The 576,716-nt window shown below is 39.6% G+C and overlaps 4 protein-coding genes and 1 long non-coding RNA gene across 12 annotated transcripts; 2 read left to right on the forward strand and 3 right to left on the reverse strand.

Moving 5' to 3' along the window:
- The first annotated feature begins 20,646 nt into the window (after positions 1-20,646).
- LOC134141023 (probable tRNA methyltransferase 9B) lies at positions 20,647-52,174 on the forward strand. Its single transcript, XM_062576887.1, has 4 exons — positions 20,647-20,764; positions 35,331-35,527; positions 38,005-38,178; positions 50,665-52,174. The coding sequence occupies exons 2-4, from the start codon at positions 35,374-35,376 to the stop codon at positions 51,702-51,704; spliced, it is 1,368 nt and encodes a 455-aa protein (XP_062432871.1). The 5' UTR covers positions 20,647-20,764; positions 35,331-35,373; the 3' UTR covers positions 51,705-52,174.
- Positions 52,175-62,112: 9,938 nt separating this feature from the next.
- Positions 62,113-74,932, reverse strand: RFC3 (replication factor C subunit 3). Of its 3 annotated transcripts, none has more exons than XM_062576910.1 (9): positions 74,864-74,932; positions 73,192-73,329; positions 72,121-72,188; positions 69,236-69,333; positions 67,487-67,668; positions 67,114-67,250; positions 66,912-67,010; positions 64,977-65,046; positions 62,113-63,305 (listed from the first exon to the last, which is right to left on the reverse strand). In XM_062576910.1, exons 1-9 carry the CDS (start codon positions 74,894-74,896, stop codon positions 63,114-63,116), a joined length of 1,017 nt encoding a protein of 338 aa, XP_062432894.1. In that variant the 5' UTR covers positions 74,897-74,932; the 3' UTR covers positions 62,113-63,113. The 3 variants fall into 3 exon arrangements, with proteins under 3 accessions (XP_062432894.1, XP_062432884.1, XP_062432904.1); XM_062576900.1 differs by lacking the exon at positions 74,864-74,932 and adding an exon at positions 74,208-74,315; XM_062576920.1 differs by lacking the exon at positions 74,864-74,932 and adding an exon at positions 73,747-73,810.
- Positions 74,933-115,045: 40,113 nt separating this feature from the next.
- STARD13 (StAR related lipid transfer domain containing 13) lies at positions 115,046-420,109 on the forward strand. Of its 6 annotated transcripts, XM_062567113.1 has the most exons (18): positions 115,046-115,336; positions 163,754-164,665; positions 193,540-193,686; positions 198,146-198,280; positions 248,548-248,581; positions 380,690-380,761; positions 382,522-382,603; positions 391,163-391,226; positions 396,519-397,897; positions 399,342-399,515; positions 401,546-401,705; positions 405,807-406,005; positions 409,014-409,221; positions 410,292-410,406; positions 411,171-411,392; positions 412,213-412,430; positions 416,757-416,933; positions 417,306-420,109. In XM_062567113.1, the coding sequence occupies exons 2-18, from the start codon at positions 163,910-163,912 to the stop codon at positions 417,421-417,423; spliced, it is 4,260 nt and encodes a 1,419-aa protein (XP_062423097.1). In that variant the 5' UTR covers positions 115,046-115,336; positions 163,754-163,909; the 3' UTR covers positions 417,424-420,109. The 6 variants fall into 6 exon arrangements, with proteins under 6 accessions (XP_062423097.1, XP_062423098.1, XP_062423101.1 ...); XM_062567114.1 differs by lacking the exons at positions 193,540-193,686; positions 198,146-198,280; XM_062567117.1 differs by lacking the exons at positions 115,046-115,336; positions 163,754-164,665; positions 193,540-193,686 and adding an exon at positions 195,439-195,506.
- LOC134135584 (uncharacterized) lies at positions 162,542-182,578 on the reverse strand. The gene is made up of 2 exons (XR_009957315.1): positions 182,395-182,578; positions 162,542-163,037 (listed from the first exon to the last, which is right to left on the reverse strand). It is a non-coding gene; the product is annotated as an uncharacterized LOC134135584 (long non-coding RNA).
- Positions 420,110-431,312: 11,203 nt separating the features above from the next.
- On the reverse strand, positions 431,313-484,176 carry KL (klotho). The gene is made up of 5 exons (XM_062576933.1): positions 483,424-484,176; positions 444,339-444,849; positions 439,052-439,320; positions 435,346-436,462; positions 431,313-431,650 (listed from the first exon to the last, which is right to left on the reverse strand). The coding sequence occupies exons 1-5, from the start codon at positions 484,174-484,176 to the stop codon at positions 431,313-431,315; spliced, it is 2,988 nt and encodes a 995-aa protein (XP_062432917.1).
- Positions 484,177-576,716: the final 92,540 nt, after the last annotated feature.

The raw sequence follows: 576,716 nt of genomic DNA on the forward strand, positions 1-576,716 counted from the left end.
TTAGCACTGAAGAATTCACTCAGCAAGACGTTACTTTGTGATGGTGTGGTGAAGGGGGCTTTTTCCACCAGGACCTATTACCCAAAGTACGAAAAGTATATTACATCTGCACAAGCAAAGATGAACCAACAGGCTCTTAAACCAGGCATGACTAATGGGCTAGGTATGCTTATATTGGGCTATCTAAGTGCCTGTATTTGGAAAGAAGAAATGTGGAAGCCAGGAAAGGCCCCTGAAATCCAAGACTTTGAAATTAGTTTGTTCTTAGGAATTAGGAAATTTTTAAAACAGATCTGTACTGATTAACTACACAATGCCAGTACATGTTCTCTGACCAGGAGGCAAATTGGTATGCTGTAGCCATGCCCACACCGTCAGGCTCTCTTAGCCTCCAAGATAGGATGGCCAGGACCAAACTGCCTATCAGGAATGGTCTCTGATGCAGGAGTAAGTTAACTCCTGAACCACACTTAGAAATTACTAGCTGGGTCAGGCCGAAATAGCACCAGGAATCGTTTAACAGAGGAGACAGTGATTTGGCGTCATGTCTTGGCAATGTTTGATTTGCAAGTGTAGACTCAGTGACTCAGAAGTGACCACAGGGTAGTACAGAGAGCTCTGTGCATTAATACACCCTGCTGAAGATGCTGCACCCACACTTTTAGACATTTTTTTCCTTGAAAATCCAACCTAGCTGTGGTGGAACAGGGTTCTCCTACATAATAAACCCATTGATGGTGTGTTTTCCAGTGCACCCTGCAGTCCCTGGCTCCCTGGGTGACTACTTCAAGGAATAACTGCAGCACCTGCACCATATCCACTACTCCGAGCTTTCTCCTTGCCAGTGCTGGCGGCTTTCCTTAACTGGAGACTAGAACAGGGGTGAGCCCTTGTATCTCAAATCCTCAGACAGTGACAGAAGAGGTAGAAAGTGTAAGTCCCAGAGGCAACATTCATCTCACCATATCCTGAGTGTTTTATTGTGAAACATTTGTGAGGTTTTTTCTACTTTTGCTATCTATGAATTCTAAAAAGTCAGAAAAAATATCTTCTGTTACTATTTAATAGCCAATCGGAAAACACTTAATGCAATACACCATACTTTATATATTCATCACCATAGCAGAAACATTTGCTTCATTCTGTATATATATTTCTATTTTCTGCAAGATGAAGAATTTTCTGGAACCCAGACTTCATTCACACTCCCTTTCACAGATCTTATTTGTAGTCCTCAAATAAGTATTAAATTCCATCCACCTTTTTGTGCTTGCATGTTCATATCTAATGGAATCCTGCAACACTATCTAATCAATATTCACTTACTTAATATATTCACAGAAGTATAGTACCATAAAAATGGAAGATTTTTGCTTTTATCCATTTAATGTAATTTACTACTCATGTATAAAGTGTGTTATTAAAGCACTATAATCTTAAATCTGATTTTTCAGCAGACCAATGAAAGGCATATCTACATTCCAGGGCTATGTCTCTGACAAATTTCAGTTTTTCAGCAGTTTTCATTGCCATGTGAGAGCTATTCAGATGAAGATTGAATAAAAAGAGCTTTCTCACCTTCTCACATACTTATTTCATTCTTGAAAATAATTGAACAAGTTCTTCCTTAAAAATATTATTTCTGATCTGAAAATATCAAATTTCAGCTGAAAGAGTAGCACTTCGAAAAAACATATGCATAAACAACTGAACTTCATCCTTTACGTGGCTAAAGTATGTATATTAAATGTTAGCATATGTTCAACTTTATTTTTTCCTACAATATGTCACCAGTTATAGTATCAGCTAATTCTATTATGGACATTAAGATTTTTGCATATTCTGTAATGGTTGTATTAGTTATTGGGCACCTAGTAATATGAATTGATTTCTGGGAATAACAGGCCAGGAATATCTGTATTACTTTGTTAGAATCGATACTAGAATTTTCTGCCTTTCTTTGAAATAAGAGATAAAATATTTTATGTCATTTTAGGATCCCAAATTTGTTATTAAGATATTTGTTTACTATATTTGGTGCAGTTGTTGTGCCTTTCTCAAACTGAGAATCACTAAAATATTCTATATCAATGTGGTTTATAGAGAACAAAATGTTATCACCAAATTTCCCCCTTGTGATCCAAAATATGACATGAGAAAATCTTACCATCTTATTTGCTTGATCTACAAAACTAGATTTTCTTATTGCTTTTCTATTGTAGAAACACTGAATATATTTAGGATTCTTAGGTGTCTGCTAGCCATTTCCTTTACTAACAACATAATCACCTACTGTTTTAAGAGAGGGCATAAAATTCACTAGTAACTTCGGTTTAACTCACTGCAATGTCTTTTGGATAAAACTTAATGCGATAACTGGCACATAACGGCACATCAGCTGTTACTGGTTAAATTATTAAATCAGTGAAATGCTAAAATACTAAAATAACTTGAAACATCCTTGCATATTCCCAGCTTTTAACATACATAAAGATATATTGTAGGAGCCATTTAATGCCAAAGCTGAGACTGTCCTGTTAGTTCACTGATTCCTTTTAGCTTCTCACATGAAAGGTGGTAGGAAGTGGGCTCTAATGTGTTAGTGCTTACAGTTTGTATTGGAATTGGCTACAGCAGAAACTGTACATGCTAAACATCTCTCAGGATATGGAAGAAAAGATATTTATGCATTGTAGTAATGTTTTATACAATGTAAGAATATATTTCTATGTTCTGAACATGAATTCAGAAATAATTGGGAGCTCTCTGATTGACCGGAACAAGCTTTGAGTTCAGTTCAGAACCAGTAAGAAAATTCTTGCAACTACCCTTCCAAAATTCCTAATGTCTTTCCTCTCTTTCTCCAACGAAAAGAATTCCCAGATTAGAATTCCATAAAAGAATTATGTCAGGAAAATATAGTCTATCACTTGATAATTTTCTCAGTCACTACTGTAAGATCTAAATATCCCATTGAAAAGTTTTTCCAATCATGCAAATTACATACTTGATCTGTTTTTAATTGTATCTGAGATTACAAACCTGTGAGTAATTTCATTTCTCACTATCCAATTTATGGTAAGTTGGCTGCTTTGTGAAGTAAGAGCAGAAGTGCACAAGAAGAGCCAGAGCAAGTAAAAGGCCAACATGAACACTGGTTCAACAGTGTTTATTGTAAAAGATGAAAGACTAACATCAGCAAAGAAATGACAGGATCCTTTGCTTAATTTCATATTCTAATACCATAGGATTTTTCTCTCCCCCCAAAATTAAGTCAAATAAGTTATATGTGAGGGTGTGTGGAATATGGGAGCAAGCTGCTTCTTTTCAGTACAAAAGGGACAATAAGTAAAGGAGGAAGAAGTCATAAATATAACCCAAAGAGACACAAACCTGACAGACAAGAGATAACAGAGAGGATGACAAGACCAGAAGTCTCCAGCCACTAATTGTTGGACCATTAAGAAACTGCAGAAATAGCCAACCTGGACTTTGTAAAGAAGGAAACGAATAACACGAGAATTTTTAGATAAGAGGGGGACCTGAAGGACTATGCAAAACATCCTAAGGAACAAAAAGAACAGACAGGAGAGTATATAAAAAGTGCTGGTTACATGTAAGCGGTCGCTGGTCAGTACGCTTGCCTAACGAGTTCTTTGCCTCATCACTGCAGAGGCCAGAGTATTTGTATTTTCCCCTAGCCTAGTGTGTATGTGTATGTGTATGCATAATGCACTAGTGAATTTCAAGCTAGACTCACCAGTGAATAGGAGGGCTGTACAGAGGGGTTAGGGAGCTCAGGATTGGGCCAGGGATACCAGAGAGCATGACGATATTCGAGGAATCTGCAAGTGTTCATGTACTTGTCAACTAGAGAGTGAGGGTATGTGCGCTTTCACTAGTGAACTTTTGTCTTTACTAGACGGACAGGAGGAAGGGGACTTGGCCAACCATAGTTATGTTTTATGTAAGTTCTGATAGCGCAATATATGAGTGTTGTTGAAAACAGCGCAGTGTTGCCAGCTGTCAGTGTTGCGTGTATATGTGCATGTGTGTGTGTCTAGGATATCCACTCAGCCTCACTACTAATTGGGCTTGCAAATGGGAGAGCAGCAGCTACATCCACATGGGATGGAGAGACCTCTAGATTCCCTGGTACAGCTGGCTGGGTTCCAGCAGCCAGGCAAGAGGGATCCCCAGGTCCTGGAGCCCACTGAAGGCAGCAGCCTTAATACATCCCTTAACAGTATATAAAGTTATCTGCAAGTTGTATGATGGCAAATCATAGAATCATAGAATCATCAAATCATTTTAAATGAAATTGTTTTATTCATTACTTCCTGGGTTGGACAGCTGTGTGTCCAGCTGTGTGTCACCCAGTCTTCTTGATGACCTGGAGCCATGGCCCACTGAATTTAAAGGAGCTCTATTCATATACTCAGAGCTTGTGGCCCTCAAGCTTTAAGTGGGGTTGGTCTATAAAGGAGCACCCACTTCTGAAAGACCTTTAGATGCTCAGCAAAACAAATTCAATTTTTGCTAACCTGGCATGCTGTGGTATTGAGAGAGAAGTTTATCTACTGCCAGCGAGATGAAGAAAGCAGACGGGGAAGACAGTGCAGTCAGACTAAAAACTGAGATCACAAAGAGCACAAATGTAAAAGGACAGGGTCAGATCCAGAAGGAGCTCAGTCAGGGTCTTAGCTGGACTGGACCACTTTTGGAGGCTGCCAGAGGTGCCATTGCCTAGAATAGGAATTTGGATGTTTAGAAGGACTAGATTGCCACTACAGTGTTTATATTAATCATAGTGAATTTGTAATAGAGACTAGCTCCCACTGACTGCTGCTAAGATCAAGAACAGTATCATTTTTCTATTGCTTATAAACATAAGCAAAGCAGTAACAAATGTCCAGTTCCACTCAAATTTGCCATGTAAGACCGTTCCTTTCATACAAGCTTTCTCTGTCTATACAAAGAACACTACTGTCAGGAGTAAATACTGGTGGCTCTTCAAAAAGCAGAAATCATAGAAAAAAAGTGAAGAAAGTAGAAGAAATAAAAATGGCAGAAACAACAAACCAAATGAGTGAAAACAATGAAATAAAAATAGAAATATACAAAGAAATAAAGTAGAGAAGAAAAAATGAAAATGTAGGCAAAAACCCTATCTCAGATGAGTGAGGACTACTCATCTTAAGCATGAATTTTCAGAATCAACCAAATCAGGAACTCAGTTTTATCCCTAAATTCTTCAAGTTCAAGTGGATGGTCTGAATTTGCTAAATCAGAAATCCCTTAAATACATGTAGTTATAGTACTGGGGTCTTAATTAGCTACCTATCATAGCTTTTCTGCCCTGCTGTCATATAATTAATTGAAAAATGCTACAATTAAAACATCATCTATTTTTATTATAATTGCTTGTTTTGTAAGGAAGATTGGGGTTTGTACATCTCATACAGACGATATATTTTTGGGGACAGTTTATTTTTGTTCCTTCAGATGCCGTGTTCGCTCTTTTTTTCAGTTATTTTAAAGGGTTTTGATGCAAATAGGTTGCCTTAGGAGACAGGCTTCCTGAATATTTCTTTATTGCTATTTATAAAAAATATTTTCCTCATACATTCATCTCTCTGTATAATTATGTACTTCTGTTGGCCTGCAAATCCTTGAAAAACAAGGATCCACATTGCACCAGGTGCTGTACAAATATAAAACAAAATGACAGACCTTGCCTCACAGATTTTACAGTCTAAGTAACAAGAAAACTCATACATATCAGCTTTCTGCCATGGAAACTGCAGCACCTCACAGGAAGGTAAGACTTGTTATCCCTGTTTTGAAAGGAATGAAACACAAGTAGAAATGCAATGATTCAGAGCAATTTCATACAGCAAGTCAGCATTAAAACTGTGACTAGAACCCAGAGCTAGCTAGAGCTATATGCAATTCCCAGTTCCTTTTGAGCTCAGAAAATATGTCAGGTCTGAGGGTTACTTTCTGTTTCATGGTGCTATTCCCCACCTCTCCATATCCTTTTATTTTATACCCACAATCAATGGCTTGCATCCTTCCCTTGCACGGCTGGGAAATTCTTGAAGAAAGGTACTGATTTTACTTCTTTGGAGACAGTCTCTCTGAATTACAGAAGCTCTTTGCATTGTATATTGGAGAAAAATGTCCACTTCTTATTCATAAGCATTCCCAAAGGCTGAGGAGCCCCAAGACAGACCAGAAGGATTTGGCATCCCTAGTTAAGGTCGCAGGTGGGCTTTTCCTACCAGGGTGAGGTTGCATGGTGCGCTTACACCCTTATCTCCACACCGCGGCTGTCTGGAGGGCAGAAATCAGGTGCAGGCTGGGATGAGTGGTGACATTGTCCTGATGATTTTTTCCTCTCCTTTTCAATTACGTAGGGATATGAAAAGGTATGAAAAGGGTTTTTTCCAGAGTTCTGCTCTCAGAGTTCGGTTTCAGAGGGGCAAAGTGGGGGACAGCTGGAGGAAGACCACCCCCCAGGCAGCTCAGGCAAGACATGTATGCAGCCGTGGGCTTCTTGGACGTCCTCCGCACTCGGATCTGGGCCAGGGCAGCAGCCAGGCTGGCATTTACAGCCAGAAGCGCAGCCTGTGCCTCCTTCAGGTCCTTGGAGCTCGGGGTCGCTGGTCTGAGCAAAGCTTTGTCGGCATGAGGGTCGGAGTCGAGGGAGGTGACCTAGACCCTCGCGGGGGCCACTTCACGGCTCCACAAGGCGGCCTGGCGCGGATTCGGGGGGCTAAAGAGCGGGCTCCGCGGAGCTCGCCCTGAGCCCCCTCCCCGACACGGGCGCCGGGGGCGGCGCGGCGAGGCCGCCGGCCGCGGGGCCTGGCCTGGGCCACGCACCAGGCCCGGGCTCCCCAGGGCCGCCCGAGCGACGCCACCGCCGCCGGGAGGGAAGGCGGGAGAGGGAGGCAGGGAGGCAGGGCGGGCGCCGCCCGGCCCGTGCGAGGGGGGTGGCGGCGGCCGGAGCGGCCGGGGCGGGAGCTGCCGCGGGCCGCGCAGTGCCGCGGCGCGCCGGGCCGCGCTGCCGCCGGACGGAGGAGGTGCGGGGGCAAGTGCTCGGGGGCCCGGCCGGGGAGCGGAGCGCAGGGGAGGGCAGGGGCCGCGGCGGCGGCGGGGAGGGCGGCGCGGCGCCGTGACGGCCGCTGAGCCGGCGGCGCCCCGGCGGTGGCTGTGGCGGCGCCGGGCGGGCGCTCGGTGGGGACCAGGGACGCGGCGTGCGGGGCGCCCGGCCGCCCCCGCTGCAGCTTGTGCCCCGCTTCCTCAAGGGCAGGTCACGTTTTCCACACTGGTCTGCGCACAGGGTCTCTGCCCGCCGCCGCTCCCCGTATTTTGCTTTTATAAATAAAATATCTTCCTGGGACACTTCCATCTGGTGAAGCCGCTTAACTGCTCCACCGTGATGGGCGAGGAGCAGCTCGCCCGGCCTGGCAGCGGGCAAAGCCCCGACGTCCGGCATGATGCGGGAGCCCCGGCGCGGCGCGGCGCGGCGAGGCGTGCGAGGGCCGCGCGGCGGCCTGGGCGGCCGCCCCATCCCTGCTCGGAGGGCGGCTCGGCGGGGCAGGCCGCGTGCTCGCCGGCTCGCTGCCACGCGCTGCCCAGGTTCGCTCCCCTCCCGTCCCCCAGCCTCCAAGCCCTGAGCGCGTGTGGTCTGGGGAAGCGCACTTCTACCACGACCGTGTGGTCGGGAGCCTCTGTGGCACGATGGACACGAGGGGAGGATGATGTTTGCCCTTGCCTTTCCTTTCTCATTCAGACATCCTCGTATTTTTTCATTCAAACATGCTTATTTAGTATTTTCCCCACGAATTATTCTTCCAGGAGGAAATCCATTCAGAATATGAGCTGTCAGATGTCATTACATATTATCGAGAAACTTTATTGCGGTATTGTAAGAAAATGCGTAATTCGGGAGACACTGATCTGTAATGTTTGCGTATTTCCATCCATCTTTGCATTTGTGAATCTCCCGTCCATTTGGAGCATTGCCAGTTGTGGAAGTGCCTGGCTGAGGAAAGAGAAAGTAGTTTATAGGAAAGGGGAGGAATTCAGTGCCTGATCACCTGTCCTATTCAGTGCAATAAAACTCACTTTTAGCTGGTATTTCTAAAATTGACTGTGATTTTTATGTGGCAAGATCAGAGCTGATCTTCCATTGTCTTTAAAGTAGTTTGTGTTCTCTATTAAGTGGTGTTTAGTTGAACTTAATAATAAAATAATAGTCCTAGACACCGTGCCTTGATGCAGTGACATTATCACCTGTTGATCCTGATAAACCAAAGTTATTTAAATTTCACTTTTAAACAGGGCATGTCAAAACACATCTAGAAGTCAGCAGTATCAGATATGGAGCAGTTCTTTATTCCCAGGTGTACAAGCCAATTAACGAATTTGCTACTGGGAATCAAGTCCAACTATGTATGGTGCTGTATGGCATGTTTTTTGCTCGTTCTGCTTGTTAATTTTCTCTATTGTTCCTATAATTTACTAGAGCGTATAAAACCAGCATTATTATTTTTTAAAAAGTTTTTACAGTTATTTTCTGTATCTTTGCACATATCTTCAGAAACATAGGTTATGTGTATGTAAGTGTGCACACAAATACAAAAAAGATGTGTATGTAAGGAAAGATAACCTTGTAATTAAGATGCAGGGCTCCAGAGCCAGAGGCTCTCTCCTTACATTCTGCTGTATGTAATTTCTCTCTAACCATAGGGATATAAGTTAATGTGGTTCAATTTCTTTCCTGATCAGTAAAATAGTGATCTAAATATATGCCTATCTTCCAAAAAACATTGTTTACTGTAAGCCATTTCCTCTGACATAACCTGAAGAGGCACATACTGAATGATAGTTATTTTGTGCATTATCGCTTAGCAAAAACTATCAATGTGCAGTCTAGTCCTCAAAGAGTGTCCTTTCACAATAGGCATTAGCTGACGTGCATCTGCGCTGTGTGTGATGCCATTGAAAGGGGTAATTTCACTCCTGCGCGAGGGCTTACGTGGTTGGTCGCATGAGCAGTCAGATCTGGAAGCTGATCTGACTGAAAACTAACCTGGCAAAACCCGAGAACAATAACGTTTTTGGCTAGGTGAGCTCCTCTAGCTTTAGTGTTGGCAGAAGGGAGCAAGCAGCAATGTGCAGCTTAGGACAGGAGGGAAAGCACTAACAGTAATTTTTGCAGCAGTATGTGATTTTAGGTTGTCTTAAGCTGGCCATGAAGCTTCACTTTAAGGCAAGTATGTTATGGTAGTTTGTATACTGTAAAGTATTTGTTAAGGGCTCCCTGGTCATTTTTTATGGGCTTACAATTACATTGCTTGTTTTATATTGTCTCTTTGCACTTTCTCTGCTGCTTAGGTGAAAGACTCTTGCAGACACTATTGGTGCAAATAAGTGCACAAAAGAAGGGACATTACAAAAATCATTTTTTGAGTGGGTTATCTGCACCACAGACAGTTGCATTCTAAAATGTAAAATGCATATCACATTTCAGGTTGGCTATGATAGCGTCGTGAAAAAAATACTATTTTGCATTTAGTGTCAACTTTACATGTAACTGTGAGAATTAAAATATAACATTAAACCATGATTTGCATCTGAATTAAGAAAACTTATGTTTGATTTCATAAGAAATACGATACTCTACTAGCGTGTCTGGCATGTAGCAGTCATATTTATTTAGTATTTGCATTGTGGTCTTGTAGAGAAGCTTGTCTGGTTGGGGCCCCATTCTGACAGACCCTGTGGGATATATTCCCATAGAGTTTACAGGCTAAACGAGAAAAGCAGCCCAGAGCTAGGGAACATGTATGCAAGATAACAAGGGTAATGCACAATTCTCCTCCAGTCAGAAATAGTAAGAACGCGCATGCACGCATACAGTGCGTTCTTTTCAAATGAATTGCAGTGATTCAACTTCGGTCACATCTGGAGAACTTCACAGGACATATGAACACCAGGTATCTAGTGATGGAGGTTTTGATGGAGTTTAATGTGGCATCATGCCCAGGAGTGCTGTCGATGGGCTAAGACAGTCAGCTTCAGTTTATACAAATGGCCCCTATGCTGTGAAATCTCTCATAAGGTATAGGTGGAAGAGAGTGGAAAGCAGCCAATGTCTGTATGTTCGGGTTTTTTTTTTTTTTAAGATCTTGAGGAATATACGTTTCATGCCTGATTTATTTTTATTTAAACATTATGTAACACTGCAATAAGACTATGCAGTAAGTCTTACACAGGCACTGTGTTCTGCATCCCGTAATCCATAATTCTGACTTGCATGAAATACCGGCAAAGAGCCCTAGAAGTTACTGTACCCAGGACTAAAGTGAGAACCAGGTGCCCTTGTGATTCCTCGCCCAGGCTCTGGGAGGCTTCTTGTGCTGGTCAGCCTTTCAAAGGCTGAATCCCAGCAATTTCCACAAACTGTTCCACTCCTGCAGAGTGGGTTGCTATGGAAATTAACAGGACTAACATCACTGAGAAGCCTACTAAAGAGCATTATACAAGGGGATGGGGTGGAATTTAAAAAGTACGGCATGTAGGGGATTAAAATCTTTCTTTGGAATCACGTGCACAGTTCCTCTGGGCTTCAGTTTGGTCTCTGAAGAGGCTGGGGGCGGGGTTCAGTCTATTCTACAGAAATTTGATGCAAATTGAAATGAAGCAAAATGCAAGTAAATGATTTCAAAATCGATCTCTGGGAGTAAGGTTGTATAGACATACACATCTGTATTGAATTATTTTTTGTTAATAATGTCTAGCAGAAAGATGTGATTATAATGGAACTGAAGAGGTTATTGAAGCATAACGCTTTACATGTTTTTTGGGGGATAGTTACAGTTTGACCAAAACCTGAAGCAACTATAGTGTTCAGAACATTTGGATGGAAAAATATTGCCATGGCAACAAATTACTTTTATATTCACATAAAGCAAAAATAGATCTCTCTCTCCCTTTGTGAGAAGCACATATTTTAAAGTGCATGAAAGATTAAAGGTGATAGGCAGAAACAGCTGCATGAATATATTTTCATTTTTCTTCATTTGGTTTATACGTATTTCTGTATAAATCTGAAATGCAGAAATAATTTACAGCTAGAAGCATTTTACAGCTAGAAAGCAGAAATGGCTTAGGAAAGGGGGAAAAGTATAACATAGTCAGAACATCTTATTCTGATTGTACTGTGGCAATATCAGACTTTAACTGATTAAAAAAAAATATTCCCAGTTGGCATTCAAAAAGGAGGAACACCTCTCTCTGTATATCCAACAGGACTAAAATTGTTTCATGTCCGTAATGTAGGCAGTATTTTTGAAGAAATAACGTATTTTATTTTAGGTCAGTTGGGTACATTGTCAAACTCAAGCAGCAAACATAGTGGCAAGATTTATCTATTGCCTCATTTTAGCTGTGTATATTTTTATTTAAAAGGCATGCAACTTTTATTTCTGTGGGGGCGAACAGCTTCTGGTCCATCTATATGCCTCAGTCTGTGCCATCTGCAAAGGAAGTTTAATATGTCTACATTGATTTGTAAGGTCTATCCTGAGATCCCCCTGAATTATTCTGAACCACATGAGCTGTCTTACACCATCTGTATCTATCTTCATAACGTACAGCAAAGCAGCCCACATTTTGTGCTTCTTATCTGCAGAATAGAGGCTTTCTTGGAACTGGTGAGTGGATGTCTTGGCTCCTTTTCCAGCTGGTCTCTTCGTATGGACAGCAGAGATAGGTATTAGAGAAACTGTTCCTGGGTACCCTGGGGAGACCTAGATGGAGTAGCCCAAAACAGGCAAAACGTGCTCTAGCAGTTAAGCAGTGTGGGTGGTCAGAAGTCCCTGGCTCACTTTAGCACTGTGCTGGCACGATTGTCACCATGCTTGTACTCATCAACAGACCTTGGACGTGCCTCAGAATAGCCAAGAGCTGGGAACTCTCTAAGTCGGCAGTATGAGTGCAGTCGTCCTGTACTGAGGGGTAACAGGTTTCTGTATGGGTCAGTTCTGCATCAGTTGGGTGTTGTGTCCCAGGTGGCCCTAGCACCTGCACAGTCCCAAACATTTGATTTATTGCTGTTGGCTGCAATACCAAAACCACTAGGCGTGGTTTCAAAGTGCTCTGATCAGAATAACCTGCATAAAGAGTTACGTCTGTTTTAAAAATATCTGTGGCTAGTTTATCCTGGATTTGGCAAGAAAATGCAGTTCACTGGGGCCAGTGTGGTGCCCCAGTCTGGACAGAATTTCAGTAGTTCATGTGTTCTGGCAAAATTGCCATAAGATGTGTGTAGGACTCCATTCACAGCTACAGTACTTTCAGTACATAAACTAGCTATTTTAAAATTTGAGTATAGTCACACAGTCCACAATTATGCCTTTAAATGCTGTGTTGACATATCCTCAATTACTCTGATGCAAACTTGTTTGCATCAAAACAACAGAAATGGGTTAGAGATATTTTTATACAGGCAACCGAGAAAGGGATGGGAAGGAGATACTGTGTGACCCTTCCTTAATGCAGTCCTCAGAACTGTAGGACTGTTGGCTTCTGTATTTTCCTCCCCCTCCTCCCTTTTTTTTAATATATATTTAGTTGGATCTTTGCCCTCTGTGCCCTCAATGTGTTCATGTTCATATATTTCAAGTGCAAATTTAGGCATGTCACCAGATAGGAATGAATGGTAAAGGTCTTACATACCTCTCTATCTCCTATGACCTTTCTGTGAGGAAGAGCGAGGTAGCATGCATTTCCTTTCATTTTTTGTGTCTGTCTTCTTTCCAAAAAGGAAGAAGACTGAGGAAAGCCTGCAACGTGACACAGTGGGCACACAGATGATTAGAACATGCCTAGAGTAATTCGCCCTACTTTCAAAGAGAACTGGGTCAGAATGAGGAATAACACTCTCCTGATCTAATCTTCATTATTTACTCACTTGGTCCTTTCCTATCAGCCCTTCTCCCTCCACCCTTTCTTTGTAGTTTTTTGAGTCTTTCAGGTTCTGCTTGGCACTGCTTTTTAATTGCTTGAGAAGGAATAGTTTGATGTGGCTCTGCTGCGCTTGTAGTGTATTTTGCCCCTTCTCTCAAGGTGCACTCCAAATGGAGATGTGACTAGAGTATTTTAGTGGTAACTGCAGCATGAGCTCCCTGTGATAATACAGTCACTGGTGGCATCTCTGCCAATGAGAAGCCAAATATACAGGTAGTGAATTTTCCAATTTTGTCAGCCAGAGTCCATTGACTGCTTTATTATTGCAGACATTGCTGTATATTAGTTCTAGTATAGCATTAATAATGCACCTGTGCATGATTAGTGCATGATAAGCATTCTTCTGCATTAGACATAAATCAGTACCATGGAAAACAAGGAATTCTGGAGACTTAATGCTATAGACTGTGACTAGCATATTTATTCCTCTGTTGTTGGTATAATCTAACAGAATTGCTGCACAAGTGGGTTTTTTTTTGTTTGTTTGTTTGTGTAGTTTAGTTTAAGCAAGCTCTTGCAGAACAATGAACAAAGCGATTTGGGGTTTATACATTCCATTATAAATACAGTGGCATTTCTATGACCCTGCTTAGAAGAGTAAAGCTTCTATTTGTCTCCTGCTGATTCTGTCAACATTCACACAGTAAATTCAGTAGAAATCCCTCAGGTATTCCAGTGTCAGACCACAAAGTCATTTCTGCCTTTTAAAGAAAATATTGTGTTTCAAGGAACCAAGACTTTGGGGGAGTATTCCTGTGAAGTGGAGACTTGATGCAGCAATGCAGATGTAAAGAACTGAAAGGCTGGGCACAGAACTGAAAAAACAAGCAAAATAAAAAGAGAAGATATGTATTTATACGGCTTCTGAGTTCAATTACCTTGGTGAAAATCTGCAGCAACTCCATAACTTATATGAAAATTTCTGGAGCAGCTCAGATTAAAATATATGCATGCCTGAAGAAAAAATGAGCAGCAGTAAACAAACAGGAGAAACACCTGTGCTGGCAGCAGATATTTGCAGAGGAAAAATAAATGGGATCATGAGTTTCATCCTTCCTTCTTTTCACAAATATTAATCATTTGGATTTATTCAGACCCAATTAGGCAAAACCCCTTATTCTCAATTACTTATTATCATTTCCTAGTTTCCAGAGGATACACAGCTTGTGCAGCCATATTGTCTATCTACCTATCAACCCTCCACCCAATAATTTGTTTAAATGCTGGCTGATTTTAACCACAGTGACAGACTAGTACCAGGCTCAGAGATAAGATGTTCGTGCAAGTATTGGAAATGTAGTGTGTGGATAGAGAAGATCCAAACCCACCAAGGGTCAAGTGGTTGCAGTTTAGCCTTTTATCCCTATTGAAAGGCAATGAAAGTTGGCTGTACCATGTGTGTTTACTCTCTGCTGATCAAGGTACAGCTCTGCCCTAGATGAGCAATGGATGCATTGGGAAGCATCCTGGAGAAGCACAGAAGTGAGATGAGTCCAGGTGGTTGTGAGGCAGCCAGGCACACAGGCCACCAAAACGTGGATCCTTTTGAAATACAGAGTGAAAAGCATGTTGCTGCGCCCAATAGCAACTGAAGCATACAAGGGGATACAGCAGGTATATATGAGCAAATGCATGGAGGAGAGTCAGAAAAAATGGTAGAGAAAGCAGATAAGAGGATATGAAATAAGCATCGGACAATATTGGTCCCTGTGATACAGTTGAGGCTCAGCTCACCACCTGTTTAACTGTTGTCAGGCTTTTATCAGCGTAATGGCACAGAATAATAGTAGAAAGGATCTGAAGGATAGAAATTGTACCTACTTACATCCTAGAGCTGATTTTTCTTCTGTTGCTTAGAATTGGTCCTAAACTGCAGAAACAACAGAGGAGAGGACCATGAGGGAGTAGGCTGCATTTGCCTCATGCTGGGGCCATAGTAGTTCTGCAGTCCATTACAGCCCAAGGCCTGCTGAAACCTATCCCATGACCCTAAAGGGAAGTCCTCTCAGCCTGGGATTGGCAAAACACAGCACGTTCCAGCTGCGTGCTTTCCTTACTGTGGTAGATGCCAGCTCTCCAGTGTAGGGGCATTCAGTATTTGTAAAGCACCAACAAATATCGTCTATAACAAGCTGGATGGTTTCTCAAATTAGAGTTTGCATTTGGATTTGGTTGTGTAGGATAAATTCTCATCATTGCATAATGAGGATAGGGCTGGTATCAATTCTATATAATTTTGTTTTGATGTTAGCTTTAGCAACTCAGTAGCAACTCTGACACTCTTAGAATAACACTGGCAGTACTCCTGCTTGTCATTAGTGTAACTAAGAAGACAGTGAGGTAGTTTTTTCTCCATCTTTCAAAATGTATTTTTTTAGATTTTCCAATCTTCAGTCTCCTGAAAAGCTGCATACACTGTTTTTGTTTTTGCTTTGGGAGCCTGACATAATTGAAATTTTCACACTCCTTAGTGCTTCTCTTCGTGGCTTTGCAAAGGGGACGCACACTTCTAAGCTTCGCTTGACGCAGCCAATGATATGATATCATCTGGAGGTGAAAGAGTTCAGAGTCCAGATTTTAAATCCCATTGCAGCAGAGTATTTACTTGTCAGATCTGTTTTGTTGTCAGTGTTCAAATGCGTGTAATTTCTTGCAAGGGAGGGTTCTGGAATGCGAGGCCACAGCAGTAATAAAGGAAATTTGTACGGTGGCTGAACTGATAGTGTGAGTTTGAGAACTCTGCATTGTAAAGTCAACACAATGCTGGCATTAGTATTCAGACGAATTTAGGCTTCTGTGAAGAGGCTGTCAGGCAGTCAGCTTGTCAAGGTAAAAACCTCGGGGTGCTCATACAGCCTGTGAGCAGCTCTGCAGTATCTCCAAGGTAAAGTGCAAGTCCTTTTTGGAGCATTGACCCCATTCATCCTTCAAGTGGGGTCCCCAATTTTCTAATGGAAGAACTTCTGGCTGCTTCCTGTCTGCACAGACTGTATTTACCCAAGATACCTGAGCGCTGTTTTAACTGGTTTTGGTTGAAGGGTATGACTTTAGGTTTTCTAAATCATTTTAAAATTGGATTAAGAGGTACATTAGATACAATATTGTGCAGGCTGCTGGTAAGCAGTGCACAAAAGCGCTTCCAGTCCACCTTCAGAGTGTGCAAATGTGAGTGGCCGTGCTCCAGGGGCCGTTTTTTTAATTAGCCTGGTGCTGTGCCCAAGGAAAACTATACGTACATACAATAAAGCTAATGCAGCTATACCATTTCCAGTGCAATTGTGCTACCATTGTATAACTGCAGCCACTATGAACATCTTACAACTAACATGAGCGGGGAGAGTGGTGTGCTCATCTCTACCATGAAAGTGGCCTGGACTGTGATTCAAGAGAAAACTCAAGGTTGCTGACAGGCGGGAAAGGAAACAGTGAAATGTGATCTGCGGCAGTCTCAGTACAGTAGCCGGAGCATTGGCTGGTATTTTGTGGTGCCTGCATCAATTCTGTACTCGCTTCCCACCTTTCACCTGCCATACTGTGTGTGAGAGAGAAAGCTCAAGGCTGGGAAGTCACTTGACCCTCCTTGCAATCCTTTGTTGCCTCCTTTTAATTCAACATCTTAGTACATCAGCCTGCTCAGGCAGCCAGGCCATAGGCAGGCTTAGATGGGAGCAGGATGTGGAAAAAAACGGGCTCATTTCTGCTCAGAGACTTCTTCATAGCAATCCAAGCGTGGCCATGTAATTTGCTAAGAATTGTTCTACAGTGGGAAAATGGAGAATTCCTGCCAAATAAAAAATGCAGGGGTCTAACCATTTAAAGCAATTTTCCCAACTGGAGCCCAAGGTATTCTCGTTTGGCCTTTCCTGTGTGAGAGACAGTGAAAAATAATAATCTTTGGCCAGCAGTTAAGCTTTTCATGATGTATACTCTCAGGTCCTCCTACACCATCATCCACCTGCAATCCACAGCATAAGCACTCAGTTTGGGGAAAGCACAGCACACAAAATCTTTGCTGAGTAGTGGTGGATAGGAACATGAAAACCAAAACACACCTAGCTGCTGAAAAATGTGTTTCTTTAACTTACTAACGTTCTTTGAAAGTGCCTTCAAACTAATACTTGAAGAAGAACAAATGGATATAACTTTTCTCTTTTGAAAGGGTTTGATTAAGTTTTTACAAGAGGTTGTTACTAGGCTTAATAACCACAAAGTAATAGATAAGGTCTTATCATGTATTAAAAGTGGGCTAACATGTAGAAAATAAAATGGATGCAGTAATGAACTGTCCATTCTAGGCAGGCAGATGAGTCCATAGCGCAGTGTCCTAGAGGCCATCCAGTGAGCTGAAATGATGGTAAATGTATACAAACGCTAAATAGTCATAGGAGAAATATGCTGACATAGTTATAGAAGTAAATCTAACCTATCACATGGGTAACTGTCCAGCAATGCAGATTAAACACTTCAGGTAGCATTTTAACCTAGTTTTGGTGGTATGCAGAATTGCCTCTACTGTTGTTTATATTTGTATCTACTAAGCCAAATTCCTAGTAGGATGTTCATGGGTGAAAGGTTCGGGAGGTTTTTGTCACTCTCTGAGACTGTGTCAGTCACGATGTGCCCTGTCTCCTTACAACCTGTCAGAAGAGTGGGGTGTGTTTGGCTCGGTTGTTTGGCCAGGGTTTGGACCTATCCCTGCTTAGGCAGCCTGTTTTGCCTGAGAAGAAGGGGCTTGTGGTGGGAAGTGGCTAACTGCTGGCCTCCCAAGGCAGGAGATGGGAGTGGGGGAAAAGTGAGTTAACTAGAAAATTGTCAGAATTCTCTTTGTATCACCAGTCTAAATTCAACAGATGGACAATTACTTTCTCTTTATTGACATGACAAGCATATTGCCTGGCCAACATTCATTTATTAACTTAAAAGACAAATATTTTCCCACTGGCATCAAGGAGATCAGACTGGGGCCTCAAATACTTCTATGTAGGATTGGTGTCCCCGCAGATTTAATAAAGCTGGCCTTGGTATTTCAGAAAGGAATAGAACAGCAAGATACTGAGGATGCAACACAATCAAAAGTCACATGGAATAGCTATAAACAAGATGAGAACTGAAAGTGATCCTTAAAATAGAATTGAAGTAGCCAATTTTTGTAGAAAGGTGGCACGTATTTTTGAAAAAGAGACTGAACAATCGTGCAATCTGAAAAAAAAAAAAGATGAAAATGGGACAGTTTAAAATTAGTAGCATAATTCTTTAAACAAAAAGAGAAGATCTTCATTTTTAGTAGAAAGCATTTAAGATACTTATATATTAATATAATACACATATTAGTAAACATATTCTGTGGCATTTAACGTCAATGTCTTTCTGTAGATGTTTGTTGCTTCCTTCAAACTAGGGGATAGAGAAAATGATGCCAAGTTTATTCTGACTCATGATGATAGACATTATCACTCCCAGGAACACTGGAGAAACAAGTTTTTCTTTTGTCCTGAAGGGCACAGAGTTGTTATGGTGTCACATACAAATTTCTGCTATGGCATATGCTGCAATCAGACAGGAAGAACCTTTGATCTCTACCAGTGCAGCACTTGCTTTGTTTCTGGAATAAAACTTGGGCCTGCAGAACTGTTTATGAGCCATTACTGATATAATGTGATCTAGATTAATCTTGTTTTATCTGTTCCAGTTAATGATCTTTTAAAATTTGGTAGTCAGTAGAGAATAACCGGGCTTATAAGGTTTTTCAATTTTCCAAATGCATAACTTGAGTTTGCAATTAAAAGAAAGGCAATTTTACTTTCGATGAATTTTTTTTTTTTTGGCCTCCCAGATATGATTTATACCGAAAGACTGAATGTATTGTAATTGTCTCTAATTTACGTGCGTACTAGTGCTAGTGTACTGTGCTGGTGGAATCAAATGCATTCATCCATATGTCTTAGAATCTTCACTGCTAAGAGATAAAAGCAGTTTTCTGCAATATTGATAGAAGGGAGTGGAAAAAGGATAACTTTGTTCTCTCTTTTTGACTTGCGGTCCTGAGAATTGGTCAGTCTCTGTCATGAGTTAGTTGGTTCTGCAGCTGTTTTAATCAGTGTCCTGTGTGGCTCCAAAAACTCATTCTTGGTGTGGGAGATGCAGTGAACCATAAAGACTTAGGCGTGTTTCGTCTGCCCAAGCCACGAGGGTGGTGCCGAACTGCTCAAAGGAGCCCTTTGGCAAAAAAGTCAAGCCCTAGTCTCCTTTTTTAGCTTCTTATTTAAAACAATCCTTTAAACAGAGATGAGAACTCTTCTGATGGCTTACAGATCTGAAAATTCTGTATTCTATTATTGCAAAAATATTTTTTTCTTGTCTCACTGTATCTCACCAGGAGTTTCATCTCCTAAGTGGACTCTGAAAGTTTTATTAACTTACCAAGCTCTTATAGGTCATGATATCAAAAGTATCCATCTTTTACAGCCATTTTCAATTGTCCTGATTTCATCTAAGAGCTACTGCAGGAGACAGTTCTTCTGAAAAGCACAAATGAATGTTTTAATAGAGGATATATATTTCAGATTCAAGGAAGTGTTAATATCTAGCTAAGTAGCAAAGATTTTCTCTTCCCTTGGAAGCCTGCACTGATGTCATCCTGCATGGAGCAGACTCTTTGACATTGAACTTTTCTGATTATTTTGCCATACAAGAAGCTATAGACCACTTTATTCACCAACTGGTCATTATTCTATTGTCTTTTTTTATTCCAATGAAGAGAAAATGTAGAGAAGAATGATGAGAGATTTTCTTTTGCCAATTATTCCTTTAATTTTAGCATATAGCATTACTGAATTTTTGGCACCCTGCATGTTATTTCATCCCCTGTGCCAAGGACACTGAATAGGATGGATTGCACAGACGAGGGCATTACCATTCTTTGTCATCAATTATAGTCCTGTTGGGGACATGGAAACTTTCCTTTGGTTTCAGAAGAACCTTCTTTATTTTGATTTTTTAAACTATTTTGTTCCAGAATGTATTTCCCACGGCACACTGTAATTTTTTAATCTCTTTATATTTTTTGATATAAAGTGAATAAGCAACCACTAGCAAATTCATGCTGAAGAAATAAATTGCTGATAACTTCTACCAAATTATTTTCTCCTTCCTATTGTGAGGCTTGTTTCGTTTAGTGATTTGTATATTGAAACTATTTTAGAACATTAATTTGACTTTCAATTTAATGCTCAGGATGCTGTAGTGGAATATGGCTTGCAATTTTTTTTTTTAATATACCAACTTACACATTATTTTTACTGATCATATCACATTTGCCTACTTATAAGGACTACTTTTTGACTTCTCAATAAATAGAAGACCTTCATTGTTTATCCTTCTGGCTAGTTCCATTCCAGCATCACTGATTTGGGCAGTAAAAAGAGATGGATTCTATGCCAATATAAAAATGTTAACTAGTTTGACCATGACAGGAGTAAAAAAAAAATAATTGGAAATGAATTGCTTTCATAGAATAAATTTGAAAATAATGATAATACCGTTCCTGTTATATTCTATTCTAAAACACGTTTTTTTCCTAACAGTTACTTCAGAAGTAATTGGAGCCCAATTATGCAACAAATTTGCTTGTTTCAAATTTCTGCTAAGGTGGCTGAGAGATTTTGACTCTTCTGTATAGCAAGAATACACCATCCTTTTCTGAAGAGAAAGACTCAGCATACAGGTAAGTATGAAGGTGTATCTGTGTATCAGTGTACAAACATGCATGCACGCACGCGTGCACACACATATACACCCCACAGACTGTATCTTCTAGAGTAGGAATGTCATGCCCTAGCCTGCTGGGCACAGGTATCAATCACCCCTCCTTGTTCCATTTCTCTTCCAGTGGAAGTCACTTGAAACAACAGAGATGTCTTCCAAAGGTGGCAGGTGTCATGTAGGAAGATACCAAAACAAATTAACATGTTAGAAGGAAAGCAGGATGTGGAATCAAATTGTAAGATTAACTAGAGTAGAAAATAAGAAGGTGAACAGATGAGAGAGGGACAGTGAAAATGGTGCAAGAACAGCCAAAGTTAGTCCGTATTAAGGAATGACTGCTGGGGGGCTGATTTTCACCCAACAGGGTTTATTAGAGAGAACAGGAGTTAGTAGTTGGTGGCACAGAACTTTCCTGTTTGAATATTTAGAGGGGAAACGAGGAGATGAAACAAGATGAAGACGTTGTGACCATTCTTCAGCAACAGCTGAAGTATCTCTGACTCTTTCAGGGCTGCCCGGAGATTTTGAGTGCCGACCTACTGCTGGGAGGCCAGGTCTTTTCTGCAGTTTTTAAAAATGCTAACAATGGATTTATTTCTTCCAACTGTGATGCAGAAAATAGAGCTCTAATAGTTCCCTCCCACGGTTCCCTCCTCTACCTTTCTGTCCTATCTTCTACTCCCCTCCCCCCAATACCTCACTGCACTTCCACCTCCCACTGCTTCCCTGCAGCAGCAGCCCCGGCCGTGGCTCCTTATTGCAGAGAGCAAATTTCTAAATTTTGCATAGTTTTCAAATTTTATTGTGAATCATGACTTTATATAAGCTTTTTTGCCTGACGGACTTTGGAATAAAAGGGAAAGGACCTTCTGATTCAAGCTCAGGTTTCTGCCACACGAAGCGCAGGAAATCACGTAAGCTCACTGAGCAAAACATAGTCTTTAACTTAAGCTAGCCTTAGATGCATCAGAGAGGACTCTCCCTATATGTGCCACTTGGATATTCAGAGCCCCAAGTCTGAGTCTTCAGTGTCCTTGTGTTAATTTTGATCACTGTCATTATGTTGCTCGTTACTTTGGCAAGGAGATGGCAACAGTGTACAGATCTGTCTTTTCCTAAATAATATGTGCAATTTACGGAAGGTTAGATGTACAGCTTATGTCAGTCAATAATTGATACAAATTTGCATCAGTTTAGGATTGGCCTATAGCTTTTTGGCTGGCATCTTATACTGTATCCCTATCCTGGAAATAGCTACAACTCAGTGAACAGTCTGTAAAACAGGAGTATAACAACAGCACTGATGGCTTCGATAAAAATATGTTCGGTGCCAGATTATGAATTCATTCATGCTGGTATAAAGCCAGAGTAATTCTGTTGATGTCATTGAAGTTACTTAGGCATTATATTATCAGGACACAGATCAAATTTTAACTCACGATTGGCTGCATATTGCTTTGTAATTTTTATGGATTCCCTTTTGTCTCATTTGTTCTCTTTATATCATATTTGTTTAGTTTGGCTAAAGGAAATAATTCAGGATTTATCCACAGACCTTGGTAATTTTTCTTTGGTCTAAAGACACTTATAGAAGCTTTGGTTTTGTTCTGAACGAAAAAATAAAATAGCCAGCAGGCTACAGTTCTGTTCTTTGTGTTTTATGAACTAACAGACAAGAGCTCCCATTCTTTGGATTTCTAAGGGATTTTTAAGGGTTTTTTTTTTTTAAGCTGAAAGGTGCTGCAAAATGATGATCTACTCTGTCTGTTTTCATCCCAGCAAGAAGAACCTTGGACCAATCCAGATACGTTAAATGCTGGAGGCCTGCAAGGTTGGGGCTTTTGCAACTCCTGTAGCTGTCAAAATGAATTCTAGCCAGAAATCTGGCCGCTTTGTATTCAGCATAATTAAAGCAACCACTTGGAATTTTTTCTATGTAAGGAACAGAACAATACGCATTGAGACTTTATTATTGAAAGCAGCTGCAAGAGAGGAAGTCTTACAGCCGTCGGTTAGTTAGTAAATTCTGCCTGGGACTTTTCAATACTACAGTTCAAATTCTCATGATCCTTTCTGTGAGGCTGTATGTTATTTTGTAATTCTACCTTTTTGTCTCATTCTTCCCTCAAGTATAAATCGTATTAAATCTACTGTGAAACCAAGTTTAGAAATATTTGAAGCCCTGCTTAGGTATTGTGGCTGTCTTGTGGGAAAATATGACTGGTTGTGTGCACTGCTCTTGGAAATTTTATGAGATGAGGATTGTAAAACCAGTAAGGGGAGGCTATAACTAGAATTCTTTATGAAAACTCCTGCCAACTTCAATGGAGTTGTATTTGCTTGTTTCAGAGGGCTTCAGCCGCTTTTGTTGAAATCCTTCCTGCCTAACTGGGGCACTACTACATCAAAATTTCATGTTGCTTACTGTGAGGTAAGGGAGAAAAAGGAAGAAGAGAAAGGATCATTCTACTCAACAGAATTGCAAATTTCTTATGGCATCAATGGAGAAAAGTGGATTCTTCTCGAGGCCTTTATATGGAGATACCTTCTTTAGTGCCTCTGTTTTTGCACTGACTGTGCAGAGAAAATAGGACTCTTCCATGTTAATATTGCATCATTTAATATGCTTCTCCAGTCACCGCCTCCAAAGGTGATCCATTCTACTTAATTTTGTTGTTTGACTCTCTCAACTGAAAGCACTTGGAGCCAGAAGGAGATATGAGGTGTCTCCATCTCCCTGGGATCCACAGTGCAGGACCCTCCTTCTGAGGAGACTGCACGGCATAATGAAATGTCAGTGCCTGACAGTGCAGAGCAATTAAGTTCTTTTCAGAGCTCTTCTTCAAAGAGATGGTGGCTCTGGCCTCCAGGCTCTACTCAGCCTCTCTGCTCTAGAGTGTGTCCTAATGACAGGAGAATAGGGTATCCTGGATGAAAACACTGCACCCTTTGAAATCTTGGCTGTATCTTTAGTGCTAAATAAAAAGTGTGGAACTGATCCCTGGCCTTGGTTCCAATACTGGCTAGTTTGTATCCCTGCTGCTAAGGACCGCTTCTTTTTAGGTAGGACTTAGAGAAAACTAGTTAGAGCACTGAAACCCAGAGCTAACAGTTAAACAGCATGGATGTACCTGAAAGTTGTATCTGCGCTATTAAAGAGAACAGGTCAAGGCAGTAGTCCCTGACCCATAGGACAAGTGGCACAGACCAATTTCTGCCCATACTGCTTAGGGCTAGCATTACACAGCATAGGGCTTTAGCTATTTTCTGAATCCCTGGTGATGTGTCTGTGATATAAGCCAAGACTGTTACTTCTGTGGGAGTTGTTTTTCAGTTCAGCGTGTCTGTAGTAATGGGAAGGATGTGCTGCAGCCCTCCAGAGTGGTGTTTACGTAGCGTCATGCAGGAGGTGTGTGTTGGATGTCCTGGAGTATGGTATAAGGGCAGCTGGATAGATTTGCAGTTGGAAAGCCTGCTGGGATAGTGGATGAAAGGTATGGTAAAAGGAAGGAAACTTGGTAGGGTCTTGCCCATGCAGCTTGTTGGGAGTGGTTTCAGGAGTAGCTATCCCCTAACTGCACCTTGGGTTTTGTCATGGAGAAAGCTAGTTTGAGATGTCCAAAGAGAAGCTAGGGAGTGATCTAACAGCAAAGCAGTCTGAATTATTAGGGATCTAGTGGCTGAGGTTACTGTTTGTCTTCCTCTTTCTTTTTTTCTTTTTTCTTTTTTCTTTTTTCTTTCTTCTTTTTTCTTTCTTCTTTTTTCTTTTTTCTTTTTTCTTTTTTTTTCTTTTTTCTTTTTTCTTTTTTTCCTTTTTCTTTTTTTTTCTTTTTTCTTTTTTCTTTTTTCTTTTTTCTTTTTTTCTGTAAGCAGTGTAGGCAGACCTCTTTATTTGCTGTTTGGGAGATAAAAATCATGGGGTGGAAGATGGTTAGACAAGTGAAACCATGACTCTTACTTAATGGTTATGATGCTCAGCTACAAAGAAGCAAAGCTGGGCGTCATGGCCCAGGTCTTTAGTGGGTGTTTACATTTTACATTAAAATTAAAAACCATCCATGGGGAAACGTGCATCCAAGTGGTTGCTCAGCTCCCTAGCATTCGATTTCAGTTGATTGCCTGCTGGACTCCTGATTTTTGCATTCTTGATGCACGGTGGCTCAATTTCCACAGGAAAGTACAGTATTTTCTTCCTCTACACTCCCCTTTCTCCATGATTTCTGATGGGGATGGAGTGTTCTGTTGGCTAAAGGGATCACAGGGCCTGCTCTGTGCTCTCAGCATTAAAGTGTTATACTGCAAGTGGGAAGCAGCAACGTTACTACAGCTGAGATTGGATGTAACCTTGATCGGATCTCATATTTGAGGCTCCTCTGAATGGTTGTGCCAGCATTCAGAGGATCCTTACAGTCTGGAGAAGTGAGCCAGCAAGAGCCTTGTTTATTTGCTTGAGTAAAGGTGGCAGAACTATAGGCAGTGTCAGTGGCCCACTCGCTAGCGCTGCTTGCTGTGGCATGTGCGTGTACGTGCAATGGCTACGCTGCTACGCAGCTCTCCCCAGACTCCTTTCAGAGCCATACCCATGTCCTCTTTGGGATTTAAATAGCATCGACATTTTAGCAGTAATGTTCCTCAGTGGATATTTTTTCCCACCTAATGTGTTGGGTAGCATTCTCATTTATGAGCTTGAATCAGATTACCTATCTCTCCCAGACTTTTGTGTGTTGATGTTGTTTTGTGTTTACACATACAATTTTCTTTTCTTTCTTTCTCACATGCTTGCCAGGTAGCTATTCTGCCATTTCATCCTTCTTGGCTACCTTTTCTTACTGGATTCTCTGCAGTAAACATTGCAGTTTGGGAGCATGAATAGGGAGAAATGACATTTTAGAATGGCTCTTCCAAGCTGGGTGACTGTGCCATTTCCAAATGAACGTGATGTTTTAATAGCAGTCTAAACTAATGTAACTTGATGACACTTCCATACCTGCTTTGATCTTTAATTTTCTCTGTTTTTTCAAGTTATACATGAAAACAAGATAGAAATAGAAGTGGGGAAAGGGGAAGCTTGTTAAAATCACATTAAATCAAGAGCTAAGAAGTTAACTGTTATGATGCCAAAACTGCAGCTGTGACAACAAATTTAAATACAGTGCCCAATGTGACTAAAACCGTGCAACTTAATCTATTGTTATTCGGATGCCCTATTTACGATGCAGATAATACAAACTTTAATGAAAACATATCTATTTTAGTTTTTGTTCTTGGGAGAGATTATGAGGCAAAGGTCTCCCATTTCCCCTTCATGGCAAACATCTCACAGGCCAAGCCTGGCCAAGCAGGGGATCTGTGGACTGCAGATCTTCCTCCCCAGCCCAACCATCAGGACTCTACATAATCACTTAAGTATAAATCAGACTGGTTTTTACTCCACTTCAGGTAAGTCCACAGTACTTAAATCCATAGTCTTTCGCTACTGAATTACTGACAGTGGTTCCCAAATACAATCTCTTTATTAAATAAACAGGGATCACATGACATACATTAGACTGAAGATGACCAGTGTTAGTGTAGATTGCTTCTCTCTGAAAAACACAAATTTGTGATGAGATGTAGTATGTATACAAGAAAGGAATTAAGAGGCACAGATGGCAGTGCTCATTTGTAGCAGCAGAACAAGAATGTAATTGTATCAACAAGTTAAGACCCTAGTTTGTGCAGGAGGACAGTGAAACACATCATATGGAGGCGCAGGAGAGAAAGTCACTAAAATATGAGCAACTAGCAAAATTTTCATGCTTTAGTTCATTGTCAGCTAGTTTAGTGAAGATACTTGAGCTATTCCTATGTGAACTAGTGTTTTAATCATTCTCTTTTATAGCTACTTTGAGTCTACTGTATGCTTAAATGCTAAGCAACAGGGAAAGTATTGAGATGTAAATCTTCAGTGATTCAGAGGAAAAAAAATCTCTATGGAAGATGTTAGAATCTCTATTAGGCAAAATCTAAACAAAACTATCCATGCCTCTTTCCAGACCCTTTTGTAAAATCTGTCTTTGCTTAGGATCTGTACTCTAACTGCAGGGTCTATGAGGATGGAAAAGAACAGAATAATAATTTTCCATCCCCAGATTGCAAGGTATGGAGATTATGGTGGTACAAAGTGATGTGTTTCCAAGCACACAAGTGGCTACTTTGAACAGACTGACAATTTTTTCAAACTTAAAACACACAAGCAATTAATTCTGACCTCCGTGTGTCATGATGGCATGCCTGATGCTGTGGTACAGAAAAATATCTAATGATAGGTTAGTTTCAGTAAAGTATTATAACTGTATGTTCTGTGGTTTGAGCTCTTTTGTTTTTATGCTACAAATTGTAAAACCACATCTGGTTTGCAATCAGGAAATTATCTGAATTTTGGGGGGAACAAAAAGTGTTGAAAACACATTTTTTCTCTGAAAATGCCCTAGATTGAAATCTTTTAGGCATTCAGATTGCAACAGTTAGCTCACTGAGTAGTAGTCAACATATGTCATTTCTTGACTATCTGGTTATTTTTTCATAATTTGTTTTTTTGTTGTTTCTTTGCTTTTCAACGGGAAGTTTTATATTGAAAAATATTTCACAGGATGCCTCTGTCCCCATGAGTCCCTGAACTGTTAAATGGTGTCATGTACTGTTTTGTTCAGCTGACTAACTACATCTACGTCTATAAAATGATTCAGTCTTCAGAGACCAGAGGCTCATCTTATTATTTTCTTCTCCTTAAATAACTCTTTAAGTGAAACGTTGAAAATGTAAATTTGGTTCATTGGATATTGACTTTTTATAAGCTGTTGTCATTCTGATTATGCTTCAGTTCTTCAAAAGTGAAGACTGTAAATATTAGCACAGTTAATGGAAATTGTGTGCGTAAACCTTAAGCACAATACTGGATAACTTTTCTTTATTCCTGGCAGTACAGTCCCATTTTAGTACCTCAGGCTTGATGGGATAAGAGAAGGATTTGGCCATAATGCAGCTTGCAGAATATATTTTTTAAAGGTCTCTGGAGCAGGGAGAGGAAAGTACTAAATTCATAAGAACTTTGGTTTAATAGTTTCGATTTTATGCTTTCCATTTTTATAATCATGTCAATTTTATAATGGCATAAGTAGCACTAGAACATTCAATCCTGCATAATCCAATTACTATTTCACGCACTCAGGCATGTCTTATTCTTAGATAGGGAAAAAATGACCAAGTTTGATTATTATGGATATGCATATATACTTGGTAGCATAAGTAAGCTATGTCATGATATTTTGCCAGTGTTTTCCTATGTAGCTCTTACAGAGAAACTATCTCAATGCTGTGATATGGAAAGAGATGATAGTTTTAAAAGATTATTTTATAAACTATAAAAGGAGTGCACTTGTTACAAGCAAATTTGTCAATGTCTCAAACAGCTGGAGCTTGACTTTAATTAGAGTGATATACCAGAATGCAGAGTTGAATTTAAGCTCATGGGGTTTTGTATGACAAAAAGAAGCTCATTCTTACTGGTTTCACAAAATACTGCGAAGTCCAATTAGCAGTCTGTTTTGATGGAAGTGCATTTTGCGGAGTGATTCAGCTGGACAGTGGTGTCCCCAAGGCTCTGCACTGGTTGTCTTGGGTTTTGATGCTTGCATGTTGTCTGCCATGCTGTTATTGAGTAAGACTAGAAACCAGTGTAATCAGAGCATACGTGTTTGTACTCACTTCCTTGCTACTAATACCACATACCTATTGCTGTCTGTGCTGCAGCACCAGGGCATGGCGCTGGACTACCTGGTGGAAGACATGTCCCTATGCTACCACACTCGAAGGAGATGATACGTTGGTGTAGGCATTCCTTTGCAGGCCAGTTTGCGAAAACAGACTGAAGTTCTTTGGGGGAATTTTCTTCTGTCCCCAGTCACAGTGATGCAAATCCCTGATCAGCACTAGGACTCTCAGAAACGCAAAGATGTATTGCCAGGTGAAGTTCAGTTGCGTAAGTCCCCCTTACAGCGACATCTCTATGTCAGGAAGAGTGAGGTATGATGATGTAAGCTAAGCTTATTACTTACAGCTGTTGCCAACCTGTGTTTGTGGATTAGTTCTCTTGGATGTCAGATGAATTGGGCAAGCCATGAAATTTTTGTCACAGCTCCCACTTAGGAGAGTATATTATAACAGGCACAGCAACACTGCTTGTAAAAGTGACATCCCCTTTACCACCTGTGATTTTTTCAGCTCTAGGAGTATGTTTATTTTTGTTCTGGATTAAGATTTGGTAGAGGGGCTTCTTCTGTTATTTTTAAGGCTGAAAATTTGCCTATTTCCTAGTTTGCTATGGGAAGGCTGTTGCTGCTTCTATATATTACATTTACTTAGACACTTAGGATGAGTTCCTTGGAAAAAATGCGCAGCAGTACGACATCCCCATAGGACTGAAATCAACATGCTGTTTCAATGCCATCCAAGCTAGCAAGATGGAAGACATCTTTCTGTATTTCTAAGAAGGCAATAAGAACAGATAGAGAGGAATCTTACAACCAGTTATCACTGATATGTCAGGGCAACCCAGCCACTGCAGAAACATGAGAGAAGTCCAAGGATGTAGCACCAATACTTAAAACAAAGATGGGTTGGTATTTATTTTAACAGGTATCCAGTGTCTCAAATTTCATAAACAATGCTCGTCTCTATTACTGAAATATAGGAAAAGTATTTTTTATATCAGAACTAAAGTTCAAATCTTGAATTTATCAGAGGGCCCTGGTGTTTATCTCAAGTCTCTGAGGTTTGGTACCTTCTTTAGGCTGAAGGGCCACAAAGTTGTCTCGTTGCATCAGCTACTGCTTCTGGGTTCCAGTCCAGACCCATGGCTATGGATCATTCTCAACACTCCTGCATTCTATGAGGACACCCTGAAAGTGTCATCATTCCCTCCAGAATTAGCTTTACCCTTACTTTTCCTTCAAAATATGCTGGGCTTCTTCAGGTAGGCTTCTTTCCTTGCCTACTTCTGCAGCTCTGGGAGCAATATTGATTATTTTATTTGGGAATTCATGAGACTGCCCTTGAGGGTTAATTTTCTGGCTTATCTGAGACTGTCCCTGCGTCTGGTTTTCCAAAATTCTGACTTTTTCTGAGTAAGTACTGGCAAATCCCATCCTTCCCTTCTAGTTTTTCCTTCCTGCTTCTCTCTTCCACATGACCACCTCCCTGCAGCATCTGCAATGCAAAGCGAATTCAGAAAGGCACATATCCACCTCCTTGTGCTGCAGCTGCCCGTGGCTTTAGGAAGCTGAAGGATGCACTTCTGCTGCTGCTCAGCTGCTGTAAAATGGTGTGGACAAGGCCAGTAGGATGTGCTGCAGGAACTGGAGGTGTATAGGAAGGCCAATTTCACCATGCTGTGATAATACTAATGCAATATTTTGATGAGCCCCCAAACGGCTGACTGACTGTCAAATTATGATGCTGTGTCAGAGTATGATGGTATCTGGGGAAAAAAAAAAAAAAACAGGAAGAAAAACTCATTAAAGTACTAACCTGGAGTTTCTTTACATGTATTTGCTTTTTTATCTCTTCTTTTTCTCAGTTTTTTCCTCCTCCTCTTCATTCCCTTCCTTGCCTTTCATTTTCACTTTTTATTATTTATAAAATTCTCTTTTATTATTTTCTTCCCATATTCCTTCTTTCATATTTTCTCCTAGCACTTGATTACATTTCCCCTTCCATTAATCAGTCCTTCCCCAGATCCTGAAATTTCATGGAAACTATCATTCTTGACCTTAAGGCCAGTTCTACAGTTTTACCTCTCTTGTTCTTTTCTTTTCTGCTTGTCAGGGGTAGGGACTGTTCCTTTCAGTGATAGAGTGTGCCAGTTGTGACTGCAACAAGCCTGAGATGGTGATGGAAAAAAAAATGTTGAAGCCCCCTTTCGAAATGGGTCAAGGGACACTACTAAGATCCAGCTGGATTACTTGCATAGTTTCAGAGACAGATTAGGTGCTTTAGCGAGAAGGTATTTTGAAGCAGTTGCAGCACTAATGTGACAGATGCGTGCAAATAGAGGGACAGGAAAGCAAGAGCTAACAGAGAGGAGCCCTGCTGTTCAGTGAAGTACAGTATGTTAGTGTGGTATCAGTAAGTGGCCGAAGGACAGTGAACTGAAATTCAGAAAGGAATTCTGGGAAGATGAGACCCAGATATTTTGCTTTTTTTCAATCCCAACCATCCTCATAAGAACATGATCATTTTTATATTTTTTTTAATGTTTGCGTATAAGACAAGAATGATGATGGTGCAGATAACACAAGGAAGAATCAAACAAGCTTTGAAAAAATGCAGTCACAAAAGTAGTCATTTAACTGAAGGAAGGATGTGAATGCCATCTTTTCCATAGATTTTAGAAGTAGTTTGCTCATGGAGCTGTTGGTTTGGTTTTTAGCTATGCTCAGTCAGGTTTTATAGCATTTGCCCGCACTAATTTTTGCAAGGTTTGAGTAAATCATGTTTCTGAAGAGCTCCAGTTCAGCAAAAGAGCTGTGATTTGCCCCCTCCAGCTGGCAGCAGGAGGCTTTCCCACAGTGATGTCTGGTCCTGGGACATCTCCCTAAGCCAGCTTCATTCATTCCTTGCTCCTGAGAGCTCTTCACTTGTGTGATGGTGCCGGGGCCCAGGCACGTGGCGTGATGCTCAGTGGACCCCATGGCTCTTAGTGGGACTTTCTGAGCACAGCCCAGCTGGAGCACCAGAGCTTGCCTGAGAGCCACTGCGCAGCCCTGGCAATGTTCTCCTAGCCCAAGAGAACACCAAGCAGTCCCTTAGAGGGGTGCATTTAAGGGGCAACAAGAATGAATTTTATAAAATCGTGAGTTACTGATTACATCTGAGTGTTCTCTGATGACATGTCCTTCTAGAAGACTTTCCTTGTTAAAAACAGCCCTTACTAATTCAGTTTATTGTAGCCTCATAGGTTAAACCACAGAGCAGATGAGTTAAATTGACATTGTTGGGCACTACCAGCAGCGTGGAGTTATGTAGGGTTAGAAAACCTCTTCCCCTCCAAAGTAAAGCTTTTGAGTTCAAAAATAAATTTAAGGAGTGCTTAACCCAGCAGAAGCTGCCATGTGAAAGGCGTGACATTCTGCTCGAGATCCAGGAGTCACCCCCCGACACACACCAGTTGCCTGCCATAACCACAGGCAGGGATGGTAAAAGATAAGGCTGTGCAGCTGGCACAAGGTGGGCTTGCATCACACAAGAACAGACAGAGACTTCATGGTATTTAGGAAGTTAATAATTATTTTTGAACTCAGAAATTTATAATGAAATTGAAACTCAATTTTAATTTTACTTTCAATCAAGTTGTGTCAAATTTAGCTAAGGATTATGTGACAGGCAGTCAGGCTGAACTGCTGCTCTGCACCTCTTCATTTTGCTTTCTCACCAGCTCTTGAGGAATACATTTTTTTTTTTTTTTTTTTTTTTTTTTGCATAAAGGTAGGGTGAGCATGCTCCAAAGAAAATACACTCCCAAAAGTCCTGCTTATGAATAAGGCTTCAATACCAATGTAGAATGCAAGAATTCAAGATTTGCACCACTAAGTATCCGATTTTGTTTGGGGCAGAAAAATGTTTTGCCTTCCTGATGTACTGCTTGTTTTCAAAGTCCTTTTTTGACTTTCTCTGTGACTATAGGAAGGATGTTGGGAATCCTACAGAAACTAGACAATCTTTCGAGTTCACATTGGCTTGTATAAATCATATGCTTGAACGTGAGCTAATCCCCAGAAAGGAATTTTCCCCCAGGCCAGGTTGGTGGGCATCTCTGTTTGCATTTTGATTTCGGTTTGTGTGTTTCTGTAATGTGAGTCGTAACTAGCTTCCTAGGGTTATCTGAACAATTTTGCTCAATAAACTTGGTGGTTCTGCCCTCATTTATTTTTGCCTTCTCCTCCTTTGGCCACTATATTTTGGATGGTTTTCAGTCTCTTGTACTAAATTAAATGGAGTGGTGGGAAGTATCGTATGAGATGGACATTGATTGAACTCCTCCAGTCGGAAATGTCTCTGGCATGATTGTGGTTCCTGGGGAGCGAACTGCCTGGTGTGTCTCTCCCTGCCTCCCCCACAAAGGGTTGCTTTCTTAGAAGAGCCTTATAAAAAGCTAACTTACTTAAGAGTGCCCTGTGGAGTTGGACTTTTAAATTGTAGAGAAACCAGACCATTACCCCCACTCTTCACGTTACCTTTTTAAGACAAAAATACAATGTCTTTCTTTCTTCTAGGTTTATTGCTCCTGTTCCAGAGGAGAGGTTATTTTTACACACTACTTGTGATGGGGTTTTTGCACTGAAATCTTTTTTTCCTTAGGTTGAAAGAATGTCTTCCTCTACCTTCTATTGCTAATGATATGTCTTATGTACCTTCTTTCCTTAACCAGTGATTAAGTGTCTCCAGCAGGTAGCAACTTCTAGATTATTCCTGCTGCTGAGTGAGGAAGGTATACTGACTGTAATCCTGGATTTAAACAGAAACCACTCTGCTCTCTTCACTCTTGTGATCTTACATCAGTTTACCAGTTATTGTTTCCTGTCATCAAATAAAGCAATAGCAAAGCTTTGAAATTATGTTGCAGCTTTTCCAAAGAACAATTTTCCTCTCTTTTGCTTCCCTCTTTCTGCCTCTCCCTGTATATTTGATAGTACATCAGCTTCCTCTTGAAAAGATCCCCAGTAGAGCACTTCAGCTATTTCATCTTGGGTTTTTTTAAAGGCATTTAAAAAAAAAAAAAAAAAAAAAAAAAAAAAAAAAAAACTAGCTCCTACAGCAGTTTGGTTGTTATGAAGAGCAATAAAAAAATCCTTCTTCCTTGGAGACCCAGTGTTGTATGCACTTAGGCATGCGGTGAACTCTGTGCCCGGGAGTATCCCCACTGAAATCACATTCAGTGGTACTGTTTGCACACACAAAGTTAAGCATATGTGTAAGTGCTTGCAAGGTAATGACTTTAAATCTCACCTGCAGCCAAAAAGATATGTGTTGCTGTACAAGAAGGCCAAACGAAGACAATTCTCAGTCCTTGTTATTATTTATTTATTACTTGTATTTCTGAAGTGGATGCTATATAGACATCTACACACATAATAAAGAGTACAACAATGATATTCAAAATAATTTCTGCACTCCACTTATCATCACTTTGACACAGGCAGTTTATTCCAGGAAATGGTCTGGCCCATTTCATAGCAACACTGGCTGAGCATCAAACATGGCAGAAACCAGAGGTTACAGGATATAATCTTAGCACAGTTTCTGAGATTAACCAATAACATAAACAGAACCCTCTATAGTTAGTTTTTGCTGTTACTTACAGCAGGACTGAAACTGAGCTTAAGCTGCTCCAGCTTTTTTTTTTTTTTTTTTTTTTTTTTTTTTGTAATTGCCTAGGAAATCCCAGCGTAATAGTCTTTTGAGTCAATGGGACTTTGACTGCTTACAGGATTGAAAATAAGAACCAGATAAGGACTTCTTCAGGGCAGACATATGGCCAACATACAGTGCAGGCATCTTGGATGAGGTGTCTTCATCAGTACTTTTGACTTGGAGAAGTTCTTCTGCATGGAATTGTTTGCAGCATGTGGATGGAGGAGGAGCTGCCTGTCTTGATGGTCCAGTTCTTCACATAAATCAGCAGAAATGCTGGCATGGGCAACATATATTAAATGAAGTTCCTGATTTTTACAGCTTCATCAGTTCTGCTGGAATCCTTTGCTTTACAAAGCTTCATGGTGAACTGAACAATGATCAGATCATAATGAGTGAATACTGTTCACTGCATCACGGGGTGTTCCTCTGGGCTTTGCTGGTATCAGTGAAGCATGCCAATCCAGATCAGCTGCAAAAAATGATTCTTGGAAAGCTTGAAAGATTTTTCTCCACAGCACCACACGGTGTCAATGAATTGTGCAATGGGAAGTCCTTAAGCATGGATTTTTCAGGGCACTGACTGAAGCAGAGAGGGAGAGATCACACCTCTTAGACGTTTTGTTTCAGGCTGTGAGCAGATTTTGCTATTCATCATCATATTAAGTTGCTAGTTTTTAAGGTGCATCTGCAAACAAAAAATTTAGAATGTACCTTTTTAAAGGAGAGACTGGAAAAAGAAGAGTTTATAAAGCAAAAGTTAACATATTTTAAAGGTATAACAATATAAGCAAGTTAATAAACACTGAGTAGCAGGTCCTAAAATCCCTCTCAAATTCATATAAGAAAACTATACATTGTATAAAATCAGCTATACAGTGTATAAAATCATTGTATAAAACCTGTAAAAACAGGTTATCTTTCTTTCTTCTTTAAAAGCCTCAGCAGTTTCTCCTTAATAGCAACATGGCATTTGGAAATACTATTTTCTAAATATACTTTATTGCTTAAGCTACAGAAATGTATTTTGGTAACAAGAATTTCTGCACTTCTTTTTCTCCTCTTACTTTCTCTAGGACTGTTGCATTGATTTCAATGAGTTAGTCTAGCCTTGTCGGGATGGAGAAGGAGGCAAGCCAACTTGAGAGGGACCATGTTCATAGTGTATATGAAAAAATTGCCCCTTACTTCAATGATGCACGCTACAAGGCATGGCCAAAGGTGCAGCAGTTCATTTCAGAACAGGAACCGGGCAGTCTGATTGCTGACATTGGTGAGTGAGATTGTTTATCATATTGTTAATGAGAAGGTAGAGATGTCTTCTCTGCCTATCAGTCCATACTTGTGGCGGAAGAGTTTTGATCTTGTCTACAACCTGTGAATCAAAATGGCCAGACTATGAAATTTGCCTCAAATTTTCTCCACCATTCATAGGTATATGAGGACAGTGTCACTTTTCCCAGTACCCAGTAGCAAATGTTGCCACTATTAATTTTCTTAAGATGTCACAAGTAGATTCTAATGTTTGTATGTAGACATGATAATTCCAGATTTTTAAGTCTTGTATAGCTCTCACAGTAGGTATTGTGTCTGGCCAAGTTGAAGTAAGTATCATGATACTGTCCTTAATGCTTTGGGGAATAATGTATTACAGTTTTTAAATCCTGAAAGTTTGAGATTTCCTAAATTATAGTAGGGAGGCCTGCATATTCTGCACCTATTCTACAAGTGGAAATCATGCTGCTTGCCCAAATAGGATCTGAGATGGCTTTGTTGTCACTGCTACGTGTCTAACCTAGACTTCTAAATAGCTTTTTTACATCTTTTTCAACCTGTAATCCTTTCCAGCAACACCCTGTGCATAGTCCCCTTCCTTTTACTTTTTTAAGTATAAGATAGCAATGTTCATGAAAGAGAAAATTAATGTCTGATGGTTGGACTAATATTATCTTGTTGGGTGTCTTTCAAGCTTTACAATATGCTTTTTTTCTGGTTTATCGCAGTCTAAATGCTGGGCACTATGTTCATACCAGATCTTGGCAGATTTCACAGTGTTTTCGATGTGAACAAATAAACGCATACTGTGAGCCACCACACTAAATTTTTACCAGTGATGTCACAGACTTTTAATATAAGCTTGGACTTGATTCCTGGGCTTTGGCCCATGGAGGCTGCTGACATGGTTTTGTTACCTCTGTGGTCAGAAATGAGTTTCATATGAGACAAGGTTGCCAACATTGCTGCCATCCAGCTGTAGAGGAGTCTTACCTGCCAAGCTCTCCCCTATCTTTGCACACCTGGGAGCAGGCACTGGCACCAGTTCAGTAGAGATGCTTGTAGTATTTGTTGTTGACTCAGACTGGAGCCTTTCCCTCCAGAAGTGAAGAGCAGAAAAAGTCTACATTTCCAAGCAGAGCTCCAGGATAGTCCTCTTTCTTCTTTTTCTCCTCAGAAAATGGTTTCTAATATTAGCCAATGACTGGCACTGCTTAACAGCACCTCTTCTCAGCTTATACTGGAGTCTGTTTCATAGCCATGAAAAGGACCATGAGATTCCCAGATATTTTCTGGATGTCTTCCTTCTGTTCATGGCAGACAGTTAATCTTAGAGAAGCAGTTAGGAGCAGACTTCTACCTGCAACTGAGCAATGACTCATGTCCTATTGAAATAGCCTAACAGATTGACAGGGCTGGGAGGCTCCACACTGAACATAGGAACCCACACAGGGTTTCAGAATAGGTACTGTGGGATGGCTGTAACCTAAACAGAGACATTAAACATTTAGAAGGCTCCAAAATAAATGTAATTTAAAAAAAATTAAATTAGGGATAAAATCTGGGCTCTGACCCAAGCTTAATATTTGATGTAAGCATAGCCGTAAACAGGATGTGAACTAAGATCTGTACAAGGTAAACGCTATTATGTTGGTTCCATGCATTTACCTCTCTGATCTTAATCTGAATGATGATTTTTATGACGCAAGTGAGAAAGGGAGGTTTTAAAACTGATAGTCTACTTTAAAAGGCACTGATTTTGTGCTAAGATCCAGATAATTCTAAAAACAGATTATCAACTTTTTAAATAATATCTGTTTTACTATTGTCATTAAAATGGTTCTTATCTAAAGATGTGTGCCTTTATTTCAACATAAGAAGTCTTTCAAGTTGAGAAGGTCTAAGTTTCCACGTCCAAAACTCCCATCATGAATAGGAAACTGCATGGAGATACCAGAAAAGGGAGCTTTGTTGTTGTCATGGTGACAGCAATTAGCAGTAGTTAAACAGCAAACAGTGGATTTAATGGTTGGGTCTAATAGTGACTTAATTACTTAGCCTCCTAGCTTGTCTACAAGCATTTCAATACACAGGAATAATTTAGCCCTGTGCTCCCGCTGCATGATGCTTTCACTTAGTGTTTTGTGACTCTTACAAGTAGAATTGCAGTAGCATCATTACCATAAATGGTTTTGATTTTGTATGTGGTGGGAAGGCCACGGTAAATGCACCCTAGCAATCCCACTTGAACACCTCCTGTCAGGCAGCAGAGAGAACTGAGCAGTCTGTGCTCATTGAACTATAATGGCAAAAAATAATCTGAATTCCACCGCAATCATGTCTTCTTTAAAATGGTAGAGAATTTCAAACTGTTGAGGCCACTCGAGGGCGTACGTCATCGCTAATGTCAGGAGCTCATTACCTTTTGCACAGACGCCAGATGACCACCTTTCTTTCTCCTCATTCTTTCTTCAGGCTGTGGAAACGGCAAATACCTTCATATCAATTCTCAGGTCTATAAACTGGGTTGCGATTACTGTTTCCCGTTGGTAGAATCGGCACGAAATGAAGGCCATGAAGTAATGGTATGTCACAGCCTGTGTCTGCCGTATCGAAGTGAGTGCTTTGATGCTGTCTTATCCATTGCTGGTAAGTTTGTGTACTGTCAGCTTCTGTAGGCTAGACCTTTAAAGGGTCTAAAGCATTTTGGCTGCCTTTGCAGCCCCTGTTAAGTTTTTTTGTCAGTGAGCAACAGAATCTTTCGGGCTGTGTAGGCCAGGGAAATCTATATTACCACAGTAATTTTATATTATTGCAAACTCACAGTGAAAAGCTACAAAATGAGTAAGTCATACGGATACAAGCTGAGTTATATTCTTGTGCAAGCACAGCTAAACTATAATGTGGAAAAAAGGAAAGGAGAGCCTTATTTATGCTTTATGACATGGCACAAGTTTGAAATGTTGGCTCTGTCAGGAGGAAGATATAATAACATTTCTTAGGAACACCTGGGGAATTTCTTGTAATGGAAACTACTGTGGAAAGGGCTAAACCGGAGCATATTCTGGTTGAGTATTTAATACCCTTACAGCCAAATATTTTGGAGCTTTCCAGACACTTGTTTTCACTCCTATACTCCAGCTCCTTTTGGCCAATACCGTCATTTTTGTGCTTATGAAGTAGAAGGACCCTGACACCGACTTGCCTGGAAAATAACCCAGCAAAATAAAAATGCTGCTTTTAGCTGTATCAGTTAGCCACTGCTTCACTCTGGCAAACTTCTTTCAGCACAATGAAGAGGGATAACTCAGAAGAAGAAGGAGCCAGTGACAAAGCAAGCAGAACTACTTATTTCAACTGCCACCTTAAAATGTCCTTTCCTCATCTTTTAAGATTTTTCCTTTTTGTTTATTTGCCCTTTTCAACCTGACTAATGATAGAGAAACTATCTGTCTTTGCCATTTTTAAGGCAGATTTTGAATGCTACTGTGGCTGTAGCTTTACCCCTTGCTAGTTCCTCTTAAATTTTGAGGGTTCCCTTGTTTTGGGAGTCTTGAAGTTACTCACCCAACTTCTACAAGTCAGGTACTAAACTTATATTGACTAAAAGAAGGACGCTACTGGAAATAAAACAAACTACCCTGCTGAACAAAATTGATTTTCTTTTTCTCATAAACTAGGAAGAGTGAAGCTCTCTAAATCTTGTTAAATCAAAGTAAAATGTTAATACCTCATATCTCTTGAAGTTAGCAAGTAGTCTTACACAGCTTCTTCTCCATATCTCAAGTGACTTTTTTTAAAACTCTAGGGAACTTTACTTTTCAAGTCCAGGTCCATGTCATATAATTTGACATTTGGTGGTATTTCAAGAGCGCATTATTGATTGTCTCTGGTACATCATTCAACAGGGCTCTGAACCACTTTTACTACACTGTCTAAGAACCTTTCAGTCATGAATTAAGAAAAGTGACCAATAGCTAACGGTCCTTATTATTAGATTTTCACTTCCTCTGCCATGTTGAAGTAATATCAGTATCAATATCTCTCAAGGAGAACCAGGGGAAGGAAGCGCTGGGCAAGCCTGATTTGCTGAAGAGGCTATGTAAGCACTGCGCAAATGTTTTCTAAGCATTGGTGTCTCTGGGTCCCCAGACTATTTATGAGATACAGACTGCACAAAAGCAGGGTAGCTGGGGTGAGGTTACTGTTGGAGACATCGATGAACCATAGATCTTCCCATCCAGAGAAAGCTGAAAGCCCTGTTTTCATGGCTGCGGTGTGAGATGCAGGAAGGCACTAACAGGACAAACCAGATGGCCATGGAGTGTGGCCCTTGCATTAAAAGGGACTATAACATAGCTGCAAATTACAAAGTTTTCTGCCACATCCACAACCATGACAGATCATGCAGGAACCATAGGAGGTCATGCTCCAAAGATCATGATTCCTTATTACTGCTGAAAAAAGCTTGAAAAATATGGCTTGGATGCATTATAAAGCTTCAAGAAAGGCAAATAAACCTCTCCTTGATTTAGTTACATATTTCTTATTTTTTAATCAATGATTTTGAAAACACAAATCATCGTTTTTAAGTGTGTGGCCTGTCAGCAACATAAATACTGGTATTCTCACATTTCTTTTCTATTCTTTTTCTATTTCTAGACTTTTCTATTAATCTAGATAAATAATTTCTTTCCTGCAAATGCAAAGATGAAGACATAATATTTTCCCCTCTTGTTAGGGTATGCTAGTCACATACTCAAGTCAGTAGAATTATTTTTTATTACTGAACTATCTTAATCAGCCTCTTTACCCCAGTGGTAAAAAAATGGTGAATAGCATCAGATGACTTTCCTTGGTATTAATAGCAATATGTGAAAATTAACTTCAGTTTAATATTGATCTTTTAGTTATGCAGTAATGTAACAGAGAAATTGAGGAGAATCTAAGGGAGGTAAAACTGTCTAATCTTCAAGTTTACACTGTCTGTGAATGTAGTCTGCATAATTACAAATAATATAATTCTTTATGGAGGGGTGGAGAGTCTCTTGGGGACAAAAATCCAAGTAAAAAGTTCAGGAGAGCTTCTTTATTCTACAAGGTTATGTCTTAATGGCAAAATTCAATGATACACTCCGAGTAAGAGGAAATTAAGTGATAGTGTGAGAAACAGGATCATATTAGTGTTATATTGCATTATTGAGCTAATTAACAGGAGTGTAACATTGAAATGCCATCATCATATTGTTTCTTTACCCCACAAACTATTTCTGTACAGCCCTGGATATTTCTGCAAAGCACTGAGTTTTATCATATAGGTATATCGTTACTAACTGCCAGTTCTGCTAAATTCCATTTCTCATAAGGATCACTTGGGAATACATTTTAACAGTTTTTCAAATTTTTTTTTCCAGCAAAAAGGCAATATGTGTAGAATATGATATTCCCTAAAAAAAGCACTATTAAAGGCACAACAAACAACCTTCCCAGTGAAAGCAGAGTTTAGTAGTGTCTGGTATGGTAACATAAGGAATTCTTTAATGCCATAAAAATTGAGAACTCATATAAAAAGAAGAGCTACAGCTAGCAATAATTATAAGGGATAGTGTGAAGGACCAAAATCAGAGTGGCTATAGCGTAACATGAATACACTAGTAAAAGATTTATAAATGCACACAAGGAAGAGAAAAACAAGTGAAATATGAGTCCATTCGTCAAAAGGAAATAATGGATGCCAGAGAAAAAGCTGGAGATGGCCAGTGTATTTTTCTTTGGTCTTCCTGAAAAAATAATTATGGTCATCAGCTAGTTGGCAGAGTTTAACCAGGGACTGGAGTTTAGAATAAAAAAGGAAATAAGAAGTTAAACAATATTTAGGCAAGTTAAGTAATACAAACTGTGAGAAAATCATGAAATTCATCTTAAACTACTTGAAGATTAACTGATGCAGTCTCTGAATTGGCAGATTATCTTTAAGATCTCCAGAAAGTGGAGAAAGCAAATACATGTTTCTGCAAAGAAATTAGAATAAATAGGATAAATATTTTAATGTGCAAGAAAATACAGAATAATAAGGGAATGGGAAGCAGTTAACATAGCTGACAAGCCAGTCTTCTTTCCTTCTTTAACGGGGTACTATCCCTATGGACAGGATAGCAGGAACAGACATGGTATAGCTTGATTCTCGTGACATTGTAAGTAAAATAAGTAAATATAGTTAAGAATATGGCAACACATAAGACTGCAGAATCATTCTCAGAGTGGATCAGTGGTTCACTGTCCAGTCAGAAGGCATTTCAAGTGCGATTCTCTTGGGATCCATCCTACATCTGTTTCCATTCAAAATTCTGATGAATAACTTTGATGGCAGGCAGGAGAGTGTGCTAAACAATTTGTGAATGACTCCTACGTAAGAAGAGCTACAATTCCTTTGGAAGATGGGATCTGAAATCCAAACGATGGAGAGATTGCCTGAAATCAACAAGATGAGATACAAAAACTAACAGGAAGGAAGTATCATGCTTGGGAAGGAAATGTTAAATGAACAAAATGAGAAATAAGGGTCAGGCCAGGTAGACCATAGGCCAATATCATTCTGAGAGATGGTGACAGAACTGCTGTATGGAAGACAGAAACACTGGTTACTCTCCTGTGCTTGGTTCCTTTGAGGTCCTACTTGGAATATGGTATCTGTCTTGGGGGATCGAGCTTGCCTACAGAATGGAGACACTATAAACAAATTAAGCTTAGAAAATATTAATTAGGAGAGGAAGCTGAAGGAACCAGGTTTAGTTAGTCAAGAAAAAAAAAAGAAAAGGCTGAGGGAAATGTAATAGTCTTCATATACAAGATTTTTACAGAAAGCTAATCTTTCCTTTATATAGGAAAGAAAAATGAATAATCATCTTAACTTGCAGCAAAGGTTATTTACTTCAGCTATTAAGAGGCTTTTAAAGGCAGGTTAGACCAATATCTGTCAGATTTTGCCAAGTACTTAACTCTGCCTTGGAGCCAGAAAATGAACTACATCTATTTTTCTTTATCTATTTTAATTTAAAGGCCACCTGGTCTTTTTGGAAAAAAAAAAAAAAAAATCATTGACTGTCCTATATTCTATTACTGTTTAATGTTAATACAGCTCCTCTCACAGCAGCCAGCTGCCCTCCCTAATGAAAGTTAGAGGTGCAAATTACTAATAAAGTCTGAATATCACAAGAGGGTTCAGAGGCAAAAGATTAATGCCATCCATAGTGGGATTTTCTGGTTTTGATAAGGTGACCCATGGACCTTTGCTTCTTTTGAAACATCTGCAGGCCCTGATTCCAGCTTTGGGCTCATCAGTGTTACTGTTTTATTTAATGCAAATAATACATTTATTCCTAAATAAACTATGGCAAATTCTTATAGACGCAGAGAAGCTCCAAGATGACAATTGGAGCCTGGGGTTGAAATTTGCAGGCTTTATTTGTAATTCACTCTGTTTCTCTCACTGCGCTTGTCAGCTGGCAGTGTTGTGTATTAGTGCAATTCGAGCCAGCAGCCAGGAGCCTGACTTGTATCTCACTTACTTACTTAAATCAGGATCTTCATGTTCCTAACGTTAATATATTCGTGCAAGTTATAATTGATTTATCAAAAATATCCTAGTTTTATTTCCAGAGGATAATGTATAGTTATCCTAGGATGAGGTCAGGTCAGAAAACTTGACTGAATCTTTTCTTCTTAGAAAAGTGTGCATCATGAAAAAAACCCAGCTCTGCCTCATGTGTTCCCCTTTGTTGCTACAGGTTACTGAAGTGTAGAACTAGAATAAACTCCAAACATAGCCTTATGTTTTGTTTAATTTTCACATTAGCAGTCAGGAGCCTGTTAAGCCTTTTTAAATGTAATTATTTATTTTAGACCTCAATTGGCCATCAGTAGTCTTATTACTGTTGTCGTGTTGACAGTATATCTGTTTTAAAATCTTAGCTACATGCTCTTAACAATATGTTACCTGGTTACAAGGTCTTAACCAGCTGTTCCATGTCATTAAAAGAGGTGACAGCTTGTCACTGCACAGCTTTTTAATATATGACTGTAGTCCTCGGGTCTCTCAGCATGCAAAGCAACACAGCCATGGTCTTGAAATGAGGAACAGCACTCAGGGCTCAACAGCTTCCACATTTGCTTTTTTTTTTTTTTTTTTTTGGCAGGTTTATGCTGTCACCTAACAGGCTTCCCAGGAACTGAGCACGGAATTTTTCATTTTATAATACAGCAAAATTATTCTCCTGCTGAATAAGATATTACAATCCCAATTCTGAAGGTCTTGCTTTGAGTGTATAGGTATGGAGATGTGACACTTAAAGTGGATGCCTAGCTGAGTGCCTCCAGTGCCTGATGAGATGCATCAGGTGTGTGTGCAGTGCAGGGGAGGAGTAGGGTGCCCCCAAAAGAAGTTTTGAGTGCTCCTGTGAAACTGAGCCGGGCCTTGCCTGGAATTAATCTGTAGTAAACAGTAAGTACAGCTGGGGAATGTCTGAACAGACACATCTTGGTGTTCATGTATCTGAATTAAGTGTGTATTTGAACATTTGTTCACTGAAGATGCAGAATGCCAAGGCCTCCTTTGGTGTGGGAATCTGAGCTTAGTGTTTTTTAAATATGTCCAGAAGAGATTGTGCTTTTTTTCTTTTCTTTTTTTTTTTTTTTTTTTTTTTTTTTTTTTTTTTTTTTTTGGTGTAGCCTGGTATGGGAGCATTCGTCCAGAAGCTGAGAGTGAGATTCAGTTCCTTCCTCAGGAACTGAGGGTTTTCAAGCCCTCATTTCCAATATTCAGGAACATGTCCCAGCCACCCAAAAAATGGCTGTGTTGAGTGAGGAAAACCTCCACCAACCATTAGAACCTGCAGCCAAAAAAAGCCAAAAGGAGATTGAGCAGAGGGAGCACAGCCCTGTGCCTAGTGTGTAGGAACACATCTTGGAGGGAACAGCCCTGCTCTTTGCATTATTTCTTCTTTATATACAATGACTATGTAGTGGAAAATGCACAAGCAAGATTAAGTGGTACTAGAGAGCAGACTTTCTGAGTCACTGATTTCTGCTCAGATATTTGGTGCTCAAGTAAACCATATGAATCCCTGCAAAGCTGGATCCTGTTACATCTGCGCGGCTTCACTATGAACTTTGCTTGAGAAATGACGGAAACACACTGAGCAGAGATAGGCACAATCCCTTCAGTGCTTGTTTCTGCCATCCATCACACAGCTTTTTAAAACCAGCGCCATCAATGTATGTTCTACGTTAAGCTTTAGTAACCCTGGACTCTTGTCTAGCTGCCTGAGCAAGACTGAGAGACGGTGCTCTCTGAATCCCAGCAAGTCAGTCCAGCAGCTGAGCCACCACGGTACTGCTGTGGGCTAAGTCCTCTCCAACCAACTCTAGCCAGACCTTGGTTAGTGGGAAGAGGGTAGGAGAAATTTGAGCTCAGAACAGGGGCCTTGCAGTTGGAAAAAAGCAAAAGAGGGGAAAGGCTTAAAGAGCGCTGCTCCACTTGACCATATCTTATAAACCTGTTCTGCTGATTTTAGGTACAGGTCTCCCCACATCTGTGTGCTTGTGACAAGCATTTCAGAATTATCTTTTCTAGAAACACATAAGTAAATCCACTGAAACCAGTGTAGCTACCCAGATGCTTAAAATAATTATATTCCTGAATCAAAGCTTTAATAAGTTAATTAAATTTCATAGTTATAATGATTTTTATAAAGGCAGTATCCTCATTTGCTAATGCCAGCTATACCTATGGGAAAGTTAAAGGCAAAAATGTTCCAGTCTAAGTAATTAAGGAGTTATGTTTTTAATAGAAAAAGTTTTAATGGAAATACTGAAGTCTTTTAAATAATTCTTTGGTATACTAGTATTTTTCATCTCTTCTTTATTTTGATATCATCCTAATGAAAAGAGTAACATTTAACTTAGAATCCTGCCTTCTATATGTGTTCCAGTTGCTCCTATTATTAGAACTGACAAAGTGACATCTGAAGTGTATGTACAATATATACAAAAGAGTCTCTGAGATAAAGATTCTGTGATCCTTAAATACTTTCCAAATGTCTCTAAAGAGATTTAACTTCAGTAAGGAAATTTGACAGAGAAAAGTAATTTCTGATTACACAGATTTCTTTGCTATTTAACAGGGTTTAAATTAAATCACTGACCTAAAATGCTCATTTTGAAAATGACTTCTAAAAAAAATTCAGGCAAAGTTGTTGATGCTTTCAGTTTTGTTCTCTGAAGACAGCTGAAAGATATAAAAATGTATCTCACATTGTCTGCTTGTTCTAAATAATCCCTTTTAGTAGGATTAGTCACAGTATTAAATTAAGAGAAGGAGCAATTCATTATATTCTTATGAAATGAAGAAAGGAAAAATCTTTGAAATGCTCTCCAGTCCTCCTTACCCCCTCCATGCAAAATCTAAATTACATATGTATCTTTTAGTTATGGAAAACTCTTCAATTTTCCATTAAAACATAAGTGGCAGGAATGAAGAGTACATGTACAAAAGTAATTTGACTTTTAGGTATACGAGGGGAATGTATGGCCAAAATGGAGTGTTTAATTTATAACAACTGCTATTCTACAAAGCAATGTCTTGCTGCTACAAAAGTTGTCAGTGATTTTGGACAAACACCTAAGCAGAATCTAATTGATGCCTATTACATACATATTTGGCAGAGCTGGCAAGTAACTGGTATTGGAGCAGAATTCTATGAAAAAAATCGCTAAAAATCATTGTCAAGACTTTTACAGGCTGAAAACACGATCCTCTACACAGACAACTGGGAAGCTGAGCATGACTGTTCACCCAGAATTTAATTTTTCTGCAAATTGCTTCCTGTAAAATCGATATTTTTTATTACTTTGCATTATTACTTTGCATCATGTTACCCCCCCATGAATGCTTTAAATCACCCCAAACAAATACTTTTGCATTTAGATTCCTTTTTTTGCAATGATTTGTTTGGATATTAAATAAATTTGAATGTGTTCCTACTTGTCCTTATCATCCATGTCATGGTGATATGATCAAGATAGACATATGAACGTCCATCACGAAAGCCTTTTTTATTGTGAATTTAAGTTTTTTTTTTTTTTTCTTTTTCTAACTATTGCTATGAGCATATATAAGTGGTGCATAGCAGCTAGAAAGCATGGAATGTTCGGTAGGAAAAGAGTGAGGATTACCTTCTGGATGAAGGGATAGTGGGCAAAAAGCTGCAGAAAACAACAGTACAATAACAAGGATATCACTAGCTGTCTGATAAACAAGGCGAAAATGACAACAAAATATTAAGAGAGACTGCAAGAGCTGCAAGGGCAGAAAACACAGTATCAGGAAATCACAATTATCCCTGTGTCGTTTGTGCAAATGATACCCAGGAGCATGGCGCCTCTTGGAAAGATTAATCAGAGAAGCCACAAAAGGCAAACAACTTTTATTACTGACCATAATGCAGCCATAATCAAATCTCCTGATAGGAATAAAAAATGCTTAAAAAAAATACACTGCATAAGAATTAATTAGCAAAAATGAAGAAACTTAAAGGAAATTGGAGGGAAAAGCCAGAAGGGTAGAATGTGAGCCAGTAAGTGTGGAAAGTGCTGAAAGACTGGATGTTGAATGTTTAGTGTCGGTGTATGGCACCCATAGAAAGGCTGCTGTTCAACTAGTTTCTGTGAAATTTGTGCCTATAAACAAAACGAATAGCATACTGATAAAGTCTGCTGATGGCATAGAGTTATTCAGGATAACTGACTGCAAAGAGTTTCAAAAAAGAGTCTCATGTGAAACTAATGACTGAGGGCAAAATTGCGGAAAAATACTTGTCAATAAATGCTAGGAAATGCACATAGAAAAAATAACTAAATATTCATTCACAGTGGTAGCCCCTATTTTCAAGAAAGAGATACTGAAATCATTATCAGAATAATTTTCAGTTCTCTGAAAACATTAACTCAGTGTTCAAACCTGTTCAAAAAAATATTCAAATATTAAGAAAAAAAAATGAAAGCAATCCAGCAAATATTGCTGTGGCACAAGATAAATAACTGGTGCAACTATATCTTAACTATTGCATGAAATTCAGGTTTTCTCCATCTCTAAATGGCTGTAGAAGCTCTAGTCAAGGTCCTTAAACTGATCAAAGGTACAAACTGTTTCTGTGTAAGGAAAGATAAACAGGCTAGGGTTCTTCACCTGAGAAAAGAGGTGTATCATATAAAAGAGGGGTATCAATCCTGTTACTCTTGAGAGAGAAGTAATAGTGTTCTGGAACCTACAACTGATAGGAAGTTAGTGACTAGCAAGCAAATCTCCATGGTTTCTTATGACAAGAGAACCACAGGGAAGATTTAAAACAGAAGGAATCATTTAAAAAAATGTATGTATAATTAGGTTGCAGATCCTCTTGACATATTAATTTGTGTAATGATAAGTACAAGCGAGTCCAAGGAAGTATTCCTGGAGGACAGATCCATCACTGGCTATTAGATCCAACCTCTGGTTCAGGAAATTCTTCGGCTGCCGACAGTGGGAAGCCAGAGGAAGGCAGTGAGTAGGGGATCACCAATTTCTCTTTGCTTTTTCCCCCAAACATCTGGTGCTGACTGCTGCCACATTCTGGGGCTGGATGCATTTTTGAGCCAACACAAAATGAGAGCTTCTCCTGCTCTGATATTACTTTCACCATCTGCAAGGCTTGCAATTTAGGACAAAAGTAATTTTAATTTAAAGTATTGGAGGTTATGACAAATGCACTTGCAAGCTTATGGGCCTTTGCTTGGTGTTGTTCAGAAGGTGTGAAATCACCTCAAAAAGCTAATGAAAAATTATTGACATACCAGCCCCAGTGCCTCCTACTTGCCAGTATGGGAGGCGTTGCAGGAGACACTGATCTGAGCCATTACTGTGTGCTCCAGCGTTGCCAGACTGGTTCGTTAACATAAGCTACAGATAGGGTAATCGAAAGAAAATCCTGAGGTTTAAGAGAGTAGAGAAGCAGGCTCATCTTGCTGCTGTAATGAAATCAGGCCCTAAGTGAATATTTGTACTTCAGTGCCAGCTAAAGGGAGTAGTTCTGTCTTTGAAATAGCACCTCATTATTCAGTTTAAACACAATTTCAACATATAAGGAATTTAATGTAAAGAAAAGGAATTAAATTATTCCTTAATAAGTAGCCTGCTTTAGGTGAATGTGACTGTGTGGGAATCATGGTCCCTGACCAGTTCAGCTTTGATTAAAAACAACAGTGGACAATAAGTCTCGTGATGGTCTGTGGTTTCAGTATCGTTTGATGCTCTAGGAAGAAGTTCTCTTTCTTTCCTTGGGTTATGCATTTCTAAATGTAATACATCGCCCATAGCTTTTAAGATTATGACACAGATTTATTGTGGCAACACTAAATGTTTGCTCAGCATGAGATTTTATTAATAAACTGTAATTCCTGATATGGTACTTGATGCCTTTTTAATTAAAAAGACCATAATGTTTCAATGCTAAACTCTCAACTATTTCTGTAAGGCCTGAGCATTTTGGAATCGATTTCTGTTCATCTTAAATAAGTGAAACATACAGACAGAGCAGCTGAATAACTAAATGTTAAAAGGCTGTATTTCTTTAAAGCTTGTCTTTTGATCCTCACATTGCTGCAGAGGCACTGAATGCACCATTCATTGCAAGGAGAGTGTTTTCCTATCTCAGCTGGATTTCATGCTGTTATTGTTGTAATTGTAATATGTCTCTTTTTCTGAAGCAAAATGGATCTGATGGTGAATGATGGTCACCCTGGCAGACTCAGACGTGCTGCACACACACTGCTTCTGCTAGCGTTTTCTATACTTTATGTTTCTAGAAAGAGTAAAAAGTTTGCATTTCTTTTTCCTTGAAGGAGCTTTTATTTTCCTGTGGGAAACAACATCTCAATAGTATAACCCAAAACTATTTCATCATTGCACCCTAAGTGTTATATGTAGAAATATTTGCAGGATCTGGCACAGGCATTTCCACTGAAGAAAATGTGAGAAGAGGGTTGGCTAAGTACAACTAGTTCTACTGCTTTCTTTGTTTCAGTATCTTTAATATTTATCCTTTCCAACAATAACTCAGGATTGCTTAATACTGTTGTACTCCTGTAGCATCACTCATTTAGCACAGCTAAAATTTTGCCGAAGTCCCACTGTGCATCTCACTGCCTGCTTTGAATTGCTTCAGAACGGCCTCAATCTGCGAGCAGGAGCCTACCTGCAGAGCTGCCATCGGGCAAATTTCTTGCGTTCCTAAGACCAATTGCCCTTTCGAGGGCAAGAACTTCTATTTAAACTAAAGCCAAATCTAAACTCAGTTCTGACTCAACTCCTGCTACTTGAATTTTACCGTGATAATTATGAGGCATTCTCCAAGCCAGGCATGTTTTTATGGTGTATGTGGTTATCAAGCAAGAGTGAGATTACCTAATCTTTAATTTTCATGAAAATGCTTGTGAATGGCAGACCTAGACAGCTGCTAATTGGCTAAAACTGTCTTTCACCCTTATGTTAATGATTTAAATGTATCCAAGACTGTAACTAGACATTTCTACTGCTTTATTGTTTGATGTCTGTCGATAACAAAAGAGAAATGAATAGGCAGCCTTAGCTTAGTTCTTTTTTAATAAGTATCTTAGCAGAATCACTAGCACTGCTGCTGCAAGACCATGGATGGACTTGATTTCAGAAGTGCTTCTTTCAGACTACAGATGAGCCTTAAGTGAGGGTTAAAAATGGCTAGGTTGCTTTGCCATTAACCAAGTGGTAACTTTTTATTGAGAAAATGAGACTGCTGTACTGTTTATTGTTGACCTAAAAGATGTCATTTGTGTCAATGTATTTCTAAATTCTACCTTGTTTTTAAAATAGAGTATTACAAACTCTTCTCATGTATTAGAGATAACACATATTAAGAGAATAACACGTAGCACAATAGAAGATAAATGATCCAGTCCTGTGGTTCAAACCACTGGCTGCCGGTGTGTCAGAACCAGTATTTGTCCTTATACTCTATTTGTTAGTGTCTTGAGGGATACTTACTCACCTCATCTGTTCTGTTCTAGTGATTCACCATTTTTCAACGAAAGAGAGACGCATGCGAGCGATAAAGGAGATGGCTCGCATCTTGAGAGTAGGAGGCCAGATAATGATATATGTGTGGGCAATGGAGCAAAAACGGAGAAGATTCGAAAAGCAAGATATCTTTGTTCCTTGGAATCCTTCACCTCCCTCCTGCTCCTTGGGTGATCCATGCTCACCTGGAATACAAAAATCAATTCTTCACAAGGAGAAAAAGCTGGCTTTGAACCAGTGCTGCCACAACTTGAATGAGACTTTAGACGTATATAGGAAAGCCAGAAGTTCTTCCTGTGGAGGGGGGAAGAAAACCCTATGCACAGTGTTTGATAAGTCGCTGAGATGGTCTCTTTTCTCAAGATCACTTGACTCAGTATTAGACTTGGGTAATCAGTGGCACCAAGAAGAGCTCATTAGGTATCGCAATTACAGTGTTCAGCTGAATGAATTAAACAGAAAAAAGAGAATTGAAAAAAACAGAGAGCATGGCTTTCTGAAAAACGTTTCCAACTTTTTTCTACACTGCAAACAGAGTTTTGAAAATACAATAGCTTTCGAAATGGCTGTTAAACCTATGCTGCCCATGTCACATTGCTCCAAGGCATTCAGAAGTTGCTACTCAGAATTAGGCCAAGAGACTATACAGCTCCCTATGGCGGCAGATACTACTTGCAATTGCAGCAGAGTGTGTTTACCTGACCTGATTTCACATCAGAAAGAATTAGCTGTCAGAAAACAGCTTAAAATAGATCATCACCCAAAACAAGGAGCTTTCTGCGAACCTCAGAACAAGACCAGAATAGGTGGCTCCCCACAGAAAACAGTCAAAGAGTGTGCCCCGAGCCCAAGGAGCAGACAGCAGCAGGGTCCGAATGGGGCCTGTCTAAGGTATTACCATGTTTTTAAAGAAGGGGAGTTGGTTGAACTGATAGAACGTCATATTCCTGAGCTACATATTATTGATTCATACCTTGACCATGCAAATTGGTGTGTGATTGCAGAAAAGACTGAAGTGTGGAAGATCTAGGGGAACTCTTTTTATTGAACATACAAAGAACACTTAGGGGCTTTCTTCCTTTTGAAACCTCAGTGCCTTTGAAAATCTTTCCTGAAGCTTTTCATAGCCTTGAGTTTGTTCGGGGCTGAGAGGGGTATGAGGAGGGCAGTGTTTTGAAACTCTCGGGCTCTGTTACTTTGATTTTGTTCTTAAAATACATTTCTATTGAATTTTTTTTCTACAGGTATTATTTCATACTGAGCACATTTTAGCACACTGATCGCTTTTAATAAATAGCTGCCAGCTGTGTTTTGTTGCTTTAAGAAAGGTGAAATATAGTTGGAAGTGGATTGCTGGGTTGTTTTTTATGTGTATATTAAAAGTCTTTGTTATTCATTTATAACTACATACTCAGTCATGTCAAATTTTTATTTTAGAATTTATTGTACTCTGCCACTTGATGTAACATAACATGGGAAGTAATTGAAAGATGTATTTTTTTATTACAGTTCACTTTGTCAGCATATATGAAACTTCTAGTCATACTAGACAGACAGTCTTTTACAAGAACTACCATATGTATGGTATGTATATAGTTCTCAGAGAACAGAGAACTGTTCTATAGGGACAGTAACGGATGACACTGTCACACAGTCTGGAAATCTTTCTCATTGCCTAGTAACAGTTGTAGCCAAGAAAGCAAACAGATATATGCCATATATGCCAATACATGACAAAAAATTAGTCTTAAAACTGAGCTTGACATGTATATTCAAACTAAATTCTTCTTTCTCACTGTCAGCAAAATGTGGAGAAGCCATAAGGATTTAATAGCTAATTTAAATCTGTACAGTGAAAGGGAATAGCGCAGAAAAGTGTTCCAATGACTGTTAGTCAACTGAGAAAAGATCTGTTAACATCAGCATGCAATAATAATGCTTTTTTCTATTGGTCCACCTTTGGCAAAACTCAGGTTCACTATTGAGTTTTTATAGCTACTGAAGTGTATTTATTGGGGTAAATAACTTTGCTTAAGGTCACATAAAATGGAATAAAGGTTTAAAAGAAAAACAAACAAACAAACAAAAATTCCAAGCAACGTGCCTGCTTTGTTAGTGATTATGTATGTGCTAGGGAAATCTGTCCATAATTTAATTTCCTACCTTCGTTTCTGCAGATTCATGAATCAGCAAGTCAGCGATCAATGTTGTTTTCTGAGAGATATGCTCTTGCATATTTTTTATGTGTCTGTCAGTAGCAGATGCATATCACGTTTGCAAAAGTAGCATGGAACCATACGCTAATCTGAGTTTTTTTAGTGCAGCTTTAATTCAATTTGGATATAATATCTGTAATCACATTTCCTTTACTTCCTCCCACAGAGTTCATGCCTGCTGTATCATACATCTTGCATTTTCAGGAGGGAAAAGCTGGAGGAGCTAATCAGTCTCTTCCATCTATAATAACTGCCTCTGCAGGATTCTTTTTTTTTTTTTTTTCCTAAATGTTAGTATCTTTGTGGAAGTGAAAAAAAATAATTTTCAGTCATGAAATGTTGTTGCCATTCTGATCTGAACACCCTCTTCCCTTCATTTTATTCATTTGTTCCATTGTCAGAAGGACTTGATAGATTGCCCTATTTTTTAATGCAACTTCAGTTTGTACTAAACAGCAACAGCAGCACATTGAGCTTGAAGTGTGAGCTTCTGCATCATGTGTTTTTCTAGTGTTCAGCAGGTTGTTAACCCACAGAACACATGGGAAAAATATTTAGCTTGCTCCAGCACTGTCTCCAGTTCTTCCTTAGGATCTTCCCTAAGTCACTGATAGATTTCTGCTAAGGCTGATCCTTGCTCTTCCTGCTCCACAGTTTTTCCTAAACAAGATCCATGTCACAGAGCATGTAGCCTAACTGGAAGGAATTTTAATTTGGGGGCAACTGTCAGTGTCTCTAACAATTGTCCTTTTCAGCGAAGAATTAATGTTGGGGTTTTTTTGGATTAAATAAACTGCAGTTGCAAAGGCCCACTTCTTACGTAGCAGAGTGCTACTTAAGGCATGGGTTGGACATGCTTCCACACATGATGGCTTTTCATGCCTGTGAAAGGTGCAGAGTGCTTTCTAAGCTCAGAGGAAATTCAGCCTCTTGCAAATGAAGCTGTCACAGGACAGGGCCATAGCTATGCAAGGAAAGAAAGTAAAACCAGCTTGGATTTGGTTGGAAGGATAGAGGTAATGTTAATACTTTCTCATGTTGCTGCACATTCACAAATGTTATGCAGCTATACATTCTACTTGAAACTGCTATTTTAATCATAGTGTCAGTAGCAAATTGAGGACTCCAAGCTCATTCTTCTGTGTCTGCACCACAGCCTGCATTTGTTTGCAGTCCTCAGGGCAGGTGCTACCCTGAGCTGATAGGGGATACAGTTGAGAAATGCTGGCATTCGGTGTAACATGAACTCCTCCTAACTTGCACTCCACAGCAGTGCTTATTCCTTATCTGTTTTTCTCTTGTCCTTTCCATACATTTTGCTTTTTTTAAGCTGGATTTTAGAATAGAAGGGTGCAATTCCTCCAGCCTAATTTAGGCATCCAGAATGTAGCTCTTTAAACCTAGCTCAGAGCTCTATATTGCCTGTAGAGTGGCAATGGAAAGAGATAGCCCCTTTAGAGGATGAGTCATGAAATATACCTTGGACAGCTGTTCGGATTAGAGAACACATGTTTTGCACCTGCTTGCTTCTTTCTGTTGCTTACAAAAGTAGCTTAGGGTGAAATGTTAGGCTTAGACAATGAATTCTTGGATGCTTAAGTTAAACAGTTGGATCCTACCCTAAGAATTTTTTATTTTTTAAACTGAAAGGGAGGACTAATGAGCATGAACAACAGTAAGATCAGACAGATTCTTCCCCTAACCCCCTTTTGACCAAGTAATGCTACCTACATATCCCTGTTTTGTAGAAACCACATGGCACATTTCATTGTTAAGAAATGGACAAAAAGCAGCATCCTAGATCAACTCTTCTCTACAGCATCTACCACTGTAAAGTTAGGGTCATTTGATTTGAGGCCTCATATGTCCAAGGGACATTTTCAGAAAAGCTTCCAGTGTCTCTAATACCATTTTTGATTTACCAGTAACAATCACCTTTGGAAGTACTAATATTAATAAAAGCCATGTCTTTCTTTTTGATTTTCAGGTCCCTATAAATTTCCCCAGGTGTCAGAGATTCCTGCACAGAGGTGACAAACAGCTAGTTTGCTTATCCTCATACCTTCCATGGGCCACTTAGATACAGTCCCTAGCCATCCACGGCCCCATGAGCACAGCACAGAGTCCACTGTTCCGAGCTTTGCCACATTAAACATCAACTCATCGAGTCTTGCTGAGATTATGTGAAGTTGGCTCACTAGCTGCAGCCAGTGCTGCTCCCTTCAGTAGCGATAACACTATGAGCTAAGACACTATAATAAACACTGCATCAGTGTTTATCTTCTGTTAGCATAAACAGGTCTGATGAGTATGAGTCTATCAAAAGATTCTTGCCCATTGGGTAAACATCTTTCTTTTTCTAATTGTCTGCTAATTGGCAAGGAAGCTAATCCCACTTATTATCAAAATTCTTCCTCCAGAGAAAACTCAGCTGAGAGTTTCAGTACTCGTTTTTCCTCATCTCTTTTAATTTTAGAAATCATTCCACTATCATTTAGTAGCTATCACTTAAGAATGTGTTCTGTTTGAGTTAATCATTTCCTTCAAGGTTATCTGTGATGTGTTAGAAAGTGCCTTAGCCGCCCTCTTGCTTTCTGTCTTAATTAGTTATTACTGACCTAAAATTGTCATTTACCATAGGCATTTGTACTGACCTCTCAAATTAACATCATCCAAGAAATTAAAAGTGGAAGAAACCTGTTGGGTCCCTTATTCTATCCTCTTAAGTGTATTATTCATGGTGTGTGGCAGAGAACCCAAGTGTAGGATATGATTAAGAGCACAGCAGTTAACTTGTCTTTGAAATGTAAATACAATTAATCAGTATATCTGCCTTCCCCCAGGATCTGTCCTTGTCTGCTTCTTCCCTCTTTCTTTTCTTTTCAGTCCCAAGACTGAAAACAACCTTTTGCAGAGGGATGCCAAGTGGCAAAAAGCATAGAAAACTTCTAATAGATTTCTCAAAATGTTTGCTTTACTAGCATGCTTTTCGGTTCTCATTGTGACTAGGATTATGATAATTGTCACTTTCATAATTTGGCACATACAAATCATTTCACATGAACATACTCTTGCATTTTTTTTAAGATCTCCAGTTTGCTTATAGAATAATTTCATTTAAATCCATATTGACAACAGTTAGCTACAGTGAGACTGTGTCCGCTCACTGGCTGTCACAGACTTCAAAATATCAGCACTGCATTTAATTCAGTGAAGTAAACAGTCCTGGGCAAGAAAATGTTTTAGGGGAAACTCTGAGCCACTTCCACTAAGCCTGCCAAAAGAAGAAGCAGGACAGTAGATCTTCATCTCTCAGTCCTCAATTACCTAGACCCAAACCTCCTTTTTATCTTTATAAATGTATACAGTGCCATGAAAGAAGATTAAAAAATACCCAAGAAAGGGGTATTTTAAAAGATGTGCCAGCTTGTCATATGGGAATGCAAACAGGAAAGGCACCTTCTACAAAAGCAGTCTCCTGGTAAAATACAAACATCCTCCAGATAAAGCTCAGAAGCTTTTTTTTCCCCACCAGCCCTCTCCCCTTGCCCCCATATTCAGGCAGCATTCAAACATAAAACATTTAAAGCTCAACACTGCTCCATTTTAATATGCTGAAAGCTGAGCAGATGTGACAGAGAATCAGCATAGCTGAACAGAGTGTTCTTTGACAAAGCTAAATGGGAAAAAAAAAAGTTCCAAATAGAAATTTTTAGAAATGAGAAAATTAGTAGAAAACTTTTACTGTGGGGGCATGCAAACATTGGCATAGCTTGCCTAGAGAGTTTGTGTAATATCTGTCCTTAGAGAAACCTTAACTAGCAAAGCATGAGCTGAGCCTACTTGGAGCAGAGGGCTGGGCAAGGTGACCTCCCAGGGTACCCTCGAGCCTAAAGGATTAGGTGACCGTGCGGCAATCAGTGCTGCGTCAGGGAGGACCCCAAATGCCTTCCCTCCCAGCTTTGTCTGTGTGGGCTCAGGGCCACCTAGAGACCGTGTAGCCAAGGGCTGCCCCCCTCTCCACGAGGACCACAGGGAAAGGCTGCCAACAGCTTTGCTGAGAGGCATTGCCAAGATCTGATCCCCCCTAATCCCTACACCTCATCACTCTGGCCTGTCCATCACCTGGCTGGGTTAACCCAAGGTATTCTCAGTGGGCCTGATCCAGCCCGTAACATGATTTCCCAGCTTGAGCTCAGACCCACCTCATCTCTACGGACTTGCCTGGCATTGTAGGTGCTCAGTGCTACCATCACTGGGCCTCCCCTGCGCGCCTTGCTTGAGCACTGCAGGACTGGGCCCTGGCCTTGTCATAAACTTCAGCTCCCATCTCCCCTTCCCTTGCAGCTCAGCCTGCCCTTGCTGCTTCCTGACATAGTGTGGAAAGATTTTCTTCCTTCCATTCATACATGTTTTCTCCCATCCTCCTTATCCCTGAATTAAGGATCCAGCCAGAACACTCTTTGGAAAGCATGGCCCATGTGTTGGTTAAATCAGAAGCAGGCAGCAGACCTTGGCTCTTATAGGAAGCATTGCTGAAGTACAAGTCTTGCAAGCCGCAGCCAAAGAGGATGAGGAGAGAGCAGGTACACGCCCAAGACAGGCGAAAAAGGAGAAGCTGGCAGAAAGGTCTCAGTGTGGGAAGATGGGTTGAGTGATTTCAGCAATGGAACTTGTGGTGTGCTTGTGTAGAAAAAGGGAGCTCTGGGACCCAAGGGGAATGAAAGATGGCAGCTCTGGCTTGAGAAGTATTGCAGAAGTAAGCAGGAGGAGCCAGGTACTGTTGGTTGGGAAATTTCGATAGACACATAAGCCTGGAGAAGAAGTGCTAGAGCTACTTGAAGATCTGCTCACTACTCTGTTTCAGAGCAGGGAAACAGGCAGAGGAGAAAGGGCCTTTTCTTTTTCTTCTCATTGACATACAGTAGTCCTATATGTATCACAGGACTCCTCCCCTCCCCTGTGCCTTACCATGCACCAAACCAGGCTCTGAATCTTTGCTGCAGTGGATGATGTTAATAAAAAGGCTGGAGCTGCTCCTTCCTCAGCCCTTCCTATCCCATGGACTGACATGAAGACAGGTGAGAGAGCTAGCTTTTACTTACAATTGGCCGTTTTTGGAAATTACAGTTTTACTGTTTTGAAATTATACTTTTACTACTATTTTGAGAGAGTGTTGTATTCCTGCTCACTCCATTAAAAAAATCCTCTCTATTTCATGACAGGAGAAAAAAAAAAAGAATTTTTTGACCTATTGAAGTTAATAGCAAACTCTTTAATCCTGGTCATTTTGTGGTTACAACTAATGATTGTTATGTTGTTGTTATGAAATACCTAAATCTTGACATGCAACATCCATGATATACTAATGATTATCCTGCAAGCCACATCTAACAATAAAGGTTAATTTTGCATACTAATATATTTATGTTTAATATGGAGAGAAGGAATGTAAAGATAGTTAGACTTTCAAGAACTATAAGCACATTTCACTGTCATCTTAAGGCAACTTTTATTTAGCAGACTACAACTCTGGGTTTTCTGTTATGGGGCACTGGTTGAAATCCAATGCAGTAAATTCATGCAACACTAATTGTTAGTGCAGGAAAAAAAATGCATAAGGAAGAAGGATTAAAGATTGCTCAGCCATACCAAGAGCTCTTTCCAACAAGACAGATTACTCCTATTATTTTATATCAATGAACTATAATAATCTTGAATTTTCTGCACTTGAAGGGAAATTTGTGATAATGAACTCTTTATCTAGCTTAGCTTCTAATGAACTCTTCCCTTATCTACCTTAGCTTCTAACCTGTAATAATCAGGGTGCCTTTCAGTAGAGAAGGGGACATTTCTCATGTCAGCTTTGCTCCTATGAACTTACAAATAAAATATCTTTAAACCTTCCACTCAGATCATATTCCTATTATGATTAATGCTGAGTAGCGTTATTTACTTTACCTCAGATGCCTGAAAAGTCTGATTTAAAAAATATTTAATATTTCTCCCAGAAGTTAACACAGACTTCAGAAACAGATCAAAGAGGCCTGAATTCATCTTTATACCCCTTGCATAGCTGATTTTTGCAGAACAGAAGTTTTAAATAGAATAGTTGCTGGTTTTAGTTTGTTGATCATTTTTTGTTAATCATTTTCACCTCTGGCTTTCAATGCTAGCATGAAACTGACTCCTGTGCAACCTGTTAGACTTGCTCAGTGCTCAAGTTCCACCTGTGTGGAAGTAGCTTGAAGTTTTCATTTTGATCTAGCAGGAGGTGATGCTGGATAAAAGCAAGGGCAATCCTCTCAGCATGCAGTCAGAGGCAACTCTAAGCAGGTCTCAAAAGATGAAATCAGTTAAGAAGCAGATCATCCAGAAGTTGGTCCCATGCTATTTAGTCTTTAAAAATATACTTGTACTGCCTTTCCCACTTGAACTCCGAAAGAGAGGTGGGTAATGTTCAGCATAGGCCCAGCACATCCATTGTGGCTGGAATGTGGTACACATACAAGCTGTGCAGGCAGCCTGTGTTCATCTCAAGAGGCCACTGCTTACCAGGCTAAGGTTCTGCTTTTATGGTATAAAGGCTTAGATGGTGCTGTTCTGGTAGCCTCAAGGGGGAAAACTGTCAAAGGAAAGATTTCTGCCCCATCCCATCCTTGATAATTACCCATTTTTTGGGACACAACTCATGGCTTTGAAACTACGAGGGACAGGAAAGTGGAGGGTATAGTTACAGAATTCCTTGAAAAGAGGAACAAATCATTAACTCGATATGGTGAAAATCAGCTAGCAGTGGAAATTCTTTGAAGTGTGAAGAGCAGGTGTGACATTTGGAAAGCCACACTGAAAGAACTCATCCTTGATTAGAGATGGAATGACAGGCCAGTGATTCTCAAAATTTATAGAGCTGCACTTGCTAAGTAAACTGAGGACCTCCTCCTCCCTGACATTTTTCCCTTTTAGCCTGCCCCAAACTTCCAGACACTTGGTTGAAGTCCTTTTGTCCCTTAAGGGAAATTATATAACCAATCCACTCTTACACCAACACACACACACACACACCTTACAGCCCAATTTCTTATCAAGCCCAATTTGTTGCATTCCTTTACATCCTGTACCACAACTTCTAGCACCTTCTCACTGATGTTTTTCAGACCCAAGAGCCATCTTTGCTCCAGTGCCTGTACTCTAGATGCCTTCAGGACATTCCCCACATAAATAACAATCACCCTAGATATCTGTTTCTACTTTTCACAACCACTTAATTCTAGGTAAGCTAGGATTCAGTCAAATTCAAAGCTATGCCTCCCATGCCCATTACAGACACTTGCTCATACATCACCTCTATCATATCCATCTCTCAATGCACAACATGAGGAATAAGCTGTTACCAGCCACTGCTTCCTCCAGCATGGCCCAGGCACTCAGTTCTGCTCCACACTGCTCCACAAAGCAAGTGGTAAGCACAGAGCTGGCCAAAAGAAAGCAGCATCTAAGAAGGCTAGCCTCTAAGGAGGCATCACCCAGAAGTACAACAGTTAATGAACATGATGGATACTAAGGCAATTCTTCCCTTAAGAATTTCTGTAGGAAGGAGGAGGTGTGTGCAGACACGTAAGAGAATCCCCAGGGATTTAAGTTTGTGTGTTTTTGTTTGTTTTCAGTGTTCCACACTGAAAAGATGAAGAGGCAGGAGCAGGATAATATCATTAACAGAAGTAAATGATTGCTTTCTGGAACACTGATAGTCATTTCATGTATCCACGATGCCTGATCATTACCTCATTTTTCCATCTCAGATTGATCTTGATTCACCTGAGGAAGAGCACAATAAAAATGAAATAGTTCAAAAAGAGACAGTAAGAACATCTCCACAGAGAGATTTATGTGGGGTGTTTAGTTTCCTAGACAAAGCAGCTGAGATCTTTTCAACAGTAATCCCCTCCAATTGACAAACTTATGATCTTGTTCCTGCCTCTCTATCCTCCACATCAATACTGTCCTTGCATATCCGAATTGCATTTCATAAATCCATATGCACATGCTCTTTCTCCTATATAAATTCCCATACAGGAAAATAATGCTTCACCATCCACTGAACTCAGATGCTTCAGCTATGAGAACAATAATGGTTCACAGAGCATGGTGTTAAACCACGAGTGACAGAACTGAAACAAGATAGAGAAGTGAAGGAGAGCAGAAAGGTGCTATAACTCTTGGAGAGCAGGCCAGAGACAGACACAGGCAGTTTTTGTGAAGCTTTCCAGTAGTCCAGGATGCTTCTCATATCCGCTCCCTGGCCCTCATTCCAGGGATAGCTGATTAAAAGAAATAATGGGCAAAGACTGTCACCTACTATCATCACATTCCCTGCTTATAACAGGCAAAAGGTGAAATATTTAATCTGGCTTTTAAAAACAAGTAGATGGGCCAGGCTCCTGAAATAGCAGGCAACTTGTACTTACGCTCCCCTTTGCCATTCTTGTGCTCTTTCTTGTAATGGAAAGCAATTTAAGCATTCATTTCCACTATATTGACTCTACTAAGTTAATCTGCTTCAGAATTGACTCTGCTGATAAAATAATTTTCAAGATCATTGACAGTCAACAAGCCACTTGCGCTCTGACAAACTAACAGTTCTGTGGATTTGAGGGGGGAAGGGAAGATGGGAGAGAAAATTCATCTTCTAGACTTCTTCTATTTCAAGACCAGCTGAAATAAAGAAGGTCAGGGAGAGGCTAGGAGAATGTCTTCTTACTAATTAGTTAGCGCATGAAGCAGGCCAGTGCTGGTTTTCTTTGAGAATGAATCTGAAGGCAAGCTGTGCATTAACAACCTACAGATGGTAAAGTTCCAAAGAAAATAGGAATGACACTAGCTCTTTGAGAAGGATTCATGCTGCCTTTTAAAAGTTACAGAAGAATGAGAAGTTATTACTAATTAGTGAGGTTCCTTCCATATCAATTACTGAAGACAAGCCCCTAGATCACAAATAAGTATCATTATGTGTGAACTAGCTCTGATTCAAAATCCTCAAATACTTGGACCTATTCCTGCTGGGGTGGGGGGGGGGAGGAGGGAGAGAGTTGGGAATTCAAATTCAATTAGAAAAGAGACTATGTAACAGTCTAAACTAGTGCAGTGAAAGTGAGAAATGGCATCAATTTGAACTTTTCTAGGGTAACACAGTAAGTACATACACACAACATGCAGAAGATATGCAGCCTAAATTGATGTAGGTACTTTATTTCAATGGCTCTTTGAAGATTCACACCAGCGGTAAGTGCATCCCACCTTTCTGAAAGCCAGTCTGTATCAAAGTAAACAAATACACATACCTAGTTTACACTACATCTTTGATTAGGTTAACACTTGGTGCTTCGTTTTTGTTCCTACTCCTTAATAATTTATTCTGCTACCCTTAAGAAGTACTCTTCATCTCTTAAAAATGAAGTGTAAAAGAGATTTTAAAAGTTTTAAGACACAGTAAGAAAGTCTTTACATAAACAGCACTATGTATATTGAGATGAACATGGAAGTGTCAGCTGAGAAGTTGCCTTGATTTGTAGGGGTATATTTCTTCTAAGCAAAAAAAAATTCTATCATGTCAAACTGATTTATAAGTAATATAAAAGTATGACTCATCTACAATTTCAGTGCAACCTCTTGCAAACAAGACTCAAAAAGATTTGGTGTCAGCACTCTGAAAACATACATTGTTGCAAAGAAACTCAGACACCTAGGTAAAAAAAAAAAAAAAACTTCAAACAAGGAGATACATAAACAAGCAGGCAGAACATAAATGCTCACAATGGAACTTACCACAACATTCAAAATACATCTTTTGCTTGCAGCCTTATGCTTAAGCAATCAAAAGGCCAGCACGCAGTGTACATGTTGTTTCTTAACGTCAATTAAGAAATCCTGCAAACAGACTATGATCTTATACATCTTCCAAAGCAACTTCTCGTCCTTCTGAAAAGCTAGCACATAAAGGCTAACACATTTTCCTCAGATCTAAAGATTAATTTGCTGCACTTAGAAACAATTCATCTTGTTTCTAAAGCTGAGAAAACACTGTTCACTGTGTTTTATACTAATGGCAAGATAAAACATTTGACTTTCAAGGCCTACTTGCGTGTGACTGATGCATGTGGGCCATGTTTTTAGCAAAGACATTAGCATAACACAGCTTACTTATACGACTTTGGGCATCAGTGTTAAAACATCATGTCTTCTAGCCCGTCCTCCATAAACTTCTTGTAAATTGCCATGAATTTCGCGACAAATGCTTCTAAATGATAAATGGCTTTGCTGCCCAATTGCAGACGGTGTTCATAGAAGGCTGCCATCTGTGCAACTTCTCCTTTCAATTGTCCATCACAGTTATGTAGAAGTTCTGACAGAAGGCCCTAGAAGGGAAAAAACAGGACAGTGTTGGAAAAAAATATATACTTTTGATAAAAAGATAAAGTTATTTTTCTCAAAACAGTTAAGCAAGAATCATCAGCATGAATTTCAGCTCACTCAAGCTTGCTCAAGAATTGAACAGAAAAGAAGTTCAAGAATTATCACACCATTTATCTGACAGAACTACATTTACAGAATTTTGAATCTTCAGAAGTTTCTTTCAGGATAAATTCCTTAGGTCAAAACAAGAGTTACCTGTTGTATTCTCAGATGAGAGAGCAAAGAAAAAAAAAAAAAAAACACACGTAATTGAACTACTTCTGCCTTAATAAAGCAAATTAATTAACCTTAATCACCACATGTTACAACCTCTACTGCATGTAGGCACGTAGCCCTGAAGAGACTTTGAACAGGAAGCAAGGGTAGTAATATTACTTACTCTCTATCACAACAGCACTGAGCACAAGTAGAAATAAATAGCTTACTACTAAATAACAAGGAAACAAATTATATGTACATGTGTGCATATATACATACAGACACAATATACTTTATATTTCACTCATTACAAAAAAAAAAAAAAAAAAAAAAACAAACAAAAAAAAAACTCCAAAACCAAGACTTGCTATTTTAGATCCAAGACAGGGATAAATTCATTTCAAATTTACTCCCACTGAAACAGCCAGGATTTAGGGAGAAGTAGGTCAAGAACATTTCAAGTTTATAAAGAGGAAGTGGGTAAAGAACATTCACCTTTATCCTGAATACTAAAGTCTTCAAACAAGGCAAGGCTGAATCCACTAACCCACTGTGAGCAAAGATTTAAAAAAAAAAAAGTCTAACTACAGAAGCTCACAAAGTAGAAGTCAGTTAATGCAACAAGAAATTTATTATCTTGTAATTATGCATCATAGCAGTCTCCATTTGAGGAGAGTTGCAGTTGTAGTTCCACTACAGTTTTCTTCAGTATCTTTTTAGCCTGCCTAAAATAAAAACATACATATCATTTGTTTACTTCTCCCAAGTTCATTTCTCTCTTGGAAGACACGTGCTGCTCTAGCTTCTCCTTCACAGAACCTTTCTAATATGACATAGCAAATATCAAACTTATAAACAAAACTTACTTAAAAAAAATAAATAAATAAAGCATATCTCAGACTATGGCCCGAGACAGGGGACAACTTTGTTTGCAGCTACGACGATACTGTTGGAGATGACAGAACAAGTTTTTAGCTAACCATTCAGAGGTGCGGACAAGGAAGCCTGTGATAAAACATGTTAGACATTTTCCAAATTAGGGAATAGAATTTTCCCATTCCTAAAGTCCACACAGTTCAAAGCCATGGCCCAAAATATATTTAGATCTAAGCATAATTAGGCACCCAGTAGATCCACTGAAGACCCAAATACTTAATGCCAGGTATCAGTGTCTGAAGGAACAAGGTCTTAACTTCAGCTGCTGCTTTAAAGTAAACCTGGGCTGTTTAGGTTACTCTAAGTAGAGGAAAACAGAAAAGCACTGTGGGTTCATTCAAGCCTATTTGGAAAGAACATAAAAATCACCCAAACACTGAAGAAAGGTTTCTTTATGTCTTTTTTTTAAAATCTCAAGTTGATATTGTCATACGCTTAATATCTATAATTCATTAAAAGCCAAATAATAGCTGAATTACCTTCATAATGATCTCAGGAGGAATGCAGTGTGTTAGGAGTTCATAAAGCCGTCCACGAACCTCTAAAAGCCTGTTCGAAAGTCACCAAAAAAAAAATTAAACTGATTTGTGTGATGCTTTTGGTTTAATTCATATGCTACATATCTTATCATTTTGAATAGAAGGCCATAAGTTAAATATACTATAGCTATTATGGTTTCACTTAATCGAGAAGCTACAGAGCCACTAGTATCGGTCTCTGGCTTGCCTCCCTAATTCTTCTTCATCTCAAATTCTTACTGTTCACGCCCAAGAATTGTGAGAAGTTAGCACAAAAATGATTAAAGTCAACAGATCCATTTAAGTTGTTTTTCCATCCTCACTGTCTACAAGCGCAGTCAGGATAACATGGCAGAAAACGATGCAATTGTCAATTCTCAACTTTTGGTATCAGGACGTCATCACAGGCTACAAGAATTTAATTTAATTACAGTAAATGACTCCTCATATATACAAAGAACAGGCTGAGATGAACTAATAAAGGGAGTTCTCCCACCATGCTAGAAAGAAAAAGAGATAGTGAAACAGAATCAAAAAAAAAAACTGCAAAACATGCCATATGGTCTAACGAAGTGGCAGAGAAGCTGATAGTTCATAATTAGAGCAAAAGAGACCAGAAAGCCTTCAGATTTAACCACTGAATCTGAGATAAACAAACATGTTGAAAGAGACTTAGAAGGGCCATCTACTTATGCTTAAGGCACTCCATTGTTGCCAAGACTTTTATCCAATTTAAACTTTCCTGCAATTTGAGCTCATTATTTCTGCATCTTCTGCACTATGGACATGAAAAAAGTTATTCCTTTCCTCTCCAAATCTCTCTCTATGCTTCTCATTCTGTTCCTTTTAGGTTAAATCTCATTCCTTCCATACAGGTCACATTCTCTAGAACTGCTTTTTGGCAGTCACCTCCAGATTCTCTCAGTTTGCCTAAGACATCTCAGTGCAATGCTCAATCAGATATAGCATTTCAAGAGAAGCCTTACTAATGCTGTATAAACAGCAGAGACTTTCACCACTGTCATACAGGCTGTATGTCTAATCTTGTACAGAGAGCAAACTTGGTAGATTACAAATACATAACACTGTCTCATGTTCAACTTGTATTCAACTAAAAACCTTAGTTTACTTTGTCAAACTCCTACTAATCAATTCTTCAACATGCATTTGATTCTTTGTATCAAAATACAACAATTATTTTTTTCCTAAGATTTCCCAAATTCTGAAAGCATTGTGAATTTCAGTCATCTTCCAACCTAACTGGAGTCCTACCTAGCTTTGTATCATGATAAATTATTTAAAAATGTTTTAATTCACCACATAAATCAGTAATGAAAATATCAGGCTGAGTTAGCTCAGGGCAAGTGTATGAGGCACTCCAGATGCATTCTTCTACACTGACAACATGCCATTGGTAAGTATTTTCCCAGTATAGCCTTTCAACCTGATTTTTATCCCCCATCCTCAAAGTAGTTTTGTGTAGACCAAATCTCTTTCACTTGCTTATAAAAACAGCATGTGCAACAGTATTTAATATCTTAAATATATGTCTCTAGACATAGCACGGAATTCCAGATTTCCTGATCAGTACTTACAGCAAAGGGGGGGGGGGGGGGGGGAACACACATCACAAAACAGAGAAACACACTGATTATGCTCTAAAGGAGGACGTACTTGTTCTGTGACATAAGCTAATTGTATTAGTGCTTGAAGCTCATCCAGTCTCCTCTGGCAGCTTTAAAGCTCAGCTCTTTCGGCTGCAAAGTACCAGCCGAAAACTACAGGTAACTGAAGTAAAGATATTACATTTTTAAATAGAACATTTTTTAGGCTCAAGAGTACTCCAAAATAACATAGTTCACAGGTTCACAGAAACAGGCAAATATATCCATATACCTCTGTGGTGTCTGTTGACTGACAATAGCATTTGCAGTTTCTCTCAAATATACCTCCCAGTCCATCTCAGGAATATCTTGATCAGGAGTGAAAGGATACCTACATAAGAAGAAAACTGTCACCTTTTCTAGCAATGACTCACAGGTAAATTCATTTATCCATCCAAGAGTATGATCTGCATTAATTTTTAGTAGTGACTTACTGCTGTACTCTGCAGGACTCGCACATAAGCAATGCTTTCCGAAGATTCCTGCCAGACTTCTCTGCAAGCCTCTGAGCCAGTTCCTGAGGGAGAGTCAGGCCTTCCTTCTTACACACAGTGGACAGCACATGACAGATCTAGACAGGAAACAGCACAGCAGTATAGCTAACATTCAGCAGACAGCTTGACACCCACAGATTTTCCAGTTTAAAAACACTTCTGCACCAGAGATGGACTAGTCTGTCATGAGACGTGCTTGGTAAGTCAGCCACCACAAAGAAAAGTTAGGCCACTTTGTGCAAGTGAAATAATTCATTAGTCCACAGCAAGAAGGTATCTGGTAAAAAGTTTTAAAGGACTTTGTTTCACCTACATCTTCTGTGCTGGGAGCAGGCACTCGGATGGCCAGGCATCTGCTTTGAATAGGTGCAATAATTTTTGACATGGAATTGCAGCACAGGATCAACCTGCAGGTGGCCATGTACTTTTCCATTGTTCTTCGCAAAGCGTGCTGAGCATCTTTAGTGAGTTTGTCCACCTCTGTTAACAGTACCACTGAAAAACAGTTAAAAAAAGCACTTTTTAAAAGATCAAATCTCTCTAATAAAATGCATACTTTGATGTGTGAGAATACCAAAATGAACGATAAAATAAGCAAGAGGCAGCACAGTCCCACAGACAGGAAAACAGTAAGATTAAGATGACCTACATTCCTTTTTCACTGTATAATGGGCTGGTCCATTTCATTTAAGTACTCAGGTCTTCATAATGGTTCATTTAGCAGAACATCAGTTTCTTGACATTCTGCAGCCCACAACACTTTAGTGCCAAGAGAGAATCCAGGTATATAAGAAACTTTCACTCTGATAAAATCCCTTTAGAAAAGTTGTGCTAGTTAAGAAAGAAAAGCAAAGGAATTTATGGCGTAAGAACATATAAAGAAGCACGATTTCTTGAAGACTGCCCTCAATACATTTTATTTTTAGAAGCACATGTCTTAGTTTAACAAAGCAGATGTAGAAAGCTGCCTTGTTATGATGGTTGGGGGAGGGAGGAGAAGGTCCATGGTCCTTTCCATGGTCTTCTACAGGAGGCAAGGGGAGAGGTATTTAGTTACAGAATATGTGAAGCAGGTAACCTAACTAGCTATCTTCTGCAGGCTCCTCCACAGGCAGTTCAGAGATGGCTCATTTCAGTATTCTGCATTGCCAATTAAGAACAATATGAAGGAACAAGTCAGTCCATTGCTTTTCTCCCATTTCTCTTCTGGTTATATTTGCAGCCTAAAGGAGGTTAGTCAACTTATCAGACACTTCAAGAAGGTGAGACACTTCAAGAAGGTGCATGGTATGACTACAGCTGTAGGCATATATACTTCAATGTCTGGTAGAACCCAAAGACAGTCTAGCAACTTCAATGAAATGTAGTATTTCCTGAAAACTGAGGAAAATAAAATGAAGTACCAAATCCAAGACAACCTTCAAATAATTTTCTTTCTCTCCTTCAAGCTCTTGTAAAGTAGCTCTAGTTTTGCTTTCATTTTAGCCATGGCAAAAAAAAAGTTGTAACAGCATGTGTCTTGGAAAACCTGAAGAACACTGCCTTCATTTTCTTACCCAGTTTCCTTCTCTACGTTATAAATAAAATGCTTCTGAACTTTCTGCTGAAAGTCATCATCCCCAAAATCCCTACAAATGGACAACTAACACCTGCTTACACATTCACTATAAGATTATTATGGTTATTATTAAGCCTCAGTATCTTGCAAGTGAAATATTACCATAGCTCACTAAACCTAGTTACATTGCATTTCAGAGGAAGGCCTGGAAAGGGAGAGCAGGAATCTAATCTCCCCATCCCCAGCCATACTCATTCAACTACATCCAGTTTTCCTAAGAAACCAATGCGAGAGACTGATACAGAGTACTTAACCTCTCAAAATATTTCCACAGCAGCTGCACACCACTGCAAGAAGTAAGTGGTTTAGTTTGGGAAAGTTCATTTGTGCCCATAAAGTATGACACATAAGCACAAATACCACAAAGAAGCAACTGAAATCACTGAAATGCACCAGTATCTATCTTCTTCAGTATTTTGATTGGCTTTAACTATTTTTACTCACCTTTAAAATCTCTTTGAGTACTTGTCTCAAGCTGTTGGGATTGTGCTACTGTCTTCAAAAGCTCCTGGATTACTACACGGTCATTGTTTCCAGCGTCACTGTACAATGAGTTTAAATAAAATTTGTTTTAAAGTTGCTTTACATTGTATATAAAATGCACCCACCTAAGCAGCCCCTTAGTTAACTAAAACAAAAATGACAAAATAATTCAGAAGTTGAGGGTAGATTTCACCCATCTTCCACACACATAAGTTGTTCAAGTTTACCTTCATACGATTAAAAAAAACAAAAAAAACCACATCCTCATATCTTATGCCAACACAGAAGGACTAACAGCACAGTGCTGGGAAGCAATGAAATAACCACAGTAAACTGTTTTATTAACTGTTTAAAATAAACTCTAGCTTTTTAGTATGAAGTAAGATCATTCAAAATATGTCACCTGCAATTTGGGCACAGACAGTTACCAGGAACATTTTTGCCAGACACTTAAAAGGATCCTGGCTGGGATGTAATTAACCAAACAGTAGGATGTCTGACTCACTAAATGGATGGACATAAACGTACAGGGGTTTTTAGTTTTTGGGTTTCTTTCCTCCTTTAACTAGCTATCTTACTATGAACAGCCTGTAGGCTTAATGTAAACTTGAATGGCAGACACAAAGTTATCAAAAATTACTAGTGAAAGACTGATACCAAGGTGCTATTACAACACAGATGACTGATTTGTTTTAGAATCTTCTAAGAGGCTGAAAATCATTGAATAATACTAGGGAGATCTCATTCCTTCCTCTACTCCTTACAGTATCACTGCACAGCTTCTCAGTCCTCAGGTTAATAGCTAAATCAACTTGGCTCAGGTTTGACAACCAATGACACTAAATCACAAGTTAGATTACTGAAGGCGGGGGGGAGAGGGGGAGAACAGCATTTAGCTTCCCCAGACTACAGCCTTCGGAGGCAGCAGTAGCTCTGCAACATTTCACTGGCAAGCAAATGAGAAAGGCATTTGGCTGTCTTGCTCAAGTCACCACTTGACCAGACCTTCCCCATGCTTGACAAGGGGAAGGCAGCAGAACAGGCAGAAGCATCTTATTAGTTCAATAGCCCACAACCTGCTGTACAGACTATGCTGGGACTGAGTAGATGCTGCAGTCTGAGTGATCTGTCTTCCAGCAAAGAGAGAAGTAGTGATTAGAGCAAAAAACGCTGGTTCTGCTTATGAATTAGGACAGCTTTTAGAAACAGGGTTTTAAGTGACTAAACTACAGCTTCTAGCATTTAAAGATACAGGTTTCTTTGTAGTAATAGAACACCCAGGGTTGTAATTTGACAGTGAAAGAGCAGACTACCCCTGATATTATGCAACTGCATCGAACATTCTAGGAAAACAGTAAAGAAATATAGAATTACATATAAATATGTTTATTTTTTGTTGTTCCCTACTCTCTTGCTAACCACTTATTCAAGAAAACCTATTTTAAAGTATTACCTAGGCAAATCAAGTAACCAGCAGGTAATGCCCCAGAACTCAGAGGAACAGTGTGGAGGAAAGACTTTTATCTAAAAAAGTACTGTAATAGATTTAATATCTGCAGAATCCTATTCCTTCCCAGAAGTTAATTTCCTTTCCCTGTTAGCCATTTACTATATTCAATGTTACTCAAGATGTACTGTTTGATTTCACAATACTATAATTCAATCAGAATTCACAGACCATACTGATAAACAATATCGTAACACAGACAAGTTCACTGTCTGGTCACACACACACACGAAAACAGTTGGATCACTCAACGCCTGTGAATCAACATACTAATTCTTAATCAGAACTCAGTAATATATTTTATGCAGTAACTGAAATAGCAATTCTATACTCTTAGGCTTTTACATTTAAAGATATAGTTATTTTATATATTTCAAGCTACAAGTACTCTATATAGAGTATTAGAAGACAAGGTTATCAGAGCAGAAAACTGAGTTGTCACCAAAATTAGATATTTAAAGGGCACATTACCAGTAAAGAAGTCTCAAGCTTTATTTGTTTAGGGCCATATTAAAATACCAACAGATATGCACTAATCAGTATAGACATCAACAGAAATAGTTTTTGAAGAAGACACGGTACATGAGAACAGCTGCTAAAATGCACAGAGTAACATGAGAAAAAAACCACTAACAATAAGCACAAAGCTAAAAGTTACTTAAGGGTATACATTACTGTCTTGTAAATGCAACTCAGACAACAAAGCCAACATAAACAAAGTCTACCACTGTAGAATGACAGGTACTCTCATGTGGTTTAAAGTAATGTGAAAGGGTTTCAGGTAAATTCTTGTACTTGAGTCAGAAAAATATCACCAGCAATTTTAAACTGTCAAGCTGTAACAGCTTGACACTTATATCAACATCTGCCCTCCCTCATAACAGGATTTCCAGCATTTGGGGGAGAGTGGGAAGCGCTCTTGTGCTCAAGACTCTTTATATGAAAACAGTCACAGGTTACTTCCAAGTCATTTTATTTTTTTCAGTTGTTAGAGAAGAAATAATTTGGGGTTCTTGGTTCAAATAAAGGTTTTCAATTTCAACTTAAATGGCTGAATTTATGAATCCATAATTGTTTCTGATATCCAGTCCTTACCAACTGCATGCTTATGTGGCTACTTAAACAGATCATTACTGTGTTTAGTATATAGAAATCCAATTTTCATTGCACAAATTCTTGCTTGAACAAATTAGATAGAGTTTCCAAATTTGGGCTGCAAATTAAGGCAGGGAGGGGATTTTTAATTGAGCAATCAGGCCTTTATAAACCTGACTTGAAATTAGTTAAAATATAACTAATGGCATAAATTCAAATTAGGACATTTTTACTCTACACTTACCTTGGGTTTACTTCAAGGTGATAGTTACTTGCAATGGTGCTAATTTCAATTTTCTTTTTAGAAGGTGCCTATGTAGGAAGTAAGTATATAGGATTTCAGAAAAAATGTGCTAAAAATCAGAAGCAAAAATTGATCTTAAGGATTATAACTGCCTAGGTAGCAGGCAAGTCAGCAGTTTTCACAAAGCAGACAATCACTGAGATACTGAGAAAAGAAATACCAATGCATCATCCAGCCTTTAAAATAATAATAGTAACTATTATGATATATTGGTAATACATATTGCTTATCGCAATGTACTCCAGTCATCGTTACAGAGTTTTGTACTTCATAATTGTATTTTTGGAATCATTGAAAAGGAACAACCTTTCTGTCTTAGAGGAAAAAGCATGCAGACAAGTTTTTGTTTCCAATAATACACTTTCCCTTGCAAGCCTGTCTACGTTGCTTGGCAAAGGATTACAAGTCTATACTCGATTAAAGGAAAACAACATTCATGCCACCTCTGAATTTTGGTCTGAACAGATAAATATTTCCAGCCCAAATATTATGTTCATTCCATAGCTGACAATTAAAAAATAAGCATTAGATGGCCTATGAACAGCAACTGAGAATTTCTTGCTGGTTAAGCCTTCCACAATACCAATTTTGAGTGGAAGATATATCCCTTTTAATAACAAATTCCACCTGCCTTGATCTTAACCATTTAATTAAGTTAGGTTTTCTCTTAATGTTGATATTGTCACTATGGGAATGAATAAACAAGTTATAACTTGTATATGATAGAAAAAGAAGGATTATCTTCATAGACAAAAGAAACTCTATTAATTGAGAGCTAATCTATTATGCATGCTATTGTCCAAACCAGCCAAAAGAACCACAGGGACCTAAGGAACAAGAATATCTGGCAGAAGTATTTGTTCAAATAACCAAACCTGTCTGATTAATTGCATAAATGACCTTGAAGATACTGAACATGAAGTACCACCATATTTATTTGTGTTAAAAAAATCCACATGCTTCACAATAGAAATACATTAGCATATGCTTTAGGTCAAGAGCAGATGTTACCGTTATACTCTGATGTTCAATCCTCAGTTTTTCCACACCTGCACCATATAATTCCCTTAGCAAACACATTATTCTGGTCTTTTTTCCAGCTCCTGATGGTCCATACACCAGCAGATGAGGGAAGTCACCACACTGAACCTGAACACAAAGCAAGCTTAGTTACAACAATGTTGTCCATATGTTGTAACACAATATTCATCTCTGGCTCAATACTTGCTTTCTCACCCAAGTTTACATGAAGCTAACTCATTTTACCCAAACCAAGCATGCCACCAGAGTGCCAGCTGCAACAAACACACTGTAAAAGGCACAAAACAAAGTTTAAACTAGAAGAAAAAAAACCTGCTCTTTCAGTTACAAGTCTTCCGTTTAGGTAAATAAGTAATAGACGACACATATTTAAACCAAATTACAAGTTTACTTCAGGAAAGGCTAAATATCATGAGCCGGAAAACGTTTGACTAGACCCTGCAAGCAGAGTTTACACTAGTCAGAGATAACAAAAAATCAGATAAACTGAGTGTGCATCCACGTCCTGAAGAGGAGCCAGCACACCTTGGGAGGGGGGCCATAAGATCCAAGCAATTCCGAAGTCCCGAATTCTATTCCCAGCGGTTCACCGCAAGTCACTCCCTCCCCGTGAGTGAACAAGCGCCTCCTGCTCCCTGAGACACGGGGCGTGCTCAGCTTAACCAGAGCGAAGATGCGCTTCAACCCGGGGGGGGGGGAGGAGGCGAGGGGGGGAGAACAGCCGGTGATCTCCCTGCGCCCTTTTCCTTCGCAAAAGGGGGCGCGAGGCCTCCCGAGAAAGAGGAGGCTCTCCGGGAGCCGAGGGAAGGCTCCCGCCTGCCAACCGCGCTGCAGAGCTCTAGGGGCCGCGGGGCGGAGCAGGCCCCGACCGGGCCGGGCGTGGGGAGCGGGGAAAGGGGCACAGGCCGCAGCGGCGGCGCGCAGGGCCCGCCGGGCAGGGAGGGGGCGCAGCAGGGAGCCGGGGGGTGCGGCGGGCGGCCCCTCACCAGGTTGCGGAGCTGCGCGGCCTGCTCGCGGTGGTAGTCCAGCCGGCCGAGGGAGCCGGGCCGGTACTTGTCCGCCCACAGGCTCATGGCGGTTGAAAAGCGCGCGCGCACCGCCCGCCCGCCGCAGCTCCGACGCGCGCGCGCGCGCAGGCCCCGCCGCGGAGCCCCCGGCTCCTGTACGGCGGCGGCCTAGGGACAAACCTCAGCGGCGCGCGCGGGGAGCGGAACCGCGCTACGCCCCTCCCGCGCAGGCCCCCGAGCTGCCCTAACGGCCGCCCGCGCCTGCGCGGCCCCCCGGCGCTCTTATTTATTTATCGGCTTATTCACTCATTTGTAAATGACGGAAGGGCCCCATGAGGTCTGCGCTCGTGAAGCGCTGCAGCATGCAGCTTACAGAAGTGATGGCGCTCGCTTACATCACCTCCTCGCAGCAAGCCCGTTATTTTCACCAACCACATGCAGCTGTTTCCTACGAATGGCGGGGAGCGGGGCACAGCAGCCAGCGCCGGGACCCGGCCTGCCGCCGCGCAGCCGCCGGCAGGTGCGCGGGACGAGGCCCGGGCGAGCCCCGGCAGCGCCCTGCGGCCGGGCCAGGAGCCTGAGCTGGGGCGAAGGGAGCGGAGGAGTCGGGCAAAAAAAGCCGCCTGCCGGGGTACCTGATCATCGCCGCCTGCCTGGGACCGGTTCATCAGCCTCTCGACCGGTGCAGACGGCCGGCGAAAGGAGGCCGGTTTCCTGTGTCGGGAGAGCACAGGGCCCTTGGGGATTCTTTGTCTCCTGGCAGTCCCAGAGCTGCAGCTCCGTTGTGGGTCAGTGGGTTGCCCATAACCTGTGTTTCGCACTGTGAATTTGCAAGCCCCTGTCTGTGTGTGTGGCCTTATTAGAAACAGAGTGTGCGTTTCGTGGAGAGAATTATTTTGATGCTTTGTGTGGTAACGCAAATGGAGCATCGTGCATAGATGATGACATTGTTTGAAAATGCAAGACATTTCTAAGAGTAGTAATGCGTAGGTAGACACATAAAGAGGCTGACATGTCAGTAATTTTAATTTTTTTTTTTTTTTTTTTTGAAAAATATGCATTTGGATAAAAGATTTATTTGGCTAATCGTATTGTGTTTGCTCTGTGTCCACATTTATTTACACACTCAGCTATAATGCAGGTAACAGCTTCATTAACATAGCCATCCAAGTTTCTCTTAAAGGTCACATAAACCTAGTGGGGGCAGACAGAGAACACATCAACTAGTAACATGCTATCTGTTTATCTGAAATAGTTATGTTACTTGCTGTCATATGCATTCATGAATTAATTTTGTTTGCAGATTGCCATGAATTAGTGAATTCACCCTGGTCTGCTTGTCAGCACTGTCCTTACACGTTTGAGAAAGCTGTTGCAGCAGTTATCTTGCACAGTGCTTACCTTTGAGTCCCTTTGTTCTACTCAGTGCCACAGAAAGTGGCTATTTGGTTGCTGCCTTTTCTACATGTAAAATTTGTATGTCTACAGTGATCCTTATGGGTGGCTGCTGTCTCCTCTCAGCACCAGAGTCATCTCTGGATTTCACCACAAATGCTTACTTTCCTTTCTCTTTGGTTAGTTATATTTCTGACCAACTTTTCAAGCTTTTCCAGGTCCTCTGTTGATTAACCTGACTAATAATATCTAAGTGATGTGCTGCTCTTCTTGTGGCTGTCAATGTCATGCTAAACTCAGCTGCAGCCTTTGTGGTTATGCCTTATCAGGAATGTCATTTACAACATCATCATGCATCTGCTTTGTTGTTCCAGTCCCAGAGACACTGTTTTTACTAATTCATGCTACCTTCCGGGTAGTGCTTTGACAGGTTCTCCAGGCTTTAGAAAGTACCAATGAAAACAAGTTCTTTGCAGATGAGGTTAAACAGGTAGGACTCAGTCCAGAAGACTGTTAGACGCTTTCAGCTCCCAATGAAATCAAGGAGAAATGAAGACGTGTAGCATCTCTGAAAGGACCCTAAGCTCTTTGCATTTTTAAGACATCAGTAAATTTTACAGGAGTCCTAAGGAGAAAAGGTTGACAGTTTTGCCCTAGCTCAGCAAACCTGTTAAGTACAGGCTTAAATTTAAGCTTTCAGTTAAGTTGTTCTTTGCTGTAAAAAGTAATTAAACAGATGAGCAATTTTAATTCGTTAAATAAAAATCTTACTACTTTGAAACCCGGGACTGCATGAAGCATTGCAGTTGTGATACTGTTTATCTGATTAAAATGCTCTAGGAAGCTTTGATTTTCTACTTCATTTGTTTTTTTTTTTTTTTTTTTTCAGCATAATTCTAAACAAAAAGGATTAAATATGGAAAATGGAATGGTTTGGCCAAGTGCATTACAAAAACTTTAATAGGAATAATACAGGGGAATACAGCAATTTCAATTACAGTCACAATTCACTGAAATGTAAGGCCTGTTAAAGTATGTTTTCACTTGTTTTGTTCAGTCCAGCAGAAAGTTCAAAAGGTAAAATGTCTTCTCTGCATGAATAAACTAGAGAATGTATCTGAAAATAGAGATTTTAATTACAAATGACAGACATAGTGTCTTACTACCAATAGTCATGCTCTTAGAAAGTGACACAATGTCAGGCACTATAAGAGAAACTCCATCATATACTCAAATTAAAATAAGATTACAAAACCTAGAGCCAATGTTTAAATATTTAGCTTTTAAACAGTTTTAAACCAATCATTGAAGCAGTGTTAGAAAAAATTAGAGCATTATTACTCTGACCACCTAAATATCTACAGCATGATTGCTGTTATCAGTCCAACTAGCCATTATTAGCAAGTTCAAATACCACTTTGCTGTTCAACAAACTTATATTTTTCAGATAGAAAACTATTTGGCATCTTTTGATCCTTCAGGCTGCTGAGCTGAACAAGATGGATTTTCTTTTCAGTTTCAAATATTTTAGTAGATTATTGCCACTCTGTTGGCTGTCACTCTAGGTTATATCACCCTGTCCCCATCAGGGTGCCTATATTGCTGCAAGTGAATTGTAGCATGTCAAGATTAATACTAGATCACTAATTACAATGAAAAGCAACATCTGTTTTATTGGTGACATGCTGATGTCATGCAGATTGAGTGTGACAGTCAAGAGAACAACATTAATAGTGATAGCCAAAGAAAAATCTAAACCAACAACAAGTATATCCCGTATAGATTGGCAGCACTGAAGAAGTTTCTTCTCTGTGAAAGCTGTAAAACCAAGAAATCCTACTTCTTTGGTACACTTCCTGGGTTATCTTACAATCCTTCATTTGTTCTGGAAAAGTAAAGTAACAAAAATAACACTGAAGTTTTCCATGTCAGGGTGAGGCAAGCTAGAAAGGTACCAGAAGGCCTAATTTTCACGATCACTAGAAGGAGTGTTCTGGAAAAGTATAAGAGAGATTGTTTGATAGAAGCACACATCCTGCCCAACATTCGTTTCTGCAAAAGGTTTTGTATATCAATCTACCTGGAAAGAAATAATTGTATTAAAAAATATATATATATATAAAATATATATATATATATATATATGTTTTCATACATTCAGGACAAATGGTAATTTTATAAAATGTTCTGTTTTGATCAGTACTTCTTCATGATCCAGGTCCTGTTAGTAAAGGTCAGCCACTGCTCAGCTTCCCCAGTCTCCAGTGTGCCAGGAGAATAGAAGAGATGGGATATACTTTGCTGTACTTAGCTCTCTATGGCCTCAATTGTGTGTAGCTGCGCAAAGCTAATACCTTTTTTTCTACCAACAGGGATTGTCAAACTATTCATTTACACAGGATTTACTGCAGCAGTTAATCACAATAGAGTGAGAATTTAAATCTTTAAAAAATATTTCAGACATAAATTCAAACATCCTTTCTGGAACACAGAGTTACAGATTCTTTCTTCAGACAAACTATAGTTATGTTGAATACATGCTTATTTTTTACTAATGTTTTTAATAAAAAATACAGGCTACGTTCATTCTTAATTTAGATCATTCCCTGTGGGATTTACAAGATCGCTGACTAGAAGATATAACTATGCTCTTCTGTTTCCTTCAGCTTGCATTTTGTAATAATAGAGGAACTGGAACAAAGGAAGCTCTGTCCACTTAGGATTGTAGATTTGAATTTATATGTATTCTAGAACAGTCTCATTAGATTAAGAGATGTTAAACATTCTTTTCTGGATGTATCTTAAATAAGACTCACAAGCTTTGGTATGGAAACTAACTAAGCAGCTCTTTAATTTGGAGAATCGCATTCTCTCAGATATTTAAACTTATGAACAAATATTGCTGCTTGACCTGCAATTAGGAATAATTTTGTGAAAAAGTTGACACTGGACAACTTTTATCTGCTTCTGGGCAAAGATGGATATGGATGACAAAGGACTTCTAATTATTTTGGGAGGTGGGGATCTTTGCTTCCATTCTTACCAGTACTTGAACTAGAAATTTCATTGTTGACTTGAGTTCCATTTCCAGTGAAAAATTCATCAGAACTAGCACATTTTTGCAGACAGTTAAGTGAATCATCAGGAAGGAAGTTACATCAAACAATTCCTATCTCGTTCTGCCTGTAGTATTCTAAATTATATGGCTCAGGTAATAAGCGTGTTTTGGATTTTTAAGATCTGATAACTTTTTTTAAAAACCTTTCTTCCAGATAATAAATGCCCAGCTTCTTCAGGTTCATAGAATATTAACAAATGGAATCCAGACATCTCTGATCTTGATGTATTTTCAAAGGTGACAATAAATGTAGGACGCAAAAATGAGATTTGCATTGCATTTCTATGAAGAAAGTTCCTCTAATCTGATTTTTCCAAACTTATATCTATGCTGTGCAATTGGCAGAATATATTGGTTGTCCCTAATCATAGTTTCCATACACTTAATGAAATGGGAAGATTTTATAGCATGTAGTATGTTTTAAAAAAACACTAACTTTTCAGAATTTGACTATCATAATTCTATCTATCTCCCATAAAATTTTACTCTTCTTATAGATATCCAATTATCTGTATTAGATTTCTTTTTAGGGTCCACAACAGTCTTTTTCCTGTCTCCTAATTTGTCTTTTCCTTGCGGAGTGATTACATTTTTGTTGAATCAACAGATATACAGAAGATTTTGAATTTCCAAGATTTCTCCCAAGACTCTTCATTTTCAGAAAGAGCTTTCATCTAAAGTCCAACGCCAGTTTTAGGAAAGTTTGCTAATCTTTCTAGTTTTGACATTTTACTCACCATGTTAACTAACTGGGGCCCAAATCCTGCTCGTATTTAAGTAAATGTAATCTCTGCTTAATGAGATGAGAGCAATTCTCTGTAATCTACATTAAAAGTAACACAGGATATATGGCTGACAGCAATTTGTACTTAACTTTCCTTTTCAGTTAAAAGTAGTTTATTCTCATACTATCTATGAAAACATGTGTTTCTGTTACAATCAAATATCTAATAGCAAAACATACTACTTCATGCTATATGCTACAATTTTAAAATTAAAGGTATATACAAAGTAAGTGTATACTTCCTGTTTTTATGCATTAAAAAGTCCAATACCTATTGACAAAACTGGAAAAAAAATATAATTTGAAAGATGTTTACCACAAATTTGTCTACCTTTAGTAACACTATACTTGTGTTCATAACACTATTACATAACTGTGATCTTGGAAAATTACTTGAGATACATAGTCTGAAAAGCTATTAGTATTGATATGTCTTCATGCAGCTAGAGTACTATTGATGTGAATTGGACCGAACCACAATCCCAGAGCTCCTTGTGCTGAAAATCTATACTAGTTGAGATTAGGTGATTGACGTCCCGTTCTATGTTACAGCTCTATAGTGATGAAACTCTGCTGCTTTTTTATTGTCAGACAAAAAAGGAAACCTATGTCACAGGCCATCTGATTGTTCCTCTGGTTCTTATCTTAAGCAAGCTCACTTTAAAATTAGTGGGTTTGGTTAAAATAGTAAACTTTTTACTCCAGCAAAAAGCATTAAATGTATCTTTAGGAACAGAATGCTATGCTTGTTGAAATGAAGGAAAAGTTATCAAGAGAAACTTCTGTCATTAGACATAATAGATTAAGTAATTATTTTGCCTTATTTCTCTTCATTTTCTTATACTTCACCTTCTCTAGGTATCCATCTGAATTTACTGTTTTATACAATGAAATAAAGAATTCATCTTCAAATGTGCAAAGAGCCTCTTTTTTAACTTTAATTCATATGAATAATTTGCTGTATTCATTCATAGCAAAGGTTTTCTCTGTTTCATCTTAGGTGTCTATCTTCAGGAAAAAATCAACTTACATTGTTAGGATATGCAGGCTTTGAAAAACTGTTAAGTTCATCCTTCAGCTATACAGCTGTTAAAATTTATGGATTTTTTTCTAGCTGCATGTATGCGAAAAGCACCATGTTTTGTGATTGAAAAACAAGAAAACCTTGTGCATGGGCTAGCACTTTGTGATATTTTAAAATGATCTAAGTAGCTGCTGCCATGCCTCTGTCTTTCCCCTCCTGTAAGTTTCTGCCCTATATACTTTTCTGTTAGCGTGTTTCTCTAACTCCATGAAAAGCTAGTTTAACAAGCTTAATGAGCAATAAAAGGAATAATTTTCTAACAGCCTAGATACCTGGGATTCCTGGTGTAGAGCAAGCTGAGTGTAATGGTTAGCAAGACCCCAACTGGGGCAACTTCAGTTACTTTAAAAGCTTGGGGAGCCACATTGTCAAAATAATGTGTTGGTGTTATTTGTGCTCTCCTGTCCTTAACTTTATTTCATTCTTGTGTATAGGCCCAAGACCACCCTTGGTAGTTTGGTAAATGGCCGCTGGTTCATGGGTTCTCATCTGGATGATGAGTGACCTCCTTGTTTCTAATCTTCTTTCTAAACTCTTCATTAAGGCAACTGTTTACAAGGATCTCGCAGCTATGGGTAGCATTCAAACTGCATATGCATAGAATGTCCTTTTTAAATCCTCCTACAAAAATTTCCCTTCTGGAACCGGTTTTTTCTTCTATTTTTTTCTCTGCACTTACAGACTCTAGGTTTCCTTAAAGCAATTTGTAATCTCCTTGTATAGTGGCTAGTTAGAATTCTTTGTGGCCAATACATAAGCTAACAAGCTTTATAGGAAAGAGCTAAAGAGGAAGAGAGTAAGATCTGCATGTCTTATTTCTTGTTTGTCAGCACACCTTTTTGGACTAGGCAGATCACTTCCACTTGAGTATTGGTTAGAATGGGCCATAATTGTGCCAAGAAGTTTATTCACTGTTGGGGAGCACGATGATCAATGGTCCACTGCTGACATGCACTGCTTGGACTTTTTTGCTTAGTGATATAAACAAACATGATTCCTATATGACTTTCCAGTCCTAGCCTCAGTGTTTGCTGCCCAGTGATGCTGACTGTCTCCTGTAAAATCTTAAGTGACATAGAGAAGAAGCATAAGAGACTGACTGCTTATGATGCTTATGGAAACTAAGGGGCATGAACATGGCATGAACATGGGTAGCACTCAACAGGTTCAAAACAAGGAAAAGAAGGTTCTTCACTGAAGGTGTAGTCACATCGCAGAAGTCCTTGTCACAGGACACTCTGGATGCTAAAAGTTCACATGAGTTCAGGAAGGAGGCTGCATGAATTCACAAAAGAAAACTGTAAGGTTTTGGTAAATAATAGAAACTATCTCTGCCTCAGATAGCCCCTAGAAGAGAATTCTTGTAGGCTGGGAGAATGTCCAGGGAAATTACCACACTGTTTTTCCACTCTGTGCATCCTGTTTGACTGCTTTTAGAGACAGCATTCTGAGCTAGATCTGTCTGGTCTAGTTGCTGTATTCTCCCACATTTATCTTCAGCCTCATCTCTGTCACCACGCATATGTCTAATGAACTCAGAAAGAAACAGTGTCTGTCTGCTGCTTGGACTACTGTTTTTGTTTTATTTTGTTTTTGTTTTGTTTTTGCCATGGTTTTATGAGGTTATTTGGTTCAGATAGGATCAAGTTCTCTGCTTTTTTTCACACTCTGTAGACCTAGGCCCTTTTGTCATAGTATGCTTCCTGCTTAGCTTAGTAAGCTCTTAATTAACTTCTGTATCTTATCTGTTGTTCTTCCACTTAGGCCATAGCAGACTATTCCTTCTAGAAAACACAAATTTGGCTTTTTAGGCCATTAGTGCCTCTGCTGGGAAATTATCCCCCCAAAAAAGCTAGTGTGATGCTTTAACATTTCCAGGCAATAAAACCTTCCTTTTTCTTGTACCTTTGTTGTCAGCACCTTGTTTATCTTTTCCAGCAACTCTGCCTTTCTGCTGTTTTGTTGGTAAACAATGGAAGAAGCCTTGAGACTATTTGTGTTCTGCAGCAGTGTACAGTGTCTGAGCATAATACGTCAGATGTATCTTGCCTTTCCAAATTCAGTTTTGTTAGTACATTTTACCTGTATGTCCTTCAGTTGGCCAATATTCTAGAAAATAGAGCAGTAATTTACTATGACATGACTTTCCCTATTAAAAATGAGTGCATCTGTTCACTCAGCTATAGCTTCCTCAGCACCCTCCAGTAGCAAAGTAATTAGAGTTCTGATTGCAACCTGCTAATGACATCTTCCCTAAGTATCTCCCAATCTAATTTTAAATGCAACATAAGAAATGGAGTTAATAAACAGCAAGGAGAGAACATGATAAGGATAAATGAGTTATAGCAATACCACATATAAACATTATTTAAGCATTGATACAAGGGTAATATTACTTACAAGCTTCGGTAGGCCTTGCAGGAGAACTAAATGTTAGAGCAAGGATCATAAATGATCCAGGAAGGCTTTTCGTGAGGCAACTTGCAAGAAAATAAAAACATAGGTGTGGGAGTACATCCAAGACTATCTTGCATAATATAGCATTATCTAACCTAACTGAAGATATAAACAGAAAATTATTTGTAACAAGCCTTAATAGGCTTGTTACTTCTAGGGAGTACATTTCCTAAGAATTCTGGTTTTCAGTGGTTATCAATTGATTGATAATTGATTAATTATCTGGTTATCAGTGATTCTTATAAATAATTCAGAGACACCCACCCCTGATTCACACCATACATGCTGGTTTCAGTAGGCATCTGATAAGCTTTACTACACAGCCACTTGTACATGTGTGAGCCCCATACTGTATTAATAGTTGATGAACTCCCTAAGAATTAAAATATGTAAGTTTAAAAGATCATATTGTTGAAGTCTTTTTGTACTAGGACACTTCTCACAGTGAAGGAAATGGCTTTTTGTTTTCCATAGGTTCAGGATTTTGTTTGTAATGCACAAGAGAAGTACAATGAAATCCCACTTTGATTTACTAGATTTAAAAACCTTATTAACTTTAAAATAGATGTTAGTAGTGTAGTGGAATATTCATTCTCAGCCCTTCAACTCTCCAGTTAAAAGTTACTGGCTTTTACAGAAGCACTTGTAGATAAAGTTCCACTGTTCTCCTTTTCCCTCTTTTTCTTTTTTTTTTAATCAACTTCAGTTTGTCGTTGAGCAAAATATGGTGCAAGTCTTTGACATCATTCATCGATATAATACCCCTGCTTTCTGTTTCCCTACTGTATGTTTTAGAGTCAAATACATTATTTCAGAATAAAGGGATTGTCCTAAATATGCTTGTTTGCAACAATCAAATACTATAGATTATTTTTTATGTATACCTAATTACTACTTACTATATTTATAAGCTAAAGTAGTAATAGGGCTATTTGAATCTTATGACTCAAAGAGTAAGCAATTGCCTGTAAAGGTCAGAAAGAATGTCTTTCTTCACATGCAGAAGTTGATAAATAGGTGGGTGATTAAGAACAGTGGTTTTTCTTCATCCTGCAATAATCAGGAACTGATCAAAAACTGAAATAGGATTTGATCTATTGTCTACCATTGTCATACCATTGTCTAATTTAGAATTCCACCTCCTTTAAACCTGCTAGTTATTCTGTAGGTAACTAAAAAACTCACAAAGCATGATAGGATAAAGTTAGCCTGCAATTTGTTTAGGCATCTCTGTGCTAGGATTGCCAACGAGGAGGCCACTTGCAGTGATTAGCCGTAGTTTATACTTCGTCAGCATTGCAAAAATTCCTTACAAGGTTACATAAAAGCATTCTGAAGTTATGCAGCAGGAGGTAACTGTTAGGGAAGTAATAAGGGTTATTTTTACTATTTAAAGTAATTTAAAGCAGTTCTTTGGCTCTTTCTTCCTTTTCAAAGTTTGTTCCATTTAAAAGTTGCTTTATCCTTGTTCTAGCTGAATGTCATCTTTCATTTTTACATGTCATATAAGGATGTTTTGAATTTTAAAACCTTTCCATTAACAATGTGCAGCCTTAGAAACCTTGTTGCTCTAGTCAAATACTCAATTTCAGAAAAGAGTTTGCCATATCAATTCAGTGAAATAGCAGCCTGTGGAACCTTTTAGTATTGCTCTTTAAAGCTTCTTGAAAAACACACAGAAAATGGTCCCTCAGAAAAATGACTCAGAAAATCAACAATGTAGCTTTTTTCAGCTGTTATGTTTTGTATTGCGTGATATGGCTTTCTCCCGATCCCACTTAGTCACCTGTGTTATATAGTGGTTCATCTGGAGTATGATTTTTCAATATATTTGATAAACTGTGTCTATCTTCAATGGAAAAGGGTTTCTTTGTTAAGTAAAATTCCCATTGATTTTACTGGGAACAGTAGATGGCTTTGAAAAATTTGACTAGGACCAGAGAGCAAAGAGAAAATACAGAGATATTCATGGGAGATTTTTTCCACTTTTTCTCCCACCAGTCTTCATCCCAATCCTCTTTGCTCTTATCCCAGGATATAAATTCTGTAGGCTAACTATAATGCTTTCTGCTGCTTCTTCTGGGAGGTGTTTGTGTTATACAGAGGAAGATCCTTAGCCCCTTTTGGATTCTCCAGCCTGAGAAGGTTCCATAATTCCCAGTCTGGGCAATTCTTGAATCGATAAATCCCAAACCCTGCTTTTGGAAACCACACTGATTTCAGTGTCTGCAAAGTCTTTGAACAACAGGAAAAGAAGCTGGATTTTAGATTGAATGAAATATCAGTTGGTAATGTAATTTTGAAAACTGCTGATATGTACAGTCTCAGGACAAATTAAAACCTCAGCAGGAGTAATACCATGCTGTGTGAATAGATTGCAATTGATGCTTCTATTTTTTGCTGTAATCATTTGAGGGCCCCAGGAGAGTATATACCAAACTCTTAAGGAAAGTGCATTTTTAAGTCCTGTAAGTTGTGTCATAAACTAGTGTTTTGAACAGCACAGAGATATGAAAAAGAAAAATGACACTGCATGAGGCTCTGGATGAGAAACCCAAATTAACTCCTTCTACTATAGCTGTTGCTACTCACATATTCACAGGTTGGTTTTCATTTAAAAATAATCTAAAATGTGTTTTATTTTTTAAATGAGGTTGTGGAGTCTCCTTCTCTGGAGATATTCAAAGCCTGCTCTAGGTGACCCTGCATGAGCAGGGGGATTGGACTAGATGATCTCCAAAGGTCCCTTCCAACCTTACCTATTCTGTGAAATGAAATTATTGCCCATAAAAACCTCTGAAAGCAGATGTTTTCTCATCATGGCCAACACAAGAATAACATGCAGCACAAGCAGCTTCCTCCTGTGGCATGATTCAAAAGGTAACAAAAATTAAAGTACCAGCCTATAGGATAAAACAACAGAAGATTTTATTGCACTGCATGAATCATCAGGTCATTTCCCCATATGGAATGTGATGCAAATCTAGTTGCAACCATGTGTGTTCCTCTAGTCTTCCAGTGTTCCCTCTTATAAGCCTTGCTTTTTATCTTCTTCAAGCCTGAGCTGGGTAGACCATCATAATAATATAAGAAGGCTTAGTGTTTTATGCCCTTTGAGTTCCTTTAAAGTATCACTCTACTGTCCTTTCTATAGATCAAGGCATTGGATTACTGTGACTTTGGGGTTTTATGGTGTTTATTCTTGTCAGCTACCAAGGGAAATAGTCGAATTCCTTTTAAAAAAAATCAGAGAACTATCATATTTCAAGAAAATTGAGCTAGATTGCTCCTGGTCCTAAACACCCTGGAAAAGTGCAAATAATCTACCTTATTGTGCATCTCTTAACAAAATTATCATAAATTTTGATATGATATGGGTATTATGATAATCTTGGTGATTACCACCCACATTTTGAAGAGTCCAGTCCATCATATTTTATAGATCAGCCGATCCTTCCTAAGTGAGAAAAGTAGAAGCATAACAACTGACAGAATGGAGAAGGAGAATCAAACTGCCTCCTACCTCCGTATATCTGAAGAGCTGTCCAGGTCAGATTATTTCCATGGCTTAAATCTAAGTGCCCTCAGATAAGACCTGTAATGATTGTAAAAAATATTAGTGGCAGTCATGTGTATAATAAATGCTCTGCTGATGGTTTTGGTAAAGAAAAGAGCTCAGTTTTCTTCAGGAATGTTCTTTTTTCTTCATCACATGGAAACAAATCGTAAGTTTTTATCAGTTGCGACAAAAGATCATAAACCTTCTGCCTTATCACCTTAGAGACTTTTATTCTTGTTGGTACCAGCTAATAGTAAGTAATAGATCTGTGTCCCTGATCCAGGCTACTTACTATTCCTCAAAACCATCTCACCAATCTAATACTATTAACTTAAAAAAAAAAAGTAAAGAACTTTCATCTAACGTCCCACAGTTTACAGTAGAATCTGGTTTACAAGAATTAAGATGACTAGTTTATTAAAAAATATTACTCATTGAAAAATGTTAACAAAATAATTGCCGATTATGCCATCCTAGAAGTATGGCTATTTTCTGGACCCTGTGAAGGGAAGACAATCATAGCATATGATTCATCAATAAATGAATCAGAATCACATTTTCCTTATCTACTCTTTAACTACTGTTAAATTATTTAACTATTGTATATGCCTTCTATAAAAAAAATCAACTACAATAGCAAATCACCTATAAATTGCCTAGAATCTCTGATAATTACTTCACTTCAGTATATTTGATTAATTTATCATCTTAAAAAACTTTTATAAATCTTTACTCCTACTACATTCCTTAAAATTTATTAAAATGCATGTTTATTTTACATTTTCCCTTATTTTTTCACTATCATAATGACTTCTAGCAGTTCAGTTAGATGTGTCTATTGGTTGCTTATCTAGAAAGATCTTCTTGGTCACTTGAAAAACAAAATGAAACCGTTATCTTCTGCACCCATTTCTTTCATAGCAATTCATGAACTGCTGGAAGTTCAGGGATTTATGATAGTAGCAACAAGTTAGAGTTTCTGAAAGCTTCTCATTTTTAAGTTCTCAGCTTACTTTGAAAATGAGACCTAGGGATGAGAGCCGTATAGATATACCTGAGAATTTTCTTCCAGCTCACTTTGAAGATTTTTTTTTTTTAGTTTAGTTTTCTCACAGAAAAATGAGCAAAGAGCCCCATAGAATGGTCGAGGCTGGAGGGCACCTCTGGAGATCAGCTAGTCCAGCCCTGTGCTCGAGGAGGGTCACCTACAGCACAATGCACAGAATCATGTCCAGGCAGATTTTGAATATCCCCAGAGAAGGAGATTCCACAACCTCTGTGGGCAACCTATTCCAGTGCTCCGTCAACCTTGCAGTAAAGAAGTTTTTACTCATATTCAGATGTAACTTCCTGTGTTTCAGTTTGTGCCCATTGCTTCTTGTCCTGTTGCTGAGCACCACTGAAAAGAGTCTGGCCCCATCCTCTTGACACTCTCCCCTAAGGTCTTTGTAGACACTGATAAGATCCCCCCTCAGTCTTCTCTTCTCCAGGTTAATCAGGCCCAGCTCTGGCAGCCGTTCCTCATAAGAGAGAAGCTCCAGTCCTCTAATAATCTTTGTAGCCCTACACTGGACTCTCTGCAGTAGCTCCATGTCTCTCGTGTCCTGGGGAGCCCAGAATTGGAAATAGTACTCCAGATACAGCCTCACCAGGGCTGAGTAGAGGGGCAGGATCGTGTCCCTTGACCTGCTGGCAACACTCTTCCTAATGCAGCCCAGGATACCATTGGCCTTCCTGGCCAGAAGGGCACATTGCTGGTTCATGGTCAATTTGCTGTCCACCAGCACTCCCAGGTCTTTCTCTGCAGAGCTGATCTCCAGCAAGTCAACCCCCAACCTGTACTGGTGCATGGGGTTATTTCTTCCTAAGTGCAGGACTGTCCAGTTGCCTTTGCTGAACCTCAGGAGGTTCCTCTCCAGCCTGTCCAGGTCTCTCTGAATGGCAGCACAGCTCCTCTGTATGGGGTATCGGCCACTCTCCTCAATTTTGTATCATCTGCAAAGTTACTGAGGGTGCAGTGTCCCGTCATCCAGGGCATTGATGAAGAAGTTGAACAGGATGGGACCCAGTATTTAGCCCTCGGGGACGCCACTAGCCACAGGCCTCCAGCTAGACTGCGCCATTGATTACAACCCTCTGAGCTCTGCCTTTCAGCCAGTTCTCAAGCCACCGCACTGTCCACTCATCTAACCCACACTTCCTGAGCTTCTCTAGGAGGATGTTATGGGAGACAGTGTCAAAAGCCTTGCTGAAGTCAAGGTACACAACGCCCACTGCTCTGCCCTCATCTACCCAGCCAGTCATTCCATCAGAGAAGGCTATCAGATTGGTTAAGCAGGATTTCCCCTTGGTGAATCCTTGCTGGCGTCTCCTGATCACCTTCTTGTCCTCCACCTGAATGACACCCAGAATGAGCTGTTCCATCACCTTTCCAGGGATGGAGGTGAGACTGACTGGCCTGTAGTTGCTTGGGTCTACCTTCTTGCCCTTCTTGAAGACTGGAGTGACATTGCCTTTATTGCAGTCCTCAGGTACCTCTCCTGTTCTCCAGGACCTTTCAAAGATGATGCAGAGTGGCCTAGCAATAACATCCACCAGATCCCTCAGCCCTCAGAGGTGTATCCCATCCGGGCCCATGGATTTGTGGGTGTCATGTTTGCCTAAATGACCTCTAACCCGAACTTCCTTGACCAAGGGAAAGTCTTCCTTTCTCCAGATTCTCTCCCTTGTCTCCAGGGTCTGGGATTCCTGAGGGCTGGCCTTAGTAGTAAAGATTGAAGCAGAGAAGGCATTCACTAACTCTACCTTCTCTATATCCTTCATCACCAGGGCACCCACCCCATTCAGCAGTAGACCTGCATTTTCCCTAGTCTTCCTCTTGCTACTGATGTATTTGAAGAAGCCCTTCTTGTTGTCCTTGACATCCCTTGCCAGATTGAATTCCAGATGTGCTTTAGGCTTCCTCATCACATCCCTGCATACTCTGACTACATTCTTACAGTCCTCCCAAGAGGCCTATCTGTTTTCCACGTTCTGTATAGTTTGCTCTTCTATCTGAGTTCTGCCAGGAGCTCCTTGCTCATCCATGCAGGTCTCCTGCCTGCTTTGCTTGACTTCCTACTCACAGGGATGCACTGCTCTTGAGCTTGGAGGAAGTGATGCTTGAATATTAACAAGGTTTCTTGGACCCTCCTTCCTTCTAGGACCCTAACCCCTGGGATTCTTTCAAGTAGGTCCCTGAGGAGGCCATAGTTTGCTCTTCTGCAATCCAAAGGGTTGAGATCCTATTTTTTGCCCTGAAGATTTCCTTCAAGAGCTGAGCATGTATATCTAGCCAAGAATAGTCAGGCTCCATAATACTGAAGTTTATGCCTTTAGCTATGCCATTTTCATAGACATTCTCCTTTTTATTTCTTGTGGCTTTTCAGTTCAAATGAATAAATCAAATATAAAAATCCATTTTCTTCCTGTTCTGATAGTTTATATGCAAACTGTTAGATGATGTGGCTGAAATCATGAACATGTGAGGACAGCTGAATTTATGTCTCAGGATGCCTTCATTGTTTGGGCATCTGTCAAGCTGTGCAGCACTGAGGCATGCTGTCTGCACTGCAACGCTTAGTAACTTATTTCAGTGGTAGCTCATATAGTTACATCTAATCAAATTCAGGAAGCCAGAGACATGAGGTAATGCTGGAACAGTTGTACAACAATGGGTCTCTACATACTTCTCAAATAGTTCCACCCAATTTGGTATTATTAGTTTTGAAGTTCACAATTAGAAATTAAAAAACAAAAGCAAAAATTTATCTTTGCATCTTGAGCAGACCTATTAAATAACATGCTAAAAGTTGGGGACAACTGAAAGTATTAGCTGATTTTGCCTTAATTTATTAGGAGTTTTATTCCTTCTTGAAAGTATAAGAAAAGTCAAAGTGCCTCCACATTTGTAAAAGAAAAAAAAATGCTTAAATAACATTCTTAGCTTGAAATTCATCAAACTAATATTTTTAGCTATTTAAAGAAAAAACTTATTCCATTTTGATCAAAGAAATTTGTACATTGATCCAAACCATTTTTCCATCTTTTCATTTAACAAGAAAAATTGATTTTGCCTGTTTGTAACTTGAATCAGGTTTCTGTTCAGGTCAGCAAACTGGGAGTGAGTGATTTGCATAGCTGTATGAATGTCTATTGACTGCCAGGGTGTAACTTGCCTGCTTTGGGGTTTGTCCTGATTCATTCACTTGCAGTGCAGGGTGCCAGGGTGTTAGGTGTGAGGAGCACAGCACGTTTGGTGCCTACATGGATTTGGGACATACACAGACCTGGGAACTGAAAAGCGCTTCCAGGTCTGGTAATAGATATTTAATAACCCACTAAATCCTAACGACATTTAACTAAGAAGGAGATAGAATCCTAGAGTCTGGTAATACCAGTTAGAAATCAGCTAGAAAAATATGCCCCGTTGCCCTGATGGCATTGCTTCCTTTCTAACAGGAGAGGCAAATTTTAAGAATTGAGATTTTAAGAATTGGGATTCAGACCAATGTTAAGGAAAGCCTTTCTACATTTTTTTTAAATACCTCTATTTCCAGACTTCTTTTTTCCAGTATTGCTCTGTACTCTCCGTAAGCTGCTCTTAGGTCCCCACTGCCAGCTGCAGACTCTGCTCTGTAAGAGGGCAGCAGCCCACGAGGTGGCAGAGCTTGCCTTGGAGAGCAGCATTTGATGACAAAATCCATTTTTGCGAGCAAAGCTTCTTCCCCTGCGTTATTCTGCCGACTCATTAATTACAAGTGTAGCTTCCTCTTTTGCACATAAATCATAGTTTCCTTAGACTAATAAAGGAAAAATACTCAGCCAAATGTGGATGTAGAGGGGAGTTTTACATTGCTGTTGATTCAAAAACTCATCTTTCAACAAAACAAGAATTTCTGCTTAACTTTACGTGTTTACCTCATCAGTTTCAAAATAGTTGAACAAGATGTAATTTAACTCCTTTATAGTTTAACTCTACTTCAGTGTTTGTCTGAAAACTTAAAAATATTAACAGCAACACTGAATGGAAAATTTGTTCAATCCTTCAGCTTCTATAATAATAAATCTAAAATATTTAGGATGTTTTGAAAGCCATTCTCCAACCAGAAGTATCTGTCATTATTTAGAAATGATTAAGTTTTCATCTGTTCATCACAGAAAAGCAAACTATATAGTCTACTCAGTATACTTGACCGATAAAAAATTGTTATTGTAGGAGCTAGGAGGAGTGCAGTATTCATACGAAGGGTGCCAATCCCTATAAGAAAGCTGAACAGGAGAGTTATTTAAAGAGATTAAATGATGCAGAATAAAGCTTCCAAAAGCTGTAATTGAAAGTGACAGAAGCATTAGCTTTGAAACAAGTAACATTTAATCACACAGATTATACAGAAACATAATTTTTGTATGTTGTGTTCTTCAATAGAATTTACATTTTAATCTGTTGAGACAGCTCATCACTTTTAGCCGTCTACTGCCAGAAGCTGTCAGAATATACAAGTGTAACAGCTCTGTGAGGAGTGGGACTGGTTTGCTCAAACACTGGCCTTAACTTATGCATGCCTAAAACTTCAGTTGCTAATCCGTGCACGTGCATGTTGCAGATGCAAGTGAGTGCACCAGTACTTTTATATGTTCAATTTAAATGGTTGAGCTCCTGAGCCTGGGCAAGCAGTGGCACCAGCAAAATATATTTGTGCAATCATAGGTAGAAAATTACTGAAGGGCAAAAGGTTTCTTCTTACCTTTTTCCTTCATGCCTTACATGAACAAATATAGTCTGGGATAATGATTTGAGCCTTTCTGTAAACAACATTTGATTTTATGCTGTCACAGGCATACAGGAAATACAAATAGTTTTAAAATCACAGTAACTGAGCATAGAAAAGAATCTAAGTGGATTGATCAGTTAGTATATAGATAGAAAAAAAAATCTCAATATAGTAACAGAACAATGAGGTATTGTAACAGGTCATCAGGTTTTGCAAAACATGTACATTTACTCCTGTCTTGACCCACATGAAACTGCATTCTGTGTTTGCAGAACGTGAGCAGGAGCAAATGTGACCTTCAGAAAGGCCTCCTGGGAACTCAGAAGGGCAACAAGACAGGGAAACTCATATTGACACTAACCTGCTGCTCATAGCAGCCAAGAAGGACATGTAAAAGCATGTCAAAAACTCCAAGCATTTTTGATAGTTACCATCAAAAATTTTGAATTTATTTGCTCTTGTTATAAAACTTGTTTGAAAATGAAGCCAGCTGTATAAGAAAGGTTTTGAACTACAAGGTTATAGGGAGGTTATTTTTCCCTGCCAATATCTTTCTCTGCCAATACGGAAGTCTAAAATCATATTCTTCATCTATGGATCACTCTCAACTTCTCAAAAAATCTGATGTATTTAGAAATGCCTTTTGTTCTGGGGAAGGTCAACAATAGGTCAGTATCACCAGATTTTAAGAACATAATATTTTGTAGATGAAGAAATTCATTCCAGCTTATGATGAAAATATTAAAACAGAGCTTGTTTCAATTTGAAAAGCACTCAGGGACAGATCCTGAACTCTTAAATCTGGAAGAGGGTAGGATATCATTGGTAAGTCCCAAGCAGCAATCCTGGTTCTCCAGTTGTCTCTAACCTGAAGAGCGCTGCAGCAACCATTTCATTTCTGAGATTAGGTAAGCATTTTGTTAAGAACTATATAGATCCATTCAAAAACACCAAAGCTAATGTCACCCCTTTTTCTTTAACAGGGCACATTTGAGCAAAAGCTCAGGAGGTAAGAGGTCTAATTATGGACTCACTGTTCCTCAGAAGGTTTGGGCCCACAGTTCCCACCATGAATGAGAGAGTCTTAACAGATACACTGAAGGTGGACAGGAGCAAAGGATCTTTCCACACTTTTTGTTAAAGCCATGATAATGTACATCAGAAGTGTAAGACCGAGAGGCCATGAAGACTAACATAACACATTGGGAGTGTAGGTGGTAGGAGAAGATCTTGAGATCCCTTCACTGCTTTTACATTCTTATTGGCATGCCTTTGGATAGGAAAATGAATCCATGGTGTAAGACTGGAAGTGCAGCAGTCTCCCTTCCTGCCCACAGGTCAGGATACAGCCCATCCTGCCCCTGCTTTGTAGGTCTGAAATTACTGAATGCATACCAGTAGGAGTAAAAACTACAAGAAGCAAACAAATTCAAAATAAATGATTAACTTGCCAGTATCCAAACCAGATTACACTCTCTTCAGGATAGGGACTGTCTTACCAGTTTTGTTTGCAAATATTTGAGCCATTCTCCCTTTGTCACTAATAATAATGTAACAAGGAAGGAAATGGACTTCAGAATAGACTGCCAGCCTAAAAAGAACAGCTGAAAAGATTAAACCAGCAGACTTAGCTTTAATGGTGATACCGTCACTAAGAGAGACAAACACTTACCAAAGAAGATTTGCTTTAACATTCTATTTATTACAGTATCAGTACAAAACATGCAGTCATACTAATAACAGAGTAACACTCACTACATTGTACTCAGAATGAGTAACACAGCTATGTGAGTAATTAACGTATCACATCTTTCCAAAATTACATCTGGGCACGCAAGGGGGGGAACTGCCTCATTCAGCAGTAAATTCTAGTCGCTTGCTAATTTGATGACAGAGCTGCTAGAAAGTTTTCTTGGGGATGTTTTCTTGGGAAAGTTTTCTGCATGGGGATGTTGCTGTAGAGCATACACATGCTGTTGAGCATAGTTTGCTGTTGTCTCCACAGTTTTTTATACCACCAATAAGGGAATTTGGCTGGATTATACAATACTCCTATTATAATGAGTCAATAAAATTATCCCATAGTGTGTTATGGTACTCTGCTTCCCTTACAGATGTAACCCAGATAATGCCTGTGGTTGTCCATGGATGTGACAGAGTTTTATGTTGTTACTCTTTTGATCATCAGACTTCTGAAGGCACAACACTGATGAAAGGAAGCAGGAGTTTAATGGCAAGAACTTGAGTGCAAAATATCTAGTAAGCTGATGACCTTCATGCCTTCCTGGTTTTGTGTGAACGAAAAAAAATCAGCAAGCTTGAGGTTTGCCTGAAAGTTGCCTGAAAGACAATCAACTGACTGTCTCTTCGTTCATCCTGAAGCCTGAAGCACTGCTGGTATCTGGAGGAAACCAGTGAAGAAAATCTGGCTGCATACTGGTGCTTCTTATAACAGAAGCACACAGTTTCAGTGTTGCCAAAACCTGTACAGCTCTTGCAAGCTGAGTTAGGAACTCTGGCCAGTGACATGCATTTTCCAAAGCAATCTTTAGGGCATAATGCAAAGCCAGGAAATATCTGCAGGCTCTGAGGAATGGAAGTGAATTTGGAGGATAATGAAAATTGGTGGCAGTTTATTTATCGGTTCACGTGGAATGAACAACTGTTATGCCCAATCTTTGGATAAACATCTATAAAAGCTTCTGAACAACAAACTAGACAAATGGGAGCTTTTATAAAAAAGGGGAAAAAAAGTGTATTTCTATAAAAGGTCATATTTATTTGAGGTGATAAAAGAAAAGCTGAATAGAAAAACTTAATACTCTACTGTATCAGTTTTATAGCAAAATAGCTGCCCATAAATTCAAAGAATTTCACTAACATTGAACTAGAAAAACATAATGGAAAAAATTCAAAGAAAAAATTAGATCAAAGATTAATTTGCTCATTTTTGACAATAAAGTAAATACAGTAGGAACACAGAAAGCTATTAAGTGATTAGATTAAAAAAAACAGGAAGTATTTTTATACAGAGATATCATTGATCATGAACTAACTCTTCAGTGAATTTTTTCAAAGGCTAAGAGCAGTAATTTCTACTGTGAGTACTTCATATTAACAAACACTGTGGTATAGAGTCTGGCTCATACAATAAAGGAGAACAAATACATGTTTTTGAGTAAAATATTCTTTTTTTTGTGAAGTATCATTCTACTACCTGCATATCTGGCTTCTATTTTTTAATTTTACTACATTATTATTTTAAAATTTTGGCAAACTTTCCTTTCCATGTAGGAATCTAAAGTTCCATAGCAATAATAAAAAAAAAAAGACCTAAAAAACCAAGCCTTTCCTTTTATTTTTCCTGTGAAATCACTTTGCAAACTTTCAAAAGCTGCCAATCCAGCAATTTCCCCAGATGTCTTGTTATATCTTAGTAATTAAATTGTAGTCTCAGAGCTGTCTTTTTCATAACGAAGTTTACAGGAAATGCATCTTCATCCTTGTCTTGCACAATATAAAAATGTTCTGCTGGGAATACAGTTCTATTTATTGATTCTTCAGAATTTGTAATTCCTTTCAAAAGAAATTTAGCTAGCTCTTTTGAGCCTTCATGAACTTACAAGGCAGAAACAATAATAATTTGAAATAATACTTCGGGAGCTTTATGAAAACATAAGGATGGGCACAAGATCTGCAGTCACAATGCATTAACATTGGTACCCACATATTCTCTACAATATTCACTTACAAATAATGACATTCTTACAATCTAATTTTATAAAATGTGTCTGATTACAAGATCTCAAAGTCTATATGCTGTATTTAAAGGAAAGTGGCAAGCAATCACAATTGCTAATTTGGACTATAAAGATTTACCTCACAAATTATATGCAATCCCACATCAAAAAGCCAGAGGATATAATCAACAGAATTGATCTCTTGGATCAGTGAGAGAACTAATCCCAGCATCTGTTGGAAGGCTTTGCCTCTAGCCTCTCAGTGTTCATATTTAGGGACTGGTAGTGGAAGCTTTGTGGCTGAACTTGGCTGTCAGAGCAGCAGGTAGAGCAGGGCATCCTAGAGCTTGTCTGTCCTCAGCGGCTACTTTGAGGAGCCTTGGGCTACACTTGGCTTTTTGTTTCCTGGAGTATTCCTGTTACCCAAGCACAATCCTCAAGCAGACAGAGCAATTTTCTGGCAGGTCCATGCCTTCAGAGCAGCACAAACCAACAAGAGGGTGCAGTGAACCAGGCACTGTACCTTTGTGCATCTGCAGCTGTACCTGGACAGGGGTTGGGTACAGAAGCTCCATGGGTGGCTGAGGTTACAAATCAATGTCATTACCTGAAACAGCACCTGAAAGGGGCCAGGTGGGCAGTGTGCAGGCCTGAGAGCCCCTGCTGCTCTCCTTCACTGGAGCAGCCTGGTGGGTTGACTGGTACTTCAGACTCTCACCTACCCAGCCTTTGCAAGTCTGTCCAGGAAACTAGCTTCATGGGATGGAAACCACTCATATCACCTCATTCAGGCTGAATTTGTCCAAAAGTTTCAGGACTTGTTTTGCAGTGACTCGGCATGTAGCTCATGTTGAGTGTGGGGCCAGGTTACATCATCCCATACTCTGGGCTTCTATCCCAGACAACCAACTGTGGCAAGTGGGAAGAAGAAAGGAGTCTTTCGCTCCTGTTGACATGGTTTCACTTGGAAACATTAATGAGGATGCAGGGCAGCAACTTTCCAGGAGAATATCCAACCCACTGTACTAGAGATGTATCCCAACATTCATGCTCTCATTTCTATGTCTATTTGAATATGTCATAGAAAGTGAGCCAAGTCCCACAGGAAAGACTATAAAGGAGTTCCACCTGAGGGTAATCTAGAAACTTGTAATTAAGTTAGTCTACTGGCAAAAGAAAATCTTCGATATAAATCTCTGATGCACCCCATATATTCAGGTGGATTTGTACTCTCAACAGAATTTTCTCCCTTCTGAAAAACTTTGTGGTTTCCTGTCAGTATGCACCAATCCTTCCTGTTGAAGCTATTCCATTTTTGCATTAAGTACCTAAACACTCAATAAAATGGAAATCAATAGCTCCATTTCCTCTGATGATGCTTTTTTAACCTAACGTATAGAATCATAGAATCAGTAAGGTTGGAAGGGACCTCTGGAGATCATCTCGTCCAACCTCCCTGCTTAGCAGGATCACCTAGAGCATGTTAGCCAGGCCAGGGATATAAAGTCTTCTTACCCAAATACAAACAAGTTTCTGCAGCAATGACCTCCTGACTTACTTGGCCGAGTGCTGTTTGTGGAGCTGCATCCATCACAAGATGCCCATTAGGCCTGTGAAGATCAGTGTCTGCTTTTCATTAAAGTACTACAGCTACAACAGACATTAAAAGGCTGCAAATTAAGTCCATTGCTGTAACTGTTGTATTAAGAAAGAACAATTTTTTTGATTTTGCTAGTAAAATCAGGAGGCCAAATTTCTTTGAATATATGAATATTGACTGATACTTACCCAACTATATATTTTTCAACACGTACATTGCTCATGTTTGACGATACATTTTTTTCTGGTATAATTGAGTCTAATGTAGATTACAGTAGTATTTACAACATTACATCCATATACTGTTTTTTTGTTGTTGCTGGGTACCATTTTAAATAATTAGGATATTAGAGTACTACATTGTTTTAAATTCATTTTTCTCTTAAAACATTTCAGTAGTTTTGTTCCATTCTTCTTAATTTTCCATTTGATGGAAGGTTTGGAATGAATGATTTAAATATGAGTCATGTGTATTATGAACTATTCAGTGTATTAGAAACACAGATGTTTACAGAGATAAATTATTGACATCATTTTAGGGTGAACTTTGTTATAACCTTGAAAATAGCAAGCTGATAGAGAATCTGAATTGATATTAAATATTTTCTGTAGCTCTAGAATATCTTTCCCTAAGAAAAGCTGTAGAATCATTTTAAAAGTAAAAATTTAAACTCAGATAAACTTCAGATAATTTGATCCGAAGAAATCACCCCATATGTTTCGCATCTATGATGAGAACTAAAACGGGTTCATCTGCATTTCAAGAAAGAGAATTCCAAATAGTTTCTTGTTTTAGTGTGTTTGTTAGAAAAGAAAGATTGGTCTGAATAGGTTATTGTTAGTAACAAGCTTTGCTTCATCAAGTCAATAAACAGTTGAGCTGTTATATCATGTAGTTTCAGTTCATGAATTGTACATCTGTTCCAGCCTTGACAGACAGAGTATGCCTGTTTAAATACTGCAAACATTTCTTAGCTAGCAATTTCATTTTTTTGAAAAAGAAATGTAGCATCAACTACCAAAGGAGAAAAATCACTGTAAGAGTTATTAGATAACTAGAGATGCTTGGCAGTCTAACTTACCTCAAAGCTGTGAATGACAATGAATGTTGCAAGCAAAACTTCCCAAACTCACTACGCTTTCTTTAACATAGTAGCTGTCAAAACTAACTTTCACTAGTCTATTAGTTTGAATGGCATAGGCCAGAATCTCATTTTTTCTAACTAGCTGAATGAACTGAGGCTATTTTCTATGTTTTGGTATACTTTAACAAAAGTGAAATACAATGTACAAAGAATTGTGGTTGTAGCACTTTACTTCCTGGCTTTGACATTTCTGCTAAATATTTGTGAACACTAATGGCAGTAAGAGCTCTAGAAACTGCCACCAAGAGATGGATATGCACAGAGTTATAATTAGTATGGTACTTAAAGTACCAAGTGCCACTGCTGATGTTAGCTGGAACTTTAAATCTGATGTCTGTATGCAGGCTTGTCAAAGTAACCTCTCAAGAGCATCAGTACACGGGATCAGTAGTACAACCAAGAGGATCAGCCAGATGATTGCGGGGTTTGAGATGGGGTGAAGGACTGCTTCTGGAGATCTGCCCCTGGGATAGTTTTGAGTTTTTGTAAGCAGGCCCTCAAGGGCGTAAAATATTCCAAAACAAATAATGGAAAGTGAAAAAGGAACAACACCACACACACTCAGATTTGTAGCAGTGATGGACACCAAACTGAACAAACTGAGACAGAACAGCTAGTTAGTTACGTTGTTGTAGTACTTACATTTTCAAGGATATTTTAGCTGACCAGCGTTCAAATACTTTTTTCCTTACGTGCCAAGTCACACCTATGCCTCCTCGTTTACCTCAGTGGGAGGCGAGCCTGTATATAGGATTCTAACTCTTTTAAAGAGCTGGGCCTCAGCCCTTGTGAACAACTCTCAGTCGTTCTGATACACAGGAAGGGATTTTCTGAGCAGACATTCAGTGTGTTGGCTCTTTGAACAGGGACAAGACTATAGTATCATGATGGTAAAAATCTATTTTTTCATAGGCTGTTACTCCTTCTCCTCTAACTGATAAATACTGATAGTGCTTCTCTGATTTTCTCTGCATTTTCACTTTTCATTCTTTTCTTACAAATGTTTTAAAATATTCTTTTATTGCAAATGTTTAAAAATCCTTTGGATGCCTTGGATGGTAAATTCTAAGTACAGAGAATAAAGTAGCCACTAGGTGTCTAGCTGTTTACAATATGTACATAAAGAAATAATGATCTTAATTTTACTTTTTATCAGATTTTGCCTGCAACTGATGAACCTTTTCTGTAAGTGGGGTTTTGGGGCATAGTCTTGCATATGGCTTTTCATATAATGAAATACTTGGTGAGCTGACATGAGCATGTTTATTTACAAAGTTGAATACTTGTTTAAATTGTCTGTTATGGATATGCTATTTCTGGACATATTATCTTAATTCTGAAATGGAAAAAAAAAAAAAAAAACTTTAATCCTGAAGTGTCAAACGACAGACATAAGCTGCACTTTTTTCTTCCTTCAGCTGCATAATACACACGCTGTGGGTCTGTATAATGAAAGTCCACTTGGTCTTTCCCATCTGTAGTGCTGACATGCTAATATACAAAGATGCTCTGCAGTGTTTGGCTCTCATTGTAGTCATATTTTCTGTATTGCTGGTTGCTGTCTTGATCTATATTTAGATTATTTCATATTTATAGAGAATGTTTTCACTATTCCTTACTAAAAACATCATAGCAATAGTTTCACACACAAAGGGACATTTTCAATATAGTAGCAAAAATAATAGATAAGATTAAGACTGTCTAGTGTCCTTTATTTAGAGTCTTTTATTGTTACAAAGAAGGGATGTGCTTGAGAAGTTGTCAGCTGATTTTTTTTTCAATAAGAGCCCAGTGTTTCAGACCATAAAATCTCATACATACAATATTTTTTAAGATTTGCAAAATTATTTCTGAGAATGAGTGTCAATACAAGGACAGTCTGTTATTTAGCATTTCTGGATCAGTGGTTGCCAGAATCTAGGCTTCCAATTACACAAGGGGGATGAAAAAAAAAAAATTCATGAAGACCTAAGTACACAGGAATCCACATCTGATGACATCCTGTCTGAATTTCAGGTGCCCAGCTTCAAGGCAGAAATTTGGTATCCTGAGTCATTTGCTTAAATATCTTGAGGAGAAGAGAGAGGCAACTGGCAGTGGGATTTAAAAGAGCCAGTGTGCCAAGCAGACAGATACAGAGAAAATACTGAAATAAGGGATATGTCTGAAATTCCTTCTCTCTCTTGGATTTAGGTGCTTATGAGAGAGAGGGATTTATAGCTCTAAAATCCTTCTTAGACACTTAGTTGCTGCTCGGTTTGAATTAGTTTACCCTTTTGAAAGAAAATGTCTAGCAGCAGTGATACTGTTCCTCATCTTTTATGTAGTGCAAGTGATGGATGTCACCCAAAAGGGATGTTAATTCAAACAAATTTTGAGTAAGACTAGAGCATCAGTTCTGCTTTGTGCTGAATTTAGTGTAGTTGGTATAGGGAAGACATGGTGTGGCTGGGTCTAATCTACAACAGATTTTAGGTATCTAGAAAATTACTTTGAGAATACCTAAACACACATGTAGCAAAATATCTGCTGAGACACTCATCTCATCCAAACTAAGAAGGCCTCTGAGAATATGCATTAAAAGTACTTTAGGTGCCTGAATAACTTTACTGATGACAGCTAAGGTGCCTTTCAGGTATGCATGCCACAGGCAGAATTTTTGTGATTCATTGACTTGATTTCGGGCATCTAAATTCTATTTTAGCTATGCTGTAGGCACCTTAAGGCTTTTGAAATCTTTTCCTAAATTATTTGCATTTATAAAAATGTTCAAGGATATGGCAAGGATTCAAGTTGTTTCTAATTTTGCTGTGTAAGTGAGTAGGAGGTGATGTTTTTAAATTTTCTCTATTGCTTCATATTCTCAACATAATTATCAGAACAGTGTATAAAAACATCCAGCATTTTCAGTCTCTTCCATGACTTACATTCATTTGACCGTGGCTATACATCAAATGACTAACAATTTTAAGCCAATATCTTAGGACTCCTTCACATTTTCTTTGGCAACTTCTTTCTTTTGTGACCTTGATTGTAGGAGCACTGTGTGAGTCCAGTGAAGGGCTGCAAAGATGGTTAGAGGACTGGAGCATCTCTCATGTGAGGAAAGGCTGCAAGAGCTGGGCCTGGTCAGCCTGGAGAAGAGCAGACTGAGGGGGCATTTATATATCTGGAGGGAGGGTGCGAAGAGAATGGGGCCAGACTCTTTTTCATGGTGCTAGTGACAGGGCAAGAAGCAATGGGCACAAACTGAAACACAGGAAGTTCTGTCTGAACATAAGAAAAAATGTCTTTACTGTGAGGGTGACAGGGCACTGGAACAGGTTGCCCAGAAAAGTGGTGTAGTCTCCTTCCTTGAAGTTATTCAAAAGCTGTCTGGACAGGGCCCTGGGCAATGTGCTTTAGGTGACCCTGACTGAGCAACCCCTAGACTAAATGATCTCCAGAGGTCCTCTCCAACCTAAACCATTCTGTGATTCTGTTCTGTGATTGTATGAAGACCAGATTTTTGTTCTCCTGAGTACTGCTACAGACAGCATTTGCTGACACTATACATCTAGCTACTGTTTTGCATTTTATATATGATGTTTACACCTTGTTTGCCAGATGAGTACCCACAGCTTCTACAGTACCCCTTTTTAAGATTTCTCAGGGCAATGTGAATTTAGCCATGAGCATGACAGGCAGTTCTAAGTGAATGTACTGCGTTATAAAAATTGGAAAGCAGCTTTTTTTTAATTATTTTGTCTCATGTGAAGCTTTTTCATTAGAACCCAGAGCTGTAATTTGGGTTCTTGCAATTGTAATAGCCTACAGAAGAGACAGAAGAAAACAAATGTTGGCTAGCTCTCCAGAGCAAGACTGCACAGTCTAGCTAGTTTTGAAAACCCAGAAAAATAAATCTGTAGCCCTAACCTAAGATTTTACCTGTTTTACAGCTGTCCAGTTTAATAAATCCTCTCTATGTTGTTGTGCTGTATGAGCTGTGTAGGTAACTATAGTTATGTCTAGATGATTTATTACTATAAATACCACATCTTCCTGCAGTAATGTACAACATTACTTAAACTGAAAGTTGTTCTGCTTCTAGACACACTCCAGAAAATATTAACTGAACTTTTTCCCCAAAATCAAATTTCTGTGGTAAACTGTTACACATTTGTCCATGTAACAGACTATTTCTCTGGCAGGAAGCAGTGAAGAGGGTGTGCATCCAGGGACGGGTGGTGCTGGTTGTCCAGAGTGCAGGCAGTTCAGGTGGATCCTCGGAAGGTCACTCATTCCCGCCACACTCGTGTTCAGTGGCATGCTGTGGTTCAGTATCACAAGGTGGTGCTCTTGTACTTACGGCAAATTGCTCAGTAGCCAACCCCTGAGGTGCCTGAATCTCTCCTTGAAACTCGGGCTAAATACAACAAGTTGAACTAAACAGCACCATTTGTGCTTATTTTCTACTGTAACGTTACAGGCGTGTTATATCAGAAGAGGTGCCTGGTGAGAATAGGCTCTCCAGGATGGATAGCCCATGCATCCTTGTTTAAGGAAAGATTAAACACTGCACACTCACAGCAGAAGCACCTTATGATACTGAGCGTTCTCTTCTCGGTTCATCATCGAAAAACATTCTCTTGAGCAGGCCTCTCTTTCATCTTTGTAATTTTCCAGTGGGAAGAGAATTAGACCCAGAAGATCTGTTCTGTAGACTATCTATCTACAGACTATCTGTAGACTGTAGAAAGATAAGGGATATCTTTCCTTCCTTTTATAAAGCTGAGCCCACCAGTCTTCTTTTCAAAATGAAATACTTTGCCATTGTCTCTTACTGGCGTGATATGTCCCATTTAAATAAAAGTATTCATCTTTTTACCAAAGCTGGACTCTGTTTGTATTTAACTTTCTCTATTTTTCACTTATCCGTTGCCTTTTCTCCAAAGCTTCTTGGCTGTCAGGAGGACACATTAGAGAATCCGTGATATCTCAAAGGTCCTTTATTATTGTACATACAAGTCTAATACTGGGACTGTAAAAATGGTATTCTCCTGTAAAGATGATATCTCAGAGAGCAAGAGAGGGATTGTACATGAGGAAGGAAGCTCTGGGACTGTCTTTAAAGATGACAAAACATATATTTTTTTCTTTAAATCTAGCAAGTGCTTCTGATTATAATGAGGCTGCAGGAAGCTATTTCAGGAGATTGGTGCACACAGCAGTCTTGTAGTTAATACAGGCAATTAGATTATTTAATCGGCCACTGTGGGAGCAGCTCATTGTGTATCTGAGTGAGAAATGAATGTCCCTCGCTCCATATTTCTCTGAGCATCCCTCTTTTTTGGTGCATCCATTTTACAGCAATAGTAGGCTGTATCCTATAGACATTACTTTGTACATGAGATAACACATTATTAAGAGCACTGAATTGTACTGTAATAATGTCAGTGATCTAGTGTTTTAAGCTACAAACTAGCAAATAGAAACCATTCTTTGTTTTCTGGTTCTCTTTGAAAATCTCTTCTCTTCGTATGTTTAGGGATCATCTTAGTGCTCTGAATTTTCAACAAATTCTGCATGGCTAGCTCTTAGCTGCTTCTTGAATTTTTCAGTATTACTTCAGTGAAATCAAGCATGAACTGAAATAGTACTGTTGTCTGCACTGCATGCACCAGTAACTCGGATGCATGCAAATAAAAATAACACTAACTTGTACAAATATGGTAAGAAAGAAAAGACTGCAGTGGCCATAGCTGACAAAATTGCTTCAAAGATACACAGAGAAAGTTGGAGCTTGCTATGACATTCTGGCAAATGAAAGGAAATATGTTAAGAACAAAGCAGCTTTTCTGTCTCATCAATAGCCTTACTTATTCCTATGACTGCCCCAGTCTGGTTTTAACACTAGTGTGACAGTGTATGCTGTCTTCTCTTGAAATGCTTTCTCTGACAAAAGGAAAAAATTACTTTTATTTTCTGTGATCTTATCCTGTGGATAAGAGCACTGGAAAGAGCTGTGCACAAAATGTTTTCTACTTGATAGGAAAGATGATGTTAATGATGATGCCATTTTTATTTTACCATCTATTGGATTCCATAAATGTGACTGTACTGACAAAAGCATCTTGCAGTGATAATGCTGGAAATACAGTTGAGACTAAATCTGAGTGTATATTAATAATGAAATTCTTCAGTATAATTTTAAAGTTCATTGAAAGTATCATATATTTGAGTGCATATTGTGAGACGCTCACATTCCAGATTAGGGTTATACTTCATGAAAAAGACTATAGCAATCAAGCATGTACAAGTGTAGAGGTAACATTGCTTAAATGTCTTTGACTTTGTCCCTGAATGTATAATATTGCGGACTTCTACTTCAGACTACCTCATTAGGTTCTCTATGCAATTTCTTTTTATTCCTCTTCTTTCTCAAATGCCAGTCCTTCAAACTCATCAAGGAACCCAGCAATGAAACATGTCTCTCCAATTGTACAGCACAAATCAGACTTTCAGCCATCCTCGTGAAACACCCACATCTCCATATTATGTTCTTGTATTAATGTTCAGATTCATTTGTGGGTACTGCTGAGCATATGATCTGGACAGTCTGGAGAGTTGGGCAGAGAAGAACTTCATGAGGTTCAACAAGGGCAAGTGCAGAGTCCTGCACCTAGGGAAAAATAACCCTAGGCACCAGCACAAGGTGGGGGCTGACCTGCTGGAGAGCAGCTCTGCAGAGAAGGACCTGGGAGTGCTGGTGGACAGACTGACCATGAGCCAGCAATGTGCCCTTGTGGCCAGGAAGGCCAATGGTCTCCTGGGGTGCATTAGGAAGAGTGTTGCCAGCAGGTCGAGGGAGGTGATCCTGCCCCTCTACTCAGCCCTGCTGAGGCCTCATCTCGAGTACTGTGTCCAGTTCTGGGCTCCCCACTACAAGAGAGACATGGAGCTACTGGAGAGAGTCCAGCGTAGGGCTACAAAGACGATCAGAGGGCTGGAGCATCTGCCCTGTGAGGAACGGCAGCGAGAGCTGGGCCTCTTCTGCCTGGGGAAGAGAAGACTGAGGGGGGATCTTATCAATGTGTACAAGTACCTGAAGGGAGGGTGTCAAGGGGACAGGGACAAACTCTTTTCAGTTGTCCCGTGTGACAGGACAAGAGGCAATGGGCAGAAACTGAACCACAGGAAGTTCTGCCTGACCATGAGGGGGAATTTCTTCGCTGTGAGAGTGACGGAGCACTGGACCAGGTTGCCCAGAGAGGTTGTGGAGTCTCCTTCTCCGGAGATCTTCAAAGCCTGCCTGGATGCAACCTCGTCTAACATGCTCTAGGTGACCCTGCTGAGTGGGGAGGTTGGACTAGATGATCTCCAGAAGTCCCTTCCAACCTTACTGATTCTAGATTCTATGATTCTATGAAGATAATGACATTGCACAGCTATAAATGCATAAAAGTCTCATTAGATGCTTTTACAATCCCTCTTCTACAATGTTGTAAGGATTGAAATCTAAGACACAGTGTTTGCTTTCCTCAGGAATACATTTTTTCTCATTCAAAAAAATATATTTTTTAATTTTCATCTTGTTATTGTTTGGTCTTGTTTTTGTTTTCTCCTTCACCAAGAGAAGGGCAATGATGTGCAGATATGGTAGATTAACACCTTGCATCAGTACAGGCGGGAAAACAGCCGACTGAGTAGCAGCCCTGCCCTGCTGAAAAGGACTTGAGGGTTACAGTGCCAACTTGAATACAAGCCTACAGTGTGCTCTCACCACAGATCAGGTGAACTGCTTCCTGGACTACAAGCATAGCCAACATATTGAGGGATGCTATTATCCCCTCCGCTTGGTACTGGTGAGATGAAATGTTATGTCTAGTTTTGGGCCTAAAGCACATTACCTGAAGGAGAGGACAAGGCATCTGGGATGAAGATGAGGCTAAGGGATGATCAAATAGCATCCTACAACTACACAAAAGGATGTTGCAAAGACTATAGAACCAAATATTTCTTGCAAGTGGTAGATGCCCAGTGGCAGAAGAGGCAATGGCCAGAGCTTGTATCTTGAGAGATTCAGGCTGGACATTAGGAAATAGTTTGGAAGACTAGTGAGCACCGGAAGAGGTGGCTGAAAGCAATGGAAGGATCTCCATCCTTGGAGATTTTCAAGACTCCACTGGAAAGAGGCATGGCTGACCTGACCTAGTGCTGGCAATAATCCTGCTTTGAACTTCAGGTTGAACTAGAGACCCTGGAGGTCCCTCCAGCCAATAATTCTGCAATTCTGTGATCTCTCCTTAGAAGTGTTCCTCTGGCAAAAAAAAAAAAAAAAAAAAAAAAAAAAAAATGAGAGTTATTCTTCCACCAGTAGTCATAGAGGGTGATGGGGCAGTATATTTTCCCTTTATATTGCAAGCAGTACAAGATTGAAATGTGCCATTGCTAAGAAGATATGTCCACTTGCCAAAAAGGGAAAAGCATGTTCTGCCACACTCAGTGATAAAAAAGAAAGCCATATAGTTTTGGCAAGCAGAGAATATAAACCTAGGGCTGTCACTCTGCTAAAGAATCCACTTTCTGTCCTTTTCTTGGAACAGAGGTAGCAGTAGTTCAGTTCTGTTCAGAGCACGGCTGGAACAAACTTCACCCACAACATGCACATGGTGATGAGACTGATCTATACATTATTCAGTGATTTTAAAATATTGTCACTCATAGAATGAGGAAATTTTAGTTTTCTGGCCATGTGTGAGGTTTCCGAATTTTGTTTGAATCTATGATTTGATTAGAAATCCAGCTCCAAGAATGAAGATCCTTCAATAGCACTGCATATGGCAGGGGCCCTTGTTCTCAAGGGAGCACATGAGCGGCAATCTGAGGCTCATTAATTAAACTCCAGACTGCAACTGAGCATTTGCTTCATGAATAGAACTTGAAGGAAGTTGAGCACCAAATTAAAAGTCTGTTGGGGGGAAGACTGGTGGGTCAAAGCTGTTCTGTTGAGGGGAATTTGGTATGGGGAGACATGGCAAGGAACAGTGACTCATTTGTGCTGTGGCAGTGAAGGTCTAGGAGGAGATGAATAGATGCAGAACTTCATAAATTCGATTGAGTCAAGTGTTTTTTTTAAATACAATTACCTTCCAACATATTTATACTAGAAACAGAAGCTAGGGCTGTAAGAGGTAGGAAAAAAATGGAATAATGAATAATAGTAGATTATAGAATTTGTATAAGCCCTTCAGAGCTGGTGGAGAGCTGGTGAAGTATGGATCTCAAAGATCTTGGATCCCTATTTTGTAGGTCCTGTGCAGTCACCGTATCTCACCTGTGCTTTCACTACAACTATTGTGATTAGATTGGGTAAGAAACATGATATCTTTTTGGTGTCCTCTTATGTATTCACTAACGTATCCTGACCCTTCTTTCATTTCTAAGATTTTTACTTTGTGAAGAGAGTCTGAGAATAATATGGTTGTCCTTTCTGTTCACCGTTGTACAGTATGATCTCTTAGACTTTATATTCATTCTTACTGCTATAGCCAGCAGTCTAAAATAAGCCAAAATGTATGTTGTTGCTTTTGTGGATCAAGAAACCATAACTATCAAGAACTGCATATAAAGGAAACCTCGAAGAATGTTAATATCTGGAGTTTTATAATAAAAGAAACATCACCAGTAGCAGACTGCCTGTAAATATTGAGACACTTTGTTTAGTTTTTGTATTTCTTTACAGAGTTTATTCGAAGTTTTCAATATTTCTCTCTAAAACATCTGATTTTGGAAAACATTCCCATTGTTTTTAGAATCCTGTCTTGTGAAATTGTTCAAGCCAGAAGGGGCCCACCTCTCAAGAAGAAATTCCAAATTCTCTGTGGGGAGATGGAAGGCTATTACACGTAAGCACATGAAATACCTTTTGTGTCAGTCTAATCTCTAGAAGCAGGATAGCACTATAGACAGCTTATGGGGAGATAAGGTGAGGATGGAGAAATAAGATAACATTTAGGAGGTTTATTCTTCTGCTTGGTCTTAGAAGGTAACATTTACTCTTAGACGGTAATAGCTACCTCTGAGTAGAAAAGCAGGAGAGCAGTTCTCCTCTCTCTGCAGTTAATAGCCCTCGTTCTAAGACTGTGCACAGGGAACCCTCTCTGAATGAAAGAGAACACGTAACTTGGTGAGATTTATTTTTTAGTTACTAAATATTGATTTCTTGCTGTGTACCTTTCCCCAACCCATCCATCTCACCCTTGGGCCCGCATACTATTAATCTATCCTAACCCCAAGGTCCCCACATTTCAGTCACTTTCAGTTTCTCCATCACCTCCCTTCAGCCTCTATAGTTGAGTGGATGCAACCTCAGTGAAAGGGGTTAGATAGTAGCTGCTTTCATTTAAAAGTTGAATCCTAGCATATGTATGGATAACAGAGGCAAAAAGTGTGCTATGACGAGTGCATTCTCTTAAACTAATTAATATATCTTCTAGACAGGTAAACCCTTTCCTGCTAAAGTGTCCTTACCATATGCATCTACTTCATCATGGCTACAACAACATTGTATAAGTTTGCAGTAAACCTCATAGTGTATGAGATACTTGAGTTTTACAGAAATTGAATTCCATCTATGTGATGGTTGCCAATGCAGTAATAATGCCCAAAGCTCTCTTTTACTGTATCTCACAAAATATAACCTTGAGTGAGCTGCAAGAGGCACCAGGTGGGGTCTGTGCCTCCCTGTATTAAGGAAAAGATGACCTAATCAGCGTCCAGCCTTAAGGACTGAATGATGGCTTGAGCTAGCATTCCTTTAAGGTGATGTGCCATTATAATAAAATGTTTTTCATATTAAACTGCAGTGAAACACAGTATTTCAGGTCCCTTCAGCAAACAAATATGAGCAACAAATATGAACAACTTTTTTTTTGCATTTTCAGTGTGTCAGAACACTTCCTTTCAATCTGAATTAGTCATAAACCTAAATACCACCTAAAAATTAGTCATAAACCTAAAAACCAAATATAGAGAAGTTTCCAAAAAAGAAGTAGGAGTAGAAGTATAAGAAAAAGGAAAAAGGAAGAAAAAGAAAAAGAAAAAGAAAAAGAAAAAGAAAAAGAAAAAGGAAAAGGAAAAGGAAAAGGAAAAGGAAAAGGAAAAGGAAAAGGAAAAGAAAAAGAAAAAGAAAAGGAAAAGGAAAAGGAAAAGGAAAAGGAAAAAAAAGAAAAAAGTAGAAAAAGAAAAAGAAAAAGAAAAAGAAAAAAGGAAAAGAAAAAGAAAAAGAAAAAGAAAAAGAAAAAGAAAAAGAAAAAGAAAAAGAAAAAGAAAAAGAAAAAGAAAAAGAAAAAGAAAAAGAAAAAGAAAAAAGAAAAAGAAAAAGAAAAAGAAAAAGGAAAAGGAAAAGGAAAAGGAAAAGAAAGGAAAAGAAAAAAGAAAAGGAAAAGGAAAAGGAAAAGGAAAAGGAAAAGGAAAAGGAAAAGGAAAAGGAAAAGGAAAAGGAAAAGGAAAAGGAAAAAGGAAAAGAAAAAAGGAAAAGGAAAAGAGACAGCAAGTTAGTGTTTCCTTCCACAAATAATGAAAATTTTAAGTTTAGTTCTGTCTTATAATAAGAACAAATGGTGAAATGTCAGAGCATCTCACTGGATAAAAGTATTTTTTTCTCAGCTCTGCTGTTTGGGAATTGAATGGAATGACATGTCTCTATACTCATTTTTTACAATATCCGTATACTCTGAGACCGCTGGAGTAGTATTAAAGCAGACCTTTCAATCCAAATGTAAAATTGGCATGTAGCCTTTTGATTCGGTTAACAGATGGTGTATGGTATTTATGAGAACAGTTGTTAAATGCTTTATAGTGTGACTCACCAACTGATAGCTGAATATTAATGGAAAATGGAAGGCACTCTCATGTTTACAAGTGTTGTATTGTTCAGGGGAACTGGCTGAGCTGATTTATATAACCAGTTGCCCTCAGAAGTTCCCTTTAGAATATTTGGATTCCTTCTCGCAGCTCTGTTTTTCTGGGCCCAAAACCTACTAACCTTACTGAAAAAATGAAAATCTTCAAAACCAGACCTTAGTTTCTGAAATAAACTGGAGCTCAGTAATTGTTTACTTATTAGAGTTAATTTCTGTATTGGACAATACTTCTACTTACTAACAGCTGTTATCTAGGGAAAAATAAAATATGCTTATGAAGATGACAGCAGTATACGAGATATTAAATGTTAGTTAGACATATCAGAAGACATTCTCACCTTTTGCTGGTATGAGATATGACAAATTTTAAATAAAAATATTTTTGCCCATTTCACAATCTGTTGAGGTATTAAAAATCTTTGTTATAAGATTTTTAAATGGAAAACTTTATCAGTCATTTCAAGACCTGGAAAAACTGCTGAAAGTATGCTACAAACTTCATGAAATTACAAGGATCATAAAACTGGCCTAAACCATGGGACCCTGCAAATTACTGCAAAAATAACTAGCTATCGTTGTTAAAGCACTTATTTCCATGCTTTTATCTGGTGTTTGTTTAGGTTGCTTTTGCTTGCCTTCGAATGGTAGAAGAGGCATAAAGAAAACATTGCAGCTACAGTGATATCAGTGGAACCATTACAGCTTGTTGTAGTTGATGTGATTTAAAAAATGCCCTAATATAACCAAAATAAAATTGCGGATCCCATTCTCTCTGGCCTTTTACATAGCACTGCCAGACTGCAGTGCAAAGGGAATAGCCTCTGATGGAGAGTTGGACAGGAGGTGGAGGTATACCCATTTTTTCCCAGAGTCTGGAAGGAGCAAAACCCCATCAAATACCCAAAATATACCAGACTAAGGGGACCTCCAAATCTTTCTCTGATCCTTCATACAAGAATTTTACAGTTACAGTCTGAATTTAGGGGCATCCAAGAAAAGGGAGAGGTTGGAAAACAGCAATCTGATGCAATGCTAGAAGCTCCCGACACACCCAGGAGGATTTTAATATTCCTCTGCTGCTCCCAGGACTAATCAATCCTCATTTAAACTGTTTTTTTTTTTCTCTCTCTCTCCTTCAGTTCCCACTAAGCCTTTTGGAGGTGTAGTGAGATTCCAGGGGGATCATTAGCAGAGTAAAGTACTATTTGTGGCATAGGCAACCCCATAACATCTAGTGGCAAAGGTCGGAGACAAACAGGTAATATTAAAAGAACATTGCAACATGCCTTCTCTTTACTCACATGCCTGTTCGTACATTGGCCAGGAGGTGAAGTATTGAAGATATAGAGACAGAAATTACTGCTGGTACTGAGCTTCACTGACTCATGAACCTGGTCCTAAATTGCTCACTGTGGCTGGTATTTCAGGCAGGTCTGAAGGCTCCCCATGCTTGCAGCTCTCACTGGCACTGCATTTCGGGTGCAGAGCCCCCACCTCTCTAGCAAGGACTAATCCAAGGGACTTGGTTTCCCAGGTACTTCACAAGTCTGGTCCTGAGGCTGCCACCGTACAACTGTTTGCCTGCACTTTTGGGTGGCCTCACCGAAAGTCAATGGGTTTGTCAAAAAAAAGGAATTATTATTGTGTTTGACAGAAGTGAATGCAAAACTTACAATATTAGGATTTCAGGAAAGCTCTAGTCATCCAAACACATGTAATACATAAACAGAAATGAGGATGAAGTTTAAAGTTGCTCAGCTCAAGTACAAATTTGCCTTAAACTCTCTTTAATATGCCTTTGTTTTCACCCAGCTATTGCTGTTCTTAAAAGAAGGAAAAAAAAAAGATTATCTCTGCTTACTTTTAAAAAACAGACAAAACAAAGTGGAAAATACACAGGAAAGAGCAGCAAAAGAGGGACTGGATGAACAGATTAATAAGGAAGAAAATACACACCTGTTGGCTAAGCAGTTGCTCACGGGTGATGTGATAACTCTACAAATATTTGTAGGCTGTAAATACTGAGGAGGAACAGGAATTCAGCACGACACAGACAGGCATAATCAGGGCTAGGAGGAGGGCTAAAAATATGTATTGAGAATTGAGAAAAAAGACTTGCCAGTGAGATGCAGTAGACTTGTGAATGAACGGATGGCACACACACCCTGTGAAGAGCCGCTCTGCATTACTGAGTAAATAGGCTGAGATTTGAACTGCTGTGATCGTAAGGTGACTTGTTAAAATTAAGCTATTAATGTATATATGCTTGGTTTTAAATAGCCGGTTTGGCGACATGTGTTTGAATTTCCCAAGCCCTGCATGAGTTCTGCAGGCTGCGCTGTCCCCTTCACTCGGGAGCTTAAAGCCAGCTCTCAGCTACGTCGGCATGGACTTGCAGTCTTGCTTTTCAGCTGCAGTATAGATACAAAGCTGGATGGGGAAAAAGCTTATCTTTTGGAAGTCTAATATTGAGAAGGATATAAAAAGGACAATTTAAATCCTTTTAAAACTTGTGAAAAACCTGTGAGGCAGAGTGAGAGTACCAGAAGCAGAAGCCTGCAATGCTGGATGGAGTATTTCTTCAGCAGCAAAAGGGCAAAGATTTGTCCTGCTTTGCTGCTGCCCCAGTTCTCACTGACACCGGTGCCTCTATACGCAGCCGGGTAAGTCAGCCCAGCACCAAAACGTTCCCACCATGTAGGTGAAATAAGTTTCCTTTTTCTTTCAGATCTGAAAAAGACCCTGTGCACTCCAAAGATGGTCCATCACACTCCTCCCCACCCAAACAGTACTATACAAGAAACTGCTGCCACCGTAATTCTTGACTCTTATTAACTAAAAGTTACTTCCTGCTCTAAGCTGTCTGTCCTCTGCCTTTATAAGTGAGGGATTTCACCCCGGAGTGGTGAGAACTTGTTTTACTGACAGAGTTTTGTCAAAAACAATATTATTTCTCTGGCATTTTTCCTGAGAAACTGCTGGTTTTTGGAGGGTTGAAAAATGAGTTCTGTCAAAGTGTTTAATCAGCTTCATTATATTCACCATTTTTAAAAAAAGTAAAATGATTATTTAGTGACTTATTAGTCTAGTAAGAATTTAGAAACAAAATTAATTTCATTAGAACAGCAAATTATTCACAGACTAAGTATTTTTACTGTAGCCACTCCAGTTTGTATCCTACATCCTGTCTGCAAAAGAAAACTATTTTGCTCAAAAGAAAACTAATATTGAGCATTAATAAAGGTAATGCTGGGATTAATGTGAGAGTAGTGAGACTGCAAGGCCTTTAGGTCTCATACTTCAGCCTGAAAAGGCTTTAGCACTTTAGCAGTGTTTAGTATTTTCCCTTCTCAGCATGTTGTGACTTGTAAATAAGCTTCCAGAAGTAAAAACAAATCTACAGATGTTAGTTCATCATGCTAATGCCTGCGTGCTCTGGTTTTTGACTTTGTACGTGATTATTGCTCCACTTTCAGCCCGTGTTAGCGTACACACGTTTTTCTAACCTCTGGCTGCGTATGAAGGCTTAGCACAGGGCTAGCCTGAAGGCTGTGGGTGCTCTGACTCTAGATATATTTTCTAGATAGTCTGAATTTAAATGTCATCGGGTTAAACAGATTCAAGGAAAAATGTTCGCCTTCACTAACGGGCTTACAGCAAGGCTCTGTGCAGGGAGCTTGCTCGGCAAAGCGGGGAAATCTGGATACGGCAGAAAGCGAGGGCAAGCGAGGAGCAGGGAGCACGGGGGACTGCTGCCAGCGAGGAGCTTTCGGGGCGGAGGGAGGGAAACCCCGAGAACACCTGAGTCCAAGGCACTGCCAGGCCTTCACGCGCCACGATGAGAACCTGCACGGTGCAAAGGATTTTTCCACCTGCCCGTTTTCGCAAGGATGAAGTTTGGGATAAACAGCCGTAACTGGGATTAGAATACTAACTAAGAAAAAAGTGAAGTCATATTTAGTGCAATGGGAGAAGAGATTAAGCCATTTCTGTTAAAATCTTGCAGAGGGAAGCCAAAGGGGAAGAAGGAGCGCGCAGTCCGTGGCTTCAGGTTCTGGCGCGCTCGGGGCTTCTTCCGCTGGGACAACGGCCCGGCCGCGGTCTGCGAAAGGCTGTGCCTTCCCGGCTCGCCCGGCGAAGGTGGGAGCCTCGCTGCAGCCCTGCCGCCGCGGCGGGCCAGGCAGGGCGAGGAGCGGGGCAGCCCCGGCCGCGGCGGCCGCGCTTTGTTTCGGCGCCGGCAGCGCTAACGCGGCACCTCGGTCACAAAGAGCCTCCGCTGCCTGCGACAGGCTGCGGGGAAGCTGCTCGCCACATGTGCTCCCTAGGTCTTCCTATTGGCGTGCTCGGCAGAAGGGGCTGGTCCTTGGAAATCAGCTCCTGTGCCTGTGACAGATTATATTTTTATGCAAGAAAACAAAACCAGGATATCTGATGGACTGCATTATCTTTCCACACAGCCTGGAGCTACAACTGCAAAGCAAGAAGTTTTATGCTCAGACTTCAAAACTGTGAGTGGAATTTAAACATCAGTTAAATTCCTACTTTGTTTATTTTTTCTTTCAGTGTGCAACTTTGCATGAAGTGTATATATATATATATGTATATGCATAATAACTTTTCATTTTCAAACAAGCTGTTGCAAATTCTCCTAGGATGAAATAATTATTGCTTTGGAAAACTTCACAAAGTGTTAGCTGCATTTGCGGCTGGACTAATAAATGTATACTGAGAAGGAGGATGCTCTTTTCAGTGAATGCAATTAGTCTAGATGGAAATGGCTTCAAATTATCTATGCCAGTGGAAAATGCATGTGAGCAGGACTAGCTGCGCTGAGGGAGGATCTCCTGGGAGACAGCAGCACATGCCAGGCTGGTCTATGTGTTTTTGTCATGAGCGTCATTTGGTGTTTGCTTGTGTATGAAGAGGGATTAGGTTAAAATCTGCTGTTACCATTATGTGGCACTGCACTCACTAGATGAAAAATCTGTTGGTATCAGGTGCTAGCAAGCTGGCCAATTAATGACGATTGTGGGGAAATAGGGTCCACTATGATGCAGATTTATAGAAATAATTTTAAACAAATAGTTACATACTACTTATTAGTGCACAGGAAAATTACTGCAGTAGCTGAAACATTAATAACCTACTCTTCCTTGCATGTATTTAAATATGAATAATGAAATAGTTTGCCTTAGGAGAGCTCAAGGGGCTGATACCCACTTTAAGAGTCCAAGCCAGTAACACTGAGCAAGCAGTTGGGACTCCAGACCTGTGATATTTTCAGGTTCCTGTGGGAACTATCCAATGACCAATATGATCCTAGAAGGTTATTTTACCTTGAGTAAAAAGAGCTATATTTTGCAGCTTTTATTGATTCATTAGGGTGTTAATAAAGCTGAGATATGTGCTTTTATGAAGTTTTTAATCCAAATAAGGTTATTCCAAGTCTCTCTCCCACTACCCAAAACAGTTCAGCAACCTTCCTAACTTGACATGTATTTTCCATAAAAAGTGACCACTTTCATACTTCTGTGCTTTGGCAAGTACATAACATCATCTGGGATCTGGGCACCGCCAAATCATGCAGCAACACAAAAGAAATCATCCAGATGAGATGTGGGTATAGAGTTGAATTCCTGTTGAGTTAGTTGGAGAATATAACATGGAGAAGGTACCAACTTCATACAGTTGGGAAAGAGGCAATTCAATTCATTGCCTGGTACAAAGTAAATGTCAATATTTCTTTACCAAATGAGCTGCTATGGTAAACCTGTATCATCTTGATGCTCTTGTATCCTGTAGTTGCAAAGTTTTTGTTACAGCACTGGGATCTCTGAAGTCAGATCTACAGCATTTCACTGAGTGAATCTGAGCTTATCTGAAATAATACAGTGATCATAATTTCTCTTCCTTTCAATCCTTTCCTCCATTTTTTTATCCCTATGGCAGGGAAAGTCTGACTTTGCCTACTAAACCAAAGCACAATGTTTTTCCAAAAGCTGGATTTGGTGCTGTAACAAAAATATTCCTGTAGAGAAAATCATGAAAATCAACAAATTTCAGCCAGACAGCCCCTCCTAGTTGATGTGAGGAGTAAATCCCCAATGGAAGAAGTCTAAACCCAAACTGCTAAAGAATGTATAAGGTTTTAGTATTTTGTATTGAACAAATCGTAGTATTTTTATTTCAACAATGTTAAAATCAAATCTCTCTGTGTCATTTTTCTTTCTATTTTCTCCAATAGCAAATTAGTGTAAAAAAAAAAATCAAGTAATAGAACTCACAGAAAAGCTTTTCAGTTTCATGTCTTTTAAATGCTAATAAAGTACCTAAACTGAAGGGTCTCTATAACCCTTATGATGTAAAATATTTCCCCTTCCTGTGATATGGTCTCGTTCTTTTGTTCCCTTAATTTGACAGTGTTTTCTCTGCTAGCAAGTACTACCTACACACAATGGGACAGATTCTTAGCTACACAAGTATGAATAAAGAATAACTTCATTGAAGTCAATGACATTACCCTGGATTCGTTCCAGTGTGACTGGAATTGGAATGTGGCTCTATATATCCAGCTGGCATCTGTGCCAGGCTAGGCTAAAGAGGTAAACAAAGAGACACTGCAACTACAAATTTTGCTAGGAGAAGTACTGCTATCATGCTGTGAGCACCCAGTTGGGCTTTTACCTTCCATCTTTGCTTCTTCCAAAAGAAAAGATGAAACAATGTAATGTCATCTCTATTCTGCCAATTTTCCTTCATTTTTGTGTCTTCAGATCATGCACAGTTTTGCATAAAGGTGCTAAATTCAACTGCTTCTTGTCATACCTTGCTGAAACCTTGGGCATATACCTCAATCAATAAAGTGCATGTATTATTCAAATTTTCCTTCTTTCTGTTCCTATTCTTCACTGGTAACATTTCAGGAAGCTTTGTCCTTGCTGTGAAAGTGGCTGCTTTCTGTGGTATTCTGAGATCTCCTCGAAGCTGCTTCCAGATTCCTGAAGAAAGTTTTGCTTCCTCTTCTGCTTTGTGATGATAACCACATTGTTCCCATAGCCATCTACACAGCAAAATAACTCCCAGGTCCATGTCGTGGAGAGACTAACATGATTATTTTGTACTAAGGTGGGGTTTCCTAATGACGGCTTCAATTTCCCTGTTCTGCATGCTAGGATATCCCGGAGTTGCTGCCCTAAAGACAGCAGAGGTTTTGTGTGGCTATCTGGAGACTTTATCCTATCTTGTGAAATTTATCCCAAAGGAATAGATTGGCTGTGTTTCAGATGGGAGAGGCAGCCTATAATCCTATCGCTGATCAGAGAAAGGCTAACAAACTGAATTTGGTGATATATGCGCCAATGACAATGCATCTCTGCTAGTTCGAAATGCCAAAGCTAGGAAAGAAATGCCTGAGCTTGGAGAGAGGACTCTGCATTGGGATCTGGGGTGATTTTGGTTTCCTGGTTCCTCTGAATAGGAAACAGAAATGATATGCTCTGATTTCTAAGGAGTTCCCTACAAGTGCTACCTGCTGGATGGATTAGCAGTGACACTTGTGTCTCTAAACATTCAGCATCACCAAGAAAAAAAAAAAAAAACACCCACTAAGCTGGCAGGGAGAGGTCCCTACTCTACTATGGCAATACACACATTCCTAGAATGATATATATTTATATCCATCACTCTACTGAGGATTATATGAAGTTAAGACTCACCACCACTGTAGCTAAAATAGTTTCTGTTGAAGTGTATTTTATCATTACTCAGGTATTTTTCTGCAGTGTGGACAAGCTCTGCATAATAGCACTCTATTACTCCAAAATTATTATGTACACAATTCTTTCTGCATGAACATAGGGTTTACCTGTAACACAAAATATTCATATGATGTATGCATCCTAATTATAAAATTTTTATTAAGATTTATGAAGTGAGTAAACTCACTATCATTTTGATTATTCTGTTGCATTTGATGCTGATGACAAGAATATATGACAAGTTCTTACCTTGGAATACATCGTTCCCGTAAGAAAGAAGAAAAATATCCATCTGATTTTTGTAATGAATAGTCTGTTTCCATGTATGCATTTGTGAGATGGGATATATGTTAGATAGTTGAGTCAGTAAGGATTGTGAAAGGGAGGAAGCAGAAAAAGAGAAGCTGTGGCCTAGCATGTATGAAAAAGTGCTTAAAGTCTGGTAGGTTGGTGGACAGAAGAGAGGTCTTCGCTGCAATGCTTGTAATGTTATTGTTTTGCAAGGCCTGAGAAGAAGTATAACATTATAGTATCATAAAATCTTTGTGCAGTGGGGATCTCCAGTGACCTGGAAGAAGCTGTTCAAAGCCTGCATGAAAGAAAGGGAGTTACGGGCAAGGGAAAACACACTGGAAAAAAAAAGTAGTACACAAAATGCTTCTTGAAGCTGAAAATGAGAAAACACAAAACCTGGCAAAGGGAAAGATGAAGGTATGAGTAAGAATCACGTACCTTTGATGTTGTTTGTTACCCTTTGTTCTAAGTTTTGTGCCTTGGGGAGAATGAATAATACTTTGTTTTGAAGACAAATTAAGTTACCTTAATTAATGCACAATACATTGTTTCAAAGACAAATTAAATTACCTCAATTAAATTGCTGGTTGTGGGTTCTCAGAAAAAAAGGTGTATGCATGTGCCAAGGGTAGCCACATCGTTAGGGTTCACACAGCTGTAAGAGGGATGCACAGGGGAAGGAGGGATGCACACCGCCGAGGAACCCAGGCCACGAGCTCTCCCAGCCTACTGCAGGGTTCAGCACAGGCAGAAGTGAGGGAAAGGTCCCCTGCATCCAAAGGCAGAACTCCCAAAACTTAGAGGACCTAAAGCAATTGATGCTAAAACCTTTACAGCCGTAACTGAATTTTTCTACATCATTTAAAACCTGTTTAGTCACATTATCCTGAAATTACAGTAGTGTAAATTGCACTTTGGCCAGCAGAAAAATACTAGCTTCTTGACCACAGAGTGTGGCTTGCACATGTCCAGAATCTGTGAGCAAGAAAGGCATAGCTGAAAAAAATTTAAAAAGCTATGTCCTTCCCGAGCAAATGCTGAAGAGTAGCAGCTTACAAGTCTTACAGAGGCAGCAACTCAAATAGTTTAAGATGTGTCTGTCCTTCTAGAGGAAGGGCTAAGAGTCCTTTCCCTGGCTTATTATTGCTATGACATGAATGGAGGAATTAAGCACATTATAAATAGGATGAGTTTAAAGACTTAAGTGTGTGAGCAAGCAAGTGGGATTGACTCTAATATTCCAGTGTGGCCAAAGGGGGGAAAAAAAATCTGGTAAACATTTTGTGTGCCTTCTGTAATAATTTCAAGCTGAAACTTTTAAAAATCCAATCTATAGATATTGCTCTCTAATGAAGTAAATTCAAAGCTCATAATGGGTTAGCAACATTTTGACATCTCTTACCTTGATGTGCTCCACTTGTACAGAGAGGTAATGAATTTGTAACTTTCCAAGAATGGCTTTTGGACCCGAATGAGTAGAGTAGTCACTAGAGCGAATGTCCCCAAAATTGCTGTTGTGCTAGGCCTTCTGTTCACAGAGTCGGAGGAGGATGCTCAAAATGCAATTTATTTAAAGGTTGCGTTGTTCATTGAAATATTTCTACCTACCCATCCATCATAGCAAATTAATTTGTTTCCTTTCCTTCTCTTCAGTATCCAAGATATCTTCATGCTAGGAAAGTCATTCTTTTTTTGTTTGTTACACAGTGTTATCCTCAAATGGTTACATAGCCCCACACAGCTTGTATATGTGCATATGTAAATATACGTATGTATACATATGTATATATTGATACAAATTTATAACATCTAGGTTTTGTTAATATTTACTTTCACTATTTAAATCTTTGCATATAGGTAGTGTAGGTGCATGTACCAAGGATTCAGTCACAAGAAAAATACTGACAATCAAGAAAAAGAATCCAATGAAAAAAATCCTTCTTCTTCTAAATGAATACCATTTGTAGGGTCCATATGTATATGTGTATAAATATGTGTCTGTATATACACAGATATATTAAATAGCATGTCAAAAACATTCCCAGCTTTTAGAATTGAAAAACAATTTCCAAGATACTCAAAGCTTTATTCAAGAGAGGAGAAATAAACTTAGTTTTAATGGCTAGTACAGAAGTAGAAGTCAGGAGGTCTGAGTTTTCTTCATGGATTTCTTACAGCCTTCTTGTGCGGGCAAGTCAGTTAGCTTCCCTTTGCCTCAGGTGCTTTCACAAGTATCTAGTAATGGAGATGCTCTCTTAGAGGGTTGCTGTGTAGTTTGATTCACCTGTATATTTAAGAAATTCTTCTGATAAAGTACAGTAAAAGGAGAGACACATGGATACATTCACAAACTCCTGAGAAGTGCTTTTGTTTTGAAAGGGCAGAGGTATTCTGACAGCTGTTCTAAAAACCGGAGATTTTCAAAGTTAAAACACAGGAAATCAGACAAACTGAAGCAAAAGAATCTATTACTGATAACCCAGCACCTACATCTATGGCACCTACATCTGAAGAAAGGCAGAGAATTAGTATTAATTAGTATTAGTATTAATTATTTTAATTAATTAGTATTAATAGTCACTTAGTATTTCCTATTTTTATTTGTTGCTTATTCAGTATTGCCAACTTTTACCATTTTATAATGGAGTCAACAGAACTTGATACTCTCTATTAAATTTGACATTTTGTATTAAAACACCAATTCTTGGAAACAAATGAGGATTTCCTGTTTTTGTAAGGTAGGAGTCTAGCCTTTATGTTAACCAAGAAGTTGCATCTCAAAAGAAAATCCAGGCAATTGAAATGCAATAATTAAAGGAAGTGTAAACCTCCATGACTTTCAAACACTTTGTGTAAAGTGTGGCTGGAGCAGAGAGTCCGGCTTAGGACTTTAGAAGTTTGGGGTCTGGCAGTGTTGCACGTGCACTAAAACTAATGGGAATGGGAATGGAGATAATATATAATTGAGGTGCCCTCAAACACTTTGTAAACTCTTCAGAGAACTCCTTTCTGCATAATTTCTGCCTTTGAAACATTTGGCACTGAAGCACAGTACCGCTATACACAGCTTAGGCTTGAAAGAAAAGACAAGGATAATCTATCCCATGTTGTTTCAGGAGAGCAATCGTGGGTAGGAGGAATGTGACTATCTTTATTGGAATTTGGCAAGGGTTAACATCTAAAATATTGCAAAATGCCATGGGAACTGTGATGCCAATGTATGATCAGCATATGAGTATCGACATATTCTGACAAGTCTATGCTGATGGGATTTCATCATTTTGTTTGCAGTAACATCTAGAGGTTAGGCTCTGCTGTCCCAGCTGCACACAGGCAGTGGTAGTACACTTACACGGCGCATCTGTACTTCACAGGTTGTGCTGCACTCACACAAAAAAAAACCCTTTGACCTCAGCTTAGAGGTGCTTTGAACAGATCTACTCCACCGCAGGAGTGCAAGTAGGTGGAAACCCGGCCTGCCCACTTAGAGTACTAAATCCAGCACTCCTTCATGTAGCAGCTTCTCAGGCACAGTGGAGAAACCCTGCATTGCACCTTGGGCACCATTTCAGAGCAACTCCATCACCTCGCTGAAGAACTTAGGTGCAAAACTTCAACACCTTATATTATGCTGCTAGGATCAGGAGCTGTGATGCCTCAGGTGCGTATTCAAGGCATGCTAAAACTCTCCCAGAATTTCAAAGTAAGTCAGTAAAAATGTTTAGGTGACATTCCTCCTCATGATTTTGGCCCTGGATGTCTATCATCCAAACATGAATAAAACAAAAATGTAGATATTAAAAGACGGATGAGAATAGGATCTCAAATGGTAGGATATTTTCATAGAATCATAGAATGTAAGGTTGGAAGGGACCTCTGGAGATCGTCTAATCCAACCCTCAGGATAGCCCATATGGGGACTGAACCCACAACCTTTATATTAGCAGTACCATGCTCTAAGCAACTGAGCTATATTTTACATAGATTATTTGCATATGCATCTCATATATGGTCAGGAATAGGGATTTCAAAGTGCTGCCAGCTTGTCTGTCCAGTATTGAAGCGGAGAGAGGCATGACTCCTCCAGGTTGTAAATACAATTTTCTGAAACATTGAAGTTAGCAGTCTGCAAGTGATATATTTACTCTTCATTGCTGTTGTCCATTGGGGTACAAAGGCCTTGGAATGTACATCTTGTCCTCTTTTTAATTTTGAAGTTGACTTCCATTTACTTGTTCCCCCAGACCTTAAGTTCCCAAATGCTTTTGAGAAACATCTCTATGGAATTGAGATGCTGCTCTATACCCTTTTCAAATGTAAATTAACTAATCTTGCAGAAGTAATGGACAGAAAAGTAATTTCCCTTTATCATGACAAACAGTATTGCAGCATGAGAGTAATGACTACAATTTAAGCAGCTATGAGTTGTGCATTAAGAAACTCTAGGCCTGAATATCGCTCACAATGAAACTTAAATTGCTTTTTTTCTGCGTCTAGCTGTTTATAAAAAACACTGCAGTTACAACCACAATAGTCATTTCTGTCTCCAATTTGTAATCATCATTGACAGTAGGAACAAAAGATCTAGCTAGCTGATGGTCAGTGCAGTAAATAGAGGTCAAAATACTCTTTTTTACACTCAAACTTCACTAGAAATGGGACCAAAACAAAACCCTAGATCCAACCACAGCATCAAATGTAATTGACTTGAAACCCTAAGCAGGTTTTACATCTAGCAGCTAGGATTTCTTTTGATAGCTGGCAATACAAAAAGCCTGGATACAAGGCTCCTCAAACTGTCAGGAAAATTGAGATTTTGATGCAGATTTCTGGCTTAAACCTAACCCTGACCCTACCTGGCAACTTTATTCAGAGGCAGACAAATAAGTGATTTAATATGGATTGTAGTACATCCAAAACATCCTGGATCCTGCACACTCGAAGACTGTCCTTACAGATATGTGCCATAAGCTCTTCCATAAGGTTTGGAATCCTTTCTTACAGGTAGCTCACAGGACTGATCTTCTTCTGAATAAAGGATAACTAAGGACATTCCTGCTCATGTTTTGGATCATGACTATTTTTACATCCAAACAGCATGATATAGAACAGCAGCAATCTCCTCTTGAGCACTGGCCTGAACTTCCTGCAGGGTCAGAGCTCCAGGTGTATCATATGTGTTTTGCTAGAGGACTTTATGTGTGGCCATGGAATCTGTGAGGGCATTTCTTAAGAATACCAGAGCAGGTTAAGCCACCTATGCCACTGCAGTCACAGCCACCTCCATATACATTTCAGAGATTGGTCTCAGACAAAGCACAACCCCAAGCCCTCCAAATTCCTATGGTAATTCCCACACAAGGGCAGGGAGGAGCATACAGGCTGGATGAACATGGGCTGTCCTTTTACTCTGCAGAAGCTGATGCTGGAGCCATAGGTGCTATCAGGCAGTCAGATCTGCTACGGGAGCATGCTGGTCCTCAGTGCTCTTCTTCCAGCTCAGGTGCCATAGGTACACCCCTAAACTCTCACCTTTCCCTCAGAAATGTTCAAGCTAACAAATCTAGCACTACCCAAATGTTCAGAAAGTAGAATGCAATAGCATATTTTATTTGTATATTTTTAAAATATCTTTGATTGCTCTACATTCGAGCCATTACCCTCTAATTCCTTACTAGTTTTACAACAGAAATGGGCACCAAGAGAGGACTTCAAAGGGGGAAAAGTGTGTTAAGGTCAGGTTTGGTGTAGGTAAAGCAGACATAGGAGCTGATATCAAGAAATGCACAGCAAAAGAGGCAGGGGCAGTAGGATGTGATATGTTTTCAGTCAATTAAATGGAAATAAACATCTTTTAGACTTTTATAAACCAGGCAGAAATAATCACAAGTAGAGATAATTTAGCCTCAGAGAAAATACAAGCTCTACTGTGTGCTCCTCCTGAAAATGGGATATTTTCTTTGATGTAAAGAACTTTTTTTTTTTGCTGCAGCTTGTGAACTAGCTAAAGGAATCGTGTATGGAGCACATAAAAAATACTTTGGTTTTCTAATGGCCCTCACAGGAAGAGTGCCAAGAATCTAAAAGATCAGTAGAAAAAAAAATGGCTGAATTATCACCAAAGATGTAAATGAATTATTTTGTGTATTCAGGACTCCTCTGCAGTTTTCTTACATGCATCCCTAATACTGTTTTCTATTCATTTGACCCCTTCTTACTACTATGCAACTTTAGCGATATATGGATATCCCAACTGACCAATGCCCGTGAAGGAGCAAAGGAAATAAACAACCTAAGGATGCAGATCCCCATGCTGCCAAAAAAAAAGAATACATGATGACTATCAATTTAATGGAATAAATAGTTTCATGTGACAGTTGGAGAGACTTTAGTTTGAAAAAAGAAAACATGAAATTCAATCTGAAAACATATCATTTGAAACTGGTTGTAACTGAAAGCCATTACTGCAGAGCAAATTGGAAACCTTTTAATAGTGACCAAAATACTTTCTCCCTGAGACCAGCATATTAGCTTCAATCTGAGCATAAATATTTTGAGTCAAGATTTTTTTGATAGAAATCTGCAGTTACCTTTTCAGTATTGCTGGTATCCATCTACTTAGCAATAACTCTGACTTTATTAGCTATTTAATTATGTGATATTACCAAATGCTCAGGGAGAACAATGTCTCTGTCAGGTTCTGCAGCTTCTGGATTGTGTGTTTAATACCCTGTTATGTTTTAGACCCGGTAGAAGTTAGTCACTGAAACTTTTCATTTTTTAATCAATCCCCAGATTACAGATATGGCCAAGTATTTCCCTGAAACTAGCTTCACAGAGTTTTCATTCTCACTAGAGTTTATGTCTGTCAGTCTATATTTTTTCCAAAATGTTTAAGAAGTTATGCTTTGAGGTTGTGTCCTGCTATATGTTGAGGCTGATGGGAATTTTGCCTCCGGCCTCAGTGGGAGCAGAGCCTGGGAACTCTTGGTCTTTGCCTCTAAGTGCATTGCAGAGGTCTGGCATCGGTGTGGGATCACATCTGATGATGAACGTCCAAACTGCCAAGAAAATGATGCAAATAAGGCAATACCTGTCAGTGGTGGATGCAGCTATGAGGTAAATGGGAGGGCTTAACTCCCATTCTCTTTTCTTCTTTCTCCATCAGATTGCCTGATGGAGGAACACTGAGGAAATGTGACTGTGAGCTGAGAGAACGTTATTCCCCATGCTCTGGCTAGCGCTATGTCTTTCCTCCAGTTACTGTAACTAGCATGTGTAGGAGACACTATGGGAACAGAACTGGAACATGAAGTCCTCAGAAGTAAGGCAGGACTTAGAAAACATGCATGACAGTTAGAATCCATTAACCTAATTCTCCTGGTAGAGTTGCACCCTTAAGTATATCTCACATCTCTTTTCTTCTGCAGGTGAGACGTCTCTGGCCAACTTAACCAAAGAGGCCAGCTCATCCCAGACATGTTATTTGGCTAGCAGCTCTAGGTCTGAGTTAGCTCAAGGGCTTGCTCAGCTGAGCCAGCCAAGGAAAGCCTCCTGAGGAATCCAAGCCTTGTATGCAAGTGCAGTAAAGAAATAGAAATCCTTGAATTCAGAATTGGGATGCTAGACTTCGTTTAAAATGGCAATATAGCTTAGAAACAAAATAACCTTTTCCTCTGCCACAGCAGCTCTCTCTCTCTTGCATTCTTTTGCCATGACTTCAGCCCATATCATTTCTCCCAGTTGCTGATCCCAGATTAAGCCAGCTGAGAGGGACAGAGTACAGTGGAAATTGCTGATTTTCGCAGATTACAAGCGAAGGTTGTTGGTAGGTTTCCCAGCGCTAGGACTCTGGAGACCAAGAGGTGTGGCTTATGGCTGGGCAGGCTCTGCAGCTGGCTGGAGGTGGGAAAACAAAATAGTTTTTGTTGTTGTTGTTGTTTTACACTGTTAATGAGACATCGGGGTGGGTCTCTGCAGCTGGAAAGATGAAGGGCAAATGGAGGTCAGGGCTATTACCTTCAACATTCAACAGAGGTCTTCTAGCCTTCCTTGAGATGACTATTGTGAGAGAAAATAGTCCCTAGCCCTGCCCTTAGACAAAACTTTCTGTGTCAGGAGGACTTTTGCTCACTGCACAGTGGTGGCACTGGCAGCCAGGCTGTTTCACAGCCTACCTTGTCCCAGACTTGACTGAGCCGAGGTTGGGGAGATACAATGAAAACAAACAAACAAAAAAAACTAAGTGCAGATGAAGCAAAAAAAGTCACTCATTTAGCCAATGGCAGATGAGCACAAAACTATGGGACACAGAAGTAGGTTTCAAGGAGAGATTTTAAAGATCAGACTGTATTAACTACCTGTGAATAGAAAGAAAGCAAGAGAAGCAGATAGACTGGAAATTGAAGTCGCTACTGTCTACAGCGCAAAATGTCCACAGACAGTCTTGCATACCATAGGATTTGATAAATAAGGTGAGTTGGAAAGGGAAGACCTTACAAGGAAGACTACTTGTCTTCATATGTAAGGAGGATGGAAGAGGACAATGAGTTGATCTTTAGAAACCAAGATTAGAACAGATACATTTTGAATTGTCTTAAATGTTCAGAGGACAGCTGAATATTGCACTGAGGATGGGATGCCAAGAGTGTTGGTAGCTTAACATGGCCAGCATTTGGCCTTCAGGCAGCAAGATATAGGCATAGTCAGTCCAGAAAGAAGGAGTCGTTTTGGTGATGTCTTGTGGGTGGCCACCTTATCACAGCAGCAGTACAGTGACGGAGAAGAGACTAACCAAGCAACATTTTGTGACGTTGCACCTAACTGCAAGCATATCAGTAGCCCAACTGCATCATGCCTCAGGGAGGGCCAAATTATTTGAATAACTTTCTTTAGGAAGACTGATCTGCCATTTGCCTTCAAGGTAGTGTCTGGCTTTCCCAAATCTGGTTCCTGCATACTCCCAGGTTTCTGCTTTCTGTTCTGCCCTGCCAGTGGCTTGAATATTTTTTGTCCTCTTCTTCCTCTGGATCTTTCTGTACTCTGGCTTCCCTTGTCTCTCTCCCTCTGCCTAGTGCATGTGTTATCATATTGACTATGGCATATTCTCTGAATTCAAATTCTTCTTTGAAGTGCTTTACTACCAGTTAGCTCTCCAGGGAAAGCTGCCTCCGGCACTGTTGTCTGGTTTGCTTACGCCAGAGCGCATCCTTTTGAGGTCTGAGCACATCTGTTCCACATCCCCTTTATCTGATGCTACTCCTCAGCTCTGCCTGCTTTCTTCCTTCCTGTTCTGTTGTTTTAATTCTCTGTGTTCATCTGATTTACACTGTCAGCTCTGCCAGTCAAAGATATCTGGGCCAATTCTCATCTGAATTATGGAGACTTACTCCACAAAGATGGAGTCAGAGGAGTTCATCTGGTATTACTGAAACAGCAGGATCTGAATCTGGAAGTGATTTTTCTTTCCATAGTATGCACGATTTTGGCAATATAATTGAAAAATAATCTAGTTTCCTTTAGCATACACAACATCATGTTTAAAATTTTTAAAAGTGAGATGGATTCTGAAAGAAAGCTTCTTATTGCTCTTATTGTCTGTCTAAAAAGTGGTGTCATCTGGCAAACAGGAGCACTTAAGGAAGCTCCTGACAAGATAATCATAACTGGATATACAATAATATTCGCTGTTGGGTATGTCATTAAACCAACATGACAAACAAGCCAGCCTTCAGAGGCCTACAGCAGAGAAGACTTTAAAGACTAAATTCTCTTGAAACATTTCAGAAATATTTTGAAACTTCTAATCTTAGGAATGAGATAGAGACTGTTCATTATTAGCTGGAACATATGAAGGTACAAAGAGGAATATAGTAAAACCTTTAGTTCATCAAGATCAAAATGTTTTGTTAAACGGAGTGACACCTTAGCTTGAACCTTCCCTAGTGCTTCATTTTCATTTGATACTCAGCTCACTGAAGCTAATTTTTCTCAAAGGATCACGCTTTGGCTGAAAACGCAGGGTGGCTTCTTGCCAGATAGAAGATTTAAGGATATTTGCACACTTACTTGACTTGCTTTGAATGGACATAACTGCTGGGTTTTGTACAGTAAGCTCCTTACATTCCTGCAGCAACCTCTTTCCTGTTATGCTCTGGGTCTCCCAGACTCCTTGCCTCTACAGGTTAGGGGACACTGAAAAAATGTGTAACTCTAGAGCTGTGATGACAGCTTTTGCAAAGCATGTTGTTGATGGGTACTGATTTGAGCAGCAGTTGGCCCGTAATTTGCCCTGTGCCCAAAGGCTGCCCAGAAGCACCTGACAGGGCACAGCTCCCTGGCCGGCACCGCCTTGCATACGTCTGGGCTGACTCGTCGCAGGGAGAGAGTCTCAAGTGCTACCTTGCACAGGAGACCACGCTACCTTCCTCCCCAGCGGAGGGGAAAAAGAGAAGGGATACGAACACGGGTCTGGAAACCTGGTGAGTAATTAAAAGGCAAAGACAGGCTTTCACTGGTGCTCCCATTGCTACTGCAGAGTGTCACTGCTGGGACTAGGTGCAGTCAGTACAGCTTGGATGCAGCCGTACAGAAGCTGTTGATCCATCAGCAGCACAGGCCAGTTTCCATGTAGACTGCACCCTGGTGACCGCTGTCACCTTCTGCCGAGTACGTGGCTCAATCCTTTTCCAGGCCATGTCTCTGCTGTCAGGAGGTGGCATCAATAAAGGAAATGAGCTGTGAACTGATACAGGTACAACAGTGACAGATATTAAAAATATTTTGACGACATTCGGCATCTCCTCTTTTGATGAGTGGATTCACTTCTTCTGACCCTTAATGGTCTCCCTGACCTTGCCCTGTGTCTGTGTGCTGCTGACACTTCAGCCGTGAGTTATGACAGAAGTTATGGCTCTGTGCAGTCCTGTTTCAAGGTGATGATTTATCGTTTGTATTACAGTCGTGCCTAGAGGTCTGCAGCAAGATCAGGGCCTCATTGTGCTAGTTACTGTATAAACATGTAGCGAGAGACAGTCTTGCTCTTAAAAGATCACAAATAAAAGGTAGGAGGAGGAAGAGAAATCCAAAGATACGAAACAAATTTCCCAAGGCAACCCAGCGGTAAATGTCAGCACAAGGAAGAGGGCTCGTGTCCTTCGGCCCTACCTGCCGGCATCTCCGCAGGACTCCCCTAGTCCGTGAGTCCGCGTCCACTCGCTGTTTCTGCTGTGCTTTGGAAAATTTCTTACTTCTTTTCATCTGTTTTCACGATAGTCCCGACAGTCATTGCCACCAGCAAAACTGTTGGTCATCACATCCAAACTGAGAGCCGATGACTCCACTTCTTTTCAGAGCAAAATGGAACAGATTAACTTAAATCACTGCTATCTCATAGGGGGACATAAGTTATCTTTGGGTGCAACAGCAAGGCTGACAAGGTACTAAACTGAAAGTACAGAGACATCCTGTGGAGCAGCTGCATCCTACCTCTATTTATGGGGCTTATTGCTCATTTCTGTCCATGCCTGAATGTTACCCTTGCTTTTTCTTTGCAGTACTTGGGAGATATTGGAGGGCACAGTTTTTTCTTCTAATTGTTATTACATTTGGCAGTACAAAAGAAACTTTCCACTGAGTATAAAAATGCTGTTTCCAAACCTTAGCCTAAACACTGAGTGCATGAATTACACATTGCTCTGAAAACATTCTGAGCTGACTTTTCTGAATGCAGAACTGTGTATAGGAAAGACATATGAGATGCATACTTGGCCCAAAGATTTTCAAAGAGAAAACAAGCCAGACTGTACTTACAAAAATATTTAGTTATGCCCTTTAGAAAGACAGGGAAAATAAGATACTCAGAAAGCCGCTCTGCCCTGTGCTGCTAATCAGGAGCACCAGCTAAGCAGTCAGGAGTATGCAGGCACTGAGCTGGTATTAGGGGGTTGTAAGATAGTAAAGTGAGGGGCCCAAGTGCACCGTGACTGCTTACAGGAGAGTCTCCAGTACTACTAGACTCCAAGGCCTGCTAGAAAAAGCCAGAACATGCTGCCCCCAAAGAACCTGGACAGTGTGAACTGCATCTTAGGAAAATAGAAATTACCCCTCTTTCCTTGTCTGGCTCTTCCCCTTTCCATGATGTTGCTGTAGCTCTCAAGTGTTATTATCAGGGGAGTTCACTGAAAAGGAAATTTCTGGCACATATTTTTGATGTTGATTTGACTGTCAATAGTGCGTTTTAAATCATTTCATTTAGCATGATTCAAGTGGAAAAAAAAAAAACTTGCAATCTGAATTTTCTTCAAAGTGGCTGTTGTCTAGTAATTTACCTGATCTAGGAACATAGTTAAGGATTTCTCAGGTTCTTTTTTAATTCCTTCCATAAAACAACTACATAGTGGGGTACTGGCCTTCTCTGCAATCAGTTAAGCTGCCTCCCCTGGCCTCAGTGAGATGTCACGAGTCTTACGTACTGCTTTAGTCACTTCAGTAGAAGCAGCCTCAGAAGAAAACGAGCCATCACACAAGTTTGCTCTCTCCAAACAGGCATTTTTCTGCCTTGTCTGTCCATGTGAGCCAGTTATTCACAACCCCAGTGCTTCAGGCAGGTTTTACTTTTTCTTTTGAGCCTTTGCCACCACTCAGTACTCTGCAAAGCTCCCGAGTTACATTTCTGCCCTAGTTATCAGTATAGCCAAATAAACAAATCTATGCGTTCTGCATAAAAATAATGTTCTCATTGACTTCTGTGCTAGGAAAGGGCTGCCATGCTATGCAAATGGATATTATTGAATGAGCTACCCTAAGCTTTTGACACCCCACTGTCAGGTTGCATCCTCCTCTTACACTTCCAATTACAGCTTTAGATGCACTATGCAGTTGTTGCATGGGTTTTTGCATCACCAAACTTCTGCCTAATATAAGCCTAATATTCTGAGGCAACTTGAGGACAGGATCACAACATTAGCATGTTTCCACTGCTGATAACTTTTATTTTTTTAACCCTTCAGCCAATTTTTAATGATGTAACAGAGACACAAAGGTCTCCAAGACAGCCTTACAGAGCCACCAGGAAGGTTAGGAGGCTGGGTCTGCCTTCACTGCTTCTACTTCATGGGGAGAAAATCCTGTTGCGACGTGGCTCATGTTCTGTAAAGTCATGTCACCTAGGGAAAACCATCATGCTTGAGCTACCATCACTGCCTCAAGTCAGATGTCCGATCTGACATGGGAATCCTTCCTGCTCAAAGGCAAGACCGGCCCTTTCTTTAAAAAAGCACAGCAAATACAATCATAGAATCAGTAAGGTTGGAAGGGACCTCTGGAGATCATCTAGTCCAACCTCCCTGCTCAAGCAAGGTCACCTACAGCATGGTAGACAGGGTTGCATCCAGGTGGGCCTTGAAGATCTCCACAGAGGGAGACTCCACCACCTCTCTGGGCAACCTGTGCCAGTGCTCCGTCAGTCTCACAGGGAAGAAATTCCCCCTCACGGTCAGGCAGAACTTCCTGTGCTTCAATTTCTGCCCATTGCCTCTTGTCCTGTCACCCGGGACAACTGAAAAGAGTTTGTTCCCGTCCCCTTGACACCCTCCCTTCAGGTACTTGTACACATTGATAGGATATGCCCCCCTCAGTCGTCTCTTCCCCAGGCTGAAGAGGCCCAGCTCTCGCGGCCGTTCCTAATAGGGCAGGTGCTCCAGCATACAGCATCAACAGGGGACTTAGGCACCAAATCAGCTTCGCTGACTTTCCTGGAGATATGCCCATAAACACCCCGAGTGCTGCAATCCTCACAGGCTTTACCAAACAACCCAATGACGCTGCACAAGCCAGCGATGTCTGGCAGTCTGGATCCCAGGGGTGTGCAGCTGACCACAGGGGAGCTCTTCGGCTGAGTAAATATTACACCTGTGAAGTGAAAAAATGGGATTAAAGTCTTAAAGACAGCAACATTGCCTGAGCTCCTAAGTGAACAAATTTAGTGCAGGCTATATTACTGCTAAGTAGCAAAATTATAGTTGTAACAATATGGAAAAGGAAATGTAATTGTGTATAAAATTGTGTATCATTAAAATCCGTATAAATTTTGAGCACTCAAATTAAACACAATTGACACCTGAAACATTAGCATAATATCCACGCCATATGGTTGGCATTTTCTGTTTCTTATATCTGTCACTCTTCTTTCTTGTCAGCTGCTCAGGAGAACTTGCCAGATAATATTTGCACTATCGCCAAAAATTTCTAACAGCTGGTGTGGTATTGGTTAAACACTGCGTAGTGTTTCAAAGCGTAGTGCTCCCATCTACGCATTAGCAAGCTGGTTCTTGGAGCAGATGTTTAGCTTTGTTTTTAAATTAACTTCAGGCTGCTTTTGTGTCACTTGTCTGCTTTTTACCATCCATCATGCTGCTGCCTTCTGTGAGATAAATAAGTGCAGCAGTATCCTGACTTGGATGGTCTTAAGCCACTGAAAGCAGCATTACAAACTCTTTGTGAGAGAAAAGCACTGTGCTGTCTGCTTCGGTACTTGGACTTGGCCGGACTAGTGTTGCTAAGGTACAGAGGACAAGCCAGACCCCTTTGGCCAAGGCTGCCAGCTCTGAAACTCTCCTTTTTCATCTGCTCATCATTGCAGTATCTAAAGGCGCATCTGCCCCCGGCACTGCAGCCGCCGGAGCACCTCCGGGCACGGCAGTGGGCACGGAGGGTCCCGCGCTGCAGCTCAGCCCCGCAGACCGGGACGGGGGCTTGCAGAAAAGGCGTGCACGTGCTGCACGGCGATGGTGGAGCGCGGGCGGCAGCACCGCGGCTGCCCCCGGGGCTCGCGACCCACCTCCGCGCAGCAGCCCTTGAGGCCGTTGGCAGAGGTGCGCGAGACGCCTTACTGGCTCTGCATATACCCTTTAAAACAGCGCTAATGACTAAACTGGGGATTCTCTAGTGTCTCCTTTATGGAAATCAGTGAGAGTTTGGAACAGGCTGAAAGCTACATGTGTAGGTGATTTACATATTAAGATTTATGATGAGCAGGGCATATGCACACTGATGAATTAAACAAACAGGTAATTTCATAAACAATCCGATTTTACGGATAACATGTGCAGTTCCCTTGAGGCTGTGAGTTTAAAAGGCTGATATATGCCTCTGGAAAGAGGACTCCTTGCATTTGCATTTATGCTCTTCTGTTGGTAGAGGCAAGGAGTTATCTTCTCTTTTGCACCAGTTAAACAGCTGGATATTGAGTCCTTAGACACTGTAATGAGTGGCATTTACTGCGAAGCTGCTAAAATACTCTTCAGTCTCATACAGTTTTACAGGGATAAAGATGGGGAGAGAGCAGTGATGAAGAGGGAACAACTCTGCCTCTCCAAAACGGGCTAATTTGATCCTGTAGGGCTGCTTTACTCAACTGGGACAAGCTTCCCATCTAACATGAGAAAAGAAACAGAGACACAGCAGAAGTAAATACATGGGTCGTCAGGCAGCATCACCATCACCAAAGGCAGGTTATACACTCCCCTTTCCCTTGCGGCATGCATAAATGCTGGATGTTCAGATAGTGGCTTGTGCCTCTCAGTTTCCTCTTTTTTGCACATGCAGACATGCTCAGATGAAAGAAGTGCAGGCATTAGAATTGTAGGCTGCATATATTGGAAAATAGATTTGCATGCTTTTTATTTTTTGCAGACATTCCCTCCCCTGTACTGCATCCCTGGAAATTATCCATCCCAGATAATGGATGGAATTAGATTAGAAACAAGACAAGATGCAATTACTCACTGAAGAAGAATCAGATAAACTGGTGAAATGGAGACTTCAGCTGGGCTTGCGAGCATCTGGCTTGTGTGTGTGCGCAGAGGATTTTATCCTTGGCATTGGCTATAATAGACTAAACATTTTTTCTGTTTATTGCAGTATAGCCTTTTACCCTCATTAAAAATCATTATTGAGTCATTACAATCTCTCATATAATGACTGGTATCACTTATTTCCAGTAAGGTGTCTTCTGTGTGAAATCCTTAGCTGAAATACTGCTATTACTGAGATAAAAACCTTAGGCCAGAGAACTGCATCAGGCTTGTCTTCAGTGTCCTGAGATTCAGCACAGGTACAAATATCGGCCCATCCATTTCTTAGCCCCTCTGTTCCTAAGGAAGTTTTCCCTCGCTGCCAGGATTTGCAAGCTCTTTCCAGAAGTATGCAAGCAAGCGTCACTAGCTTTTGCCATGCATCAGTTTTTTCATAGGATGCTTATGATGTAAAGATATTTCAACCTGCATTTTACAATGCAGGGAAGCGGATGAGAAATGGAAATGAGGTGCCATATTTGCAAAAGTATTTGTGCTTAAAGCTGCAAATGGGCATATATAGATCGTACTATCTACCTAAATGAGTCATGTTCTTGATTTGCAGTAGGACTTAATTTATTTAGGTACTTGGAACATCCCTTTAAATGCTCATCTGTTTTTTTTTTTTAGGCATTTCAACACTGTTCAAAGTCTGACCATCAGATTAGCTTAAGATCACACAAGAAGTATAATATAGCTGAGGACACAAGGACTGTGGGGAGGTGTATTGCATTGCATTTCCTGCCGTGCCTGTTTATTTGTGAGGGCTCTCATTGACATGGCTAGGTTTTGAATTCCACAGGGAAGGAGGGAAAGTAGGAGATTTGTGCTAATGTTACTATCTATTTTTTTTTATTATTTTGGCTGTAGAATCCTTGGACTATTGTGATTTAAATGCTTCATTTTTAACAATAACAGAGACTAACATATCTCTGTTAGGGGCACATTCCCTCTTTTCCCCACCCTAAACCTTAAATGTTGGTAACAAACTATGATGTTCTGCTGCAAAAAGAAAAATACAAAGAATGACATAAGTGGGATGTTCCTGGAGGCAAAACGTAGTACAGTGCAGCTCATTACTCAGTAATGTAGCTCACACACATGTGATTATAATCCATCATTTTTACCACCACCTGGAACAGGATTGTGGCCAACCTGTAGGGTCAGACAGGTACCTGTAATCCTAGGCAGCAAGTTTGTTTCAGCTCAGGCCATCGCAAATCTGTCATTTGTGATGTTCAATCTACGTTCTCTAGGTTATGAATGTGAATTATCTGATGGAGGTAGTTTGAGTGCAAGGTAACCAGGCAATGCTTTTGAACAAGTGCCAGCCAGCAGGTCAGGAAATCAGTGTTTTGCACTTCTTGATGTTGATAGGTTTAGTTATGGGCCTTTTTAAAGTCTCTTACCTATTGATATGAGATACATTAACATGAAATTTTCAAACTGAGCCCCTGCCCTATATGTTCACTGTACATATGCTTAAAGCATTTGAGTCATCCCAGTCACTTCAGTGAGCTAATAAGGTACCTAGACAGGGATGTGTAACGTTTACAGGACTGGGGTTTAATTCTTAGTACGGGTATAAAGGAAAGGCAGTGACAAGCATGGTGGTTGTGATATGAAGTTATTAACTGGGGGCAGAAACTTTTGGGAGGTTGAAAGACTGACACACTTTATCAAAGATTTTGCAGATTTCTGAATGCTTAATTTCTCAAAACTCCTCTTCAAGCTGGTATAGTTCTGCCAGCTTTGTAATGTCATTAGAAACAACTTAAAATAAGTTCAGCCAAAGCAACGAAGATGACTCACTGTTCAAAAACACATTTTTGTTTTGTTTGTATTTCTCTAAGAAATATTTTGCTGAATTTTAGTATTTAAAAATACTGTTGTCTATTTAAATTTCTTAAGTAACTTTTAAGGGTTTCATTTGGCCGAGACTCCTTGGCCTTGCATTAATCTTGGTGTTGTTTCACAAGCGATCCGGGGAACACCCACTGATAACAATGTCAAACATTCAATGTATTTACTGAACGTTTCCACTTGCTTGATCGTTAAGGCATGCTTTTACTATGAGGTCACCAGTGTTGTGTAAGTGTAGAATTTATGGGGTGATTTGAACTATAGGGGAGTCCTGACATGTTTTTGGCAAATCCCATCAGATACCATGGACTGATGCCACTCAGGATTTTAGCTTTGGGATATAATCAGGTTCTAGCATGAATGTGTTGCATTAGAATTCAAATGCACTGATTGCACAGAAGATGGGGAAAAGGTTATTTAAATAGTCTGTGCATACACTATAGGAATCTTTTAACAGAACACGTTTTCTTGTCTGTTAAAAAATATTATTTACTCATAAAGCCTTTTCTTTTAGCAAACAGAAATGAAAATATTATTTTAGAAAATCCTAGAGGAAGAAAGCTTAGTATTAATACATCATATAGCTGTGCCCTTGTCCTTTCAAATCCTATATTTAAGCTGGAGAGAGCAGCACAAGACAACGTTAAAGAAAATGGAAGTGAAACCAATTCACCAGCAGAGTGTGATGTTATCGAGTCCACACTTCTTAAACTGTATTTCTGCATTTGCCATTGACTTGCTAGGTAATCTTGGAGAGCTTATTCAAAGCCTGTTTAAGACTTATTTAAATCACTGAAAATATTCCGTTTGATTTTAGCAGTAATTATTTTGGCTGCCTTAACTTAACATTTTTATTACCTGCTAGTCCTCCTATGGGCATAACCTAAGATTTAGAGTCCTTGAATGAAACCAAACAGGAAAAGGATTTGGATCTATGTGATTACTGGCTTTATCACATACCTACTGCTTGACCTTGAGATTTCTGCCTCTGTTTTTCCTCCAAGCTCTTGTTTTGCATGTTCAAATTGCAAGCTCTTTCAGACAGGGTCCATTTCTCACAAGAGATTTGTGGAACCTGTCAGTTGTGGTCCTACTGTAAGACAAACAACCGATGGTGACCACCAATCATGTCTTCAGTTGCAACAGTTATCTCTGTGTTTGTCCAAGGGATATAAATAAGGCCAGTTCTGGTACTGAAGAAGGATGACACAACCAAAACGCATATGTTGTTAGTATTTTGGTAAGACATTAACCCTTGACATTAGTCCCGTTAATTTGATCCTGCCTCATTACCTGGACTTTTTCCCTTAACATTTTAAAAATCAAATGTAGTTAACTCGTTGCCAAATGTAAGAGACCACAGGTAAATTAGTACCTTTTCAGTGTGGATTCTGGAAAGAAATATGTCTACAAGTATTGATTTACACTATATTTCTTCATCTCACCTATAATATAAGGGAAGGAGAAAGAATAAAAAAACGCAGAGAGAAATAAGATAAAAGATAGAAGAAAAGAGAGAATCTAGAAGTTTGAGAATATAATTGTTTTATAAAGACTGCGCAAGACTAGCTGATCCATAGAGGAGTATTTCATAAAGGAGGCATGATTGATACATGCAGTATTGAATTTGATATGTATTTTCTAGTGATTGCTAGTCTACTGACTATGCACTTGAGGACCGTAAGAAATATTCCTTCTGTTGACACATAACCTTCATGGAGCTCTTCAGTTTTTAGAAATGTGCTGTCTAGTGCAAGAAGTCCGTCTGTTGTGGGAAAGACCTTTGAATAACATGTTTCAGAAACTTTGTGACCCACTCCCTGAAAGCTTTTGAGTATTGCTTTTTTAAAATAACTTTGTTTTATAGACCCACTTACATGGGATAAATGGGCAAGTACTGTGATCTATCTTTTTACTTTTATTTTTTTATTTAAAAATTTTAAATCCTATTGAGATTAAGCCTATCCTATCACACAGAAAAGGATATCGTCATTTTTGATGAAAAAAAATGAAGTCTTCTGAATAGCACAAATTTTTTTTTGTTTGTATTTTTTTCCTTAGGTAGACATCACTCTCCAGATATCTGAAAGAGTAAGATACTAGAGAAATGGGTGTACTAATGTAGTAAAGCTGACACCATTAAGTGTTGTTTATGAAAAATGTCATTTATGAGTTGTCACATAGCTATTATTAAGAGACTATTCAGAAGAACCTAGTACATCACAGTAACTGTCACTGTGCTCACTGCAATCACTGAACAACCAGACATGGTTAAACACAACATTTCTTCTGCTTTCAGGACAAGGTTCAGTTACAGTTTATTTAGCTGGTATATTATTTGCATTTAGGCACCCAAAGGAATTGTTTTACGCTGAATACAGAGGCATAGACCATGCTGGTGCTGCAGCTGTGATCCCCCTTGTCCCCAGCCAAATCTCTCGGCTCCAAGCACCCTTCTGGCTCCAGGCCATGGAGAGCTGGGTGGGAGCCAAGCAGCCAGGAGGACTTGTTCTGCCACCCTCGGCCCTCCTGGGCCACAACCCAGCTCCTTCTGCCTTTGCTGCAGCAGCATACGCCCGCTTAGGTATCTCCAGCTACACATCACTTAGTGCAAATTGCAGTTACCCCATGGGTTTCACCACAGCCATAGCAATTACACCAGCCAAGGGTGTAATATCAGGTGTAATCACCTAGTGTATATACACAAAGATAAATAAAAGTAGCACTAAATGCAGGACTTGAATACACGCTGCTTGCATCCATGCTAAAGTCTTTAGGATGTGTTCTGCTTTCAAACTGTTTGGTCTTGATCCTCTAATCTTTCCACGAGCTGAACTTCTATTGACTTTAACCTGCCCAGCCATATCCTTTCAAGCCAGCCTCCCCCAATTACTGCACCACGTGCAGCCCTGCTGGACCTCTAAATCTTTCAAGAGATTTGTAATTTGGTGCATTCCCTAAGGAAGATTTGGAATGAGCCCAGGAAACAAGACTAATTTAGGCGATGGGAGAATATTTTTTCTGAAGAAATGGCTTCAAGACCTCAACATGTTGGGCCGTGAAAAAGAAGCAGGTGAGATGGGATTTAATTATAGTGCACAAATACCTTAGGGGACGAACAAAGAACTAAGCCTGGATCTACAGTGAAAAGGTAAAATGTGAGGTCATGGGCTGAAATTAAAGTGTGTTTCCCTCAGCAGAAGGCTAATCTGTATATGCAGTAATCTGGTGGACAAGGTGGTGGAAGTTAGTAGTATATAGAGTAGTCTATTTATTAGTATTGCAGTGTAATTAGGTCACCCTACTGGTGGTTCCTTTCAGTCACAAATGATTCTTTTTTCTGTGTTATTGAACGTTTCATTCTGTCAAGCAATTTTGGGGAGTTCTTTCAAGATTTCTTTTGAGATTCCTGGCATGAAAAATAGAGAAAATCTAAGGATTCTCTATGAGAAATGCATAACTTTTTTTTTTTTTTCGTGAAAAGCTTTGCAAGTTTATGTATTTAGTATTGTAGATCTTGCAAAATGGCATGACTCTTTCTAAGGTGTGGTGCTTTAGAAGAAAGCAAATACTGCAGAAAACTGACAGAAACTATTTCAGATTAAAGCTATTTTGAAAAGGTAGAAAAAGCTTGGAAATAGAGCATTCTGTAACATAGAAAACTAATATAATACTAACATAAATGGACATTATCCATTATTCTCTTTTCATGTATATATATTGGAGGGAAAATAAAATAACTATTCTGGAAGTTGATTAGAGCATGTGAAGTGTGAATTTAGACTGCTTTAAAACCAAATTGCATTCCCTCCACTAATTTGCAATGTTTTAGTTTTAAGTCTTTGAATAAGTTTGTGCAAGCAGAGGCACAACCGCAGCTGGTACTTCTCACCAGACTTCTGATTCCTGAAAAAATATCTGGATGCACGGAGGCAACAGGGACATTTGGCTATTCCTTTGCAAGCTGAGTAGCCGCTTCTCCTTTCTTTTCACTCATTTGCAATTACTTCATGAATTACTAATGAAAAGGTTGCTCCAATAAAAGATTAATGGGAACTTTAAGTTGTATTTCTTGGGCATCAATAGACAGGTTATTATTTTAGATGGTCTACATTCGTGTTTCCTAAACAATGCTCAGAGTTGATTTATTTATTCCACCAGAAGTGCAATAAAATAGTGAGTAAGACAGCAATTGTCTCTGCCAGCACTCTGTGTATGTTCTGAGGATTTTTTTTTATGGGAAACATCCTATGAACATGTTTGATTAGTCTATTTGAGTCTATAGCACTTGTAGGTGAACTGGGAAGAGGGCATGGCTAGAACTGTGACTTCCTCCAGAGACCCGCACCGAAGTCCTGAGGCTGCAATTGCTTCTCACGGTGTGTAAGAGAGCGTTGTGCTGGTGCCCTCGAGCAATGGTGATGCTCCTCACTGACCCAGATGCTCCCAGGAGACCGGTCTGGGGCTCTCCTGTTGGCAAGTGTGGTTTTGGCATGGATAGACCCAGGGCGACTCATGTGGGCAGCACATACCTATCACAGTCGTCATCCTGTACTCTGCTCTTAGTGGAGAGAGGAAAACTCTTCTAATGTGCAGTTTGCTTTGGTGCAAACATCGAAAATGGGTCACATGGTTTGCACTTAAGAGGGTCTGTTCTTAACTACCAGGCAAATCTTAATTATAGCGTAAGCCTGGGATGACTGGACACTCTTCTGGGGTCGTTTCACAAATTAAGTTTGCACCTCTATAAAAGGTTCATTGTAACTGCCAGAATTTTAGCCATCCAAATTCAATGGGTTTGTCTTCTCCTGGGTTTTCCTTTCCACAAATATCCCCAGGTAGCTCCAGTAAGTAATGTTGGGGCTGTCTCTATAGGTACTGTATGCTTCTTCCCCTTCCTGTACAAGCACGGCATACTGGTGATGGACTGAACCAACAACCTTCATTTTCCTTTCATCTGTTTATCTTTAGGCCAGTGACATCTATGACAGAGAGAATGATCTTTAAAATGAGGATTAGAATACTTTTTTTTTTTTTTTTTTTTTTATCTATATTGCCCATCTATGTAAATGCTCTAGAGTAGAGATTATTTTCCCATGGGTTTGGACTAGTGCAGATTAGAAGCCATAGTCTGTATCTTGCAAGAAATTTTAATATTTTAAAGTATATTTTACTCCAGCTCAGGAAGGAAACAGCATTGTTAATTTTCTCAGAATAAGAAATCTTGATATAATTCACATGAAAAATCATTTTTAATGATTTAATTTTTTATTATTTCATAAAATACGTTTTATCAATACTAGTAAATGGCTGCTACACATTCTAAAATAAAATAAAAATTCCTAATTCTAAAATAAAATCAAAATTAGAGTAAACGATGTGTTTTCATGTCATACTACAGCATGTCAGGGTAGTGGTACATAAAAATAGATTTTCTTTCAACACTTGTAACTTTTTCCTACTTCATAATAGTTTTTTTCTGGGGAATCTCATCTTTCCTCAGCTGGGTCCTCTAGCTAGTAACAAAACAGATACTTTTTATTTTGTTTTGATCGATTAATTCCCTGAGCACAACAGTCAAAAAAATGAATAATGCAGCAATGGCATTTTTTCAAACAAGTTCAGGATCCTGCTGTGCAGTGCTTTAGTAGATGATATAAGGCCTAGTTACATTAATCACCTTTATAAAGCACAACTAGATGGCCCAGCCGTAAAGACACCAAACCAGGGCTGCGTGAGTCTAACCAGACGCCGGTTCCTCAGGTGCAGCCTGTTGTGTTCTGATTCGGTCAAAGTCATTTGGAGCAAATCATTTACTGGGTTTAATCCACTGTTGTTGCCCTTTGGCGTGATATAATCTGAAGAAGTGACTTAAATAACTACATTAAACAGGAGCAGAGAAGCTAACCGAGCAAAATCGTATCTCTAACCAACAGAATTCTAATGGAAGAAATTCTGGACTCAGTTATTACAGCAAACAGTTCCTTTGCTTCTATAGCTTATTTTGTCCAGGAAACTGGCTTATATTACGAAAGCAGAAGAACTTCGTTGAGGACTTTTTTTTTTTTTTTTTTTTTTTTTTTTTTTTTTGCCAAAATGTGCTACATCTCTCTGAAGGGCAGTTTTCCAGGACTCTTCTATTTTTTTAAGGGTGAACATGGTGACAGACTGAGAATTGCTCCATGAAATGCTCAGGAGCTAAAAATCAATCCTGGTGTAATGTGTTTCTAGCAACGCGTTACTTAAGATGAAGTATAAAATGCACAGGCTTTTGTCGTTAAATTTGATGTGAAATTTTATTCGAGAAGTTTCTGTAGTTACTTCTAAACTGCAAAATGTTCTAAAAATTACAGACACATATGTATTTTCTCATTTCCTGCATGGCTTTTCCCTCATAATAACAGTGATATAGTGCTTTTTTCAGTACTTTACGGAACCTCAGAAAAAGAGGAGCATATGACCTTCAGTCAATGATATACTAAAATTATTGTCAACTTTGTCAAAATTATTGTCATTTGAATCAATATGTTTTAACCAATTTCTGACTGGGAATAAATGACTCATTAATCTTCAAAACATCAGACTGAAAATGCACTTAAAAGAAAGAATGATATTAAGCACACAACAGAAAACTGTAAGGTTGCCTTAACCTATTAACATTTTAAAAATGCTTACTTTAGATGGCTAAGTAGTTCAAATGAGCAAGACATCCCCAAACTTCTGTAAATTAGCGTTTTATAAAGAAAGCGTATGACCAGCCATTGGCTAACTGCTCTTCCAGCAAGATCAGTGAAAATATTCTGAGCTATATTTTTAATTATTTTTTGGTTTTTGATTCCACCTGAATTTAAAGTGGCAAAAAACTCTACAACATCCTAATGTCTTTTTAGCAATGATGCAAAACCCAGAACATCCTGGTGTATTTTAAAAGATGTTCTGTTTAACAGTGTGTGACCCATCAGTACTTCTACAGACTTTAGCCAGCCTCATGAACCTTGGGAGACTGGCCAGCCAGTATTTTGGTTTATATATGCTAATCACGATCTCGCCGTCTGTATGGCTGCTTGTGCTATCCAAAGTTATTTGTGCTCTGTCGTGTTCAGAGGTTCCTGTGTATTTAGTACGTTTAGCATAGTAAAGAACTGATTCTTTATACAGTGCCTTGGCCCTGCCATAATATAAATAGTTTTGTTTTTTTTTAACATTGGCACAACTCCTTTGACATCAAATGAAGGGTTACAGAGAGAAGCAGTGAAGAAGGAGAGCTCTCATCCCTTTAAAATCACATTTTTTGATGCATGTCTTCCTGCAAGACATTATCCAGATAAGCAAGAAATATATTTTGAGAATTCTGGTGATATTTTTCAATCTCCATTCACCTAGTAGTATTAAACACATTTTGTGTCTTTTTTTTTGTTAGGTATTGACATAACATCAAAAAACCCAACTGCCTTAGGTCACATTTTCTAAACAACAGATGCAACTGCAGATATGATGTTTTTAGTAAACTGGCAGAAGGAGCTGTAAGAGTGGTTTAGATGATTCACATTATTCTTCTGGGCAGAGTCCCAAGTCTACTCTGAGTTAGCTTTAGTGTTCCCTTATCAGGAGGCACAGTATTGTCAGAAAACAGCATTCTGGGGCTAAAGCAACTATCCTCTTATAATAACCCTCCAGCACTGACAAATTTTTAGCTCCCTTTAATAGGCAACCTCCTTGCGCATGCCAGCTAAATCCAAAGTGCTGATCATGAGTCATCTTTACATCACATCATCTTTGTTGCTGAAGCTTTGCTTTAAGAAGTTTTCTTTTACTTTTCCTTCTTATCTCACTACATTGTAGCTGTTAGCACTTAGGCACAATTTCAGTGATTTTACAAGGTTGTGGAGAAATATGCTTCCAGTATTTTAGTCTCACCTCTTTGGCCCTTTTTTCTGCAGTTTCTTTCTTGTCCAGTTGCAGTATCTTTTTATTGTGCTTGTATCAGCACTATCCAATTAGCTCAGCTTCTATGTGTTCTCTGATTTGACCCCCTGGTTTACCCACACTGCCATATGTTGGCTCATGTCCCAGCTCAAGGCTAAAACAGACCCACTGGCTTGCCTGGTGTAGAAACTCAGGCCTGGCTAGTGAAACAATTTGAGCTACTGCCAGCAGCAGTTGGCACTCTGGCTCGCTTACTTTCCTTTAAAAATGTGGGAGCTAGGGGCGCTGCATCCGCCTCCACATCCTCTTGCCCCATCCCCTGGCACCACCCTCACAGCTGCCTGCCCTGAACATCAATGACGTTTATAGTAGGTGGCTTCAAGGGCGCAAGAGGATCATCTCTTCTGGGAGAAAGCTTTGATGGCAGCAGCAGCAGAAGAGGCTTCTTAGTGCTTACACAATGCATCTGCCCAGGGGCTGCAACATTTGCTTTTTAGGCCCTCAGCCTGAAACCATTGCTCCTATATTTCAGGAAAGTCCAACAACCACTAGGCTACAGCATCATCTGGCATGACATGGTTCTCCTGCTGATGCCAAACACTGTAGAAAGGAAGATGAGATTCACAGGGCAAGCAAGATGGTACTGGGGGTCCTTAGTCTGGTGAGGGAGGAACCTCCCTGGGAAAGCAGAGTCCCATGCCCTGCTCCTTGTTCCTATTTGTTTATGCATTTTATTTGTCAGAGCAGACACACTGAGACTCAAAAGTCTTTGTAAGCTGGCCTGAGTTATGGCTTCACATGTAACTACAGAGTACGAGCTCATCCATTCTCTGATCAGTGCCCGGTTAAGAGCAGCGAGGTGTCAGAGTCCTGGGGCAACATATATCTCAAAACATATACCCCAAATCTGCAGCATTTCCTCTGCAGATGCCCTCTGGAGGAGGGCATCTTCATTTCCATCCTCGTGTGCCTTCCTCTCTCTCGCTGCACTAGACAATTCTGCTCCTCAGGTTCTTTCCTTTAAGGTTTATTCTCACTTTTCTTGTCAAAATAGGGGCACAAAAGGCCTAATGCCAGATATGCTGTTTGTGTATGGTAGGCTTACAAATGCAAGCCTGAGGCACATCCAGAGTCAGGACTGAAAGCAGATAGAAGCTTGAAGTGAGACCGCATAACTTGCTGAAAGGTCTTGCTGCCCACAGCTGGTCTGCAGGCACCCTGCAAGGGGTGTTTCGAGAGCTGATGGGAGGTCATGGACCACGCAGTGGGGCAGCTCTCTCATGTCAGTCGAACTACACCTATGAGGACAGTGATATCCCTGTCTAAAAGGTATCATTCACTGCATAGCATCCATCCAGAGAAAAGTGAATATATATATATAGTGCCAACAAATTTGAAATAGGTAAGACACAAGGTCATGCAGGGAACAAGAAGAGGGAAAAAGGGACTAGGGTGTTGAGGACTGGCAGAAAACAGTCTCTCACAGAGGAGGTGGGGTTAGACAAGCAGATCTGAACAACTAGATTTTGTCAGAGGCAGCTTTGGGAAGAGTTTGGAATTGGTTTGACCCATTCTCTCCCTCTTTTATTCTGACTCTGATTGTTCCTACTCCTGTAGCAGACAGTAGGTTACATCTTCTATTAAGATAACCTCTTCCACCATAAATAACTTTGCTTCTCTGGTTAGAACCTTCTGCTGAGCAGAGACTGTTACTGCTAGTTACTGGGAAGAGGTAGGGTAGGAAAGGACAGTTAAATACTGGTGATCATTTATATATATATAAAAAAAGCTTTCTATAGCCCTCAGAGGATTGACAAAAAAAAATAAACAAATTCTATGGCTCAAGATCTTATACTAGCCTATTAAATAGGTAGAAGTTTTTAGTAATTTGACAGATGTGATACTGTATGATGATTATCTTTATTCTTTTCCTCTCCAAACTTTGCCTTTAGAAGGTTCCTTTTTATTCTCAGGATCTGAAATTACTTTGGTATCAGGTTAGTGGAATTCCTACCTTGGCTAACTTTAATGTTAGATACTGTACTACAATGTCTTCAGCTCAGTAATACTGATAAATCTCAGTCTTTTTCAGTATTCAGTACATATCTAACTGTAATGCCTACAGTTTTCTAAGTTGTAGAAAAAAGAGATTGCAAAAGAGGGAAAGCTAATGTCTAGCAAAGAGGAAAAGAAATGATAGCATAAATTAAGCTCAAAAACCAGATATTCATTCGGCTATAGCAGGCTATTTAAATTTATTCAGAAAGATTGACATTTTCAGATATCCTGATTTTCCAGAGACAATGTTTTTCAATCTGAAGGGTTTTTAGCCTGGGTGAGAGAGTGGGGAATACCAAGGGAGATGTACAGGAACAAAAGATAAGGTTTCAAAAACATCACATTGGAACATCTCTAGTTGTTTTAACTCCAAAGAAACAATGAGTTTTACTGAAAGCCTAACATACAATCTGTCTCATCTTTCACCTGTTATCTAGTTTCTGAAGACGTTTACCTTCTCTCTCTGCATGGTCACTTAATCTCTGCTATCCCAGACAGTTCCCCAGGCTAGAGACATTTCTATCTGTCAGGTGCTCCTTCAAGGGGTTTCTAAGCTCCTCTGCACTTGTATGGGTAGTGATTTGTCACACATCTTTTGAGAGAATAAAAAAAATGAATGCATTTAATTCAGCTTTAGTCACTGTTCCTGATTAAACGTAGAAGTATCTAGTGTTTAGGAATTCCTAAGAGTCATACTAGATCTTAGAGAGTGAGCGGCACTCCCAACATTGCCGAGTTTGTAACAAGCATGCAAATATGTGACTGCATATCCTAAGTAGTCTCACTTCTGCATATCTTAAACTCCTGAAATATGTGCAAACGGAACACACCCCACATGAAAGATGCTGGACAAAATAAAGCTAAAAAAAATTCTTGAAGCAGATGTGAAAGGAGAATTTTGAAAATCTTGAAGTTGGCATCATTTTATTTCTTATGCTATTTAGTACCTGGTCAAGTACCCATCAGAGTAAACGGAAGTCTTGCCACAGAAATGATAATCTGGGATAGCATAGTGCTTGGCAGAAAATATTTACATCAGACAGTAGGTAATTGGCCATTCATGAACAGAACACACACATTTTGGGAACCTTCCTAGTTGTCTTTTCAACATTAATTATCCATACAACATCCGCAGTATGATATGCATTTTTACAGTAACATTTAAAGTATCTTTGAAGAATTGTTTCCATAGGAGTATTGTTTCCATATGCAGTATTTCACTGCCACCACTTATGCACAATAGACAAATTCTCTCCAAGAACCTGAATGTGCAAATCATAGCTAATTTTGTACCTAGTGTCCAAAATGATACATGTGCTCTTCATGTATATGCAAGTGTTCCTCATTCCTCTGTCCCATCAACTTCTTTAGTATGAATTAGCTTTCTGTAAAACAATCCTTTGTCATCTTAGTTGAAACACTAGGTAAAAAAATCTTTCAAGGTAAATTCTATAAATTAGTAAATTTACTGTAAATTACTAAAATTAGTATAAAATTAGCATTTTATCTTACTTGCATAGGTGGAGGCATGTAACTTCAAGAGTTATTTTGGACTTGCTTCACAGTAATGAATACAATCTAGTAGGACGTTTTCCTAGATAAATTCTTAGCATCTTGTCACGATGTCTAAAGAAATATATTCCTTCTATGGCACAGTGAGTTTGCTCACTTAAGTGGGAAGTGAGAATCTGCAGCTGATATATTATGAAACATATCAAATACATGTTAGGATTTAACATGTGAAGGACCCAGAAAAAAATCAATATCTTAATTATTAATTGTTGTTTGCTTGTTTCTGTTATGCCTCCCGAGCTTCTAAATGTGGCTTTTTGAATAGAATGCAAAGCTTTATTAAAATGTGGCTTTTTTGAGTAGAATACAAAGCTTTATTAAATATAGTGATTTCTTTTAGCTGAGTCACATAATAATGTGATAAAGAACACTATTACTTTAAAATAAAGCATTCCAATTCCTCTGCTGATTAAAAGAAAATTACATAAGTATATCTGATACAGGAACTAGCCTTCATGACAGTGTGCAGAGCTGGTCTTTGAGGTTTACAGAGCTCTTGCCCATGAAGATGTCCTTCCATTCAACATGCTAATTCTAGGATTGTTTTGGTGTCAAACTTAAGATCAGCTCTAATTAAATTACAATTATGGAGGTTTTTTGGGAAAGTGTGAACCAATCAACAAAGTTAAATTTTTTTATATATATATAGTATTAGAAGCTGTAATTCACAGATAGTCTCTGGGACTCTTAAAGAAGATGATTTTGGTCCGTTGTTATCTGGACTAGTAAACAATACAGGGGATCTTGAGCTACTGGGGAAGGTATTAAATAGTCAACAATATTTTTGGGGTCACTGGCCATTTGCCTTCAGTTCAGCTGATTCTTCTGCTTAGCTGCCAATGCGAATTCCCAGTCATTAGGGAAATAAATATGGAGCACATTAATGTGCTCCTTCTTGGTAATCCCATCTCTGTTCCTGCTGGAGTCCCCTGTGATTCAGATTATCCAGTTTTATGCCTCATTAAAAATTAAGACTCTGCAAACACTCCTGTTTATGTGACAGAGAAATTGAAATCTCTGTCATTCTATAAACAACTGTCTTATGCAAATATGTAAAACTAAATAAAGCAAATCATCCTGAACTTTCAATTACCTTTGACTTAGTAAAGCACCAGACCCATAAAAAGCAACACTGAGAGAAGCTGAAACACAAGCTTTACATTTTGGTTCTTTTGGGAAGAGCCAATATAGGAACAATTACACATCTTGAAAACAAGGCTATGTTTACAGTCAGAAGTTGATTGTTCAAGCCTAATCTAAATGCTTAAATTAAATCAAACTACAGCATGAGTCTTCATGGGGTGGGGTTCAAATGCTAAAAGTCATACCTACTAAGTAAAAAGATGTCAATATACGGTATCTCTGGGAAGTACCTGAATCACCAAGTCGCACAAAGAACTAAAATTTGCTATTGCAATTTAGCAAAATCATTTCATAGGTCATAAAGGGACAGGGAGGGAAACAGGATTCACTTAAAGCAAAATTAGTTTGCAGGTGCGTAAAAAATACTGACACTTTCAACTGTAAGAATAGTTAGTGCAAAGGAATAGTGGACACTGTTACTCTTCAGTATTTCCCCTTTGCATAGGAAAATGGAGAGTGGTTGTAACAGTAAATACACAGCATGTAGACTCACTGGCAGTCCACCTCTGGCTCTGAGAAAAGGAAACTCAGCAATACCTCAGGTAGAAGCTGGTAAAAACCTTCTACTTGCCTGTACCTTCACTTTTTGTTTAGGATACTTTCAAGTATCTTTGGAATTGTTTATGTAAGTTAACATTTCTTTACTTAACTGAAGGTTATCAAAAACAAAAATTCACTAAAAATGTGATGGTGCCAGTTACCATATTAATTTCAAAGGGAAATGTAGCCATTTCCACAATTACATAAATCAAACATAAATATGTCACACAGAAGCACGCTAAGGCAGCATCAATTAGCTCTCATAGTCAAAAGTTAGCATGGCTAGTTTTGCCATTGCCTTGCTATATTGACATTACCTTTGTCAGCTGTCTCATGTGCAAGATGAAGCAGAAAATAGCAGGCTATAAAGCTGTAGGAGCATGTAATTAAAAAAATATATCATAACATACATTTTCAATGGGACTAAGGTGAAGTGTAGACAACTCCCAGTCTGTCACCTGTCAATCAGTCATAAAAATGGAAACATCTACGTATCTAAAATCACTACAGTTCTTCCTACAACTTATAAGGATGATGAAAGTAGTGCATTATACCAAATATATGCAAAGTACATCCTAGACTCTCTAATAAGAAGAGTTCCTATGTCAGTGTTTATGTATTTGCCAATATTCCAACTAATGTATATGATTTTAGATTTTTAGAATACAAACTGATAAGTTAAAATGAAGTGGAAGAAGCCTAATAAAAAAGTTAATTTGTGAACTTAAATGCTTTATACCTTTTAAATCGAAAGCAATTTAAGGCAAGAGTTGTAATTTTCTGTGTATCTGTACACAATCTGACACAATCTGGCCCCGACCTACTTAATTACTTTTCATCTTCTAGAGTAACAGGAATTTTAAATAAGTACTAATCCTCATGTGCCCATTTATTTCCTATCTGCTCTTCTGCTTAGCATCTGCTTGCTCATATGCAGCTGCTGAGAGCAGAATACAGTTGTGCACCGGGGTTGTGGTGTCCTGGTAGCTTCAGGGCTTGTTAGAGCCCTGAGTGAGGATCTGAGGTTCTTGGGAAGCGAGACAGCTCATTTCTCACTTACCACACTTCTTTTGCTTTCTTTCCTACATAGGGCTCTCTTCTTCCTGAGAAAGCCTGAGAGTAACTTCACTTCTTACTGCCTTTGGGCACCGTCTTGCAAAGTAGGGCTCAACTAAAGCAGTTCTGCCTTATGGCTAAAAATACATAGTGCTGTTGTGGTTCCAGGCACTGTCAAGTGTTCACACAACTTGTGGTGATGAAAGATTAACAAGACCAGTTCCTTGTTCCCCATCCACCAAAACCACAAACAATGTTCATTTACTGCAGTTTATGGAAAGAGAGAGGTGGCAGTGAAAAACCTGTCAGCAGTAAGTGCCCAGCAGCCAGAGCCGGTCGGTGGGTGGATGAAGTTGGTGACAGTCCTCTTTTGTCGTCATTCCCAGAGCTACTGGCTGGGGTTGTTTGCAATTTATGCCTTGCTGAGGTGTACAGCACAGTCCAAATTTCACAGAACTAGTTCACCCTGTCATCACCCTGGCTCAGGAAGCCAAGGTTGCATTAGTTACGGTCTCTTACATTTTTAAGCCTGTCTTGAGAATAGTGGGAACTAAAACACAGTTTAAACAACCGATGAAGAGAGCTTGATGTTTTGAAATCATGTCATTTCAGAAATTTGGTTATTACACAAATGATCTCTTCTGGGTCATGGGGGTTAATACTCAGATTTTGCGAGTTTCTATGGCCTAGTGCTTACACGCAGCAGGCTCATGTGAAGACGTGGGCAGGATCTGCTCTACTCTTTCCAGAGGTCTGTTGGAGAATTGAAGCTGGAGGATTTGAGAGCACCTCAGAGCCTTTCCAGTGGCCAGTTCGCTCTTCCATGGTTCAGAAGTTCCCTAAAGCCTGAAAACACTTTTTTGAGTCACTCGTAGTGAATGAACTACAACCATATCGTAAGACAGAATATGGCTTCTGCTTTCCTTCTTTTTCTTCCTGTTCATTTAGATTTCAACTCAGAAATAAGACTGTTATGCAGCAGTGATATGGAACTTGTTAAGTGAAAATACACTGCTGTTGTACAATACCCAAATGAGCCAGAGGCCTTCCTGCTTGCTTCCTACCTTTCTCTACGCTTTTCAGCATCATCCTATCATTCTTACCCAGTCTTCGCTCCTTCTACATTGCTCTGCATCGTAGCTGGCTCAGGGCCCATGGAAAGGTACCAGGCTGACAGCACTAGAGACACAAATTAACACCTATTTGGTAGATAAGAGAGTGAACAGTAAAAATAAGGGAAGATTCTCTCCACTGCTCCATCAGCAAACCTGGCTTTCATGGCCCTTTGGCAGAAGAAGAATGAAAATCTTATGGGCATTTGATCTGAGCTTGGTTAGGGAACAAATTTTAAAGAAGGAAGCCTTATGGTGATGATAGCGGTTTTATGGTGCAGTTACTAGTTCAAAGGGAAATATTTTGAAATCACTAATTTAAAAGCGGTTGATATTTTTCAAAAGGGAGGCCCATGATTTTTTGAAGATGATTCTCTCTGAAGATACTTTATGTTGAGCACACCCCGAGCTTTGACCTTAATCTGTATAGATAACTAGTTAGCAATAAAAAGGGAGAGGAAGGCTCATAAACTGAGAGTATTTATTCTACCATTTTTTTGACCAGAAAGCTAATGAAACTGTCAAATATATTTATATACACATACTTGTTTTTCTGCTTTTTAACTAAAAATTACTCATGTGATCATTATTCCTCATTGTTAAAAAAAAAACAAAAACAAAAACAAAACTTCTGCATCTAGTATGACAAAAATATACTAAGGCTTTAACCTGGTATGATTTATAGAGCCTGAATTTTAAACTCATGAAAAACTGGTTTGCTGACAGATCTTTACCTCCTAATATGTTTCAGGCATGCTGTCCCATAATAGATTGTATATATGAGTACGTGTAATGAACACACTAGAATTTGTAATGAAAGAAGACTGAGATCAAACTTTGGTTCTTCTAAAGCTCAGTTGAGACAACTAATCTTTTTCATGTGTCAGGGGAAAAAAACCTACTAATTTTGCTCCTCTCTGGTATCAGCCCTGAATTAATGACTGTCATCTGCAGTACTCTGCAGGAAAAAAACCTCTCTCTTACATTAACACAACACACTTGGTACTTGTAAAAGGGAGGATGAAAGAGATCATTTATCTCAAAGGTTAACAAACTTGAATAGCGCTGCAGAAGCCATTGGCCAGCGAAAGGTGGATGAAGGCATTCGAATGATGCCTGTACAAAACACAGAACCTGCTTCTTTTAAGCAGCTCTGTAACAAGGTTTGTAGCAATACTTGTGTTTCCATGGAAATTTCATGTTCTGTATCAGCTTTGTCCTGCCAGGGAATGGACGGCCCCTTTGATTAAGGTTTTCTTCTTATCTTTTGTTTTTATTTCCTGAAGGTTGGAAAGAACTGGCTTCTGTAGGAAAGGAAAGGAAAACTTGGAAAAGTTAAGAAATGAATTTCCTGCACTTTTGCTTCATATGCCTTTCAGTTAGGATATAAACTGAGAGCTTCAGGTATTTTTCTCCACTTCAAATTTCTTTCTGGAAAAAAAAAATATCTAGCTCATTCATTATCTGTGGACTGAGCTTTGGTTGTAGTGAATGCTTTAAAAGTTCCAGCAGCATCCACTAGTGGATACAGCCAGATGACAGAGTTTTTCATGAAGGGCTGCTTTTTTTTGTTTTTTTGTTTTTTTGTTTTTTTTCTCCATTCCATAAAGTCATGTGGAAGTGCCCAAAGCAGCTTTATTCTGTATAATCAATGATATAATGGGTAAAGAAGCTAGGAAGTCTCGCAGGAGCAATTTATAATGTAAAAAAACCCCAAACATATGGAGCGTTCAGAGAAGAGCTTCAAAAATGACTTCTGAACTTAGTGCATATTTAATGCATTACTCAGTGTCATGTAAAAATCTCAGGGCTAACTCTGGATACCAGAAACAAGACGCATCACAGCAGTACCTCTCAGCCCCAGTACTACTATTTCTGAGACTTAAGCCAGTGACCCTAGAGCTAGTTTAGATATTTTTATACTATACTTCCTTAAACTGTGTGAAATATGGAGTTGTTTTGAGTTCATCAAAAAGTAGAGCCATTATCTGATGAAAAGTCCAGAAAAAAAACCCTCTATGGACAAAAGTTGATCTGATACCATAAGTCTCTTTAATTTAGCAGACAAAATCACAAGTCTCGGTCAGTAGAAATCTAGAATTTAATGACTGAAACTGGATATCAGATGAATGCAAATAATTATTGGAAAATCTCAAAAAAAAGAGGAGCAGAAATAACCTAAAAGCAGAAAGGCAAACAAGGAATTTGTTTAGAATAGCTATTCAGGCTCCAAATATGCACACTGGCTTGTGATACATTTTCTTTTAAAGATGCCTAAGGACAAGACTTTAGACATCTCCAAAGTAGTTGTCACTAAAGTATAGTTAGATATGCTGACTTTGGCTGGTATATCTGGGACCTCCCCCCAAACTTATCCAAAAATGAAGATTTCAAAAGAACTGTGAGTTTCTGTCAAATTAACTGAATATTTAATAATACTAAAAAAAAAAAAAAAAATCATGGGGAAAAAAGAGGTAGAAAGGTTGGAAATATTTAAATACATATCTGAACACTTTTTTAATCTGAAAGCTTTGAAAAATTAAATAGATTTCTCAAAAGAAGCAAATACCTCCCACCATAAAAACAATTTTTTTCATACCGAACCAACAAAAAAATGTTGTTTTGAGGGAAGAGTTCTTTTACCAGAAGAATATTTCTTGACCAAAACTGAATGTATCATCTGATTTTTGGCAGAGAGAGGAAGAGGGAAGAAGAGTGTTTTGCCTTACTTGAGTGAAGAATGCAAACTAACTGTTGCTCTTTTGTTCATAAATGGACTGTGCATGGTACTCGTCAGCCTTATTGCACATACAGATAGAGTTCACAGGAGGTTCCTCCGAAATAACTTATCTTCACTGCAGCTGACACAGTCCCCCGTTGTTGCCATTTATATCTCATTCACCCAGCAGATCTTGAGAGGAGCAGTCTGCCCTCCAGCATGGCCTTGGTAGTAGTAGGCATTTATTGGTGGGGTCATCAACTCTTTAGCAGACACTGATTAGAGAGGATGATCACATTGCTAGAGTCTAAAGACAGATCTGGAATGCAAAAAAAAAAAAAAAAAAAAAAAAAAGGAAAAAAGGAAAAAGAAAAAAGAAAAAGAAAAAAATGTATTTACAACTATATGCCTATTTTCTACTGTTAACATTTTCATACGAACAGTATCAGTAAGAATTTAGTAGTATTAGATTCAGATGGTATAGCAGAGGTTTTAATTTGCTGTAGTTCTGGTCTAATAGGTATAAAGACACTAGAGGATTTTGAAATACTGAACTCAGAGGTGTTTTGACAAACCTTTGTACTCATAGTAACAAGAGCTAGTGTGAGCTTATGCAATTTAAAACTAATTGCCCAGCTGACATCCTCATTACCATATTGATGCAGTTCATAAATCAAAGCCCTGCCTATTCAAGCTGTTAAGCAGTCTTGCATTAAACTGTGTATTTCAGCTGAGAAATGCAGTGTGTTGCCAGAATACTGCAGAAACTGTGAAAGACTGATAGGAATACAGACCTGCGGAGCTGAACTGCTACAAACTGATTTAGTACACATGGCACAAAATCAGTTGTTGTTTGTTTTCTGAGTATGTTCTGATTTAGTCTGGAAACTTTTTCATAATAATGTACTATAGTATAGACAAAGGACTTTACGGAGAAGAGAGCAGCTAGCAGTTTGATCTGTTTGGCTTTCTACATGATCCTCTTTTCTTAACCAAGAGACTCATACCTACATTTTTGCGAACAAGATAGCACTCAGGTCAGCTGAATTTAACTGTGTACATTAAGAATGTAAGATTTTATGTAGGCAAAGGCCAGGTTCAGGCTTCTGCATAAAACTCCTGAATTAGTTACTTAAAAAAAGTGCCTGAAGATAAATGTTTGGAATAGTCTATTTAGTAAACTCAAGATGCAATTCAGTTGCCTAAGTAAGTGCCTACCTACAGATACCTACTATTGCCCTTTGAGATACTCTGCTGTGCTAAGGCATCCACACAGTATATATGCCAAAGGGCTCGCAGAAGATCTGCACCTCTCTGAGATGGCAACCAAAGGGCAGGTGGGACAGTCTAGGACATCTCAGAGGGCACTAGGACCTTATATTTAGGCAACTGATTCCTGCCCTGACTGATTTTTCCTTCAGGTGTATCTCAGTGAGCTAGCTTAGGTATCAGAAACAGCCTAGTCGTATGAGCAGCATTAATAAATCTGTGCAGGGTTCATTAGCTACCACAGTGGGACCACCTCCAGCTCCCCAAGCTCCCTGCTTAGAACTAGCTGGGAATTTTTGCTAAGTTCTTAGTATTATTATCCTAAACACAAGTGCCTCATGAGTTATTTTCCTTTGTATACCTCATTAGAAAATAGCAAGATTTATATTTATTGTGGTTTCTTGTGAACTGAGTGCAATAGATCTTGCCAGCGGTTGAGAAGTCTCTCTCCCTCTGTGCTAGGGCTTTCACCCTTGCAGCTGACGTACACAGTTTGCAAGCACAGAGAGCAGAAGCAAAGGGAGAGGCAAGGCATGGAAAGGAGAAAAATGAATTTTACATTAAACACAGGTCTATACTAGCCTCTGCCCTTGTGAAATGCCACGGTAACTGTCATCTTCTGGTGTCTTTTGCTGCTGCTGAGTGTCACTGCTCCAGCAGAGAATTCTCAGTGGGATGTATGCAATTTTGGAAGCCATCTAAAATACAGCCACTGGCAGGCTGTTGTGAAAGATGACTGACTATCTGTTGATATACAACTTTCAATAGACAAGAGCCAAATAGAAAAAACAAGCAAACCAAAACAAGCTGCTTCCTATTTACCTAATTAGTGGAACATGGTTGTCCTATGCCATTTCCCTTTCATCAGCTTTTTAAAAAAACTAAAGATATGGGTTTGACCTTCAAGTAGTCCATCTGTATACATATCCTCCAATATGAGAAAATCGTTTTTTTCCAAACTCCACCCCTTTGTGCAAAATCAAGATTAATTTCAAACCAGTCTATTGAGCATCCCACGAACAAAGGTAATGGAACTCATTTTAGAATCTGAAGAAATAGTGGTAATATGTAGACTGGAGGAAGAAAACAGCTCATACCTGTGTGTCTACTTGCAAGAAGATGTCTTGTCTGCGGTTTGGACTGGCTGCTTAGATGAAGAGCTAGGATTTTAGCAATGCCAAAATACTCACCCTACAGGGAGACAGACCTTTTTTTCCTATGTGGTTTGCCCAGTGTTAATTTTAAAATATTTATTAGGTGTCGGTTCATTCTGGGGCCTCTGCAGTGTCCGAGTATGACTGGCTGCTCTTAATGTTTCATGTTTATGGCATCACTCATATAAAAACAAAGTGGAAGTATTCTAGGGCAATAAAAATGTTTTTTATTTAATAACACATTTTTAGATACACATATATGGACATACACACACCTTTCACATATTCTTTCCCCTGAGTATTAAGATTTTCAGCAATTTCATGCCAGGTTTCATCTCTATAGTTCATATGGTAATTTTAAATCACTTAAAATTGCCTTCTAAAAACAGGTAGTCCAGCAACCTCAGGCCAGTATCTCATCAGGAGCTTGATGCTGCACTTCATAGGTGCAAGACAAAATATTGTGAAGTAGTCAGGGAATACAAAAGCAATACATTGAATCAATGCTGAAAGAGGCCTCATGGCAGAAGGAAAGCTAGAGGAGTTCTTATTCTTTAAAGATATTTCATTCATATGCTAAGAATCGTGCCGAAAGCCATATAACTCTAAATTCCCTGATCATACCTCAGTCCTTTTTTGTATCTTCTGGCCAGAAGATAGAACTAGATATGCAAAGGGTATGAGACTTTTTCAGGTGCAAAGAACCTTATCTAGTCCATAGCTTTAGTGGTGTTCATATGCTCCCAGCCTTTGATTTTGCTCAGGATTGTAATCATTCAACATACAGGTTGTATACAGCAGAATTACTTGCAAAGTGCCCACATTACGCAAACTGACTAAGACTAAACATTTCCCCAATATCTAAGTTCTTAGAAATGGCATCAATAATACTGTGGCAAACGCCCACCTTAGTTGCTATTAAACCACCATTTCTGTATGATGGTATGGTGACAATGACAGTGATGTTGAGAATGATGCTTTAGATCAAAACACAGTTCAGTCATGACATGTTTTATTACTAGCAGCACGTTAGCATCTTGTCTGGATCAACCTCAAGCTCAGCTAACTAAACCAAATGCATCAATAATTCCTCCTACACCTGAATTATCCCCTGCTAAATATTGCAAGTAGCCTCAGCTGTAAATATTTTGCATCGTAAATAAATAGGTGCACCAGTCAAGAAAGCATTTGGAAAATGCTGTATCTTTAACTAGGAGCTTCACCAGAGGAAAAACCATGAATGGAGGCACAGTTATGCTTGCAAAATGTCCCTTTGTTTATTTAATTTATTCCACTTGGGAAGACATTTTACTTCCCTTGACAATGTAAAATGATTTTCTGGTGGGGAAGGAAGGGCTGTTAGTGAAGTTATTTTGGGATAATAAACATCTCTAAAGCTGAGACAAGCCTTACTGAACTATCATATAAAGTAATTTCTGTAAAATGGTTGCCTCAAGAGATGGCTTCATTTGCTGAGTGACTCATTCATAAATATGCCAAATTCTTTGCTGACTTCAACACTAGTTAACCTCAGTGAAGGCAATTAGGTGCATGAAGTGTAAGAAAACTCAACATCTTAATGCTGTTTCCCTCACTCACTGAAATGAGTCAGCAGGGATGCAGCTTCACAGCACTGGTACTTCTGGATGTTTCAAGATGAAATATTATATAGTATTACTAGAATGCAGCATCCTTTACTCGAGTAGAAGGGTAGCGCAGCTTATCCATTATGCTGCTTGCTGTAATTGAAAGCAATATAGAGAAACACTTCCAAATTTAAACTATGATTCAACAGTCTTCTCACCTTGTATTTCCAATGACAATTCATGTTTTCCCTTTCCAGGCTGGATTTTCAAATAACTGATTTGTAATCGCACTCAGAAATTCAAATGTCCAGTACCCTACATTGCAGCTACACTTTGTAGTACATGCAAAAGTCTGTCTGCAAGCTATGATCCTATACACACATATAAAGGAAGGCTTGTGTGTATAAATAATGTGTATAAATGTAAGTCTTGAAGCTATGTAGACAAATAACAATTAGCATTTGCAAGTGACATGGAAACATAGTTTTGGTATTCCTTTATACTGGCTTGGAAGTACTGCATCAAAAGGCTTTTATTTCACAGCCTACCTGTTCAAAACCTGACAACATCCAAAGGGGAGGGTGTGCTGTGTGAAACTGAATCCAGGTGCTTCAGGTGATAAAGTAAAGCACAGTCTGGCATCATGTGAAGAATGAGGTCACGCTGCATTTTTAGAAGTGCCTGCTGTTCCTGTGAAGCATGCTCTTGCTCTCTCTTTCTTTTTTTTTTTTTTTCTCACTCTTCTTTTTTCTTTCCCTCTTTCTGTGAATAATTTGGCCAGCGCTTGCAGAGGCTGTTTTAGCCCCAGGGATTCTCACACATACTTCTGTTGACAGAGTTCCTGCACAGCAAGCAAGCTGAAACGCTTTTTGTCAAGGATCTGCTCACTTCTTTTTCTGTTCTCCCCCAACGCTTGGAGGACCTTTTGGCTACTGAGTTTCTGTTGTTACACTTATGGAAATTAACTGAACTGAAAAATATGGGGTTATCTTGCAAAACAGGTAAAATTATAAGCAGGGAAAAAGTCCTAATTCCTAATTTGCTATTAGTCTGTGTGTCTCACATTCTTTTGGCTTTTTTTTTTTTTTTTTTTTTTTTTTTTTTTAATTTGTCAAGGAAAGATTGTTTAAATCAGTGGAAACTATTAAGCAAAGTTTAAAAGGAAAACAAATGTATTAGGGGCAGAGGGGTAAAAACTCATTATTTTAAACGAGTGGTGTTGCACTGCTCCAGCCACGATCAGGACTTGATATGTTAGTTTACTATATTAGTTTAAGTTTAAATTGACTTAATAAAAAGTAAGAAAATTCCACATATTCACATGTTTTGTAAAGCCAAAATACATAACGGGTATTGAAATGTGCTAGCTTTGTCAGTGTTTGCAAAGTTTGTTTAGGCAGCTTGCTATTATAGTAACCTGATGTATAATCATTTGCCTCAGAAAACAATTCTCCTGAAGAAAATAGAAAGGAGACTATCAATATTCAGGTCTTTGTAAAATCCTCTTATTTAATGGTTAAGCTTAATATGTGCTTTTTGTGTGATCTTTGTCCAAAACTTGATTAATTTTAACACAAATTTTTCGTTGTCTGGACAATGGAGAATCAGGCCAACAGATAACAATGCACAAAAATCTGAGAGTATGCACATATACATTCGTTTTTACTAGATCACATAAGAACTTTCTTTCCATAGCATTTCACTAGCTATAACATAAATCTTTATTAATTTATTCCTGATTTGTAAGGGGCTTTCCTTAGAGAATAAAATTCAGGTTGTAAGTTTTAAATTCCTATACATGTAAAAAGCTGTAGTTGGTTAGATGCTACATTGCACATTTCACCTTAGAAAAAAAATTCACCTGTGTTGCTTTTTTTGGTGTTACTCCTAAAGCTGTTTTGGAGTTGGTTTTAGCTGGACAGTTGAATGTTAACTGAAGTACACCCTGCATTGTCACTTCCAGTCTGAAAAAAATCCACAAATGCCCATGATATTTTTATTATCTAGCAATATCTTTACCTACGCTAGTGCCTAGCAGTGCAGTTAATGCTACAGTATAGATTTAGAATAACCTAAACACAAGAAATGAATTTCCCTATTTATAAATCTTTGAAGAACTTTGCCAGAAAGATTATTATTTTTTATAACTGGTAAGTGCATTCATAGGTTTGGTGCTAAATATGTTATTTCAAAGGTCATTACAGACTTTTTACTAAAAGGACAAATTTAGCTCTGAATGTATAGACCCGAGTTATTCATTTTGCAATGGGCAAGATTTCCAAGTCCACAGCTCTGCTGAATATATTCCATTTTTAGAAGCTATATATGTATAAATAAATCTCTGTAAGATAATGGAATTTAATATTTTGTATAAGTTTTTTTTTCCAGTCACTGCAACACCAAGACAGGGTCCACAGGATGAATATGGGTAAACTCATATTCGGTCTTCACTTCCTGTTCATAGATTTCTTGCCAGACTTGCACAAAACCATCCTACTCCTAAGTTCTTTCTTTGTGCCAGTCTCATCACAAAAAAAAAAAAAAAAAAAAAAAAAAAAAAAAAGAAAAAAAAAACAACGAAAGAGTCCAGTAGAATAAGCAAATCTAATAAAATTTGGCAAGAGACAAATCTCCTTCACTTACATCTGGGTATGCATGGGAGTGTGAATGCTAGCAGCATGCCTGCCAGCAGAGTTGCCAGTGGATTCAAAAACAAAGGTAGTGGCTCACAGAGGCACAGAGAACAGTCATATTCACTTCAGATGGCAGGGGACGTTTTCACTGCGCACAAAACTATGTGAAATATTAGTTATTCCAAACATTCCCTATAAATAATGTTTTCTACTTCAGAGGCATTGTGCCCAAATCCCATAATGTTAGGGAGAACCAAAAGTGTTCAGCACTGGGGTGCACTGGGAAGAGTGTTGCCAGCAGGTCGAGGGAGGTGATCCTGCTGCTCTACTCAGCCCTGCTGAGGCCTCATCTCGAGTACTGTGTCCAGTTCTGGGCTCCCCAGGACAAGAGAGACATGGAGCTACTGCAGAGAGTCCAGCGTAGGGCTACAAGGATGATCAGAGGGCTGGAGCACCTGCCCTATGAGGAACGGCTGCGAGAGCTGGGCCTCTTCAGCCTGGGGAAGAGAAGACTGAGGGGGGATCTTATCAGTGTGTACAAGTACCTGAAGGGAGGGTGTCAAGGGGACGGGGACAAACTCTTTTCAGTTGTCCCGGGTTACAGGACAAGAGACAATGGGCAGAAATTGAACCACAGCAAGTTCCGCCTGACCATGAGAGGGAATTTCTTTCCTGTGAGAGTGACGGAGCACTGGACCAGGTTGCCCAGAGAGGTTGTGGCATCTCCTTCTCTGGAGATCTTCAAGGCCCGCCTGGATGCAACCTTGTCTACCACGCTCTAGGTGACCCTGCTGAGCGGGGAGGTTGACTAGATGATCTCCAGAGGTCCCTTCCAACCTTACTGATTCTGTGATTCTATGACTTCTGAAACTGAAGTCACTTCTATTGAGGTGACTAACTTGAAGCTTCTGAAAAAACGTGGGCTTCATATGTAAGTTAGTCACTCACGTGTATGCATTTTAATCTATTAATACTGTAACAGGGATGTGAGGGTGAGATTCTTCTGCCTCTGTTTACCCATATAAAAGGTGACTGGTGTGAGCTTTTTGTCTAGACTTCCTTCATAGTTTTGGATAAGGTAGTCCTGTCAGGAGGCAGACTCATCCCATCCAAAAATAGGTATCCAAGATAAGTAAGAGGATTTACCTTCTGGAAGCATCATTCTGTATCCCTGGACTGTAGCAATATGCTTTTAATTCTTTGATTTACACATTTGATTTACATTCGATTTACATTTGATTTATAACAACATATCAATTTTAAATGGCTGAAAATAGGTGATAGAAAGCCCACCAAAAGCATATATATTTGCATGCTCACAGCTTTTGCATCTGAAGTTCAAAAGACAAAGATAATATAATCTGTCTAGATGTTCTATATATGTTCAATATTTTTTCTATTACCCAAAGTATGTCTATAACAGTAAAATGTATACTGCCCAATGATAAAATATGTCTAGCTCATATGCATTGCTCAGTTTATGGCACTTGCAGTGACAAGCATGTCACATGCCAGCATCTTACTTAGCCTGCTTCCCACTTTGACAGTGACAGTGCTGCCTTCTGATATGTCTTTCTCGTCGCTGACAGGCTTGACACATACATCAGAGGCTTCAGCTTCTCTTCTTATTTTGAAAAGCTTCTGTTCTGCTTTGCTGTCTCACAGATGGATTCCTGAAACAATCATTAAAATAAATGCTATCAATATTCAATCTGTCACAAAAAGTAAATCACACAAATGGGTCAACATAAGCTATTCAGTGATGCAAGATCAGTTCTTCAGACGCACATTTCTTCCCATGCATTGGAGGTCCACCAAGTAGATGACAGCACAGAAGTTAGGATTGATCCAAATCAGACACACAGCCAACTTTAATTTGGAAACGAAGCTCTCTGTATTCTTAGCCTTCTTCTTTTGGTTTGCAAATGTATTGGAAATGGACAAGTGCTACAAAGCATTGGCAATTCAGAGAACCAAGTGAGAGAAAATTTTAACTATATTAAAATGTACTTTGTTTTGTGTCCATTCCTTTGGCTCCTTGCTCTTCCCTATGACATTTTAGCTTTACCAGAATGGTGTATGAGTATATTTAGATAACAAACACATATCTAACAAATATCAGTTTGAATGAGTCCAGTTCGTTGTGTCAATAATCAAAGTAAAGTCAATATTTAAAAGTATTTCTGCATTCACTACTTCTTCTGTAAGGTAAACAACTCAAAGTTCTCAGGTTTTAAGTTCATTTAATCTGCATACATCAAATATTTTTGAAGAAGAACTATGTGTAAATTTGATGTTGGAATTTTATACTTTAGGATCACGCTCACTGATGCACTCCAATGCAAGCATGTTACCATCAATAATTTTTTTTTTCCTTTTTAATTTTCAGGAACACCAGGAGTTCAGATCATTTCTATGAGAATACAGGTATTAATAATGATTGTGTGATCGTGTTTTTGAAAAAATAAAAGGTATTTCCTGGCTGCATATGTGGAGTTATGTTTCTTAAGAAAACCAAGAATGAAGTCATTGTGATCTCTGATGGATGAAAATTGTTGGAATGGAAACTAACATCTACGAAGAAGAACTAGGCTCACCTTATCTTACATCTGCCAAGTGCCTGGGGACTCCAAAGGAAGCAAAGTATGAAGAATACCAAACAAAGACAGAAGAACAGGAAAGCCCATCTGAATTTCATAACGTTTTATTGGAATCTGAGTTGAGTTTGTCATCTACATCACCCTTATTAGACCACCACGGGACATCCTTGGAACCTGGAGAGGTTGCCAGCTATGTTAGCGCCCCTGCTCAGCCGGAGACAGAGCAGCTTTGTGAAGAATTACTGAGTTCTTCAGGGCACAAGCCCAAGGAAGATCCTTTAAACCTCCCCTCACACACAGAATGCCCACTCCTTCCACAAAAGAATCCAGACCGGAAATTGGAAAGATGTCATGAGATTAGTGTCATAAAACACAAACCAAGTGCTATCACATTTTCTGATTTTGAATTTTTATCCCATGAAGCTAACACTAAACTCTACATTTGTGAAGTAGGAGAAGGAGCAGATTTTTCATCTGAAGAGGAAAAAGCAGATGGTAGAGGTGATGATGATATGTTTACAGAACTGCCAAGGTATGAGGCATTTTTCAATGGTCTTCATAAGAGAAGTGTTTTCCAAAGAAAACAAGCTAAACATGAACCTACTAAATATCAACACATCTGTCATTTAGAAGATTGTAGTGATCATTCCAAAAAGGAATTGAAGGACTATGACAAAGAAGAGAAACACATGGAGCTGGAGGTAATACAACCTACTCTTTTGTTCCAAGCATGTTTTAAATAACTTAATAAGTTAATTTAAATAATTTAATTGCTTACTACCATTTAAGTTTGATTAGTGAGGGAGGAGGAATTTCACAAGTTATTCTATAAAGTTAGCTGATGTGAACAGAACTGATCAATGCAACTGGTCATTTTTAAATAAAATAGTGATTAGAGCGTACAAGGGGAACCTTTTAACATAATTTTCTGCAGCTTTTCATAGGGTATGTTCAAAAACTGTTTGTCTGTTCCATACAGACATAAAACATTTCTGTTTTAACTTTCTGAGGTTCCACGAATGGATCCTTTTCTTCTATTTTGTGGTAAATTTCTACTAATAGAGCAAAATGCATCAGAATCATTTATGTCATTTCTGCTGCACTGTTAACAGAAAAGCAGCTATAAACTAGACTGTTCAGATATTTTCAAGATTGCTTCACAGAATCAGAGTGGAACAAAGCAGTTGGAATGTACCAGTCAATCTGACTCAATAATCCTTTTTTAATTAAAAAACTTTGCAAAAATTAAATTCCTATACTTTATTTGTTAGTTAAAATAAACTTGCAAATAGAACCATAGAATAATTTAGGTTGGAAGGGATCTTTGGAGATCATCTGGTCCAACCTCCTGTGCAAACCAGGACTAACTCTGAAGTTAGAAAATGCCAGAAAATGCAGATACAGCCTTGTGGATTTTCTACCATTCAAAGCATTTTTGCCATATTTTATTTAAATTATATATCAAGAATATAAACTCATAGTAAAATATACCGTACATTAAAAATATAATGATAGGCTTTTAAATGAGACCAATCTATTTCTTCAGACTGGCCATGTTTCCATTAATCTAAACTTCAAACTTTGGTTTTCAATCTTCTCTTCCTTTTTAAAATGGGAACATTGACTCAGTTTCCTCTGCTCCTACAAGGCTGCATATCACATCACACCCCACAGAACATATGTTCCCAGCCATTCCTTGTGTCCACTGACAGTTTGAAAGGGATAGAGCTAGGTGCACTGTGAGGGCGGAGTGTATTTCTTCATAAATAATGGACTTCTTTAGGGTAGTGGCAGTGCAGCACTGCTCCTTCTAACCCACAGCACGTCTCCTATTAAACAGCAGTGTTTTCTGTTTTCTTACTTCATTAAAATAATATACAAGATAGGTGACAATCTGATTTATAATAAAATAAAATAAGTTGTTTATATCTATACTGGTCTACGTCATGACACTTAGTAGACTAATGTCCACAATTAAAATAAGAAGGCTTAGGACAAAATCTGTAATAAGAATCATCCAGCTATAATATAACCTTTTGGGAAAAAAAGGCTGGAGTAAATTAGCTGTGTTTTTTGGAACTGGAGGAATAGGAGCTCTCCAAGTGAGTTCTCACTAGGCTGGAGAATAAGCAAAGCTTTCCCCTACTCCCAGCTGGTGACAAACCAAATGCTTGGAGCTAAACATGTTTATCTTTGGAGAAGTTCAGCTCTGGTACAAAAATATGAAGTGATTCCAAATAATGGGGAAAACAAACCCTTAAAATTCCAACATTCCTGAACTTGTGGCACAAATTAAACTGCCAGGTCTGTCATACCTTTTCTTCCTCTCTCTTCCCCTCCTTTTTCTTTATTAAGTTATTTTCCATGTAAGCCAGCTTTATGCCTTCAAAATGGTGCCTTGTTTTTTATCCAGTGTGCTCTAGTTTTTCTACACATATAGTTTTCCTTTTATTTCTAGTGCGTATAACGTTTTGCTTCATTAATGTCCGATTAAATCAAAGTAAGAGAGTAGAAATAATATCTAAATTAACATCAAAATTGTGATATATAATATTTAATTAATTCTGTCCCTTAATCTATCTCCAGTTTTGGGAGACTAATTCTGCCCATACTCAGTGGCAGTTTCATCGTTGTCTTCCACATTGATCCCAACTTTACTGAAGAAAACCATCAACTCACAGAGAAATAAGCCAGTTTTTCATGAATTGTTCACAGCAGCTAATATTAGAAAACAAAGGCCCAAAGATTTTCCCAAAACATTGCTCTTTTTGATGCAGATCCAGAGATATTCTTGTGATATATACTTTATTAAATAATTACATTGCTTCCACATGTACTCAAGAACAGTAATACCTACATTCCATTTAATATAAATATAGACCAAAACATATGCACAACATCCCTTGGATTCTGTTTACTGAAGGTCAATCCTGTAGATAGATGGGAAAGGCCAGGGGCTGTTGTCATTTAGTTTACTTTATGTCCAAGTCATAAAATAAACTCAAGGATGCAGCTTCTAGTGCAAAATAATGGATTATAAATTGCCATACAAGCATGTGAAATTACCCAGTAAATCTCTGAGAATGTGTCAAAACATACCAAAAACTGTACAGGCGCAATGCTGCAGTCCTGATTTTGATTTTTTTTTCTATGTAAATAGGTACATATCATTCTAGGAAAGCCTCCAAGAATATTAAAAAAGGATTATCTTGTCTCTGAAATTTCAGCTGCACTCATGCATTAATATTCAGAATAAAAGCTCTCCCCATGACTCTAGTTCAAACCCATGTTAAGCAAATGTGTGTTATTGTCAAATTAATACTATTATTTAGAAAGGGGGTTGTGGAGAAATGTCTTTCCAGTGGAAAGGAATTAGCTAAATAAAGACAGCAGGGAGTAAAAATATTGTCAAAAGCGACCATTACTGCTAAGCCCAGATTTTAAAATAGTATAATAAACAAATCACCTTGACCATAGAGATATGGACTATCAAACGTAACAACCTGACTGATATCCCAGCTAAATCCCTGCTACTGCAGCTCACAGAGAAACGGGGATTAGAACCTACCCTGCAGGGGCATTCCTAAGTAAATGTACTTGTTACAGACTGCAGAGGGATGCACTGCAGCAGATCGCCTGCTTTGCGTGCAGAAATAGGAGAATCTGTCACCTTCTGCACTCTGGGGAACACTGCCGCTTGCAGGCAGTCACAAAGAGCAAAGCTGGTGTCAAATCTAGTCTTAAACAGTTGTTACAGGCATTTAAGTGGTAATTGTTGAGCTTCTTGTTTCATACTAATTGATAAGCAGAGAAGAATCTGCAAAAACACTGAACAGTAAACCAGCACAGTGAAGATGTGAAAAACACAACCTGTGTATGCTGCCAATGCTGTTACAAGTGGAAGAAACACTGCTGAAAACAATTCATACAATGGTATCTATTAAAAATGTTCTTTCTTCTAAAGGCATACAGAATCTTTCAGTTCTGTATGCTACAAGATAGACGACACCTCTGTTCAATTTATGGACTCAGTACGGTCCCTCGGTTTTCACTCTTAGACCAGCCTCATATATATTTCCTGTGGTTTCTCATCAAATCTAAATTTGGCAAGTGCTCTTTCCTCTTTTCAGGGGCTGGAATCAGTGGTATATTTAATGCCTAAATATCTTTCTTAAAAGTAACTTTTATTTTAACTGAAGGAGCAAAATTTAAAACTACTTTTCAGGTAGGACATATATGGAGTGATGTACCACTTCCTATGAGTAAGGGAGACAAGATGACCTAAACAGATATTTAAGATAGTATTCAGAATGAATAAAATTGACAGGATTTGGCCTTAAGACTGTAAATGCAGAGACCTTTGGAGGACACAGTCACATGCTCAGTATAATGTCACAGGACTTAGGATGTGTGCACAGTGTTGTGTTGTGTTCGTGGGGCAGCTGTGCCACCATGAGTAAATGGTTTACTCCTTCTGAGTAAACGCCTGCCCGTTTTATGTAAAACTGTAATGTTTCACCACAGGTGACATCTAAAGCAGACTTGCAAAAGCTCCGTGGATTGTGATGTTTAAAGCTAGACTGGTTGAACTGGAAATGATCACAGAAAACAGCCCTTTACTGCCAGGAAGATGGATGATCTGTCTTTTCAGTTTCTCTTTCTTTGATGATTGACTTATTTTCATTAATTTGCTTGTTCCATCCTTGTAGTATAGTTAGATGAATTTTACTCTCATTATACAACCATAACTGAGTGACAAGCTTGGTAAGTATAAGTTTAGACCATGTGAGTTTGGATTCCACCAGCTAGAATAATTGTTGAGATGTAATGGGGAATTTTCCATGATCTCTCTCCCATATTTTGTCTGATTCTAGCCTGTGTTTTCATTCTTTTCACAAATACCAGAAGTTCACCAAAGGAACAAGATAGAGAAAACAGATGTAGAAGAAGATAAAATTATTAAAAAAATTATTCAAAGGCCACAATCTTTGTAGTTAGTTATTGATTCTTGAAAAGACATGAATTCTTCTGTATAAGTTACAAATATCTTAATCAACTAATCATATCCAATGAAAAGGGAATAAGAAAATTTTAAGATTTTGACAATGAACAAACTTGCTTCATTCAGATTAGATTGAGCTAATTCAATTTAAATGATCAAAACAGAGTGGCAGTCAGGTCTACAATTATAATCAGTAATTGGGCCTGCCAAAATAAGCTTCTTAGAGCTATATTTAGATTGCTTCAGTTGTGCTAAGTCCCTGTGCTTCATGTATTCATGTGCTCCCTGCCTTCCTTAGCCACTCTGAAGCACTTTTCAGAGAGGTACTTCGCTCTTTCCATTAATGAGGCACTAGAACTTGGGTGGAATTTAAACTATCTGAAAATTGTTCTGTAATAGTCTTTTTTTCTAATTCAGTCACACAAGAGCAAAAACTAGTAAAGAACTTTATCAGAGTAAAGCGCAGATTCTTCTCTCATTCCTCCCATTCTTTGGGCGGGATGAAAATTCTTCTCTTTACCTTATCAAATTGAAACTCCAAAGCTAGAGGAGAAGAAGAATGGTTGCAAACTTGCGATGACTTCTTTATGAGAAATAATACTGTTACTATTACATCCTTTTTGTTCATCTTCCACAGACATGGGAAGTCTACCCAGGTAGGAGAGCTGAGTGTTGAAGTAAGAGCTGCCAGGGAGAACTGAGCTTTGTAACTTCTTATTTCCATTGTGTGTCTATGGGATTTGCACTTTCTATATCTCAATCATACATTCTCTAGAGTTGATAGATGGAAACACTGTGAGTTGAACTTTGCAAAGTTTTAGCCTTTATGCTTGTTTTCTGACTGCCTGGGAAAGGAGTTAGAGGAAAAACTGTTGCTTATTTTAGCAAAGATGCATTATCATCAGTCAATAAATAAACAAAATCAGCTATTAAAAGTCAGAAAAACATTGGCACAGACTCTAATTATGAAAAAAGAAGAGCCTTTTATTAATTCCATAAATTGGAAGGACTAATGACAAAGATAGCATTTTGTAAACAGTACATTTTTCTCTAATCCTGCTATCCTTAATAACATAGCCATTTTCCATTCAGATATGGCATATCTTGTGTCGTATTTCTTAATATGACTGCAGGGAGCTACAAATTCAAATTTGCATCTTACTAAAATAGAAATCAGCTGCATGGCTGTTTCTAAAACAAAATTATAGGCAGTTTGGAAAATACCAATACAATCAAGATATTTTAAGGATACACCATACTGAAAGATCATATTGATGTGAAATGGTATATTGGAATCACTTGGATTGCATGTATTCTATCAAAAGCATGTAGATAGTATCAAAATGACTCTCTCTTATCTCTTCAGTAAGCTGCAATGTTGCCTAAAGTATATTGCCCAAGGAGTACTTGAAAAACTGTTTAATGAAGCATGCATGATTTGTTGTTCATTACTAGAGAATTTAAAAAAAAAATCATGTGCCCCCAGAAAAAATGCACTTTCTTGACACCAGAAGATACCTCTCTTTCGAATCACAGGATTGTCTTCAGCAGGCATTAGTGGCTGCTGGATTGAGATTGGATGTATCATATGTGTTCTGTAAAAAATACCCTATAAACTGTTTTCAGTAATATTAACTTGGGCTCTGCCAAGAGCCTCCTGAAACTGTAACAGAGGGACAAAATCTGTTCTCTTTCAGCAAAGATCATAAGCAAACATCCATATGATATTTTCAGCTCAAAAGATTCAGAGGAGGTTTTTTGCAGTCCACCCTCCATACAGTTTGAAGTCATTTGTGGTGCAGAATATCCTCACTCTGCTACATGCACACGTACTATTGATATTGATATGCTATATAATAATTATAGTATATGGCATATATTATCTATATAGTAAGATTATGAGAAAGTTAAAATGCAAGGGAAATGTTAAAAAGAAAATGAGATAATGCAATCAAATAGAAGCCTCACCTAGATTTTTGAATTGTCTCACAAAAATAAGTTGCAGTTTGGTACTAAATTAAGCAGTATGAAAGTACAGGAGGTGAGATTATGTGAGTTACACTGCACAGTGTGAAACTCTCAGTCTATTCAAGTTAATGTGTAAAACTTTGGCTCTTTCAGTTTTTATAACATCATGAAGGCTCTTCAGGTTAGCAGTTTCAAAGTGTGGCTATTTGCCACTAGTGTCTGACAAAGGTTTTATGTTGCCGATCCTAATGGTAGCTATTTAATTGGGAAGATATTGTCCTGCAGCTGGATTTTATCGCACAGCCCCAGCATCGTGCCCCACACATTAAGAGGCTCTCCCTGAACAAAATTTTGGGAAATCCTGCTTTAGCCTGTTCATAAGTGTTAGTACATGTTTTATAAGCTTCGGGAGAAGAAATAATCACTCCAGTCTTCAAAAAGGGCAAGAAGGAGGACCCAAGCAACTACAGGCCAGTCAGCCTCACCTCCATCCCTGCAAAGGTGATGGAACAGCTCATTCTGGATGTCATCTCCAGACATACGGATGAAAAGAAGGTGATCAGGAGTAGCCAGCATGGATTCACCCAGGGGAAATCCTGCTTAACCAATCTGATAGCCTTCTATGATGGAATGACTGGCTGGGTAGATGAGGGGAGAGCAGTGGACGTTGTGTACCTTAACTTCAGCAAGGCTTTTGACACTGTCTCCCATAACATCCTCCTAGGTAAGCTCAGGCAGTGTGGGTTAGATGAGTGGACAGTGAGGTGGATTGAGAACTGGCTGAAAGACAGAGCTTGAGGGTTGTCATCAGTGGCATGCAGTCTAGTTGGAGGCCTGTGTTGATGGTGTCCCCCAGGGCTCAGTACTGGGTCCCATCCTGTTCAACGTTTTCATCAGCGAGCTGGATGAGGGGATGGAGTGCCTCCTCAGCAAGTTTGCTGATGATACCAAGCTGGGAGGAGAGGCTGATACACCTGAGGGCTGTGCTGCCATTCAGAGAGACCTGGACAGGCTGGAGAGTTGGGCAGAGAGGAACCTCATGAGGTTCAACGAGGGCAAGTGCAGAGTCCTGCACCTAGGGAAAAATAACCCTAGGCACCAGTACAAGCTGGGGGCTGACCTGGAGGGCAACTCTGCAGAGAAGGACCTGGGAGTGCTGGTGGATGACAAGTTGACTACGAGCCAGCAATGTGCCCTTGCGGTCAAGAAAGCCAATGGTCTCCTGGGGTGCATTACGAAGAGTGTTGCCAGCAGGTCGAGGGAGGTGATCCTGCTGCTCTACTCAGCCCTGCTGAGGCCTCATCTCGAGTACTGTGTCCAATTCTGGGCTCCCCACTACAAGAGAGACATGGAGCTACTGCAGAGTCCAGCGTAGGGCTACAAAGATGATCAGAGGGCTGGAGCACCTGCCCTATGAGGAACGGCTGCGAGAGCTGGGCCTCTTCAGCCTGGGGAAGAAAAGACTGAGGGGGGATCTTATCAATGTGTACAAGTACCTGAAGGGAGAGTGTCAAGGGGACGGGGACAAACTCTTTTCAGTTGTCCCAGGTTACAGGACAAGAGACAATGGGCAGAAACTGAACCACAGCAAGTTCCACCTGACCATGAGAGGGAATTTCTTCGCTGTGAGAGTGACGGAGCACTGGACCAGGTTGCCCAGAGAGGTTGTGGAGTCTCCTTCTCTGGAGATCTTCAAGGTCTGCCTGGATGCAACCTTGTCTACCACGCTCTAGGTGACCCTGCTTGAGCAGGGGTGTTGGACTAGATGATCTCCAGAGGTCCCTTCCAGCCTCACTCATTCTATGATTCTATGATTCTAAATATAAGATTATACTCAGAAGGGAGACTATATGGCCTATGTAACTGGGGTTTTGATTTTTTTGAGATATTAAGGCTCCTTCACTTGTTGTGTATTTCAGTACTTCAGAATCATATGACTACCATAAGGATATGGTGGTATTACTAACGCTATTACAAGAAAACATAAAAAAAAAATGATGTACTTGTGGTCACTCTAAGCCTATGAAGTGAAAGAGGTGTATCAGGATTCTCCTTTACAAATATTCAAAAATATCTGGGTCTGTGCCCTGTTAGACCACTCAAGTGTTTTATTTATCTCTGCAGAAGTAGACCAAAAGTCAACAGGAAAAAAAGCTCTTTCTAAGTCAAGACTCTAGTGAACTACATTCCTCTGGTAGAACGTGGGAAAACGAGATGGTATGGAACAGGCATCTGTGAGAGGTACAGACTGGGTCTTAGGTGTCAGAAACCACGAAAAACATGTAGAGATCTGTTAATCTATTTACCACTGAAATTAAGATATTCCTTCAAAGCGCAGAGGGAGATTCTGGATAATTTGTGGGATGGGTTGTAAGGGGAACAACTTGTGAAACTGGAGACTGGGGCAAAAGGTGAGGGGAAGGGGTTGTGTTGCATTTTCAAGCATGTTTGTCTAGTAGGTGAGGATTTTGTATGTTTTTAAGGTTCAGCAATAGAATTGCAGTATAACAAAAAAAACAAGATAGAATGCAACTGAATTAACAGTATGCTTCATAGGCTTCATATATTGTAAACTATTTCATAATATGGTGAAGTTCTTGGGATAGAATAAGAAAAGTGAGTTACAAATTTCAACACACACTTAAGTCCAATTGAAAATCCACAGCACTTACCTAAGGCATTCTGGTGCTTTGGAAAGTCTTTCCCTGGTGACATTTGCTCAGTTAATAGAGTTAGCAGCATTAGGACCTCTCAGTCCTTCTGTGTGTAGAATTTTAATTAAACAGTGTTAGTTTGGTATTACAAGGCGTATTTCCCAGGTAGTACCATGGGATCACAGGCTCTGTCATGTGATTTGACATGTCCAGGTATCTACCGATCCATTTGGTCCTGCCACATAACTAGCACACATGTAACCAGCTCTCTGTGTGAACTGTGAGGTCCATGTTTGAAATTAGTTCAGGGCAACTTAGGAATTAAGATAATGTGGTGAATGCCATAAAAAATTTAGATTGATAGATCTGATATTTCACTTTCAGACATTTTTGTGTGCCTGTTTTCTGTAAGAGAGAATGACTTCAGCCTCAAGCCTTTTCCTACTGATAGCTCCAATTACTGAATATTTTAAATTGCAATAAAAATGAGAACAGACTGCTCCTACCTGTTCAAGTTCCCCGGACTATGGATGCCTCATCTGCCGTCCAAATTAAATGCCTTGCTCAGTTTTAAATTAGTTTCAAAAATAAGACTTTTGCAGTCCAGCTAAGGCAAATCTCCTCTGAAGTAGTTTGGATTTTTCCAGAAATAAAAAGGAGAGGACATTGAGGTCAGCTGGTACATTTGAAATGTTTTTATTCCAGAAACTAACTTTAGTAAAATCTTGCTAGACTTTTGGATTATATTACTGTTCTATCTTTATTCATACTTTCTGTGAATTCTGAATTTCCCTGACCTATAGTCTACTATATTGGATTACTATCCAATGTTTAAAAAATTGGGTCTGGAATAAGAAAGTGTTTGAGTTCTAAAGATTTAAGAGCATATTTATGCTGTTTTTTCAGTGAAAAGTCATCTGCCTTGTTGTAATCTTTGTGATGATATGCTATATAATCTATTTTAAGTTTTTACAGTTGTTATTTATTGTTCCATTTCAAACAGTAAAATGGTAAAATTTCACTAGTTCTGTAATAAGGATTTTGTGCTCAGGCAAAAGCCTCTGCAGTTAGTCTAAGGACTGATTTACTTAAATTAAAATATAAAGAAAACCCTCCTAAAACTACCAAAAAATAACAGAATATAAAACTGCAACTTGTATTAATTTCATTCCATAATACATGCATCACACACCAAAATCAAAAGGTATGCAAAACCAGTAACTTGAAGAAATACACAAATTGACCATGATAGCAATATATAGTAGAAATAAGCTGCTTTCTATGAACAGCATGTTTGACCAAGAGCATTGCCCATACTGAGAGAAAACGCAGGTGTGCAACTAAACACATTTACAATGGTTGAAAGAGGCCTGCTATCCACTGAGAGTTCACCTCAAGATCATGCCTGAAAGACAAAAGATGATTAACTATAAATGATTACCCTCAAAGACAAAAACACTTCACAGATCTTGTTTTTTAAATAAAAAATCCAATACTAGTTTTTAAATAAAAGTTCCAATGTCTCTCTTAAGCAATTACATTTGATTTATATTGTACAAAACACAAAATGGAGGGTTATCTTGAGTTGTCTGAGCCTTGAGAAACTTAAGACTGTAAGGACTGAACAGCTTTAGTCCTACCTCGAGGAACACATATACAAGACGGTTATCACACTGAGGTAAAAAGAAAGAATGCTAAAAGAAACTGAAAAAGCAAGCATCAGTGGGAAACCCCCAGCACTTTAAGCAAGCAGGCACAAACTCAGTTCTTTCTAAGGTAAAGGCAAAAGTGAATTGTCTACGGTCAGAGTGATTCTGAAGCCAAACTTTTCAGACAAGACAAAGCATGCATTTTGCATGTGAATGTCAGGACAGCAAGAACTAAGATGGCCCCTGCAAGGTTCTCATATAACAGTATTTTAAATAAAAGCCTTTCCTGTAAATACAAACAATTCATCATGGCATACTCTACAAGAATAGTAATACTTGCTGTCATTTGGGATGCATATGCATTTACAGTTTTTTACTCAGATCAACTTCCCATGTATAATGCTTCCATTTTTGTTCACAGTTCTTACTAAAATGATGAGTTTAAGTTGCATTAAATGGAATGGCGATATCTAAGCAAATAAAGTATAGACTGGACCTTCTGGTACTTCCTGTCAAGCACTTCTTTTCTAATTCAGAAGTTGTGCTCAAACGCTTGCAAATACTAATGAGTAGTCACAGAAGCAGCTCAGGGCGCTCAACATTTAAAATGAATACGTAGGAGCTGCAATCATGAAGTTGAAAACAGGACAAAATTAAACAAGGAAAATTTAGCTTATGCATCAGAAAAAAAATAGATAGTATATACTCAAAATAAAGGCAAATAAAAATATTTCAGATTTACAAAGAAAGTTATTAAGTTTGTGTTTACTCCAGTTCAGGAAAAAACTCCACAAACACTGAAAATTCTCTATGACAGTGAATGATTCCTCAGCCTGGGAGTACTATGCTAAGAGCCTCCAGCAGCTTGCTAGGTGGGCTACTGAGAAGCATGTACAGCTTACAGGTAAAGGTATTTTCCTCAAAGGAATGCTGTCAAAATTAAACTGTCCCCAAAGAGTAATTCAATTTTGATTAATTGATAAATAACAATTTTTTTGAAAAAAAAAATCACACTCCCAAGTAAATAGCTATATCGCTTTGGCATTTTAAATATGAACGTATCTGGGGTGAGTTGCCAGTAGCCTGGTTTCAACCTTGTCGGTCCAGTTTTGCACCACCACAGCTAAATTATTTATTGATGCACATGTATCTGTGCTCTAGCCCATTTCCTGCCCCCCCCCCCCTTTTTTTGAAAGGCTGGCAATATTCCAAGGGGACTATAGACTATACAGAGGTGAGCAGCACTGGAGAAGAAGTAGGAGAGCTTGCCCTTGTTTTTTGAGATTTCTGAGATTAAAGTTCAAGTGTTACATTAAGACACATCTTAAAATATAAACTATTACTATTTCCAACTTTCATCATAGAACTTTTAGCATGAAAGCTAACGCAGCACATAAGACCTTCTCTGCAAGGAGGTATCTAAGCCTCCTTTTGCTTCTTAAGACATATGCCTCTTAAACCTGCACATCTCACAATTCTAGATTATACTGCATTTTGATAGGAAGATTTTGCATATTATTGCTATTGGTAAGTCTCCTGCACTTCAAAATAAACTTTTTAAAACTTGCTTGAGGCACATACTTGGAGGAACTGAGTGAAATCCTAGACATCTTGAATAAGGCTAGAAATTGTTTGTTTTCAGTTATTTGCCAGAATTATGTCAACAGATTTTTCTACTTGGATGTTTGTGGTTTTTTCTTTTTTTGTTGAATTGTCTCCTGTCACATAGAACTGAAGTATATGTAAATATTACAAAAATATCGCTACAAATAATCATTCTTCTGGAAGATTTTTTTCCTCTTTCTTATAATCCCCTTTGTAACTCCAAATAATAGTGTTTTTTTACTCATGTTAACAACCATTACTTTTCCAAATATTAATACGGAGCACAAAGTATCCTACCATGGATTAACAGAATTATTAAATGCTTTCAGTTATTGCACTTGCCTTCATGAAGAGTCAGGCAAATGCTCTGACAGTATTACTTAATGTTACTGACGATATAAAGCGTATTAGAACAGCAAGTCAGTAATGGTTAGGCTAAACCTCTATTTGATAATGCAGACACTGGGACAGGCTCATGCTTTCATGTCTCAAAACATTTTTACGAGCGTTTGTGTCTTGAAGAGTTTGCAAAATCCTGTGGGTTTATAAAAGCAGTTGCTATAAATCATTCCTCTCATCCCCTCTCATGCCAGCGAAGATATCTGAAGTAAGGCACAGGAAACATGTCTGTACCTTAAGGTTCCTGTAACAATAGTAGTTGTTACTGTGCCCATCATACTCTTTAAAATAAAACTGAAATGCCTGTGACAGATTTTTTCAGCTTCTAGGTCACATTCTCCAATCTTTATGTTAAAATATTTACATGGTATAAGCAACACATTTACATGCTCTGGACATACACAAATGATTCTTTTCTTCCAAGAATGATGCCTAAGGCTACTCTATCAAAGTTACTTTTCTCCACAACTGAAATAAAACTGATTTTTTATCAGAAAGTGTTTTTATAGTTTTTAACTGAGTTATCTCTTTCCCAAGTTAAAAAGGACACATTAAAAATCTATAACCACTATTCTGTTTCTCAGTTTATGACTAAAAAAAGCAATGAGAGATTCTCCATAAAGTAAGATACCCAGGGTGAACAAAGTAACTGAACATTATGCAGTATTAATGGAACATTACCACACATGTGACTGTTACATACATATTTATTTTTATTCTAGCAAGACAGGACTTGAACTGTTTATATATATCATGAAAGTTGTTTTAATTGTTTAAATGGTATTTAGCTCTGTGTTTTTCATCTTTGGAAGAAGAAATGTAGTTAAAATTCTGAAATCTTTGGACAGATAACTACCATTAACAATTAACAATACAAGGCAAAATACATACTATTATTAATACTATAATTAATAAGAGATTTAGAGAAATACCCATAAGCAAACTTCTGCGTGAGCTGATGATCTTAAATGTGGCATTTAAACTCTACTTAATTCCTTCAGCTTCTTAGTTCCTGCATAAGGCATGAGTATTCTTGCCAGAAGAAAGAGCATAAATTGCAGTAGATTACTAATAGCAGCCCTCCTGACATTGCAGATTTTAGCATAGGCAGATACCAAGAACATACATCTTAGTTTACCAAAGGCTGGGGGGAAAAGTGCAAAGAGGTGATTTGCAAGAAGTGTCATTGGTATAGCCGGTGCTCCATTAAAAGCTTTATCCATAGGTTAGTATATTTCTCTAGGTTGAAAGCTTTTGCTGGTTTTAGCTATTATTTCTAATGAAGAAGAGTTATCAAGTCCTCCATCAAGTAAATTTGTAAAGAAAAATACATTTATCAGCTTTAGATAGAGAGGAGTGAAATCCAGTCTCTATAATTTGAGCAATTAATTTTCATCTGCATTTTAGGTATGTAACTATGTGTGGTTACCAGTGGCGCCTTGTGGTATGGACTTGCTGCTCTCATAGTTTAATTCCCCTCCCATGGAAACTGGGGATGTGGGAGGAAGAAGACAAGAGGGAACAGGAGTGGAGATGGTGCACATCTGGTCTTGTCTCAACATGGAGTTAAGACATACACAGAGTATTACCCGAATCTGGGTGTTAGGGAATGCATCCAGTGCTCACATGATAGACTAAGAAATCTGTCAAATCAAGCACCTAAATTCCTTATACAGTCAGAGGAAAAGAGGCTGGTATCTTTGAAAACCTCCAGAGGGAGAGCCCATCTGATTAAGCATAGGCATTTAAGAGATTTAGCCAATGAAAAGAAAAAAATGTGCCTCTTCAGTTATCTCACTCACTTATGAAAATTTACACAAGATTTGCTGCTCTGATCAGAGTCATTACGTCATTTTGATAAGCTTTGTAATAATTGAAATGTTGAAACCCATAAGCCCTCTCAAAACAGAGGACACAAAGTATCAAAATAGAACTAGGTAAATGCACTGTAAATACCATTTGGAGCTAGTTTTATCTAGGGGTGTGTGTGTGTGTGTGTGTGGTATTTCTCATTTCAATAGTAATACACCCAACCCTACTTCCACCTCCCTTTAATACTAGACACAACCAAAAAAATAAATAAATTCAAAAAAAGAATTCTTTTACAGTTTCTGTTAAACTGTACCTTTGGGTATAGATACCTTTAGATTACTTCCCCGTTCCTAATGATCTTTTTCCACAAAATGTTATCAATGATGTATGTATCTTTACACAAAAAGAGAAGCCATTTCCTGCTTATGAAAGAATATAGAAGTACAGAATGAGAGACACAAATCCTATAAAACCAACAGATCAGAATGGAACAACCCACCATCCTCCTCACAATGTATATTTCTTCAATTTCTTTACCAGGAATTAATTGCCCTTTATGAAGAAACCTCTTTGAAATCAAGTGTCTGCATGTAGGAAGTAAAAATTTATTGTCCTGCTGTTTCTTCATAATTCACCTAATCATCTCAGGGTGATTATCTTGAAAAGCCAAGAATTGCTCCCAAGTGTTTTTCAAATTTAAGATTACCACAGCTGACATTCTGCAGAACTAATGAACTCTGGTCTCCTGCACCCTCCTGACGCATGCACTTCAGTAACTCATGCTCCCCAATCCTTCTGTCTTTTCTGACGGTATTCCAAGCATTTCCCAGAATTCTTTCCAATTTCCAGTTTCCATTTTTAACTACTTTCTCCACACTTTCCCATGTCTCCTGTATTTCCCTCTCCCCAGAATGGCCCTGGACCTTCCATATGAGTCTGATTTGGCAAGAGACAAACATATGCTATATTTTTGCTGACTGGCTAGTTGCCTGGCACATGCTGACTGGCAGCTGCTCTGAGTGGATATGAGCTGATACCGCTTTATTTTGGGAAGTTTACTGTGGGAAGTCATTTGAATCTCTTGTATCCATCCAGCCACAATTTTTTATTAAACTTTGAAATTTGACCTCTGAAATTTCTTCCCTTCTTTCAAATTGGCTTGAAACTACCAAAAGGATTCAAAAGTTACAGGGGGAATGCCACAGTAGTTGAGTAAGCATGAGGACAGAACAGTGTTACTGTGTTCTTTTAAGCCATCAGGCCAAAAAAAAAATAGGGAAGGTATGAAAGCATTATTTAAAGTATTATTACTTTAAATACTGCTATCAATAAATACAATGGAAAAAACTGTTAAAAATACATTTAGCATTTTAATTAAGACTATAAATTCAAATAACTTAGAAAAGGCCTACTACAAGAAGTAAATGAAACTAAATCATCCTGAAGGAAAAACTGAGCATTGAGTTTTAAGCTATTTAAAATTATTTGGAATGATACAGTCCAATATGTTTCAGGTTAATTTACCAAAAAAGGACAGAAACCAGAGTTTCATTTATTATGACATGTATTGAATCAAGTCGCCAAAGACCACAATTAAGATCCCCTGGCACGAGGAAATGTACAGTAGCATAATTCAGGCTTCAAAGTCTCGATTCTCTGTTCTACCAGTTTCTCCTGAGTGCCATTTGTGTGGTCAGGTCAATGCCGCAATCTGAGCTTCCAAATCCAGATCTGATGCGTTGCCAGACCTCGCTCTTGGTAATTACAGGAACTACAATTATGGCCTGTCTTTGGCTTCCAGTATCCAGGATCTATATCTCCCTGCCCCATATCTTTCCCTTTCACACCCCAATTATAATGAACTTTGAAGAGAAAGTGTTTCGTAACACGAGAGAGATCAAAAAATGAAATTGTCCAAAATAATCTGCCCCAATAAGGTTCTGTTTAATATGTCAAACCAAGTGAGTGAGCAAAGCTTACATCCCTTAGGAAATTATGTTTTAGACATGTTTCTTTTGACCATGTCCTGAAATCCAAGGAGTCTGAAGAACTGTATCTTTTGCTGGAGGTCACCTTTTGTATCCAAGTATCAGAGCTCAGCTCAGACTGTCTGACCACTGACAAAACCATATATAAACCACAAAACTATAACCAAGGCAAATCACAGTAGAATGAAATGGTTCAAACAAAAATTCTGATCCCCAAAAGAGCAGTGTACTCTGACAGCTAGTGTGGTCTAGCTTTGAAAATTTTGGTAAGTTTTACATTTGTAACTAAAAATGCCAGAAATTATACATTCAGTTCCTATTATTCATAAGACTATCTAAATCATGTGAAATTAATCAAATCTGATATTTGACATAGTTTCCTGAGGTTGAGCAGAATCAGCCTTGACTAAATCAACCTTATTTATTCTGACATCTCTTTCCAATTACCACAGAAAGGCAGACTGTCCATGTAGAGCATTAAAGATTTAAATTTCAGAAACGTGTACGTAAGTATCTAGACATGGAATTAGCCACTTTCTAGGTATAGCATTTGCGTGACAGTAACTTTGAACGTTAAGAGCAGCATCTTCCCATCAGTGCACGTAACAGCACAAACATTTCTAAAAACCCGGCTGCTGTAGACACAGGTCTCTTCCAGCTCTTGTGTAGGAACCGCTCCTCAATCCGGCCCCTCGGGGCGCTTCAGCCAGAGCCCCGGCGTCCCCCTCAGACAACGCCGGCTCCCCCCCGCAGGCAGAGCCTCGCCACAGCGCTCACTCTCGCCCTCTGGAGGCGGCTGCCCTGAGGGCAGCGCCCCCGCCAACGGCTGCCCGGCGCGGGGGTGGGGGAGAAGAGCGGGGCCGTCAGGGGCTCCCCAAGACTCGCCGTGCCCTCACGCGGCGACGGAGGAGCCGCCGCCGCGGGCCCGGGCGAGCCCTTCCCCCGCCGCGGCGGGAGCGCCCTCCCCGCGGCGGGCGTTAGGGCGCGCTCTCGGCCCGCCCGCCCGCTCGCGCCGCCCGCCAGGTGGCGCTGCCGCCCCGCGAGCCGGCGGACGCCGCCCGCGCCGCGCCGCCCGCGAGCGACGTCACCGCGGCGCGCGCGCGCAGCGCCAAGAAAGGAGGAAGCCGGGGCGGCTGCGCGCGCACTTCGGGGCGCTGGCCGAGGCGGCGCCCCGCCCCCCCTCCCCCCTCCCACGGCGCGCGTGAGCCCCGCGAAAGGGCGGGCTCGGGCTCGCTGCTGTTGCGCGCCCGCGGCCATTGTTGTCCGCCGGGCGCGGCGTGGCGCGGCGCGGGAGGCCGTTTAGTGGGGCCAGCGCCCCGCGGAGCGGCCGTGGCGGCGCGGGGAGCGTTTTACCTCCCTTTCTGAGGGGCGCCGTTTCCTGCGGCCTTTGCCCTGCCCCTCGCCTTCCCCCGCGGCCGGGCGGGGAGGCCGCGCCGAGCATGGCGGCTGGGCGGGGGGAGGGGCAGGGCCTTCCCGGTTGCCCTCACCAAATGGCTCCTCTCCGGGGCAGGAGGAAACCTGGGCTCCACCGCTCCGGGATTGAGGCGGTGTCAGGAGGGGCGGTCGGCGGCACGGCCTGGCCTTCCTGCTGCTTGCCTTTGCTCGGGGCGGGGGGGCGGGGGTGGTGTCGTGCTGTGCCCTTGAGCATAAGGGTGTAGAGACAGCACAGCTTGCTTAGTGACTTTTTTGATGAAATAAATTCTAAGTGTACAGTGTGAAGAGCAGTGGATTGCACAAGCTTCTTTTGTTTTTGTTTGCCTCAGCCAAACAGAAGTTATTTTAGGGCTAAATGTTGGGGTGACCTGGGTTGTATTGCTGTATAAGGTCAAAATGTACCAGATCTGGTTTTAAATTGGAGAAAGCCTTTCTTTGTTCTTTCTCTGCTGTAGGTTCCTTAAAGGGGGAAAAAAGCTTGCTGGTGGTTCTTGCTGGATTCTGCTGATCTGTCCCTGCAATTGTAAGGAGGATCTCTGTGGCTGTGAGAGCTGCTATTTTGAAAGCAGATTTCCATCTGACTCTTGGGTTATATGAGTGTGTATGTCATAAATACACAGAAATTAAAGGAGATGCCATCTTTTAATTTGGTGGCATTATAACACAGGCAGATCTGTGTTATGTTGGGGCAACCAGAAGGACTTGGGTATAATTAGTGCAGGTATAGTATAGGAAAGCTTGGGCTAGGCTATAACCATTGGCGTACATACTGAGAATTCTTATAAATGTCCTTTAATACTTCAGTGTAACCGAGTAGCATGATTTGGCATGAAGTTAAACAATTTGAAATAAAATAAAGATATCTTAATTATAACTGCATATAACTAAGAAAAATAGATATGTGAGTTATCTATCAGTATTGTAAGTTCTTGAACTAACCTTATAAATCAGAGATGTGCAACTTGTCAGTTTTGTTTCTCTAAAAATTTCAAGCTTTCAACGGTAATTTGTTTAGTGTTTTCTTTAATGTATTTAAATAGTATGATTATTTAACTCATAGCATATCCATAGCTGGAACTTAATCTATGTTTGGATAATACTGCAGTACTAGTAGTTAAACCAGGGTACTTAGGTGTTGAACTTCTAGTGAGGATACAGTCTGATTATGTTTTTGGATCTGGGATTATATCCTTTTTTTTGGTATTAGCTGGAAGAAAACCCATGATACAAGTTCTACATTATTTCATTTTTTTTATCATTCTGCTTTCTCATAATTCATGTTTCATCATCTTCCCTATTTCCACCTGTTCTTAGCCATGAAGAATATATAGAATATATTCTGTTCTGGCAGGCTTTCTTTGCTTTGTCCTTCAGTACTTTTTGAATTCATAAAGATTGCTTTCATTGGTTATTTTCTCTTTTAATCTCTGATTTCTGTTTAGAAGCAGACTGTTAATATTTCTTCTTGATTACAAGAACTTCTAGGCAGAGAGCACGGTCAGACTTGGGAGAACCCTGTGAATATTTGTGAATTGTGAAAATTGTGTCCCTTTTTAAAATCCTGCCACTGTTTATTTTGCATTATAGTTTGCCACAGATCTAATAGTAGTGGGATCATTTTACACGTTTCATGTTTATCAATAGTGTTTCTGTGAATTACGTTTTTATGTGTAGTATAGGCACCACAGAAGTTCCATGTGACTTAATCCAAAATATACTGAATGACTGAAGTTCCATAATACATGAAACATGTCTATTACCAGTTTCTTTGAAAACTTTATCACTGAATTTATCTTCTTTTAATAAAATAACTGAAAATTGGGGACATAGGAATGTCAGTGTTTTAAGAAAAATTATAGTAAGATTATTATCCTACGTAGCAGACAGATCTCTTTAAAGGGGTTTAGCTACATTTTTTATTTACATTTAGTCTTAAACATCTTCATCTCTTCAGAGTCTGCTCTGGATTTCTTTGACTTTAAAGAAAATGACCTAACTTCTGTGTTATGTTGTCAGGGCAGCTATGGCACTGGAACACACAGACTGATTCACGGCTCTTGATACCTATAACGCCCTTTGCCTACATGCGAAACCCAAATTTTGTCAAAGTGTGCTATGACAGTTGACTGATTAGCATAGATGTTGGAGTGCAAAGAAAGCAGATCAGCCCTTGCTTAATGCAACTCCATACTTCATTAACTGAGAATAATAAAGACAGTAACAAAAATTAGTAGAGCAGTTGAAAAAACACTGCTTGAAACGACAGTAACAAGTAATAATACCCACAGATGACCCGTTAACAGTTGTGCGCTTTCCACAGTTACTCCCTTGGCTGGTGACTGGGGAGACCACCCATGTTGGCTCAAATCACTGTTAAGGATGGGGTCATGCTTACCATGCTCCAAGTCAGGGTGTGATGTGTAATACTTTCTTCTGGGTGCAAGGCACCATTTTCCCTTCTTTTGAGGCTCCAGTGTTCTCATCCAGTGCTAAGTCTTACTGGTGGCTGTTCTACTATTTTCTGGAGCGCTTGTCTCAATTTAAGTTCTCCAAGCTGCTTTTCTTCTTGCATATGCCAAAAATCATACCATTCATACTGGAGCTAAGCATCATGATGTTTATCTTGAGGCAGGTATTGGTCAGGAGCTGGCAGGTTAGTGGGATTGATTACTCTTGTGTCACTTTGGTGTATGTAGAGTGTGCACGTGCTTGCAGAGCATCAAGATTTCTACAGCATACAGTGTTAGCTGCCTTTTTCTTTGTAAAAGGAGAGGTAGTGTACTTTCATTTTTCATGGTCAAGTGATTAGTCCTCTCCAAAATGTAGATGAGGATTCTGTTTTTCAACTGTTCGAAAGCCTTTAGTCCTTCTAGCCTTTTTTGTTTTCTAGCTTGTCATCAGAAATTATGGAGGATGTTTTGGGGATCGTTTCTCTTCTGCTTGTGTAAAAATAATTTGAGGTTCGTTAGAGAAATAAGAGAAAGCATGTGTGATTGAAAGAACTCAAATGTGTAATTTGAGGATGAAGTCCTGTTTGCAGGACTAGGAAGACCCGTGTACTAGTCTCGTACAGCTATTCATATGTGGAGAATAGTTGCTGGATAAAGCTCTTGAAACTCTTCTGATCAGTTCCCTTCAGTTCAATATCCTGGATCAGCTCTAACCAGAGTATTTTTATGAAGAGAGAACCCTGCTTTAAAAAAACAAATTGAGTCCTCTTGCAATCTCAAAGGGCAGTTTATAGATGCAACTAAAATAGTGAGGAAAAGGACCTGTAAGTTGCACATCACTGTATGTAACTGGATTTAGTGGTATGAGAGCCCATCACCTTTAATAATAGCTAGATAAAACCACTGTTTCTTGAAGATGATGCCAAAACAAATGCAAATAGACCAGAGTCAGAAGTTTGACTACAACTTAGAGCAGATGTGATTTGATGTATAAGAAGCACAGTTAACTTATTTGAAGGTGGAGGAAATGTTCTAATTCTGAACAGATAAATGATGAGCTGGCACCCTTTCTGAAGCAGCTGAAGATAGGATAACCCAAGAGGATAATTCGTATGCTGAAATAGGAGCAGATGTCAATTAAGACAGATTGTCTGGCCTTTTGGGTGCCAGATCTGTAGCATGTGTCGACGGTGGAGGCTTGTCAGACAGCCTGTTTGTGAAATTCAGTGTTGCCTGACATAATAATTTGTTAGAAGGTGGAGAATTTTGCTGTAGGCATTATGAATTGGAAGGAAAAAAAATGTTTTAATCATTTCACCAAATGATACTACAATTGTATGTTAAAAACGGTATGTATCACTTTATGCTATCACTTTTTTAAAATTAGAAGTTCTAAAACTGATTGCCTTGACTAAAAGCAAATTGCAACGGAATTTTCATATTAGAATATCTGGAAAAATGCACTTTAAAACTTCTGGAATAGTGTGTGATTTGTTTCCCAAAACATTCTGCCTTTGACTTTTTCTTCAAGAGATTTCCTTTCTTCTTTCCTTTCTCTCCCTCTCTCTTGTCCTGGGTGTAGGGCTATGCTGATATAATTCAGGGCTTTCAGTCCCATAAATTAATTCAGATATCTTCACCTGGGAAATACTTCCGTAAACTAGTAAATATTTGGAAGACTCCTTTGGTACTGCTGTTTCTTTACTGCCTAGCTGAGAGCAGTAGTCCTCAAGAAATGATGCAGAAACTCTTTCAGGAGAGATGGAGTTGGGGATTCTATGTTCTTCCTGTCATAATGTGGACACTATCACTATGCAGAATGAGTGTGCTGACTGCAAATCAAAGATCAGATTTACCAGCTGATTGTTTGAAAGGTAAAAAGTTTTTTTTTTTTTTTTTTAATCATTCTTTGTGCTATATTCATCACTGAACTAAGCATGGCTTAGTAAAGGTGGAGCTAGCAGTTTACTAAAATACAAACATGTGAGTTACAGAAATGCCCAGTTAAGCTAATGAAAGATGAAGCCAGTGTTATGGTGGCATTACAAGCAGAAATGGAGGAAAGCTAAAAATAACCTTATATGTTTTCAAGAATCAATTTAATTTGGTGTAGGCCAGCAGACGTATACAATCTTTAACGAGATTCATATGCCTTGTGTCACTTCTGAAAAGCTGCTTGAAGAACTCCGTAGCTTGGGGCCTCAGGCAAGTGTGTACAAGGGAGCACATCTGAGAAAGGGGAAGGAAGAAAAAACAAAGCTCCACACAGCCATATTCAAGTGTATGCATCAGAGGTTTTGGGGAGAAGAGTTCATCCTGTAGCAGGTGTTTCCATTAAAATAGATTAAATCAGTGTTTTCATGTTAGTATTTCTGTACTTTTTTTTAGAGAAACTGCTTTGATCCTAGTAGTCCGTCTTTAGTAAATGCTTTCTTGTGTTTGGGATAAGAGGGATCCAGCTCTCAACCTTAAAACAAGGTGTCTCTGATAAGCTGCCTCTTTCTCAACAGCTTTGCCATGCTCATGGTTTTGCCTGCTGAGATACAAGATTGAAGAGACTCCTTAATCATTTCAGATGGGTAGCAGTATTATTCTTGGAAGTGAAAAGTTTTCTAACTAGAGGGTTTACCTTACCAGCTTTCTAGGGAAAAGGTATCACGCATTAGCTGTCCATGTAAAGTCTCTTTACTTAGGCAAGACTTTTGTGGGTATGTGGCAAAATTCCCTTCGGAAGTATTTTATCTTCAGTATAGAATGCACAGATAAATCTGTTTTGAGAATAAAAGAATCCTTTGTGTTCTAAATGCTTTTTCAGCAGGATTTTGTGTGTGGATCCAACCTGTCTTCCTCCATCAGCCCCTGTGGGCAAAGCCTTGAGTAGTTGCTGAGTTCTTCTTTTGCACAGAGCTTCTTTTGAGAACAAAGGAGCCCCATCAGTGGAGCAAGAGCAAAATATGATACTTGGACACTGCAGTACTTCCGCAAAATCATTCTTTTCATATCTACTCAGCACATCAGAGAACTTTATCTAAACCAGCTTAATACTTGGGAGGAGGGTTAAATAGCATTGATACTTTTCATTTAGAGCATAGTTATTTGTTGTTAGTGGGTCTACATTACATTGATTATTAGAACAAGTGGGTCTATTGAAAAATTCTGCAGTGAAGGCCATAAGATAACACGTAAATTTAGAACTGTGATTTTACGAGAAAAATCGTAAAATCACGTAACCTTTCACTTGGAAGTCTTGCTGCTTCTGGTATATGGTGAGGTCTGGCAGCAAGGTTAACGCTGACCTCTGAGTGTTCTATATGGACTTGCACATTTTTGCCACATTCTTGCAGTTTAAATTTAGATTTGCTGGCAGCTATTATGCCTGTTGCAACAAGCTTTATGAGCAAAACATTGAAACAAACATGGCTTTTATCACAGATGTTTTTGCTGAATAAGATTAGTGAAGAACACTTGAAAGCTGAAAAACAGTGCAGAAGCTTTTGGTCCAAAAGGCACAAATAATTGAATGTCTGGAATGTATTTACTTCTCAGACTGAGGAAAAGAACAAATTATTGTTTAGATGATGGCCTGTAGTCTTGTGTGCTTTTTTTACCTCTGCCCTTTGTTAATTGGTAGTAATGAAATCTGAATTTGTATGTGTACTTAGAATGTTAAATTTGCTGTTAAACAGGCTGCAATTGCTCTAGGAAACAGCAACCTGTAACTACATTTTATATTTGGCTGATCACTAAATCTGTCTCAGTAAGTATTGTACAACTGAGTTAATTCTTCAGATACAGTAACTGCCTGAAGCATAACAGCTGTATTAATAACTGCTTTACAAGGAGGCACATAGAACTTTAATATTATTCTCTGTCCAAAATCTAAAATTATGTTTTGTGATATTTGAATCCCTTGATGTCTAACCTGAATATATGGCACTTGACAAATCTGTGTGGCACAGAAATTCTCTCTCAAAACCAGTACTACTACTTCTGCCTAATGTATGACACGATCTTTTTAGACAAGGTCACTTTGCTTTGAAAGATCTGCCTAACACGGGATTCTCTTGTCTCATTTTTCCACTATTGTTCATGTGTCAGGTTATTCCAAGATAACACAAAAAGTGTTCCTGTAATGCACTTCTATTTCCATACTGTTCTGGTATTTTAAAAGGTGAAAATAACAGTGTTCCCATGTGCTGCTTAATGACAGTAGCTCCAAGAAATAAGAGAGACCTTGAAAATGTATGAAAAGGAGCATTCTCTTGCTATACCTCTGTTTTGTTTTGTTTTTTTGGGGGGAGGGGAAAGCAATGAATAAAATGGTCTGTGACTCGTAGCTACTTCATATTCAAACTTCCCGAAGGAGAGTATATAAAAGCTTCGAAAGATATTCCAACGCTACTGCCTCTGTAGTTGCTATGGACAAGACACACTGCTACTCAAAAGCTATTCTATCCTACCCACCCTAGTTACTTGAACTGAACACTGAGGAATTGTGTATTTTTAAGTGGATTTGACGAAATTTATTTTCATGTTAGAAGTCCTCTATATTTTTAAATATAAGTAGCATGTTTTTGCTGTTCAGCAGGAATTTCAGGCAATCTTTGAAATATATAGCCAATCAACTTGTGTTCCAGATGTTGGTTTTGTGCCAGTTTCTTAATTAATGAATGTCATTTGTTAACTAGGCCCACTTAGCTTTATATTGAAGGATAATGAAAACCCATCTTTTTCCTCATCTCCTTAATTTAATAGACACAATTTAGAATATTACTGAACTAGAAAAGACAAAATTAAATGGAAACTAGGGGAGTTTTAGTTTGGGGGAGCTCTTTAAACCATGTATTTGTAAGAAATGACTGGTTTGAATTCTACTATAGAAAAAGAAAATTTTAACTTGTTTTGGGCACATCTGTATATACTATATTGGATAGTATTGGCAAATGCTAGAAAGAAGTATAGATACAGAAGGTAAATCTTTGTCAAGATAAAGGCCAAGTGTGCCTCAGCACAGGGAGCTAGATTAAGGATGATTTATGTAAAATGCACATACACAAAAGACCATGGGTCCTGCTAGGATACAGCACAAGTGGTGGGGCAGCTGCTTGATAGTATTGTGAGGCTGCTGTTGGCCTCACCTTGATCCCTGTGAAAGTGGTGAAGCAGCTAATCCTGGATACCACGTCCAAGCACATGAAGGACAAGAAGGTGATCAGAAGTAGTCGGCATGGATTCACAGAGGAGGAGTCATGCTTAACCAACCTGATAGCCTGCTATGATGGGATGACTAGCTGGGTAGATGAGAGCACTGGATGTTGTCTGCTTTGGCTTCAGTAAGGCTTTTGACACTATCTCCCGTAAGGTCGTCATTGACAAGCTGATAAAATACAGACTAGATGAATGCACGCAGGGAGGTGGACTGAGAACTGCCTGAGCTGCTGGGCTCAAAGGGTTGTGCTCAGCAGTGCAAAGCCTAGCTGAAGGCCAGTGACTAGCAGTGTGCCCCAGGGGTAGATACTGGGTCCAGTACTGTTTAACATCTACATTAATGACCTAGATGGTAGGACCAAGTGCACCATCTGCAAGTTTGCAGACAAGAGAAACCTGGGAGGAGTGGTTGATATACCAGATGGTTGTGCTGCTATTCAAAGGGACTTCAACTGGCTGGAGAAATGGGCAACCAGGAACCTCATGAAGTTCAATAAAGACAAAAGAGAGCTACTCTTGAGTGGACAGCAGCTTTGCAGAGAATGAACTGAGGATCCTGGTGAACAACAAGTTGAACAAAGACCAGGGATGTGCTCCTGGAGCAAAGGATGTTAATGGTGTCCTGAGCTGCACTAGGAAGAGTTTTGCCAGCAGGTTAAGGGAGGGGGTCCTTCCCCTCTCCTCAGCCCTGGTGAGGCCACGCTGGAAGTGTTGGGTCTAGTGCTCGGCTTCCCAGTAGAAAAGAGAGATGGACATATTGGAGTGAGTCCAGTGAAGGGCCACAAAGATGATTAAAGGCTTGAAGCATCTGTCGTGGGGAAAGTCTCAGAGAGCTGGAACTGTTCAACTGGAGAAGACAAGACTGAGGGGGGACCTTACCAATGTGTATAAATATCTGAAGGGAGAGAGAAAAGAGGATGGGAGCCAAACGCTCTTCACTGGTGCCCAGTGGCAGGATGAGAGGCAACAGGCACAAACTGAAACAGGAATTTCTGTGTGAACATAAGGGGAAACTTTTTATTGTGAGGGTGGCTGAGTCCTGGAACAGGTTACCCAGAGAGATTGTGGAAAAATCCTTGGAAATACTCAGAAACTGTCTGGATAGGGTCTTGGGCTACCTGCTCTAGGTGAACTTGCTTGAGCATTAGGTTGCACTAGATGATCTCCTAAGGTCCCTTCCAACCTGAGCTGTTCTGTGATTCTATGAGGTGTATTGTATATTGTAGCATTATATATGTATGTTATTACATGCGTGTGGAATGTCTTCAGAATTCAGTCTTTCTTAAAAGACTCCATGAACTTTCATCTTCATGTTTTCTTTGGAAATACTAAACTAAAATACTTCCACACGAAACATATCTGTTACCTACTGTTTTCTGCTGTGGAACAGGAAATGGCCCAATTGTCCTCATGAAATCTCTTCTAGCCTACTTTTTATAGAGCTTTAAATCTGAACTTCTAGTTTAACCTTCAATGTTTGTCACTTCGTAACTACAGTTTTTATATATATCACTAAGGTGAAACATATTTTACTCATTTCTGTATGCTGTCATGTCAGAATTGATTACCACTGATTAGTAAGAAGACATTCTTAGAGCTTCTTATTGTCAACTTTCAGTTTAATAGTGTTGAGAACTAGAAGCTTCATATTAGATTTGACGACGTAGTACATTGTTGCTGGAATTTAGGTAGATTTATTTTTTTTTTTTTCTGAGCATTCTTTAGTATTGCAAAGATCAATGCATTTGCAAGCAAAATATAGAATGTTTACTTGGCCTATATACCAGTAGTATAAGCATATACCAAATGTACATTTCCTATAAAAGATCATCTCACTCAGAAAGGATTCAACGTAAGAAGCATTTCTTGACATTCAGTTTCTGTGAAACGTCCTATGTTTTAATTTAAATGGTAGTGGAAAGTAATCAAAGGCTGTTATAAATAATTTTAGTAGAGTTTTGAAATACATCTTAGCACTTTTAACAAGATTCCAGGCAGAAATATTCAGTTATAGATTGGAAAAATTTTGAAAATGATAAAGATTTAGAAAACTAAAGAGTAGACATCTGATTTTCTGTCCTCTAAAATGTAATTATATCTATTAAGCCGAACTATTCCCTTTGGAGGGAATGTGGTCCTGTGGGTAATATGGGACTGGGAGTCTGAAGATCAGGGACCTCATTCTTGATTATTCTGATGAAGATGAGCAATTTTATGAGGAATAATATATGTCAACATAGTACTGATGTGAGCCTTGTGGATTCTATTTGTACAGCTTTGTTCTGTGATAGTGCATAAATTACGATTTTCTCTATGTCCCTTTTGCTAACCACTCAGACGGAAACAGATTACCACAAGGATTTATCAGGTGAGAATAATAATAGTATTTATCTGGCTCCCCTAGGTATTGTGGAGTGTAGATATGAAACTCTTAGGGATTTTGGAAGGATGGCAATGTAATATTAGCATTAGTATGCTCAGTCTATTAAAATTGATTGCTATAAAATGATCTCTGTGCAGAAGTTATGTATAATTCATGAAAATAAGAAAGATGAAAAAAGCGAAGCAGCTTCAGGACAGAGGCTAAACTCCGGGCTTAGAGTGCTCTTGACGACAGGGAGTTCATTGTGACTCATTGCCATGGGTCTTTAGAAGTGATTTGAGTAAGAAAAACAAGACAAATTGGGATGCATGCATAGGGACTACTATGGAAAGAAGTTTAAGAGGAGTCACTGGAAAAGACTTTTAAGGAAACTAAGGAATAAGAAAAGTATTTTTGGCAGCTGCACTTAAATAGATCAGCGTTTTTGCTACAGAATGAAGCAGGTTAGATGTAAGGGGGAAAATACATCAATTAAAACAGAAAATGCTTGGAACCCAAAACAGAAAATGCTTGGAACCCACGAAGTATTTTGGCCATCCAGGCACATTTTCCGAACTTACGGGCAGAGAAAAACTACAAGACTTGATGAAGTCTGAATATGTAATAAAGAAAAAAGTATGGCACACATGGTGACTTTCAATTTTCTGATCCTCATTGACAGAGCAGTGAGTGGAGAGATGTTAAAATAGAAGAGACTTAACAAGCAGACATCAAAGTTATTTTAGTTTTGGTTTTGATCATGCTTAGTTTGAGCTGGCAATTGTTTGTCCAAGATGAAGTGCCAGAAATCCGTTCAGATATGTAGAGATGGAGTGTGATATTTGGGTACGAAGAGCAGCTATGAATATGTGTCATCAGGAGTGGAGTGACTGCTGAAGTTTTTTAAATGGAGAAAGTCACCCAAGGATAGAGAAAGAGCTGGTCAGCTTTTTTCTCGAGAGCTCACCCCCCCCCCAAAAAAAGTCTTCAAATCACAAAAAGTTTGACTGTTTTAAGAGTTTGTATATATTTGATTTCTTTTAGACTCAGCCAGGAAAAGAATCTGAATGGTCAGACTCAATGTCATGTCTTATGAAGAAACTGGAACAATTGAATTTAGATATTGAAGAAGCTCTGAGTGCTGGCTCTTCTCCCTCCAATACTCCTTCTGTCAAAAGGCACAAGCAACTGGTAAGAATGTGTGTCGTATGATACATTTTCTATCCTTTAGCTATCAGATGCTCAGATTTGCAGAGCTGGATATTTCTGGATAGGGTGAGGAACTCAAGTTATAAGGCTGAAAGAAGATACAGTTTTGACTCAGTAATAATAAAATCTCACGAGCTGCTTGAACTCCTGAAGGCCAAATGAACAGATACATCATAGGATCAGACTGCAAGTTCTCTGTCAACATGAGAAGTTCATAAAATACCTTTTTTAGGGGAACTTGGATCCAGGTGATTGCATTTGATACAGTTCATCAATATAGAATATTGTGAATATGAAGTTCTGGTGTTAGCCTATTTGCACTTGTAGTACTTATTTAAAGATGTAACAAGAGAGACACTATGTATCTTCATTCACACTTGAATTAATGTTTGTTTTTATTTCATATGAATAATTGATTTAGAGTTTCATTCATATATTTAAGAATATTTTTTGAAAGCTGGTGTCAAAAGTTGATGACATTCAATTTCCCAAGATTTTATTTGAGGACAAATGGGCTTGGGAAGCAATAATACAATTTTAGTAATTTTTGAATAAACAGTTTTCTATAGAGGCAAGTAACTGGAGAGGAAGCAGTGTGAGAAGTTAGGGGTGTTTGTTCTCTGCTTTAGTCTATGAGTAAAGTCAGTCATGAAAATAGTCACTTGGAATTGCAGCTCTGAATGTTGGTGCTAAGCTTGAAATTCCTAGAAAAAGAGTTTACTTGCATGTTTACTTGCATGGTGCTTCAAGGCTGGTGCATTTTGTAAAAGTAAGTTTTTTAAGCACATGTCTGTGTGCATCACAACATCAAGTCTATTCAAGTCTGTCAGGCTGGAGAGTTGAAAATCTTGCATCTTTGGGTGCTGCACTTCTACTGTATCTATTTTCATATTCTGCAGTGAGGATGTAAGCAACAGAGTAGCCATAACCATCTCTCATTTCTTTCTTACTGTACAGCTCTATCCACCTGAATTCTTTTTAATCATTCATTTTGACTATACTTGTCTATTAATGAACAGTGATTCGTGTTCTTGTAGAAAACTGCTCAATGTCATCTGTCAACATACAATGGCAATGTAGCTGGCTTTTCTGCCTGAAAGTGAAATTAAAGCCCTCAGAGTTCAAGCAGTTCTCACTGTGAGGCAGTCTGATTTTGCTAACTAGAGACCCTAATGTCTATCGGCTTACACCTGTACCTATTCTGAAGCAAAAGCTATGGTTTCAGTAGGCATCATTCTTCATAGGGCACTGGACTTAAATCCATGACTGGAGCATTCAGTGAAAGACATTTGGCGTTCAGATAGTGAAAAACAAGTCCAACAGTCATTGTGTTCAAATGCCTTTGATACATAATAACATCAGCATCAAAAGTGGTGCATAACATCAGTACCAGCATCCTAGATGCTTACTATTCTATTACTGAAGCCCAGTGGCAAGACTCGTGTCTTGAGTATAGAAGCCAGGACTTCAGACATAGCCTGTTTCCAGGGGTAAGTTTCCCCAAAAGGCCTGTGCTAGTGATACAGATGTGGCCCTGGTTAACATCTTGGTAAAACTCACCTCTAAGCCAGTCTCACTGATCTTGGCACCATTTTTTTTCGTTGTCGATATTAACTTCTGCTCAGATGAATCTAGAAAGATTCCAAGGATATTTCTTATATTAGTGCCAGAATCACCATTTTTTTCAATATAATGTTTGAGGAATTACGCTCCTCTTTCTCTTCATTAGGTCACACCCTCTTCCTACTCTGAAGCAGCAGAACTTCCTTTGCTTTAATAGTCTATGGACAGGCAAACATCAGGTAAATCAACCCACATTCTTATTGTGGTCTTATTGGATAGACTGAAAAAGCCCTTCAGAGATCCAAGAGCCAGTTGCACTTCTAGAAATTGAGAGGTCATGTGCCACAAAGGTTTTTCTGACCAGACCAGAAAGATCAGACCAAGAGAGTCAGGAACAGTCTGATGTGGAACTGGTGATAGGACTGCATTTGCTATCTCATGCAAAGATGCTTATAATCAAGCCATTTCTGAGAAAGGGAATCATCCCTTAATGTAAACATTTAATAATTAGTAGTTTCAAAATTAATTGACCTTAGTCTTCCTGTATAGGCAAAGAATCTCTTAAATCTTCCATGAATTTACTGTGAAGCAGCAGACTTTGTAAATCTCAAAGTGACAGTTGCAGTGGAAAAAAATGAGCAAACTGTTGTTTTCATACAAGTTGCATGAGTAATTTATCTTTTATCGATTCATCCCATTTGATCCGTATTTCTTAATATAGCTTATAATTTGTTCCACGCACATCCAATGTTTTATCTTTGTCATTCACATTGAAACGGAATAGAAAGATCAATCTCAGACATATGTTTACTAGTAAATGTGTAAATTTGCCATCTATAAAACGATGCACCACTTAGGATAAAAACATATGAAGAACCCATATTTTCATTATATAAACTGGGAATCGAAGCAAAAAATTAAATGAAAAGCCATTTGGGGAAAAGTGCTCACAGATGCAAGGCCAAAGTCTCAGAACTAGGTGACTGTATTATGTAAGTGGCAGCATATTTGCTGGAGCTGCTGCTCTGAAAATTGGTCTCTTGTGGGCATGAGCAATTTTTAACAGATGACATAGTGTTTGCATGACAGATGCTGTGTCTCAAGAATATACCTGTAATTTAATCATTGGCTTGAGACAGTCCATTTTCTAGTGAAGGATTTTTCATCTGTTAATTGAAGTAACTTTTTGATACTTCTTTATTATTATTTATGTTTTCCTGTTTTAGAGGTATTTTTAATTAATAATACTCTATTGAATAAAAATGTTGCAGAAAGAAATCTAAATGCTTATTAGTTAATGAAAATAGATGATTGGGTGAAAGAATTTTATGGAAGTTATTGGATGAGAGTAGGGGGTCTAGCAATATTTTAGGGAACAAAATTAAGATGTTTTCTAAATCATTCACTAACTTATAATAAGCTGTTAATAGGTTTAATTTGCCTTGGCCTGTCTTTATGTCAATATAAATGGCAAATTATAGCTAGTCAATTTTTTATCGGGAAATAGCATTAGGCAGTAGCACAAGTCCAGTAAAGATATCAGAAAAAAATTATCTATCATCCATATTTTTTTCTGAAACATTCTCACTAATGACATAAATACATGCTACAAATACAGGAGGCTGGGCTATCTGCATGCACTAACAAAGCAAATTTGCTAATTTTGGAAAACTGCAATTAGTAGTACAGCTCCTCAAAAACCTGTTCATTTCCTATGAAAACAATCTTTAATATGTCTTCTTAGTTTCCATTTAACATCTAATAATCAGTCTTAGTACAGAAGAAACAGCAGATCTGAAGCTGAGAATTGCATTTTTAAGTCTTTTTAGTTCTCTATCATTCATGGTGACATAGAAACCCTACTTGATTTTAAATACCCTGTCTGATATTAGAGATAATTTTCATAGAACAAAAATGGGGTTTTTTTGGTTTTTAACTTACACATGCTCTTAATTCTTTTGAAATAGCATGTTATCGTCAGATTTCTTTGGGCCACATGTTGATTGTTTTGTTTACTTTGCATTGCCTCCTCTTTTTATAGCCCTAGGAGTATGCTAACTTGGAACTAGGCAGTTACTCTTATAGACCAGCAGCAAATTTTTCCTCTTGTGAAGAGGAGCAGCCAAAAAGTGGGCTGATTTTGACTGACGGTACAGTACAGCTTTGGACTGTTCTGCAGTGCACCCACAGTCCTGGTTCCCTGGTTGTCCGCAGCATGGATCCTGCTGGATTGCTCCACAACTTTCTCCTTGTTCGTATACCTGCTTGTTCTTTTGAAGAAAACCAAGATACATGGGGAGTGTTGTGCAATTTATCTCTTTTTGGCATTGCATTCAGTGTGGTCAGGTGCATACGGTGACCGGAATTAGGACATGTATCTTTTAAAAAGTTGTGCGATAAGGGAGCAATTGAGATTTCCCCTGATTTGCGGGACAAGGAAAAGAGGATTTGGAACTTATTCAGAGTCTGTAACTTGAGAGTTTGCTGTGTCTCTATATAAATTTGATAAATAATTTGAAATAAGGTAAAACATATTTTAAAATAATTTGAATAACGCTACTTCTCTTTTTGAGGTAGAGGGGTTCAGTTCCTTGATATTGAAGAGGATATACTACTATTTAATAGTACACCAGTTGTGTACACTAGCTGTTAAGGAATCCATTTTACAAAATCATCTGGATGTCTAAGTAGTATGTCTAAATGTAAAAAAGATGCAGGTGTTTTTAAGAAAAAAAGGATTGAGGCCTAACGTTTGCATCCGAAAAAAAAAGCATTAAAAAAGTAAAGATAAAATTCCAGTGTTTTTACCATGCTGTTCACATTTTAAAAATATTTATGACTTGCCTTTATTTACAGGGTTTTAAAAATTCTTTTACAGTGCTCTTTTCAAGTGGAGACTGGCTTTTATGGAGATCCTCAAGGAAAGGGATCTTGGAAAAATAGAAAAGCAGGCTACCAGGATCTAGATTGTCTATCTTTTCCAGTGCCAACTGGAGCACGACCAAAAACTGATGTGAGTAGCTACTGCATATCTACAATATACTATGACTTAACCAGTAACCTCAGAATTTACTATTTATTATTAAAATCGTTTCTGTGTTTCTTTCAAGTACTTTATTGTGCAAATACTTCAGTGCATGGAGTATTTCTAAATACAAAATGGGTACAGATAAAATGTCAGTCTTCAGTAAGACTCCAAGGCAATGGGATTCATCTAATCTGATTTCAGATACCTGTAATGTAGACTGCTACATCTGAACTGGTCGCTTGGACTCCCTGGAAAGAAATAGACATTCTAAAGAATAATATATCTCATCTGGAAGTTACATGAGATAGATCCCATGCAGGCACCACAGAGCCACTATTACATCTTTTTCTTCAATGATTATTTTAGAATTAGAGTCTTCAGATGTTTAATTTGACTGTTGGTTAGCTCCAGATTTGGATTCCACCCTCAGTTCTTTGCAAGTGGAAGGATTCAGCTCTGGAGGTTTAGTTGAGCCTGATTTCTAATCAATAAAACAATATTTATTTTGTTTCTTTACAATGTGATGCTGTAGGCTGCGATCAAAGTGTTTTAAATACATCAGAGGATTTCTCCTCAGGCTTTATATCGGTTCCTAAACAGCTCGATATTTTTACACTTATGCATGTAAGAATAACTTATTTCAGGATCAGAATCTTAGTTCCAAAATGCGAATGTTTTTATCTCTCAGTTGTAAATTGCTTAGGTGCTGGTAGTGTCTGTGAACGTCAGATAACATAAGAATTGTTGCACTGGTTTAAATCAAAGGTGCTTATAGTTCAGAATCCTGTCTCTGACAGTGGCCAGCACGGGACGCTGAGGAAACAAGTATGAGACTAGAGTAAGGAGACAGTATGCCATCTCAGCTTCTGTTGAGGCATTTATAGTACAGACACATTGCTCTATTGCAGTTCTGTATTTGATAGCCCCCTAGAGTCTTTTTGCCATTAATTTGGACTAATTGCTTTTGTATGCATGTTTTTCTTTTGGTATTCAGAGTATCTTGTAGCAATGAGTTCCAAAGTTTAACTGTGAAGTATGTGGAAAAAACCGCCTGTTTCTTATTGTAAATTTACTCCCAGATAATTCATGTTACTCTATAATTCTTTTATTATGAAAAATTGAATCCAAAGAATTGTGTAAGAATTAGGACTTTTTTCCCGATGTATCCGAATATGTATTTATTGACTTTGACTTTTATCTGACAGTTTATCTTTTGCTTATTCAGTATCATGAGGTCCTTTTGTGTCAGCTTACATTCAATTTTTTATTAGATTTCATATCATCAGAGAACTGCTTGTTTTCATTCCCCCATTTTCCAGATCATTTATGTGTATATTAAACATATGTTGATGAGACTACCAGGTAAACTCTGTCCACTGTAAAATAAATAAAAAAAAAAAAAAAAAATCATGGCTTATTCCTAGCCTTCTTTTCCTGTCTTTTAGTCAGCCTTGAAAGGGTGTTGGTATTTCTTAACTTTTTTTTTTTTACTTGAGAGCTTAGTTTAAGAGTCTGTGATGGACAACTTTGTCAGAAGGCTTTTGAGAATGGGCATATAAAGTTTCAACCAGTTTACCCATATCTACACGATCATTCAAACGCACTAGATTAGTGAGGCGTAGCGTCCAAAAGCAGTGCTGACGCTTCCCTGTGAGCCTGCGTTACTATCCATGTGTTTACTCTGTTCTTAATCATACTTTCTAGAAATTTACTGTCATGGATATCAGTCCTGCTCATCTCTTTCCACAGATTACTTCAGAATCGCTTTCAGATATTGGCATCACATATGCCACTCTCCATTCTTTTGATAACAAAGCCAATAGATTTTAGCAATAATTACACATTATCTTAATAGCTCAACAATCCCTTTTCTCCTAATGAGGTACTTATTTCAAGTTATCTTTGCAATTTTGCTTAAAGCAAAATCTATTATATGAAAGGCATCTTTAAAGCTGTCACATTGGCCAGCTACAACAGAATGATGTGTATGCTACCATGCAAATTCTATATTTCATTAAATGAGTGTACTGCTGTTAACTGAAATGGAAATTTGAGGGTGGGATCCACCTGCTTACTAATTGTTCTCTCACTAGCCCACCTTTCCTTAGAAAATAAAATAATTAAACAAAAATATTTTTCAATTCTGCAAAAGCAAATTATTTGAACAAATTTAATAAAAAATATAACAAGTTATTAGAACAAGTATTTGAATTTGTTCTAATTAGATAGTAGAATTCAGTAAAAAGTAAGGTGTTTGACTGAACTTTATTTTTTACCTCAGCCAGATGTTCAAATATGTATAAGTACCTTTGCTTAACTGCCTCTCCGCTAATATTTTGTAAATATTTTGAAGTGATATTGTTTATAATACTGTTTGGCTAAAAATGTATGGGAGAGAAGGCAGAGAAATGATATTTAGGATTATTTTTGTTTTCTAAATTCTACATTTCTCTGTTTGTTGAACTTCAGGAAATACTAATATAGTAAATACCAGTCCAATAAATCCTCATTAGTGCAGTCCATGTATTGTATCAAACATTCTTGTAACAGCAGTGTAACACAGAATGCAGTACTATTGTTTGGGGTACAGCCTAGTCTAAAACCTACTGATGGCACTTTCTTTTTTATTTTCTTTTTTTTTTTTTTTAGTTAACAATCTTTTTTGGAATTGGCCAGTGCTGTAAATCAGACTTAAATATTGAAACTTGGTTTTGCAAATTTTTTTAGGCTAATATGAATAATGGCATATCTAGATCCAGATATTCTTTCTGCATATTTCTATTATGTTTCTCTAGTAACTGAATTTTTACCTCTTGTTACTTAAGATACAAACTTTTCCTTACTTTCGAAAATGAGCACATCAAAGTTACTTTTTTTTTTTTTTTTTTTTTTTAAACAGTGAAAGGGTTGGATCCAAATGAGAAAAGGCCTAATTCCTTTTGTGTTGCACTAGGTTTGCATCCATTTAACTCCCATGACCTCAGTAATGTAATACCTCACTTGAGAGTGACGCAAAGATAAATCAGACCCATGGGGTGTCGGTGCATTAGTTGCTCTTCTCTTCCAATGTTTAGATGAGTCATAAAGTCAGAAAGAGCTTGTTTCAGCTCAGTTCCCAGGTACTCGTACACCCAGGCATTTAGAAAACCAAATACTCCACAATTTGTCATGATTAGCAAAGTTCGCCCAAGAGACCAATGTTAGAATTAGTAGGGATGCTGTAACTCAGGAATAATACGCACAGAATTATGCAAGACACAGTTGTTCGGTTCTCAGTGTAAGGCAGGATGTTAACTGTGTGCTTTCGTGGGTGCCAGCTACTCTGACAGCCTAAGAGATGCAGTGAAAGTGGCTCTAGCAAATTTACATCACGGTGGGTATTCTGTTTATATGCACTTAAAATTTATTACGTGCATTACTCAAATTTATTACAATAATTTGACAGAATAAACTGTCAAATTGTCTGAATAAACTGTCAATAAACTGTCAAAAAAATACTGAAAATATGTTTTTAGAGCACTTATGTGTCATTCATGCATCCCCCCACAAACAAGTTGTTCTATTGAAACATTCTATGGAAGCTAGAGAAGACTTACCTGAATCTATCATAAGGATATTAAATATAATACACTGAAAATAAAGCTAGGTATTACTGCAAGAAACACTTTTTGTGAGACAGTGGAGAAAATAACAGCAAGTTTCATGTGACAAATGCAGGTATCAGAAGTCCATGTCTGCAACATCTAGACTCCATTAATTATCAGTAGAGAGAGGCACTTCTACAGCAGGATCTATCTCAACCTGAAGTAGTCACCTAAACCTAAGTCACCCAGTTCAAGTGCTGTATGCCCTGAAAGTGCTGATTTTTTGTTGTTTGAGTATTCAGGGAGCCTGGAGTGACTGGCTGAGATGCAGGTGCTCAAAGCAAAATGAGATAAATCCCTCTCATGGTATGTAAGTTATGATCTTGTGTTTGATGGGAAGTGCTTGCTTCCTTTTCTGTGGTAAGTCTGCTTTTATGTTTTCTATTTAAGCACAGCTGATTATCACAGTTTTGATTTCTAATGCTTTAATTCCTCAAATAGCTCGAGTAGATTAAACTGAGAGGGTTAAAATTAATGCTTTTATAACTTCGGGGCTTTTTTTTAACCTGAATTCTTCATCTGGTTCACTGCTTGGCCGTATTAATATATGTGCAGGTGCAAGAGAGAGAAAGAGCAGCTAGTAATGAGACAGGGTGAATTGCTTCTTTCAGCATCAACGCCAGCTTATGATAACTTAAACTGTTTGTAGAACTATAGCTTAACTGTGCTAGCCACTCGATTCAGAAAATGGGAAGCAAAAGTGCCTTGTAACTCTGTAATTCCTTTCAGTGCCTGTGCTCTGTAATTGCTTTCAGAGCTTAGGTTAGGGGTTTCAGAGACATCTGATATCTTTTGACATTGTTTAGAAGTATATAACTAATAATACTATAAACCAGTTTTATAGTAGTCAATATCTCACTGTAGGCAATGTCTTGCCTGCCTGACCCTCTAATGTTGTTTGATACCAGAGAAGTTCAAAAGTAAAAACAGCCAAAGGAAAAGCAAAATCATTGTGTTTCTCATGCATTGCGTGTTCTGTATTGCTGTCACTGGACCAGCAGAGATCAGAAGTTATTGCATTACTGAGTGTATGTGACAAGCGTTTATGAGATAGCTGACAGCATCCAATGCAAAAGTGAAGTTATATTGTGACAGCTGATAACAGTTTGCATTTCTACTAGCACAATTTTGTGATTTGAGGATCATAAACGTATTTACAAACCTTCGGCTAATCCTTCATTTCCCTGTGAAATATGTAAGAATAGTCTTCATTTTACATCCAAGATTAGGAGATAACTGTATACAATCTGGCTCTGAGATATGTTTCCTACTCTATCATTTCTGGAAACGGTCATAATTACATCAGTTCAGGGGACAATTTACAGCAGCAGTTATGTCCGTTATCTAGTAGGGCGTGTTTCTGTAGGTGAAGATCATGCTTTATTCTGACCTTGCCCTACATTGAAAATGTTAATAGTAGAGTGCTGAGAAGACTTGTGCAACCTCTGGGCATGCTTAAAGATTTCTTAGCTCAGCAAAAGCTCTGCCCAGTCTCTTGTGGCTGGTTTTGAGCTGCACTGTTTGCCCCATGAAGTGAAAGCATGCTGAAACAAGAGCCCTAGACCAGAGCAAGAAAAACAAAAGGTTTGGTGCTCTGTTTTCACAAAGCAGTTGTGTGCTTGAAGACATAGTTATTTGACTTTGATGGAGTTGAGGATTTCTGCCTATGCTTTAGCCAAATGTGCATGTGCAAGTAGCATAGCCTATGCAGATGAGAGATGCAGAGATCTTTGTGGAAATCAAGTCCTAACTGGCTTTCTGAAAGTCACACTGGTTAGTTACAGCAGGTTCAAGAGGACTCCTGTACTCCAGACTAGATTATGTTTTTGCTATAAGATCATCCTTCCTCCTAAAGAACACTGGCTAACTCCAGTTGTGCCCATTCTTGCAAAAAACAAGTTTCAAACTATGTGGTGTTAATCATATGGTTTGTTTTACTATCTATCCTTAATGTTGAGGTTAATCATGTCAACAAATTAGCTCTCTGAATTTCAAGTATAGAAGCAAATGGCCTGCAACTTTGTCCTTGGAGAATTTTTCTTCTTGCTATTGGTACATAATATGACCCATATCCCACTGGGACAGAAACCTGGTGACAAGTCAAGCAAAGTGACTCACTCTGCTTCCAGCTATACGCGTCTGTGGTGGTTTCTCACATCCGAATAGGATAATTGTATTTCAGTTTTCCCCCGATCTACACTGTGAGATTACGTTACTGTCAAGGAGCACTCCAGACTTGCAGAATTTCTGAGAAGATCAAATGTTCCTTATAGACAGCAGTCTTCCTTAAGATGATCTAGTTTCTTGGTATAGAAGAATTGGATGTCCCAGGAAAAGCCTGTATTAGCTCCAGGAAAAAAACAAGCAGCTTAATAGGGAATCTAGAACAAATACCTTCCTTACAGTACACATTTCCACCTTTAACATAGTGACATTTTCTGATATTAATAAATAATATTCCAGACTTTATCATCCACTTTTTTACCAAGATATTTTATAATACTCTGCCAAAAGTTCCTTCCCAAAAAGAAGTGTTTGCAAAAGTAAGAGTGCAGCAAAGGCCCTTCTCTTCTCCCTTTTGTCTTTATTCCCTCCTCTCATCGGGCGTCTGTCAGTTCCTTCAGAAAACTGTCTGTGAACCAGATGACATGTCCTTACACATTACACTGAAGTCATGATGCCATGGTGAGTGGCTGAGAACTGGGGCAAAGGTAGCATAGTAACTTTACTCAGTATAAATTTTTGTAAATAAAGAGATTTTCAAAAAACTGTGAAAAGAAGCCTAGCAGATTAAAATCTCATCTAATACATTTTCTAAAGAATCCTAAATTCTTCATGAAGCTCAGTCTTCCCATTCCTTCAGGTCGTCTTCATTTAAACATGTAGCTTCCTGAAGAGAAAGTTCACTCAGGACTTCACTGCTGATGGTAGCAAAAGAAGGCCCTTAGTTAGAAAAGGTATGTGAACAGTATAAAATTATTGTGTTTGTCAGCATTAGCCAATGACAGACTGTCTCATTACATATTTTAATTTCATTTCATTACATATTTTTATGCTTTTATTTCCTGAGATTACAAGAAAGTCACAGGGCCAGTTTGGAGGCTACTGCCTTTTCATTTAAAAAAAAAGCATATTGAGCAGTGGGTTCTTTTAAACAATGCTTTTAAATTTTAAAATGGATCTTGACTTTACAGTGTTTGTGTGTAATAATAATAAATGCTATCATATTGTTATTAAATGTCTTTTGATATTTAATATATCCAATATGTAAGGATTGTTACCTGTTATTTTTATTGCAGCTTCACCTTGACATTTTGTTTTTGCATTAATCTAATTTGAATTAAATGAGGTTGTTTTGTTTGGAGTTTACTTTCTTTTGTGTTTTTGGGTAGACTTTTTAAAATAAGAATAAGAACAAGCTGAAAAAGTCTGCCCAAACACAGATAGCCCAGAAAGTCTTCCCAAATGCACTTTTGGAGATGATATTTACTTATTCTGCTTTGCTACATTCCTTTTAAATTTTGCTTAGTGTTTTAGTGAGGAGATAGTAACACCTTCTTGGACTATAATTGCTTTGTCTACAGATGGTTGGATAGAGAAGGGGTTGTTTTCTTTCTTCCATGGTAGCAGTTCTCCATGGACTGAAAAGACCACTTCTTCTCGATTGATGAAACTCTTGAAATGTTAGTGTAAGTTCCAAGTAAATAACATATATTGAATCATTCTGATTATTTAGGAACAAATTCTGACATGTTTCAGAATGGACTTAAAGTACTTACTGCATAATTTGTGTGATGAAGTTCGCAACATTCTTTAAATATTAAATTTTTTTTTACTCAACTCCAGTTTTTATTGACAAAAAATGTCTCTAAAGTCACCTGAAGACAATAATCCTAATGTAGCTATATAGCAATTAATATTACCTTGAACTTTTATGGTTAAATTACTCAATTAGTGAGAATACTTACTTAATTTTAAATTACATTAACAATATCCATTTCACACACTTCTTTTTGCATCAGATTCATTATTTTCATTTCATTTTCATAATAAGTGTTTGGAGGCAGAAGACGTTTAATTTTTTTAATATACAGCAAATTATCTGTGTAAGGAAGTAAAGAAAGCTTTATGCATAAAAACCAAATAATTTCATGATAATTTATTCTTAGGTGGATATGGGCAAGCACATTTATATGCACTTTTTGTGTACAATATGAAGTGGAAGTTTCCAACTCATTTTGGAGTAGAGTTCATTTGATGTAGTATCAAAGGTGTATAAAGTCCAAATCTGTTTCTGACAAGGCTAAAATTGGTTATTTTTATTGCTTTGCATTACATGGCTATTTATACAGTTCAGAGTGATAATGTGCTTTTCTGTTGTAAGAAAAGCTTTGAAAGAATGAGCGACTGAGGGAAACTTTGTGAAATAGAGGTGACCTGCCTCTGCAAGGGCAGCCAATAGTCCTGGCAGTGGCTGTAACAGCAGCAGAGCAGCTGTGCTTGGCAGCGATTTCACTAGCCCACCATAAGCAGAGACTGCCTGTGAAATATACTGAGTCAGTGCTTTCCTGAACCCGCCTGGTCCCTGTCCCGTACTAGGTATCCCAGCCTCGCTTGGTGAGATTTGCCATCTAGGTCTAGCTTCAGTAATGGACTGAGAGCTGCGAACAGGCATGGATTTATTAACATATGCATGCCAAGTTAAGACTACATATCATACCTGGGTTTTCTAGACATACTTAGCATGTGTAAGCTGAAATACTTAGTATTTTAGAATTATATTTCTTGTTATGTTAATTTTCATTTTTTTTTTCCCAAAAGCTGTTTAATCACTGAGTTACAGAACGGTTGAGGTTGGAAGAGACCTCTGGAGGCAATCTAGTCCAATTCCCTTGCTCAAAGGAGAGTTAGCTGCAGCAGGTTCCTCAGGACATTGTCCAGTTAAATTTTGAATATCTCCAAAGATGGAGATACCACAACTTCTCTGGGCAATCTTTACAAGAGTTTGATTACCATCCCTGTCAAAAAGATTTTTATTAAATTAAACTGAATTTCCTATATTTCCATTTATACTCATTGCCTCTTGTCCTTTCGGTGGAAAACACTCAGAAGAATCTGGCTCTGTCTTCTTTACTCCCTCATTTCAGATATTGAAATACAAAGATAAGATTCCCTGAGGAGTCTTCTCTTCTCCAGGCTGAACAGTTCCAGCTCCCTTAGCCTTTCCTCGCATGACAAATGCTTCAATCCCTTAATCATCTTTGTGCCCTTCACTGGAGTCACTCCAGTTTGGTCTCTCTCATACCAGGAAGCCCAGAACTGGACCCAGCACTCAAGAGGTGACCTCACCAGAGCTGAGGAAAGGGGAAGGATCATCTCCCTCACCCTACAGGCAATACTCTTCCTAATGCAGCCCAGGATACCGCTGGCCTTCTTTGCCCCAAGGGCACAATTGCTGGCTCCTGATCAACTTGTCCACCTTCAGGTCCTTTTCTGTAAAGCTGTTTTCCAGCCAGTCAATCCTCAGCCTGTATGGCTGCCTGGAGTTATTTCTCCCCAGGTGCCAGACTCTGCCGTTCCCTTTACTGAACTTCATGAGGTTCCTGGTTGCCCATTTCTCCAGCCAGTTGAAGTCCCTTTGAATAGCAGCACAACCATCTGGTATATCAACCACTCCTCCCAGGTTTGTCTTTTCTGCAAACTTGCGGATGGTGCACTTGGTCCTACCATCTAGGTCATTAATGTAGATGTTAAACAGTACTGGACCCAGTATCTACCCCTGGGGCACACTGCTAGTCACTGGCCTTCAGCTAGGCTTTGCACTGCTGAGCACAACCCTTTGAGCCCAGCAGCTCAGGCAGTTCTCAGTCCACCTCCCTGCATGCATTCATCTAGTCTGTATTTTATCAGCTTGTCAATGACGACCTTACGGGAGATAGTGTCAAAAGCCTTACTGAAGCCAAAGCAGACAACATCCAGTGCTCTCATCTACCCAGCTAGTCATCCCATCATAGCAGGCTATCAGGTTGGTTAAGCATGACTCCTCCTCTGTGAATCCATGCCGACTACTTCTGATCACCTTCTTGTCCTTCACGTGCTTGGATGTGGTATCCAGGATTAGCTGCTTCACCACTTTCACAGGGATCAAGGTGAGGCTGACTGGCCTGTAGTTCCCTGGGTTCTCCTCCTTGCCTTTCTTGAAATTAGGAGTGGCATTTTCTTTCCTTCAGTCATCAGAAACCTCTCCTGAATGCAGTGACCTTTCAAAGATAACCGAGAGCAGCCTCACAATAATATCAGCCAGCTCCTTCACTGCTTGCGGTGCGTTTGGTCAGGACCCATGAAATCATGTATGTCCAGCTTGTATAAATATTCCCTGCTTTCATAAGAATGAGCCTCCCTTGATTTGTTAATGCAAGGTACCAGTATTCTTCAGTGTTATTCTTTGTGTTGTATTTCTGGCAACACTGACTGTTCACATGAATGCAATGACATTTCATAGTAATGCAGTATTTTTAAGAATAGACACTAAAATTGCTGAGTTACATTTCAGCTTTAGTACACAGCCTCAGAAATGCATTGGTTTTCAAGGACAGGCTGAAATCGGACTCTGCCCATAGACGGGGGATGCAAACTGTCAAACAAGAATCTCTATGATCCCAAACAAGTGGAGATCAGGAACCAAACGAATAACTAAAACTATACACATGCAAAAACACATGACCATATTTCCTTATAGATAGCTGTATACTCAATGAAGTGCGAAAAGGAAACAATTCATCCCCTTTTTCATCTGTTCACATGTTTTGTACAGTCAGCTGGGTTCATGCTTTTAGATGCCAAATGTTGTTTATGTAATTGGAAGACAGTACAATTTTCAGGTGTTTTGCAACAGTCACAAAACAGAGCAAGTTATGGAGTACACCAGTTCCCATGGGTGAGACTGGAAGGTGTGCACTGCACTGGGCCCTAACAGACGATCTGTTGTGTTTTTATTTGTGGGTTTTGCTGAACTGTTTCATGCTGAGAGATATGTACAATCAAACTTTGCCTATCTTATTTGTCTAACTATCAGTTTTCTACTTAACTGTCTTTCTGGTCCTATAATATATTTGTTACCAGAGCATAGAAAAAATGAGTGAAAATGTTTTATGCGTATAGTTTTTTCAAAGTCATTTCTCTTACAATGTAGCTATTAATCATTTCACTGTGTTGGCCCCTATTTGGGGACTTTTTCACTCTTATTCGGGCAGGATTCTCTCAATTGCTTATCATATTCATCAAACTGGGCATAGACCTGAGCTGAATCCCTTGACTCTTATAATAGTTGTTGTTCACAACAAGCGAAAAGTGGAGAGATTTAAAAGTTACCCGAGATGTATAATTAAAAATGTGTCCTGCCTGGACTGCAGAAGTGCTTGTGTGGTGGCTTGGAGCTTGGGTACAGGCAGACCTCTAGTCCCACTTAGGCGGTGGTGCAAAGGTCTCTGATAAAACGAGCCTCCAGGCTCTTTGTGCTCTTGAGAGCTGTTAGGCTGCTCTCTCCCGTTTCCCACGCTAGAGGAGGGACTTCTATCTATAACACACCAGAGGCAGAGGCCAGCGAAATACATAGGGAGAGCATTTTTTATGCAAATGAATATAGCAAATTAAGCATCCGTTCTCTTTAACATAGATAAGCCATTCAAGGTACAACTTTCTCTTGTGCTTCTGTTGGAAGGAGGCATCTTTGCCTAACTGCCACCCCCTCCTACTAGGATATCTCACAGTACTGAAATAGGATTATGCAGCCCTTTGTGTAAGTGATGCATGCTAAAGCTGGTAGGGGCAGGAAAGTTCAGGATTCTGCTTGACATAAGCAGCTTTTTCCAGCAGCACTTTTTTTCCCTCATAAATGTACTCTATCGTTTCCCAGGATTTTTCATACTCTTTTCTGTAACCCTTCCTCCTTATTTTTCATTAAAAGAAAAGGGGAGGGGAGAAGGAAAAGAAAAAGAAATCTGATGTACTTCAGTTTTTTTACCAGTAACTGTACCTACATAGTTGGCTATGTCTCTGGCAGCTGGTCCACCGAGCACTGCTGCCTCACTGAACCATCTTTAAATAGGTTTTCCAGAGGCCTCTGCAGTGCTTCAGCTGTTTTAAAGAGGGATCAGTGCTATGCAAGACTCCCACTGGTGGCACACCAGGTGTGCACTGCAGTGCTTCTTGAGGTCCTGATCTCTCCATCATCCATCCTGAGTAGGACCAGCCTAGAGGAAGCTGTAGTTCCTTTGAGGACATGTGTCCACCCTAGGGAAATCAGGGAGTTTGGAGCAGTGGTCCTCGCCTGAGTCTTAATAGAAAGTCAGGAACCGCATCCAGAACTAGACAACAGGCAGGACTTCTAGGCCCTACACTTCATATGTAGTATGAGAGCCCAGCTCCTCGGCAGCCTCCATCGTTCTTCTCATGGAGCTCCAGATGCTCCCGGCTCCTCAGCTGGCACTAGCCAAGAGTTGCTCTCTACAGTCAGGAGGCTTACGTACAGAATAAAGAAATACCTGCTGGGTCAAATAAAGGCACCAGCTAGCTCACTGACTACAGAGTGCTGCTAAGGTTCCTGAAGGGGCAGCTTAGCAAATCCAAGCGTGGCACATTTAGGGCTGGGAATATAAAGTGAGTTGAGTTTTTTTTTTTCCAGAATGACATTTCTGAATGAAAAAAAATCTAAGCAAAACAGAAAGTCTTTTCCAATGAAATGCATAGCAAGAATGAGAAAGTTGATTGATACTGTCTCTAATGTTCCTATTTTCCCATTCATTTTTGTACAGAAGCCAGTTTTCCCTGTTTTGATCAGGAAAAAGTTCAGACGTGTAAGCCTTGTTACTGTCATCACCTGGTATACACATAGGAAAATTGGCAAAAACTTCAGAAGGAAGTTCTCTCCTATCATTTCTTGGTGTAGGCAGGAACTACAACTTCAGAAAAACTGTTTGTGGAAGGTTCCTATCTATCTACCATTAAGATGCCATTTTGGTTTATTCCCAGAACTGAACACTGAGTGATAAAGTACTGATTTTGAAATGAACTGCTAGTTGTTAGATGAGGCCTGCTGATAACCCATGATAAGAGAAGGTCACACATTATTTGAAGCAGCCAAGTGTCAAAATTATGACCTTCTTTAAATTGGCATTACATAGTTTAAATATTAGAATGACTGATCACCTGATATAAAATCACAGTGGTCAGCAAATAAAAATGCCCAAAGCTTCTGTATTGCAAAATGTCCTAGCCCAGCCATTAAAGTAGAGCTTGAGAATGTGGTGTGTTAGGCAGCACACTGCAAACTGAACTCAAGATTTCCTGACTTACGTGCATGTCTTACAGCCTGAGCTAACAAATTGATCTCTATATCTAGGACTGGAATTGAGACTGCAACAAAATTAGCAGACCCATAGAGGAAATGGAGTGATCTGTGGTCTGAGAGACCAGAAGTACTTGGAGAATCTTTCCCTCTCCAAGTCAGGATCAGCTGTACCTATATTACCCTGACAAAAGTTTGTCTACCCTGTTTTTTAAGATCCCCATTGACAGAGCCTCTTAAGATTATATATTTCAGTGCCTCAGTTAGCATTCGAGAGTTTACTGATCTTTCTTCCTGTAGATTGTCTTCACTTATTCATCAAGAATATGCAGTTGCTTTCTCTTCTGCCTTCAAGTCAGTCCAGTTCATCCAGCATTTCCTTGCAGGTCCTGGTTTCTAGACTCCTTGGTCCATCTAGTGAGTTGAACTGTACACCCAACATTAATTTGAGGATGTCCAGAGCTAGATACATATGTCTCAGCTTGATCTAACAAGTTTATTTTTGCAGTTGAGGCCCTAACAGAATCTGGACTCTTTGTAGAACATATTGATGAGTGAGTTGCATAGACATACAAATGTACAGTTATCTATGATCCTTCAAAAGCCAGCAACCACCAATACTCAGAAAAAAGGGGGAAAAAAAGTTATTTGGAACTCATAGGGGGATTGTACATTGATGGCCCATGTAGGAATATAATTCATACTGTCTTCAGAAGAAGACATGCAAACTCAACAGTTTGATGTCTGTCCATATTGAAGACACGTCTGCAGTATTAAGTGTATGGAAATCCAATAACTAAATAAATCTTTAATTTTTTGGTGAAAGAAGGCCACTTGTTTCTCAGCACAAAGACAAAGGCTTCCTGAAAATGATGAAATGAAGGAAGAAAAAAAGGTAACTAGAATGACAAAACGTATGTTGTTTCTTAGGGTACAGGTATGTTGGGTATAATTTCATCTTCTCCATGATCACTGTTGGAGAAGTTACATGTTTTGCGTTAATGGTATTGGTTCCTGTAACCGGCATGCCCTTAGTCCTACACTGTCATAAAAACTGTGTTGTAGTTTGTCTATATTAATTAACCAAACTTGATCCATGACTATACCGACTACAGAAAGGACCTCTGTGCAGACAAATACAAAATTTAACAAAACAGTTGTCACTCAGTGATTCCTGTGAGATCTGCCATCTGATTCTGATTTCTTGCTAGCTTTATACCTGCGTAAGTGAAAAGGGAATCAGCTTCACTTTTAAATTCCCAGGCTGAATGCCTCCTAGCTCCCTTCAGCAATTACAGCGCAGCAGGGAAGCTTTGTCGTTGGTAGGCACACGGTATCTGGGAGTACTTTGAAATAAGCTACAGTCAGAGGAGGATCAGATGTGGTCAGCATGATAGGGACATGAAAGGAAAGCCAGAAGCTACAGGAAGTATAACAAGTGACTCAGTAGGTGGCACTCTTCCCTCTGGATCAGTAGCAAGGTAAATCAAAATCTGAGAAAGATACTAAGCATCAGTCTGCTGAAATATGAGTTCAGGATACAGTGTGAAATCTAAGGCCTTGACCTCTTGTGATTGCTGGTTTTTTTTTGGAGTCAGCCTTGATTCTTGTATAAAAATACTTTGGTAAAGGTTCTTGAAATTTCAGCTCTGAAAATCTGCCTAATGAGATTTCCATTTATAGCTTCAGGTCTGTAAACTATTCTTTACTTCTTATTCTAGCAGTGCAGTCCTAGGACAACTGTGGTTTGACGTCAGACAGAACTATCTTTCTACATGAAAGGTAATTCCGATCTGTACAGTCTGAGTGTTTTGAGGTGCAAAAACATATACATACACACCATTTCCTGATTCTGTTGTGCTGGATTTTCAGTGAGTCAGTTTGTTCACAGAGTGAATTTGGCAAGAGCTTAGACAACTGACTTAAGCCTGAAATATAATAAACACTGTATGGAATGTGTCCCATCTTTTTACTGAACCAGTTTTTACAGGGAAGCTATTTTGGATGATTAAAGGTGTTTTGTCAACACCAGTGCTAGTCTTTGTGGTGATGTTGTAAAGGAAAGAGAAAGAAGTTCTGGAAATTAATGTCTGCTCAGTAGGTTGTTGACCTCCTGTCTGCTCTTTATGCTTGAAGATGTTCATTATATCAGCAAAAAGCAGAATTCGTCTACTGAGTAGCTTTGTAACTCAGCTATGTCTACTCACTGTAAGCAATGTATGGTTAGCCAGGTACTGTTTTCTTCTGACTTTGATGTGGGCACCAAAGTGCCCTGTGTCAAATATTGATTTGTTCATTGAAATTCTAGTAGTTCCATACATTTTCTGTGGCAGCATTTGTGGTTTGCTCTTGTAGTGGATCATTTTGATGATCAGCAAGGTGAAGTTCAAGGTGCAGTCTGTTTTCTGACCTCTGGGCCAGAGGAGGATGGCTTTCTGATGCAGGCATCCTGCACAGCTGGACAATACCTGGAATATGGAAGCAGCTCTCTCTTTCTTTGCAGGACAGTTTTTCTAGATCTAGAAATTTTGTGATTGGTTATGTGTTTGTCTGGAGTTTAAGCTCTGTTTGTTGCTATAGCCCTCAGTTGCCAGTGATGGTTTCAAATCTAGTTATTGCTGGTCACATTGTTTTCTAAGTACATAACCACATAGTCTTAACTTCTCCCCCCTTTTTTTGTTAACAGCGTTATCACCTTTTCAAATCTGTTTGTTGTCCAGTTGCAGGGCCAAGTCGATCTGGTCTGCAAGGACCATCCTTTCAATGGATTACTGTCATCTGTAGTCATCTTATAGTGCTTTCATGCCCAAAATGTTGTGTGTAGCTTTTTCTTTGCCTCCTGCTGTCTGTTGTCCAAATTCTTTCCAGACTGCCCGTCTGTATAGTAAGGTGGATGACTGTGATGTTTTTGTTGGGGGAAGCCTGTGCAGGCAATGACTTTGCACATTAGGGATGAATCTAGCAAGTCTCATAACCTCCAACTCTCCATCTCTTGTGCAGCTATAAGGCAGAGAAGAGATGCCCTCCGCTTCTTAATGGTCCACTAAGCAGATGAGCTCTGGGACAGATGCAGATGGAATTTCTACATGAGTTTTATTGAGGTCTAATTTTGCTGCCAGATCCAGCCTTGTTGTTCTTATCCATTGGTCCCCTCTTAGTTCTAGATATTTTTATAACTCACCTGGTAGTCATGTTCAGCTTCTTGATTCTGACTTTGAAGGAGATATGAGTGGGTATGATGAGGGTATGATGAACAGTAGAGGCTTTAGCCTGGGTCTTAAGTTTTGCACTAGTCCAATGTTCTGTTCATATTTTCCCGGGAGTTACTGGACAGAATCAAATTGTGCACATAATGATCATCTTTGTTAATATGGTGTCCATGCTAATAGACATTGTCTTGGATTCTGGTCTGCAGATGAGTGGATTATTTCTAGTTTAAAGAGCAGTTGTGACACTGATTTGACCCCACGGTAATGTTGATCATTTCTGTGTATTCTTGTCTCAATTCTATGTCATGATAAAGATCCAAATATGGATCCACAGCTTCATCCATGGTCTCAGGCAGATGCAAGTTGCTGCAGGAAAAACTAGGGGAAGTCCAACTAGGCATCCTCTTCACAGTAAAGCCCTCTGGGCCAGTCTAGGGAGCCATTGATAGGAACTGCACATGCATGTCATCATACGTATATCTAACTAGTCTGTGGGGGTTGCAAGTGTGTTCTGTGGTAGATCCATTCCCTGGTAGTACTGTTATAGATGCTTCATTTCCTTCTAGTGAGCATAAGCTTTATATAAATGCACAGAAGAACCAATATTGTGAGTGGGTTTCACATAGCAATACTAGTAATTGGACAGTGAGGGTCAGTCAGTAGGCTGGAAGCAACTCTGAACATCATTTTTTGTCAAACTGAAGTTTTTCTCTTAGTTACATATTGTTCTAAGATAGTGAAAATTACATTAGTAATAAGTCCCCTCTAGCTATGGAATGAATTACTGGTATCAGACATTCTCCAGCTCTGCAGACCTCAGAGTAAATATGTGGGAATATGTACCATATGGCAAGTCTAAAATATTAAGTAATTTGAAGGCCATGTTTACCAAAACCAAAGGAATATGTTCATTTTGCAACTGAGAGGCATAAGAGCAGAGTGCAAATGACTGGCCAACATCCTGCATGAGGTCTCCTGCAGCGCTAAAGTATCAACTAGATCTTTTGATCTTCAGTCTTGGTTTTCAGTCCCGCACCAACAATCACAAGATTGTCTTCACTTCTTTGCAGAACTCTCTTGTTCTGCCATCACCACTAGCTGTGCTCCTTCCTACGTAGCCCAGAATATCCAAAATACCAGATTGTTTTCATTCTTCGCAATCCCTTTTACTCTTTCAAGCTAATTACAGTGAGGCAGTTACTGAACCCTGATACCTGAGGCGCTCAGGGTGGTGTTGACAGATGTCCAAGTAAAATTTGCACTTTCTAGTGACTTAGCATCCCAACAACATGGTTGACGTTGAATAGGCTCATAGCTTACATTCTACTATGCCTGGAAAAGCTGCATTTGCAAAACAAGGACTATGGCAGCAATGAAAGGCTCCAGCTGCCTTGTTTAGTTGGAGTACACCACCCTGGCTTGACTGAAAATTGTGCATCTGTGATAGGCATTTCAACAGAGTGGATACTGGGGCATCCTGATTCCTGGTGTATATCATCTGGCAGTTCTCATTCAGCTGCATCAGCAGTTAATCTGAAATTGCCTGTTCTTTCCTCTGTTTTTTCATTCTCTAGAGAAACTGAGGTGTCTGACAAAGGGAAAGAGACAAGCCTCACTGAGGCGGCTGGGACCTGCACAATTATTTGCACAGATCAGCAGATGGCATGCTATACCTTCACTCCTTGTTATACGTTATTGTGGGAATATTTATTCTGTCAATGACTAGCTGTTTGTTCTTAATAGACTTACATCTGCATATAAATGTGTTAAACCACTCCCCTTAGGCATATGAAAGTTTGCTTTCCCTTTAAGGAGACTATAACTATGTAATTAGATTTTTCCATATCGTGATCTGGATGTTAGGTTCTGCACATCCACTGCAGAATTAATGTATTGAAGTTGTACTGGGAAAAGAAGATTCCACAGTTCTGCGGATGCAAAAGGGTTGAGTTTTAGAGCAAGAGCCTGTAAAGGCAGAACACTCTTGATTTATGGAATATTTCTGGGAATTTTTGAGGTCTTAGAGGTGAAAATGTAGTTAAAATAACGGAGGAGGAGCCAGAGGCAAACCTAGACATAAGGAAGGGCAGTGGATTGCTGAGAATCCTTTGTCACAGGCTCTGTGTCAGATACCTGGAGAAATTCAGATTGGCCTAGTGGGCTTTGAGGGAGAGCTACATGAGGGAAAGACCCCTTGTGGTCCTTGCTTCTCGGAGAATCCAGAATAAGACTGAGTTACAGCTGAGGATGGGAAAGCTGAGTTCTGATTTCTGAATTATTCAAACTTCTCTGAATTGTGCAGTTCATGTATAATAAATAAGAAAAGGAAAGAAAAAAAGAGAAGACATGGCTTGGGATTCAGGGAGGTTTTGTTTGTTTGCAAGCTCCTTGTTTTTTTCACATAGAAAATTACTCAGACTATGTATTTTTTTTGCTCATTCTGCTCCTGTTAAATTCCAGCAGAATATTAAAAGATTGGGCCATATCCCCTAACAATGTCCACCTGAGTGTTTCACACTGCTTTTCTTGTCTAACTTGAACTCTGAGAAATTGTGTGCTTTTGAAAATTAATTAGCTGCTCCATTTCATCCTAATCAATATCAGTAGTATATTGCCTACAAAAAACACCATCCCAGGAGTATGGCTTTTTTTTAAGTGCTTGCCAGAGACTTTCTGCTATCACTGGGGAAATGATGTGTTTAGGCGTATCTCACTTTAAATAATTTTTAAAATAAACACTTTGCTTTGTTCTGCATATGAGTTATGACCCTGATGACTTCTGGTTCTGAGTTTCCTTTCTCAGCATTTCCTTTCCCTCAAATTCTCCTGATGATAATGCTGCAGAGTATGGGAATGAGCCCAAGCTACTTTTTATTCCTGTGTATTTACCTGACATTTTGCCAATGCACTATTATGCTGGTTTTTATGTTGAAGAATAATGCCCTGATTCTCACATTGTGAAGATCAAAACTCACTATTCAGCAACAGCAGACTGAAGTCTCAGTTATGCTGATAGGGATAGCTAGACAGTAGGCATGCAGGCTGTTAGGAGGATTGACAGAGAAAGCATAAGGCACAGTGGCTTCCTGGAGGCAGTTCAGTATCTGCAGAAGCCTGGTGAGCTCCAGCAGGCTTTGGCACACAGTTGCTAGAGCTCTGAAGAATGCAGCAACTCCACTGATGCATGCAGCGAAGACACCTATTTTCTCTTTTTAGCCTGCTTTATGCAAGAAACTCTTAATGAGCTTTGGGTATTAAAAGCCAAAAAGACTCACCAGGGAATTTTAGGCAGAGCGGCGTTTATTGCCGAGGCCTGTCTGCCTCCCTGCTTCCACCCCTATGAAGATGCTGGTCAGAGTTGCAGCTTGCTTTTTTGTGTTTGATCCATCATTTCTGAGTGAACATCTTGAGGTTATACAATATCCTATCATTAACTGATTCGCTGAAGGCTCCCAACAAGTGTTCTGCAAATCACTGCTATGCTATAGGCTCACTTTGAGGACCAATGAATGAAGGCTAATTGCAACTGCTTTGCCCGTAATGAGAAATCAGGCAAAATTGTGGCTACTTGAATCTACGAGAATAGTGTTGTAAACACAATGCGAGAAGACACGGTGTGAAGGAAAGATGTAGTTCTAGTCCTTTAGGTCTGGGCGTACTTTTATTCTCACTGAGGTCTGTAGCGGTCCTACAGGAGTTGATTCAAGACCTCAGAGCACTGTGCCTGGGGGAAAGTAGCCAGCGACCCTATTCAGCAGCACCAGAAACATCTAGAATGTCAGTTCCTGACTTTTAGGTAGGTGACCCCTCACTGGAGAACGCTGGTAATGTTTTGTGTCCTGTTGGTCCAGCTCCTCACTCAAATTTATCCCAGGTCTATCAGTAGTTCTCCTTTATCATCTGTCTTGCCATGTGATTGCCATCATATCCACCCTGTGTCCTTACTCACTGCCAGCTTTGCTGCCGGCTCCGGGGCTGAGACTGAGATTACAACCTGACTTTATCTGGCTTACGCCATCCAGAGCCATTGGGGTGTCTCTGCACTATGCTCTGATACAATTCTGATGCACAAATACAGTACAGAGACATATTAGCCAGCTTTGCATGCAGCTGCACAAATCTGACAGAGCTTGTTGATACACTTTCCGTGCTTCATCTGCAGTGTGTTCATGCGTCACCACTGAGAGCTACCTCAACTGTCAAAAAACTCTGAACAAGAGTCCTCAATATTTTAGCGACATTTCAAATATTTTTGTAAACATGGAGCCAATTTACTCACAGAGGAAAATTATTTAATTCTGTGTAGTTAATGTGCTATTTCAGAGAAATAAAAATGATTATGGAGCAATAAGAAAGAATTTGCTGGCAGATGAAAAAAAGTTAATTTGTGTGAGAATTAACAGTAAAAATATTTAAGTAGGCTGTATTGTCTTTGGATACGTGTACCTCAGCAGAAGAATTTCATTTATAACACTTGGTATAAATAGTGTGATAACACTTCACAGAGGCTTCACTTATCAGGGGAATTCCAAATTCTTACACAGACTGAAGCATACTGGTTGTCATGCCATCCTTGTAAATATTTTATGTTGGCTTAAGGCTCAAGGGCAGATGTCTATTTTTACTTTGTGTTTGCAAAGAACTATGAACCAAAAAAGCTTTTGATATAAAACATTTAGCAGTAGCAAAGTCAGTTCAAAGCTATTTCCAGAAATAGAAATTATGATGCAGCCTTTTTTTGTTTTACTGTTATATTATATAAAATAACTTTGTTATACATCTCTGGTAAATATGTCTGTAATAAATAGTTGTCTCAAACAGTAACATCCATATAGCAAAGTAGCTTGGAAGTCAATATTAAGAAAACATAGTATACCTTTCCTGTCTCTCCATGCAGCTGCCTTTCATTGGCATCTTCAGCAGTAATTTCCTTTTTTTTGCCCCATCTTTTTTTTTAAACAGCTACAACTTAGCATCACCAGCCTGCCTAAAGAATGAGATTTGAAGATTGACGAAGACATCTAGTTAGTAGTATTCATCTTATTCTGTCTCATGTTCCAACAAGCTTTTCTAGATACCGACATGTTTTTCAAAGAAATAATATAAAGCTTCCATTTGGAGCATAGTCTGAGGTTCTTACAAACACAAAAAATGGCAATCATTTGCTCTTTATGGTATGAGAATATTTCAGAGCTGAAGACTTACTGTGTAGTCAACAAATACAAAGATTGAGGTGTAACAAGTATACAAGTAAACAAGTATAAATAAACAATAGTAATAAAATAACAAGTAAAGAAGTATGAATAAGTACAATCAAGTGTAAAACAAGTAAACAAGTATAAATGTTGAGGCACAGAAGCCACACAGATTACTAACTCAGAATCTAAACTGCATATGTGCAGTTGGAAATGGGACAGACAGCTTCAGTCATTAAGACACTTTTGAAATTTTTAGCCAGCATTAATATTATTTTAGAATTCAAATTTCAATAGCTTAATGCACTTCTGTGTTTCACTGGCAAACTTTCAAAAGTCAGTCACATTACCGGCTCGAGTGGCCGTACCTAAGTGTATGACTTCTGCTTGCATTATCAAAGGCCTAGATTCTGCGCTAGTTTGAGAGGAATATGCGTGACATCATTATTAATTAAGTTTGAATACAGAGCTACATTTGAGAGCCAAAGGAAGTACAGGAAGGAAGCTGAGTGTCAGTGAGTCATGTCGTATGAATGCATGGCAAGCAGTTATTGATAACATACAGCCAAACCACATTGTTGATTTTGGAAGATTTGGCATGGGAACTACAAGCAGCATCCTGACCTCAGCTGTGATTTGTTTGTATTTAGATTTCCAATAATGTTATTTGGGTTTTTTGGAATAATTGTTTCTTTTCAGATACTCTATCTATATTTATCTCAGAGTTCTCACTAGATTAAGGAGCCTTAGGGACTTTAATGTATTATATATGTGAACAAGGCATCAGCATTTTTCTGAAGACTATCTCCCACTTTCTGTGTGAAGGAAAAATGTCTCTTTAGTGGCAGGCACCCTGCTTTGTAATTTCCGTTGTGTGAGCTTGGACATCTGTGTGATTATCCTCTAGGAACACTTGCAGCTTGACACACATGCATCTAGTCTAGCTATTTTTAATCACTGCATTTCAAGTATCTGTAGAGAGTTTGGTGACATGAATGGGAATAGTGTTTCCCAAATTTCACTTCTTTGGTATTTGCTTTTTGTAGTCCCTCAGCCTCACTAAAAATTCAAAGTATCACAAAGGTTAACCACTTCCAACTGTCCAGGAAACTTCATTATATGGCTTGAAAATATTGCAGTGCCCACAGAATATGAATGTTAAGTTACATTTAAATATGATGAGAATAATCTAATTTCTCTGTTAATGCCTAGGAACCAGATAGTTTATAAGCTTTTCAGAAGTTATGTTTAAATTAAAAAACAATTACATATGCATTTTGGCTTTATTTGTATAAAAGGTGATAGCTCTGTACGAGCAACAATTACTATGAGAATGATTTGTCTTGCTGGAGAGGTATTCTTGTACTTTTTTTTTCATTTTACTCCCTGGATCAGAACTGATTCCAAGTAATAATCTTATCCTTAGCTATCCCTTTCTTTCGCAGTTCCAGCAATCGTGCCTTTATCGCTTACCTGATTGTAAGAAAAATTGCTATGCCCATCTCTCCCGTTGTCAGTGTAGAAAGAAGTTGTAAAACAAGGTATGAAGAGTAAATACAGATTTCGTGGCTCAGGTCTCTGACTGATTCCTATTCCAATCAGTGAAAAACACTTTAAAAAGTGTAGTTCACGATTTAGGCTAATAAAACAGTATCTTAAGTGAGTTTGCAGGTGTAAACCTCAAGAATAGTATAAATATTTTACTTACCAAGTCATGAAGGACATCTTATATTACAGGCTCATTTAAAACTGACTATTCAAAAATTAATAGAGTAAGAGGGGTAAAAGGCTCCTAGGAATTCCTGGAAACGGTGTACTTTGTCTCCTTGGCAACAGAGTAGGATCAGCTAGATCTGGGTCCTTTCTGAGAGAGGTGTGTGTACCTGTTCTTGAAGATTTCTGATGGTGGAGACTCCACAATATCACTGTGCAACCAATGCTTCACTGTATTTTACCATTAGAAGCTTTTCCTTAAAGTGTAACATGAAGCGTTGCACATCAGATTTGTTTCCTCTCCTCCTACTCAAACATGGAAGAAAGATTATTTCCTTTCTCGTTATGGCAACTCTTTCCATATTTGAAATTTGTTCTCATTTTTTCAGCCCATTTTTTTTCTAAATTAACAATCCCATTTCCATCAAATTTCCCTTAGAATTCATGTTTTCTAGGTCCCTGATTATTTTTGTTTCTCTCCTCTGCTCCATGCTCTTTTTGCCATGCAGTACCCAATACTGAATGCTCCAGGTGAATGTAGTTCAAAAAGTCCTGAATATTGAAATTCATGGATTTATGTCAGACACTGGTGACTGATAACTCACAAAAGTAACCCCTCTGGATGCAGCAGAGCCATGGTGTGAGAAAGGAGTGCAGTCTTGCCACTCAGATCTACCAAATGTTACTGCAAAGATTGTTTTCCTAATTCATCACTTCAATCATATTCTCTCTGCATTCGTTGGGCCATGTCTCCTTTCTCTACTGTATCAAATACAAGCTCTTTGTTTTTACTTTCAAATTCCTTCACAGCCCCTTCTTATCATCGTCTCATCATTCTTATTCCTTTCCTACCATCTTCTCTTCTTAGCACACCGTGATACCTTCCCTCTCTCCGTTCCCGGTTCCCTGATTCCTAGATTTAAGGAAGCTCCTTAGTGATTTCTCTATTTGGATCCTCGTGCTTTGGAAAACTTCTTCATAAGCAGCCAGAGTTCAGTGATAATGTTCCTTTTAAAACTCCCTTCAAATTCAGTCTCTGAAAATCCCAATGGGATTTGAGCCATTTGTGTGCTCAGCACACTAGTGCACCAACCTAACACAATTTTGTTGATTCCTTGTACTTTCCCGTATGTATCCATCTGTTGTCTCATGTCTCCTTTACACTTACTAGGAAAGCATTTTGGAACATCTTTTATTTCTCACATGTGAAGTACTTCACATGATAGTTTTGACAGTATTTAATACGATAATACAAATAATACTGGTGAATGCGTGCGAGGTGCTACAGAGATATGGCCTCAGGCAGCTCCATTGAGCAAAGAGCAAAATATTTCAGAGACGACTGGTATATCCTGATGTATTTTTCCAACCCATAGAAATATCCTGTTACAATATTTTCACAGGAGAGCAAGGTGAGCCAAGGCCCGGTCATTACTGAGGTTTTTCCATGTAATTGAGTGGTTCAGGAAAACATTATGAAAGACTATCTTGGCAGAAGATGTAAATGTGAAGAGCAGCTGGAAATCCCATGAAGATCCTGCTCATCTATAAATTAACACACTCCACTGGGAATACTGACAATTTGTCTTGGAAACGAAAAGAGATTTTGGCACTCAATCAGCAAAAGATATGACACTCATAAAAGCAGCAGTTTATTTATGACAATGGTTAATTGGTTTGATATATTCTTATATTCATGTAAAATCAAGCAACTATTTCTGATCTCTCTCTCTCTCTCTTTTTTTTCTTTCTCTTTGTCTATGTGTGTGTGTAAAAATAAAAAACTGAACGTTCCTAGTGGAATTGTTGCAGAAGAGCATCCCATAGGAGAGAGCCAAAACTTCCTTTGTTATCTTAACACAAACACATAGCTCGTACCATAAGAAATGAATAAAACTTTTTTACAATTTTGGGAATTGCTCTGTTGTACGAAAGGTTTTCTCATAATCTTTCTCCTTTCTGCTACCTTAATACTGCTGTGTAATGAAAGCAAGATACAACAGCCTGTAAGTGAACTAGGAGCAGGAGAACAGTTTTAAAATGGTAATACTTGAATACCTAGCTTAGCTATTGCCTAACTGGAAGGAAGGACAGGAGACATTTATGTTTTCTTTTATTCATGCATGCATACATAGAAATATATGTATATAAAATATGTATAGTTGGCAAACATGACATTTAGGGCATAAATATGTGTGTGGATAGATAAAAGCAGACATTAATAAAACTGAATTTGCTTTATGCAGCTGAAAGTAGATTACCTGGAGGTAGCTAGTGTGAATGAAAAGCAAGCAGAACTTGACTGTGTTGAGCTGACAGTACCAAACTTACTTTCTCTGTGATTATCAGCAGTGACAGGTACCATCAGTGGCTAGAGCAGCATTCCCTCCAGGGTGCCCAAGCCAGAGGGCAGCCGTAAATCCAAATTTTTTTCTGAACATGACTTACTTTTGCATCTGGAAATTCTGTCTAAGCAGAATGGCTTGAATTTATCCTGGATTCCTGGCAGCCTGTGCTATACTACTACCATGCAATTCTGCCGATGACAGTGTTTGTAAGCTGACCTTGGACATAAGCTTCACAATCATTCTGGTCTTGTGCAGAGGGCATTAATGCGGCTACATGAATCAGCTTCACAGCCCGTCTTCACACACTCAATCACAAGCCTAATGCATCCCAAGAGTGTCAGATTTACTGTGTGTGTACTTCTGGACTGATGCTACCTATTTTACTGATATATGATAACAGCACCTGTACACATATTTCTATCCAGGGACCCCCAAACAGAAATAAGGTAGCCTTGTGTTTTAATGAATCCCTTCCAGATTAATAACCCATCTCTGTGTTCTCTGTCTCTCTTTCTCCTAACATATGTACTTTTCCCCAGAGAGGTCTTGCCCTTCCTTCCAACACTGCCCTGATCTATCTGCTGCAGATCCCATCTCCATGAGCACCAAACTAGGACCCAGCGCTATAACCCTTATGTTTATATCACACTCCCAAAATCAAAAAGCTGGGTTTCAGCAGATTATTTCCAATCTCACCTACCCTCTGTACCCTCCACACACAGTGGTAATTCCCATTCACTGGTATTGCACTGTAGCACTGCCCAGCGAGGACCGGCCCCCACACAGAGCCCTTCGTCTGCATAACCTGCACCTCACCCTGCTAGCACTGTGCTCCTGGCTACATGTTGCTCCCGCATCCGGAGCAGAAGGAGCATGCCCTGGGTTGCCGGCTATTGCCAGCACTGCGACCAACTTGCGAGCTGCTGCTGTTGCAGCCAGATAACTGAGTAGCTCTTGCCTCGCATCTCTGTAAGAAAACAGTACTAGAATCACTGCTGCTGCATATCACATTCAAGGGCTTCACTTACTGTTAGTGCAAGATGTCCTTGTAGAGGTAAAAGCTGAAATATGAACTAGTTTACACCTGGTCCTACTTCTACTGTAGCCAGACAATGTTTCAACTGAGAAGCAGCAGAAGTTTTGGGGAGGAGGGACCTCAGAGAACTGCCCATGCATGTCCCCATATTCCAGCCAGATACGCTTTAACTTGTTCCTCCTCTCCCTCTCGGCCATGTTCTCTAGATGTTACATAAAAATGGGTCAGCAGCTGAGAACTGTGCCCCTCAGTTATTCTCAGCTGCTGACTCAAATTGGAATTTCTTTTAGTTCACTGCTATTTCATTTATGTTATCTTTTTTGATGATGGTGGCTTGTAGATTCATTTTGTCTAATTTTTAATTATTTTTAATTAAGGGAAGGACATGAATTTGGCCACTTTTTGTCTTTCCTTCCTGAGTTTTTTGCATTTAAATGTTGCATTCTTTAGGTTTAATCATTTTTTTTTCAGTAAAAGCATCTTTTCTTTCTTTCTTTCTTTTTTTTTTTTTTTTTTTTTTTTTTTTTTTTTGAATGAAGTAAACATTGTCTCCAAGTGTGAGGCTTCGAACTTGGGAATGGAAAGGAGCACCAGAGGGAGCATTACAGATTCTCTTAAATAGCTCGTTTTTTTCTACCCCAGATTCCAGGTTATAACTCTGGATCTAAATTGGATTGTGGTACAGATTGTCACTCTGGGTCTTTATCATCAAATGAAAAGATGCCTCTAGTTGCAGATCTGCCCTCCACCTCCCATGCTGGGAATCTCAGAAAGGAGGGAAAGGACAGCTTTGATTTCACTCTTTCTCTCCTTTGATACCAGGTGGCATTTCCAATGGAGGTTATCTGTTTTGTACCTGAGAGGAATATCATCTATGCCTACATCTGCTGCTCTGTTTGAATAGCCTGGGGCCTTTCTAGAGTTACTGGAATTGTTCTGTGAAAGATTTCCTGAGGTCTTTTGGGTCAGTATCCCAGGTCAAATTGATATTCTGCATCTGCCTGCTCTAACCTATGTGGTGATGCTGATGAGTAAGACTGTGTGTCTCTTAGTTTGCTTTAGCAAGCACTAGATTAAGTGCAGCTTCTGCTACATGTAATGACAGATGCTGCCAAATGTGACTCACATTTTCTCTTTGTCCCCCTCTACAGCAGCTCTCTGATTACTGCTGCAACTTCTCAGCATGAGGAGCAATCGTATTTCTTAATAAATAAACAAACAATTTGGCAAGAACTCCAGACATCTAGGGTGTGATCATTAGCCGTTCTCCAGTAGAGAATAGTAAATTCGCCAGCCTTGCTATCTGGACAAGATTCATACCCTGTGAAACTAAATGGCTGTGTAGAGGATGGAAGAAATTACCTCTCCAAGAATAAAAACTTCCCCCAATTTTGTCTTGTAAGCTATCCTGGATGCGTGCCACATTATAACACAATTGTTCAATGCATTTTTTCTTTTAAAGAAAATTCTTGGTTCTGTGACTACAATGATAGGATTGGTTTATGGGATGAAGTTTATGGTTGAGAGGATTTTCCGTATGAGTTTTCTCTAGTATGGGATGTACACTTGCCTTCTGGACAAGATTCTCCAAGAAGATAGCAGAGCTACCATTGCCACAAACTCTTTGTCCATATTTCTTTACTACATGTACAGTCTTCAGCTGAGCATCTTTGAAGGTGTGCTGGGGAGCTAAGAGTCTGGGTTTTTTTGCAGTATCATTTTTTGCCCTTCTCAGAGTGGGCAGGCTGTTCAGTTTTGCCTCGTTTGGGATCATGCTGTCAGAATGGCATAGGTCTCATGTAATTGCAGAATTTCACAGTGTCTCAGTTCCAGTTGCCAGTGAGGAACAGGGATGGAGGCCCTGCCCAGTCCTTCCGGAGCCCTTGTGCTGCTCTTTGGAGGAAATTTGTTACAGCCAACAACTTACCTGGCTGCCTCAGAGTGAGCTGGTCCTGGCCGCAGAAGAACTTGTGTGTATGTCTGTGTAGTGCAAGACTTTTCAAAGTACCTGCCAGGCTCTTCTTTACCACGTTAATGGTACAAATAACACTAGTGCATTTCCTTCATGTTAGAAAGTTGCATCCAGCACCAGCTACTTACCTTGCCATCATGAGCTCTGAAAGTACAAGAAGGTGAGCTAAACTGTTTCAGGCTAGGTGAAAACAGCTGGAAAGTCTGAGATGACAGCCTAAGTTTGCTTTTGTAGGATAAAATGGATACACCAAAAATAACAGGAAATACTAATTCTTCTGCTCCAAAACTAATCCGTTTCCAGGCTTTCTGTGTTCTTTAAGCCTTCACTGGACCACCTTGATTTGCAATCCTGTTTCTTCTGAAAGACCTCAGAAAGTTAAAGCTGGGCAATAGTGATTAGGGTAATCTCGCACGGTCCCAAAAGAGTCAGGTTGGCAACCCAAACTGTTTCTCTCTGCACCTTACCTTCCAATCATTGGAAATGATTGAAAAGGGTTTAGTGATTGTAAAGGCCATGATTTTTGAGCGGACTCTATAAATCTAAAATTACTTCTTTTTAAGAATCTGCTTTGGAATATTTTTTTTATTTTCCCTCTCCTGATAAGTCTGCTTACATGGTCTTCTCTTTGTCCTGTATTTAATCTTTGTTAAAGCTCTATTAGATTGCTTTTGTTGTTGCATTTTACCCATCCCAAACAATAAACAGAGAGATCATAAGATAGGAGGAAAAAGCAGTATCTCTCCCAATTTCAGTCTCTATCACAGCTTCTTTCTCCATTCCTCATCCCAGCAGCAGAACCCTCTTGATCACTAACCTTTTGTTAGTGATTTTGGCCTGTGGCTGTGGGAGTCTCAGTCACTCCTGAATTGATCTGAGAGCAAGTGCTTGTATCTGCTTTGGAGGCTGACATGTTATTAGACCTGGAAAACTGATCTAAAGAGCTTTGCCTGTTTCTGCAATCAGTCTTGGCTCTGTTTCCATCCCAAAGCAAATTTAAATACTCCCTTTGTGAGACTGGCCTCACTGATACCTGAGCAGAGTACTTTTTGTACTTCTTGATTTGATTTCTGTACTTAAGGTTGTTTTCTTTCATCTCAAACAATTGTACTCAACTACTGTTAAAATTCCTTTTCTACAATCTGATTAATAAGTAACTTGGGTTGTGCAGGGCTATGAGAAGGTAAATCAGAACAAAGTAATATATGTGCAGCAAAAATAATGTGAAAAAATACACTATTTTTATTTGGTTCCAAGAAGTGACAGGATCATGGCATTATTTAGTTTGTTTTAAAGAAAAACTGTGTATGAAATAAAAGGTATAGAAATTACATAATGTTGCCCAAAAAAGAAATGAATTAAATCAAACAAGAAAAAGTAGGTCAAATTTTAGCCCATGCTCAAGTTGCTCCTTTTAAATACAAAGAGAGCAGAGAAAATAGGCAGATGGAAGTAGAGAAAAGGGAAATAAGCCAAAGTGATTAGCCCACTGACCTTCCTTTGTTTCTGGTGGGTTTGTATATATGTGCACTGTGCCATTGTTTTTGATGAATAAAATTAACATATTCAATTTATGTCCCAAAGGAAGCCTGAATTCATTAATTTACTGAATACTGCAATTCAGGTGTAAATTTTAATGTTGGAAATCATTTGTTGTACTTATTTTCTATATTTTGCAGATTTATGTGTTCAAATTGAAGATACACAAAGCAGAGAATAGTCTCAAAAAATAGCATTAGTACTAATTAAGAAAAGAAAATAGCTCAGAACAATGGCGTTCTCCTGGATTTCTGTTTGTATGCCATTTTTAAACAACTGAACATTGAGCCACTCAATAACAGATTAGCTTATTCATCAGCTTTCTAACAGCTAAATTTCAGTGTATTTGTCCCTTTCTTACAGTCTTTCAAATCATTTACATAAACAAAGGTTTTCACTATGTTGATAAAGGTTTCCCAAAAAGTTTTCAACCAAAGCTTAGTTAAATACAGTAGAAATTTATACTGTAATTAGTTCAATGAATGGACTGTGTTGTAAAGTAAAGAAAGAAGCAAAAAACCAAAGAGAACAAAATTAAGGAACTTTATTCATGACTTTTATTTATTACTTTAGAACATAATCATAATTTATGATAATTGTAATATATCTTCTAGTGTTACTTTTTACTCCTCTTGAATGTTTGCTAGATACTCGGGGGGCATAGGAGTTGCATTGTGGATGAGATTCATAGCGTCTTTTTTCAAAGAGTGGCCAGAAAGAGACATTTCAGGGGATGGCATCAATACTCTGATAGCCTGATGCTGTCATGCATCATGCAGTTGCTAGTCATATGTATGGGTCTCCTCTTCCACCCTAAGAACTTGGTTCCTGCATGGAAGTAGGTTTATTCAAATCAATTCATTTCTCAAAGATGCTGGCCTGAAAAATGATAAATCTGGATATTTCTGAAATTCAAAAAAGTGTCTTAAGCTCTTTTGCCTATTGCTAAGCTCATGCTTATAAATGCCGTGGGAATGAATGCCATAGTATTATTCCCTGTTTTGTAAAATAGGTATTTTCTATTATCATATTTAAATTTTTGTATTGACTGTTCTGGAGTTATGAGTTAAATAAGACAGAGTTCTTGCTATACCTTTTATTATTTATAAATTATGCTGCTCCTAGCAGAAACCATCCCTTTCTTTCCAAGCTCTCTTCATAGTTTTGGGCACCTCTCAACGGCCCCTCTGTGACCCCTCTCCAACTCTGTGATTCTGCATCTGCAAGGAGATGACCTGTGCTCGCACAGCGGCCTCGGTGGCACCGCACATCTGTCCATAGAAAGACTCTGTTGTATTTTCAGTGTCATTCTCCCTTCTACTCTGTAGGTGTCCCAACACCTTACCGGCTGTTTCGGCTGGAGCGACATGAAGAGCAGAGCATTACTGAGCTGGCGTAGTTGCGCACTGCTGCCCTTCTTTGGGAAATAAACACCTCAGTTCCTCAGGAATTAACTTGTTAAAGACTGAATAAATACGTTTAAAGGGGACTAGCTTTACTATATAAATCAAATTCTAAGGGTCAGCCTGCTGAAGCTATAAATGTTTTGAAAAACTTAAACAGCTACTGTTTGCTTGGAGACAGCTTTGACACCAAGCATATGTTTTTAATTGGGATATATTTACACTGAAGAAAGCAACTTGGCAGCTTTGTATATTAGCATCTACTTTCAAATAGTCTTTATAGTACTAATAGTACTCACACCTCATGTGAGGCTGCTACATTTTTTATTTGTTTCAGGTATTTTGCATTTACTAGGTACCTTCCATAACCATCTGTATTACAAAGAGGTCAGATAGTGTTAGAGCAGATATTCACTGAACTGTCCAGTTAGGACAAATTTTACGCAACTAAAGTGCTGTGGAAAATGCAGTTTCTATAAGATGCAAATGTTGAATTTTCTGATTTGGTACATTAACCAGAAGATGGTTTCTCAGTCAAGGGATGAAATAGGCATGTTTAGGAAGTGATCTATTCAGAAGTTTATTTTGTGAGATGACTGATGCCCTCTATGGAGTGACTGGCTCAGTTGTAAAGTTTATGTTGTAGACACCTACTACGAGACGAATTTAATCCTACCAATGATTGCATGGGTAGGATGAATGCTAAAGACTAGCATTACACTAACTGCAAGTTTGTTGTGTTCCACATGCAAAAATGTAGCATCTTGATAGGGAATATCAAAACATTTGTTTTCAGTCAGATAATTAAAATTAAACGCTTAGATATTTCCAACTTTTTTCTTCCTTGTATCTTAAATCATTTTGGTTATTCATTATTTATGAAAAAAATGCTGAAATGGAAATTCCGATTTTCTTTCAAGTCCTCTTTTTGTTCGCCCTAATCTGTTCTTCAGCTGAGATGCTTTTGTGGAATTGCCTTATCCGCTGCTTAGGACACTCAAGTTCTACCCGTATAGTCTGCCACAAACATGCCACTGTGGACAGAAGAATTCAGGGTACAAGGTGCTGTCCCTTCGCAGTACACAGTTTTTCAGGAGACCTGCTCTGTATGATCCTACCCCTCCCTTAAAATTATATTAATCTATTTAACTACTTAAAACAATGTTACTCATTCTTCTTACACCTAATATGTCTTCGCCAAAATGGAAAAGGCAAAATCTTATTATGTGTAGTCATAGGCCTTACATTTTTTTTTTTTTTTTTAACCAGAATGAAACACAATAAATAAATTTAATCAGTAAATGACTCTAACAGCTTAGGCTGTTTTGTTAATTTTGATTATATTTATTTCTCCTCTGGCATTAATAACTTCTTCTATAGCGTTACTGCATCAGTATCATGTTTATAAAAGTTCTCCAGCAGAGCTAATTGATTCTGAAATGCCAAATGTTACTGGTTTACTAATTGTTTCCTCTGCAAAACCATTAAGGTAGCTGCGCTTTTTATTGCAACCATGTCAGCATCTCAAAACAAATTGAGGAGACTCTCAGGGGTAAAATATTTAGCTGCTTAATGTCAGCTGTTAGATAAAGATAGCAATGAGGATAGTGCTATTAAATACCTCCTCTATAATTAGGTTCTCTCTGCAAAATGAGAATTAGATGAAAATATGAAAATGATTATAGTTATTATAGTAAGGTACAAGTTTAATGCTCTTTGCTATAATAATCAAATAAGCTTTCTAACAAACTAAAATCCTTAGACTTGACCTTTCTCTTTGGCTTGCTGGAAGCAAGGAAACAAGTTAAAGGCAAATGGTAGATATGTTTTCTGAGGAAGAGTTTCTCTCTAAGTGTACCCTCAGAATGTATAAATTAGAAATGAAAACTATATTCATTCCTTAGATACTGCGCAGTATGCTCAATATACCTTGTTCTATACATTAACGTTACACTTACATTAGAATATCTCCAGAGTAATAACGCTAAAAAATTAAGTTTGCAAACATCTTTTGAAAAAACAGTCCAACAACTTTGCTAATATCTTAGAAGAGCAGTTGATGTTAATTTATATCTGTTACCTAATTACAAATATTTCGAACTAGCACATACATGTACTATATGGTTGACTAATGTTTATTACTCTGCTAACAGTGACTATGTACTCTCGCTTTTATAAAGCTATTATATGTTTGTTTCACTCTTACACTCAAGATCTAAAATCTAAAATGTCTAGCAGAGAAACTAAAACAATCTTTCACGTTGAGAAGCATAACTGATTTTCTGTTGTGTTATTGTAAAAAATATTAGATTAGGAAACAACTACCAATTGAAATCAATAGTAGTCACTAGTGGCACTGTTTAATATCTCCTGACTTGTAGAGTCTTTCTATATATTGACCTTTTCCTTTATATTTCTTACTTTTCGGTTGTAACACAGAAGAGCAAGGTCTATAATTGCAATTAAATCAATCTGACAATGAGTCATGCTCTGGCAACTAAAGAGGATTCAGGAAGAAAGGAATCTAATCTTAAACATGAATGGTATTTGCCAGAGGGAAGGGAGAAAGGGAGGCCATATGTAGGGTTTTTTAATAAAGGGGAATGTAAAACTTGCCAGGAATTGTTTAGATTTTTTTCTAATTGTTTTACATAAACTTTTGCTTTATATGCTAGAACAGCTACTGGAACAGAGTATCTTGGGACACTAGTGATATATTGAAATCTCCTGTAGATACATATTTCCGTCTGTTTGCAAAATGGCATGTTTAGGTTTTTAATTATAAACACTGAAAGAGTCAGAACCTGGACTTGCTAAAACTAACTGCAGGGAAAAGATCACCTCCTTTCTGCACCCGGTATCTGCTGGCACCAGTTCAGAAATTTTAAGGATCTATAGTAGGCATCTATGCACCCTTTACGGTCACTGGTGGTAGCTGCCCAGTTCTGTAGAGCCATCCAGGCAGCCTTTGTCCTGGCTCGGAAATCTGCAACTGGCTGATGTGAGATGGTGAGCACTGGGGATTTCTGAGCTCCTAGACCTCTCTGAAGCTCATGTATCTGCTTACATTTTTTATCTTCCATCCACTTGAGATCCAAGCTTGTATTACTCTTTTGAGAACAGGCACCCAACCAAGCAATGCCATTCCCTTCACAATTTCATGCCAGATGTCATCTGCATTGCAGCATCTGTGATGAAACTCTCAACTAGACTGTAAGCTCTTTGAGGCAAGGATCATCTTCTCATTTCATAAATATGCATAGTTTTTCATTTATTCTGTATGTCCCTACAAAAGTGATCTCATTTCTCATTGGATCCTCAACAAGCTGTGGTTTGTAATATAAGCAATAAATAAAGATAACACTATGTTAGTGGTAAGTTGCTCCATTCTCATTTTGCTTTCTTGAATCCATGGCTTAAATGCCTATGAGAAAAGCTTTCAATTGGTACTCAGAAAACACTGTGTCTGTCAAAAACCTAGCAGGTAGTATATTGCAAAACCACAACACAAGATCAGAAACTTAAAGACTAGCAGAGATAAGAGAAGTAGATAAATTCTGGTACCAAATGTGGAGCAACTCTTATGCAGACAGTAATTTGAGTCTCTTTTTCTTTCCTCCAGAAGTATTTAAGATTAAAACTATCCTAGTATTGTCATTGGTGTAATTGGTTATTTTCTAAAATCAAAACATTCTTGCTAGAGATCAAGAATATTTTTAGTCCAGAATGAAGATTGGACTGAGATTTTCCTAAGATTAGGTTTAAATTATATTAGATTTAGGCCAGAATGAAGGTGAATATTGCAATATGTAATACTTACAGGAATGAAGTAGTGTGTATTTATTGCATCTGTCTGTCTGTCTGTAATAGTAGCATTTGTTTAAAAAAATGGCAGAGTATAGGCTTATTCCTACATTTGAAACAGTGGAATAAAAATTATAACAATTTTGTCCCAAAAAGAAAATGTCATAAAAAGATACACCATTTTTCTATAAAGAGGCTTAAGAATCTTTAGCATGAAGATCAGAGGAATTCCAGGTAGTACTGGTTACTTAAATATTATGATAATACATATGCTCAATGTTTGGTCCTGGATTGAGATTGCATAGCTATGTGTTCAGATTAACGAAATAATAAGAATTCGAAATGCAAAAAAGTGAGCAAAATAATGGTAATTCCTTAAACTCACAAATCAAATGAATTTATAAGTAAGGCCTCTCCTCCTCACTTATATCATCTGTCCAGAATTACATATTCTCATTCTTTAATCATGTAAATGATAAGAAGGCTTGGCACGGTGCGTGGTTGTTACAGCTGATGAGCTAAAACATGCTGTCATAAAGTACATCCTTGTCTCTGATTTTCTGCTGTTGTATTTGGTTTAATATAAACACTTAACTGTTTAAATTCATATTCTAATTGAATGTTGCTTCTTCTCATCAGCAGTAAAACATTAATAGGTAATTCTAATGACAGATGGGTTTTAAAGACAGGCTAGAAATAACTGGAAGGCCCTGAATGTAAAAATACAACTGGTCATTACAACAGCTATTGCTGTAAGGAGGGATGAAACATTTGAGCTGAAATAATAAGCAAATCAAAGTTCTGGACATTCTATAATTAATTCACAGCAGCTCTCTATTAGCTCAGAGTAAGACTGGTTTTGCATAGCTGATGGTCTCCTTCAAGGTCACAACCATGGCATAATTAAAGTCTGCCCAGTTTTAGGAGAATCAGTATTCTCAGAGCAGGTGAAACCTGGATTTTGCGACTTCTGGGTATCTACAAAGACTTGTGAATGTGGTAGGTCCCATATTAAGTCAAGAGCTAGCCAACAGCCTTGAGGTACAGCTACTCCTTGGAGAAGGATGTGAGACATTTTTCATGAAAAGTCAAGCGAACAATGGTAAAGGAGAATCTACTCTTTGAGAATTCAGTTGCATAAAGCTCTATACTTCTGTAGCTAAATAGTTACTGTTATTTATTTAAGGGTCCTCTTCTGCTGCGGCTGCAGTATGGATATATCCTGGGTTACATGTGGCTGTGGATTGGAGCACAGGAGGGAAGATGACTGTAATGTGGCATTTCTCTCTTCTTGTGGTGTCATTATCCCATGAAATACTAAATGATTGTTCCAACTTCTTGGTCTTCTAGGAAATGTATCTAGGGCATGCCCACAGCTGAGAATCTAGACCACTAAAATCTGAGCTATGGTAACTGACCACGAATCCTTCTGTTCTCTGCCACTCTAGTTAGCAGCGCTGTGCTCCAGGCTTCTTCTTCAAAAGATGTTTAAGTTCCTTAAAGTGGCAAATTGAATGTATTACATTTTTATTCTTCTTTTTCTTTTATTATAGCTTTACCCTTTTAATAATCTTTTCTTTTTAAAATCTTTTCTTTTTTTTCCACTTTGGTGAGGTACCTAAGTCTTTGTAGAACTTCTTTCACTTTCTCTGTTTAATTAAATGGCAAAGGAAAGCATATTTTGTTGCCATTTATTCTTCCAAAGGTACCATAGCAGCATACTAATGCTCAAGCAATTTAATCACTCACTTGCACATGTTGTTTCACATTATTGTCTCCAGAGCCAAAGCCATCTTGACTACATCAGGCTGACCTGCTAGGGAGCAGGTCTGATTCTTTAGATTGTATTTCTGGTGGAATATCCTTGTGTCCAGCCATCACTGACAGCTATTGTTCTGTGTACACCATGGAAGTTTGCAAGGAATGGGGAGCTTGTTATCTTATAGCCATGAAAGTATGGGAGAACCACCATCCCCCGTCCAATAATATAACAAAACAATTACTAATCAAATGTAAGCTCTCATGCTGAAACAGAATTCAAGCTGCGAAGGTGCAGAGCCATCTTAGCATCCCATTTTCTAAGAGCTGCTGTCGCCAAGGGTGTTGACAGATGTGCATTTTAACAAGATTCCAGAAGCCCAGTCAGAGGACACGGGAAGCTGAGATTCCTGTCTTATACTAATTAGTAGTTTTTGCCCATTAAGAGGGCTTTAAGAATGTTTCACATGTACCTAATTGCTCCTGGAAAACTGGAATATACTGATTAGGAAATATTTTTTAAAACAGAATAATAATAGTCATTTCCTGAGTTCAGATGTTGTGTTGTGAATTAGAATTCTTTTTAGTCATTGTGATTTGGCTAGTAAAACTACACAGAGGCTAGACAAGGATCAGTAGATGCATCCTTTACGCAGGACTTTTCCATGTTGAGAGATGACAGCAATAATTTTCACTTTAGAAGTTTAATCTTCTTGAACCTGACTTTCAGCTAGTATAAATCAGACCTACTTTGATTTAAAACCAGCTGAATGATGTTTTTCATCAAATCAGTACTTCTCCAAAAAGGAATAGTGCCCTAAATCTTACTGTAAAAACAAATTTCAAGCACTGGCCTTTTACCTGAATTATGAAACAGAAAACAGAGAATGATGATATTTGTCTCACAATTTTATGCAATGTGATCTAAAACTCTTTGTCAGTTCTGTCAGTGTTTAATTGTAGTCCATGTGAACAGTATAAAAGTTAAACAACAAATATTATCATAAATGTTATGCAATGCTATGAAATATTTCTTCTGATTGTAATTCTGTCTTAAACTTGCCTAATGTCACTTCCTTGGAATTATATAATCTTAAATTCAGTTCAGAGGTCTTTTTGAACTACCCAGAATAGTAACACTGCAAGAAGATTGTAGAGCTTTCCACTAAAGGATTCTTGAAGGTTTCTAGGAAGGTCATATTGTTCAGCTGAAAAAAAGGGGGAGAGAGAGAGAGAGAGAGAAAGAGAAGTGAAATGTTTGTCTGCATTGCAGAGGAGCATAAAATCAGTTGATCATACGGCAGCAAAAGGTATGGAGGTTGTTCTGTGAATATATTTGCTCTGACTTTCCAAGCCAGCTAAAAAATAATGTCAATTTTTAAAACTCCTCTGTGGGAGTATAGTTATTTTAACCTAATTCGGGGTGTAAAGCTGTTCTTTTTGCTTTAAAGTATCTGAGTCAGTAGTATGTGTATTTAAATGAGTTAGTTTGAAGCTGCTGCAGGCTATGCAGGAGTGCACGTGTGTGTATGTGTGTGTGTTTGTATGTGTGTGCATTTGGGTGAGGAGATAGAGGGGGAGAGTTCCAGTCAAATCGTAACAAATCTCTGCTTTCTTCTGTTGAGCGAGAACGATGCATGCAGGCAAATAAATATCTCATTATGATTATTATCCATATTTTTAAACATGCCACAATAGAGAAAAGTCAAGATGTTAATGCTTCCATACAGACATTTTGTATGTCTGACATTCTGTATGACAAGAAATGATAAATGATAAAATACGGTTATCATTATGGATACTGTAATATCTTTCAATTCTGCCTTTCAGTGGGCTTTGGATACGTATGTTGGTATCGATACAGATATAGAAGTTAGAGAGCAAAGAGATTAAGGGTTTTATCTAGACAGCAGATCCAAAGGTCTCGTAGGAGTGGAGATGCTCATGGCTAGCTGAAGAACACCCATTCCTTCATTCAGTGGGTCAGTGCTGCACTGAATTACTGGAGGTCACAGAGTAAGCCAGCAGCACTCTTAGTATATGGCCACATAAATCTCGATTCTCTTAAAACTTTGGCAATTCTTGAAGAGAAAAGGGGAAAAATTAGAAACAAGTGAATCAGAGGCATAGTGATATATGTATTTGGAGAGGGGAAAATGGTTGGGGGGGATTACAGCTCATGCACTTTCTATGTGGCAGGAGGGCTTCTAGCTCCAGGGATTCTAGCAGAGCTGCGCCGAATGTGGCCCCACGTGCCCTACTTTTTCTGAGCTCATGCAAGGAGTTGCTTACGCAAGCTATGTGATCACCAGCTGAAGAATTGCAGCTTAGACTGAGTGATACAAGAGATTTTCATTCAAACCACAGTTAGTGTCTAAATATTATTGCTTTTTAGTTGGTATAAAAAACAACTTCAGCATGTGCTGTAAAGGCTTATTAAATACTTGGCTCTGTACTTCCTGTGCTCAAGAATGGTCAACTTCTGTCCAAAAGTGTGCATCAGGTAGGTCCTTCACTGCATTATAGTCCTCATGTGCTTTGTGCACGTGTACATGAGGGATTCTTGACTCATTATATGGCATAAATTCACACAGCTTGTCTCACGATAGGGATACTATTACGCATAATCTCTCTAAGGAAGGTATAAAGTACTGCAAATAATGAGGAACTCAGAGGTTGGAAGTTGTTTAGAGGTTTACATGGTAGTTACCTTCATTGCACCTGGGCTTTTGCTGAAGGCAGGAGACAATGAACCATATTACAAAGGGAAATGTATATCTGTTGATGAAAATATAAATTTGGCAATCATCACACAAATTCAGTGTACTTTGTCCATATGGATTGAAGACTTTGTTTTGAAAATAAGCAATATAAATTGATGTACCTCACAGTTGACTTAAGTGTTCGTTTTTTTATGAATTGTACCCAAATTTCCAAGCGGTTGTTTCTGAAATGTCTTGTTTGAGTTCACTGCGAATATGTGATGTGGCAAGGTACATTTGCTTTATGTATTTGATGCTGATGACACTGAACGACATTATATTCTGTCTTAGAAAGGGAGAACTATGAACTCCCAAAGAGAAAGCATATCATTTGTATAGGAAAACAAGGCATGGGTAAGATTGTTCTTTAAATGTGGCCTAATAGCAAATTAATAAACCACACAGGCAAGCAAAGAAAATTGAATAGATTTTGAAAGGGAGGTACCACAGAAATCTTTCCGATACGGAAATCTTGTACAAAACTAAAAAAATGTAAACTAATTACAATATGTAAACCAGTTAGCATCTCTTCTCCTAAGTTATCAGCCTTTGCTCTCATATGAGGAGAAGCAGAGATGCTACCTAACTTTTCTCTACTCATAGGCTCAACAAGAATGGCTCTGCTAGGCATGATTTCTGTCATTTACAATAATTCCTTTGGATGAAATGCTCAACTGTCCACTTTCCCGTGCTTTTTTTAACTGAAAACTGACTATATTTAACCGACCGCTTTTTGATATGTTCTTCCTCCAAAAGCATAATAAGTGGACCAAGATTATAAGATTGCTAATACATCAGTTTACTGGAAAAAGCGCATTTTTGGCTGAGGCCATATTTTGGTGATAAATTTTGTTGACTGTCAGCGAGACTATGTGATAGTCCATTAGAGCCCAGCCATCAGAAAACATGTCTGTGGTCATTCGAGAGTGAAAATGCAAAAATCGCTGCTAATGGCAGTCTGAAGTTCTTTCGCAACTAAGCACTGCTGTAGGCCAAGCTAAAATGACAACACAGCTCTAGCCAGAGCTCACAGGGCTTGGTCTTAATTTTCTGCCATGGATTACTGCTGACTCCTGTTTGCTTAAATCAGTCATTTCCCATAGCAGGATAGCACAATCCCCAGATTTTATGCCTCCTTGTTTTGTTTTGTGACCTCTTGTACCTTTTCCACTTCATTTTATCTTTAAAGTAGATACAGTACTTCTTCCTACTCAAGAGGGTACAAATGATAGCAGTGCATGACTCACTGTGTTGTTCCAGGATTGTAAAAAGGAGGGACTGTTCTCAAGTCTCACTTTTGTCCATTCCCATTTGGAAGTTGTTGCTCTTCTTTTTATCTTTTTTCCTCCCATCTCTGTCCCATCACATTTCCACCTGGCCCACACACACACACATATATATATATGGTGACAACAGACATGTTATCTCCCATTTTTATTCATGTCTGTGTTTATAAAGCAGTGTAACTGATGATCGTAACACAAGACTGAGCATTAAACGGTATTTGCCAAGTTCTGAGCCTGTTGATGTTAGTCCTGCTGCAGAGTCAAGTCAAAATAACTATTCTGGGGAATAATGCAGTGCACTCATACATGTTTACAACAAGGCTGTTGGGACATACACAAGTAAAAACCACCATAAATAGAACATTTTTATTTCCAGGTGCTGTATAGAGTGAAGAGGATATTTTTTATTTCTATCAGAAGCAGATTTGTTGAAACATGGCAGAAATGTATCCTTAATTATAAGGAAATGATCACAAAGGGCAGATATCGGGATTCAGGGATGGTGAGCTGAAAATTCAGGACACCTTTGGGACCAAACTTTGGTATGTGTATCTCAGGATATTCCCTTGGCTAAATATTTGAGATTGTCTGTATCTGTCTGCTTTCCATTTTTTTCATACAAACTGTATAAGAACACAATACCAAACTATCAGATTAGATTTTAATTAGATTTTAAAATATCAACTTCTATAACAGCTTATTTAAAACTAAAAAAGTGGTAAGTTTTATGAAAAATTTCATAAAAGAATTTATGAAGAATGTGTAAAAGATAGATGTGCACCTCTGTCCAGGCCAAGACCAGAAAAAAACAGTTTTGTGGATTTCTTACCTAACATAGTATGCTTGGTTAAATTTTAAAATAAATACATTTTAAACAGAAAAAGACTTTTTTTTTTCTGTGCTAACTATTGAAATGACACATTTTAACAATGTCAATATTTTGCTATTGAATCTATCAATCATTTGCTGCCATCCTCTCATGGGATTTGTGGGTCATTTGCAAACCACAACATTTTGTTTCCATAATGTGAATGTTGCGGTGGCAGCTGAACATACCTGCATATATTATATGGCACAGCCAGAATTTCTCAACACAGAGATTTTTCGCTGTTCACTATGCAACAGAAAACATTTTAGATTCAAGTTTCCACTAGCCATACTGGGGCCACATTGAGGAGACCAGATACAACCCCCTCAGGTCTACCACTGCTAACTACCCGGTAGCTTGGCAACATCATTCATCTGCCTTAGCCAGATCGAGCAGAGCCAGGAATATGAAGGATGGTGGTAGAATCCACCCACAAAGACCACGGAGGTGTAGCAAAATGTCCCATGTTATTCCTTGGAGGAAACCACGTACAAAAAGCACAGGCAATGCAGAATGACGATAGCAGAGAACCAGTATTACAGAACACTAGACAAACCTTCACATCAAGTGTGTTACCAGAGCAACATGGCAGGCAAAGGAAATAGTCTGAATTAAAGAGAAGAAAGTTTCAAAACTTTTTTTATCGAGTCAATTTTCCTCTGCTTTAGTTTCCTGAATCAGCTTGCTGTTCGTCCAGGTGAGGGCCGGTGCTGGTGCAGGATAAACAGGCATGGCTAGCTGAGCTAGTGAGGAGTGCTGCCTTCCGATCTGATCCCAAAATGAGCAATGAGACTCGTTTAACATTGTAAAAAGTACTGTAAAACCACACCATTCGTTCTCACGGCAAATGAGTGCTCCTAATGTGTTGGAACTGAATCTTCCTCAACAAAAATTTAGATATAACCACCAGTGCTATGACTTCTTGACATTTTGAAATCGTATCGCTGGCAGTAAAAATATCTCTGGTTTATTAATCTAACACATTTTTAAGTGTGTTTAGCTATAGTTACTAACAGGAATGCTCCTTTACTGTCATTTTTTTGATTTTTTTTTCTGATTTCACTTCTAACGTTGTTGAAATGGTTTTCATTACTACAAACTTTGTTATTCCTCAACTCCACTTACTGTAATTTTTTTCTTTAAGTTATTCAAAAGTTTTCACTTTAAAACACCTTTCAGCTAGGTTTCTGTTTGAGCAAAGCTTCAGAAATTACAGCAACATGAAATGTCACATTAATTTCCAGGCATCGGTCAATAATACATGGACAGAACACATATAGATTTGTAGCAAATAGATGAAAAAAATGAATAAATCTTTCTTTCTATGTCAGTGCTTTTGAAAATGGAACTGATCTTTGTGTAAAATTTTGAAGGAAGTATTTGGAGTGAAAAATTCATTTAAAAATAAGTCTTTTCCTTTTGCCAAGTAAAACATTAAACTAAGGAAAATAATGTCCAAATGCTCATTATTGGTAAATATACAGCTCTTTAAAGCTGTACCCAGTGACTCATTATGTTTTTATATCTGTAGGCAATTTTTATAGTATTTCAGCTTTTTTGAGTACAACTCAGTATTAAGTTTACGGTTTTCCAAAGGCATTTCAGTGTTCTTTGAATTCCCCTTGGATTTAGATGCTTAAATCCCTTAGGCTCCCTTTAAAAATATCATCATAAAACATTACAGTTCAGTTTTCTTTGCACGAGATTAAAAGGCTCAATATGCAAGATCCTCAGAGAAATTAGGAAAAAGACAACAACTTACATGAATTTGCCAATTTAAGGCAAAGAAAAAAATTAGAATCTCTAAATTAGACTTCTCCAAGCCAGCTACAGAAAAATCCAGTTTATTTCATTTACACTCCTGTCCTGACAACCACTTGAAACTTTACATAGTTCTCAGAAAAACATGATGAAGTGAGAGAGTATTAAAATGTCTGTGACTTCCGTGCAAACATTGTGTCTGTGATGCTTCTACAGCCTTGGACTCGTTTGTGAATGGTTAGGTTCGTTTCTGATAACGCACTGGAATGAAGAGCAGATGGATGTAGAGAGCAGCGTACATCTCCATGAGTTATGCTAGGAAAAGGAAGGAGCCATTAAATTTTGTATAATAAAGCAGCGTTAAATTTTATTAATTTTTATTACTACATTTATAAAAAACAGGCTAAATCTATGCTTTGCTAGCGTACATACACCCATTAATTTAAAGTGAGTAAGCTGGTAAGTATTTGGACTGTATGTGTCTTTTTGCAATAGCTGGAATAATATTTCTTTTGTATCTGTGCAGCTTCAAAACAACATCATGATATCTAAGGCTACCTGAAGTAGCCATCTGTCACTGTGCCAGCTGTGCTATAACCCGACAGAGCGAAATCTTTTTTAATATGAGCAGGATATTTAAGATAGGTCTGTGCAAGAAAAAGCGCTAAGGAACCATATATAGGAGGTTGACCCTATCTGTGCCACACAGCCCTGGGCCTGGGTTTCCTCTGTGGTCTTTGTGGTGTCCTGTGGCCCATGACACAATTCTGTGTGTGTGTGTGTGTGTGTGTGTGTGTGTGTGTGTGTGTGTGTGTTCGGTTCCTGAGTAATGTGCAAATGATGCTGCAAGCAATGAGATGGGGGGGGGGTCTAGCATGGGGAATGAGGGTGTACTGCGAGCTGTAGAGTGTAACGGGGTGTTTAAGGGTACAAAGGGTGCTGAGATGGTGTTGGAGGACGGTGGCAAAAGCAGATCTGGTACGGAGTCCTCCTCCATTCTGACATTTGGGAAGGCCAAATCCCTTGAGTTATGCCAAGGTTTTATCTCATAGGCGGTTACTAGGAGCAGTTCAAAACAGAGCTAGGAGTGACCTAACAGTTACATGGTGTGGCTGATCGGGAGCTCAGTGCTCAGGTACGCACACGGGCCCTTCAGTTCAGCAATACGCCTTGTCCAATTCCATAACAAAAAGCCCTGCTGAAGCTAGTTTTCATGTGAGTAACAAAATTCCTTTGATCAGCCCCATATATATATTTTTATTGACTTACCCTGCTTTAAAATATCGTGACAAGAAGCATCCTGAGAACAGTGGTTTCTTAATAACTTGTCTTATTCTAAATATTAAGCAGTGTAGAAAAGGAGACCTGGACCCAAGTTTCCCCCTTGTGGGTGAGCAAGCAGAGTCGCTGGCCTGCAGAGAGGGAAGGTGTTTTTCTCTCTTCTTTTCCTCCTTCCTTCCTTCCCTCCTCCCTTCCTTCCCTTCTCTCTTTCTTTCTTCCTTTCTTCCTCCCTTTCTTTCTTCTTTATTTATATTTCTCTTTCCTTCCTTCCTTCCTTTCTTTCTGTTTCTCTCTTCCTTTCTCTCCTTTCTTTCTTTCCTTCCTTCCTTTCTTCCTTGCTTCCTTCTCTTTTTGACCTTGTGAGTCATAAATAGCTTGCAGTGCAATAGCCCAGCTTCCGTAAAATAAATGGAAAGTTTCCCACCTCCCCCTACTTTCTAACCTGGTGAGGGAGCTAATCGGTTGTGATGCAGCAAGCGTAAGCTTGAATCCCATCTGACCAAGAAGATCATTCAGTCTGTCTTCTGTGTCCTAAGTGAGTTCTCTAATGTTCAGGCATTATATTAAAAATGATCTCTATGAACACCTCCACAGTGGCTGTATTTTAAAGAAAAATTATGAGCCCACTTGTCAGCCTTTGGGAATACAACGTAAGCACTGAAATACAGCAGAAGTTTCACGACCGTAACAAAGATTGGTGCCAAATCTCTGAAGAGAAATGGGATTTCAGACTGAGCACTGTCAGCAGTGTTTTCTACTGGATGGATAACTTAAGTGTTGCCATTCTGAGCTGACTAACTCTGTCTAGGGAACCTACTTCAGGTCTCACTGCTGGGGCCAGACAACTTAAAGTTAATCCTCACACTGCTGAGTATTACTACGCTTACTTCTCTTTCTGGTTCACAGAATTTTATTTTGAAGTAGTAACCAGGATTTTCTTTTCTTCTGTTAACCATTTTTTGGAAGTATCTAACAAACTTGCTAATCAAGTGATTGAATTTTGCATGTGAATTTCTGGCTTATTCCTTTGGAACTGTCCATATATAGCTCTAATTGAAGCTGATTAATAAATTGGTGGCATTAAGAACCGACAGGATTTGCAGTCTTTATGCTTTGCAGAATTGTTTCCAGCCCAAAGTGCTTTCCTTCTATATGAGTTAATCAGTAAGAAGTCATCCAGATATATCATATTTTCCCTGAAGAAAAGGTTGTGTTTTAGAATTGTACTGCTGTATTTTTTCTTCCCCCGTAGAATATAAACTCACAGAATCCAAGGCCTTTTTCATCAACTTCAGATGTCAAATTGTCCTGTCAAAAGCCAAGGTTTATTTGATAGAAGTGATAGCAGTGACTGAGACCATATCGATGTTGAATAAATTCTCTGGCCTTTTATTAAGCATTGGAAGAGTTATTTGCATGACTTTAATTACTTTTTTTCTTCTTTTGAGGGTGTGATTTGTTAAGAATGAATGACTGCAGTTTGACAACTACTCTGAAAAGTCACTGACAGATTTGGGCAGATTTGAAATGTTTATGTTTTGAGCATAAAATAGCTAGTAAGAGCTGATGGGGAAGAGGGAGGTAAAGAACTTAGACACAAAACTATCATTTTGGGGTTTTGAAAGTGATGTATGATATTATGGAATTGGCTGGCATTGCAGAATCCCCATGCTGTTGCAAATTAAAATGGTTTTGAAATTGTTAATTGTTATTTCCTATTTATCATCTTTGTCAGAAAAAAAGCTTTTATGGGACAATAAGCTTACTGGAACATTATTAAATCATTTAATACAGTTGTTTGATGAGTTTCACGCCCTGATCACTTATAACTATGAAAGATTATGTATACATGAGGAAAAACAATTTTTTTGAGGAGTTTGTTTATGTTGCTGGATGAGTTCATGATATTGGTGTTTTGCTTCACTTCCGCTTGATGTGAGGAGTTCATTTGAGTAATTTGTTTTTACACAGAATAAACAATCTTTCACAATCAGGACAATCTTTCAGATTCTTTATTGATGCATTATCTTCTCTTTCCTCCGCCAGGCAGATCTACAGCCTTTCTTCTCTCCTTTGCTTCGTACACAGGGCTCTGTAAGAGAAAGATGACTTTAATGGAATCACTGACGTACTTAAAGTTGTGCCTATTTTTAAATATCTGTTGAGCAGAGACATTATTTTCATCTTGCTGTATATGGTTCAGATTCAGGCAGTAGTTTCTAAGAAATTCTCCATACAACTTGTTCATCTCTACAGGACCCTTAAATTTAATAGTACAGACACCGAGGCTGTCGCTATACTGCAGTGTAAATGAGAGAGCAGTCCCTCCACCAAGGACACAGGTGTGCACAGGTGTGAGGAGAACCTCATCCGTGCTGCTCAGCGCTGCCTTTTCAGCAGCTGCTCGTTCTGCAGAGGGCTGGCCAGGACAGCTCATAGCAAAGCCAGGGAGCAAGCTAACAGTGAAGTAGTGTGGACTAACCCGGCTATAGTGTTTTGGCCTCATCAACAGCCTTCTTTCGTCTAGCAGTGTCACTGAGCCTTCTGGGCTTCACTTAATTCCAGGTTGTTTACTTGAACTGGTTGCACCAGGGCAGAAGGTAGATTTTGCCTGTCTGACGATCAAGACTGGCTCATTCTGCTGTGATCGTAAAGCAAAGGGTGCCAACGCATGGGTAAACATGGTAAACTCGGGTGGCCTTTTGAGACATAGGGGACAGCTGGACCACATGCCTATCGAACAGATTCCTGGTTTCTGCATTTTTACATACACAAATAAAACATGGTTTTATCAGCACAGTGTACTTGTCTTTGGCTTCTTTTTGAGTCTTCCACTTGTAAAATTGCTACAGCTGGAGTTGAAGGCAAATGATTTCTTTATTATTCAGAGCAGCAGGTGCTAGAATAGCCTTTTGGCTAGAGTTGTACTCTCTTGGTCCATGGTTTCCTTATATTTGATTAGATAGTGCCATGTTGCTCAGATGGGATGCTACTCCTCCAATAAATGTATTTTGTTATACAATCAGTTATATAGTGCATTATCATTATTATTTCCATAAATCACTTTTAGTTAGCAGCTTTCTGTTGCCACTTGGGTTTGTTCCAGCAACAATTTGCATATTTTTTGTGTGGCATCTTAAAAAGATTTTGGAAGCCTCTATAAAATCAAACCCATAACCAGGGTTTGATTTTATAATAACTGGTGCCCTTATGGCTGCACTAGAACACAGAAACTGGCTATGCAAGCAGGATTGACATATTTATTTTGATTCATGTATCATTTATGTGTTTTTGGAAAAGTGCTTATCCCAAGATTCAGAATGGCAATTTAGGTATCTAGTGTGCCTATACCAGTGTCGTGATGCTAATAAAAATCAGGCAGCTCTCCCTCGCAGAGTGACTTAGACTGAGTCTCCCTACACAGAGCAGGGGTGGGAGGATGTGCCTTGGAAAGGCAACCCCTGAGCCCCGCGCACTGGTGTGGGCCGACGCATCGCGTGTCCGAATTCCCAGTTCTCTCACAAAGTGAGAACTGCTTCTGCTAGAGCCCTCTCCTGAGGGATGGCACCCCAGCACGGACTCAAAGCGATGCTGCCAGCCAAAATATTTGCCCATCGTTCTTGCTCCCTGGCCTTTCTAGAATGGGCCAATGTTTAATGATTTTGAAAATAAGTTGAATTTCCTCTTCAGCCAGATGGGAAGCAAAACCATATTCTCCCTTCCCTTGCTATAGAAGCAGGTACCAGTGCGTGGAGCCTGGCACTGCTGCCGCGTAGTGACAGCCCTCGCTGGCAAAAGGGGGCTCAGCTCCAGGCTTTGTGTGCATTTGATCCTACACCATCACTGAACTAAAAATCACAAAGAAGCCTGGATAAATCTATCCGAATAAATTCAGTACCGGCAAGTGTGCAGCAGTGCGAGGAAGCCAGGGCTCAAATCTCAAATAAACCCAAGCTACAGAAGGTCATTAAGAAAACCTGATTTGGACTCAGCCACTAGCTTTTTCTGTCCTAGCAGTGATCACATCACTCAGGCCCTGCTGAGGGGTCCCTGCTGAAAGCCAGACTAACTTCGACTTCTATTTTCAAAAAGGGAGAACTGTAGCCTAATCCACCTAGACTGGCGGTGTTTTGCCTACTGTTAAGAAAGATGCTGATCCAAATCTTTTTTTTTTTTTTTTTTTTTTTTTTTTTTTTTTTTTTTTGCTTAGAGGAAGACTTTTAAAATATTTTAGTAAAATTCTCCACTAGATAAAAGGTAAATAAAAAGCATGTTTTTACAGAGACAGTCTTTCCAAGGCTGGAAAATCAATATTTACTGAAAAGATAATGTAGCATTTAGTGTATCTGACAGAAAGGTGCAGATGGTTGTCCATATGGGGACTAGTATATAACAGGGTGAGGAATGTGTCTTTGCACGACACAGGAGTGGCTGCCTTTTCAGCTGGCTGCGGGCTCCATGCAGTTCACACCTGTAAACTCATTGCTGTCTGGAAGAATCGTTTCAGCCTTCTGTTTAATTCCAGAAAAGGTTGGGTGCAAGCTGACACATTTTATAAAATGAGCTTCATTCACAGGCTGCATTCCTCAGAGAGATCTGAGATGTATCTATCATGCTGGAAGAGAATGGGAGATAAGCATTTAATCATGGGCTTACACAGCGAGGACAACCTCTGGACTGGGGCATTGATAACTATTCAAGAGGAAAGTCATGGACCAAGAGAGGCATCCAAGTATGACTTTAATGGTATCACTTTCATTTAGCATGGCAGACCTGAATCAGGGAGATGAAAAATATAAAGGATGGAACACTGAAAGCCAGTTTGGCCACATCCCTCAGGCAGTAAACTCTCCTGCTTACTGATAAATAGTTCAAGCAAATAGCATCTCTGTACCGCCGTGAGCAGCTAGAACTGTGTGCTCTGTTTCCCAGCTGTCAGCACAGCTGCCCACACGTGTGCCTCTTGGGCCGTCTGCACGCTGCCCCGAAAGCCACCAGCGTAAGGCTCTTATGGGCTTGTTCCAGCAAGCCAGATCTCACGTCTTGGCAGTGGGTGCTCTGCTTGCGCCAGAGACCGCTCGCAAGCTCACTCTCTGCAAAAGGTCTAGTTTGGGGACAGGTACAAGGTTGTCCTTAGCAAGCAAAGCTAGATATTCCCTGTGATGCTTGCCTACATACCAGTGATCTTTAGTGATGAGCTTTATTTTATAACCTTTGTAAGGTGATGATGATGTTTAAGAGCCACATTTGTTGTCACCCCAATATGTGGAACTTATTTGAAGAAAGAATCTGTAATTTTTGAACAAAAATTGCTTTATTTCTTACAGATGCTGCTTCAGAAGCTGTACAAAGAAAAAGCAGGTAAGACATGGCATTACTTCTCCGAAGTTTCTTGATGAATTGTCTAAGATGTGTAGTTTGATGATGTATCTGTAGGAATCTGTGATATTCTGAATTTTAGTTATTTGGTGCAGTTGCTGTGAACACTTTCATGCTTTTGCACATAAAGTAGTGGTATATGATTTGTTTGGTTCTTAGGAAAGCTGATAATTCAGCAACTTTTGACTTACACTTTGCAAAGCAAATTCTGAAAAAAATAAGGCTAAAATGAGGTATTTCTGGTTATTAGTGTCAGAGTGGAACTAAATGTTTTGAATGGCATTGATAGGCTTAAGGTGTATTGAAATAAGGTGTATGTAGAGTGACTTACTGTCCTCACACAAGTGGAGGCTGGGTAGGACGTTACAGAGGATTCACTCGCAACAGATGTCAAGATTCCCAGATCTTGTCTCCAGTAACAGAGTCACGGCAACAAAATAATTTATTAGTTGTTTTATGAGACCACTAGCCAGTTAACGTGACTGTAAATATTAACGGCATTTGCTTTCTTGACTATTATGAGGAAATTATTTATTTACAGCTGGCACGCTATGGGGCACCAAAGATCAGTGCAATAAATGGAGTTAAAGAAATAGATATCCACTTACGTTACGTACCAGGAGCTAAGGAAAGGTTTGGATAGACAGCTATGTGCACAGAGGTCCTGATTCTGCAACATATTTAACACGCAAATAAACCTATATTTGGCAAATCCAATTCATCGCAACAGGGAGTAAGCAACTGCTTGAATTATTTGCTTAATTGAGGGCAAATGACCTTTCTAAATTGTGATGAAGTACCATAATGAAATACAGAGAAAATAAAATGCTTCCTAGGGTGTGAGATTACTGGAATTTAGTAACAGCCCCACAGTTTTGTGAAGAAATCCCTTCAAAGTCTAAGAGACTCCTCATTGCCACAAAAACCTTTGCCAGCTAGAACCATTTAAATCATAAAGCAGATGACTTCTGAAGCCACCTATTTCCTACTGCTTTTTGTCTCTTATTAGTCAACACGTATGCAGTGCATGTTAATTAAAATGAAAGCAATTGGATGTCTTTGTTCTAATTATCACTTTGTCCCTAAATAACTTATCATCTTCTTTGGCCTGAAGGACTAGTTTCAACCAGTTTGCTAACTCAGTGATCTCTTCTTGCTCAAAGTAGCATTTGTCTCTGCTCTAAATTGCATTTTCAGTTCTTTCCAAGGGCTACCTTAACTCTGTTAGGAACAGACGAGTGAATCCTTTTGCAGCCGACGTCGCCAGCTCAGTGGCTCTGCTGGCGAACATGCTGACTTAGCAAAATGCCAGCAGCCCTGGCCTAGAAAACCAAGGTCTCCATAGGCAGCTCTGCACTCGTGTACGTAACATCATGTCAGCCAAACAGGAAGGCTGTTGAGCATAGTATAAATATAAGTATTTTCATTCACGTTGTGTGCACATTAACTTTTTTCTGCTTCGCTAGTTATGTATGTGTTCATTCCATGAGGGTGTTTGCCAGTGAAAAGTATGCCTATGCTTTTTCAAAGCTAAATGTATTCCATCAGTGTCGAGATTGATCTAGCAATATTTTTTATTGTTTTTATCTGCTTGGAACAAAACCTTTATGTGACACTGAAGGCTTACTTTATAAAGAGAAGGAAAACACATCAATGGCACATAAATTTTAAAGAAAATTGATTATTTTAACAGCACTCCCATTTTTGACTATGATAAATTTTTGAATTGTGTTTTATGGTAACATAAATTTTGGCACTGAAAGAGAAATAAAGTTTAGCATCCATCTGACAGAACATGATGGTTGAAATTTCGGTGTGTGTAGGCATGAAAGAAGAATGACAGGTGACTTTTTAGAGGCAGTTTAGTCACTGAGGTGGAACTTTAATCATGGAAATCTATTATATGATAGAGCTGGTCATAAATTTATCATTAAAATGCTCTTGGCAGAAAATGCCAATTTTTTAAAATTGAAGCATTTTATAGGAAAAGGTTACTGTCCATTAATTTCTATTTCAAATCATTTCTGTAAAATAGGTGTGTAATTCTTCACCTGAGATTTTCTAATAGTTTTCAAAATGAAAAGTTTTGATTTTACTTTTAAAACTTTTTGCTTTGAACATTAACGTATCATGGTTTAAAAAAAAGAAAGAAAGAAAGAAAGAAAAGGAATGATTAAAATCCAAAACGTTATTGAAACTCTGCAAATGGCTATATTTATGTTGTAGTCAGAAGAAGGGAGACTTCCTTCACGATTTTCAGTTCACAAACATTTTTGAGTTTTTCCTCTCTGTTCTGGGTAGGAAGCTTTTTCTGTTTCAAGATTCCTTGTGTGAGACGAAGACCCCTTCCTGCCCATATCGGTCACATACAAAATGCAATGCTTTTCATCTCAAGTTCATTTTCTGCACTGCTTTTCTCTTGAATTATCATTTCTTTTCAGTCTTCCTCATTCCCTTTTATGTTGCCATTTCTCTTTCTTTTCCTGAGCTCTTTCTTTTCCTAGTTTGAGTGTCTCTTTCTTCTCCCAAACTTGGCTGTCCTGGCCCAAAACAGTACCTTTTTAGGCATACTGGGAGAATGTAGTGGGACACCCCTGCCCTCCCCACCATACAGTATCAACCATGTAGGAGAGAGACATCTCACCCAGCTTGGGCGCAGCAGGAGCTTCTGGAGCGGTGCTCGAGCCAGAGCAGGGGGCTCATGCTGTGCAAGGGAAGATGCTCCCAGGCAGGAGCCCCCTGCCCTGGCTGTGCTGGCCAGGCAAGGACGGTGTGTGAGTGGTTCTCCTTGATTTCTAGTCGTTCTCCATATACACCGTATTTATCTGCGAGAGGGGAAAACACTGCCTTTTGGACTGCTGTTGTTCTTCTTACTCACATTTTATTAGCTTTTACAAATAAATGAAATATTTTGGAGATTCCATTTCCTGGATTTGCAGCGAGCGCTTCACAGTATGTTAATCAGAATACTGAAAATGTTTTCTGAAGAAAGCTGCAGCTGCACGGCCCCGCTCAGGGCCCCAGGGAAACCGCTGATGGAGGACCAGTGCTCTTGGAAGTGCTGTTACCAGCCCGTCAGGCCCTGTAGCTTTATTCCAGAAGTAGTAACACTAGTATTTTTAACTGTGCATGCACTGGAGATAATAACGTTCTGACCCTTAAAAAACCGTGCATTAGGAAATAATGTTGAATTCTGGAAAGACGTGATTCTGGAGGATTGAATTTATTCTGCTTGCTGTTTTCTTCAATAGCGTCAGGGTGCCAGGAGCCCTGGGGGGACAGCAGGGGCAGCCCCAGCCCTGGCACGGGGCACTGCCACAGGGCTGGACCGGGTGGTTGCCCACAGGTCAGGAGGCCCATGGCCAGGCAGGGGCAAGGCCATGGTGGGGCTGGAGCTAGCAGTGATGTGCTGTCACGGAGCAGCGACTGATGGTCCTGGGGCTGGCAGAGCCTTCAGGACCCTGATAAGTCTATACCATATGCCACAGTAAGGTTTTAATTTCTACATAACAGTTGCAGACTTTTGCCCCCAACCTACAATACCAGTTATGAAAAAACTTCAGCAGTAAGTTACAGGTCTAGTTCTTCCAGAAGAGAAAATGGGGTTGGAGTTCAGGCTTCTCTACATATTTGGCTAAGTGTTTGTATAGCATAGTTAACTACAAAAATAAAGGTGCAGTTACAAAACTTACTATAAATAGTCAAAAATACTATCCTTATGAACTTAAACGGGGGCTGTACTTTCAGAGGCAAAGTTATGATTATCTGCAGCTAGCTCCTGCTGTTTTCTCTACAGATGATTGGTACAGCTGAGAAATCAGGATTAGAAATCAAAATTTAGGTCTTGGAGTTTGAAAATGTGTAAAGATTTGGAAATGTATATAATTCTATACTACTAAGTAAATTTATTTTATTAGAAGTTAGTGTGTTCCTAAGTTGCAGATGAGGTTTCATGCAAGCCTGATGAGCTCTCAGGCACTCGCTGTATTGCTCCTGCCATATCAAAAGCAAACTGCACTCCTGTCCTTCAGGATGCAGATAGCAGAGTGCACGTGACAGCTGTAACAAGAGAGCATATATATACTTCAGAGTGGCTTTTATTTAGACAGGCCTACCATTACTGTGTAGCTTAGCAAATTGTCCTCTGTCCTCATTTAGAGGACAGATGGGAAGACGGGAAGATGATTCACAAATGCTGCATGTAGAACTTGTACTTCTCGTATGCAGTGATATGAATAAGTGAGTTTTATAAATATGTATAAAACATCCTATTCTGTGGCCTTATCAAGATCTTTTAAAATGCAAGCTTCATCCACTGAACCATACTTTCTTTCAGAATTAGCATGGCTATCCTGATGGTAATAATGTGGTCCTAACCATTAGATCATATCCCCACTCTCATTAATACATGATGTCATCACTAGGATTGCCTAAATCCCATCGCTATCCAACAGACCACTCTGTTCAAGTCATCATCATCAATGCTTTTCTTCCCATATTGCCAGGCACATAATACTAAAACCAATCTGCATCAGCTTTCCCTGTTCTGGACTTGTAACCAGATCTTTTTAATTTGCCTACTGTTACGCTGCAGAGCATGCCTTGGCTAACTGCTCCTTCTCTTACAATGAGATCGCTAAAGAAAAAACACTTTTTTAACTAGCCTACTGTGAGTCACTATTAAAAAGTGCATGCCCAACACTTGAAATGGCAAGCTGAAAAAAGGCAAAATTATTTCTTACAGTATTTGAAATTCAGTTTTCACATTCTGAAAGCTTACTTGTTTGTGTCTGCATGCATGCAGGAATTGGAAGCTGAAGTACTCAGATGAGCAACTAGGAGCATCTGCTCTTTTACAAGATGATGCAAAGTGATGATCTGTGTGTGTGTGTGTGTGTGTGTATGTGCACCGCACGCGCATGCACACACATGTATCAGGTATAGAAGAAACTGTTTTTTTCTAGTTCTTACCTAAACCATAACCTTGACTGAATGACAACACGCATTCCTAATACTTCCTAGGGTACCTCTTACTAAGTTATTTTATTCAGCCTGAGCATTCTAGCTGCCTAAGGTATTTTAAAGTTTGCACCATATACAGCTCAACATGATTAACACAGACCACATTAGAGCATTGATAAGGAAAATGAGTTTACTTTTACTTTGTTGACAAAAATTTGAGGTTAGATTAAAAACTGACACATCCTCTATTTTAGTGGTATGTCTGAAACACTAAATATAGCAGCATGCTGGTGAATTTGCTGATGCATAGTAATGCAGTCTCTAGCAGAACAGCAATGGGCTGGCAAGGAAGATGGTGCACTGCAGTAATACAATAAAATCCTCATGTGACCTTGGCCATTTCAGAAGTACTCTGTGGATAATTGTGTATCCTTGACTGATAAATTACAAAATTCAAATAGAGCCAAATGTGGTCCTGGAGCTTTAACAAATAGCCTGATCCTGCCCTCCTTGCCCAGGCACAATGCTAATTGACTGCAAGGAGAGCTCTCCATAGCTCAAAAAGCTGGAACTGCTCTATGTAGCAGCTCTATATGAACTGTGGATTCTGGGACGCAGGAAAGAACTGCAGCTCCACTTGGCCCTTCTTAGAAATCACGGGTGCTTGACTCCTTGTGAGATCAAATCCATAGACAGTGGTTCCCACTGAGTACATATTTCTGTGTTTTCTTGGTCATATAAACACGAACCTTTTTATTTGACCTTTGCTGCTGTCCCTGGACAGAACAATTGTTCCTGTCATGCTTGATTGCGCGGTGAACAGGAATATGGATGTCACTCACAGAACCATAATCTGTTCTGGGACTTTCCTCCTGCTTGTGGGGAGGTGAAGAAAGTAATCGCTTTCAGCCTTTTACTTGGCATGATTTTTTCTGCCTAGCAAGCATGTTGGAGAAGGAGCTGAGGCTGTGTCCCTGAGCGCCACCGTGCCATCCTCCACTTGGGGGAGCACCAGCTAGGTCAGATGTTCTGCAGGCTCTCCTGAGACCTGCGTAGCACTCTAGGCTTACACTGCCATTACTCCAACAACAGGAGTTACCCAAAATCAGAACATGACAGAACAGTTTGGGGGGAAAATAAAACATTCCCATCAAATGCTTCCTCTGTGTTTACTAGAAATCAGAGTGGAGTCAGTTTGTTGTGTTTACCACACCTAAATGGAGACACTTACTTCAGCTGAACCTGAAAAAGGAACAGGCTACTTTCCCTGGCAGCGGTGTAGTGAAAGTGAAATAGTGAATAAACTCAGTTGTTTGGTGGCCTAGGCCTGTAGAGTGATAAACTCTGTATTAGCCAGATTAGAAGTAGGTAGACTTTCTGCTTCTCCTGCAGTCAGTGAATCAGAGAGTCCTTTCATTTGGCACTTGTTCTAACCTTTGTAAGCTGCCAGAGTCTCTGCTTTAATTACACAGACAGGATGGGAAAATTCGCTGCTTGGCTTAGGCCTCTAAGTTTGGCTCCTGAAGTTAAGCAGTGAGATTGCCTCTTCCTCCTTGTATTTTCCGTGCATAATCAGAAACAATAGAGCAGACCCCTTCTTTGTTCTTCTAAAAAGGAAAAAATCTTTGATACTCTGCTCTTACTGATGTATTGGAGCAGCTGAGGACAAACTGTGATCCTCAGCTCTCAGAAGCAAGAAAAGAATGAGAACTATCACTATACATATTTCAGGGTATTGCTGCTGTAAAAAGAAGTACCGATTAAAAGCATGCATTTATTGTTTTAATACTTGAATTATAGAAAAAAAAGCTTGATCTATTAAGGAATACTTTGTATTTTATATAAGAAACTTCACCTATGAAGCAGTAATGTTTAAAGACATTTTTTACTAATACTCCATGCCTTTTTAAACATCTTTCTCCATTTCACTGCTCTATAGTTCTTTCTGTAACTTTGATTTTTTAGTCAGCATTTTTAATAACAAATAAAAATATTTAAAAGACTAGCACTGATAAATGGTGAAAACAATATCTATTATTGAATAGATATTTGTACAATAATTGTACAAAATATTGGTGGTTTCAGAATGAAGATATATTAAAAAAAATCCTATTTTAACTCATTTTTGTTTATAGTTTGGGCTGCTAAAGACAGGTGAGCACTAAAAAGTTGATAGATGAGTTTTGGGCTGCAGCTTTTCATGAGACTTAAAAAGAGCCAAAAAGAAACTTGCAGTAAATGGTGACCTAATGCAGGCTGATAAATTGCTCTAAAGTTTTACCTCTGTTGGAATTAGAGGGTGCTGCTTTTCAGTGCCTAAGTCCAGACATCAAGTTGTAGATTTTGAGAGTCATTTTGTTCTGTATCTGAACTGGTCACAACGATTTTGAACAAGCAGCTGTATTTAGCTCCATCTCATCTGAGCAAACAACTTTCTTAAAGCTGGCATTTTCCAAAAGTCATGGAAGATGGCAGATTTTGTCATTTAACTCTTATTCCAAATCTAACAAATGTGCCCTGAAAATTTTCACTAAAAAGAAGCTTGTATATCTTTCCTCTTTCAGGTAGTTCTTTCCCTCAAATCTCTCTGATAACAGCAGTGTAAGAAATACACATATTTCTTATAAGGTATAATTTCAAACATTCGAAGATTAGATGTTTTGCTGTATATAGGCAACTAAATAACTCTTCAGTGTTTTATAATGCAGACTAAGTGTTACAGCTCTCACAGAGAAAAATACAGGTGGAGCCTTTTGCTTTCACAATAAGCATTTCTAAAGGGTAACAGTTCCAGCAAGTTTAGTGTTCCCCACTAAACGACCTTTCCCTTGTATAACAAATCTCAGTGTTCAGTTTTGCTGTGTAACTACTTAGGATCAATCCCTAAGGAGTAACTTGTGAGTTTTTGTGATAAATCTGATTGATAGGAAGCTCCTCTCTGAAAAGCTTGAGAAAAAAGATGGATTTTACATTATTTCTCTGTTTGTAAGTCAGGCAGTCAAGCACAGAAGAATGCTTTTGCCTGGAACACATGCTTAGCATAAGCTATATCTGGAGCAATAAAGCTACCCCATGAAGCAGCTAGCTGCTGACCTCTTGCAATATATGACCTTTAGTTGGACCACAATAAGACTGTACTACAGTTTTATGCCATAGCTGGAACCTCTGCCCTTGGAAGATGACCATAGCACAAAAGACACTTTATCTGTATTGCTGAGTGCTGACCTGCTGGAGAGAACTTCTGCAGAGAAGCTCCTGGGACAATAAGTTGGCCATCAGCCAGAAATGTGCTCTAGTGGCAAAGAAGGCCAATGGTATCCTGGGGTGCATTAGGAAGAGTGTTGACAACAGGTTGAGGGAGGCGACCCTTCCCCTCTACTCAGTCCCAGTGATGCTACACCTGGAGAACTGTGTCCAGTTCTGGGCTCTCCAATGTAAGAGAAATATGGAGCAACTGGAGTGAGTCCAGCAAAGTGCCATTAAGATGATTAATGGACTGGAGCATCTCTCATCATTTCTGAAGAAAGGCTGAGAGAGCTGGACCTGTTCAGCCTTGAGAAGAGAAGACTGAGGGGGGAGTCTTATCAATGTGTATAGATATCTGAAGGAAGGGAGAAAAGAGGATGGGGCCAAATCCTTCTAAGTGATGCCCAGCAATAGGACAAGAGGCAATGGGCACAAACTGAAACACAGGAATTTCTATCTGAACATCAGGAAAAACTTTTCTACTGTGAAGGTTGACAGAGCACTGGAACAGGTTGCCCAGAACGGTTGTGGAGTCTCCATCCTTACAGATATTCAAAAGCCATCCGGACAGGGTCCTCAGCAACATGCTGTAGGTGACCCTGCTTGAGCATGGGGATTGGACTAGATGATCTCCAAAGGTCCCTTCCAACCTCAACTGTTCTATAATTCTGTGACTGGCTGTGGTCAGCGATATCAGTTCCCACTTTTATGAATATCAATATAATGAAACCCTTGACTATTTCTGTGGTTAGGATTGAACCCAGGATTTTTAGGTATGAGCCTCAACACCTTAACCTGAGTAAGAACCACAGTAACATAAAGGAAGTAATCATTGTATAAACCTCTCCCTAAATATGATGGGAGCACCAAGGGAGGATGAAGAGCCATGTAGTGTTAATCTTAATCACAGAGATACCATCCTAAGAAATCAGAGAGTTGCTTTCACAAGCTTTTAAGCTGAAAATCATCCAGCCTCTGCCCTTCTTGTTCTCTGTATTAGATTCCATACAGGCCAGCAAGTTGCCATGATAGAAATGCACTTACGGATGCTGGTATTTATTGAGCACTCAGCACAAGGCAATAGCAAATTAGTAATCTTCACCATGCTGTCAAACCACAGCTGAAGTGCAGCAATAGAAGGAGGCTGGAGCTGTGTACAAAACAGAAAAGATGTGCCAAAGCCATACCATGTGTAATTAATTCCATGAATATAATAGCATTTGTCAGTTATAAATTTGGCTCTGTGTCTCTATGAAAGCAGAGCAAGAAGAAAAGCAAGATCAAGAAAACAGCTGGCAAAAAGATTGGGTTGTATATGAATATTATTAAGTAGATCTGAAATTGCTATTCATTTTATTCTTAGTGAAGTGTTGGGTATTTTTATATAAGATCTGAGAACATAAATGACTTGAGGCTTTTGTTCGAAATTTGTTTATATTAGGTACATACCTACTCTAAATGTTTCTCAGTTCCCAAAGATGCTGTTACATAAGGCTAGTATGTATGTTAGGAAAGTTTATTTTAAAGCAAAAGGACAAATTTTCCCCAGTGTAATTTCTATGAAGACTAATCGTTTTACATCAGAGTTGACCTAGTCACCAATTTAATCGTGGTTTAAAATTAAACAATATGATTAAACAGCAAGTTTCCCAGCACAGACTGTGCAAGGCAAAGGTATATCTGACCGCCACTGCAGGTTTTTACTATCAGTTACAAATTGATGAGTATGAAGGATAGACTGGGAAGTATGTGAGGTTTGAAATGCAGCTTGTATGACTTCTAGGTGGAAATTTAAGGGAACACTGAATTTATCATTAGGCAAAGTTGATTAAAAATTCAGTTTTTTCACAAGCTATGCCTGATTATATTTTTTGAATTACCCCATCGGTATATGTTGACAGTTAAAGTTATCATTGTATGTTGCCCAGTTATAACTGTCATTTCCTGGAATTCATAGCTCACCAGGGCTGTCTATCTGTAATTACCACGGAAGTTTTTAGATTGGGTGAATGATTTTCATAGTTTGTAATTACCAATTTCTTTAAAAAATCACCTTAATTCTGAAAGCAGGTTATAGAATAGAATCTTGCCATTTTTCCTTTTAGAATATTAAGAATTCCCCCCTCGTATAGCCTATTTTTGTGCCCATTGCAGTCACTGGCAACTTGGTGGGTAGGAATAGTTTCTTAATGATACATTTATATCTGTAACAGAAAAAAAAAATACACTTTTCACAGCATTTCAGAATAGAATAACTCCTCTAAATACCTAAGGAAATGTGAAGCTCAGGAACTTTCCCTTTCATAAAATATGCATGGTTCTTTTAGCAAAGTCTTAAAGCTAAAACTTACCTAGATTGCTAATTTAGTCATTTATTATTTTTAAATTCTCTGTACTGAGGTAGTAAAAATGGGCCTCAGACACAGAGCAGTGTCCTTTTCAGCTTGAGCACTGCACAGGCATAATAAGAGTCCTTGCCTTGCAAACCTTCACAGCCTTACATTGTCATTAATATTTTTCATATAAAAAGATGACTGTTAAAACATTTACATTTGTTTGCAATTCAACACTTCAATCATTTCTAGAGAGCTCATTTTCACAGACCCTGTTTCATGGAGCCAACTGGCGTACAGGTTTACCGGGAGTGCTTTGCTGTGGCTGCCAGGAAGACCTGCATTAGCACTAAGGTTACACGGCAAGCTTTGTGTCTGCATGCCAGCGCGCTCGGCTGAACTAGCCTTCCCTCAGCCAGCGGCAGATTGAGGCTTCTTAGCATGGAAAAATCACAGAATGAGGGCCTAAGGCCCAGGATGTTGGTGGGCCACTCCTGCCAAAGACAGAAGGATCTGGGATGGAAAAAACAGAGAAGTGTTTTTACTTCTCAAGGGAGTGGAGAGGGAATGTGGAAAGGAAAAATTACAGCATCCTAAGACTGATTCTTCTTCCTTATGGCCTTTCCCAGCAGCAGTTGCCTTACTATCCTTGCCAGGCCTCCATCAAGAGAAGCCACTAGTTTTGTTTTCCGGTGTGTTTCAGGATCCATTAGCAAAGATGGGCACAAGGCCATAGGTATTTTGACACTGCTAGAAGACTGCTGTTGAAGGCATCTGTTTGTTTTACAAATGAAGTGCATAAAGTTAGTCCTACTTTTCACCCTCTTTCCCTTCTTGTCTACTCGACAGCACATTCTCTTTGTCTTGGATTCTGAGCTCTCTGCACTCTCGTTTGATACCAATGGTAAAATGTAATGCAAACTCCTGAAGTTAAAACTCCTTTAAATTTAAACTTCCCCCTGATATATTTTCACCTACTTATAAGACAGACAAAACTGATGCAGTATGTTCAATGGCTGGATGAAGTACTGGAGAACTCAGTTAAAACACTCAATAATGTACTTTAAAGTACACCTTCTCATTTGTTGGCCTTGTTGCTGTGCTCCTCTTCTATGGTCCCATGGCCTTGGAATTTTGGAAGCATAACAACCTCCAAATGTGGACAATATTCAGAGGTCAAAAATGCACATTAAGTTGCACATGGGTAAGTAACTGAATGTATACAAAAATATATGAGTGACTAAGTCGCTATGATTTGTGTATGGAACATTGTTGTAAGTGTAATGTAAGTGCTTCCTCAGCTCTTGATTAGACCCCATGTCCTTTGATCAGTGGGGAGGAAATATGTTTAATCTTCAAGTGTTCATTTGCAAGGGCTTTACTTTATATATAATTTCGGTGGATACATGGAAAATGTTTTCCTTTCCAGCAGTTTTGCTCCCCTGGGCTTGATTCTTCTTTCCCCAAAGTCTGTGGTAAACTATCATTGACAATGCCAACAGGGGCCAGATGGTACCATAAAATTCTGTAGCTCTGTGGCGTAGAGCTGCTGGGTTGTTGTGTATGAACTGCTGTCCTTGGAAACTGCAAAGCCACCTCTGTATTGAGCTTATTTCATGATTATTCTTTTAGATGATACAGAAAGCGCCTGCTTTTTGGCAGGAAACACTCTCTGTGCACACTTTGGACTCTACTCTTTCCCTCCTCTCTGCTCTAAAAAGTGAGCAAAAAACTATGTCAAGAAAAAAAGTTGTTTGGGCCAGGAACAGAGGCAGCTGATACTCAGCTAGTTATTTGGATTGCCTGGCTGGTAGGGGTAGGGGGGACAGATAATGTCAAGATTTCCTCTGCATTCCAGATTTGTTTTCTTCCTAAGGTTAGCAGGCTGCTAGTGTGACTTTTTCCAGTCAACCTTTCCCACAGTCGGTAAGAATTATCTGACAATGGAGTTAGTGTCAAGTGTCCAAAACTAACTAGAGATATCTTCCTTTCACCACTCCCATGCTATTACTGCTTATCAATGACACTCTCCAACTTAAATGACTGGTTAATTTACAGACATACTGGGACAAATTCCCTTCTGTTGCAGCTCCATAGAGTTCAGTGGAGTTACACTAGTTTGGCCTTAGGTGTCTGAAAAACAGAAGTGGTAAGAATGTGCTACTAACAGAATCAAGAGCAGTGTGGCAGTCAAAACAAGAAGGAAGCCCTGAGTTTGGCAGGATTCCCATTTCAGATTTCTAGAGTGTGATCCAACAAGGTGTTCATGTTTTACAGCTGGTGCTGCAAGAGAAAAGTTGTTATTCAACAGCAAAATCATTCCTGTGTCTCCACTTCAAAAAGTAGCATGTGTTAAAAATACTCAAATGGGGAAATAAGTCAAAGGATTTCAGAGCACAAATTCTGTTGAGAATTATTAGAAATGTGCTGTTAAATTCCAGCTGAGATCTTCAAATAGCCCTGAAATTATTAAATACTGAAATCCCATGAAAATTCCACAGGGAACAGGACACATGAGATGGGAATTCATCCCTCCAGCTTTAACTAAAGTCTAAGGTGATCTTTTAGGCTCTTTTGCTATCTGTGGGGAAAGAGGGGCATTTTCAGAGGGTAACATCTTCTTCAGCTGGAGCAAGTCCTCCTCTGCAGGTCTTCTCTAGCACCTCTTCTAAGCAGCTATCTTTGGGTGGAATAACTCACGATGGAATAACTCACCCTCTGAGAGACCTCCTTCTCCCTCCCTTCCTCCCACCTTCCTCCTTTTCTCTTTGAACAATTAGTGCCTAGAATTAAGGAATATGAATCTTACACCTACTGCTTTTTAAAATTTCTTAGTAGTTCTGATTCACAGATTAAATTAAGGTGCAAAGTATAATAACAACCATTTTAAAATTACATTTAACAACTCAGTTCGGTCAAGCTGGACTCACAGCACAGCTGACAGTGTATCCAAAACATTTTGTTCATTGCCATGCACAGTTCTCCACACCAGTTTCTAACTATCATATTTGTCCTTTATAATGTTGTAAACTCCCTTATATCTGTTCATTTTCTATTTCCTTCTTTGCATCCTCCAGTTATAATTTTCCCCCTTGTCATTTCCATTCACTATTCAGTTTCCTTTTAAATGCACTGTCACTGCATAGTCTGGTTACTCCTCTTCTGCTCATAATGACTTACGATGGCTTTTCTTCCTTCTTTACTTTCCATTTGCCTTTCCTGCCTGTACCTCTTTCTCCAGAATTCCTCAGTCCTCTTTCTTTCATGATTAAATGTAGGTAATGAGTGCTAAGCACTTTTTAAAATCAGACAGTGACTTGAGAAATAAGAATCTAACTTAGAGAAACAGTTTTTAAAGTCACGATTTTTTTTTTTTTTTTTTTGTGTGTGTGTGTGTGCCTAGCCAGAGTATTTCCAGATTTAATGGCCAGAGAGGAACACATTCTGGAGTACTCTTTGGAAAGAAGAGATGAAACACTGTCAGAATTTGAGCTGTCAAAAGAGGCAGCAAAAGAGTTGGAATAAGCTTTTTAAATAATACACTTGTCAGTTCAGCTGTCCTAGGCAACCAGAATCATACTCATTTTTGAAGACAAAAAGAAGTCATTGAGGGCAACAAAAATAATTATAGCTTCTCATAGTAATTATCATATATGTTTCTAAAAAAAACAAAGCAAGTTACAGAGAATGAGATGAGAATACATATGTAGGATCCAGTATTGCTCTGTTAAAGGAAAAGAACCCTGCTCTTGCTGTAAAAACAGGAAGAGATAAATCTTATCTGGGCTTTCCAAACTAGAGTTCCAGAGATCTTCAAAATAGACAGGAAAGAACCTGAGAAATTGAAGTATGGGAAGAAAATTTTGGTCATAGAACATACGCTTTACAAAATAGCTCATAAGCCCCCAAGTAAAACTTAGCAATTTTCAGAATGAAGAGAGGCTAATAATGGGTTGCCTAAAATACTTTGACTAAGACAAGTATCATTTAAAGCCTCATTATCTTGACAAGTGAGTGAACAGATGGTAAAATCTATAGTGAACTCAAGATTTCCTAGGGTTCTAAAGATTAGAAAGACTTCTGAGAATCAAATTCAAATCACCAAAGCAAGGTGATTTGACAACCTCAAAGCAGATGGGATTTCAATTTACCTAAGTGTGAGGTAATGCTCAGGAATGATCTGAACCATTCATTGATGCTGCATTCTTAATGAAGTGTTATCAGTTCAGAAAAATATCTAGGCAACATTATGGACAGCTTAATTAAAACAGCTCAGTGAAAACAGCTGTTCAATTTGCAGCACTAGTTCATGAAAGCAAACAGAATGCTAATTTATATAGACTATAAAGAACAGTGTTGATATTATTATGATGCCGTCATATAAATTCAGGGAACTATATCACAGTGACTTTCAACATTGTCAACCTTACCAAACTATTTACAAAAAGAAACATTCAGAGAAGGCAGTAAAGAATGATATACAGGGAAGATGGAATTATTTTACTTAACTAATAAAAAAATGTTGTGACAGTAAATTACTACTCACTTTTAAGTTACAGGGACATCCAGTGAACATAAGATACAGAACAAGTAGCACCCTCATGTGCTGGAACCTGTTCCTCCAATTAATGAATATCATCACGTCAGCAAGAAACTGGAGGCTTTATGTTCACATACTCTTGAGAAGCATCAGAGAGATGCTTTCAAGAGAGAACAGGCAAAAGCAAGTACACAACCTGGATTAAATCTTTCTCTGAAACATATTGGAATTTTGCTAATTATTACTTCAGCAAGTCAAGAATTTCACCACTAATGTAAGGTAGTCATTAGTGCTCAGTGCTCGGTTGAAACTGGGGGGGTGTGGTGAGGGGTTGAAGAATGATGGGAAAGGTTCGTGTATGAAGCTGCCCCTAGTGATAATGATGAAAACCTTGAGTTTCATCACTTCTACGGTAAAAGCGTAGTTTATAACTGTACAAACTAAAGTAAGATGCTACTGTTCCTTTTTAATAGTGCATAAAACCCACTTTGCATTTCCCTTGCCCAGCTATAAATGATGAGCTATAGGACAGGAGGGAAGAGGATAAATCCAAATGCATTTGAGTCCTAAGGGAGGATGAGGTTTTCTAGGTGAAATAGTATTCTTTATGATTTAACTGACAGCAATAAACTACTTCAGATCTCTGCAAAACCATTTAGCCACATTTCAGAGTAGAGATTATGTACAGTCTCCAATATGAGGCCATAAGACTAGTGTATGGTTTTCATATTTACATCTTATGCTTTCTTCCCTTTAGCAGTGACATACACTAAAATATTTTTAAGGCCTGAATTCTGAAACTACATACCTTCTTGAAAGAAATTACACCATTATAAATTGTTTTTGAACACCCTCAACCAAAACAAAAGGTAGAAAGAACATAAACAAAACAAAGGTGAAAAAGCCACAAATTTAGTGTCACAAATATTTTCTACACTTTCAATTTACAGCTATTTATGCTTCTGCCTAATTGATCATATGGAGCCATTACTGAATGAATACTGGACTTTTTTGGATAACTCTTTTTTTGTCCCCCAAAACTTTCTCGTGTAGTACAAGACCTGTACTACAGGCTTGTTGGTGATTCAGCTGAAAAAGTAAAACACTCAGTAAGTCACAGTAAATTGTTCTCCACTCAGCCCTAAAAACTAAAACTCCAGTTGTTTCTGCTGACTTGTTAATGTAACACAGGCATTGACATTTCCTGGTTACTGTAAACACTGAAATGCTTTTGGAGTTAATGGAATACAGGTGCTGCCTCATGCTACCAAAATGTTCTCACAGAAACAGGGACATTTTTGGATAGAAAGAACTGTAGATCCAACTACTCCAGCCCCTTCTTCACAGCATGAATATCCTGCTTCTCACTGGGAATAGCCAGATATGTTAAATGTCACGAAACAAGCATTCTTCCTAACCTCAAGCTCCCTTATACCAGCAGGAGTTGTGGTATCACTTAGTCTGCTAAAACAGTTCTGTAAAGCCAGAACTTGGTGTTGGAGGGGGCTTAGACAGGCTCCAAATCTGGCTGGGAAACCTTCAGAACGGGAGTGTGGGAGACGAGCCTTGCAGTTCAATAGCCACCACCCTTCACTTTGAGTAGGATTCACTCAGTACCATTAGTAGCTGATTGGCCCTTCTTTGCCATGGTAGCACAGGTGAAATTTAAAATCATCCTTAACACAATCTTTACAGATCCAGTAGAACTGCTTAGGCTAATAGAGGTTAACTTGGGCCTTGGCCAGATTTTGATTCTGGTCGTTACAATTTGCCTACCTGAAATTCTATCTGCTGTTGCAATGGGACACAACATTCTTTATTTCCTGTACAAATATGTTAGCAGCATTGCTCTGCACTGTTACACAACTGCTATGTTGCAGAAATGGCTGCATTTCAGTTCTATTATTTTTTTACTCTGTTAAATAAGTTTAAAAAATAGCTGTGCAATAAGTCATGAAGGAAGCTTGTAAAAAATCTGTAGCTTGCAAGACATTGTTATTTGGCAAGATACTCCATCAGTCAGTAGCCTGATTACTGGGAAAGTGTATGTGCATGTGTGTGTTTTTGTATCTGAAAAAAGTCCTCACTCTTACAGTTAAAGTGTTTCTGGCAACAATTCAGCTGCATTGTTGTTAGAACCTGTTGTCAAGACCGGTCATGTTTTCCATGTAATACAGGAGAGTTTTTTTTTTTTTTTTTAAAAAAAAAAATAGAACAAGCTCCCAGGTTTCTGAACAAGTATCCAGACACAGCATGTGCTAAATTGCCACTGACTGCTTTAACTTTTTGTTTATTCAAATGTTCCCATTATTGCTACTGTGATGATAATAACAGTTCAAAGTTTGGGGAAAAAAATCCTAGTTTAGACAAGATCCCAATACGGTATTAAGGAAATGAGTACTTGGAGAGCAAAGAAAGATGTAATTTCAAATAACATGTTTTTGTTAAGCAACCAAAAAAGAAAAAAGAAATCAGACACCAGAAGCTGGAATGAGAAGAACAGGGGCAATTTTCTGTGCTGAGACACTTCTTGTCTCAACATAGCTGTTCACTTTTTCAAGGATATTGATCAACTCAAAACTCAAGCTCTGTTCCAGTTAAAAAAAAAAAATGTATCTACAAGCATGTGTCCCACTTTTCCAGATAGTTGCTTGAAGGATAGACTACTTAGACTATTTCAACAGTGATCAGCTTTGCCCATCCCAAGCTTTCATATCTGCAACACGCTGTGTTTTAAAGATATCCACAGAGCATCTTACCAGAGGAAGTGGAAGAGATTATTGGCATGTGGTTTATTCTATCCCTTCTTTTCCTCTGTTATCAGCGAGATGTGCAAAAGTTTTTGCAGCTGCAATTCTTCAGAGGAAATTTCAGCTTGTCTTAAGTATAAGCTTTCTTCTCCACCATTCACTAAACATGCTCTGTTTACACTAAACATGCTCCGTTTACTTAGTAATTCAGCCAATGGCAACTTGTGCTACAATTGCAGAAATCCTCTATCCCCTTTTTCACATCGCTCCTAGAACAAGCCATTTGCCTACATGTCATACAGGGCCTTCACCTGGAATTCATCATTCTCTTGTTACAATTTAGGCCCAGTTAAGGAGAGAAGCTAAAAGAAGTAGGTATCTCAGAAGTGTTATTCAAAAAGTATCTGTAAGAACTAGATACAACTGGGGTGTAAGATATGGAGAAAAGGCCACATTAAAGTTGACCAGAATGTGAAAATCCTCTTTCATGGTAAAATCAGGAAAATGGCAGTTATTTGCCAGAAAAACATAAATTTTCTCTCAGTAAATTTTGATTCTGTTAATCTCCCTTTCTACTGCATCAAGTTGAGGCTACTTGGCTTAATGCTGAAGGTCCTTTCCCTACCTATCTATCATATCTAACATTAAAAGTTTGACTCCCACAGGCCATTTGTAGAGGATGCCAGTCTTCATTGCCTACTTGTTAAACTTTCAAATACAAATTTGCATGCTTTCCCTAAAACTGCCCAACACTCTTGGGAGGGTAGTATATGAAGAGATCACTTAACCTCCTTTGAGACCCTTTTGCTAACTCTCTTTTGCGTTGGTGCCTTCAAAAAATAATTCTCATGTGTTAACACCGTTAATTATGAGACTGGCCGATATGGTTTTATTACTCTCTTGTACTCTACCCTTCCTGGCCCAATTAGTTCTTTCTCTCCGGTGGTGTCTTGTTTTGTATTTAGTGTGTAATCTCCTAAGGGTAAAGATTATACTTTTGCTCCACCCATGACTGCAAAGCACTCATTCCAAGTGCTTTGACAATATAATTTTTTGTTAATAATAATATACCATCTTCTGTCTTATGAACAGAGGAAAAAAGTTTTATTTCCGCCCTCTCCCCCCTTTCCCAGTTTCAGAAAGGGAGATGGAGTACTGTAAAACAGCAGATACTTTGTTACTGTACTCTGTTTCTGAGCATAATCAGAGCCTTTTCACATGGCATACTGCAAGAAGTCCCATTTATTTCAGCATTAATCACTGTGAACAAAACTGAAAGAATTTGGCCCCCAACTAATGCAAGACAGCATGCGAGGGATTTTCAGTACTCCGCTGCTGACAAAATGTGGAGTGACCCCTTTTTAGAGCTTTAAAAGCTGAAATGGAAAAGGATGGACAGATAGGGGCCAATCACTTGATCAGAAGGGAAAGTGATGCTGTTTTATAATCGATTACCATAAAAGGTACCTTAAGATGATGATAATTTGCCTATGTAAATAACATGCAAGAAGAGAGTGCCAGAGAACAAGCTGGGACATTTTGTCCTCATTCACAATGATTCTTATTTTCCTCTCTCTAAATTGTTTGTTTGTTTATTTAGATGTAAAAGAGGGCACCTACCCATATGCCCTTGGCACTTCTCACATAACTCCAAAACAGAGAATTAGTATGCAGTTCACTTCATTCTGCCATTAGGAAACCAAGTAACTGTGAAAACCTCAAATCCTTTCTTCCCTTCCAGTGGTGACCCAGACTTACAAATTTTCCCTGCTTTCAAATGGTGAAAAAGAACATCAGACTCAGGACATTTGGCCTCTGAAAGAGAACAAATTCCAGAGCTTTAGGACCCCCAAAGAGATAAAGATTGTTGCCAAAGTTATAAATATTACTTGATGTATTTGTATCTAGACTCTCTGAGCTATTATTTGAAGCTGTAAAGCCCAGCAACATAATTTTGAGTACAATAAACTTCAAGAAGCTTCATTAATTTAGAAACAGTTCCTCAAGTTTTTGGCATATTCTAAAATTTGGTATTACCCTGATTAGCATCAGATTGCAACAATGATACTGTAGTACAAATTGATTTCCTCTGTTGTTTTATTACTTCTTATTAAGAGATGCAAGTATAAGGAGTGGTTATACTACTAAAAATCATGACTCATGGTATCTAAAGATTAGAAGAAAAAAGGGAAAGCAATTTTGTTGTAGTTTTTCAGTGATTTATGGCAATGGCAAACCAAGATGCTACCATCTTTCTCTTTCTTTAGGTCTGCTTCTCTTCTTTTCAAAAGCATGGGAGCTTTAAAATGGCTTTATTAGGACTAGATCAGACTACATAATAAAACCTGTAACAAATTAAAAACATAGTGCTAATTAGAAGCCAGATTATTATATACTATCAATTAACTTGGCATTTAATTGCCATGGTGATTGGGAGGACCTATAAATTGCTAAATATATAATTAGAACATCAGACTTCTGTGCCACAATGGCATCAGAGCGTGAATCTAATTAGCTTCGATTTTTTTCCCAAAATTTTTACATGCTTGCAAGATTTTTAAGGAAGACAAATGCTACTTTCATTCCTCCAATATTCTATTATCAGTGAGAAAAGACAAATATTGTAATTCAACTTCTTTTAGGGCAGCTGGGCATTTTATGCTTTTCTGATTATCATGTACAGTATTTTTATTACTCTGAACATAGTAACACACTTTAGAATGACTGGTATGAAGTGGAAAAACTGCCGCTTCTGTGGAAAATGTGCTCTCCTTCTTTTTTTCCCCCATAAATGTTATCTGTCTTGTTCAGGATACCAGAATGTTTTAAACTGCAGACAGGAGCATTGATCAGTTGGCTCCTTATGCCCTTACCAATAACTGAAAATGTGTGGAGGAGGTCCAAAACTTTATCTCTTTGTCATATTTTCTGACGTCCTAAAAAGGAAGTGAAACATCTTTGACCTTTGAATGGTCTCTAACACATACCTTTCTCTGAGCAGGTTGTGTAGGACATCCTTTATTGTAAGTGCTACTGTTGGGTGTAACGCATCAAAAATACCTGTCTTGACTACTGGACTTCCAAACAGCTATCATCGAAAACATAAAATAGGAATGGGCTAGTTGCTGCATGGGATATATTCTCATTATTTCATTGTACTGTTTTCCGTGGGGAGAAAAAATACAGTATCTGGCCTTGCTCATGGATTTTGTTTTCCACAGTAACGTCAGGTACCTGAAACTAGTCCGGCTCTTGTCAGTGCCCATCACAGGGTTTAGACTGGTCTTGCCAGATTTATTCTGCTGCTGATTATCACATACAACTATGTCACTGGAGTTTATCTTAGTGATATTGGCAATTGCTAGTATGTAGCTTTTAATTTTATTTCTGTCATTAAGATTGTTTTCATTAAACCTATTGGGCCAGGAACATATAGGGTAACTTAAAGTAACATCTTAAAATAATATTTTAAACACTTCTGAAGATCATGGATGCATCTGGCCCTGGGAGACGCCTCTTACTTCGTAAGAGTTTGTCCACTCAGTTGCAGGACATTAGCTAAAATTGCAGGAGGATTGTTGTACAAGATCTTTTTGAGTTCTGTACTTTACAAGTATATCGTCTGCACCGTAGCAGATAAAATGTGCCCGATTAAGACGAATCTAGAGCATTTTAAGAATGGGGCAGTAAAAAGCTTCTTTCCAAGCTCAAATCGGGGAGTGAGCACAAAGCATTATTAACGCTGAGCGGTAGCACGGAGTACGCCTGCTTGTTTGCTTTTAGTTTGCATGGGTATTGCGGGCATCACAGCCTCAATTCCAGTTTAAACAAAACTACTACTATTGCCTACTCCCAACCCAGAGCCGTGGTTGGGACCGGGCCTCCCGGGTCCCTGCGGAGGCGGAGGCCCAGCCGCGGTCTCCTAAGCGGGGTAATAAGGGTCCTCGCGTTAGGGACGGAGGAACTTGGATTCCTCTTCTCCTCTGTCAAAGTGTGTAAAAAGCGACCGCCGGAGGTGAGCCCCGAGACCCTTCAGGAGGGGGTCAGCGAGCGCTAGGGAAGAGGGGATGGCGAGGGGAACCCACCCGGCGGCAGCCCCCCAGCGCCGCTGCCCGCGGCGAGCAGGCTGCGGGCGGCGGGGCGACCGCGGGGCGACCGCGGGGCGGGAGGGCGCCGGCCCCCCGCGGCACGGGAGGGCGCCGGCCCCCCGCGGCACGGGGCAGCGCGGGTGGCGGCCGGCCGCGCCCCCACCCCCGCAGCGCCCTCCGCAGCCGCCTTATGGCGGGGGCGGGCGCGGCGGGGGAAGGGCCGCGCGGAGCCGGGACCCTGAGGGAGGCCGGCGGCGGCGGCGACGCTGCCGCCGCGGGCTGCGGAGGCGGCGGGCGGCGCGGAGGCGAAGGGGCCGCCCGCGGGCGCCGCGAGGCGGGCTCGGCGCGGCGGGGCTGCCCCGCGGCCCCGCGTGGCCGGCGCGGCGCGGCGCGGAGCGGCGCGGAGCGGAGCGGCGCTGCCCCGGGCGCCGCGCGGCATGCGGAGCGGCCGAGGATGAGCAGCAAGCGCCGCGCCGCCGCGCCGCAGCTCCGGAGGTCGCTCAGCGAGCAGCTGCGGGACTCCACGGCCAAGGCCTGGGACCTGCTGTGGAGGAATGTCCGGGAGAGGCGGCTGGCAGGTCAGTCCCGCCGCCCGGGGCAGGGCCGGCGGCCCCGCGGCGCGCCCGGGCAGCCGGCGGCTCCTGCGCCGCGGCGGACGGGGCTCGCGCGGGTGTTCCGCGGCTCCGCCGAGGCGCGCGCAGCCGGGCGTTGCGGGACGCCCCCACCCCACCACCCTCCCCGAGCAGCACACCGACTCCCGCGGGAAAAAAGCGTCCCGTGTCGCGCGAAGCGCTGTGGCAGCCGCAGGTGGCCGAAGCCGGGCGCGGCGGCGGCGGCGGCGGCAGCGGCAGCGGCAGCGGCTCAGGCGGGGCGGCAGAGCCGGCAGGTCGGGGCGGGCGGCGGCGGGCAGCGCCAGCAGCGCCCTCGCTCTGCACGTGCGAACACGCGGCCGCTTCCCCTTTGCAAAATGCTTCATGAAGGCAAAGGGGCAGAGGGTGCAAATGCAAGACGCAGTGACACCGGAGAACAGTGCGTCCAGATTTATGGGCAGGATCGCGTGTAACGAAGGCTCGTTTGCAAAGGCAGATTCCTCTGCCGCCTTCTGCAGCGCTGTTGGCGGCTTGGTGACCTTGCCTAGGGCGCTGGGACTTGCCGTTATTGTATAACACTAAGGTAAACTCTGTATGACAGACGCGTCTAAATTGTGTCTGCAGCACGTTAGTTCATATGCGCACGCATTTAAAATAGTGGATATAAATTGCATGGTAATTTTTGTAAAATTAAAGTGGGAAGCGTCAATAATGAATTAATAAACCTGCTAATTTTGTGATGTTATGGTTACCCAAAATATTAATCTGTCTTCACATGTAATCTACTTATTCCTATATTAAAAGTAAATGCGAACAGACATTCAGCAAGGGTACTGTTCACTATTTTTTTCTTTTTTGGTCAAAGACAACTATTGCTTGATTGAGCAAAGGACCTGGGCGGGCTGCCATGAAGCTGTAGCCAAGTTTTTAAAGTGCCTGTGGATTAAAATTGATGGAGTCAGACTTTTTAGTTAAGGTGGATAGAATACTAACATCCTGGTTTTTAGTTCTGCCATAATTTAAATGCTATTCATAACATGCTGATGGGACTGCAATACAGGTGCCTTTAAATGAGTTATCTCTTAACAAAATGTGCAATATGTGTACAAATAACATCTGTTGATTTGAAAGGTGTTCTGTTGTTCAGATGCTTTTACGTCTCTGGGATTTCGGTCCTTGTTTATATATTAATTTGCCTCACCGGCCTGTGTAGCTGCAGTACATGTTTCTATGCCTCTTTTTCCCAGTTTTCATTAATGCGAAGGCATTCAATTTAAGCTGATCTCAATGTGTCATTATTTGCTGGTTGCCTGACCAACTTCTTACCCATTGCAATAAATCACATCTCACTGAGGTAGATAGTTGTACAATTTCGCTTTTTCCCAAAGTTGACATTTGTGATTCAGCCCTAAGTGACAGTCAGAGCAGCAGTGTAACTGTTAACTAGTATTTAAGAAGAAATTTGACAGAGACAAAAAGCAGTTTTAACTGCCAGTCTGCTGTCATATTCCAAGCTTCAAGCCAAATGAAGGCTTATGATCAAATGATGCTTGTGCTGACTGCTTTGTCAGCTCTTTACCCAATTGCTCTTTCAGCCTGCTTTACTTTTTAAAATCTGTTTGTATAGGTTTCAGTCGTCTAACTTCCACTCGTAAAGAAAGAAAGCACAAGGCAGCTGCTACTTTGTTCATAAAAACGTATGATCATTCAGGTTGGAAAGGACCCTGGGAGGTCTCTGGTCCAACCTGCTCAAAGCAGGACAGCACCAGGCAGAGCAGACGGGGTTGCTCATGGCTTTCTCCAGATTTCCTTGGGAAGTTTTCTGCATTGATGGTCCATGCACTGAAGGAGAGAGCAGCTCCTGTCCCCAATGCAGACGCTGCTGGGCTATGGGTGCATGAGCTGGCACAAGGAGCTGAAACTTGGCCAGACCAAGAGGAGAGCTGAGCCTTGGCTCAGTCAGCCCCAGAGCAGCGGACAGTAGTGATGGGTTGCTGTGGAAAGTAAGCGGTGCATGAAAAGACGGGACCCGTACGCTCCTTCTCTCCTTCCACCTCACCTTGTGCTCTGCATAGCAGAAGTGATGAGCAAGCAGCTTAATTCTTGGTGTGCTCCTGGGTCAGGACTGCTTTACAGTGTCTCTTATTCAGGATGGAGCTGTGGTGCCTAGCAGCTCTTAATCATTCTTTCTGTTTCACTGACCTGGATTTATTTCTTTTTTTAAAAAATAAAAAAGTGTGCGTACCCACTACAGTGATGTAAATGCCAGTCTGTCTTTGCTTTTCATACTTTTTGCAGAGGTAGCTTTTACTCCAGTTATATTCCTGCTATGCTTGCATTTTAAGTTAGAATTTATGAACTCATTCCTTTTCTAGCATGCTTATTTTTGTGTCAGTTCAAGATTAGCAAAATAAATGAAGAAGTTAAAAGATATCTAGTACACTCATCCTCAGTCCTAATCCTCAGACCTAATCCTTAGTTGACTACATTTTTAAGGAAATCCCCACTGAATTGGGTATCTGGGGCTTTTTACTACTAACCAAATAGAGTAACTAAGCCCGTAATAAAGGACCTGCTTTCAGGCCACTGAAAAAACTGATGATGAAGTGAACCTGAATTTTAACTCTGTTGGAGTGGGGCTTTATTGACCACAGAAAACATCGTTGTTTTAATTATGGGGTAATTCTGAGCCATGAGGCTGTTACAGGAATCCATTGGTTTTGGAATTTGACTTACGTATGTAACAGACTCTTTAGAAATAGTGACTGGGTAAAGTGGTTTTGAGATCCCTACTCATGATCACCTGTCTTAGCAGAATACAAACTGCAGTTATTACTTTCATTGTATGTAACTGAAGAGTGTCACCCATTCTCTGGCATTCCTGCAGTTACTATACACTAAAAGAATACACTAAAATATATTTAAGTTTTGAAGTTCAGTTCTTCAAAGTCAGGAAATGCCAGAGGTAAAGTTGATATGTTGTTCAGTCTCCTTGCAGTGTAGTGTTGTCTTTCAGCGACATGATCACCTCCGAACTTTTTTGCCTCATTCAGTGCATAAGGATGTGCTGGTAAGATCTCCGTTGCTTAGTGCGTGAAGCTAGAGCCTGGGGTGCTGCAGCCTTCTCAAATCCTGGAAGAATGCAGAATTACATATTTCCTCAAATGCTCTTCTGTGGCGCAAATGAGTACTGAGTCTGACTGAGCACTTCATGCCATTAATGTTTTAAGTGTGTCCCCAGGAGCTGTGAGAATACTTTGTTCCTGTTTTACGGAGAGGGAACGATGAGATTAAACTCAGGAGTATCAGTAAATCGGAGTGTTAGAACTTGAGTTTTCACTTTTGTTTTCCCATTGTATAATGCTTGACTATTCAAATTATTGCTCACGGTGACTCCTACTGCACAGCCCTCCTACAAATCAGCTTCCAGGCTCTAATTGCCCGACACCCAGGAAAAGAGTAATTTGCAATTACTGGCCATCTGTTGCAGTTTGTTTGAAGTGACTCGCTCAGCACCGGATAGGTAGGGATAGAGCTCCTAGGGCACTGTTTACTTGGCATAGTCTCAGAAAATCTGTTTTCTTTTCCTCCACTCAGTCTCCAGCCCTTTGCTACATGCCTTCCAGGTTCAGCAGGAAAGTTGCAGGGGTTCTGCTGCTGTTGGCTTAATTAACAAGGTGACTCTGATACATTAGCAGATCATTGGCCATCATGAGACAGGGATCCTATGGAAATGCATGTGATGTGGGAGAGACTTTGTTCATAATGAGAGGAGGGTTGATTTAGGATTAAATAGCTTTAATTCTGAGATTTTCTAATGCTTGGACGCTCGACTTTGCAATTGTAACATTCTCTTAATAATGGAAAGGTTTTGTCTCTGATTTCCTAGGTTTAGCTTTGTGGATAAATTTATCCGAGGATAAATTGCTTCCAGGATTTTTGCACTGGTAGGCAGCCACTGCTATGACTGCAGTGTAGATGTACCCTTAGTCTTTGCCAAATCTCTTCTTGCTTGAGCTTCTTCTCCCAACATACTTTGTATGTTCTGTGTTCTCAAAAACATTAGGTCTCTCCCCCATTTGATTTCCTCTAGCCGTTCAGGTACAACTCCCTTTTTCACTGCTTTGACTCCTGACTGCTGAAAAGGGAATGCTAACAGGACAGGACAGAGTATCCCTGAGCTCTCTGAAGCAACTGATTGGTGTGATTTGGGGGAAGGATCTGCTCCGGTGCTCCCACCTGGTTTTGGACTTGCCCATCTTCTGCACAGATGGAATTTGGCGGCAAGTTTTCAGTGATTTGCTCAAGCTACCATTTTCAAAGATTTATAAATTGGACAAATTTGGACAGATTTTTTTCAGTGACTGACTAGATGAGTGCCTTGACACTAGAGTGACATTTCTTCATTGTGAAATTACAAGTTTCCATTTCAATGGATGAAGCACTAGAGTTTCTCAATGATATAGCATTAAGATTTGCAATGGGACAACATATCATGGCTTAATTTTATCTTAGAAATGGATTGCCTGCAGCATCAAAAATCAAATCAGGATCGTGGAGCAGACTTTTGGCAAATAAAATTTTAGACTGGACAGCTAAGACTGGACAACGAAAATTGGGGTCTTTAAATGAAAAGGGTTAGAAAACCTACTGTTTGGGTAGAAGGATCTTATCACTGATCTGCAACTACAAGAATCTCTTCAACTGTGACCGAAATGCATTTATGTCAGAGATGAAATTGAACATTAGCTGAAGTAGGCTAGAAAATGGAAAGTAATTTGGGCAGGTGAAAATACAGAAAGGCGTTGTAAGGCAAAAAGTAATTACTACGTTCAGAATTTGGCAAGGATATCAAGGCAATGCGCCTTTTCCACTGAATAGTAACTTGTGGTTTGTTTGTGGGTTGTTTTGTTTTTATTGAGTGCAAATGATCAGACATAACTTAGCAATTGCACCTCTGGCAACACTGTGCTCACTGGCACCAAGCTGAGGTGTCGATTTGGCAGGATTTGGAAGAGAAAGTGGCTTTTAAACTAGTAGTCACAACCAATGTTATATGAATTTTAATATTTCAGTTGCACATGTGTGGAGCTGAGACCAACCATATTTCTGAAGACTAATAAAAGAAGCTTGAAGTGTTATGGGTGCCTCATAGTTTTTAGTTTTCAACTAAAATTAAATGTTTTTAGAAACTTCATTAGGCAACTTGTTTACGCATAACTTATCCCTCCTGAGGCACCTAATTTCTGGTGTGTGATGTATCCTGAGGTCACTGTTATGAAGCTAAAATGAAACGAATGTGCCCAAGCTCCCAAGTCTTCTGAAGGACACTTGAGCAAAGGCCGAAATCCTAATAAAGGATGAACCTTAAGTCTGCTGCATCTTATTGATCTTATAGAGATTTATTCCTAATTAAGACCTTTATGTACAGTGCAAATGTAGCAAGTTAATCTAATTATAGTAGTTCAATAAAATAGTAATTTTTTTATAGAAGAATTTTTGCAAGGTCAGTTTTCATTAGGGATTCTGAGAGATGTGTATGTAAAATTTTGTATTTGGTGTGCATATTGTTATGTTCCATTTTGAAATTATACACCTATATTTTCAGAAAGCAAAGTAAAGATGTAATCTGTTTTCCAACCAAGGCACTAGACAGTATAAGATGCTGATTCTCAGGTTCGTGCATAAGATGTATATGTGTGAATTCCCCCTTAACCCATCTCCGTCAATGGGAAAAGACTATCCTTTGTCAAAAAGGAACATTATGAAGGATTTTCTTTATTCAGGATGGAGTTCTGTGGGGAGGAAAGAAAGAGACTTATGATTAATTCTTTTGGTCAGGCATGCCAGGAAATTTTCTGTAGTTTATCAATCCTAAAAAAAATGTAATGATTGAAAAGTTAGTCATTAATCTCCTTAATTATATTAATCATACTATGTATTCTGTATTAACATTAGGATCTTTTAAAAGTGAATTTCTTTAAAAATATATATGTTCTTCTTTGCATGTATGTTATATCAGTATTCTGGAATTTGCTTCTCTTTCTCTAGACACTCCCTGAAGACCTGTAGTTTGAATCTGAAAAGGGGGTGATGCCAGCAAAATACCACCATTGTCCATTCTGTTACTGCTGGGTTCTCATGACCCTTGGGAACAGAAAGTTCATTCCAGAAATACATTTACAAAAATACCAATATGCTCACCATGACAAGTCTGTCTGTATCAGCATGGGACTAGGGGCATGAAGAAGAACTCCTCACTGTCTCAAAAATCAGAAAACAGTGCTCATTTTCTCATTTTCCCATGTAACATGAGGAACAACTCTAGAAGTGCAGCACAGGTTCTGAAGGTGATAAGAAAATTCATCTTTAGTTTCTACGAGAATACATATTTTCTCTATTTGAACAGGTTCTACTTCTGTCAGAGAGGTGTACCAGAGATTGCTTTTCCTAAGAGAAATTCAGTTTTGATTACTTAATTTCCAAACACTGTGAGACACAAACCTTATAAGAAGCTCTACTGATAAGATGGCAAAGCAGTTGTGATAACAGGAGGAGGTATTATTTGAATCAGTCATTTTCAACATGATAGTTATTTAGAAAAGATCCTTGATAAATCTCATTCTTGCTGGAGTTTGGCTATTCTCTGATTTTAATGGCACGTTAGCCTTTAGAATACACCCCTAATTTTTTTAGAAAGTTATTGTGTTGGTCCTTTTTGTAGTACAAGTTTATTTTTTTGTTTACTACTGATTTCATGTCATTCCTTGAGCATCCACTTGGTTCTTTCAGTTTTCAGAAGACATATTTCTCCTTATTTCAGCCCATATACACATGTGCCCAGTTCATTCCACCTGTAGATATTTCCTCTGTGAGTACAAGAATGATGATATCATGTCGGTATGGAACAGCATGCTTTTTTGGAGGATTGTTGTAAGCATTGTAATTATTGCTGATGGTTACAGACCATAATATTTGAAACAAATTATAGTACTATTTTCCCAGAAGCAGTGTGTATAATACAGTGTTGTATAAGTTCCTATATGTATAGATAGATGTGTTTACTGGTATTCATATTTTTCTATGATATATTGGAGCTCATATAGACTGCTGTAGATTTTTAACTTACTTGTCTGACATTAATCTGTGATGACAATTTTTCTTTCCAAGATTACCTCTTAATATCAGTCATGGAATATTAAATTATGTATCTTCCATTCCTGAAAATAATAATCATTTGCTTTGGTTTATATTATTTCTCAATAATTTCCTATTAGGTGTTTTTGTATTTGTTGGTGTGACTTTAATTCTGTAATCCACTTTTCATATCCCCATGCAACTGAACTTATTTATAATATTAACTCTGCCAGAACATTTATATAGAGCAGTTAAACCACAAAAGACTTTTAGTTCTTATGTGAACACCATAATAATTTGCATCAATACAGTTGGTGGCTGGCCAGCAAATTCCTAAGCATAGGAAATTCCTGGATTCAATAAGGCCTTGAAGACTGGACTCCCACTCTCTTGCTTTTCAAACTACAGCAGGACGTGATTTTTAATTTAAGGAATCAGTATAAGTCAATATAAGTAGGTCTCAGTTTTGAAATTAATTTTGTGTCACCACTTTTTGTTCAAATGAAAAAAGCCTCTTAAAAATATTTCCTACATTTTATTGTTTTTAAATATAGTCATTCCTAAGGATTCTAAAAACTCCATGGACTTAATCAGATTTCCATAATATTTGCCAGTAGCACCAGAATGGCCTTATTTCAGAGAAGAAGTTTGACTCTTTGATTTATGTTTGTTTTTTTTTTTTTATTTTGTAGTTCTCAAATTTCTTTGATGTGCTGTCTTGTTCTTCCCGTTTTCTCATTTTTCTGTCATAGCAAGGCCAATTCCTGCAATGCTATATATCATAATTCCTTTAAAACAGCATCTATTTGAGTCACAACTCTTTGAATCACAACTCATTGAGATACTAGCTTTCACTTAAAATGAAGTATATTTTAAGCTCAAGTTCATAAAGAAGAGCTTGAAAGTGCTAACTTCCAATTCTGAAAAGGCAGAAACAAAAAAATCAATACATTTTCTAAAATGTCATATGTTTAAGCCAGTCCCCTGATTTTGGAGGAGTGATACCTGTCTTATTCTTGAAAATTTAGTTTTGAGGCAGTTATCTTCAAATAATACAGAATTGGCAATGGCTTCTTTTGATTATTACGGGCTTAAAAATATAATGGTAGTGTAAAAAGCTCCTCCCCTGGCATTAGAGCATCCACAAGAACACTATACTTTAGTGGCTCCTTTGCAAGTCCTGTTTATAGTTCATAACAGAAAATGTTTTGGTGTCAGACCACTCTGATGTAGCATATACTGCAAGGAGGCTAAGACTGTATGCAGACATGAGTACAATAAGTAACTGTTGTACAAGCAGGAGTCGGGAACATTTGCAATTCGTAGTACTTAATTCCAAAAGACCCCAAACTCAAAAGCCAGTTCAATTTATTTATTTATTAAACACTTTCATGTGAAATACTCTGCCAGTCTTTCCAGTAGAGGGCAGTAATTTACATACAGTAATATAAATTTGTGTGTGTATACTGCATGCATCACAAAATACTAGACACAAAACCCAATTTTATTAAGATACTACAATATTCAAGGCATGCTAAGTCAACCAAGTACAGAGTGCCACCCAGAAATTCAATTTTCTGTACTTTTGCAGCAGGCCTTAGTCATATTTAATTGCACTGGAATTTAGGCATATTGTACCCAGCTCGCTAAACAAAATCAAACACCTCCACGTGCCCCGATGCCATGCACAAAGGCATGCAGTACACGCCCTCAGATTAATGCTCTACAAACCCCAGCCTGAGGGACCGTAACACAGCCCTTACGTCACTTCAGACACCTAAAGCGAGAAAACCATGCCAAGCAGTATGTGTAAAGGATCCCAAAGGAATCATATGGAGTCCAAAACTCCAGCATGGCTGTAACCACTCTCCTCTGCAGGTGCTAGTATAGAGCCGTGCAGGCAGAGCACTGTGGCATCGCTTGGCCCCTGTGGATATATTTAGCAAGGTGAAAGTTGCCCAAATTTCATGGGGGAAAGAAAATGAGAAGCTTTCAGCTAATACAGAAAGCAAAAATAAAATATAATCTCCTATATATAAAATAGTCAGACAGAATGAATTGTTTCAATGGATAATTTCATGCCAATACTGTTTTTTTCCTAGTACTATTGAACGGTAAGTGCACAGAAATTTTTGTGTCCTGAGATTTTTTACAGATCTAGCAACATACTGTAATACAGTGGCAGAGGAGGCCCTGAACCTTAAAATCATTCTGTTTCTTTAAATTGAGACAATTTGATTCCTGATCTGTCTCAAAATCCTTAGCATTTACAAATTTATGCTAAATTGAAAAAATGTTTAAAGTGCACATATTTCTCTAGCAGTAATGCTCACACTATCATCTGAAAGTTGGCATTCGAACTCTTTATTTGAAATGACCTGAATATATTATTTTCAAGCATTTATGAGATTACGTTACATCAGAAAATAAGCTAAACTGTTGCAGAACAAAACATTTTTAAGTGTGTAAGGCCCAAGAACTTTTGAAACTTTGACTGCATATTAAAATTTTGAGGATCAGCGTAGTTGCTTTTCAAAGTTCCAGGTTTGCTGGGAGATCCACAAAGGATCCACCTGATCACAAAAGCAGATTGGGACTCTGAGGCATCCTTGCCTTTCCTGTGAAATTAGCTTTTGCCAAACGTGTGGTCAAATGGGTAGAGCTTTGTGAATCCTCTTCACTTACGAGACTGCCCAAATTTTAGATCGTGCATCTACGTGGATGCACTGCAGGAATACCTTAGTGGCATTTCTGTGAATACTTTCAGAAGGCTGAACCTAAAGAACTTAAGTTCACTAATTCAAAAATAGCTTTAACTCTTTAATTCCATCAATATTTTGATAAGTTCATTTGTCACAGATCTAAGATAAAGCAAGGATATCCAGGTTCTCCTGTTGTTAGAGATAAATGAAGTGCATTTGGTGCTCCTGGGAAGCCAAGAAGCATGTCCGAATCTGACCTAAGAGTAGGTTGAAATGCTTTTGTATTTGACCTTCTGTCACTGCAGTTTAGGAAGAAAATCAGGATTACTGCTAGTTCCAGGAAGAGAGTAGCTTGAGGGAATGCTGAAAGAGCTAAGTAAAAACTACTATTGCAAATGATACCTTCCTTCGTCAAAATGCTTAATTATTATACTTAGCATTGGGGGAAAAAAAGGATTCCTGAAGATTTAGAAGCCACTTGCAGTTGAATCATAGCAGTGGGTTCCCAGAAGTATGTTGCAAACACGTTAGAGTTTATTTTGGATTCAGTGCTTGGAGGGGAGAGGACCTGAACATCTCTCCCAACATACTATTCTTAGGTTATTTTTAATGCAAATCTCATTACTCCAGAAAAAGCACCTCTTTCTTCTCCTCCTCCTCCCTTCCCCATCCTCCATCTGAATGACATATTATTTAATAGACTATCAAGAATAATGTTGTAAATTATTTGAGACCCTGAGTCCTTTCTGTCCTCCGAGTCTTTTTTGCTTTTGCTCATAGTAAGAGGTTTCTTTAACGTAACAACAGATTTGATCTAGATAAATCAATTTCTCAGGGAGATTTCAGCCATTGGATTTGTAGTAAGAAGGAAACCTTTTTTATTTATGACATTGCAAAGACCACAGCTGGGAATGCACCCATTAATAGACTCAAGCAGACGGATTCTGACAAGTCCATGAACTATTCACACTCTTTTTTAGCAAACATTTTGCAGCAATACCAACTTGCAAATGGTGCTTCAGAAACAAATACAGAATTGTCTGTCTGACAGCACCAAACAGAAGAGTCTTTAAAATACTGTGGATTTGAATGACGAACAGACAGTTTTAGAGGATGACTATTGTTATAGCTGCAGTGACTGAGGATTTTTAGCAACAGCTGGTACCACTTTTTTCAGGAAACAAAAATATTTTCCATTTGTAGAAGTCACCAAGAGAAAGTAAAGGCACATCTTCAGGCTAGCTCTCTAAATAAAGTAGCTGAAATAAAACAAAATAATACAATCTGGGCATGTACTAGAGGAGTTGATAGAGCTGTGAGAAGAATGATGGGAGGAAGATTGGTGTGCGGTCTGGTAACTCGTGACTCAGATCGTGCCCTTTCAAATAAAACCAATTCAGGACACACAGTACTTCTTTTCATTTTTTGATTTGTAATTTTAAATTTTACCTGAATTATCACTCTATTTCTGATATTATAGGATGGCAAAAATGGCAAATGATTCTTCTTTTCCAGATTGTTTGTAATTTCATCCACCTGCACCAAATCTGCTACTATTTGTCTCAGTCAAGATTTTCAAAGCCCCATATAGCATTGAACCTGTCAGCTACCTTTGAACAGACTGCGAAATTATGTGGCCAAAAAGCCCAAATCAGCTTTCAAAATGTCAATAATCTCAGTTAAAATATGTAATTTGACATACATACTCTGAACTTCTACCTGAATTTTTGTCACATGGTAGGATGTTTGGGTTTTTGCAGTTTCTTTCCTGGGAAGAACAGCTATCAATTAAAGACTAGGACCAAACTTTTCTGACAGTTCCACTAGTGGAAATATAGAGCAACTCCTCCAAAATCAGCTGAAACACTCTGGATTCTGATGTAATGATGGCTTTTTTCAACCTGGCTTGACTCACTCTATCACTACTGAAAAGATGCTTTCATTCACAGAGAACCATAAGCATATTAAATCAACTTGGCAAATGTATATTTTGGTAATTACAGTAGCTGTCTTATAATTGTCCTAAAAGTTGCAAGGGCTTTTATTTCAGAACAAAGATGATAATTTTATTATGGCCTTAATTCAGCCGAGCACTTAAATACACTATAAATTTAAACCCATAGCCAATTGCTGCATCCAGTTGGAGGGCTCTTTAGCTGTTTTGTTACATTTAACCTCTAAACCAACAGCACATCCTTTTAAAAAATATGATCTCTGAAATCGGTGTGGTAGGATGCTTGAGAGTTCATCAGAACATACGTATTTCTGATGTATAAGAAAGTCGAGGATACTGTGCCTAATCAGATTCAAATAGAGATCAAATTTCAGAATTTAGTTTAGAGAAAGACACTGGCAAGTAAAATTGACTCTGAAACATCTGTTTTGTTTGTTACAAAAGTATAAAAATGTGTAATCACAAAACTGCCTGAGTTGTTTCTGTTGAATGCATCCTAAACAACAGGGACAGCAGGACAAGTGTTATCAAGCCAAGGCATACATATATGATAATCCTGACATGGCAGCGTTTTAAAGAAATTAACAAATGCAAAAGGATTATAAAACAGCTGGGATGAATTCTAGGTAGGAACACGAGAATCCACAGAGCTATTTTAAATCTCTGGATTCTAGGTCACAACAGAAGCTACTATTCAGAGCCCTCGTGCTCTCACTCCTTCATGTTGCTTTCTCTTCAGGAAGGATCATGACTGTTAGAGCATTGGAACAATTCTCTCTTCTTTTACGGAAAGGATCAGTTGGTGCAGTTTTTAGGGGTCTTGAAAATGGGAATAAGTTTATTGCTGTGACAGATCAGGCAACATATGGAAGGAAATAGGACATTCTCCGGAGACAGATTAAATTTTTGCCAAGGCATTTTATTGAAATTTTTGAAAATAAACAGGTCATTAATTGGGTCCAGATTTAGCTACCGCAAATAGTGCAAAGCTGTTGCAACCACATGCTTTCCCCTATTTGTTTTTACAGCCCTTTCTATTTATGGATGCTCTTGCTTAATGACTTATTTCTTTAATAGAGGGCATTGTTTTACACCGGAAGTCTCATCTCTCAATTATTTTTGCCAGTAGATGCCTGAGTAAAACGTACATGTCTGCACAATTTAAGTGGAAGAATCATTCAGCAATAATACAGTAAGTAGGAAATAATCAGTAGCTAAAACTTGTGTGAATTTGTCCTTTTCCCCTTAATAGTAAAGGAGAAAAGTTGTAGAAGACAGTAGTCTTCCATAGGTTAGAGTGTGGTGCTGCTAAAGCCAAGGTCGCGGGTTCAATCCCTGTATGGGCTGTGCTGATGGTTGGACTAGATGATCTCCAGAGGTCCCTTCCAACCTTACCGTTCTATGATTCTAAGGTTAGCGTTTAACTCTTTCCTGGACTCATGAGCATATAGCCGTTCTGTGTTTTCTCTGTCAAGACCATGCTTGAACAGTAGAAACAAAGACACTAGTTTCAGGACAGTGTCCTAAAAATTGGCTTTCCAGTGAAAATGTGAAGGCAGTATATATGAACATTTCCCTGGCTTTTCTGAGGTATGTGCCTGGTGATGACCACATCCACTAACCTGCCTGTCAATCCTGTTAAAGCACTCTCTGCACCTACATTTCCTAGCCAAGGTTGGGTCCGAGAACGGAAATACAGCAGCCAAGTCAGATAAGTTGTTCTACAGAATGACAGAAATAGAGGAGAAAGGAGTCTTCTCTCCCTTTCCACTTAGGTTTCAGTCCCTGGAATTACCGGCGTTATGCTATGCTCTATCCACACAGCCCTGAGTCATGTTGACTTCATTGCAGAAGTTTAATTTTAGTGATTGTTGCTTATATCATCTCTGCCTTCGTTTTAAGATACCTGCTTAACTAAGCAAAGCAGCAGATCGAGCTGACGAGCTCCCTTTGACTTCAGTGGCACTTTTTCACTTAAATATACTCATTCCTACATAATCCAGCCAGTGTGTCTAAACCTCACATAAATGTATTTCCTTAGCTCTGCTTTTTCCATTTCCGGATAATTCTGGGATTCTAGATTGTGAACTACTCATATTAAATCGTAATAAAAACTGTGTGATTTGATTTTTGTTCCCTGACCACCTTAGCTAAGGAACAAGGATAACAACCATGTGCATTTTGTACTGCATATTTTCAAGTTCATTTTGATGTTCACTGTTCACTCAACTATTCAATTATCTATGTTTAAATAGCTGTTGTACTTGGTACAGGCTAAAAGTCCACCATCATCCTCAGGTATCATATGTTTCACTATAGCTGCTAGTGGAGGCTTAGGACAGTGTAGAAGAACGTGACAAGTTTATGGTATGACCCCTTAGCTTGCAGGTTTCCGTAAATAGTTCTTTGATGATGTTGTTAACAAGGGTGTCAATTAGGAACAGAGTAAGAAGGAGGTTTATAATGTGACTGTGTGTGTCCTGGCTGAGCTATTCCCAGGCTGGTGAGACACAGTGTCTGTTTCCCGTTTGTAATCTTTTGGAAACGTGTAATCCCTCACATCACAATTGCTATTTTAAAAGGTTATTTTCAAATCATTCACAGGTGTCACGGCCAGAATTGCATCCTTTCACATGAGTTTTCACTAGTCGGAGCAAATTTGGAACAAGTTTATTTTAAAAGCAATACAGGCTTATTGTTTGTTTGAAAGCAAAATGTTCAGTACTCCATTTGTTTCTAATATATCATACAACCTGTTTGTTTAGTAACATGTTATGAATCAGTGAATATATTGTTTGGCATAAGTTCCACAGAACATGAAAGAAGGAAAAATAAAGACTGAAATACACGAATCTCTGGTTCTTTTGCAATCTAAGTACAGAGTGCATACAAAGTACTTTGAAGACAGTTCTGATCTCAGCTGCACAAGTGTAGATCCAGAACAATTATAGGTAATCACTGAGTTATGGTTTGGTACAGAAGATGTCCATGAGCAGAATAGCCCAGAAAGACCTCCTTTAGAGCCCAGTTTTGCCTTAATTTCATGTTTTTGTAGCTGAGTCAAGATTTAACTTAACAAGAGCAAAAAAAAAAAAAAAAAAAAAAAAGACAGCAAACATAAGCAGGACCAACCTTTTTCAGGGATCAGGTGCAGTTTAAGTTCTGCAATTTTTAGCTGCCCCATTTGAGATACTTTAAAGAGGTCTGATGTTTAGCTTGAGAAAATCCACACTTCCAGGAAGTCAGAACTTTGAAAGTGTCATGGAAAATCTACCCAGGATGAGTAGTTCCTTTTGAAGGTCTTGGCCAAGGAATTTTTCCAGTAAAACTACATTCCATAAACATGGAGCAACACCTTAAGTAGACAAGAACAAATGAGGAACAGTGTAAGGTTGATTAGAAAGAGCTGGATATTCAAAAAGTGGGACGGAGGAAGGCTGGTGGAGTGACTTGATAGAGTTCCAGGATAAACAGAGTGTAGACAGGAATATTTTCATCAGGCTGGAATTGAGATAGTAAAAAAGAAATCGTTGTCTGGTATGGACTTATTCAATCAGTTCTCTTGGTCTGTGTATTTTGAACAGAGGAGAAACCAGCACAGGAAAAGAAGTCCTGGTAAGTGGTCGGTGGCAGAGGGAGGTGGATGTACAAGTGAATGTGTATGGAGTTAGGGAGGGTAGAGGCTGAGATAAGAGAATATGATCCAAGGTAGTACATCTGATACAGAGTGGGAACGAGGAAATAATTCACACGTTCTGCATTGCTGCAGCTGATTAGGTTTTAGGCTCTTGGTCCTTCCTGCTCACTAAAAAGCCAGATTGTGGGGAAGGAAAGTAGCAGACTATGTGCTCTTTCTTGGGAAAAGCAATGCGGTGGCTGGCAAGGGAGCTAGGTGAAACCATCTCATCTACGTGACTCGTGCTGTTTGGCAGGCTTCCACCTGCAGAGTGTTGGCCAGAATGACTTTATCCAGTTAGATGCATGAGCTCTGCAATGTGTATATAGTGCATTGCAAATCATGAGTGAAAAAAAAGAAAAGAAAGATGTATCATAGAGTGCAAAGAAATACTGCTTCCAGAAATGGAAAGCTTAAGTTGTGCACAGAGCAGTGGACTTCGGGGTGACGGAGAATCCTGATCAGTAACTTGTCTGATTCATCTGTTCATCTATTTATATCATAAACTGGTCCAGTGCTTGTTCATTGGGGAAGAATTGTCAGGGATTTTTTTTTAACCAAAAAATATGATGATTCTTCGATACTCTAAATCTTTTGACATGAAAAAGAATAATTTAAGATTAAAGCTCCTAGGTATCATTAATGCTGTTTTAGATGTTCGGGGGAATTAATGTACTGTATAGAGCAATTCATGTAGATTATGCCAAATTCTACATCTGGGTGAAGGATGAATGATACACATATGTTCCTTATTTCCCATTTCCCCTAGCTTCTTTTTTCTTTTTTTCTTTTTTTTCTTTTTTCTTTTTTTTTTCTTTTTTGAGATTGCTATTTAGGCCCCAATATGGCAAAAATTATACGGCTAGCTAAGTGTGTGAGTATGTTGGTTGCCCTTGCAGTGACATGACTGGTTAGCCTTAAAACTGTGCTAATGATCAAATTCACTGCTCATTCATATTATTTCCTTGCAGGATCTTTGGTCTGGTGGTCCATGCCAAAAATGTTGATTGCCACAAGGCTGAATTCAGTTTACTTTCTTAAGGAGGTGGGAGAGCTGGAGGCAGACATTGTCTCTGCTGCTTGTGCAGAGGGCCACCCTCCCAGGACTTGGTGTCCCACAGAGCCCAAACTCTCCCTGCTCATCAGCCAAAACTTCAGGTTTCCTGGGTCCGGATAGAAGCAAAGTAACCAGTGAAGTGATGGTTTTGCTGCTTTTCAGCACTCAGTTGCTGTAACCAGATGCCTTCTTGGCCTGTACCTAGAGTCAGTTTTGGTGGTGACAGTTTGAAGAGTAGAGAAATAAAGGAGACATTTTAGCTAAATGTTGGTTAACCAAGTTAAATGCTGGTTAAAAAACAAGTGTTTTATGTGCACTCTGCAGAGTAATTCTGTGCTAGGCTGAGGTCCAGCAGCAGAAAGAAACTCAGCTTTTCCGCTAGTGCACATTGCGCTGTAGAGCCACCGGTGACAAACACTGCACTGTTGTTATGCAGTTGGCAATATCCAGTAGCCTGCATTTAATACTGTGTTGGGAAGTCTGTGGCACTCTGCAAGTTCAGGCAATGAACATCTCATCTGAAGGAGCCTGCTGCAGGGGTAGGACCTCATTTTGGAAGAGTATTTCTTTTCTCTTTTGCTCATGAAGTTGCACTAGACTTTTTCCTGCTTCCAGTGTACTCATCTTGCTAATAAAGAAAACAAAACTGCTTGGAAAGTTACATTTCTTTTTTCAAATTTAGATACCAATAAAGACAAAGATTACTATTATCAGTAAGGAAACCTGTGCAGAGACAGGTTATATGTCTCCCCTGAAGTCTTATAGCAAGTCATTGCCAGGTAGTCCTATGTCGTAACCATCAGAACAGTCTGTCTCACTGGACCAGACAGTGAAATAATGTAATGAATATTCATTAATTTCAGGGAGGCTAGAGAATTTCTGGGCAAAACAACCTTCACGCTCCCATGTTGCAATGTTTGAAATAGCAGTGTTACTTGGAATAGTTGAACAGTGACTGAGTGGTACTATTCTGGTTTCGGTGTTGGGGGGGTGGTTTACAAAATCCAGCTTTGGCACTGTTTCTCTAACACAGATGCTCAAAATCCTGTAATGAAGAGCTGAAAATGGAACTTTTTCTCTCTTGCCCATTTCACCACAGTGCTGCTGCGGTACCGTCAGAAAGAAAATACATAACGAAACCCTCACATGAAGTCTTTGAGGAGGCAAGAACCTTCTGCTAAGATAGTAATGTTTGCCTGTGGTTCAGAGTTACACCAGCAGTAGGTCTGTACAGGGATTTAGAGTATATTTTGATAACATAAGAAAGTGTTTGGATAAACTTAGTTAACACTTTCTTATGTTATCACTGTGTTATCCAAATACTTTGTTAGTGAGGCTGGGGGTGATTAGGATGTATGTTAGCCCACCGCTACTTAAATATATTTACACAGTTTCTGTGGGCTTAGTTTTAGGAACTTGTGTATAGATTGAGCAGATAGAGTTACACTAAGAGTATGGAAACTACTTTTAGCTTATTCCTGTCATAGCGCTCTTTGAGTGCTTTGGCAGAGAAGGTCTGTCACCTGCAGTGTCTTCCCCTCGTGTGACCTCTGCATTGAACTCTTCTTATTCTCCATTTATTATCCCACTTTTTTATTTTCTGAATTTACTGTTGAGAATTGTTGTCTTTAGGGACTTCACACCGCAGGATGCTGACTATTCTTGGCTGGATTTGGGCATCAGGTGAGCATGTGAACAGTTCAGCTGAGGCCAGGGGAATCTATATTCACATGCTGGCACAGTTTGACTGAGAAAAAATGCTGTGGTTAAAACCGAACAGGAGTGAGACCATAACGCCTAAATTAGCAGCCAGGGACCAGACCGACCGACTGACCACTTGCACAATGTTATGCGCGGGACCAGTGCGCCTGGTCCCCTCCATGTCCTCTGGGCAAACAGATGGAGCGGGACGGGGCCACCCTCTGCGGTCTTCATGACGGCTGGTGGCCACTGACTTAGGGCTCCTGAGCGGCAGGACAAGAGGGCACGAGGAGGCTGCTTCAGGGCAGCACCGGCTGCTCCGCAGGCCCCAGCCACAGACCACAGCAGGGGTTATTTTGATGCGCTTAAACCGAAGCAGCCCAGCTAAGGTTGCCCTTTTTAAACAGTACATGGGGTGTGTGCAGGCTCGTTAGTTTATACGAGAATACAGAACAGCCACGCGCGGTCAGACCGCCGGTCCTGCTAATCTCGTAACGGTGTCTGCCAGTAGCAACTATTCAGGGAAAACAGCTAACACTAGAGCAAGCGTACAGTGATAGTGTATACCTTGCATGCCTTACCACATCCATGTGGCTTAGGGACTTCTTCAGCCACATTTTTTTTTTCAATAGTCCTTGACAGACTTTTCTTTCATGAATTTACCTAGTCGTTTTTTGAACTCTTCTACCTTTCGGCAGGCATGGCATCATCTGGCAACGAGCTTCAAGGTTTATCTATGCATAGTATGAAGAAATATTTCTGTTCACTTGCTTTGAACCTGCCCCATAGTGATTTCACTTGCTGTTCCCTACTAATTGTGAGGAAAGAACCCAGAATTGCCGAGTGATGGGCACACCTTTATAACAACATAATGATGTTTGTTGTTTTGTTCTCAATTACTTTTTTCTAACAAGTTTGAAATCCTTTCTGTTTTTTTCTTCTTTCCTGCCAAACATTTGTATGGACTTTTTTGTAAACCTCTCCAAGATCTATTTCCTCAGTGACAGTGGATCCTTTAATTCTGTCATTGTGCCCTGTGTATCGTTAGGGTGATTCCCCCCCCCCCCCCCCTAGTACATTTGTCAACACTCAAAAACTCCAGTTTTAATGCCTACTCAATTAATATTATAAGAACCTTGAGCATTTCCAACCAATTTTTATTTTGAATTCTAGACTAATTTATTATCATCACTAAATGTTGTCACCTTACTACTCAGTCCCTTTAAAAAATCATTGCTGGATATAACAGGTCCCTGTGCTAACCTCCACGGGATTCCACTGGGAACCTCACACCACTGTGAAAATGGAGTATTTATTACTACTTTTGTTTCCTATCTTTTAAGCAGCCATTAAGCTACAAGTGGCCTTTTCCTTTTTATCCCTGGTAGCTGAGTTGTTAGAGGATGTTGTTGGAAGCTTTTTCAAAATCTGAAAACATCATGTCAACCATATGATCCTGTTAAAAACAGGTTTAAAAAAAACAGATTTTAGGCATTTACCTCTACAAAAAAAGGCTAATTTTCCACCATTGTATCATAATTATACACTTCTAATAATTCTATTCTTTGTTACAGTTTGTTCCAATTCTTCCACCACAGACTGTAGACTTTCATTCCTTAAATTCCCTTTGAAGCCCCTTTTTGAAAAGTAAATCATATTGCTGCTTTCCATTTCTCTGAGGGGAAGTCATTTTAAGCCATGAATTAAATCTCACCACTGACAGTGTGGTAATTTTATATCTGAGCTCCTTTAGGACTTTGGTGTGACCCATTCAGTCCTGAAGATTTGTTCATTTTATTGACTTGACATCCCTGATTCACTCCAGGGGAATATTGATGTGAGGAATCAGTTCAGCTTTCTTGCCATGATTTCATCATCCTGGGTTTTTGTATTTGTCCTTATTTCTGTAAACTGAGGAACTTGCTTTGGTGGTTGGTGGGATAGTTGTCAGCCTTTCCCCCTGGCCATCCTTTATGCCTATAAACATATCACTCTTGTACGGGGCGTGTGTATCGTGTCTAATCCTCTGCTTATATTAGAGCTGCCTTCTGTGGTTTGGCCAGTCCGCTAATGCTTTAATAATCAGGAGATACATTTTATAGTGGTACTTCCACTAAACATGTGGTTCTTAAAATACAACTGGATAATCCTCTTATGCTAGAACTGGGGCACTAAAACAGAGTAAGGGGATATATTGTACCATTCAGAAGCCCCTTTTCCTGGTTTGAAGTTTATCAAGGGTGTCTAGAAGCCCCTCTTTCATGCACAAGAAAACATCTTGTTTAACAGTACTCATTTTTAAAACTCACTATCAGTTGACGTAGCAGCTGACTTGCCTCCAAAACACATCGGTATCAGGCTTTCCAATTAAACAATTCTCTGTTGTAACACAGTGCAGCTATTAGCCTTTTCCATCCTGCTTCCCAGCCACGTTGAAATCTTCTAGAAACTCTTTTCCTTTTGCCCCATTGCAATTTGTGTCCCCCCCTAGACAAGCTCCCCGCAACGGCCTCAGGAAGATGTGAGACATGCTGGTGTGACAGAGTGAAGAATTTCTGGCTGCTGTAGAAATCCCGCTGGTTTGTGCCATGTACAATCTAGTTTGCAGCCTGTATTAATCCCTGCTCAGCTCTCAAAGGAATGCTAGTGTTCAAACATAAAATATTTTTTCCTAAATAGTAGGCAGTGAACTTCTGCTTTTAAAAATCCCAATTACAGAAATAGGATTCAAAACATGTGGACTAAGTAAAACCCTCATCACAAACACAGCTTTGAGCGCTGCCACAAATGACATTTTTCCCTTTCTAAATTTGAAAAAGGAGGAATTACCTGCTGTTAGTGTATCAACTGCTGTGCAGGCATCTGTAAAAGCAGAAGTAAGTAAGAAATTGTGTAGGATATCCTAGTTATAGCTAAAATTCAGTAATGAAATATTCCTAGACCTACGGAACTATATAGAAGGGAATCCGGAGATCAACATGTTAAAAGCAAATGCCTGATTTTTTTTTTTCCTGTGACTTGAAAACAGAGTTTCCGGCTTCTTATAGCTACATGTCATTAATGTTAATAACACCTGTGCCACTCCAGTGATTAGGAAACACTGTTGTTCTCATAGCACTCGTGCTTTCAAATGAAGAGAAGCCATCAAGCTGCCATTTAATCTTAGATACGATACAGCAAGATAAGTGTGACTAACAATAAAAGGGAAACGGGTCAGAGCAGTGAGATCAAGTGACTGATTATTGTGTGAGAACTGTAGGTTAAATATGAGCCAGAAGAACTTTGTGTTGTGTACAATATCATGAACCTATCTCACAGTTAATTAGAAGAGGCACATTAAAAAAAAAGAAGTGAATAAGTCCTATTGTATATGTAGATAGAATTGGGAATGTGCCAACTCTCTCACTTTGCCCTCAACTACCCCCGGGCTATAGTGTTGTCTCCTGTGGGACAGTGTTATTCTAAAGCTAGGCTGGAAGTTGATGTACAATCTCACAGTCCGGTTTTGTTCAGAAAAGCTGGTTGCAAGTGGATAGTTATCAAATATACTTCAGAGCTTCTAGCATACCCTGTGCTGTTTTCTCCATCTTATTATAGTATCCCGCTTTCAGGAAAATGGAAGCACATCTGAAGTATTACCTATGATCCTTTGGTATGTGTGAGTAGCCCTGGGGACAGGCTTTTTCTGCAAATAGTTTACTCTTCCCCCCTCACCCCGAATGCAATTTCAATGATAAAAGGAGGAAGAGAAACATAAAAATTAATGAACAGAAAAATAAATATTCATGCAGTTCCAGCTATGACAAGTAAACGGCCTTGCACTGACGTTGTTGGTTACACTGGTGCTTCAACGCTGTGCTGGTTTCAGTAGCACTGTGCTATATTAAGACGCCCTTAAGTAAAGCTTCCTGATCTGCCAGAGAGTTTCAGTATGCATCAAATTAGTGTTTGTTGTGGCAGATGTCTAGCTGTGAAGTATACTGTAATTCCAAATGCAGGTATTTCTGATTCAGATTAAAAAAAAAAATACTGGTTTCAGATGTCCATGTGCCAAAGTTCCCGTGCAGCCTTTGTAAAATGCACAGAGAATCTTGCAGCATGTAACTGCTTTTATCAGAGGTACATTAGCATGAAGTCCAACATCACTCTATGAAATCTTCCAGGATCCCTCTGTAGTTTAAACTGAAATATTAATTAGCTGTGTTGCATAGTTGTAACAGCTTAGGCTTCTGCAGTACTTTTTATCTGAAAGACTGGTGGCCAAAGGTGTTTGCTCGTTTGAATGACAGGTTTATGCATTTTTGAAAATAAATGGTGAATGGCAAGATAGTCACTGAATAAGGAGACAGTCATTTTGGAAGTATGTAACCAGGACCTCGTCTTTCCTCCACTGTACACAAATAGAAGTACAGGAGCTTTAAAATGAGCCCTGAAAGACCAGCTAACTCTTGTTGTTTCTTGTTTTATTTGACTACTATGTAAGTGCTGGAGTATAGCCAAAGAATTCAGCCTGAGAAGAGGCACCACTTCGCAGTGCTATGCATGAAGCAACCCTGCAGTCTGAAATTGTGTTTTGGCCCTAGTGCCCGGGAAGCAGTGAAATGCATTGCCCTGCAGTGGATGCTCCTCTGCTCCTCCTGCTGCTCTTTGGGACAGGGTGAGTTACAAGGGCAGGTCCCAGATTGCCCCTGTTCCTGCCACCTGCTTGGCCAGGAGCAAGTGGGAATGCTGGGCAGCCAGATGAGGCACCTGAGCATCACTCTGTGATACAAGGATATAACAGGACTCACTGAGAGCTTAGTTCTGAGTGCATCTTTTCCCTAGTTAGGACCTTGACTGAGGCTATTGCCTTAATTTTTGTTTTTTTTTTTTTGGTCTAGCTTTTTAAGCATTAAATTTCTATTCAGCTGGTTCCAAGTCTCTGGAAGTATTGTAAGGAGCAGTATAAAATCCCATTAATTGAAAAAGTGTATGTATTTTCCAAAAGAAAAAGAAAATTTATATGAAAATTCAAAGCAAGTGCTGTGACATGTTAATTGCTTTTTTCATTAGCAATAGCATTTTGTAAGTAAAATTAGATCAAAGAACTAAATGCCATCAGGAGTGGCTTACTCAAATAAAAAAATTCTCCTAATGGTGGTAATGTCTGTTTGGATGAATATTGTACATATTGTTGACATTCAGGAGTCTCTGGGATATTTATTCTTCAAAAGACAGCAGATGAGTGGTTGACACACTGACTTTTCCCAGGCAGGACAAGCAGGGATGGCATCCGTAACCATCCCTTTCCTCACTTGTCACGTCTTCTCCCACTCACGCCTTGGCTGCTCTCCTTCCTCCCAGCTGCACACAGCAAAGGAGGGAAGAAACGGGCAATTCCTCTTCTCTGGGTACAAATGACCAAAATGTACCTAAGCCTGTTTGGGAGTATAGACGGTCACAGCACTACATAGGTTGTTTTGAATTTGAAGTCGCTCCTGTGTATCTCAGAAAAGACCACACAGCCACACCTGGAGAAGTGTACAGCAAACACAGAGCTCGCGGGTGGCAGGGCATGGCGCTAACAGGAGGTGTCATCCTAGAGTATTCACTTTAAATTTCTAGCACCCAGAATTTTATTTTTCCATTTTACTGCATTGCAAAAGTCTTGTGTCGATCGTGAGTAAAATGTGTAATATGTAATGACAGTAGATTGTATCGTTTTGTCCCGTGGGAGCCTCCATGTTCCCAGGCAGCATCTCAGTGTGGTTTGAGGGAAAGCGCCAACGCCATAGCCCTGGTCCTTGTCGGCAGCGAGAAGAGAGCTCAGCTGCGTGAGGGCGAGCCACGCCACACCATCGCCCTCCAGGCCACAGCACAGTTTGGGCCTCTTCGTTGGCCAGTACGGACATAGACGGTCATGTTGTCCCAGGTGGAGACCTGCCCGGGTGGGTGGGCTGGAGGTCGGGGAGGCGGACAGCACCGTGGGCTGGCTGGAAGGCGGGTTCAGCCTCTCCCGGGGGGGGACGGCCGGCACCGCAGCCAGCGGTCGGCTCCCCATCCCTCCGCGTGCCGCCGGCCCGTTTGAGAGCAGCGCAGAGTCGGCCGCATGGTTCGCAAGTGGTGCAGGGTCCCTGCCAGCAGCTCCCCCATCCCTCCCCTTGTGCAGTGAAAACACCTCCCCACACCTGCGCCTTCCCCTCCGCTCCCGTACGAATTGCAGCGTGAGCCTGTTCGGCCACGGGGTGAGCGAGTCTTCCAAGTCTTTTCCATTTCCAGTGTTGCGATTCCCTGAGATGGCTCTCCAGTGGTGTGAAAGTGTGTCCTCTGTGTCAGTGGTCACATCAGAGGCTGTCTCCATCGCGAAGCTCGCTGGCAGGAGTTCTGCTTTCTTAGGAATGAGCTTATGCTAGATGTGCACTAGACCAAAATGCTGATACTTTAAAGTGTTTTGAAAAATCAATTGACTGACATGCTAGAGCATTTTCTGTATTATTCTCTTTATTGTTTACTCAGATTTGCTACTAGAATGCTGATAAAAATGGCAATGTTTTGCTTCCATTTCATTAGTGGAAGAAATAATCAAATTTTAAAAATGCAGTGGTTGATATGTAAAACTGATGCCCCTCTGTCTGCTAAAGAAGAAAAAATAATATGTTGGGGGACCTGAAGAACCGAGAACCTCTCTATCCTCTTCCTTTCTTTCACATTGTTAGTGGTTCCCAGTAAGGCTAATATTAGGGAATCTTGCGTTTTGTTTACTATTGCTGTGTGCCTGCTGCTAAGCTATTTTTTTTTTTTTTTTTGCTCTCTTTGGAAGGGCTTCATTTGTTCCGGTGCTCGTTGTACTGTGTGGCTTTGGGATTCAGACAGCCTGTCCCTAAATGGTCTTTTTCTTGGCAAATCGCAATATGATTTTTAGAAAATTAGCAAGGGCACCTTCTCAAGAGATGAGTAGGCAGCTGTGTGGCACGGAGCAGAGGAGGAGAAGGTTTTCCACAGCCCTGCATAATAAGGAGCTTTGCAGTCTGAAATAGGTATTCCTGAACAGCTTGAACTTTTTCTTTTTCCAAAACGGTCCTTTGCAGCTAGTCAGCGCTTAGTAAGCTCGGAAGCTTGTCCTTTGCCTTGGACACTGTGCGGGACTGTAGCTGCTCGGCAGCCTCTGCGTCCCTGCTAGGCGCAGGCACTTTCCCATGCTGTACTTGGAGCGATTGGCCCTCTCGGATCATGTGGGAGCAGCTGGAATCCTGAGTTGTAGCTTTTGGCACTCCTTTTTCTTTTAAAGCGCTTGCTCCTTTCAGCTCCCTAGGGCTTGTTGCCTCCCTGCCTTCATTACCCTGATTAAAATCTGGAATAGCCATACAGGAGACCGAAGGAGCGATTTTAAAGGAGCAGAGATGTTTAAGCAGGTGTCCAGGACTCCAGGCACAGGCTGCTACTATCTAAATTCCATGTCACCTGAGGGCCAGGAGATGTACGTACGATTCGATCAAACGGCCAGGCGCCCTCCCTACAGGATGAGCAGGATTCTCGCACGTCACCATCTGCTGACGAAAATTCAACAAGGTGAGTTACTGGCAGCAGCTCCTCTTAGCCTGTCCCTGTTATAATATCTGTAGGTCCACATTTTCGAACTAGGACATATTTTAATGCCTCCAATTGCAGGCTCCTTTCCTTTATGCATTCTGAACTAATCTTGACTCAAGTCACAGTTTGAAAAGCTCATTCATAACTTTCTGTTCCTGTGCAGTGTACGTATGGACATATACACAGAGAGCGGAGCAGGGAGCGCTAGTGCATGATTAGCCATTTAACTTTATTATCTTTTAATCATAAACCAAGCGGTAGCTTCGGTGCTGAAGTTCGTCTTTTCTGGCTTGAATAGCAGCTGCTGACATCAGTACGCCCGCTCCTGCTGCTGCAGGTAAAACCTGCCTCTAGTAAAAGGCAGAGAAGAGGTGACCATCCAATTAAAAGCAAAGAAGTGCAGACCAGCTGGAAGAAGGCAGCCCAGGCAGCATTCTTGGGAAACAAGCGTGTGTAACTGTCAGAGGATTAGAAAACTTGTCACATGTCCTTAAAGATAATTGCTGACTTGGCTTTCTGCAACTGTTTATACATTTATCCAACCAGCCATTACAGACATATTGATTTTCCTTTTCTGAAATATATAGCTATAGTGCTGAGGCTAAGTACCTAAATACAGATTGGCTTCAAGACAAATGCTTTGGCCTTTATATGCAATTTAGAAACAAATCATCTAGAGAATCTGTAAAGCAAAGATAAAAACATAAAAGCCAACTTATGCTGATTTTTCTAGATTAAAAAGCAAATCAATACACAGTAGAATCCTGTTTCCAAGAGTATCAGTTTCCAAAAGAGTTGCGGTCCTACACTCAGAAAAAGAGAAAGAAAATATAATGTATTTTGCCTCCTCTCTCACCTGCTTCCCTCTCCCCCCCCCGCCCCCCAATCTGCAAGATAACCATTTCTCAGGCAGTCGTCGTCGTGACAGCTTACAAAAATATGTTTGATTCTGCTAACTAGGAACAGTCAGAGATTTAACATTGTTTACTGTCTGTATCTGGAATATATTGCAGAAGTTAGTCTGAGCTTCTAAACAGCAGCAGTCAAACAGAATGGCTATTTCTGCATGTTGCTTTCAAGTAAGACTCTTTGTATATGTAGCTGTCAAACTCTGGCAAGAGTACAGGAATATAATGATGAAACTTTTATTGAGTTTATAAAGAAAACAATACATGTTGCTTTGGCCAGCTTTTAAATAAGATGAAAAAGATAGTTTCTGTGGCAATTAGGAAAAATGCCGTTGTTTGCAATGCAGTCTCAGGAACTGGTCATGTTTGAAGGATACTGGTCCTCACTACAGCTCTGATTTCAGGAAGGATATTATGTCATTCTGTGTACCCAGTGTACAGCCTTGATTGAATGGAAAGAAAAGGTAATTTATTTCTCTTCAGTTTTATTTGAAAATATTTCAGGCACACTGTTAGACCAACTTAATTTTCCAGCATCAGATACTGATAAAATTCTTCAGCATGCCTCCTTTACCTGTCTTCAGTACTGTGTGACTTTGTGTCGTGGAGCTCATGTGCATGTCAGCTGCACCTAGAGAGCAACAGCTGCCAAAAAGTCATTCAACAGTGCTGCTGTGTTCAAAAGTTATGTTGATTTTAGGTGCCTAACTTGTAACACTGAAATTGAGGATTTAGTTATAGTACTGTGTACACTTACTCTGAAAACCTGATCATTTTACTTAGCCTTGACTAGATCATGCAGTGATGGAGATATCTCAGTCCTGTAGTCACTTTTGAAAATGAAAGCACTAAATACCAAGATTGCTTGAGAGGCTATGTGGTAGGATAAACAAGTATTTCTCAGTCCTAACTTTTTTGTCTGCGGTTTGATACATGGATGATCAGTACAAAAAAAAATCTGCTACTCTGCTGCAGTTTGCCAGTATGTCCCATACAAAGTTGTAGGAATTATTATTTGTATAGTGCTGTGATGATGTGATATGTTACAGTTTAGTATGTACCCATACTGTAGGAGGGAGGTTTATGTTTTCAGTATTACTGGGAATATACTGTTGCTTCCTTCATTTATTTAATTTATAGAAAACTGGGGGCAGAGTCCTCAGTTGGTTAACCAGTTGGTTAAGTGCCAATTCTTTATCAAAAATGAAATTATATGCACATATAGGTGCCAATGTGTGTGTCTGAGCCCCTATGCAGGAATATTCATGTCTAATAGAGAGTCACAGACAAGGTACCCATTTTTTTCAGCAGTGACCCAAGTAATAAATAATAATTTTGATATAAATAGCTGTATTAGGTATACCAAAAAAAGCATGTCTAGATGCTGTAATTCAGCCTGAAACCTCTAGTTTACACTCTGGATTGAATCTTAGGCCCATCTGAGTTACTGATAAGACTTTCCCTGAGGTTCATTGAGTCAGTATGTCACCACCTGCGCTGCCCTGTTTAGACGGCCAGAAATATGAGGCTGGGACAGGCTGCATTTTGTAGTACACAGTGCAGTAGTCATCTGTAACTGGAAATGCTACTACTTAGGCAGAGTTACTATAATACAGATTGAGACATCACCCCTTCCATTTAGAGAAAAGTGAGTTTGATGAGATTGACAGGAGTGATTAGCTGGTAATGAAGGGCCACAGAACAACTTACTAGGAATATATTTAAATCAGGAGATGCAAGATGAAAACCAAAACTTTCTTTTAGTGGCCCAATTCAGTAAAGCATGAAATCATTCTTTAGTCCCCCTGAATTCATACGGCATTGAATCCTACAGTTTAAGGCCAGAAGACATCATGAAGACAATTCAGCTTGAACCCTGCTACCACAGCTCCTATGTTAGGACCCCCCCAATCTAATCATCCTTTGAATTGCAGCATATGTTTAGAAAAACATCCACTCTTCATCTTAAAATCACTGAAATGGTGAACCTTGTATGGTTAATTGCTCTCCTGAGAAGAGACCTGCCACATGTTTAAGAGCTAAGCTGCCTTGGGGCTTGTTTGAATAGCTGCTCTCTACTTCTTGTGCAGATATTTTTCAGTTGCAGAATTTCAAACTATAGACACCCTCACTAGTAAATACTGAAGATTTTACACCAGGGACGTTTTTTCTAATTAAAAAAAAATGATTTACAAAGAAATTTATATGAAGCAGTCAAAACTTATGTTCCAGGGTACAAGCCTGATTCACTAATGCAGTGTAATACTAAGTGTTGCACACACTTTCAGCTTTAAGTCATTAGTACTTTTCTAAATGGTGCTGAATTACTCTATCACATTGTGCAATACAGCTTTTCTTCCTCCTTTAAAAACATGTTTGCTGAAGAAGCTTTCCTTTGTGTTTTCCTTTGGTGTCAGTTAAAAATAAACTAAATGAATCATTCTAGGAATGACGTTTTTTAATCATTTCTAAAAAGAAAACCACCACAAGGGAAATGAAATGAACTAGACTGGTATTTTAATCAGATCATACTTTAAAAGTCCTAAATATTTGGTTTATGTTCACCACTGACTCCTTGAGGCAGAATTATGTGGTGGCCTGTGAATGTGAGTAGTAATTATCTGTCTGATATTAAATAGGTATTTTCAAAATGTAACCTTTGATGATTCCCTTTCCCCTATAAGCCCGTTAGTTTCCATGCTGAGGGGGACACATGCCTCGGCATAAAGGAACAGGGTGTAGCACGCTTGGTCTGAAGTATTTATTCAAACTGTGTATGCAGTAACTGTATGAGAATTCATTAATGATTACTCATGTTCTCTTTAAATAAATAAGGTGGTGACTGTCAAGAATTTATATTACGTGAGTCACAAAGTTGTTATTTCTTTCTGACTGCGTGTCTAAATACAGTGCAGAACAGAAAATTTTAAAAAAGTAGTTGTAGGCAAAAAATAATGGATTAAGACTGTACTCTGAAAATGTTAAAGTGAAATCACTGACTATCCAGCACAAGCATAGTGTAATTCCGCCCCTGCATAGTTAGGCAGCACTGTCAAAGGAATTCAAGGAGTTTGTCCACATTCATCTACAGCAGAATTTCATTCCTAGCCTGAACTTTCAGTAAGAAAATAATACAAAGGAAAAGTAAAACTAAGGTGAATTCCTGTTGTCAGTGAGTAAATTCCTATCTACAATGAGAAATGCTGTATGATTTCTCTCAGTTAAAGTCCACAGGCAGGAGTAGTATGAGTCTTTCATCAGAATGGTCTCAAAGCACATCAGATGTTTTATAGTACTCTATGTTGTAATTTCAGGATTGATCTTTTATGACTATTGTTACCTCTTTATCACCTGTGTTTGTCTGTTTAGAGTGAGCCTTAGAGGTACAAGCAAGTCCAGTTTTTCTATCTATATGCTTCCCTTTGAAATGAGTTCACTATGTTTCATTCATCTAAGTATGACTGCATTTTATGGGGAGTGTTACAGAGGGATGTGAGTGACTTGGCAAAAATTTGTGTGTTTTAGGTGACTTTAAATCTGAACTGTTACACATAAGTCAAATCAAATATCATCAACAGCAATAGCTAAGCTATAATATAGTTCCATATAGTGCTCAAAAGGAGAACTTTGAAATCATGATAGTGAAAATGTTGGAGTTCTAATCTGCATTAAAAAGCCTAGGTCACATTCTAGGTGTGATATAGGTGTATATATATATATACCTGTTCATTACTGGAGATGGAAAATAGGGTATGATAATGTAATTAAATCTGCAGTATTGTTCAAATATATAAGGAGGACAGAATATGGTTGTTCAGAAAACCTGAACAGCAGCATTTCCCTCATTCTGGATGCTTGCCACCTTACCTTCACATTTCGTAACCTAATTGTCTGAACACAAGAAAGCAAAACAAAAACCAACAAGACTCAGCCATCATGTTAATGATACAAAACCTCGCTTAAGTCATCTCTGACCTGTGACATTGACCTCCTACTTCTCCAGCTGGCAGAGTAGCTACTGGCAATAGTTGTTTTTAGTTCCTACCTATAAACCATTAGAAGTGCAAGGAGATACTGCCTATAAACAGTTACTCCTAAGTGTTTGCTGCTAGCAGGGGAATGGAAAAGTATTCAGATGGTTCTACACCTACTGTCTATTTGACCTGTCCCAGTGTCATTTTGCTCCCTTTTAAACCTTCTGGACCTCATCCCCGTGGGCCCTCTGATCCCCTTCGACCCCCAGTGCACTCACCATGTTTCTGTCACTCCATTCCAACTCAGCACACTAAAAGGCAGAAGAAGACATTTCCCTGTAGTTCTGCTGCCAGGTCCAGGGTGGCACAAACCGGAAGAAACATCTTTAGCAGGAGAGCTGCCTTGCCATCTGTGACCAGGGCATGCCCCGTTGTCTGTGGAGGCAGCACATGCATGGTCCGGTGTAAGAGATGTGTGTGGGGCAGGAGCATGCCCAAGCAGATAACATCTTTGGGTCTGTTGGACTCTATCAGATTCTTGACTAAGCCTGTGAAAAATGGTATTTTTACAGTATCTGAAAACTCCATTAAAAACTGACACTCTCCAACACATGAAGCCCTTCTTTGTACCTTCCTGACACACTCTCATTCTTCAAGTCTCATGCTCAAATTCTTTCCCTAAAACATGGAGAAACTAGAATGTTTCCTTAGAATTGTAGAATTTCTTAAAAAAATAAATTTTGTTCTGAACTTTGATAAACTTTTATTCAGAAATGGCTGAAGTATTTGTGCTGATTTTTCCACACAAAATACAAGAACATCTTGAGGGATATTTAGAACCTCAAAACATCCTGAAGTGTGTTTATAACATAAAAAAATACAAATGTCCAATGGAGAAAATTTCAGTCAGATAATTAAAGTTTTGAAACTGTGAGGTGGTGCTTCATAGAAAACAGGATATTTTAAAGGGAAGGACTGAAAAACCTTCGCTGGAGCAAGCAGAAATTGTCAAGAGATACTAAAGTTAGGACAAATTGGAAGATCATACTCACTTGCTGAACCAGAAATGATAAGCTTGATGTCAGTTACTAGCTATAATTCTATGGCCTGTGTGATACAACAGATCAAAGTAAATAATAATAATAATGGTCCCTTCTGGCCTTATAACTTAACTGTCATTGAGACGGGTAGTTCTGCTGACATATGCAGATTAAACGCAGAGAAGGAAATCTTGGCTTGTCTTTTAAGTTAGAGGACCTTTGCTCTTGATTTCATTGAAAGCAGGATTTCAGCCAAGATGAAACCTAACTTGAGACATTTCTGTTTTGAAATTGTTGTGTTGAAATGAACAGCTGTAGTTATCTGCTGTCTGTCTTCTGTATTGTTCACTGAGGAGATTTTTATTTTTCAAATTAGTCCTGTTGTTCAGTTGGAGCCAATAGTGTTAAAAGACGTGTGATCCAATAAATGCAAGATGTACATTCAGTAAATGGATCATTAGTATAATAATAATTTTTTTAGTTTAAATTTAGAGGAAGTGGTAAGTTACTGGGATTTATAAAATGCTACATAACAGAAGTAAAATAAAAATTGCTCATGAAAACAGATTAATTAAAAGAATCTGAACATGACACTTTTGTTACTGGGAGACTGTCATGAGTGCATTTATACATAAATTCCTGAAAAGTGCAGTATTTTTGCCTTGAGCACTATAAGTGTTAATTAAAAAATTCTGCAGTTTTAAATTCCAACCAGATAATATTTTTCTCTCTGGGCAATAGATCCTTATGGGATTTTTCTTTTAGCTTTGGCTCAAAGGCTAACACTATGAAGTTGTTAATAGCGTCCTAGCCATAGTCATTGTTCTTACCTTACTTAAATCATAAAATATTAGTTCTCAGCCTCTTAGTTGCACCTTAGCAATTATATGAACTGTTTCATATCGGGTATAACATGTATTTAGATTAGTACCTAAGCTTCTAACTGAAGAGAATAGGAAAGGAACTGCCTTATAGTTTGGTTATTATACAATTGTCTGTAGTTGAGTTTCTTACACCTCATAGTAGCCACTTTATGGACAGAATACTGAATTATGTGGCCTGTGGGCTTGATCCAGTATCTGCCATTTGTGTCATTTCTTATTTATTTACTCCTTTTATTCAAGTACTGAACTATTTGCAAGTCAATAAATCCTCATCTGCTTGCTTCATATATGTACGTTTGCTTAAAAACTTGTTGAGTTTCTCCTCTCAGGTTCAGTTCACCAGGTCAGCTGAAGTTACTAGAGCAAATCATTGCCACACTACTGTGTACACTACAATATATGAGGGGAGAGAAGGGTTTGACCACCTTGAGCTAGAGTATTTTGCAACTATTGAAGAGCAGACAGCATGAGCAGAGACCTTCGGAGCATTATTGCTTAGTTGAAAAGAATGTGCATGACTCAACGTGGAAACACGTTGTGGCTTTTCGTCTCCGATCTGTTACAGGGCTGAGGAGGTTAATTCAACTGGGAGAAGAGAAGCACTTCATAACACTTCAGATTACATGGGGATTTTGACAAACATACACCCATTGATATCCTTGTGATAAGTTTTGTGAACTCAGAGAAATAGTTAGTATGTTGAAGTAACTATCATCTGCCAAGCATGGAAGCTGCCTTGCTGGGACATACCAGACATTTTGCTTTCCACTCTAAGTTCTTTGCCAAAGAAAGGCTCAGCTCTGAGATGAGCTTACTCAGATGAATCTTCCTCTGTATTTAAAGGAGGGCAAAATAATAAATCCTAATAATGTCAACTGGTAGTGTTTTAATGAGGTAGATGTTAGATGCCTTCAGCAGAAGTTGCTCTCTCTTGTAATAGGATTGTGTTTGCAGGAACTTCTGTTTGTACAGGCAAAATTTTCAGGATCTGGAAGAAAAATCTGTACATTATTGTTGTCTCACTCATTCTCTGTATTTTTATTGTTGTCTCACTCTTTCAGTCCTAATGGCCTAAGGGGTACTGACTTTTTTTCCCTTAATGTGTCAGTAGTGTTTTTCGTGGTTTATCTATTTTATTGATTACGCCATGCTTGTTTCTAGACCTCCATCATTTGAGTGGTTAAGGAGGAATAAAATACTAAGCAAAAGTGGGATCTTGAGAATTAATCCCAACTCTTACAGATTTTGTTCATTTCTCCCCCCTTCAAGAAAGAAAATTCCCTCAAAATCTGTCATCTTTCTGTTAGATTTCTCAGCTTCTATCTTGAAATCACACTTGCAGGAAAATATTACACCCTTGCATTAAGGAAAAACATTTCCTTAAGGGCTACAATTCAGCTTTTACTGTCAAATATATCTGGAAGTTAAGAAGATAATACAGTTTTTTTCTGTCATCTAACACTTTTATACAAGGTAGCTGCCAGTTCTGCAAAACTCCTGCGTATGTTCCTAAAGGGAGGGTGTCAAGGGGACGGGGACAAACTCTTTACAGTTGTCCCATGTGACAGGACAAGAGGCAATGGGCAGAAATTGAAGCACAGGAAGTTCTGCCTGACCGTGAGGGGGAATTTCTTCCCTGTGAGAGTGACGGAGCACTGGAGCAGGTTGCCCAGAGAGGTTGTGCAGTCTCCTTCTCTGGAGATCTTCAAGGCCTGCCTGGATGCAACCCTGTCTAACATGCTCTAGGTGACCCTGCTGAGTGGGGAGGTTGGACTAGATGATCTCCAGAGGTCCCTTCCAACCTTATCGATTCTATGATTCTATGTCTGTACTGCTGAATCGGAAGGATGGGAGTTGAGCTGAGGTATTGAGGTATTGGATCCTGGACTGTCTACACTGATCCCCTGCTAGATGACTCCCTGGTTCTGTTTTGGCCTTCTCCAGCTAGCTCTACCTAAGTCAAATTTATTGGAGACAGGACTAGTCCAAGGTAGTGGGGACATGAGCCAAACAATGCCACTTGACTGTAAAATGAGGAATCTGGCTGTCTTTCATTTAGTAGTGTAAACATAACCACTCTTTCCGCTGCCACAAAAGATGCAAAGTGAAGAGAATCCGTGCTCCACAGCTCTAAAAATCTAAATATTAGTGTTTCTGTACTGTTTACTCCAAGAAAGGTAAATGCTTCTTGTCACAATATACTTTTTAACATTAAAACTTTCCAAAGGGCATTTCAAAAGTAAACACATCTCATCGTGAATTGCCTTCCCATTTCTGCAGAAATACAGAAGTAAATTCTGTTAAAAAGCTGGTTGTTTAAAAGTTTTTCTCATTATTTCATACTGTAAAGTAGGCAGTTCACATTAGCTACCACAACCCCACTCTTCTTATTTTGAAATTAGTATGGAAATTTTGTGTAGAATCAGAATCTGACCAGCAAAGGCTACCTCAAATAATTTGAAAGTATTATATTTCCTAATAAATGCAACATTATCAAGCATCCATTCATGGAACTTTTCTAAAAGGCATCATGCTATTAAGTCCTTTTCACTTCAGGAAATGGAAGAACGATTAGTTTTTCCTAGTCTCCAACGGGTATGGGAGTGGGAGTCTGGATGAGACAGGACTCCTAGGCACAATGTGGCTTTTTCATAATGCATTTGGCAAACTGGACGAAGCTAAGTTTTGTTTTGTCTCTTTAATTGCATCTGATGGTAGCAGCTGAATATCTAATCATTTTGTAACTTCAAAGATAATGGCTTTCTGTTCCTGCAAACATTTATCTGGGGGAAATAATCTAAAATCCAAAAGTTAATTCTTGGCACAGATAATGAGACAGTCAGTCCTTGAGGTTTTTTTTTTATTATTTTTTATTTTTATACCTATATTTATATTTCTGACGACTTTAAAAAACTGCAGTTCTACCAACTTCACTTAGTTAAAAAGCTTTGGACTATATATGGCTTAAAAGTCCCATCATAATTAACAGGGTGAGATGTTCAGAACATAGTCCAGACAGCTCATTTGGCATTAAACCCTGCAAAAATCTGAGCCATTGCAGCAGAAGCTGCATTTCATACCACTGCCTGAATAATGTATCTTGAATTGAATAATACCGGCGGTGAATCCTGGCTTATGCTGGAGCCTTTCTTCATTCAGTGTTTCATGTCTAAAGCAAGAACTCTCTTCCTTCTGCCTTGAACATTTGGGGGCTGGTTACTGATGACAGTTAAAACATCATCTGAATATTACTATGGTCCGAAGCACTTGGCTATCTTTGGAGTTGAGGCTTTAATTCATCCCTGAGTTATTTGAGGCCATTCCTTCGCAGCAGCTCACAGTACTGACTTCATCCGCGGGCGGACTCTGGGTCGCAGTGAACTAAACAAGGCAACCGGGTGCCTTTGCCCTTGCACACCCAGCGTGCTCGGTGCACAGGGTTTTATCTGTTCAAACCTAGAATGATCCATTCATAAGCAGCTCTATTTTCAAGGAAAAGATTTCCGGTGACATTTTAATTCTATTTTATGTTGAACTATTTTTGGACTTTTCCTGCTGCCAGTCCTGTCAAATGCTTTGTGCCTTTTGAGTTTTAGCTGAATTGCATAATAAGCGTTTCAGCTCACAGTCGCATAATGGCAGTGTTGTTTGCTGAAAGTCTTGTTATTTAAAATGGTCTGTTATATTGTGATCGATTCTTTAGTTCTGTCCTCTGAAGTTCAAGAGAGAACAATTTCAGTTACTAAAAATGTTTTTAAAATTAAAATTATTATCAATAATACCTATTTTCTATGACATCAAGTTCTGAAAGTCTATTCAGGACTAATAAAGCAGGTGATCCATATTTTAAGGCAATAATCTGGCTTCTGACATCCATAGTGGAGTTGTTTATCTGGGTAAGAGAACTGGATTATTTCTCAGGGAAATTTAGTACCCTTATTTGGATTATATGTTTATAAGGAGGGAGCCTTCACACCTCCTGTGTTTGTGGCAAGCTGGCAGCAGTCAGAAGGTCTCGGGAAGAGTCTTTTATGGCAGAGTGTGAACCCAAAGACATGACTGAGTTTTTATTTCCAGGCTATTTCATTATGTATGAAAAAACAGGTAATGATGTAAACTCCTTCCTCTCTGCACGTTTGATTCAGCTCCCACCTTGGACTGGTCGGGTAAGCTCAGTGAAAATGGACAGGCATAAAGCTTTGATACCTCCCCTTCTCTTTAGTCTTTTCTTTCATATTTCAAGATTTGAAATATGAAGGCTGAGGCGAGCAATGGGACTCCTGACCTTTTTCCCCTCATGAGAGCTGCTGTTACTGAGGAAGATGCGGAAAAGAACATAAAAACGAAATGCATTTTTAAAGCAGCCCTTTGAGCGCTCACCCGGAGTGTCCTGCCTGCCTACGGAGCACGGCTGGCTGTGCTTCAAAGTCTCTTCTCTGCCTTATTACAGCACAACACCTGCCCCCACTGCCCTGACATCCCAGCAACTTCTACAAAATCGCTTCTTATTCCTGGGGCTGCTTTACTATCGTGCTACTTACTGTCATTGGCCATATCTCCTGAAGCATGTTCAGATGTTCCAGTTACCCAATTTGCACAGTGGTGTCTCCTGCAGTCGCCAGCCCAGGAACCACTCCTGTCACGGATGTGGTAGCTTAAAACCCTGTGCGTGCCTCAAAATCCACCCACGATGTACTGTTGTGAGTCCCTGACTCTTGGCAGCCACCCTAGCTCAGCTCCTTACCCTTAGATGTGATGTACCAGAGATGCAGACATGCCTTATATGAATGCAGAGTAAGATCACATAGGCTATTTGGACTGTGATATCGAAGCTGAGCATCCAGAGTTTGCCTGTTTCATATATTAGAAATATATACAAACATACACACATGCACACTCACATACACGCGCACACACACACATATAAAGTTTATCTATAGTGGTTTTTTTTAAATGTATATGTACATAAACATACATGTGTGTGTATCTGTATATATTCCTGCATATATTTATATTGTTTTATAAGCCAAAACATTAGATTTCTTGAGAGCACCAAGCAATTTAGTGACAGAGAGATATGAATATTTCACAGTTGCTGGAGGTTACAGTGACGCAGAATTTTCTCATCCACTCGGAATGGATGAGAGTAGGTTGTGTTGTCTAGTACCAGACCCGGCTATACAGCCTTGTCTTTCTGCAGAATATTCTGTCAAATGTTAAAGATGAGAAAAAGATAAAATTCTGAAGTAATTTAATTGATTTGTGGAGAAATTAATATTTCAAAAAGTATAAGAATTATTATACAGGTTTTTTTTTGGTTAAAATTGATATTATAATAGGCTTATTCCTCAACAGATTTAACGTAGCCGGAGAGAATTCAGGAGTAGGGCAGAGAAATCTCAGGCCAGCAAGCACAACAGTTTGCCCTATGCGGCTATAATTTCACCCTTCTGCTTTGCTTTATTCTGACAGTACTCCTGTCTTCACTTTGCTGGTACTGCGGGAGCTGATCTCTAGAAAGTCGTGTTCATTAACACTCTGCTAGGCTCCAGGTAGGACCACTGCTCATCTGCACTGGCTCTACAAAAAGCAGCTTGCAAAAACTGTGGTATTGAAAGAAAAGTTCCTCGGGAGTTCCTCAGCCCCAACTTGCAAAAGAGAGGCTACTGAAAAATCTTTAAATTATTGGATAACAGTTCTGATAATAATTTGGGGGTGTTTCCTGCTCCCTTGACAATAATATTATTTTGTAGTAATCGTATCCTGACATCATTCTCCACCAGCCACTGTGTATGAAATTACATGAGAACTAGAGGATGACTGCAGTCAAAAAGCCAGGAAAGATTACCTCACAGGGCTTTAATGAGGCCAATGAAAAATTACTGGCATTTTAATTGTAGCTCTGCAGACCCATTACCTCCCCCCACTGACAAGGCTTTATAAAGCTACATGAATGATGCTGAAAGCAGAAGGTTTTTCAGAAAAAGCTGGTCCTAGTGAAGAAAGATTAGAGACTTTAAAATACGAGCTGAATACAGATTACACAGATTTTGAAGGATAGGGATAAAAGTAGTTATATGTTAATGTTTTATTGTTTAGCAAGATGTCTCTATCACTACGATGCCTGTTTCCTCATGAAGATGTGGAGTGATCAACAGTTGCTTGACCCAAACTATTGCCATATAGTTTATTTTGTATAAAATATCTGAAGAATTAAAATCATAGAATAATTATCTTTATGTCAATGCGCAGTAGACATGTTCACAATGCATTAAAATGAACCAAAAATACACCACATATTTTTAAAAAGTATTCCTTTTTGACTATGTAGCAGCTGGAAAACTATAGCAAGTTTTAATTATCTTCAGAAAACAAAAAGCTCTTGCCAACACATGCTGGTTATTATCAGCAGCTGCTGTAGGCTGACATACTCTTTCACCTCATATGAGTCTCAGCTGTCTTAAACAATCATTGTAAAATGTAGAATAGATTTATAGTGATGATCATTTCTTGTTAGATGCTTAACTACTGATGTCATTCATGCTGAATTTAAGTTCACATCTTTGTTTAAGCTGTAATAAAATCATATTAAATCATGATTTATGTTTCATGTATAAGGTGCAAATATCCTGCAAATAGGAATTTAAAATATTGTATTGTACTATTTTTTTACAACTTATTCAAAAGCATCAAATTCCTTGTTGCAAGGCTTTTAGCATTTATATAAATGTAAAATACTACCTTCTGGTTTGGGGCAGCAATTACTACAGCTTTCTCTTAATGAAAACGATACAAATTAATTTGCTGAACTAAACAGAAATCTTTATCTTTTGCATGTGATCCTTCTATTAGCAGAAGTCCAGATCTTTATGACTGCGGCTGTTTACAAATCAGATGTTGTGGTTTTGTTTACTTATAATTTAAAAGAGTTTGTTTTTTTAATGACATTAATATACTCTTCAAAATCTGAGACACTGAGAAATACATAAAGCATTTATGCTTCACTTATATATAAAAAGAAATATAGGTATGACAGATTCTTTGTCAATATATCTAGAGCCTGAATTATCTCCAGATAGGAAGATTTCTAATGAACTTGATTCTCTGTTACCTTAAACTCCCAGTGATCTCCTTTGCCTTTGCACTGGTGCAAAGTAAGTACGCAAGGTGTCATGCAATCTGTAAAACATTTTGTTTAGTTATTTACACCAAGGCGATTTTAGACTCATTCTTGTTGACATGAGTGATTGAGATGTGATGATTTCTATTCTGAGGCTTAAAGTGCTACATTGAGCAGACTGGACTTTAGACATTTTACAGAGTTCTCAATATAAATTAAAAATATGTATCTCACTCCATGTAATTGTATTTTACTGAGAAAATCATTATCTTTGGACTTGGCTTTTCACCCAATCTGTTTCTTACATCAGATGATAGAGTGTTGTGAAATATGGTTCAAGTTCTAGTTTTAAGTAGGACTCAGGTGACATTGACTCCTAGAAAATAGGTGGTATAAATCTGGCTTCATACAGTCTTCACATGAGCCATTTAAATTTTTCTTTGATATCACAGAGTGATTATACAGGACTTATTTTATCAGTGTAAAATGTTTTAAGATCTTTTGAGAAAAAGCAATAGAAATGTGAATTGCTATTATTTTTGTTATTTTTATGATAAAGCATGATTTACCTGATTTATATCTATTAATACTAATAGAGGAAAAAGGTGAAAATCTTTTCTTGTACTATTTTCCAATTAAACTGCACTTTATTGCACTCAAATCTTTGTGGCAGTTGCCATTTCTCCTGCCAAATCCCATGTACTGCACCTTTGCATGTATTTGAACCCAAAGTTTAGAAGTCTGTTGGTACAACACAGGGAGGCCAAGAAAAATCACTTTGCTAAAACAAAAGAGCCATCGTTTATAGACAAATAACCTGTGCAAGAGCATCACAAAGTGCAGGATTTACATCCTGGTTGTAGTCTGATACTCAGAAAACATGACTCCTGATTTGTTAACAGTCTACTTGATTAAAATTTATTAAAGCTTCTGAAGCTTCAGTGAACAAGAGTCTCCTAGGCATAGAGACCAAAGACATCATGGAATCACTGAATAACTTATGTTGGAAGAGACCTTTGGAGTTCAACTAGTCAAACTCCTGCTCAAAGCATGTGTAGCTAGATCAGCTTGCTCAGGGCCTTGCCCAGTTTAATTTTGAATACCTCCAAGGACTGATATGCCACAACTGCTCTGAGCAAGTTGTGCCAGTATTTGACAACCCTCACAGTGATTATTTTTCTTTATATCTGATTGGAATTTCCCGTGTTGCAACTTGTGTCCGTTGCCTCTGGACTTTGTTCTGCTGATCACAAACTTTGAGCCTAGTGGTCCAGTCAGTTTTCTGCCTACCTTATTATACACTTTCCTAATCTGGCTATCTAGATGCCATGGGAGACCATGTCAAAGATAAGATGCTTTTTCTGTCTCCTTTTAGAGACAGAAAAACCACCAGAGAATAGTCCATTGGTTATGGTAAACTAAATACCATGACTATGACTGACCTATGTTCAAGATCTAACCGTGCTCCCATGCTATTGCTTATGCCAGGGTGAACCTTTCTCGCTCATTACTCTTACCCAGTTCAGTTTTGTATAAATAATTAACTACATGTCAACACACGGAACTGAACATGGACCTCTGCCTTTGCTAACATTTGCTCTAAGCTACAATGTCAATCTCTGTATGCCTTTCAGTTCTGTAACGTATTCCATATTGTATCCATAATTTATTGAATGAGAGCAAGTAGGACTGAGAATGAAAATAACTTGCAGTTCCTCTGCAGTCATCTCTAAGTAGGAAAATATGATGAAAGCAGTGGAAGATAAACTGACTCTGCAGTTTGGTTTAGTTGTGATTTGTCCTGGTAAGCTGATGATGCATATTCAGTGTAGTCAGCTCGGTCAAGTTCAATGAGCTGGTGCCATTTGCCTTAGATTTTTTTATATCAGCCAGAGGAGCTGTAGATTAGTTCAGGAAAACATGGGGCAAAGGAGAGCTCCAGGGCAAGATAACAGGGGAGTAGCAGCGCTGTTCCACCCTTCACAGTATCTTCACCTCCAGTGGAAAACAAGAGATGGGGCCACCCCAACAATGTAGATGAAGAAGCCACAACTGAGATCAAATGTGAAACAAAGGAAGGAAATCTGAAAAAAGGCAAAAATGAGAAAGAAACAATAATGACAGCATGGGTTTGAACAGAAGACTGGGTGTAGGTTAAGAAGACACAGAAGATGGGTCTCTGCTGTCACTGCTGCAGGAGATGGAGGTTCCACCGAAAATAGCCTAAATTTTTGTTTTTCACTTCAAGTTCAGAGTCTTATTTTTGCCAGTGGCAATGGAGAGTTGTATTTAAACTGCCATTACATACTCAGTATTACCAATATGACTAAGGTAAATGAGGGCAAGTATGTGCAAGTCTACTGCAGAGAGCATGCACACATAAGAAAATGAATCTCCCTGTTACTGTATTCCTATGAAAACAGAAAAATTTGGATTAAAAATTGTCATCTAATTACTGTTACCTACCCTTTTTTATATCCTATGCCACAATTCCTATCACATAGGGAAAAAATAAAAATCCTAGCTAACAAATACATAAAAAATTGCTTACTTATTCTTTCTAGCAAACATCTAAAAGGTTATCAAAGATTTTTTATTTATGATCTAGGTAATTGGACTTTTGGAATTACCTTGTCCAGATAAATAGTTTTAACTGGTTTTCACCATTCAAGGCTTTACTAATACGGTGAGTTACTCATTAAAAAAAGAAGCTCTGAAATACTAGCCTAAAGGATTTGGGCCTAAAAAAGCCTACAGGATTTTAAACTGTAAGGAGTCCACTTTGATTCTGCATCTAGAAAACTTTAAAAAGTCACCTCTTAATTGGAATGTTTCTTACCACATCAAAAACTAGAAGCAATTCTCACTGGCTAGCAGAAATAATTAAGCAAAAGAAAAATGAAGTAACACCAATGCTTAGCCTTTATTAGAGGCAGTGCTGTGTGTTTTGGAAGTACAGCAGGATTCAAAAGATGTGGCTTTCTGAAAGTTCCCGACCCTCCTCCCCAAACCATTTAAAACATTTGAGGTAAACAGAAGTGACAGGTGGACGGCACCCTTTGAAAACACGTCTATGCCAGTTCGTTTTCACAGTGGATGTGTAATGTGGGCTCTATAACTAGTATTGCACTTTAAAGATGGGAATATGGACACAATGCAGCTAAGAGATTTTGATGAACGACAGGTGGTGATAGAGCAATGAAGACAGAATTAGAATTCCAGATTCCCCATGCTATGTTCAAATACACTAGATCACATCAATTTTCTTGAATAGAAAACAATGCAGAAGTCATTTTAGCATTAAAAGAATATCATTTATTTCACGGAACATTTCACCAGTAAGCAGCAAAGATACTGGTGAGGCAGCAACAAGGTGACAGATGCAGCAGCCACAAGGCGCTTAGCATTTATGCATGTCAGTACGAAGGTGTCAGCCAGAGGCAGGTATCTGGCATGGAGGACCCTGGGGCGATGCCTTGACCTTTTCTAAAAACTACAGCCCCTTTTCTTGAGGCATAACTGAAACTATAGCCACAGTTATCTCTGTTAAATACCTGAAGGAAACTACTTCTTGTCCTGACTGCAATATTAGCAATAATTTAGAGTCAGAGAGTGAGTGAGGCAAAGGCTTAAGGGTTCATGCTGCTTCAGATAAGACCTTGGCGCTGGCCTGGAGAAGCGACCAGCTCACGGCTCAGTCCCCCCGGGCTGTGCACTTCCACGGTATACTCAATCCAGTCCAAATGCAAGCTCGTGCCAGAAGGGGTGTTTTTGTCCTACATCCCTCCCTTGCAGTGAGTCTGGGCAATAGTGCAGCTGCAGGATCAGTTGGATCAGGTCCTTCATCCATCAGAAAAAAAAATGATTGTGCTTGTATTATTTTATTACAATGGAGGTGGTAATAATATGTAGTCCCGGTTGGGACTGCTCCTTTTAATGACAATCAGCAGTGTCACTGAGCAAATTTAAATTATAACTACACAATTAATTGGACAGAGGTCAGAAAGCAAGTATAGGATGTTTTGCATATTTCTAACATATTGTTATTTCAAAACTCAGCAGAATTATTTTAAATGGACAGTTTTAAATAGTAAGTTTGAAAATAAAATTAATTAAAAATACAGCAGGGCCATGGAAAAAAATTTAAATTTCTGCTCTATGTTCATGAACAAAATACCAGAAAAAAATCCTTTTTTCGTTGTTGAGCCATTTCCAAAATTGCTAGTTAGATGGATTGTACTGCCTTTATTATCTGTGGTACGCTGTTGTTTGCAACTCTCTTGATTGTTATTGGTAAGCAGTGTTGTTAAACATCATTCTTAACAAAAGTTCCCTAGAAGCTGGCATGGCTAAAGGATTTAAAGGTCTCATTCTGAAATGCAGATTATATCTTTTTATTAAGAATTTCTTCATGGATATTGGAAATGTAAAGTTGACATTTCAAGAGAGATTAGTGGAAGCAAAGCACACAGTGCTTAGACAGAGAAAAGCCAGATGCTACTGGCATTTGTCATAAAGAAATGTATTGGGAGCTCATGTGAATCAGCAGGTAGGAGGCTGTGCTGTGCTGTGCCAGTAATATCATAGTACTCTTGAGCATACTCATGCATCAATTCAGAACAGGTCTAAGCTCTTGATTTAATTACTTATCTTCCTACTAGTCTGATTTTTCTCCTCTATTTGCTTACTTTCTTGCCTTATCACTCTCTACCACAAGAAATAACAGCACAAATTTTGGCCCTATATTTTGCATCTGTCCACAGAGATAACTTTCTGTAGCTGCCATTTTCATTTTGATATTTTTCCCTTCCTTATCACACTACACACATGCTACCTCTTCCAAATCTCCTTACAAAGTGTGCTAACAGATGTGCTGTTCCATGTCTAAAACAGAACTCTACTGTGCATATGATCACTGATCAGTAAAAAAGAAGCTGTTTAAATAGAACCTTCATATTTATTTTTCCATTACGTACAGATTATTTCAGTGTTTATGCATATTTTAATTTGGCTGCACAGAGCCTTCTTGTATAGTTGCCCCATTCACCTTTTTCTTCTCTGCCTGCTTCCCAACTCTGTAAACAAAATGAAATGTAAATATACCCCTAGCTGATCATTTAAAAAAATCACAGATTTGAAATGTTTCCGTTATATATTCACTATAGCTAAAAATCTGTAGTTTTAAATTTGGGAGCCTGCTTTGCTAAATATTTACAAATCAGAGAGGTGAACACGTGTCTACAAATATACCAGTGTTTGCAAGTCAATGTCATATGGGGAGACTGTAGTACAAAAGCAGCTAGGAAAGGAGGACTGTCTGCAAGGCAACACTGATACAGCTTTCCTGACAGAGGGAAACTCAAGGTAAACCTCTGGAAATGGCTTTGTCTGGGTGGCTGTGGCTGTGTTCTGGGAAATAGCTTTACCTAAGGGAAATTACTAGATAGGCAGCAGAACAATTTCCTAGTTTCACAGAGTTAGGGTGCTTTACTTAATTCAAGTTGGTCTCAGTTCTTTTTCCTTTAAATAACTGTGATTTTGTGTCCATAATTTGTTCATGTGCACTTGGCCTGAAGCAGTACAAGAAGAGGTCATACCTATAAGAGTACGGCTGCTCGTGAGCCACATGCTGTTGTGTCTTATGTTTGAATGCTGCCATTAGCAGCAGCGTTAGATATTCAGATGCTGTATTAATAAATGTGGTATTAAGTCTTACATAAGGTAGACTGCGTTTAAAGATCCCAGTCTGTCACTAGCATGTTGTAAGACACTGTCACACTAAGCCATGATTCAGCTATACAACCACAACATGTAAGTGCACTATGCCCTGAACGACTTCCACACATCTGAGAAAAGATGAAACACATCTATGAAAGAAACTCTCTACTGTTGACTTTGTACGTGAGAATTTTGGAAGCACTCTAGCAACAAGACATGTTATCTATTTCATCTCCCTAATGCCAGGTTTATTTGGTTCAAGGCTTGCTGGTTCCACCTGTGAGCGTCACAGCTCAGGCCCAGGCAGGAAATTCTGCTCTGCCTCATAGACGCCCAAGGACGACACTCCAGCAGGTGCATCCCAGGGCTCTTAGCACCTTATCGACCTGATCCTGCAATAAAATGTTTGGCAGTTAATTGTGGGACACTGTGGCTACTATCCCCACCAAGCTGTGCCCACTGGCTGAGCATGCTTCTCCATTCTGAGGAGCTCTCCAAGCTGCGGCCAGGTATGGAGCCAGTCCACAAAGATGGGCTGTCTGCTGTCGGTTGTGCCTTCCATGCAGCAGGGTAGTGCAGGAGATAATTGTAGGGTATTTCAAAATGGCTTGTGACCCTAGAAGGGCATGGGGAGCTCCTGCACGTTGAGCACTGACACGACTGCCTCGGAGAGAGCTGTTGCATGTTGCAATCGCTGTGGCATTGCTGTGTGCAGACAGGAATGTCTGGTGCGGAGCAAACACTGCGGCGATGGCATTGCAGAGGCACAGAGGTTATGACGACCAGGAATGTAGATGTAGATTTTGACATCATTCCAGACCAGAAGTTAGTCACCATCCCTAAACTGTTTCCCGAAAGAGTGACAGGTTTAATAAGTGGCTGCTTTGGTGCTTGAAGTCAATTAGTAGGGTTATAGTGGGGATTTGGGAGAGGACACAGGGACAGTGAATGTGACTAGTATATAAAATAATATTTGCCTCAAAAACAGTTAGTTCAGCTGTGTTGGGCTCCTAGTGGCACGCACATGGCATTATTTGTTTGCCTTCAGGAGCACTTGCATATGTCGATACAAGCGATCGCAGAGTTCAGTAGCCATAAAAGACAGATTTATAACCACAGATCAGGATCCACTAACAATGTGCACGATGCTACAATGACAAGAGGATGTGACATCTACCTGTTTGAGGAGAAGGAATCTCCATTTCTTCCAAGGAGAATAATTATCAGGGACCATACTTACTGTATCTACAGATGGCCCCTGCTGCTCTTGTTTATGAAACCATATCCAGAGGAGGAAAACGGCATTATGGGCTTGACTGGTAGAATGCATATTTGGCTGACTGAAGGCTAGATAGTGGTGCCTATGATGAGCCCTGTTAGGTGCCAGTGCGCTCTCACTGGTAACCAGAAAGAACGGTTTTCATCACTGTAGGTGCATGTAGGCTAGAAAGGAAACTGAGAGATGTCCCATGTACTAATGTCCTAATGGCACTGCACGGTACCCCTACAGCCGATCATACAGTGCTGTGTAATGTTGCAGTCTGGCATCTTGTTTATTTACCAGTGCCTGTATGTCATATATGGGACTGAAACATGAGTCAAAAGCTCTAGATACAGGCTTGTGCCTCTTTTTTTCTTCGCAATGCTCTTAGAGATTGGCAGAATTAAGGGTCATAATGTTCAATTAAGTAAGCAAGCATTGAAATACCAACTTTTCAAGCATTCTGGTAGCAATTAAATAGTGTGGAAGAGGTAAGGAAATTGAAAAGTGCAGTGTCCTTTGGAAGCTGAACATCCAGCAGATGCTGATAATGACAGAGGAGTCTCCAGCAGGGACGCAGCCATCAGACACACAGTTGGTAGAACAGGGAATGTCACGTAAAAGCCTGGCATAATTTGTCTGCTCAAAGTTGTGTGTTGGATTCAAGTACAGACTTCCCCCATCTAGACTCCCTGGAGGACAACATTTGTGTTGTGGGGGCAGTGTTCAAGGGCCTATTTGGCTAGTGCTGGGTGCTATTTGTTTAATGCAAAACTAGCTGAGCGGGGTTAAAAGCATCTGTCAGTGTCAGATATCTTAACATTTAATCGGAGCCCTGAATGCTGTGGTAATACTTTTCTCAAATTCTTTTCTCAAAGCTAGGTGGTATGCAAGTACAGCAAGCCTCATGGCTTGGAGTGTCTTATAAGTGAGCACCACTGCATTGCACGTTAGCTGACTTAGCAGCATCCTTATTAAAAATCTAACTTGCTATTTCTACAGTGAATGTGACCAAGTTTGCTTAGCAGTAGTTAACAGGAGCCAGTTCTGTGAACACTAGTCCCTGCAAAGGCTTGTTTGCTGTGAGTTTGCTCGGCAAGATTGAGCGGTCGTGCGGATTTTCCGATGCTTAATAAGGACTGAATGTATTCCGAAGCCTTTTCTACAGCGGGCCGCTAAGAGGCTCTCTTTCCATTACCCAGCTGCTTCTTTTCATGAAACTTTCGTAAGAGTTTAATACCTTGGAGCCATCTGTCTCTCTTCCAAATCAGCCAATTGGTTCAAAAGCTCCTGGGGGAGGGGAGGAGGAGCGGCTGACGGAGAAGCAGACAGACCAACACAGAAGGCACGATCCTGCGAGCGTCATTTCCTTAGGAAATTAGGCTAAAAATACATTGCACAAACACGCCCTTGCAAGAGGTCTTTCTGGACTGGATCTCCTTAACAACGTTTTATGCAAGCTTTAAATGCAGAACAGCAATTGACATAATCATTAGAAGAGAGTTTCAACTTTTAAATGGGAACTTTCTCCTATTTTTCCAGTGAAGCAGGAAGGAAAGTCCAAAATCTAAAGTCTGAAACACAGCAATGGTATTTATTCAGGAAGAGCCCACTCACTTAAAGGCTTTGAGAGTGGGATCTGCTTAGAAACCTGCCCCTAATGGACATGGATGTCTGACGTGCTAGATTGTGCCCTTAGTTCGCAATGCCGTTATTTCCGTTGTGCAGCATCGAATCTGCGCCCGAGGTCTGGAGTTGCCTGTGGAGTGAGAAGCTGCTCAGGGGAACTAAGCCACTCTCAGCTTGGCCCATGGCAGCTCGGGGTACAGGGCGTTTGCATCGCAGGGGCAACTGCAGTGCTGTTGTTCCAGGCTTTCGACAGACATTTGCCAAAATACAGTTCTTGCCTCAGAAAGCTGAGAGTAGTGGCCTTTACCCTTATCTTTATACAGTGCGTGTAGTTCCACAGAAATCAAGGAGGTTACAGTGAGCAACTGCATGAGTCACTGTGGGATTCCAGCTAAGTCTAGGCTTAGAGACAACAGTCGTTGCAGCAGATGGGAGGAGCACATGCTAAGGAAGATACGGCTGTTGGCATAGCAAGGCTTAAGGTATTACAGATATGGTTTATGATATGTACATATAATGTGTTTCTTTGACATTCAGTAACTGAAAGAAAAAGCAAACATGACTGTCAGGTGGGAAATTCAGGTTTCTCACGTAAGAAGCAGTAAATAATTGCATTGGATGGTAAAATGAGACTACTGTGTAAATTTTGTCTTCACTTTGCCCTGACTGGGAGCACCTGAAGCCTCAGCCTGGTAACCCTGCACGCACGGGTCACCGAGCAGCATGGTCTGGGCTGTTGGGCATCTGAAGACTGGCTTATGGCTGTAAAAAAACAGAAGTCAAATCCTTTATGTTTTCCCTATTGGACATGGATACCATACCAAATGCGCTTTATATGCAGCATCTGACATCCTAAAATAGTGTTGGCTGAAGCACGTTGGGGGTTCTTTCATACTGGGGTCCTGCCGTCAGGCCCCGAGGGGCTCATGCTTTAAGATGGCATTACAATGTACACTTTAAACTGTTCAGGCTGCTTATTCATTTGGTCCTTACCTCTACACATCCTGATTTGTTTTAAATGCAGCAAAACTTCTGAGTTTCCTGGATTTATTAACTAATGATGTATTATAGTGGAACAGATACAACTTAAGTAATGCAAGCTTTCAGCATTAAGTCCATTTTGTAATAGTTTTATGTCTGGAAATTAATATATACATAACCACAGAAGTTGAATCAGGATCAAAGTCCGACTGGGTGAGGTGGTGCTTATATTAACCCAAGCACAGAGTCTCAAGTTCCCGTAGCCAACAATGTAAGATACATACAAAATCTTGTCACTAACCCTATAATGAGCAGGTGCTTCGTTTAGTGGCAACAGCTTAATAGCATTGCAAAGGCTGTACACGCCAGTCATCCTACTGCAGTGTAATTTCTAATGACCTGCTTCTCTGTTGTGTCCCACTCATGTAAGAATCCATCACACAGCTAATCAGAGTGAATTTAGCCCCATTTATACTCGTCTGTCAAGTGTCTGATCTCTTGTTCAAGTACCTCATTTATCATGGCAAAGAGGTACTGAAGGTTATTGCTGTCTTGTCTTTTTTAATTATAGAAGGATAGTACTTTAATAAAAGGTGACAGAAGTAAACAAGTATCAGAACAGAAAACAAAGGATTGTATTAGACCAAAGGTATTACTTAGCGTCCCACAAATCAGTTTGTGTAGTTAAACTACATTTTTGCTGAAGTCCTGCATTAACAAGATCCTTGTTTCCAAACCTTTGATATATTTATCCAGTCTTTGCCACCTTATTAATATTCACAGGATGAGAGAAATATAGCCATAAACAACTATCTAACAATAGATCATTTGGGAAAGACAGAAAAGTATGAATTTGTATTATATCATGTTTGATGATCATTGATTTCACCACACCGATTGCCGTTAAGACTCTCTCCTGAGTGTGAAAAAATAATTGCACTCAGGGTTTTGTCACAGAATGAATAAGCACACAATCTTCATCCAAGCTACCACCTTTTAGGAAAAGTAAAGACTTTCCCTTTAAATCCCAAATCATTTCATACATACCAGGATTAGATCTGAATTGTCGAACATTCAAGTAGTTAATATTGGCTTTCTGAGAAGAAATAGTGACTGAGCAGGCGGGTCCCAAATCAGTTGGCGCTTATGCTGCTCTAACAAGGATCCTTTTACAAGGATCTCAAGATGCAGATGCTGCCCAGCCCAGCATTATGCTTTGATCACCTGATACAAGTATTCAGGTATCACCATGGTGAGTGCTGAGCAGAATAGAGGTAGCTGTAGTTTCAGCAGAGAGAGACCTTGAACTGAGTTAAATGTCTCAGACTTGACTTTAGTTATTTGCTCCTGGTACTCTGTGCCACTAGAGTTTCCTAGGCTGACTCGAATAAGAAAATCGGGCAGCATAACTTTGTTCTGCATTAATTTTATTTCTGCCTTTGTATCTTCATGTCTCTGAAACTAAATATTCTTCAAACTTGGCTTATTCCTTAGAGCTCAATGAGATCTGTGAAATATTTTTCTAATCCTGAGCAATTATGGAGGTCCTTTGGTGTAGCTCCTGGGGAAAATTGTGTTATACATGTCTGATTTGAGAATGTGTAAACTGTTTGAATTTATATTTACATGCATGAAAATCAACCTGTGGGCTGAGATTAAGCACAGGAAGCTTCACCCCCAAAGGCACTAGTTAGGCAGAACTTCTAGGAAATGTAAATGAGAGTTAAGAACTGAATATGTTGTTGAGCAAATATCTTCAAAGCTACTAATACTAACTAGTCTTCTGCACAAAATGATGAAGTTCTGTTATATGGGAAAGATAGGCTGCAAAAAACTCTTGTAGTTGCAGTCATGTGATATGTTCAATCTTCAGGAATGTAGAAGAAGGCTGAGAACAGGCAAGCAAAGAGTCTGGGAGAGTGACTGGTGACTCTGCCTGAGTGGAAATCTTGCAGCCAAAACTACAGTGTGAGGCAACCCATGGTGGTAGGCCAGGCTACTGGGCCTGCTGGAGGTGGTTCTTCTGCCTTTGGGGGCAGAGGACATTGTTCTCTGATGCCTTTGTCCCTCCTAGCAGGATTTAATTCAGGTTTATGGAAGTAGTGTCAGGACCTGAACTCATGTTAGGGTTCAAGTCCAAATCTTTACCATTGCTCAGCTGAACTCTTAGTTTATCAATTGATGGAGAGTACTGTGCGTTAAAGCTGGATTTTGTGTCTTGAAACACACTGCTAGAAAGGGAAGGAGTGTCCTCTGCTCTCAGGAAGAGAGAGGCTTCCTTCTTATTTTGCTCTCACTGATGATCTATTACATTCAAATAAATGCTTTTTTTTCTTAAGCTTTAGTTATTTTTCTTTAGAAAAATTCTATCTTTCCGAAGCCAGTATAGTTCTTGTGGTGTGGAGTTTAATAGAACAGCTGTGTTAGGAATATCTGTCTACAAGAAGCACTACTGGTTGGAAAAACTCTGAATAAATCTTGCTGAAGTTTTCTTTGAGTTTTATCAGAAAAATTACTAAATGTATTTAAGAAAGCATGAATCCAAAATGTAATGGTAATACATCATTTAAATGATAATAGTATGAGCATACTTTGAATGTGTGCTTATTTTTAATGATAATGCAGTCCTATTTCTTGAAAATTACCTAATAGACATCCTGTAATTAAGAAGCTAATGGAGACCAAAACAGCTTTATTGTTATATGAAGAAGCAGAAGACTATATTTTGCTATTGGTTTCACTTTACTGGGTTCACCAGCAATTCAAAAGTTGAAAACAAACAGATACCCAGCGTTATCTGGGGGATTGAATCCAGCACTCACAGTCTGACAAACTGATGCTCCTATTTATCACTGAATGGAAGAAAATTGTATCAGTGAACTGTTCTTTGCTGGAACCAAAATTGTACTTCATCACTTGATTCCAGGGTCTCTCATTTTTGTCTCAGTACTGCCCCCTCTCCTAGGCATGAGGCATTAAATGATTTGTATGTTTCAATTAAATTGCTATAAAAAATGAGTAGCTTCAGGGCACTGGTTTATTACTGGTATCCAACTCTGTTTTCATTTACTAAATGACATTCTGAAAGCTTCTATTCTGAACATAATCACCTAAGGGTATCCACAGAGTACAACCCTGAATGATTCAATTATTGCTGAATGCTATTCTCTTCCCAGAACATAGGGCTTTGCACATTAGCAGCCTGTTTAATGTTTCACAGTTGTTCACTTTGCACTCATCAGGGTTTTCCCATGAACGTGTTGGAAGGGTGGAATGTGCTGCTGCTTCTTTAAAACATGTTCTCTTTATGTCTCTTTTCACAGTAGCTGACTTCTTCAAATGAGTTTGCTAAAGCTGATGGACATATTTTTAATTCAGTTTCATTTCCCCTTTGCTATTTATTAAGTTGCTGCATACTTGCCATAAAACTAAATCACAGAAATTTACAGGACATCAGTCCTGTTCACATAGCTTGTTAGACATAAGTGTAGTTTCCACAAAGGTTTTTGAGGAGCAGGTGCCAGAGAAACAAAATCACCAGTCACCATCAGCATGTTGCTCTGTTTCCTAAACTGCCACATAGTCCTCAAAACGTAAAATAGTCCAGGCCAAGAGGTAAGAAATTATGAATTTCGGAGCTGCAGCTTAAAATTTGCAGGTCTGAGTTGTCAGTAAATTTACAGAGGTATGAAAATTAATTTTATGTTTGAGAACAAAAGGTTGAAAAGAAGGAAGAGGTCAAAATTCTTGAGTCCTTTCTGAAATGCCTTTGAGGTGAATGTGTTAGCAAGTACTGAGCTTCAATATTTGATTTTGTACAGTTTTTCAAATTTCAGTCTCCCTAGTAAATTTACCTACACTTTTAGTAGGCACTTTAGAGTAAAAAAGTAGCAGCAACCAGCTGAACTGCTATGTAGATAAGAATTTCCTTAGTCATTAGTCAAAATCTGAAATTTGCAGATTAGCTGGAGTGCCTTTTCAGTAGATATTCAAGGTAATATAAAACTTTTCTCATATTCATTCTTCTCTCCTTAGCCACCTCCATAGCTGTTCCATTGCTGGTAGTATTCCAAGACACCCTTGAGTTTATGCTTCTCCTTCCTACGTAGTCTAGACATTCACACTCAGCACAATTTTGAAATCTCTTCCCCATAAGTACTGAGTTGCCTCTCATCATCCTTTGCTACTCAAGCACCTCAGCCATCTCAGCTGTCCCACCAGCTCATTCTAAACAAAACGTGCTGAAGTTTTACCAGACCTAATATACTTTAACTACTCGAACTCTGTATTAGTTTCTCAGGCCTTTTATGGTGACACTGGAAAGCTAGGAGTGATTGAAGTTGAAACATTTAGTAAAAGCTTGCCAGATTTGACAAGCTCCTCGTGAACAAAAATTTCCTTCACAGCTCAGCTGGTGGGCTGCTGGGGTATGCAGAGCTTTCAGGGTCCCTTGTGCTGGGATGACTTCAAGTTTCTGGATTCCTTCTGCTCTGGTCAAGTTCCTGGAAATCTAGGTGAAGACCTTCCTACATGCAGCTCAGGGCATTTCTGCTTATATCAAGGGCTTCAGAGTCCGGGGACCTAATGCACATGACTAAGGCCAAGACTTCTTCCTCCCAGAGAGACAGCCAGCCTAGTAGACTGGAAATTTGTCTAGCAAAGCTAGACTTCAAAGTGGCCAGGCCTGGAGCTCATGACAGGTGCTGGTTGCTCCAGTTACTACTGTTGTGTATGACTTTGCTCTTGGTTTCATATCAAAGAATGCATCATCACATTCTTGCCCTTCAGACATGAAATCAAGAGACACTGGCAAAGGCCAGAGCCAAAACACATTTCTTTTCAGACATTCTTTCTTCATATTTCTGAAAGGTGAATATGTTTCAATTTCACTTTGAAAGAAAATATAGCAAAATCACCTTTGATCTCAGTAAAAATTAAACTAATTTTCTACATCTTCTGCATGAGGCAAATACCTTATTCACATTCCTTGCCAGTTGCTCAATAACCCCAGAGCAAACCTAAGAATGTGAGAAATAACAGTAACTAGTATTCATGAATCTCAGAAGGAACAAAAACTCAGTAGAATATCAAGCAGAGAAGTTTGCACTGGAGACCAGAACTTTGTTTTCTCTTTTCTAACCTCAAAACAGAGTTTTATTTCTAAAAGAACATACATAGCACATTAACTCCTCAAGGACTGATGTTTGTATCCTTTCAGGCTTGGTAACCCACAAAAATGTATTAGAGCTTAATTTGCTTTGCTTCTGTCCTGCATGTACCATTGTAAAAAAAATGAGATCTAAGGGATAAAATATGAATCCAAGGTTAATGAAGACATTGTTAAAATACTGTCTTCTATGAAGAGATGAGGTTTAATATTTCTCTCATTTACAGATAAATGAACTTGCACCAATGTAAATCTGATTAAATCAAAGGGATAGTCACTTCCAATTATTTTTATTAATGACCACAGCGATAATCACTGTACACATAGTGTTTGTGACACTGAGCAGAAAAAACTGTCCTCATGAAGATTAAACCTATTAGTTCCTTTGGCCTGTCTTCTTGTATATCTCATACATCCTACTGAGAACAGAATTTGATTGTTTAGCTTAAACATCCCTCCCCTAAAAGTATCTAGTCTTGCCTTGAACACAAAGATGAAGAATATGCCATATTCCTTGGTAGTTTGATCTAGAGTTAAGTATGTATGAAAAAAAGTATGCTTAACTTTTCATGTGAATGTGTCTGTCCTCACATTGCCAACATAGTTCTTGTTATGCTCTTTTTGTGGGATGAAGAGATCTTTGCTGTCTGGTACCACTACACCATAATAAAATTATTTCTCAAACTTCTTTTTTGATGAGCAGAACTACTGCTGCTTGCTACACAATAATTTACAGAATACTCAAATAATTTATGTGTCTGGTTTTGGAAACCTCTCAAATTGTTCAAAATGGAAGTCAAAACTGTCTCCAGCATCCTTCCCTAATTATTATTCCCCTGATACATATTCAAAGATCACATTACATAGTTATTTTTTCCACAGCCTTACACAGCTATTTCTCTGCTCAATCCTTTTTGGAATTACTGACTTCAAGGATGCCATTGCCCAGTCAACATTCCTATTTCTTATATTTGTAATTTTGCATTTGTTAATATTAAAATACATTTAAAGCTCTGTGGTTATCATTCCTTACCAATCTACTGATCTATAAACCATCCACCTTTATCTTCAAATTCATCTTGCAATAACATAATTGCCTTGTGTATGTCTAAAATGAAATAGGATGAGTCATGATCACAGCATCTTTTAGAATTAAAGAATCACAGCATTGCTGAGACTGGGGCCTCTGGAGATCGTCTAGTCTAGCCACCCTGCTCAAGGCAGGGTCAGGAAGAACAGGTTGCTCAGGACATTGTCTAGACAGGTTTTGAATATCTCCAAAGATGGACACTCCACACCCTTTCTCTGGGCAACCTGTTCCAGTGTTTGAGCACCACAAAAAAGGGTTTGTCTCATTTTTAAATGGAATTTCCTGTATTTCAATTTGTGCCCATTGCCTCTTGTCCTGTTACTGGGCACTACTGAGAAAAGTCTGGCTTCATCTTCTTTACTCCCCCCAGCAGGTATTTATACGTGTTGATAATATCCCGCCCTCAGCTTTCTCTTCTCCGGGTTGAACAGTCCCAGCTTTCTCAGCCTCTCTTTGTATGACAGATGCTCCAAATTCTTGCAGTGGGTCACCTGGAGAAGACAGCAGTTCTACCTGCTGTGAGCAAGGGCTCTGCAGCAATAGCTGTGAAAATGGAGGACAGATGGAAAAACACAGGAAAGTTAGAGAATAAGAGAAAAACCAAAAAAACGATGTTGGTTCTAAGGGAAGATTGAAAATCCTATCGCAGTAGTCGCTAGGCAGGATGCGCATTTTAAGCTTGACAATTCAGTGATGCTGAAGTGGAGGAGCAGGAAGTACAGGGGCATTTTGGGGGGAAGTGACTAGCATGTGCCACTCATTTGCTGGGATATTAATGCATCTTGTTTATTGTTCAAGTATGGATACACAGTGATATTGCTCTGATACTGGTCTCTCATATTTCTAATGTGCTTCTAGTAACTTCCCTGAAAAATGCTACATTTTTTAGCTGAAAATCTCTTCACATACATTCCAGTCAGAAGCAGCCTCTTGAAAATCCATTTAAACAGCAAATCACAGGCCTCTGAAGAGGGGAAGAAAAGTCTTGAAAGCACTAAATTCAGCAATTTGGAATAAAGGAAGCTTAAGGCAGACAACATCTGTTGTTTTCAATCCTGTGGGATTTTCTACTTTTTTTTTTTCCCCCAAATCCCAGCCCTTAATGAAGATTTAAAAAGGCCAGAAAAAGAAAAAAAAAAAAAAAGGTTTATACAAAATGAGAAATCTTTGAGTACGTAAGGCAGTGTCTGCTGCAGGTCGTTCTTCATCGAGGGACAGAGGTGCAAGCGCTGTGCGATCGCAATGACAGCTTCAAGTGGCCGTTCTCAATAGGGACCTCACAGTTACCACAACAGATGCCAAAATCCAAGTATGAGTCCTACTATTGTTACTGTTTTGTATTCTCATTTAACAGGACTATTAATGCTAGAGCACCCCACAAAAGAAATGTTACCTATACTTAATAAGGACAACCTAAAAAAATATAAAAATAGTGGACCTATCAAGGTACATGTCCAAATGCTCTATTCGGGCAATTGTTTCATTACCATATTTTACCTCTCCATTTTGCCTACAGTGATACCTCAAATTTTCCACAGTCTCAATCCAGTTATAGTAAAACTTTTTTTTACAACCTTCTAGAAAAATAAAATGGTTCATACTAGCTTGGTGGATGCAGAGGGATGCAAGCTAAGCAGTTCAGTGTATTTAGACTCTGCAAATTTTAGTTTTACTTTTATATTATATTTTATGTATATGGCCTGAGTAGTTAGTGCTTCGTCATGAATAGTGCAGACTTTTCATGTAGCTTTCTTAGATTTTTTGGTGAAGTTGCTGCCACATATTTAATCAATATATACCGGGATGAGCATTGGCTGAAGAAACAGAATTTCAGTTTAACGTTTTATGGCCAAAACCATCAGCAGAATTAGGCCCATACATTTTTAGAAAGTCAGGAAGTGTCTGTAAAATGCTAAATGGAACTGTCATGGCATGTAGACTATTAAAATCATTGTGGGATCACATACATCCCAAGGGAAATATAAAATATTTCCAAGAATAACCAGTATTATTCAGATGTTGCTAGAAATATTCCTTTATAGTCAACAGTTTTTTTATACTAAGTTTCAACATGCACATACATATGTAAATCACATTTTGTCAGAATTCTGGATCAAATCTAGTCATCCCAAGTGATGTTGTATCAACTTTGCTTTCTTAATCATTTGGAAAACTTTAAAGCAGTTTTGAGGGTTTGAGCCAAAATACCGATGTCCTAACAACGTTGTAGCTGGCACTGGAGGACTCTGGAAGTATCATGTGATTTCCAGGTTGAGTGTTAAAAAATCAAAGGTAAAGGAAAGGATTTTTTTGAAAATGGCCACAACACTTTCAACTTTTCCTGTTGCAGAGATAGACACGGTCTTTTGGCTGTGAAAGCTTTTCACTTGCACCAGGGTATTTTTGCACATTGTGCTGCAGAGCCAGACATAAAATTGCTGAATTATATAGTGATCTGGAAACAGACTGGCCTGCTGTGCTGATCTATGGCATAAGAGAAGAATAAAGTTGATTGCACAATATAAAACTGAGTTTTGCCATAAGCATATCTCTGAAAATGTAAGCATATCCGTGAAAAACCATATCCCAGAAAATGTCCTGTTTGCAAGTGAAAGTTCATGCAACTTTAGTTATGTGAGTTTTCTTGACAGGGCAGTAAGAGGAAGCAGTTTTTTCCATTAAAATAAAAAGTATCAATGCAATAACGTTATTGCTTTCTGAAAGAAAAGTGATCCTCATACTGTGCTAAGATGACTGCCCTCCATGGAGGATACAACCTAAGAGAGCTCTTACGGGTGGAGGAATAGACAATACATTCACAGAAGCACCAGGTTAAGAATGGGGATGTGTAAAGAGGAACAGGGAGCCTGCAGTTGCAGAGATCCTCCAGTACTCCCTGTTTGACTATGTGTGGTTGTCAAGTCCCTTGTCTGTTTGTACCTGAACTCCTTACCATGAAAGGGAAATAAAAACACTTGTGTTCCTGATCAGTCTGTGGCAGGGTTGGGTATGTTAAAGGCCATGAAATGCACAGCTGATGCAATAATTGGCATTGTTTAAATATTTACAGTAGATGTCATTAATAGGAACAAAACACATAATATCACCAAAAAAAGTTGTAAGCATTCAAGATGAAAAAAGAATGTAGTGCCTATATTCTGAAGATTTTACAGTGAAGATTCAAAGTCCTCGTGACTGGACTTCCACTCATGGAATGGCTATTTCAGTTGTGACAGGGACAAAAGTCAGAAGAGCATAGTCAGCGCCACACAAGACCAGCACTGATAAGCAAAGACAGGGCCCCCAAGATCAGGCAAAATCTGGAATGGAGGGATCAGACTTCAGTTATCATTAATCCTAGGTCTACAAGTTGCATGGATCGCTAGTGCTACCAAAGCAACATCCCTTGCCCTCTCGAAAACAGAATTGCCATCCCCTTTCCATCATATATAAGGCTTATTCATGCTGTTGCAACCTTTTGGCTGGTCTTCAGAGCTGTATTGAAGTCCAGTATGCAGTTCCTTCCACACTCAAAGCCTGGGCAAATAAGGTGCCAAACTCTCTGCATTAGCTGCCTTTTGGCTGCCACACAAAGTTCAAGTATGGTTTAGCCATTTGCAAAGCCCTGTAAATGGCAGCTTGAATTAAGCTTCATAATCTTGTACCTTCTGCTGTCCAGATATACTTAGCTGGAACAATGAAACTTTAAATGTTGAAACTTCCTCCGTGTCCCAAGAATGAATTTTGGGAAGGACTACACGGTATTCTCAGGGGCTGATCTGCCTTTTGGATTCACTCCCTGGACACTTGCAGAAGAGCTACACAACCAACCTCTTTGGCTGAAGCCTCCCCTTTTCCCCCTAGTAATTGCACTCCTATTTCATTGGGTCAACAAATAGCAGTAAGCTCTTTTCTAATGTTAAAGAAGTCCTTTTCTTTATATATACACACTATTACATATCTGTAGTAATAATAGTTCTAATTTGTCCATGACCTGCACTGAAGAGTACTTTCAAGATATATATCTCTGTTAAGCTAGTTTATAGAATCTTTACAAGCAGTGTGTGTACTGAATGAATTCAAAAGCTCTAGAGTGCATTGCAGCTAAGGTTGTTATTGCAATATGTATATGATTATTTTTGATATCTGTCTATAGGAGTGATGAAATATTTATTCATATAACTTCATCTATATATTTCCATTCCTGTTAATGCTGCTATCAGTTACACCTCTGATACAACAGAGTAGAGTGGTGCAAGAGAGGATTAATTTGATTCCTAGCTTTATTAATGATGCTCATATAATTATTTATTAAGATCCTTATTATTTAAGATTAGCTTTGACTGCTGTGAGAGTAGCTTATGCAAGTAAAAAGAAGGGGCTGCAACTCTGACTCAATTTAATATTGACAGCTTTATCTGGATTTAAATCATTATATCTAGAATCCAAATCTGAGCCAACCTCTGAGTGATGTGCAGGATATCTTTTGTGAATTTGGTACAGTTTTGCTGTTTGCAGTAGTCCTGCAAGTCTAGATTGTTTAAGGTTCATTCCCTGTGCGAACTGACCATCTGCTCTCAATAATTGCAAATTCACTTCCAGTGTTAATAAACTATTTCTGTGCTCTTGTATGTCTCTAAAATGCCTTAGGCAACTGCTCCTTCCTTCTGGGGAAAAGTAACGGCAGCTGTGGGATTCGCAAGGACTTCAGTGCTTGTCTCTTGCTACATTTCTGGCAGCAAATCACTAAGTGCAAATAACTTTTCTAACTGCCTAATAACTGCAAACCCATTAAGTGTAACTTCTGTGACAACAGAAAAAAACCTTCCTTTAAAAGATCCCTAATTGGATTAAAGAGTATGTGAACACCTGTGGTTGTTCTCAGGGCCCTGCAGGAACTGGAATATATTAGAAGTCAGTAAGAGATAACGTGCCGGCTTCCCCTCAAGTGTCGCCCAGAGGAGCTGCACGGTATTCAGCCAAGCTCCAGCTGGCAGCGTCGGGTGAGGGGACACCCCCAAATCTGCACACACCCCCACTCCCCATGGCTCCTTTTTAATGGAGAAGGGATTCACACTGCTTCCCACATTTTTCTTACACTAGCAAATTAATAGTCCTGGCAAGGAAAAACTTGTCTTTGCAAATGCAGTCACGTTTGTCGAATATTTGTTTAGCCTTTTTTGACAAAGGAGCACTTGCAGAAAGAGCTGAAGGTACTGTTTGCACGCTGCTTTGGCTTGGGCCCTGGCTCCAGAGCGATAGTTGGAGGGCCACCCTGGTGCCCGAGTTGTGATGCTAGTGCTGAAATGAGCTACGTGCCCAGCGTGGGGTCTCCAGGAACCTTTGCAGGGAGGGCAACAGCCTCCACCAGCCCCCAGCAAACACCAGCAGCTGGGATCTCTCTGAACCAGCCTCTCTGCTGGACTCAAGTATTTACCAACAGCTCCAGTCAAGGATCCTTGAAAAAGTGGGATGTAAGAGCAGAAATTCCTACAGCCCGGAACCATCCAAATTGTGTGTTCGGGCACAAATTGCTTGATCACTGGTCTCTTGCAAAACACAACTATCAAAGCGTTGCTCACTTTTCGCAATTTCTTATTTGGCCCTTGAGTAATATATGGGTAGATTGCCAGTCACAAGTGTGTGCTCTAGCTTGCCCCTGTGTACTGATTTGCCCCCTCAGCAAGCACGTCCTGGTCCATGCTCTGATTTGCTCCTCTGACCTCAGCTCCTTGCCCTGCCTTCCCCCTGAGCTCCTCTCTCAGCACTGCTTGTTCCCGTCCCGCGGGACCAGGCAGATCTGCTCTTCCCTCACTTTGCTCTCACACAAACCACTGGGTACCAAGAACCACTGTCAAGTTTCTTCCCAGTGCGTCAACCTTGCTTTTCCTGTGTGTATGTGTTTGCTGCTTTCATTCTCCAGATAACTCTGCTCATTAAATCCTGCTCACCCTTGGCATCCTTTGGCAGGACTGTTATAGCTTACTAGGCTCCAATGCAGTTATGTGACTTTCAAAAAGAATAATTCACGTTAAAAGTGGCCCATTATGTTCCACTACTCATTATGTTCCACTAGTCATTGTTTATGGTGGTGGTGTCAGGAATGAGTAGCTCCTCTCCAGCCAGCTGCACTGCACGCTCCTCCTCCTCCTCTGCCTTCTCCTCCTCCTGCTGCTCCTCTGTCCCAGGCACCCTGCAAGTTTCCTGTTGCACAGGAGAACAGCTGGCTGCCAGCGGTGCCTCCCACCGATCGCATGGCCTGCCAGGGACGGAGCGTGCTGCTTTAAGAATACGGTTGTAGGATTTGAATGCTCAAAGATAACATTTCTCATTTTAGGTTTTAATGCATTTTCCATTTCTCATTTCCTTTCTATTTTGTTCTGAAAAAAATCTTGATTATGAGAGATGTAAGTGCTTCACGGCCTCTAGTGGGCAACAGCTAGAGCTGCAGAAATTTTTAGACGGTAAATATATATGTGAAAACTTTTTTTTAAAAAAAAAAAAATCAGTGTATGTTTTTTCTGGTTTCCTATGAAAAGAGGCCTATGAAAATGCTTTTTCTTTCTGTGCTTTGTCTCCACTTTCCACCCTCAGTAACTTTGGTGCCTGTCACCTGATTTCAACTAAATTTGACAGAGGTGCTGAGATTTCAAAAACAGTTCCTGTAAATCAGGCTAATTCGTGTGCTCAGAGAAGTCCTGACCCTAAATTTTGTTTGATAATTTGGTTAGTGTAGCTGCAAAGAGGATTGTGCCTCTTATGTGACACTGTCAGACAATCCCGTTGGGAATGCAGATGGAAAACAAATCAGGTTGCTGGTACTGCCTATACCATTACAGAATACTTCCTGCTTCATTATTTGTAAATTTTAAAGGGATATTTGAAAGAAACCCTGATTCTTGTATTTTCTTTCTATTTTTAGCTTTCTCATTCATCTTGCATGACAGGTAACAGCAGTCATTAAAACACAGCAAATAATAATGAAGCTCATAGATAGACTCTTTATGACAGTTTGGACAACATGTCCTCATATGTTAATAAGAAAATTGTTATGAATATTCCTTTGACTGTGGAATTTTATAGGATAAATCCTTTAGGTTACTTAAGATGGAAAACCTTTCCTGAAAAATGGTTGTATACATGGTACCTTTTCTCCTCCTTGTTTTTGCTTGGCTGTAGTACAGAAAAGAGAAGAAATTCAACTGGACTAGAGGCTCACTTAGGGTTAATCCAGCAAAATAGGCACTCCTTTATGCGAATGAGAGGAAAGTGTGTTGCCTCCTTTATTATCGGTACCACTTCTTGTAGCAGTTCATTTTTCTTTGAAGATCCCTTTTTCAAGGCAGACATTGAGTACCGTGCTTTACTTACAACATCTGAAAAAAATCTTTAAACATGGTGAAACAGCTCATGTTTTGGAAGCTGATCTGTAAGTGTCCATGAAGTGGTTAGGATCTAACTTCTCATCTTAAGAGTGCGTATTTCTCGTGTTATAAACACTTGAAATGACAGAATTACTGGTAAGGACTTTTCTGAGTCCATACCATGAATGCCATGCTTGGGAAGGTTGAAAACGACTCACATTCAGCCATTTGGCTTTCTACTTGGGTACAGAATATCTTGCAGAGATTTTTTTTTCTGTCTGTTTTCCTAGAAGTGATGTTTGAAAACAAAACACAAAACCACAGAGTGGCCTTTTTGTGCTAGGAACTCTTTGATGCTTTTCCAAGAGAGTTAAGGGAGGACAAGGCCTCCTATGGCATCATATTCTCTTGGTACACAAAAATAGGCCTGGTTTGGACCATTTTACCAGACAGAAGAATGATGTAAATGAAATCAAATCTCATGGTGTCTAGTTCTTAAGAAAAATGCCTTCTCTCTGTTCCCTTGCATTCTGACTCTTCATTTCTATAATCCTTTGCCTTGGCTGCATCAGCTGTAAATGATACCCTCACATATCTGAGTATTTTCCTAGCACTAATAGAGTTAATTGAGATTCTCAAAGAAAATCTTACTTCAGAAGAAACAACTTTGGGAGCATCCATATTCCCATATTGTCTGTTTCTGTTTTTCTTTAATTTGCCTTCTTCCTCTCTGCAAAGCACACTGAAAGATCTGGAGGACTGTGGCAATAGAAATATCATTAGTAAAGCTTTTTGTGCGTGTATGTGCACTCATCCATGTGATGAAAGAAAAAAAATTGTCAGTAATATAGCTTAAAAAAACAGCAAACATTGGTTCTTTGAGTTTCTGAAAGGTCAGAGATACAAGGTTTCATACCACAAGCATACTGAATTTTGCTCAATACTACCTGCTACATATTTCAAAAAAGAAAAGCTGCGTTATGAAATAATCACAAAGCAAATTCCTTTGCTCTCTCTTCAGTCAGCATGAGTATGGGAGAATCATTTATTCCCTGGCATTGCTAACATTGAGAATTCATGTCCATTCTTACCAACTGCTTGTTCAAAATAAACCTTAGATGTGTTGATTACAGCACAATTAAATTGCAAGGCAGTTCCTCAAATAGATTGTCATCATATGAGCATTTTTTTTTCTGGTGATGTTTGTGAGAACTGAGGTAGGACTGTTCAGAAAAACTTTGTCTTTCCTGTTACTTAGATATAATCTTCACTGTGGTAAATAGCATCTTTGTTTTAATGAACACCCATCTTAAAATCTCTGCAATATGCATGTGCTGCAAGAGGTTAGGCACACCAATAGCCTGGTTTGGAATTGATTTTTTTTTTTCAGGAGAAGGCTACGTGTTTTGTAGTGTCTGTTTTCATAAGTATGGTTATGAATTTTTGCATATAAATGTAAGAGTTGGAGTTGCCATAAAGTGTTGAAGGCCTGGCATTCTTTGCTCAATGCTTTTTTTACAAAGAAGCTTTCGGATGCTAGAAGCACTCTAGCCATAATTAAAACATTTTTACATTTAGATGCTGCTTATTTCTGTTCTGGAAATATATTTTGGTCATACTGTAAGAAAATTAGTATCAAAAGCATGTAAATGCTTAAGATGGTGTATATCATACTGCATTTACCTTGATACATTTTATGTAGTTTCAGATCCTCTGTGTTCATAACCAGGATGTTTGGGAATATAGTAGTCCTGTCAGATAGATAAATTACTTGAAATAGTCAAACACCTGGTATTGAGGTATGATGGTGGAGACATTAACTACAGCTCTTGAGATACTGAAGAAATTTCACCCTGGACAACCACCCTACCTGATTTCAGAAACTAAGCAGGCAAGCTAGAGCAATATTTGGAATAAGGCCTTTAAAGTTTCAGGTAGTACAAGATGTCTTCTTGAAGATTTACTATTCTCCAAGTCAGTCTAACACTTGGCTAGATATTTAGGGAATGCTCTGTTTCCCAAGGTATTAGTGCCTGAAACCATTAAGTATTCCACAGTTCTTTTACAAGAGAAGTAATTACATCCTGTCGGCAGAAATTACTCCTACTGTTTAATTTGGAAACCATATTCTTCGCTTCCAGTCTTTTATTGTTACGCAGGGCTGCTGCGCACTCTAAATAGCAGCTGTTTTCTGCCCATGGAGGTGGCACTTCTATCTGACACGTGCTTTATGGAAGATAGTGATGGTGATAATGTCCCTTAGGATGACATTTTAGGTACTGGTTTAGTTGTGATCGAGGTCATTTTAAAAATTGCATGTGCATTTTATACTAAGGCAGCCCCTGAGTGCACCGGGTCTTGAGACAAATGCTGATGCTGAACTTTTCTCTGTTTCTGTGTCCTTTTTAAGTCTTTTATGTACAGAAGGAAATTAGCACTCCAGGTGATTATTGTCTGCTAGTGGTGTTTTTAATTACTGATTTTTCAGGACACTCAATTAACTTCTTTTTGCTAAAAACAATTTTTTCCTCCCCTTAAGGAAACCACTGATTCACATTTTAATATTAACTTTTTAAAAAGTTTGAATTATGCAGCAATTCCAAGAATTTTTATTTCTGAGCTCTTTGAAGCATCTGAATGAACTAATGAAGTATTGTGCCTCTGCCATGTACTGACTGAACTTCATATTAAACTAGGCTTATGTCATTTAGATACAGAAAATGGCATTTTAAGACCTCTAGAGCGTACTCACAAATCCTTCGTTTCACAATGTTAGATTAGCAGGAACATGCTGAAATTTTTTTTTTTTTTTTTTTTTTTTTTTTTTTGAAAAATAAGTTAGGTAATACATATTTTAATCCTTCAAAGAAAGTATTTTATATGAAAATGCAAAAGTGTATGGCTTGCTCATCGAATGGTTGTACTACCTTACCTCACCACTGCAATAGTAAATGAATGGCAAATACCTCAAGATGGCTTTGGGGAAAATGGCAGTGTTAGGTAAGGGTATCCAAAGTATGAAACTGCCCAGGAAAAAAAAAATCAATCAAAAAAATTTATCATCATAATTTTCTGCTCTAGCAAATTAGTTTCTTGTTTTGATTTTGCCTTTAAATATGCATCATCATGCAGAGTTGTAAGTGCAAGGATATTATTTTTCCTTTCCCTTTGTTCCCTTCTTTGTTTTGCTAAATGTGACAGGATAAATCATATCCATGTTACCCAACACTTCACACTTTTTTATCTTTATAACTTTCCAAAATTTCATAATCTTTAGGAAAAGTGAAAACATGTTTATAGGGGAAGCTCAAACTCACATGCTTTTTTTTTTAATTTTATTAGACTCCAGCAAAGCAAAAATGAATTGTTAATACCGTCATAATGTGTGTGTGTGTGTGTACGTGTACATGCATATATATTCCTGGGTCCAGAGTTTCAGAGACTAGTTCTAATTCTGAAACATGTTACATCAGCCACAGAGAAGATGATGTTTCTTGACCCCAGCATTAAATCTGGTGTGGGAAGGAGAGAGAGCACTCTCAGTCCGTGACCTTCGGCACTGAAAGCTGCACCTTCCAGATGGGGTTGGTGTGGTCCTGGTGGCACACAATGAAAGTTTTGTCTCTTCCTCTAGAGTCTTCGAGAGACTTCAGGCTAGATGAGGATGCACAAAGCCTAAACTTAAGTAAAAAGAGATCAAAGGTAACTGGCAAACAGCAGGGCAGAAGCCTGAGTGCAGAATGGGGCACTGGCTCTGTGTACTTTCGCTCTCTGAGCAGTTCAGTTCACTTTGCAATAGTACCACGGTTATCAGTTGCATGCGAGCATGATTAAAGGACAGCGGCAGGAAATATCTATCTGGCGTAATCTGGGAGGCTGGCAGTTGGGAGCGACAGAGGAGAACAAAGGCTTGAATGTAGTTGCAGATTAGAAAATAATTACAAGTAGCTCAAGAAATGTGGCCCTAGCAAGGCAGCGCAACCTTCGGCTCTATCAGGCAATGTATTCCCACAGAAGAGCAAAGTACGTGACACAGCGCAGCCTCATCTGCAATATTGTGTTCAGTTCAGGTTCCCCATCTTCTAGCCTGGATTTAATTGTCATCTGTGGATTTGGAAAGGCTGTGAGAATTGGAAGGAAAATAGCTTGTTTTACCAAAAGAAATTAAAACAGTGGACTGTGTTTCAGTCTCCTGTCAGCAGGCAGAACAAAGTGCAAGAGGAACAGGGCTGCTCTCGTTACCTATAATAAGCGGGTAAGCACTAGTGAGAAGGAAAAACTCTTTGAACTGCAGGACAGTGTTGGCCAAAGAATGATGTGTGTAACCTGGCACAGAGCAACCTTCAACTGAAAATTTAGTTCCTGATTGTCAGAGGAGGAAGGAACCAGAGCAGGCTCCCAAGAGCAGATTTAGGGAGAAGGCGTTGGTCTGGACCTGGATGAGTTAATGGTGATTAATAGTGGAGGATGGTACAATGTGAATGCCTGCCTTGCTTGGAGATGAGGCTTGCTAATCCTTCCTGCATGGTGTGCTTGTGCCTCTTCTTCTCAAAAGGCTCAAGGTATTTCTAAATAAAAGTAGTGGCTCCTAAATGCTGTCTTGCAAAAGCAAATTCTGACAGTATGAATAATATGTTTTTAAGCATCTTAGTGTTGAGAAGTGAAATACAAGATTTCTGTTAGTTCTCTTTGCCACATTATAAGCAAATGCATTGTACAGTATGAAAGCTGATTTTACTGAGTGCCTTTAAACTATTAAAGCCTTTCCCTTCATTTCTTCATGGTAGAAGGTTCAAAGTATTAGTTTTATTGAGCTCCAAAAGCGAATCCTGGGACAAGCAGGCATAGCCATCATAGCTGCGCTGAAAAGGGAGATCTGTTCTCTCTGGAAGTCATTGGGGCAAAAATGGTAAATGGTAAAAAAAATGGTTGAATTCCTCCCCTTCTCCTTCCCTCCAGTGCGATTGTGGGAATCTGTAATTATTTGGGAACTTTGTATTTTAGAATGGCCAGAAGACCAAAGAGATTGGACTAGAGACCTCCTGAGACCCTTTCTGACTTGAATTATCCTGTGGTTCTATAATTTAGCATTTTTAAAGGCCAGGCAGGGCAGAGCTTGTAGAGCTCAACCATATTTCCATCACAGACTCTGTGAGTACTGAAGGTCTCTGGCTAGAGTCCTAACTCCTTAAAAAGAAGCTCTTTACGCTGAGGTACAAAGTCTTGTTTTGACAGAAGTCTGCCCACCAAAACGTATGTTCACATTTCTTCTGGTGATTCCCAGAGTCAGCAGAGACACTTGGTGGGTTAGAAGGTCCAAATGAAGATCTGTAGGGCACTGTTATCACTTTGCCCATAGACCTTTCTTGCCTGTGGATCACATTACCGGAAGAATAAATCAGTACCTCTCCAAGTCCTTCACTTTATGTGACCATTTATAAGGTACCTACTCTTTATAAATGGTAATTAGTAACACATAATCTCTTGTAACTGACCTTCAAAGTTACAGTTTGGGAAGAAGTCTCTGATTTTTTAGTGAGGTCTGATCTGGTATCCTATCATAGCAGATCTCACAACCACCTCAGGAGCAGAAAGAAGTGCAAAATGCAGTATCTGCAGAAGAGTGACAGGAGGAACAGTCTCATTGCCCTTCATCCGTAGTGCTATATGTGTACTGCTCAGCCAAGAAGGGTCAGGGATCCTAAAGCCAGGGAGCATAGACTGATTCATGTCCACAGTTCTTTGGAGGAAGTTCATTGGGGTGGTCCAAAACAGAGCTGGGGAGAAAACTATCAGATAGCTTGCAGATAAACAGTGCAGATATTTTAGCTTCCAGTACTTGAGCTTATTCCCTGACTGTCTTTTATTCATCCCAATGCTGTAGGATACTGTAGGATACTACTGTAGGACTGAGTCTGCAATTAGCAAATAGTGTAGCTCAGGAAGAGCAATTTTGTAGAGTGAAACAGTTCTGATAAATGAAATCCATACTACCATATTTTGCTGTGTTTTATTTTGATCCTGTGAACTTAATGTTCATTAGTGGCAGGAGCAGACCTTCCCATTTATTTTCATCCTGAAAGACTTCAGTGCGCTATCTGAAACCAAAGAGAAGAGTGAATATATTTCTTTTCACCTGCAACACGCTTTTTCCTTGTTACTCTGGTGGTGGTCAAAAGTCTCAGGGCAGAGAAAGAAAAATCTTGTCCTTTGTGCTATAAATATTACTTCAGCCAGTAAACAAAATACTCAGTAAAAGTCCTTGGAAGATCCCCCTTCCTGGGGGGTATATAATGCATGTCATATGGTGGTATTAAGCCTCTAATCGCCTCTTACAACCTTTGCTAGAGATTCAAAATTCTGTTCTTATTCAAATGGGTTTGTGCTACTGATTGGTCTTATTTATGGATTTTCAAGTACATTTTAAAGGTCAGACAAGTAATCTTAATCTGTCATGTGTGTTTTGGCAGCTGATAAGTATTGAATGTACAACAGCACCTGGAAAGCAGATTAATTACATTTGCCATTACATATTTGGATCAGGCACAGGGATGGTGCTTCTGCCCTGTTCATTTCACTCTCCACCATCAAGCTACTGGCATTGATCAGCTCCTACATCCACAGGAGAGCACTGTCGTTGCAGCACTTCAAATGTGAGTCACAGCTGCTTGGCCGAGAGCCCAGGGCCCATGTCTCATGGTTGCCAGTTGAGAGAGCAGTGGCTGCATCAGAATTGCACTGCCTCCAGTTAAGAGCATTCCTAGCTACTTACTCTGTGCTGTTTTCTTCCTGGCTTGTAACAATGTGGAAATTTGTCTGGCTTAGTTGTCCTCAAATTCTTACGTGCAAACCACTTAAGGGTTGGTTGTTGGGAGTTATCAGATCACAAGATCACAGCTAACGATCCTCAGTCACTGTCTGCAAAATTGTAATCAAGGAAACAAAACATTTTCACATTTCCACAAAATTGACATCACAGACTGGGAGCAAGGTTTGAACACGGAGGGTGTAGTATCAGCTTCTACCATATAAACTAATGGACTAACTATATCTCTTACTGGGAGCAGAAGTTCCTACAGAGAAAGGCAACAGCAGAGATGCTAAATGGATGAGATCCTTCAGCTTAAAAGAAGAGTATTAAATGGGATATGTTAGAAGCCTGTGAAATCATCTACTGTGTGGAAAAACTGAACCTGTAAGAATTCTGGGGCATGTAATGAAATGGTTTGACAGTAACTGTAAATAGGCAGAAGTACTTTTTTCATATTTTTCCACTATATTTGTGGAACTCATTGTGATTCAGTGTAGTCCAGTGCCAGCACATAACTAAGTTCAAAAAGGGACCCGATCATTCATAGCAGACTGGTCTGTTATGAGTACTGATCACAGTAGTCCTGCTCTATCATCTAGCTCAGGAACCCCCAAAATCCCTAATTACTGATAGCTGAGGGGTGCACCTGGGAAAAACCACTTGCAGCAGGCTCCAGTCTTGTCCTCCTCCTTAAGCTGCTATCAGAGATGGACCTAAATGCATCCTTGATCAAGTCCATGATGGCAGCACTTTTGTTTTTCAGTGATCATCAGCTGAGCTAGCCACAGCAGTCCAGGGGCTACATTTGCACTCGTTAATGAGAAAAGTGACTGTTTTGATCAGCAGTTGGAGGACAGAGAGCCCTTCAGACACACTTTCTGCTGGATGTGGCTCTTGCTATAGAAAAAATCAGAGAACCTCTGGACTTAACAGCTCATTCAAAGTGTATCCAAGTCTGCCTGGTAGTTCTTAATTTCTGTAGCACAGTTTCTTGAGACTGTCTGGAGGGTGGAGGATTAAAACATTGCACAGTTCACAGAAACTCAGCTCTGCTTTGCTCTGTTCGTGGGAACAAAGTTCATACTGCTATTTTTATGGTACCACCTTGCATATACTCTTTGTTAAACACGATAAAGAGTTCAGTGCAGTAAAGTGCATTCAGTGCTGTGCAGAAAATAAAATTATTTCCTGCCTACACTTCAAAAGACCTGGTCTGATAGTAAAGGTTCTTTCTAACTAAGGGCTGCTAGCCCAAACAGTATGTGTTCTGGATTAGTCTGTCAAAAAAGCTTTATATTGTAAACGTAAGTTTATTTTGTAAAAATGACAAGCCCCTGTTCAAAGCAAAACATATAAAACAATCCACTGAGGCAATGTGTTTTACCATATTCTCCCTGTGGAATAGAGAAGAGTTTTGTGTTACATTAATCAGCTTCCAAGCCCTGCCTGAAGGTCACAATTATGTGGCCACTATTTTTTCAGTATTAGCGATTTTAGTACATGATTAACTTTCATGTGTGCATCATTAAGATGAGGAATTGTTTTTGAAGTTTCAAATAGAGCAGCAGGTCTTAGCTGTAGTATTTGCCAGACTTGCTCAGCCACTGTTAAAAGGGATGATTTATAGAAAATCCAGCTGTGAGTTTTCATTTCTTCAAGAGCAGGAGGCGGGACTAGAAACCAACCTAAAACCAAGCAGAGCATTGATCAGACTGGAAATGATGTAGAGCACAGCTCCACAGACAACAGCTAAGCATCGTGGAAGTATTAGCTGGCACAGATAACGAGGCGGAAGCTGCACTCAGTGACAGAGGAGCCATCTGTCAGCATCTGAACCTCAGATTGCAAGAAACCCAGAAATGAAGTACAGAAGAAAGTGATTTTGGTTCAAAGGTACAGTGAAGCCTAAGGATATTTGTAGACAGTAAGTTTCTATACTGTAGCAGTTTAATACAACAGCTAGTACTGTTTGGAAGAGCTTTTCAGCTTTGAGAACAGGCAGAAGTATCTTCTTTATTAAATAGCTTTTACTTAGAGGTTTTATTTATTTTTAAGATGTAAATAAGCTTATCTGTTTGAGGTGGCTTGTTTAGAAAACTTGTAAACAAACTTTAAAACTGCTGGTGTCCATCACTTCAGAGAGTGGTTTTGTTTAATAAGGTCATCTCCTGTCGAGGCTAAGATTTGTTTGTAATCTCTCTGAAAAATATCTTAGAAAAAAAAAAGCCTTCTGTGGCCTCATGTGAGGTGAAAAAGGGTAGGCAAGAATATTTTTTCTGGAAAGGCAAAAGGAGTTCCCACCCAAATAGATCTAAACTAACTGGAGCTACAACACATAAACACCTCAGGGCTAAAATTTTACCGTCACTTACACTGAGGTAAGTCAGGTTTAAGTCTACTGCAGTTAATAAAATTACTCTTGCTTTAATTAAGGATAGAATTTGATTGCACATTTCTTAATAAAGAGAAAAGCTCATGGTTCGTTCCAAAGTGTTTTTTATATTCGCAGATTATTAAGGGCTTGCTTTAAAATTCATTCAGATTAATTGTTATCTCATACATCTTCTGTCATGTATTTGTAGCCTTCAGTGAAATGAGTACAAAACCCAGCACAAGCTATCATAAGCAATCCTGTTATTTCTCATAAGAAAGTTCTCAAATAAGGTTTGCACTGCTTATAGTTTCATGCTCAGTTCAATTCAGTGGCTTGTTTGCTGTGATGTGCTTTAATTTTGAACGGTTTGTGAAGCTCCAGTGGGCAATGATAAGGCAATATTAGTTATAGCAGATAAGTACGAAAGTCCCCACAAGACTGTATGATTTAAGAATGAAACAATTCTATTACAAATTGTACAGAAAAGTTACTCTCGTTGCAATGGTTTTAATATACTAGTTGCTCTATGCTAGAAGTAGAAGCATTGGCTGTTGACTGGGGAAAAAAAAAAAAAAAAAAAAAGACTCACTATTATGGCCCAATATGGATGACAAAACACTGTAGCATGTGTGGGAAAATGGCTGCAGTCCAATGTCTGGAACCGTTTATCTTTTGGTAGAGTCTGGAAGATGACTGTTTTATGTATTTTACAGAAATCCCTGCTGATTGATTTCGTTTACTTAGGGGGAGGGGGCATGGTGACTGATGACGGGGACAGATGAAAAAAAAATGTGGATTCTTTACATTATCCTGACATCCTGTTCTGGTTAGGGTTGTTGGCACCTTTAAAGGAGACTGTACCATCCTGGGCAATCCCATACATCTTGCTGCTGCTTTTTCTGCTGTGCCCCTGTGAGATGTTTGGTTCTTGTTTTCTGGTGTCAGTGAGCCAAAAGTTGTGGGTGCTGCTTCACAGCCCTTTCGCTAGCATTGCCCTTTTCCTGACACCAGGGGATAAATTTTGGATATTGTTTGCAAGAAATCTGAAGGGGAGTGGACAGAAATTGGTACAATTCTGTGTAGCCTGTCAGTGGTTTGGCTGACAGTGGGCACTGTTATTGAAGAGAGAGGAAAGAATTTGTGACAGAAACTGAGATTTCCTGTTAGTGGAGCAAAGTCTGTTTTTAGCATGCAGAGCTTTCTGAAATAGCTCGTCCCGCTTTGGCACACGAGTTCTGTATGCTGAGATGATCACGTTTGTTGCTAAAATACCCCAATTTCTGGTGTTTCTTTATTTGTAAAGGATAAAGGGCTTATCAAGCGCAGTACAGATAATTGGGATATACCGTACCACGGTGTCTCCCCTCTACTTTCCTGTTATTTTTGTGTGTCTGTCTGTCAAGGTGTTTGCCTTTAAATCAATTAGTCTCACATCATAGCATGACAATCGCAGTGCTTGTTACATACCAGGCATATCTATAGACATTTACTTTCATGGTGCAGGGAATCAGTGCCAACAGTTTCATGTGATGAAACAAGAATGGGGTTACACATTTATTAGTCACTACACTGCTATTGTTTTGAGTTTTAACAAAAAGAAGGAAAACTAGGCTTTTTAGATGGCAGCACTACTTAATTTTATACTCAGAAATGTATTCTCAAGGCCCTCTACTAATGGGCACAATGTCATGTGCATGCAGAAAGAGAAAATCTGGAGAAAGGGAAAAACAGTGTACTTACGCCATCATGACCTGTTTTCTATATATGCCATTTTGTACTGTCACGACATTATTCATTCATAGAGTAGGAGAGAAAGAAAAATGCCCTACTTTACCCCAACAGCCAAGGAAGAGTCATATTTATAAAATATTTATCAAATATTTTTATTAGACTGATAGGACCCAATAAGTCTTGTGTTTTAACAGTATCCCAGGAATAAACCCTTATGAACATATTCCTGTGCTGTTTTTTTTTCAGTGTCTTTCAGTCCACTGATGTTCTTTGGGTTCACTGGTTGTCACACTGCCTTCATGTGTGCTCATTTTCTGTGTCTATTTATATGTTGAGGACATGCTTACGATTATCTCTTCTTTGGTCATGTGTTGACCTCTGATTTGCAAGTTTACAGGAATTTAGATTTATCTTAACTTTTTCTACTTCATTAATTTTCTCATCTTTCTTGTAAACTGTTACATGTTTTGGTTATCCTCCTACAGAGCATTTGTCTTGCTGGGACTGCTCCAGCGAGGTGGCCAGTTATGCTCTTGATTATTTAGTTAAATTTGAGTCTTTTCTGCTTTTTGGCAGATTTAATCAAGGAGGGCAGTTCTCACATGATTAACACCATGGGTTTCAAGATACTTGTTGTTTCTCTCAGATATTTCATTGAGCTGCCATATGACACAGAGCAAGTCTAATGCCCCTGTGACTTCTCTGGAAGATCTACGTTTATCGTAGGGTTCTTGTCCCGTTCACTGAGAGGACTCTTAATGCGATAATGCTGGTAAAAAGATACAGTGTAAGTGTGCAGTATATTGCTATTAAAACCGAGTTAAATATTCATTCTGTTTCTAAGCTCATTAAGTTCCCTTCTCCGTTTTATCAGTTTGTTTCCTCTTCTAACGAAGCTGCATTTGGCATGCGGTTTTCCCTGACTTTCTTTAATTTTGCACTTGGTAGAGGGCACGAAAGGGGACAAAGCCTGTACAAAGTTGTTTTCTTCATCCACTGCGACTGCGTTCTCTGGGTAGTTCAGAGCAGGTTTGGGGAGCAGCAGATTTGTGTGAGCTGTGAGTCCCTGAGGCGCAGTGTGTTCAGGCTCCAGCCACTTCTGCTACGACCAGCATGTCCCTACGCTTTGACCTGTCAGGTCTCAGCCAGCCTGGAACTGCTTTCTGCCCAGGGAGATCTCCCTAGCTGTTTAGAGCTAACTTAAGACTATTTGGTGACCTAATAGGTCACAAACCCCTATCTACCCTGTTCTTTTTATAACGTATTTTGGCTCCAGTGACATCAGTGTGTTAAGAGGTTTAGTAAGTATGGCAGAAAGCATGAAGGGCCTAATGCCTCTTGAAGTCTCTTCCTTACCTAGAAACATCCTTCGTGTGACCAGAGCAAAGGTGCACTCCTGGGTGGGCTACTTCTTACAAGTAAAATATCTTAGAATATACTTTACATACATACATACGTTGCTCATTATCTTATTTTTTGATAAACTTCATCAATTATACTTTATGATATAGTGTACAACAACCATATGCTAGGTGCTAGAACTAGAGCTGCCTCTTGTTTTCATATCAAATCAAGCCAAGATATTTATTAAAAACCAGAAGATTAAAGTTAAAAAAACAAACAAACAAAAAAAAGACCCACCAGGCAGGAAGCTCTGAGGCTATGGAACATTATACAATCCCTCATTGAACCTCTGTGCAGGACATAGGGCAACAGCAAAACTGTTATGTACTAAATGAGCTTGGAGCAGGGTCAGCTGAATGAAATATATAAATGATTTACTTATTCATTTATAACTCTAACCTACAATCATGATTTTTTTCTATCCCATAAAAAAGATGACTTTGTGTGACCCTCTAAAGCCATCAGCATTAACTTGATGGCTACTTGTTTCGTAGTTTCAGTGAGAAATTATGCATAAATCAAGTAGGCTTTGCTTGTAATGTACTCATAATCCTCACAAGCAAAACTCCCACCCAAACCTAGTGATCAAGCATGATTTCTTGAACTCAGCAGAAAGGTCAGGTCATAAAAAACATGGCAGTATAATATTCAGGCCACCCAGGCAATTTTTTTTGGCTAGACCATTGCTTTAATTAAGTGATTGTAAAGTTAAAATAATAATAGGATTCCGATTTAAGCAGATAAAAGCTAGAGGAATTACATTAGTCTCAATTTCCATCCACTGAACACATTCAGACAAGCTAAGATCACACCTTGTGTGAAGAACATTTTTACACAGGGGGACAGACAGGATGGGCTGAGGTTGAGTGCTGAATGTTCTGGGTTTTATATATCGAACCCTTTTGTAAATCAAACCCTTAGCATTGTCTTGTTCCTTAATTATCTTCAATTTTGTTGATTTATTGGTGCTTTTGAGAGCAAGTGGACTCTGTAAAACATAATCAGATTGACTTAAATAAAAGCTTTATTAAATCTGTGCACATTCTGTACAAAAGGAAAGGATTGATTGAAGGGACTTGTGGAGATGGTCTTCCACCTACAGGTTAAAACAGTGGTAGCTACCTTTTAAAGTTGGAATTAAGTTACTTAATTGAAAATGAAATTGAGGTCTTATGAGCACTAGATTATGGTTGAAACAGGCACAAAATGGTCACACATGGCTTATTCTGGGGAAATATTTGGAGGTTCAGATTCTCGGAGAACTTATGCGGCTTTCTTTAGAGGCTGGCCAAGCCAGCAGGCATGGAGGTCACTGTCCTAGCAAGTTTTCCTGGCAGCTCTCTAACATCTTGCTGCCACCTCTGGCTTCACCATCGCATCCCTGCGATGCTCCCTGCAGTCTCCTCCGGCAGTACAGCCCCTCCTGGCACCCGTCTCCCATGCTGAAACCCTCTTTGCGGTAGCAGCCATCCCTCTCTCCAGTCTTCCGGGCTCCCTGTCCCCCTCACACACACCTGCACCCTACACTCACACTCCAAAAAACGTTTGCTCCTTTTTTTACAGCCCTCCAGATCATAATATCCAGGCAGCCTTCCTTCCATCTCCTCTGTGACCACGTGTCGCTGTTGAGAGGCCTGGCGCAGATCGCGGTTGCAGAAAGGAAATGGGCCCTTGCTTGCTGAAGAAAAAAGTATTTAGCAAATTGTTTATATAGAAAAACCTTTTGTTGCCGCAGCTGTACATGCATCTACCTCATGACCTACGTAGGTAGCTCCATCTTCTTAATTTTATTCACAGGAATATGCATACCAACGGCAAGGAATGAATGTTATAGATACAGGCGCTACGATGTGTACCTCTTTTGTATCTCTAAGTCACTGAATTCAGAATGTAGATGCATGCTAATATTAATGCTTACACAGTGTGTTAGATCTCCATAGGCCTGTAGAAGCATGTCTAATTTATATACCCAAATTAATAGAAGAGGTAATCATACATAATAGTCAGTCTTTTCATCCTGAACCCAATGAGGAACGAAGACACTATTTTGTTTAGATTCTAATTGCTTTTACATACCAGAAAAGAGCACTCCACGTTCTCAGCTCTTCATGAAAACACAGTGAGTTTGTAGTTACAAGAATATTTCAGACAGTTGCATAATAAGTCAGTTTTTACTTCACCTGAAAATTAGGAGCCTGACCCAACTCTCATTGGGAGATCTCAACCGGAGTTTTTCAGTAGACTTAGGTGCTGAAAGAGCTAAACTAGCTCATTTTAAAAATGTATTTGAAAATCATCTCTCAGAAAATAGTCTTGAAAGCTTGGAACTGATAATGAAAATTCCCACAGACCTTTAATGCAGCAGTTGAACACCCTCACAACTCTATAAACACACTATGTTGTATAAACACACTAAACTATATAAACAATATAAATAGATTTATATTATTCATCCAAGTTTCCAGCCTGAATGCAGCAGACAGCCATAGTTCTGTCTTAATTCCTCAGGCCTGGTTGCTATGGCATTAAATTTAGAAAAATATCTGCTAGCTCGAGGTCCTTGAGCATGCGAACTGGGCTTTAGATGGGCAAAACATGAGGAGTAATTTAGGGAGCTATGAGGCGGTGTCCTAAAAGTAACAGGTATTATCCATGGTTCTTGCTAAAATGCACAAAAAAAATTTAGACCACTATTGTGTTACATTGTTGTGAAACCTGGGCTTTTTTTACCTGGAATATAAGGGGAAGGCTGTACCAGAAATCCACATTTGCACTGAGAGACTCTAGTAGTAAAATCTGAAATTCAATTCATATTAAATACAAAATTAGGGATTAGATAGAGATGGATGGTATCACCTTTGAGTCACCCTCAACAGAATCTCACACTGTCATTAGTTCCACTCAGTTCAATGCGATTATAAGATCTTTTAATAAAGGCAGCAGAATTAAGCCTTCAGGTTAAATACAGATATGATTAGAACATAAGCACTGTGCAAAAAATCTGTTCTCATTTACAGTCTTGCTAATGAGAATTTGTCCTGAGAGAACAACATAATACAAATAGGATCTACAATTCAAACTTTTAAATCTTAACTATGCTTTTAAATCTTAACTATGCTATATTCTAGTGCTTTGGTAGAGTTTCTTCTCCTCATTCTGTTGTCACTGTTTGAAGTCACTTTAATAGAGAGAATTAATTTTCATTGAAAGCAATTTTTTCCTAACATTTCCTTGTTTCCAGTAAGAAAAGAAAAAGAACAAAGACTACCAAACAAAATACAACTTGTCTAAAATCTCATAAAAGCTCTTACACAAGAATCTATCAAGCCTGGGAAAATATGTGTTCTTTTGTAAAAACATGTTTTTCCTTGAAGTCACTGCGAGATTGCAAAAGTTCACATAACATATTGGTATGTGTATGTGTTTATGTAAGATGGACTTCTGTATTTCACTTTCTGATGTCATTGTTACCCTGGCAACTTTCTTTATTGATTAGTAGAACATACATATTTTTATATATATATATAAAATATTACAGCTGCATTGTCCTACATGTTCATTTTTCTTTTGGAGAAGTGGTTTCATTTTGTTATTCTCTTAGTAAAATTATTTTTCTGATCCGAGGAGAAAAACACTCTTTTGAGTCCTTTTTGGAGGAGTTACAAACAAGAGTGATTACAAATAAGACCTGGCAATACTTGGTAAACATATTCTTATAAAGCTGTTAAGTTGTACACGTTATATACTGATACATATATTTCTTCTCAAATTCCTTTTGTGATATTTTTTAACCTCGTATGTCTTATCTGGTGAATGAATTGGAGATTCTCTCAGTACAGTTTTAGTTATTAAATATTATATCGTGCTTTTCATCAAAAGATCTCAAATTCCTTTTAATAATACTTCACATAATTTTTTTGAACTAACTGTTCTTACAGAATTTATTTTACATGTAGATAAGACGAGATACAGAAAGTTTGAAATTTGCCCTAAAATCAGAGTAAATTTGAAACAGTAGTGAGAATAGCTCCTGAAACACAAAAACCTTCTAGTCTTGTTCTATCTATTATAGGTTTATCCGGTCTAATATTTAGTTCTTGACTTAATCACAGTAGTATTCGAAGTACCTACTGTCCACTTCTGAGTCCTGTTGTCGTGGGTGCTGTACACGTGTATGAGAAGTCATGATTCTGACTTGAAGAGCCTACGTTTCCTTGCAAACCAAGACACAAGTAGATGTTACAAGCACTAGGGGAGAGGACAGAAAGGACAGGAGGGGTAACATTTGTAAGTTCAGATGGTGCCACTGCCTGATTACCCACACAGTTTGAGTTACAAATAGTTAGATTTATCAAATAGCTTCCTCCTTTTGACTTTGTCCTTTTTCCCATTCATTTATTTGTTTCATGGTTTCCAAGTATCATGTATGCAAGAGGAGGCAGGGTATGCAACTTCCCAGATCAAATCAGGCAGAGAATTCGGCAGAGGAGCAATGAGAAAAAACCATGAAGACGGAAGAAAAGAAGGGAACGGTGTGCAAATAGATGGGAAAGTAATGGATGTTCAGCCAAATGTTGATATAAAAAACGTCCTTTTTATAGAGAGCTGAAAGCAGAGAGATCACTACAATCCTAATATTAACAATTTACAAATTATAACAGTGATTGCATTCGTATGTCATAAAGAGCGTAAATGATGGGAATGGGTTGTCAACACACATAGGAAAACAAGTCTGAAAATCTCTAACTGTTTCTTTTATAATAGTTCCTGACAATTAAATATTCCATTGGTTGTTATCTAAATATTTATCTTCAGTTAAATTACAAGAAGTTCACAGTCAGAGAAAACCCACGCTCTTCTGTCCTCTGTCTTCATGATTAAGTTATGTTCTACCTTTTAAAAAATGTTTGGTTTCTGGTTTTATTCTTTTTTATTTTGTGGATAACTGAAAAAAATAAATAAAAAAGTGTCTGCCATTGATGGCAAGCAGGGACAAAGATGTTACTAGATTGTGGTTTTCTGGGCTGTTTACTATGCTAAGTCAGAGACCATAATGTGAAATGATATTTTTAATCTTTTGGATTAAAACATTCAACAACAGGCTTCTTAGCAACAAGATTCCACCTAACACAGAGCCTCGTTTTCTTGCAAGGATCCTACAGTTTTACATGCATTTTATGGGCTAATCTTTAGCAGAGACAACATTAATCTATTCCAGATGAAAGTCAGGCTTACTATAATTAGCAATACTGTGGTATTTGTCAGAAAAATCAAGAAAAGCTGACGTTTGTTAGAGAGGCAGTGTGTCTTGTGGAGAACCCAGTCCATTTAATTCAAGTTTTTAGGTACTTGGAGTTAAATAGATGATCCAGTCCATTTAACATAGCTGCTTAAATTCCTTGTACAGTCTAAGGAGAGTGGCAGTTGCTTCCAAAGATGTGCAGAAGGAGACCATTCCCTCTCTCTGTCCATTCGCCCACCCAAGGATGATTCAGTCTGCCTCATTAAAATAATTACCCGTTCCATTGGGAATACAGAGGAACAATAGGAAATAAATGCTGGGACCTCCAACCAGTCCATCCATTTACTCGTTTGAAGATGGATGTGACTTATCTTCCTTTTGCATAATAACCTAAGAATTAGAGCACTCACCCAGGAGGCAGGAGGTCCTGGGCTGTAGCTCACATATTCCACATTTAACTCAGAGGAACTAAATTCCTGCCTTTGCAGAATGACAATCCGTAAGTCTCCATGCTTTTGTTTCTTCTACTTTCCTTTTCTATCTGTCTATGAAGAAATGTAAATTCTTTAAGGACACAGCTTATCTGTATTTGCATGCTTGAAAAGCAGTGATTGTTATAAGAGTCTAATTTTGGCTGAGGTTTGTAATGAAATAAAAATAACAGTAACACTTGCACATGTTTCTCCCTTCGGACTACAAAAAAATGCTGAATAGTTTTGCCCTGGTAGGTGCATAATATGTTTTTAATGGTATTTGTACAAGACAGGTTTTGTACAGCCTTTGGCTGCAATATAGTTGGTGGAATAGAGGATGAGTCTCCAGTGATATTGAACTTGTTGTGTATTTAGGGACTGGCTTCTCAATACTCTTCTATGAACATGACTATTTCCTCATTTCTATTTATCTCTTTTAGGAAGGTTTGCACTGGAGCTTAATAGGTCTTTAGGACAGGGAAATACTGCGCTCCAGGATCCTTTCTTGCAACTGACTGTTTTAGAAATTTTCTTGATCTAGGAGAGTACATAGCTCAGGGCAGAGGTAGGTTGCAGAGCTCCTACTCAGTGCGGCATTGCCTTAACATCTTATTCTCTTGGAATTTCTAAAGAAGGAAGCAGTGGGAGGGGCGGGGATGTGAGGACAACATGGTGCATTACTTAGTCACTCCTGCCACCAACACCAACACTGGTGACTAAGGCAGTACAGATATGTTCCTCGTGTTAATTACTCTGGATCTGCGAAAAGCTGGAGCAGCGCGTAGCCCAGTGATGAGTAGTAGTGACCTTTAGTTCCACTGGAGAGAACATTGTAAAACTGAGCTAAACAAGTTGCTCTCTGAGCACCGGCATCAGTGACGACTAGTTTCCTATGGATTCTGAATCCCCTAACAGAACTTCCCCCTTCCACATTGTCTCCAGAGTCCTTGCTTCCCTCATTCCACACTACTTCCCAGATCTGTCTCGTATCCCTTAAATATTTGTGTGGGAAAGCGGTACCTCTGCTGTGGGTGATACAGTGATGTATGTTCTTAGGCTGTGCACACTCTTCTGCCAACTCTTTGCTGCTTCTCAGCATGGATAATGGATCAGTCTACAAATGCCTTTTACTGGAATACTAACTTGCATGCTTTTCTCTACCCACACCAACTCTTATGAAACTTACTGCCTCTGAGGTCTGTGTTTCCCTGCCAAATTTGACTGAAATAGGCCCAAAAAATTTTGAAATTATACTGAGGTGCAGGTGGAACATCCCAGAGAGAGAGGTGAAGTCTTATTTCCTTACAAAGTCATAGCACAGATAAACTGTAATGACAGAAGAAATTACAGGTATTATGTGGAAATTAGCAGGTGAAGCTCTATGATTTGTGAAGACAGATAGAAAAGGAATGTGTTTTTTGTTTTACCTTAAAAAAACTCATTCTAAGGAAAATATGGGAGCCACAGTATCAGCTTATCCCTAATGTATCTCAATCCAGCGGATGGATATCTAGTGATGGGTTTGGTCTGAGCTGATCAGGCATAGTAAATAACCATACAGCTTATGGATGGCTAGAGTTAAATCAGCACATTGAGCCTATAAAATGACTGTTACTTTAGTTATCTCTTATTTTGAAACCTTTAAAGGTATTATTAACTCTATGTACCTTTTATTTAATAATATTTAAAAGAGAAATAAACTTGCATATAAAATTTCAAATGATGTTCAAATGCACGTACAGTTAAGAAGAATTTTAGAAGTTCAACAATGCTATGTTGAGCCTTCTTTCTCCTTCTGTATCTCCGTCTCCTTAGTTACAAAAAAATTATAGCCCACATTTGGTTTCATTCTTCCAATTATAAAGAAAAAGATTGACTATGAATGAGCAGGAGTTCCCATTGATTTGGAGTTGGTCTTGAACTATCCAGGAGCAATTCAGTTACCGACAATTCAAGAAGGGCACCCAGAGATGAAGATACTTTCTTACTAACTACTCTTTAAAATGAATTTTAATCTTGAAAATCAAATTAATACACGTTATTTAATAAAAGCTATAGAAATCAATCATTTTACTGTGTCTAAAATATTTAGCATATGGAGCCTATAAAAGTGTTAATAATTTAGGATCTATCTTTTGTTTTTGGATCTTGGGCAACATCCTCACAAAGCTGTTTTAGAAATTATTGTGTTTTGGGGTCTGTATAATCATTTTTCTGCTTCAATTGGTGGTGATCCACCATAATGCACTTAGATACATTTTGAAAATGCCCATTCAGCTTAGAATCTAGTCAATACTTTCATCTCTTCCAAAAATGAGAATTAGGAGAGTAGTAGCCAAAGGCTGACTTTAGCCTGGTGAGGTAGGTTTCCCCAGGCTCCCCCTGTATTCAGCAGGGAGATGCTGTTCAGAGCAAAAGCCTCACATCTGATGATGGCTTTAACTGCTCTGTAGCTTCTTGCCTTCCATTGACGAGAGAGAGACATGAAAAATTTAAACTTCCTATTCCGAAGTTAGCCTAGAAACACGTTGTCACTCTGAAGGTGTATACTACCTCAGGGTATTATGTACCTAACCCACAACAACTGTTTGAATTGGGCAGGACTGTGGAAGGATCCTGTGTCTTTACTCCATGTGCAAAATGATCTCAGTTCTCAGTTAACAGCAATTTACATAGATTGATTTCCTACTGAACTGAGTAGAACCTGTGTACCGGTACATTTCAGGAAGGAAATCTCTGCTTGAAAAGTTTGGTCCAAGATGTTAATCTCCAGGAGAGCATCCTCTGGTATTTGCACAGCAGGACATAAAGTTTCTGCATGAGAACAGTAATAAAAATGTACCCATAGTTATTATTTATTGAATAAGACTTTTATTGTGTTTTCACAGTGTCGGTTATCATTGCAGAATCCATCTAGAGTAGAAGAGGTCTCCTTAAGGAGAAAATGCTAAGCACCATCTTGGGCAACCTGAGTAATACCCATATCTCACAGGATGCCCTGAGGGAGCACTCTTTAAAAAACAGCATAACCTGAAGGCCCCAAGCATTAATCTGAAAGCTCTTCAGCGCTTATCTCCTAGACTAACAGCAAAATAACCCTTCTGAATAAATGTGCACAGTATTAAAAAGCAATACCATTGCTATTCCTTCAGAAACCTGATAGAAGTTAAATTGTGCTGTAGAAAATGTAACTTCTCTTGAGGTGGGTAGTGATAGGGGAGATTTTGGAGAGGCAGGATATTCATCCATAAAGAAATATATGTAAGTGAGGAATTTCACAGGTAAAGTAATGTGTATGTTCTAATGAATAGGCCCAAAATACTTCAGGGAGAGAGTCTCTTGCAACCTAAAGACAAAATTAGATTTTACAAATAGTGAGTACCTTAAATAAAAATATCTTCAAATTAGGGGCCTATTCAGTACATGAGCCCAAATTTGAATGCGAGTAAATGAGACTAATTGCAAATGCAAGATTTACCCCCATACCTTAGAATTTTAGTAAAAATATCCAAAATGGACAAAAGAAGAGTGTAGTATTATTGCAGAGTGAGCCTCTGAAAGCTTTTGTAGCCAAAGCCTTTGCTTTTTAGAAGGGGATTCCAGCTTTGGTTAGGATTTATGATTTTATGAAAAATGTAAGGATGGAAAATAAAACTGTTTCAAAATATACCCAACCATGTATTATATTAAGGGAAATTATGCCTAACTAGAACTCCTTGTAAGTACTGTGAAAGTATGCATGTTTGAGATATACAACAAACTACTGCATATATAACAGCTTGGACTCAAGCTAGATACCAGGTACTGTGTGCTTTTAATTCCTGATGGCTGCTATAGCCTTTCTATTTCCAGTAGAAAATAATTTTTCTTGTGGCTGGCAGGAAATTTATAAAAATCTTACAAAGTTTTGTATAGTTATGGATTAAATATTTATGAAATAAATTCCTAGATAATTCCAGCATAAAAAACCCACATTAATGCCATGGATTGTATGTCAGTTAAGGATCATCTTCCATCTTAATATGCCTTGGGACTCTTGTGGTGCCATCCTTTCCTATTTTTGCATCTCTTCAAAGCCAGATTTGCCTTGCGGGTTCGACATCATTGTGGTTAAGACTAGCTGTTACTACTGATCTCACTGACGACTATTACACTTACTTTAATCAGCCCTTTTGGCACAGAGGTCTTATCCTTTTGACCCTATGGAAGGGTCTTGATGCCAACTGCAGATGCTAATGCTCTGATCCCTTCTATATGAAGAAGAGATGAAGGAGAACATTTTGGTCTTTTCATTTCAAGGCATCATAAAGTCTTGGAGACTTCTGAGACTGATTGCTTGAAGTAATTAAAAATTAGCGGAGCAGAGCAATTGTACTTGATCCCCCTGACAGACACTTGAATAACAGCCTTTCCTAGGGCTGCCTCCTTGAACAGTTCCTTTTGCATCTGCATTTCTCTCCTTGCTGACCAAAATGTCAGCTGTTTTACTGCCATACCATCATCACCTATAAAGAAAATAACTAACTACTTTCAGTACAGAATGATAAGCCTTATCATAAAAAATGGAAAATAACATTACTAAAAACTAATTTCTTTTGGATTTGAAGTGGGATTTTTATGCAATTCCATGCAAAATCTAGTTGGATTCTGTTCACTGCACATAGGGTGAATTATCAAGACAGGCCGTAAATTGAGGCATAAAATGGAGTCAGCAGGTATTAAGTAAGGAAGCAGGTATGTACTAAACTACAGTTTAGTAGTACAAAAATTGCCTTCAGTAGCACACATGCCCAACATGTGAAAAGAAATGTAACAAACCAGGTCTGTCTGGAGTAGGCCTGTTGCACTGCTTGAAAGCCTATTGCTTTGGAAGGGAGAGAAGCTGTCACCTTCATCTGTGTGCTGTTAACTAAGCCTTGAAGTTCACTCTGGACAAACTTCTGGAAAAAAAGAAGGGCATAAGGAGGCATGCAATTTCTATATTGTTGTTTTAAAGGGTCATTGGGGGCTGATACGGTCAGGCACTTAATTTGAAAAAAAAACATAGTATGACTGCAGAATGATAACAACTAGTTTTTTCTACTATTTTATATAGGTTCAGCGTTGCAGAGACATCATATAACTATAGTTACCTTGTTACATAAAGAGAGAGATATTTAGTTCTTCGAATGTTCTTAATCTTTATGAACACTCTTGTGAATAAATAAGTATTTGATAGAGCATTTTTTCTTTGCAGAAGCAGGGAAAATCAGTCGTCGTTATCCATGAACTATTCACGAGACTTTGTATACAAAAGTCTTTAGGGCTAAATTCTGGTATTTTCATTCATATTAAATAGCAACTCATTCTTCAGGTAAAGTTATCAATAGTGAAAATATCTATTGTAGGCTCAATGTATAATATCGTTTTGGAGAGATCTTTGTTACTGGGATTGTAATTTGGGGATTTTCTTTTTAGTTAAAAGAATATACTTCTGACTCATCAGACACACTTTTTGTTCAGTATGCCATGTACAGCATAACCATGGGTTATTTAGAAGTCCAGTACTTGCCTGACACAAATACTGTTCTTTCACCAGTAGGCTGTCGTGATAACCCATCGCATTACTCTGACGTAAGTACTCATTAGTTACTCTTAGTCACTGTAGTTGCATAGTTTCCCCCAACAGGAAACTGTTTAATAAACAATGTTTTTTGAGAAATTGGCAGTTCTCTCTTCCATGTTTCATCTAGGAATATATTCTTATCTTTTCGTTCCCCAGCATTTTTCCTCTTCTGCCTTCAGAAACTCATAGTTGTGCAGACCTCTCGTCCTAACAAATCTGTGGATGCTTGAAGAGGACTGTTCTTTAAGTGGGTTAACAAATCTGGACTCTGCAGCTGATGTTACCACCCAGTAATCCTTACCAGTTGTCAAAAGCAGCATTGTAAAAAATGTCACCAGTTCTGTAAGCAGGAATGTAAATAATGTTAAAATGCTAGTGCTGAAGGAATGTAAGGTAACATTTGCAGAAAATGTGGAGAATTTTACTGAGTTTCTGCTGAATAGCCGCATATGTGGCAGTGCAGAGGCAGTTAAGTGCAAGGCCTGGAAAAGTAAGCAGCACATTCCAGCAGCAGCAACTGAAGGCCGATTCAGTTAAAAGCTCCATCTGAAAACAGAGCCGAAACTGTGTCACAAAAACTTGTACTTCGATGTAGAGCAGTAAATTTGTCGCCTAGCTGGTCTGAGACCAAAGCAACCTGTTTGGTCAGGTGCATATAAGAATATATTTTTGGAGTTCTGAATCCCAGATTCCCCCAAGGAAGAGTAAATATTAGTCCTGCAGGTTTGGGCAGAGAGTGGATTAGATGAACTTTCACTGCCCACTTTGGCTTCATTTTCTATGGTTAATTTTAAGTTCTACAATGATGTCTTCTTAAGATAAAAACAAGCCCAGTCATTCTGTGGAAGAGAAAAAGACACCTCAATTCTGTTTTAAACTGATCAGTTTGCAGGATATGACTACAGTTATTATCAGTCCAACATATGCAAGTCAGAGGGAAATATTATCTGGTTATTCCTGATTATGTGTTGTGTAAGATCCATTCAAAGAAATGTGATTGCAGCAGTTCAGTAGTTCAACTTTCTTAACTTGGTGACTAAAGCAGAGGGAGGAATGAAACTGGACAGAGACCAACTGAAGTATCTTGGTCATTAGTGGGACACGTGGAAATGAAGCCAAAAAAGTAACAGTTAGGGAGTCAGGAAGAGAAAGTGTTTTTATGGAAATAAAATACAGAAAGATCCTAGCAGTAAGGAATTCTCTATTATACTGAAAATTCAGGAGAGATTAAGAAGGATTTTTTTTTTCAAATCTATTTCTTGTATCAATAACACCATGTATGCCTTATGGCACAATCCAGCAAAGCAAGCAAGCAGATAAACTTTAGACCTGCTTCGGGACACATTTCAGTGACACTTAGGAATCTGTTGAAACTCCTGACCAGGAAAGCAATCTTATTCACGACAGCGCTTAAACTATGCAATTGCCCTCTCTTGAAGTAGAAACTTAAATTCATCTTTTCTGCTTCAGAAAAAGACTTAAATGTATCCCTCGATTGGGAGTTAGGTTACAGGAACAGACTGCTATGAAAGTGCAGCATCGGTGGAATTTTCCTAGCCGAGAAGATAATTTAGTGCCCACACACTTATTTCGTCTGATTTATGGCTTCACAGCCATGTCTAAGTCAGTACTGCCAAATAAAATTTAATGTTACTTGTGTGCAGTTCTTCCTCAGGTATGTGGAATGATGTATAACATATAAATGAAGTGAAAGTTTCATTCTAGAAATAATCAGTCATATTTATATCTTAAAAGTATAACTTAAATTTTTCACAGTATCAGTTTCTAAACGTAAATACTATATGCTCCACTAAATAGTACTTGCCCAAGTACTTGCAAAAATAATATAGTTGTGTCATACGAAGGGGTTCTTTTTCATAATATCATTGTAAATGTGCTTTTTAACATTCCAATAATTTAGCAATTTCATTTAATGAATATCTCCCAGGAAACCAATTAGACAAAAAAATAGCAGTGAATTTGCCCTCAGGTTCTACATGGGTGGGTGTGTTATTGACACCGATGTTGAGACGTTTAATCGAAATAACATTTGCATAAATTCCATTTAGTAAGGATACATTTGGCTGATGCCGGTGAATGGTAGGGCACTTAATCAAACAATAAATAGCAATGTACTTCTAAGGACCGATCATTTAATACAGACATTGTCAGAAGAATTAAATATGCCATAATGTCCCTTTGTTCTTTCTTTTTACTTAAGATAATAAACCATTACATTTTAAATCTCCTCAGAGTCTTTAATAAAGTAAGATTTCTTCTCTTAATTTGGACAGCTGCATAATTAGGGTGTTAGATAATCCTCAAGGGTGTAATCAAAATGATCTTACTAACAATTTTCTATTTTCCCTGCTTGGAGCAGAAGGAACAGTTTTAGGCATTTGTAGCCTGTGCTATTGCCTTAAAAATCAAACATTGATCATTATAATACAATTTGGAACCAAATATCTTCAGGTCCCTTGTAAATAGATCTAATTAATTAAAGTTTAGAACATCTGTTATGGTAGGTATGTTTATAACCCTTTTAATGGAGGAAAATCTGATATACAGGGATAATTTAACCGTTTGCCAAAATCAAATGGTAAATCAGCAGCAGAATCTGGGAAAAAAAATAGGTCTGGCTTCCAATCTTGACTATTAGCTACACAAAATCCAATAAGCAAATAACCGCCTAAATCTCGAGTCTGATTGTGAAAGGTCATGGGATCCATCCACCAGAAGTTTCCACACTTCACAGAAAGGTAACAGGAGTGACTGACGGCGGTGTCACTCACGAGGGACTCCGAACAGAGAACGTGCCCAGCGAGGTGGCCTTGACCTGGGATATCACCGTGTACGTCTGGCCCCGTCCTGCAGGTCGGGCTGTTCGCGCTAACGCAGCAGCGCGGCCCCGCTCCCAGCAGCCGGGGGATTGAGGCATGCCGTGGCTGCCCACGCTCTGCGCCCATCTCTCCGTCGTGCAATTAGTAGAGGCTGGCTGGGACCAGTGACTGTTCCCATTCTGTTTCCAGGTATTTCAGTTGTTGAAGTCAGTGAGATGGAAGAAGACTTGTATCCTAGAAAACTGGCAGGAAAAAAGGATAATGATCTTAACACCCATATTCAGTTAAATGTTATATTCACCATGAAACGGTATATATATCAGCTGAATCAGATTTCCTATTTTTATTCTAAAAAAGAGGCAATAGCAGGGCAGGAGTCCAACCTAAAAACATATGTTAAGATATCTTTCCTCAGCAGGAGGGACTTCCACTGATGCTAGCCACTGGAATTATGCTGAGTCTTCAATTCAACTGCTAAGAACATGATACAGTTCCTGTGGTGATACTCTGCAAAAGAGCACCTTAGCTTAGAAATGGTATAGAAAGTTAAATGAAAGTTCAGTCAAGCTGGCTAGCTAATACTCACCACAGTATCCTTCTAGAAATGACCTGCCCGTGCCTACTGAGAGTATTTCTCCTGCAAACAGACTATATGCCAATTTCTCTATACACCCTCAGTTTCCACTGTATAATAGCATTAATGACCTTGACAGAAAGCTTTTCCTGGGGATTAATAACTATTTGAAGTTTAATGACCTGAGGCTGTGCCTCAGGCCATCAGCTCCTCCAAGCTGCTCATTAAATCCTTAGGATACAAAGTCTGCTTCAATCATTCCCGCTTAAGTATTTGCTCAGTGTCACCTAATAACAATATTCTCCTGAGGTATTTCCTCTTTAGAGGCCCCAGCACTGGAAATTTTTCCATCCTTAAGTCTTATGAGAAAAGAACTCATCATTAATTTTTTAGGTGACTCTGCATTACAAGTCAAAGCATTTACTCAGACTGTCACTGGGTTTCTGCTGTGATGAACACATTAAAAATGGCTAAGACAGATAGCTAAATTCATAAATTGTGCATGGAAACATGAACTATTTGCTTTGACTGATGACAATCTCATAATCTAAATTAAGAGCCATCCTAACATTGGTGGTTTGGCGTTGGCGAGAGGTAATTTATTTGAGGAGTGATGTGTGACAGGTTACTACTTTGTAGCAAACGATGCCTTCATACTAACTGTGAAGGATACCCCAAATTCAGACCTGTGTGGAAAGAAAAATATAACAGAGGGTGTGCCTGCTTTTGGAGGAGAAATACCATTGCTAGGCCAATTTCTTACTGATGAAGCCGTAAGTCAGAGCTGGTGTATTGTCCGCTGTTATGATACACACTTGTGAAGGGTGAACCCATTTAGGTTTTTCATTTAAGGCAAAATTCTTCCCAAATCCAGATGGCATCAAGTACAACTTAGTTAAATCTACTTCTGTGGTGTTGCATTGTGCTCCTTGTTTATTTGTGTAATAGTAGTGCACAGCATGCCAAGTAGGTATGACAAATAAATTGCTATTAAAAAGTTTCTTCCCAAAGTTTCTGAATTAAAAGAGGTGAAAACCTCAAGGAGAAAGACAATCAATAACAGCTGTAGGAAACCAATAAAGTGAGCAAGGTGCACAGTTCCACAAGTGCACAGGTCCACAAATCAGTTTTATTGTCTTCACATCAGGTGTAAGAATCATCTGGTGAGGCTTTGCCAGTGTAGTCCTCTCACATTAGCCTCTGTATTGGGTACTGAGCAACCGATTAACTTGATACATCTAGTTAGAGCTAGGAACAGTGGTGTTACAGCACTGGAAAAGAGGAGATGCTTGCCTTTCTGAGAGGTCTAGGAGGAGCAACCATCTCCTTCACATTAATTTAGAATTAAATATGCTGGCCTTGTGCTTTGAGCTCATTTTTAGGAAAAGAAAAGCATTTTTCTGACAGGTTCAAAAAATCAAAACTGCTTGGACTTGTTTATAAGCTTAAAATACTAAAAGAAAACCTGAATATGAAGAATGTATAGTATCAACTGTAGGGGCAGTTTGATAAGCACAGTTTAAATTGGTAAGTGGGACATAGATATATCCCAGGGAAACCAGCTGATGCATTTTGAGCAGGTGAATTGATGGATAGGATACAGATGGAGTGAATAACTCCAGTACTTACTTTCTTGCTTGTGTTTGAGATTAGTGGATTCTGAGGTCAAGTAATACTAACTCAGTGACATGCTTTGTGTGGGAAATATATGCTATTTGTGGTAAACTTTGATCACCTGCACAGGAATGTTCCTACATAAAACTCAGATCCGTTTACAAACATGAATATGGGTCATTTATGCCATCACTGCAAATAGAGAAAAGTAGGTGCAACGAAATGAAATTAGTAACCTCAAGTCACATAGTGCATTAACAGGAGTTGTCTCAAAGAAGACTCCACTTCATCTCAACAGAAGTGTCTCTAGCTTATATGCCTGTTCATCCTAAATTTGTTATATAGTCTCTAGAGAAAAAGGGGCACTCCTCTGGCACAATGCATTTAACTTCCTTTAGAGATTTACTTTAAGATAGGATAAATATTTTTGTGCAAGTGCCTCTTTCTCCCCAAGGACTTAAGGGGTACCTGGGGTGAATAGTTCCAATGCAGTTGCATGTAGGTGTGGTGATTTCCACTCTTCATGTCTAGAAATCTGTACATATGTAAATAAACAGTTTACATGGATGATGAAACAGCTGCTATGCATGCAAGACAGGTTAACAAGATAATTAAGCACATGTTTAATGCTAAGCTTCTGAGATGACTCCTGTTGAAGTCTCATGTATCAAATCAACTCCTCTGCTAAGACTACTGGCCTTGTGCAGAGCAGTGGGGACCGCTGCTGACGGAGGACCAGACTTTGCTCTGGTTCTCCAGGCTGGTGTTGGTTTGAGACAAGCTTACAGCATCGTTCTCACAGATTTTAGGTGTAGGAATACACTTCTCTTTGGAATTTCCTTTTTAAGGTCTATTGAGAATTCAAATGAGAGCCAGATGAGTTTTTTTCCTGTTCATTTAGAAGAAGAATGCAAAACATCATGAGAAACTTTAAAACTCCAGATCTTCCTGAAAGCATTCACCATAACAACATTTTCCTGAAAAAGTTCTTTCCGAGGGATTAGAGTTTGCAGGTGATCAGCATTCATTGTGTTTTTCTACCCCTGATTAGGAAAGGTCAGATCAGTAAACAGTGAATGAAGGAAATGCTTTGAAACACATTAAACAAATAGTAGCTTTGTAGAGTGCATTTTGAGGCTCCTTCAAGTGATTGGCTTTGGTCTAGAGTTCCAGAAAGATTGATGGAAACCCCAGTTCTGTTCCCCAAATCAGAAGGAGTCAGACAGTGGGGCATCTTAGCTGCAGTTTTCGCCTTTTGGCAATGTTGCCTTCCCTCCACATTCTCTAGTGCAAGTAAATCAGTGGAGCTGACACTAGTTTGTTTGGGTTATTTCTCTTTAAAGATGGAGCCCTACCAAAAGTAAAGAACTGTAATTTTCGGTTCCCCAGTGTGACTGCTTAATAGTAAATGCCACAGGCTATCATGGGTCCGGGATTTCTAACTACCACTACAGAGTAAAGAGATATCATAAAATAGACCTCAGCTTTTAAATCAAAATACCTTTACTGTGTGTTCATTTTTAACTGGTGGTTTCAGAGCAGCATGTGGGCTCTTAAAATGATTATTTAGAATCTTTTGATTCCCTTTTGCTAGATTTCATTGTCAGATTTAGGCTTCTCCTTTTGAAAACAGAGCCAGCAGTTTTTACAGTAAAATCCATAGAAGAGACCATCTTTTGTAGGCAACTGCCTGCTTTCCGCTTCTGTTTCTGTCTGGAGAACAATTTATCTCATCATACATCTGGCATATCTGATGCTAGCCCCTGCCAAAATCTGAAAGTGAAATAAACCATCAAAAAAATTGAGAATCTTAAAAGTTCAATCCCAGGTTAAGTCTAGAAAAAGGCTAGTCTTGGAAAATGAAGTCCTTCTTACTTTCCTTCCCAACTTATACAACCAGTTTTCTATCTTTACATTTAACTATATATCCCACTAGCATAGCACTAGACAGACAAAAACAGCTTGTGTCTTCAACACACGATTGTCCTGCCCTTGAGGGGACATGAAGCCAGAGCAGCCCCTGCCTGAGGATCCTGCTCCATGCGGAGTACATGTGGACTTGGGGATGGGCGCTCAGCTAATCCTAGAGGCAGCGCAGGAGCCAGTGGGGTGCCTTCCAGCTGGCGTGGGTCACGGAAGCCCTGTGCCTCAGAAGACTGCTCACACTGCTCACTGCTGGAGGTGAAATCTGAAGAACGTATCCTCACACGTCTTTTGGGGGTAGGACAACGCTTGTTGTTCAGGAACTTATTTTCCCAGAAACTAAATGGAAATGTTTTGCCCCAAAAATTTGAACCTCAGTCCCCAAGATTCTGAATAGGAGCCATCTCTCATCTCTTCTTTAAACAGAGTATTTAATGCTCTCCAGAATTTCCCTGCCAGGCACATTGCCTTGCATCTCCCTAATCCACTGTAAATTTACTTCTAACAGCTACTGCCAAAATAGAGTGTGGCACTTGCACCACACGTTTCTTCAGTGGTGAGCACAAAGCAGCTTCTGTTCGGAGGCAGTATGTTGCAAGCCCATGAGCGACATACTGTGAGTGCTGAAGATTATGAAACATATTCTGAAACTGAACAAGCCATATAAACACTTAATTTTTCAGAAATAGTTGCATTACTTCTGTCATTCAGCTTGGCGAATGATGTACGCAGGCAGGTCTTGGTGCATCCACATAGCACATGCTGAACAAGCCGTGAGTGCTACAACGGTGGCATGCTAACAGCACTGCAGAGTTCAGAGGAAGCATTTCAGGAATGCACATCAATGCACATTTCATTTTTTATAAAAAAAAATCAAACTTTATTTATTCATTTTTAGTGCACTAAATTCTCCCTTGGACTAAACTGAACTCAAACTATAGAACAGAGTTATATTCGTTGATCTTTTGGTGAACGCTGTCTAAATGATCAGGAATCAGGTCATGGTTTAGGGTAACTCACTATAATCCACGTAGAAAATGTGTGTTCAAAGGACAAAAGTCTTGTGTGCCTATGGCCAGACACTCTATTGCATAAAGAAACCTAGGAATTTGTGGAGGGCTGGACCAAATGCTTAGAAACAGCAAAAAAGTCTCCTATCTGATATCCAGGCCACCTGCCTGTTGAAGTCAGAGAGGAGGGCAGACCACCTCATGCGAGGTATCTGCGTGGTCCTCAGGTACTTGGAGCACTTCAGCGCAGTGAGCCTCGCAACCTCCCTTCCTGAGGGCAGTTTTTCCCATTTTGAGCTGAAGCAAAAAGATGTTAAACGACATGTCTCGTTTCCCACCAAAAGTCTGGCTGAGCAGGGAGTTAGGCATTTACTTTCCAAATATCTACCACCGTCAGGTGAACAAACCTTTTGTTTGTTTGTTTGTTTTCTTTGCCCGTAGCTAAGGCAAGTGAGAAGTCGGAGCGGTCAGACTGGGCTATCTAGGAGCCAGAGCAAGGGAACTCAGTGAGTGAGGTGGCAACTGAAACTCTCCAATTGATTTCCCATCAACTACTAACAGATTAAGAAATATTTGAAATTCGGCCAGCAAGTTAAAAAGCGCCAGGCTCTGTATTTCATTGACATTTGCAGAGCCAGCCCCTCTGTATTTCCTCCTGTTATTCTGCTAGAGACATTTACATTAATATAGTAGGTTTGTACTTTCTTAGCTTTAGTGTCTCCTGTCATCTACCCCACAGACCACGTTTCCTGTAACGGCAGGGAGTAGGCACTGGTGGGCCTCCAGCCTTCCTGTGGTCTTCTGCCAGGGTAATATATGCTGCATAGCTGAAGGGCAGACTCTGGCTTTATAGAGTGATAACTGCAAACATCTAACTTACCTAAGCTCTTTCATGCTATTTGATAAAAGAGCAATTTACGTCTTTCCTGCTTGTAGCTAAAAATAACAGTAAAAAAGTGTGGAGTGTTGTAGTCCTGGGTAGTGTGCTAATTAGTTCTTTGCTAATTTTGCTTTATTACTGGCAATGATCACTGTTAAGTAATTACAGGGTTCCTATGAATCTGGCCTCCATTTGCTCTGTGGGGTAATACCGATAAGGAAATGAGACGTGTCAGTACCTCAGATACCCAGTGTTATTTCTACTATAGCAGAATTTTATATTATAGGGAATAGTTGCTTTGTACTATTATTTTAGTAGCTGGAAGTGGAGCCAGGTGAGCTGCAGAATGGAAACTATATTTTAAGAGTCTGTTCTCTGTTCTGTACTTGAAGGAGCATATAAACCCCACACTGCCTTCTCAAAAAAAAAAAAAAAAAAAAAAAAGATAGAAGGGAGACTAGTGACCTCAGCCAAAATGCTAGAAATGATAACAATACCAACATAGTCAAATTATCTGTTCCTTCTTCCTCCAATATGGATGAATAAATGTATATGTATAACTATTACGTAGGAATTGCTGTAGTGTGATTTCTGTATGTTCCTGCATATGGGAGTGCAGTTTTCATTGCAAATGAGACTGACCAAAAGAAAACTATAATTTTTGTGAAGAAAAATTCTGGAAGCATTTTAGTTCAGATCAAAGCCATTTCAGCTGAGTATTCAGTTGAGCTATTGAGCTGAGTTCAGTATTCAGTTGAGCTATTCTACTCTGTAACCATCTCTTTGTGTCCTCTCAGTGCATTTAGATGCATATGTCCAAAATGTGCAGAATATCCAGCTCTTGCAATCCTAATCTCTCTCTCATTTCTGTAGCCACTTGGTATTAGAATGGCAGGATTAGATCAATTAAAATCAAAGATGCGTAGCTGCTTGAGGAGGCAAATGAGAGTTAAATACTTCAAGTATCTTTGCAAATCAGCACTCTGCCAATTAGCAAATTTAAATATCTTTAAAATTTTGGCCTTTGAATTCACTGTTTTGATATTAATTGTATCTATTCAATAAAATTAAACAAAGCACCCATCATAGGATGAATGATGAAAACTGTCCAGCTGTCTGAAAAGTAGCTCTACTGCTAATGTAAGACAACCTTTAGTTTGACTTTTCCACATTTAGTACTGTTTTTGTTTTTGAAAAAAGCTTTTCTATGGCACCTTCTTGAAAATGGGTGTCTTTGTGAAGACAGTGAGGAAAGATTTTTCTTTTTTTTAGTAAGCAAGTAACTGTGTCCTTGTGGATGAGAGCACAGTGAGAGCACACGCACAGCACACACTAGTGTGACTCCATTATTTTAACAGCGCTGCACAATCAAAACACGGTGTAAAATTTAGTTTGTGCTAGCATTTTACATGAACACCTGCTTTTTTTCCAATCACATGAAATAATAATTAAAAAATGTATTTAAACCATAGGATAGTATAGGCTGAAGGGGCCTCTGGTCCACCCTAACTCATGGCAGGGCAAACTTAGATTGCATCATATCACATTTTATGCTTACACAGGTTCGACCTAACTCCCAAAAGGAAGATTAATTAAGTTCAGAAGATTCAATTAAAAAATAAACAAATTATGCTTCATATTTACTGATTTTTCATTTATTCATACAGTAGTGATAAGGAGATACCCTGGCAGCTCTCATTAGCAATATTCATGTAAGAAACAGCAGCTGATAAAGGTATTAAACAGATATGGATGTTTGATTTTTAATCCTCTCAGAAATTAAAAAAAATAGTGGATATTCACTAATTATGTTACCTGTCATTTTATAAATTATTCTTCACTAACAGTCTTGAGGCACAATGAAATGTTAATAATGTTTATATACTCTAATGATAATAATTACAATCTGGTTGTGAATTGGAGAAAAAGTCAAGAGGGTCTGCTGTTGCTGTTATCGGACTGTATGTAAATCACAGCTTCTTCCAGATTTTGTGAACTACTGACATTCTGCTGTTTGAGGGTTGGATTTTTTCAGAAGTATGTAGAACCTCTTTCCCAATGGACCTTTTAAAGAACACAGCTAATAAGGATACAATGGGGTTTAAAGGCAGATCTGCTGGTAGTTTTGATCAGCTGATAATGGATAATACTGATAACACTACCTGGGAACTCAGCAATTTGCATTAGAGTCACTATGCCCAAGCCAAGGGTCTGGACCTCAGTCTTGAGCATCAGTTCTTCCTCAAGTGCTGTATCTTATCAGTAGTCCTAGCACTATAAATAACTCATCTCACTCAGAACTCCAAAGTAAATTGCTTTAATCTTAATTTATGATAAACAAGAACTGGGAAGTCCTTTTTATTAATACATCAAAGCATTATCTCCAAGGAGAGTTAGTTTTATGTTAATGCTCAGTGTTTAATATAAATCCACAGCATGAAGACCCCCCTCAAATGGTTAGGTAGAGCTTCTCTGATGTTTATCTGATTACCCACATGTAATTTGAACATCTACAGCACACGAAGAGTATAATTAAGCAATAATTAATATGGTGATAAGGAATTACATTTTGTACTACTTATCTGCATAATTCAGGGAGAAAGTTTACCATTATAATATCTATTTTTGGGAGATTTGTTTATATTTTCACTCAAATTGTAACATAAAGCATTTTCCTGCATTCCTTAGTGCCTTTCATCTTAGGACCTCCAATTATTGTTTGACCAATTAACTTCAGTACCCTATACACACAAACCATATTGGGTATTGTGGAAAAAACTAAGGCAAAGTGTTGAAGTCTGAGACTTGGCCTCCAGTTTAGGACACAGAGCTTGAACACTCTGACTTCCAGAGACAGGAATCTCTGTCTTTAATTGGAGTTATGAGCACCCATGGTGACTGAAACTAATGTTCTGACCAGCATTACACCTTCTTGAGAGCCCTCTGGATGTCAGGCCACTCCAGACCTCAGGCAGCCTTTAGGCAGCTTGAAAGCTGCCTGCAGATCTCCTCCAGCCTTGCAGGAAATGATATTTTTCAGACTCTTGCAAGGACAAAGTGTAGCTGAAAGCTGCTTGTAGTGCTGGGGCCATCTGTTGCATCCAAATTAAAACCTGGTCTCAAGGGTGTACTACCAGAACAAACACCTCATGCAATTTATGTGGACTGAAGAAACACATTGTATAGCAATCTGCAAATTTACTGCTAGTGTAACTGAAATATTACTAACTAATCAAAGAGTTAGTATTAGACCAGTAACAAAGATGATAACACTCCTAGTTCGAAGTGTTGTTATGCCTAGTTCCTGAGAGTAGTACAGTTGAAACTAATACTCATAAACTTCCTATTATTTGCCCCTCTCTTTGACATTATTCTCACCCTTCTCATGACTCTCTGGGTCCTAAAATCAATGGTGCTAGTCTTCCTCAAGAGGAGCTTGCAGCAAGTCTCCATCTGAAGTTCTGCACCAGCAGAAGTATGATGTTGCTGGTGGAGATTTCTTCCTCCTCGCTGGAGGACCTCGCTGGTCAGCTTGGGGTTGTTTTTATAATTTTCATAAAATAGTCCACTCACTTGCTTTTTCACTCTTCTAAAGTAGTGATCCATTAGAAGATATATAATATGTATATACATAGGTACATGTAGATAGAATGTTTTGCTGACTCATTATTAATTTCTGTTAGTTACGGTAATATCACCGGTACACTCCAAAAATTGCTTTACGGCACATGTGGGTGGCAGGTCAGCATATGCTTGAAGGTGTTCTAAACATGAGCTGCACTCAAAATTTCCCTTTTAGATATGAGCTCAGCAGCTATTTTGCTCTTCAGGCCATTCTCTGACCACTCTGCGTAGAAGTTTAGATGCAGCCTGTATCTCTTAACTTGGGAAGCCAAAGGCAGAAATTCATAAAATGAGAGGCCATTTTCAACATTTGGCCTATAGTCACGCTATGAGTCACTGCAAGTTTTGAAGTAGTTCCCAAGAGACATGATTGTTATCTCTTCTCTACCTATTTGATAATATTTCTTCCACATTAAAAAAAAGTATAATTTATATTAGAGTCCTTAACGACTCAGTTTCCATACCTTTTTCCAAGCATATTTTTCAGTGAACATACAGGACTTGTGCACAGTTATGTATCAACGCCCCATTATTTCTCAAGTCAGCAGCATTTGGCAGCTATTTGACATGGGATGGGCAGGGTAGTACTGGTGAATGAGTGGGTGATACTCTGGTGTCTAAATCTGTGCTGATCCAATACTCATGGATGGTGTCAGAAGTCACAAAAAGGAATATAAATCCTCCTTGAGGGGGGGTGATGGAGGAACCTGAGCTTTTAATCATTTCTGACCATTAGCAATGCCAGTGTACTTTCCCTTAGCCTAGACAGAGGAGGTCCTCGTGTCCTTGTCAGTTGCCTATACATATATATAATTTGAATTTTATCTATCTCATAAATCCGCTTTGTAGTTTCAGCTGGATAAAGTATTCGTTTTGTTTCTTGTCATAAACTGCTGCAGCGTTCTTTTATGCAGCTGCCACATTTCATCCAAATGCAGCTGCATTTCACCCAGGGATGAAGTGATCCCTATATATAACTTGCGCATCAGTTTTTATAACCATTTAAAGTGCCTCGAGATGAGATGTGGGATGCAAGCTATTGTTTTATTAGTGTCATCACAGAGTACTGCATTGTACAAATCAATTGTGAACTAAGAAGAAATGTGCTTTCAAAGTGATGCTTGAAGACAGGGAGAGATTTTTCAGGGTAAAGGGGATTTGAAGTCCTAGTTTAGGAATATAAAAGGAAGAGGGCAAAAAAAAAAAAAAAAAAAAAGAAAAAAAATCTAGCATCGAGTAAGAATGCTTGAACCTGTGGGAGAATAAGTAGCAAAAATGTAGAGAAATAGAGGGTATAGAGTTAGTTTTAAGTGATTTTGGGGCTGAAGATACAGAAGGGTAAGGAGAAAATGAAATCATCAGTAAATACAGATGATCACGATGATAACCAACAATCAAAGACATGGAGAAGAAACTCAAAGGAAGACCTGAACCTCTTAATTATATTGTGTAGCATGTAGCTGAACCACATAAAGTGGATCTGACTTTTCACCGTCTGTTTTCTCTATTACAAATCTTTGCTGCGTTATTAATGTTACGTCTTAAGACTTTCAAATATTAAGAGAACTTACTGGTGGGTCTCGTTACACTCCCACAGTACTTAAGTGCCTGATTGTGGTGAGCATCCCACCCCTGTATCTCACCACAACAAGTCTACTTAGAAATCCGCAGCATGGGAGAATTCCCTGGGGAACCGATTTAAGGCTAAAGACTTTTAGAGGCACTGACGTCTGCCTGGAGGGGCAGGTAATTACACTGAATTGGGATTCCCTTAGGTTATATCTTGTTCCTGAGGTTTTTATGTATGCCTGTGTCCCTGCTGGCTTGTTCTGCTTCCTGCTTTAATAGCCCCTGCAAGTGACCTCTTGGCTTAAAAAGTCATGTAGCGCATTATACAGAGATCTTTCCTACACTGCAAGCTGTCAGTGTTTTTCCTGTTGTGCTATTTGCACGGCTTCATGTTCGCCCGAGTGAAACCGCTGCGCTATGTTCCCTGTGCTGATGAGATCTAGATGTAAAAAATGTTAATATAGACACAGTATTCCCAGATCTCTAGAGCTTTGTGCCTGGTGAACCTGCTATAAATGTCAGGCCCAGCAGTTTTAATGAGCATCCCATTAATTTAGGAAAGGAATTAAGCATAATCCCTTCATCCAAAGGGGAGTAAAGTTCCTAACTCCTGGCCAGAAGAACACATCTTTCATCTTGAGAGATGCAGCCAAGCTCAAGATAAAAGGTCGATGAGCAGAACTGTCCCAGCTGGACTGTGCAGAATTTGGTTACCATAAAAAACAAAAGAATTGTTATAGTGGGTCAAAAAAAGTATTTTATTTAGTCCCAGATTATGTATGAGTGCTGGAGATGTCAGCTGCTCAAGAGGAAAAACTGTATAATGATTTATCAAATCAGAAAAAAAAAATCTCTTAACACTGCCATTAGTTTAGTTTCTGTTCTCTCATTCTGGACAATGATGCATCCTTTTCCAAATCTGCAGTGTTAGCACTGAGTGGTCACATAAAACTCCAGCTTAGTTTGAAGCTCACACATCTCCTGATCCCAGTGTGCTTTGGCAATGAATTTTATAGATTGTGTAAAAAACATATTTTCTTTATCAATTCAGGTTGCCTTCTTTCTTTTTCATTCCTCCTTTTTCATTAATCTCCCTGTCCTTGTGCTACAAGGCAGAGAGAATAGACATTCCCAATTTCCTATTTTTATATTACCCATTATTTTGTATCCTTTTATCATCAGGCTTCCTTATTCATCTGCTCTCCAAAGTAAACAGTCCAAATTTTTTCATCTCTCCTCACATGCAATTTTTTTCCTGTCTCTAAATAATCTTGTTTCTCACTTGCAACCTCTCTAAGAATCAAAAGCATGAATGGAGATCATCTGACTATTATACATGAAGGGTAAAGAGCCACATATAAAGAAACTGCTCATGAGCTTGAAAAGATCTTTCTTCTGTTGTCATTTGAATTATTTTCAGCCACAGTAGTTTAAAAGGTCCGTATTTTATTGTATTATTACTGGTACCACAGTATTCTGCAAAAACGTAAGGTCTATTAAAATAATTCTTTGACAGATTTATTTGTTTTTTGTTTGCAAAACATAATCCTGTCTCTAATAGAAATTATACAGCATAGTATAAAATAATTCCAATGAAATCTCACCTTTGAAAACCTTATTATCTGGATTTATTGAAGAGTATGAACCATAGTGTAGTAAAATAATATAAATTCATTATATGCTTATGTTTTATTTTATTTGTGATAGACTTGTACTATAAATGGAAATTTTATGGGTTCATTGCACAGCTACCTTTGTGTTATTACTGGAATTATTCAGGAAAAGTCCTATAGAATAGAAGGGAATAAGGTAAACTATTGGAGTTCTATCTAAAAGTATTCCTTTAAATGGAGTTCTGTGGAAATTATGCTAAAAGCCTAAATAATTTCAGAGACACCAGTATCCTTTGCACAAAAGATTATACCATCTTATAAATAAAATTCAAGATTTTTCCCCTTTAAACAATTCTGGTGGGTATAATACAACTGAAAATGTTGCAGAAACTTGTATCTGTTAAATTGTATGGGAGATTTCTCATAGGGAACAGAAGAAGAATACTTTTCCGTGATCTAAGGCACCCTGCCTGCAGTAGTGCAGAAAGAGGATAATGTAATATTTGGGATTCTAATCTATGCCTTGCAAGCTATAGATGTGAGGCTCTGTTTTACTGTGAATTTCTTACATGACCTTGAAAAGCCACCTGTTCACATATTTATAAATACGTTCCTATTCATTGCAGTTTAGCACCTAAACACTATAGCAGGGTTAATTTCTTAGCTCTGAAGTAGCTTTACAAAGCCATTTAAAGGAAACCCATCAACCTTCAGGGTTAGGTAATGATGGGTGACAATGCAGTAATAGCTTAGATGTCTAAGAGCTTCAGAAATTTGGCGTTCAGTCTCTCCATACCAAATTCCAAGAGTATTAGTCCTAGAGGAGTGACACAGTCATGTTTTTATAGTCAGCTAAATGAGTCAAGCACATAGTTCCCACCAACGTTGTCTCTAGTCTTCTTATGCACTTTAAAAAAAAAAATCTGCCTGGACCTCTGTGCTTTAGATCATCACCTGTGAAACAAGAATAGTTACATGGATAAATATCTTGAAGACTATGAGATGTAGGAGTAGGAGGATATCTTTGACTGGTACTTGGGCTGCAAGAACAAACTGAAACTCCCTGGACCTTTAATACAACTGTAAGATGAACTTAGATTTCCTGCAAACCCCTTTTGCCCTGATTAAGGCTCTTGTAGAAACACATCAGGGTGGTGACATGGCTTGTTGATGAAATGACAGGCCTATAGGACAAACATAAAGATTGTCTAGGCAAGGCTGAAGCTCACCCATACATGCATACAGCTGCCTTGAGCATGTCTCAGGTGCAAGATATTGTCAAGGTTTCCATCTCAGAAGTGCTTTTTAGTTCATCCTTAACACAAGTCTACATGGGCTCCTGAGAGTAAAATGTATTATTAAACCCAAGGTCAAGGTGAACTTCCAAACTAATCTTAAAACACAAGGTAGACATTGTTCTGGAAGCTGCAGTGCAACTTCTGTCCTCCCAACAATTTTCTTCCTCTTGAAGGAGAGAGCAAGACAAGAATCAAAAGTTAATGTAAAGCATAACACCAAACTAGCTGACTTCAAACCCTATGAACTTCAACCAAATTGTTACTCTGCTTCCAAGTAACATTTGGTAGGGTGAATCCTGTTCTACCTAATAGACTTAGCTAGTATCTGCCATCAGAACTTACTGGCATTACTGCATAGGAAAATAGCCCTTTCCCATGACTTGATTAATCATTTTCACTAATGCTTCCAGATATTTTATCTTAAATCTAGTAAAGTTAGATTTAAATGGTGTGCAATATTTTGGGGATATAAAGGAGAGCATACACAGCCTTTTTAAAGAAAGATGAAGAATAAAGGTTATCAAACATAAAATAGGCATAAATGCAGTAGATGAGGTAATTATATACCTTATTTATTCTAGCTGTTATTTCTTTCACTGTACTGTGCAAAGGGACATCTGAATCTTAAATAAAAATTATAGTAGAAAACAGGAGAATCAACAAAACAGAAGAGACAGAAAGAATAAGAAAGACTAGGAAGGCAAAAACAAGATAAGAGTTACAGATGTCTAGACAGAAAAAGCAAAAGGACAGTAATAACTAGATCTTACAGTGATATGTGTCCATGATATTGGTGGACAGTGATAAGGCCCTGTGCTAGAAAATGAGTTTACTTGTATGAATTTTTCTTGACTGAATAACAGCTTCCAAAACAACTTAGGCAGTCCTGCTGCTTCCTTTCATGTGAGGAAGGATTGTCCCAGTAGTTTAGTTTTCTTTGTTTCAAAAATGCATTTTCATTCATAAAGCAAGACTGTGAGTAGCCATCTCCATTCCAGCCCCAGGGTATCTAGAGAGTTCACTTGACGTGTGGTAGACAAATTCAAAACTGCTTAATACTAAGCACAGACTGGAAGCCATATTCCAGCTGTGCTCTGACCATCTGTGAAGTTTTCTTGGTGAATCTCTCCTTCCTTATTTTGCTCTACTTAACTTTCTTAAATAAAAAATATAGGAGCCATCTGCATTTCGGTCTCTGCTGTGCAATACATACTTTGGGCTACAGCAACAGTGTCTCTGATAAGCGTTTAATTTAATATACAGAGTAACAAATTCAAGAGGAAAGACTTAGAAACAGTACTGTAGGAAAAAAAAAAACAATGATTTGGCTGATTAAAGAGGTGACAAAGTTTGAGTTCCCTGCTTGCACATATGCACTGAAAAGTTCTGGTGAAGCAAGCAGGGGACTTCTTAGGGGCCTCAGAGGCAAGACTTGAGGAAGCTCCATAGCTCTAAAGAAACATCTGTGCTTACATAGCTTTGTACATACCTCCTGGCAAAAGCTGATATATGACTGGGATGCAGGTGACCATGAAGTACCCCTGATCTTCTCAGAAATGTTGCTGAAGGACTTTTGAGGATACGAGCCTCAGTAAGGTTGAAGATGGAGAAGGGAACTGGAAGAGAGAAACTTGTTTCCTGTCAAGCCACATGATTATTTCAACTAAAAACTGAAAAATCTCTGAGAACTCCAGTACTGTTAGACATACTGACACTTGTCAGTATTTGCAGCTGAGTTATTATCTATCCTTAATAATTAATGGTTATCATTAACTGCTGCTCGAGCAAGTGGAAAGTAACTAAGTAAATTATCTATTACTTTTTTTCAGACACTAGAGCAGGCTAGCAGTGCCTACGCACACGCTCACCATTAGCTACATGAAGGTCAGCAGGCTTTTGGTTAGGCCACACCAGAATTTCTCCTTCTCAGAGGCCTTGAACCTTCTCCAGAGGCCTGGAGATGCTGTCTCGGAGGCGGACGCTGTCTTGATGGGTGGGCGGGAAGGGGGGGAGCAGGTGTCTGGGAGAAGCTCTGGCTCCTGCTAGCTGTAAAGCTCAATACAAGGAGCGGTTTCCTCTCTTATGTCAGTCCCCTCAGCGTGATAGGCCTTCTCTGTGCTTGGAGCCATCTGCAAATACAAGCAGCTTTACATGGTCTTGCAGGACTGCATCCTGGGACGCCTGGGTTCTCAGCCTAAAGAATAATCAGACAGGTCCTAGGGTGATTTTTTTTCCTCATTTGGTCACTTCCAGTTTTTCTCCTAAGAATTTCTGCCTGGCTTCTGCAGTACTTTCTTCTCAGGGAGGCAGCGTGCACACCTTTTCGTATTGCACATTGCAATTCATGTAACTCACCTGCTTTTCCCTTCAGGAATAGCTCTGCAGTGATGAAAGGTTCAGTATTCTCATGAGGAGGATTTCTTCAGGAGAAACAAACCTTTGGAAAGAATTCAGTCCTTGCTACAGAAATGGGGAGAAACTACTGGCTTTATTTGTTGAAAGCACCCACAATCTTCTGAACTTTTAATGCCTTTTGCAAATACGATTTGATCTCATGGATGGGCTGTGAGTGTTTTTATTCTTGCAGTCCCAGAGATTCCTTCTGTTGGTTTTTTTTTTTTTTTTTTTTTGTCCTAACTTTGGTTGTCCCTAGTAGCCTGCTTGCCTCATGATGATAGTGCAGCTGCTGTAGGCTGGTTCTTACACCCGTGTTTTATATATAGTTATATACAGTATCCAGTATATACACTGAAGGTGAATGTTAAATTAAGCATCTAAAATTATATTTTAAGTATTAAAATATCCAATAATGGAAAAAAAGGTATTGCATTCTGAACTATAATTTGACTAACATGCCCAGAGTGAGATAGCAGAAATCACCTTCCATCTCTGCTGAGGAGTAAATACTTGGTTGTGCCCAGAATAGCTGGAACAGATGCCTTTAACCAGTAGAAACAGATTGCTATGAGCAAAATCATATTTTTGGCTGAGCCAATAGCATATTGCATTTCTATGCTTCTGTTGTCCTCTTAAAAAGACCAAAAAGAAAATAGAAAGAAGGAGAAAAATTGTCCCACTGATACATGTCTGAGACTCAGTGTCCCATAGGCTGATTTGGCAAATCTTGTTTCAGGCTGAATCTGTTTGTTTTAGGGGATAGTTCAGAAAATGAGAATACTCTCAATAGCTGCCTTCATGTATGAGCCAGAGGCAAAGATTTGAAGCCAGAAGTTAATCTGATGATCATTCTGAGTAATGGAGAAGCTTAGGAGAGTTGATATCTGTTATGAACAGTCTCCGAACAACAACAACAAAAAAAAAGAGTGAAGTTTACTTCCTTGGTTATCCCTTGCAATTATTGACCCATTGCAACCTGAGATCTTTAGGTCTCACTTGGGCTTCAGGAAGATTTCTTAGCAATCTCTGATTTGAGCAGCCAACTGACATTGAAATACGATAAGCATATAAGAGCATTAAATAGTAGCATTCTCCATCACCAGCAGCCTCTGTTAGTTGTGCTTCCAGGACAAATGAAGCTAGAATGTACAGCTGTTATGAGTTGTAAAATACATTTTGAAATAGAGTTGATTCATCTGTGTTTCATGAGATTGAATTAAGCAAAAGCAAAAGTATAAAGACTTGTCTTTTTTCCAAGCATATAATAAAAATATTCAGTCTCACTGGAACATAATAGAGATGTGCTTTCAGCACACAGATGTGCAGTAGTGAGAGCCACATTTTATGTAAGCTGCTCTTTCTTTTGTGCGATGTTAAGAACTGAATGTACTTTCATACTCCTTTTTTGGCCTTGACATGAGGTAATGTCAGAGCAAATGAAGACCTGATGGTAAATCCTTTTCAGCACTGCTGATGATCATGGTCATTGCTGAGCTGTTACTGGCTGTCTAATCATTTTTGGGAAATTGTGCTTTTCTTAAGTGGACCTATATTCTGAATTTTTATTTCTATAACAAAATTTACTGGTGTGATTCAGTATTTAGAGGGGCGGAAAGGTGTATTGGTCACATGTTGTAGAGTATATTCAAAGCAGGTTTTATTGTGAGCTTCAGTGTTATTAGGGGCATAATGAGTGATTTGAATGGAATTACACGGGGAGGAATTCATGCCAGCATCTCGTATCTGTAGAAATGCATTTTAGCACATAACAGATTTATGGCTGGGATTTTTGCATATAAGGCAGAACACACAGAAGAGCAAGCAAGTCTGTTTTTCTAGTTTCATTGCTTGTTCTGTGTTTGGGGGTTTGTATTATGGCTGCCTAGATTTTACAACTACAAATGTGCCAAAACCTTTCATTGGTTCATTCAGGTTGAATAATAAGCAACCTAAATGTCTACTTTCTTCAGCACATACACACTTCCTTAGCTGACATACATGCAGATTTTACAAATATAGGAGATGCACATGCATGTTTTGGCTTTAATCGTGTAAATTTGTATTCTTGGACAGCATGGAAGTGTTGTGTTGTAGTGCTGTCCAGATTTCACCAACAATCCACATTTTTATGAGTGATCTCTATTTTTCATTGTTCTTCCAGTCACCCTGGGAGCAGCTACAACCCACGAGTCCCCATCATGAGGGTGATGTGGGTGTCTGCCTGGCCTGGCAGAGCTGGACTTGGTGCATTGCTTTCAAGTCTCTGTAGAACTGGCCTATAGAGCTTGGTAAAAATAGAGCGAACCTACTATCAAAATGCATAAGTCATCTTGGCATTCAAGGGACTAACCATATGTATGACTGCAGAAATGCACAAAGTCTGTTTCACTGGAGAGATTTGAAAATTTATTCTCTGTTTTTATGTAGCTGCCATTTATTTACTGCTGATTAGTATTTGCACAAGCTAGATCTGTCTCTCCTGTGAAAAAATCTCCACATGGGACAGGATTTTCCTCCATTCCCCATTCTCACCTATTCCTACTGCCAACCCCAAAAGAAGGAGGGACCATTCTCTCGTCCAGCTGATGATTTCCCTGCCTCTTCTGCTGGACTGGGATTCATGATACCCAGTGAAAAATACTTAAAAGTGAAAATCTGGTCCAACATAAGCTACACCTATACTTGTAAATAATGGTGAGCTAGGGACAAGGTGGCTCAGGATGGTTCAGGTTCATCTCCCCATTGCTTAGTACTAGCCTGCCTTCTCAAAAAAAGATTTTCCTTGTGGAGAGAGAAATGAAACAGCCCAAAAAAGGCTTGGAAGCAGACTAAAAAGAGTGAGTGATCTGGGGTCCAGCACTTGAAGCTATGTCTAGTTAGCTGCACAAACATATCTGCAGCTGTTTATCCTTTTTCTGTTAGCAGTCATAAGAGAAAAGCATTTTCAGTATATGTTTTATTCTACCTATTCTAGACACCTTAAGGTGAAATGAGTCACCCTGTGGAGATAACTGTCTCTCCTTTGACTGTAGAGGGAGTCCAGACAACTGTCTTATGTAGCTGAAGGGAAGGAAGGGCATCCTACCTTCACAGTTGTCCCTTCAGTAGCATTATGCCTTCATATGGGTTTTCCTGGCAGAGATATCAGTGGCTTCCAGGCCTCTTTGGTGACAGTGTAAAGATGACATCTGTACTCTCTACATCGCTACTTCTGTACTGATTATTCTCTCCAAGAAATACTGGAGCAGGAGAAAACACAGTGCATGTCCTCTGTCTTCATATTTCCACCCTCCTGCTTCTTCAGTTCCTCTTAACAGCTTCCACTCTGCAAAGTCCTTTCAGTAAGGTGCTGGGGAAGGATAGGACACAGGGCCACAGTCTGGCTAAGCAGCTCCCCTTCCAAGTGGAGATGGTTATCACTTTGTCCTGGTCACCAAACAGCTGGACAACCAAACAGCTGGACAACCCGGCGTCTCCTGGAGGCAGGTGGATTTCTCTGAGGGACATGTATTTTGTTTCCTGATGCTATCGACAATTACTGCTGAATGATTATGGTGCTTTTAAGAAGCTAAGAGCTATTACCAAGTCTCTACTGCTTCCTTGCAATTAAAAGAACTTCTGATGCAAAATGACAGTGTGAACTATTTGCTCTTGTCTTTCTCCTCAGAAATTGAAGCAAAGGAAGCGTGTGACTGGTTACGTGCAGCTGGATTTCCTCAATATGCTCAGTTCTACGAAGGTAAGTAGTTTTTTCTCCTATTTGTGAAGTACTGAAAGTGCGTTGGATCCCTTGCCAGGAGAGCTTGTAGTCTGGCAGCACTACATTTGACTGAGAGTAATACAATGGTGGGCTGCTTTCACAAAGCTGCTGGAGTCATATGAATGCCTAAAGAAAAGTAAGACTCTAGCCCTCATAGCTGTGGAAGAAAAAAGGACAGTTTGTATAAATCTCAACAATTAGCAAAAACAAATACAAAAAAATCCAATTACATAGGTATCTTTTTTAAAATCTCCTGAACTGTGTCTAAAATAAGATTGAAAATATTAATACTTTGCAAAGATGTTAGAAGTGAATCATTTGAGCTGTGCTTTCATTCGTTCTCCTCTCACTGCAAAGCAAGAAAAGCAAATATTTTGGTGTTAGCTCAAAGCAAAATGGGTGTCAAATCACTGTCCCAAAATTTTCAGTTCTGGGAATGCGTATGGACTCTTCCCTCCAGCCATTTCCCCTGCTTTGTTGTTTTTGGAGTGAGTGGTTGAAAAGTCATGCTCAGATAAGCAAGGGGTATTTACACTGCTGCTGCATTCGGGAGCAGTTTGGGGACTGAGACTGTTTTTTTCCTACTCGTCTCAGCTCAGTGCTGAGAGGGAAACTGTAGCTGATCCTCATTTTTCCACGCTGCAGATTATCTCTGCCAGGGATATACAGCCAGCTCCAGCCCATTAGGGCTTATTAGCCTACACACAGCTCTGCCAAACCCGCTGGGCTGCTTCCAGGGTCACCGTGGGTCTGGAGGCAGCACAGCTACGCTGGCAGGAGCAACAGCCACGAAACCTTGCAGACCAGAGCCAGTTCTGCAGAGAGCCAACGCAGGCATAGTCGATCCACACTTGGGGAACCGGAGGTGTCAGGGAGGACGATGCCCAGGCTTCATCCGAGGCTCCCGACAGCCTGCTTAGCTCCAGCAAGGCTTCTTAGCTGGCTCCCTCTGGGCTCGCAGGTGCTGAGCTCCCACAGCTCCCTTGCAGTCAATGCACACTGTAGACAAGCTGCATCTCTGAGCACAAGGTTGTTTTTACTGGTGTCTGTTATGTACACAGTATGTCCTTGTGTCCGAAAATAGTGACCGCGGTTCTTGCATCCCCATTTCCTGCTGCAGCACTGAAGCATTGCAGAGCAACCTGGGGGGCAGCCGCAACACTGAAAAACTGGTGTTGCAGCCACATCACTTTTCACTCTAGTCTGACTTTAAGTGAGCTCATTTCTTCATGTCTCTTATTTGAGTAATAATTTTTTTTTGATTGCTGTTTTGGGGAGTTGTATTAAAAAGCAAAAAGCTCAAAATATTTCTGCTTCATGGGAAAAGTCTGTCTAGCAAATAGTTTATTAGGTTGCTATGATGGGAATGGAGAACCTTGTTGCCCTTGCGGCTGATGGAAGTGTGCTGGTAATTTTCTGATCTCATTCTTTTGTTCTAGACAGTAGAAAGAACAGCTAATAATTTAATATCTTACTAAAGCACAAGTGACATGATGTTGCTATTTATTTGGTGCACAAGATGTTCAACTTCCCCCCCCCCCCCCAAAAAAAAAAGAAAGTCGTAATTGAAAGGATCACAGATATGGCATAGGGGACAGATATAGAAGGGAACCAGGCCTGAGTAAAAGAGGTCATACTGCATTTCAGTGAGTGAACACTTGCAAATCATTTTAGATGTAAACAATGTATTTTCATTTGAATAGCAAGCAGTTGTCTTAATACTGTGTGTCCTTTTATAGATTCTCAGTTTCCCATTGACATTGCCGCAGTAAAGAAAGATCATGATTTTCTTGACAAGGACCTTGTAGAACCTCTTTGCAGGTAAATAGCACTTGAAGTTTCACTTCTGATACTTTAAAAATGTTAGCTGATTTGTTATTCTTAGTAAAGCAGCCCGGCGGAAGAGGCATTTGCTTGTCTGTATGAATTAAGCAATGATACTGTTAGTTTTTCTAAATAAATGATAACATTCTTGATTCATTTGTCCTATGGAAAATCCTAGAGCAGGGCCCATTACACTCATAGAAAACATCACAAGATTTAAAATAGTCACAAATCTATTGGATTTGAAAAACATCCCTTTTAAGAAAGAACTAGCAGTAATACAAGAAAACCTTGAATGAATTAGGGAGGCACATGTGAATTACATGAATGGCTATATGTCCAAGCACAGCAGAAGAGATGAAACGTCATGGTACAGAATTCAGCAGGTACTTTCCCTGTCAGTAAACATGGCTTTCCTGCTGCTGCGCTTCCCTTGGTGCTCCCTTGGTGTTACTGTTGACACCAGTAACAATAACAGTGGGACCAGAACCCCAGAATACTACAGCTACCACAAATAGTCCTTGGTTTGTCCCTCCTAAGGCTTTGTGTTTGCTGTTTATCTGGCTTTTTATGCTCTGCCTGTGACGAATATACCATATTACATTGCTCCAGTGCAGTCCCCCAGGATTTAAGAAGCAGCAATTCTGTGGTAGTTTTGCAAAACCACATTGCAGATGCATTGTTCCCCTCTTTTTCTCTCCTGTGCTCGGCTCAAGCTGGATTCTATCTTCATTTCTGTAAGGACAAAGGAGCATCTGGCCTCCAGCAAAACAGGCTTTGTTGCATGTTGTGGAAACTTTCACAATACTAACATCAAGATAATTAGACCAAAATCTATTTCCCCTTCTGTGACTGTAGCTAAAGATGTTAGAGAGTATATGCTGTTCCACTGCACTGTGCACACAGGTATTAATGAGTCTGTGATAGAGGATTGCAGAGAGGATTTCCTAATTGTAGAAAACAGAGCTGGAAGAAAGTTCACCTCATCTACCTCTCCATCCCAGCAGATTTCTTCTTTCATGGAGGATCTGCAGCCTTCCCAAGGGATTACTGGGATTATTGAGATTACTATTAGGATGCTCCCCCAAAACTCCCTTGCAGTAGTTTATACCTATGATTTCCCATTTTGTCCATTATGAATATGGAAAACAGCATATTCCCTTTCTCTGTGTCTGACAATAAATCAGTAGGAAAGACCTGGATCCTTCAGTGACTGCTCTCAAGAACAACAAGGAGCAAAGTGATTGTAGACATGACCCACTGGTGTTCTGTACAGCCTAGTGGAAGGGATTTCTGTCTGACCCTGAGGCTAACAAACCTTTTTGCCACAAATACAACCTACTGCTTCAGGTTAGCATGACAAGAGATATGCTTTGGTATAGTCTGGGAACTGGTTGGGTGTAGAAAGGTGAGATATCCTTTTCCTCCTTTTCCTCACAAAATTTAAGCAACATCTAAATGTGCACAGGTTCCAAACATATTTCTTCTGCTCCCTGAACTGCCCTGAGCAGGCCTTTTCCACAATATGCTTATATACATCCTTGGACCCTACTTGATTATGTGACCACTTTCTTCTTTTGTCCAGTCTTTCTTCTCTGAAATAAGTAGCAATGGTAGTACTTAAATTATGGTCATGAAGCATTCTACATCTATGCAGCTAAATGGGATCAGCTCACCTGTTGCTGCTTCAGACTCTCTGCAGACTCGCATCTATACCTTCAACAGTTGCTCTAAGTTTATATTTTTTAGGATTGCTTTGTGAGTAGAAGAGCTAGATACTGTGTGAGTTTTTTTCTCTCTTTTATTGAAAGACAAGATTCTGGAGAAGAAACTAGGATCTGGAGAGATGCACTGATGTGACAGAATGCTTTATATTAGCCTAGATGTAGCAGTATTGCTAAGGCCTGTAGTATGTAAACAGACACAGATCTTTCCAAATGGTTCTATTCAAAGATAAAAGTCTTTATGACTGTCCAGTAGCTTTTTCTGCAAATATTTTAATCAGAAAATAACACCTGTTGCTTTAATTTTTGTTGGGAGTTTTTAGATATGTAGATCTAAAGAGACAAAACACATCATATACTAGTCCAGTAGAAATAGAAGTATTATGTGCAGGTTAAATAGATGGAAGAGTGGTGTTTTCAGACCACAGACATTTAATTTGCTACAATTCAGCAACTCCAAAACTTTTGTTGAGAGCAATCCATAAAAAATGATCATGCCAAATGTCAAGATTCTGGTTCATCTGAAACAGAAACAGTGTCAGCCACACCTCCAGTACAAGCATCATTACTATGTTAGCTATCAAACCAGCATTTTCCAAGTTTTCCAAGCTTGGCTGACCACTGTGGCCTTTTTTCTACTTCTGCTTTTTTTTTGGTGGTGGCATCACTACAAGGTACTTGCCAGGATATCATGCAAGAGGCAAAGGCTATGACACAGTTTCATGAAACAGAAAACTAAAAAGAGGTTATGTATGTATGTCTGTATGTACTGGTTACCCTACTGGGTCCCAAACTTCAGTTCTTCAAACAGCTAAAACTCCCAATGCCTTCAAAGCTATACATGACCAGGCCTTCACACTGATTTATAGGGCATTCAGCCCATAATACTGAGCAAAATGGAGTTCTCATTTTTATTTGGAGGTTGATGTTACAGCTGCAATGCCTGACTAGATAATCACTTTGAGCAGAATTTTAACTCTAAACCATAATTGTTCTGGAATAAACACTGAATTTCTCTGCTGTTGTGGATTGAAATCAGATTCTTAACCTCATTTTATAGTTGTTTTAGTTTTGACATTTTCGTATATGAGACAATGTGAGGCACAAATGCAGAGAAACCTTTTCTTTTTTAAGGCAGCTGGTAGCGTTTTGTTCAGAATGCCTAAAACTCCCTGTTGTAAAAGATTTCAAGTGACCTTTCTGAGACAGTCTAACACTCCTGCTGTTTACAACATCATTTTAAAATTTGGCAGAGTTAAGGCCAAAGCTGGGGCCCTTGGGTTAGAGTCATATCTTTTTTCCTATCATGAGATTCCATTCAGATTTTATTGAGTAACGAACAATAGAAAATTGCCATGCATTCTGCAGGCAAGTGTTGTCAGCCTGCCAAAACAATAATTGGGCATGAAAATTTTATAGCTGGATCTCTATGTCATTTCCAAAATAGCAGTCAACAGATTCTGCTCTGGGAACTTTTGTGGCTGCTGTGATAAGAGGATGAGAAGGAAAAGTCAAGCCATGTTGTATTTTTTTTTCATGTAAGTGCAGCAACTAAGAATGTAAAGAACAAGTATGTAATACTAGTCTACTAGAACCCTACTGAGGCCCCTAAACCAAGCTCTTAAAATTTGAAATGTGGAAGCAGCCAGCAGCTTCTCTTTCCATAGCTAATGTCTCTTAGATACCTTGTAAATAATCCAAAGGTCGCTATATCCAGAATACCATACTGTTACTGTTTTGAAATGGTTATTGCATAGTCAGTACAATTTATTGGGTTATATTGCTCTAGGTGCCATTAAGAGATAAGACTGGATCTCAGCTTGCAGTATGGAAAACCCTGCTTTGAAATCAGTAGAAAGGCTCCCATTGATCTCAAGGAGAATTAACTCACCTCATGTGAATATGTTTCCTGTGAAGTAGTTCAGCCTATTGCAGTAATGATAATAAGTGACAGAGCTGGAAAATAATATATTCTCTATCTACAAAACTGTTGGAGCAGGCATGTGGCCATGCAAGCTTCCCATTCCAGTCCTGCCCGTACTGGGAGGACCCTTATTCAGTGTTGAGTCCTCAGCAGAGCCCAGCACAGGGAATTAGATGTCCTCTTCACATATTCTACAACACTGAAAGAAGCCCTCTGGGAGCATGCATCCTCTTTTTGCATCTAAGCTTGGCTAGAAATAATGGTAAAACAAAGTAATAGTGTAGTATTTCCCTCAAAGAGCTTAGGGAACCATAAAATATGTTCTCTTGATCTGTAACAGAGGAAATGTCCCAATCTCCAAAGATAGGAGACACTATGCTGTCTGTGCCACCTCATCCCTTTTCTGCCTCCTGGCAGAAAAGCTTCTGCGTGCCCCTCCAGTGCCACTGGCTCTATTCCCCACCAGCACCTTGGTAGCAGCTGCAGAACAGGTCCAGGAGAATTTGTGGAGCTCCAAGTCACTCTAAAGTTGTCTTAGCATATCCAGATGGCTCTTTAAGCAGGGCAATAGGCCAGACACAAGGTTTCACAGTTAATGAAATTCTACTTTGCAATAAGTTTGTGCTTATTTGTAAACACTGCTTAGTACTATACAGTGCAAAAGTTAGAGATGTCCTGCTCCTGAAAACTTCCATCATAAGGGGGATAGTAAGTACGCCACTGTGAGTGGGATTCATGCATGTGTCTAATACCATCTTAAATTGCCTAGGATATCCAGGACGTCCTCACAGGTTGGCTGACACAGGACCTACAGCAGCTAAAGGCCAGACTTGCTACTCTAGGGGGATCTAAAATAGCACTAGATGCCTCCATTTGGGCACCTGAATCGCTCCTCTGATGTTAAACATCAGATTTGAATCAGTAGGCATCTTTCACCTTCATGGCCTGGAGAAGAAAAACAGTTAACATCAGTGAAGCACTTGTTATAGTAAATATTTTGCAGGCTTTCCCTGAACACTGCACTTTCCAGACAAGTATTCAAAAGCATCCATAGATAATTTGTTTGCGTATACAGCCCACCTCTCCTGTGTTAAATACAGATGTGGTTTATTTTACTTTTTTCTGCCTCTCCTTCAAGTTTAGATTTCGTTAGAAATAGGCAGTCTTTTCCCATGTTCCTATGTAGCGACATAGAAGTGTAGGTAGCATCTCCATGGCTTCTTTCAGTTGACTAGGTCATCACTAACAGCCATTTGTAGCCAGAGACCTTTTTTTTTTTTGAAAGATTCGTTGAGGACTTAGCTGTCAGTCATCTAACGGCTATAAGCAGATAAGAAAAGCTTTCTGCCACCACTGGCACATCACCAGGATATAGAAAGTTGAAACAGACTGGTTTTGATTGGCGTTGTTAGTACCAGGTGAGCTAACAAAAATGATCATTAGTTCTCTAATTTCACTGGCAAATCTTCTCACAGTATTGAAAAAGCCCCAGAAAGCATGCCGTTATTTTGTAGATGGATAAATTTACAAGCTGAGGTTGAGCCCCTGGCTCCCATTAAAAAGTAGTTCTGTTTTTGATGGAGTGGGTTCTTCGTAGAAAAAGTAGATGAGAAAGCAGTCAGGACAATGATTTAGCTCTCTAAAATTCCCGTCTAAGTAAGGACATTGACTTTTAGAGAACTGACCTGTCAGTTCCGAACGACTCTACTCTCTGAAATGATCTTGTTCTCTAATACAATTAGTGATTGCTTCAAATTGTTTTATTTGTTTGACCCTGTGACTTCTGCACCTTTCCACGCAGCAGATGAGGCCCCTTTTTAGAAACGCCATGACACGTTCTGCTTTGGCTGCATTTGCAGTTACCTAGGTGCCAGCAGGGCAAAGTGTAAGTCACTGGCAGCCACTTTCTCTTCTTCATGTTCCTAAAATGCATTGTTTGTTCCTTTGCTTTTAGAAGGCATGCAACGTTATGTTGAGTAAAGGAAGGCTCACTGACGGCTGTATTTCAAATGTTTTCTTCTACATCTTCTCAAAAACAGCTGCAAACCAGCAATAAGCACAGGGCTCTTTTATAAATCACGGAGAAAACAGTTGCAGAAATCATCTGCTAGGGACTGTTGTGAAGCCACAAGGCTCATACTGTAGCGCTGTTTTTCAGGAAGTATTTCTTCAGCAGTCATTCTCATAGAGATGAGGGAGTTAGAAGTTGATAGCTTGATTTTCAGATTTGATGTGCAACTTCCAAGGAGGCAATGGTTTCTCAGAATTTGTGAGGCTCTGGGCATGTATTCGGTTGTCTCTTTTCTCCTGCTTAGCCTCATAGAGAATGTCCGAAAAGGGCTTCCCCATTCGTGATCTGGCAAAACACCCCAGCCGTGTTGTGACACTGCAGTCAGACAAGATCCAACAGACACAACCTTTCTGTCCCACTTTCTTAGAAAGAGGAAAGAAACCCAGTCCTGAGGCCCAGATGGGACCTCAGGGCAGTCCCAGATCTCAGTCACATTAACAGGGAACACGAACTACGGGGATGCCACAGCATTCAGGTAAATCTGAGTGCTACTGTAGAGACAACCGGATTTACATTTTAGTGGCTCATTTTGCAGAATAGATTGGCTTATCCAATTTAAAGGTGTGAGGACAGTGTTAGCAGCTTGATTTAGATATGCAGATGTGAGTCGACAGTCAACAAGCCCAGCAGTGGTGCACACAACAGCATGTGCATGTAGAAATGCCTCTGCAAACTTGTCTCTCTAGCACAAGCCAACTAATAATAGTAGGAGATGCCGGAACTCAGATCTGAGCCTTCAGTTCACCTCGCGAAGGAAACTATCTCCACTAATAGAAGGCTGAGCTGGAGTCCTTTGAAAATGTGTCTGTGCCTTTGTATATTTGGAATCAATATAGATATCCAAATTTAAACATTTTGTACTCAGAAGAAGCACTGAACATTACTCAGCCAGGGCCCCAACAAAATGAAACTTTGGTTTGAGAAATTCCATGTTTGGGCAAAAGATGAGTTTTGCAATGATAGATGTAATCCCTGAGGAGGAGGATTTGTGGGCAGAAGGCTGAAGATATAGTTACAGAACCACGAGGCCTGCAATTTATTACAAGGACATTAGTACCATGCATGTGGGGTGTGCTTGTGCGTACATTACACTCACTTTAATATGATGAGCACAGGACTTTCTGATAAGGCATAAGGGCTTTATCAGCTTGAGTTAAGGAAGAGTATTTTATTTGCAGATGAGGAGGTGATATTTTGTGAGGGAAATTTTGTAAGGAAGATCCACATTTGGTAGGCTGATTCTTTTTAAGTCCTTAAGTCCCAGGGAGGAGTATACTAATAATCTAATGTTCTGATGTTCTATGAGAGATTCTGTTTTTGATGTGATTTTTTTTTTCACATGCCCCTGTAATTTATCATATACATTTCAGATGTTACCGGTTCTGTAGATTTGCATCCTCTCATCCTGGGACCCAAAAGTAAAAAAAGTCTTACTGCAAAGATACAGGAGATACAGAAGGCTTACAGAAGAGTACTATGGATACATGCCCCTCTAACTCTGCCCTTCCTCATTCTGAAAATTAGCCCTAAAACAGGCAAACATTTAAAGTTGATATTTACCACTGAGACTTCATGTGCTTTTGGAAGATGGATGGTTTCATGAATCAGGCTCTTAAAGTGTAAATAAAAATGAAGCAGTTACGATTAACATAGTACTTTCATTATTAAAAGAACACATTTTGCAGTGCTCTGACTCCCTCTGCATATGGATGCACACACTTGTGCAAGTGTTCACTTTCCATGCTTACAGATTGTCATTTCAGCATTTAATGAGCAGAAACCAAACAGAAATCCTTGTAATACCACAGAATCACAGAATGGTTGAGGTTGGGAAGGACCTCTGGAGATCATCTAGTCCAACCTCCCTGCTCAGCAGGGTCAACTACAGCATGGTAGACAGGGTTGCATCCAGGCGGGCCTAGAAGATCTCCAGAGAAGGAGACTCCCCAGCCTCTCTGGGCAACCTGTGCCAGTGCTCTGTCACTCTCACAGGGAAGAAATTCCCCCTCACGGTCAGGCAGAACTTCCTGTGCTTCAATTTCTGCCCATTGCCTCTTGTCCTGTCACCCGGGACAACTGAAAAGAGTTTGTCCCCATCCCCTTGACATCCTCCCTTCAGGTACTTGTACACATTGATAAGATCCCCCCTCAGTCTCCTCTTCCCCAGGCTAAACAGGCCCAGTTCTCACAGCCTTTCTTCATATGGTTCCTCATATCATAGCAGGCAAATCATAGTCTGGAAACAGTGTTTGTTTAAAAGTTGTTAAATTTGTTGTATTTTGGATGTGTTAATCTGTCTATAAGATCTGTAGGTTATGGAGGGAAGGAACGATGGGCCATGAAGAAATAATTAACTGATTACTATAATTTCTCCTTTTGTCAACTTTTTAAAGGAGATACTAACTGCCTGAAATGAGGCACTGAATCTGAAACTCACTTTTTCTTTTGTCTCTGCCAAGTGCTTTGAAATCCCTAGCATTTACATTAAATCATTTTATACTATTTATGTTACATTCCTGCAGAAGGCAACTTATGTCCTCGCTCTCTGATCATTTCTCCATCCATAAAAAGTATTTTGTTTATATCCTTTGTTAAGTACTTAAATGTCTATGAATTAAAAAGCAATATATAAAAGCTGGCTATCAAGCAATATGAAGGTAAGATGCCCTTTTAAAGCAGGGGCCTTATAGCCTGGAATAAAATGAATGGTATCATTTCCTAAAGCTTGTTGTATGGAGTTAGCATGCTACAGGCAGATAAGAGAAAAGCTTTTGAAATTATGAAAAATGCCCTTTAATCAGAGGCTGCTAATCTTTCGATTTTGCTTTACCCTGTAGACGACTGAACACATTGAACAAGTGCGCCTCAATGAAACTCGATGTGAACTTACAAAGAAAAAAGGTAAGAAAACATCATGAAATGTGCTGGCTTTGTTCAGAATTTTGTCATAAGAGCTCTGCAAATTAGGCTAAAGTCATTAATGCTCTTAAAAGTAACTTAAGCATATTTGGCTTTGAACATGTGTGTTAGCATTTTCTGGAAAGGCAAAATCTTGCTGAATCTTGAAAATACAAAAAAAAAAGAAGAAAAAATGACTACTACAGCAGGAACAAAACTACATGTGTTAAAAGGGCACATGCAGTATTTAAAACTTTATATGTGTGCAATTTAAGTTAGTGGGTGAAAGGACAGTGTATTTTCATTACAGTGGCCTGTTTGCCAAATGCCATGTGAGTACACGATGGAAAATCCTGCTAGGGAAAAATGAAAACTCCTCCGATTAAAACAATAGCTTTTCTTTATTTCTTGCACTAACTTATTCCCAGTTAAGAATATGAAAATAAGCCCTGTCATCCTTACAAACTCCTGTGTAACATGGGAATTATTTGAGGCTTAAAGGATTTCAGGGAAGAATGCAGAAACTGCCTATTGATTTTGAGAATTTTGTAACATGTCCAGCAGAACTGCTGAACATTTGGTTTTCTAGCCACAAATTCCCCAAGGCGCTTCAGCAGTGTACAATAGTAATCACTGACTCTGAAAAATCTTGATATATATTTTTCCTTCCTTAGAAAGTTTGTCTAACACTTTTTGAAAGCTACCTCTTAAGAGATGCATTTTTGCAAATTCAATATTCATACCCTATTCAGTGAGTGAGGGAACTCAGACAAAAACGATTTAATGTCTGGATAGTCCATCACCTTCTGCACAAGCCCATTTGTTCTTCTGTGTATGTAGCCTCTCCAGCATGCATTTTGTCCATTCAGTGAAACCACAGGGATCCCATCTCTTCACAGCTTCAGACCTGATGGATTTTTGTGTCTTTGGTAAGTGCCAATACTTCCACATCAAATACCCACATCACGCCTGACAGGATGAACAGTGAAATCCCCCGACGACAATGCTAACTTTATAATGTGAGTGGGCAGGCACTGTAGGAAGAGACTGAGCTCATTCAGCAAGAGGGAACTCGCTAAATCCATTGTATCATTGACCTGCTTGGAGTGATTTCCTTTTTGTTGCATGTGCATATGTACATGAGTTCAAGCAGCGACACTGGAGCAGTATAAGGGACAGAACTGCAAAAAGCAACATACACATGCATGCTGATTGTCCTGTGGAAATTTTGTTTATACGTTAGTTCCTGTCCTTCTCTTCAACAAGTATTTTGGTTTTCTTGGGAAGTTTGTACGTTTGCTTGCTTACTTGCTTCTTTAAGCTCTTGATCATATCAGAGGAAAAAAAGTGTGTGGGGGGGAGGATTTTCTTCCTATCTTTGGTTTAACTAAAACTTGCTGCTACTCCTCACTGTTCTAAGTGGGTTGAAGCCATGTGCTGTTCTCCTTGCAGAAGTCCAGTATTTTGCTATGGAAATGAGACTGTCCTATTTGGCTACCTATTCAATGGGACAGAAGCTAGCTGGGTCCGTACATGCATGAGGCAGGGAGAACCATAGCACAGAAAGAGGGAATGGCTGAGATCTGGGACAACAAATACAGAGAAGATGTGGGAGGGAGGAGGAGAGGCAGGAAAGACTGCTAATGAGAGAAAATGAAAGGTCAGTGTAAAAGCTAGAGATTGGGGCTAGAATTGATCATTCACTCAAGTAAACTCTTTTATTGATACTACTACATATTCTGCCTTTTCTAATAGTTTTTGTGGTCATCTGAATGTCAAAATGCACAGTCAGCTTGATTTAGAGGTTCAGCATAACAGATTTGCACAGGACCCATGCAGCTGCTTGAGTAATTCATCAAAATATGGCTAAATAAGCTACCAGTCAAGGTTACTGTGAAAGCCAACAAGGGGTGAATGTTCCCCGCAGCCAACTCTCCCACCTGCTTCATGCCAGGAGGTATGTTCACTCTGTGGGAAGTTAGCTGCTCTCCTGCTATTAGCCTCAGTGAGAAGGGAGAGATCCTCATAAATATGTTGCAAATATGTCCATAAGTGATTTGAACAGACAAAGATTAGCCTTTGGATTAACTGCCTTCTGCAGCTGTCGATTTATGAGAATTCCTGCCCCCAGCTGGAAAAATGTGGCAAAATTCCATTACAAGTAAACCTACTTTTTGCCCTTTGTTAGCATCCCTCTCTATCTGAGGAAAGTACACCCGCAGTCAAAAAGCCATGTGCTACTTTAAACCAGCTGTGACAAATCTATGAATCAAAAACTCTTTCTCTTTGGGAAATGTTATCAGTCACTCCTCAAGAAACTTGCCCCTTCTCATCTTCCCAAACACAGTGGCATTAAAGTGACTTTCGAATATGCTCCAAAGTCATGTACTTGAATTCAACCTAGGTCAGTAGAAATTTACAGTCACCACTACAAGATTCTACTCAATCTCTGGAAAATGAAACGCTACTTTCAGACCTGCTCTTGACCCACTGTCACTATGGCTGGCAGCACGTCGGCTGGCAAAATGCTGTCTGCATTTTTAGGACTGTCTCATTTGTCAGGGCGCTTTGATGTCTAACAAGAACAGTTGGTTATTTGGGATGTTTGTGGGCTCCAGAATTTCTTCTAAAGCCTTTGCACAGACAAGCACGTTATGTCACAGGACACACAGTGTGGCAGAATTTGGAGTCAGTCTCCATGGCAGCATTTCACAATGCAGATATTTCATTTGTCTGATTTTCCTTCAGATGAAATACAAGAAGCCTGTTTCATTACATATTGAAAAAAATAAATAAAGCTTTTTTTCATATTAAGTGGAAATTTCAACAGAGAAAACCCTCTGTACTTTCTGACTGGTTCCTGGGCAGGCTGTACTTGCCTGTGTTGTGGTTAGATGTTCAATACCAATATCCATTTCTGTTAATCTCTACCTACTTAAAAAGACAAATCTTAAAAACTATTTTCCTCTAAAAAAATTTAAAGTAGATTCACCACTGAATTTATGTTTATTTCTATCTTCTCCTCTTCTCTGCTCTCTTCTTGGTGTTTTTCGCAATGTCTCTTAACATTTTGGCTAGTTTAATCAATTCCAGCTTGCAGAAAAGCTAAGTCCTGTCAATTCGTACAGTGATGTCAGTGTAGCTACAGGGATTTGTATCAGCCAAGAGTCTTGTTTAGGGTCCTTTTGGCATATTGGGGACATACAATAAATAAAAATATATATTTTTATCCTATTGGCTGGTGCCACCAGTGCTTCAGCAGTGGTATGCTTTGTGGATATAATTAACACTGCTAAATATTTAAAAGTACATGCCCTTGCGGTTTTTAAAATATCCACTTTGTGGCACTACTAAGACCACAATAGATGAATTTTTAAGTGTCTGTGTGTGTGCAGTCCTGCTGCATATGTGCATTCTAGCAGCAAACTGTCAAGCTAAAGTGGAAAGTAGAACTCTCTAATATTCCACTCTTTCCTGCAAACAAAATGACCAAGATAGCATTAGCCATTTCTACGTCTTTTCCTGCTGCTTCTCTAGCTGCTTAGTTTTTCTCTGTAGCTAGCAGCAGAATTAAGGCATCCGTTCATTCCTATGAGCTAACATCAGCTGAAGGACTGTGTACCTCAGCATAACACATAAACCAGCAATGTCTAAACCCAAAATTGCCTGTTTCACAGCAATATTTTATTTTATAATTTGGACAAGATATAAAACCTCTATCCAACTTAAAGTGATAAGCTAGCAAAAGCTTATGGTATTAGGGAGACCTGACACAGTGCTGAGCACAGTCTTCATCTGCTGAGGTTTAGCATTATTTAAGATCTGGAGGTTCTTTTAAAATTTATTCTACATTTTTCAATTAGAAAAGCCAGGGGAGATCTAGTCAGAGATAGAAGATAACTTTACCATCAAAACTTCATAGAAAAATATTTCTAATAATAGACCCTTAAAATGAGAATTTTTTCCAGTCCCAAAATAATCTTTTTGGTTTAGCACCTCGTTTTAGTCTGACAACCTGTCATATTTTACTGCCTTCATACTGCTTCCAAGAATGTGGAGAGTTGTTTGGATGTCACGTAGGTGAAGTTAGTTTGTTCTGCCTGAAAATGTACAGGAATAATGCAGTATAAACCCGATTCAACGTCAAGGGAAGGATACTCATTAGCAGCTGAGGGCTTTACATCCTTAGAGAACCATGAGCTCAACAACAACTGTGCACTTCATGCTGAAGATGTATCTTTCTCGTTTAGACAAACAGATGAGAAAAATGTCATAGGAGGAGCTTTTTTTTATCATATTTTCTCCTGGTAGATGATGTCTGCATTGCAGATTAGCTCCTGACACTGCATAAGCACAAAGCTGCATGCCCAAAGCTGAGGGCTGGGGCCAGGAGACAACTGGAGAGGGCGGCGGTGCTGCTTCTGCTGCGCCTGCAAAGCAGGAAAAGATCTGGGCGCATAGGGCAGTGCCAGGGTCATCAGTCCTGGAGTCCCTCCTGCTGGCAAATGCAATGAAGACAGAGGTTGCCCTGGCTGGAAGGCTCCCCTCAACTGTCCCCATGGGCACATGCTGGGCAGGACTAAGCCATGCCTCTTCCCCTGCCCAGTCCTCCCCAGCTGTTGGCTGTTTTTGCCACCTTCCCCCTCATCCACCCAAAGTAATAACTCCAAATATTTTTTTTCTGTTATTTTAAGCACTGTGGCCATGTGTCTGTAGTTAGGTTCCTGAAATATAAATGTTGTAAGATTTACATGGTCTGTGAGGTTTATTGCTGCTATTGGGAATGTTTACTGTCTTCTCACTGCAAAAGTAAGTGCATCACAGGGTATTTACTGTCTTGGGTGCTTAAATGGCCCACAGTGCTCTAGTTCCCAGCTACTGCTCAGTCTTTCCTGTGTGCATCTTAGCACCCTCCCTGCAAGTCAGGATCCACCTCTGAGCAGCTTTCAAAACCTTCTCTTTATTCTGAACAGTCGCTGTAGGCATCGGTCTTTCCCAGGTTAGAGCATAGGCAAACCACCCCACTGAAGCCGAGAGGCGCTGATACGACGCAGCCAGTCCACTCGTGAACTCTGTAATGAAGAGCAGAGATTTAGTCTTTACTGATTAACATGCTCACTACAGTCTTCACAGTGAAATGATAAAAGCTGGAATGAAAGGATTGATGACCAATATCCCACAAGACTAGATGCATGGCACCTTTACCACCTGTTTCTCTCTTGAGCAGTATAGTCATATTAATGCAAACAATGAGTAAAAACCTATTCTTGATATGTGCTACTTGCTTTTTTCCAGAGTGAAGATTCAGATGAGGAAGACCTCTGTGCTATCAGTAATAAATGGACTTTCCAAAGAACCAGCAGGCGATGGTCTCGAGTGGATGACATCGATGCATTGTTTCACCGATCAGACAGACATGGGTCTTCTGGGGACATTAAAATGAAAAATACAACAAGCAGTGAGAGTGTCCTTACAGATCTGAGTGAACCTGAGGTCTCATCTATTCACAGTGAGAGCAGTGGGGGTAGTGACAACAGGAGTCAGTCCGGCATCAGCAGCGCTGTCAGGGAGATCTGCAACTGCTCTGGACAGCATGATGTAGAAAACACGCTTCTGCAAGACTCCACTTCAGTAAGCACTCTCCTGGCCCCCAAGGACAACCTGAAGAATGAGAAACCAACAAGAACAAAAGCAAAAACTTTTCTGAAACGCATGGAGACATTAAAAGCAAAGGGTATGCATGGAAAACTAAAAGGCTCGGGAAGAACAGGTCCTTTAGAGATAAGTGGACCTGTTCTTCAGTATGAGCCAAAATCCTTGAAAGACATGCACTGTGTACAGATAGTCAATGGTGATCTCCAAAACTTAGGACAAGATTCAGTCAAAAGAGGACTCTCCTTTTCTGCCAAATCCAGCAGTGACAGCAGTCAGTCCGAGAACAGCAGCAGTGGGGTGAGCACACCATGTCTGAAGGAACGCAAAGGTCATGAAGCAAACAAGAGGGGTGGCATGTATTTGGAGGACCTAGATGTTCTGGCAGGAACAGCCTTACGGCAAGTGGTAGACCAAAACCGAAAAAATGAATTTCATTCCCAAGAGAACTTGGTTGTGCATATTCCCAAGGACCACAAACCAGGGACCTTCCCAAAGGCACTTTCTATTGAAAGCCTTTCACCTACAGACAACAGTAATAATGTAAACTGGAGGACAGGCAGCATCTCTTTGGGAAAACAGAACTGCTCTACTCCAAAAGAGGCTGGATTGATGGCTTGCTGTCCAAAAGAGAGCAGAGTTAGTATTTATGACAACGTGCCAGGTTCCCACTTGTATGCCAGTACTGGGGACCTCCTGGACTTAGAGAAAGATGTCCTTTTTCCTCATTTAGATGACATTTTGCAGCATGTCAATGGACTCCAGGAGGTGGTAGATGGCTGGTCAAAGAATGTGTTGCCAGGTCTGCCAGTTGATGACATGTCCTTGAAGGAATCTCCATCATTGCCTTTCCAGTCACCCACACAGATCACACTTGATTTTGAAGGGAACTCTGTCTCTGATGGCCGAACCACACCAAGTGACATGGACAGAGATGGAACATCCCTGAATGAGTCAGAAGCCACCGGTGGTAGGGATAGGAGAGACTCTGGGGTGGGAGCATCTCTCACAAGGCCAAGCAGGTAGGTGACATGATTCTGTACACAATTCTATCTTTCTTCTTCTATTAACAAAATGATTTGTGAAATCGTGTGATGATTGTGAAATATGATATAATGAAGGAGAGGCTTTCAGCCTAGGCATCACAAAATGTCACCAAAGTATCACTATAGTTGTACTTGTCCTGTATGAGGAAGAGGACTTCTCAGGGCAAAGGAGTACTTCTGGGGAAGGGACATCTTCCTTTGGAAACTTTTAAGAGAAATCAATGGAGAAACAGTGTAAATTAGGGCATACTTTTTTCTCCCATGATCCATCCTATTATAAAAGAAGACCCTGAGTACATTACAGACAGTACTTGTATGTCAGTAGCCTCACGCACGTTTTTATGCACTAACCTGCTTCAAAGTTGTGGCCCTTTGTTCTCACAGGGAGTTTCCCTCCCCTTCCCTCACGTTCTCACTCCCTTACACAGCTGGATGAAATGACAATATACAATTAACTTGTTAATAAAAGCAAAGTGCAGGATTTTGCTAATAGTTTGGAGACCTGTTATGAAATAGAGGAATGTGTTCCAGCTGAAGACTGTTCTGGATGAAGTGCTTTCTGGATCTGTACTGCTGTGTGTAGGGTGGGTTTGTATTGGCACTTTCTGATCTGGTGTCAATCTCGTCATGTCCACACACAGGATTCTGCTGTGCCATGGTTTACTTCCACCCATGCTTGCTCACCACCATCACATGCAAGCGAACTCGAGGAAACTACTAAGTAAATAACTAGTGCCAAAGTTTGCAGGATTTGGGCCAAAGTTCACGTCTAACAAAACAAGAAAGTGAAAATGAGTTGTTTCCAATATATCCAGTACATAAATAAAGTTTATTGGGGTAAAAAGAAGATGAGAATATCTCATTAGCCTGGTAGTTATGGTTTTTGCCTACGATTCAAACGCTGCTACAAAAAAATCCTTCAACAATTTTAGAACAGATTGATTTGGATAACATCATCTCCAAATACCTTGGTGGTCAGGCTCGTCTTCTGGGAGGTGAGGGACTAGGCATCAAGTCCCAGTTCTGAGCCAGAGAGAGAATATTTGAGTCGGGAAGAGAATATTTGAATCCACATCCTGTTGGATATGTGTGGGCTAAAGAACATAATAGGCAACACTGCTTCCCTGTGTGCATAAAAGGGACCCACACCTCCTTTGAATCTAGCATAAAAAAAAAATCAAAGCTTGCCAATTTCCAAAATTAAGCAATTCAAACTAAGCAGATTGTTTCATTTGCCTCCAAGCTACATTTTCTTTCAGTGGACACACAATGAGCCATAACTGTGTGTATATATGACTGTTTGTTTATATATTGCCCAGTCTTTTCTCACAGTATACCACCTCTTTCTTCCCAATTAAAGCACTTAATTGTATGAATTTCTATTGTTTTTTTTGTTTGTTTTTGGTTTTTTTTGCTAAAGGCGTTTACGGTGGCATAGTTTCCAAATCTCTCATCGCCTAAGCCACTCCATAGCATCACTTCACATCAGTAATCAGTCAGCAGCCCAACTGAATCTACTGCAAAAATTCTCTCTACTTCGTCTTACTGCCATCATGGAAAAATACTCTATGTCAAACAAGCATGGCTGGACCTGGTGAGTACAATATATAGCTGGAAAAAGAGATATATTTATATCCTAAATCTATAATTCTAATTGTAAGTTTAATAAATAGAGTTAGTAGGAACAATTTACTTTAACAGCAGAATTTGGAACTGTCTCTAATCCATAGCTGCCTAGTGACGTAGTGGCAAAGTCAGAAACATATCCTAGAGATCTGACCTCACTCCTGTGCTCTAACAGTGAGACAACCTCAGCCTCTCTAACAACATTCAAGTTCCAGAAAAATAAACAGGACTAGGAGAGAGTGATTAAAAGGAGGAAATGTTTAAAATAAGTCTTTCCCAAAATTTGTTTTGTGATTCAAAAAGAAACAGCTGCTGATAGTACTCTACATATTCAATATTGCCATGTTTGTACTTTAGAAGAATAGAACTGGATAGGAGGATTTTTCCCTAGAGATTAAAAGATGCTTTAGCCTAGGTCTGGATTTGTGTTACGGGCTACTTGCAGGCGTAACAGCTACCTGGGCACTCGGATTGTAGAGTTAAGAGCAGATGGACGTGAAGGCTGGCAATGGGTCTCCTTTGAGTGCAACCAGCTACAGAAGTCTTCCTGTTTAACCTGAGAGGCCATGTAGAGTGAGATATCCTGGAATGGAAATAAACATAGATAAGAAATTATCAGTATCTGAGAAACAACCAAAAAGATAATAGAAATTTTCCTAAGTATTCAGAGACACTGAGTCCAAAAATGATATGACTTAACATTTATATTGTGCTTTCCATGTTCAAAGTGCCTCACCAGTATCACACTGAATTATGCTGTGAGCTAGATAAGGCAAGTTTACTTTTAGAAACAGAAAAACAGATATAAGGAACTACATGTGTGCTCCACTTCACTAACATCAGCCACTCAAAAAAGTTAGGAATCTAGTTTGAGCAGGTCAGGTCAGCTGGCTCTGTTGTCAGTGGAAAAAGACAGGCAACCCCAAAGGCAACTTGTTCAACTCGAGATAGAGGGTTTGGGTTACCCTCCAAAAGTGCCTCCCACCAAAATGGGTACAGAGGCAAATGTGACTGCTAACTCTTTCCAAATATTGTTTACATAGCTAAAATTAAATAAGATGAACCCCTGAACTGCTGTTTTCCTTTGGTGCGGTTCCTCTGGCTGTCTGTACTGAGATAAATCTCACCTTAACCAACTCCAAATAAGCAGACTAGAATATAGCAAATGGTAGATCCTGCTGTTTGTACAAAGGTTTTCCCTCCTGACAAATATTTCCTCAGTTTGTATAATCAGTCTCTAAGCATTTATAAGCAGCGGGATTCTAAAAAGCTGTAAAGTTGTATTCTGTACTCCTTCAGTAGGTCATTTAATCCAAGGTTTATCTCCTTCCCACACAGAAGAGAAAATCTTGGTCATATTTGGGTCATATTCATCCATCTTTTTAATCCCACTGCAGTCATGACTCCCACAAAGGCAATCCAGTCTCTTCTCATTAGCACTGTCATTTACTGAAAAAAGCAAGCTCACCAGCTTCACTAAAGTAACTTAACTAGAAATCAGATGGGTAACACTAGGGATCAAACCATAAGGAGTTGCAGGTATCATTTTTACTTTACATTTTTAGGCAACAGAAGTGCTAAATCCCAAAACTGATAGTTTGAATAGATGAAAAAATCATTCAGTATATTAAAGGAACAATCCTCCTTTTCTCTCATTTACCTTCTCTGCTACCTTTTGCTGTGCTTTTCCTTTGAGTTCCTACTGAATTTTTTAAACCACTTTGGCTTCAGCTGAATGACAACTGCACATTTTTTTTTTGTTAGAATGGGTTGTTTTGCTGTATCTTAGAGCCAGAGGCCACCTACCTAGAAAAGCGGTCAAGAAATCCATAAATTGTACAGACAGTAAAGTGTCCATAAATTGTGCATTTAACATTATTTGACCATCTTTATAAAATAGCAGGTCTTCCCAGCTACCAATTTCTCCCAGCACATTACTTAGAAAGACTGTGTAAATATTCTGATATTTTCATGCAATCTGTTCATGTCGATTTTCAGGTCTGTGCCAAAGTTCATGAAGAGGATGAAAGTCCCTGACTACAAGGACAAGAACGTCTTTGGTGTGCCTTTGATAGTTCATGTCCAGAGAACCGGACAGCCTCTTCCCCAGAGCATACAGCAAGCACTGCGCTACTTACGCAGCACATGTCTAGATCAGGTATGAACTTTACTCCAGGGACTTTGTTGACTGTAAAGCCATCTTAAGCAAGCAGCGATGAACCTTTTTAGTACTAGAATAAGATTGCTATATCTCGTGTTGTTCATATCAGTCCAAATCTCCTCTGCTGATTTGATACTTGGTACTAATACCAATAGTTTGCCATTTTGAGAATTGCATTCAGCTAATTTGTTGAACTCTTGCAGCTATAACAGTGCTACTGGTTTGTATACAACAGCATATGTCAAAGAACGAGGTGGAATCTTCATGTCTTTTGAATCAGGCCTGGGAAGAGCTTAACACTCAGTTTTCGCTGATACCCACACTGCTCACACTTGACTGTTGCTATTGAGAGTTAAACACATTCATCATTTCACAAGATATGGTACAAAAGGTTTTATTTACTCGACAAAGAAAGAACGATCTAAGAATAGAGAGCAAACTCAGCAAAATATTCCAAGCGTTCTGTTGACAAAGCCAGATATACCCAGATAGAGTTAGGTCAGTGGGCTTCAAAGGCAAAGCTATTGCTGTATGTTTCCTTTTATAGTGTTATTAGCTGCTGCAAGCCAATAGGGCGATGCACATGCTCAAAGTATTTCCAGCTTTTTGCTTCCCTTTAGCTACTAAGCAGGAACATACCAGTCATATCTTTACTGTTCTTGCCCTAAAGATAAGGATATGTATCCTTACGAGCATAGGTCTGGGAGAAACCCTCTGGCTCACTGGGTTCAGTCCTCTACTGTTATTAGCGTCACATCATGTGACCTCTTCTGTAATTAGTTTTAGAAAGCTGTAAGCTCAAAAGGAGCAACCAGCATTTTACCCTGCTTGAGCAGGTAGGTTGGACTGGATGATCTCCAGAGGTCCCTTCCAACCTCAACCATTCTGTGATTCTATGGTTTTACTCCAGAGACTTTGCTGCTTTCCTAGCTCTGTGCACACAGAAAGGGTAGAAGTGGTCTGTTCTGAATCCTGCCATTTTTGATCACTGTTCTGCTGCTGTTCAGGTTGTGTTCAGTGACAGGCATCCTCCCCAGAACTGTAATTTAAATATTAAACATCTAGCTGTGAAACACTGCAGACTCATTTTACAGCCAGTGGGAAGATGTAGGCACTTCACACCATTTCTCTCATTTACTGTAAAAGTCAAGTATGGTATCCAGACCTTGACACCTAACTTGCAGATGTCTAAAATGAGGTAAGATGAATTCTGCCTAATGTATGTAGTGTGGGAGTTAAGGTGTTGGAAGAACAGGCTGTTAAGAATGTATTAACAGTGGATGGAAGGGGAACATGGATAGAGACGTGTAGAAACAATGTATGCAATAGCTAACACTCATGATTATCTCTGTGGTAATGTGGGTTTGTGTACTGAATTGGAAAAAAAACACAGTGAAAAAAAAATGACATAGCAGGCCTGGAATCAGTGATGAAACCGGAGGAGAAGACACTTGCCTAAGTATGAGGAACAAGAGATGTAAGATAAGGGTGGATTTGTCAGCTAAGTAGCAGAGCAATAGGGAAAAAGAGTAAAGAAAGGGGAAATAGCTGCTCAAGAAAGTAAAGGGGAAGGAAAAACAGAAGAGAAGGAAAACGTTATTAACAGATTTAACACAGTCAAAAGGAGCATCCATGGGCAGTCTCCAATAAGTATCTACCCCAAGAGGGTTTTTGTTGTTGGGAAGCATCTGAGCTACATGAAGCACTAATTCAAGTCAGCTAAAGTGAAATTGGGAAAAAACTAAATACAAGATTAAAAAGGAGAAGTACAGATTAGGAACATATAAAATATGTTTCTACTCAGCTCTGGGCTGAAAGCCTGCAGGTAATTCAGCTTCTTTGCTTGACAGTCACTCCCTTTGTTCCCATTTAATTTGAAGCCTCGTAAAGCCTGGCTCAGAGGTCTGAGCAGCCTCCAGACTCCCCCAGCGTCTTGTTTACGTATTTCTTCTGTGCGTTGCAGAATTGCGCATTGCTGCTACAGCATGCACTTAGTAAAGTTCAGGTGGCTTTAAATCGTTAAAAGGTTTGGCTCCTGGCATTGAGCTGTCTAAGATGATATGAAGATCCTCACCATTATGTGTAGGATATATTATACAGTTTCAGCTTGCAAAATAGAAACTGCATTGCCTTTGTCAACTGCATGTTTATTTCTGTATACATCATATGGATGCTTGCAGAACAGATGATCCACAGCATGGGGAAAATAAAGAGATTGGGCCAGACTAGTTTCTGATATATTACTGGGTTTGTAGTCCCATTTTATTTACAGAATGAGTCTGTAATATTGCAGAACAGAGCCTAAACCATCTCTATAAAGTGAAGAACTGTCTTCTTTTGGTTAATAATGATTTTTTCCAAGAGAAAAACAAGAGTTTGAATAAGTATTGTTAAACAGAAAGGCAGATTGGGAGTAGTGGAGTGATGTGCAACAGGAGATTGCTATGATGAGACTGGATGTCTGACCTGTCACATCAAACTGAGCTGTAAGCTTGTAGAGGTTCTTAATGCCAGCAAGGACACTTTCCATCAAAAACAGAGCTGGGATTTTTGCTATCAGATTTATCTACCACATGCCAGAATTTTATTTTTTGAGTAGAATCAGCATTGTCCTGTGTTTTCAGCACACAGGCAACTAAGCAGAGAAATTATTTAAAAGGAAGAACAGAAAGGGAAGGGGAAAACCAGATAAAAACAGACAGATGTTCTTTCTTGGGTCTCTTGTCAAAACCAAAGAGAGCTTCACCTGTGAACAGAAATATAATGCACCAAGATGTACACAGGGCAAGTTCCTGTTCTGTAATTCCTACATATATATTTAGATCATGAGCAACACTGAACTCATAAATGAAAGGACAGAGCAGAACAGCAGCTCACAGCCACTGCTCTCAGCCTGGCATACTAGTTCATCCCTGTGTAAGTGAATACATCTCTCACAGAACAGCATATAGTATGATTTATATTATCTATATTATTAATATATGAGTTAACAAAAACCTAAATGCCTTACAAATGAACATGGAAAGCATTCTAGAGAGGCAGTTCAGGATGAAGATAGATCTAAATAAACTCTGCACTGGCGGAAGTGAGAGGAAGAAGGGTGACAGGCATATTTCCTTGCCTTTGCATTTTTTTGTTGGCTGACTATGCCATGCAGTAGGCTGAACTGAGAGTTAACAAGCCAGCAGACGTGGAGGAACTGAAGCCTATAATTCAAAACCCCCAAAAATGCATTTTTGTAGATCTTTCTCAATATTTCACCTTTTCCCCTGCAAAACAGAAGGAAAACAGTGCTAATACTTCCCAAATGAAACACTGTAAACTCACTTGGGAATAAATAAAGTGGTTCACGCTCAGGAATTCACCTCAGGGGAATTCCACTTATGAGAACTACTACTGTAAAAGGGCAGCACTGCTGTGAAGGCACCAGCAGGCCTCGTTCTGAGAATTACCACTTCCTTCAGAATAGAAAGCAAACAAGATAAAAATGTATCCTAGTGACACTACTCAAATATAACCTCTCTGCGGCCTCTGCTTTCTAACTGGGCTTTTTAGTGGAATTTGAGGGAACTGTTGGAAGCAGAGAACAGGAAGGGGAAAAAATAGATTTGGTCTTGGTTTTAAAGCTCTACCAGGATGTACTAATCTTTTGCCACAGCATTTATTACTTAGCTGAACATAATATTTTCTTGTTAGTCTTCAAAATATATACCCAAATAAACATGAGGAACCAGATTCTCAGCTGGAGTAAATCAACAGACAGTCACTGGAGCCAAGCAAGCCACGCTGATTTATATCGGCTAAGGATCTTGCTTAAACTCTTCAGGCAACGGCATAACCACATGCACTCTGAACTTTTCGTCTATGATCTGATATAGAAGAGCAGAATTATTAACTCTTAAAGTCCTACCATGAAGCTGTTCACGCAACTGCGGGCGAACTAGAACTGTGGCATTTGCAAAACCTTTCTCTTGCTAACGCCTAGAGTAAAATAAACTATTGTAGCTTTGGTAATAACCAAAGCCTCCTGTCATAAATATTTTTTATGTTCTGTAAGTAAATTGTCCTTTTACCCAACTCAATCTGGCACCTTATTAGGTGGGTCTGTTTCGAAAATCCGGAGTGAAATCCCGAATCCAGGCCTTACGTCAGATGAATGAGAGCTCCCCGGAAAATGTCAGTTACGAGGACCAGTCAGCATATGATGTGGCAGACATGGTAAAGCAGTTTTTCAGGGACTTGCCAGAACCTCTCCTCACAAGTAAGCTGGGAGAGACCTTTCTACACATCTACCAGTGTAAGTTGAAAGACTTTAATTATTATAAATGCTTACAATTGATTATGTATTATGTATTATATAATAAAGTATTATAATACTTTTAAACATGTTGTTAACACTGGATTGTATTCTTTCTGTTCACCACTAAGATATCTGAAAAGAGCTTCTCTGCCGTCATTGTCTTTAGATGACAGATTTTTAGAACTGCTTGAAGGTTTCAGTGTCAAAATGCTGTGAACTATAATGGAAAGACAATATCTAAATTTAAGAAGCTTTCAAATTATCAGTCTTTTACATTAAAAAAAAAAACACAAGGACAGGCTGCCCATTGACATAAAAAATATAGACTCATATTTTTCTCAGATTTCTTTAAATTGCAAGTCCGTTTCTTGCAAACATCTCAATACGCTTGAGTCTTTTGAACATGAAAATGTGGTACTTGACCATGAGAATGTGCACCTGTACCATTCCCTTCTTTACTGGGACTTTTGATTATTTGTCTTTTCATTGTAGTTCATAAAATGGACATGTGAAAAAACAGCTGCCTTCCTTTACTTCCTAAACATAGGTTTTATGTAAAAATCTAATAGATAAAGAAAAAAGAACAGAGGGTTTCTTCTTTTCTTTTCAGCATATGAAGTCTTCAGCAAAATCTGAGACTCAAATACATCAGAATGCTAAAAATTCATGTAAATCAGGAAATGACTTGTGTATTTCTTGTCGAAACTGAGGGAGAAATAAACAATAAACAGTGAGGAAATCACTGAAAGGCAGAGGAATTAGAGTTTTCTTGAGAATGTCACTTATGAAGACTAGTCTGCCAGTGCTTTGACAGATGCAGAAAAGCATACCCAGCCAGCAAAAAAGCGATTTTTAACACTGTATAAGCCCAGTGTTAAAGAATCTAAGTTACTTCTGTGCCTCCATTTACCATAAAGATCAGTCTGTTGGGTGTAGTCCCCAGTGTGCTCTACATCATCATGTCTCTAGGTGATAGAGAAGTGCTGTGATTCAGGTTTCAGAGAGGGGTGGCACCACAAATAAATCTAGTGGATTTGGTCACCCAGGATGTCTTATGACACCAGTGAACTGAAACACCTGGCGCCCAGCCTTGGACCATCTCTTCCGCCTCTTCTTTCACGCTCGCAGGTTGCATAGCACATCTACCTATGCATGCATCTGTGAGCGTGTTCGGAAGTACCACAGGAATTCTCAGGACTAACACAATTGTAGTCACAGTAGTTTACATCAATGAAGTGACCCAGGAGAAGCCTATCAGCTAGAAGGCCGTGCCTTTGGAAACAGATCAGGTTTAAACTATTGCTTGATCAAAACGGGGAATGACCTATCTCATCATAGGAGTGACTGGACGCAAACTATCTCCTTGCCAAGAGGACAGAAAACAAGGCAGGTCTCAGTATTGTCAGTCCTATAATCAGCAAGAATTCCCATTCCTGAGGCAGGAGCCTGGCATTAGGATTCACAACAGCCAGAAGGCTGAACAGTGAAACATTTCTACCAGCCAACAAAAAAAGGCTGTAAAGAGAGGCATGGACTGACTCCATAACCTGACATGGAATGGCAGTAGGAAGTCTGAAGAGCTCACTGCTTGGAGAAAAGATTTTCTTGAACTGCACAAGTGTTTTAAAGGATATCAGAGAGACATGAGCATGGGTCTACTTAAACGAGGGTAGCAAAGGGAAAAGATGGGCTTTCTAGAGAACAAAATTTTGGATTAAAAACAAGTAGCAGTGTTTTCTTCTGTGTGACCAACAACAAATATATTTCTGTGTTTCAGACAGTACTGACAGAACCCCTTTCACAGAGAAAAAAAATGTTGAAAATTGTTGGGATACCAATTGTATTTCATAACGTCTGCAATTAAATAAATCTGTGGCTGGGATTTTTTCTTCACATTCATTCTGTGTAACAGATTACTAATGTGGGGTTAGAAAGGATTTTTCCTCTCTTAGCATATTAGGAAGGCATATTAGGAAGGGTTTTTTGATTTTCTGGGTGTTACTGAACTTCTGATAGGATTTTGTTCATGTATCTGAAATGGCTTAATTTGTTACAACACATGGAAATAGGGATGAGATGATTAGTGAGGTCCTCTATATGGCATGGCCTTGATGAAACTCTTCCATTTCATGAAAACCCTCAGTTGCCTGCTGTTTACCTATGACTTGAAGGTTTAGCAGGTCTTCCTTTGTGTGCATCAGGCTTGTCAGCTCAAGAACAGAGGTGAGGGAGTGTGAAGAGGGTATATGCAGAGAAAAGACATGTTGCACATATTTATCTCAGACTTCTCCAGCCTCTTAGAAAGGCCTGGCCTTTCCACTGTAGATAATTGGAAACATGGCACTATGCTCTGTGTGTTGTTCATGTTTGAAAGCTTTTAAAATAAAGCATTTGCACAAGCCTAACAGGAAGAGCTTAAAAGCTCACTGTTCCCTGTACTATAAATCTGTTTCTGTTGTTCTTTAGTTCGATTATATAGAGTGTGTGTAATGCCCAGAGGAGGGCTCCTAATCCAAACTGAGAAAACTTATGGTGGTTTTAGAAATGAATCTGCCTTAGATGCTATTTAAGCACATCCATTACTGATTTCATTAAATGCTTTTATGGGCTAGGAAACAAGTGTTAGTATTTTCCCTTAGCTCTCCTAAGACTTTTGAACTGTCTTCCCAAGGGACAAAAGAAACCTGAAAAGTAACATTCAAAGCTATGCATAGTGAGTATTACTCTCACTTCATAAACTTGAAATGAAATTCAGTCTTTTGCTTGGGGAACAGCCTTTTAAATGCATAAGAAACAGAGAAATGTCATAAACTTGGCTGGGCACACTGTGCTTGATGGAAGAGCAAACACAGCAGCGCTCCAGCAGTTGGTTGATCTCAGCCCTTTCTTCTGCCTCTTTAAAAAGCCGTTCCAAAAGTGTGAATTTCTCAGTAACTTTAGTGTGCTCCAGGCTCCTTATCAGGTGTTACGATTGACCCCACTGACAACCACGTGCCTTTCCTCAGATGTTCCTGCAGAGCAGCGGCTGCAGGCAGTGCAGGCAGCCGTCATGCTGATGGCAGACGAGAACCGGGAAGTCTTGCAGACGCTGCTGTGCTTCCTCAGCGATGTCACCTCCGTGGAGGAGAACCAGATGACTCCCATGAACATCGCTGTTTGCCTGGCCCCTTCCCTCTTCCACCTTAACATAGTGAAGAAGGAAAGCTCCCCAAGGTAAGTTTCTTCCTAATGCTACAGTCATATCCTTGGCTTAATACAAAATGTTGCTTTTGGTGTTTCTGAAGAGTAAAATTTTCTGCAATGTCTGTTTTCCACTGCACATTACAAAGGGCATGGAGAGGGCAAAGTCAATACTACAGAGCCAAAAACACACCGGTGCATGCACAGAAGGCATTTTTGCAAGCCCAGCAGGGTGCTTCTGTCTGCCTATTGCGAATATGCAAGTGCCTACTTCGCGTTCAGTGGGGCTCAAGTGAGTTTTGTATGACCAGTATTGGCTTTTGAAGGGCAAGGGCCTGTTTTGCTCTGCTTGAAGTCAAAGACTAGCTGTAATGAAGAGAGAGGACATTTTAAAGGATTTTAACATGTAGGTTTTCACTGAATGGCACAAGATGTATAGTCATATCCCTGCAGAAGTCAGTAGATGTTTCCAGGGAGGAAGCACAATGCTCACTGAAGGGACATCAGATAAGCAAGATAAGCGTGGGACTGCGGTCAGGAAATCCCAGCCCCCCTTTTGCCACTGACTGTGTTTATGTTTGGACACTCCATGGATTCTCTGGCTACACTCTTGCCTCCTGGAGAGCTGAGTTCATGTCAGGCCACAGTAAGATGGGGTATAAGATGGTGAGTGTAGATTAAACAGGGCCTAGATTCTGCTAAACATTACTGCCTCCACTTAATGTCTCTTCTGGCCTCTTTACTCATCTTATTTGGAATACGCGCAGATTCATGGCCAATCTTACAACCAGTGTCAGAGCAAGCACTTTAACTAGTGATGGTGTAAAACCCTGTGCATCATAGCTGTTAGAAGTCCATTCCAAAATGTACCACACCTAATGCAGGACATATGTAATCTTTCCTGTTTTTAGCTTTGGCTCAACAATATTTTGCATAAACATTTTTCTTTTGAAAAAGGCCCATAGTCAACATAGTCTGAACAATATTTGTGATATAAGAAAACTAAGCACAGACTATTCTCTCATGAACAGCCTGCCACTATGTTTGCTTTCATATTAAAAAGATTCAGCTCTTTTTACCTGATACACTGAATTCAATTACAGAGTGATACAGAAAAAATACGCAACAGGGAAACCAGATCAGAAGGACCTCAGTGAAAACCTGGCAGCTACTCAGGGACTTGCTCACATGATAATGGAATGCAACAAACTTTTTGAGGTGAGTGAGACACTCAAACAGCATTATTCATGGACACATAATGCTGCATCCTTTGAAGTGTTTATGTTTATGCTTACATTTTCTGTCTTATATTAGCTCAGAGATTGATGGTGCTTCACTTATTTGTAAACCTGTTCCATCTAAAATTTATCTCATTTCCTTATGACTATTCCCTTCTAGCATTCAAAGATGCAACTGTTAAAAATGCAAGGTAATTATTCTGTGGCAGCTTTCAACCTATATTACAGGATTAGGACATTTTTGTCTAATTAAAATCAAAATCTACTATTTTAATATTTAATTTTATTATGTGCTTTTAGCACTTCAGTTGAAACTAATCCATCTCAAAGAGGAAAGTCGACATATTTTATTTCTTTGTGTCATGGAAGAAAGTTGAAATCACATGGAGGGATAGTCCTTCCTGGAGCTACTTTCACTGCAGGTGTAGGAAGGCGAATGTTTGTATCTCCCTTTCCCAAGAGCACAAGGCAACATCTTTGGTGGCTGGAGGAGTAGCCTATCAGTAACACAGATATTTTGACATTTGATACTGTTCTGCATGAGTACTGCTATGCTGACCATTGACTGTTTCAATATAGTATCTTGATTGCTCACCATGTATAATAAACAAAGGTTTTTGCTTTCCAGATAATAGGCTCATTGTGATTTGGTACCAAATGGTCCCTCAGCCTAAACATTACCTTTAAGAAAGGTTCTCAGCAGGACATTTTTCCTCTGTGCTTTACCTTCTTTCTTTGGAGCAGGTCCCACATGAGATGGTCACCCAGTCTCGAAACTCCTATGTCGATGCTGAAGTGCATTCTCCCACTCTGGAAGAACTAGGGAAACAAGTGGATGAAGAAGGAGGGAACTATCAGATGTACCTTGAAAGTCTCATGCAGACTCTCCAGAAAGAAGCAAAAGAGAAATTCAAAGGATGGGTCACATGTTCCAGTTTAGAGAACACAGAACTCGCCTACAAAAAGGTAATTTCAGAAGACATGGAAAAAGGAGTAAACAAACCAAAGAAAAATATAGCCTACCTTTGGGACACATCGTTGACTTACTATATGGCTAAATGCAGACCTTTCCGTCTGGTGAAGCAGATGATAGATTTTATTGAAGATCACTAAAAGTTGTTAATAAAAATGTAACGTGATAGTGGTTCAGTTATGATGTTTGAGGAAAGACATGCAGAAGCAAACTAAGATATTCAAAAAAAGATCAAGTAAATGATAGAAGAAACAATGCAACCAGAGAGAGTGATGAGAACTAACAACAGTGACATTGCCTAAGTTCTCCGACTGGGGAACAGGCAGTTTCTGACTGTATGCTGTTGTTTGCTAACAATTCACAAAACACTGTCAAAATGTAGGTATGAAAAAACCTTTTCAGGCTTTACTTGGACTGGTCAGCCATATGTCCACTTTTATCCTTGATCTTCTTTTTCTTGCTCTAGTTGAATTTTTGATAACTGCAACTTTTATTAACATTTTTGAAGTTGTCCCAGGCTTGCTCAGTTCTTCAGAGAAAGCCAGACCACTATACCCAGGTGGAGGGTGTCAGGGGGTCCCTGTGGACAGTGGGAGTTCAGGGCTGTTGGAAATACAAAAAGTCAAAACAGAAACCTGCAAGTCAGCAGCAAATGTAGCATTAATACTGTGAGTTGCAGGGAGATGCACGCTCTGCAACTTCACTTCTTTTGCTGAAATAGGTGTCCATTCCAAGGTTTTGTCCTCAATTATCCACCAGAGAACATATGCTCATACATCATGAGGTTTTATTCTTTTTGTTGCTTTACTTCAGGTTGGGGATGGGAACCCTCTAAGGCTTTGGAAAGCCTCTGTGGAAGTTGAAGCTCCCCCATCAGTTGTCCTGAACCGAGTGCTGAGAGAACGCCACATTTGGGATGAGGACTTCTTGCAGTGGAAGATTGTCGAAAGCCTGGACAAGCAAACGGAAGTTTACCAGTATGTTCTGAATAGCATGGCGCCTCATCCTGTCCGAGATTTTGTTGTTCTAAGGTAAGCTAAAGGCACTCCTCCAGTATCTTCGCTTCCCACGGTGTGTATAAGAAAGATCTGTTGTTGTCTCCTTTCAGCCTTAGCATCCATATAGTTGTACTTAGAGAACTCTACTTCTGTGCAGCATGGTTTATTTCTCAAATTAAATTAAAATTGTACACCTAGAGCATGCTGACCTTTTCTCTGATGTAATTTGAGCAGCACATACTCCTGAGGCCATAAATATCGTTTATTCCTTAGAACAGATGTCTGATAATAGCTGCTGTACTCTTGGCTTTGTTTGTTGTCAAAACAGTGCAAATAGAACCCAATTGTTTATTGCCTTGCTTTTGCTGTTCTCTGGGGAATGTTTGATGTTTAAGAGTCAAATGTTTAGGAGAGAAGATGGTGATGCTTTTAAGCCAAGATTGTTATGTGGTCACTATATATATAAGTCATTGTATTAGATTTGCAGTCAGAGTATTTCTAGGCCAAGGAATGCTGTATGTTTTTGCTAATGTAAAAATCCTACTGTGGAAATGAAGGGAAAGGGATAGTTGATATCTATTCTGACTGTCTTCCAAGTGATGCAATCTCTCAAATAAATCTGCAGCTGTAGTTTGACATTCCAGATTCAGCCTGAGCTCTGCTGTTGTCTACAAGCCCATACAGAACAGAAAAAAAAATCATCTTATGCACATCCAGCCTTTGAAACCCTGGCTTTTTTCTTGCTAGGAGCAATAGTGGAATTGCTAAAATATCTCACTTGCGGTGGAGTCAGTCCTGTAGTTATTTATTTCAGGATAGTTTTGCGCATTTCCATTCTTGGTCTCTGCTTTCTTTGATTGAAAAGATGCACCAGATAAATAATAAGCAGTTTTGACAAAGGAAATAGTCCACTGAGTCAGAGTTGTATTAGAGGGAACAAAGATTGAAGGTAAAAGACAAGCCCAGTAAAATATAACAGTACATCCCTACTATGAATGTCAGTTTTCTTTTACAGAATTGATAGAATAAGAATTATTGGAACTCTTGGGGAAGGTTTTTTAAATATTTCTGCAAGTTCCTTATAATCTGAAAAAACTAGTCCTCACATTGCACTGTTTTCTTTGTCTGTCCACAGTATACTGGGCTAAATTAATTTATTTTATAATCAATTTCTCATATAATATTATTAATCTACACCAGTGATAAATTTGGCCCTCTGCACAGCGCTAAGAAGATTGTCTGGGAGCAATGGGAGGGTTTTGAGGACCGTAATTCTGCCTTCTTATTTGGCACTTAATTCACTATTAGGTTTCATGGTATTTTATGTTCTTTAAAGGCTCGCTGTGTGCAATCGCATCATTTAAAGAAAAATCTTGCCATCAGGTTCTCATTCTTTTCACTAACCCAGGCAGAATGACCCCCAGGACTGAAATATATGTCATAAAACAGAGCCCTAGTGGGTTTTTTAAAGGCAGAAAATAGCCATCAGGCAAATCTGTCAGTTCCTGTTGTTTATCTCTCTTAATTTATATGATTAAGTTTAGAGCAAGGTTAGCCAGCAATATCACAGTCAATTTGATACGTTATGATTGGTGGGAACTGACCAGTGAAATTATTATTCACCTCTGGGGATATGAATAAATATATTCTAACAGACAACAATTTTCCCCTCCCAATCTAACTGTTGGCGGTGAAAGAATACGCTCCTGCTTGATCTTTCTTCTGAACAGACCATCATAGCAAGGAGGTTGAAATCCCTTGAGGGACTGGAAGGGCAAGAGGACAAGGGAGGGCCCCGTTTTGTCTGCCGAGGACCGGGAGCAGTTCACAGTTGCCCTGCATGTGTATCACTTTTTGTGAAAGATTCCTCTAGTGTGTAACGTTAAGTGCTATAGCACCACTGTGATTTGAGGTGTCATGCCCATTTTTACTACTGTGTGATATTTAGAGAAGTATTAGAGAAGTAAGACTGGCCTAAATCCATATAACCAGGATTAGGAATTCTAAGTCTGCTGCAGTCTCTGATATAGTTTTCTGCTTCACAACTGACCCAAGTAATTGCCACTTAGGTGCCAAAATGATAGTCCCAGCAAAGCAGAGAAGATGATCCCTTGGCAGTTAGTGGTTCAGCAGATAGCTCATCATTTGTGTTAGTGCACATACACATGTAAAACATTCTGAAATTAGTGTCTTTCTGTATGTTCTTGAATAGTAGCTTATGCAAGTAATAGCTGCAACCCAGAATTTCATATCCGAAATGCAGAATTTTAAAATACCTGCTGTAGTCCAAATTTTAACAGTCTTCGCAAGCACCTTTCTGAAGCAGCATATTCCCTGTGTCAGACAGTTCACAGAAAGATGATAAACATCATCTTACAGTGAGAATTTATCCTAGACTATCCTGTGAGATTTAAGCCCAGTGCTATGGCCAGTAGTTTGCCAAACAGGAAACATTCAACATGCTACAAATTTAAGGAAGATAAGAAAGATGTGAGGCACTGGAATGTGTAGAAAATGCTAATAGATCAAGAAAAAAATATTGATTGTAGGTCTCTTGAACCTGATAAAAAACTGCAGGATGTAGGCTAGAAACTTGAGATAGGAAAAAAGGAAATGATCAACAGTACTCAAAATAAAAATATATCCTAAGAGGCCAGTCCAAAACCTGTCTGCTTGTGAAAAGAAACACCTTGGTAATAAGAGCACAACTGCCTGTCACTGGATAGCTGAGAAATAGGGTGACATGCTCCTGAAATTTTAGATACAGTACTCATTCCCAGGTAAAGCTAACTTAGTAGTTGTATAAAGCTAGTGAGAGAAAATGTGGTTCTGTGCTCCAGAAAACTCCACTATTCCTCCTCTAAGGAAAAAAAAAATATATCTATATATATATATACATACATATATATATATATATATATCTTGTAGAAGAAGAGACAGAAGAGCCCATGATTATGTTAGAATGAACTGCAAGTGGGTTCAGATATTTACTATATAGCAAACCAAAGCCCACCTTAAGAAAGCAGGCCTCAGCTGCACTATCAGCCACGTGAAGAGACTGTCAGCAGCTGTGTGTCAGTGGGTATTAGCAGCAGAACATCCTACTGAAATGCGCTGCAATTATACTTATTATCACCAAGAGTACTGTATGTTAATACTGTTGATTAAATAGATGCTTGTCATGAAAGGGCACTTTTTTAATTCAAATGCCCTTGAAACATGTTTGGGGAGTTTCAGGAGTCAGTGTTGGTAGTAAGGAGGCTTTTTGCTATGCTAAACTTCATTTGCTGTTCTGTTACACTCTGCTTAGGTGTAATGCAACATTTCAGCCTTTGCTGGGTAGCTAGCGCTCCCTTTTTGACCTTGCCAAACTTTGGAAATGGGCCATATCCTGCCCAAAAGGCTTACAATGTTGTTGGAGTGGTGCTGTATTCCAGCCACTACTGTGCTGTGTCCTACAATATCCCAGGCTTCTACTAACCAAACTTGTTTGGAAACAGAGTTAATTAACATTTAGCAGGCCAGATGCATGGGCAGAGTGATTGCTTGCCTGTCTAAAAGGCTGTAATGCAGGAGGGTTACAAAGCAGTTGAGGTGGAGAAGCAAAACTTCTCTGCCTGCAGCCAGCAGCACAGCTGGTGAGTGGCCCTTCCACATGCTGGTCAGATCCCCAGCTAAGGAGATGGGGCACAAGAACCAGATAGGTTTCAGGGTGGAATCTTCAGCTCTTATTCAGGAAAATAATGTACCTAGCAAGATCTTTCCCTGACCCTTCTGAAGGTCTCAGCTCCTGGGACTGTTCTGGGCAATGCTATGGTACCCACTGCTAAGCTTAATACATTTACAGGAGGGAGTCTAGCTCTGAAAACCGAGTTTGGTAAGTGTCTGTGGCCTATTTTGAGCTAAAGTCTCAACCATTTTGAGACACAAGACTCCTCCAGGGACTCCTAGGACAGTCCAGCGACATCACAAGCAACAACTCCATAGAAAAAAATCAGTTAATTTCCCTCTGAAAACCACTAGCTTTCCTACCTTCTCTATTTCTCATGGAAAACTGTTCCAGGGTTTCATGGCTATACACCTCCAGCAGTTGCCAGCCTACAATCTTGTCCAGTTTATACTAGGGTCTTGTGCAAACAGTGTATTTTAATTTTAGTAAGTCCCTTCTCCCTCTCTTGTGTTTTCCCCTGCTTGTATTTATAGGTAATATTCTCTCATCAGCCATCTGACACGTGGCTTTTCGGCCTTATGGTGATAAGCAGACAAACAGACTGCAACTTTGATTCGAGCTCTTTGTTATTCAGGTACTCAAAGAAGTCTGGCTATTAAAGTGATTCTATCTTGAATGTGTCACTGCAGGACGTGGAGGACCGACTTGCCAAAGGGGATGTGTATGCTGGTGGCTATCTCTGTGGAGCACGAGGAGGCCCCTCTCATGGGAGGTGTGCGAGCCATTGTGATGGACTCGCAGTACCTAATCGAGCCATGTGGCTCAGGAAAAGCCAGGCTGACCCATATCTGCAGAATTGACCTAAAGTAAGTGTCCCATCTGCAGAGAGCAGATGCCCATTCACCAGGGCAAAAACCTCCAGCTCAGGGAGGGGAGGTGTCAGGAGCAGAGGACACACTTAATGTAGCTTTGCCATTTCAGGGGAGAATTTTTGCAGCATTTCTATTCAGCAAGCTCATTTTTTTGTTCAGAGGCCATCACTGTTTAGATGATAAAAATAAAATCTGGTTATTTGATTTCTACAAAGGCAAACCTCAGAGTATGCTTACAATGCCAAGTATTCCAAGTTCCCAACACCATGGGCAGGAAGGGATAGGAGGCATGACAGGCCCATTCCTGTGGAGCATATTTCTTGGGTATTTGGGTTTCTCAACAATCGTGTCCTTTCATTTCTTCAGAGGACATTCCCCAGAGTGGTACAACAAAGGCTTTGGACATCTGTGTGCAGCAGAAGTTGCCAGGATCAGAAACTCATTTCAGCCTCTGATTGCCGAGGGACCAGAAACGAAAATCTGAGGAAGTGTTCATGGAAGTGTGTGAGCATAAATCAGGGTATGGCAGAGTAGAAGGACACAAAGCAAAGACCTTGTTTAATTTACTTGTAATAGAAATCTGACTAAAACTGGGTCTGAACTAAGGTGAAAGAGGAATTTTATAGGAAAGTTCTTTTATTCTGGAGACTTCACCTCCCCCCACGACAGCCTTTCCACATTAATTTCAATTATTGAAGTAAACATTTTTTCAAAGAGATTTTATCATTATTACTTTAAAATTAGACTATTACCATTACGTGTGTGTTACATAACTCTGGTATTTAAAGGCTTCTAAGAAGCGTATTTTAATTGTAAATAAATTATGTACAGAATGTATATATTATATCTATATTATATCTATATATATGTATATGTATAAATTAATTATTTTGTATATAACTCAGTGCTTTGTAGAAGAAATCACCTGCATCAGCTGGACCTTAAATGAATCCGTCACTTGTTTTTTAGTGTGACACTGCTATATAAGCTGTGTTTGCTATTATCACAGGGCTACCAGGCAAAATCCATGTGATAACAGAAACACCTGTTTTTAAATTTGTTCCGTGTTTGTGTATGCTACAAGGAGGTACCTGGAAATAGATGTAGGAAGAATTAAAAGAACTGAGGAGGAGGGAGGTTATTGTATGTTTAAAAGTGATAAGGAATGAATCAGTATCACCAAATAAAATAAATGGAAATGTGACCGAGGTAGGCATTTTGAAGGCCATCTATATTCAGCTGCAGAAGGTTTGTGACTGTTAGTACAAGGTGATGAAAGTTTACCTATAGCCTTAATTAATGATGTATTTGCCACTAGAGAATCTCACTGTTTGCAGTGTTCAAAGTAACTGCTCATTCTTAGCAAGTACAAGATGACGCTGTGTGTACTGAGGTGACCTCAGGTGACCTCCTTGTCTGAAGTCAAACTGGTAAGTTATTAAGCTGTAAATCTTTTGTTTAGCATTTTGTCCAGTAAGTGTTTCTGTGTTGTTTTTTCCTTCTTCCATAGAGATGGCTAATTATTAAGAAACTCAAAAAGCAGATTTTCCACATCCAGTGACCACAGAGATGTGCAGATAAATACCATGCCTTTTTATACTCTTCCTATAAAAATAACTGAACTTTTTAAAGCTTTTAAACACATCTCAAAGATCTGAAATACTAAATGCAGACTATGCTTGGGAAGATCACTTTTGCAATAACAGCAAGCGTTTTCATACTATATTGCACTGATCTGCATGGTCCTGCCTCTGATGGCTTGGTGGGAGCAGGATCAGCCCTGACTATGAGGAGTAAGAGCCATTTAAGCCCATTACATCATTTCGTTTTCAGGGACCTATTACTTTCTAATGGAAGAATGCTTTAAAAGTAGTAATAATAACGTGTTGACGTTACCTTTGAGAAGGGGTTCTGTTTTGTTTTTAACTAACCTAAGACCAAAAATGAACTTGTATGTATGAGTCAATGAGAATGTACAAGTCAGTTAATACTGTACTTCATTAATCGCTTTTGTTTATTTATTGCTGCATAAACCAGCTGAGTCATTCACAGCCAGTGTTTTAGTTCAATCCTTCCAACAAAACCCACTGAGATTTAGGATGAGGCCAGTTAAGGGAAAGGCCTTTCCTACATGAAGCTGCAGAGTTTGTGCCCTGGCTGGCATGAGAGTGCAGGGTGCAAGAGCCAGCACGAGACCTGGGCAGGTCCCCCAGCGCTGTCCTGCGTTGGAGCAGCAGGACCCTGGGAAGTCCCTGTCTCCTCTCCCCAGTGAGCTGCCCCTCTCTTTCACTCGGTCTCAGCCGTGTTTTGCTGTTTGACTCGTAGGATGGGGGCAGTTGCGTGCCTGTGAGCTCGTGTTGTGTTTGGGGCCAGCAGTGTGCAAACAGTTCCTGGTTTGAAGTGTTAGCGGCGGGTGAGCGTTGGCGAGCCTGCACGCCCAGGAGGTCCTGGTGCTGCCCAGGTGGCACGGCCGCCAGCCAGCCCTGGGCGTCCACGACGCCCACCTCGAGCAGGATTCAAGGTGCAGGAGCTGGCGGGGCCAGGGCAGCGCTCTGCCACCGGCTGCCAGCGCCCCTGCGAGCTCCAGAAACCGGCACCTCCTCCCCTCGGCGCCCGTAGCCATGGCAGCAGGTTTCACTCGGAAAAAGGATGAGCAGGCTGTTTCCCAAAACATGAGCAATTAGAGCCCTTCTGCTACATTAGTTTGCATAAATGAATACAATAGTGCCTCTGGATTAATGGACATGGCATTTCAGGCACTGGAAACAGCAACTGCCTGACACTAAATAATTTCATAAAGAAATGAAGGGAAAACCTGGGCAGCGGTTTTACCCTGGCTGACTCAGCTGGAAGGGACCCTGGGCCACCTGCCGCGGCTAGCAAGGTAGCTCTGCCCTCCTAGTGTTGCCGAATCTTTGCCATGTACTTCCAGCAGCTCTAAGCCATGTACCAATGAAATACGTCTCCTTTAAAATGTACTTTATGCCATGTCTACAGTTCAGCTACCACAGTATTTTGTATTGTTACATTGCCATTGAGAATACGTTACGATACTTACATTTTTAAATGTTATACTCATATCAATACCTCATATTTTTACCTCATCTGTTGGTATCAGTCATTAGTTGTAAATAATTGCAGAGCTGAATAAATTTGCATACACTAAAGAATCACGTTTCCTTTATGTGTTCATTTCATCTGTTGGCACAAGAAACAAACATGGCCTGTTTGAGCCTTTGTGTTTTTATTACAGCCTGCTGTATGCCAAGCTGTTCTGATATGGGACTTTAAAAAATAACTGTATTATTGTCTGTTAGGCTTATTCTATATTATTCTTAGGTATATACAAGAACTTCTTGGCAAATACGTGTGAGAAATGTATTTTCTAAAGAAGCCAGCAAGTTAGGATGGCCAACTTGAGAAAGGTAAACTTAGGTCTTCAGCAGTATTTAGGCACTTTTGATTCCCTCTGAATTCACCTTGTTTCTGCACCTGCATTCTTGTCAATAATGTAAGTCTAGATTTACAAGAGTGACTACTGAGTTGTGGTGTTGATGGTTTGATTCACCTCATGAGACCTTAGCCACCCCAAAGCCACTCAAACTACTGCAGAAGAGAAAAAGACACAACATCAGGATAGCAGTTTGTGTGGTCTGTCTTGCACATATCTGCAGATCAAATGACTTTCCCTTTGAATATCAAAAGAAAAGATTTCTCAGAAAACAGGATACTGAGCAGGGAGCCAGCTATTAGACACTGCTAGAAGAGCAAATGCTTTTTTGTCCCACTCTTCAGGGAAAACTAAATATTTAACTTTGGACTGAAAGGAAATATTGTTTTCCAATTCTCTGACATGAGCATCTACGTAAGTCCTTTTTTTTCTTGCAAAGAAGCATAGTATGTGATGTGCTCTCACTCCCATCTTTCCCTCCAACCTACCTTCAGCAATCTCTGGGCAAATAGACTGTCCCAACACTAACAGCACTGGTGTTTCCACTCCTAGTATATGCAGTCTTGATAATGATGAGTTCTTGGGCACCCATCCACCTGTAACCGCTAGCAGGAGTCACAACAAGACCTCCTGCTGTCTGATGCACTTGCTGTGCTGAGTCAGCATCAGCCTTTGAGGATCTTGGCATCCCTAAGAGATGATGTTCTTAGAAATGGCAGGTAGCTGTTAGACAAGAGCATGGGATGTACACACTCAAACGACTGTGACATAAAAATATTGGGAGAAATACACAAAAGATTGCTGGAGCCAGCAAATCAAATAGGAGAGGCTAAAGAGTTGTACTATCACTTCAGCTCAGTGGTGACTTGGAAGAGCTGGTGAACAAATACAGATCTTGCCAGGCATCATAACAGCAAGCAGTGCTTATAAGGCATGAGCAAGCTGCATTCCTATGGGGATTTAGCATGTCCATGCCATGCTGTTCTTGCCAGACGGGCTGCACAAAAGCTTCATGTAGGTGACTGCTAGACCAAGCGCTGACATTGTTACGCCTGCAGTTGCACCAGGACCAGAAATATGCTCTGGATCCCTGATTCAGAACAAGGTGGGTGTTTGGACTTTGCTAAAAGGTACAAATGAAAGTGAGGCCTGTAATCCCAATACTCTCAACATCATAGGTTACTCAAATATAGTATGCCGATAGCAAAGACCATTCCCCCAAAAAATAATGGATGCAGAGTAGCACCATGCAACTCTAGACTGTCCTGTTTCAATGTGAATAAACTCAGCAAATGTGTAAGTATGTAGAACTCAGGGACTAACATGAAACTGAACAATGTATCTGGGTTAATGAGTAAAAAATCAAGAAAACATAAAGACGTTGTCTGTCAATAACTATATGTCTATCTCTTGTAGGTTGATGTTAGGGAAAATTACACATACTCCCAGATATATTTCCTAATCCATGAAAAGTTATTAGTAACAACAGAGGGTGATTCATCTTGGACACTTATAAGGGAAAGGAGCGGGGGGGGGAGGGGGACACTGAATTTGCTGTTTACTGTGTAATGAAGCTATAAAATGAGGTTAGGCCAGATGCCATTCAGACTCCATGGTAAAATGAGAAGAGGATTTGCTGAACAGAAGGGAGCCTGAGCTCCAGAGACACTTCATGTCTCTAATTAAAGCTGGATCTTTTACATAAAAAGTAACTTCAACACTACCTCCTTCCATCTCCTGTGACTCTGAAACTGGAAACTGTATCTTCTACCCTACTACTGACCTGTCACAGGTAGCCGTTACTGACTGCATTATGCCACTCTGTAAGCCTGGATCTTGGACCCAACATACTCTCTCATGGGCTCAGCTCCAGCATGCCCCAAGACTGCACAGAGATCCACAGGGTTCACAGTTCATGGTAGGGTGGTCATGGCCATGCAGTCAATGGTCACAGTCCATGGCTATGATATGGGGAAGCTGAGCATCCTCAGACAGCTAGAGTTTGAATGCACAATGCACTAAATGTCCTGTGCACCACAACAGAGACAAAGGTCCGTGATGAGGAACAGTTGTGTCCATTTTTCTCCTGAAAGTGCAAGAGCAGGAAAATAGCCAAGAGCGACCATGAGCCTGCACCACTGCACAGTGATTGCACTCCTCTCTTAGTCCCACCACCATGAAAAGTCAGGACCTCCAGTTCTCCTCCACAGAATGTGTGTCCTGCAAGAAGAGGGAGCTGGTAGCAGCTGCATTTTGAATGCAATGAACTAGTCTTTACCTGAACTTTCTGGAGCGGGAGCACCTGCATGCAGTTTGTTGGCACCAATTTGCAAGCAGAGGGGCTGGTGCACAGGTTGTGACTGCATGTCACCAAGAAAATCCCTCATTCTGCAGCAACAACTTCTACTCCAGCAAGAAACTGCCCTGCTTGGAAAGAGTAGCAGCATGGAGCTTCACAGAGACACCAACTAGAGGATTAGGGCTTATTTTTTAATCAAAATATTCAGTTTTGCAAATGGGCATTAGGAAAACTCAGCCTAAAACTGCAGACTCTGCTCTTTCTTTTTCACCTGCCTATAGCAACTCAAACATGGAGCCAGCACTTGCCACAGTGAGACTTTACAACAGCTTGCAATTTATGGGAGCGAATTAGCTGCGTGACCATCTGTCCCTCCCCAAACCATGCCAGACCCACTCCAGAGTCTTGTTGGAACAACTTCTTTTTCTTGAGAGGTTGCATATCAAATTACTATTTTTAAAAATTAAATAAATGTGGCAACCACAGGTGGCAGACCAGACAGCAGTAACCCTACCAGCAGCATCTGTTCACCAGCAGTAACCCCACCACCACCACCACCATGTGCCAAACAGATGCTGGTTAGGTGCTTACGCACAGCCCGACACCCAGCACCCGACCGGAGCAGGCAGCTGAGTGCTGCTCAGCCTGCCTGACCACCTGCTGCACCTCCTGGGCTCCACTGTGCCTGGTCTTCTGCTGCAGCACCATGACTGGTCTGGCTTGGTGGGGGGGGGGGGGAGAGCAAATCAAAAAGAAACAGTTTCTCCTTTTTTTCCCAGACTTACTTGGTTTAGAGAGATTTTGAATTTGCCATGGGGCCTAGCTGAAAGCAAGGAGTTTGACTATAGAATGCAATATACTCTTCCATGTATAGCACTGTTAGTGTGTCACCAAACAAGATCCGCAAGGAGCCCAGCACCACGGTAAGTGCAGACCTCTCTGGGTTCAAGGCAGCTGCAATCTTTTGCCAAGTGTTTGCCTGACCCAGCCTCATCACTTGCCCTGAGGAAGACGGACAACCTCGCACACTATCTCCTTACTAGATACTTTTTTAGTAAGTTATATCTGCTTCTTAGGGAGTCTGGTATTTCTGCTTAGTCCCAGTAGGACTGGTTTGTTTGGTTTTTTTCCTTTTCAAGACACTGCTGGTAGAGGCTTTGGTGTGATAGGTCTGAGAGCAGAAGGCTGACCGACCATCCCTCCTACTGACTAACCAACTCAACCACCAACTAACCAACCTACCCACCAACCCACTGACTGACCCACTCATCCACTGACCTCCTGAGTGAAGAATTGCATGGCTCGGGCTGTGCCCTGTGCAGCCAGGTGCAGGAACAGATCTGGCTCAGGAGTGTCCCTGAGGAGCAACGCTGCCAAAATGTATCTGCTCTGGAAAATCTGACACCACGAAAGAGGATGCAGACATGCTTTGCTCAATGTTTCTGATGTTAAGGGCATCATAGTACAAAAAAACAGTAATAGAGCCAGGTGAGGTTGTCCTTCAGTTGTCATGTATGGCGCTCTCAGCCCTTGAAGAGGTGCCCAGACGTTTGTAAATAGCTGAAGAGTGCCACTCACTTCACTACTGAAATCACCAGGACAAGATGGAAAATTTTGTTGCTATTTTCGATACAAATTAATTATTGCGAATAATGAAAAATTAAATAGCCTGGTAACACTGGGCTAAGCCAAAATGTTCCAGTATGGCCTTCTTGGCCTCCAATATTTTGTGCTGTGGGCAACCTTTTTCAACCATCGCTTGCATTTATCAGAAAAGAGATACAGTTATTGCTTTCATTTTTTTCAAATAATTGAGTAATTTAATCTTTTAAGTGCCTCTGAGATCACTTGCTGTAATTAAAGACAGAAGATGAATGACTGAAGTACAAGAGCACTGGAGGACTTTAAAAATGAATATGTCCTTGACTGTCTCCTGTGCATTTATATAATGATTATCCTGCATTAATATGACCAAACAGATACAAGGAGAAAATAGTAAGAGCTTGGTTGCATTTTTTTTTTCTTCCAGCACAATAATAGCACGCCATCAGCTGGAGGAATGTGCAGGTGAATACCAAGTAGGAGCAACCATGTGCTGCACAGTGCAGGACCCTGCAACCTCCTGGTATGAGATGCACGGCAAGGCAATATCCGTTCACATATCCTGCAGCAATGTGACTGATAAATGAGTTACAAATGTGTAAAAAAATCACAAACATCCACTAGGAGCGGGCTTAAATCCTCAGCTAATGCTGAGAAAGGCAACTGTAACACCGGCAGCTCACTTCATGGGCATTTATTTTCTCAGCTTTTGGAAACAAGAAATGTTTGATTCTAATGGAGAAGGGTTACTGCAAAGTAGTAACTATCAGCAAGAAAATCCATAAGGCTTATAAACAGCATTTTATCTTCTGAATAAACCATACATCCTGGCTTGCCTGTGTCATACTTTAGTATTTCAATCCCCATTTCCTGGCCCAAATGTAAATACTTGCCCAAAGAGGGAATACGAGCCGGTGACAGAGTTGGAACTGATACTGCTGCGTTCTCCGTCCAGGGCTAAAATCCCCGGACTACACCTGTGGCCAGCTGCAAAAGCGGCAGGCTCCTGCGCTTGCTGGGGCGGCACGGCGGGCTGCAGCCTGCCGGGAGCCTGCTCGCCCGGCTGCTCCCTTCCCCGTTCCCGGCAGGGCACTAGCTGCCCTCCAGAACCCGTTTTGCCTTCCCCGCTGCCAGGCTACAAAACGTTGTCGCCTCGTAAAACTTTACAGCACACGGAGTTCAGCTGTTGCACCTTGCTAAACACTTGGCCTATTTGTGGTTACTTCCAGCGGGCGGAAAAAAAGAGGTTTCTTGGGTCAGGTGTTTTGTTTCTGCAGCCCTGCGAGTTTTCAGCTCTGCACAAAGCCCTTTGCAGCGCGGCAAACACAGAGGGAATCAGACAACAGCCAACTCTTTCCGTGCTCAGCGCCAAGCCCCCCCTGCAGCCAGCATCCCGCCGAGGCATGTTTTCATCTCTGCTTTTCCCCAGGGTCGCACCACACATCCAGCTCTGGATGCGCCTGCAGCTTCCTCGCGGCTTTTTTGCAGACACTCACTCGCCCCCCGGCAGCCCTTGGCCCCATGAATTGCGCTTGGCCGTCAGAGGCATCTCAGGCTCCTAACAGCCAGCCAGGAGGGTTGAAAAAGCTCTGCCCAGGTCCTCCGTTCCCCTTCAAGTATCACTTCCATAAAAATCACAGCGACAGGCAGTATTACACCTCCCAGGTTGGGAAGGAAGTGTTAAAACTCATCCTCCCTCCTCAAAAAAATCCAAAGCTTTTTGTGTCACTCATCCTCTTCTTTTAGTGAGGAAGAAACTATTTTTACTAATAGAAGGTAGTACTAATACTAATAGGAAAGCGCTTAAGCAGAAACTAATAGGATCTGATATGAACTTGTAGTATTTAGAAAACATCCTCACCATTACTACTGCTGTTTTGTTTCGTGTAATGGTGGCACGGATCGCTTTGGCCTGTCGGTGCTCAGTTTCCCTCTGCACCTCAGACACCTGAGGGTCTCCTGGGACTTGGGCCAGCAACACATTTTGCAGAGACCAGGAGAGCCAGAAATGGCTAACGATGTTCTCGCATGTTGTGTTTTGAGTAAGTCTGGAGACAAGAAAAAGCCTTTTCACCTGCAGTAAAATTCATCATGTAGCATTTATCTATTAAGGGATAAATATGATGAATGTAAGCATTTTTCAGATTATATTCTTTTTTTCTATTTTTTTTAACAAAGACTATTCAAAGTCCCATGGTCCATTAAGGGGGCCCTCGCATGCCAAGGGATTGTTCTGTCCGTGCTCTCCGGGCGACGAACTCACACGTCTTCTTGTGTCTTTGGATTTTCTGCCCTGCTTCATTAACTTTTTCCCTGGCTTCTTTCCACTTCTCTGGCCCTTCTGCCTCTCCTTCACAAACACACAAAGCATCACAAAATAATAGCCAGCAAAATGTCACCACCCACAAGTGTCTTGGCTGCAGACTGCTATTATTTCAACTTGCTGCTTTCTTAGTGAATTTAATTTTCTTAGAACTGCCTGACACAAACAGTTGTGCTCTTGTTCAACCCAGGAAACAAAATAAAAGTCTCTGATATATCTGATTCTGCTAGTTTCATCTCATCTTTTTTTTTAAAAAAAAAAAAAAAAAAAAAGAAGAAGAGGTAAGGGGTGGCTTAACCAACCAGCACCAGCCTAACCTTGCAATGGTTCGCTAGGGGTGGTTTGGCAACCTAAGAGTGCTACATCAAAGGCAGGAAAAGCTTTTCCCTTTCTTTTCCTTGCCTCCTCTTCTTAGCTTTGTATGACTGAAGAAGGAACCAGATTGAACTTTCTCAGCTGAAGCTGAAACACAGCACCTAAACCTGACTTCTTCCTCCTTAATAAGGCTGGTTTCACCCAGCAGATGTTGAAAGCAGGAGGAACGGAATGAGTTCTCAAAGTGACTCAAAAGTTAAATAATACAACACAAGAAAAAGTGAATCCCGCGTGGTGTGTTTAAAGATTTTGACACTTGTATGGCCCCTGTCTGATTCATTTGTCTTTTTCCCTTTCTGCTCCCACTTCCTTTAACCCTGACATTTACATTCCTTAGGATGTTTAATAAATATGCCACAAACTGGCTGCTTTGTGCCACATCTATGCTGACAAAATCCTTCTAGGCTGTGATTAACTCTACTGTAATAGAAGAGCTGTAAAATTTATTGCAGTAATACTAATGGAATAAGCTATTGCACCAATACACTTTTATATTGGTATGGTGGTTACTTTTTTTTTTTCTTTTTCTTTTTTTTTTTTTTTGCTAGCAATATTCACTCAACCAACCATCAAAAAACAGAGAATCAAAAAAATACTTCTAGAGCCCCCATGACATAACTCTGCTGGGAAAACCTCCATTTAGGCAGAAACCTAACGGCTTGTCTCCACCAATCCCCAACAAAAGTTACAGTTATTTATGTGGCATTGGAAAAAACAAACAGCAACACAAACTCCTTTCGGCATTATCACAGCATCTCTCCTAAGGTACTGTATAACTCTTGCTGCAAACAGAAACCTCGAGAGATTAAAAATGAGGATCATGTTACAATTTGTTATGTACAATATCTTTATTTCATCTCTCAGATTGTACAAAAATAATATACAATTCCTTCATTCACTTAGCCAAGACATTCTCCTGACATTCACTCTTCAATCTTTTTCAAGGAAAAGAACAGAAGCTCTGCACTCATGTCACAAAAATATTTTGAATAAAAATATAATTTTGTATTCTACAATATGTTAAATTTGGAGCACTGGGCAAACTGGCAACAACGATCCATTCTAGAAGCACAATTAAAACCAAGAAATGAGTCTACTTATCCTACGGCACGTTGGCACCCACTGTTACACTTGCATACTCCTGCGACTCCTCAGAAAATAAACCACCATGCTCTCTCAAGCTGTTTTTGTACTTCGAGTATGGAGCTCTCTCCGTTTAAAATCTTTGCTGTTGTTGGCGTTGCTACTCGAGATGCACAGACGGCCACAGAGAAGTGCCACAGCGTCATTCACAGAGAGGTATTGCAGGAAAGAAATGCCCCACGGCACGCGTCCTCGTTACAGCACGTGATCAGCGAACCAGTTTGCACGAGCGCACCGCAGCGCGCTCCGGACAGGTACCGAATCTCTGCCTATTCCAGGGCATTTGTGTTGTTAGTGGTGGGGTGGGGTTTTTTTCGTAAGAAAATCAACGAGAAACTCATGCTGGACCCTGATTACATACAATCAGGTAGATTCCCAGGGCAAAACCAAACCGTTATCTCCATCAGAGCAGTCTGCATTTCGCCTGGGCCATCACGGTAGAATTCATTCTCTGAAAGTTATACACTGCTTTGCACATACAATATTGTAAGCAGTTTGCTTTTGCAAATTATCGTACCCGAATCCAGGAGGTTACTGTTCTGCAGTGACATTTAAAAACTCCTCTGAAGGGAAGAACGCCAGCAGCTGTGTTATTTCTACGGGCCACAACACCATTATTGTATGTGATAATACAGCTTCAGAGTAACAAATCCCAATTTATCTACAAATTAAATATCCAGCTGGTGCCATCTGCCTGTCGGTGGTTACATATCACCCAGCCTGTATGGCAGAAGAGCCTGCAGCATCTCTTCCTCGCTAGGACTGCTGGATTCACACGTTGTTCTGTGACTGGCCCATTAAATAGCACAAGACAGTAACTTGCTGGATGTTTAATTGTTAGTAAAGTGTCAGCATGACGCAGGCACACTTTCGGGGACCGTCAGAGTGGCCCCCATATTGCCCTGGACTTGCCATGTTGGAGAGGTCCAGCTCAGGCCCACTGAATCCAGGGGAACCCAAGAGAGACACACTCAGCTCTGCAACAGGATCAAGCCCAGACTTATTAATCTATCAATGGCAAAATAATGCAACGGGAAAAGTTACATATGACCTGGCCAAAGTTTATACTAAATGAATGTCATTTTTTGTTATGTACTGCGATGGCATCTGACACAATGAAGTAAATGTACTGCAAGGTGATTCACTACTGTGACATGGAGAAAGCCATTTGGCATTTCATATATTTAGGGAGAGCTACTTCTTTGCAATCCACGCTGCACCAGGCAGTAATACATAAATATATAGCAGTTTAAAATTTGCTCTTCTTCAGCAAATCCTATTAGACTATATATAATTTTTATATACCTTTTAATACTTAATCACTTACTTACCCTGAATTTTTCACCTTAATCTTGATAGCAAAATATACATTAGTGCAAAGAGAGACAATTTTAAATCTGGAACATAATTAATCATTATGATAAGATACTCATTCTTATCTATTTTTATATTTTACATAACAATAACTATGATCCAAATTACAAATGAAAATCACATTTCATATGTAAATTTTAATTTACAGCATAGAATAACTGAACTGTAGAATCATTTAGGTTGGAAAGAACCTTGGGAGGTCATTTAGTCATCTACTAGCCATCTAGTAGATAAACATCATGTTTAATACAGTATAATCTGCTTTAGTAGATAAATAATTCTTAATTGACATAGAGCTTTAAAAAATTCTTTCCAGTGACTGACATTATTCACATGGCAATAAAAACACAATTACAGCTGAAGGCAATGCAGGCCAACAAATAGAGTGGAGAAAAATGACCACACTGCTTTATACAGTAGACACTCCTAATGCACTGATTCACACGACAGGCAGAATAACATAGGGGTTTATTCTATTCTCCATTTCTATTAGCAACAATGTTGCTAACATTTTGCTGAGGAAAAATGAGGCCCACAGACATTCAGTAATACTTTGGGAATCAAGTGTTGTTAGGGCCAGATCTAGTTTCTTAGGGTAGACTCTCCAGCAGACCTTGGAAACGGGTCAGAGAAAATGAACAGCATGTTTCTGAAGCAACAGTTCCAAGATCTCATACCCTGGCAAAGCAGCATAGAGCGCTGGATTATTACACTAAAATGTGGGGATTTAAAGTCTCCACACTTACTTACGTGCAAAGACTGTCTTTCTGAACTATGTACAAGACTCCAGCACACAAGCAGCTAGGCAGAAGCTCAGTTCCAGCTGTGGGTAACTGCTGCTGTGAGAAGTGCACAGACAGGGCTTCCCAGCTCGGCTCTGTTCACAGACTCCGGTCCAGTTTCCTGACATCTGAGACAGCAAAGACATCACAGGCTCTGCTCTATGCTTTTTTGCTGAGCAGATCAAACAAAGAAACTTTAATCCATCTTATCTCTTCTCCATAGCTGGCATGTTCTCTGTCATCCCTCGGCATCTCCTGCTCCGAAGAGGGCAGAGCTGCCCATGCTGAGGTTGCTGCGACACCCCTGGTCAGACAGAGCAGGCAGTGCTGTGTTGCACTTAGAAGAACAGATCCTGCATAAAAAAATCCATAGTGCAGCAGCAACAATAAGAAGTTGGTGGGGAATCAGCAACCTGATTCATAGTTAATGAGTTTACTGAGAGTCGCCAGCAGCACAGAGACAAGAGTTCTCCGTTCTTGACCCCAGACCTCCTTGAGCAGTGGGGCCATCCCTTCCCCATTTGGCATGCTGGGTACTTCTGCTTAACATCCATAGTCATCATTCCCTAGTCATTAGGTGTTGGCTCTGATCACCTAACATCAGGACTCACCCCTAATTTGGAAAAATAAATCATTTTGTTTCTCTTCAATCTTTTCTCTGAAAATTTGACATCCAGGCTCTTCTGTCATTCCAGGTCTTCAAAAAAATGTATCTATCAAAGTCAAAGAGGGAAAACCAAAGAGGGAAAAACATCTGCTCAACAGAAGATCCCAAAGAAAGTTGTGTGATAACTCCAACCACAGGAATTTAGGACTTGTCACAAACCAAATATACTAAACCACAGAAAATTATTTCTGTAGACCATTTGCTAACAATTTTTTTCAATGTCCATGTCCTTCAGTATCAGGCAGCGTAAATGGTTTCCTAGTGCTGAAACAGTCACAACATTGTGTGCTATTATTTCAGATTTTCCAAGAGGATGCAAGTAAAAGTGCAATAAGTGATATATACAGAGGGACAGCTCTATTTATATCGTCTTTCTACCCGCCTGGAATAGTAACTAATGAGGAATATAGTAACAATAAAAGCAACAAATATGAAAGCTATAAAGGCTAATAATGATTTTCTGGTTCGGAAAAAGTGACATTCGGGACATGAGACAATCTCTTCAGGGCATAGTATCTCAGGAGCTTCAGGTCTAGGAAAACCATTATTGTCAATTATTTCTCTGTAATGTTTCATAGAAGGCTTTGGTTCATACTGATTTGCAGCATAACTGTAGAGACCATATTTAGGAGCAGTCTTGTCATTAAAAGAATAGACAAAATATCCTTGTAAGTTAACATTATCCAAGGTGTAAGCTGAAAAACAAAACAAAGTGTTGAAGAGAGGAATAAAAGTCATTTTGACATTCAAGAGCAGTGTAATATGCCAGTAACTAGAGTAAGGGCAAGGAGATGTCAAATGCAGATCTACACTTCTCTTCCCAAAGATAAAGTAGTACATACATCCACACAGTGCTTGTCATAAAAAGTAAGAGTTTTCCAAACATTCCCAGGTAGTTTGATCTGTGTGTACCATATAATTTATTCCTTTTGCATACAAAGCAATGAAGGTATGACTGTTTAATGATCAGCATGCAGCCTATTCTGTGATGGCTTTCTCTTCTAGCACGTAAAACAGCATAAGTTTTGGTTTTCTGCACACTGTGTGCTTTCTTTATGTTTCTCTGATTGCTCTTTATCCCTTGCAGAGAATCCCCTCAGAGGGAAGACTGAGGAAGGAGGACAACAGGCTACACTTCTGACTAGCAAATGTGCACTGACATCAGGAAAAGATACGTGCCAATGCTGAGGTCATATACTGGAACACCATCAGCACAGTGGAAAGGTCGTGCAGATCACAGGCTTCTCTGGATATTGGCCTGAGTTTCTGATCCAAGATGATCTGTGTTACTCTTTACCGAGAACATGTTCATAATCCATACTGTTAACCTGGCTACAGGAAGAACTTCAGCAGCAGTAACGCTATCCTTGAACCATCAGTCTTGCTTGACAAAACCAACCAGTCTACAGTAATAAAGGCAAACTGTAATATTTTATCCCTCCAAATCACTATTTTGCACAAATTAAAGCAACATCTAGCATATATACATATGACTGGAAAGTAACAACTGCTGCATATTCATACTCCCTGTGAAAATAATACTTTCTGCAGACATGCGCAAGGTACTTAGCACCTCTAACCACCTTTTTATCTGTGAAACGAGGTAATATTTACCTTCCCTGTTACAGAGCTGCTACCAGGGATAATTAGTTTGTGTTTGTAAAACGGCATGTGGATCTAATGGTGTTGCATAAATGGTTACTGCTGCTGTTTGTTTTCCATTGGCAAAGATGTACTTAAATACTGTACAAAACGCTTAAAAATATATCCTCATTCCAAAGGGTCCTGAACTGTATTCTGGAATCATTTATCTGCATAAACCCATTGGCTCCCCTGCAACAATGCAGGTGAGCCATGCCCAGATATTACATGCCCAGATGCTCCCATGTGCAGTCCCAGAAACTAGCTGGAGGAAAAAGGCAGAGTACAAAATTTAAGACGTGTGTACCAAAACCTCCTCACATTTCCCTCCAATGTGGTAAGGACAGAAGTTAACTCATGTGGGTTAGTACACAGGTCTTGCAGGAAAAGCGTAAGTTTTGGAGAAATCTCCATCCGTCATGATGTCAAGGTTAAGAGCTTGTTCCATGTGTAAAGACGGGATAGACAAAAGCACAACACCAATACGAGAGAAGAAAAGAGAGTGAAAAAAGATGGTATTACTGTGTGAGTAAACCCTGAGGAGAAGGGTGTGATGTCAAATACAGAACAGTGAACTTTCAGGCAAGTATTGTGGCTGTTTAGCAGAGATATATTCACTAATACTAAGACCGGATCTATGCAAAAGAGAAGTTCTTTTAGAAACAGGGGGACATATAGATTTTTTGGCTATTTGGAATTGGGAGAAAAGCTCAGATTCATATACACTTTGGAAACAGAAGTGCTAAGGACTCAAACAGCCTAAAGTGGTGGAGAGGAAAGAAAGCACTACAAAAAGACCACACTGAAACCGCAGGCCTAACTATACCCAAGACATGTTTTTAACTCTACAGATCCAGAAAGCATGCACCCAGAGCTTCAAAACGCCAGAGGAAGAACTCCTGGGCCTTACTGATTTTCAGTAATTCCTGAAAGAGGTGGAAATTACAGAGAAGTTAAAGCCGATACTTAAAAGAATGGACAGGAAAGGATGGACAGGATGACCTAGGAAATTATGGAACTGTCAGCCATACTTTACTCCCTAGTAAAACAGTGGAATATAAGGCTTGATAAATAATAATTACGGTAGACATTTATGCTTAATGCCAATCGGTTTAGCTTTATGGAAAATAAATCTTGTCAAACTAACTTGACATCTTTTTTATGAGATCAGTAGATCAATAAAAATAATGATGTTTGATGTAATATACTTAGAACTTCATAAGGCAGTTTACTAGGTATTATAAGGCATTTGGATCAGGAAAATAGAATGTTATCTTATGAGGTCAAGGCAGGCCCATAATAAAAAGCTTTCAACCGGTCTCAATTAAACCTGATAGGTCTAGTAATGTAACTGCAGAAGAGGAAACATCACAGGAAGAGTTTTCTACTGTGGTCATGTAGAAATTGTCTCTCAGCTCTAAGATATTTCATGACTTCAAATATTTCACAGACCTGAAACAAAAGTAGAACTTTTTCTCACAAAGTCTGCAAATAACACGAAGATCAGGGACACAGTGTAGCTAGTGCAGCATGCTTGGTACAAGCAAACAACTCATAGCTGATATGACCAAATGTAAGGATGTCAAGGGACAAGAAGTCCATGTGTCTGTTCAGAGGAGTTCTGCACTGAGAGCAGGGATCTTCACAAGAGCTTCGAATCACAGCAGATAATCACATAGTGTGTGACCAATCTTCTGGTCAACAGGGCCAAAGGGCTAACAGGCTGCTTCAATGTATGAAACAGGAGTAAAAAGCTAAGAGATTTTATATACCTTGGACATAATTATGACTGTTATAAGAACAGCGTGTCCAGGTCTGAGATTTACATCTTTCTTGAAGAATGATGGCAAACTGGAAAAGAGTTCAGTAATCAAAACGTTCAAAATCATGTTTAAAACAAGGGGCACAAAGAGCTTTATCTGCATTATCTATCAAAGAGTAGACTGAGAGGCGGCTTGTTTTCTGTCTGTGAATATGTAGGCAATAAATGGAAACACATAACAAAATATAATGGCTTAACAGCTGAAGCTAAAAAAATTAATGCTAGAAGTAAGATTTATATATATCTATATACATGTATACATATAAACTGTAGCTACTCAGCCACTGCAACAGCTTACAGAGAGATTCTTCATCAGGAAGTTTCTCATTCAGGACTGGGGCTTTTCTAAAAATTCTGTGTCTATGTCTCAGGATGACTCAAAATGCCCCCTTTCTGCCTTATAATTTATGAATCTTTAAGACAGAAAGAAAGACTGGTTTGAGTTCTGAATAGCAGGAAAGAGTCCAGGAAATGGCATAATGCAGTAGATAGCTGAACTATTATGAACAGCCAAAATCACTATTGGATAAGATATAGAGATAGCTGAGGAACAGAACTCATACCCAGCCTCTGGGCATATAAGTGGAAAACAACACAGCTAAACAACAGTAGAAGTGCAGTAAGAAGAAAATATGACTAAATGTATGTGGAGTTATTCACATAACATCTATTTAAATATCTTGAATCAACATAAAAAGTTCTTCTAACACTTTATGCAGAGTATGTGCAAAATCTGTCTCCCTGATGCTTAATATCATCAATTGATCATAAGACAAATGAAAAAATACATGTTAGGCTATGACAACATTTAATTTTTAGAGTACTATGGGTAAAATTTCTTTTTTCCTTTAAGTAAAGTATACTGTTATCACACAGTACACACTAATACTGGGATTTGTGGCATATAAACCATCTACAGTTCCTTACCTTTTAAAGCTTCATTGATATAACTCTTTATGTAATATACTCTGAGTTTATCATACACTATATTCTGGTCATCATCAATTCCATTTGCCATAATATATATTGGGACATCGCCATACTTCGATTTCACCCACTTGAGCAATTTACGCAATCCCCAGGGCACCACTGCAACTCGTCCAGGAGAGTGCAGCCATGTGATATCATTGATCATTTGAACTTCCAGATAGTGATCATATTTTAGTGCATCTTCTTTCTCCCAGCCCACAAGAGTAGTTGTGTAATGACTTAAGGCAAAAAAATCAAATGAGCCTTGGATTAACTTCTTTTCTTCTTCTGAGAAATAAGGCAAGTGAAAATTATACAGATCAACACTGTTTCTTTGGTGAAGCCACCCTCTCATCATGTGTGGGTAATCACCATTCCCAAAGATGGGCTCTGCAAGCCAGCCAATGTCAAATTCTAAAATTCTGTCAGCAACTTCTTGGTCATTTTTTGAAAAGGGACAAGCCGGTTCTACCCAGTCAGCTTGCAGAGCTATAGAAATTTTCCCTTTCTGAGATCTTCTGAATTCTTTGTCATAAAGATGCCACGCTTTTGCATGGGCTTTCAACAGATTGTGTCCTGCAGTGTATGTCAAGTTCTTCACAGAGGGTTCGTTCATTGTGATCCAAAATTTCACATGGTCCCCAAGATTTGTGAAACAGAGTTTGGCATATTCAACAAAGGCCTGAACAGTTTCTGGGTTTTCCCAAGCTCCGTATTTGGCAAGTGAAACTGGAAGCTCTTGATTCTCAGCCATAGGTTGCCACAATGCAACAACAGGAGTTATGTTAACTCTGAGAAGTTCACTAACAAAACACTGATAATAATGTACAAGTGTGTGGTTGATTAGAGAAAGGTTACCTAAAGGAAGAATTAAAGACCATTTTAGTGAAAAATGGAAATGTGTAACATGCATTTCCTGCAGAAGAGAGATCTGGAGCCTGATAGTAGCAAAGTCAACACAGTGTCGTTTGCGTTTGGAGGTAAAAACTCCGTTTACTTTAATAAGCTGCTTCGTCTGGTGAACATCCCACACATAAACATTAGGGTCAAGAAACTGAGAGGGTGTTGTGTCTACCTAGAAGGAACAAGAAACATGACAGACAAAAGTCATTAGTTCTAGATGTGTAGGAACTTCATAACCATCAGGCACAATCTACTGAAAGAACCTCACAAGTGAGAACGCTGCATTTAGCACCTGTCACATCTCTGATTTGATAACATATCTGACTCATAAGAATGAATTAGTGTTCTGTTAACATGTGATATCAGAAAAGTACCGGATATATACATAATTTTCATCCTACTTCCCACACAAGCTTATGCCAACAGTCATGGTGTTTATATTTTCTCCAGATTGCTCCATTCTGTATGGGAAATGAGGGACTGGTCAAGGGACAAGGCACTAAACCTGCAAGAGATCTCCAGAGAAGCAACTGTCATTAAAGATTTTGAACATTTTGAAAATGTTCTTCTTTCAAGTTTAAGAAGCTCCACTGAAAGTCCCACAGAGAGCCTGCTTGTTGTAAATTACCCAGTGACTTCTTTTTCAAGACCACTCCCTGAATGCAGTAATAGAAATAATAAATGCAACATCATTTCTGTGTTCAGTTTTCTTTTTCATAACTATGATGAAAGATGAGTAATGCTCTGCACTTGATTTTTAGCATGAACTCAGATGATGACTAAAATTCTTGCTTCTTACTAAAGTTCTTCTTTATTTAACTCATACTGAACTATTTTCCAAATTATTTTAGCAGGCTATGATCTCTGAAACAAATTTTTTCTCTAACTTCTGAGTAATACCACTATAAGTCACTGCAACAATAAATACATTTCTCTTTAGGGCTAAAGTCTGCATCTGAAGCCCCAGAGGCTTTGGATGTAGGAAGCATCTGTATGACCTACAAGACAGAATAAAAGATGAGCTTCTCAGGGTTCCTTAGAATTACTCTTTTACTTTTTAATGAATATCAAAAGCATACTAAGGAAAAATGAGAAAAAATGAGTTAGTTAAAATAACACACACCATAAAATTTCCTTCTCATTCATAGTCTAATATAATTTTTACAAAAAAGATCCAAACTACAAGGTGCTCATCCTATACATGTGCCTATTTATCTTTTGCTGTTGTTGTTGTTGAAGGTCCCCATTAGTTTGAATCTCCTTATCTTGCCCTCCGTTTGAAAAGCAGGTGTCAGCCTACAACCAGTGTTCAACTTGTAGCTGAGGCTCTGCGGGTCTGCATAGAGAAGCTGCTGAAAATCAGTTGCTGTTTTCTCTGGAGAGGTCAGTGCTGTGCTTATAGAAGAAAGTAATAAAAAACAGCATGTCTGAGGGAAATTGCTTTTCTGAAGAATCGTCCCTTACAGATTACCAAAGCATACATTTCCACTAATACTGTGGGAATGCTGTCAAAAGAGTTTTTCCACCATGATGCATCTACAAACCATGCTATCTAAGCTTTACAGCACAAGATGTTTGAACGGTCTTTGAAATTAAAATATTCAGTTTTAAAGGTTTTGGGGGTGGGAGGGATTTCTTAACTGTCTTGAGCTGACTGACTCAGTAACTTTACAGCAGTAACTTTACAGCAGATTCTAAAAGCAGTAATTTCATTTCCAATCTCTAATTCATCTGGGAGATTGAAGGAAAAACAACTTGAATTTTCTTGGAAATCAATATACCCAGTAAGGAAGCTATAGTATTTTTCAGCAGAACAAAGTAAGATCTTACTTTCGGAATAAGAAAAAAACAAACAAACAAAAAAAGCCCTCTATGCTCTAGCCTTAAGAAATATTCTGCCTTTGTGGAAAATCTAAATTAAAAATTCTGTTCTTTGACTCAGTCTCAAAGCTGAATTTTACTGCACAGCTTTACTGTGGTTAAAGAAGCCCTATAAACGAAAACAGCATCTGAGAATTACAGAGCCAAACTGTTAAAGAGACCATAACTAATCTACAATTTCTACACATGCTATGAAGTCTTAAAATTTGAAAGGCTGTCCTGACATTTCAGATTTAATTGAAATAAAAAGACTGAGAGTTGTGAACTGGATCCATGCTAAGTGCTATCCAGGGATGCTGCAGCCCCAGAAGCAGATATGATGCTACACAAAGTGGCAAGGAAGGAATACAGAAATGTCATCTAACTCTAAGATGTAGAAACATGTCCACTGGAAATATTAAGAACTTCGAGTATCAAGAAGTTTCCTAAACCATATAATATCGTAACAGTAAGATATGTTGCCATTAAAATTATGGACATGAATAAGCAATAATATTTTCTATGTCATATCTTAGGACCTTTAGACATACTGCTTTAGGTCTAATCAAGTTCCATTTGAAAAGGACTGACTTTCAATGACTGCTCACATAATAAATGTTCAAGGAAGATGAACATCAGACCCATACCTTTAAATTTCTGTATGTTTTTTCTTGAATGTTTTTTATCATCGCTGAATCTGACTGGTTCTCACTGGTAACACACAAATGTCTAGCGGAGACTGAAAGAAACAGTCTTCGACCCGAAAGTCTTGTACCCATCTCCTTGCAGCACTCTGGTAATATATCACTTACCAGCAAGGCCCCCTAGTTCAGCAAAATCATCATTATGATCTTGTGCAACGATTTGGTTGGAGAGTCCGTCAGCTTTCCGCCAAACTTACCTGGATGTAGTTGTCAACAACTCCCCAAGCAAAGCCACAGGGAAAGACCCCTTCTATGGGCTGGTTTTCAGGCAAAGGTGGGAAGCCATTTTTCTCTATCAGCTTTTGATAGAACAAGACGGAAGATTTTGGCATCAGCTTCTTGTCATGGCTTTGAAAATCAACATAAAACAGTCCACGTCGAATGCTGTACCCTCTGTGCCACTCAAAGCCATCCAGGAGGGACCAGACTGTGTATCCAAACACATTAACTCCATCGTACCGGATGGCTGAGGAAAGAACAGAAATGAACTCATCCCAGCGGTCATTCTTTCGATGCAGATTACCCCGTATCAGCAATGACCTCAGCGTTCGTGCGCAAGAGCAACGTGCTAGTTTAGGTGAGTATCTCGGACCTGTCTCACAGCCCATGCAGGGAAGGCATTTCAGCTGCCCTCAGGGAGCTCCGGCGCAAGCTCCTGGGGCACGGGCGCATTGCGCAAGGGAGCAGAGGCATCTGGCTGGGTTTTCAACTAGAAAGAGAAGCAGTACGGCAGGGGTTCGGGAAGTGCTGCTAATTAGGCCTTGCCACTCCCCAGCCTCAGAGCAGAGCGTGCTACAGTCAAGACAGTTCGCAGCACCCGAGTTCATAACCCTGCACCGCGCTGCATGCAGCTGAGCAGACACTTCAGCTCGCTCACAGACAGCTCAAGTGTCCCTAATGTAGCACTACTGTGTACACCAAGTTACACCCCTTTTTCTCCTTCCCCTCTGCTACAAACATATTGCTAAAACCCAATAAAACCTTTGTGTTTTTATGGATTTTTTACTAGCACAGGTTTTCAGTAGAAGTGATAATGCAGGAAGACTTTCTTTATGTGAAGATTTTGTCTCTTTACACCTCTTATACCATAGTATTTTTCTGGCTTAAATATTTAAGGGTTTCTAAAAATTTGTATGTATTCTAGATCCACTGTTTGGCTTTTATGGATCACTATACCCGTTGTCAGTTAAAATCAGGGTCTACTGGCATCTACTAGTATTGCCAGCATTACACTTATACTTTGAGCTTTACAAATGATACTCAGTTTTAGCTGTATTAAACACTGAGATTCTGCAAAATGTTCCTGGGCAAAGTTCAGTTTCAATAAAGCACAAAGGAGTGTGCTTATTTAAATTACATAATTAGACCCACCCTAATTCAGCAATGCATTTAAGTACATTCTTAAACGTTCTTTTGAACTTGAGTTTGGCTCAGTAGCCAGAACAGTTTATCTTTATTACTCACTATCTTCTGTAAATGCAAACTGGGTACTGACTGAACAGAATATTTTCCAGCCTAGTAACACTGAAAGCATATTTCAGGCAACCAGAATATCAAGATCCTCATTTCCTTTTTGTATTAATGCACCTCATTACAATCAGTTATGAAGGACCAAATGAATTCTTGACTGCAACTCTGTTTGAAACAATTAAATTAACTATGGTTATATAAGCAATGAATCTGGCACAGTCTCTTTCACAGGTCATGAGAAGACATCTAAGGAAATAGAATATTTCTCCTTCTACAGACATCATTCCTTTGCATAGGGCAAATATTGGCATTTTTCTAATCTGCACATGCTCTTTATGAGGCGAGAGCTGGGCCTCTTCAGCCTGGGAAAGAGAAGCCTGAGGGGGAATCTTATCAATGTGTACAAGTACCTGAAGGGAGGGTGTCAAGGGGACGGGGACAAACTCTTTTTGGTTGTCCCGTGTGACAGGACAGGAGGCAATGGGCAGAAACTGAAGCACAGGAAGTTCCGCCTGACCATGAGGGGGAATTTCTTCCCTGGGAGAGTGACGGAGCACTGGCACAGGTTGCCCAGAGAGGTTGTGGAGTCTCCTTCTCTGGAGATATTTACGGTCCCCCCTGGATGCAACCCTGTCTAACATGCTCTAGGTGACCCTGCTGAGCAGGGAGGTTGGACTAGATGATCTCCAGAGGTCCCTTCCAACCTTACTGATTCTATGATTCTATGATACTAGCAGAGTGAAAGCCAGTACAGGTCCACTTTTTTAAGTCTAGCTACAGTAAGAATTTCTCTTTGAACAACATCTCATTCCCTCTGTAAGTCACCACAGAGCACACCCACATTTTGATCACCTCATAAAAATTCTCAAAATCTTCTTTAAAAATGTATTAACTAATGTCACCCATGAAAGAAGCAACCTGAAAAAATTCTGGATGTTTCATAGACTAAAACATGGTAACCGATAAGAATTGCACATTACTGAAAAGCCACAAGGAGAATGGCAACCTTTTTTTTGTCTATCTCTCCTCATCTTTTTTTGTGTCTATCAGAAACTCTCCTTGCCCATACTGCCTATTGGAAATAATTCCTGACCTCAGTGATATCCCCCAGTATGCCTGGACGGGTGCTACTACACAGGCAAGAACGGTACCAGAACTGTGTTAACAACTAAACAACACTAACCACCTCTTACCAACATTTAAGTTCATGCTCTTTTTATCCCTATAATATAAATATAGACCCTGGGAACCCTGACACACCCATAACTACCAAAGTTAGATTCTTAAAACCCTCCCCTCAGCTGCTGCCTGATCCTGGAGGTGCATAAAGCCCACAGCACCTGTTTCAATGTGGAAGCTGCCCAAGAGTCTATGTTTTGCCTGTGGGCATACCCAAGAATAGCTCAGTCTTGACCTGTTAAAGGCCTAGCTGTTCATATTCTGCTTAAGACTCTCTGAATTCAGACCTGCTAACTTCCAGGATAATTAGCTAACCACTAAGCTAGTCAAAACTACAGTATAGAGGAACTCTCATGCCCTACTGTTCAACATATATCACTTTACAAGAAATAATCAATTTTTTTGGAGCATCAGAGACAGAGCAGGGAAGTGAATACAAACCTAGAGTAAGTGCTTAGACAACCACCCAAGTGAAAAGACATCTTCAATCAATCTTCAGCTCTAATTAATATTTAAGCACTTTATATTACAGTTTTATTCAACCCTCCAAGGCATTTAAAAACAGATCAATAATAGAAGCAGTGAAAAAGTTTGAAAGTGAACAGAGGTCCTTTCCCACAGCCAAGAAAATGATGCATAGGGCTTTCCTACAGCATGCAGTGCAAGAGTGCATGCATCCACATCAGCATTTTAATTGAAATCAGGAGTGCACTCCTGAAGCAAATCTCTTGATTGCCCCTGCTTATCCTACCTCAGTTCTCACCACAGAGAGGTCTCAGAAGGCATGTCCTGGCTTGCTTTGGGGTAAAATTAAACCAGAAGCATGCCTCAGGAATGCACAGTTGATGGGGCTTCTGCAACAGGATAACTAGTTCTAGGCCTGAGTGAACCCCTACTTATGAACACACATAGTGTGGACACCAGGCCCTCAAAAACAGTTTATACTCCATAAGCTTGCTCCTATAGGGCTGCACCTAGCTGCTAATGTAGACATAGTGATATGCATCAGTATTGTCTGAACTGCTGCATATGCACAATGTATCAGGCAAAGCTATTAGCCAGATCTTGGAAGCAGCAAAATCACATCTGTGTAGCCTTTGGTCTAAATTAATTATCCAGGATTCTCAAGGCAATAGCTCTGATGCCATTTGACTGCTCCACGATTGCTGGAGTGAATTTGGTGGGAACTAGTTCAGTAGTCTCTGCATTGTAGTGCAGAACTAGTGCACATGATAGACATGTCCTAAGTCTCTGGGAGAGGAATTTCCCTTTGGCCTTTTCTGTTGTCTAAATTACACTGTTCACTGCCAACACGATGCCTTTATGGGTTTCTTTCTAAATTAAGATTCCCCAGGTACTGCACAGAGAACGTTGATACTTATAGGATATTGCACATTCTAATCAGAAAAGTTGGGTGCAATAATTTTCACCATGGTAATACCAAAGTCCCTACCATAGATCCAGTCCTCAGTCTTTGGGAGTTTTCTTTCTTTTTCTGTAAAAAGTCTAGCCAGGTGCTGGCACTCATGAATTAATATAACGACTAGACTACTGATGTTGTTGTTAATGTTGTTATTATTTACTGAACTGTGCATTAAAATGGAAGAAAATCTACAAAATTGTTTCCAGCCAGCTGTGATTAGAAGACAGATCCATGTGTGTCCAACAATTTACAAATTGAGTAGAAATACGAGTAACAGGAGCATGACCTTTCGTAGCTTTTCATTTGACTTCATGCTAACCAGTAATACTGTACATATAATTAGTAACTGTTTTGTATTCCATGCCTCCCATTTTGGATGCAATGATTCACACATGTATTCACTTTTTAATTTATTTGTAATGATAAAGTTTCTGGAATAGCAGACACAAATATGGGAGTTCTTCATATTTTTATGAGTGCTGAGAAGAAAATGGAAGTCATTTTTGCTATTACCATATTTGTAAATGGCAATGTAAACCCAAATGCTATCAGGCCAGAACAAACAGCTAAAATAAAAATGTTTTTAAAACAGGAACAGCAAACTGTAGACATGGAAATCAATTACTAAATTGCAAATTAAGAAATTAAAGGCAATATAGGTGGAAATGGGGAATAATCACACCAACAATTTTTTGATGACTATTAAGATTGAAATAATTTTTTTTGTCACAGGAAATGTGAAAATAGAAAATATATGTCATAAAAGGTAGTGTATTTGAAAAGGTAAGTGGTCAACTGCTTAAACAATTCATATTACATAATCTCACATCCTTGGTTTGCCTCAGATTGGTGTAAATTCAGGTCATTGTGACTGATGTTAACAGTTGTACTAATGTAAAATTTTTTCAAGGGCAGAAATGAGATGCAGAATGAAAAAGGTTCCAGTTTTTCATTTTAAAATGCATTATTTCAGCCTTATGCTGTATTCAGAGGAATTCCTATCAGGTAGTATTTACCTTTCAACATACATACTCTTACTTTTCATATATATACATTCAAGTACCTAAGATATAGAAAGCAACTATTAATAAATATCACAGTAAATTTCCTAATGTCCACAGAGGTCTACACAGATCACACCAATTTTGCACTTCCCCCCACTAAAGACAGTAGTTATGTGTGCTCCTGTTCAAAGACAGCAGCATCAAGCACACAAAATGCTATCTACAGATATTAAAGGTCCTCAAGAGCTGAGAAGAACAAACCCAAGAAAGTGATGTTCTCATTTCACAAGGGCCTAGATGAATATTAAATACCAGAATTAATTCTCAGACTCGTTCATTAATGAGCCTCAGTAGGCTATTTTGCATAATGATTCTGTCAGGCAGATATTAACACAACCTCAATCCTACCTTTTAAAGTTTCCATAATGAACTTTTTGAGATAATAAATGTATTTCGCATCATCTCTCTTGGTGCTACCAGAAACAAACCAGCTGTTTTCCACAATGAATATTTTGGGGTTGTTATATTCACTGCTTATCCAGTAAAGAAGCTGTCTTAGGCTTATTGATTCCAACTGCTGGAATTTCATGTGAGAGTCCAAGAGCTGGAAACTCAGGGTTGCTCCAAAGGAAAGAGCAAAAAAGTCAGCTGTTCCCTTGATGTACTTCTTCTCAGCTTCACTGAATTCAGGCAGCAGAGATGAGAGGTTACTCCTCATGCTCTCTGGATAGTCACCATCAATAAATATGGGCTTAGCAAACCAGCCAAGCACAAAATCAAGGGATTTTTGACACTCTTTTATATTTTTTTCAGTCATATTTTGAGGTTTTATCCAGTGGGAGCTAAGGGCAATGGACACTTTTCCTCTCTGAGTTGGACGAAAATGATCATTGTAGAGATGCCAGACTTTAGCATGGGCCTGTTGAAAAGAAAGACTGTAATTAATGCACCTGAAATTCAGTTTGAAGTAACATAATTAGTCTCAAGCACCAATGAAGTCCTGTGTCACACAATGATCACATAAACTTTGCATTCGAGGGCCCAGCCTTCCTCATTTATCAGCAGCTTACAATGGCTAAATTAACTTTTCTTCAATACCATATTAGTGAAAGAAGAGAAATCTCCAGTTGTTTGGTGAAAACAGCATCTCCAATTTTCTAAGAGATACTCCAAGCACCGAACACATATCTGACTGTTAGTTAGACATCTCTGTTAGCATTAATTATGAGTTAGGACATATTTCAAGTACATACAAAAATTAAAATGCAATTAATAAAACATATTTCAAACTATTTTCCCTACAGGAATATCACTTTATTTGTACATTCACAGATACATATGGGAAAAAGTTCTATTCTTACTATCCACTCTGACCTCTCAAGCAATGCAGGACAAAGAAAAACCTTGAATTTGCTCTTATCTGAACCACAACACACTGTACATGAAAAACTACCAATCTAGATTAAAAAAAGTCTAGTGGAAAATAATTTTTCATAGCTCTTGAAAAGTTACTCTGATAATTGAATTTAATTTGTTTTATTAAATTTGCTGTTTATCTTTAGCATCAGCTTTCAATCACTTCATTCTTGATATAACTTTACCTGTTACCTTTTTACCAAATTTCTCTTTCTTGTGATTTTACAGAGTGGGTTGAAACAGTCTCTTGACGTTCTCTTTTAAAAGCTAAACAGATTAAGTTCCTGGAGCCTTTCATTATCTTCAGGCATAGTTTCAAGCGCTCTACCCATTCTCATTCCTCTCCTCTGATTCTCTTCCAATTTGTCATCATCTTTTTAAAACTGCAGAAGCAGAGCTGGACATAATATGCTGGTAGTAGTCTTTCCAGCAGTAAAAACAGAGAGAATTAATACAGTATTTCTGCTTATGTGGCCATAGCATTACATTGTGAGCATATGTTCATCTAAACTACAACAACATCTCTTGAGCCTTTCACCACCTAAAACACATATTCTTTCTTTGCACCTAACTTATCACAGAATCTCAATTGTTCTATGAATCAACATCCCTGTATACATCAGTAGAAACTGTAATGCTTTTTCCTAGGATATTGATAAAAACATAAAAAAATGTAAGATCTGCTCATAAGAACAAAACATTAAAATAAACAAAACCTGCTAACTATTCTCAGTTTACAACTGCATTTTGAAACTTCTAAGTTAGTGTTAGTTCATATAATGCTGTGATAACATGAACCTCCATGCAGGCCGTACAAATTCACAGGAGTGCTAGATACACAACAGAGTATGAATCAAAATGTTGTAGTCATTTTTTAGCCCTCCCTCGGATATAAGCCATGTAGAAGGCCCTATACCTCCACTCTATGCAGTTAGTATGCTGATGAATTTTATCATTAATGTATTGATAACTGCTGATCACAGTTTACTTTTCATATAGATATCTTTCAAACTTTCAACTGTGATGACTTCCAGTTGCCGGTATTATTCGAACATTAAACAATTAGCTTATTAATCATTTTTGACAAAGACACTGTTAATTACCCAAGAAAAATCACAAATTCTATCATTCTACTGTTCTTGTAGAATTTTAATTCTCACTGCTGGGAGAAAAGCAATTGGAAGTCAAGGACAACTAAAGGTAAGATCAGTAATCAAGACTCAGTTCAATTGCACCCATAGAGAAACGTGCTGCCTTTGAATCATCACAGGGCATATAAAACATCTGTAGATCTGACAGCTATGATGCAGGCTTTAAAGCAGACTTGACCCATGTCCTTTTGGAGTGGTCACTGAGACCCAAAGAGAACAATTTTGGAAATGTTAAATGACAGTATACACCACTGAGTGCACATCTGAACCAACTCTTCAATTACAAACTTTATCATACATGCCTTCAGTTGTAATTCAGCAATAACTCAAATTAAGAGAGATGCAGCCCTACCATCTGTCTATATTAATACAATGGATTTTGATGCTCGTGAAAAACTAAATATAGTAACCACTTTAAAGTCTCATGACAAAAATGGTATCTGACTCACGGGAACATAATTTTACTTTATGGGAAGATCCATTCTGATGAGAAAAGAACAAAAGACATTAAACACCATGACCAACACTCTATACTCCCAATACTTTAACCATGTTTTTTTTAAGTACCATCAGGAAATAAATGTGTCACCACTTGCAATTGTAAGGGAAGTTTGGAGATACATTATTGATAGTACAATTTCAAAGGATTATCCTTGGTACCCAATCTTAACTTCTCACACAGTACCTACATCTCTCACTTTCTTTCTGGCTATGTCACCAGTGTAAACAAAGATGTGATGGCACAGGTAGCTTACCCATTGTAACTGCTTTTATCTAAAGTAGCAGTTTATTTAAAGTTTATTTTGGCCTGCCTCATTGACCTTACCTTAGCAATGACACTTGGATTAATGCTACAACAGAAATGTCTACACATGCTGCAAGCAACCTATCATTTGGCTTTGCAGGTATGTCTTAGAACCATCTTAACCTCTCTCAGAAAATGCCTACATTTTCCCTCATAAAGGCACCATATATTCTTCCTCTGTTTGACCTGATTCATCTCCAGATTTCCTGCCTCAAATGTTAAGATACCACCACGCCAGCTCCCAGACACACAACTTCTTCATCTCTCTGTCATCTGCACTTGCAAGGACACTGCCCACTTATAAGAGCCCCCCTATGATTATGAAGAACTTGCCCCATAACTTATGGCCCTATCCAATTCTTCCCTACCAATGCAGAGAAATCTTCCAGTATTTCAGTATCTTTGATTCCACCATGAAGCATAATCCCATAGGTTAGTCCTTTCTCTGAAGGTATTGAGGTGCTGGTTACTCCTTCATAGGAATACAAATATATGAAGTGTAACAATATGGGACTACCTCAAACCACTTTGCTTTCTAAACTGGACAGCTTGTCTGCCTCTACAGAAAATGAGTGCTGATGAGAACACTAGTTTCTAAGGTATGCAGGATGAGTTACTCTTTGGGTAAGTCCATCTCTCCCCACTGATGGACAGAACCTATCATTTAGTTTAGACCAGACATATGATCTATAGTCACCTAAAAGCAGGTGAGAAGAAGTCCACCTTAAATCGCTGTCTCTACAGTTCATGAAGTAAAGTGGAACGGTACCACGTTCATGATAATAAACCAGCTAAACCCAAAAAAGAGTGTTAAAGTTCCCAGGCTCTGTGGATTTAGATTAACGAAGTAGTTCAAGGAGATAGAAGAAGCCAGTGACAGAGCAGAGAGTCTCTATGGATATCTGGGACAGCTGTTTAAAACAGCTGCCTAAATACAGGTGTCTTATGCTGTTTTAAGCCCTTCAGAGTATTCCCTTCTCCAGCTACAGTTTCAGAGAAGTGTGAGTCTTTCATAAATCCTAAACTACATCTGCCAGCCCCACAGAGATCATTTGACTTGACTGGAAAGACCTTACTAAAAAAGGCTGGTTACAAACTGGCTCTTGGAAGAGTCACGTAGTCACCAGTCTGTTATGACAAGAATTAACTGCTAAAACCTTGATGTTGGTTTCTAGGTCTCTAAATTTGGGCAGTCTTGTCATTACTACTTGCTTTCAGACAGTAGCCATATTCGTAGGCACCAAACACTTGACTAACACCTTTTTCTGGAATATTGCCCTACATTTCTGAATCTGCTGAGGCTTGAGCTAACTTGTTACTGGGAAGGCCTCCAATCAGGATGTGGGCTCCCCGTGCTAACCAGTGCGTATTCTTCAGGAACATACTGTCTGAAAAGCTATAAGCATAAGCTTCAGAAAGTAACTTTTAAAATGAAAATGAAAAAAGGTTCAAGATGTAGCTTGTCCTTGGCTAAACCCATCTGTATGTCTGCAGTTCACTCATGGTAAGGCCTCATTTTCAAGTTGATATGCTCTGCTTCCCCCTGCCTTCCCACTCTTTATACCTAATTAGACCACCCTCTACCTACACTGAGGCTGTGAAAATCTGGTGTGGGTCATGTTTGCCAGCCTTGCAGAGATCCCTGTGTGAGTCAAACTCATAATCCAACCTTGATGAAGTGTCAAACTTACTTCCAAGGCAGAAAAGCCAACCGCAATGCCACAGCATGGGCTGGTCCTACAAAGCCCACATTCCTGCAGTGATAGCAGAAATAATTTAGCACAGGTAACAAACTATAGTCTTGAACTGTGTAGATCTATCCTGCAACAGAGTAAGATATGACTGTGTTATTCTGTGAAGTCTGTTCGCCTGTGCTGAATTATTGTCACATTTCACGTAATGTTTCACTTTAGATCCAGAGTCAAGTAGGTTTTATCCATACAGTCTTTGAGCAAACATTTTCTTTCACAAGCAAATGACATCCTTAACATTGAATAAGCAACAGATACAGCTATTTAAAAAATGCTTAAGATTTTTCCCATATTCAAAGACTAATAAGGTAAAATCTTTATGTATAATGCACAATACATGACTGTAGATAATATGCTAGTCATTTAATAACTTCATTTTTTCTCTATAATTTTCCATAAATATCTCTTTTTCTAGTTTTCTTTTTAGAGTCAGTTAGCCAACATTACTACAGATGTTTTATACAACAGATTTGGTATTTTCCACCAATCTCAACAACCTGGGACTTGTAAGGCTTGTAAATGGTACACGGACTGTGGTGTTTCAAGTGAACATATTTCAGCCTTTAAATAGATAATATACAATTTGTTATAATTATAGCTTTAAGTATTGATCATGTACCTGAACAATAGTGTTTTGCTTAGTTGTTTTTCCTGCTGTACAGGTCACTGTAACATTTTGATGCTCCATAAACATGAACATATTTATGCCACAAAAAAAGGCAAGATGTATTATTATCCCTATTTTCAGAACTGGGAAGGAAGATTATGTGACCTGCCTAAAGAAATACAAGGAAGAAATAAAATTATCTTAAATTCTAGAGCAGTATATTAACTCCAGACAGCGCCTCTGTTTGGTACAATACTCCTCATACAAAAAAGCACCAAGGATGGCACCAAATACTTGTATAAAGACACAGTTGCTAAAGCACCATTCATTCTCATCACAGGCAATACAGATGAGCTTTGTTAGCACTAGAATAAAAAGGAGAAGATAACCTCAAAGTCTGAATTTGGAATCAAGATGCATTACAAGCACTCCAAAAATATTAATAGAAGAAATAGAAACCAAAAGATGAGAGCAGGTAAGAGCTATTTTTAAATCAGATTTTGAATTTTGTAACAGATAAATATGAAGGTCTCAGTAGCCTTGTAATTTTGTATGCTGTAACTATGTGGGAATCAAGCATAAGTGAACATTATCATAAATAAATATGCAGGGGACAGATACAAACCGACTGCAGTGCAAGAGAAGGAAACTAAAACCCCACTTGATCACAGACTGTTTCACGATGACTCCCGTAGGAAACCACTCCTTTGAAGCACACAAAGCCTAAACATTGTAACACGGGCCCTGAATTAAGCCTCTCTCAGACTCATCCTGTCTTGAAAGACCACTCGCAACAGCATATCTCTGTGGTGTGGCAGCCAGAGAGGGCAGCTAGACTGTGAAGCAATCTCCAAATCTCCAAAACTCCTGCAAGCACCTCCAAAGACTCTGTAATTACAGGCATTGACTTTCTGGGGGAATTCATCTCACCTAACCTTTTCTGATCAACACCATGGACAACTGCATCTGGGCAATTCACATCAAAGGGGGAAGTTTCTAGACCACTATTCGTCTAGGCCATATTTAACATCTAGATGAGAGTGAGATGAAAAGTACCTATTTCCCACCAGTTATCACAGCCTGGCACAACCAGCTAGATTCAGCCATTCTATCTGAACAAACAGAAGTACCAAGAGATAAGCAGACTGGGAAAACAGATAAGTCTCAAAAGATTTAATAGTCTCTGAAAATACAAAGGTCAGCAGGGAAAGGATTAAGCAGCACTTGATTTTGGGATGCAATGGGAGACAAGATAAAAATAGTTTTATTTCTGACAACAAATGCTTCTGAGACCCTTGATGTTTTTAATCATTTTCCATTACTCCTGATAGGAAAGATTAATTACAGAATTGCATAAAAATTGTTCAAGGAATGTTGTGTCCCATGTGAATATTAAAGATATGAGAGATTCTTAAACAGAGTACAATAAGAAGATAAAAGTACAGAACAGTTTGAGTGATTTAAAGCTGAGAGACAATCTTGTAGTATCGAAGGGAGCTAAATTAGTTCCAGCTAAAAGATCCAACTTTGATTGGAATTGGGACACAATACTTAGGGAATCTTTCGAGGAACACCTAGATAGAGTCATTGCTACCAACATTGTTTTTGGCTGTAAATTGGAGCTACATAAACATCCTCCATCACTAGCCATCTTCTAGAGTGTGATCTTCTGGAGGACAGGGCATGTTCAAATCCTACTGACAGGTACACAAGTACACAAAATACTGCCAAAAAATATACACGTATATGATGCAGAAAGACATGGAGAACTTGATTGTAACCCACTAAAGCAAGCACACAGAACAGTACAGGCTGTAGTAAACAACACAAACCAAGATAATAGTACCACTTTGCAAGAGCTGGTAAGCACTGGATAATTTTGCTGAACAAAGAGGATAACAAAAGCGTCATTAATCTGGAGGAACTCCTAACAGGAACAACAGTAAAGGATGTGGTAACTGAATACACTACTACCCCAAAAGTAAAAGGAACATTAATGGATTTTAAGTCTAAGACTGGATAGAGAGAAAGTAACACAGCACTGGAAACAGTAACAAAGAAGAAAAGTTAAATATAAAAAACTCAAGTCTGATAAAATAATGCTTTGTCATAGCCCATAGATTAAATGCATACTAAAAACTGGAAAATACAGAATTTTTAGTAATATTGGCAAGGAGAAGACACCCATAAGGATTCCAAAATTTTGGTCTCATCAAGATTGATATAAACTGCAGAGGGAAACCAAGCAAGTGCAGAAGGACTAGAGGAATACTTCCAGAAATCTAGAAGCTCTTGAAACACAGAACAAAGCTTCAAGAGCCAAAAACCCCAGAATTCACAATTCTTTCCTGCAGTAAGGTAGGAGGTGAAAGAAAATATGGATAATATGTTATTCTCAAAATTATATAGTGAGAAGGAAAATGACAGAAACATGTATGCTACTAATGACATGAGTCAAAAAAATGACAGACTATTTTTTGGCTATGCATAGATTCAAAAGAACCAAATAAATAAGTATTTAAAGGCTGAACATTTTCAGTACCTTCAAGGGGAGAAATTCTAGGAGTAACTAACGCCAAGTACTGCTCTATGTTTTCTGGTAGGTGCACTGAGGAAAGTCAAACACCCATCTATGCGTATTCATACCACTTGAAAATGCTCTCTGTACAGACTGCTGACTTTCCCAACTGCTGACAAGGTGTTTTTCAGGAAAAAAATAATGTGTTTCTAACAGTTTAGTGAGGATACAGACAGTATTTTGTTCTAGGGAAAAATTGTAAAAGTGCATAAAGAGAATTGGTTTGGAAAGGCTCAAGGCAGCTGGGCGGAAGCTAAACAAATAAAAAGCTCAATTATGTGTAATTAGAATAGTGTGCTAGGAATAAAAATTATCTCAATAAGAGATAAACAAAATTAAACCAAAGCCCATCATCAGTATGTGTCCCAGACAGACAAGGAAGTAACACTGGGGTATTTTGGCTTGGTGGGCCTTATCTAACTGCCTAAACCAATAATTCATCTTGCAAAGATGTTGAAGATGATGGTTCATAATTTTGGATGGGAACGATGGAATAATCATATTACACTGCCTGCACCTCTGCATTTAAAATGCCTGTAGTAGAAAGCCTGTTCACAGATGTGAATCATTAACGCAGAATCTCATCTTGGGCACACTAGTTCATTCAAAATGAATTGGCCCTAATGAAGTATGTATGCTCCTGCAGCAGTATAGGAAGATTTTGTGCACGGCAAGGAATCCTGGACATGCCATTTTCACAGGAGCATCCGATGATAATTTATTTGGCAGATCAATGTTTACACAATTGGGAAATGTATATCACCAGAACGATGAACAAAAATTATTCTGGGGGTATAATATTACTGTGCTGTCCAAAATGCCCCACAAGTTCTTAAGCCACCTAGCGACAAATTGGAAGAAGCTCTTCTCGAAGTATGGTCCCAAAACACATTAGATCATTAAAGTATTCATGCCAAAGTGCTAATAATGAGTCCTGACCTTCTGCCACAGAGGCAGTAAAAATATCCTCAAAACCACAGAGAAAAGTTCAGAACTTACCATCCACAGCTTACATGAGCAGAGAATATTTGCACAATGACCATGAATCTCTAATACTCCAATCTGGCCTGTATTAAAAGCAGACAACAAAACTTTCTGGTTAACAGCTGATTTTTGAGCAATGAATGCTGTTATACCACAAATGGGACCTGCTGTAGCAGAAATGCCAGAGTCTGACTAACAGATGTAGCAAATGCTATCTTTGCAACGCAGTTACCAGAGAAGGTTATGAAAGTTTTCCCCTATGTTTAAGGGGCAGAAGTTCTGCTTTACATACATCCCCCAAGGATTTTACCAAGCTCCAGCCGTAAGAGATGTTCATGTTATCCAAACATCAGAAAAATTACCAGAGGCTGATCAGATCCATGTCGTTTCATGAGCAGATGACGTATTAACCAACTGCCATACTCAAACATAGCTGAGAGAATTAACCAAACAAGCGCTTTCTTTGCAGATATGATTAAGCCTTTAACCAAGTTTAACCAGCCATGGGAGTGGAGATCAGAACCAAATTTGAACATTTCAACAGTGAAAGAAAAAACTGGCACAGCTATCCACATCGGGGAAGCTGTTCCAGCATGGGCACTTCAATTGCACTTTGTCACCCGTCCAGAAGCAGTAGAGGCCCTGATATCACACAAACAAGGAAAGAAAGTCACAGCATATGGTCAGTTCACACTGTGTGAAAAGGAACATATGGTGCTGCTACGGGCCCTACAGCACAGAGAACATTACCGGAGGCAGCCCAGTTACAGTTCCCACAAAACAGGGTATTTGACGTACACTGTATCAAGAAAGGTAAAAAATATCCACATTTCTGGTCTGCAGCTAGCGAGATGGACTCTGGCTTTAATGAATCTGGGAACTATTCTCAAGCTTGGACAAGTTCTGCAGTCTCCAGCAGAAGAGCCACTGACCACAGGAACAGAGCACAACTGCCACTAGCAGAGAAAAACTCAACAGACCAACCAGCTAAGATGGAAATAAACTTAGACGCAGCACAAAATGAAGGACAGGAACTGTGGTTCACAGACGGCTCAAGTTAATTCAAGCAAGGACTTCACAGTTATCAGTAAGATATCAGGATCTCAATGATCTCTGTACAATGGATGGGAAGTTGAATAATTATTTCCAGAATTTTAAACCAAGCAGTCGGATGTGACAGGAACACATCCTCAAGGCTATAGTGATCAAAAGACCCAAGAAGTCTACTGAAATGAGAAAGGAGACAAGATTACAAAGGTAGTAAAAGATTTGCAGCTGATGCTGGAAAAAGTGACAGCTGCCACAAGATCAGCAACACAGAAGAAGGCAGCTTTCATTTGGGAAATTTAGCACTGACATAACAGTGGAAGAAAGGAGTAATTACCAACCTCCACATTTTTAAGGCTAGTAAGAGAATTGTGTGAGCTCAATAGCAGAAGGAACCTACACATGAATGAGTGGTCCCCCGAGTATACTGTCTGGATCTCATACAATTTGTTCAGAAGAAAAGTTATTTTGAAGAGATTAGAACAACAGAAGGAGTAGTACAAGTGGGATACTAGCATCATCTGGAACAAGGCATTAAACAATGTGTACAGAACTGTATAATGTGTACTACAGTAAATGCTTTTACTACAAGAGTAGTAAGGTAAGTAAGGTGACATCCATGGTCACCAATATAAATTGACAGGTTCTTTATCAGTCACACAACAAAACAACAAATATTGTGTATTAGTAGTGGATCCATTCTCTATAAATAATTAGTGGCAATCCCAGTGAAGCAATATACTGCTAAAGCTACTGTGATACAGCTCTACAACATTGTGACTCACCATCAGGGAATTTTAGAAGACACTTACTCTGACCAACTCCTGTGCAAACTTTATGAAATACTAGGGATCAAAGATTTCTGCTGGGCATCCTCTGAGTTCAAGCCAGGTAGAGCAAGCTAACTGGACTCTTAAAGATGCTCTGAGAAAGCTGGTAAAATATACTGGAAGGAATAATAAACTACCCATTTTGTTATGGCCATCTGGATAGCTGCCACAGTGCACAGGTGCATCCTTAAAAGATAATTACAATCTGAGGTATAAGAACACCACAGTGGTGGTGGTTTGACTGGGAGCTACCCACTAAACAGCATCAGAAAGTATTTTTGGAGCACTGGATAGATGTGCTGGTAGAGAGCTTTTTCCATTGTGAGCTCCTTTGTGAAAAACAATGGCCATCAGGCAGCAACAGCAAAGAACTGGAAGACCTTTCTATGAAAGGGTAACTTGGAGACACTTGGTACTATACAGCTGGTACCACATCAGGAATTTTAAACTCAGACAATGCATATGTAGCCAATACCTTAGAAACTGTTGCAGATCATGGATCACAGCAGCACCAAAGGGAAGACAGTCAAAAAAAAAGGGGGGGGGGAGGATAAATATCATGAGGTAAACGACATTGTGTAATGATTGCAAAAACTTTTGGATGGGCAATGGCATGTAACAAGACCCTGATGTTTGCACATGAGGCAAAGCTGAGCATCATTAGGCAAAGTCAAAACAGAACTACTAGATCAGAGCTTTGTGTGATAACATGGGCAAATGCAGCCCAGAATGAAAGGGACTTACTTGAATGCTGACTTCTACAAAGATTCTTAAATCAAACCTTGGGTTATTCATCCCTAAATCTAGCTCAGTCACTCATGGTGCAATAAACCCAGTATACCCTGCTATAACCTTGGCTATTAAATTCAATCATTCTGAGACTAGAGCTGTTCATCAGTGATAATGGACTACAGAAGAGACAACAAGTTTCAAGAAGCCCTTTAGAGGGGTGCCAGAAAACAACAAATCAGGATATGCATTATATATGTGAAGATACCAGGTTTCAATCCTTAGATAACTGTTTAGATTATAATTTGACCAGATGTGAATAGGGAATTGTTTCTTTTTTTTTCTAATCAGTCTGTAACAGTTTATGTGAGATCCAGCTGTGTTTGTATGCATATCCAATATAAATAAATCACTACTAACTATTTCTTGGTGTATAACCTGCTTGATAAGATGTGTGCATGTCAAAGAACTGATTGAAGGGGGTGATTTGAATTATACAGCACCTTTGCAAGTAATGATCAATTTGTAAAAATCAGTGCAACTGTATACTAAATAACTTTTATCCAGTAACTTTTGGAGTAGCTTTTATAAGATTATTGCAGATAATAAAGTATTCAGCTGTACCAGCTGAAGTCCAGTGGATTGTAAAACAAGCCACAAATGCAACAATTACGAAGTACTGCAATAACATACAAATTACTCATGTAACAACTGCAGTAAAAAAGGCAGAGCGTCATTCTCTATGGGAATCCTTCTTGTGTGGTCCCCCTCCACTGCAGCAGCTTTGAACTTGGCTCTTCATCCTGTAGTTGTAATCCTACTTACCATTTTATACTTCAGAATCTGTACAAAAAAAGAAGAATATTAAGTGCTAAGCAAGTTGTGGGATAGCTATATACTGGAAAGAGCTATGGGATACCTTCAGACCTATACAGGTTACCACAAGGACAGACCAGACAGGAGAGAGCAAACATCTCCAAGAACATCCATTGCCTGCTCCTGATCCATAAAAGCTGTAGGAGGATTTGAGGCATCCTTACTGGATTAAAGCGTGATAGCTCACAGTTGGCAGATTATTAAAAAAAAGGGAATTATAGCCCAGTAAATACAGTACTGCTACTGATAACACCAGGCTATTTACAGAATCACAGAATATTTGAGGTTGGAAGGGACTTCTGGAGATCATCCAGTCCAAGCCCTCTGCTCAAGCAGGCTTATCTAGAACTTAGACAGGATCATGTGCAGATGGGTTTTGTATAGCTCCAGAGAAGAAGACTCCATAATCTCCCTGGGAAACCTGTTCCAGTGCTCTGTCAGTCTCACAGTATAGAAGTTCGTCCTCATATTCAGATGGAATTTCCTGGGTTTCAGGTTGTGCCCATTGCCTATTGTCCTGTTGCTGGGCACCACTGATAAGAGTCTGGCCCCATCCTCTTGACACCCTCCCTTAAGATAGTTGTATACTCTGATAAGATTCCTCTCAGTCTTCTCCAGGCTAAACAGGCCTACCTCTCGTAGCGTTTCCTCATAGGGCAGACACTCTAGTCTCTTATTCATCTTCATAGCCCTACGCTGGACTTGCTCCAGTAGTTTCATGTCTCTCTGGTACTGGAGAGCCCAGAATTATATACACTACTCCAGATGTGGAGGAGTAAATGGGGAGGATCACCTCCCTTGACTTTCTGGTAACACTCTTCCTAATACAGCCCAGGATTCCACTGGCCTTCTTGACCACAAGGGCACACTGCTGGCTCATGGTTAACTTATCCACCAGGACTCCCATGTCCTTCTCTGCAGAGCTCCTTTCCAGCAGGTCAACCCCCAATCTGTACTGGTGCATGGGGATATTCCTCTCTCAGTGCAGGACCCTGCACTTGCCTTTGCTGAACTTCATGAGGTTTCTCTCCACCCATCTCTCCAGCCTGTCTAGGTCTCTCTGAATGGCGGCCCTCCCCCCAGTTTTGTATCATTAGCAAAATTGATGAGGGTCCATTCTGTCCCCTCATCCATGTCATGGATGAATAAATTGAACAATATTGGACCTGGTAGTGACCTCTGGGGCAAACTGTTAGCTACAGGCCTCCAACTAGACTCTGCACTGCTGATCACAACCTTTCGAGCTCTGCCATTCAGCCAGATCTCAGACCACCTCACTGTCCACTCATCTAGCCCAGGTTTCCTGAACTTACCTATGAGGATGTTACAGGAGAGAGTGTTGAAAACCTTGCTGAAGTCAAGGTAGACAACATCCACTGCTCATCTACTCATCCAGTCTTTCCATCAGAGAAAGCCTGTAGTTGCCTGGATCCTCCTTCTTGTCCTTTTTGAAGACTGGAGAGACACTGGCTTTCTTTCGGTCCTCAGGCACCACCTCTCCTGTTCTCCATGTCCTTTCAAAGCTGATGGAGAGTGGCCTAGCAATAACATCCATCAGCTCCCTCAGCACTTCTGGGTACATCTCATTGAGGCCATGGATTTGTGGTAGTCAGATTTGCCTAAATGATCTCTAATCCAATCCTCCTTGACCAAGGTACAGACTTTCTCTTGTCTCCAGGGTCTGGGATTCCTCACAGTTGGCCTTAGTAGTAAAGACTGAAACAAAGAAGGCATTCAGTAACTCTGCCTTCTCTGTATCCTTTGTCACCTTTGTCACTGAAAACATACTACTTAATCTTGCCTCAGCAATTATGAGTTTCAGGGATCTGCTTTGGTCAGTCACGAGTTCGTTTTAGTTGCAACTGCAAAATTGCTCAACAATCACAGGAGAGAGGAACTACTGCCCAACTTTATTTTTTAACTTTGCTTACAATTGACTCTGTGATGGCTTGATTTTATCCAAATGGTATTACATGCCTACTTCTAGGCAACTGAATCCCAACACTAATGATATCTTTGGTCTGAGAGAGAACCTGCCTAACCTAGACCTGCCATTACAGAAGAGTACAGTCATCTGTAAATGTAGTATCATATCTGTGAGCCTGTACAAATCTCCAAGACATTCTACAACACTTCAAATAGTGAGAGATATCTATTCTGAGGCAACCAAATCCTACCCCTATAGAGCAGAAATCAATTCCAGATCCTGATGCATTGCATTACATGTCAAAAGTGTTGATGTCTACATGTGACCTATGAGTTTGATTCACTTGCTTACTCAGAGAGATCTAATGCCATCTGAAATATTCTGGACTACCTAAGACACCTGCATGGGCTGGCAGATGACACAATAGCTGCGGGAAACCTGTGCCTTCAGGAGTGGCAGCTGGAAGCCAGGCAGGATATTCTAGGCTTCTCAAATTGTGCACATCTGTCCATGTGTGCAACTTTACTAGCCCTAGAAGTCTCTGAAGAGATAGTCTCACAATCATATGAGGTTATGATTGGAAGAAAAAAAAAAACTGTGCAGAGTAGGTAAGACTGTCTCAGAACCCTGGAATGATTTGAGGAAACTGAGAGGACCTCAGCTAGACATTTTCACTCCAAAAGTCTTACACAAGTAACAACCCCTGCAAAGCTAACATGGTGACTCATAGGACACTGTAGATGGACAAGGCAAGTGGGATGGGTGACACATAACCTAGTGACCTTGATGTCTGAGTGGTTATTCAGGTATCTTTGCAACAGTACAAACAATCATGAAAACAGTACAAACACCTGAAAAGTTTTAGTTAATATCCTGGCTGTGACTAGCTGTAATTCTTCCTAATGTTACTAGTTTTTTACTGGTTCCGTGATGTTTGGCTACTTTGCCAAACTACTCTGGTTACTCAGCAAGACACACCACATCAGCAGGGACAGAGTCACTGGAGGAGGTGGACTTCCATCAGACACCTTTATTTTGCGGAATCACCTCAGCTGCCACTCAGAAGATAAAGTGCAAGTGTTTAAATCACAAGCCAGAAGATGAGAAATTCCAGTATAGGGAAAGGCAGGGAAAGGAGAGACTCAGTTAGGGCAAGGAAAGCTCTTGAGATACAATGTTCTTATAGATTCAAACAACAGTGATGACTTCAATTAAGAGATAGAGAGACAAATGGGATATCCAACTTTATATAAAAAAAGAGCAATTCAGGATCTTAGCACTTCTACAGGAGGAAGAATGATTTAAGTGTATTTCTCCATGTTTTTCCATGAGGTTATAGCTTCACTGCAGTTACAGATTAAACTGGTTTCAATTTATATCTCCTTTGATTTGGGAAATGCATTTAGAATCTCATCCAAAGCCTGCTGAAACCATGAAAATACACTTTCAAGGCATGAAGAAGTCCTTTTATGTTTGTTTCTAAATGCATGTTTAATGGCAGACATAAAATTGGTCTGTTACAGATATGAGTGTTGATTCAAAAGCGTGCAAATGAAAGTTTTTCTGCTTTAGTCTCATAGTCTGCAAACGTAATAAAAAGCACCATTTCAGATAAAAAGTAGAATCTCAGAGAACATAAAACTGCAACAAACAAAAAGCATATAAAATAAAAACATTTAATTCTTACTTTATGAATATAATCATTATATTGTTAATCATCTGCAGAAAATAAGCTAGGTTTTATCTGTTTGTATACAAGAATCTACTTATTTTGGTTAACAGAATATTGAATACATATTTTAACATAGTTGAAAAGAAGCTAAATGTTAGAAAACCTGGTATAAAAATCCCATCTACATTTACATAGTAGTTTGAAGTACATCCTATATTTTTATTGTATAAAGGTACTGACCACATTTAGGTTTAGACTTGACTCTGACAGTGTAATCAGCACTTCTGGATGCCAGTCACATGGTCTTTTAACAAAACATATCAGCATGTTTCACATTTCCTAGACCAGTTCTTTGCTAGTTCTCTACACTTACTCTCTTCTGCAGAGAAAATAGTCCTCTCCTGAAGAAGAGATGGCTACTTGAATATTGGGCATTCACTGCATAAGAAACTTAGAAAACGTTATTTTCACTTTGGTTAACTCTTGCAGAATGATGTTTTTTAAAAAGTACTGAATTGAAGGAACTGGCGCGTGGGGAAGCTGACAGGACTGACCTTTTGTGTACTATATCAAACTCCAGATTGCTCAGAAATAAAACACCATCCCATAAAAAGCCAATCATATCAAGGGATTTGTACACATGAATGAAAGTCATCATTGGACTATGAATCTAAGGAGTAAATTCCCAGCATATCCACATTTTATTCTTCTCATTGATGCCAGGTATGGCAGAAAACTTTTCTCAAATGGGTTCTTCTAGCTCTTTTAAATTCAGATGTAGAAACATAAAGAGAAATTAAAACCTTAAACAAGCAGTTAATTCACTGATTTAGATACAGTTTTCAAACCACGTGGCTGAGCACTGAAGGTCAAATCATATGCTCAGTTACAGCATGGGACCTCTTAGGTAAATAACAATGGCATTTGTGTCTGCACAATCACATCTTTGGAAATCCTGCCAGTACACTGTGATATGTAAATACTCAATAAAAAGTCAAATAATGCATTGAATAATTTAGAGAATTTTTTTTCCTGAGAAGAAGCCTAGACCTTAAATTAAAACACACTAGAAAAACAGAAATGCTAGTTCACATATTTCCCATGCAATGGTGGTAGCACCATTTCATCTGCCTATGTCCAGCTACATATATGCAAGAAAATAACACTACTCTGCTTCACAATCACTGTGAAATTAGGTACATTAGCACCTGTGAGGAGGATATGAACAATTACGGTAATGATGACCAGGTCAACACCTAATAGAGAGACATGTCTATCATTTAAATATTGCCTATTTTAAAAGATGACAGTTCAAAGAAAAGAGTTTGGAGAGATGCTTCACTTCAAAGTAATTGACCAAAAAACTGCACAGGGACAGCAAAATCTTTCAATAGATTTCCATGAAGACATTCATCAAAGAACTCTCTGAAGCATGCAGGGTTTGTAAACTAGCTCAGGAGTTGTTACAGCCCCCCTCCAGAGACAACAGACTCATCAGAGACATAGACATCTCAGGCTTAAATACTAGATGGGCAGCAACAGAGCCTCAGCCGCTCTACTTCTCTCCCTATTTACAAACCAGGGATAATTCTGGTGACTGAATTTTTTTTAAATCCTGTCTTTGGATTTTAGATCAATACAAGTATGTGTAAGCAGACGGAAGTTTTACATATATTCTGGGCTTCTTAGACAGAAAAGGAGATTAAGTATATCCTTATGCCTAATACAGTTTTAATATGCAGTTGGTTAATTCCAATCACGTGTACTCGAACAAATGGAGCAGACCAATAAAAGCAGATCTGTAGAACAAAATATTTGGTAATGAGGACCAATATCTACCCTACTCCATGGACCAGAAGCCTATTAGCAGCTGAAGTACCCTAGCTGTGCTCCTGCAGAGCAGTTTGCAGGTTAGTCTCATCCAAAAATAATAGTTTGTGCACTCAAAAGCACTTCAAGATACAAACCATAGTATAGCAAAGGGACACAACCAGGGATTCACATACCAAACACACTCCTGATTTGAACGGCAGTGCTATTGTAGATGCATGCTTAAATAGCATGATACTATAGAAGCATGAAAAATATTCCATTTTTTAAGAAAATCAAACAGGAAAACAGCCTTTCATTTTGAGAGATTTCAGACATATGATAAAGAGCTGTCTAGCAACTTTTTCCTAGAGAAAAACGTTTTCACTTACTACAGTTATGCCAACATAACTCTCAATGAGCATGCACTACAAAGGTTATTGAAAAAATGGATTTAGGAGAGGGTACATTAAATCAAGATGATGCTTCAAGTATTAAAAAAATTCACCAGTTGCACAGCTGACATGAAATCTTGTTGCAGCAAACGTGCTGCAGGAAGCAGAGCAATTGGCAGATCAGTAATTAATTAGTTGCCCAAATGCCAATAAAAAACAAGTGGATGGTCTGAATGAGGGTCTGAAGGGCTTGAAGAGCCAGGCATTTTGCTGAGTGGGAGAAAGGAAGGAAGAAGAAGAGGTTCTGGTTCCTTGCATGACTCGAATTTTGAAAAGGAAAAATATTTCCAGCCTAATACACCAGCCACCTAAAATCTAAATGCATACTCTTACTTTCTATCAAAATCTCTTCTATATGTGAACTTAGCTCTGACAGAAGAGCTAAGATATTCTTGAACAGACACACATACATATTTCCTTATTGTCGCATCATGAAGGAAAAAAAATCTTTGTAGAAATGAGCAGTTGGAAAAAAGTAAGGTTTCATGTATAGCAATCAAAAAGGGGATGTGTTTAAAAGGCTCTTCTCATACTAGTGAGATGCAAAAAAGCAAAGATGTTGGAAAGAAATACAGAAGAAAAAGTAGGGAAATTTGTAATAATTGAAGAATATTAGGACATGATTTATAACTAAATATTAAAAACGTATTAGATGTTTACTACCAAATGAGCCACTGGGAACCATGCATATAAGGACAAAAGGACTGCTCCTCTTGTCAGACCAAGAGTCTGACCAACCCAGTACCATCTCTGACAGCGGCAGCAGGACATGAGCCCAGTCACCTTCTTGCCTGGCACCCATGCTGCTCTGCTGGGGATGTGAGAGGGTACATCCCTGCCTGTTTCCTTTAGTATCTGCTTGCAGACCCACTGTTCATGAACCTGTCTAACCCCTTTTCAAACCTGAGAGTAAAATCTGCTTCTCTGACCTCCTATGGCAACAAATTCCAGAAGTTCAAGGGCTCAGGGGGTTTGGGTTTTTTCCTGTTTTAAACTACTAGTTTCAGTGAGTGTCTCCTAGGTCCAATATTGTAGGATGTGATGAATAATAGTTCTGCATTTACCTTATCTGTGACTTCCATCATTTTGTAGGCCTCTATGTATTCCCCTCAGCTTTCTCCTCTCCAGACTGAAGTATCTACTCATAAGACAGTTGTTCATTCCATTAATCATTTAAATTGCCATTACCTAACTCCATTGTGTCCTTCTTGAAATGCAGAGTCCAGTGCTGCACACTGTACTTAAAATGTGGACACACTGATATTTTATGCTATTATGACAATTCTGTCCTCTCTCTGGTTCTCAATATTCTTCCTGATGATGCTCAGCATTTTCTTTTAGAGCGTTTAGCTTACACAGTCCGACTGAAGAAAAGTATGTTAAGAGCTACTAAACACTCAAAAATAAAAATACTGCTTGGTGTTATAGTACTTTTCCAACAGTAACAGAATTTTACAGGAAATAATTATATCAAGTATCTACAACTAGAAGTGTAAATTATAAAGTTACATTTTATAACAATTTTTCAGATTTCAAAAATCTGTATTTATTTTAGTATCAAAAGGAAAATTTACCAGCCATGGAGAATAGCTTGTACGATTTTCTTCAGTGCTTTCAACCATGGCATTTGTCTTGCAATATGGACTAACAACAACACTACCAGACGTAGAAGGTAGACCAGAAGGAGAAGAGCGTACTGACCTATACCGTACATATGGCACAGCATATGGCAGAATCCCACTCTTTGCTGATATATGTTCATCTCAGAGTCTTTGCTATCTTAATCTAGGTACAGCTAAAAGGACAGAGGATTACTGAATTCTAAGAGGTCCCAAAAGAAGGAGCTACTATGATATGGCCCATTATCAAGACAAGTAAGAATGGAAAATGGCACAAGCCCCTGTCTGTTTTGTTTGGTTTGTCTTCTCTGAAGGAATCAGACTATAACCAGTGAAACGAAACAAACATCAATCCCCACGTGGACATTTGCTTTGGTGGGAGAGTGGGAACTGAATCTGAACTGCTGCTTCTGAATTGTTCACTCCAGGTTTCCTTTATACTCCATGGAGAGAAACAGGGAATTCTAGGTCCAATTTCTCTTACTCCCTGTACATGGCTGGAAACGGTCAGAAGAGTCACGCCTTAAAGTCTCCACTGAACATTAAGGGAGCACAAGGTAACTAGTTCAGATGTAAATGTTTGCAATGTAAATGTTGAAAGTAAAGTGAGGTGAAACACATCCTTTAAGTCTGGTCCTTTCCAGTTTAAAGTATATAGTTTAGCAACTTTAAATAAATATGCTTAATATACATTTAAGGGAAAAGAAGTTTTTTGCTTACTCTAAGAGTGCTGCTTCCATAAGCTTCAGGAAGGACTCTGTACTGAAGTAAAATAATTATGAATGAAAGCAAACACCTTACTCAAGCCTCATTTACTGCAGATTAGGAGTTAGTCCTGCTAATTGTGAATATCTCCAAGTTTTTGCAGGATGATGTTTAATCAGCTACTATATTTTCACTGTGGATACAATAAAGGATTTCACAGAAAAGTGTAAAACATTCTGGGCAAGGCATTAGAAATGCTTTGCTAAAATATAGAATATGTCACAAGAATTTGATGAGTCATCTAAATGTGAATGAAGAATTCTGACTTTGGAGAATTTTTGTAGGAATATGAAAAATACTGTACTGAAGGTCATTATCATTTTCAGGATCTTGTGTCTACTATATGCCATGCATTAGGAAAACAGGATTATAAGATTAAGAAGAGCCTCAAGGGCATCAGGTTCAACCCCCTGTTGTCACAGGCTTATATACAATACATCCTGTTCATAAACTGATCCAGATTCATTTTAACATTAGCTAGGTATTTTGTTCCTACTATCTCCTCTGGAAGACTATTACAGCATCATACTTCACAAAAGATTAACAATTTATTTTTCTATTTTTCAGGTTAAATTTATTCATGTTCAGTCTAAACAGTTTGGTTTGTATAACAAAACTGTCCTTTGGCTTAGACAGTCATTTTCCTTCACGTGTTTCTACCACCAATCCAGTTATAGAAGCAAGCATATCTTTTTCAAGTGTTCTTGCTCAGGTAAATAAGCCACATTCTAGTACGATAATTCCTCATCTCTGCTGGAAATATCACTGATACAGACTACAAACAAATGCATCTTTGTCACAGCTGGATTATATTGGCATCTCACAGTCATGCTGTGATCAGCAAGTTCTCAGCTTCTAGCAAAAAAATAATTATTAGCCTCTCAGTTCATCTGTTTATTATCCTGATGATACTTTGCATTGAGTGTTTCCTAAAGAAACACTCAAACACATTAGAGCTCATGATCTAATTGGTGCAATCCTACTCTGTGCCAAAGCATGGCAGTCAAAACATTTTAAAAGTTCAGTTCCACTAGGAACTGCCCTTCAGACTGGTACTTCAACTTGCAACCTGTCATGATGTTCTCTTAATCAGTTTCTTAGCTACTGCTAATAATTCCCATTCTCTTGAGCTTAGTCATTCCCCATGTTCACCATCTCAAGTGTCCTATGGCAGAACAGGTTGATCACTTTTATTCTATTTTATTTTTCTAAATAATCGGTTATCTTATCACAGAAAGTCATCCAATGAGTCTAGGTTGACTTTGATATCGTAAATTCACACTGTTTTTCACCTGCAGTTACTTCGTTTTGTATAGCCATCAAACTCATTAACCTTTCTGTCTCTGAATCCCAGTGTGCAGACTGATCACCCTTGCTGAAATATCAGTCAAAAAACATGAATTCGTTTTAGAAGATTTTTTTATCCTATCTTCTTCAGCCTGACTGCTGTATGTTTTCCTTTATTCTACTTTTCCTTATATGATTGAAGAATAACTTTCAATTTGTTTTATTTTTTGAGGCAATGTATTTTCTATTTTCTTTTTATAGTAGTCAGTAAATACCTGTTAAATACAAGTAGACCTAAATTGAAATGAACTTCCATGATCTTGTTAGAGAAAATAACAGGGCTCTAAAGGAAGGAGACATTTTTTGTTTCCAGACAGACAGAGATTGTGACAACTATCATGTGGTTTACATCTGCACAACTGTTCCAGCGAGGAGTAGAAAGATCATATCAGCCTAAACATTTTTAATTTTTTGACGTATTTTTAACTATATTTTCCAAGGACTACACTCCTTTCATTTCTGGAAGAGGCATGAAACACTTTCGGCATACTTCAGCAGTCATCCTGGACCAGTGGCAGCTGACTGGCAAAAGGGAGTGAAGAACCACAGGACAGGGCTACTCAACGTCCATGGCGAACCATGGCTATTTGTCTGCTCCAGCTTTATAGAACCAAGCAGATGCTGCAGATCACCTCTGCACCCTGAAGGAGGGAACTCCAGGGATGTATCAGCTACTTCTCCATGTCAGAAGATCTTACTAAAGTGCTCAGAAAAACCAGGAGGTGAGCAAGAGATACAGGATTGTGCCCAGCTCTGCAGGAGACATCACATGCCTGAAGTAATGTGAAGCTCAGACAAAATCCGCTTATGATCCAGATCATATGTAAGAGTCAACCATCTGAAGTCACAGAAACACAAACTACTTTAAGGTAATTACTAAACTAGCCCTCCTGCACTGCCAGCCTCTGTCATCTCCCCAGCACAATGGAAGGAGCTTGTATTTCCTTAGCAGCCAAAACAGCTGCTGCAGATTTTCACAGACCTCGGAAGCAGGACTCATTTGATTAGGTATAAAAGTCCACAAAAACGCAAGCTTTATCACTGTAGATTCCCTCTATATAGCACAGACAGAAATGGGCACTCCTACAGGACCATTAACCTTTTTTTTTTTTTCAACCTGAGGATGAGTGGATGAGTTACATCATGCTCACTTCTCTCTATTACCTGTAATAGGATCCTGGGATGAGTAACTCAAATGCAGACGTATCTGCTGAAAGTGTTTAAAATTTGTTCAGATGTGATTTCTCTTACCTGTGTCAATTCCACAGTCTGCAAGCAAGGGAGCTTTAGTGGGATGAAGGGTCTGCACAGCAAAGCACACGCATGCATTCCTTCACACAGCCATCATCAGCCCTGATACAGTCCTGTTGCATGACTCTTAAGCTCTTGGCGCATCAGTTCAGATTACGCTGCTCACCGCCGAAGGTTTGTAGGAAGCCAAGCACAGCTTAGCCAGTATCTTCACTTGCTAGTTGTGGTGCAGAGCCAAAGTACACACAACTACACCCCCGGTCAGCCCAGTGGACAGCTGGCTCAGAACTGCAGAACGAGTCCTAGCTGCACATCCCCCTGGGATCCCTGGGAATGCTGTCAAACCATTTTAAGGAAAATATCTTTACACTAAGTCACACTTTATAATGTTATTGAAAAGCCAACTATTGAAAGATCAAGCAGATGCCAAACTCTGTGTCAGAGCTGATGCAAGCACTGCCTGAAAACAGCATTATCATACTGTTAAATTGAGGCACAGGAGCTACTTTCCAAGCTACAGTTTCACTAAAACTATCAAAAAAAAAAAAAAAAAAAAAAAAAAAAAAAAAAAAATTGATGCTGACAGCTAAAACTCAGGGTGGACATGAATTCCAGCCTGTTTAAAATTGGGTTTCTAGCAGCTGGATAAATATAATTTGCTACTGATAATCCTTTCAGACTGAAGATTGTCCCAGCTGTAACCAATGCCAATGTCATTGAATTACTTTCATACTAAATACAGAGATGAATGTGGGGGCTGTGAAAAATCTAATCCCCCCCCCCCCCACCACCACCTTCCTATTAGCACCATAAAGTGGAGTTTAAGAGCTGATGGCAGCTAACAATGAAACAAAACAATGGCTGTGCCCACCCTTGATTAGGCATGCTCTCCTCCACCCAGAGCTGGATCTGGAAGAGATAAGCTGGTTAAAAATAATCATTTAACTATTTCATAGACTATTCTCCAGTTAACCCATTCATCCCACAGTCAGCAAAATGAAGCCAGTTTTTCAGCTGGAAAAGACATCTGTATTCAAATCACGTCATGCTAAAGTTCCAATAATCTACACTCCTTTTCAGCTTTTATATCAGCAGTGCCACTCCACTAGCACAGAACTGCAGTCTTTTCACTGAAAACACTCCAGAATGACATATATTACCAAACTGTCATCTGGACATGCTGTAGCCTTTAAAGATTTAGAGACACAAAACTGAACCTTTGGGTGGGTGCTTCCTGAAGCTGTGCATAGTTATATAATACACTACTGTTTTTTGCAATAGTGATGGGGTCACTAATTAATCTTACCAGAAACATAATGTGGGAAGAGAAAAAGCAGCATTTCTTACACTTGTAGAAGAGTAAGAATAGAATGCAAGAACCACCGCAACAGGTCAAGCTGTCCAGCCCATCTCATATCAGTTGCAGAAGATCCAGAATAAGATGCTTCACAGAAAAATGTGAAAGCCCCTCAGGTAAATGTAGCATATTCCATCCTCCAGGCATCACACTGATGTGGGGTTATACTAGAAAATATGAGCTTTAATAGTCCTTTCTTTTTACAAATGAATAACTATTTTAAATCATCATCTGTATTAACACCCCACTTTTTAGTCTTACCTAATTTGGGGGTTGAGCCACCTCCTTTAACAAGGAGTTCCTCCATCTAACTGGCCATAACAAACTGCCTCCTTGTGTTAATATGAATCACTACATTTCAAATTCACTGACTGTTCCCATGAACATATGTAGGACAGGAATTCCTCACCTGCCTTTATGAATTGTATTCAACACCATCATAGCACACAACTGAAACTTCTCATGGTCATTAAGCCATTACTCTTCTTGTCATGTACTGAAAATATTTACATAATTTTATTTGTGATCTTGTTTAAACATATTTCTTATTTAAACTACAAAGTTTAATATTAATTTATCCTCTCCTCCTCCTCCCACTACTCCACAAAATGAAGGTCACACCATTCAGTGTGTTTGTTGCAGTGAGAAATAGAAAGGTCAAGTAAAGAAATGTGGCTAAAAGGAAACTGAAGAAGGTGGTGAGGAGAGAACATTGAGATGGAGTTCAAATTGGATATCGCATCCAGGGAACTTACACTACTGCTGAGACTCCTCTACCTGAAATCAAGGTTATTCTTTCCATGTGCGCTTTCACATGATCACTGCCATTAAAAAATAAATAGAACATGAAAAAAGCCTCATAGAACATGAGACCTAGCTCTCTGATTTAATGTTTCTTCTTCCTCTAGCCCTCTTATGTGCTGCATCCAAGTTCCTACCACAAGGAAGTACCTATTTTGGAGATACAGAAATAGCTTTCTGTCTGTTCTTAGCAGATTCACAAATCCAAGCTCTCAGCTAATCTGGCTGTCTTAAATACAAGATCATCCAGCTTTCTCTAAGCAAGACTGTGTATGCGTTCAGCCAAAAAGTAAAAGGCATCTTAGGAAGAAGAGATTATTCTTAGAAATATCTGAGAAGATCCTGCAATCTTAACAAATACGGATGGATCTCTGGCTACTTCTGGAGACTAAGCAAAATCAGCAAGGAAATACTGAAGGGAAGATAACCGTCAGTGCTGGGAATGAAAAGACATAAAAATGGGCAATGCTGAGGATAATGAAATTTTCTTGGGGAATGGGATTCAGAGAAAGAGTTATGCCTGTTGAATAGGATAGGATAAGGAGTATAAGCTGTCAGCTTTACTGTGACGGGGGGGATACAACATGAGGTCAAATGCTAGAAGAGTAAGGGTTGCCATCCAAGTAAGGAGTGGCAATATCTTTCCAGGATAGATGCCAACACCTAGTACAAAATCCTCATTTTTCTAAGTTCCCTGCAAAATAAAACAAATGAAAATGCTTCATTATTTGTGTTTCATGTCAAAAGAAAATGTGCTGCTTTGGTGATGCAGCATAAGCAGACCACTAAGAGTATTCTAACCGGGAAAATCTCTGCATCACAGAAAACAGCAATACTAGACTAGACAGACTCACTCTAAATGAAGATCATCTCTTGGAACATAACTTGCTCTGAACTTCCTGCATAAAACTCCCATAGGACTTCAGCCACTTGCCTAGGCCACTCAAAAATTTGAGATTGCTTTGTTACATTACCAGGGCTGTAATAACAAATTAAAAAAAAATGAGTTAATTTGTCTGCTTGGTGTATCAGGACAGTAGGAAGTGAGCAAACTCTATACTGTCTGCATAACAAGTGGACAGATTCAGTTTATATATGCCTATCCTTAGTTACATGAAAAACAGCCATCATAGTTCTCTTCTGTACACCTGTTTTGCCAGGGAGTCTGTCTGGCAGCTTTCCGGGCCATTGTCACTGATACGGTTTCCACTTTATCAATCAGTGTTAGTGTCACAGGAAGCCTGGTCCTCTGTTCAACAGTTAACTCTTAATTTTGGAAATTACTCTAAGGATCTGACATGCCAATCGACTCCTTTGTCTATGTATACATCTCTGTAATACTTTCTCCTTAATCTGTAGTATTTTCTCCTTAAATACCTCAGTCACACATTTCTCCATGATCTTAGGTCAACTGTCTCCTATGAGCATGAAATGCTTGTGCCTCACAGGCCTGTTTCCAAACCCTCTAAGTCCTTTCTCGCATTGGGTGGGCACATGCTGCTCCAATGTATGTTTGACCCTTTCCAATTCCTATCTTTCTTTGTAGTTCACTTTTCCATACTCAGTTCACTGTTAAAAATATTCCTCCTGTAGTCCTTCCACTATATGAATGGTCCCTCAGGAAAAAAATGGAAAAGGAAATATATGGACCATTAAGTTCATCTGCCTGCAATTGCGTAGCAAGCTTTTATCCCCAACAGTACACGACAGTATCCACTGTATGACCTCTTTCCCATGTTCATGGCATTGTGAGCCAAGGACAAACTCTGAGACCCTTAAAACAAACACCCAAATGCTCCAAATGCCACAGCAGGTCACAGGAATAGAACAGGAAAGAACAGGGATGTCATGAGAATCCTAAAGTTTTCATAATAGAAGGAAAATCATTTAGGTAAAATGCCCTAGTGAGCCTGTGAAACTGGCCATGCTCCACACCACAAAAAGAGGAAAACAAGAGGCCCAACAAGAAAAATCACTGCTCCTTAACAATATAAGCTGGGTGACATTCCTTCCTGACCACAAACCCAAAACTCCCCAACTAGATCCCACAGGCCAGCATCAGTATCTTTTCTATACCTACACTGAGCCTCCCTGCTTTCTATAAACCTGCAGCTCCAACTTACCAGTTTTGTACCAAGGGAACATTCTTCTTCAAAAAAGTACAACTTGGGTAAAGTGGAATCTGATTTGTTTAGTTTAGACTTCCTCTCCTTTCATAGCTTAGCTTTAAAATATTTCTATAACCATTTCGACACCAACCAATTTTGGAGCAGTCTCTATTTCATTACTCTAAGTGTGCTATGGAAAAATACTGTTTCCAAGCTACTCTGTTCTACAGTTTCCTAGCTCTAATACCCAGACTCTGAAAATGATCATGTCAATTTGTTGCTGCTTTTATTAGAATTTTTTATCCCCCCCTTCCTTTTAAGTATCTGCCTCCTTCAAGTACCACTTTTCCTTTTTGCCAAAAATAGGGAAGAGGAGCAAAATAAATCACTGAATAATTACTATGTCATATAAAAATGGTACAAGCAGTACAGCTACAAAAATGAGACACAGAGTAACCACTATGCTGCAAGAATTCTGTCTCAACAGCTCTTAGACTGCTTTATTTCTTTCTTCAAAGAATAAAAGGCATCAATCTACAGCTTCAGGAAGTCAGCAGGTTATAGAGCAATTTCACAAGGGTTAACTGATTCAGTTGAAGCAACGTGCGCTCATTCAATGAAAAAATACAGACGGCAGTGTGTGAAATGAGTGACTGACACACTGTATCAAAATGAAATTTTTCAACATTATGTCAAAATGAGAAGCTAAGATTTGCCATGGTAAAATCAAAATAAAGTAACTGATTTTTATGTCCTTTAGTTCTGAACTTTTTCTGTGAAAGTGAAGTGTCTATCTGAAATACCTTAATTTCAATGAATCAACAAATTCCAATGGCAAAGGTTTTAGATCTGACTTCTTCTAATTACATTACATTACTTTAGGAAGACAGAAAGTATTAGGAATCTGAGAAAAGGCCAGCTGACAAGATGGGGGTGGGGGCTGGAGTCAGGGCTGACTATAAAGAAGAACAAGAAGGATTTTAGATTCTACCAAGCATATGATTATTAATAATGAAGTAACACTTCAGTGGAATCACGTTCTAGCAGCCCTGTTCCTTGCCCTGCTTGGTATACCCCAATATTACTTTCTCAAAAGAAGCACGTTCATGGCCAAGGAAGGGAAGCAGCGTGATAAAATGAATTCAACAGCTCCTTCACTGCATTTCCAAGATCTGACACCTTCCTTCCATGGCAGAGATGTTACATGAATATGGGAATATACATTTTGTTCAAGTTACGAGGAATGCATCTGTTCACTCTGCTAATTTATTTAACTGCGTGAAAGTGACAGGATTCTCAAAAAAGTTTAAGGAAAACTCAGCTCTGATTTTCCTTAAGCTCCTTTGAAAATCCCAGCCTTAATGCAGCATTGCTCCTCGCTTTTCAGGTCACTCAGTGCTCCCTCTTCCAGTGCCATGGAGGCAAGGGGAGGACAAGTGGAACATGGTAAGCCAGAGTTGATTCTTGGTTTTACTTCCCTGACTTTTCATGCATTGCCCATTTTTCTAACAATAGTCCTCTTTCCTATCACCTCCTGGTTTTGTTACTGCTATGTCCACTTTCTTCTCTTCCTGGTCTGACTTCTAACTTCTTTATGGAATAAATAACCGGCCATTCTGTTGTAGTGGCTTTTCTTTCAAATTAGTGACCAGAAAACTATCTTTCCAAAGAGGGTTTGTAACTAAGCTAACATTGTACTACAACAGGGAAAAAAAAGCGAAGAATAAATAAGTGTATTACAGTATATATGTCATCATTGAACAGTAGGGAGCCAATAGAACTTTCATTTTAAACTTGAGGTCACAGCTTTGAACTGACTTTTAAGTAAAATTGTACTAGCTACGGAAAAAAAACACTCAACCTGACAATGCAATGTATTTCCAATGTACGTTCTCAAAAGAAAATAAATACTGCATAATTCCACCATATTTGAGCTAAGGAAATATAATCAGAAGACTTAATCAATAAATAAGCTCAACAGTTACACGCCTGTAGTGGAAATAACTTTATTTTTTTAAATGCTGAAAGTTAAGTAAACATATTGAGTAAACTTTGTTCTTGGCTCTGAAAGTCCGTCTCACCCCTACACTATTTGCTATCTTCCCTAGAAGCAGGATCAAAACAAACTGACACCGTTATCTGCCCAACTGTAAAGCAAACAGCTTTTAAACTTGTACATCAAGAAATAATCCTAGCGATGCCAACATTTTCTAGCTTTTACTAAGGACATGACACTGATTAACCTACAAAAAGATCTCTGGGTTGACTTTTGGACTCAGAAAATAACAAGGTATTTCCATAGTATAATCTCTCCTGACCAATTTTAAACCATTCAGTTATTTTTCAGGGCATGCTAACCCGACTTAAAGAGGAGTCAGGAAAGCTCAACTGTTAATACGGCCTTAAAGAGCAAGTATCAAAGTCATCGTGTGCAGACCAAAGTGACAGTCCACTGGAAATCTGCGTGGTTCCCTGTCAGCTCACCCTTCTGCTGAAGCGCACCTGGCAGCCTGCCTCCCAGCACTCCCAAGCTTTCCAGGCTCCCGCGCCGGCTCTATCCCGAGACACGCAAAAGCCTCCCTGCTCCAGACACGCAGCAGCTGCACAACCCCGTACGACAGGCGGCCCTGGAGCCATCCTCGGTCCCAGCGCCTCAGTCCCTGCAACGGCTGTTGTAAATAATACCTGCAAAGATTTCAGTGACTGGGAGAACTTAAAATATACTTTTGTTCAGAATAAGAACAAAACCAAATTTAAAAATTTCTACAGTTCTTTGTAACTCAGAATTGTTATTTTCCTCCCAGACTAAATATACGCAAAAAATGAAGCAATACAAATATGCTTCAATGCAACTGAATCCAGAGATTCTTAAATTGCTTTGTCTTTCTCAAGCGTGCATCCAGAAGGCCCTTTCTGCCAAATCTTTAGGGAAATATACCACGAAATTAATGTAACAGGACAGTTTTCCTACAAGTTTTGTGCAGTGTTGATGCTGTTACCAACAGCCAGAAGTAAACTGCTATCACCAATATCCTAAACAAACTGTTCACTCTTAGTGCATACTATTTTAGTTTTTCCATTGAATTACATTCCCAAAGTTTAAATCCTGACATACATCATTCTACCACGAATTTGCAAGCAAAGAGAAAGAACACAGGTTTCCAAGTTTCCAGGTGCTTCTTTTCTCAGACTGACCTAACTCGTGACTTAAAATAGCATTTTGTTCCCAGTATTACCACCAAAAGGCCATTCCAGAAACTCATTCCTCCAATAGCTATAGAGGTCTTCTACTGTCCAATCTAATTTTATTGGCAGTGAATTTCTAGTCACTTGCTTTTGTGTACACATTGACTCTTAACTCACAATTTTCTTTTTCTCACTGACATTTACAATTAGGAATATTTATAGAGAGTACAGCTGTGACTCTATTCTTTCTCTTTCCTTGATATCATTTGTCTCCTACTGATCCCATTTCACTGAAGGCTCCAGTCCCTTTCTTTGGCTAACTGTCCCTTTTTCCTCTCGTGCTTTGTTAGTTACTCCTCCCTCTTGATATCCCATCCTCCATTTCTGCTGGCTACTTTCTCTCAAATAAGGTAATCCAGTCCCTCAACTCTTTTTCTCTGTCAGCAGACAGTCTCGTTCTCCCATGTTTTATTCAGGGTCTTTTATTATGGGTTACTTTCTCTTCTAAAGATCTGCCTGATCTTGATTTCAGTAATTTCCTAAATACTCTGGGGAGTTACTGCAACTTTTTTCTTCTGCTCCATCACATCCTCAGATCTAATCTAAAATCAACAATCACATTGACCTAAGACACTCTTCTATGGCTTTGGCAAGCATACGTAGTATGTTTTATTTAGTATTTAACAACACATAATATGCATCCTGTAATTTCTATAATCTGTCATCTTTGTATCTGGAGGTCACCACCTCTATTTCTTCCTCTTGTTTATTTTTACCATCATGGAAAAGAAAGGAAGAAAATCTCCTGTAAGCATTTCTTTACTTACAGTTGCTTTCAAACAGGCTCCATTGATGGCTTCTTGATTTTCTAAAATTTTGCCTAGATCAGCTTTGTATCTTCAGATAAGCTTAGCAGTTTGTGTTCACCATCAACAACCAAATGCACAAATCACATACTCACTTGCAAGGATTAAAAACAGCTCTCAAACAGACAACAGCTCTGCCAAACAGAAACTGTAAACAAATCACAGACCCCACAAACTACAGAGACAGAGAAACTACATGCAAATGTGTATTTTCCCTTTTCTGCTCCCCTCAAAGTAAGGATACATATTCACCAAAAATAATTAAAATGCAGCATCCCCAAATCCACACACCCAGCACTGCTCACTATTCGTTGTTCCTAACTAGTCACTACTTCCTAGTAGCACCAACAGCTATCTAGACATATTTACTGTTAGCCCATATTTCAGTCTAGCCAAGGAAATACTAAAAGAAAAATATCTTTTCTTCCTCAGAGTAAACTGGCAGGAAGGAGATGTTTTACTCAGAGGAAGAGTTTATTAATGTGAGGAATGAAGCTAAGGTAATTGCACAAATAACTCAGAGTCCCAATCGGATTTAATTTCTACTAAGGCAAGAGAGAACAAAATATGACCTTCTAGAAATTTGCAGCATATGATGAGTGAAGTAACTTTCTTTTACCTCCAGACAGCACTTATGCCTCCCAGAAGAAGTCTGTTTCTAGAGAAAAGACAAAATTTCTGCACTTTCATTCAATTAAGGTAACTAAATGGAGGCTGCTTCTACTTGACTTGTCATGGGAAAAGCTTGCAAAAGCTCTCTGCCTTCAGTCAAAGGGAAGGACAGGAACTACAAGACAGTCAACTCTATCTCAAATTAAAATACACATTTAACTCCTGCAAAAAATACATATAAATATATTTTTATATACACTATCCTAACAACATTGTCAAGTATGGGTAAGACCTATGCCCATCCACTACCTTAAGTACTGGAAATGTTCCATAGAAGCAAAATGAAATGGAAACTGGAAAAGCTTGTCATACAAAGGCATGCCTGGTAACAGAAGCCCTTCCACAGACTTCAAGTCAGATCGCTCAAAACTGTAACAAATACTGGATCTCTTCTGCATGATGAAGAGGTTGGAGAGAAATAGCAGTGTTTCGTACTTTATCAGATCTTATTAGTGGGATACAGAAAAGGGTAACAAGGAACAGACAGCTTTACACTCATGTACTCACTGAAACTTTAGAACATGTGAATTTTTTAGAGCCTATCTGAATGCCCTTATCTGTATCAAACTGCTGTTAATCAGTAGTCATTATCTTTCTAACACTGAGCAGAGCCCTGTACAATTTGTTAAATAAGAACTTTGATCTTTAATGAAAAGCATAGTACTATCCATAGTGCTATCTAAATAGGAAGCATACTAGATTACCTTGGATAAGAACCAGGAATGTCATTTAGGCACCTTCAACTTTGGTACTGCTATTGCAACAGTTAAAAATTTGGCATGTGAAACTTAAGCTTTACAAACACAGATTTGGGGATGGCAATAGGTTTAAATACAGAAATCCACAGCTATACAAAACACAACGACATGAAATTCGCACAGCAACCCTAAAATCCTCATAATGAACAGCAACTGCTTCTCCCTCTGAAGCCGGCCCATACAAAACACAGTAGAAGGCCTGAACTGCAGTTATTATGAGGAGAGCAGGCAACCGACTCAAGCTCAACACGAGACATCTCTATCCGCTCACAGCAGAGCGCCCTATGTCCTAGCTCCCAATAGCTCCTAAATGAAGAGAGGTTGCTCCCTAGGCTGAAGACATGGCTTTTATTCCCTTTAGGCCAAGGAAGGAAATAATACTCAGGTATCCTACTTCGTCGATGAGCAATTGAGTCTCTCCACTAACATCACTATTTCTAAGAAGGAGGGGAAAAAATGCTGATATGCTTTCTACCGAACTCAGTGCTTTTGTTGCTATGTGTGGTTTGAGCGTGCTTACCAGACCTATCCCAGAGCGGCAAGACTTGAGGTGGGATCTACACACCTACAAGCCCTCCCTGGTGCTCCTCTACACAGAGCACACACGTTCTGCTTCTGTCCCACTTTAGTCACCAGTGCAGCCTTCCCAGGTACTGCCAACTATCATTTTAATAAAATTTCCTTCAGTCTCTGCAAAACTTTCCAACCTCTCCACCTGAGGGAAACCCACTCATCCTTTTCCCTGATAAAACCTTATTCCACAAGTAGTCCTAATATTTCTATAATTAAAGGATAAGTTACTCTTTAAAGATAACAAACTGCTTTTTATTATGACTGAATATTTGAAAATAACATTCCTTCTGCAAGTGTGTATGCATTCAAGTAGAAATGGCAAAAGAGAAGTTACATATTCTATCTCTGGAGCTCATTTTAATAAGAGGAACGTCAAAGTCCAAACTCCTCTATTTATCACAGTTCAAAATGAAACTCTGTTTATTTTCTCTTTTGATGAGTAAAGCTTCGGAAAACCATGCCAAATAACAGCTGTTAAGACAATTTGTGAATATACCATAACCATCCTTAGCAACTGACATAGGAAATTGTAGCATCTTACTCGAATTTGGTCTATGGCTTGACTATACTTGCTTGTCATCTCTGACAATCGAAAGGTACTTGATTCAGCTGACTGGTGATTAACATTATCAGTGCTGTAACAGATTCTTTGCAAATACATGCTATCCAAGCAGAAAGGGTGACTGATACTCAAAACCAGAAACAGAGCCCATTTCTTGTTTTTTTGTGAATTATGTCTTAAGAAAGCATAAATAGGAAAAAAAATCAAAATGCTATTTACTTGCATTTTTTTAATCTTTATGTATTATTACAACTATTATGAGTTTTACCACTCTCAAGAAATCCAAAATCATTCCATTTGCACTGAGCTTAAGTTACAAGGCTGTCTGAATGTTAAAAAGATAATACGCACTGAGAAAAGACTATTCTCCTATGCTGCAATTATTGACACTTTATTAGGTTTAGCACTGAAGGTCAGCAAAAGAGTACTTACCTTTTGTTTTGGAAAGAGAAAGGAAATCAGTATTCTGTTGCTATGTGACTGGTTTCTAGGCAGCAGTTCCACTCACTTCTTCAGGAAACAAAGTGTTCTTCTGCTTCTGCAAATGCTGTTTATATTGAGTAAATCCAAGTATGTTCAACTCGGACAATATACTGTGAACCAGTAATGAAAAAATGCTTTTGCAAAAAAACAGAACATGGTACAATCACCCCTTTCAGCTCCTACCTGAAGAAAGAGATGCATCATACACACAACAGATTTCTGGCAACGCATTTTCTGGCTGTTGACTTGAGAGGATGCCAACTGTTCTGAACTGTACTTAATCTATTCAATTTGTTTTGTGAATAAATATATATTTCCTACTAAGTTTGAAGGGCTTAGACATGCCAAAACCAACAAGTGTCAGTGGAAATATTATAAAAGGGTGAAGTTTTTGGCTAATGTCAATCAGCACCACTCCAATAAACAACTAAAGATGCATCCATAAAATGTTTTTTCTTACATACACTTTTATATCATTGTTATTACTATTTGTTCTTTACAAAAACTCTGCCTTAAACTGCCCATTCAGATATGACTCAATTGTGGAATTTCCTGACAAGTGGAAGTATTATTTAAGAGATGTCTTTTCTCTCTCCAAAAAACACCTTATATGTTCAGAGGTAGCGTGTAACTTTGTCAGTGTAACATTTAACATTTTCAGCAGGTGACACTGGCCAGGTTGAGGCTATTAGCTAGCTATTAGCACAAATTAATGAGGGGTGGCTGGAAAGCTTACCTTACCTGGCACCAGTATACTTCCTCTATGGACTCAGTTCTTAAAAAAAATAAAAAAAAAATAAAAAAAAAAAAAAAAAAAAAGTTTCTGTCATCTGTCCTTTTGTCCTCAAAGAAGTAAATGTAAATGTCACCAGCAGAAAAAAATCTGTGACTACAACAGGGGCTCTACCAGCATAGCTCCAGCAGATGAAGCTCTGCAGTGCTGATGTTGCTCTTGTAGCAGATGACGTTGAGCAACATGCAGTATTTTGCAAGTCTGGTCCCCAAACTTATTTTGCAGTTAAAGGATGGGGAGGCTCAAGGTCAGGTCCATTCAAACATGTGTGAGCATCGAAAATTAATGAGCATAATTACATCTGTAAATATGTGCAATTCCTTCAAAAAGTTTTTCCATAATGTTTTTTCTGCCTCTCCAAAATCAGAGTGGGACTCCACACACTAGATTTTGAAAATACTACCAGAATATTTTTAGCTATCTTTTTATTGAAATTTATCCATTCTGGAATATTGATAAGAAACTGGAACAAACTGTTAAAATCACAGAAAGACTTCAGAAAAAAATCAAGGTAATTAAAAAATCCAATTCAATAAGACAAAATCCATTCAAGTCAAATTTGAATGTCATTAAGCAGATCAAACTTCCTTGCCCTGTTTTCACAAGCCCTGAACTGAACAGCCTGAACTCAATCAATTCTTATTGGATTACTTTTTCAGCTAATAAATAACTCATAGAGGCCAAAATTCACATTTAAATCTGCTGAATTTTAAAGAATTTAAATGAAATGATTTCATCTTTTAATGTAATTAGTGTCCAGTAAAATTAATCACTTGAAATCAGTGTTCACTAGCAATTTATCTTTTTCCTCATGAGGGTCTTTGTTTGAATAAAAGCAGAAAGATGACTGAAAGTTTTTGCATATTGTAAATACGGAAAAAACGGTGAGAAAACACACTAAGAGTCAGTCATCTAATCTGTCAAGAACCAAATATTTATGAGAATACATTTTATCTTTTAAAGAACAAGCATGTTCTTCAAGCTCAATCTCACTGGGAAAAGGGGACAAGAAGGCCCCAGAGAAGAAAAAGGGACTAGGAAGAAGCATGGGAACGGTAACAGAAGACATAAGCAACAAGAGTTTGAGTGGCTGAAAAGTTTTTTGTGAGCAGAGATCAACCAGATGTTTCCACGAAGGTCTCTGAGGACTGTAGCCCCCAAGCGTACTGCCTAGTGCTGTGCACATCTTCCAAGTGATGTGATGAAGTGGTGGACCGACAACTGCACAGCCTTCTGATCCAGATCAAGGCTGCATGTGCTCCTGAGGATCAGTGACCAAAGTTACTTACAAAATCATATCCGATACCTCCCTACCTCCATTAAAAAACATTATTCAAGCTGTAAAGTCAATCACTCAAGAATTAGGGAGAGGAAAATTAAATTTGCACATGGAAATGTAATTCACTCCCTTTACCACATGCGGGTAAAACTTGGCCTTTCACTACATGATCACATACACTTTATGCATACCAAGTAACGTATTCAGGGAAGCCATATTCTGAAGCTTCCTACTTCATTGCTTGCAAAAGTTGAAATGTGTAATTACGGGGATGTAAGAAAGGAAAGAAGGACCTCAGTGTTAAAGCCATTAACTCTTCTGCCCTGAAGAGTCAGGCCAGACCTCTGCCTCTACTAAAGACTCCTACCTAAAGATTCATGGATGGGAGCTCCTCTGCAGGAACTGCACATCCATTTTTTTCTGTGTGGATAATCTGAGATTCCGGGATCCGACTAGCGGAAGAGCTGAATGTATAGCTGCCCAATATTCCAATATTCTAAAAGATCAGAGGCCAGGAAGAGAGCATTAACAATTAGTGCATACTTTTGACCTTGAGTGCATCTATGGTTCAGTTCCTCATTTGTCAAATGTGGAAAAAATGATACCTCTTAACTTACAGAGTTGTATAAAAAGAAATGATCGTTATTTGTGAAAAAGAATGAATGACAGTCACTAGGAGAAGACTAATCCAGAGGTTATGTCACTAAAATATTTAGAGTACACTTTGTTAGTCTAAATGCTTATACTTTCTACATGCCTTACGAAAGTATGTGCTGTGGTTTCTCATTTATGAAATTGTAAGGAAAGCACTTCCCTCTTCATAGGACTTCTGTAAGAACAAGCATATGCTTGAGATTATGAGGGGCTCAGATACTATGGTGACATGAGATATAAATATTTGAGATAAACAGCATTGTGGAAAATTCATGCAGAAAATTTGCATTACATTTAGTCATCTGTTTTCAGAACCCTTTATTCAGATCAGAAGCCACAAGCTGAACAGCAGGTGGAGGGCAAAACCACACAGAATACTGAATTGGTACTCATCAATTGCCCATTTTGCACAGCGACGGAGAGGCAACAAAGCAAGAGACAACATTAAAAATCCATGTTGGCATGCCTGTGACCCTCGGAGCTGAAGTAAGAATTGCAAGGTAACCTTTATTTCGGCAGCTTGAGTGCTCAAATCAGCAGCTTTAATTATTTCTTTTGCATACATCCACAGGAAATCAGAGAAATAAAACTTCAATTCTCAAAATTTTTGTCACCGATGGCACCAAGCCTGCAACCCTTCCCCTTGTGCAGTCCCACTGATTTCAGAATAACTATGCAAATACAGAGACCAACTATTTAGTGATTTCATGAAAACCGTAATAATCGTTTATAGGTGAGTAATAAAGCCTTGCTGCAAAATTTGGGGCTAATACTGCAAACACTTAAATTTAGAGGTAACTTCACTCACAAGCAGACTCACTTCAGTGAACTGTGCAATCACGGCACCAAACTCGGTCAAGTACATCCTAAGAGCTACTTAAGAGTTTAAAGGTTTCAGGACCAGGAATTTAAGTTCCATCTGCAATTCTACCCCTGTGCAAATTATACCCATGCGTATACCCATGTATACCGCTCTATTTTGTCTTGAAGCATTTTTAACACCAGATGATGCAAAGTTAATGCATGAAAGAGGTAAAGAAGTTGACTAAGCAAGCCATGAGCTGGATGTTTTATCCATGTTCTCCTTTCATACCTGACACTCAGCAGAACAATGCTCTTGCCAGGAAGTGTACGTGGAGCAAATGAACGCTAGCAGAGTTTAGAAGAACGTGTATTACAGGGAAATAGATTATGTCTTAAGAGCCGTAACTAAATACCATTCCAGTTAGACACACCGAATCTTTTACTGTCAGTGAAAAGATACGCACACACTTTTGTTTAATTCTGACAAGCTACAAGCACTTCTTGCAAACTTTACAAATATTCTATGCAAAAATACATTACATTAAAAACTACCTATAGCAAAGTAGTTATGACACTTACTAGCCTAGCTGAGGAACACTGGGTGGTTTTCCCCCCAAAACGTTCACTCTGTCCAAAGAAACCCTACTCTGTCAAGAAATATTTTCGGTAGGACCCTTCAGCCACCTCTACCACCTCCACTAATCTGATCAGAGTTTTGTGTCAAACACGGGAATTCTTTGTACAGTTGCACTTAGTATTTCCACAGCAACTTGAAGCGGGCGCTGGAACTGGCGCAGCCACAGGTCTAGAACCACACGTGTGCAGAATCGCATTAGTAAAAGCGCGCCCAAGGGTGCCGCTCCCACTGCCGCCCCGGGGCAGCGGGACGCCTGGAGGAGGAGGAGGAGGAGGAGAAGGCCCCACGGTGCCAGGGGAGCCCCTCGCCCCACCCGCCGCCGGGCCGCGCCGCCGCGTTACCTGCAGCAGGTGATGCGCCGCCCGGTAGCCCAGCCGCGGGCCGCCCCGCACGCCCGGCGGCAGCCGCCCCGTGCCGTAGCCGTGCCAGGCCACCACGTAGGGGTTGTCCATGGTGAGCCAGTAGCGGACCTGCTCGCCGAAGTGGCGGAAGCAGAGCTCGGCGTAGTCGCGGAAGAGCGCGGGCAGCGCGGGGCTGGCCCAGCCGCCGTAGGCGTCCTGCAGGCGCTGCGGCAGGTCCCAGTGGTAGAGGGTGACCACGGGCTCGACGCCCAGCTCCCGCAGGCGGGCCAGCAGCCGGCCGTAGTGGGCCAGCCCGGCGGGGTTGAGGGGCGCCGTGCCGTTGGGCAGCAGGCGGGCCCAGGCCAGCGAGAAGCGGTAGTGGGAGACCCCGAGGCGCCGGAGCCCCTCGGCGTCGCGGAAGAGGTTGTTGTAGCTGTCGCTGGCCACGTCGCCGGCGGCGGGCGGCGCGGGCGGCGGCGCGGCCGCGCGGTGGGCGAAGGTGTCCCAGACGGAGGCGCCTTTGCCGCCCTGGCGCCAGCCGCCCTCGGTCTGGTACGCGGCGCTGCCCGCCCCCCAGAGGAAGCCCTCGGGGAAGGTGTCGTGCAGGAAGAGCTGGTCCTCCGGGTAGGGCAGGCGGGCGAAGCGCGCCCAGGTGCCGGCGCCCTGCCCCGGCGCCGCGAGCAGCGGCCGCCCCAGCAGCAGCGGCAGCAGCAGCGGCGGGAGCAGCGGCGGCGGCGGCGCGGCGGGGGCCATGCCGGCGGCTCCCTCCGCTCACCCCCCCGCCCCCGGCCCCCTTTTATCCTCACCTCCGCCCCCCTCCCCCCCGCCGGTGGGCACGGCTATTAATGATTACCTGGGAGCTGCCGTCGCCACCCTCCCCGCGCGGCAAGGGGGAGCGCGGCGCCGGCTCTGGGGGCGGGATCGAGGGGGGCACACGACGGGGCGGGCGGCGAGGAGAGGAGCGCAGAGGACGGCGGCGGCGGCGGGGGGAACGAGGACGTACGAGGGACTTGCCCTCCCCTCCCCGCTCCGGGACCACCTCTGCCACCCGCAGCCCGCTGGGGCGCAGAGCCCGTCTGCGGGCCGCCCCCTCCGCCCGCCCCGTCTCGAGGGACCTGCTCGGGGTGTCCCACGCTCCCCCCCCCCCCCCCCCCGGAAGCTGCTGCGCTCTCACCCTTTCCCTGAAAACAGCTTTTCTAGTGAGCCCCCCCCCCCCCCGAGGGCCGGCCCCCCCGGGGGGAGCCCTGCCTTGTCGGCCCTCCGGCCGCCGGCGTCGGGGCGCCGCGGGCCGAGGGGAGGGAGCTCCACGGCGGAGAGAGGCGAGAACACGGTGGACAAAGGGAAAAACATCTAAAGAAGTTTTCTACATGGCTCCTTGCAGAGCGGTGATGGGGCCGGCCCCCGCCTCGCCGTGTCCGCCGCCCGCCCCCCAGCCGTGGGCCATTCGGGATGGACAGGACCCTCCAGCACCGCGGTCACTGCTCCGGGGGCCTGCACAAGTCCCGGCGTGTTAAATGTCACGGGCAGCGGGGCTCCCGCCTCTTCTTTTTAGAAGAAAGTCAAGGAAAATAAGCATGTGCGGGGTTATCGAAGTCTTGCGATTGCTCCCCCCCCCTTTTTTTTTGCCTTATTCCGGTATTTCCTTCGTGGTACCGCATTAAGAGACATTGCTGCTGCAACAATAATTAAAAATATCATGCAATAACGATTAAAAACGAAATCATTGACCGAGGACCTCATACACTCTCACCCCCCGCACTCAGTGATTCATAAGCTGTCATCTCCAAGTAGTACTGCCTTTTCTTTTCTGGAGTTGAAGGTCGGTGTATTTGGTTGTTTACTGCACGCAAAACTAGTTTCTATTAGAAATGCCTTGCAGATCTTCACGGGAGGAAAAAAAAAAAAAAGCTGTGTATTTAAGTTTAATTTTTTAGTTATGGGTATTAACTGCTTGTGTGGGTGTGATACGTGGACTTCTTAAAGGCAGGTCTCAGTCTGCTGTTCTTGTCTCCTGCAGATAAAATTTCAACCAAGACTGCAAAGTAAGAAGTAACTTAAAATATTGCAAAAAGTTTGTATTTACTATTCAGTTATGTGAACTCTAGCATGAGTTGGGGCATCTAAGAATAAAACGCATCTACTAGACAGGCTGTTCAGGACAGAGAGATGTTCCCAGGAGATAAAGTTATTGTTTAACTAAAGAATGAAGGCATTAAGATAGTTTCATTTTATTTTTAGCAAATAAGTGCCCTCAGAGGAGAACTACACATAATTGCTAATAATGAGTCGGTGGATTTAAGTGCCAACTGTTAGCGGATGCTGAGCTGCTAAAGGTTTTCTCTTGAGCTTTCTCTTTTTCAAACACCTTTTGTAATCAGAACAGAACTTTTTCTTTGCATCTTTATAGAAGTTTGAACTTCCAGCTTTTCCACACTGATTCAATTTGATTTGGGGCTGGTGGGTTGTTTTGTGGTGTTTTTAATGAGAAGACCAAGGATCTAGAGCACCAGATGGTTGAATTCTTCCATTGATTCTGATTAGTTTATTCTCATGTTAGAGGAATTGAGCTTTAAATTGCTCAGGGGCTCAACGGCATCTTTCGGATAATGGCAGAGCAAGTTTATAGGGTGGGAGCAGGGAAGAGAGTGGCAGGTACTGCAGTGGAGGGTGATCGTCTGCTGCAAGGAGTATGTTTGCTCTATGGTCTGACAAGCTGGTGAAACTTAATTGCAGTCTAGGCAAATGATAACTGGAGCTCCAACTGCAGCAGCAAAAAAGGTGTTATATTTGAAATATGGATGCCCTTTCAAAGGGAAATGAGTAGTATCAAATAAGTTAAATAGATGCTCCCCATATTCGGATGTCCTGCTCCCCTAGGAAACGTGTTAGTACAAAAGGCTCCTTTGCTCTTCTAGGACAGATTGGAAATAGAGGTTTGCAGAGAGATTATGCACATACAGTTGCTTTTAAGCCCACACTTTTTGAAGCATGACTTAAAGGATTCTGTTCATTCTTTCAGAGTCCTCAGTTTGTTTTGAGGACAGCATCAAGCAGTAGATACTTGCAGAAGCTAGAGATTAAATCTTAAGTACACAGTAGTATTGCTGTAGGTCTCCCTGTGCAAGGAGTGAAGAGCGTGACTCCTGTTCAGCCACTGACCTGATTCCAGTGGAAGTTTAATGCCTTTGCTGGAGCTTACTGCCTAATTTTGAAAATCTGGATGTAGAGAGAGATCTCAGAAATATCTTAGCTTAAAACAGGGCTTTGATGGTGCCAAGTCCATTGCTGAGATTTAAGGGGAAAAAAATTGATGAGTATCTGGAGACAAAAGATGTTTTAAAGTATATCCTGACACATTCTTTTTAAATTTGCTAATTATTAACTAAAACATAGTTTAATCCTATTTATAGTTAGACAATTAGCTGAAGCACCTTTATTAGGATCTCATTTTCTCCAGCCTCTCTACAGCCAAAGGGAAAAAGTAGTTTTGTAGTGTTAAGGTGAGTCAGGCTATCTAAGATCTTAGTCAACTTCTGGAGGTTCCTGCCTTCTCCAAAAACTCTCCAGGGAACCTACAGTGACTGCACTCCTGAATTAGGCAGCTCAGTTTTGTGGGATGAAATTTGACTATAAGTTCCCGGCACAAAGCTGATACTTCACCTTTATTTTTATCAGATGAAAACTGGGTCTTTAAGTGTAAATGTCAGAAGATGTGCACCACTACCTCCGTTTGCCTGCTTTTCTCTTTACAGAAAAAGGTTGTTTTCATGTTTCAGAACAACACAATCACTCACTGCTTTGAGCCAGTGTATCTTTTTTTTCTGGTCTAACAAACACTGTGCAATATTAACCATGCAGAAAGGTCGGCCAAGCACTCACAGACATCCAGGTCTCCCTCATTGCTCCTTGAGTTCAAAGCATGGCTCCATCATGTCTGCCCTGCTGAGCAAGCACACTTCCTACAGTAGCCCAGCTCGACAGATCCGGATTTTTTTATCTTTCAGCCTTCTTTGTATAAGTGACTAGTGAAGGCCCAACTTCTGGTAGTGTGTGTGCTGGATACGGTAAATGACAGCATAATTTTCAGTCAAGCTGTCCACAGAAATTTTCTTCATCAGTTACGCAGCGGCGTGCAATCAAATTCAGCAATGTTCTGGCAGGTCATTTCTGTTTCCTTCCTAAGGACACTGAACTTCGGGGGATGCTGTCTTGGTTGGGGAGCTATGACTACTGATGACATGCAATTTTAGATAAAGCAACTGTATGGGTGATTTAGATTCATTTGGCAGCTTTTCCTGAAGTTGTGTCGTGCATTGGGTTCAATGCATCAAGCCCCAGTCTCATTTTAAAATCTGCAGGGTAGCTAACTGCCTTACTCTGGTGGCATCTGTACTCCTAGATGTGGCAAAGCAAGGGGCCTCAGCACCTAGAACAGCCATCTTCTGTTTTAATATCCCTTCTTTGCTTAGAAGTGTATTTACAAACATTTACAAGCATAAAGCCAGTTGAAAAAGAGTCTTGTGTAGTAGATTTTTCTGCCTTTTCTTCTCAAGGCACAAAAATACTCCCTACCAGTTGGAGATACTGCTTATAAAATTCACTGCCTGAATTAGACTTGAGGGTTTTTCCTGCTGCTTCCATGACTGCATATCTGTACTAATTCTTTGTTCTGTCTGCTAAATGCAAACTGCCAGCCATCAAATTTTGCTTGAACTTGTTTATGAATAGCTGTTCCCAGTGAGAAGCTGTGCAATAGTGTTCTAGATTTTCCTTCTTTATCACTGCCAGAACATAGCCTACCAGGCAAATAAGCTTTTCCTCACTTCTCTTACAGAAAGAGTTGCAAGTCCAATTTTCTTGAAAAAAAAATAATCCTTCCATATGAATCCCTTTTTTCTCTCTTGATCACCTAGTTATATGCATTCACTGTACATTCAGAATGACTTGAAAGATAGCTAGAGACTGATTGTACTCAAATTAGGAACACAATGTTGTCAGGTCCAAAATATCCCCTCTGGTGTAATGAACCAGTATTTGCTTGAAGAATGTTTCAGAAGATATGAGATCCTCCTCTGTTCCAGTTGTAAGTACTGAATCATTCTTCATTTCCTGTGAATACAATGAACCACTTTCCTGTAAAAAAGGAAAAGAGACAGTAAGGGACCTGAACTGCCTTTTTTTTCCCCCCTCTCTCTTTTTTTTTTTTTTTTTTTTTTTCAATCCTGGGGACCATCTCCTGCATCCAGCATGACTGATCTTTTTTTTTTAATCCTGTAAAGGATTCTGAATTGTTCTCCATTATTTGTGGTAGGAACAAGTGTGAGGGTGGGAAATTAGAAACTCAAACTCAATTCATTTTCACCTCATCCATATAAATTGTGTCTCCAAATAGTAGGCAAATCCTGAACATTCCCTTGTATGAAAAGTGGAATTCCAGATCCCTTGGCCCATCTTACTTCTGAGGGGTGACCTGGAATAACTTCAAGGCAAGCCTAGAAACTTCCATTTTATTCAGAGGGGCAGGAATGACAACCCAGTTGTAACCTAGGAGGGGACATGTGATACCTGGAGGCTTCCTCATACGTGGATGGCAGAGGCTGGAAAGTTTTCCCCTTCTTTGAAACCCTCCCTCGGGGAACCTAGAAACCCACTTCAACCCCAGAATCACAGCGGGTCATAGGGAATGGGGAAGAAAGACAAAACCCGGGCATGCTATTCTTTATTTCTGTGAGGCCTCAAACACCTCCTCGTTGTCTAAATGAGGAGACTAGAAATTATAAATCATCTCCCTGTCTTCAAAGGGACCTGGGCACCTCCTTCTAAACTGACCTAAGAATGGATAGGCAAAGAGAATGGAAAAGAAGTGGTATTTATACTGGGGGGGAGAAGGTGGATATAGCCTCCCTCTCCCTGTTGTGACCAGGGGAGACTGGTGTGGTAGCAGGAAGGCTCCCAAGCAGATGGAAAAAAGGTCAGGGATGTTGGGGAGAAGGCAGAGAAGAGAGTTCCTTGTCAACCACAGCCATGAAGCACGTGAGCCACGACGGTCATTTCTCTTTTAGACAGGAGCCCAAGCCTGGTTACACTGGTCACAGAACCTCTCTCTCAGAAGTCTACTGAGCCTGTATGAACAACTAATTATGGGTGTCCAGAGAAGTTAAAGGCTGCATAGGGAATTTTCTAAGGAGTTTAGGCACTTTTAGGGTAGAAAAATCTGGAAAATAGGTGGACTGGATCATTGGCAGGGGTGAAATAGATTTAACAATTTAGATGGGATTTAGGTAGACTGAATCTCACCCACAGAGGCTCCTATATGTGAAAACCCCAGGTTGTGGTCTCTGTTGTGGTATAAGGAGGTGCAGAAACATCATTTCACTGTTCTCACTTCTCTTTTAATTTCTATTTTGGTACACCATTATCATTTTGAAACCAATTTCATTCAGTCTCCACAGGAAGACTCAAAAGCGTGAATCCTGTGGCTCAGTGTACAGCTGACAGCACTCTAGAGACATGTATGGTGACTTTTTATATATGATCATCCTATCTCTTCAGCTCAGGCACAGCTGAAGCATTTCTATTCACTCTTCAAATTCCTATTATTTTAAAACCTCTGGCAAAATGCCATATCCTCTAGGAAAGGAAAGATCCACAGGGGCTTAAATGAAGAAATAAAAAGCATTACTATTAGAAAATGAAAATGCAATGCTGAGTTTTATGTACATGAATGTTGAATTTTTTATGCATTAAATGCAGTCAGGGAAGAATATCCTGTAGAATTACTTCTATCACCATATCTTCAGATCACTTTCCACAGGTAAAATGGTAAGAATTAATCCTGCTAAAATTATGCAGCAGGATAAGTTAGTACTTGCTAAATCTGTATTTCAATAAGCCGTGGAATGACACCTTAATTCAGATGCTCACTGGTTTCAGCTCATGGTAATATTGGCCTGTTCCAATGTGATGCTAAGACTGATTCAGCAAGAAATAAGCGTGGTTTTAAGAACTGTCATAGAGTTTTAATTATGTTTTTCTATCTAAGTAATTCTTCCACAGTTATGAGTTACATCACTTTAAATAAATTGAGCCAAAACTTTATAAACTAGTTTCCTGAACGACATTGCACTATGCCACTATCTTACTAAACACCTGGAGAATATTGTTTGGAAATGCATAAACATTTTTGAGTCCTACAGGCATATGATGCTCTATACAACTATTTTATTACACAAAATCAAATTTGACTGAAAAGCAAAATCTCAATCTCTATACTGTTTCAGATACATGGTATTGAAACGTGATTTATAGTCAACTGAGAAATTGTTTAGTCTTTTAGTGCATGGTCCATACTCACATGTATATATTTGGGAGCTATTCTCAGATACGTTAGCAAGGCTTTACTCTTGTGTTCCTGAGATTGGCTTGAAGTCTTTGGGAAGTCAAAACATTTATTTACAAAAGAATAAGTATGCACAGTAACTTCTGAGAGTTTTTAGTACATATCTCCTGAAATGCAGTTGAGGAGCTGAACCAAATTAGACCAAGATAGAATATATTGCAACAGTCCACTCTTGAAAAGTAGACTTTTCTAATAAGAAAAAAAAAAAAAAAAAAAAAAAAAAAAAAACTTTGAGGATTACTGCAGTGGATTTTACCTCTGAGGCATGAAAGCATAGATGCACGACCGGTAGCCAAAGCATTTAGCATTAAACATTTCTTCATTGCTGCTACCCAGAAGAACCCATGCAGTTGTATACCATTTCAATAACCGAAACTCAGACACTGTAAGATTTTTGTTTCTTCTTGATTTTGTGTATGCTTCTCCAGCCATTTTGAACACTGCTTGAGGAAACAGTTCTTTATCTATCACACTGAAGTGGCAATCACCAGTTTCTAAAAGCTACAGCCATCCAAGTGATTTGGCTGAATAGAAAGATTAGAAGAATATCTGTAGGTTCTTACTAGGGCCTGTGTATGGACCAGCAGCACAGACTAAAACGTTTCTCTGAAGGCTTAAAAGTTTATGAAATTTAAAGCTTGTAGCTGGACAACTAAGTAATGAGGAGCTTGAGACTGTCTGATAAGCAGTCAGATACTAGATTAATAAGTAGGATGTCTGCAGTCTGTCAAAGTAAGAAGCCTACACAGGACACATGTCATGTAGAGAGGATGATGTGCAGACCACAAAACATACAAATACGGCATATGAAGATATATAGCCTAACATAAGCACATGATGTTGTTAATGACTGAAGCTTGCTTGGATGTTTACCTTATGGAAAAATAATTAGACAATTAGATAATGCATAACAAAGGCAAGGCAGAAGATAATAGCTAGTAGAAGGGTGCTTGCTATAACCTATGAGGGACTCATTAAATGTGCATGAACAGGACTTGGATTCTTCGGATTCAGATTGCTGAAAATCACTGCTATGCTTTCATAATTCAATGTTACACTCTGTGTCTACCGTATATGTCTACCGTTTCTGGGTAAAGAAACCTCTGTGAGAATTCCCATGTTTAGTTGGGCTGGGCAAGGCTGAGGGAGCTGAGCCTTAGAAACATGATCTAGAGCTGGATTAGGGGATGTCAGGAGCATCTTGGAGCAGCTGTGGTGGGTTCCTGCCGTGCTTGGAGTCAGTAGTCCCTGAACTGTCGAGAGTGGTAAGAGTGAGAGAGAGACTCCTGCAACAAGTATCTCACTTGCAGCCTTCCACAGTCAACCACACTGACAGAGGGTGGGATCCAGCTTTGGAGTCAGGCACCTGAATGTAGGTGTCTATTTATACATTTCTATATGTGAACTGAGAGAGTAATTCAGCAACCTAGACCTAGGCATCTCTTATCATTTTAGACACCATGATATACCTTATCTGACTGCCAGCTCCCACATCAGAAGGTATTGATCTTGTGTCCTGTCGGGAAAGGAATGAAGCAGGTTTCTAGAGAGAGGAATCTGAGTGGCAGAGAGGGTTCTGCTTTATGCATTGCCTCCTGAGAATCTTATTTTGTATGGTATGAGTTTAGTGGACATTCTCATAGAGTGAATGTGAGGGCTGGATATCAGCATCTGCAGCATGTGAGACTAGCATGTTTGTTAATATTATTTCAGCAGACCTGCAGCAATTTACATTAGTTCATAAAGAAAAACAGAAGAAAGGTGATTTTTAAAAGTGTAGTTAATACCTATGAAAAGAAATCAGCAAAATCTCGTGCTATGGGGGAAAAGTGCCTCTCAAGGCTACAGGCATCCTCCTGACTCTTGTCTCACTGCTCAGCACAGTCAGCCCCATAACCTCGGACACCTTGAGGTCCATGACTCCGGTCTCCAGAGGTTGCAGCATTACTGTTGTCTCCTAAAGAATGATGACAGGTTTTTTTTGAGGGCAAAGACCTGATTTCATTCACCTTCTACAAGACATGACCCAAACACACTCATGACCTAACTTGTGAGGCATTAATATATGTTTGTCTCTAACAAGATATTGACACAATCATAGAATCATAGAATCAGTAAGGTTGGAAGGGACCTCTGCAGATCATCTAGTCCAACCTCCCTGATCAAGTAGGGTCACTTAGAGCACCTTAGACAGGGCTGCATCCAGGCGGGCCTTGAATATCTCCAGAGAAGGAGACTCCACAACCCCTCTGGACAACCCGTGCCAGTGCTCTGTCACTCTCACAGGGAAGAAATTCTCCCTCACATTCAGGCAGAACTTCCTGTGCTTCAATTTCTGCCCATTGCCTCTTGTCCTGTCACACGGGACAACTGAAAAGAGTTTGTCCCCATCCCCTTGTCACCCTCCCTTCAGGTACTTGTACACATTGATAAGATCCCCCCCCCCAGTCTTCTCTTCCCCAGGCTGAAGAGGCCCAGCTCTCGCAGCCGTTCCTCAGAGGGCAGATGCTGCAGCCCTCTGATCACCCTCGTAGCCCTATGCTGGACTCTCTCCTGTAGCTCCATGTCTCTCTTGTAGTGGGGAGCCCAGAATTGGACACAGTACTCGAGATGAGGCCTCCCCAGGGCTGAGTAGAGGAGTAGGATCATCTCCCTTGACCTACTAGTAAGAGTCTTCCTAATGCAGCCTGCAGCCCAGGAGACCATTGGCCTTCCTGGCCACAAGGGCACCTTGCTGGCTCATGGTCAACTCGTCATCCACCAGCACTCCCAGGTCCTTCTCTCCAGAGCTGCTCTCCACAAGGTCAGCCCCCACCTTGTACTGGTGCATGGAGTTATTTTTCCCTGAGTTCAGGACTCTGCACTTGCCCTTGTTGAACCTCAGGAGGTTCCTCTCCACCCAGCTCTCTAGCCTGTCCAGGTCTCCCTGAATGGCAGCACACCCCTCTGGTGTGTCAGTCACTCCTCTCAGCTTGGTATCATCAGCAAACTTGCTGAGGAGGCACTCTGTCCCCTCATCCAGGTCATTGATGAAGAAGTTGAACAGGATGGGACCCAGTACTGAGCCCTGCGGAACTCCACTAGCCACAGGCCTCCAACTAAACTCCACGCCACTGATGACGACCCTCTGAGCTCTGTCTTTCAGCCAGTTCTCAATCCACCTCACTGTCCACTCATCTAACCCATGCTTCCAGAGCTTCTCTAGGAGGATGTTATGGGAGACAGCTTCAGAAGCCTTGCTGAAGTCAAGGTACACGACATCCATTGCTCTTCCCTCATCTACCCAGCCAGTCATTCCATCATAGAAGGCTATCAGATTGGTTAAGCAGGATTTCCCTTTGGTGAACCTATCTATATCAATGCTATGAAGGTCTCTCAGGATGTTCTGATTTCTACGTTTTCTATCTCTTTTCTATCTCCTCTTTTACAGTGATTAAAACAAATTAGGTATCTCTTTTCACCCATATGCTTGAGGATATACATCCTACCCTTCTCACCATCATGGAAGTCCCAGGCCATACCACATTTAACACAGTCATTCTTCCACCAATCCCATGAAAAAACAGCACACTCCACAGTAGCGTCTTGTGCATGCTTACACTTCATTGCATTAGCTTATATAGAAGATTCACATTTTGTTCTCGATTCACTATCAGGCCTCCTTTGACTAATATTCTATCAGACCCATATATGAACAGTATAAGAACTGAATGGTGCTACAGAGTTGCCTCTATCTTCTAAATAACAAAGGTTTGCTAAATACCAATGGACAGGTGGCTACTTCTAAAGAAAAGGTGGAAAGGATCTTTGCTATGAAAAATATTCAGCCTGGAAGCAGTATCTTTTATTAGCTCCACCAATACCATGATACAGTAAAGCCAGGTAAAAAGAATGTAGCCTTTCAGTAAAGCTTCTTTAAAATGCTATGGCTAAGAGTGCTTGTTGTTCCCCCCCCCCCTTTTTTTTTTTTTTTTTTTTTTTTAATAGTAATATTGGTAAAAGCTCTAGTGTGGTTATAGGTATAAAACCTGTGGTTTAGCTTATGCCTCTTCCCAAACAAGAGCAATCTATACCAACAGAAACACTCTTATGCTCCTTTAACTGAGGACTTGGATCTATGAGAAGGTTTTTGGACGGTAGCAAGTGCCAGCTGATCTGCAATTACAGGCCGCACTTGGCAACTCTGAAGTTTTTCACTGTTAAAAGAAACAGTTCTTCTTTTCACTCACTGCCCACTCCCAAGTCAGCTTTTCTGACCCATCAGTCCATCAGGACTGGAGAGATACTTGATACTGGTTTCAGGGACCGAGGATACCATGTGTAGGGGCTGTGAAACAAATTCCTGACCCTTTGGGAAGCCAGGAAGCAGTCCCAGACACTGGGGATGATGTTGGACAGGAAAAAGGACAAAGGCAGAAGCTGTTCCATTTTACCTCCAGAGCAAAAGTCTTCCCCCCTCAGCACTGATCTCTTCTGTTCCAGCAGCTCAACCTACTTCTTTGACTCCTAAGTGGCTAATATTCCATAAATTCCCTCTTTTCCTATATGCACCCTTTTTCTCCAATAACCGCTCCCCTAGGCACACAAAAAGGTTAAAAAAATGAAAGCAGGAGAGAAGCTAGGGAAGAAGGAAAATAAATATTAAATAAATGTGATTTACCAACTCTATAAAAGAGAATGAATTCAGTGAGACTGCAACATACAAAATTAACATAGTTTGTAAAGAATTTTAAAGTTTCTGTCTGTATTTGGAACTGGGAAATGCTTTGATCACCTGCAGGATCATTGTTTGAATGAAGTGATCCAACAACCCTATAGGAAATGAAACAAGGACGGTACTGTCAGAGCCACTCTATCAAACACTAACTCGTGAGTCCATCTATACTGGTAAATAAAAGTGGGCTGTGGTAAGCTTGAGCAGTCATCCTCTGATCACCCTCACTGTTTGTCTGCTATTCCTTAGCTCTGCTTTGGAAACTCCATCTGGCTCTCTCCAGGACAAATCTGCTTCAAAGTGGAGTAGCCATAACTACTGTGGATATGAGCTAAATGGTGCTACTTAGTCCTAAGCCCAGGAATCAGCCTCTTTTATTCTGTTCTTTTTTATATAGCAGCATTGACATGACCAAAAGTGCAATTAGCCACTTTCCTTTGGTACCAGCATTATTTTTTTAATTTACACATATGCCAGTAATCAGTGACGCATCTCCATAACTCATCTAGCCTTCCTGACTAGTGTTTGATAGTCTTCCTCTACCAGCTACTACTCAAAGGACACATCTGTTCATGCTCAAAAGGCTGTGCAAATTTCTGAAGATAAACATCTGTGGAAGGCCTTACAAATGTTCTTTACAGCTTTTAACCTGCTGTTATACTTTGCTGTGTATTATTGTGCTGCCTCTTAAGGCATAAGCCCCAACCCCAGCTTACCAAGGTTATTGCTCTGATGTGAACCTTTTTTTCACCTCTTGCTCCCCTCTGTGACAAGTTGTATGCTGCTGATCCATGTTTCTTTCTTAGCAGTGTCAAGGGTGAGGATTTCGCCACAGGTGAACATCCTTGTTGACAGGAGGGATAGACTGAGGCCCCTGAGAACTAGTGCATGTGAGGCCAAGGAGATTAAAGGTTTCTGGAGCTGAAAGGGAAAGAAGATGGAAGAAAAATTCAGATGGAAGAGAAGGCAGCTGCATAGCAGCCATGAAGTAAAACTGTTTGCTAGCATGCTCAGGAGTACAAATACGACATACAATTCTAATGTGTTAAGGAAAGAAGAGAAAAAAGATTATACTAGTCAATGTATATTACATAAAGAATGTATTGCGTATTATTGAAGTAAGTGGCTTAGAATGGCCTAAAGGAACAACCTAGAAACACCTATGGTTCAGTATCTCAGAAAAATTTACAAATATTATCCCTTCCTTCTGTGCACAATACATGACCACCAGGGAGATAAGGAAGAAATTCCATGTATACACACATATTTCTAAACAATGGTGATAAGTGGTAATAACTTGAGATTAGCATTATATAACAGAGCAGTGCTTTTTTTCCTCACATGATCGTATTTGCAAAATTTTCATACAAATACTCTCATATAAATTTCCTTTATTCCTAAAACCAGAAAACTTGATACTACTTTGGCTGCTAGTATACTGGCTGTCATACTTATTATTTCATACTTAAAATCTCCGGTCTATAATCATCTTTACTTTTACCAAGACTACAACATTTTCTTAGGACTGTAGGGGAAGAAGAGAAAGTGAAGACATCATCTAGTATTCAGTGTCATGCTTTGGGATTAAATAGAGAGAGATTAAGGGCACCACAATAATATAAATTGTTGTGGTGGTTTTCAGAAGCTTTTAACAGAGGGTAGTCTCCAGAGTTCAAGACACTGATGCTATAGGAAGGATCTTGTTAAATATCCAAGTTCAGAAGATTACTTTAAAAACAAGTTCAGATAGATGAGGCACAACTTTCTTTAAATGACTTCTGAAAATTTTCTTGAGACTAGATATCACTTTTCTTGCTAGTAAATATATATTAAACCCCAGCTATCAATAGGATGATTTTATCTTACTGGCTGTGTCACCCAAATGATATTTTTTTAGGCTAAATTGGGATTTTTCCCACAGAAAGTATTTTTGGTTTGAAAATGCAAATTTATCAAAACCATAGCTTTTTATGGAAATGTACATACCAGCTTTGCTACAGATGGAATTTTCTTATCAAAAAATCAAAGCACTGGAGAAGCTTAAGTTGTAACAGCCTTCTGATTTGGCTCACTTATCTGGCTGTGGGAAATCAAGCCTGAAACTTCTGGATGTGCATGATCCTGCCTGCAGACTTGAAGATTTGTTCACTATGGCCTGCCAGGAAATCACTCCTTTCACTCAACTGTTGAGATGGATTGTGTTTCGTCTTTTTCTGTTGAGCCTGTTCTACTTCATATAAGCAAGAGAAAAAGAAAAGATACTTATTCTGCAGCTCAATGATCATTACCCGCACAAGCAGTATAATTGCCAGCAGAGGTGCCCACTGATGATAGTAGCAACATACGCAAAAAGAAACTCAAGTTCACATCTCTGATCTGAATCAGGCAGAGCAGATTCAAATGCTGACCTCCCTTGTCCTATTTGACAGCTCATTCCATACTACAACTTCAACCAGCCACAGGATGGAGGGAAAAAATGCTTGAAAGCAGGCACCCTCAGACTACAAACTACAAATGGGGAAGAGACTCAGAGCAGAAGTATTTCATCTTTCCAAGGGAGCCACTGACCATGAAAACACAGGCACGTTCTAGAGAAACGCTAATGATGCTGTGTTAATTGTAATAATTTGAGGCTTTTGCCTCCAAATATTTTGTCCCTTGACAGAAGAGCAGCCATTTCAGATTTCCTCCAGGTACTCAAAATTGCTAAGTAAGCATGCCATTGCAATAAAAGGACACAGTGTAGCAAGATAAAGAATGTGACTTGCTTAACAACTGTGTTATCTCATACGACCAGACAAAAAGGTAGATAGTATAGTCTAGGTATCTATGTGCTTTAAGTAAGGGCTATGACAAGTTGTAAATCATATCTTCTGAATTATCATTCATTGCAGTGTAGCCAGCCCCCTTCAAAAATACATATAGCCAGTCAGAAAGTACATATGAAATTTGTCAAGGAAAGCTTATTATAAAAAATGAAGCATCATGTCTGGTGGAGAGGGATTTAAAGGTCAACCAAGCCTTCTCTCAGTGCTGTAAACATACCTTTTGTAATTGTATTGCCATAAACAAACATTTGCTAATCTGGGCTTTGTTCTCCATTGCAAACTGTCACGAGAGACATGAGTTCCATCCTCTGCACTGCGGGAACACCAGACCTTCACATTAATGTCTTCATACTGATGCTAGCTGAAAACCCTTCCTTACCACAATAATTAATATTCTTTTGTCTGTCCTCAGTTTCTGTCTGATTACGGTAAAAGGTTCTGCCTTCATTCTGAGGCACAATAAGAACACTTTTAAATATTTCCTATCCAGCTTTCATTTCTATACACATAAAAGCTGTTCAAAGACATGCTATATACTGTTTGTACTAGACATAGTCATAGATAATACTGTTAATCTTTTTTCTGGTCATGTTTTATATGAAAAATTCAATTATAAATGGATTTAAGTAGATTAAAAAATATTACTATAGAGCATCAGTCAGTAACTATGTGGTCTGATATGCTGCTTGTAAGTATTGTTTGCTGCCTTCTAAAATACAGTCTACTGATTTGCCATATAACATTTATAATGTTCATTAATTATTAGGTAGCACCTTATAAATGTAGACTCAACACAAAGAGCAGTCTTTTCTTGTCTTTACCATCCCCTTTCATCAACCAGACATCAGTCTTTTGATTTTTTTTCTATTTGGTGTATCTTCTTCATTCAGAGTGAAATGCACCCCTCCACTCAGGTAAAGGACAGGTTATGATTCCTGTAATTCTTATTTGCAATTCTCATTCTCATATTTTTAATGGAAGGAGTGAAGTGACACACAGATCTTGTCCTGAATCTTGGCACAGAAATGTACTTCACCCCAGAGTCTTCATCAATAGTGGAAACTCACTGACTAATTACAATAAGAAAGAGAGGCAAGATATCATGTTAGGTGAGGCTTAGTTGTTTTTCAGTTCCTAGCATGAGGAGTTACCTTTGTTTTTCAAAACTGCTTGTGCTTCACCTTATCTTCTGTTTGCCCTACAGTGTAGATGACCTCTTGGATGACCAATTAGTTCAAACCAGGGTTTAATTTCCAGTATAATTTGTTAGACACAATGAAATGGAACCAGTCCTCTAGCTCATCCCACACCATGGTCTTGTACAGATGGTCCACAATTTCTTGCTCAGTGTAACGGCCTAAGGACCTGTCCTTCTCCAGCAGAGAGAAGCAGGAAGCAGCAAATGCACTGGTTAGAGGTCAAGATATGTGTCCAGTAGCAACTTGCTCTGAACCACTTTTGATTTTATACTGAACAATTATTGGAACAATATTGTAAGAATATTTAATTCATTGAATGTGGATGTCAAATTCATTTCTATCTGGGAATTAATCATTGCTAACTGAAGCCCCAGTTTGCAAAGAAAAATAAGATTTCCTCTACTTAAAGGTAGTCTGAATACGTTATATGTTTCTCTGTACTTTATATTCTGAAACAGCTCTGAAGTAATATTTCACCAAATGGGAGGAGGTAGGTTTATATATGATCTTATTTGCATGCACAGTATGCCCTGCCTTGTAAGAATATATTTGACTTGCTTGTTTCCTTTGCTAATGTTTTACTTGCATGATATTAGAAATGACGGCTCGAAAGATTGGTTTTTCTGCGCTGCAGTCTTCACTGTGGACATCCTGAGAAATAGATTTCTGAAATTTCTTTTCATCCTTCAAAAATTGGGGGGGTTTATGTCAGCATGTCTAGAAGAGTCATGTAACTACCACTGAATAGCACAGTCGGGGAAACTATATTTTCCAGATGCAATAAAAGTTGCTGTATTTTATTTCCTATTTTCTGTGAAGGAAATGACTTTTAAAAGCCTCCTATGATTTTGCAAGAAATAAAAAAGAGAAGATAAATTAGTTCCTGCAAATTGTACATTTCTATTACATTCATTTTAATGAAAATGTGCCAGTTTCAAAAGAAGTGAGAATTTTTTAATGGTAGTGTCCTCTTTAATTAGCTTTAATCAGATATTTTATAGCACACTGAATATATACATATGGATGCTCAGTAAAATTCTTATTACTATCCTCTCTTTAAAAGATACATACAAATGCACTAACACATATTCTATTTCACTAGATCTATTGCAATATTTTTAAGGTAGGTGCAGTCATAAAAAGTGCTTAGTTTTGCTTTTTTGTAGCTCTGTGGCAAATTCTGATACAATTTCAATATAGTTCAGAGGAATTCTTAATGTTTTATCTTGGTTAAATCTACAACACAGACTATAACAAAAAATATTGTGTGTTAGAACTAGCCCTAAAGAGATAACATAATGATTAAATAGCCCTAGATATGTTGAAAAATTGTGTTTGAATTATTTGATGATATAGTCTGGGGTTTTCATAAAATGAGCCGTGTAACATTTCTATTACCATTCTCTTCAAAATTTTCATAAAATGTCAAGATCTTCACTATTGACTAGCCACGCCTCCAAAAATTATTTGCTGGGTAAGATAAGAAACAGATTCTTTAGCTTGGCTCCATGGTAACTCCTCAAAGTCCGGACTCTGTATAGTGCACATCACCTTTATGAGTATCTATAAAGCCTGTCTCTTATGTTTTCGTGAACTGTAGAGATAAAGTCATTCCTGAGTACAAAATAGTTATTATATCCCTTCAAAAGAGCTGTTTGAAAATCTTGTAAAAGAAAGGCTCCTGCCTCTATCTTACATACATTAATTTATTATGATCTTAAGGAGTAGATTTTCAAGGTATCATTCTCCGTCTGTATTTGAGAAAATAATCAATGGCTTTAGATGGATTCTATTTTCTTTGACTCATCAAGGAGAAACTGCTTAAGGCCAGCTGTCAAATTCATTTTTCTTTCTTTCAGGCTGGATGAAGAGATGTGATTTTCTTGCTGGCCTTGCACAAAAGTGAATCTACATATGAAAACACTGAGGTTTTTGGAAGACTTAGACTGTTTTCTGAATGCTATGAAACTCAAGTGGAATTTGGAGAGTTATCAAATGTTTATTTTACCAATGTGTGTTGCATTGGTTCTCCTAAAGTTATTTAAGGTAAAGCTCCCAAAGAAAATGTCTTAGCATTAGCGTATTAGCATTATCTTTTACAACACTGCTATACTTCCAAATGGTTCAGTTGCACCTAGTGGAAGCTGGTATAATAAGAAAGACTGTATTTTTAACTTATTTTCAAGCTGCCACTTTACTGTTTTTCTTATTATATAGATGGCGCACGGATTTGCAGTCATTTTCATATTCTCCACATCTTGTCACCTTCTGGCCAGTACCGAGGTGCTGACACTGTTTCTGTTCTCCCTTTGATAGCCTAAGTCCCTAGCTGTTGTTTCCCAGTGGCATGACCCTCAGTTCTCCGGTTCACGTCATTCATTCAGTGCTTAATCACGGAAACATAGAGGCAGAGCTGTGAAGGCTCTTCAGAGAGTGTGCACTCCTGAAGTCGCTCCTTCTGGTTAAAGGAAGGATCAACTTCTACAAGCAAGATTCAGTTTGTTTAATCTGTTTTTAAAAACCTCCAATAATGAAGACTTCACAGCTTCCTGACCAGCACGACCTACAAGTGCTTCTTGTCCTTAGTTAGGGCATATACCAAGAGCATTGGCTTGAATACCAAGATATAACAAGAGCACGACTTCAGCTTTTTGTTTCAACTTAATCTTATTTTTTTGTCTTATCCTTTCTTATTCTTTTCTCTTCTCTAGATTAAATGAATTCCTTCAATCTTTCCTCACAAGTCATGTTTGCCGATCAGTCTTGTTACCATTCTCTGGATTTCCTCTAACTGGTCCACATTATCTTTGAATTGCAAAGTCAAGAACTGCTTTTATGCCAGCTGAGGACTCTAAAGTGCCAAGTGGAGCAGAGAGACTATTTTAGCTGGCCAGTATTTAACCCTCCTGTTTATTCATCCCAGTGTGATGTTTGCTTATTTTGCACAACACTGATTGTTGTTCTGCTTCTCATCCAAGGTGACCCTCAGATCCCGTTTGGTGGAACTGTTGCCTGATCAGTCCCCTGCTGTCCCACATTTGCTCCTGGTCAGATGTAGATCTTGTCAAACTGAACTGGCAGAGCTGGGAAGGGGCAGGCTCATGTGGTTTTCACCCATTTGTCTAGATCATTCTGAACCCTAAGCCAGTCCACTGGCATCCTTGCAGTCCCTCCAAGCTTGGTATCATCTGCAAAGAGAAAAATATGCTTTCCATTCAGTTATTCAATTGATTACGGTGTCGGTTGTTGGGCAGACCTTCTGGAGAGCAACAGTCATTACCTCCTTCTCATTTGGCAGGGAAGAACTGGCAGTGACTTGGTGAATACAATTTTCCAAACATTTTTGCACTCACTTTGCAGAAGATCCATCTAGGCCATGCTTCGCCTCTTTGCCTCAAAGAATGTAAGCTGAGTCCATAATTCCCATGTATTTGGCATTGCCACAACTTCTCCTGGAATATCTAGCTCAGTGCTGGTGCCCACAGTTCAAGAAGAAAGCTGATTAACCTCAGAAAGTTTGAGAAAATGAAAATGGTTGAGAGGAAAAGAAAACTGATGGAAAAACTCTAACATCTCAATCTAAACAATCAAATGAAGAGTGGTTATGAAATAAAGGCTGCCTCATAGGCTAAGTATCCGCACGGAGAACAGCACTTCAACAGAGGGAATCTAGCAACAAAAGATTTATTAGCTCTGGAAGCAGAATCTAGACAAATTCACCTGATGAATAAAGGGATTTTTACTCATTAAAAGAAAATGTTTGTGTTGCATTCTCCATCACTGGCATTTTTGAAATCTAGACTGGTTGATTTTTTTACAATTTGTGCTGTATATCAGAAGTCCTGTGGTTCCTGTTATGTAGGTGATATTACCAGGACCATCTCTTCAGCCCTGCCATCTACATGGTTTGTGTCCTGACTTTAATTCTACTAATGTACAAACAGATGAAGTGTAACTCCCAAGTCTTGATGTGTGCAGTAGGGATATGTAGGTCATATTCAAGAGAATAGGTCAAATAGGAGAGAGTATCTATATAGTGGGATCCCAGTACCCCTGCCCAGCCATTGCCCCTCTTGAATTCCATCATTTCAGCAGGGTCAGGACAGATACAATCCTAATTTCTAGGGCAAAGGCAGGTACAGGACTGAACAGCCGCACAACTAATGTCATGTTGCATGACCTCAAGGGCAGCTGATGCTGATGGGCACTGTTAGCCCCTTAGCAGCCCAGTGCCCCTGGTCAGTCTGCAGCAGCAGGACTGTGAACGTGTTACTGTGCCGGATGTGCTGAGCTCTGTATTTTGCATGGGAGGAAAGGCTCAGGGGAGATGATAGTAGAGCTTGAGGCAGTTATTTTCACAGGAGGATAGAGAGAAAGAAAAATCAGAGCAACCTCAGAGGTGAGCAGCATGCAATAACACCTCGTGAGTCACAGTGGGAATTCAGGAGTTATTATCTGGTAATAGTGCACAGTGCGCAGGAAGCTCATTTTGGCAGTTCTTACTGCTGTAATGTTTTGAACATAACACTTCAAACTTTTACTATGCACCATAGGGAAAGTCAGAATAAACAGGAACTTTGTGATTAAAAAGAGAATCACTGGCAAAAGCTCCATAGGTAGAGTTGTTTTGTTATCCTAAGGACACTATTAATAATGATACTGGAAGTAGAATGGTTAAAGGAAGACAAGCCTGGAGGCCAGTATCTAAGAAGCTTTATAAACCAAAAATATTGAGCAGTTTCAAAGCAACTCTAGACCAAGGAACTCCAAAATAGTGATGCTACAACCCATAATACAGGGCCATCACAGGGCATGGACAGCATACACAGCCTCCCTAGGTGGCAGGCAGCAGGAAGCACTGAACTGTCTACTTTGCCTAGGAACAAGAAGAGGGACACTAGCCACTCCAGCCTGAATGTTTTTCCTAGCTACAGAGGGAAAGATTGAAGTCTGAACCACCCCAGCTCTGTCTTTGCTGGCAGTACAGTAACATGTTTCATTTCGCAGTATCGCAAACCCTACCATCCCTACCCTACACTGTAATCTCTACCATTGCAATATCCCAATCTCTACCTATTCCTCCCAGTTCCAGACTGCCATAGTATGTAAATCTGAATGAAGTGGAGGCAGAACATTGTACCATACTGGGTCTTACGGGTGACAAGGAAGGGACAGAGAAGTAGGCTCTGTAGGGAAACCTAAAGTTGTTAGAAATAGCTTTATCTCTGCATATCAAAAAGAAATACTACTTTGGAAACAATAATTTCTTCTTCTCAGAGTTTCTTAAACACAGCTTCATATTTTAGAATTTGTTTAGACCTGGAAAATTAGGTTATATTTAGAGAATTAGCAATATCTTTCCACATCCATAAGTAGCTCATTCACACATAGAATTCCCTGAATAATAATTTTGATTGGGAAAAATTACATGGTTCTCTACTCACAAAATCAGCAACGATTGCTGATCCCTCTTTTGTGACTATCCTGAATACTTAGAATATGCAAGCAGGATGTGGAAGACTTAGGTCTGAAGGTGGTCTCTAAGGTGACTTGAAACACAGCACTGATTTTGCAAAAGATTGCCCTGAAGACAGTGCTATTAGATTTTCAGAGGAAAGGAGGACACTAATGTTGACATCTCTTACTCTGTTGAAGCTATTCGGCTTTGATAAAATAGACTTGTGTTTGGCAAAGCAGTGCCTGGAATGTAGCTGTCCCAGTGTCCACACACACAACTTAACCATCCTCTCTCTCTCTGACCCAACAAATGTTTATATATCAGCACTCAGGGACTGGGGGATGCCATCCCCAGAACGGCTTGTAACTTTGCACAAAAAATGTGTGTGTGTGTGTGCGTGCACGTGTGTATTATATAGATGTGTATGTGTACGTCCTACAGCTTTATGTGCACATCCCATAGCTTTGAATTTAAGATACCTCAAAGGATATATGAGTTCCAAATCTTGCTTCAGCGGTGGGATGTGCATGCTTTATCAAATGGGACATCCGGCCGCACAGCGCGTGAGAGCAGCCCAGCAGCGCTGTATCGCCATTCCTCTGGGAGGGGAGGGGAGGAATGAGGGTGCTAATGCATTTAAACAGCGGAGGGCTTTGCAAGTGCTTTTTCTTTTGACATCAGGCCCAGCCGCTGGAGCATTACAAAGGGGCGTTGTGAATTGATGGCCTCATTCCTCAGCTTTCCTTGCGCACAAGCCATTCTGTTCAGCAACAAAAGCAGGAAAGTACTTAATTTTAATTGATATAAACGAATGCACCTTCTCAGCCCTGACCCAGTAAACGGGTTGTTCTGTGCCGTTCTGCCATGGCCTTGCAGGGCTTGTCTCAAGCCTGCAGGCAGCAGAAGATTGCTAGAGGGGGCTGCGTAGAAGCACAGCTTTTCATCTATCCTATGCCACAAAGCAGACCACATATCCAGAAGTCATAATGATCCAGGACTATTTTTTTCTATCTATCTTTTTTCTAGTGTGTTGTGTGACTAGAGCACCAGTCTTCATTTGTCCCCACTGAACGATGCAAAAGCATTCATCAGACTAATTGCACACAGATGAGTCTGTGAACTTCTGTTTATGCCGCTTTCTGACCATCTCACCTTTTCATTGCTCCTCTTATCTCCCTGCTTTGTTTCTGCAGCTTTATGTAGTACAAAATTTGGGCCGGATGCTTTCTAAACCCTGAGCTCCATGGCTAAGACGAGCTAGAAAGCCACAACACACGTCCTCAGTAACTTGGCAAATTACAGTCAGGGACAGGAAAGAGACCAGCCTATGTTATATAACCATCTTTCTGTAGTATTAGAGATATCCATTTTATCTGACAATGACCATGACATTTTTCTTATCCTTTCAAAATATTGAGTGAATTCACAAAAGACTTTCAATAACCCATTTGTATTCATTTTCTTTTTCTAAAATAAACTTGTCTAGGATAAATAATGAATACCACATTCATTATAATGGATGCTTTTCATAAGACGTATTCTACTTAATACATTTCTTTACACTCAAAGAGTACGATAAGATAAATTCCATTTTCAACCAGCTGAATTGTATTACAGTCCCATTAATTTCAATAGCCAAGCCACAACAAGAAGCATTTTCTGTAAACTCTTAGGTTTTTTTGGATGTACAATAGGGAAACTTGTTGGAGATTAAAATGGTATCTGTGCGTTTTTTTAAGAGTTTTTCATTACCTTTTGCACTTTTTTGCATTTTTCCCTTACGTGACAAAGCACAGAATAAAACAGGGCTGTCACAAATAATAACAAAGAGTTTGCATAGTGTTTGCAGAGAACTTTGATTTCATTCTAATGAATGCATTTTCTAGCATTTTGGAAAACTTTGGCCATCTGTTGTTGAGCTGTGGGGACTACAAATTCCTTTCCATGTGGAATAAAAGGTACTAAATATAGATGCCATTGACATGAAGGAAGTGATTAAGAGGGAAAAATTGAGAAATAACAGAAAAAAAGGCCTAAAGAAATCTCACGTTTGAAACTTTGACAACCTCGCAGCCAAGAGAGAATATGGATTCTCCTCTGGTGTAAATAAGGAATTGGGTGCACTGTTACAAGACTGATCTGAGAATAGTGTGAAGCTTTCAAAGAGACCTTCATGAGACATAACATCATGCCTCAAATTTGTAGGTGTGCAGGAGGTGGGGAAATATCTAAGGAATCTCTGGAGTCTCCCATTAGTAATGGTGCACAGGTGCAAGCTTCCACATCTGTTGTGATAGCGTGGCTGTTCAGGGCCACCTGAGGAAAGGGCTGTGCCCTGCTCTGCTCCACTGGATGGAATTACTAGAAATCATAACACCGTAGAGTTATTCTCAATTTGCAATTCTCATTTGCAAGAGTCAAGGAAAACTATATCTGACATTGAAAATTTGTTTTTCTATTTCCCAAAGCAATGAAGGAAAATAATAGCAAAGCAGTGTTTTGGCTCTCTAATACAAAGTAATTGGTTTGAGAAGTGATGTGATGCTTTGCTTGACATTTTTTGCACCTCTGTCCTACATTCTCTTTCTTGCTCAGCATTCCAGGAAAGCAGATTTTGGTTCATATTGTCATTTACACCCATAATCATCACCTTCACTGGTGCTTGCTATAATTCCTTAAAGCTTATTTTTGAAGGTCCAGTGTGACTGCCGTGGGCATTGCAGTCTCTTGTGTCAAATGCCTCTGATCCAGTTCTGAAGATCAGTCCTGAGGTTCATTTTTCAGAAATTGATGGAGTGGACCCAGTGGAAATCAGAGGTCCCTCAGCAGCTTTGGAAACATTGGTTCCTTAGCTTGGCATTTGAACACACACGAGCTTCTCGAGCAGCTGCTTGGAGCTGTGAAGTTTCCACATGGGACTAACCTTAAGTTACCCTGATGGCCCTAAAGATACTTAGACTGCTACACCTCAAACTTCTCCACTCACATTAAAATATTTTCTTGGACAATTCAGCACTGAAGATCTGTGAGGTAGGAAGCCAGAACTAATACTATTGGTGCCATGTCTGGGACATGCAAGAATTTCAACTCCTAGAGCCTCCCTAATCTTTTGATATACATGTGGTCTTGCCACCCTGGTCTTGTGAAGGAGGAACAGATCCTTACAAGCAGTAAAAACAAACAGAGAAAGTGTTTGTAGATCAGTATATTCTCGCTGCAGGCAGACATCATTGTATGTGAGGTCTGAGGAATGTTTCTCTTTACTCTTATTTTGCCTTGCTGGAAATTTGTATCTGATCCACAAGCCTGATATTGAAAAAAAAAAACTCTAAAACTGAAAAAACAAAGAGTTTACTGCCACCTTTAAACCATACATAGGAAAAATCCCAACTCCAGGTAAAAGGTGTTTGGGAGGAAATTTTTCATCTGGCAGGCTCTATTTTCTGCACTGAAATATGGCTCTATTTTCTGCACTGCACTATTTTCTGAGTTTATTTTGTAAAAGTTAGTGCAGTCTGGCTGGAACTGAGTTTGTAAGGGGAATATGATAAAGATCTCTGATTAAAGGGTAAAAGGCATTCTGACCATGCTTTTTCTTTTTCTTTTTTTTTTTCCTACATACCCTCTGTGTAACACACTATGTAGGGAATGTGAATCATACAAGAGTTATGTTGGAAGGGACCTCTGGACCTTCTGCTCAATCCACTTCTCTAGGCTTCAAAGCAGAGCAGATTACCTTGTCCAATCAAGTTTTGAATACTTCCAAGGATGCAGATTCCACAGCCTCTCCAAGCAACCTTTTATAGTATTTGATTGTTCATTAGTGTTTCAAATAGAAAAAAATACATATGCAATAGGAACCAACTTTTTCTCACATTTGCACAGTATCTAGCACAATAAAGGTGTAGTGCGTAGATGCTACTACACAATCAGAAATAATACAAATAATAAAAATTATACTGTAAAATGCATTAAATTGCATTAATTATTTAAATACTATTGATTTAATTGCCAGCAATGACAAATTCCCGTCTATATATCTAAGACTCATATCCATTTTAGTAGCCTATTACATCCAACATCTGTCCATTCACAGTGCTGAAAGATCTTTTTTTTTTAATGTGCTGGCTAACAATTTAAAAACCCGGTAAAACAGCCTATATTTTAACACATTAGCTTCCAAAGTGAGGTCTTCTGGGAAGCTTACAAATGACTCTGCTCAATTAGCACTAGTTAAAATCCAAAGAGTGAACATGATACATCTGCAGCCAAGATTATCACACAGTCAAAAATTACTCTTTCCTGGAAACTCCCATGAATAGCTTGACTCATCACTGGAGAGGCTTATGTCCCAAATATTGCTCTGGAGCACAAGGCCTCGTCCTTACAGTTACTTAATGTTTCACTGGAGGGGGGTGCTAAGTACTTCCAGTTTATGGTGAGTCAATGGAAAATGAGGGCACTCATTATCTGACCACTACATTCCCAAATGGTATTTTATTTGGAACAGCTTAAGATTCTTATTTTTTAGAAGAAGTGTGTCCCTGTGTGTGTGCTACAAGCAAATTCTCATATTTTTTAGCACAATGCTAATTTGCCATTTAAATCAATGGAACAGTAGCACCATTTACTTTAATGGTTCCCATAATATGTGGTATCATTTCTCATGTAAGTTGCTTCCCACAGCTAATCTGCTACTGCACAAAATGGTACTGAAAATACTATTTATTCGAATGGTATTTAATGAAAGAAATTCAGTTGTACTCTGTATTTCTTGGAAGCTCTGCCACTCTACTAGCCAATAAAGAGACTGCTTTTATTAATATACATCTTATATAGTAAAAGAGAAGGCTGATTTTAAAGAATTTATGGGATTTTTGCTGCCTATGCTATTTTTTTTTTCTGCGTGTGCTCCTACTGCCATGACTGATGCTAAGGAAGTTGCTGCTTGAATGGGAATATCATCCACATATTGCTTGTGCAATTACTTTCTAAGGGGCCAAGACTAGAAGAATTGCTGATAATTTATACGCCAAAATAAGGCAAAGATCATGCAACCTCAGAACAGGCAACAACAGTCACTGAGCAATAGTAATATCTCAGTCGTAACAACTGGTACTTACTGCTTCTCATCCTAAAAGATGCCAAGTCATTTCAATGACCACAAATACAGCATGAGACCACCAATAAGTCATCATTTCTGGAGTCATTTGCCCAGCCAGAAAACACATTGTATCACCCAAGACATGAAAAAAAAAATAGTTGAGAAACACTAAAGAGAACCAAATTTCTATGGTAAGTTCTACAAGACATTGAATGTCATCTTAAAATGGGTTATTGTGGCCTTAAATTATTGTTATACCTGTGGGTTCCAGTCAAATACAGGCCCATTTCTGTCAGGTTGTACCGTTCAAGAAATTAATGTTCTGCATACAGATACCATAATCCACAGCCATTTGGTTTCAGGCTATTTGGCATCCAAACGCTCTGTTTTATATAAGAGCCCTGCTTCCCCTTGAGTTGGAGGCAGTAGACAGATGCCTGTGGACTTCATCAGGGGATGAACCAGAGCCAAGAAACATATTCATTGAGGCTTATTCACTCTCTAATTTATTAATCTGGCACATTGAAAGAAGCAGGGTTCCTACTGAGCCCACTGAAAGCAACGTGCATTGTAACTTCATAATCTCCCTCTATTCAAAGTGCATATTTGCTACCCAGCTAAACTAGTCATGAATACATACACAGCACAGACTGCCTTTCTTCTGAATATGACCTTCTTAGAGCATTCATTATTAAATACCTCCTGTACATGCAGCAAGTGTAATGGACAATATTCCCTAATGTAGCCTAATTAAATGTAGTGTTTGTAGAGCTACAACATTATTTAGTTGGTTCTGATTTTCTCCCATATTCAGCCCCTGCTTCTCAGCTATTTCAGCTCTGGAGTTGTTCATAAAAAAGATTAGACTTCTTTTTTGCCTTTTTTTACACAGCAGAGTAAAATGAATCCTAGGCAGAGTCTAGGTCTGAAAAATGCCAACTTTGTAAGTCATTATCTCAGAGACTTGCAAATACGCACACTAGGATCCCTTCCGCCCTGTGGAGCCCAGCTACAGAAGAAGGGAGAAGGTAAGGTACTTCATATTTACCACAAAACTTCTGATTTATGTATTAGAGATATACTGTGGTGTTGTAAGACATACCTTCAAGGCATCCATGTGTTCCCGGGGATTAAGGAAACTGGATTAGTAATGAATTATCTGTTCATGTAGCACCATCCCAGTCAGCAGAATTAAACCAGCAAAAATTGCTGCCTGTAGTTTTTAAGGTCAGAAAGACTCTGATGTGCACCTACTCTGGTCTCCTGTATAACACACACCAGAGTTTCCTGCAGCAGAAATTTTTCTTTGAGCTACACAAGCTACAGATATCAGTCTGAATATCCCTATGCATTTCAGAATGACATGTAGCCTTGATTAAAGTTCCCAAACAATGATGAATTCATCATTTCCCTAAGTGAATTGTTCTAGTGATTAATAGCAGTGGTTGTTGAAATGTTTCATTTTCCTGCCAATCTTAAGTTTTCAATAACTGGAGCCAGAAACAAGGGCTGGAAGGGATCTGAAGTGCTGCTTAGGTAATGGTCACTTTATTTAAAAGCAGAGTTAAAACAACAAGCAGTTATAGCATAAGCTTACATAAAAAGACTTAATAGCTGGAGGACGTAACAACTTAGGCTCACAGAACAGAAATCCATGGGACTCATCAGCTTATTACATATAGGTCTTAGGTGGACTCTGTGGGAAGCAAATTTACCTCATTAGGAACAAGGAAGCCATAAAAAGTATGAGATGATAAAAAGTGGTTTTGTTGCAAAGAGATCATAAAATAATGCTTGCTGCCATAAAGCATACTGATTACAGGTCTTGACACACAATTATTGCTTATTACATTAAAGTGATGGTATTTACCTGATAGGGAAAGTAGGTATTATTATCATAAAAAGAGTATGTTATTATATCTAACCATCAGCACTACTTCAACACCTACAACTTACTTGTAACTTTTTTAAAAAGACATGTTTTCAACAGAATTTCTGACATTTTCATATTTCTCAAATTCTTTGTGAGATATAATTCAATATGTTGGCAACAACTTACAAGATTTCCTCTTATTTCCATAGAAGTATAATTTTAAATTGGGCTTCTAATTAGGTCAAACATGTAAAGAAAAAACTGTAAAGGCTGAAATCCTGCCTGAATGAGGATGGCTTCTCTTTGATGTGGTAATTAAGTTTTGGGAGAACTATAAAATAATTCAGAAGCCTGAAGAGCAGAGACAGAAAATATTTAAATGGTCAAATATTACAATAACTTACAGGATTTGGAAGACAAAATGCCTGAGGGGGAGGGACTTTGAAGGAAAAGAGAAGGAAAACAAGGTGAAGGAGGAAGACAGAGGAAAAAGGAGATGAGGAAGTGAGATCTGCAAGACAAAATGGAAAGGAAAATGAGATGGACACATATGATAAGAAAAAAGTGTGAAAAACAAAGATGTATTTAAAAAATTCAGATGTGCCAACCATAACAGCATTTGGCAGATGTGGAAATCAAAACAACAGTAGCTCAGGTGACAGCAGCCATTAAAGCAAGGCTCCCAGTATCTTCTGAAGGACAACTAATAAATTGTCCAGCCAACCAACTGCATATGCTCACAGTCTGACTGCGGAAACTTTTACCATCCTTCACAGTAATGAAGTCTTACAACATCTGCTGGAGGTAAGCACCATTTTCTGTTGATTTCCGATTGAACAGTCAGTGATATCCACGCAATGGATTTCTGCCATTCGCACAACTTCATGCAATAAGTTTTGCTGTTGATAAAATCAGAACTCGGATCCAATAATTCCCAGCCTTCCACTCAATCTTCTAGATTATGTTCAAATTCTGAAATAATCATTTTGAATCGTTATAGGAAAGGATGATTCTGGCAGAAAAGGACAGGTAACGGGAAACTATAGCTAGCAGCCAATCCCATCAGCAAACCCATCTAATATATACAAGTTAAAGATTCCTTGCTGTGGCACTAGTTACAATAATTATCTAAAAATGGTTCTGTGTGAAAAACACATAGCAAACTAGCAATATCAAAAGCTTAAAAAGATTCCCAGGCAACCACAGCTTGGCATAATTCAGGGACTGGTATGTGTGAAAGCACTTTGTTCTATCTGATGATTACAGCCTTTCTCCGTGATCACACGTGCACATCAGGAACTGGAAGTGGAGTTACCACCTGCCTGTTCCATTAGGAGCAAGACAGTTCCTGGGTTTTGTTTTCTGTTTTGCATATTCTGTGCCCAAGAGTGGGAGAAGATAAAATTCAACAGTAAAGTCTAATTGTCACTGCTTTATAATTCTAACTGGAAAAATGTTAGCCTGAAAGCAGCAAAATGCTGAGTATCTTTGGAAAGATGATGATACAGAGCTAAATATTTGAAACTAGGCCATGTGTGCATCTTTCCATCTTCTGGTTAGCTATTCTGAAATACAACTGAGATGACAGAAAAACAGAGCATCTCTCCATATCAGAAATTCCAGCACTGGTTAAAATAGCCTGCTGTTATCACTTCTGCTGCTTGTGATGCTTTTGTAGCTCACTCAATCTTGTAATCCTGTCTTTGAAATTATGCCGGCAATTTCTGACACACTTGGACTTCATGCAGTTGCAACCATGGCTTATTATCATGTGACTTTCAGTTTGTATCTCTTGAAGCTTGAATGGGAAAAGCAAGAATGGTCAAAATGGGCAAGAAGACAAACCACATCTGCGCAACATAAAATTAAGATCTGTTTTCTTAGAAGCATGAGATTCACTGTCAGTTCTTTCTAAAAGAACTGATTTAAAGTCATCAAGACTGTCAAAAAAATTTCAAGTTCCAAGGAACTTTTACATCCAGGCCAGATATTATGTAATTTCAAGACTCTAGTTCTCGTGTGGTATTTTGATATCTGAGAAGAAACCAGAAAATCACTTAACATGAAAATTACTTGTGAAATAAGTTGTTGCTGCTCCAGATTATCCAGTGGGGTAGAATGCAATCAAGAATTGTTCATACAGTTCATTGACATGTCCTACAGATGAAGGACAGGGGAAACCCATTAGGTTGCAGAATGCAGTTAGGCTAGTGTAAGTGTTCAGTGCTACTGAAATGTGTGATTTCTCATGGAAATCTCATAGGAGCATCATAATGTGCTTCTAGGCCATCTTGAACTGCAAGTCTCCCAGGCAAAAGAACCACGCTTTTACTTTTTGGAGGCTGTAGTGAAATCTTAAACCCTGTCTAGCTCCTTAGCACCTCTCCAAGATAAATTATGAAATATAAATAGAATAGGGAAACGATGGGCAGCACCTGAAAATATTCCTTAGAAAAACTGGGCAGACAACATTGAAAATAAAAGCCTAGCCCTAAAAATCTTTTGTAGTATTGACATTAAGGATGGTGAACAAATCAGAATTATAATTCAATATCACAAGTTGATAAGGCCTGATCTAAAGCTTATTGAAGTCAACATACTCTTCTCTCCTCGCTATGATAAAGTAAGGCCCATACACATTCCTTTTCAATGCATTAGTTTCAAATCCGCCTTAAAATTAGGTAGCAAATGTTCACGCAAATTAAAGAATGAAACCTCTGAACTTCACATGTTTCATTCTATCTCAGTTTTGAATGGTTTAATTTCTTCCACCTACCTGAGCAGCAGGTGGAAGCTGTACCACTGCACATACAGCACTATCTAACTAGACAGTAAGAAAATGTAACATTGAAAGAATTCTGACAGCTAAGGATGCTTCTTATTTTCTCATAAAAATTTTACATAACTAAAATATGTATGGCTACATATTGAAGAGAAAAGAAGTATCCATAATTACATTTGAGAGAAAACATCATAAGGACAATTTCATGCTTCAAAGAACAAGGGCTGGAAGGGATCTGAAGTACTGCTTAGTACTGCCCAGAAACTTCACCTGCTGCTGCAGAACAATCCCTCACATGTTTTTTGCCTCTTAACTGTAAGTTCTGGCCGTTTTTAAGGGTGAAGATAAGATACCATGACCTGACAAGAGGTTTTTTTTCTAATTTAGAAAGATGTTGTACACTAATTTTCAAATAACTGGCTACCTGAGGCAAGTCATCTGGGCTAACAGCAGAAGTATTACAAGTCTATGCTTCTCCACCTGCCCAGTGGGGCCATTACTTTCACTGACATTCACTGATGATTATTGTTTGTAAATTTTTACTTTTAGATATAGTGAAAAGCTTTAAAAGTTGGGCTTCAATGGTGTTTTCAGATAGTTCTCTTATTGGTTTGTCTCAAATAAACATGGATTTTTTATGTTTTTTTGGGGGGGGTTGTACATATCACTTCTTTTTCCACTTACTGGTTTCAATCATCATATTCATTTTTAAACTAAAAACTTTTCCTAACAATACAAAGGATGAACAAGAATCAACATGGTATTAAATTCACTGGGATAAACTCAATATAGAATTAGTAAATCAATCCTAATGATGCTAGAAATGAAAAAAAAATCATTCACACATCACATCTCCCCCTAGAACAGTATTTGCTACACCAAAAAAAAAAAAAAAAAAGAGGCCACAGGAACAAGTTACACAACAAATAACCATGCAATAATTATTAACTGTTCCATTACTGATTACAAGAGAGTTTCCAAATAAAAAAACTTGCAGATGGAGGCTGAGCAGTGGGAAAGAAGATGCACAATACAGTTCATCCACCTATGGAAAAGCTCCCTAGGTGTTCTGGATGGACCAGTATGCAGTTTCTGAACCATAATTATTTATTTGAATGGCTAGGTTGCATATTTTAACACTGGAGGGGGGGCAGCTAGTACATACTGTATTCTGACATCCTACTTATGTAATTTTAAATGTTATTTTTTCACACGATTATGCCTTCATGATGTTGTTAACTTAGTGTTTGAAGAACTATTCAAGAGATGAATCCACCACTCTCCTTCATAGTGTACTCACCATAAAAATTACTAGGAATGCAATTTTTGTATTATGTTGATACGGTTCAGAACAGGAGTATACGCTTTTCCTGTATTGAAACCCACTTCCTGCTCCTAGAATGATGTCTCTGGCCACACGCACTCTAGTAGCTCCTTCCATACATTAGGCCTCTGCCCCAGACATCTGGGGAGAGTGGTACAGACTACTACTACCCGAACCTCAGCAAGATCTTTCTAACTGCTCCCAGGGAAGAAAAAAGACAAACTCCTACAGAATGCCATAGTTTTCACCTTTAGTTCATGCAAGTAGCAAACAAATGCACTTGTATATTTTGCAGAAGTAAAGAACAGTCACAAAACACTGATTCAGAAAATTGTGTTCTCCAAAGTCTAATACGAGCTCAGTGAGGAGTCTTGTCCTACATCTAATCCAACCTAGGCAAAGCCTGCAATGACAGCGGTGGGAACAGGAGAAACTAGACAGTCCTCCACTCAGGGCTTGAAATATCTGGAAGAATCCCACAATATCTCCTGTACGCAGAACCCCTGTTTTGGGGGGCAGGTCAAAGAGAACACTGCAAGCATTTTATTTTTTAATTTCTGAAATAGCCTGCAATGTATTTGGCAAAGTTAAAGATTAATGGGAGGACAGTGGTTCAGAGTTCCAGTAACCAGTGAAGCGAAACCCACTGTACGCACTTCGCGCACATGCCTTGGACTTGTTTTTCTCAGTCTTGTCCTGCTTCACTGACTACAGTGCAAAAAGAGTTTTAGAGATATCTAGTCTTCAAGTTAATCTTTGGGAAGCCTCCTGGGTATTTTCCTTTAAGATTTTACTTTGAAAAAAAATCACAGAAAATGATAAGTTATCTTCAAAACGTTGAACTTCTGCTCATCTTCAGGAAATTAAACCATAACTCTCTATGACACATTGCTGCAAAGGGTGTTTAATGCACATCTAACACTTCTATTTTGTGCTTTGCTGCTGTGTTTGTTATTCTAAGGCATTTCTTTTTCTTCTTAAGTACAGATGTTTTTTAAAGCTAACAGACTTTAATGACATTTCCGGAATAGACAAAACCTGTGAATTGTGATAGGAATTTTATAAGAGCAGCTAAACAAAATGGATCTAGCAAACAGCTTTAGTGTTTCCTAGTTCATCATATCTGAAACTGGGAAAATGAAATCTCAGAACTAGTAGAAGGAGAAAGATCATTCTTTTTTATCCTATAGTTTAAAATGAACAGAGAATATCAGTTATACTTCATACACACAAATTAAACCACTGCATTTCTTTTAGACTAAGTGCTCCAACTATAAAACAACAGCATACTACATTTTCCCCATGGTCTTCAATAAATCAGAAACTCTCTTTTAATATTTGGAGTTAGATTTTTATGAGAAATATTAACTGCCTTACGTTGCCCAATGCCTCTGTATGGATCATCACAAAAAAATATAACCAAAACCAACAAATATAAACCTCTGATGCTTCACAAAATAAAGATTTCAAGGAGGATCTTAAAAGAGTATTTAAGGAGTATTCTTTTGAAATATTATTCACATTTTCTGAATCTGGAAATACAGTTACAGGAAGGTTTGCATTTACATTGCAAGTTAAAAGCAGAACTGGAAAGAAAGCCAAGTGCAGTCTGAGTCCAAACCCTGTGCTCTGTTCCTTAAATGTAACCCTTCTCACCCTCAACTGCCCTGTCAAAATTTCCGAACTCCAAGCTACAAAATGCTCTGTTCTCAGATTCACATCTGGAGCAGCCTTCTAGTGGGACTGGTCCAGCTCGACAAAAACGGAGGCTTTGGTTTGAGAGAAAAACGGTCCTCTTGCTATAATAGCAATGTGCACAATGTGAGCATTTTACTAGCAGGTAAAAAAACAGTGTTATTTAGGATCCAGTACTGAATGGGGATTAAGCTCCACTTAGAAATAAAATGGTCAGAATGAGCTGATAAAGACTGGGCTGAAAGCTGCTGCAGTATATATATATATATATATATATATATATATATATATATATATACATATATATATAGCACCACTCAGGGAGGGCAGGAGGCACAAAAGCCAGATAGTTAAAGGGTATTCTAACGACATTGAAAGGCATCACATTTGCATTGATAAATAAACTGGGGGACGTGTCAGCAGAAACTGTGCAGGGGGAAAATAATTTATTAAATTTAAAAAATAAAATTACAGGTGTATTGAAATAATGAGAGCATCTATATCTATGGTAGATTTTTTTTTGGGGGGGGGGGCGGGGGGGATATGAGTTGTCATGCTCCAGGGGGTAAGACAACCACAAACTTAATGAGATTAGAAGGAGACTCTGCCACAAGAAGTTTAGCTTACAGAAATATAAGGTAAACTGATAGAATTTATACCTTCCAGTGTAAGGTCCATGATAGCATTTACACCTTCCTGTGAAGCCACAGTTCAGGTACTGTCAGAGATAAATATTGGACTAAAAGAGCAGATGGTCAAAGCAGCATGGCCATTTGAAGTCAATGAAATTGCACTGTGTATGATCATTATGTACGATAGCACCATGCTGCAAACAGACCCAACACTGAGAAGGATGGCCCCTGCTCTAAAGAGCTCATAAACCTTGTTCTATGTCTGGAAAAAGGGGGGCGCAATAGGCAATGATGTTCTGGTCACAAATATGGTTGGATATTATCTTACCAAGACATTAATATCATTTATTAGATCAGATAACTGTGCTATGTTAGGAAGAATTCTCTGTTTTTTACTCCAGAAATTACCCATCCTAGCTATCTTTTCATAGGTTACACAGGGATAAAACCTAAGTACATGGTGCAATGGCTCTGCTGGAATGAAATTTTCTACCAGGCACTGTGATGTTACAGCCACTTATGCCAGACACCAGCCAATTGCACCAAGGCAGAGTGGACAGGGGACCATTGCTCTTAGTTCATCTTCTGCTTGCGGAAATCTTTAATTGATGTATTCTGGCTAAGCAAAAGCTAGCTTAAATCAGCATAGAAGTTGGAGCTGGCTGCCAAAAATGTAATCCTGCTCACAGTACAGAACAACAGTAAGTAGTGTTTTCATTCCTAGATAGGTAGAAGTTTAGACTAAAGGGAATCGTAAGACTGCCTACTCTGAGTTTGTGTGTCACCATAAGCTATGTCCTTATGTTACCAAGCAAGAAAGTTTGATTAAAGTATTTCTTTCTTAAAACAGCCCAGTTTTGAACTGAGGATGTAAGACATGATGAATCCACTCCAAATGATACCACAGTGTCTTGAATAGCACTAGGCCACCCTAAGGAGTTTCAACTAGCTTTACAGATCTACCTTTAGACAACGAAGGCTTAAGTTCAGTTATGCAGGTATCTAGTGTTGTTAACTGCCCTAGAGTCTTGGAGACATCCACATAGGGCTAACTGATATGACACAGGTCCTGCTAGAGACCTGGTCCCTTCTGGGCCAGCAGTCTAACACCAAGGTAGGATGTCTGAAGGGACCTCAAAAGGCACTATACACTCTTGTTTTATGCAACTGGATGAGGTCTTGAATGTGCCTGCAAAGTGGGATTCAGTTCAACACTATTTCTGCTGTCTGCATGTAAGTGGCTACATGGCAGGTAGGCGTCTATATTCCCATTATAGCCTACAGAGATCTAAGGGCAATTCAGTTGCCTAAGCACAGGTGCCTGGAGATATTTTAGAAATTCAAAGGAATCCAAGACTGGAAGATATGTCTAATGACTATAATTGGTGTTTATATGGCAAGTCAACATGTAGCTATCTTAAGTTAAAATTAAATCTACCAAGTCCCATTCTTTTCTCCAGAGAAGATGTGTTCTCTTGATCATTAAGACAACCTGGTTAAATACTGAGTCCAAAACCTCTATCTATATCTGAGTGTACAACATTTTTGCAGGCTCCAAATCACAGAGTCACAGAAAGGTTGTGCTTGGAAAGGACCTCAAAGGACCCTACCCCAGCCCCTGTTCAAGGCCAGATGGCCTTCAAAGCAGCTGTTTTCTTATGATTGGCCAGAATGTTCCTTGCTGAGGTTTGTGCCTGGCACCCTTTGTACTTGCCCCATGCTCTTTTCTGGAGCTTTCAATTTTTTTTGGATCCTGTAAGAAAACTGCATCTTCCTACATACAAAACAAAAATAACCTCCTAATTTTTCCTCTCAGAGTCCCAGATGTTCGTTAACTGCATTAGCCTTCTTCATCATGGTATTGCTCCTTAATAGCTGTTTGATGATTTACACAATATTTTCAGAGTCCCCATTTCCATGCATAAATTATGGCCTATGTTCCTTATTTTGTGCTATAAAACCTTGCATTCGACTATACAAAAATACAGTTTACTTGAGTGACCTTTTCGCCCAGTCTCCAAATAATTCATGTTGCTCAATGTGGCTGACCTGCTCTCATCAATATTGCTTCACAAATCATCTAAGACTTTATTTGTGGTTTACTTTCAGAACACTGATAAAATTGTTGACTAGATGCATGGCTAGTATTGATTCTTGAGGAACTTCATTAGAAAAAGCATGATTTGATGCTGACAGCTGCTCTTTCTGGTATTTCTACAGATACAGAATATGCAGTATTCATCTAAAATAATCTAGGAAAAAAAACAGCATTAGGATATCTAGGCCTTCAGTCTTGATTATATCTGGGGTACAGACCTTCATGTGAGGCCAAAGATCATATTGTGAAAATGTTTCCTGGATCAGACTTTATGACAGAGATCACTTTGATTATGTTTAGTTAGGAACTAATGCTATTACTTGTTTTCTTCCCGTGGAATAGATGAAAAAATGCAGTAAAATCTGCTTTAAAACAGTGTTTCAAAGAAAGTCTTTGGACTGCCTGGATGAGGACCTGCATCCAGATAAACGAGACCATCTGGTTACCTCAGAAGACCAGCTCCTATTTAGGCATCAAATACAGTTGGATTTTCAACAGCATTTGAACCCAGCAGCTCTCACTAGGATCTCTGTTGGAAATTTCAGAGCTCAGCCTTTAAAATTTCACTCCTGATTGATTACAAACCTTTTATGAGTTTAAAGAAAGTAAAATAAAAAGTAGGTCAGTGACTTTTTAATGTTTTTTAAAAAAGTTTTCATTTTTATTTTGATGTCCAGATGTATTGTTGAGCTCCTTTGAAATATCCAGTCCAAATATGCAAAGCTTTTCCCAGACAGTGTTTTTATGATAAATTTCCCAGCTGCTATGTGCTGAAGTTGTTTCTCTTATTCTTGCTTTATCCCTTCTCAGGAAGGCAAAAACTCAGTTTCTGCGCTACTCAAAGTTTCTCAGTTCTCTTGAAACTATTTCGTTGAGATATAGTAGGAGGGCATGTTGAGGGACAACTGATTCCATTTGATAAGCCTCATTTCTTTAGGAAATTAAGCTTAAAATTAAAAAAATCCAACAGTAAAGAATAAACAAAAATTGTAAAGGATTAGATAATAGAAGCAAACTGCAAGAATCTTAAAAAATATCCTGCTTATACTGCTCAGATTTTGCATTTCTCTCTCACTCTCTTCAAATATTTCATGCCCATAAAAACAAGGTTCTCCTGGGCAATGACATACCTGCTTTAGTGCCATCACCAAGCTCAGTGAAGAGGGAATGCTGACAATTATGCAATTTTTGTAATAATGAGTGATTTTCATATCCACTGAAGAAGGCATACATCCCAGTGCACTAGCCCTCAGTAATATGTATAAAAATCTTGGCGGTCTGAGCCCACAGTTAGAAGAGCTTTAATTCTCAGGAAATATATTTTCAATTAACATTTTTAATGCTAATACTACAGACACTTCAACAATAATTTTCTGAGGCGTACAGAATATTTCAGTTATAAAGAAAAGCTTCAGCTGCTCTGAAGCTTCCTTAGTTACAAGAATAATTATGTGAAGCAAAATTATTCCTTTTGCCCAGTTATGCAGGCCAGTAAAAACTATTCAGCCAAATGATAGCACGCTTTTATTTTCCTTAATAGCCTTTGTCATGTTTCAGTGCATTTCCATGAAGAAATAATTATTGTAAATAATTCATAAATATTTGTGGTACAGCAATGCCTTTGTGTCCCAGCTGAGATTGTAACCATGTTATATTTGCTATTGCAGTTATAAACAGCAAAGATGTCCCCAGTTCTGAAGGCTTTCAAGATAAAACAGCAAAACAGACAGAAGGCAGAAGAAAAGCAATACTATTTTTCCTATTTTCCACCTGGGCTACTGAAGCCCAGGAAATTTGTATAAATTAATTACCAATGGTTAATTACATGGGTATTTAGGCATAAATGACCTGTGGTTTCATATGAAGTTGATGGTAAAAGAGGCTTCCTCATCATAGGCTACTGCCTGTGCCGGCAGCCCGTCCTTTCTCAGCCATTTGCAATTTCTAGATCAATCTGCGGGCAGCGGTATTAGAGCAACCACACACTTTACCACGGTGTAGCTTGAGATCTCTAAAGGGCTCTTCAAGGAATGCAAGTGTGTCCAAAGAGCTGTACCGTGGCAGCTATTTTGAGACATGAGTTATCCTTGCAGGACTAAACTGCCTTCTCCGGTTCTATGTTTAGGCTAGCTCAAATTTTCTGGTGACTCACACAGGGTGGGAAGTGAATTTCAGCTTGTGGTTGGAGGGGGCACAGTGACGGGCTCTTGCTGTAACAGTATTTGCAAATGCCAAGTTCAAGCCAAAGAGGGTGTTCAAAGAGACGTGCCAGGTCTCGGGAGTTTCAGCTTACAAATCTGTTACTGCTCCAGGTCTGGAGAGGCAATATTTGCAAGCTATTTTTGTGGCACAGACAAATAAGGTCTGCAATGAAACGTAAGCGAAGTTTAAATTCAACCCTTCAGAGGTATGTGGTTATGCCAGGAGCACCTCACTGCCACCAGTGCAAATCCCTGACACTGCCACGGGGAAAAGTCGCACAGAGACCGTCCACAAGCAATAGTGGCAAAGGACTTGGGGTATCTGGTTGCGGGTGGAGTTATTTCCCAGGCTACTTCCCAGCCTTCAAGACTTTTCATTCAGCCTTCCTCGATGGCTCGCAGTGCACAGTCTTGGAAGCTCAGGGATGCACCAAATGCAGTTTCGAGTTCAACACAAACAAGTCTTATTAAGCAGGAGTGAGTATGTGAGTGTGCACATTCATCTGCACATACACAAGAGATGGAAAGTCTTAACTCCTCAGTGGTTACATTAAAAGGATTTTTTTACATTAAAAAAATTACCTACCAATCCAAGAAGGATATCTCTTTGAATATATTTAATTTTGCCTGATCCTAATTGGAACTATACAAAATGTTATCAGCTACTACCAACATCCTTGCTGCAACATATCTCTGAATTCTTGGGTGGTTAAATTAATTGCTTCTCTCTCATCCAATTTATCTCCATTAACTATTTGTTCTTCCTAGAAACTAAAAGAAAACATTCTTCCTAGGAACTGAAAACAATAAAGTGATATCTTCAAGAGGTCTGAGCACAGACTCCATAAATGGAACTTCAGTCTGAGACTTTCACTCAATGTGCTCATCCAGGATAAAGAATAATCACCAGCAAATGCATGATACTGAAGAGGAAGAAGGGTTCTGGGGCTACACTCACAAAAATATGAGAAAGTTAGATTAAATAGACACACTTTCCTCAAAGCTCCTATGGGCTATTCACAGTGATGTATTTCACAGAAGACTTCATAAAATAGTCATCCCACAGGGGAGTTGCTCTCACAGCTGGAGTTTGCACCAACATGCACACTCCAGGGCAGGAGAAGGGGTAGAAAGTGCCCGCAGTGGTGGACCTCAACAGCTTGCTGGCCAATCAACACATCTACTTGATGAATAGCCGACAGCTAAAGCAATTTAAAAATTGGAACCAATAGTGCTATGGTCATCAAGTATGGCCCTTTGCTGATCCACCAAATTTCATCCTCCTGGTCAGCCGCTCCAGGTTTGAAATTGTCCAGACTGAATAAATGCTTTTACCTAGGGTGAATTCAGACAGAAGAGTCAGTCCAGCCTGAAGCACAGGTGGAGGGATTCATGCCAGCTCTTTCTGTTGCTGAACAAGCCAAATCATCTCTCACTTTGCTGTTGTTACATCTTAAATATCTTTCAGTGCTCTTCAGTACAAAACTCCAGGAGATGTGATAAAACTCCACTGACTGATTCTTTTTAATATATGCTGGATACTTGCCTATCCTGGCTAGAAAGCTTCTTGAAGGAGGAACATTTTATTAAAACTTTCATGGTAGTTCAAAAAGAAATTTTGCATAAGACTGTTGTTGGAGAGTCTTCTAGATGTACCTTCTCCCATTGCATCTGAGAGTCTGGCACATCGCTTGTCTTTAACAAAGGTTGTTGTTGCATTAGGACCAGCGCTTTGTCTAAGCACTGCTCCCTTTTGGAAGACCAGACACTGACAGGCACGTTCTGTGTATAAGACCCGGAAAGTGCAGAGAGGAGTTTGCAGCAAGTATTAATCACAACGGGGGGTTTAGCCAATCTGCAAATTACCCTGAAAAGCCAGGTGTGCTTCTAACACTATGCCCACATTCATTCTAATATATTAAACATGCCTGGGGCTTTTCTCTGCCACTGGCGCTGTGTGGCATGGGACATCCCACAGCACCCTACAACTCCCTTAGCCTCCACATTGAGGGAGGGGGTTCTGGACAAACAGCCTGACGGAAATCATCCCTAGTCCACGCTAGGTCTAGACTTGTCTGAGAGACTGCAGGCTGGCTCTGGTCAAAACGATGGTAGAGACTGTGCCAAAAATTGTGTGGATGATTACAGGACTGTGCTAGAGCCAATGAGAATTTTCCTCTCGCTTCCCAGACTGTGCTGGGTTGTAACCTGCACACAGGCAATCATGTTGTCTTACCATAGCTTGTGTTGTCTGCAATGTTCAGCCCAACATCTATTGAACTGGACTAAGTGCAGAACTGGACAAGAGCTGCTTGCATGTCCTTGCATGTCCTCTCCCAGAGCAACCTCTACTCTTTTGCAGTGGCTGTACACTGTCAATGTAATCCAAGCTTTTCAGAGCTGTTACAGGAGTAAAGAAGTAAAGTCTCAATTTCCTCCTCGTCCCCTCCCCGAGATTTATATTCTAAAACCTGGAGATAAATGTAGAAGTGAATCCATGATGGAACAATTTAGAACTTCCTACAGCATATAAATTACATTCATTTACAGCATATAAATTACAGTGGTTTATACTTCCTTAAGAGTTTCAATCAGTAGGCTGAATTCAGAAGGGATAAGTACGCAATATGTAAATGGTGCCCAACAGAGCCTGTCTAAAAAAATGAGTCTTAAAAGGAGTCAGGATTTCACTTCTCATCTTTTGAAAAAAATAGAAGGCCAGGAAAGAGGGGAGGAGAAGTTAATGACAGGTTCAGCATTGCTGCTGTAGATTTTCCCTCTGGTCTGTGGAGAAAGACAGATACCATCAGATTTAAGTATTTCCAACCTCCTCCCCCCTCCCCAGTCTGACCAGTTGGGCACTGTGGCAATTCAGAGGCACAGTGCCTAATTCCTGGGGCAGTGAATAAAAGCTAGCTATCTGTGGAGGCCCACTCCTCCATTCAGCGTGCTCAGCCTACGCCCGAGTTGCTGAAGCACTGGCCGAGCACCCAGTCAAATTCTTTGCACTCAAAAGCATCATTCTAAAATGAGATATCACCACTTTGAACTTCCATGTATCATCACCTCCTCAGCAGATCACTCATTTGGAAAGTGGGTGATCTTGTTTCCAAGCCTTTTTCAGTATCGGGTCGAACCCTGCAGCTGCCAGTTTTGAGATAAGTACCCCCACTCTCAGCTCGCTTTCTTGGGGAGTGTCTGGTCTGCAGCCCTCTCACTGCCTCTGTGCTGCTGTGTAGCAGCATCAGCGAGCTTAAAAGCACCAGAGAAATAGAAATTTAGCAAGAGGGATCCTGAGGATATTTTTGTACAATCGTAAGCAATTTTGTTAGCCTGTCTGCAGAAGCTATTGCTTAGCAGCTGAGCTATGATGTCTGGCTGTGAGTACAGTCTCTGTTTGTCCTAGCAGCAAAGTAAAATGAATTATCATAAACCACCTTGCTGCTGGCAATGCAATGGCCAGAGGGCATGATGGAGAGTCCTCACATGCTGATGTGTATACACAGAGCTTGTCGCCACGCCGAGCTGGGGCAGACTGCATCTCACACGGCATGCGCACAATATGCACCCTCCTCTCTGACCCCACAGCTGGGGACCTGCAGGCCCTCTCATTTCCCACCCACAGCTCTCCCAAACAGCTCCACGGAATCAGTCCCATCCGGCATGTGATGTGGCTTGGCCTCCAAGAAACACAAGTTTTATGTACACAGTACACTTATTTCCTGCTTTTTTCAGAGAGGTGAGCTCCAGTGAACACAGCGTTGTAAAAGGCATCACACACAATTCTGTACTGACAGTGTTTGGGGAGGTGGGACTGTATAAAAAGAGGCCCTCCCACAACAAGACTTTTGTTTATAGTTGCACCAAAGAAGCCAGATCCTAATGAGCCACCTGAAACATCACCAGGGCCAGTTCAGGGAGGACCAGAAGCTGGCAAAGCCCAGGGGAGTTTTGGGGAGGTGCTGCTGCATGATGCTCTGTGATGCTCTCAAAACACTGCTCCCCTCAAGTAGTATCACGGCAACATCAGCCATCCTGGGATTATTAATCCTTTCAGATGAGGGTCAGCAAGGCTGCTGGATGGGTCAGCCACCCGTCCTCCCTGCCTGGCAGCGTGGCAGTCTGCCCTGTTCCCCCACAACACAAGTTACTCTAATGGGAAGTTGTCATCCTCCCCCTTCACAATCCACAGCATGGGATGCCAGCCACCGGAGACAGGGGAGACGCAGTGGAGCTTCGCCACATCCAGCCAGCCTGCATCAGCTTTGTACAGCTGCATGTCCCGGTATGTGAGGTTAACAGAGCAGTACAGATCATACTGACACCTGCAAATGCAAATATATTGTCTATCATCCATACAAACAGTACCATTTGAGGGCACTGCTGAAGTCTGCACTTTTGAGAGAAAGCTGAAATTACCTGGTTTCAAGTGAATTTTTGTTTCTTGTTTTAGGCACTGCTGATTCTATTTTTTAAACAGGAAGGGCTGTAACAGACACCTCAATTTTCATTCTGATTTAGGTGATATCTATACTCCAATAATCTTCAGAAAGCCTGATCAGAAGCAAGACTCTGCTGAATTAGGAGCTGAGCAGATAGAGGTTCGGCTGGTGTCAGTTAATTAATAGTTACTCCTGCCCTTTAAAACTTTTATTCATCTTCTGCTTTACTATACTTTACAGCTATTCTATTTTCAGTCACACACCTATCTTGGGTGCAGTTCATCAGCATGCAAAATGGAATTAATATTTATCTTTTTCATAGCCTAAGTTAAGATAAGCAAGTGTCTTCTGGCCAACTCACCCAAGCTTCATAACAGAAAGTTTCAGAACAGAAACATTCGCTTTCATTTGTAGAGTTTTCCATGCCATAAAAGACAAAATCAAGGTGGTTCTTGCAAAACCCATAAAAGCAGATATTATGAAAAGCAGATTAGTGTCCTCAAGTAGGCCACCCTCCCTTGCACTGACATGCTACTTCCATGGCCTGATACTTGAGACAGCACAGAGGAGGGCAGAGGCAGTCAGCTGGAGACTTATGAGCAAGTTACAGCTTTATTAACTTTCCTATCAACTCTTCTTCCACATTATGAGTCCTCCGTTCTCAACAAGTTTCAGGCTACCTGTACTTTGGAGCTACCCTTAAGAGTCACAGGAAGTCTCTACAGAAGCCTTGGAGGACACCAGGAAACCACAGGCCAGTCAGCCTCACCTCCATCCCTGGAAAGGTGATGGAATAGCCCATCCTGGATGTCATCTCCAAGTATGTGGAGGAAAAGAAGGTGATCAGGAGTAGTCAGTATGGATTCACCCAGGGGAAACCATGCTTAACCAATCTGATAGCCTTCTATGATGGAATGACCGGCTGGATAGATGAGGGGAGAGCAATGGACGTTGTGTACCTTGACTGCAGCAAGGTCTTTAACCTTATGACATCCTCATAGGTAAGTTCAGGAAGTGTGGGTTAGATGAGTGGACAGTGAGGTGGATTGAGAACTGGCTGAATGACAGAGCTCAGAGGGTCGTCATCAATGGCGCAGTCTAGCTGGAGGCCTGTGGCTAGTGGTGTCCCCCAGGGCTCAGTACTGGGTCCTGTTGAACATCCTGTTCAACTTCTTCAGCAATGACCTGGATGAGGGGACAGAGTGCCTCCTCAGCAAGTTTGCTGATGGTACCAAGCTGGGAGGAGTGTCTGATACACCAGAGGGCTGTGCTGCCATTCAGAGAGACCTGGACAGGCTGGAGAGTTGAGTGGAGGGGACTCTCATGAACTGAGCAAAGGCAAGTGAAGGGTCCTGCACCTACGGAGGAATAACTCCATGCACCAGTACAAGCCGGGTGCTGATCTTCTGGAAAGCAGCTCTGCAGAGAAGGACTTGGGAGTGCTGGTGTATGACAAGTTGACCATGAGCCAGCAGTGTGCCCTTGTGGCCAAGAAGGCCAATGGTCTCCTGGGGTGCATTAGGAAGAGTGTTGCCAGCAGGTCAAGGGAGGTGATCCTGCCCCTCTACTCAGCCCTGGGGAGGCCTCATCTTGAGTACTGTATCCAGTTCTGGCCTCCCCAGTACAAGAGAGATATGAAACTACTGGAGAGACTACTGGAGTAGCATAGGGCTAAAAAGATTATTAGAGGGCTGAAGCATCTGTCTTATGAGGAACAGCTGCGAGAGCTCGACCTGTTTAGCCTGGAGAAGAGAAGACTGAGGGGGGAGCTTATCAATTTGTACAAGTACCTGAAGGATGGTGTCAAGGGGATGGGGCTGGACTCTTTTCAGTGGTGCCCAGTGAGAGGACAACAGGCAATGGGCACAAACTGAAACACAGGAAGTTCCACTTGAATATAAGGAAAAACTCACTACTGTGAAAGTGACAGAGCAGAGAAACAAGTTCCCCAGATAGGTTGTGGAGTCTCCTTCTCTGGAGATATTTAAAACCCACCTGGATGCAACCCTGTCTACCATGTCCTAGGTGACCCTGCTTGATCAGGGGGTTTGGACTAGGTGATCTCCAGAGGTCCCGTTCAACCTCAACCATTCTGCGATTCTCTGTGACACCTGAAGGCTGAATAGCAACCAGATGAACCATTCGCCCTGAGGAGCACATGGCCTGCTGTTTGTATGAAGGGGAAAATGTTCACACCAGGATGAGATCTTCCAGATTTAGAAAGGGATGCTTAGAAGCAGGACCAAGTGAATAGTGGGGCAGCATGTATGGCTAGCGGCATCCTCTATTGACTGGCCACCAGTGACTTTGATCACTAGTTTCTTTTCAGTCTAGGTCCTATAAAAATACAGCTATTTTTACTTAATAAAGCTGATCCAAGCTAAAAATATCTTTGCTTTTCGTACATGAATTGACCTAGTGAGTAACTGTCACTGCCTAGCATTGATTTGTAAGTGATGAGAGCTAGAAGAGCATAAAACATAACTTGATAAAAATGACAGTATTTTTAATTTCACGTAGTTGCAATTCACACTTGGAACAACTGCAAACTGTTGTCTTCCAGGATATTTGAGAGAAGGACAATGATGACAAACTAGAGAGTCTAAGTAACAGCCACAGAAATAATGGAAACAAAAGCATTAAATAGAATTTTGCAGTTAATTACTTGTGGTCAGGGCAGAAAATTATTGCACTTCTAAGGAACCAGTAAAAGACACATAAAAAAGATTCATATTTTGTCAGATCACATCTTGTTGCTTAGTGATAACATGATGTGACCTGATGAATCACTAAGCAACATACTGTCATTCATCAAAATAAGATGTCTCCCATTTTCACACACATACATCTCCCTCCTGCACAGCTGTAAACGCACACACATACCCATGACATAAACTGTACATATCACAAGAAAAACAGCCTCTTTTTCTTTTCTCATCTTTTAAAAGAGAAGCACAAATTATATTGACATCAGGTTGGTATCAAGGTCTGTTGCGTAAAACCATGTTAGTGTAACAGTCCAAAGGCGTTAATGGCTACAGGGACAGCAAAAATAGAGCAAGCTGACATTTAAGAAAGAACTGTCTTTGTAATTAAGCTATGATGTGCAAACCAACAAAGGAAAAAGTGATCACGGTAATCAGTGCTAGACAAAGGTCACACATCGGAACAAATCTGTCAATACCTGCAGGCAGGAAATACATTAGAAATGATTGCCACCACGAGCAATAAGTGCGTGGAAATGCTGAAGTTGTCAAAAGAGCTTTGCTTTTGGAGAGAGTACTTGCTTATCTATCTGTTCAGAGTGCTCCTGTATAACTCTTTTCCACACTGCAGATTTAGGCAGTGGTCCAAGAGAACAGACTTGAAAAAAAAGATGATTTGTACTGATGTCAGCTAAAATAGCTGTAAGGCTGAATACCAAAGGAAGAGTCTTGATGGTGTTTGTAAGAGTTTGAGCTTCACCCAAAGTCTTTGTGCTTCTCTGGGAAGACTGGGCAAAATATCCACATTGCTGGAAAGTGCCTACTGTGCACGGCAGTCCTTGTCCAAAGGGCACAGAGTTTTTTATCCTACTTACTTGAATCATGGTATTAAAGATGTTAAATGAATTCAAGGTCAAAGTGGCTCACCCCTTGTCACTGCTACTTTTGTTTTGCTCCTTTGCTAGAAATACTCTTCTTTTTTACCAGTGTGGAAGATTAGCTCTTTTAAAATCATTTCCCTTTCATGCTTTTATCCATTTTAACTCTTTCTATGTCTAACTCTTTTCATAACTTGTAATTTTTTATAGGTCCTCTAAAGGGAGCCCTGGGAAAACAAGCAAGACATAACATAGCACTTCGGCTCGGGTTTCAAAAGCAGAAGGAGTTGGTACCTTTCTTGCACCCATCCTTGAAATGTGAAAAATTGATCTCACAAAGGTGTAAGTAACACAGCTGCCCTTGCCCTGCGCAGCTCTGCTCAGAGCTGTCTCTCTGAGAAGATGCCTACTGAGCTTAGGTAGAAACAGTGTTTCAGTGAGTAACTGTGAAATCACTTTATAAAAACTTACCCCAGGGGCCCCAGTTTTCACTTTGTCAGAAGCAGAAGGTGATGAGGGTGTTTTGGCTTTAGAATTTTTTTCTTTCCTTCCTGGAAAGGACTTTTGAATCCCCCACCTTAAAAGGAAGAGGGCAAAATGACAAAAATTATCATCACTTTCAATGACATCTAATGCCACATAAAGTAGGTCATGTCCTCACCAACCTCACACCCAGCATTCTCCAACTTCTTTGTTAAAAGCACTTTAAGGAGTGAAAGATTGCATCCAGAAACAGCATCAAAATCTTCCGACTCATGGGAAAAAATCTTTCCAGTCTCTGCTAAAAAGTAAACAAGCAAGAAAGATCTGAAAGATCTACCAACTATGGTCTCTAGTTGGCTACACTCTCTTCAGACACTCAGTTTCAGACACTCAGTCGTCGCAAAAAGTGAAGGGGAAATTATGCTGGTTATTAAAGAAGAAAGTGAAGGTAAAGCAAAGTCTGCCAAACTCCCTAGAGACTAAAATCAACAATGAATGTGACCAGTTTCCTTCATTTTTAATTATTTGAGATATTCAAAGGGGACAGAAAAAAATTCAAAGGAATATAATTTCTAGTAATATAGCATTTTCATTTAGTTCGAAATACTTAACGATAATTTACCAGAAGCTCCATTTTTCTTCTTCTTCTTCTTGCAGCTGTTTTATCCTAAAAGATTAGCCTCAGTCAAACACATAGCAGAAGACATAAAGATCCATGTGTCACCTAAAAAAGGATGGTAAGAATGGAGAGAGAGAAAAAAAAAGTCTTTCCAAGCTATCACTTCATTAATAAACTAACCATCTCTCCACTAAGAAAAGGGGGGCTGGTCACAGAGTATGAGGCTGCATGCAGGCTGCAGGCTCTCTGCATGCTGGACTTGGTGGCTACAGTCTGAGGTGACCTGTGGACCCACCACTCCTAATATGGGGTTTCTCCCCAGCACCACACAGAGACCCTTGGTGACACCAGCCTGTGGGTCCTGCTGTGGAAGCTAAGGACCTAAAAGATTAGTTTTACATCAATTGAAGTCTTTACATCTCTGTTTTATTTGAGCCAGTGGGTTTCATCCAGTTCCCACTGAAGTCAGTGGAAAGGTAATGGTGAAAGTTTGATTTGTAACTCTGAGCTAGCCCCACTGTGCTCTGCTAGTGCCAACAGCCCCTATGGCTGCCCACATCTAAAAGAGAGAGAAAACTGCTAGATTTTCACCTGTTCTGCATGTGCTTTTTTACTGTTTAGGAGGGTGTGTTACTAAGACCTCTCTAATACGTCTCTTGACTGCTTAAACCAAAATCTCAGGTCCCTGCTACTAATGATTTCTGTTAGTTTCAACAAGAAAGAGCCTATAACACCACCACCAAGTGTGGTGGTGTATACACAGCTCGCACCTCACCTTGCAGCTCAGACAGTGGCTGGGTCGGTCCCCAGCCATCGCTAGAGCTGAATTTGTCCTGTCATTTCTCACAGGAGACGAAGAGGTTGACCAGGAAAAGCCACGTAGGTGACAGGAAAATCAGAGTTTTTAACAGAAGTGTCCTTCACTGCAGTCTCTCCAGCTAATTTAGATCAGGTTGGCATGAGTGACAAAGGAAACCTAGTATTATTTTTTCTCTTGACAGTACAAGGGTTCTAAAAATTATATGCTTCTAATCCCTCATTAGGCAACGTTTTAAATTCCCAGCCTGTGTAGCTTGCACTCAAGGAGAAAGTGACAGAAGAAGAGTTACAATCCCAGTGGCAAGAACTGTCACTGAATCCCTGCTGGGTGATAAATCCACTAGGCTTTTTTCAGCTAGCATTTTTTCATGCTCAAACTTCAGGGATGCTACTCAAAATAAGAAAAAATAAATGAAAATGACACATTATCTAAAATTCATGGCATGTAGCGTGACTTGTTTATACCAGCTGATGTCTGATGTGTTCACTCCTTAAAAGACCCTTCACTCCATAGACTAGAAAAAGCAGGGACTGACAAGCTATATACTTTTCTAAATAATTGTTTTTCTCTCTCTTCAGAAAGTGTGCCATGAAGCATTGCAGCTGGCTCAAAAACAGTCACCAAGACAAAGTTCTCTATGAAGATGTCCGGCAAATTGAAATGAAACTAATAGACCAAGCTTCATATTTAATAACAGTCTCAAATTATATTAAGTTCAATATTCAGCAGAACCAACTTGCACTAACAACAGGAGGCCAATTACAAATGATTGAATTTTGCAAATGAACAAGCACAAATAAAAAGCAAAGATAACATCATTAAGTATATTTTTGCTTTATTAAGCTGATACGCATTATATGGTTTACATAATTGAATGCTGCATTGTGTTTGTCGCATAGAGTGTAAGCTATGGTGCCACAGTAACATGACACTAAACCAGTTTCTATATTGTCATCATGCTAATATGAAGTGGCTGCTAATACCAGAATCATTACTGGGCTTTGGGTCAGAATCTTCTCTTTAAGTCAATTCAAGGGAAAAATGGTAGGGAGCTTGGGCAGCTTTCAGGGATCTTGTGAAAAACAGGTGCACTTCAGTGAAGGAAAAAAATACCACGTTCTCAAACCTCTATTTATGTACCTCACAGGCAGGGTTCAAGCAGTGACAGTCAGCTCTCATGTTGTGCCACATCCTACCTTTGACCTTGCTAATGAGCAGCTAGCCCATCCGGGAGCGGGGATGACTAATCACCAAACCAGTTGATGTTCTCCCTCACAGCTGAACATTGCAATGAAGATGTCAAATTTCAGTGACTTTCTCTCCTGGATGAAATTATCTTGTTTTCAGGAACTGAACTGAGACCAGTGCAAGGTTTCACATGGACTGCTATCTCACCCGCATGTCCCCCAATCTTGTTATTGCCAGTTTGGGCAGGAATCCCAAATCTCAGAGTTTCTCAAGGTCAAAGAGGATTTTGCAGACATTGTGTAAAAACTAGATAACAAGTAAATTCAAACCTTCACGCTTCACGTACAACTGCTTGATATATCCTTTAGTTAAGATAGATGAAGTTTTGCCAATTGCTGCAAAATTCCTGTAGAAATCAATGGCAACATCTTATATTTATAGAGTACCCTTTGCTGCAGTGTCTTTAAGCTCTCTACAGAGCAAAACACACAAATGTAATAGCATTATTAATGCCTGGGAACAATTACACTCTATCCTGTGGAGAGTTTGTCTGCCTCTGATTAGTCAGTTATCCCCTTGAAAAGCTGTTTTATTTTTATGCAGCTTAATGACAATGATAAATAGAGGTTTTCATTTTCACAGGATCTCACATCTCTCAGTGGCATGAGGACAGGAAGCAACGTAGACAGGTCATGAAATTTGCTGATATCGACTGCTGTGAATCGGGCAGGCACAACTGCCTTTGACAAAAGAAAACCAGGATTCAAAGCATTTCTCCTTGTGGCTTCTAGACTCCAGAGGAATTGATCACGAAAGGGAAACGAAGGTCTCTCGTGAACTGTGCTGAGTGGAAGCTTACTGCTGCTGCGGTCAGTCAATAATGAGTGTGGTAGCAAGGAAAAATGTGTACTGTCAGTAAGGCGTTGCCTGAGCATTCCTCAGCAGGATTGCTCCAACACAAAAATACTACAAATGGGGAGAGAATCTCAATATAAGAGAGGCTCTGAGAGTTATATTTATAATATTGCCATTATTCCCAAACAATTGCATTGGAATCAGCAGGATTGTTTATGAAGCGAGGTGCTACTAAGCCAGAATAATTTCTATTTGTAAGTGCAGAACATACATTAGAAAAATGTAACAAACACATAGAACAACAACACCAACAAAGGGGTGAGATACACTAATGCAACAGGCTTTATCAAATGATCATCAAAGAACAACGTTTATTAATGTCTGTAACCCAATTTCCTCTCCTTGTGTGAACAGGTGCCTTTCCTCTGCTGAAAAACCTCTTTAAGGACTGATTAAATTCTCAGTGAGATTCAGAGAAAGACGTAGATGGTCTAGATGGTCTTTCCACTGAACAGATCATCTTTTCAGAGAAAAAAGCACTAGAAAATGCATTGATTTCAAATGTAAAATCACAGCTTTAAAAGAAGACAGTGGCTTCCCACAGTAGATAGTTTATTACATTCTTCTTGGTGACACAACGGAAAGATAGTCCTCTTCACAAGTCTGTCAGAAATGAGGTTCTTCATAAACCCTTTTTACTCTAGTGCTTAAAATTACCTCCAAAATCATGGGCCAGGATTCATCTGAGCCATGACTGTGTCTAAGTTGGTCAATCCAGGCTCTCTTTTAAGTCAGTTCAGAGGCAAGGGCACTTTCAGAGGATGCTTCATCTCATCTGATTTACGTGCCTTTCTCAGGATGACATTAATTGTCTCCATTTGTCTGGAGATGCTTACTGCTGTCTTTTGACTGTAAGAGAAGTAGAGGGTAACTGGGTAAGTTATAATGCAAGACACTTCAGTTAGTAAATACTGTGATCACTAGTGATGATAGATTGCATAGCTTGTGGCTTGCTGATACTCTGTTTGCTGCATGGCACATTGCAGATTCTCAAAGGACTCTGGATGGATGTAGTAAATAAAACCACAGCAAAGTGGAATAGGGGTAGTTAGCCAAAAAATATAATGACTCCTAGCTAACTTCTTTTCAAGTGGGAAAGGGAAGTGCCTCCCAAATGCCAAAGGTGTTGGTCTCCAAGAAGAAATGTTAATTGTATTTGCAGAAACAGTTAAGAGGATCCCCTGTAACATGACAAGGAGAACAGAACTCAGAGCTTTCCTGACAAATTGAAGATACAGTCAGAAAAAAAAAAGTCCTTGCTGTTGTGAAAAAGGCAATCCCACATCAGAATATAGAAACAGTCCTGTAACTTACCAGACGCCCAAAGTCACCCTCCTGGGCACTCTGGTTCAGAGTGAGGTGACTTGACCAGAACAAATCCCATGCAGAGCAACAGGAATGAGCAGAGGTTTAGAAAGTAGGAAAAATTGAATGCAGTGGGATTATTTACCCTGAAGAAGAGGAGATGAAGAGGAACATGAAAACAGCTTTCAAGTATGTAAAGGGATGCTGCAAAAAGAAAGGGAACAATTGTTTTTTTCAGAATTCATGTTGAGGTGTACAAAAAAATACGGACCTGACTTAACTTGCAGAATGGAAGGTCCAGATACAGCTGAGAAAAGCCTCTATACCAGTAAGCACAGTATGACAGTAAAATAGAGGGAAGGCTCTACCATCAGAGATCCTCAAGTTAGACACAGGCATGACACAGGCATAGGAGAAGGCCAAGAAGAATTAACTATGTCTCACGAGTCCCTTCCAGGCTTCCAGAGTGCTCAGAGCACATTGTCGCTATCACAGAGAAAGACAAATAGCATTAAGTGAGAGCACCCTCCTGGGCATTTGTTAGGACAGCGTGAAAATGGACTTCTTTTCCTAAGTACGGTGTTTACCGTACAAAGCTCACAGTATAATGAAAAACTTGCTACAGGCCCCTTGTGAGTGCTATCAGCACTGCACAGTACTCCTTTCCCAACTGCCCTATGGAGAAGATGTCAAACTCACAGCTACTCCAACTAGAGAGCTTAGCCTGGGCTACTATTTGTTTTCCTGCTGATGGGACTTTTGCATTGGCTTTTGCCTTATTGTGGAATCAGGCAAATAATCTCTGCAGACACAAAGTACACAGCAACAGAACCACCATTTTGAGATAATCAGTTCAGAAATAGCTTGGATTATGAAAAAGGCCCCACAAAAAGCAACATAAAAACAAACACAGCACAAACAGATGGGAAAACACCTCTCTACAGCATTATTTGACATCTCTCTTAAAACATGAAAGTGCCTTTGAAGTTCAATGTTGAATGCGTACATTATCACATAGTAAAGGAATAAATAAATAAATCTTGGGGCTTTTTAAAAAAACTGTGCTGGAGATGGATTTGTTGTTGAAAATGTCATTAATCAGCAGTTTCACATCCTCAACTTCCTCACAGATGGGTCTGCAGTTTGATACAGAGCAAGTCTTGTGAGCCATCTCCCTCACTAACTACAGCTTGACAGATCACCCTTCCTCACTGTGAACATCCCTGTCACAACTGCAAAGACTGCTGGTAGTGAAAAATGTACTAGAAAAGTAATTTTTCTGGCTGTCTGTTAACTCAGATATCATCTGGAAACAGCCAGAGAATAGTTGAGCACATTATTATGAACCATGTCTTTATGAGCCATAAATCACAGTTTGAAAGACTATCCTCTGTCCTAAACCCATGTCTTAAACCCAGCTCTCTATAACTGTATTTCATATTCCAATGTGTTTGGATCAGTAATTTTACTAGAGGGCCAATTTTTCTTTCATTTGTTCAGTCAGTTCCTCGCTATTAGAAGTGTAGGAATATGTTTTTTCCTGCAGAAATTAAACTCTAGAAGCCCACAGCTGTAGGTCATTTATGCCTTGCTAACATAAAATAAACATTGATGTTTATTTACAAGTTGCTGTTCCTTTGCCATGGAAAAGAAGACGAAGGCACCATCTGCTGAAGAGCGTAGCATCTCTCCAGTTCAGAACTGACACTACAAAGCTTATGCAGCAGCAATGATTTTATCAGTCTTCCATTTCTCAAAATACGCAGTGCTATCTCACAAAAAAAAAAAAAAAAAAGAAAAAAAGAAAGAAAGAAAAGAAATCTAAACTCTGTCTTTTCTGAGCAAGCTGTTGGGAAGATGAAGGAGGTAGCTTTGGGTCTGATTTTAGCTTGATTTGCCCGTATATGATCAGTTTGAGTACAAACTACAATAGCATTTAGTACCCTCTTTACTTTAGTGTCAATGACTGTGCAGAGAAGAGTAGGAGAGCTGCTGCATGCTGCAACATCTCTCACTGACCTGTTCCACTGGCTCTAGGTAAAATGACACAATACTTCATTCTCTGACAGAAAAAAACAGGCTGAGGAAATTCCCATCCCTTTCCATCACTGGGCTGCAACTCATTTTCTTCTCAGTTGTACCAGGGAGTTTGTGGGACACACTGAAACCCAAACTATGAAAGGATGGGGATTAAAAAAAAATCTCCACTAGAAAGGTTTTGTTTCCTTTTTTTAATCCAGAACATTTCCATCACAGGACTGGCAGCACACCCCTATAAACTGCCATAGCAGCAGACGTGTAGCAGTGCAAGAAGGCACCCAACTGGCCAGTGCGTCCTTACAGCAGGCAGCGCTAACCCCAATGCAAATCCCGTTACAGTCTGCTCTTCTGCATGAGCTGCAGTGCTGAACCTACATGGCAGCTGCAACAAATGCAAAAAGTCAAAATGATGTGAAATCAGAAAATTTTTAATTACTAAACAATTTTGTTGAGCATTGAGCTAATTATTCAGCCTTCCTTTTGTTAGTAAGTTAAAAAGAGAGAGGGAGAGAGAGAGAGAGAGGCCCCAGCAGCAGAGCTTTATTGGAAAGAGATTGGGGACACACGCAGCAGTCCTGCACCTCTCAAAGAGATGAACAGTTCCTCCCAAGCGGTTTGTGCTGGTGAAACGAGAGGAGCAGTCACAACCACAGAGATCTTTGAGGGTTTCTTTCCCTGCTGCTGTCAGCATGAGATGTTGAAGGTGGGATGATGAAGGTGCCTTCAGGAACAACTCTGAGAAGAGCTGTGCAGCGCCAGATCATGTCCACAGCTGATGACAGAAGATTTCAGTGTGTGTGGCCTCAGTGGAAGAGGGCAAGGATTTTTTTTTTTTTTTTTTTTTTTTGGTATTTTAATTCACATTTTCTAAGGAAAAAAAGTAAGCTTAATCTCTAGAGAGCACTGGCAATTAATTGATCTGCACATTTAAGAGGTCCACATCATAATGAATGAGTCTGTTTTCAGTTAAATTGTCAGGGACTTACTTAAGATGTGAAAGTCCCCATGCCTCAGCCACACACATCACGTTGCATCTCATACAGTGTGTCCACCCTGGAGCCCTACTGAGTCACACACTCCTGAAGCACAAGCAGTCTCTTTTTTCTATGTGTTATATTGAGCTGATCTCATCTTACTGAACTTGCATTCCCTGTGTGGTGTGGCAAGACAGCCAGCAAAAGCCCTTTTACTTTCCAGAAAATTAAGTTAAACTATAAGCCAGTGATCTGCACACATTAATCAAAATATATCTAAAAGCAGACACTGCGCTGAGTTAGAGTTTTTCCACCCATCAGCATGATGGCTGTACCTTGGCTGGTGGTACAACACAAGATTACTCCTCTCAGGGCTGCCTCATGACCTAATTCTACATTGCACAACAGGAGCAGTATTTCTGCTGTTTCAAAACCAGATAATCACTGAGTTATAAAACTAAGACATGAGAATAAGTTAATAGCTTGCCTGAATTTTTTGGTGAGCACAAATACTTTACCCCACAGGTTAATAGCAAGTTACAGCATGAAACAGGTGAGGCTCTGACTTCACCTTCCTGTTGATCCAAGTCCAGTTCCCTATGTGTTGACTTGCATCACATCTATAGCCTGGACTGAGCCCAACAGGCTCTCCAGGCTCATCTTTGACTCCTGCTCTCATGGACAAAAAGGAAGCAAAAAGACTCAAGCCCCTTGGCTCCATGAACTCAAGCCTTATCTCAATCACAGCTACCAAAAGCAGTATAGATAGATAGGTTTCCTAACACATTACCCAGAGCCATCCCAGTTCTATCTCTACAGCTCCATTACCAGAGAGGCTCCAAATTTCTACACTAATCTATACAAAGCCATGGGGTTTCTGCTATGTTGTGGTTTTGTGGTTTGGGACCTGAGATAGTGGTGTCTATGGCTCATTCTTGCAAGGTGCTCCAAGTACTAATTTTCCGCCAAATTCAGTGGATACTAAAAAAGCTCCTGCTATTGGCAGGACGTAGCCTTTAAGGCAAGGTTTTACAATCACATGTCCTAAGGCTAAACCTCAGGAAAGCCTGAGGTCTTCCTCTCTGCTCAGCACTGGTGATGGCCACACCTGCAGTGCCATGGGCTCCCCAGTACATGAAAGACATGGGCATACTGAAGTGAGACCAGTGAAGGGCCATAAAGATAATTAAAGGACTGGAATATGTCTTATAAAAGAGGCTGAGAGAGCTGGGACTGTTTAGCCTAGAGAAAAGAAGGCTCAGGGGATCTTACCAACATTTGTAAATATCTGATGGGAAGATGTAAACAGGATGGGGCAAGACACTCTTCGGCAGTGCCCAGCGTCCAGCACCAGGACAAGAGGCAATGGGCACAAACTAAAACACAAAAAAATCCACTTGAACACTAGAAAACACTTCTTCACTGTGAGGATGATTGAAAACTAGAACCCTCTCTGCCCAGGGAGGTTGTGGAAGTCTCCATCGTTGTGGATACTCAAAATACAGCTCGACATAGTTCTGAGCAACCTGCTGTAGCTGACCCTGCTGGAGCAGGGGTTGGACCAGATGACCTCCAGAGATCCTCTCCAGCCCCAGCTATTCTGTGATTCTGTAATCCTTAAACAGAAGCTAAATGATGAGTCAAATAACTCTTCAAGAAATATAGTCCTGTTTCAGACTCACTACATTTCTTTAAAGCAAAAAGCACACAAGATGCAGTATGACTCACTTGCAGTTTCCAGCTTTTAGATCAACTTAATCAGTAGGGTGACGTTGCCTCTGTAATCAGGGGTCTATTCCAATGAGGAATAGCTGACAGATGTACATAACTCATCTTCTCTCGCTCAGTAATGAAGGGGACTTCTTTTGCATTTGGATAGTGATAAGGATATTTTGTGTGCTCTTGGAATAACAAATACTTAGTAATCCTAAAAATACTACATGGAAATACCAAAGTCATTAGTGTTTATATGTGCTTGACATTTAAACATCAAGGTTACAGATGACTTATCAAAAGCCTTTTTTTTTTTTTAATGTCGTTTTAATATATTTTTGCAATCGGGAAAGAAGACAACTATGACTACCATTGAAAAACATAGAAAGACCAAGTTTTGCATAAAACAAGCCTGAACTTGAAATGCAGTGATACATTCTAGGAAGATTATATTTCTATCAATATTCCCAGTAGTTGCTTCACAACAGTCAGAATAGTCTACTTCTGAAACCAAAAGTAAATTGAAAAGACTAGGACAAACAGGCAGAATTAAAGAATTAATTACCAACATTCGGATAGCTTTAATGAAGTAGGAACATGACTCACTGTATAGAGGAAAAAAAAAGTCTGGACAGCTGGGTTACTCAGAAACTTGAAGGAACACATTTGGACCAACTTTCCAAAATCAGCTCATGTTATTGTCTCCTTAGCATCGTGCAAAGTATTTTGGAAGGATATTATCAGATATTTCTCATTAACAAAACAGCAAACCACCAAAAAGTAATCTCCCATATTTGCATAGATATGTATATGTATATACACATGTCTATATATGTATTCATGTTTATATAATATATGTGTATGTGTTTGGACTTAGAAAAGTCTGAAGGTTAGAAAATACTGTCTGCTTGATAGTACACCGACTCCCACAAAGAATGCAAGAGCAACAAAAGAGTAAGCATGAAATGTGCCTAAACAAAACACAAATTTCACTAGAACAAGCTCCAGCAATCCTAGCATCTGCATAAGAAAACAATTGCCTACAAAGCTGTGTTAAACTCATGAGAAAATTAAACTGCTGCTCTTAAATATCTCCACAGATATCACTGTTCAGTACTAAGATGCAAAGTGCTGTCCAAGTTAAGAAACACAAAATGACATTTCTTTTTGACTCATACTGTTTCAGCCTTAGTTTCATTATGAAAGTGTTAACATTTTTTTCCCTGAAAAAAAAGCACGGTGGTTTGGAGTCTCTGTAGGTACTTCAACGAGACTCCTGTAGTGCCTATAACATGAAAGCTGTGAATACCTGGTATTATTGCAAACTAATGGCAAGGTATTTGGAAGCCCTCCTACTTCGGCGTTTAAGAGGATTCCTCACTACACTGATCTGTAGTTTTCACCACAAATAGAAGAGACATTTCTAAGTGGAAATTATCCCATACTTGTCATGTGTGGTTTTTTTGGTCCCTTTCTTTGAGGCAACTGGGACTAGATCACAGCATGGGATATGGACAACACTGATCTTGGTTCCTATCCAACCTGGCAGCTCTTAGGTTCTGGCAGCAATTTATTCTCCTCTTAGTCTGTATAGCTGGTGCTTTCAGCTGTGTTGTTCAAGAGAGAGTATTTCTTTCTGAAAAAATAGCCAGCTCTTCATGTTGAATCTGTTACACTGTCAGTGCCTACCTCCAGTAGGATAAAGAAATTATTTGAATATAACACCTAGGGAGCTCGCAAGATTAACTACTATAAAATATATTCCTATAAATATATTACTTTCAGATGCACAACGTCAGGGCTATTAATTTATAAAAAAATAAAAGGGGGAGGAAGCACACATTTCTTATCCCTAATATGAAATGCATGGTGCTGAGACTAGGGTTCTTTTTCCCTAGTTGATGCTTTCTCGCATGTCTTGTAAGGTCTTAGGGCTGACAGTCATGAAAGCAGTCACTGGCAAAACTGCAAGGCCTGTTTATCTTCATTTTCTTTCATTGCCAAGAGAACAGTTGGATATATATTCATTTTGTTGGGAGCTTTGGGTTTGCTAGTAAAACTGGTTGAGTTGGGATTCTCTGTTTCAGCCTGATGATTAACTATTTGCCTTTCAGTTTTTAACACCACACTCATTTGATTTACTGTAAAGGAATGAACACAGACACATATATGCTGCTAACAGACATTTATTCTACAGTAACAGCTTTACTTCTCATGTTTTGCCCGCATGCATGCAGGACTAGAATATTTTGAAGAAAAGCATCTCCTGATGTCCACCTCCAAAAGGCTAGCTGCATATGTAGAAGTCAGGCTGATGGAAGGCTGCTTAAAAATGTGCCTTTTCTTCTTGGTCAAAGCCACATTTCAACTTAAAACTCTTTATAAGGGTATCTTCTATTGCATGGTGATCTTCTAAACTGTTTGTATGGACTTTCTACCTCCCACTAAGCTGGAAAAGAAAATTGGTAGTTCTATAGTAATATAAGTATTATATTAATAGATTAATATATTAATCAAACTTTGTCTCACTGATAGCAATGTATTAATTTTTAACGTATAAGTAAACAGTACATGTTTCAACAATTTACAGAAAAGCGCAAGCTATCACTGGTACTTGTTGGTGTCTGTCTTCAGCACTGTCTTGGATATTGTTTCTCCATTGACCTAGGCTTAGAGTGCTTAGACATCTCAGGTAAGTGTCTAAAGAAAGTCAGATTGCATGAAACTGAGCTTTTATCTTTCTAGTTATAATGTAAAGAGGCCCTGCACTTAGATCTAGCTCTCTTCTGTTCTTATCTAAGCAATACCCACTAAAAAGGTGGTGTCTGTGGAGAGGTGGTACAGAAATCACGATGCAAAAGGTTTCGTTGGGCTGGACATTCTTTAAAATTGTGCTTAACAACAATTTTTATATATTGTTTATTTCAATATATTTTTCCTTAAATCATTTAATAAAAGCTTTTGTACATATAATTGAAATTAAATTTAATTTGAAGATCAACCTTAACAAAATCGAATGCAGCAGATTTCTGCAATCTACTTGCTTCTGTTTACACAAGAAAAATACTTTTTCTACTGTTGTATTTGATTTACAAAAGCTGATAACAAGCTCCACAAGATTTGGGGAGCTTTTTGAAATTAAGATAGCTACTCTTCAAAGATAAAACACTGCACTTTTTTTTCTAAGATGAGGCTTTGGAAGCAGGCTCACACATTCCACTGAATCTCAGTACATGCTATTCTGTGTACGAATCTCTTTCTGTCTCTGCTATAGTTTCCTGAAAAATCAACATTTTTTTTCAAAAAGGTAGCTGAACTGCCCTACAGTTCCTTTGCTTGCTGTTGTCCATTGTAAATTATCCTTCAATTAACATTAAGTCATAAACTTCAAAGCATACAAAGTCTCTTGTATATCGTAAACATTTTCAATACACTGTGAAAGTACAGTCCCTTCATCATTATCTCCCTTTACATTATTCTTTAAGAACTTTAAGATGTCAACCAGGAAATCTTCACCTAACACACCATGGTTTTTATTTATAGTCGCTGTCTGCCGCAAACAAACAATTTTCAATGACAACGTTTGGGGGGGATTTGCCTCAACATTTCTATGTAGATTGACAAAATAAAATCTCTTCTAATAATTACAGAATTCCTTTAGTAGATAAGGAAAAGTAATTGAATAATTTTGCTGCAGAGATTTCAAAGTCAAATGATGAGTTGCCTATCAGATGTTTTGATGATGAAAGAAAGGCAATTGGGTGGAAGTAGATATTCATTCTCTTTCTTCAGCTTCATTGTTGACTTAAAATACTCATACAATGGATGGTTTTCCTTTCAATTATTTAGTAAAAGGTATGGAAAGTATTTTGACATTTAATGGTCTGAGGAATCACTGACCACAAAAGGAAGTATGTTTTTTTCAATGAACCCTTTAATTGCTTTCTCAGTTGAAAAAATAACTAATATGTTTTGGCAATAACTTTAGTTTTCACTGTGTTATTTTAAATATGGATGAATCTTAGAAAACAATATTATTTAATTTCCTGTCATGATCAAGTGATGGATATATGAAGACCTACAGATAGTCTAGATATCAATAGACACCTGGTATTCTACAATATGCTTTTCTTGCTTTTGTGCCAGCCACAATGGTGTTTTCAGTAGCTTCAGATTTTTTAGCAACAAAATTAAAAAAAGGTTTCAAGAATTTCATTTCTAGAAGTAAAATTATTTTTACGATCTGCCCCATTTACAATCTATCTTCCATCTGATAGTCCACATACCTTTACTGATTAATTCCAAATCATATTATCATTCGTATCATAATTTGCTAAGAATCTTTTTAGAGACAAGAGAGTATCTTCCCTTACAGATGAAATGTTATCATTGCAGTCATTATCATTGTCATAATCCACATAGGAATATTCAATGACCCAAGTGTACAGGGACAATATTTGGGCACAAAGTTGGATGGTGATCAACTGTATCAGCTTTGTACCTCCAAATGTTGAGTCAATAAGCCCCAAATATTGTGTCCCAAACTGCTGTTATTTACTCCTTGATGAGGTATGTGATGGATCTTCTTTAGATATCAAAAGTTGGAGTACACAGATAATGCCAGCTGCAATTCTTTTAGCTAGATTTTAGCTTCTCTAGAAATTCATTCTACTGTATCACTTTGCATTTCAGAGGGAGTAGAACATACATCCATACAGAGTCTGAGAAATTTAGGATTCTCCCTTTCTGAATGTGCTGTGTACTTGTAAATTATGACATCTGAGATCAAGCAGATATGACTTGGTTTCAACTAAGGCAGCTGGGAAGATGAAACAGATGAAACAGCAAACAGAATTCCCTCCAGAGTTGCAGAGTTGTTGTTATTCACACTGCTTCTCTCAGTCATTCCCAGATCTTTGTCTTCTGACCAGTCTCTTCATTCTTCACACTGCAGACTTCCAGCAGAATCTTATTGAGTCCCTCATATTAGACTTTTTTGAGAGTGTTTTCCCCTCAGGTCTCTGCTGTGCTTTAGTCCTCATCACTATGCTAAGCTCCAAGGGATCACTTTTGTTTTTGAAGTTCCACTGCAAGGCACAGATGCATTTCGTCCCTGGAGGTAACACTCCTCCAGCCACTACAGAAGAGCTCATCATCCTGCTTTTACACAGCTGCTAAGTTTGCATGAAAATTTCCACAGAGTGCTGGTGAGGGGTGTCTATCCAGAAGTGGTCGGGGCCTGCCAGAAAGACCTGTCATGTTATCATATTTTAAAAATTTTCCTGTACCTTGAACCCACTTTGCAATAAAATGTATGGTGTTCATTTAGGGCAAATATTTAGCAGCTAAAAGAAGACATTTCCAGCAGCCTTCTCCTCTTGACTAAGAGTTCCTTATAGATGTTCATAACATGTTCAATAGGAAAATAATCAAACATAACTCTTCCTATTGATGGGCAATTCATTCAAGTATAAAGACAGTTCAAGGAGAACTTTTTTTTGTGATTTTTAGCTCGCTTTTGTTAAGACTTTAGGTTTTCTTCAGCTGAATTCTACGCTGAAAACAAGGCTTAATCAGTTTATGGTTTATTAGTCCTCTGCAGGTGTTGGGCTGCATCAATCTACCTTTTATTCAGAAAACAAATGAAGTGATGACTCAGAAAAAGGGAGAAGCAATCACCTTCAAGGACACCTTAAAAAAATAAAGGACAGACTTAAAAGAAGGGATGTGTAGTCACCCAACATCTCTGCACAATATATTCCATACAGCTCTAAGCAAAAGCCAGATAGGATGAAAGCAACAGTCGAATCGCATTGAGAGAGGGATTCATAAAGAGAAACTCTTCCTTAGGGAGGCTGGTCTCTTGGGCTCTTTCCACAGGCAATGAGGAGAGGTGCTCTGTCATGGAACAGTTCACAGAGCTCTCATTAGACTCCTGTACTGGAACATCAGCCTGTCTAATGTAAGTTTTGCCCTTGTTGTTACTTTGCTGATACCTAGTCCACTCTGCACGCACGCAGCAGATGTTCCAGAAAAAGGCTACATGAAGCCAGTCATTGGAAGGGAGTCATAGTTGAGTCATAGTTTCCTGGAGTACTTGGATTTTTAAAATATTTCTTTGCTATCTAATTTTAGTGAAGAGCCTAAAAGCCTTAATCTGGAACCTATTGTACTAGAAAACACATCTGCATAAGTGAACGGAGATGCAGATGAACTCTTCTGGAAAAGCCAAGTCCTCATGATGTTTTGAAGGTCTTTATTACTATCACTTTCTGTCATGGTTTAGCCACTTTCTGAACCAGTTCACAGGACAGTACTGGATCTCTCTTGACTTACTAAGCAGCAGAGGCTCGATGATTTGACTGATGACTAAATTCTTAGAAAGAATTTAATTCCAGTGAAGGGCAGAAAAGCTACTAACGTAGATGACCTGTAAAAATTTCAGAAACATGGTAAATTAACTATCATAATGAAGCTTAGGCAGCTGAGAAAGGTACAAAATCATCCAAATATTAGTGAACATTGCATTCTGTCAGAACTTGCTTAAAAATTCTAAAATAAAATGAAATTACATAAATCAAAACAAATAGGAAAAAGATTCACCTCTTAAGCAACCCTATGCATCACTATAAAAATGCTATTTTAATTGGGGAGACAGAAAGTGCTTGAAAAATAAAATAATGTAATAACAAGAAAATCCGGGTATAGTATGATATAGATTTTCTCCTACCTAATGCTAGTTGAGATGAACTCAGAGAGATGACGTACCTACATCACAGTGGCCAAATAATCTGCTTTGTGTTGGAAATGGAGTTTTCCTAATTCAAAAGGATCATGGTAGAGAAAATACAATTTATTTTTTACAAGCTGATAGACCACACAATGCCTTATGCTACTTAAGGACTCTTTTAGGCAAAGTGCAGGGCTATATCTGTGCTAAGCCAAAGTCCCACTCTGATTGCAAGGATGGGTCTTTTTCAGTGGAGCATCCATCCATCAACTCACTAAGATGCAAACCAGATACCTCTATGCAACCATTACACTTAACAGGAGACTGAAGGAAAAAAAAAAGTAAAAGGGAGAGTTTCCTTTAACAAAATCAACCTGTCATTCTTTTTGCATGTGTAAGTGATTTTTTTTAATGAACACTCACAAGCCAGCTGCTAAGGGGACATGCACAGAATGAACATGCTTCATATAGGTGTAGAGCAGCTGCAGATCTGCCAGTAGTGAAAGGAGAAATGATTGCTCCACACCTTGGAGATCTGGGGCATTTTTACTGAGTGCAGTCCTGCAAATTTCTCAGTTTTTGAGTAGACAGTGGCCAAAATATGTCCCTCCAGGTATCAGCCATCCTGAAGCCCATACAGGGAGACGGGGAAATAATGTGAGTTTTTCCACCTCAAAACCCACTCTAAAACAACCACTTCTAGGTTGCACAGAAAGATCATTTCTTTCTGGTAATATTTTAAAGATTACAAATACAGAGAGCCTGAACTGCTCTCACAGGCACTGGCAGACACCGGAAGCAAGTGCATGAGAGCCTCCTTTTTGCCCTTCCACGCAATGTCATGAAGTTTCCAAAATAGGAAGCAGTCACTCATTCCAGGAGTAATATTGACCTTGGAGCAGCATTTCTGTGGCTTGTCTCAAACATGTTTGTGATACTGGAATTATCAGGAATCTTCAACCACTCCCCCCCCCAAAAAAAAAAAAAAAAAAAAAAAAAAAAGGAAAAAAAGGAAAAGAAAGAGAAAGAGAAAAAGAGAAAAGGAAAGAGAAAGAGAAAGAGAAAGAGAAAGAGAAAGAGAAAGAGAAAGAGAAAGAGAAGAAGAAGAAGAAAAAAAAAAGAAAAAGAGAAAAAAAGAAAGAGAGGTAGATTGCCAGTGTGACCAATAATGTGGATATTAATGATGTCGTTACTCCTTCTCTTATCTTAGAAGACTTTGGACATGCTTGCACATGCATGCACATGTCAGCACCTTGGATGACATCTTCTACAGGAGAGTTGTGTCATGTTAATAACTGTTTAACTATCACGCAAGCAGCCAGACTGTGGAGTTTGCTTTTGGGAGTAGATGGCCAGCACTATGGAGAAGCCTTGAGGCCGCAGAGCACTATCTGCCTTGCATTATGACTGCACATTGTTTCCTGCACAGGCTGCAAACAGGAGAGATAGCGAGGCTGAGAGCTGGAAACTGAGGCTCAAAGATGTACAGAGTGGTTTCAACAGGCCAAACACCTTTAAATGACAACTGCCAGGAATGTGTTTATCTACTGATACTTTGAGGAAAAGGCCTAAAGGTTTTGGCATGTTGCTTGAGATTTTCTGACAAGTGGGAAGAGGAGGCACAGAGGGCTTGCTGGTTTTGCACAGGTATATAAATTTTGATGAAAATGGTGCATGTCAGTCAAACAGAGAGGGAACTGTGGGTCAAGGATCCAGGGAATCTGTGGCACTTACACCGTCGGATTTCAGGAACTGTTACCACTGTCAGTTTTCAGTACAGCTCTTAGAGCATGGTCTACTTGAAAAGCTGAGCCCACAGGCCTTGGCTGGGTCTTGCTCATACATGCTCATACTGTTGTGTATGTTACAGGTAGTCTTCTAGTTGGCAAACAAAGCTTGTTTCTAAATAAAAGTCCTTAAAGCACAGTCAAATAGATGAGATGAAAGTGCAAAATGCAGAGTGTGAAACATCTTGAATGGTGCAAATAGAGCAAGGAGCACTAAAAGGAAGCAGAAGGCTCTGACTGGGCCAGTGACTGATCTGAGGCCACAGGAGAAATCTTTTCTCTTTGAGGTGATTTAGATTTGGAGTATCACTGTCACAGTCCAGTATCTAGGTGCAAGGAGGGAAATTTTTTTCCCCTCTCAGGTAGGAAGGACCTGTGGCTGAGAGTCTCAAAGTGTCCAGGTGGCTATAATCCTAGTGCTGGTGATCTTGTGGCTAGAGTGTTTGAAGTAGGGAAGTCAGGAGGCCAGCAGCAACTTCGGAACCTGCCACCCAGCAGCCCTAGTTGCCTGTTTGTACTGTCTCTTGCACATTCCTGCCCATTCATATTACCCTTCTTGCAGCAGCCAGATTCGTTTCGGTCACCCCAAGACTGTACACAAGTCTCTCAGGCTTCACCAAAATTGGTGGATCAGGGAGCATATCCGTGTGCTCTCAAGATTTGGGTTAAACCCCATTCAGTCCTGCCCTCCAAACCTGTTTCCTTCTTCACTTTTCACAAGAACTACTCACACTTCTAAGCTACTCTCTCATGTTCCAGAGAGGCCTCCACAAGCTTCTTGAACATCTCTGTTCTCTTCTTTACAATAAAATCAGGTAGGTAGTAGGTAATAGCAGTGGTTGATGCAAGTGGTGTTCTTGTAGAGCAGGACACCCTTCTACCCTTGTCCTCTTAGTCTGGATGCATCTTCTCTAGAGCCTTCTGCTTTTAGGAATCCTGGATACAGTAAGTTCTCCATTTTTCCTTCCATACTTATGGATATGCAGGAGTATTTAATCTCCCTTGTTCACAGCATCATCAAATGCACTGCATGCTGCTTGTCTGATGCGGGTCTAGTAGAGGGTCATCCAGTTATTTAGGGAGCTGACATTCAGCACATATGAGCAGAGACTGAAAGAGCTGGGTTGTTTCAGCCTTAAAAAGAGAAGACTAAGGAAAGACCTTATTGTTGTCTAAAACCACCTAGAAGACAAGGTAGAGAAGACAGAGTCAGATTCTTCTAGGAGGCAGATAGTGCTGGGACAAGAGGCAACAGGCAAAAGGGAAATCCCAATTAGATATTAGGGGAAAAAATGCTCAGTAAGAATAGTTAAAACTGGCACAAGTTGCCCAGAGAGTATATGAAATCTTCTTTGTTCAAAACATGACTGGACAAGGTCCTGAGCAAGCTGTTCTAGCTGGACGTGCTTTGGGTTCATGACTCAGTGACCACCTTCCAGTTTAAATTATTTTGTGATACTATCATTTCATTTACCACTTCAGGAATGGTACAGGGCCCAATGCCAACAGGCAAGTACCTGATTATGAACAGTAGCAGAACAGGGAACAGGAGATGTAGGAGAATGATAATTGGTTTTGCACTTCTGCTGGCCCTGGAGCATCTTCTATAGTAAATATGATAAAACAGCAAGATAAAATCCAATTTAAGAGGCTGTGAGGAATCACAAGCCTTATGCATGGATCTTATTCATCACTGCACTTGCTGATGTTTTACACAGTAGGGAAGGCTGGAAGGGCATGAGCCTTACCTCGAGGCCAGGGAAAAGGCAGCCCTGACCTGTAACGGCTGTGTTCTTGTACAGACATCTCCTGTCTCTGATATTACATTGCACGTTCTCTAGGGGTGTACTTAAGGTTCACCAAAACATTAATGGTGTTTTGTAGAGTTTCAGGTTTATAAGAAAGAAGTATTTTTTTTAATTTGTACTTTGCAATGGGCTGCTTGCTTGTGCTCTGCTTATTACTTTTATATGGCCCACAATAAATTTAGATATCGCATTGATAAAGGTTTTATGGTTAAGAAAACCTTTAGGAATTCCACTGATACTAAAAAAAGAGTTTTATGATTAATATTGATATAAAAAAGCTTTCTAGGATTTGTTGATATAAAAAGTTTTTCAAAGAAAGACTTTACTGAAAAAAATCTGCCATGATGAAATTTTAATGTAACATTAAAAGACTCTGAACACAACTAACTGACATTGATTTTTGTGCATGAATAACCTCAGCTACCAAAATGCAGAATGTTCTTTTTGAGAAAGCTACACAGGGCTCAGTAGTCCAGGAAGACATTTTATAATTTGGCACAACCAAGAGCTTTGCAGTGGAAAACGTTGGGATCCAGGTACGAAGCAAGCCATGGTAGGGTATGCTGTTGGCAGCCTGCTGGGGAGGATGAGCAGGTAAAAGGCGCTTGTACCTCAGCAGAAAGCAGGAAGGGTCCCCAGGGAGGCATACACTCATGCCTGCCTGGGGTAGCACCTCACCCTGGGAATAGATAGGTGTCATTTTTATTTCTTCTGATGCAGTACTTCTCATTCACAACAGACACCAAAATAAGCACGATCACAATTTCCTTCAGAGCGCTGCTGGAAGAAGCAGGCTTGCTGAAACTGCTGAGGATGTCCTAGCTCCTCTTGCTTGGCTGCCTGGGCTGCTGGCCTGGCTTCTGAGCAAAGCACCATGGCTGCTGCACACATGTCTTTGGAAAATGCTGTAAATCCTTCTGTCGTTGGTGAGTCTTGCACAACCACCTGCATCTAAGACAAAATAAGGATCTAGGTTAGCCTCCTGTGCCAATTTATCATCCAGTTCTTCATCGTATTGGGGGTGGTTGAAACACTGCCAGCACTGTACCTCCTATCTTTAACCCATGTGTAGGCCACCTTGAATCTTTTGTCTGCCCTTAGTGTTGCATAGTTTATATCCTTGCTGAATCAAAGCTGATGCTGGGTGCTGCTTATTTTACTATGTCTGAATTTTAGAAGACAGAACAAAGAGAAAAGAGCACAGAGTACAGGAGCACTGTAGAAATGTCTTCTGGCACTGTAGAGAGAGAGAGAGAGAACTCAAGGGAAAGATGCTCTAATACTGCAGTGAACATTTTCAAAGGGGAGGCAATAATAAAAATTAGCAGCAGAAATAAATTCCACTTATTTCTTCATAATTTCATTAGGATCTGGTATTCAGACAGGATAAATGCCTTGGGTAAATCCCCATAATACTTCCTTTAATATGTTTATATTATTTGTTTTATTGCTCTAGATTTCTCACAGAGAAACAAAGACGAGTCAGAAAGCAATACAACTCAAAATAATGACTTAACAGCATACAAATGTGTATACGTATAAATATAATCATTCCATCAGCTTTAAATTATCAAGAAGAGGTTAGTTAAGAGCTTCACGGCTTAGTTAACAGCTAACAAACAGGAGAAAAAAATGGAACGATTTTCTACGTCTGACTTTGTCGTAAACATTCCATCAAACAAAGGTATTTTCTTAATGATTAAAAAGCCAAAATTAATGATCCATGTTATTAAGGCAATAAGCTCCTCAATGGAGACTATTAATAGTTTCCTTGCGTCACTTGGCCTTCGACCTCGCAGACTGCTTGCCAAGCATGCCTTGTCATAGGTTCCCCTTGCCACAAATTCATCAGACCCACTTGGAAAAGAATCCCAGAGTCCAAGTGGACTCTAGGTTCATGGACCTGAACACAACCCTACCTGCAATGTGACTTGCAGAGATACCTGTGGGTAGGCAGGAAGTCTGAGATACAATTTTGGAAGGCACATGCTCCCCACTTAATCAAAGACCCCCTGCTCTGCTAGTTCATGCCCAGATGTCGCCACCAGTAACTCCAGAGGAGCGAGAGCAGACTGGTGTGGGGCCTAAGAAAGCCCTTGTGTTCTAGTGTTGCTTACTTGGTGGAAAAGGCTCCTTCTCACAGCTTCTGGCAAGAAAAGTAACCTTAAGGCATGATGTTTGTGAGAGGCAGCATGGTCTGGTCCAAAAACAGAGAGTGGAATCTATTCTTGGCTAGTCATTCATTTTCTGTGCACTGGACTTTTTTTCACCTGTTAAATGTGGTTAATTTTGTGAAACCCTTTGAGATCCCTTGACAGAAAGAGGTCTGTGAGAATTAGATACTTAGCAATTTCAATCTTATTTAAAAGGGAACAAGCTAAGCATCCTTTCCAGATTCCGCATGTAATGGTGTGTCTTGAATACCAACGTGCAGCCTCTAACATTTGCTTGCTTAATAAGTTGAATAAGTGAATAGGGTCAGAACAAGGAAGCACTTTAGTCAGGACAGCAAATCTGGTGACCAAGCACCATCATCATGACAGTGGGAATGTGGTTGCCTTTAGAGCTCCCTGGCTTTTACTGCAATGCTGTGACTTTCTTCTATCTACAGTCACTTGGCACAGAAAAAGCACCATGTGGAAGAAAAATACCTGGGAAAAATATTGCATCTGTTCTTCTCACTGACTTAAGAGACATATATATGGGTTATGGCCTCTTCTAATGCTGTTCACTTTAACAAAAAAGATGGTGCAGAATCTCATACTGATCCAGTAGTTTCACACATATCTTTTGGATCAGCCAGAGAAGAGAGGACTAGAACCTGGATCTGAATCATCTGGAAGTTGGAGGTGTTAAAGTTAGGTCTGAGTTTCAACTTAAAAATATTTCAAGCCCCTGTCTGCCACCATCAGAGAACCAAACAAAGGGTGCATCTTTCTCTTCCTTGCAAATAAAATCAACAAGGGAAAGGACATGAAATAATTTTTTCCTTAAAAAATGCCCTTGTACAAGAGGGTATTTTGACTCTTACTGACTACTAGCATTAACAAAAAATACAATCTGAGAAGCAACTGAAGAGCTGAGCAGATGAACCTCTTTTTGTGTACCACTGTATTTCTGCTGAAATCTTAAGGCTTTTATGCACATTGACATTTATTATATTTACGTTACTGAGTTCTGTATCATACTTGGCAGTACTTGATATTTTTATACAATATAGATAGATTAAATGGCAGAAGATTTCTGTCACTGAAATGAGCAAAATAGGAAGTACAATTCAACAATTGCTCTATAATTGCTGTAATTTCAAGCTATAAAAATAAAAATAGATAAACATTCAAGGGAGTTAGGAGAGAAATCTAAATTGGAAGGAAAACTTTGCTTAAATTTTCAGACATTAACACTTCTATTGTCTCCACAATAATAATAAAAAAAAGACATAGAAGCTTTCCAACAAGACAACATTGAAGTAACAAATCACTATTCTGCCATGCTCAAAATAATATCATAAACCTCATATTTATTGTTTAGGCTAATTGTTAGGATGGAAATGTCTAGGTTTTGAGTGTAAATCTGAGACAAGTGAAGTATCCTGCTTGCAAAATGTAATTTTGTTAAAAACACAAATTTCTTAAGGTACAGCTAGTGGACAAACTGGCTCCATTTTGGGTGGCACATATGAAAATCCTCTTCTTTTTCCCAATTTAGTAAGATGTGAGGACAGAAGGTAACAAATTCTGACTTGTACATAACCTTGAACTCTAGAAGGTGATGTTACCACTCCTCATACTTGAGAAATGTGTTTCACATTTTCAGACAGAAATGTATCACAGCATCTGTATGAAAACATTAAACAAGAAAGAAATTTAGCTTAGAATCATCTCCGTAACACTGCTGACACTTTCAAGGCATGTTGCAAATATAATTGTCTACAATAGCCAGACTATTTAAACCATATAACTGCATAATTAGGGTCTCCTCTGGTTCGTCATTATGAGGGAATAAATAAGATTAGAAAAATGACTCGATGTTATCTGTTTTTTCTACTTTGTCACCTGACTTTTCTTTGTAGCTATTAATGGGACAGATAATAAAAAAGGAAACATTTTGTTCCGCTTTTTGGCAATAGTCATTGCTAATTTCCATTACAAGTAGTTTTCCTCGGGCTTTGGAAAAAAGGAATGCATTGATAATAAGTCATTCGTTTCTGTGAACAGTAAAACCTTGACTTTACAGCTGATAATAAACAAGTAAATATTTTCCTTTAGCAAGGAAAAAATGAAATGCATCAGATTGACCTCTGAGTGGAACCTGACCATTATCACTGACGAAAAGTGGGAGTTTTTCCATAATACAGCAGTAGCAAGGTCTCTAGACACAGGAAAAATGCCGCAGTTGTTTACAGGCACTGGTGTACCCAGTAAGTGAATAAAAGACGTACCAGCATTGAATGTGAAACCAAAACCAGAAAATTAAGGTAGGTATCTTGGGAGTATCTGATTAGTAGTGGCCAATTGATGTCTGCGATCATTCTGCTGCTCAGAAATGAGTAGGAGAAGTAAATCTACTGTTACAACTCATTGCAATGTTCACATCATAAAAGTAGTAATATGTACATTTGTTGCAGATACAGGTTAGGGTTAGGGTTCAGGGTTATATTGGTTTAAATATTCCATAAAGTCCTAGTTTATTGAAGGATGAAGCACAAAAAAGTAAAGTAACAGGACAAAAATCAGTGGTATGGTGGGTAAAAGAAGACAGATATTCGCATTATGAGGCCTGCGTTATGACCTCTCAGCCATGTCCTCCCTTACTTCAAACAAAAAGTGCATTCCAGCAACATAGCAATTTGCTCTTCTCAAAGACTGAAGCACGTTGGCACACAGCTGAAGTAAAATATTCACTTTTAACTGAGAAGAGGATTGTTAAAAATGTTCAGTTTTCAGCTTGTGATTTGGCAACTTCTGAAATTATTCTGTGCACATACATATTTCCCCTTAATTTTAACATCTGGAAATAAGCCCAGAAAGATGATCTTTCTCTGTGGTATCTACTACAACAAGATGGCCTCCAGAATAAAATATTTATTGAACTATATTCACAATGTCTTTTGTCTCTAACAAGAGACTGCTAATAGATTTTTTGCAAGAAAATAGACTTCTGTTTGGACTCCTCTTTAATACACCTGGTGAGTTGCAAACAGATACATCCTACTTCTGGACCCTCTGAATATGTCTCAATAGTGATGTATGCATACAGGCATTAGCAAAGATTCCCTCAAAATTTCCACCATATGCCTATTCTAGGTCTCGCACCTTAGCAGGCACATACCTGGGTGGAAAGAACCCCTGAAAAACTGAGAAAATTAATATACACATCTTCCTATTTGAAAGAATATCACTGATGCACAAGTTGCAAGGAACAGTACATTAAGACCAAGACCATTTCAGGTTAGTAGGAGATTATACTCTGATGGAATGGAGATGTTAGGGCAAGTAGGCATTATCTTTACACATCCTACAACAGCTGCTCTTAGATAGTTCATATAGAATTTCATTACTTAAATCCCTATTAAAGAGAAAGCTGGGAAATGGTCTTTGTGGTCTGGATGGGATTTGCACTGCATGGAAAGCAAAGCAGTGTTTTTGCTGGGTACAGCCCATAATGAGGTGTGTCTTTTCCTCAGCATACCCCAAGTGCTGGGAACCCTTTTCCTAGGTTGCCTTTTCCTAGGCAGCACTTGCAGCACAGTTAAAGTTGAGTCTCTCTACTCCTGCCCATCATCAAAGATGCAATTGTCCGTATAATCCATCTAGCTAATTCAAGATCCTGCAGGTTGAGAAGATGACACCAAAAGCTAAGCACCACAGCAAGCTATGGTGGATGTTCTGGCTATAGATGTATAGATGCATATACTAGCAGTACAGGCCACACACGCTGCACACTTTAACACCCTTAACTCTGTTCTTCTGCAGGAAAGTAAATAGAATCACAGAATCAGTAAGGTTGGAAGGGACCTCTGCAGATCATCTAGTCCAACCTCCCCACTCAGCAGGGTCACCTACAGCATGGTAAACAGGGTTGCATCCAGGCGGGCCTTGAAGAGCTCCAGAGAAGGAGACTCCACAACCTCTCTGGGCAACCTGTGCCAGTGCTCCGTCACTCTCACAGGGAAGAAATTACCCCTCACCTTCCTCAGACAGAACTTCTTGTGCTTCAATTTCTGCCCATTGCCTCTAGTCTTGTCATATGGGACAAATGAAAAGTGTTTGTCCCCATCCCCTTGACACCCTCTCTTCAGATACTTATACACGTTGATAAGATCCCCCCTCGGTCTTCTCTTCCCCAGGCTAAACAGGCCCAGCTCTCGCAGCCATTCCTCACAGGGCAGATGCTCCAGCCCTCTGATCATCCTCATAGCCCTACGCTGGACTTTCGCCAGTAGCTCCATGTCTCTGTTGTAGTGGGGAGGCCAGAACTGGACACAGGACTTGAGATGAGGCTTCCCCAGGGCTCCCTCGACCTGCTGGCAACAGTCTTCCCAATGCACCCCAGGACACCATTGGCCTTCCTGGCCACAAGGGCACATTGCTGGCTCATGGTCAACTTGTCATCCACCAGCACTCCCAGGTCCTTCTCTGCAGATCTGCTCTCCACAAGGTCAGCCCCCACCTTGTACTGGTGCCTAGCGTTATTTTTCCCTAGGTGAAGGACTCTGCACTTGCCCTTCTTGAACCTCAGAAGCTTCCTCTCCACCCAGCTCTCCAGCCTGTCTAGGTCTCTCTGAATGGCAGCACAGCCCTCTGGTGTATGAGCCTCTCCTTCCAGCTTGGTATCATCAGCAAACTTGCTGAGGAGGCAATCTGTCCCCTCATCCAGGTCACTGATGAAGAAGTTGAACAGGATGGGACGTAGTACTGAGCCCTGGGGGACTCCACCAGCCACAGGCCTCCAACTAGACTCCACGCCACTGATGACGACCCTCTGAGCTCTGTCTTTCAGCCAGTTCTCAATCCGCCTCACTGTCCACTCATCTAATGCACACTTCCTGAGCTTCTCTAGGAGAATGCCATGGGAGACAGTGTCAAAAGCCTTGCTGAAGTCAAGGTACACATCGTCCGCTGCTCTCCCCTCATCTACCCAGCCGGTCATTCCATCATAGAAGGCTATTACATTGGTTAAGCAGGATTTCCCCTTGGTGAATCCATGCTAGCTACTCCTGATCACCTTCCACCAGCCTCTCCTGGTTCACACACCGGAACACACATGGTTGACAAGCCATAGTAGAAGACAAAAGATGGCCAAGAGCGCAGGAGGGGGCAATTGTGTCCTACATGATTTAAAATTAGTTTCCCTGCTCAGCTTTTGCTAATATCCTAAGGAGGAGACAGCACTGTTTCTTATGTTGCTTTCCGATGCATGTGTACTATTTTCTGGTGGGTGGCGTATGGGAAAAGTGAAGCAGAAAAGCCCAGGTGATGTGCAGTCAAAACAGGAGCACTGAATTATGATGCCACACAAGAGGATACACAATATTCTGAACAATAATCAAGGCTGTGGATGAGTTGTGCCCAGTTCCCCTAGAGAGCCTTTTTCTACTCTGTACACTGCAGAACATACTGTGCCTGGCAACAGAAGCAAGATAACCGTCATCTTTATTGTTGGAATTGTAATATAGAAAAATTTCATTAATATCCACAAAGTATGTGTTTCGCCTTCCCATTCCTCCCTACTGTCTTTCTCTGACTCCTACATGACTTTTTAAAAAGTTCCACGTACACAAGTACACTGAGCCAATGAGGGAAAAAACAAGCAGAAAAAGAGAAAAATACTGTATATTAGAACCTTGAAAGCCCACACATGAGAAATTTAAGACACAATATGACCTTATTTTTGCTAGTGACTTCACCATTAACCTTTTCCTACTCTATGCCACCTATACCTATATGCCACATATTTCTGAGGTTCTATAGTGATCTCTGTCTTTAACACAGTTCTTTCCATCCCTAAAATTCCTGCTAGTTTGGTTAGTTCTATTTTCAGATGGGGAGACTGAAATTACAGCCAGATGTTTGCCCCAGTTATCTGCTCCATTCCTTTGTTAAAATGCTCTCATCTCTGCTGCCTAGGTCAGCTGCTGTGGGACAGACAGCAAAGATTTCTGCCCCACAGTTGCCACTACACCATAGCAGCTTCCAGATCGGCTCCTGATGTATAAATCATTTCAATTTACAGCTTTGCATTTTAAATCAGTGCCAATTATCTTAATATTCTACCTAAAACTGTGGCAGCTTAAAGAGTTGCTACACAAAGAGCAGTAAGAATTGGAAGGGCTAGGATGGGCAGCAGGGGACAGAAACCACTACAGACAGCTCTGCTTAGGATCTCTATAGGCTGCTTGTAAGGAGTGAGCAAGCAGGAGTCTTGAGGAGCACAGGTCAATGGAGAACAACAAATGCCTGACTCAGGGACAGAGACCACCAGACACCTCATAGCCAGGCACATCGGGGCCTAAGGCAGCCTGGATCTGGCCGTCCGTCCTTCTGCCAAGGCTATATGGTTGAAAAACAGCCAGCGAGAGCAAGGTTACTAGACATAGCCTCTTAAAAAGAGCTCTGGTTCAAAAGCATGCAAATGCGGTGAACACTGCTTTAAATATGAATATTAGGAAAAGCAGTAAGTGGATGGAGACTGTGCTTTAATTATGAGAAAAATCCAGTAAGCTGTTCTCGTCCTTTAAGTTCCTCCCTCTGCACCATGAATAGCTTCACTTTAATAGAAAGCACATCAGGTCCTTGATGAAAACACAGCAAAGCCTGGCCTGTGTGAATGCAGCTGCTAAGCAACCTTACCAACATCCTGTCTATTCTTGCATTACAGCTATGAATAATTACTCCTCCATGTAACCTCTGTGTTTCTGTCACTGCTCTTCTACAGCTGTATACCATCGTAATTGCAAATGGGTCCAAACCAAAATCCCAGACCTAAAATTCTTCTCCTAATCAAGGAACTGTGGAAAGAAATCCAAACAGGTGTCTGCCCTCCCTCGCTAAAACTGGATGCATGGAGCCCTGAATATAAACAACCTAGACTTTCAAGACTGTGTTTGGATTTAGATTCTGTGGTTAAAGCCTATCTGTACTTATTTGCTTACTCTGATCTCTAACGATAGAGGCAAATTTAAAAAGCCAACCTGGAAACCAAGTAATTTTGCCAGAATTTTAAAAATACTGTCGAAACACTGGTGGTAATTAAATCATTTACTCCGTTTGCTAACTATTCTGGCTACTCTTTCTAAAACAGATGTTGAGCTGTTCCTTCATGGTAGGAAGCAATCTTATTGTACAACTGAATTCAAGAAACTTAACACAGTGTTTGGGGTAAAGGAATGCATCACTGCCCTCTTGGCACATCTCTCTGTTAACAAAAGAAATGAGCATTATCCAAGTTTATCTTATCCTTTGTGAGGCTGCTCAGGGATTTTCTTCTTAAGGGTCATGGTCTGTTTAAACTCCCTAAATTAGGGACTGCAGAAATTTTGAAAAGGAAAGTATAATAAAAAGACAGGAGGCTGCTGACCATACTTAATAAATATATACAAAGCTGTTTGTTTTGGTCGGTAAATAAAATTTCAGCTCCATAATAATAAGCTCTAGTAAAGTCATATCACAAAGAGTGTAAAATTTAATCTGTTACTAGCTTGATACTGCATTTCTAATCAATACGTGGTTGAAACATTGGATTATAAAACAAACAATCGTTAGTAAAAGAATATACTAAGTCACAAATATTGAATTAGTTAATATTGAAAGAGTCAGTTGCATTTATAAAAATAAGCATCCAGAACTGTACCCTCTGTGACATGAGAAGGTAGGTGGGCAGATACATATTTACTCAGCAGTGCTTTCCTCCTAAGTCTTATTATTCTAGCTCTTTAAAACTACAATCTCAGCACAATGGCTTTTTAACTTATTAATTATGAGGGCCACTAAAAATTTTCCAGGAGAGCTGAGGACTCCAGCATAGCGAGTTCCAGCCTGGCAATAATAAATGTCTCTCTCTTTGACACCTTGCACAGATCCATCAGAAAGCAACAGCAGAATCCAGGAAGCTGTAAACAGTTAAGTAGACATGTCTCTTGCCTTGGCCACAAAGACTACTTTTGGAAGAGAAAAACATCTTGTGGCTGAAGAACAGGAACTCTGTGGGGGTGAGACACTCTGCTTTATGACTGTGGGCAGGCCATCTCACCTCTGCATCATCTTGTGTCGCTTTAGGGTCAGCAAATGGCCTAGCTATCAATGCCAGCAGGTAGCAATGCAAGAGGCAATTTAGGGAGAAAAGGAGAGGACCCGTCACCTTTTTCCCTAAGAAATTAAAATGCTATGTAATTGCTACAGCTTTGGTCTTACAGCAAATTGTATGTTTTTAACTCTCAAAGCTTTCAACACCAAAAGCGTCATAAAAAATATATTAATATTACACCTTCTAGTCAAGGTTTTCAGTTTAGTTTACAAGATCAATTCATGCACACACAGCACTGCTGCAAGACAGGAAAGTACCTGCTTCATCTGTTCACTGATGCCCACAAAATCAATATTAGCCAGGTGTTAACTAGTCTATGTGCAACTAGGAGAGTTGTGCTACTCTAATTAAACTGAATTTAATAATGGTGTATATAAAGCTTTGTAATTTCTCCATGTAGAAGAGGCTTGTGCCTTTCTGTATCTGCGCAAATGCATGTGGCTGTCCAGTGATGAGGGAAGGAAATGTACTCGCTTCCTGCACAATGGGGCCCCAACCCGAGATGGAGCGTGGAGACAAAGCTACCGAAAAACGAATTGGCAAAGAAAGAGTCATTCAGTAGCTATGAAAGCTGAGGAATACACAGAGGGCTTGAAACAAATGTGAACATACACCTATTAACACTGTACAAAATAATCAACTTTTGGGGATGCAAATGCTCCATCCTGGCCAGTTTCCCTGGGAGTAAGGCAGCTTTGGGACATATAAGGCTGAGTCTCTGGTGTCTCCTGTGCACAAGAGTATAATGCACAAATACTATAAATAAGTATTATATGTTATAAATAAATAAATAAATATAATAGATAGATAAATAAAATAAATAAATAAAAATACCTCTTGTGGACACACCCTGGTCAAAGCCCTGGATATTCCTGGTTGTATATATGTGCAATCTCAGGGGCTATTTGGAGAGATTGTGAGGCTCTTTCTTCAACCATCTTGCTAGCTATTTTCATTGGCATCTGTGCAGTAAGGTTTTGGCAGTAATTAGCACACACAGTAAGTAGGGCTGATTTGCAGTTTTGTATGGTATAAAACCACTTTGATATGACCTTCATTTTGTAATAATCCCAATAAAAAAGAACGCTAATGAAAACATGCTTATGAAGGATTAATATGGCAACAAATACAAAACTTCTGCTGCACAGTATTAAAAAAATTACTAAAAACTATTTTCATAACCCTCCTAAATATTCTAAATTGTTTATACCAACCTTTTGAATAAATCTAGCTTATTAAATTTAGGTTGGAATACCAAATGTAACAGTAATATTACCAACAGAGTGCTGCAAGTTAGATTCCTAATGTAACACATCGGCAAGGCCCTTCATCTCCGCTGTTCTACTGCTATGCTCATGTGGCACGCAAAGTTTGGGGCCTTTGTACCAAAGGTCTTAGGGTTCGGGTTCTGTCTTCTTTCCCCAGTCCCTTTGTAGGTAATTGCCTGGCCTGAGAGTGGGCACAGAGAAGCTCTTAGGGCAAGACTCGGCAGCGGAACAGCCGTTTCCCATTTCCTCTGGGGACAAGGACTGATCTGCTCAATATTGATTGGCCCACTTTGTTAGGTATTACGGAAATGCTCTGTGGCTTGAAGTACCCTGGAAGGGACAGGTTTGGGAGGTCGTTTTTACGGTTCTGTTTAGATCTGAGATCTATTACATGGCAACTCACGGTTGTGGAGGGTGAGTTCTGAAGATTCATGAGAATGCTCCAGTTTCGTGCAGTATAAATGTAAACTTCAGTTATTAGCCCATTAACACAAAATATCCACTTCAGTCTCACTTGTGTTGGGCCTTGTAAACATCTGTTGCAGTGATTATCAAGCTTTAGTGTGGTCCAGGTTTGAACACTGAATGATACCATTCATATCTAATTTAATACACTTATCATGTTTGTTTTATCCTTTTCTAAGATATTACTTAACATATAAAAACTTAACATATATAAACTTAATGTATTTTTGCTTTATGATCAGAGTTTAGGCCACAAATTGAGGTGGCAGGGAGAATGACTGGAGACACAAACACTTTTATATGAAAAGGGATTGACTGGTGTGAGATGTTTATCTTAGAAAAGGATAAAACAGACATAATAAATAGATATGACCCAGTCAAGCACCTAAGGTGCTTCCTTCTGTGAAGTTCAGCAGCCACAGTTGGCATGTCAGAGGGACTTTTCTAAGCCTTTTCTAGCCTTACTGGTTTGACAGTTAACAGTTCAACCAATTTAATTACAATCATACCTGTAAATATTGCTAAACTCAATACACACTGTAGTGAGACCAATCATTTTATTCTCTCCCAGAAATGCCAAACATAGGGAAGGAAATTACAGAAAAATGACAGGAAAAGCAAAATAGGTCCTCCCAGGGCAAGCATACTTTAAAGATATCTGCTCAAAAACATGCTCAACATGATGCTAGAGAATAGGAGATATAGCCTGGCCAAACAGCCCAGTGAACGTTTGTCAGCACTGTTTGTTCAGCAAGCACAAAGTCAAGCCCCTTGAGATAGCAAAATATCTTCTGTAGCTCCTTCTATCTCTGTATCACAGAATAACAGGCAGGTCATTAGTTCTGGTATCTTTTAGCAGAAAATCAAAGCAATGCCTTTTTCCTGTTTACATTATAAAGGTAATCATAAAACTCATACAGACTCAATACTTGCTAGAATAATTTTGCAAGTATGGTGCATTTCAACTGAATGATCAGATGTCTTCTGCTGCTTGCAATGCCTTGATTTATATCCCTGCAAACTGTCTGCCTAACCTAGATCAGAGTAACACTGAAAACAGAGCTTTTGTGACTGCTTTAAGATTATTTGCAATACTTTCACTTTCATTAGGATTGTTAATATAAACTACTATAGTAAATTTCTTATTCCGAAATGCTTTGTTGCCTGGTTGCACAGATTTTGAGAGTAGGAAAGACAAAGAATGGAAGTAAGAGTTCTGGGAGCCCCCAAGCCAAAGAGAAGAACATGCAAAATGCCCACTGTCTTTCATGGAATAGCTGTCAGATCCCCATCCAGTTGTGCGTTTTAGCACTGCACACAGTGGTGCACCTCCCGATGTTCTACCATCCTCCACTGCTTTTTAACAAAATTGACCTGTACCATCACTTTTACCCAACACAGGTATTCACACTCTCATGCTTTGGGCATGGTGGAATAGCTTCTCCAGTTCTTCACAACGGCTACTGCAGTGTGACTTAAGGATTTTGCCAGAGGAATATATTGGCACAGGAACTTTGGTACTCAGGAGGGCAATTTAATTGCTGGCGTTAGTTTTACTGACAAAACCAAAACTGAGTGCAGACCTCCCAGATGATGTGCCAATGGAAGATATGTGCTGTCAGGGAAACTGTGCAGTGTACCTCAGGTCTTCATCAAAGATTATCAACCCAAAACTCAAATGCCTGTTTTATGATCAGTAAACTGGTGGGCAGTCACTCATTCTGTGGCATTCAGCAAAGAAGATTAGCTAATAATCCAAACATACAGATAGTTTTTCTTTCAGTCTTTGACTTGAATATGTTTACAATAGTGACTGAAACTGTGTGTTTTCTGGCTGACCTGAAATATAATATTAGACCGAATCCTGATCTGCTCTGTCAGGTGTGTCAGAGTAACATATGGTTCCTCACTGTGCAGACTACCAAGCAAAAGCAGAAAGCAGGCTACAATATTTAAAAAGTCCAGTTTCCTATAGCAAATATTCGTTAAAACTATGTATTGGTTTTGAGACAGTGTATAATTTTTTCCTGGAGTTACCAGCTATTAATAAGGTAACAGTTTTAAATCCTGCCCTGAAATACAAGATCATAAAATGTGAAACAGGTGAACTTGCTATCTGGAGTGATGCAAGCTGACTACGCAGGCACTTGCTACATTTAAAATGATGTACATTCCATGAGAGGAATTACCAGGAAAGCAAAGTGGACAAATGCTCTTTTAATCACTAGCTTGATTTTCCTAGTCACATGTCCTTGTTGTTTGCTTACTGTCAGGGAAGTGCTCAGAGTGCAATGTAATGGTTAAAAGACCAGTGATATTTCTAGTCATAAGGCAGCATTAATGTAAGACAATTCAGGGGGGCAAAGCACTGGCAATTCCTGCCTGAAAGCATATAGCACTCTAACTGCTGCTTGAAGAGAGAGCACCACTGTCCAGGTCATGAGCTGGTTCATAATATTCCTTTGTGAAAATCTAGTCCAAATATATATGCCATCAGCTGTGAGTGGCCAAGTGTAATAGATCTTTTTGTCTGAAGCCCTGTCCAAACTGCCAGAGGGGTCAGAGAGGGCCATGTCAAAAGCAGCCTCCCAGACTTTCAGACATTAAAAATTTAGTTCTAACCAACCTTCTTAAAATCTCACTTTAGCACAGGCTTTGGTTTTGCGCTATAAGCAGAGGGACTCCCAGAGTGCCCAGAAGGGAGCAGATCGCTGTCCTCCCTTCCATTTCCTCACCTACAGGCCGGCGCCTGGGGAGATGATAGAGGCTAGCCAAGGGCAACTTAGCAGACCCTCAGGCCACCTCCAGGGCATTATGGACAACAGGCTAGCAAAAGGCTTTTAGTATGCCAACAATCAATCATGGAGTTTATTTGCAACCTTTTCCTTCCCATAGGGATATTAATGGGCCCTGCTGCCATCTCCTGAGACTTGTGCCTTCCTAATACTGCAGGCTACTCAGGTGTTTGGGCATTTAGGTTGTTCACTCAGTCTGAACTGCAGTGGAGTTGCCATTCTACGTGGAGTGGCTTGTAGGAGAGAGAGCAGTAATTTTTTAACTCCCTTGGGCAAGGGAACAACTTTTGCTGCTGGGAGGAGTGTGGAAGCACTCATGCAAACACAAGTTGGTCCCTGGAGGTACCAGATGAGTTGGATCTCAAGACAGAAGATGACTTAGGTCAGAAGGAGGGTTGGCTGGACAGGGGAAGCTCAGTAAGGGAGCTTAGCAATGAATAGGCCATACAGGATAGTCATCCATACACACTTCCCAGACTTTAAAAGGTGAAGGAAGAAGAGTTGCTTAGGATAGACCTAAGAGCAAAGACAAGAAGATAAGTAAAATAGATTATTATGACTGACTGTTAAGAAATATCTGAAATAATGACTAAGTTGCATGTGATTTGAAAAAGGAACACAAGAAAGGGAAAACTTTTATGCTTGACCTGCCACCTTAGCATACTACAAATTCCCCTTATTTAATTGCAGAAAAACATGTCTGAGCTAAGTCCAGTAGAGTTCCTGCAGAGCTATTAACAGAAAGGCTCAGAGAGGGAGAGGTAGTGGCTTAGCTACCTCTCAGTAACTGTTTGCAGATAATTTAATGTCTGCAATGTACTTTAAAGATGAAAAACACTGAGTGCTTAGTAAATTAGAACCAAAAAAAAAATCCCCAACAGTGGCATCTATTAAATTACAAAATAACCTCTCCAGGGAAGTCTCAGAAGTATTGTCATTAAATAAATTTAAAACTAACAGCTTGAAACGTATTTATTATAAGAAAGAATCCTACATTTGCCTCAAGGAAAAGAGATCAAATGTCCTAAGGCTTCAAGAGTCTTTCATCTCTAGTTTTTTATCACTCTTTCCTGATGCACAAGAGAGAGAGATGATTATTTAAACTGTTTTTTTCTCTAGAGCTATCTAGTGAAATGTGCTGACAGGTGCTATCCATCGACTGTGTATTTCAAGTAGTTCACAATGCAGGCAAGTAAAGGGGAATGCAGTCCTTCAAGAAAAGTATACACACGCTGGAGGAGGATGCAGCTTCTCTTTGAGACTAAGACAAGCTGCCAGCATTTACCAGTTTCAAGGCAGACTAGAGAACATTTTACCCAGCCACATTTCTAAACAGGTGCACATGGTAGCAAGCAACAGTTTGCTCAATCCTAGGACATCACAAGATGCTCAGAACAAAAGGAAGAGGCAGTCTTTTCTTTTTCCTTATGGTCCTTCTGCATCTGCTCTGTGAAAAAAGAGCAGCTCCTTTCTCAGGCTCTTATCGCTGAAAAGAGCCTGTTCTTATTGCCAGTGGCAGACAGAGAGACAAGGGCAGGAGGAAGGTGAACGGGAGTTCAAAGAGCAAAGTCGGTTGGTGGAGGAGGGGATTCAGATGATGCCAACTTTTATACAGGAGGCTGTTTTTGACTCTTACCTTGCACTAGCTCACAGCTTAGCCCATATTTTGGATGTGTATGTCCTGGAACCACCATGCTGTGAACTCCTCTCCAAACAGCTGCACCTGCCATACGAACTACGGAGCAGGCTGGAGACTATGGTGATGTCTGACATCCTCCAGGTGAGGACTGCGAGGGAGTCTGTGGCCTGCTGTACACATCCCAGCACCCCAGATATGACTTGCACTCATTTCAGGACATAGGGCTGCCTCAGGCAGTATGAAAAAAAAGACATTTAAGAGGTCAGAGAGCTCCCTTCCTAAGACAGCTTTGGGGGGTAGGACATCTCCTGAGATCAGTCCTGGGAGACACCTCAGCTCTCAAGCATGATTCACAAGACTGCTGTGAGTAGAGCAAGCACCAGTTATGCTCGAGGAAGCTCCTTCAGTTTGCTGATATGAGAGCTGAAGCGTGGGCAGACCTCTAACGAGATGTCACCCAGCCCCACTAGCAGAACTGGTGCTCAGCAAGAGAGGTTATGTGACAACTGGTGCCATCAGAGTGAGGGAGCTGCAGTCCTAGGCAGATAACACCATCCAGAATAGCAGGGAGGAGGACAAAAATGCAAATTAATTATTTTTTAGCTGTTAAGCAGTTTCAATATTTTTACTGAAATTGTTATTACATTTTCTGTCATTATGTGATCATCTGTTGTTTTTTGCTGTAGATGGGAAATAGAGCAAGAAATGGATATAATGTTATTATTGAGATGTGTTGAGTATATAATAATTTTTTCTTAGGAGTACGCATATGGATCCTCATTTTACTATGGAATTGCCATTCCTGCTTAGCAGTGCATGACTCAGACTTTCCTTTGCATTCAGCAAGGTGACAGATGCTGTAAAGATGTTCTTCACACAAGATCTTTGCAGACCATATAAACCTTACTGAAAACAAAAAGAAAGAGAAATGAAAATTGAAAATTCTTAAATGTATTCATTCCATCAATTGTATTCATTTCAAGCTACATTTTGTGGCCCAAGTTAGGAGCACGTGGGAGTCAAGTAAGAGCTGACAAACTCCATTTCCAAAGGCAATCAGACAGGCAAGATGCCTCGATGTGACTAACTACTAGATAGCCCATAATGGAATTTTCCTATACAGTTTCAGAGATAGCCAATGAGGACGGCTGGCCAAAGTCACCTAATTTTTGTATCTTTACGGGTGCTTCAGCAAACTTGTCCAACCCTGCATATATACAAAGACATGATATATTGTTAGTAAATCCACATCTCCTCCCACCACTGCTTGTCCAACTTTTTCTGGGCCAAAGTCAAATACCAGAGTATAAAGTCTCAAGCCAGATAACATATTTCAGTACCATAATTCAGCAGGTGGCTGTAACTGAGAATCAGAGATGCTTGCAGGAGGAAGACTGCTCCATCCACAGAAAAGGGATCTGAGAGACCTTTACAAGTCAAACATGAGAAATCAAGCCAGAGCTCTACTTCTCAGAGCACTCAGATGCTCAGCAAAACACATCTTTCAGTTGCACAATTTCCACGCTGTATCTTAATGGAAAATTACTTGATAACAAACAGCTGTACTATCAGAATTAGAACAGTCTCAGTTATGGAAATCTATATATATGGAATCATATTCATCATTAAAATTCAAATCATTTCATTCAATCAAATGAAAATTTCACTACCAGCAAACTTAATGTGCTAGGAGATTTTTCAAGAGGTATATTTAAACTGAACTAGAAAATGAAAGCATATTCCAATAAATCCAAAAGTTTGTTGTAAATAATGTATAAAAACTATTCCTTTTTTATTAGAGGCTTGTTTTATGATAAGATATGCTAATATTCATACTTGCTCAGGGAAGATAAAGTCAGAATACATGTGCCAAACATTAATATAAAACTACTTGATTCAACATCATATTCTGAAAATAATAATAACTGCTGTTTTATTGATTTTTGTAGCATTTCCATTTTATGATGTGAAATAAAATACAATGCTTTATATTTTGAATACAACCTCATAAAATATATGAATAAAATGTTTATTATATGCGCAGGATGAATCAATAACAAATGATTTCTGAGCTTTTCTCATAGTAATCACAGTGATTCATGGTATCACAGCAATTCACAATATTACAGTAACTCACCTTCCTTTTCCCCAAAAAACATACTGTCTAGAGTAAATAACTTTTCACAAAGCTTATTTAAGCACTGATAACAAACATCTTGAGTAAAAGATACAATTTGACCAAAACAGCTAACCCACAGAGATGTCTTTTCAGTATTTTATTACATTGTTTCACCTGCTGCAGAACAACCTAAACAACTAATTCTCTTTTAAGTAAAGGCTTAAGTAAAACATGTAGTGTTGGCTTTAAGAAATTTCTGAGCTATTCAATGCCCATAACTTTTGAATCAGCATTCTGAACATGTGATGACAGCTTTTTTAGGAAGACATTTGGATACACTTTATTTGAGATGTTATAGTCAAAATCTCGTGGACAAAAGGAAATACAACTTATGAGCAAAGCCAAGAATGCATTATTAACATAAGTGAAATTATAACTGTCAATCACAAAATTATTAGTATCAGGATATTATTATAGAATAAAAATAAGAATAGAAAAGAAAGAAAATAATGCTGTTAAGTCTCACTGAAACTCTTATACACACACTTTTTAGTACCTCCCCCTTTCTCTGCTATTAAGATCACCTTTCCACTGCTGCCCTGGGTGCTAAGGTTGCTGGCTTCAGTTAGGGGGAAACTACAGCAAATCATCAGCATCTCAGGTCTCCTGTAGGGAGTAGTATCATGGTGATGTGTTTCTTCCTCCTCACTCTAGAGTCCTTTTGGAGCTTTTTAAAAAATATATTTTCTATCCTACTGTCCACATTGCTTCTTCTTCACTGGTCTCTAATCCCTTGTGAAATCTGAATTTACTATATATGAGGTTTTACATAGACTGGATACTTGCTCTCTGTTCTCTTTGTTACCCCTAAATTCAGTTCAATCCAGTTCCCAGGTCTGCCATTCTTTAACTAATAGTAACTGACCACTGATGAGCTGTTTATAGCTCTGGAGTCTCAATTATCATCTCTGTTACTAACTCATGTTTGCACACCTCTAAGTGCACCCTGTGGATTTCCCTTCGAGGCCTCTGCTATGGCACGCTGTCTATACTCCTCTCTACTGTATTGTTATGCTAGGATGATACACTTTTTATTCTAAATAAAATAATTACTCATTATTACCATCTGTATAAAAATTATGGTTATATCATACAACTGTACCAAGTAAAAATAGAACAAAGTAGGCAACAGTCACCTGGTCATTAGGAAACTGCTGTTTCAGCTACACAAATTTTGCTTTTGCAAAAGCAAAGCTCTGAGCAGGCCAAGACAAGTCCAGACAAGGCCTGATGAGCCCTGAGGCCTCACAGAGTTAGCGCAAAGCCTGTGGCCTGTTGCAAGAAATTATAGCAATGTGTATTACCATGTAAATCCTGAGCTACAGAGCTACACAAAGTAGCAAAGTCTGGATGCGTGACAACCTACAGATTCAGTCCAACCTTGACAAGGTCCCTCACGTGGTCACAGTGCCTCACATGCAGACAGAGAAGGGAACTTGGATCACTCAGACTCCCCTTTGCAGCCACTTCATTTTTAGTTGGAAATAATTAAACTCTAATTTTCACTAGTAACAGTTGTAGTTACCCTGATTCAGCTGTACTAATTGGTGACTCTACTGCTTCTTTCCTACCTTGAAGAAAGTCAGTCTGGTTTTAAGAAAAAACAGCCCCTAAGATTTCTTTTTCTATTGACTGGCTTTTCCGTGTACTTCAGCCCAGGCATGAGCATACAGGGAAATGTTTCTATCCCTGCCTGGAGGAGCAGGACCCAGTTTAACACTGAGTCATAAATGTGCCCCTAGACATAGGAGACAGTTCAGCTAGGTTCTCCTCTTGGTTCTTCACCAGTTCCATGCATGATCTTGTATAGCGCACTGTGGCAACCTGTGCCTTAGGGCTGGTTCTCTTCCTGCCAAACTGGGCACTGTTGTCACTTCAGCCCTTTTGACAAAACAGTTCATAAACTGTAGGTAAAAAGCACCATTTAAATGCAAGCTATTAGTTTATTATCCACAAAAGGCATCTCCAGGCTGTTCTTTTCACTTCTGACATGGACCCCTTTAACTTGCACTGTAATGCTGTGTCAGCCTGGAACACAAGCTCCCAGTGAACACAGTCACCTGAAGGCAGTGCTCATGTGTGAGGTGGTCTGAGCTGCAAGCAAGAAGCTGCTCTTCCATCCTGAACTCCCATTTTGCTCTGCAAGTGAACCATATTCTGGAAGTGAATATTGGGATGCTGTGCTTTTCATCAACATCTTTCTGAGAAAAGCCTAGGAAAAAACAGAAAGGAGGCAAAAATCATTGTATTTCAAGCCATATCTCCTTGTTGTTCTTCCCTACAGCCTAACCTTGCCAGCTGCAAAGTGGTTCCTGCTGAGCAGCTCCCTACTGCACTCGCACAGTCACTGCTCTGCTTCAGAAACATATCCTGCTTGTGTTCAGCCCACCTCTTCCTCATGTTAGACCAGATTGTACAGGAGTCAAGGAAAATCCCTGGCACCTCAAAATTCACGTATATTTAACTGACAGCTAAAGGTCACAAACATGTCCAATTTAACTGATTTCCAGGAAAGATTTCCTCAAATGCTTGTTTCTCCCTATACTAACTGTCCCAGGTCCCGATAATACCATCACTTCTATTCAGTTCCATAATAAAAATCCAGAGGTACCTACCTTCACAATTATTCTTCATTTCTCCCTACAATACAAATCTTTGTAAGTAGGAGCTCATGTCAAAAGATACTTGCCCTTTCTACCCACTGACACTTGAAAAGTCTCCTCATCAGGTCTGCAGCTCAAAGTGAAGTCTTGGAGTTTCTACCATAAAAAAGACAGATTTTTGTTAACAGTGCTGGTTTGTACTCTCAATGCAAAAGTTAGGAGCACTGCTATATACCCCCTTCTCTCTTCTACAATATGTCCTGGTGCTTTACGCTGCTTCTGACGTATGCCCTTCGGGTCTGCATGCACCGCTAAACATTCATGGCCTTTCATAAACTATAAAAATCATGGCAGTTTTATGTTAATATGCGATATAATACCTCAGATTTACAATGGTATCTGCAAATAGGCAACATGCAAAACATTCTTTGCTGTAACATTTAGGAGAAAATATGGCAATAGGTGATTGTTTCTGTTAGTGATTATTCTAGAGGTAGAAATTACAGAGAGAAGTGTAGCTGTTACATGGATGGTTTGAGTTGTAGCTGAACACTGAGCCTCAGTCAAAGCCTTCCTGGTGAAGTTATTAACTGTATCTTCTGAATACCTGCTACTTTCTTCAGAGCAACCCTTGAACTTATCTTCTCTTTTTAGAGTATTTATCATCTCCAGTTGCTTAAGTTTACCAGCCTAACCTATATGATCCCCAAAAAATCTTTCACCCTTGCACAGAGGCTCTACATACAAAAGGACCAAACTGTACTTTTCATTCATTTTGCTCATAAACAAGTCATTCTTGAGGGCTGTTCAAAAATGAAAACATTGCCACATTATCCATACATTCGCATGTGGGGTTTTTTTACTAGAACGTATCTGGTGTTCTCCTCCAGAGCACTTACACTCTTTCGCTTACAATAACTAATGGAACCAGGCTTGCGCAGAGCAAGGATATTTTATGTTACAGCATAAAGGTTACCTAGCCTGTGATAGGCTGTTCAGCACTGCCTATTTCTAGCACTCTCTCTAATTTATTTCTAAATACTTTTACACAAAGGTTTTCTATAATTAGGCCAAATATACAATCAATTTTTACAACACAGTTGTCTCCCCATGTTTCAAAACAGTTATCGAGAACTGTTACATATTCTGAATTGACTGAGCATAAAGATTACTTTATCTTCAGAGGAGATGACGATCAGCATTTCCCACCCAGTTCCCAAGCTGTCTTTACTAATTTATCTTAATAACATCTTTGTGTTTTGACTCAGAAGAGAAGAGATCAAAGCAGGGAACAAGGCAGGCACACTCTCAAGATTAAAATTGGCCAGAGGCAATTAGCAGAGCAAGTAAATAGCTCTTCAACAGTCTGAAGAAAAGCCTAGTCTAATGTGAGTATTTTTGTGCTCCTGTAAGACTTATGGAGCTCTCTCCCAGTTAGCCCAGCTGACTTGAGAGGTCACGTCTGCCACTCCTGCTATTTCTTGTTGACATTCTTTCCCTATTGCGCTTTCTTACCTTTGAAGTTTGTTAACAGCAGTAACAACCACAATGGCCAAACCTTGCTGTTCTCCTTTTCTCCTTAACAGGAGAGCACAAAACTATATTCCTTGTAAGAACAGGATCTACGAGCACATCAGGCTGCTCCTGACTTCATTTTGATCCTGGACTCTGGCATACTGAGGGGTTTTCACCTGGCAGGTCGAGGGTGTAATGCTCAATCCTCTCAGCATAGGGTTTGGGGCTTGCAGGGTTAAGTATTTTGTATGAGCCTAACATTAATTTCCTTTCACTTCAGCAGGGACAGGAGTAAAGCATGGAGGACACTGAGGAGATGGGGAAGACTATGTCTTATTTAATACTTACTATGTTTGGCTGGGTACCTTGCTATTTTTTGATGGTCCTCTCTGTTCAGACATTCTCTTTTTTTTAATGAAACTGTTTCACTGTAAGTTAACTCCATGTCACATTTTGAACACTACAGCCTAACTGGAAGGGAAAATACAAGTGAGACTGCACTCGCCTTTCTGTTTGGTGGCCTTAAAACATTTCTCCCACATTTTCTTGGCTTTTATATTAGAACAACAGACTTTTTGCAAAGGAGTGCTTCAAAGTGTTCATTTTTGTTAGCTTCCCTTGGAGTCTGATTTTTATAGCAGAAGCTGGTCTCCCTTCAGTGAGTTCAGGACTCACTGCCATCTAGTTTTAAACTGATTTTCTTTTTTAAAATCAATGAGCATTAGGCCCATCCTGTGCTCTCATCTTGTTCACAGCCAGAGGTTGACAGAAGCAGCTCAACTTTGATTGAGAATCAATGCATACAAATACCAGGTTGCATGCCTGGGAACAACAGAGACAAACTCTTCCTATGGAATAGGGCATCTGATCCTGGTAAGCAGCTACTCTAACAAGGACATTAGAGGTCACAGTGGAAAAGCAGTCAGATGTGAGTTAGCAGCGTGGGGCTGTAACAGAAAGAAGCATCGTGACCCTTAGCTATGTAGTAATACACTGAACAGAGAAGCAATACTCTCTCTGTATTCAGCTTGATCAGATTTGCTGCTGCACCAACACTAGGCCTGAGCTTTGAAGATGCAGACAAGGTATTTACAATTTGTGTGCTCTTTATTTTGCAGGTTGTCTCATCTTCTCTTCCCCAAGCCTTGTGTACATTGCAGACATGTTTCTTTGCTAGCAGTCAATGTGTGATGGAGCCCTAAACCTAACACTATGGGCCAGAAGACTCCATGAGGTCTTTAAAAAAATCATTGGGCAGACAGATGCAGGTGTTCTTGTACTAAATCTTCTCCTGAAAGGCAGAGATCAGTTCAGATGATCCCTCCATATCTGCTTTTAAAAAGAATGGAATTCAAGCAGGAAAGCTGGAACTAGCATAGAAAGGAGTAAGCAATCCTGTCTCTACAGGGCTCCCTAACTTACACTGCACTCTACAGTTCTGCAGTGGCCCTAATCCTGTTGGGAAACAAGTTAAACCTAATCTGAGAAGCTTTAAATGAGAAACTAATCTTCCTTCTAAGTTAAAACCTGGCTGTAGATCAGAACTTGAGGGGGCCTTTGTGAGAAGCTTATCTGCACTGGAAGCTGGCTCCCAGAGCATGGGTGATGAAGAAATGATAAATGCCATTCAACTGCAAGCATGAGGCCTGTGTTCAGCTCCATTTCATTACAACCTGCCATCGCAGGTGAGCCTAGCTATAACTTTTTCTTTTTCTTTCTTTTTTTTTTTTTTTAAGCTATATTTCTAAGTCTCATTCTTTTCATTTTCCTTGTATGTGGTCCTGTGTTGGAAAAGGTAACTTCTATCCTGACAGATTTTATCACTTCCTTAGATTCATCAGTGAAATTAGACCAGAAAGGTTGAAGCATTCATTTTAAAATTTTGCCTTCTCAAAACTGCTTCTGACAGCTAAGGAACATGAAATGGCCAACATCTGTCCATTGCTTATTCATCAGCTAAAAGGCCTGTCAGATTTATCATGGCATTCGGGATTCTGCCACGCATGTCAAATCAAACATCCACAGACTCATTGGAGCTACCACAAGGCTCACTGGAGCCTCTACGGAACTAGATCATCAGCCTTGATTACAAATTTCTGTGATAAAGTAGCTTCAGTCTCCTCGCAAGGCATGTGTCAGCCTTGTTTAATCAGAGAGGAAATTGGGCAGCAATGAAGTCATGGCAATTAGCTCTTCTCTCTCCCCTTGATAACCCCACAAGAGAGTATTTACAGAATACAAAAAGGATCAGAGAGTTTCTTAAGTCCAGAGTTACAGTAGACAGGTTGGACATGCCCATTGAACCATCAGAATAAACAGAAAAATAGTAGATTTTTTGACAGTCAGCCCTGCCAATTGCCAAAGGGCTGACTTCACTCATAGACTCATAGAATCGGTAGGGTTGGAAGTGACCTCTGGAGATCATCTAGTCTAACCTCCCCACTCAGCAGGGTCACCTACAGCATGGTAGACAGGGTTGCATCCAGGTGGGCCTTGAAGAGCTCCAGAGAAGGAGACTCCACAACCTCTCTGGGCAACATGGTCCAGTGCTCCGTCACTCTCACAGGGAAGAAATTACCCCTCGCTTTCAGGCAGAACTTCCTGTGCTTCAATTTCTGCCCATTGCCTCTAGTCTTGTCATATGGGACAAATGAAAAGAGTTTCTCCCTATCCTCTTGACACCCTCCCTTCAGATACTTATACACGTTGATAAGATCCCCCCTCGGTCTTCTCTTCCCCAGGCTAAACAGGCCCAGCTCTCGCAGCCGTTCCTCACAGGGCAGATGCTCCAGCCCTCTGATCATCCTCAT

The sequence above is a fragment of the Rhea pennata genome, chromosome 1 (genome assembly GCF_028389875.1).
Source record: "Rhea pennata isolate bPtePen1 chromosome 1, bPtePen1.pri, whole genome shotgun sequence".
Lineage (NCBI taxonomy): Eukaryota > Metazoa > Chordata > Aves > Rheiformes > Rheidae > Rhea > Rhea pennata.

Bases quoted from the DNA above. Each gene is read 5' to 3' on its own strand.
- LOC134141023 (XM_062576887.1), top strand. From the start codon at position 35,374: ATGGAGAAGGAGGCAAGCCAACTTGAGAGGGACCATGTTCATAGTGTA. The intron at 35,528-38,004 runs GTGAGTGAGATT...TTCTTTCTTCAG, and splicing joins CAGTCTGATTGCTGACATTG to GCTGTGGAAACGGCAAATAC. The intron at 38,179-50,664 runs GTAAGTTTGTGT...GTTCTGTTCTAG, and splicing joins TGCTGTCTTATCCATTGCTG to TGATTCACCATTTTTCAACG.
- RFC3 (XM_062576900.1), bottom strand. From the start codon at position 74,294: ATGAGCCTGTGGGCGGACAAGTACCGGCCCGGCTCCCTCGGCCGGCTG. The intron at 72,189-73,191 runs GTAACATCTGCT...CTTCCTACATAG, and splicing joins TTGAACATCAGAGTATAACG to GCACCTTCTAAAAAGAAAAT. The intron at 69,334-72,120 runs GTAAGTGTAGAG...CTCATTGTACAG, and splicing joins CACCTTGAAGTAAACCCAAG to TGACGCTGGAAACAATGACC.
- STARD13 (XM_062567113.1), top strand. From the start codon at position 163,910: ATGAAAATTGTTGGAATGGAAACTAACATCTACGAAGAAGAACTAGGC. The intron at 164,666-193,539 runs GTAATACAACCT...GATTTCTTTTAG, and splicing joins AGAAACACATGGAGCTGGAG to ACTCAGCCAGGAAAAGAATC. The intron at 380,762-382,521 runs GTAAGTAGTTTT...GTCCTTTTATAG, and splicing joins ATATGCTCAGTTCTACGAAG to ATTCTCAGTTTCCCATTGAC.
- KL (XM_062576933.1), bottom strand. From the start codon at position 484,176: ATGGCCCCCGCCGCGCCGCCGCCGCCGCTGCTCCCGCCGCTGCTGCTG. The intron at 444,850-483,423 runs GTAACGCGGCGG...TCTTTTCAACAG, and splicing joins CGGCGCATCACCTGCTGCAG to GCCCATGCTAAAGTCTGGCA. The intron at 431,651-435,345 runs GTAAGGAACTGT...TTTGTTTTTCAG, and splicing joins TATCAATGAAGCTTTAAAAG to CTTACACCTTGGATAATGTT.